Below are 448,295 nucleotides of genomic sequence, written 5' to 3' on the forward strand. Positions count from 1 at the left end.
ATCAATCCATCAGCTCTCAAGTCTGTCCAAAACAAAGAAGACTACCCTTAATTTTTTCAAAGTATATCTTTTGTAAGATATACTCACAGCTCTTAAGAGTCAATATCAGGAAATTTAGTATCACATGTATTTTCAGAAAGATTGATTGGTCTGAGACTTAAATTATTTTCTCCCCTAGGGAAGGAGGTCTATGACATGAAATTTTCACTTTACAATAGCCATTCCACTAGACTCACGGCTATTCCACCTAAAAGGACAGGTCTACTCACAAGTTCAGTCTGGAGGACAGGCTGTTCATGCTACCAGCTATTTGTTACGTTTCCTTTGCAGTGTTCCCCCCACTTGAAAAGAAACAGCAAACTAGTTATTTGTCAAGGATCTGGTATATAATGATACCAGATAAATTATGTTGGCATTTGAACAAAAGAGTCGGAGAGGAGTGTCTGTTTTTAAATTGGAAATGTATATGGGCCTGGAAAATAAACAAAGATCTGCTCTCCACACCCAAAACAGAAGAACGATGCTGACAAGCAGCTGAAAATTACATTACTTTTAAATAACATCATAAACTGCTATTAAAATATCATGCAGCTGCAGTTAATAGAACTTACTAATTACTTAAAACACAAGACTAAGAAATCCATAAACCTTTTTTTACATTTTTATGTAAAAAAAGAAAAACTCCGGACTCTTTTGAGGCTGCTTATTTTCAGGAAAGAAGAAGGTGTAACTAAAAGAAATTGAGAATATGAATCATATCCATTCCCACTGTTACCACACACAACATGTGTGTCCATAAACACAGAGATTACCTATAGATACAGCCTGTGCAAGCATGACATTTAAAATTGAATCAGAAAGAATAAAACCAAAGAAGAATTATAACTATGCTCTGATAAATCAAGGTAGCTTTCAGTGTTAATGGTATCACAGTGTCCATTGTTGAATCTTGAAATTCTCTGTGATAGAAAGCTTCAGGAGTTTAATTTATTTTTTTAACAAAATACAAATTTTTCACTATTTTTGCATCTTACAACTGTTCTGAGAAGCAAGTATATAACAAAAATTACTTTAGAAATTTTATTCCTGTTAAATAGAATGATTGACTTGTAACATGTCTTATAACACTACTGGAAAAAAAAACAAATCACAGACTCTTCAACTTGGGCTGACAGGGGCCAAAGCAATATAGATTAAAGTTTAGCAGCTTTAATAATACATTAATCTTTACTTATGTGAGTAGATTTTGCTCCTCTGAACAGTCTCACTGTAGCAGATAGAATTGTTCCAGTAAGAAGTAGCAACGTGAGTCACATTTTCTGCAAGTGAACCACCAGGCCTGATGGTCTCAGCAATGTTGAGACCACAGCGATCATGAGTTACAAATTACCCAAAGTTTCACAGAACAGTACAAAAAAAGTGGATACGCCTTGGTCAATAACACACAGTGACAATATAGTCTTTACTCATAATCGAAAGAAATTTACACAAAATGAACTGCACTTTTTACTCTTAAATACCATAACCAAATTATTGTATGGATGTTAGTCCATCAGATTATTTCAGGCAAAGAGCATTTATTGCATAGACAAACTACACTTTCCTTATTAAGCACCTGCTGCTTATTTTAAAATTTCACTAAAACATTTTAGCTTGATAGGTAGTCTCATTTTTTTCCCAGTGTATTATAAATTCTATTCCAGTAAAATTGTATGCTTCATCTCCGGCAAACTTTGTTAAGTTTCAAATTTCCATACTCATTATGCAAAGATATTTCAGTTTTCTTACAGGGATTTTTGAGATGATAAAGCAGATTAACACTAATTTAAATAAATTATTCTCTACTGAAAACAGGAAATTGTTTAGACAGATACAGATACAAATACACTCTTTTTAAAGTTTTGTACCTACCTACACCTTTAGACACAGTAGGCAAAGAAAAACATTAAACCATTAGACATAGTTCATGGCCCATGAGAAAATATATTTTACAGGTTCACAAACACACTGGTCAAGAAACACACAGCTCCATGCAGTTTAAAATAAAACAAAAACAATAACAATTAGACTGCAACTTGAAAGACATAGAAAAGAGAGTTTCTCACCCCTCAAAACAAAACTGGAACTTTGGTTTATAGGAACGGCTATGCCCATATACCCTCCTCGTCATCCTGTGTGCCAGACATTAGGAGATGCACAGAGAAGGTGTTAGCATTGGAATGAAAGAAGAAAAGGTTAGTTACTTTCATGCATAGAAAATATGAGTTTCTTGGCTGTTAAAAACTTTTTTTTCTTTTTAAATGTAAGCCGGCGAAAACAACTGAACAAGTTTGTGTTACTTATACAAGAATCTGCATCTATAGCAACCAAAAAAAACAAGAACAGTGACGTAAATATTCTCCCACCCAGTTAAAACAGTGTGTAGGAAGTAGATTATAAGATTAAATATTAAAAGATTATCTATTTTTTAATTGCACGCAATTCAAACCAACATTGACAGCAGAAATAGATCAAAATTTATAAGTAAGCAAAGTAATGACTATAACCAAATTGTGTTACATTTTGTTAGGTTAAAAGTCACAAAACTGCTGAAGAATCAAAAGATCTATCATTAGCAAAGTATATTTTTCTAATATGCTATCAATTAAATCTATCTTTTGAGCAAACACTGACCACTGCACATTGTTGAATACTCTTAGACTGTTTCTCTCCTCTTTTCCATTTTTCAACCATTAGGATTTCTTGTTTATTTAGAGTTTTAATGACAGATAACATTAATGACAAATACAAAAAATCATAACAGTTTCATGAATTTATTTTTAAAAGGGATTATTTTACTGTAGATACGCTGAAAGCAGGAGGTCTTTCTTTACATTTATTATAAACTTGCACTTAAAAGAACAAAATAAAAAACATGAACTAAACCATGTGACTGAAATGTCCTTCCATAGATATGTTTACTGATGATTACATTTTTAATAATGATTCTTAACCTCTGCACACATACGTGTGTATGTGCATACCTATATCTATATATAGTCCTCCAGTGATGAATTCTGATACGCTACTCAGCTTCTAGAACACAGAGGCACACAATACAGTACCTTTCATTTAACTCAGTGTTTCTAAATCAAACTAATTCTTATCATTTTAAATTAACCCAATAATATTGCAGAAACATAAAAAAATATACATTGTATAGTTTCAAAACTTCAACAGTTAGGTGATGTAACATATTGCTGGCATGTAATTAAATCTAAAAACTAAATAAAATTAATGGTAATTAATTATTATTGAAGCGGACAGGATTTTTAGCCTGAAAATATACACTGCCAGTATCACTACTGTTCATGGTCCATTCTTGGAATAAAAAAGAGCTCCCAGATGTCAACTGTTATTAAAACCCAGATGTTAAGATAGATGTCTTGCATGCTGCTGAAGTAAGTAAAGAACTCTGACAGTCCACTATAAACGTAGCTATCATTTAACACAGAAGAAATGCGGGTAAATTTTTTACAGTTAACTTGGAACACATATTAGTTAGAAGGTCTGCACAACTACACCACAAAGCAAAGTCACAGTAAGGCCCGAATATTCTTATTTATTTTTGAAGTAAAGGCACAGACTCTGTAAAACTTCCAATGAGCTGGGTTCGCCTCACTGCAAACATTAGTCCTTCCCCCTGAATTCTACAGGAGCTACTTTTATTCAGGTCCACTAACACTAATTGAATTGACTTGAAAGTTGACTAGAGTTTTGCCAGAGTAAAGGTTGAAGAAAGACTGAAGGATTGCTTTTCAACTTAGTAGTTTGATCCTGTTTCACTAACAGAACACATTAGGTTAATCTTTGGTGATATCTATAAAAACAGCAAAAAGACAACAAAATGAGCAACTCGGTACATTTCCAAATGACTCCTCCTAACTACATACAGCTGTTTTGCTGTTTAGTGTATTGTAATTCTTCAAACAGGCAGACATTCATTTTTACTTCAATTATTTGTGTGATCTCTTTTTTGCAGAATTCTAGAAGAGCTGAAAAATCAAATATTTTTAAAGAGTATTATGGGAAATTACAGACTATATAGTTTAACATTGATCCTGATACGCGATAAGCAATAAATTAAAAACTGGAGGTCAGTTAATGTCAATCAACATCGCTTTATTGAGTGCTGGTCCTGTCAAAATAACTTTCTATCTTTTTCAATTACACAGAGACTCTTTTTGATAAGGCAAGTGCTTTGAAATAATATGCTGAAATTCCTGTAAGGCATTTGATTACATGCCACAAGACACAGCATCAGCAAAATTAGCTCTATATAGAATGAATGTTGCTGGAGAAGGAAAGGGACCTGCAGATACAAAGACTGCTTGGAAAAGTGAATGTATTCGGGATTAGGTGAATAAATATTATCAGCCACATACATATATGACTGAAAGAATGTATACAGTGTCATCACTTGAAAACATAGAGGGCAAATTTAGAAGACAGGAGACTGCATCTCAAATCGATGGTATCAAAAAGGGCTTTACAGATCACGGTGGAAGCGAGCATGTGGATATTTAATGGTGTAAATACTAACTCAGTGTTATAAGCTTTACAGGTTTTTCTGTATGGATAGGAGCAACTACTAAAAAGCCCTGGATAAAAAGCATATAAAAATCAAGATTGCAGTTTTCATTGGTTTTCTGCATAAACTATTCTATCAAGAAGCAAAGATTTGGTACCTCAATACAAATAGACAATGTAAAAGAATACAGAATTCTTCACTGTTCTAAGACAAATGACGTTCATCACCTATTTTTTGCATTCTTGACATACTGTGAAGTGAAAAAAAAAGCTGCAGTTATGTCTTATCATTCATTAATATTGGATCAGGCGCTTCCAGAAGAATGCTTAGTCTTTCATATCAGTGTGTATCCTACAGAATCATTAATCTATGGTTCTTTCAAACAATAAACTATAATCAAGCAATATTTGATTAATGTTTGTGTACATTAACTTCTTTTTAAACTTGGATCTTTCATTGGTTTATAGGGCCAAGAGCAGCAGTTCAATGACAAAAAATGCAGAGCAAAATCTCAATTATAGACAGGCAAAAAGCGGGGGGGGGAAATAAAACAAACAAAAAAAGAAAGGAACATTCAGGAAATACTATTTGAATTGATAAATTAGTTAGTGCACAGTTTTAATTATTGTAAATTCAAAATATTTAACATATCGTATGTCTTGTAATTTAAGACTGATATCGTAGTCTGTAATTTGGACACATATTTAAGTACAGTACAGTGGTATAATCTCAAGCACTATGAAAGCCTTTGTACACAGGTTATTCATAGATTATTAATTCATTGATTTTATCTTGACCTTTTGCTAGTTCTTTCTTTTTTTTCTGTGCTGCTACTTATCATATTCACTTAACATCTTAAAAAGAAATACCTGGTTTTACTAAATATGATTTACTCTTCTGATCCAATTGCCACGAAACATGCTAATAAAACCTCAAAAGTGGCTTCAAACTAGCAAGATGAGGAACTTGAAGAACAGCGCTTGGAAACACTACACACAGATGGAGAAAGCTTCTATAAAGATGTCTTCTGTTTTAATGATTTTAATAATCAGATGCCAGAAATTATAGGCCTATTTGTAACCATTCTGCATATAGCATACACTTGATTATTGGCCAATGTGAATTAGCTGCAAGAGGTTATATTTGGTGGTGTGTTGCATCAGCAGAAGATCTATAGCCACTACAACTGGTACTGAGATTTGGCATCTGCAAAATACACCTGTTTTAAGGGGGTATTCGGCATTAGTCTTGCTCTGTCTCTAAGACTGAATTCCCTTTAGCAATTTCACTGTGTTATGGGACCTCCTGGAATGAATTTTTCAGTTAAATTTAATCAAAAAGCAATTCAGTATGCTTACTCCTCCAACACCACTTGTGGATATGAACCATAGTGCAGTAAGTGGGAATGATCAGGAGATGTGATTTGGATTTTCACTCTTGATAAGAACTAAAACCCTAAAGTAGATGAAATCAAAGACTTCAAAATTCTGCATCAGTGTGAGGCCCACTGGTCTAGAAAATCTGGTTACCTGAAGTGAAAATAGTGAATCTGACTCAAAAAAGAGACAGCAAATAATTCCATGAACCTGAAGTACCATGCATATGTCCCCCCACTTTTGTGGCGTGCAACTCTAAAATCCATTCTTAAAAGAAAAAAAAACAAACAAACAAACCACAAAACCTTAATCTCCTTTTATGCAAAAGTTTTTACAACACAGGCAACATTAAAAACTTGATGAGTTAAGCTTTTCTGGCTCTCTTCCCACAACAGAAGACCCTTCCTGACAAGGCTCATCACATTTCCCTTTCATGTGCCAGCATGCTAAGAATTAATGTCTTAACTTGGGTTAAATAAATCTAGTGATAACCTGCTCATCTCTCGAACTAACTTTCTGATGACTGATTTACGCTACTCTCCTTATTATCTCTGGCTACTAATGGGTCATTAAACATGTAACTACTGGCTCTCAACTGTGAAACTGTCCTACTTAGAGCAAACAATTACATTAACAAATAATAACTTCCCCTTATGACACAGAAATCTAACTGCTAAGTAATGACATTTCTTTCAAATCAAGAACTTAGCCTAAAATCAGAATCTTTCACAATTTAGAGAGTCTTTTATCTGCTACTCAATATCTAGGAGCAAACACAGCTGAGGACTAATCTCATGGACTCTCCATACACAGAACAATCAACTATGGAAGAGTTTTGTGCAAGAATGATTTGAAGAACTGAGCCTATAACTGGGAGGAGGAAAGACTAACAGTGAATTAATTTAAGACATTGGTGTGTAATGTTTCAGAAGGTCTTTATTTTATGTTTCATTTGTATATTCAAAAAGTTGAATAAATCTTAAAAAATGCTTCAGCAATATGGATTTATGTCAGAGGTCTACTTTCAAACCTATCCATAACAGAAGAGGTCACAAGTAACCATGCATCATCCAGTTACGAAATAGACCATAAAACCCATCTCACCATTTGTTCTATTTGTATATAGTTTGGTTAAAATCAAACATAAATACTGATGATCTGGGTAAACGGAAGGTTGTTTCTGACCACTTACTTTACAACACCCAGACTAGCATTAACATGAATAAGATGTTTCACCAGATACTCATGCATTCTAAAGCTTTATCTCTAGATGAAGCGGAAACCCAATGCTTCTTACAAGAAGCGGTCCGTGAAATCAGATTTGCAATGCAAAAATTTATGGTCCCCTTTGTAGTGAAAGCCTGTGACATGTTATCTTACTTAAGTAGCCAGTGCCAGATATGCAACTTTTGTTATCAAGTTACTGTCTCCCAGAAATGCATTTTTGGCTCTTTCAGCTGGTCTAAAGCTAATTTTTCTAGTACGAAATACAAGATAAATGTAAACTTCTATATAAGTGTTGTATATTCTAACACACACATTCACAGGAAGTGAGGGGGAGAGGTTTCTATAGCTAAACATGATCTCAAAAAATTCTTCCATATGTGGAAAAGACTGCAAAGCTAACATATAAATATAGATATATATAAATATACACACTGAGCAGTATGTATACATTTATATCACATTCATTAAACCTCAAAACATAAAATAAATTCATTTCTGTAAGCAAAGGAGAGGTATAACTTTTCAATGTACAAAATCCATCTCCTGGAAGTATTAGACAGCAAAACCTATTTTCTACTTCTTACTTTTAATACAGCTCCAGTTTAGCTGGTCTCTTACTCAAATTACAAATTTAATATAAGTAAAAGTTATATGAAAAATCATCTGGCTACAATATAATAACAATTAAGAGGGAGGAATAACAAAAACATTAACCAATATTGCAGACTTCTATTGGCTCTTACTTCAATGAGGAATCTTCAGTAGAGCACAATGTCTGTAACTGTAGATTGGCAGTATACCAAAATCAAGAACTAGAACATCCCTGAAAAATAAATTCAAACTCAGAGCAGACTCTTACAGATTTCAAGGCTCTTTCTTTTTTTACATCAAAGTACAATGTAATCTACAGTGAAACTGAGGTTTGAATCCAATCATGTTATCCTCAAAATCTGGGCAAGCCTCTGTGGAAGGCTATTTAAGCTTTAAGATAGACAGAAATACCTAGATAGATGTCAGAGGCAGGAAAAAAACATAATCTCTGTACTAAAATAAGCACATGATAATACTTACTGACTTTTGGGAAACACTTAGACAGAAATTATATCCTCCAGAAGATAAGTATTTACCATTCAGTAGTGCATTTATAGTAAACAATATAGCTATGATAACTACATACTATTTAATCAGAAAATTGACTTTTTAATTGTGACCATGATACAAATGGGATTTTATTACATTCAGTTCAACAAGTCTGAACAATACGTGTTATGAATCACGAGTTCTTTGTTCTCAAATATGAGAGAATATGGGAGAATATGTGTAGCAAAGACAAAAAATCAGAGGAAACATTAAAAAATATGAAACCATTTATATGACTCATTTGCACTGCACTCCTGAGATCTCAAAACACTAATTAATTCAGCACAATACTAGTTATTTACAATGGATATGCCTGGGATTGTTTATACTGAATGTACTGACAAGGAAACCTTGCCCTGCCCAGATTCCTAAATTAAAGAAATCCATGTGACTCCAATGAGCTTAGTGCAGGCTCAGCCCATCACTAATGCCATTGCGTGCTTCCTTGCAGCTCGAGGCACCAGCAGAACAAGTTCACATGCATTTAGTGAACAGACGAGCAAGCTCACACCTGCCCAAATACAACGTGTAAACACACAGGATAAAGAGACACACAGAATATTAAACAAAATCTGGGTCAGGGAGGGAGCCAATAAATTCAATTTCCTGCATTAAACAGCTATATCATATCACTTCTTTTATATATTAAAATGTCACGGGTGCTTTGGGTTTTTCCCTTAATTTTGTTTCTTCTTCCCTGAACAACTAAAATACAGAGTTTTAATGTTGCAGAAAACTCCCAAGCATGACATTTTAGTTTTCCAGACACTAAACTTCTACTTACAATAACTTTATACTCATGGTCTAAAGAAATTAGAAGAATTTCACACTTTAAAAATAACCATAGTTATTTGCATAAGTTAAAATAATGTTTTGTTTTATGTTTGTCCTCCAAGTTGTGCTTCTCAGTTTTGTGGGGTTTTTTTAAAGACAAATCCCAGTTTCAATATTCTTAAGGCCTATTCAGGACTTTGAGGTTGGCAATTTTCCAGTATGGCCACAGAATATAAGGCACTGTGCTAGCAGCCAGGGCTGCCAAAATGCACAAAATGCACTTCTTTCCCCTAAAATTACATTTGGATCAATACAGTGATTTGCAGATCAGAATCCAGACACTAAAATAATAATAATTGTTTGAATGTCCTGTGGCTCCGATTTCAAGGTTATCCACCTCAAATCAAATCCCATCTGACCTTTTCAGAGTTTTTCACATATCATCTTTTGGCAATGCCAAGGATGTTTAGCGGTTCCAGCTGATGAACAAAGACCTGTTGCCAAGACAAGTCACCACATGGTCTCCTTCAAAAAGCTAGTTTTTAGTGGTACACTCCTACTTCACAACAGTCAGATTGTTGTCAAGTTTCCTGCGTCATTGCATATGATTCCTTTTCTCAAATGAATGACTTTACCAGCACACTTTAAACAATGTTTTAAAATGACTCCTATTTAATACTAAGACAGCTATCAGATAGTTCTTTAAAAGCTGGCTTTCTGACCGGATAGTAGCTTCATAGACACAGACTGCCTCATCACTGTTCTAATAAAGGGGACTTTTCCTTTAGGTAAGAAGATAGTTAAGAAACCTTGAGCTACCTTCCAGGCCTCTTTCATAAGATTTCAGATTAATGGAAAACTTGTGACAAGTTTGTGACAAACTATTTCTTAACACCACCACCTTGTAGAAGGGCCAATAAAAATTTTCTAAATAAAACCAAAATTTCTATGTAGTCAGCCCAGATTAAAAGATGTAAAAGGACATGCTACGTGCTTACAACACCATGTGATACTCCATCCTCAATTACAGCTTCTAAAAATATGGCCAACTTTGTGGAAAACAACCAGCTCCTGCAGTCTTATGACACACCCTGTGATATTAATATTTTTCTAAAAGATTATTTTTTAAGATAATATAATCTCTCATCATAAAACAAAAAATTTGTAGCCTTGGTTACCATGAACTAGAGCATTCAACTTTGATTCAACTACAGTTTTGGGAATTCAGAAAACTCTTATCAGATGAGAAACACCTTACATTTTATGTCTTTAAAAAACTCCACTACTACGGGAAGTAAGAAGATTTGATAGTTGTGATAACTACCATGACTGGCAATAAAGTGTGGAAATTCTTTGGATATTATACCTTCAGTTTTCCACTGTATGGATGCAGAATCAAGTTTTTCCATATGCCCTCCCAAACAGCATTAATTTCCTACGAAGAATGTCAAACTAACTTAAGTAAAACCTACTCTAAGCGCAATGCACCAACATAAGACAAAATAAAGCTATTACCAAGTGCAACAGATATTCATCTAACTTGTTAAAAATCTCCAAGAAAGGAGCTTCCATCACACTAATATGCAAGAATGTTCACATTTTCTTTCCCCTTACAGATTCATTAAACACATAGTGAAAAAGGTTTTTTTTAATAACTAACCTAGTTATTCTTGGTAAAAATTAAATTTACCACTCCTATTCTCTCTCCAGTGGGCACTGGAATACAATTGATCATCATCTTCTTTACAACAACATTTTATGTATTAGAAGACTTATGTCTCCCCCTTAGTACTTTCTAGACTAAACAAACCCTGTTCTTTAAGCCTTCCTCGCAGATCATGTTCTCTAAAACTCCTATCATTCTTGTTGCTCTCCTTTTGTCCCTTTCCAATTGTTCTATTATAAAGCATGATCAAAACTGCATACAGTTTCTCAGATAAGGTCTCACCAGGGCTCAAAAGAACAGAATAATTTCTTCCTGCTTCTTTTCCAGCATTACATCTATCCCAGAATTAGATCCAACTTCATAGCAATGGTACTCCATTGTTGCCATGTATTATGTGCAATCCAGATTCCTTTTTCCATGCTATTGCCTCATCAGTGACTATTAAATGTGACTCGTAAATCGATATGTTTCTGCTGAATTTCACATTCCTTATTCTACACTATCTCTCCAGTTTATTGAGACTGGATCAGCTTATGGACCAGTTTAATTGCTCCTACCACACCTGCGGTTTCTTGTAGCTTGATTCATTATCAACAATATTAAAGTTTTATTTCTATTTCATCACTGAAATAATTTATTAAAAAATACTCCACAGAAGCAGATAAAGAACAGACCTCTTTGTAACACTGCTGTAAATGTCTCTCCTGTCTGACAGTGAGTAATGGAAAATTTGCCCATAGCATGTTATTTGTAGCAGTTGCACAACACTCTCATGGTCATTTCCTACTTAATTTAATTAAAATAGTATTATTTATAGTTGCAGCTTTTATTCTTGTAATGCATTTTACATTATATGCTAATTACATTGCAAATTAATGTATTTACTTGTATGTTACAAATATATGGTGGGACACTATTAAAGGCCCTATGAATTCAAAGTATGTCACAGCTACCTCTTTGTTCTTAAGCTGTAAAGCCAGTTATGCTATCAAACAAAATCAGATTTGTCCTTAAGAAATCCAAGCAGATTAAATATAGGATGTGTATGCTATGTCTAGACCTGCATTCTGTTTAAAAGAGAAGCCCGAAACTGTCACCTAGGAAAGAGTGCAAGAATAAACTGAGTACATAGTGATAAACAATTTCATATCTTCCAGAATGTAACATAAAAATAGTTTCTCTGTGCTAGGATGGGAACTAACAGCTGATCATTAGGAAAACAGGATGAGGATGAAGCAAATATACAAACTGAGATGGATAGATAGATAACGTCATACTGTCTGACACACACATCAAGCTCGTGAAAATGAATAGTAGAAAGACCACTGGCTTTCTATTGATTCACTGATTAATGACTTATTCCACAACTTTTCAGGGTCTGAAATAAAGTTACTCATAAATCCCCCAATATTATATTTACAAAGAGGAGAACAGTGTTTGACTTCCTTGAGCCTCCAAGGATCCCCTATATCATAGGAGAGAGCGCTTTGAGCGTAATCATAAATAGTTCAGAATAAAACTGACAACACAAGTACTAGTAAATACTAGTAAAACAGCTTGTATTTCATGTGCTCTGTCTTTAATAATGTACTCATTTCCAACATTCATATAATTTCTTAAGTTCTTGAAAATGTTGTGATACAGATTTTTATTATTCTTTTAATCTGTTCTCTTTCCTGCATAACCTGTTACTGTGCATTGAAAAGCACCTTTATCACTAAATGTTAGCTTTCTTACATTGTCTTGTCCCTCACACCATCTTTGAGGTTCTTGATTTCTTGAATTATTAGTTGAAACCAGTATCTGGGTTTCAGTAACACAAAGGTGGTAGTTAGATGATTTTTCATGTCTCTTGGCCTCAGTCTATTTTTCTCATTCTATTCCCTGCACAAAGCCAAACACTTTTTTAATATCATGGTCATTTTCAGATCATTTTGCTTTCTTCTATAAACTCATTAAGCTTATCTCTATTAATTGGAAACAGAACTAACCAGTAATCAATAGTAATCAGCAAGTAGGAGATTTGTCACTGATTTTCAACTGAAAAAGTTGAGTCATGAAATGCTGAAAATAGCTGCAAAATTTCTAAAGAAAGAGAAGAAAAATATAAGACACTGGACAAAAAGCCAAAATGTTTAAATTGTTTCGGGGATGGAAATAAAGACTAGAGCTATTAGTTTCAGTTCAAAGAGCTCATCACATGTTTATTATTCCTTTGGAATATTTATTTTATATAGAAATATAAAAGTAGTAAATTTATAAATCTGAAGGTGAATAGAGAGGTGACTAACCTGATCTGGAGACGGTCTGTGGTTGGAGTGTTGTGGCCTCCCAGGCGATCGATGATGGTGGTGGTGGTGATGGTGGTGGTAGTGATGATGGTCATCGTCGTAGTTATCTGCCATCAGTTTCATTCTGTTTTGTGTCTGTTTAAGATGTAAAGTGAGACAATTCTATTACATGCTGGAACAGATGACACTAACACTGTTTTAAGATGATCTTAGCTCCCTTTAGCTCCTTTTTTTCTTTTTTTTTTTTTTTTTTTTTCTTGTAGCTGTAAGGATCTAACAATAGAAGTCTGGACTGCTCGCTCACAAAGGAAATAGAAATAGAAAAAGATAACGAAGTATGTGAACACATCTTCTGTCTCAGTTTTTGCATGAGTAAAATTCCAAAAAGAAGTCAGAAAAGGATATGATCAAGGATGCTGAGTTTGAAGGGTGTCAGCAAAGGTATTCAGCTTTTCAAAATTTACTATTTTAGAACAGTTTCTTATTTTTCCCAGTCTATTATTATGTCTTCCCAATTTACCTGTAAAATTTCACTGAAAGGAATATTAAGTGTACCTCAAATATTTACAGTTAGCTACTGAGACTTGTCGACAACAATCAATCATTAATAGTTATGCTAAAAACTTTGTTTTGGCTTAACTATTTTAATTTTACACCAGGATCACCCTGCCAAACAGCAAGTTAAAAGAATCTGAAAACTAACTGATACAGACACAGGCGCTTAGGGAAATAAGTGATTATGGAACTTGACACATGTTACTGAATGCAAGAAACTCTTAGATATAAATCTTGAAAAAAAGTTCAACATTTCAGCTACTGCTGTGTACAGATAATAAAATGTCACCATGAGATAACAAGATATATCACTGCTCTTTATCACTATTGCAATTATTCCACCGTGTGAAATATATAGACCGGAATAATTCAAACCTTGCTCATAATACCAAAAATATCTTACAACCAATTGCCCAACACCAGTGGATCCAGTACTGATTTTTTCTGTTGGTAGGACTGAAGGCTGTCTCAGGCAAACTTCTTAAACTGTAATCAAGTTTTACTTATTTTTGAACTAACAAAACCCAGAAGAAAATGCTGTCAACTCTGAGAGACCTCTTCCAAAATTAGAATAATCAATTAGAGACATATACAAGTAATATAATGCAGATGACAACAGAAAAGATAGCAGTCTTAACACATTTAATGTCATCTTCAAAAATTTCACCTGAAACCTAATAGGAGAAAGTTTGTTCATGAAGGAACATTATCTATTTTGTGTCAGTTCTCTATGTGGACTCTCTATTTGAGTTGGTTGAGTGCAAAATGTCTACTTTGCACATGGACACTTTTGGTGAACAGAAAAGATAACAAACTGAAATCAGTTGCAAAAAGCCACAGTTCAGTTCTACCCATGCTTCAAGGTAACAGGATTCATGGTAACTCCAGTGACAATTCTGGCTGAACACGTTGCCCCAGGACTTTGCCCAAACTAATGAGTTCTAAAGGACCAATTTAAACGGATTAATTTAAACGCAACTCATCTCTTCAGACTCTTTCTGAGTATCTCTATAGCAGTAAAAGAGCATCTTCTCAGTATGTTACAGAATAAATGCCCTCTGCAGGTCAAGTGGTGGATTCCTTTGAACAGGAATTGCACTGGCACGACATGGTATCATTGCACATTTTTTAACACTGTTTTCTGCGCATTTTGAACCATTTCATTTTCTCCATCCTAGGTAAGAAGATGGAAGCATACAGCTGTATGAGTTTCTACCAGTTCTGCCAAAAGACCAACACAATCAGAATCATCATGGTTGGTCTGTTTGTCTTTAGATTCAAAGAGGAAAGCCTTTTGAATAAAGGAGCGGAAAAGATGGAGAATTAATAGACAAATAATAACCCACTTACTGTAAACACTGTAATATCCTGCCTCTTTGGGGAAGCTCCTAACATTTTATTAGTTTATTTTCTTATCAATGAACAGCCTTAAATTTCCTACCTTTCAACTGTATTCCATAAAAGAATGCAAAAGTTAAACAAGATGATATATGCAATGCTAAAAGTGTCCCTTGTAATGAGGTGTTGGGGATTAGACATGTCATGGGATAAGAACTGTAAATGAATGATGTCATCTTTCTAATTTGGTGCTGAAATATAAATAAACTACTTCTAATGTTTCTTCCGTTTGGATGCCAGATTGCAGTAAAATGTGCACAAAGAAATGTTAATGCTGTAGTAGGCTTCCTTCAGTGTGCCTGTTTTAGAAGCAAAATACATAAATGTCAAATGAGAATTTCTTTTCCACTCAAGTGCTCATTAAACCATCCAACTTGTAGATGACTTATGATTGTCATTAATTCCTTAAAATGATGCTAAATATTTTGCATAATGTTGTTTTTTAAAGCTTTTGTTTTTATTTGTTAACTCTTCACAATAACCACTATGATTTTGAGGTTCTGTTTATCTTTGCTTTAGGTACTGTCACAGTGCTATACTTCCACATTGAAGTGTGTTTTCCAGGAATGCTTAGTTTTGACTTAAGAAGTAAAAAACATGGTATGACTGCAAACCTTTAAAAGCAGGATTTTTGAGGACTATGAACAGGAGGATTTCTGAAGGAGGAACAAAAGTACAGCCATCCAGAGGAACAGTACAATCTCTTTCAGGTCCTTCTAAACAAAAATGTGTAACATTACTTCTACTTGCTTCCCTTGCTAATTCTCAATCTTAAGTAGGCTTCAAAATGCCAGGTACATTTTTATTTGAGGAAGAAATTAATTAACCACATTGGAATCCATTCAGGACCCCAGAGCTTCACATGCCTACACTTACATACAAGCACATTCACAAACACACAGAAAGGTGAGCAAATTTTGGTACAATGGTTTCTCAGACAGTAAATCCTCATGGCCTGGGTCCCATATCAATACACTGAGACACTGCTTCAGTACTGATTGTGAGGGGAAAAATGCCACCTCCTGACTTGGCAACGCCATCACGTCTTGCAACATCTTCAGCATACTTGAAAATTTCCTATTCAAGAACATCCAAGACTTTTTCTTATTATACTTTTGAAAGAACAATATGACTTTTCTGGCTGATTGGGAAACTCAGTCTTGGAATGCATAATATATTAAAATTAAAGTAACAATTGTACCTGCATTTAAAATGTACCTTATCCAGTTTTGCATCATATGTTACTCTGCACAAGGTAACCCATATCTGATATATTTATATTATATAATTCAAAATTTTATTTACGTTTTCCTGAAAACAGGGTTTTTCAATATTTACATAGCCAAAGCTCTGACAACAAAATTATCATACTAATGACTGTTTTTGAAAATGCTCAGTGAATACCAGGCCCACACCTGAGAAGTAGCAGGTTTTATTTTGGATTTATACTAGGAAAGAAAAAAAAATGTTAACTTGTAAAATGCAGCAATTAACTGCATCTCCTACAAACCATGTATAGTCTTATTAGTTTAGCCTAAACAGTTAACTCAGATTTTTTTGCTTTAAATTTATCGACTACATTCAATAAATACTGCAACCATTTTGAAAGAAAGGAATGATACAGAAATTAAAAGCAGCTTAAATCTATGTGCACAGGTATATTAACCCTTAGGGCTTGAAACAGTTGTCTTTGATCATTCAATATCACTATTTGCTAAGCTGTCAAGGTCGTGAATGGTATGCGTAACTGAATTTTTAACCCACTTACCAAAGAATTTATGATCTAGCACAGTAAGAGAACTGACAGATATTTCTTGTCCTCCTAAAATTATGTTGAGTTTAAGTAAGGATCTACTGAAGTGAAATGAAAGTCTTTGATTGACTGGTAACAGACTAAATAGCTTAACAGCAATCTGTAACTGTAAAACTGTAATATTAAAACTGTCTTTTAAAAAATATTTTAGCAAGGTGGCAAGAGGGAACTATGCTTTTGATCTGTCATCTGGATCAAGTTAACAAAACTCTCATGAATGAGGTTCAAATGAGGAAAAATAGTAAGATTTGTTGCTCTGGGATATAGGTGTAATACCATTCAATAGCTATTACTTTTGATTTTCTTCTCAATCTCTCTTCACTAAATGGAATTTGAAACATTTCTAGAATATTCACTTTCAATAGGGTAGGATTTTTCCCTATATATTATGGAAGTGAGGCAGATATGAGGTCTACAAACTAACCTGGAGATATCCTGTGGTTTAATTATTAAAACAGGGAATTTAAAATCTAGAAACTCACAGAGGTTTCATTCTGCTTATAGATTTTTGAGCACTGGTTCACTAGTTACCTAGCTGAAGCAAAAAAAAAAAAAAAACCACAAAGAAAAAGATAATTCCAAGGCTATTATTACCCTGAGACTGCTCTAAATGGCTTTTAATGGTAGCACACTTCTTGAATCAACATGGCTAAACGAGGCAAACTGTTATATCCACCAACTATGGTTTTGACAGAAGGACTTGTGTCATTTTTCTGCAAGTTGAAGCTTCTGTTAATTGGTCATTGCTTTGAAGAATCTTTTGCCAATACTAGAACTGCATGGAAGAAATAGACTTCAGTATTTTTCAATATACTTGAAAGTACTCAAGAGCTTGTATTACTTCATGCTAATTATTCGGGGCACTTCTAACAGCATAATGCTAGCAATATAATGCTAATTATTTCCAAAATAAATTATTCTCTTATCTTAAATAATTTGAAATACATTATCATATTCAATTCATGCTTTTTTGTTGTTTATGCAGTGAGTTTTTAGACACCAAAAGAATTCCAATAGAAAAAAACCTGAAGTTACGAAGGCTATAAGTTTGCAAGCACTCATCAGCAATTAAAAGATAACAAAAAAATTACAGCACGGTAACTAACCAGGAACTCCAGATGCTAAATATCTATCATAATCATAACCGTATGGGTGTTGGAATGCATCACTAAGGGGTAGAGTTATGTTTTACTGAGTGCTTTAATTATGCATTTTCTTTTTATAACATCCCTGTAATGTAATCCGATCTTATATTCCTACTGCTAACTATATTTTAACATGTGCTTTGCTGCTTTGTTTCCCACTTCCATTGAAGAACATATTTTTTACCCCTGTTAAAATTCCAAATGGGATAATAAGCATGTTTTCCTGTTATAGTCTATGACTTGTCCTGGAAAGTGTGAGAGACAGGATGCATGCAGGCTAAAAGTGTATGTGATAGCTTATTGGAGAAAAGTTTGGCTACTCCTCATTTAACTCTTTTTCTTTTTTACCTCATTAACGATACAACTGTTACATATGAAGTACAGAACGCAGTAAAGTTTTCATGTTAAGAAAGCGTATACATTTTTCTTTTTTCTTCCATATCTAGTCATATATTAAACTTAATTCACATGTTTTACATTAAAATCTTACAGTTCCTATCATTTGTAATACACATGTAACCAGAACACTTATTATTCAGGCCCTACCTGCCCTACCTAGTTTCACAGGACAGAGAATAGGGACTAAGAAACAGTACTGGGAAGCTTCCAAATTTTCATGAAATCCAACCTTTCTCCCAGGTGAAATACAAAAGCAACTACTGTTCAAATTAGATACTCTGACTCTTGTGCAGCAATGGAAAGCATCCTCCAACAAAGGTATTTTCAAATACTTGGATCTGATAATTTACTGTTGAACTAGGCATATATGTTTTCCATACAATTCAGGGCTTTTCTTTTAATTGAAGTGCTATTTAACTGATATTAATAACCATTACACCTGCTGCTTCGTAAGATTATAAAACACGACTGACTTATCCTGAAATAAGATAGAGCTCATAGTAAGTCTCCCTCCTCATGAACTGAAGGATAACAGTCTCACAAACACCAGCTGGGGTATTGGACACTTGGCAGACAGAGACAGGCAGCAGTTCCAAGTGCCAAGCAGACACTTACCTGAAGTGCTAAGGCCAAATTTCAACTTTCCTGACACTGGTAACTGAACAAAGTTATGTTGATTTGAACACAGTCCATCTGAATTTTTAGTTGTGGTCTCTGCATTTAGAGTTGTGTTTTTGAAGTCTTTTTAAGTTTTGTGAATTAAAAGTATGGCTTGAAGCACAGGAAGTATCTTGTAATAATACAGCATACTCAGTAATGTATAGGCTAAAGTCATGCTAAAAGTATTTGTCTGAGTCCTACTACTAAACTTGGTAATTACACAGAAGTATGTAAGAACATAGACACAAAGAAGTGGGTTAAAAAGCATAATTAAAGCTCTGAAACAGTAGCTGCCTGAGGACATCTCAGGCCAGGTCCTACTAAATGCAGACAAGCCACATAAGAAGGTAAAGTTCTCAATTTTTTTCCTTTTTCTTTTACAACAGGAAATAACTCATTAAAAAGATACTTTCTCATAATAATATTTTTAAACCAGACATGAATAAGAAATTTCAGTAGGTAAACAAGACCTTTGAAATGGCAAATCTCTGATTAGTATCACTGGTTTCAGCACATTTAATGTCTGAACAGTTTGATTCAGTTGTAATTTTTGCAATTTCATTACCAAGCCCAGCTCTCTCATTTGTATCGTATATAAAATATAGGCTAAGTTGGAATTACTACGTTTCTTCCATTATATGCAATAAAATTCGATAAATAAAACATTTATTTCAACACATGGATGGTATATTTGAATATGAACCAAATGGAGATAATGTCACAACGCTGTCTTGATATGCTTTACAGAGACAACTTGGCTGTAATTAATTTTTGTTTGACCCTAGACTGTAGAAATGATAAGTTTTAACCATCACAGGAGGAGAAAATGTTGACACCAAATTTTGACAATTTTTTTTTAATAACTGGTTGCTTAGCCCTGTACTTGAGATCAAATGTTAAACCATATTTAGCTTTATTATCATTGGGTACTTTCTAGTACAACTTAAGGTCTGGTTTCAAAAACGTCTAATGGAGAAAAAAAAAAACAAACAACACAACACTTTTTGGCATGGGAGTTCACTCCTTTATATAATGAAGATATTAACTATTCTTATCTATTTAATACCCATTTTACCTATTGAGCCAGTCAGATCAAAAGTTTAAAAAGCTGTGTAAAAATACCACCCAAAAGAATTCGGACTCCTGAGCACATAAAGAGGAAAAAGTGATGCCCCATCCAGTTATAACTCGAGTCCCTTGACTTTTATAATAATAATTGTCAAATCTTACTGACAATATGTGAAGAGTGTTGTGTGAGCACTGCCAACATTTTCATTTTTTTCCAACACTACATTGTTTCTGAATTAACCCATTTGATCAGGTAAACGCTATTAGCCACACACACATACACATTCTCTTTTTCACCTTGTGCCATACGGATCCTGCTGCGTTAAGCTATAGGGAGAAGTGGCACCCTGCTGTTTCACCTCTAAACAAGTCTGTCCACAGTGGGTTTATATCTAAGATGCTTGTACTTGGCAAAACTGAGAATGACAGATTAAGATTCAAAAATACAGATTCAAAATACAGATTAAAAATGAGAAGACTAAAACCCAGTAATAAGACATGCAGAAATATTGCCTTAGGACTGTTCTAATTAATATAAAAGTATAAACTACAAGGATTTTTAAAATAGTAGGTAAATTTAAGGCCATTGGATGCATGGGCTGCTTGTATTGCTATCAATGGGATCTGAACAGACACATTTAAAATCAGAGATTAATAGCTGTTTTGCTACATTGCCTGATTTTTTTTAAGACAAAAATAACTGGACTGATTTTCCTAATATGAGAGTTCAATATATGAAGTTATTAGAACATCTATTTTTACCTGCCCAAAATAAAACAAGGAGCTCATGTAGCATAAGTGTAACAAAAATAAAACTCCTAAAACTTAAGGGTCTCGGACTACTCCTTTGTTCAATGTTATGTGCTTAAAGCTTGAGCAAGACCAGTATTATGAGTGACAGCAGACAGTATAAACAGAAGAGGAAAAAATATTGCACAGTGGTCAAATCTGTCTGCAGTACCCATGTGAATGGCTTCATAACATGGATTCTATTTACTGTGCAGTAACATTTAGACTCAACAGTACAATAAATCTCTCTCCGAAGCAGATCTGTTAATATAGCAATAATGTAGTATTCTGTGCTCCTGTAATATTGCCACTTACGAAATTCAAATTATTCAGAAACATTAACCTAGTTTGACATCAGAAACAGAAGTAATACTGATTCAGAAACAACACAATACCAGGAGAGTGCTGCTGATCACAAGGTCTACAGGTGATGATGTCTACAGACACTGTAAGAAAGCATCACAAGACTTTTTTGCTTCCACACTTGTTAAACATTAGGAAGCTTAAATGCAATTAATTAATGTATAGTGTTGCAGAAGAATGTTTTGAGCTGCCAATCACAATCACAACAACTTCTAATCCTATTATTTTTCTTATACAGTAATAGAAACATTTTCAATATCATAAAATGCACAGTGCAATACAGCTGAACTAATCTAACAGGGAAAATATAACTTAGGGTATTTTGTTTGTTCTTGAGTCACCACCATAGTATTACATGAGCACTATTTCTGATGTACTTAATTAGAACAGTAGATGTAATGTAACATGCTGCCTTCAATTCCATTTTACTCCTTTGAGGCTGAGTTATTCGAAGTATTTGGATGCTAATTAGTAAGAAATCCATCTAAGTATTGCATGCAGGAGAAAATATTGCTAGTGCTTAATTTGCTGAGAAACTGGTTACACAGATTTTTTAAATTCCTTAATTGTTTCTCACACTTTTTATTTCATTAGCAATATGTTCATGTGATGAAATACAAAGCAGTGAACTAATAGACTAGAGAAGATTGCCAAACACTAGCTTTGCCTCTGGCCAGTATATTCAGTACACCTGCAGTCTTGAAAATACTGGAAAGGTTTCTAATTTCATGTTTTGAAAAGAAAAATAAAATGCTCTCAAGGAGTCAGAAGACCTTGCATTTTGGCCAACTCCACTTACATTTTTGGCTTTATATCCCAAAAGTGAAAAGAGGCAACTGGGAAATTTTCTTGCAGTATCCAAGTTCAGAATGAATCAGTAACATAGCAGCGTCTTCTGCTCTTACCCAAATCTCTTGAGATGTTCTAAAAATGGACTTTAAGCTAATTATTTCATGAAGGATTGCATCACTATATGAATTTCTCTAAAAATAGCTGTCTCATAATTCTCAAAAGGAATCTTGGCTGAGGCGATTATAAATATTATGTAATCATTCAGCCAAGACCTCGTGGTGATCTTGTTTAATACTGTATTTCTGAAAGGTTTTTTAAGCCTACTACAAAGTTCTATGGCTCTCAAAATACAGCATTTGGTATATGAATCAAAACAATCCCAGTGGTTCTGTTTTGCTGGGAGTGCATTACTATGCTTCCCATTTATTTAAAGATCTAAACAATATATATTTAACTGACAGATTGCAGCTGCTAAATTGTATTTAAATCATGACAATTAAATATGCTCATTTCTCACGGGAAGGTATTTGCAACACAGAGGTCAGTATTATCGCTACTAATTTTACAGGTGGATACACTGTGATACAAATAATTTTCCTAGGTTATCAAAATATGATGTGAAAAAAAACCTGTAGAAGTATGCCAGTACTTGAGATAAAACCAATGCTTTTCTTCCAGCTTAGAAATAACAGGACTTTTACTGAAAATCACATAGTCACAATCCATAAAAAGACTGCTCAACTTACATAAATACTATTTTGGTCTTTAATATATGTACATCTGTAGTTTCATATTCAAAATAAATCACATATGTTCTCATTCCCTTACAAAGGTACTACATTATATTTCTTTAAGATGCTTTTCTTTTTCTTTTTCAGTGTGAAAAATGATGACAAATTACTTCAAAATCAATGTCTTAGTAGTTTACAATACGTTTGATGTTCCCGAAGGCCAGGAAAATTGGAATGGAAAAATTGGAGAAAGGCATTCAACTACCTATTTGGTGCTAGGAGCATTGTTTAAGTCATGAACTACTTAAAAAAAAAAAAAAAAAAAAAAAGGAAACAAATTGCAATTAATGCTTTTTAAACTTTTTACTTTTTTTTTTTTTTAATATATTCTAGTTCTGGTTTAATTCTATTTGAATTTTACACTACTATTGGTATGTCCTTTGCCATTCTGCAGGCAATGGAAATCAGTACATTTGTCAATGTGGAAAACATTGACATTTCATAACTAAAAATATAATTGCTTAATTAAAAATAAAACAATGCAAGTGTCTCTTTGAGTTTGGGGGGTGGGGGTGTTGCACATTTGGGAAGCAAACACCTTCCCTCCAAACTGAGTAATAACTGGCTTCACCATTGTAATGCAAACCACATTCCAACTAAAATACATAAAATAACATCAGGTTTATGACATGGATACACTAACATGAATATTCATGCCTAAACAGGCAGTATACTGTATTTGTTTTATCTTTGCCAGGATGGTGCCTTTTTAGACAATAGCCTAATTCTCTTAGATATTGAAAAGCTCTTGGTACTTTTCTCCTCTCATGAAATTTTTCATGCTCACTGCCTGTGGCACAACATTAACATCCTTTTTCTGAAGCAACCCTAAGGAAGTTTAGGGAGAACAAAACTCAGATATGAAATAAACCAGGACGCTTCACAAGTCTACAAAGTGATTAGAGAAGTTTTTCACAGCGTAAGTCTGTGGTAAAAGCAGCTACATTTGCATTTAGGCAATTCAATCTCAGTGCAGGTCTGCGATACATTATAGCACAGCGATAGAATCTGTTTTTCTGGCCTTAATCCAATAACAATAAAATTCTACGAATAACCTCAATACTTTGGGTTACTCCACTGAGTTTAACAGAATTGACCTCCTGAACCTTTAAGACATCTACTACAAACTGTGCCCTATCAATAAATATGAAGCAGGGGTTTGATGTCTACAATGACCCCACACGGTAGGAGCCACCACGGCTCTTGTACAGCATTCTGAGTAGCAGTAAACTAATTTACAAATATTATGATGTTCCAACTACATAAGCAAGCATAAATGTTACAAAGTATATCCATTAAAACTCCACAACCCCTTCCCTTTAATTGTGACCCTCACTGGCCTTGTTAGAATTATATGAAGGAGCAGTAGTCAGTCCTTTGCATACTTTTTCATAGCAGCAGAGGACTTGCCATGCTATAGCAATTCTGAAGCTACCACTTAAATAGAAATAGCAAACCAGCATCCTAGGCTTATCCATTGCAATGATCCATAGTACAGCATGATTTGAAATTGCTAGAAATATGAAATTGGACTTTATCAAATACATGACAAAGTCTAGGATGCCACTGAAGGAGACAACAGCAGAAACAGAGACCAACAGAGTTTTCTGAGATAAAAAGAAACTCCCCGAACTGCAAACAAAAGCAAAAAGCAAATGAAACTGTCAGAGATGATGCCGCACAAGGGCTGAAGTTTCACAACAGTTTATGTAGGACAAAGTGATTCACCTATCTATAAAGATCACAAAATAAAACTTGATCGAAATAATATTTTCTATTTCAAATGGTATGGTTCATCTTTACTTAAGGCTAACTTCTAATTACTGTTTCTTTAATAAAATGGCAAGTCTTTAAAAAATAAGATGTTATTGGGAGACACGCAGGACTTAAGGAGAGCAGATGCAAGGAGCTCAGCTGTAGCATCACCACATGAACTCTGCAATATGAGGAAAATACAACAAGATTATCTAAAGGAACTCTAGGACTTTGCTTCTATTATGAGCTTTGCTGACATCTACAACACTGCATGTAGATTTCCAGGTAAGGTGAAATTATGTTCAGGCAAATTTCTAACTTCAGTTAGCACTCTAAAATAATTATAAATGGTTTCCCAATAGCTTGGCTACATGATTTAAGACATCATCCATATTAACTGCTGCTTTACACTGCAACAGCTGCCCTTCTGTTTTGCAGATCTAACGCAATGGTGAAATGGAAGTCTGGTTCTGAAGTGAACACTTTTCAGCAAAATTTGGAGAACATTAGAAGTAGCCCAGGAGTTGTAAAAGGAAGACAGAAAAATAAATGGAGTAAAACAACTTTCTGCTGAAACACAGTAGAAAATATTTTTATATACAATAAAGAAATCTCCTAAAACTGATGCACCTGTAATAGCAACGATTTTGTAGCAACACAGAAAACACATAACAGTATTTTTTATTTTCAGAAAATGCACTGTTTGATGCACAAATCAGGAATGGGACTTCCTCTAGGATACAAATATATCAGAATAAATGTCTGAATTGCAGATGCTAAAGGAGAAAGGGGTTTGTCTGCAACATATTTACCAGCTGATACCTCTTTATGGAACAGGGAATGCCTACTCTTATTGATGCTCTGCTAACAAGATTATCAGCCACAGTGCTTCATCTGCAGACGAGCTTTTCCATCACTGACAGAGAGACAGGGAACCTTCATGAGGAGCAACATGAAAAGGAGCGACATAAAAAGAAACTCCCTGGATTCTTTAAGGTTTGCATTTCTCATCCTTTGTCCTGCTGCCTTGATAAGCTCTCAGCCTCCTGTAGCCATGAGAAGAAGACTTTCTGCTTGATTGGAAAGGTAGATGCACCAAAAATCCATTTGCTATTGTGGATATACATGAAGGGAACACAGATTTTTATCATTGCCCAGCAGGTTATTTTGCATCTCGAATCAAAAACTCCTGCTACAGTATAGGACAGGAGTGGATTTGGGGGCCTAAAGTTTAGCATTATCTAGTGAATCATCTTCTAATATTTCTAAATAACTCTCATGATCACATTAGGCTGGAGAATTTGGGCTTTCTTTTCTTCTTTCTTTCAGCCATATAACAGCTGTGGAAATGGAGGGTGGGACAAATAAGGCCATAAGAAAAAAAAATGATGCTACAGCTGATCAGTAACTGAAGTTCCAGTGAGTTAGAAATAGATTGAGAGATGGCATCTCGAAGAAACTGAGGTACAGGCTGGATATATCACACAGTGTGGAATCCGCCACTTCCCCCGCCCAGCACAGTCCCAGCAAGGAAGAGCAGCACTAACAAGCCTTTGTGTCAGATGCACATGTGAAAGCTTTGGGGTTGACAGTGGTTCTCCCCAAAGGGATTAAAGAAGTATGAATGATCTCTACAACCTCTATTATCAGATAATTCTTAAGTGTAATAAAGTGGTGACCTAGTTAAACCACATTCCTGTTCCTGGTGTCTCTTTTTTTTGCGGTGTCTGAGATAACAGGGAGATTATTTTGGCATCAATTTAATCTAGTTAAATAGCTTTACTGAAGATCTTTATCACTATAAATAATGGAGGTATTTGAAGTATTTGGTTACAATTCTAACTCAAGTTATCCAAAACAATGCCTCTCTAGCAATCCTCTTCTGCTGTTCCTTCACTCTGAAGAAAGTTATGAGTGTTTCGAACACTTTTCAGCAATAGCTTAAAGGTACAAAAACAAACAAACCCCAAACAAAACAACAACAGCAACAAAAAAAACAACAGTTTGACCAACTCTCTGATTAACATTTAAAAAATATCCATGGCAGGCATCATGAAAAGTGGTGTTTTCATTTACTCTTCAGTAACGAAAGATAAAGGTAAAAAAAGATGTCTAAAAGAGAAAATAACTGCCTTAGTTTTTCAAAAGCAAACATCCCTAAAATTGTTTGTAATGGAATACCACCTGCTCTGATGCAATACAATGGGATGAAGTACTAAAAAAAATCATAAAGCACGCCTGCCTATTTAGCACGTAAAATTTGGGCGAAATGTCTCCTGGCCAACTGACTGACCTGAGACATGCGTGCATCATGGCTGGAACAGAGGTACTTGGCTGGAATGTCTGTGATGAAGTCAACATCACGAGTGGATGATAAGTTCATGCTCAGGGGCTGTTTCCTATTTTTATAGACCTGTGGGAAAAAGCTATAATGATTAGATGCATGAGGTCAGAGCTATTGGCAATTTAGCATAGCAGGAAGGGTTTTCCTAAACTTTCTGTTATTGAGTGCAGAGAGTTCTACCGTATGTAATGCATGATTCAGAATGAAGAATCATAACATTGACTATGCAGTTTGTCCTAAACATTATTAACATGGCATGCTCGTTAGTAAAGTGGCACACTGCCTGACAGCAGTGTGGTTACTTTGACAGACTAAGGAGACCAGAATGATTTTGTGTATGGTATTCTCCTCCTCAAGCAACACTCACGGAATTCAGTAACATCACACAAAGGAAGACATCAGATACAACACCTCCAGACATTGTCTGAAAACATCTTTCTCATCTTTTTCACCCATTCTGAAAGAGGAAAGGTGTTTAACAACATACATGACACACAGCACAGGCCTGTAGTACTCAGGTTATCTGAACATCCTTTCTCCTCTTGCCTACGGTACCTCTTCTGGCTACGATTATCACCTTTTAAAAATCAGGGCAAGCAGCCACTGCACAGTATGCAGAGTTTTAAGCATTTTAATTAGACAGAGAAGAGACCTATGTACTGTGTCTGGTACATGTGTACTGTGCCTAATATGGTTATTTTCATCATTTATAAGAAAGAACATAAATTTAATTGGCTTGTGATAAAATCTGTTTCTAGAATTTGTAAGTATATGTTTTTTTATTAAAACCTCAAATGACTTATGGTGTTGAAGACAGTGATTTTTATTCATTTGAGAATTTATTTTAAGGATAATCATGATTTTCAGATAACCTCTCAGAAAGCCTGAAACCTTCTGAAAATACAATTATTTTACAATAGATAAGGCAATGATTGAACAGAAGAAGGTTAGAAAGAGTCAATAGAATGGCTAGATCTCGTTTTATAGCAAAGAACATCTGCTTTCCTCTGTCTCACATAATGAAGAAGGTTGGAAGGTATATGAGAAGGGAAAACAGGAAGTGTATTGGCTGCATATAATATGAGCCAAGCAAACGTGCAGCTAAATACTTAACAACTATAGAGAAGCAATACAGAAACACACTGAACACCTCCTACCTTTCATAACTGCTGTCACATGTCAGGCCTGGCATGAAGACTTTCAAAATGAGGTTAGAATAAAATAGTACAAATGAAAATAATGCCTATTTTCTGTCGCCATGAAAGCATGAAAATGAATGTCTCCCCACCTGCTGTTTTAACTGATGTACTAATCTGTCCTTCTCTCGTTTAAGAGCCATTACTTCTTCTTGAGTCTTCTTTTTCTTTGAAGCAGACAGCTCAAGCAAGGCAATGTTTGCATCTTTTTCACTAATTGCAGCAAGTAAAGCTTCCTGTCTAATAAAATAAAACAAAAATTGTTATATTCTCATTAAAACAGAACACATACTACATACTACATTTCTTTTAACCACCAGACCAATCAATTAATTTCTGAAGACTCTTCAAATAACAAACCCTGTCAAGTCTAATCAAATAATGAAATTAACGGATCAGCCAAAAAGGTTATTTTTATAGATTTTTTCATTATTTAACTATTTCATAAAACATTTATCTCAGTCTATTTTACTACAATATGATACCTAACAATATTTCTGTGAAATGTCTTGCTTTTAAAAATCTTTGATATTTAGGTTTTTTAAATTCACTTTCCCGAAATCTAAAATATCTTACATAAATCTGTTGTGAATTATTCAAATAAAACAGCTTGAATAATAAAAATCAGTGATATAGACAAAATATATTTTTATATGATCCTTCTGATTTGGTACCCTAAACACCTCAGTACAGAAATCTCTGGACATCTTCCTCACATTTACTTAAATATTTTGCTACGGATTTATTAATAGTGTCACTACAACGCTATAATTCTAGAAATAAAATACAACATCTAGAAAAGAAGTTCCTTGATCTAATTGTTCATGAGGAATCTTTTCCTTTGGAATCTTGACCCCTTAATCTCTACAAAGCCAACAGAAACTTACAGCACTCAGAAGCATATAGAATTACATAGAAGCTAGCAGGGTCACATTGTAAATAGCTTGTGAGGACATATGACAAATGTACTTTTTACAACAGGTAGTTGGAAGCACAGATCTTGCTGTGTGTAATTATTCCTTATACTTTAATATATTCGTGTTGGCAAGACCGTAATCTGTCCCTTATTTTCCTAAATAAAATAAATATATTCATCTTCTGGAATGAATTCAATGACAGACTATGACTTATCAGCCAAGAAAAAGCATGTAATACTTAATAGCTTTTAGAATAGAATATGTTATGGCCTATGCCTTTTTCCAGAACCATATAAGGTCAATCATTAAAAAATAAACACAGATAAATGAGTCATAAATTAACCTTAGGCTCCAACTGCTAATAAACATAAGAATACAACTCATGAACTTCATACAGTCAAGGTGAGCTAAAAGTTTGGAATTCTCATAGTCCTTTGCTTGCCAGCAAAAATGTCAAGAAAGCTATTTCACTTTTATTTCAAAGTTCCTAATGTATTAATGTAAATATTTATAGGACAATATTTCTGATGGAGTCAAAGAAAAACAACCCATTTATTTTACTCTTGAAGTTATGAGACATGGATCAATTTTAGATAAACAGTTGCATTTTATTCATACACTTAAATAGTCTCATTTATTATTCTGTCTTTTTCATTTTAATCATAGTTAAATGATGTTTAGAAGAGGATGCCTTAAGTGTCCAACAGTTTTAATTTAAATGAAAGGTATTAATTATTTTAAATGACAGGTATTAAAGAAAAAATATATCAAAGGGTCACATATCTGTAATGATAATTTGAAATGAGATATAGGTATATTGTTTTCTATAAGCCTGATAATAATGCATAAAACTTGCTGCCTAGTAATTTGTAACAGATTGTCAGTGTTTTCATGTGTTGTGCTCAAATGCAACATAATTCCATAACATATTCTTTAAAATCTTAACTTTTTAATGCACTGTAATAGAAGAAAACCAATTTGCTACTGTATTCAACAATTCCTCTCACCTTGCAGAAAGCAGAGGACTTATGCACCATATAAAATCTAAATATTCCCTCTTTTGAGCATCTCTCTCAAACAGAAAGAAAAATGTAACAAAATTCCACCTTTTACATACAGGTCTGTAACTTTCTGTTTTAGAAATGTGTCCTAACCCTAGAAGGTGGTCTTTTTTTTTCAGGGCTGATAACATAAGCTTTCTGACAGAAAGTGTCAGCAACAGGTATTCTGTGACTTTAAAGCCAAAGAAACAACATGTTCCATTATTACCTAAAATACTCTTCTTCTAAATTAAATAAGATTAGGTTAGTTCCTCTATAGTTATCTGATAGCAGACTGTATTAAAATTACATAGAAAGGCTAGTCAGAAGTTTTGTCAATGTTCCAGTGGTTTGCATCAAGTAACATTTCCTGATTTTTAATTGGCATCATACAACAACTTTGCTGTTATTTTGAACATTACTAAAAAAAAAAAAAAGTTTCACAATGTTCTTCTGGTTTTTAAGATATGTAGGACAAAGCTATGCCCTGTCTGCAGTTAACACCAGCAGGATTAAATCCTAATCTTTATTCATTATAATAATTGCTGTAAAGTAGGTACCTCTGGTAAACATAATTATACCATAATTATCAGTCTAAATTTATTTAATATCTGAGGATAAACACTGACATAACCATCACAAACCAAACACACTCAGAATGATTATAGCTAAAGAAATCTACACCTCAAATTCCAAAGTTTTGAAATATATTTAGATTATTCTTAAGTTATGTAAGTTGACTCCTCCCCAGTGTGACCCAACACAATATGTCTGCTCATCTAATAGCAAATTTCATGGTAAATACTTGCTATCTACAAGGTTTCTAATGATATATGATGTTATTTAATTATATGTAACACACATCACACCTGTAAAAAGTCAAAACCAGAAGTTTTAAATTGAAAACTACATGAAGGTACACTGAAATTTTACTTCTCCTCCAAAGTTTATATTATTTCACTTCCTCAAAATCAGCAGTGAAAACACAAACCTGACTAGTGAGGAAGAAGAGGCAAAACTACTGAATTATTTGGTATCATTTCAACATTTGATAATGGGATTCACTCACATTCATATTTTTTGTATTACCAGCCAAAATGATCACATTTTCTTGTGATCATAACTGCTTAACTGTGCAACACTCTCTAGCCTGACTTTAAAGCAGTAGAGGAGGTAAAACCTTCCATGGGAGAGGAAAGCCAGTCAACAGGCTTTGAAAAGTCCGCTCTGGACTCTGCAGCCCCAAACCCACAAGATTTTGCAGCCCCTAGCATGCTTTTTCTCAGCTGAGCATGTTGAGGGATTATAAAAGCCAACCAGAAATTATGAGAATACTTTTGCAAAGGAAAGCTAACAAAATCTTTTTTCTCTATTGTCTTGTGGTTCACAAGATAATTCTGTGCAGTACACCTCTTCTCCTTTCTTGGGAAAATATGTAACCACACACTTAATTCCAGGAAATATGATTCATACCAAACACTTCCAGGAAATAATGGTTTGTAGTCACATGAAATAGCTTCTGTTGTATGACTCCATAAATTCTCCGCTGAGACACTCCAAGATTTGAATCAAACCAACAGCACATACACAAGTTTGAATTGGCCCCCCAATTCTACTGTCAATATAGTTTTTAATCCTTATCTTTACAGTAAATGTGAGCAGAGTAGGAAGGCCTTAAACCTATGAACATTGAGAGAAAACTGCACAAGAAATAAAGGATGGAGACTTCTACTGAAGTCCTTCCACAGCAATATGGAATGGTGAATACATCAATACAGCTGGGCAGCTGGATGCAAACTCACACTGCCAGTATTCTTGAAGCGTGTGAGTCAGCTTCAGTTCAGAATCTGTGAAGCCTCATTTATCTAAGAGAAAGTGTTTTATCTTGGGCATAGTGCCACACAACATGCTGGTGGCTTCCAGACTGGATCCAGCTCACATACAGGCTCCTCAGCATGCAGGCAGAGCGAGCTTACACCTGTCTGCACAGACACACTCCCGGAGTATGTCGGCATATAATCTGTCTCTATTATCATGGATAATCTGAACAGTAATAGCCTCAAATATATAATCCAGTGGCATTTAACCAGGCATTTGGATTAACAAGAGTTCAGCAAAGCAGGACTGTATATTCTACCAAACGATGCACATTGGTTGCTTACATCCTTAGTAGTTAACTACTTCAATGCAGAGGGAAGACAAAGAAACCCAAGAGGGTTTTTTATCATTTTACAGAGTACAAAGTAAAGATTCAGGCTGTGACAGGGTATCTAAAGAAACTGAAGTGGCCTCCTTTACTTCTACATGGCCTAGAACACTACCAGAGTTACAGATCCTCCACTAAGTCCCTGGGAGACAGAGGCTGAAAATACTTTGCCCATGCTGTTGAGGTATTTGAAGTGATCCAAGCACTGATGAAGTAGCCTGTGGGCACAGACCTGGAGATCTACATTATCATATCCCATTGATTACGTAACACACACTGGTTTACCCACATCTACAAAAGCTGCAGTGCTGCCCTGTCAACTTACTTCAGGTTTCCAATGAAAGCACCCAATCCGATGAACTGACCCTGCTAAAAAATTAATATCACTATTTTTGCACGAAACATCTGAAATGAGATTATCTGACAACTAGGAACAAGGGAGCAAAACAGCTGGCAATGATGACTTTCTCACTTACAAACATGAAATAAACTTGATTCAAAAAAATAAATGGGTGGCAAGGGCTTTGTCAAAATCTCTCAGGTGAGCAATACTCATCTGCTTTCCTGCTAGAAACTGAAACTCATCATGTGCTTCTGTGCAAGAATTTTTGAAAATCAAGACCTAAACTGACACTAAGAACAACATACAGTCTGATATACTCTCCAGCTAACATGCTTAAGAGTATAAGTGTAATTTATAATTCCTAATTATCTACTGTGTCAGGAAAAAAAAGACTATCCAAATACAGTTCTATAGAGATGTTATCATTATTTGCAGCCCAAATGTCTCCTTATAGTGTAATAAATGATGGTAATAAAATACATTTTAAAATTATTTATTAGAGCACCAAATTAAATTACATTCTTTAACAGCAATATTTATAAAGAGTAATCCTTTTTGCTATTAGTAGTTTTTCCTCTCTTTTTTTGGCAAACTAATCTGTTATACAAATAACAGGGTAGTGCTTTTAACACCAAGAAAAATCACTCTAACTGTATACAGTAAAATTAGGTAAACTCTCAGACTAATAAAATACATGTTAAATCTAACAGCATTTGCTCCACACTGGTAATTATTCTGTACATTTTCCTTTGACATACATAAAGTAGTTCCCAGGATTTCCAATGTATACATCATCCACCATAATATAGTCGCTCATTACAAGGAGGAGAGGGAGAACATTTTCCTGGGAAAAGCAAAACCCATGTAATAAAACTTCTCCTGCCTGGGCAAAGCCTGACTGCATTCTACCGCACAGCAACCTGCTACCTCAAGTTAGTCACCTTAATACAAAGACAGTGAATATAACAGTCTCTTGATGGACAACACTTGCAACTGTGAGACCAGGGCTTAAGGTACTAACGATTCTAGCAAGGAAACTTGCACAAATATCTTTGTATACTTAACATCACTTCATATCAAAAAACAAAAGAAAAGACAAAAGGAACAGTTCCTTCCTAATGGCCAGGAATTAATTTATTTACACAAGTGGTATTCCACCCAAAACTATTCAGGATTCTACTCTGTTTAATGTTTTCATTAAATACATGAATGACAGTCTAGAAAATCTATTTATTACATTTCAATGAGACTTAAGACTGGGAGGATCTTCAAGAGCCATGAAGACAAGAATAAAAATGTCTTGACAAACCAAAGACACCATCTATAAAACTAAAACTAAAGAGGAACTCCATACTAATGATCTGTTGTGTATAAGGCAAACATCATACTGCAAAATATAAACAGAAATACATGACGAGACAGAAGTGATTTTGTTCATCTACGTGACTTCAGGAAGATCTTAGCTGAAATGCTGAAGCCAGTTTGGATATGATTCTCCATCAAAAACTTGGAGATGGTTCAGGGAAGAGCAACAAAAGCACTGAGAGAAATGACTGACAAGAAAATACTGGAAAAACAAGCCTACAATAAATGGTCTATGAGTGGCAACACGATAATCAGAAGATTAAATGTTATGTCAAATTGAAATAGAACATTTTTTCCATATCCATTGCACACAGAACAAGTAGTAATATGCATAAGCTGCAGGAGAGAAAAAGTTGTAGTTTTTTCCTCCTAATATCTAACCAAGGTCTAAGGATAATGGCAGGTAAGTATGAATAGCAGTTGAGTACTGGAAGAAATTGCTGGGGAAAGAGGGTCACCATCCGTGGAAGTATTTTTTAAAAATTTAGGCAAATGTCTGTTAGAAATGACCTGGGTATAGTTGATCTTGCCCAAAGACATGACCTTTCCAGTAACCATAACCTAACCAGTAACATCAATTATTTGACGTTTTGAAGCTGGTTTACTCTCTGTCTCATTACAGACAGTAGTCCTTGGAGTTAACATCATGTTTTATCTGCTTCCATCATATGCTTGCTAGCCTTCCTACAAACTTTTACATTTAAGTTTCTACATCTATAGTAAGAAAGAACAATACAAAACTTGAGAATGATCAAGTTTCTGTGAAAATTTCCATGACAGCCATTGCAGACAAGAATGACTTTATATTGTGTAGGCCATTCCTGGGTGATAGAGAAACATGGAGGTGCCTTTCCTTGGAGGATCTATCAACTATTAACCTGATAATAGACAGAACTTTTAGACAAACAAAAAGTATAAAGTCATATAAATCTTTTCAAAAAGTCAATGGAAGTAGTGTTAAAGAATAATTTGAATTAAAGAAAAATACCACACATAGCATTAGAGAAAGCAGATGACATCAAAGCAACTCAATTACAAATGTAACCTAACACCTGAAAAATGCTATCTTATACATCTCTAGCAATACAGACATAGAGTATGCATTTGTGAAAACGTCTGTCTTGGAATGAAAAAAATTACTTAATATGAAAAGGAAGCCTTAGCATACTAGAAGGGTAGATAAGATAATGCAAGGAGAAATAAATCCATGAAAGACTCTGTTGAATGCCAAACTGAAAAAGTATATTGTATACAGTATTTTATCAAACTGCAGCCTAAACAAATGTCAAATGGAATAATTTCTTTAACAAATATGGGCAACAACTGAGAAAAAAGGGTTGTTCACTAGTATATATTTAGTCAAGATTAACTATGGATAAAAAAAATGTACTAAGAACAGATTTAATAACCTTAAACTGTCATTCAGCTTGTAGGAGGTATTCAAGATACAGCTAATAAAACACAAAAAATGGTTCTAACCACCCACAAAAAAATCTCAGTAGTATAAAACACTGAAGGATGACCACTAAGATAAATGCTTTCTTTTGAGAGCTGCCTTGCAGTTAACCTTCTTAAAGAGTCTCCCAGAAACCTCTAGTCATAATACATTGCATTGCCACTTATCACAGTCAATTTAGAAGTGAGCTCTGTAAACACTCCTGCTTTACTCCCCACCTCTGTTAGTCTAAGACTAATTGTCTAAGCTTTAATAGAAGAACTCATGACAACTTTTTGGGAGGTGGGGTGAGTTCTTAGAAACAGTCCTATTGTAATCTAACAGAATTCCAAGATTAAGATTTATAGCACAAGATCTTCTAACAAGAACTTTACTGCCGTTACTACTTAAGCCGTTCTCAACAAAATACAGAAATGCAACTTAAAAAGTCATCATTAAAGTTAAATCAAGTCAGAAATGTTTCAGCTAATGATATACAGTAGAGTACTAAGCCAGCTTCTCACATGCTAACCGTACTGAAGGAGGAAAAAAACAGTTCAATCAACTTTTTCCCTTTAATTGTTGTTTTCTTTCCCTCATGACCCCCAGTATTCAACCTTAAGTTCAGTAGGAGGTGACTAGAGATAGACGGTGATGAGAGATCCTGTTTGAAACAGCTTCTCTCTGTCACTCCTAAAGCAAATAAATGGTTTGTTAAAACACGCTGTTAATGCATTATGGATGTGCATGCATCTTAGAAAATAAACTTCAGAGTATTGTTGGTATTTAAAAGATTTTTCTTTAAAAACAAGACATACGGATATCGAGTATGAAATTTAAAATCAATATATTCAACAACAGAGTTGTAAGTCTAATCTAGTTGTGTGATACCAACACGTAAATTCATTTTAGACAATTATCTTAAAATTGTGTGTCTCAGGCTGACAGAAGATTTGCCTCCCCAAATACATGACTAAATATACTTTACAAAACCATGTTTATAGCTTATGTCTTTAAAATGAACAATTATTTTGTGCTGTTTTCAAAGAACAAACCCTTCTGAAACACTTCCAGAAGAAAAGTCGGCATGAAATAGCACCTCAGGTTGGCCTGGTTCCCTTACAGGAAGCACAGAGAACTACTGACAGCCCGGAGCCCAACCATACCAGGAAGCAGAGAGGATTGCTCTGTGAACTATGGGACAGAGGGACGGGGGCCCTCCTCTTCCACACCTCAGTCCACCAATCCAACCCACCAAGCACTTTTCCTCTTATTATCTGAGTAACAAACCCTGAATTTACCATCTGATCAAGACTACTGCTAGAAGCAGGTGTGAGGAGGAGATATTGACATTTGCACCATGTGAGACAGACAACAAGTAGTCTCCACATTACACCTGTATTAGATGTATATTTTAATTAGGCTAGAATCAAGGAGAAACAGGAAGAAGCTGTCCCTGATGTGAAATTTCAGAGTAAATGGAAAGAAGGAAAACAGAGGATTTGATTGTGAATAATCACGGAGGAGTTTCTTGTAAAAGCAGTTTTCTTATCCATTTGTCCTTTTCCTCCAGTTTACTTCCCCAGAGACAGAGTTCTGCATGTCTTCCATTTATTTCATTATTCCCATAATCACAACTCTCCTTACATTCCCCAGTAACAGTAACTGCATTGGTTTTAGATTTGCAATTTTAAATTATTCCTTTTTTTTCTCTCTTTAACAGCAATTTGGTATGTACCTATAGGTCATTTGTTAAGCAAACAAAAAACATCCAGTATGAAGGTACAAGAGAGAAATTTTAAAAGGCAAAGAAGGAAGAACTTCATGCCCATCTCTTGAGGCTAATTTTCAAGTAAGAAGTAGGCACTCAACTGCTCTTTGATTTCTCTGAACTTTTTCAAGCCCTATAACATTGCATTTCTGATGTCTCAATGATTTATATTTTAGAAATGACAGATAAGTAAAACAGACCCCCTCAGAAAAGACATATTCATCTGTGAAAGCAATTACATCATAGTTTCATAGATCATGCTTCAATAACCACTGTGTTATCATTTATTCAAATGGGCAGCATTGCTCACACATGGGAAGATATCATAAGCTTCAGACTGTGTGACAGAGAAACAAAATCATTCACAGTGCTGCAAAACACAGCTGAAGTCAGAGGATGACAATTATTTCTTGGTTTTGTAGCTTTTTACTAAAAGTAACTTCCATTGTTCATTTGGCTTTGCATGATTCTCCATAGGAATGCAACCAACACTTAGATAAAATACCTCTGTCTGGTTTATGCCACACCACAATATGGTGCAGAGATGGGAACTGCTGAGAACATGAACGATGGCATCTGAACGCATGGGATTGTGTTACAGCAGAACATAGCACTGCACAGGGTCCACCTAAGTTAAACAGGAAAACAAAACTACAGGTAATCTGTCACTGTCTGCCTCCCTATCCTTCAACACCGCTTTCTGTGTTTATAGAAGACAAAGATAAAAGTACTTTGCGAGATGAATGGCTTGATCTCTAGAATATAGTTCTTGGTAATGTTTTTGAACTGCCAAATAAATGTTTAAGCTTGGAAAGAGGTTACTATTAACAGTTACTATTGTTCCAGTGAACTTGCAGAGAATTCAAAATATTTTAGTCAAAGACATATAAAACTGAGATGCAGGGACAGAATATTAAAAAACCATACGCCTTTGTTAATTGCATTCTGTTCTTAATTTGAAGTGTATTTCAAATGGCCATTTATTACAAAGTAGATGCTTACGCTAAAGAATGAGCAGGGCTTTCTTTCAACGTTTAATAAATGCTGATGAGTAAAATTATCCTTTTGGCAAAGAGATAACACAAGTAAAAAGATACTAAAATCTATTTCCTTCCTTTCTATTGGAAATTTAAGAAAAATATTGGTCTGATTTTGAAAGAGGTAACTTAAGGTGCTCCTTCTAAGATACACAAAGTTACAAACAGCTGTCCTTTGAATAACATACATAATAAAACTCATAAAATCCAATGTAGATCACACTGAACTTTAAAGTATAACACAAAATCATTAGCTCCATTTTGAAACAGCATATAGAAATCAATATGACTATATATTAGAATTTCCGCCTCAAGCTTTACAGTATATTAGAAGGCAATTTCAAGAAAGAAAATTGCCTGAATACATACGATTAACAAAATGCGATCTCTTGGCAGCGCATAATTCATATTTGGTAACTGATCTGAGAGCATAGTTTAAATGCTCACTTACTAAATAGGGTGCCAGACAGATTATGTAAACCAGTGTCATATAATTTCCACTAGCTGCAAATATACGTCAAAGTACATTTTTGTATGTTAAATTTGAACCAAGAAGCTCCTTAGAATTTTGCACACACACACCCCCCAAATAGGCTGACAGTTTTAATATTTTATTTTTTCTAATCTAGATCTGTGAAGTCAGAATCATCACTACCATTATTAACATTATGACATCCATTACTTATTGCTACACTGTGACTATGTGCTAAAACCATTACATCACATAATTTGATGGATATAGGAAAGTCTAGTAATTATTACAACTCAATATTTTTTATTTTTTAAAACTAGAATTTTTTTTTTGTTAAATTTACCTAGTTTATAAGGTATTGCTAGGTACAGAATAGACTTAAATATACTCCTCTGGACATATAGTTTCTGAGTATTTCCCAACATTGGGAACCACTGGATATGTATTTATGATCAATCTACAGAAAACCAACTATTAACACTACTAATTACTGGTGTTATCATTAAAAAATATAGTTAAGCATCTGAGTAAAGAAGATAATTAAGATATTTGCTCTCAAACCAACAGCCACCATTTCTTTAGGTGTGGGATGTCTAAAGACCTAAGTGTCTAAAGGGATTTTGTCAGAGAACATTCATTCAAACCCTACCCCCATCATTTTACCTCAGTAAAAACAAACAAACAAACAACCCTCAATTTTAATAAAATACTGCACGTCCAATACACAGCATATGAAGATAATTACTATAAAATAGAATAGTGTCAGTAAACACAGTGAAACCTAGAGCAGGGCCAAGATATTTTATAAGGAAGGAGAGAGGGAATTAGTCAACACCACAGATATTTCTCTAACTAGTAACTGAAAATAACAGGAACAAAAGAGCTACGACATCACAGGATGCCATTTAATTACATGACTTCCCTGCTAATAAAGCTATTCACAAGCATTGCCAGGAGCATGAAGAGCATCATATGATTCAACTTTGCATAAAGAAGTTTGCTCATTGATCTTCTTTGGAGGGTTAACTGTTCCAAAATTTGTTGCAGACTAAGGAAGCATTTTTTAAAAAGCATATGTACAGGCTCGGAGCTCTAAGATAATACATGGTGACTCAGTGAACAGTTCATACTGATGTTCTCAAAGCAGATGGAACAGACATAAGGTATATCACTGAACTGTATCAAAGAGAAGGCATAGTGCTCAACCAGACAGATGTCTGAATGGCAATAATGGGAAGTTCAGATTGGATATCAGGAAAAATTTCTTCACATAAATGGTTGTGAAGCACTGGAACAGGCTGCCCAGGGAAGTGGTGGGATCACCATCCCTGGAGGTTGTTTAAAAGACATATAGATCAGGTTCTTAGGGACATGGTTTAGTGCTAGAGTTAGGTTATTGTTGGACTTGATGATCTGGAGAGTCTCTTCCAACCTAAATGATTCTATGATTACAATGTGAAAATAAAAGCACACATTAGGAACATCACGCAGAATGCAAATAATTTCAACTTTCAATTTTATTTTTCAAATATGACTTTCGACAGTGAAGACAAACTTTATTACTCCATCTTGAATCTCAAGTTAAAAAAAAAAAACAATGCAGATCTCAACACTGAAAACTGGAAAGTATTCAATTCAGGTCAGGTTTCTCCACAGACAGTCCTACAAGAGGTGTGTTTGCAAGAACATGTAAATTAATAAAGATTGCTAAATTTCTACAGTTGCTATGGTACTGTCCAAACATATCAATTTCTTTCAAAACCTCAGGCACAGACTGTAAGTGTAACAAAAATCAATAGTGCTGTTGGGAAAATAAAAAACAGCTAATTCAAACAAAAAATGTTTGCTTAGAATCAGATAGAGGACACTTTCTAGGGCCTCTGCATGTCAATGGTTGATTTGATTTTTTTTTTCTTAAACTACAAACAAAATCGTACACTTCCTATAACTTTAGATGAGCTCTAGAATCCAAGGCAACAGAAAAATGTTTTTAAGCAGGATTTTGAACATTACCTGAACCAACAGCACATCTGGAAAGAATCGTGACAGAAAGAGCCTAAGAATTAGTTGCTATGGAAAATGCACTTTTAAATTGCTATCCGGGTGGCCTTGTGACTCATACAAATAATACGATCCATTTTAAGATGAGCTGCCCCTAGTAGGAGTAGGAATGCTAATCGAAGTAAGTGCTATTGCTATGAGAAATGAAGCAACAGCTCTTAATTTCTGCAATGAGCAGAAATTCTGTACAGGTGGTAGGAAGTAACAGCACTGCAGCTGCTCAAAGAAGCCAAAACTAACCAAAACAAAGTCTTGATATAAAAGTAGGAGTAGGATCTTTTTCCTGTTGCACAAAAGGGAACTAGTTAATTAGTACAACTCAGCCCCGCAGGTAGCTAATGCTGTTGAATGCAAGACAAAATAAAACACACAATCTCAAGATACAAAGATTTGCAGTATTCCACAAATTGTTTTCAACCATATGAGAACCATGTTAGCTGGCTAGAACAATATTTCCCCAAATAAGAAAACAACACAAACACTTGCCCAAAAGATGCTGAAAGAGAGAATGCAACGTTATCCTTACCAGAATAAAAGATTAAACAAAATTAAAAATTCAGGTCAGTATCAGGTGCTAAGAAAGTTTATCTATGTCTGCCTTAATTCTTAAAAAAAAAAAAAAAAAAAAAAGAAACGAAACATACGTAGGCTATTAATGTATTCATTACAAAAACCTTTGATTTAACAATAGAAACCAATGCTTTGGTTAATAAAGAACCGATAGATTTCAAAAGTAGGAAACACTTTGTAAAACTCTAATAAACACAATGTTTAAAACATTAAAAACTAGAGTCAAATATTTAAAACTAGATTCAAGTATAAAAAACCTGGCAAAGACATAATTGTTTTGGCTGTTCTGCTCGTTTTAAAGCTATACTATGTAAATACTGTTCATGATTCCGTAGTTAAGGGTGACTTAAGCTTATCCTTAAGGCAGAGAGTCATGTTATTTAAGTACAAAAGAACAAAGTATATTTCTCCCCAAATTATTTCCATGCTTCTGAACATTAGTGGAAGTTACTTTGTAATGAACAATTACTAACAGCTACAACTGTTTGGGAAGAATAGAGTGCATATGATGTTTATAAAGGCTGACATATTCAGTTCACATTTACAGGAAGCAGACTGGCTTGAAGCAAGAGAGCTGAAGAATGAGGAACTTAACATATCCGTGCTGCCTACCTAAGTGAAAAGTAAATCAGTGTAGTATGTGGGAACATAATTTCACATATGCAGACAATACCTCCAAAATTAATGGGTTTTTGTATTTTCTACGAATTCACTGTCTCAGCTACCCATATAATAGAGAAAATTATTTTTTCTACTCTTAAAGTCTGCAAGGTACATGTACCTTATAATAAAAGGAGGAACTACTAATAAATATTTCTTCAGTTTTTTCAACAGGTAGAATAACCATTACTGGTAATAATCAAATCCTATGCTGTTAGCTAGTGAATTTTAGTTGGGCCTGAAATGCTGAATGGGTAATAATCTTTCCACCTGAATGTAATCCACATCACTAGTTGCCAAACTTTTAGCTGCTGAAAATCTCTTAGGGAGTAATGTCCCATTGAATAATCTACCTTGACATCCTTCTCATTCACAATCCTGGGCTGTTGCCACCTGCACCTTCCTTCTTAGCAGATACTGCTGCCGCTTGCCCTTAAACTCAGTACCAATGGTTCTTCTGCATCCTGCAGTTGTGCCAGCATTGTCACAAAGCCAGGAGCTGGCTAGTCTGAAATCTCTGCCTCATGTACCCCAGCATCTGCAGTTCCACCAGCTGATACACAGACAATTGATGGAAAAAATAGACAAACCTACCTGGCAGAGTTTATCTGCGCAGTTTATTATGTGTAGTACCTCATCACTAGGTTTATGTCACTATCTGCTAACAGAACAGCAGGTAGTCATAGTACAGTCAACTGAATCAATCAGATCACAGAATCACAGAATGTTAGGCATTGGAAGGGACCTCAAAAGATCATCTAGTCCAATCCCCCTGCTGGAGCAGGAACACCCAGATGAGGCTACAGGATGTAGCCCAGAATGTGTCCAGGTGGGTTTTGAATGCCTCCAGAGAAGGACACTCCACAACCTCCCTGAGTAGCCTTTTCCAGTGTTACCCTCACTGAGAAGAAGCTTCTTCTCGTATTTAAGTGGAACTTCTTGTGTTCCAGTTTATACACATTACCCTTTGTCTTACCATTGGTTGCCACTGAGAAGAGCCTGGCTCCATCCACCTGACACCCATTATATATTTATAAACATTAATGAGGTCATCCCTCAGTCTCCTCTTCTCCAAGCTATAGAGACTCAGCTCCCTCAGTCTTTCCTCATAAGGGAGATGCTCCACTCCCTTCATCATCTTCATTGCCCTGTGGTGGACTCTCTCCAGCAGTTCCCTGTCCTTCTTGAACTGAGGGGCCCAGAACTGGACACAATATTGCAGATGTGGCCTCACCAGGGCAGAGTAGAGGGGGAGGAGAATCACCATCAATATCAGCTGAAAATGGTTCCCAAAGTTCCATGCTGTACATAAAATCACCCAATTCTCTGAGCTGAGAACTGGACAGAACCCCACTGTGCATCCACCTCCCTTCAGGAAACTGGTTAAATTCCTCAAAGGACTGGAGCATATGTTTGTATTGTTGAGAGGGGCTGTTACTTTCAAGTAACAGAATAGTCTTAGCAAAGAAATAATTACTGACAATGACTACTGCACCTCACTGGTGATTTGTTAAAGGTGTTGATGAGATTTTTCTAGTTAAAAAGCTGTGACCTTCATTTTCTAAACACGGATTTAACACTAATCAACTTAAAATAAGGTATTCCAGTAGTGAAACCACAGCTGCTACAGGAGAGGAGAGAAGCAGATCTATATTAGCTACCAAAAAAACATATAGTATTTACCGACATCTGCCACCTCATAGATTAATTTTTAATTATCTTCATCGAGGTGAACTAACTACTCAGACTCTGTTCTTTAATATACAAATACAAACCCACCAAACTGCAAATTATTTCACACTGTACATATGACAGTATGAGCCTACATGTTCTTATAAAAGCTGTAACATCTTTAGCTTAATGATTAAAGAAAAATAAAGTTTTTGAAAAACATTCAAAATATCCCACACATCCCTTTTGCAGAAAAACTAAAATGTTGAGAACCTTACAAAGGGTCATGGAACTCTTGGACCAGATAAATTTCTCTTATTCCAATCAGCTAAAATGACTTGTTGGAAACCCTACTCAAGAAAATATTCTAAGTAAATCTCATTAGTTATAGACTGTGCCATTACCCAGCATAAGATCACAGCTTTCAGGTATTGCATGATTATAGCCCACAATAATGAAGATAAACATAACCATACCTCTCAGGAGTCAGACAAGGTCAACAACTCCTGATTGAGCAGAATGCCCATAAGAATACAGGAAATAAGAGATCTTGCTGGCAGACTTTAGAGCAACCAGGTAACGCTCACAGATGAGAAACAGAAGTCCTTTGCTCCTTGCTTGATGTACCACTGGCTCATAGACTCGAGATAACAGCCTTCTGTATCTTCTCTAGCCCTAACCATAGTTACACATGAGCTAATCTAGTACAGCAGAGCTTGAGGCAAGGATTAAGTTTCATATTGCTCCTGCCAAGAATCCCCAGAAAAATTATCAGAATGTGTCTTTGGAGTATAATAAAATAGAGATATTGAGAATTCCAGGCCTGGTCTTTTCCTATTCAATACAGACAAGCAACAGTATAGCTAACTAAACCACAGCCACCCTCTAGTGTAAACAAAATCCAGCTGCTAGATTTGGTCTAGGTCTAATTCTGAAAAGAGACCCCAAGGACTCTAGTCCTCATAAGGTCACCATGTGGTATTAATTGGACTAATGTGCCTTTCCAAGTGCCCTTTTTTGTCAAAGACTCTTGGTTCCCAATGCTACATCTAGACTGCACAGCTGGTGCACATTATTCCCCAGCTCATCCAGGTTGGAGGCCTGGTTTTTACAAGGTCACAGGATCAGAGGGCTCAACAGATTTCTTCTATCTTGTATTCTATAGTTACTTTCCCGTGGAATCTATGTATAAAGGTGAGTTTATGGGATTACACACAGATCTCATCCTGTTCAGAGGTATTCTTGGTTCTCATACTTCCAGCACTGTCCATCAACAAGAGGCTCCCTTTGAGAAGTGCTAAGTTCTGTTTTAAGAAAACTAATATTTTGAGATGCCAAAAGAAAAGACTTTATGTGTTCAATTTATCCTGGTTCTGCCTTTGTCCATGCCTTGCAGACTCTCCATAGAAGGTAGACCTCACATGAAACCCAATTGGGCAGGCTACCTGTCCAGCAACACTCACTCTCCTACAAAGAAGGCCTTGCTCTGGATATGGTCAGTTTAAATGAAAGATATAGCTATCTTATCAAGAGCAGCTGACTGCATAAAGCCTAGGGATTGTGGAGATTTTGGCAATGGAACAGAATGGCAGTCAGGATCAGAGCTTAGGTATGAATCAATGCAGTCCTAAGAAAGAAAGTCAGACAGTTACTTCAGATTAGCATCATCATGGGCATTATCTTCTTGAACCCTTCCCCATTTTCTTTCACATGGTGGGATGATATGAGCCTAAATTACACACTGAAATAACCAGAATTTCTGTATTATATTCATTAAGAAAAAGTGAACTCTATGGTTGAAGGAAGAAATCACTGTTCCAGCTACTAATAACACCTGTTTACAAATGAATTTTATTACATATATAACAAACTGATATTGAATTTCAGTCCAACTCACAGTACTCTTCTTTTACAAATACTAATATTTCCCTTGTACTCTCACTAGCAAATGTTTACACACCATATCTCAATCAATAAGACAACGTGTTAAGAGATTATAAAGAATCTCTCAAACATGGCTTCTGTTCTCCCACAGTGTAGATTTGAGCAAACTTTTTGAAGACATTTGGTGTTATTCAGTTTTCTTCATTCTGACTTTTTAAAAAATTTAAAGTCTGTGGAAAATTAAGTCTGAATTTTTATAGGCATTCATGAAGTATGCAAATACCACGTCAGGAAAGAAAAGTTAAACTGAGTATGAAGGATCCAGTGACAATTACATTGAAAATGTTAATTAGATTCCAAACCAAGGATTTTGTAAGTTGCAAATTTACAGTTCTTTACTAACTAAAATGATGAGACTCACAACGGCAGTAGTGAAAATATTATTGCTTCTGTAAACTCCAAGCTCAAGCATAAAGTAGATACGTAATCTTCAACTCCCTGAACACTCCAATTTGGCCACTAAAGATGCTGTTTTACATTTCCAAACATTTTCCCCTGTCACTACTTTTTATACTTCAGTTCTCAGGTTGTAAGTATTTGTTACTTGCAAAGCAACTCCTTTTGAACACAGAATCATGGGAGGCATTTGTTACTAACTGCTAATGCAGCCTGCCAAACAAAAACTCCCTGCTGGTGACATGACCACCTAGTGACCTCTAAAAATGTTTTAACAATGTGAAAAATATCTCCCTCTTGTAGGAAACAGCAATTTTTTAAATTAAATGTACATTGAATGTTCGCTTACATACAGATAAATGGTATTCAGAGTCACCTTCTCTGTTTCCAATTTCAATCTTTTGAAACCCAGCCCAAACCTAAATAAATAAACGTTGATACTAAGAGGAAACTAAGAGCTCAAGAGCCTTGTGATTTCACAAACAGCTTTTTTTCATTTTCTAAAATCTAAACTTCGAGCCAGACATAGAACAGGTAATGAAAAGAAACAAGTTTGGCAGCCCTTATGTGGGTCTAAGCAGAAAATATGTCAGGCAAAAATAAGTGGCTATAATTTTGCAGATTTAAAGTCTTTAAAAGTTTGCAACTTGCAAGACTGATACTTTTTTTTAGTATGTAAAATTTGTAAATTGAAACACTAAAACTGTGTTGAAAAATGATTGTTACATAAAACCACCATAATTAAACTTTTAAGCATCATTTTACCATTTTCTATCATTTATGCAACAGTATCCCAAAGAGAAAAACAAATTAGAATACCTATTTATAAGGAATATCTAGTGCTTAAATATGGTACATTTCTTTAATACTCTTTGAAAATTTTTTTTCAAGTTACCAGGACAGCGACAGCTTTAAAGTAAACACAGAGTGTTTCAAAAAGATGGACCCAATTTGAAATCAAGTTACTACATAATTTGACCCATTTTTTTTTTAAATACACTGTACTTTTTAGATAATTATGTCTCATTTATTTATTCTTTTCTTATTTGGAAGACACTGGATTGAAATATAATGCTTCCTGATGTTTTTTAACAAGATATAACAGTCTCTGGAATATTAACCTGTAATTACTTCAGATCATTCATGAAGAACAAATTTGGCAATCTCACTCCACCAACATTTTACGACTTTTACTAAGAATAATAAACCAGCTAAGGTACAAGTTTTGAATCTCTCTCCCAGCCACAACCACGTGGCCCTCTGTTACAGCAGGTTAAAATAGGCTAATGGCACAAGACTGACAGAAGTCGTGGCTCCTTTCATGTCACTGACATGACTGAACATAACTTGAAGCACGCCATATAAATTAAATTATTTTAGTCCTATTAAATGAAAACAACATAACCTTTTCTCACATTTAGGTTTTGAATGAAAAGGCAGTAAAGCTGAGATATTAGAACTGAACAGCTGAAATACTGACACCCCAAGTAATTCAAAGGAACTACCCAGGGATTCTGAACACTTTGAGTGAAGACCATGTTACATCCATCAACATGCTACATCAATGCACAAGGTCATACATTTGCTAAGATATAAGTATAGCTTTCAAAAACTTTCTAATGCATTAATTAGCAGTCATAATCACTATAAAACATGGATAACTTTAATGGAGTCAGGACAAACAGTTTTTCAAGTACTATGATGAGAACAGAAATTTTTATCCAGACAAAATTCTATTTCAGCATTTACCATAATCAGCAACATATGCAGGTTTCATACACAGCTAGTGCGTGTAGCTAGTTACAGCTTTTAGGTAAAGTACTCCTATGAGGAGTTCCACAAACATATTCTTCTAGATCTTATTCATAGGCTACAGCACGTCTGCCTGACTCTTCCTTTGTTCCAAAGCAAAAAGTGTTATCTACCCTTCTATAATTGCAGCAACTGCCAAAAAGTAAAAGCACATAATTCAAGTTCTGAGTAACAGAACAGAATGCTCTGCACAAGAGTGAAACCCAAGGCACTGAATTATTTCTTGTCTTTGACCTGGACCAAATACTACTGTTATCCGGGCAGCCTTATGCTGGTTCCTGCATCTGTCTGGAAGCGATCTGAAGCAAGGTGTTCTCCATTCAGAGGCACTCTCTCAGACAATATTCTATAGAGGCATCTGATAGAGACTGTAAGATAAATATACCTCATCTCCTTTACATTTCACACAAGACAGATTTGTGTAAATACAATCATAAACTGATTAAAAAAGAATCTCTGTATTGTGATACTTTTGCACAGTAGAATCTGCTGACTTACGTGAAGTGATGTCCTTTTGATACTAGCATGAGAACATATTCTCAGAGCAAATTCTCACCTGTAATTTAAGTGTGAAGTACAGAGGTTTACATAAGGCTCCTTAAACCAGATCTCCAGCTGGTACACATTTTGTACATTCCACTAAAATCACAGGGACTGCTCTAGTTCAGACTTAACGGTCTGCTACATAAACCTTGCACTGAGCAAAACTACCTTACACTCAAAGTTGTGAAGATTTTCTTATGATTGTTGGATTGCATTTATTGATGCAAAATTATAAAGTTAAAAAAGCATATTTGAATACTTTTGTATACTTATTAATGTATTTTCTGACATTTTTTTTTTCTACACTGTTTCTTCATAGGTTTGATAACAAACTGGGCCATGACATCTCTCAAATTCCGTCTCCAACTAACAGTATTACTGACTCTCTGCAAATACATTATTACTTTTTATTCATCCTGCTAGGACTACTGCACAGGAAGACCTACTAAATGTTTTCTTTCTTCTTTCTTTTCGCAACAGTGGGAGACATGCCAGCTGGGACATTTTAAGTCTCTTTCATTAAAAAAAGGTTAAGGTCAAAATAAGTATGATAAACATGGTAGTTCATCTTCTCAAAACTCAAGATGAAAGACTAAACAGAAGAGAATATTTTAACCTCACTAACTGTATGGGTTTTTTTCTTAGAGCATAATTATTAGGAAAAAAAATGAGGAAAAAACATTTTTGCTATAATTTTTTTGTCCTTAAATTTACTCCGTAGTTAATTTAACAGCTATATAAGTCTTAAGTTTATCATATGTTTTCAATTATCTAAATGACACTTTCAAGTTTTATGGAGGATTCTGAAGAGTAACACTTAAAGAGAAAACAAATACATTTTCCCATTGTAAAATAATTAAAAAAAAAAAAAAAAAGTCTAAATGAGAACTCACATTGTGTTTTGGTTAAATGAGTTGTCCTTTGTCTAAAAATTTCTAAATGCTATGTCTCAGAGTTTCTTGCCTGGAGGAATATGTTAAAATACAGTAAATCCCTACACTTTGCTTTCTTATAGTAAAATACTTTGTTACAAGAACACTGAAATATGTTTTCACTCACTTTCTTGAAGAAAAAAAAAAAAACAGCCCAAAGGTTATCAGACAAATGGGGACAATAGATTAGCTTCCAAAGAACTATATTCTGTTTCTTGTAAAAGAAAAGTAAATTTATAGTACATCAAGCTTTTATTCCCAAGTGAATGTAATAACTGGAATGCAAAAGTCTAAAACTGGCAACAAGTAGAGCTGGTCAAAGCATATGTAATGAAATTTGAAACTAGGTAAAGAGATTTGAGAGGTTAAAGGGAGATAGGGTGGGAAGCTCACAAGGCAGACCTGTTCTCCCTCAAAACCATAAGAAAAATCTTCAGTACAGTGAAAGCAGCACGAGTTGCATAAATTTGAAATGACAGAGTCTTTTAGAGTATGGTATTATTTAAAGTAGGAGGATAGTTTGAGGGGTGGCAGGGACCCGTGGGAGTACTACCTGGGAGCAGCTTTCTGCCCAGTCTTATGGGTTAAAGTGAAAGGCAAAATATCAAATGAACCATATTAAATTAACTTTACCTCAAGGACTGGTGCAGTGAATTACCTATGAGAGATAAGGAGAACAAAAGGCTCAACCAGCTATTTCCCAAAAATACGGTCCCACAAAACCCCTCAGTTAACCCCTCTGAAAACAGATGGTTATTTTTTTCAGTATCCCTTTAGATCACAAAAAAATCTGAAATCATGGAAGTTTAAATAGATTTAGTAATTATTCTTAACGGGTAACATAGGTCATGAAGTATCAGTGAGTAAAATGTCCACAAACAGCTGACATACAATTTATTAAAGGAAGAGAAGGCTTCTAGTTAGTACAGTTATAGAGAAAAGGCAGCTCAAAATGTTGCCAAGTGTCAACAACTAATAGCGTAACTCTGTTCTGATTTACATACCATATATACTGGGACGGCTGGCACTGTAAAGGGTGTAAAATTAGGTAAGAATTTAGTCTAAAGTGTCATCTTGGGCTAATTACTGCAAAGTGCTCAACACGAGGCAACTCTAGTGCTGATGCAAGGGGAAATCTGAGCTAATGCAAAGGGCAGCCATCCATTTAGTAAGTCATATATTTTAGACAGAGATCTTAACACCAATACTCCATGACCTGCACTGGCTGTCTGCCAACTGCTGGTGAGATTGAAAGTGTTAGTTTTGATCTACAAAGTCTTAAATGGCTTGGCACCTGCCAAGTTGAAGGATTCCCTATTAGCTTTCCTTTCTGCTGGGCAACATAAGAGACTCGGTACAAGAGCCTTCCCTATGAAGCGTGAGTGCACAGAGGCAGGGGGAAGAAAGAGGAACAGGGATGAGGGAAGAAGAGAAAGCATTAAGAAGTATTCTCTTGTGCAAAAAACTGCACTTCTTGATGTGAACAGTCCATGAGGTTTTGCTATAAGGACCATCATTTTATTTGAAGAAGGTATGATTTCCTGTTTGGGACTATTCATGAACACACTAACTGTGTTGGCAAGAAATCAGTCTTCGACTTCATGAATGGAGAAGTTATTCTGAGGTTTTCTTTATTCCTTGGCTTCACTTACGGAGTTTCCTTAAATGCTAAAAAAGTACTTGGAGTGGTATACAATATTTTTTTAAAGCCATCACTACACAGCTAAATAATGAAAACAAAATACTAAAAAGGCTTTCTGTTTTCCCATGATATCCTAAATCTACAGCAAAAGGCAAATGGATGTTATTAAAAATCCATATTCTTATCAGCGCTTAAAGTACACCTTACTCCCAATCGCTTAAAGTCTCTGCATTCAGTGGTGCTACTCTGAATTTACCACTATGTTTTAAGATTGAAGCACTGCACTTAATGTAAAGACAGACATTAAGATATAAAATAAATTATAATAGCAACAATTTCCAGAGAAATGCCATGTCCACAACAGCAATAAAAAAGATTTAAAGATTTTGTAACCGAATGTTTGGAATGGTCAATGAATAGAACATTGATTTTATGACTGTTTAAAAGACACTTTCACCACATATCACATAATGCTTTTGAACACTTGGCAACCAGTTCTTACTTTAGCATATAAGTAGTTAAAAGGTACTGAATCAGGATAAGGAAAAGTAGTCATAAAATTCAGTTGCTATTCAACATATTATTGCACTATTTTCAAGTATACCCCTAAGGAAATCAGAGCAGAAGAATGCTGCACAGTTAATACCCAGTTCAGCTATGAGAGTACTGTATTCAAGCAGTAGATAAAGTCTGGGAGATGTCCCACAGGATATCCCTATTAAATACTCATCTGTGATTTAATCTAGTTAGCCACAGGGTGTCAACACTGGTCCACACAGAGGCAGGCTCACTGAATTTGTATTTGCCAGTTTAAAAATAAATCTTAAATAAAACAATCTAGAAATAACAGTTTGAACAATTTGACACGTACAATAAACATATGGAATGACTTACAAGGGAAGGAGACTGAAGCACAGAGTAGAAGTGAGTTCAGGAGACACCCAGTCTTGTTACTTAAGCAAGCACGAAAACTGAATCAAATTCTTTTTGCTTACAGCCAGTGGGACTGGGTACATGTGTCAGACAAATGGGGTTTAGATAACAGGGAAAAAGTAAGATTAGAATAACTGAAAAGGAATATCAGGCATTTTCTTCATCCAGTTATACTGCTCTTCTCCAAATTCTTTCCCCAAAGACAGTAGGAACTCAACTTTTCAAAGCTGACTATGCTATATAGTAAAACTGTAATGGCAGAGTATGTGTTCCGCTGATTAATCTGCAATGCAAAATCATCCAAAATACAAGTCTCATCTTACAGATCTCATGCACGTCAGATGGCAGTGCTGTGTTTACCTCTATCCATCACTGAGCAAAATAGCTACATTTAGATGAATGAGCTAAAAATAGCTGTTCAGCTCCAAAGCTTCTTAAATCTTTAGGTTTGCTTTATATAGAGTAAAACTATATAAACATGTATAATGCAGTATTAAAGTATGTATTTGCATAATCAATTTTAATAATATAGAACAGACTGCAATAAAGGAAAAAAAAATGCAAAAAAAAAAAAAACAAAAAAACCCTAAATAAAATGTAATCTCTATTACAAAAGCTCGACCAATGCCAGTTCTACTTCAAATTAGCATTTTAAATCAATAAGTCTAACAGAAATAAATTAAACATCACAGAACTACCATTATTCAATCATTTTGTGATCCTGTTAATTCAGAAACTGCTTGGTATCAGATAGAAGTGAAGTGCTGTATTTATGCTGACATTCTAAAAATAAGTGGGAATTTCAGAACAATAACCAAAATATATTCATTTATGTGCAAGTCTTCAGAGAAAGAGGAAGCAAAACAGAGTCCTGAAAATATTCTCTAAATTATCACCCAGTTCTTCCTCAGTTTATGTCAAAGTATTTTACAAAGAAGAGGAAAAATAGGAATCAAAGATGAAACTGATTTTTCTAAAATCATTCAAAAAATGGCAAAAAGCAAATTGGAAACAACATTCGAGTTTTATGTTTCCCAGAGTACAGTTTTATTCATTAGCCTCACTGTTTTAAGATTATGTATGGATGGTTGTGTAACATAACAACTTCTGGTATTCTACTCCAAGCCATCCCAATGTACAGATCCTACTGAAGTTCAATGCAGGGAAAGGACTGCTAAAGAGAAAAACCACAGCTAAAATGAGATGGTCTTTAGCTCCCAAAACTCACAAACAGCTCCATCATTGGTGCCACTTAGTTTGCACATTATCAATAATAAATTCCATATTATGTCCTGGAGTCACAGGATCATAGAAGGAAGAGATCCATCTAAAACTTGAGTTATAAAAATGACTTCAGTTTTGTTTCAGTAAAGTAACAATGCAGTAATAATAACCATGCTATGCACTAATCAAGCATATAATGATCTATGCAGACTAGAGAAAAATAATTAAGATCAAGGGAAAAATTGAAAATACCTGAGTTTCACTATTTTAAATGGTCCTCTTTTAACAGTTCAGATCTCTCCATCAGAATCCCTGACTGCATGTGCCATATACAGCACTTGAGAAATGTGTTGTCCAGTCACTGTTTCATCACTGTTATGACTTGGAACAAAGCTGCCAGAATCATTTCTGTATCCAGAATTTCATTCACTATCAAGAATTTCTCCCACTTATCAATGGCAGAAATTCTGAAAGAGAATTGTTTCATTATGCAATATATTTTAAATACATTGATTAAATATGGTTCTCTGTTCACCTCAAACATGGTGTTCTGCCCTACAATGACATGACATTTCTCTTTAAAAACAAAACAAACCCCTATTTTGCATAGTTTTTTCCATAGGGTGCCACTGAGTTAAAACTACCAAAAGACATTTTCTGTTATTTAAACTTTTTTGAATTACTAAAGACACAACTTACAAGGAAAGAAAAGTGAGAAATACTGTAAAAGTGATACATATATGTCAAGTTGTAACAGAAACAAGTGACTGCAATGGTTCCTTGAGTCAAGGATGTAGAAAAACCCAATCAAAACCTGCAATCACCATTAAGGATTACACTGCAAGTCCACAGAATCCCTTGAACATTATTTTCCTCAACTAATAGTATTCGAGCCCTGAAAGCCAAGGAGTGTTCTGCTTCTATTCACCACAGCATTTAAACATATGTTTTCTCATAAGCAAATCAGATTTGGATTCAGTAGAACTACCCAGCTGCTTTGAGCTAAGTATATGCTTAAGTGCTTTGCTGGTCAGGAACAGAAAGATTCTTACTTGTAAGATCCTCCCTTAAATCACCACCCATTTGTGGGTTTAGGAGTTGGTAAAGGGTCACAAATATCCTGTAACATTCTTCGTGTTCCCCAGAATCTTATTTAATCTGCAACTATCCATCTTTTTAGCATTCTGATAATCCAGTTTAGTTCCTTAACTAAAAAGTACATTACCCATTTGTCTTCTACCTCACTAATACAAAACAAGTATTTCAAAATTTTAAAGAGGTTGGCAGATCATTGGAAAGGACAGATTCACGTCTGAATCCACCTGGTGCAGGCAATATTTTTTCACACTAGAAGAACAATAATTACAAACATTTAGGAAAATAAAAGAAGACAGAAATAACAAAAATGAGATAAAGATGAGTGGAAGAACAGTAAAAGGAACCACAAAAGGATACAGATTACATATAGGAAAGAGTAACACCTGAAAAACAGAGTGATGTAGCATGTTAAGTAAAGGATACTTTAGAAAATTACATCACTTGTAATCCTTCATACTTCCAGTGGCAAACTTCAACAGCAGGCACACATGATACTTCTGCCTTTCACCAGTGGGTGGTAATTTGTACCCACATAAGAGCACACCCATCAGAGCCATTGCTCTGTGCCATCTGCAGGAGACCAGCCCACTACCAGTTTCAAAAATGTGGGGAGACACTAACTGAAGCACTGTTCCAAACTAAAGCCACAGTAGTAATAACTTGCAAAAGGTGCTAAGCACACACATTTGACACTGATGATGCCTGACTGCTCTAAAAAATCTATATACCTAAAGCAAACCAATTTTATATTAGAAATAAAAGGTGACTTTTGATGTTGGGGCCAAAAGTTGAGTTCAAGGAGTTTGGGATTTATTGCTACCTTAGATCAATTATACTGCACTAGTCCTCACCTTGGCTTCACTTTATGTCCTTCTTTAAAGCACAACATAAATCTATAATCCTAGTAAATTTAGAAACTTTTTTAGGTTATAATAATTCATTTCATCTTGATAGTTTTTAAGTCTAAAAAGCCTTAACACTGACCATTACTTCTGTACTGATTATTTGAAAGTGTCATCTTTCTTAAGCAACTGTACTTTATGTAAAACCTTCCTTCAAGAATGATCTTCTAGTCTATATGTCAGACATCATTATTTCTCTGCAGAGAGAATTTATAGAGAAGCAGTGAATGAATTTTAAGATCTTTTGCTAACAGAGAGTGCTCTGCTTGACCTTGTTCTTTGCTCTATCATGTTTACATTTTCTACTACAGTATGTCTCTAATCCCCAAATTGTCCCTAAGGGAACTTTACTGTTTCTTAAGTCATGCTTGACTGCTGAACTTTGCAAAAAAAAGCCAGAGAACAAAAAAAGTACATGAACTAATATAAAAATTGTTTTCTATCTTAATTTTCTCCCACTTAAATATTAGTGGGGGTTTTGTTCCTTAATTTAAAAGACCTACAGTTATGGTAGTAATTCATTCTGTATTTTCCTGTCATGAAAAATTTTACTTTCCAAAAATTCATTATCTCATTGTTATTTATTTATAAATTACTCACTACTATGCCAAGTAGTACAGAATTTTTGGATAACATTAAGAAATAATTTTACTTCACAGGAGTCACATCCAATATTCATCTGCAGCTCACAGCTTTTAGAATACAGTAGTGACTGACTGGCCTGCTAAGTACTTATAATTTCAATAAACTCCTTTAAGTTTTCTATGAGACAGACTACTCTCCACTAACATTCAGCTGCCTTGTATACATATATCTTGAAATGATTCTGTGCAAAGTAACACTTAATGCAGTTTCATTATTATTCTATACCACAATAAAATCCTGTATTGATACCACTGAAGATTAAAAAAATATATATATACTCTCTCTCTCCATGTCACAATCATAAAAATACTTCCACAGAGGATGTATCACACCTCATTGCTGCTTAAGTTAATACTATTTGGAAAATCTGACATGTATAAGAAGACACAGTTTTATATTTTTTTGTTCTTATATCCTTGCCTACATATGCAAAAGCAATCTGGGCTATCAAGGAAACAATTATTGTCAACAGGCAATGCATTAAGCACATTTGAAGGGAGACGATGAAAACAGGAAAATAACTCACCACCTCTTACAGTGCAGACATGGTCTGCTGGAGTTGAGGTAATGAATCTCTGTTAACTGCAACAGGGCAGGGCTTTGGGAGAAAGCTGAACTGCTCACATAACGTGCACAGTAACAGAGAGCTGTTGTGTGCCTGTGGACAAAATGATTGAAAATTGACATACATCTTTGATCTCCTTACCTGCTCTCAGCCTTCTTATAAATGCCTCCAGAACACAGTTTCACATTCTCATGTCCAGTACTAACCAGTGCAGTGCTAACATGTCCTGCAGTAACCATCTAATACAGTCAGAACACAAGATGTGAGACAATGATGTGCCTCTTGCCACTGTCCTAAATTCTACAAATTACTTTTGAAACCTTACTTAAAGGCAAATCAGGAAAAAAGTAGTAAGATGCGGGTAGAAACTCATTGGAGTTTCTCAAGAAAATACACTGGTAACAGCCAGCCTATGACATTTCAACCCTTCGCCAGCTGGGGCACTAGAAACTCATGTGCTTTCAACACAGTTGTCTTCAGCTTTTCTACCAAACATTCCTGAGCATTTGAGTAATGAAGACACTTCCACTTCAGACGAAAGAAAAGAAGGTTACCTAGATTCATCAATCTCTCAGTTATACCTAGTGATAGATCTCATATAGGAACCTGCTCATGACAGGTGACCCAGGGTAAGAATCACAAAAGCTAGGGCTGATAATACTTCTAGAACAGGTCATGAAAAAGTTCTCCATCATTGACCCTGTCATTTTAGAAAATTCTACTGCTCCATTGCTTAATTGTGTAGATATATATGCAGTTTTAAAAATCTGGCTTGTCTCTTTCTGTATCACTTCTAATCTACAAAATAGGAATCACATTAGGCATGTTGCAAGAGTTAGCTACATCAATGTTATCATGATCCTTAGATGTAAAAGTAATTGGGCAATATATGTATATAAAATAGATATATTATGGAACTTAAAATATTGTATTTTTTAAAAAACTAGGGAAATACACCTTTATTCTTCCTCCTAAATCTGAAATATCCCGAGTAAAATTTCCACAAGGAGACTGAGTAAATTTAAGAATTTGGACGGCAATTTTTTCATGCATATATTATATATGGTACTACAATTCAGAGACCTGAAGCTTTTACAGGGTAGACATGATCTTTCCATTAGAACTCAGTGCTTGCTCCTCACACAGCAAGACCGGAAAACTAAACTTAATACAATGCATTATGCAACTATGAAAAAATAATCTTGCTTAAAGAACTTATGAAATCTGGCTTTCACAAACCCTTATACAGCAGGGATATCAAGGGTTACATAAATATCCAATGTGAAAGTTCTTCATTACTTAGAGTTCTAGCTTAAACATTCTAATTTTTATAACATCTTGTGTACACATAACGAGCAATGGTATGTTATGGTAACTTTTGTCAAAAGGTACATAAAATCAGCATATATATACATAGATACACAACGTTTGGCTATATTCTGATACAAGAGAAGGTGATTGGTTTGGGAGTTACAGTTGAGGAATGGGTGTTTTTCTAAGGGATAAATTAATCCCTAGTGCCATTCTACTGATCCACCAGGAAAAAAAAAAAAAAAGAACACACAACAGGGATTAATCTGGCCCAGGACACCAACTGTAATAGTAAAATTATTTTGTGGCTGCTTTTCTATGTGGATTTATTATCCCTTACTGTGCAGACATATATTATCAATAAATAATGTCTCTCTTCACCTAGCAAAAGGCCTTTCTTCTTAAAAAACTATACATGGTAAGTCTGTATTCCAACACTTTGAACTTCTATAACATCATCTTCAACAGTGAATTCAGATATCTCTACTAATATCACGAAATAACACTGCATTTTGTTTGTCTTCTACAGATAATATTAAGTATCATTTGCTACACTAATAATGATGTTTACATCTTTTGTTTGGGATTATCTATAAGCTTTGACTCTGCCAGTAGTCACATACTTCAACATTTGCAGGAGTGGATCATAGTTTGGTTCTATTTAAAATGTCTCAAGCAAAGTGTAAAATTAAAATGTTCAGACTAACAGAAATTATAACCAAGAAACACCTGAGAGACTATATTTAAATGACTGTGTATGTTCCATCTTTGAGTTCCAAAATGTGATAGCATTACCATGATAACAAAGTAGTTCAGAGACCACATATGTTAACTATAATTTTGCCATGTTTTATCAAAATAATTGTATTATACTTCATTTTCATAACATATTTCACAGTCTCACAAAGAAAAAGCTGAATTTCATCTTTCATTCCTATTTCAATTAAAATACTAATCTGGTATTCAAGAACGCAAACATGAAAACCAATATATACACACAGCAAAACATACTCCAAAGGAGTACCTGATCTAGTAAACTCAAGTAAATGAACTAGTGATTGTTACATGCATTTAAACAGGCAAAGCATTGTGTTAATGCCTCTATGCCAACAGAACGTGAAGAGTCATGGACATAACTGAAAATATGACCGGGTAATTAACTCATAGTACACCAATTATTTGGTGGTACTATTTTATTGGGAACAAAGTTTGCTGACAAAAGTCTTCCCTGTCCTGTCCATTGTACCCATAGAGGTGCAGGATTTCTGGGTTGGTGCAGAGTCCAGCCAGTGCCCCATGCTCCCTAGGAAGGCTCTTTCCTTCTGTCTAAGGCTGGGGGCTCCTTCCTGCTCTGCTCAACCATCTCTCTGGCTCACCTGCCAAACCACAGCTTCTTGCTGCACCTCTTTGGTCCCCACCAGAGATCCCCTCCAAGCTTTTTCCTCCCGCAAAGCTTAGCTCTTTGCCATGGAAAAAGCTATCTCCCCTCACCTAGGAAACAACTCCATATAACCCTGACATTTCTTTTTTAGAGGCATGCAATACAAAGGGAGCATCAAATACATCAAAGACATGTCAGCGTGCACTTTTCAGACGAGGCAAATCCACCGGATGTTTGCGTTAGTTGTTTGTTTGACAACATATTTCCTTTGAAAAGTTAACCACTATTTATGCCTGGGACTGTTTTTTATCCTGACTGAGGACACTTCCTATGTCATCTTTGAAGAATCCTTATCTATAGTTATTCAAAATATGATCTTGTCTTGTAGAAATATATACGCAAATATATAATTTAGAACATTATTTAAATATATGCATGCAATTCTATATTTAAATAAAGTTTCACAGAAAACAATAAAAACCACTTCACAAATAGAATTCAAGAAGAGTAACTCCAGCATATCCAAAGTAATTTCATAACTTATAAACAGTATTCAAAATGTAACAGGAAAAATTAATAGGTCTTTATTCAGAAGTGCATTGAGAGAAATTCTTATTGATTTCTAAAATGAGACATTTACTGTAACTCGACATGTTGCATTGGAGAAAAAGGGGTTCAAAGTTCATTTTGTATATGAAAACCAAACTATGACATAACATTGGACAAAATCCTGAAATCATAAAAGCCATGGTTTCAGTTTCAGGGTGGGAAGAGTTTCTATTTTCAACAATTTTGTTTTATTTTGATCACAGGTATTTTTTTTCCCGGTAACCAAAAAATATGGATAGTCTTTTTTTTTTTTTTTGAGAAAGTGCAATATTGTATTTCTATTAGAAGATCATAATTTTATCAAACAAACTTTCTCAAGGGGGGGATGTTATTTTCACTGCAGTTTGTTGAGCTTTCCTTTTCAGTCATCAATACATAATAATTAAAAAAAAAAAAAAAAAAAAAAAAAGATATATTGCCTAGTTCCTAAGCAAAGAATTACATTGCCTGGAACATCACCCTCTGCTTGATCCTGAAATTCCTGCACAGGAAGATAAATTATTATTTCCATTGCAGTCTCCAAAAACAGTTCAGTATTTTAATAGCTTGTTCTCCAGATACGCTTTTTACTTGGCCTTTCAAAAACTACAACATCAGAGAATATGATAAACATAGTAGTACAAAGGTGAAACTAACTTTTGTAAACCAAGATCCAGAAGTAATGCAGTTGAAAAATTAGGCAAAGACAAGAATGGCAGTGAAGTCTACCTTGCTTCACCTGGTGTCTGCTGGCTCAAAGGGCTTGTATGCAGCCACGACCTAACACAAATTCAGGAACTCCAAGTAGCACTGTGGCTACACCAGCATGGTGCTGGATCCCAGCTAACGAGACTTGACAAGGTTCCTTGCTTCAAATAGTGATGTATTGCTGTAGTTAAACTGTTCCTAGAATTCAAACTTGCATTGCTCTATAGAACAGGAAGATCCATCCTCATTTAATAAGAGTTTCTGACACTGCACTCCTACTAACCTTCCAAATGACCTTCCATTAAAATAGACGTAGCATTTGAAAAATCACTCACATCCATCTTCTACACTAGTATGGCAGACAGCAAAGTTTCACAGAAGCCAGGTCTGAATTATTCATTAGCATGCTGTTCATTTTAATAGGAAAAAAACAAACCAAAACAAAAAAATCAAAACAGAAAAACAACCACTACACACAAAAAACTCACAGTAAACTAAGAACCACCTACTCATGACCTTTTCTTTTTGCTAACACAGACATTTCTACCCCACAGCAGTAGGTCTATTCTGTACAGAATGAAATTTATTCTGTGGAATAAAGTATTCTATGATATTCACTTCATAGCATTCTCTTGACCTTCTATTAGTTATCACAAAATGCATTGCACTGTTTTCAGGTTCTGTCTTCTGATGCCCACATGCTTTATAGGAAGGAACCAGGTGGGCAAACACACATCCTGTCTGATCTCCCACAATTCTGTACCCGCAAGGAGAGCCCTACATTCAGGGCTGCTCATCTGTGGCGTATAACAGGAAAGTAGCCAGATTTTCAAATAAACAGAACAGCCAAAGCGTACCCAACACTAACTCTTGAAAATCAGCTTCCCCACATAGAATCTTGCTAGTTCTTGTGCCAGCGCTTCTGAAGCAGCACACCATATCCGAAAGGCAGGACCAAAGGAAGACAACACAAGATTCCAAATTTTCTCAATGAACTTCACTGAACTCAAAGTTGCTTTTGTACGGATTGCTTCCTTGCTTTGGGTTTGTTTCTAGGATTTTCTTTTGTTTTGTTTATGTCTCCATCATATTTAACAAAAGTGCAAGGACTGCCCTGTCACCTCGCTTGAAACTCTAATAAATGTAGAGGATTACACTTCCTCCACTAAAAGTCCAGATATTTTTTCTTTAATCTTCTTATATACATCTCCAAGAAAGCAACAACTATCTCGATCAGTGCACCAAAACAGGAGGGGACCATAACATCAATTTGCCCTTGACTTCCTTTATAAACCACAAAGTCAAAGGAAGCCAAATGTATAAAAGCTAAAAGACACTCAGAATTTATAAGTAAAAAATAATTTATAGACACAGTAGACTAGCTTTAATTTTTCTCTATTTAACACCAAAGATCAAACTGCTGAAAACTTTTTGCTTTGTAAATAATATATATTCTTACAATATCTCCTATTAAATAAGTACAATTTAAACTCATATCTAAACTTAAGAGCACTTCACATCCTGCACAGACTTCTTCAGTAATCTCATTTTTAATACTGGAAACACAAAGTGAGGTGTGGTATATAGGATGCCAATCAGCAATACACTTTGTAAAATGATTTTTTGTACCGAACACAATAGCTGCCTGTCAGGAGGATATGGTGATAGATTTTTTTCTTTTTAATGTTTTGGACTTGCCAAGTAAAATATAATAAAACCATAATGAGACAACTTCTTTGGTTTCTGCTTCTTACCATTTATTAAGGCTTCTAGACCAGTTAAGGAGTGACAAGACACCAGAAAAAAACAGGATGTGTTATTTTTTTTATGTTACAACCACTATTATTTGTACTTATAGTGCTGCACTTTCTCTCAAGACCCTCACCCACGATTGTGTATCTTAAGTATCCATGCACATGGAAGACATAAAATATATGTCAAACAAAATAAAGCAAGTTATTAAGTCAAAATAGACCCTAAATCTTAGTGGAAGTCAACAGATAAACATACTATAGGTCTAGTATAGCCTAAGTACACAATGCATAATTCAGAGCTGAACTAAGTTTATAACTTATTGCAATATTTCTTACTCAGAGAGAGGTCTGGTATATGAAAGCATTGTTCAGTCACTAATTCAGCAAAACTCATGAGAAACTTATTTCTTACTTTTCTTTTTTTTTTTTAAAACCAGTACAGCAATATCTCTCCCATGATAGGCATGCATGGGAAGAAAAAAATCTGGTCTGAATCTGTCTATAATTAAACACAGAAATTTATTGCTAAATTATTTGTACTCAGTGCTCTCACTGCCACATTCATACACATATCACTTTCTGTAATTCCATTATGATTGTTAGTAGAGACTTTTTGTCCTTATCACTGGCTTTCTCAGACATCCATCCTTCTGGACACAGCCACATAAATTTGCTTGCTTGTAGTATAGAATGTTTAAATGTCTTTGTAAAATGGTTGAAAATTTATTTTGAAGTTAAAAGCATAATGGATTTATAAAAGCATTTGCCATCACCACCATATAAAATGTAGTAATATTCATGGCAATGTCTATGACTACAATGTAGCAAAATACAGAGATAATAATAAATATGAATATCTATTCTCTGATTCAGAATGTTTAAATCTGTGCACCAAACCTAACTAACTATTGTATGCTCTCATAACTGTCACTTCGCAATGCTAAGAAGGAAGAGGAGCTCAGTTTGAATGTCGAACATAAAGAATTACCTTTGCTCCCAGCTAAAAAGAAAAATGCTTATAAAAACAGACAGGTTCATCTCCAGAGGGTACAATATAAATCCATCATGCAGAGTGTAAGGAGACTACCAAGATGTTAGAAGCCTATAAAGGAACAGTTAACATGTGGGAATCAAACAAGAGGAAGCAGGGCAGTTGGGGAGATAGAAGATTTTGTAATTTCCACTTTACACCCATCACCAGAATCTGAGCTAGAGTCCATTACTTCTGAACAGGTCAACTTTCTGTTGTCCAGCCAACATTCATGGTTCAGCTTAGTTTAGGAAACTGAAACATAAATGCTTTCTCTATGGATGAAGGATTGATTTGGCACTGGTGATGATAATGTGGCAGTCTTCATGGACAGTCATAGGCCACATATCAAATATTTAAAAGGAAATCAAATTACTCTTTTATTTTTAATCATAAAAATAGGATCATATGACAGTGACCTCACATATGGTTCTTTGTTCCTGACAAGACTAGAACAATGGAAAGACTTTAGTGAAACAATTCCAATACATACCCACTTAACTGACAAAATGCTACATCAGTCCAGAGTATTTATTATAATCCAGTGAATGATGGAAAAAGGTGGTTGTTATTATTTACAAATAAAGCACCACTGTGGTGAACAAAATTGGTTTAAAGATTATTTTACATTACAACAAGCACTTATATAGAAACAGTGCTTCCTCTTAGTACTGCCTCCCCCAATACTTTTCCAGCATCTCAATACTATTTTTTTTCTCTCTCCAGTACTTCCTCACTTTTTCAGCTAAATAATTACTATTTCCATTTGCCATATAAATCACCAAGGATTTCCTCATCCTAACATTTCCCTTCTCCTCTGATTTTCTAACACTGTAAAATCCTTTAAGCTACCTTTTTCTCAACATTTACTCCACTTCCTAAATAAACTTCAAATATCTCTAGTTATAATACCTACAAACTTTCATACAGTAAACAGTGTTATATGATTATTGCCACCTCAATTAATTATTGTGTGACAGCATTACTTCAGCTTGTTCCAGACATTCAAATTGAACAGCGGTGGTATTTCAACTTAGTCACGATATGCCTTACATATTTCCATGTTTCTTCCAGCCTGCTGTCCAGAGCATTGCCCATGAGCACAGCAGTTTATTAGGATGATAAATACATGCTGAAAACTACCTTCTATAGCCTAAATTACAGGATATTAATATTAAAAAAAAAAAAAAAAAGAAAAAGAATGCTGTTTTCCATTTTAAAATTTGAGCTTCAGGAAACAGGAGCAGTTTCTGATCGAGCATCTTGCAGAACATCTTTCATTCATGCAATCTTAAAATTAATAGTCTATTATGAATTTCCATTACAAGAATTGAAAGAAGAACAGAAGTACTACTCTTCCTTTTCTTCGGTGTAAAATTTCTTAATAAGAATTCCATGTTAAAAGAAAAAAGCTGAATAAATGCATCACTCACAAGGCAAACCCAGGATATGACAAATTATGGGACAATACTTAATTTTATGCCAGTGCCCAAATAGCATATTTTCAGTGACAGGCTTGTCATCATTATTAAGAACTTCCCCTGTCTCCCACTGATGAAGAAACACATTACAGACAAACACATTAATCTTTCCACACAGTACAATGTAAAACCTTAATTACAACCTCATGCTTTTCCCCACAAACATGCAACATACCACAGACCTAAACCATACATAAGTCAACCCTGAATATCTGCTGAAGTTCTTAAGATTGCAGTTAAGGCTTTGTGTTGAGCTATGAGGAAGATCATAATATCAAATACAGTATGGTTTCTTCTCAATGAAAAATTTAGAAAAGAACCTGAGAAATCCAATCTGTTCTCATGGATTTAGGGCTGCAGGTTCATACACATATAGAGACTCCTAATACAGAGAGATTTCCAGCAATGGGACTAAGTTATCTTTTTAAAGACAGAACTCAATACAGAGGTGTAGTTCAGTGACAAAACTACAAAATTATAGAACTAACACACTCAAACGTCATCTTTGTGCTGATCATAGGCAACATCTTGTATCAGAAACAGAAGTCAGTATCTCAGTGTTCCTCTGTCTTCCCAATACTTCAGTCTAACAGAAACTTGGAAAAAAACCCGAGACTCATGTCAGATAAAATAAAATAAATGTTTCCAGAAAAGTAAAACAATTAGAGTGACTGAAGGACTAGAGTTAAATGTTTTTATTTTTTCTTTTAATCCACTGCACAAGGATTGGAACCTAATTTTCCCCAGGTCTGCTATAAACACTGAATGATATTTCTTTTTTTTTTCCAAAACATTATTGCAGTAGCTCTAGAAGAAGAGACTGACTGCCAGTCTACAGATTACAACACCTTCCTGGGCAGGTGAAGAATGTGGATTCAACTATGACAGATCAATTAAAATGAAGTCAGTACCCCTTCTTCTCTGATACTGTGAGAACCTAAGCACTACCTCTCTTTTTGCTATCAGTGAAACAAGTGTGTGAAACAAAAAAAACCAATCTTGCTTGTTTTGAGAAGAACAAGCAAAAAAATAATTACATGGATATAAATGTGGAAGCTTACTTGATTAGTAAATGTGGTTACATGCTCATGATCTTACAAAACTAATTTTGACTCCTGCCTCTTGCTGAATTTGCTTGCACTTTACAACTCATTTTCCATTACAGCAAGCCTGTATTGGCCTTCTGCTGCTGAAAAATTGCAGGTCATCACTCCATTTGACCTCCATCCTGTATTATTGCAATGCTACAATTAAGGATTACCCTTGAGATCACTAAGACATGTCAGTCAATGTACTTCAACATTGGAAGCAAGGATTCCCTTGGTTTTGTTCACAAAAGTGCAACTTAATAAATGAGACAACAGGCTAAGAATGGATAACAAAATTTGTCTGCACAATGTTCAACAGATGTAACAGGATATGCCTTTCACATACAAAATTGTAACCGAGAACTTGGGAGCATTACTTTATTTCTACTTGAGTGGGATATGTGCAGCTTGACTTTTTCTGCTGATGGCCCTGATATAAGTGGAAGATGTGCTGCAAACACTGAAGCTTCTCAAGTCAGACAGAGAATGTAGAACAGAAAGGATATGCTGATGTCTTAACTACCAAACACAGATAAACACAGTCTTTTCTACTAGTTTTCACAGACTTTGAAGAAAAGCTGCAAATCGTGCTACAGCAAAAACTACTGCTGCTGTTTTATGGATACATGTGTATGAAAGACAAAATGTGCTTCTTTATTTACTTTATTTACTTTTAACATATCATAAAAGGACAGTAAAAAAAACACAGTATCTATCTGCAGTGCTATGCTGAAATTTCATGGTTCATCAACATTTTCCATGGAATAAACTAATTTTCACAACTACCCTAGAAGAAATGTATTTCCACAAAGCAATTCAAAAACCTTATTGAAAAGCTGTTGGGGCCTGTTTTGGTGATGTGCTCTGAACCTGTAACTGTGCCTTTCAGCAAAAGCTTTATCTTAAGCACCCTACAGAACATGTTCAGCAGATCAGCATCTATGAGATGAGACTATGCTATCAGGTTCTGGTCATTTTTACAGGGCTTTCATGAGACAAAGATCAAAAGACATGTTTGTCTCTAGTCCTCTGTAGATTTACATCAGTTAAACTGCCAATATTTCTTAATTCACAATGAAACTGTGCAGGGCACCCTTCATAAATATTTATTCAAAAAGTTAGACAACTAAATTTTAGTAGTGTGCCAAGCTATAAACTAACTGAAAGACTATTTGTTCTTTCAGGGAACAGATGTCAAGGTACCCAACTTCCTCTTCATGTAGCAAACCTACAGGCATATCAGTTCCACTTTTTTTTAGTAACTTCTTACTAAGTTGAACAGTGATTATTTAGACTACTAAATGTACTGGATTTCACATTGTGTGGTAGACCCCCTATTTGTATTGCTATGGGATAGACCTCAATCTCTTCTTGAACATGAAAATTACATGTAATGAGTAATTTCCTGAATGGAAGATTGCTTTATAGAACTATTTATCCATTAGAGTAAGTTATTTTTAGTGATTATCTTAAGTGAAATAAAAATCCAAAAGAAACAGGAACCATGTATATTCTACAATAGTTTATTTACTTAGATATTATGTAAGCATCGTGCATTCAATAAAACCTATGTTATAATCATCATCTACTTTGTGTCACAAAATATCTAATCGTTGGTTCTCAGTTTATACTAAGCTCAAAGGTGAGTGATTCCACCTTAAGAAAAATGTCACTAATAGACTCCGTAGACGTGTAAATGGTATTAAAAAGGTCAAAGAGACCAAAGTCTGGCTTTCATGAGGTCTCACAGCTACAAGGCGTTTGTCTTTGTTGTTGGTGCCAGTTAAGGCATGTCTGGCTTATTTGATCCCCCAGATTAATACAAAGAAGATATCTGAACTGTGAAAAAAAAATACACAACAGGAAGCTTAAATACAGCCATATGGACCATCTGATTCTTTCAACCTCTTAACAGATGAGGGTTGAAATAACTTCCTTTGCCTATTAGCTAATTAAATTGTCCTAGCAGTGTATAAAATGGCTATAATAAAACTGAGTTTAACCATAACCTCCAGCTATGTTCCATTAAGTCTCACATTTTAGGTCATCTAACCATACAGCATACAACATATTGCTATAGTGAGGTATAAATAAGATATTTTCTCAACTTAAAAAAATCTCATTTTAAAATTAATACAGCTCACAAAAAGACAAGAAAATATAAAAAGATATTTAAAATATCTACTAATATATATTTAAGATTTTTACCAAGATTTAGTAATTACCTTTACGTGGCATAAATGCAAAGTCATATGCCTTAACCCCTATTAAACTTTCTAGTAATGATTAGATGACAGTACCTATAGTACCTAAACCAGCTTTCTTTTTGTTGTTGTTTTTCACACAAGGAATACTTTGGAATCTGCCATGAGAAAGCTGAAATATCTTTTTGTAAAATAAAATGTTGTGCTTTAATGTTGCACATTACATGCACGCAAATACATGCTCTTCCTCCACAATAGCTTGGTTTGTATGTTGCTGAAACATTTGCTTTACTATTATGAGGTCTACTGCCCTTTTTATGATGCACAGCTAAATGACTACAGAAAAAACATATCAGTGATTCTAATGCATACATACCACCAGGACAGCAGCTCCTTTTTCAGTTTTCCTTTCCCAAGTTCAGATGAATTTTAATTAATGCAGCTGAAAGAACTCTACAAAACATATTCGCTGAACTACAGCAAGGCCTACAACTCTTTCCAGAATGACTGAAAGCTCCTTTACATCCTCTTATCTCCAAATGATAACTGTACCTTTCAATGTATATTTATTTCTCCTAGATAGGAATAGCTAAAGTACATTTCCACAACATATGACTTCCATTAGAAGATGTGATGAATGACCCTCTCTCAACAGCCCAAGGAAGAGCTCATCTGTGCATAGTAAAGTAACATGACTACACTGAAATTTTTCCTCATATGTCACCATATATTATCGAATTGACATGCACTGTAATATTAAGAGATACCGCACTGTTTGAATAAAAGTAAAAATAATCTCCAATCTGCAGTTTTCAAGGATGATATTTGTTTTACTGATACTTCGAAACCACTCTTCCTTAAAATTTGAATTAATTACAATTCACATGATAATGATGCCAAAAGTCGCTAGTGATATCCCATTTTCTTTAATCAAAGCCCAAATTGCCATCAACTTCAGAGTGGCTGACTTTCACGCTGTCATTTTAAAAGCATTGAGTATGAGAAAAATGCAGTATTTAGTGGCCTATGAAACAGCAATCAGTTGAAAGAAGAAAATTGTCCTTGCGGTTGAATAAATTAACTATACAACTTTACCTCAGTTACGAAAGGCAATATTTACTGAGGCATGAAGACTCAACGTAAAGTATTCTGGCTCACTTGGGTTTGAACTAACTTGCCTTGACAAAGTTGCCAGAAGAACTGAAGTACTCCCATATTTATTGCACGTTAATAAGCCAGTAGAACATATAATAGCAGATATTAGTTACTAAAAATATCTAATTTTTCTTTCCATTTCTCTATGACAAAGCAACAACCTTACAGCAAATATGTGCTACATATAACAAGACCAATCAAAGGAAGTTAGAATAGTGAAGCACAGTGGAGCAGCAGAGTGCCTTAATAAGGAAACTTGTTTTGTGTGCACCAGTTGTGCTTGTAAACACAAACCATGTCAAAAACAAGTCATGGAAAATATAACAAGTGGTGCCATAACAGTATCCTTTTTCTAATTTGCTACAAAAAAGAAATGAGCATGTATATGACCAGTAAAAAAAGTTAAACTTCTTTCTGAAGACGAGTTCCTTACCCACGTAGGCTTGTAACCCCATCATAGCTTAGGAAGGTATGCAAGATTAATTGACTAGAGTAGCCCTCCAGGTGCCGCTTTTCTGAAACCTAACACTGTGTCCAAGGAATTACTGCTTCCTATTACTACCTATAGAAGTTTGGACTCCATCCTTTACATGCTCTTCATCATAGTTTATTAACTTCGCAAGATTCAGTAGAGTAGCTCTCCAGCTCCTGATTTCTCTGACTTTAACTTTTACAACTACCTAATATACACTGCAAACATGGCTTTCAGTACACAAACTTTAACATTCACTTCAGCTCAAAGCACTCCCACAAATAAATAATGACCTAAAAATGAACAACCTGAAGTGTGTGCATCCTTCCTCCCGCCAATCTGTCCAAAATCCTAACCATCCTCTAACACTCTGCTACCCACAGGAGATAAAAATAAGACTGTCTGTACTGCTGACATTTGCCCTCACTGGATATCCAGTATTCCGTAAATACACTGATTTTTCAGCTCGTGGTTTTGTAATTCTAACCGTAAACTTTATTTTGAACATTCAAGACAATAGAAGCCGACCTACATTTAACAAGCAAATCCCTATTCCTTGCTGACTTTCACCATTAGCCTCACTTGCCACAGCACTGAAGATCCTGCAAAATGGAGCAGCCCAACTTCCAATTTTCTAAATCTTAACTGCATACTTTCCCTTAAGTATCATGTGAGGGTACAGGGATACTTCAGATTTCATAGTAAAACTACAAATGTAATTGTAAATTTGTTTCTATCAAAAATATCTGGTTTGGAAAAATCCTTAAGTATTATTAAATAATTTAAAATACCTTTGATCATTTTGACAGAACTAGGATAGGAAGCAGCCTAAGTACAAAGACAATAAAGAAGAACAGTCTCCTCTAGCAGAGTAGAAACATGCAGTGTTGAACTAGAGGAGGTAACTTCATAACCAGACTCAGCTGCAGCCAGAACACGGTGTTTGAATGGAGGATTACACATGCAAGAGGTTTAAATCAATCATGGAAAACTTATGACCATTTTTGCTCCATCCACTGAGATTACAGTATGAAGTTTAACATAAAACTTGACTATTGCATTTTCAGTCTAACTTAAAAACACATTCCATTCAAAATAAAGAAAAAAGCAACACGGTTAAGATAAGCCATTTCTAAATAAAAGAGTCGGTGTATCCCTCTACTCCGTTTTGTCAGTTTTATCATAATAACATTTCAGTTCCACTACTCTGTTTGTACAAGGCTGTGCTGTCAACAAATCGGAATTCACTCTGGGACAAATGTATAAAGAAATAGTAACAAAAAACTATGCTATAGCAAGGGGGAGATTCCCAGTGATGAAATAAATCTTCAGGAAATCAAGAAAATTCTAAGATTCAGTGACTTACTATGATAACATGTGAGCAGCAGGATAAAACAAACTTCAGGAAGTTCCTGCTTCAAGATTATCTTATTAGCGATACTACATAAAAGAATAAAACAAGAATATTGGAAGTTCAATCATTCAGTCAAGTAATTTACTTATTAGGTTACTCTTTCCATATTGCTGAGGTCTCATGCCCACAGGGGAAAAAAAATCCACTCTCCAGTTCAAGTACCTTTCATTGCCAATCATCCAACACAAAGTTAAAGCAACACTATTTGCAGTAGGTTCTAATGTAAACATAAGCAGCTGCATCAAAATTATCATATAACACAGAAATTACATAATCCTACTAAAAATGAGTGAAACCACATTTGCGATAGAAAACCACAAACACATACGTACTGATTGCAGTACAAGGAAGTAGTTTCCTGAGTAGGAAAACATTTTAGCCTTTTTTAACAAAACTAACACCACAGCTCTAAATGCACTAGGATCTGTGTAGTGTGGGAGCCCGATGTTACAATAAACGCTGCATTTCCAACTGCATTTCCGTCATGTAGTTGACTAAGAAATACGGTGTTCATTCCAATTTTAAGTTACCTGCAGGAGCACAAGAACACTTCGTGTAAAATATGGTAGGGACAGAATAGAATAGTTCAGTTGGATAGGACCTACAACAATCATCTAGTCCACCTGCTGACAATAAGTTAAATTATGTTATTGAGGCCGCTGTCCAAATGGCTCTTAAGCACTGCCAGGCGTGGGGCATTGACCACCTCTCTAGGAAGCCTGTTCCAGGGTTTGACCACCCCCTCAGTAAGGAAATGTTTCCTAATGTTCAGTCTAAACCTCTCCTGGCATAGCTTTGAACCATTGCCATGGGTCCTGTCACTGAATAGAAAAGCTCAGCACCTCCCTCCCCATTCCCTCTCCTCAGGGAGCTGTAGAGCACCATGAGGTCACCCCTCAGCCTCCTTTTCTCCAAAGTAGACAAGCCCAGAGTCCTCAGCTGCTGCTCACAGGACGTGTCTTCCAGCCCTGTCACCAGCTCTGCTGCCCTCCTCCAGTCACATTCCAATACCTGAACATCCCTCTTAAATTGCGGGGCCCAGAACTGCATGCAGTGCTCAAGAGGACGCTGCACCAATGCTAAACACAGCAGGATGACCTCCTCTTTGGAATGGCTGGTTATACTGTGTTCGATGCACCCTAGGATGCAGTTTGCCCTCTTGGCTTCCAGGGCACAACAGTCATCTGATCAGACAATATCTGATATGGAAAAGGCAGAAACTTGAGGCAGAAACTGAACCAACATGTCAGTCAAGACCAGAATTAAAGGTGTGAGTATAAGACCAACTGTCAACCTAAAAAAAATAGGATTAGAACCTTTAAAAGTCTCTACTAATCCAGATGCTTGCTTTCTTTGAGTATCCAACTTTACCTACAGCTGTATGTAATCAGCAGATGATAATATTTTCTTACTAGAAACCTCAGGTTGAAAAATTATCATTAAACTGTGACTTCAAAATCTTGAGAAAGCTGTAGAAAAACAGGGAATAGAGTTAAATATCTTAATCTTTATTCCAGTATTATAAATACTGCATCAAGCTTTTGCTGTTATTTTTTCATTGTTTACCTTCATCTAACTTAGACCATCAGATATATACTCAGACTTCAGACATTATTGAATTTAGAATGCTAAATGTACTAGTTAGAAATGTTGGGCTCTTGCTAGTGTATATAATACCTAACTTCCCAAACTAAGCCTTTTTTTCTTTTTTTATTACCATTTCAAGCTATTTCTAAATATCCAGTAATTTCTATTGAGTTATACTGCAAAACACAGATCTTGAATAAATTCTATATTAAAAAACTACTGTCAGTGCTCACTTTATAATGTAAATACATACATCATAGCTATATAGATTGTAAAATCCATAATCTATGAAATAATGTAAGTGTAGATCTTTAGGTTTAAAAGTTATAAAAAAGCAGAGCAAACACCAAACATACACACAGACCTGCTAAATCACAAGTATTTCAGTTACAGATTGGCATTACATTTCAGCATACGATATTTTTCTCACTTTAACTTTGTTTTCCATGTTGACTTTAAACTTTTTTTATTTGCTTGGTATACTGAACCCTGGCTTGGAATAAATGGATTCAAATAAACACAATTCAGTGCCAGAATTGCCACAGGCACATATTTTTCTTTCAGTGGTCCTGGGAAGTGGTTTGTTAAGCTATTGTTCTCAATTAAAAACTCATGTGTTTGTTCAGTACAATATGGGTCGCTGCTTTGAGTGAAAGATTCCCTTGACATGGCAAAACCTCTAATTTTAACAAGTCTATGCCAAGTATGTTCAACCAGATGCAGCCCCGGGTTTGATTAGCAGCCACTGGATTCCATGTACAATCAGATAATGATGGGTTTTCTTCTCTGCTGAGCAAACATCCTCGACTTTTAATCAAGTATGTATGTGTATCTATATACGTATGCATAAGTGTATGTATCTAAAAACCTCTATACACATAATTACAAGCAGCACACGTATTTTAAAGCTATAGTTCATCTCAACTTATTTGACCTTTGACTGTTTAATCTTAGGAAGACCTGTGCAGTACCAACTAAAAATAAATGGAATAAAATATTTATTTTGGCAGACACCATACAGATATAGTAAAGAGACATGTGGTGCATGGAAATTTTTTACCGCACATGTAGAGAGCAGAAAAGGCTCTGGAATACATTTTTGTTTTCCCACTTGTGGGATAGCATCTATTGCATAATGATGATATTAGAACTGCAAAGACACGTGCCATTTTGGAACAACATTCCAATACTCCTTAACTATGCCTGAGGGAAGGTGGTGAAGGTTGGTGTTTATTTTATATAAGAGTGTGTATTAGTTAAGTTTGCTAATATCACTTCAGGAATATTTTGGGCTTCCAATATTTGCATTTAGTTTTGTTTTATTTGCATGTATTCAATATGGCTATTAGTGGTAGTTAATAAAACAAAATTCTATCCCTCTTTTTAAGCCTGGACTTCTTATATTCCAGAAATAAATATAGCATTATCTTAAATACCCAAAACAATCACATGACATCTCACATAAAATAAAAAATAAATGCCCTTCTTTTACGCAGTATACATACAAACATCTTTAATTTTACCCTGTTCTGCTCTGGTTTATTCTGTTCTAAAGTACAGAACTGAGTTCAAAAGAACAAGGTGAAAAATAATTATAAGTAATGTGCAGTGAAGTTCAGTCTAGGACAAATGTGAAACATACTTTAAACAATCTAAATGAAGGCTACACTGAAGAGTGTTAGGGAGAAATTCTCCTGTGTCTTTTAAATATTTATCTTCCACAAACAGCAACAACACATATTCTGCAGCATTGCCAATGGCATATTTTCCTCTATACTACCATATGAAAGCATATTTATTTATTTCCATATGAACTAGCATTTTTCTTTCACTGAAAAGCATGTGAGTGAAATCAGCTTCAGGGAGTACATACGAAATGAAGAAACTAAACATAGCATGAACAGTTGACAATATGACTATTTTTTTATTTTTTTAAACTTGCTTGCTGAAATTAACAGCAGTCTCAATTTAATCATCACTTCAAGGATGCTGTACATAAATGCACTGGTGTCCTGGCTTCCGTCATTCCCATTCATAAGCAGCTGAGAGAGATCCAGGGAAGCTACTTGCATGTACTTACTACCAGAGTCTTTAGACCAAAGGTGGTTCTAACACAGTGTCAATTTTTCTATTACATTAATATGCACACAGTGAGAATACAAAGGAAAAAGACTATAAAGTACTACACAACTTACAGTTGTGAGCTACCAAAAGTCGTTGCCTCTAACAACAAAGAGAAAATAGCACAGAAAACATTTCTGATTTTCCTCACTTAAGCTTTTCCTTTTCCATTTTCACAGTGAAAGTTAATGCAGGGCAGTATTCCAGACTGTAGTTACACTTAAAGTTTTGCAGACATCTTTAGAGTGGCAGCATCTCCTTATCATATGCTTCAAATGAATTTTCATCATGTAGACAAAGCAGCTAAAACATGGTTGAAAAGCACTCAAAAGTCAATATACATTTTTTATCTTCTTCAGCTAAACTTCATATGTTTATTTTGCAAAGTAGAAGATTTGGGGGCAGGGAGGAGGAATTGTCTTGCCTTGCATCTAAATTACAGTACTAGCCGTGTGTTACACTTCTGTGTCATGGGACATCATAATGCCGTGGATACCTACTAATTTCGCTTTTCCTAGTTCAGTTCTTGATTCATGTGGCTGTGTTAAGTATTATTTCCACCGTGTGCTCTTAGTTTCCTAACATGCTGTAAATAAACCATTTTGTGAAATAAGTCGTATTATGTTTAATTTAGTAACTCACAATTTGAAATATGTACAGTAGTACCAAATAAATGATAACGATTGCAGACTTCACCTGATTCTAAAAGAAAGACTCAACCTTAGAAAAAAAGTATTAGTGTCCACACATAACTTGGGAGAACAGCAATCCCCACCCCTCCACATCCATGAGACATGACAACAAGTCGCAGGTGCAAGATGAATTCATACACTCTCTTTGCCACTGCAACTGACTGCTTGTAGCAGCTTGGTTATTTTTTCCCAGTAAGCTAAAGTGGTTCTAAAATGCCTTCTTCAACACAGACATATTTTATAGGTGTGATAAAGCTGGGGAAAAGCATTGCAAGATTACACCTGCAAAACAAATATTAAGTTTTTTGCATTTTCAGGATATTAATTAAAGGAGCACCCTGTGAGACTGGCCAGATGAACACAGGCTGCAGCATGCAGAACAGAACAAATCCATTCTGACTTCGTCATTCCCAGCTGTGTGCACCTCTCCACAGAGTTAACGTGCAAAATCATGAATTCCCATGGAAGAATAAGAGTTGTTTCTAATGCTGCACTCAAGGGCTCTACTAGTTGTGTAGAGTTGGTGACAAACACTAATAGACATTGCAGAGCAGCTCATTCTCTGGCCTCACTGGCTGTATCCCTCAAGGACAGCTCTTGCAATACTGCAGAACTGGATACCAGTGGAACCATCAGCAAATGCTTCTGCCTGGGAAAGGAAACAGCCTTACACTGTGCCCTGAGGATAACAAAACTTTGGCTTTGTTAAACCATGTATGTGTCTGTGTAAGAGAATTCCACAGTCAACAGACCTCCACTGAGAAAGTCCTGCCACCAGATGTTTAAATCAAGGGATTGTTAGTGCACCAGCTGATCTCAATTGCTGGTGGTGGTAGTGGAGGCACTTCTGGCTCTCCTCTTTGAATTGGGCTGTCGTCTCCCTAGGTGGGGCTGTCATTTTAATAATAGATCATTGTATTTCCCAGTAGGAGGCCCACTGTCATGGTCCAGAGTAGGATGGGGAGAATTAAGCTCCTGTTTAATATTTTCTTGTTATGTCATATCTCACAAATAGCATTGTTTTACTCTATAGTCCATGGAGAGATCTCACGCATAGGACTTATTTGGAAGAAATGGAATTTTCAGATTTGCTTACAAAGAAGATTTAGCTTTACGTCTATGCACACAAAATACACAGAATTTAGGAACACAGCCAGAGACTGTGTTCCTAAAAAAAAATTTAAAAAAGAATAAAATCATAGTGCAGTGTATGTGTGGTCTGCTGAACTGAATAAAGGTCTGGTAGCCAGGAACAATTCAGTTCCTCCCCACTTAGCTATACCATGTGGCTAAACACAACATTTCAATTACAAAGCAGCTCTAACCCAAGCATACACTATATATGTGCTTCATGGAGTTAAAAAAAAAAAACAAAAAACCCTGATTTATTTAAATGAATGTTGACGGGATGAACAGTGATGCACATTTGCACTCCCAAACCCAATTCTGGGGAAACGCACAGGCAGCATAGCAGGAAATGCACAACCTGAAGCAGTGTGAAATTAATGTATTTCCTAATTCTCATGTTGAAAAAAAGTTTCACTTACATTAAAAGTTAGTGGCTTTATACCTCCATTTATCTGTAGAGCAAAAACTGCAGAAGCACTACCTCTCTGCCACACCAGAATGTTTCAAGAATATGTCATGATTGATCATGTAAGAATTATCAAGATACTACTCCATAAATAGGTAGGTGATGTTCCCTCAGACCAATGCTGTTCGGTTCCCATGGATTATTATTTTAAAATAGGACCTTAGTAGCAAAACACAAAATTTTAAGGTGTTTATAACATTAGATGCATTTTTAAATCAGATATTTTGCTTCTAACCTGTTTACACATATTTACAAGCCCAATATATTATTGCAGTTGTCAGGGAACTCATTTATCACATGTATCATAAATAATGCTCTACACTTTGAGTACACTGTGTATATTATGTAATTTTAAAAAATCTAGACAAATCGGTAACTGAGTAAAATTATGCTATAGTGTAATCAAAAACATTAAAAGCATGACTATTCTCACAGCCAAGGTGTTTTCAAATATTTGACGGTAACTAAAGCATAACACATTTTTTCTTTTGTTAAATATTGATGATGTTTGTATTCTGTCTTTATATAAATGAAAACTTGGTTTGTTCCATATTTGTTAAGTATTCTTCACCTACATGTTTTTAGGATAAAACTCAAATGTCAATAGAATAAAATGAATGGATGGATTATTTACAACACTTAGCAAACTCTATTCATGGATTAAAATAAAGTATAACTTGTCAAAGAGGACTTAATCCATTGAAGACATAGGAAACCAGCTTAATTTGTCAGAATGGCAGCCATTAACTCTGCAAGGTTATGCAAATACGGCAGATGAATGAGAAAGTGCAGGCCATCCGCACTGTGTCAAACATAAATAAACTCTGTAGGAAATTGGCAGCGAAAAAATTTGTTGTGTAGAGAAGGCAGGTACGGAAATACAAATACTTTTATCCCTTAAATAGGAACAGTTTCAATAATTCTATAAACGTTGTTAATGTTTGTGAAATTATACAACTATTTCTGTTCTAAAGAGCTAATACATTTCTTGGTCTCTGAGGTTCCCTAGAGGGAGGAAAGCTTCAAAACCTCTTGACACTCTATCTGTGTGGAATAGGCATGTCAGCTGCTAATTACAGACCTATAGGAAGTACTTAAACATAGTTTAAGTATAAATGTAGATAAATGAATAATACTGCTAATGCGTAATATTCCTGACGTGGACAACCTCTGATTTTTAAAGTATGTGATTTTCCTGACTCAGTCAGGTCAATAACTGTTATTAAAAGCAGATATTCCTGAACCTATTAGACAGCAGAAGAGGGTTAAAGGTCCTTTCATGTCATTGACAAACAAATACAAAATCCATGTGCGTGCGTATGTATTTTCTAGATGCAGATTAACAAAGAAAAATTGACAACAATTTTGCAAAACTTAATAAAATTCTGAGGTTTACAATCAGCACATCACTGTAAATGACTTCAAATGTGTGCTGTTGCTCTCTATTGCTATTGTTATCTCCATCTTTCATGGATGGAGGATCCTTCTAAACATGAGTGTGGAAAAAAACTTAGTTAAAGAACTTGTGAAGGGGCAGAGTATATCACCCTGGGAAAGAAACATGAATCCTTTGTGAGAGCTGCGGATAAGCATAAACTAGGCCATTAAAGGAAATATGGGAATGTGTAACTGTGATTACTATTTGTGAGGGAGAAGGAGGAAAAGGGGAGAAAGAAGCACCCAAAACAATTTAAACAATAGCATAACAGTCAGATAACTCAGAAATATTGGAGAAACATTACATTGTACAGGAGTAAGGTCATCATGATCTATTATGAAGCATTAAGGAAAGAGCAGGGCATAAATTTCATGACACTAAACACATGTGCAACCAGTTTTAAATTCTGCTTTTTGGTTGGTTTTGCATGGAACAATTGTTATGTGGGTCACAGAACTAGCCACACAATCCCAAAAGATGACTACAAATAGCTTTGAGGTAATTGCTATATATTAGGCAGTATATCCAAACAGAAGGTCAAAGAGAAGATAAACTGTGAGAGAGTGCTTGAAGCAAGCTCCCGGCTTTCACTGGGCAATTTCAGAAGGAAGACAGAGAGAATAAAGTTGTTTACATCCTCTGTTTTTTCACTGCTAGATTGCTGAACTTCTTTAGAGGACTGAACCAACCTAAATTAACTTTATCAGTTCAAGTTATCATTGCAATTGAACCCCTACTGTAGCTCTTGAACAGTAACCTCTTCTTTCCAGTTGTCCATCTCACTTTTTTCTGAATCTTCCACAACTACATGAAACAAAATCTTTCTAAGGCTGAACTTTTTTGTTGTTTTTTTGTTCATTTGTTTTTGTTTGTTTGGGTTTTGGTTTGGGTTTTTGTTTGGTTGGTTTTTTTGTCAGCTTGCTCTACCCTGTCTTGCTATTTTCAACTTCTGAAAACTCCATTTTGTCCCACCCCAAATTTATTGGCTTTTTTATCCTTCAACACTTGACACACAACTTTCAGTGCAAGAACGTTTACTGTGGTGTCAGGAAAGCACATCCTTGGATCGCTTTTCCTTATATTGGTCCCAGTTGTACAAAACAGGAGAATTTCCTACCGAACACCTGATAGCTAAGAATAAACAGAATATCACATATGATATCGTAGCACTGCTGCTCTTGATAGGCTACAACATGAACAAAAAATATAAACTATATAAGATAGTAGTTATTTTCTACCATATGAGAAACGCTTATCAAACACTTTAATATATTTTTCACAATTAAAATGCTTAAATATTCTGTTTGCCAAAGTAATCCAAGATAAACTCTTCCTTTTATAGATTCACTCCGCTACTTCCTCCCTGCCCTCCCTCCCCCACCCCAAGAATTCAGTCTACACATTCCTGCTAACAACTTTTCTTAAAAGGTAGAAAAATATATGGAGCCATAGGAAATGCTGCTCTGAAGTTTCACTAATGAGGAAGCAGATCTTAAGGCTCTTGCTGCTATTGAGCTCATTTGTATTTTTTATGAGCTGATGTACTAGTGGGTAGAAAAGAGACAGACTCTCTGCTGGCAGGTTAACCAGACCTCTAAGGGTGCCTGCTATTAATTTTGATTATTCATCTGTCCATCTGTCTCTGCCCAATTGTGTCATGATTCTTGCTCCTTGCAGCTCACTTCATTTAACCAGAAGCTTTTCACCACTGAAGTCTGTCTGCTTGTTTTGTTCTCTTACAAGATCTAAACTCTAGTTTTAATCTAGCTGAAGATCAGATTTTTCATTTCCACTCCTGGGAATAAAATGATCTCTGATAACAGAAATTCTAATGTAATAGTTATTGACCACATGTTTATTCACCACATGATACTGGCATGTTCCTTGCAACAACTGGTACCTCTATTATTTTCCTCAAGAAAACATGCTTTGCTAACCCCAGACTGTCCTAGCTGTGACTCTAAGGGACCCGGTCACACTGTCAAAATCTCTGAACGACATGCAGCTTAAACCCTCCATCGCCTTAAAATTTCATACACAATTGCTCTGGTCTTCCGACAGAAGAAGCTTGTACCAGCTTTCAGACAACAGATACTGTGTTCTCAACTGGAGAATACTTCCCTTTGTTTTGCCAAAGCTTGTCCCTCTTATGCATCTTAATTATAAAGGACCAAGGCATATGTTCTATTTCTTTAATGTCTTCACTTTTATTTTCTAGAATCTATATGACTAAAATAATTGACCCGGGATTGTTCCTACCACCTGACTACAAAGTGTAGTACATTATTATTTCAGCAGGAGTATACAATACATTATGTGCAGTTGATTTAAGCTCTGCTTGTGTCCCACTACTGTCACTTAAGGAACCAGGGGAGTTTTCTCAAGCATTCCATAGATCTGGAATATGCTGTTCTTTACCTTGAGCCACTATAAACTCTCGCCTATCCAAACAGAAGGCTGCTACTACACTGTGTACAATCCATGCCTGTCATTTATGAGACCCCAACATGACGGCTTTGTAGTTCATCCGATTTACAAACAAGTGATGTAGCAGGGTCGGGATTAGATCACACCAAACATATTCTGTTTGCATTAACATTTGCTTTCATGTGAATTCTCCTTTAGAAGTATCACAGTCTTTCCCATCTAAGAAACATGTTCCAAACACAATGGTCAATGCCAAAAGAACCACTTGGTACAGAAATCAGTTCTGTCTTCAGCGAGGCAAGATGTCTGCTTTCAACATCAATCTTTTATCTAGTGTTCATTTATTCTGTCACTGTTCTCATCAGTCTGAGGGTTAACCACCCAAAGGAATATAACTGAAGAAGTCATAGTTTTGTCAGATTTACACGAGAGGATTCTCCAAATCAAGTTATTTTTCTTACACTCTCTTTAAAGAAATCCCTTGCTTGCTTTGTGATGCTGAAGTAACAAAAAACCTACAACCACTGCAAGATTGTGTCTGTGGATTACCATTTATCTATCTTTTGAATAATATTTTCTATTTATTTTAATTAATACATAATACCTATTTAGTCAAATTTTGTTTTTTACACGGAAATTTTAGCATTTCAATTCATCTAGCCAAGATGGAAGTAGGCACACTGCAAAGCTCTAACTATTAGCAGTTTCTCGCAAATCCTATCACACCATGTGTCTCCTGTGCCACAGCAAATTGAGCCACTTCATTATGAATGATGGGTTAATCTGTCAGTTTGCCTGGATGCATTAGATTTGTCATAGAGCTGACTTGCACAGGAACAAAGAAGATAAATCCCCATAGATACACTAATACTATCTCAAAACATAGGTACTTTTTAAAAATGCAGGGTAGGAAATAAGCTGTTTGTTATAAAACTAGGCTTCCGTAATCACCTGTGTCTGGGATTTTTACATGCCTTTCCATAGACTGGGGTAGACCTCTTTTGTAACCAAATTTCAGCCAAGGATGTACACATACACTCACCATTATTTAAAATAAGACAAAAATTTAGTGGCTTCACAAACACTGCTACAAGCAAATTCTTTTCCTGCACTTTTTATAGAAGGCAAATACTAAAATAACTGAAGATCAGCTGAGACAAATTTAGTGTCTTATTATAGTGATTATTAATTTTTTTTGAGGTCTGAACAGATTCCATATCACGGGGTGTTAACATAAACATCCCTTCTTGAAAGATTTTTTCTCCTCCTAGTATCTCTACTTGATTCAATAGTCATTATTATGGACTATGAGATAACATTTTCGCAAAGGTGAAGAAAACAAAAGTACTTAGTCATTATTTTCTTTCTGCTATCTCCTACACAAGTAGTTGTGTGATATTTCTTGTTCAGAAGAACCCGCTCTGGCTAACTGTGTTCTATGAGGAACATTAAGGCCGTGGCTGCAGGGCTCATGCCTATGTTCAAGAGACTTCATTGCTGCTTGGTTTGTGGTTTTTGTTTGTTTTTAATCTGTTCAAACTCCAGAATTCTTGCCTGAATCAAAACATGTGACTAAATGTATCTGCCACTGTATCCCAGTGGCAGAATAAACATCTGGAATTATTCTAAGTAAGCCTCTATTCACATATGACTGTCACAGCAACTTTCCTAATGCCACACGATGTAAAGAACATTCTGGAGGCACATAGGGATCATTCTGGCTACCTTGTGTTTTATTGATCACAGTTGCTACAAAACCTGTCTGAAATGCTAACAAGATGCCCAAGCAGTGGCAACCCATGAGGTGTTTTGATTCAGTACTGCAGCAGAAGTAGCTTCAAAACTGGAGAGAGAACAACCCACGACTTAGGAGAGAGCCCTGTTTTAAGGGGCCAACAGAGTGAACATTAAAGTGTGTCAGTTACTTCATATAATTTTATAATTAAGGTAGCCGCAATAATGGAACTCTCCTCATACTAGCATGTTCTTTATGTTACATTTCTGAAAAAAACAAGTTACGAATATGGAAATAAGGTTGTAAGGTAACCTAAAGGAAAAACCAACACCAGTTTCATGCAATGAAATATGGCTATCATTAATTACACAAAATTAAAATGAGATTTATCATATAACCAATTTCAGAATTCCTATAGTAAATATGCATGACCTTCACAGAATTATTTATGTTTTCCTTAAGGAGTTTTACAAATTAAAGTAGTGACCCAATGCCTTTCTTAGGGTATTGCTTTGACATGGGATGATAATACTCCATTCACTGCATATTCAGAAATCTAAAATAACGAAAGTGATGGGGTTCATATTCTGATCAAACAGAACCACTCATGGACTTATATTGACAGTCTATGTTTTCACATGTGTGAAGAACTTTTAAAAACTTAGAGAGATTAAAGTAGCTTTCATTAAAACAGCTTTAGTTAACTAATCAGAAATGACTACATGAAACTAGTGCAAAGGTAAAAGACGGCAAATATTTCTATTAGGGGAAAAGTCAGTAACACTGGTGCAACTGAACATTTTACACTTATATTAAAAGAGTCTAATTTTATTGAAAAAATATATAGTCCAAACAGCAACAAGAATTTTAGAGTTCACAGTTTCTTACATTCTACTCTTTGGTATTAAATAAAAGCAATCATTGTTACATTTATATTGTTATTTAAAGCTTGTTATTTTCTAAAGATACATAACCTTTTAGCTTTAAAATATGTATTGTTCAAAGTCAGAAAAAATATTTCTGCTGTCAAAGAATGAGTAATTTTTTTCTTCCTCAAATGCTGGTTGTGATCCACATGTATTTTGTCAAAAAAGTAAAATCAATAGAAAAAACTCCAGTGAAAGCCATCTGCAGTGAAGCACAGAATGAATGCTGTTAATCTGCTAAACAAGAAAAAGGAAATTAGGGGTGGACTGGCTGCTGGTAGAAATACCATCACACATTTAAATTATGGTTTTCTTAATTAAGTTTATTTGTAAACAAATCTTGAAACACAGCACATCGTTTGTGTTCTAATATCTTCTGAAAAAAGAATAAAATCACTGGATTTTGACAGCTAAATCCACAACACAATTAAAAAGGTAGCAAATGAAAGACTATATTCCACAATAAAACGTGAGCTTGTGTAATGATTACCTCTTTTAACTGGGGTTATTAAGTACTTTTCTTTAGAGTTATAAATCAGTCTTTAAGCTAACAGAATTTCAGATTTGTTCAGCACCTTCGAACAAATTATTCTCAGATTGCTTCATATTGGTACCTACCTTTCTGCTTTGACTTTCCACAGCACCATTGAACCATCTGAGAGGTATTGATATAATATTTACTCTGATCAGCAAAATTCTACCCTCCACTCCATGCTGATTTTACATTGGGGTCCTTAGATGCCCACATCAATGGTTCTGATAGACAGTACGCACACTTCCCCAAAACATGCCAGGATGTTGAATGCTCTCCACCAGACTGCTGAGCAACTCAGAAATAGCTCAAAGAAAAGTATTCTTACATTTCTATGCTCAGACCTTCCTTCCCCAAAGGAATGAGCACTGTGAAAAACAACTATAGTTCTATTTATGTTTAAAAAAAAAAAAAAAGGCACGGTTCCCCAGGGATGTACTTCTGTAGCAGTGGGAATCAGTATGCATTACTTTATAGCAGTACGTTCTGTGTGCTTAGCTTTTTAGTATATAAAGTCACTTCATCAACCCAATTATTTCTTTTTTTTTTTTCCTGTTTTTTTCCCCTAAAGTAACTCTAAACTACTTAAAAACACCTTCATTACACAAATGATTCAACCAGCACTGCTGCAAACCATGGAAATGTAAAAGCTGTTAAAAATGTATTAAATGCTGTCCATGCCACATGGGTACTAGTGTAAAATGACCTTAAGTTTAAAGGCTCCCTATGAAGGCAGAACAGTAATCTGCTCTGCTTCTCCTAATGAATAACAAATGGGCCTTCACCATTCATTTAGTTCAGTACAAGCTGCCATTACAATCCATTTTGTTTTTTTAACTTTGTGGTAATGTATCATCTTGCCTGACTCTATGTCATCTTCTTGAAGGTCACCAAAGGTATGTAATTCCACACTTAATAATGAAAAAAAGGAGGAAGGAAAAAGAGATATGACAAATTTTGACAAAGCACCAAACAGTCCATTCCGATATACTGTATCACACAGAGAGGCTCAATTCCTACAAAAAAATGCTTCCTGTATTGTAAAGAAAATCAGAAAGTCACCGAAGTCTTCAAAATAATGCTGGTTTTCAGTTAATAAGTAAACTACAACAATATCTGGGAAAGAATTCTTTGGGTTTCAATTAATTACTCCTGATTTTTGTTATGTCCTAAAATATAATCTGAATCTGAGCATTCAAAAAGGAATGAAAGGACCGCAAATATTTATCTTTATTTCACAGGTATTTAGAAGCATGTATTACGTTGCTATGGACAATTAGCCTTTTATCCAATTTTAGTTGGTAGTTTAACTCATGCACCCTAAGGTTTTAATTATCCCCTCAGTCTGCATGCTTAGGCTTCAATTCATGCAGCTGGAAATCTGCCTCAGTGATGTTATAACCTTGTTAATGTAACAAAAGAGGAGTTTACTTAAAACTGTACTGACTGTGGACTTAAGCCAAATTTACTTGAAAGAGGAAAGAGACTGTCAAAAATCCTACAATAAACACAGAAATGCAGTTCTTTCATAACCTTCACCTTAATTCATATAGACAAGCAATTTACATGTAAGTGGATTCATATGGCCTGTGAGGGGCCTCCTCTCTGGAGCCGGACGATTCTTTGTACCCTACCCCCATCTGTAACAAAAAAAATCTCCAAGAGCTCACTTTACAGAAATGGCAGAATATCTGCAATCTTTTTTAATCACAATAAAACATAATTAAGATAAACATTTATAGAACTAGTCAGTATCAATAAAGGCAGCATAACTTAACAAAGCAAATTTCAAGTAAGTTCAGCTAGTCCTCTGTCAAATACATATTTTAAATTCAATAAAGGTTTTATTTGAAGAGTGTAAAGTTGCACTTCTAATGAGGTAATAGTTACATTAGCCTTAAGTGGAAGTTTCTTGTCATACACTGATATCCACCATTCATTTACTTGCCAAATTGCAGCAGGGATTTCCTAAGTTCATCTCTTAATTAGATTTATTTTTAGGCTAGATATTAACAAAAACCTACATTAGACTAAACAAAACATCATAGTACTGAAGCGTTGAAGGGAGATTTTTCCAGGAGAAAAAAATACATCTATTTCTTAATGCAACTGTGAAAATACTGTAGGTAATTTTCATCCTAATTGGATCCTTGTACTATTTTTTAAGAGGGGATCTGATGGGAGGGGAACTAGGGGGTAGCTGGGTGGCACACATGTATGCATAGCCACAAAAACTGTAAAAGAACCTGTCTTTATTTCACCAGTTTTCTTTCAGTTTTTGACAAAACAATCCAGGGGGGCAAGAAGGGTAACGGCCAACCAAAACAAAACTGGAAAGCAGACAAGTTTCTTTCATGTATGCTGAAAGTTTAAATATTTTTCAATAGGTAAAAAAAGTCTTTTCTTCAAGTTTATGAATGTCAGATTATTTGCCACTTTGTTAATAGGGTATCAGGTTGCAGAAAGTCAGATTATGACCTACCACGCCTCTTGGGCTTCTATTCTTTATCTGTTATATAATAATCCCAACACCAGCTCCTGCTCTACACCCCACAGACATTAATTACTTACCTTTTGTTTACAGACCACACAGAAAACTAAAAAGTTTCTCAAAAATAGTCATACAAGACCTGGATGAGGTTGTCCAGCTCACAAAAATACTCACAAGTTATTAAACACAGCAAACCTCCTCAATAATGATGAGAAAATTCCATATATTGGAGCTTTTAGAGTGTCAGGGTTTAAAAGTTCTTCCTATTAACTGCATCACCCCTTCCTAACCTGTCTTTGGGACATAGCTTGCCATAACATGCAGACAGCTGAACATAACTACCATGAAGTCTACTCACTACCGCTCACCTATGCAAGAAGGTCCTGTGCTCACATCTAACTGCACTTTATCCAAAACTCTTCCAGCTTAACGAAATAAGGCAGGATATAAAATTCCATTCTTATGGATGTAGACTTAAGTGGAATCAGAATTTTGTTTAATAACACATATTCACAACCCATATAATGTGAGAATTTAAAAGTATCTAGGCTGGCTTTGATTCTGTGTTGCACACAGACCAAGACTATAAAACCTGCCTTTGACATTTTTTCCTTAGTATCTGCCTCTGTTTTGTAACTGTAAAGAAAGCTCAGGAGGGTTCAAAACCAAAAGAACAAAATAGTACATTTAGTGACTGTCTGTTAAACCAATCTATGTTTTCCCTCCCACCTAGAAGATGAGAACCATGTACGCTAGTCTTCAAAGAATGCAAGATGAATTTATAGGGAAGCAAAATAGAAGAATCACTAGAAACTAAAATTATTTTAGCAATATGGTGGTCCTCAGAGGCCTGTGTGGCCTAAATTTGGTCATAGTTGAACCCAACAAAGATAAACTGCATGTTTGAGGTAAAAGTGGTTAGGAACTGTGAAGAGTTTAACCACAAAAAAGTATCTTTACATTTCTAATCTAAGTCAGTAAATCACAGTTCCCTCCTTAGTATCTATGTATTTACAAAACTAAAACTAGATGGGATTTGAGAAATTCACTATTAAATATGCTGAAAAAAAATATACCAAGTCTTGCATCCCCCAAGATACTTTTAAATAGTAAAATGCAACATAATAAGCATAGTACTCCTATTAGGATTACTCAAGCTCCTCTATAAAAGCAACATTTTTATTTACCAACAATGGAAAAAAAAATCTCTCCACTAGCAATATTCTCCATAAGTTTGTTCTGTCACCAAGCTTTTGTTTCATCTTGAAAATTTTATTAATTCAGTTGAAGCCACCTCATCCAAAGGAAGCAATCCAGGCTGTCCTTTTAAGGTGCTGTTTATCCTGAAGACAACAGCTTGACTACAAGATATAGCACAGACTTATATAATGTACCTTCTTAAATAATGTACCTTCTTAAATAGGGCTTTTCTTTGCTAAGATACTCTGGTACACTGCACAACAGTGTGGACATAGCCAAGCTTGTTCACAATCAGAGAAAAATGAAATGAGCTCATCCTAATTTCCACTAGCACATAAGTCATGATCTGTCAATCTCTGCCAAACAACAGCACGGCATTGAAAGGAGAAGTGTTCATCAGAAATTCGGTCCTTTAGCACACCTTTTGGTATGCCATATTTTAATAATAATATTTGAAGAATTTTCTTTTTACTACAATACTTGGTTAGGTCACGTTGACAGTGATAACATGATACATGGTTTATTCTTATTTATTATAGCAACATGTAATGGTCAATGAAGGATGGGAGGCCATTATGCCTGAGAGTATTGATAAGTCTTGTCAGCCTTATACTCTCAGTTGGTGAGCTATACACAGTTCAGTGGGAGAGAATAAACACTACCAGAAGAAGTAGCAGATTGAGATTTAGATTTAAAATATTGTATGAGTATGTTTCCCTCTCCAAAAGACAGAAACTCTTTGACTCATTGCAAGACAGAGGTACAGACCTCCATGACAATAAATTCTTATAGGTATCATTATATCAGGTAGATAAAAGAGTAAATCTTATGCCCTTACAGTCAGAAAGGCTGCCCCATGAGCTCACACCTTACCAAGCATGAGAGAATGCACATTACAGAGCATTAACGAACATTTGCAGGCATGAGAGCACAAAAGTTCAAGTACATCTTGTACCTTATTTGACACGAGAGAACCCAATCATAGGAAACAAAGCAATAGGAACGTGGATTTATTTTTCCACAGCACACAGAGAAATACTTGTTTTGGGGGCAGCGTGGTAAGGGGGAGGAATGAGGAAGCACAGGCAGAAGGCAGCAGTGGATTTACTTCATGGCCCCTAAGGAATAATGAGAAGGCAGAAAAAGGTGACTGAACCTTTCCCTTCTGCCACTAAGAAAGCTGTTCCTATGTGATTGCTTCTGACTCTGTTTTCTCTTGACTTTATAAGACCTTTTCCTTTTAATAGAAAACATCATCATATACATTTCCAAGCACACTTTATGTTTTTACACAATATTAATCAATAATCCAGTAATGTAGTTTAAATGATCCAAACCTTTAAATTTCTTTGCTTCTCCATTTTCAAAGATCTGAGTTTACATTAAGTTCAGCATTATCCCACCGGTGAGACCCTCAGCTCATAATTCCTACCAATGAACAGCATGTCCCAGGTCTCAAGTATGCAAGATTTGCCACTGGAAAAAGGAAAAAAACCCTGACCCATCTTATTTTGAGGTCTAAAATGCAGAAACATCTGCTAGAATCATATTCATTTGGCTGAGGTTAGGAATATGGGAGCCTGCAGTTGATCAGCGCTGCCCTACGTGTCACGGAGGCCAATGGGAATTACACTAAGAAGGTTTCAGTAGACAAGGGTGTAATTCAGGCAGCTTTAAAAAAAAAAAAATCCACAAAACAGAAGCCTAACTTTTTCTTTCTTTTTTTACTTTCAGCCTCCTACTCCTTCCTTTCTGTCTTTTGAGCCACTTGTTCTTCTGAGTATATTATCAGAGGTGGAGACCTTCACATTCCCACGCTGGCTGAACTTCAAACCAAACGCCATCCTATTTCATCATTTTTATCATTACTAATTTTTTTTGCTAATAAAAGCATTTTTAAGGTAGTTTTAAAATGAACCTTATATAGCTTTTTCAAGTTCAGTAATTACAGAGTTCATTTTTTCCTATAGTATCATTCTTGCACTAAAATGATTTTGTTGGTTACATTTCCTTATGTAAAAAAAAAAGAAGTGTTTAAGTGTTTAATACTTAGAAGATAGCATACAAGCTTTTTCTTCTTTGTCTAAAGAGTTAAGATTGATAAACTCCCCAGTAAATTAACTTTAGAGAAAAAAGCAAGTTCCCTCAGAAAATAGAAACATAATTCAAACTATATATTTCCTTTGAAAGCCTCCAGACCTGGCTTTTCATTCTTCAGGTTTGCACAGCCCTCTTCCTTTTACCATTGTCCATGTTTCACTGAATACTGTCTCATAGTCCCTCCTCACTTTGATATACTACCCTTCTCATCACTGTCCCTTTCTGAATACTATTCCAGCTAACATGAATTTAGAATGCTACAAATCAAGATATATCATAGATTAAACTAGTGTATTTTAGTGTTTTTTAAACCCTAACACATTTATAAATTAAGAAACAGAAAGGCATTTTAGTTTAAAGATGTCGGGGTTTGGTTTTGTTTTTTTTTTAATAAAAGCAAGCAAGTGTAGAAGCAGCAAACAATGATTTTCAACTGCAATTTTTCTTCAAATTTTCATTTGCATTACAAAAGACTAGAATAATCTGCATCCCACAGCCCTTCAAGCAGCTTGAGATACCTGTAAGCCTCAAGCACTGTTAATCCTGTCTGTTTTCTAAGTGGTTCAATCACTAGAGAATGTAATGTAACTGTTATATCTCACTCTTACAACTCTTACAACCTGCACTTTAAAACAATCATTATGTCACTTGTATCATCTTGTAAATCCACTTATACACCATAGGGCAATGGAAGATGCAAAAGGTTTTTCAAAATGTGGCCTTAAATCTTTCCAGAGGGTATTAGTTGACTTAATAGTACTGGTTTAAAAAAAAAAAAAAAAAAGAACAAAAACAAATCCAAAGTTTTTAAAATCATCTGATCATTAACTATGGGTGTTTCAGTGTAAGGGAGCAATGTGTGAAGAAAGAACTAACTAATACTTCAAAGAAAAATACATTTTAGGAACATAGTTCAAGAACAACAGGCAAAGAGTATAAACAAGTAGATGTTTATGGATGTCTTGTCTATGAATTTGTCTAATCCCTTTTGAACCAGTTGATGTCACCCTACCCTCTGCAGGAGCAAGCTGCAGAAGGTCACCAACCAACCACTCCTTAAAGCAGCACTTTTCTCGCAAACTGATCACTGATTAACTTCAGCAAGTGCCTGATATTCCTCATGCTGGGGGATCTAGCAAACAACAGCTCCATGTTCGGTTTATGCCTGCCTTAGAGATTCTGCAAACTTCAAACATATCCTCCCCCTGCCTTTCCCTCACCAGAGCGAAGAGTCTTTAAGCCTCTCCCTCATAAAGCAGTTGCAGGATCCCCTTGATCTCTTACCATTCAGGTTCTGGGGAAAGCACTCAAGGAATAAAGCACCTAAGAAGTATTGTGGAATTTCCAACACAAAACATTTGCTGTAGGCATTGACTGTTATTTTTCTACTGAGACAAGGTACCTCAATGGGTAGAGAATAATAGTAGCAAAATCAGAAATAAAAGTGCACTACTAGGATACAGAGGGACAACTACCATCAAAGACCCTTTCTGCCTGTCAAATGCCTCAAACCATATGGAACCTGGAAGATCATTTTTACAACTAGGGAGCCAGAAGCCTAAATTTCTATAGTTTATTAAGAACATTATTCATGAACACACATTATAATTAAGCCAGAATACTTATGAGATGAAGAAAACAAGCTATTAAAATTCCAAGCCCATTTTCTAGATCAGAAAAGTATGCTTAATTATTGCAACTGTAAATGTGTTGTCTGGAATCTGTTTGGATATGTTTGAACTCTTTCTGGTTCACCTTCATGCAATGCTTCTGTGATACAAGCAGCACTACTGACGTTCTATAACAGAGAGGAAAACATTGCCTTCCTGGGAGAGAAACACTTCAAAAAGGTTGTTACTGCACTCTCCCACTGTCTAAAGGGGACAGGACACATGGGAGAGGCTCCAGCTTCCTTTCCGTGGATATCCATATAAAAGCAGGCAAAATACAGCCTCTCATATCATGTTTTGGAGAAATCCTAAATGGATCTTACTAACCTTCAATAGCAGACAATAATCTATTTTGTAAGTAAATTGTGACCTTTACAAGAACAACATGAAGAAATGACATACTTTCTTCCCATGTTGACGAAATTTCAAACATCATGAATCTGGTAAAATCAAAGTATGCTATCATTTAGTCTGAACATATAAGACTCTCAAGTGAGTAGAATCTTGGTGACACTCATGTCTTTAAATAAGAGAAGCACGTTGCCGAGCAAACAGTTCACTCATTTGGTTCGCAGAGAGAGAAACATTTGACTGCTTTGTGCCCCTTCATTGTTTACAAAAGAAAAACATCTCTTCGTTTTAGTCAAGAAAGCTTCTGTTCCAGAGAACAAAGCCTTCATTTGGGTTTCTCTAATCTTTATGGTGTTTGCAAGTTGGTGTCAAAAATGTTAGTCAAGGCATGCTGTGTTACAGGTCTGTGGGGCAAAAGCAGTCACAAGAGACTTTCCACCCAAGTTAGAAGGAGACCGCATTACCATTCTAACTACTTCCTATGGAAGTCACAGTTGTATCAACATCCCGCTGTTTTGTTTGTATTTAACTTGGGATATGACTCTCTACACTCTCAGCATGAATCCTACAATTAAATGGAAGCAGTCCACAGGTTACTAAAAAAAAAGTCTAGTGTTCTACATTTGAAATGGTACAACTTTTGAGACAATCAACTTGCTATCCATTCACTGAATATGTTTATAGTATACATTACAACACTGAAACAAGTAAAAATAATCCCTCTGATAAAATTACAAAAAAAAAAAAAAATAGTAAACTGCTTTCTGAAAAATATTTTTCTCTACACCTATTAATACCCTAGTCTGTCATCTAAACTACTAAGTAAAGACATGTTAAAGACTTCACGTTAAAGAAATCATCATAGCTATCTTTCTTAAAAAAAAAAGTCTGTACTAGAGCTGACAAAGTAGAAAAAAATATTTCTAAATTTTCCTACTTTCAAATAATACTTTATTAATAGTTCAAGAAATCTGACCATGTTGTATTTCCTTGAACTTCCTCAAGGTAAGTGCTGGCTCTTTTTGAGTACGCTAGCATTTCAAAAAAGAGCATAAACTAAGCATCTTTGCCTAAATCTTTTAGTTAAACACCTCCATTTCCAGTGTAGGCGAGAGAAATGGTTATTTACCTTCTTGCTTTCCTTTCTGAAAAGAAGGGGAAAGCATTGCTTAACAGGGGCACAGAAAGCAGACAGTGAAGCGATCATTTTAAGTGGTTTAAAGAGTGAGTTCCAAGAAATTTCAGAGAGTAGTTTCAACCTTAAATCACCTTGCCAATTTCTCCTACCTTGCTATATAACTTTCTTCATCCTTGCTGATGTATATAAAACCCCCTAAAAAAGGAAATTAACTCAATCAATACACGCAACTAGAATTTCATCGGGGACTTTCCCATCAATGAGCATCATGGTTCTGGCCCATGTACACACTGAACAGGTGAACTGCATACACAAGTACTCCGAGATGTTCCAGATGGATTTACTACTCACACAGAGATTTCAGAAGCATTTTTGAACATAGCTGTGCCCACAGCGATGAGGGTGGGTGATACAACCTTTGCGGGTGGAGTAATTAGGACATAAAGGAAAACATGTTGAATTCCTATCCCTTTCTGTCCCCAAGTGCCAGTCTGAGATGGTGATGGATGGAAACAGTAATAGTAGAATGTAAGGCAGAGACAGAAGCTGTTTTGTCCAGGTGCTGGAAACACATCTAGATTCTCTGGACATCCAACATCCCTTGTCAGAGCTGCAGCTCCTGCTGAGCTGCTACACAGATGTGAAATCCCCAACTTCTACTCCAGTAAAATTTATAGATGGAAAAAAGGGGTATGTCTGCAGAAAACCAGATGAATTGTAAACTTCCTTATACTTTTGCCACAAGTACTCCATAAAGCATTTTGACTTCCCTTCAAACTCTGTGACTCTCTAGTTTTACATCTTACACGGTCTTCCCCTTAGGCTGTGATCCCTGACTGCCAGAATCCATTCAAAGTCCCTCTTCATCCCTCCTCCAAAGTCCATCAGGGAGCAACATTTGAATTTCCTACACTAAAAGGAAGTAGGAAAACATCAGACCAGGTGACAGGCAATCAGACAAGACACATTCTCTTCCCTGAAACAAGCCAAACTTCCTGCTTACTCTCTGAAGCTGCTCATACTCAGTCTGTTGAACCAAGCAGATGCAGACCATGGTCTCGCACCCAAGACTGGCATCTAGTGGCAAATACAAGTGCCCTCTCCTTGTTTGGCAGAGCATCTGAACCACAAACACAGTAGGTAAAAGTGCAGTATGTGGTCGGTAGCTCTGCAAAGAGAGGCAGCTGGTGGGACTGAATGGTTGGTGGAAAAAACATTTTATCCTCGTCTTCCCACAAATATTTCATCCTTGACTATACACAGGTGCTGTTAAATAGATAAACATACTGAAAAACAGAGATAAGCAATATTCATTTATTATTTTCAGTGAAAAAAATGTTTCTTAAACAAAAGAAGGGATGTTTAATTTTATACTGTCACTGTAAGAAAATTTACTGCAACATCTAATTTAATTTTTTTGGGGGCAGCACAGCAATGTTCTATTTTTGTTATTGAATGAAAGGACTAGTAGCTGGTTATTTTATTAGGAGATCTTTAATGCTTCATTACTGAAGTAATCTGATTTATTCCACATAAGGGAAAATATATATTGTTCTGGAAATTGTAGTGAATTTCAGGGCAAAGTCACTTCCAACAAAACTGATTTAGCAATACCCACAGGTGATGGCATGAACTCCATCAAAGTAAAGGAAATTACCTTTCAAACTCTTGGCAAGAATTTCATTCAGGATACTTGGAAAGAACCAGAGCCTTGAGTGTACTGAGTTGACTGCTAAAGGAATCACTCAGTAATTAAGAGTTGGATCTCAAAAATTAAGAATTCACAGAACTTCAAGTCAAAACATGAAGTTCAGTCTGCACTACTAAGTGCAGTGTTTGTCACATGTAACTATGTCACTGAAAGATCATCAAATTAATGCAAAACCACAAGGAAATTGTTTTTGTTTTAAGTGTTGTATTTAAATAAATTTCTAAGTAGTGTAAACACCACAGAAAGCTAATTTAGGGGCTTTTAACCAAATAAACTCCAAGTTTTGGGGGCTTGAGGAGGGTGTTTTGTTTTTAACTTTAGTGGTTGCTGCTTGAAGATTATATGCATATAATTTAAAAGTTGAACCAACAGGAAAGGCGGTAATAATTTTTATATCTTTTCCCTTAGATGCCATTAGACTTTCTTTTATGACTATTGGCTCTCCAGGTCAATCTTTATATCTTTCAAAGGGAAAATAATTTTGACCATTTCTAAAAAGATGATCTATCCCACAGAGTAAAATCCACTTCCCATAAGGACAGGCATTCATTTCAGATACATATGTAAAGCAATTTTAATATTATATAAATACTCATTTATCTATCTATACAGCTATCTAATTTTGTTACAAGCAGGTTTGTGAGTTTTGGAAGGAAACACCACGTAGGAAAGGACATCTGTATGAAAGCACTGTGGACGTCTTGTGGTCATGAAAATATGCTCCACAAATATGGCATTTCTGAAACATCTGAAAAAAACTGCACCACATCACAGAGCAGAAACTGCTCCTACCCTCAAGCTCTTCATGTTACAAAATGAATAAGCTTTTCTAGGCAGGCCTTGTGAAGTTCTCAGTAGGCTGTGTTCCTTCTTGTGGACTCTCAGAAAACAAAAACAATGTATGGAAAAAGCAGTCTTGGTATAGATTTCAGACTACCAATTTTTAATTTCAGGCCAATTGAAATATCTCTATGGATGATAAATATACTTAAAAAAAAAAACCATTAACGTGCCTTTTGTCATACTATGCAATGGAGAGTTTTTTAAAAAAAATAAGTGCGTTGGTGTTTTTTTAATCTCAGAGATAGAAAGAGCACAAAGCATTAAGACAATTAGGCAAAATGATGGACTTGAACACATGCTGCATATTACAGTTCACATGTATGCATAACTTCCATTAATGTCAGTATGAGTTATGTGTACACTGCTAAAAAATAGACCATAACAAAAATATTTCCTCCAGAATGAATATAATCATATTTTTAATAGACATTTGTGAAAAATATCAAAATCACATATTTAGAAAGTAACATGCAAATGCAAGTCCTTCTCCAAACTTAATATTTAGAATTCTTTAAAATAAATCTTACTTTTTCACATGTTGTCATCAAGTTAAGAATAGCTTGATGTTTATCTCCTTCTATCAGACTACCTTTCATTTAATGGATATTATCTATTAAGAGTTTCCAGTTCAAAAAGACCAATCAGGTAATGAACAAGATTAAGTTGCTATCTATTTTTATTCTAAGCTTCCTTAAACAACTGAATGTATATGGCAACATGTAATGACAACTGAAGAAGTTATCTAAAACTGACAACTGATTGTAGCTGGTAAATTAAGATGAACCTTGGCCATGTCAGCCAGATGGGCCTAGAATGAGAGTTATGTTTGGAACTTGAACATAATATACGCACAGGAAATCATCACGAGTGTTCTTAAACACACAGTTCATGCCTATTTAACTGTAAGCTAGTAGCCAAAAACCATGATCACTCAATATTAAAATTGAAAAATGATAAATAGAAGTTACAGTCAATGCTGCCAATTACTAAATTATCTTAAAATATGAGGGAGAAGACACACTATTTTAGTATATTAGTACAATACAGCATTATCATTATTCTGTCAGTGGATGTCTGGGCCTTAGCTGGCACGTACAGTCTGTCTTTGAGAACACAATCATAAAAAGTTGTAATGCTATATTTAGCATATTCAGTTGTAACCCAGCAGTTTTATAAAGTTTGCTTGTCATACACTTATTTCAGTGAGCAATTTCAAAAATTAAACTACTGCAGTAAAATATCTGAATTCTTTCTAAAACACTTTTGCTAATACATGTGTATGTATTAATTTTAGTATATCTTATTAAAGAAACTGAAATGAACATTTACATTTAATTCAGCAGTCATGTAACCCTTCACATACATATAGCTCAAAAAATCAATAAGTAGGTTCATTTTTGCTTCTTTGATTTAGTACTAATGCTGTTTAAAAGGCAGTAAAAGAAAAACAGTAAATATGATAATGTGAATTTCTGTCATTATTCTATTTGTTCTCTCAGTTTAGTAATATTGTACTGTGATTTTATATATTTTGTTTTGTTCTTCTCCTAGACCAGCAAAAGCATCCTGACATCTGAGACCATATTATACTCTTTCCATCTCACCACAAGCAACAGAAGTTCTGCCTGATTCCATCTCTAATACAAACTTGGCTTTGTAACATATTTCACAGAAATTAAAGTTAGGATAGAATTAAAAATAGTAATAGAAGGTATATTTCTTAATAAAAGTGAGTTCCAATCCTAAATTATTAGCTGAACCATAGATTTCGGGGGAGTGATTTGTGTACGAGTTAGAGCATCAAACTCTTAAAAGTAACGACACAGGGCTGAGTAGCTGGGAAAGCTGCCTCACACAGCATTAGGTCACCCTCTGTGGCCTACGTAGGAAGAAGTCTGCATTATAATTCATTTTATTTTATTATTACAGGTAAGAAGGGGTTTGATATTAAATTAGAATTTCAGACAAATTTTAGGTCAGTTCATGATTAAAAATGAAAACTGCATATGAACAATTGGATCTCTTGACAGAAAAAAGAATAATGGCACTCTCAGTTTAAGTAGAAAGCACTCACAATTTAACTAGAAATTTTAACCAATTTTTTAGATGCAAATTAAAAATTTTCTTCTAATTTTATTATTTTACTTTTAAAAATTTATACTCTAAAAACACACTATATGTTTATATCTAATTTTAAATTCAAAAATATTCCTAACTTGGACCTTTGATACTTGCTCTTCCACCACTACGACCATCCACTCAGACCTTCATTCATCAAATACAACAGCTTTTATCAAAAGAGAAGTCAAACTTCACTAGTTTTTGCCAACCTCGCTTCCCAGACAGAAGATGCATGCCTTACACAGTTCCTCTGTGAGGTTCTGCAAACCCAACCCAAAAAGTCACAATAACTGAATTAAAGACAGTGTGCTTTTTTTTCCCTGTCTTGCTCAATGATTGCTAATTATGATAAAAAAGAAAAAAAAATACCATTCAGACAAAAACTAAGCATGCACTCAAAGAAACAGACCAAAGGACTGTACAGAAAATATATGACTGCATGAAATATACTGGCACTGAGCATCTGAGTTATCATAGATGAATATGTACATATAAAAGAAAAGCAAAAAACTAAAGACTTTTATCTATTATAGAATATATCACATACTACTTCAATTCATATGTGCTCCCATTTTTCTGTATAGATACAAACCTCATTAAATAAAAAAGCAGAAGTACTTTTGATTTCACTGCAAACAGTGAAACCCACTTTTATAAACCTACTTTTATAAAATTCAAGTAAGCAAATCACAGAATCACAGAATGTTACAGATTGGAAGGGACCTCAAAAGATCACCTAGTCCAATCCCCCCGCTGGAGCAGGAGCACCCAGATGAGGTTACACAGGAAGGTGTCCAGGTGTGTTTGAATGTCTCCAGAGGAGGAGACTCCACAACCCTCCTGGGCAGCCTGTTCCAGTGTCTGTCACCCTCACTGAGAAGAAGTTCCTTCTCAAATTTAAGTGGAACCTCTTGTGTTCCAGTTTGCACACATTACCCCTTGTCTTACCATTGGTTGTCGCCGAGAAGAGCCTGGCTCCATCCTTGTGACACTCACCCTTTGTATATTTATAAATATTAATGAGGTCACCCCTCAGTCTCCTCTTCTCCAAGATCCCTCAGCCACTTTGCCTTATTTACAAGAACATTGTTATTATTTTTCTGATTATTTAACTTCCTTTAAAATGTAAAGATATCTGAAACAACTTAGCTGAATTTGCTGGCTCAATTTCCCATGGAAGTTGTAGTGTGTTAATATTTTATTTGCATGTAACAAAGGAGACAGCTTTCAAAAATTCTTCTCATGTCAATTGTTGAATACTTCTAAAGTAAAGACTTCTGCATTTCTCTATTTTAACAGGAATTTACCAGTTTTAAAACTACTAGAAGTCCCTAGATTCAGACTTGAATAAATACACAGAAAAAACAAACCACCACTACTACCAACAACAAAAACTTCTTTTATAGCAAGAAAGTATTAATTTTTACTTTCCTGTAAAATAGATAAATCAATGTACTTACTTCATTTCTAGAATTTCTTCAAGCTGTTTTCTTCGCTCTATTCTCAGGTTAGTCAGATGTGCTTCTTTTTCAGCCAAAGACTGCTGTGTTGAGGCAAGACGAGCTTTGGTAGAATCTAATTCTTGTCTAGTCTTTTCCAGTGCATTCATCAGCTCTTCTACCTAAAGAAAGAAAACACTTAAGCTCCATATTCTTTACAATTAGTAAATCTTAAATCTGTATAAATATGTATTTTAAAAGAAAAAAAAAAGAAACAAAAAACAAACAAACAAAAAAATTATTTTAAGTAAATATCTGTCCAAATTTATTCCTTTTCTAAATCTTTTAAAAACTAACAATAAAAGTAGTCTTTAAATACCAAAAAATCTTACCGGTTCCATGAATCTATTGAGTAATACGCAACATTTATACAAAACAGAACTCACAGATTGCCAGAAATCTATTTAACCTGGGCCACTGCCACATAAGACAAAACTTACAAATATTTTGTGCACCATTTATATTATTTAAAGTCAGGGTGGTGGTAACTCATCATAATAGTAATATCAGAAATTTTAGATGCAGCTGAAGATACTGCAATATAAAACTGCTCCTGACAATCCACGTATTTTTCATCAAAAAATGTGCACCCTTCTGTGCAGAACAGGCTGCCCAGGGAAGATGCAGACTCCCCTGTTCTCGGGTATTTTCAGATCTTGACTGAATGAAGCCTGGAAAATCTGATTCAACTTCAAAGTTATCTCTGCTTTGAGCAGGGTTTAGACTGCGTTGCCTCGAGTGGTCCCTTCTAACCTTAATTATTCTATGATTCTGAACTTTAAATGTCTGTTACTGCTCTAATAACAACTGAGTTATTTTTCTCATGACAACTCTGAGAATCTCTGTAGTATGAAACATAAGAAAGAGTGATCCCACTCTGTGTAGCTTTGCTAAATGTCAACTGGATGTAGGATAAATTGTTTATTGCAGAAACTGAGAAAACCTTCATCTTTTCAGAAAACAAAATTCAGAATAAAAAAAAAAAAAAAAAGGTGCATGACATATTCTATCACATTATTTAAAGAACACAGTAAAGAATGACATGACACCTGTCTGGTAGCACAAAATTTACTGTGTGGTGAATCACTGTAACCACAGAATCAGAGGGTCATGAATAGTCTCTAGCAACCACAACACCAATATGATTTCCACCTATTCAAATGACAGATTTTGCATTAAGAGCTGCTAGTAAACAACAAACTTAATTTGTCTTTATGAAATATAATTATTTCAATAATGAGTGTCCTTTTTCCTATATTTTCTTTCTCATCTCCTTTATCCATATATTAACATTGTATAAATTAGCCAACATTTCAGGAAGAACACCTAAATAAAATGAAACAGAAGACTGGATATATACCAGTTGTTTATGTTATTGAAGTCATTGAGAAGCATTCACTTTGGTGGTGTATTGAAAAGCCTGACAATGTTCCACTGTGGTCATGTAGTCAGTTTGTCTACAGAGAAAATAAGATGTTTTCTCCCAAGTTCATGCTTAATTGTTGTTTGTTGTTGCCATTATCTAAATACTATTAGCATGGAATCAGTGTTTAAGCGCCACATAGTTCCATTTGAACACACATTGCTGCCTATATAACAGGTTCAATAAAGCAAAATAAATATTACAGACTTCATAAAGTTATAATGAGGACTCACACCCTGTTTAAAAATACTGATGTTCAACCTTCCACTCAGAAAGTAAAAACAGTGCAATCCTGATACAAATGAAACAGCAAGGAGTGCAAATTGTGCAATAGAATCTGTGCAGGTACAAGATTCCGCTAAAGCAAACCCTCAAGAAAGATGAAGGTTTTAGATATCTTTGTAACATTATTATCTAGTGAACCTTCACAATAGAAGCAGCAGAGAAAATATACTTGAGGGAAATAAAAAAATAAAAAAAGCTGGATTTGCACTTAAAACCCAGCAATATATATAAATATAAACCCCACAAATGAAACAGCCAACCAACCACAAACACATAAGGAGACAGATCATATTTCTTTAAAAATTTATTCCGTTTCTAATGTAACACCAGATACTTCCTTTTCTGTTTTAGTACAAGAACGCAAACCCATGGTGTCTCCAACAAGGACAAGCCTCAATAACCGAAACGTGATATTTCTTCCTGTTTTTTGGGGTTATTTCTTAGGCTCATCCTTGTGGTTTCTAAAAACTGCACATAGTTTCTGCTGAGCCTTCAGCCTGTTCGATAATTCCAGGCAACATACATTAATGGAAACAGTAGTAAGGATTCAAGGCCACGAAGTCATTCCTTCATACAGACCCTTGCTTCAAGGCAGTACCTTTAAACACCAAGTCACTCCACACTTGTAGATCTGTTTGGCAGATGAGAACATAAAAAAGAACAGTAGCACTTCTGTATCTTTAGTGTCATTGCCCTCCTTTTCCTACAGGTTCAGCTGAATTTAGCACCCAACCTGTTCACTGACTGAAAGCTCACCTAATTTCTGATATATCACATCAGTTTCATTTTAAAACATTTAATGGAATTAAAGACTTGTGGAAACCAAAGCTGTGGATTTGTTAATGTGTATTTATAACATACTCTTCTATTACCAGACAAAAGAGATCAAAGCTTAAAAGAGAGGGAAAAAACCTTTAAAAATTTAAATATGAAAACTTTTTCAAACCACAAATCGTTAACACATGTAGACATGGAAGTTATACTTTCATTTACACTTTCAACACAATATTTGCCAGATAGTACTTCCTTCACTTTTGGAATATGACCCAAGTTCAGAGTTGCATGTTTTCCCAGTTAACTGTCTCACCAACACCTGCAGCAGAATTCTACTGGCAGGCATGTGGAAAATAAACTGATTTGTTTTGGTTTGCTTTTTCATCAACTACTATCAAATGTAAATGTGTGAATGCTGAAGTTGCACACACAATCATCTTAGCATGCTTATTATGTGGCTGTAACAGATATATTATAACAGGAAATTAACTTTAAGCACTGAAGGTAGTATTAACTAGATATAAAAGTCTAGGGGTAAAAAAGCATTGTAAAACATAAAACGAATTCTTAATCTAAGCACATGTTCTCTTCTTTGATATTAGAATTAAAATTATGCCAGAAAAGATGAAGGGTTAATCTTGATTTACTGCCTCCTAGTCCTACTGTGAGAAATAGAACAAAATCCAGTACTACTAGTGCAGAATTTTAGATTTCTGATCCATGGCAAATGCCTCTTTTGCCGCATTTAGGGGAACATAATCTACAGAATACTTTCCTTTCCAAAGTACTGGTATAGTCCTGCCTCCCAGGTTTTTTTCAGTTTTTTCACTTTCTGGATATTGTGAGTCCCCTGTTGAAGTATCAGTTCAATAGTGACCTAGAAGCACGTTTACATACTCTTCTTACCACTGTACAAAGGATCAAGATAAATTTTGTATTTATGACCACTTCTGTTACCTGTAATGTCTCATCCAGCCCTTTTCCTCCCAAACTGAAACATCTATTCTAACCTAATTACCACATATGCATCCTTAAGACCTTTATTTACACAGAAATGTCTCTCAAATAACTGCTGTTCATCAGTAACATCTTCTCAAATCCAAGCACCATTTTAAATGCCCCCATGTGCTGGGCAGGCAGCACTGACGTTTGGCCAGAGCCGCTGGTGCAGCCCCTCCTGATTCCCTCTGCTTGCCAGGTGGGTATTGAACATCTCCAAACTCCAGGGGGGCTCCTGACCCAGCCTGGCAAGGCAGTTAGTGCCTTTCCCCACTGTATCTCTTAGTCTAGTTACTTCTCATCAGAAACTTTGCTGTTTTAGATACTGCTGAAGAACTAATATGAATTCATGTTTTAAAAAAGTTTACCATGAGAATCTCACTGAATACAGAGATCCTTGCTAGTAAGTACTCTATATCGTGAACACATTATTAACCGTTTTTTTTTTCCCCTTTGCAAGACAATGGCCTCATCTGATCCTTTGCCTTTTCTAATAAATGCCATTATTTTTTTCATACTTTAAGAAAGCCTAACTGACCTCAGCGCTTCAAGGATTTTATTAAAATCACTACTAGAAGTAAGTTTATATTTCAGAATGGCAGAAAACTGGAAAACTAAACTATTTTAATTCCCTCTTAGTTTTGAGTCTATTTTAAATGAACACTTTCTACTTCTTTTGCAGCTTCACATTTTCAAGTTCAATCAGCAGCATTTCACACCAAGATAAGAACAGAAAAATAAATTAATGTGGTTGAAGCATACATCTGTGCTACCAGATTCTGCAAATTAAAGAAGGTTGGAGTTCAAACGAATGACAGTTTGTTAAAAATGCCCTGGAGCATTCCTAATTCCAGATTGGATTCGGCTCAGCACAACTCATGCTAACACAATACTGTTCCAGTTTGTGAGAATAAGAAGGGGGAGGGACAATTGCATGTTTTCTGAGTTCAAGTATAATATATTTCTGCAGGATGATGAAGAGCTGGTAACTTTCCAGCAATCAAGGTTAGCATTATTAGTATTACTATCTTTAAAGAGCTGGCACTTCATTTTAATGATACAAGTGATAAATATAAAGAGCACTGTATTTCCCTAGCTCAAATTTTAAAGTATCAGTAGCTGTACAAAAAATCCATAACTAATTTAAAACCTAATCTTGTGTTAGTACCCACAGACCATTCATGAATTTTATATAGTAAAATAAAATAAATAAATCCTACTATTCATTTATAGATTCTTCACTTCAATGCAAGAATATTAACCATTACAAATAGTAATAATAATAGTAATAATTAACAAACTATTAAATTCAATCACTACAGGTTTATGTGAGTTGTATTTTTATAAGAAGAGGTCAGTCAGTGTAAAAATTCATCCAGTTGTTTTCAAAAGTGTTTCTTTTTTTTCCATTGCCTATGGAAATACTTTTTTTTTTTTGCCTAGTTACACACTACATAAATGTCAGTTATCTCCAGTTCAGCAAAGACTAATTTAATACAATCTATATTTGGGGTTTTTTGTTTGGTTGTCTTTTTCCCATGACTAAGCATGAGATCACCAAAAAAAAAAAAAATATATTAAAAAAAAAAAAACAATGAAAGACTATATTCCTAAAAACTTCTCTTTATGGTTTTGCTACAAATGTATTCTGTCACTGGACTAAAAGGACATGGATAACACATTCACAGAGATGAGGGAAAACACACAAAAGCTCCATTTGTGCACATAAACATCCATCTACCAGCTCTTGCGACTCACAGGCTGGAGACTGCAGGTTTCTGGCTACTGGCTTCCCTGTGCTGGGCACGGTGCAGGGTGTGCCGGGCATCCCAGCGTCCTGCTCTGGCGGCTGCTGCCCGGGCAGGCACCGCTCCATCTCATGACTAACTCAATCACACACCTCCAGGAGGTCCAACACAAGTCACGCGAACCCACTGCTCTTCAAATTGCCAGCCCTGCCTGTATTTGTAAATACCTTGTTTCTTTCTGTTTCTAATGGGAACTTGGGTAGTGTACAACTGCCTAAACAGTTAAATTACAAAGGTGTTTTTCACAAAAGCAAACAGGCGTAGCAAAGTGTCATACTGAGCTTTGCAAGACATGGAAATAAACTCTTTGTCACCCTCCCCTCCACTCTCTTCCCATCCCATTTGTCATCCGTAGCCAAATTCCTCACTTCTAATCTTCAATCGCAGCTTTTAAACCCAGGAAACAGGTTTAACAAAACCAGTATACGGAGGCTGATGTTTCTGAACCTTTCCAAATGAAGAAATTAGACACATGTTGTCTCTCACAATTTTGGACACTGACGGAGAAGAAAAAAGTACTCATATTCTAGAATGCATATAAACTTTTAAATAAACACCATAAGTGAAGAATTTGGCAGAAAATTAAGTAGAACACAAGTAAGGCCCAACAATATCAACCAGCAGTGCAGCAGTGGTATAAGACAAATTACCAGAAGCACTGAAATATCTATCCCCTTGGAATGACTTGCCAGCTTCCTCGGAACACAACAGCGTAATTATCAAATGGGATGCCATGCTGCAGGATTTGAAATTAGAAACCTTATTGAGATTATTACATAATGTAGGATTAAAAATATTTTAATCCTCATGCTGAGTGCTATGTTAAAAATACATGAGGTTCAGTTTTATTGTTGGCCTCTGTGCTCTACTGTCCTGTTTCTCGAAGGATGAAAACAAAAACTATTCTCAAGTGCAAACAAAAACAATGCTTCCACTTCAGTTCTATGAATACTGTCGTCTATTTCAACACTTTATCTTGTGAAACACAACTGGCCTCTAGCTATAGTATTCTCAATTAGTTTCAGCTAGAACGCACTGTATGACAACCCACTGTCAAAATGTGAACGTGACCTCCTGCAAAACCAAAGATGGCAGAATACTCCTCACAGGTACAGCTGGAATGTTTCACCCCAAACAAAGGTTCTTTCATTAGCAGGAGAATACAGTTATATGATGCGGGAATTAATGTCACATTTGGAATGCTATGTAAATTAGGAAAAAACAAAACAAAACAAAACAACCCTTAGATGATGTCAATAAAGACAGAGTATTTGAAGTGTTGAAGGAATCAGATAACAAATGTTCTTTGTCCAAGGTAAACTTCAAGCTGCCAAGGCCCTACTCACTGTTGGCCTCATCCAGATCTGCACTGTAATGGACACAAGACCAAGCACCTGAGCAACCCTGCAATTCCACTTCTTAAAAAAAAAAAGTTGTGTTTTTTTTAATTTAGTTTGAAAATTAATTATTTAATTAACATATCTTAATAGTTTTCTCTCCTTTTCCATTGAGTTTCAGCTGAGCAAGTCTGTGATTGTTTTAAATGGTTATTGGTTTCAATTCTGACCTAACTTACACTTGTTTGATACAGTGCAAAACTAATTACAAAAGTAGCATTAAAAGTGTTTTATAGTTGTGCAAATGAAAGCAGATTTAGATATATTGATAAATTACAGAGCTCAACCTCGTGTTTTCAGAAGTATTAAAAAAATATGTAATTGAACTAGCTATTGAACATATGTTGATTTCAGTTGGACACTTGGTTGTCCTACAGGATATTGTATCTGGAAGAGAACTCTTACAGACTGAAAACAATTACACTGTGTGATTTCAGTGTTGAGTCTTTTTAGATAAACCATGCAAGTAGAGCAGAGCAACTCTTTAGCTGGTGTTAAAGCACAGCGCTGTCAGACTGGCCTCTCTGGTTAATGTCAATAGCACTGCGTATAAAAGGTGACTAAAGTGTGTACAAATGTTGATCTTTGGAGAAGGCATGCCTAGAATCATACACACATCTACTATTTCATCCACCAGGTCAACTTCAGGGAGAGAGGGCAAATTGGGAGTTTTCTTGCCAAAAGCTGATTCTTAGCACACTTGTTAGGTTACACTGCACAAAGCTACTTCCCCACTGCTTTTAAGCAATAGCCCAAATATATTATTAAATTTAGAAATGCTTCTCCCTTAGAATATTTCCCAAGGCAGCAGGGACTCGCATGGTATGTGTAAAGACTTACTGCAAACAGGTAATTTATGTACATAAGAGTTTCTCCACACACTGCAGTATGTTTACAAAATGTGAAATACAAAGCAAGATTATTAAAGTGAAAATGTTATTGTATGAAAATACTTGGATTGTTTTACATGAGAAATCTCAGAAAATAAGGTTTCCAAACTAGTTTCGACAAAAGCTAAATAACATTAATATGCAGCAAGATAACCAAAAAGATTCCTGTAACTGTCAACAGGTACAGCTTCTCCACCAGACAAATTTGATACTGTTTTTAGTACTGTGACTTTAAACACAGTGTTCATGTGAGTACTGAACACCTAGGGAAGCTGCATCCGTGCTCTTAACACAGATCATCTCTCCCTGTTTACTTAATTCTATGCCATTTTTACTATAAAATTATTATGCAACATTTTATTGGCTCAGCAAACCTACAAAAATTCACAGTGGACATGCTACATGATTAAAAACTAAAATCAATTCCTATTGTATATAATGCAATATCAACTACATACATGCATTTAAGAAAAGTCATGGTATGTGTGTACATAAAAGAGCCAAGTTCCAGCTCTGGCCCATCGATTTACAGATCACTCTTATCAAGAAAAAAAAGGTAATACTTGCTATAGCAATTGGTAGTTATATCCTTACTCAAATTTATCCAGAGCCACAGGTGAAATAAAGGAGAACACAGGCAGCAGGACTACAAAGAGCTAAGATGCTTCAGACATGATATGAATATAAGCAACATGAGTTTACCAATAGGGGCTCCATCTTTATAGGTCAAATAAGCTGCACCTAAGCCTTAAAAATAAATGTTATCTATTTTGTGTAAGTTCTGGTACTTTTCTAGGGAAAAGGGTTCCTTAGAAGGAAATCTAAAAAAACAAAACAAACAAACAAAAATACACACACACAAACACAAAAAAAAAAAAAACCAAAACAAACAAACAAACAAAAAAAAAAAAACGAAAAAAAAAACCAACAACACACCTGTCTTTGGAGGGTCTCTTAATGAAGAAACCAGTCAATAGAACAGAACTGAAGTGCTATAAGCCTGGCCAGGATAGGACAGCCAATAGGACAGCCAGGAGACAACAAAATGTCTGACAACTGGACTCCATTATTAACACATGATAAGCTAGGAATGATCATACGATGGAGCAAAAAAAAAAAATACCAACCCAGAATTTGTCAGCAGGAATTCCTCAATGAAGGCAGTTTACAACCAGCACATCAAAGCTTCAGTGGGCTAAATAAAAATCTTGCTCAAATAGTAGCTCCCTGTGCATGAAACTATCCCCACACCTACTACACGGAAAGAAGCTTACTGGATAAATCAGTCACAGATCATAGTGCCTCCCCTCAATCGCTAGAGAGAAATTCCCTGTGGGAGGAAGAAGCAGAGCTGGAGGAGCAGGATGCTGAACTGAATTCAACAAGTCTAAGGAAATACTACTTGTGCAAAAAGAGAGCCAGATGTGAGGATGGCTGCAGAGCCTGGTGCCTCTGGGAGGAGAGCTGCTGCCATGCAGCAGAAGCCGAGAAACATCACAGAGCCCCTAGATGCCTCCACGGTGCTGCAGGCACGCTATTCAGGAGAAAACTCTGCAGCAACTAAACAGATCCTTACACACAATTGCACAGCCAGAATGCAATGCTGCAGAGCAAAGTTAAAAAGACACAGAATGTGCAGAATTACACACACACAGAGCATGCAGAAAATATGGCTCACTGTGATTACAGAGATGGGAGAAGAAAATCAGGTAAGAGAGAGAATACTGACAGCAGCAGGAAGACAAAGTCGTCAAAGAAATTGTCCTTCTGAAACTGCACAACTTTCCTCAATCACTATCTGAAGGAAGAAAGAGGAAGAGATTTTATAACCTTGATTTTACTCCAGATTAGCTCCTGAAAAATTCATCTCCATCTCTTTGTGAAATATAGCAAGAGTTAACAATGAATAAAAACATCATTGGGAAAAACAAAGATGCAGAATTACAGAACTTGCTCTTTCCCAGGCAATAAAACCACATTGTCTGACCGCCACTGAACCAAAACAAGATTTAGTGAGGATGCCTAGATGAAGAAAAAGAGCTGTCACTTAAACTGCTGCATCACCTACAAAGAAAACAAATATTTCAATTCTGTCACATCAGCTTGTGAGAGTTTGGCCCAAGTACAAAAATGCAAATATTGTAATTCAGGTTTCAAAACCTAGACTTTTTGTTCGTCTCCCCTCATGCAGTTAATGATATACCAGCCAAATATGCATTTGGTAATGCATTTCTTCTGAATCATAGATTTTTATTTGCTAGACTGAGAAAGAGGAGGAGATTATTATAATGCTTATGCTCCTATTCACCTTATCACTACACTATTCCAGAGCACTGATATTATCCCAACATCTACAAGGTACAAAGAAATAATAGAAAAAGACAACAGAAAATGGTGCTTAGCTCTCTATTCTATGAATTCAGATGTTTTTCCCTGTCATAACTGTCCACAAGTCCTCCCCCACTATGATGATCTGCAATTCAAATTTCTATCTCCCATCTAGCATCTTTGGGCTTCTGATGTCATAAATATCACAGTCCTGCGTCTTTAGGAAGCTCCCAGAATTTGCTGAACCAACACTTACTCTTCCACTTCATCTTCCCAACCTGCTGCTCTAGGTTATATTGGAACATTTCTCCATATTATTCTTGGAGTGCTTCGGTTCCAAATTGTGCTTAGTAGTCACTTAACTAATGTTTTTCCTTTTTTGTCTTCTCAGCCCAAAGATGTGACAGTTGAAATATTCTAACAGATCTTCCCTATAGAATTTAATTGATTTCCCAACTATTATCAAGTAGTTATTGCTCAGCCTTTTTGTGGGTTATATGCTCAACAACTAGGGTAAGGCAGCTTTTCTCATTTAGTGATTACAAGCAGATTTAGCCATCTGCTAGAATAAATATTGAAGAACACCAGCTGTCAACATTTAGAAAGAGCTTTCATGCTTCCTAAATTGCACTTCACATTGCATTACAACAGGAATCCTTATGAAAGGCAGCTTCATTAGATGCAAGAATTCTGTTTACAGGTAGTATGAAGTTGCTGTATAGATAAAGTAATAATCAGTTTATAAAAAGAAAACTAAGAGAAAGTGCACTATGAAGCCTTGGCCTGAACTGGGCAACCATAATAATTGTTCTATGGAATTTACTGAAGATTTTACTATTATAACCTTACTTGTATGAACATTATTTAGATATCAAAGCAATGGGCACTGAAGTAAAAGTCTAAGTTTTATACAGCTATAAATATTTTTTTTAGACAAAATACATTAGGCAAAGTTTAATGAGAACAATAATATTTCTCACCAGATGAAAAAAAGGAAAGTAGTAAAAGAAGCATTAACTAAACATAAACTGCCTTTTATTCCTCAGCCCAAGTTTCTTTTCCTTCTTAGTTTATCAAGCCTCTTCCCATGTGAGGCGTAATGTGGGAGAGCCATAAACAGAAAGCATGCAGATCTACAAGTTTATATTATTCACTCTATCTTGAGGCAAAATATACGGGCACTAAGAAGACATGTCAAGTGACAGAACTTCCAAAACTTAAAGCCGGGCAGCTTGAACTGGCCTTGATGAGAACTGTCTTTTGGATCTCCTTGACCTTCCATGTAAACTAATACCCTTGCCACTGTTCATACTCTGTATAACAGTTCTCATCACGACATGTCTTTTATTATTCTTTAGTCCCTCTCATCCAAAGACCGGTTTGGTTTCAGAGGACAGAGATGACTATGTCCACATCAAGTTGTACATTTGAAGGATTTTTTAAGATCTAGTCTCGCTATGCAAGGAACACACAATCCCACAAGTGGGGATACACTAAAACTGTATTAGAGTGTATTTACATACCTACGTATTTACACAATGTGTTATAAACTAATGCTTGTTTTCTTTCTCAACTTTGTACGTGCTTTTGTCTCACAGACAAACTTTATTAAAGAAGGCTCTGCTACAGCCAGCAGTTAGGTCACTTGAAGAATCAAATTTCTATTTTACAGGTACAACTTATGAAACAAACAATTCTTAAATTTATCATATATTAAGTAAACAGTAATGTACTATGAATTAAGTAGGCAGTTTTTTTAAGGCAGAAGAGCACTTCCATTCATTTCAGACTGCCTGATAGAGAAACATCACCCGTTGATGCTTAAATTATACATATACTATTTCAGATAGGGTATTGAGGTTCTCAAATTAGCTCCAGTACCTGATAAAGTAAATGAAATTTGTTGAGCATCTGATCTGTACTAGACGCAAAATCCTCAACATTGTATTGATGTGTTTTAAGAGATCTAACCTCCAAAATGTTCAACAAAGAAATTATTATTCTTTCATTCACAGCCTATTTATATATTAATACATATTTTATGTATATGTTATATATTAATATAAAAAATAGTAACACCAACAATATAACTGTGTGCTCACAACATACAATGCCACAGTGAAAAAAAAAATGGCCTACAATGGCTGGAATTACAACTGCTGTGTTAAGTACACAGGACTCTAAGAAGCAGGTTATGTAGTTATTTAATTATTCTATTCTTCATATTTCTAGCCAGATGCAAATATTTTTTCGAAATATTTGGGAATGAGGATAGTCTAAATATAATATACTTTTAGTGGAAATAACATTTGCTCCATTCAGACCTCAGGCACTGCTGATGGCAGTACAAGACTGGAATGTGCAGATAATTATCTTTGAGGCTAGTCAACAGCTAGAAGTCCCTCATAATATCACCTTTAAGATCAAGCCAAGACATTCCAGTCTGAATCAGGGTTTATTTATTAAAGGATTTAGCACTTTCAGATCCAATATTGCCTGGAAGACCACCAATTTCCACTCCCAAATATCTAATTTCTCCAGTTTCTTGGTGCATACATAAGAGCTTCAAAACCACTTCAGTGAACACACACATATGCACGTAAATGACAACTAAATTCCTTTCCCTCTCTAAGATGAATTCCACAGGAAACACCTCTACCAAGCAAAATCTCCACAGAGACTGAAGCAGATTTCAATAATTCTAATTCGTTTAGAGAACACAGCTTAGAGATTTTTTACTGAAAGTTGGATTTTTCTTGATCTTGCTTGGTATAAGGGATACTGAGAAGAATAGTGTTTTCAAGGCTAGTAAAAAAGGAAATAAAATTAAATCACTGGTATATGTAATCAACATATCTTTCCATCTTCCTTGGGATAACAAAGACACAGTGGTAAGTAAATACATACAGGATCTTTGAAAATTTTCTTATCTAGCTGGGCAATTAAAATTGAGAGTTTACTTTTTCTTATTTTAAGAAACTCTGTTTACAATTAGTAAATGAAATATTCAAAATTAGAGCTCAAGAATTCCCTTATAAGTTGAATTTTTCAGTCTGGGGTCTTTTTTGTGCTGGTGTCCCTTATCTAAAATCTACTGTTCATTACAAGATCAAAAGTAACAGCTTATAATACAACATCTGTTCAGTAAATTCATGTGATAGTGTAATATTAAAGAGGCTTTCTATCAATGAACAAACAAGAAATATAACCTTCCTACATATAAGGGATTTGGTCAACAAAACCTCTAAATGCTCACAGTATGATTCTGGTTATCCAAATTTCCTTGCTGTACATCTCATCCTGTCTGACAGGCACTCCCCATGATACAAACTCAGAGTCACCCAGACAAATTTAGTGTCATGCAAGTTGTTTGAAAAACTGCTATCCTGCTGTAACACATTATGAATATAGTTTAATCTGAGATGTATGTGATGGTACTTGATGTAATGTTATACAACATTCCACCTCAAGAGGAGGGAAAATATGCCATGACAAAAGAGTAACTCTCATTGCTGTAAATGCATTGTAACACATGATAATAAAAATAATAACTATTAACTTACTATGTTGTTATAATATTTCAAAAGCACCAAGTATTTCATACCCAACCCAAAATAATGGCAAAGAATGTTTAAAGATGTTAGGAAAAAAAGAAAAAAAAAGGGGGGGGGGGCGAGGGGAGAAAATAAGGGTATCTACTTTTCCACTACAGTATCTGTAGTATCTGTCTCTCCTTCAGTTAACTGGAGTTTGTAGCTAAGCTGCCAAAAACAAGCCCAGAAGAGAAAAAAATTCCCAAAACAAATAACATAAGCTTCCTGGACATATGAAAGAAGATTCACACTCCTTATCTTAAAGGACAGCAACCTTCCTCTGCCTTCTCCACACAGGGCTTCAAAAAGAAAAGCCAATTACATCCTCTGTTGGGAGGATATACTCTACTCCCATGTTCTGCCTGTGGCTTCAGCAGGGTAGAAGCAGTATAGTTAATACAGATAGCAATCCACTATTATTTCTACCCAGAACTAAAACCATTTTAATATTCCCAGCACAGGCTTATGGTTAAAAGCCCACATGGTCCCATATACATTGTAATATCTAAAATGAGAGTCTGGAAAAAACAAAGAGCTGAACCAAAGTCAAGAGCATTGCTGTCTTTACCAGAGAAGTCAACTCAGAAATAAACACAACTGTTCATGAGAAAGATATTAGAAGCAGTACATTTTCTAGTGATGAGTGGTTTTAGGTGTATAATTTATGTATGCAAACACTCACTGGTGGTATGACCAGAAACACAGATATCATGGAATGAAAAGGACAAAAAATAGGGGAAAGTAGAAGATGTGGATAAATGCTCTCCTAGGCTGACAAATAAAACTAGGAAATTTATATGAAAGACTAGATTGTGACATATTTTCACAAAAGCAAAAACAAAAACAAACGTTGTTGACTCAAGAATGAAGCTGCCATTAGGTCTTCTATAATTTACACTATATTTTTTTCTTCCAGACACTGCCAGTGGGAGGTTTTATAGGACAATGATATACTGAGAAACTTATGACAAGCATGTCCAAACAAAGTAAAACATATTTTTCACAAAACAGTAAACCGTGATAGCTTTAAATCCATGAAGCCAGAGGTAGGCTGAAGACTAATTATAGCAGAATTGTTAACTTGTAAAACCTGTTTAAGGTATTTAAGTATTCTTGACTTTTTTCCAGAAAATATTGTTACAGCAGGAAGTTACTTCAAAAAAAAAGAGTTGAAATAGGAAAGGTGTTATTCATACAAAAATGTCGAACGGTAATATATTTAACAGCTTGATGACAGCAAAAATAGAAACTATCATAACTGGCATCAATTTAAAATGTATCGGGCATAGTAAACAGAATTTTAAAGGACTGAGTAGGCATAAAACTTGAATAGTTTTTTATTCCCAGGAGCTGTCTTTTCTAAGTCATACTTAAGCATTTGTTAGCAAAATAATACATGAGGGTATACCTAATTTTCAGAAAATTTAATGTTCTATGTAAATGGAGATCATGACAGTCAGCCACGCAGTCACTTCTGTAATTTTTAGTGTAGAACCACATGACTAATTACTGAAATACCAAAACCCTCAGAGAAAATATAAAAGCCCTTTCACACATTAAAATAAGTTTATCTGAGCCTGTATAGAATAAGAAAGATTGCTGAAGAAGAACCAAAAATATGTAAAAAATAATATGGATGTGAAGGATAAAATTTCTGATTATTTGGCAGCAGAAGTTTTTCTAATCCTTTTCTTCCTGTTAAAGCACAATCTTGACCCAATAAAAAATTCTCATCTGAGTTATACAAAAAGGCCAAATCAATACCTTATGATTCTCCTGACACTTTCAAATAAAGATGAAGTATGCAACATTTCTCTGGATATACAATTCAGTCCCAAATCTATGTCATAGACTATTAACCACCACCTGAGCAACGGCATGTGATAAGAGGTGCTGAGTATGCACATTATGATGCTTTTTCTCCTTTCATCTTAATATAAGGAATTAATAGTTCTTTAATTCTAATAATTCCAAAGAGAGGATTAAATAGGGTATAGGAACCAAGATGTGGCCATCCCAATAGCGAGATGCGATTGAATTGTCAGCAGTATCTCGGGAGGACAAAGGTAATCTCCTCGCCCATTTACATGGCACATCTAGTCACAAGCAGGGATTTAATTTTTTGTTCTTCTTTTTCCATAATCCCAACTAAAAAAATAATGAACAGGTCCAGCTTTACCTAGACACAACAAATGCTCTCTATCTTCCACCTGGTGCATAAATGCTCTCAGAAATAAAAAGGCTAACAAGAAACTAGGATATAGGACAGAACAAGTAACCTAAATATGACAGCTGTAAAAGAGTACCAGGATCAGAGATTATTTGAGCAAATTAACTATATTTTTCAGCAACTCCTTTCACACATAGTTCTAACCATACTGATGCCCTAACACTTGCATTCTGTGTGTATAATTCAGAGTTAGTCCGTAAATTCTCTAAAGTCATTTTTCTGTTCTTACTGAAGTACTTCTTTAAATACATATTGACTAATCTATGGTTTCATACATCAAGTAGACTATTTTTCATATACAGACTTAAATCTGGCTTTAAAAACTGTACGATGAATTGTAAAAACAGTTGAAAGTTATGATTGGCTGATAAAGTGAAATTCTACTCCATTTCACTTGGATTAGTGTGCAGCTGCAAGATATAAATTCTGTGTGAGAAACAGTACATTTTTTAATGTTCTTTGAATTATCATGTTTTTGCAAAATGAAAGACAACTGGTTTCATATGCAGGTAAGAAATATTGGCATAAGGAATGTTATTTGATTTTTAACTGAGTCATGTTGCCAGAATGCATGAAACAGCTGCATGAGCTGAGTATCTGCCTGAGGCTACAACTGTATTTCCCTCATCCTTTACCACCTGTCTGTGCTAAAGTTACTGGATGCTGCTAGTTGTCAAACCCCAGTGGGATCTTGAACTATCGTAATTACGAAATGCATTCCCTACTATCCTACTGACTTCTAATGTCCAAGCATTCTGTACGAGACAGCATTATACCTTTCACTTGCAAACATTTAAAAGAATCTCATAAATAAACTCACATAAAAACAAAATTACTAAAGCTATATGGAAAGAGTGAGGCTTAACTCTATTAAGCTTACTCTCCTTGATACACCTGTAAATTTATTAAATGATTATGCCAAGACCACTAAACGGCAGATGCTCTTTTACATCACTCTATACTAAGGGCTGTGCTGTTCAAGTAGTTGGTACAACTAGTACTAAGGGAGAGTGAGGAAAAATCTCGCTGTTAGCAGGGGAAAAAAACAACAGGTAACAGAACACTGGAATGTTTTAACATTAGCTAGATGTAGTGAATTTTTATTAGGAATAAAAAAGGCTGATAAAATCTCAGTGCTGCTGAAAAAAAAAAAAAAGGTGATTTTGAGAACTCTTGGGGAACATGTATGATACCAAAAAACTAGGGAATGACAAATATAATTTTGATCTTAAAGGGAAAAAAGGAAGACTGGAGAATTACAGATAAGGTAGTTTGGATCCTGAGACTTACTGAAACAAGTAATCTGCTTCAGACTGTTTGTAAGCACCTAGAAGAATCAATATGCAAAGATTAATGCATTTTAGTTGCATGAAAGGAGGACAGGAATGATGTCAAGGCTGATAATTCCTCCTTTGCAAACACTGCCACCACCAACTCATTCTCAATTCATCAAAAGGTATAAGTATTATAATACCCACAGAGTGTAACTGTGATGCAAAACTTCTGAACTAGTTCCCGAGTTGCTGGGATCAACCACAAAAACTGCAGAAATGTTAACTGAAGCTACTGCTGGGGGAATATCTAAAAAACACTCAGGTATGTCATACAAGTTACACTAATTCAGCCTCAGAGATCTAGTAGTGTAATGTATAACCTTATATGGAACCAGATTTTATTATTTTTTTTTTAATCTCAGGGTGCAAAGTGCTTAGAGAAATGTAGATAGATTCATATTTGAAAGAAAATTCTCATTCTTCTGCATAGAGTGAAGAAATCTCTCATGGAAAGATCACTACAGTTCTTCATCAGCTAAGGATTTGAAAACAGAAAAAAAAATGTAAATCAAATTCCTCTATGTTTCTACTTAAAATCAAGAAGGTCTATCAAAGAGTTAATGATATTAACTAGAATAAAAGTACCTAAAGCACTTCTCTGTTTCATGCAAATAAAATAAATATTTAGAAAAGGACAAAATATATTATAAATTGAAAAGGACTCGCAAGTGTTATGGAGAGTAAAATGGTTACTACTGAGCACCACAAGGCACAATAGGCCAGAAGCTTGTGATCTCCGCCCTCACCTAGAGAAGAATGACATGTCTCCTGCCTTTCAGGAAAACTTTATTTCTCAGTGGCCAACGTCATCTATAAATCAAGTTGTTTATAGAAATGTGTACTAGTTGCTTAAATACAGCTGTGAGTAGATAGATAAGAACCGACAGATACTCTTGGTCCTCTGGTATACAGTACTGTGGACAGGAGTGCCCTACTGTAAATCACAGTACGTTACACTAATGCATGCACATTTTTCCTTGACAAGACTGGAGTTTAAAATGTATATATACCATATCATTACATTCATAATTTCTTACTGAAGTGTAGTGATCATGTGAAAATCTCAGGAAACGATTTGTCTCCAAAGACACTGAAACACAGTTCAAATGGCTCATGAAACAAAGACATTTGAGCTGCCATTTTGGATTCTTTCCTTGGCAAGTAAGACACCAGCTGGCAGGATTATGGGCCTTGATGTCTAGAGTTTATTTTGGGCTTCTACAAGCAATCAGTGACTTACATCATGAAGTTGTTTTCATGTTCGGCATATGCTGTTGTAGAATAGGGGTGAGGGTGGAAACAGAAAAATCACAGAAATTATTCTCCAGGTACAAAAGTTGAAGACTTTTGTTCAGATTTAAAAGTTAAAAAAGAAAAAAAAAAAGAAAAAGCTCTATAAAAAATAAATGTCTTTCACAGACTCTTACAAAGATACATAATATTTTTAGCTTTTTCCTGCAGTCCCAGATATTCTAAAACATTCTCATACATATTTCTTATAAAGTCCAGAACCAAATGATGGTATGCAAGAAGATGTAAACCAAGGGTCTCAAACTTATTAATCTTCTACTGTCCTAAGTCCTAAGTAATCGAGCACTTGATCCTATATACCTGTGCAGCAGTTAAAGCTTACTCCTTATATACTAACTTATATACTAACTCCTTACTTAAGTATTACTCATGTACTGAATGATCCTAAAAGTTCAGAGACTTGGCAATACCATGTGCATCCACTTCACTTTTGCAGCCCAAGAATATTCACTGTGTATTCTAGTTCCCTTTCACATTTTAAGCTTTTGCTTGATAATTTTAACTGCCTTCAACCAGTATCAATTTTATGGTCCTGCAAAAAGAAATGGTTCAACTTTTCAGTCTTGGGATCATTCTGGGAGCCACTCTTCCCATAATTTCATTAAAACATCAATTCTACCTTTCTTAATGACTATGAAAAAATTCTCAACAATTCCATTAGTGCAAATTCCACCTAAATCTTATATTAAGCCCACCATTCCTTCTAGATCCACTAGTTAACTGCTGCTTGCTTTGTCACCAGATAATTTTTCCTGTAAATGTTATCTAGATATTTTAAAATGTTATTTTATTATTTATTATTATTTCTGTTCTGCATAATTAAATGGCAAACAAAATCAGTGAGATGTCCTTTTTATTTTAATGGGATAATTTTAATGGGATCAGGCTTAGCTCAGTTAAACTTCAAGTCCAATTTCATGCTTCCTAAGAGCAGGAGATGCTTAGTTCTTCAGTTATACAAGTTTCCTTGTTTGAGTTGGGGTTTTTTACTGCCTTTAAGAGACTTAGACCTGCTTATCTTTTTTATCCTAAGCCACATTTTGGCTGTATGTGAAATGGGTTTCCAGACTGTGACTCTTGAGCCACATGTCTAGTGGGTAGGTCAAACAAAGTTCCCGTGATACGGTTTCACTACACAACTGATAACAGAGCTTTGCAGTAGGGATATAGCTGGGTAATCTGAATCCCCGGCTGGGAAGGAAAAGAACCAGCTAAAATTATGAGACTGATTTATATGCCAGCTCCATGGCTAAAGCAGATTCACCCACAGAAACCCTAGAGATAGAGTCACTCCCTATTTGATAAACAATCCCAAGAGCTCAACTTCTAACTCTGTACTTTGATTTTTCCAAGGTGTAAGTCCTGTGGCCCCCAACCATAAAATCTTTGGTCCACAGATTGTAAAGTTAAGGAACCCATACAACTCTGGTATACAGTATCACCCACCCTATAGAAAAATGCGTATCTTTATCTCCTTTCTAACATAATATTGTACCTATAACTACTAAGTACAATGAGAAAAAGAAAAGCTTGCACCCAGCATGCTTCATTCCCATCTGAACTGATAAGATCAGTTCACAATCTACGAAGTGAAAATCTTGATGTCATTCCTGATTCTCCTACTCAGCTGCTAACTTTCTAAGCTGAGTACACTGTACAGAATTAAGCCCACTATCAAAAGCTACAGATTTATATCGGTGCCCTAACTAGTGTTTTCATAAAGAAATATACATTTTCATTGCTTACAGTATGTATTTCTGTAAGTTAAAAATAATTTTTAAACTAAACTGTCATAAGTGTTAGTATAAGAATGTAGAAGCATTTCACGTGTTTATGAATTTACATAAAGACTTCACACGTAGAACCTTCTCTCCGCTGCCTGTTCCTGGAGAAGAGGATGCTGAGAAGGACATAAAATATCAGTGGAATATAATTCTTTTCCACATGTTCTTCAGCATCAGTGTGACACAGCCAGAAGAAAACCTGTAGCATCTTCATGGAAATAAAGTTATCTTTTCCACATGTAACAAGCATTACCGAGCTGTATCCCTACTGCTTACAAATTCCACACAGAACTTTTGCTGAATAACAAATCTTCACTTAGAAAATCTAACAGATAGAAAACAAAGGAAATAGAGTTTTTTTAATTCTTAGTTATAGCAGCAACCTACTGGGACCTGCCCCCCACCCCTCTTCCTCTCGCCCTTTCCCCCACCAAAAAGGGGAGGAAAAAAGTCTACATAACCTACAGAGAGAGTTCAACCACAGAGATGCGTGTAGCATGAAAAGGTCTCTCTCCCTAATCTGTTTCAGCTATTGACTTACCATGGGAAGGAGACACAATAATAGAGCTGCATTCCAATGCACTCAGGATATACAGTCCTTGTTTTCAGAACAAGTAGCAAGAGAAATGAGGTTGGTTATGCAGCATTCAAAGTAATAAAATCTGTTTCTTCCCCCTCCCCTCAATTCCTGACTTAAACTTTTCAAGAACCTCTTTTTTCTAGTTCCCCTCCTAGTACCCATGGGTTCCTATTGCCATAGTTTACTGTGGTCACTGCTTTTTCACTTTCTTTTCAACTCAATTCAGGTTTTGGGTAAGATTAGAAGAATTTTGACATGTGAAAGTATGTGAAGAGGATACTAAATGTATAATTTTTAGATAAACATTTGGCAGTTCAGCTGAGGATATTAAGTTATTCCAATCTACAAAGCCAAAATAAAAGCTAAAGCTATTATAAAACTGTATATATGGTTGTGATACTGTCAGAGCTGCAACTATTCTTTCCAGATAACATCTTCACATACATACAATAAAATTCTGCAAAACTAAGTTTTCAAAATGAACCTTAAACTCAGCTCTTTCGAGCTGTAATATTTCCCAAAGGTTACATGTGAAGTTTTCAGAACTCTATAATTCAAAAATTGGCAAACTTTACACACACACCCCTTTTTTTTAAATGACAACCTGAGTGTAACCAGGCAAATTTTTAGGCCAGAGGAAGGCTTAAAGCGTGATCAGTTTTGTAACCTTATAAATGAGGCCACAAACATAACCCCTTAATGTGAAGAATAATATGGTTTTGATTTGACCATACAATGCAAGAAAAAAAAATGGGAGAGGAATTTGATAGTCTTAACTTCACAAATCCCATATGGTATGTTTATCATTTACCATATGTATAGTGTCTGACGTGCATGCAAAGACTGTGGAGTTGAGACGCTTTCTCTGACCAGCAGCTTGAACATATCGTATCTCGCAGTTTCACGAGATCCAAACAAGATGCAGAACATGTACCATTTAGTGTACACTCATGGTTGTCTCCATGGAAAGTGGTATTTACATTACCAGAATTTAAGAGATACTTTTAATAAGAAGGAAGCCAAATCATATCACTTTCTTAAATGGTTGAGTGCTTTGTATGTCTTAATCGTGTCATTTCATATTCTCAAACTCACAAGGAAGGCCAAGTATCTAACATTATCACTTCCATCAAAGAGACAAAATAAAATATTCCCAAAATGGACATGAAGACACCTCATCATTTCAGATGGTATCTACAACCTTTTTGTTCAAATTCTGCTGTAATACAGAAATCACCTCTGAACTCTCATTTTTTATCTCCTTACGTGCATACAGTAAAAATGCTTTTACTTGGTATAGAGACTGTATCCATTAAGATTCAGAAATAGAAAAGCAGCTCTGGAAAAAAGTGTAACAAAACAAAGAAAGGGGAAAACCATTATGATAATTAGAGCTGTGTGAAACTTGGCTGTTATGGTATGTACAGTTCATCCAAACCTTTTCCTTGGCTTTGGTTCATACCCCAACTGTTGCTTTGACTTCTGGGCTTAAAGGAAGCCAAAAACACCAAGTGAGATGTTGCCAAATCCAACATATTTTTGCAGGTTTAGGGTCAAAACCATGCAAACCCACAGAGTTCCTCCTACCATCATAAATCAGCCTGAGTTTGCCAAAATGTTCTTTACTGTTCTGCATCAGCTTTTTCACTACATTCTTCTCTGTAATATTTAAGCTTTTTGCCATCAGTACTGCATTTAGTGACACGCTTACATACCGTCATGACTTAACAGCTTTCTTATTCTATGACAGTTGGTTTTGGTTGTTTCTTTTTTTTTTTTTTTTAATTACTCTTACAGCTTTCATTTTTAAATACAACCCAGTTTCCTATGAGTTTTCAGGAAGGTACAATCAAGAAACAATCCTTGGTCCTGGAGTAAATGATGCTGAAGTCCATTAAAATACTCACTTTCTCCTCCAGGCCTTTTAAAAACACATTGAACAGTCACAATACAGATTCTTATGGGACTTTTGAAAAATGTAATGACTTGAACTCATGAGGAATGACTTAATTTTAGGAAAGGCACTTTGCCTTTTCACCAACATACTATGTTTAGCCATGTGCCCACTAATTCTACTTTTTTAAAGAAACAATTTATCTTGATTTGTCCAATAGAGATGTCATACGTAGAAGTAGTTTTCCAAAACTTACCTAGAACTCTTTTTAGAAACAGATGTCACATTAGCCCGTCCTGGTAAAAAGGAAAATTTATGCAAATTATACACTGGCGTTATAAATTCACATATTTCACCTCTAATTTCCAAGAAGTTTAGAATGAAAACTACTTGGTTTTGACAGCGACTTGGCCTGACCACAAGCTCACCCTGCTTTGAACAAGAGGTTGAACTTGATGGTCCCTTTGAGGTTCCTTTCAACCTGAATTATCCTCTAATCCACTGACCCTATGATGATGGCATTGTTAATTTTGGTAACTGTTGTGTAATCTCTTCTACTGTAGCCTCACTCTGAGATAAATCTTCAATACTTTGTCCATAAAAAGAAGTTCCAGAAGCAAAAAACTACCAAAGCTCCTCTTCTGTGAACACAGGTGAAAGACATTTCTTTCATTTTTTTGACCTCATGACCTTATTTTCTGAAAGCACTCTTTATATGTCTTGATTATCTTTGGCTCTATAGATTCTCTGGCAGGCTTCCGCCTTCTGACACATTGGAAAATTACTAGTTTGAATGCATTTCATTACTTACTCCTTATTGTGTTTCATGCATTTCATGGTCTGCCTATTTGTGCTTTTCACATTTTACTTGCCAAGTTTTATGATTCTATTTTTCTCAACTGGACAAATTTTAGGGTTTTGAAATATTTTCTTTTTTTTTTTCTTTTGATAGCTCCCTTTATCCTGCTGTCTAACTGTGCTGGCTTCCAGTTGGTCTTCCTAAAGCAGTTTTGATAGGTGGTACCCATTCCATCTGAGCCAATGTAATTTTCTTTAAATAGCCTTCATGACACCTGTAAAGCTTTTACACCTTTGCCTGTCCTTTTAAATTTCTTTTTTACCAACTGCCTTATTTTTGTGCAGTTTCCTTTTTGGATTTTTTTTTTTCAAGATACAATATATTTCTTGGTTCTTGCAGTTCCAGCATGCGTAGTGAGTCCAGCTAAAATGTCAACTGCTACAGCATTGCTCTTGGTCCCCAGTTTTTAAACCAGGTTTCAATTTCATCATATTTATTCAGCACAGGCTAATATTCCATTTCTTTATTTGACTGAAAATACTGAACAACTACAGAGAGCACAGTATCAGCAGTAGTCACCACAGCTGTACTGCATTTGACAACATAAGCTACATTTTGCTTGCTTTCCAGCTTTACCTCACAAATTGTGAAACTTCATTTACACCAAGAATAAAGAGAACTTGAAAGGTTGTTTGAATGAGGCATCTGTGAAAGATCTTGCAGTGGTTTATGTAGAATAAGAATGTGTTGACTGTTTATACCTATGGATGCACCGAAACAAATTCCTTAGGTATTCTACACTGGGAATCAAGACATAAATATGAAGACATGATACTTCCAACATACATAAAGATATTTTGATCATTTAAAAGATATGAACAATAAAGACAAGACTTTGTGGTATTGTTAATGCAGATTTTGACAAAACTACATGGCTGAGAAAGCGTAGCAGAATAAATACAACCTTTTATATACATAAAACAAATTTCAGAATAAAAATCAAGATTGGGTCAAATTCCAGATTTATGCACTTTTAATATTGGACAAAATTTTCAGATTGCAGGAAAAAATGTAATAGCAATAAGTATACTGAATGTGACTGAGACTAAAAGCCTCAGAAAATTCATGTTCTCTTAAGGAGACTTTCATTTGTTCATATTTCAAATAGCAATTCTACCGGAGATTCTTTCCAGAACTCACATACCCACTTTTTTTCCACAGTTTAAAACTTCTACATGTACGGAAGCAGCCTACATAATTTATTAAAGACAAGTAAGTTGAAAATTGAAATAGAGAATTAGACAACCAACAATACACAATTTAGCTTCTGTCAGGCAGCTAAGTACAGTTAATAATTCACATCCCTCCACAATGAATTTCATCCTCCTTCATCCAGGTATCCCATGAACTCACAGCAAGTTTTCTAGGTAGGACACTATTAGGTAACATTTTATATGCTAGATTTCTAGTATTGCTGTGATATGCTTATTTCACATTTAGAGAAAAGATACAGGAGTTTAAGATACCGATTATCCTGCTAATAGCACTAATTATTTTAGTGTTCTTCAGTTTCGTAAGAAAAAGCTGAACGAAGCCATGAAGCATAAAGGATCAATGCCCATGCTGAAAACATGAGAACCAGACAGCAGCCTTCTAGCAGTTTTTTTCTGATGTCTGTTTTAAGAGAAGTAATGATATTTGTTAGGACTTGGCAGCCAAATGTTCTTATTATATAAAAGAACACCCAGACAGAAAAGCCAAACTTGACAAAACTTACAGCTGACTGTGGAAGGACTTTCTCACAAATTAAAACTCCCATCAACAGATGAGATGTAAATGATGAATGACAATGGACTGTTTCCATTTGTACTTGAGATCTGCTTTCTCAATGACCTTTTAAGTTTATTTTTTGTCTGTACAGGGGTTTTTTTAATTATTTTTCTCTTCATGTGAGAAATCTTTGTCTGACAAGGCAGTGGCAAAATTCCCATTAACTATACTAGAGCCAGGAATTCACCCCATATACAGGAAAACACAAGATTCTTTCTTCAAAATGAAGGGACTCATGTGACACACTGTTCACATTGTTATAATGTCCCTTTGAAGTATAAAAAAAAAGGGAGGGGATCCTATACACCTGGCTTTTATCTTTGTCATAGCTTCCAGATGGATAAATTATGGTAGTTTTCAATATGACAAAGGTATGTGACAGCTAAAGAGTAGGTGTAAAATGCTTTTTTTCATTACGCCAATATGCAACTGTGAAAAGAAACATGACTGGTAGATATTGAATAATATTGCTTAATAAAACTCCACCCCACAAAGAGTAAATGCATTTGTAAAAGCATTTCTAATTCATATCACTAAAATATCCAAAGAAATACAAGAAATAACTGAAAACCTATTTTTTAGGAAGCAATATGAAAAAAATCTGCATTCTGTGCAGTTTCATTGTTTAAGTTTCAAAGTTAACATTTTAATTGTTCATCTACATCAAGGCAGTATTTTAAATTAAGTTCATTTTTCACTGTTGACAATTATTAAAGGTGTCATGGAAAAAACTCCAAGGGCATTAATATATTTAGTTACTGAAAACATTGGGACTTAACCTATTATCCATATAACCTGTTAGGCCTTCTGCAAGGTATTTCTAGGGAAGGATTCTTTTTCAGATGCAAAAAGCTGAACAGACTGTTTCCCAAGGAAAAAGAGAAATGGAAAAATACAAACAGAAGTAGAGGATCAAAGAAATGCTTGTTAATATAGTAAGGACCCTAACTATAACTTGAAAGAACAGACAAACATCAGCCTTCTATAAAACTTAATGTACTGCACTCTAGAGTTGTTTGTTTTTGAATTATCTGATTATCTTGATAATGCAGGTTAAGAAAAAAGCAGAATCCATTGGAAAAGAAATCTAAACTGTACTCTTTTCTTGTTCTTCGTGTACGGCTATTATAGACCATCCACAGAGAAGCAAGAGACTAGTGAAACTGCCAAGCTGCTGCAAAACAGTTAATGTGGTTTGTAGTGTTCCTCATCTTTCGCATGCTAAAGACTGATCTGATCACTCACTGGACCAAAAAGTATATAAAATTCACCTGTACTAAGTACCTCAATCAGTAGCAATTCATTAGCAAACATTTTTAGTATAATGAATCACAAACCACTTCAAAATACTATCAGTTAACAGTTCAGAGTAGTAAATGGAATACTGGATAAAGTCTATGCTCCTCGGTGGTGCCATCAGCCCTCTGGGACACTGCACGTAGCCTTTATTCCTTATGCCTCAGTTTCTTTCAATTATTTCTTATACCTCTATTCTGTAAAATACTTTAAGCTATATTAATAAAGCATCCTATGTCAAGTGTGTGGTTTCTTAATTGAGGCTAAAGTTTTGCCTTTACCTTTAGTCATGAATGAGTATTTTCTGGCAGCCTTTGCATACTGTTTTAACCTGCATGTATTGCAAAACAGCTAGGAACCTGAAATATTAACAATTTACTCTCATACTTCCATGGTTAATAAGACAATATTTGAACATGACTTTGCTTTAAGTGACTGCAAATTTCAGTAGGGGGCAAATACTTGTTTGTTGCTAACTGGGTTTAATCTGATCACATTATGTTTGTTTAAATGAGAAGTGAAATATTTTTTTCTTTAACTCCAAGATCTGGCAGTTCAGCTTGAGATTGAAAATCATCTCCTTTTCCCTTGGGTTATCTATTCTACCATCACAAGTTTTGCTGGCTCAATTCTGCCCAACTTGAACCAAATAATTCAAAAAAATGGGATTAGCAAAGTATAACAGTGAAATTTGGTCCCAAAATCTTCTAGTGAAATCTATCACATGAGAGCTTCTCAAAGCAAAGATGCATTTACAATAAATAATTATAATAAAACTTTCCAAGGTAGGAGTGTTCTAGACAAGTTTATATAAAGAAGCACCTACACCTCCCTTCTCTTTCCAGTCTGTAACATGAGGTAGTCTGTAAGTAATAGTGGATAAGGCTATTACAAAACACTTGTAATGAGAGATAAGTGGTATCAACCTGGCTTATTAGCAATCAATTAAAATAATTCTACTTAGGCTTTCCTCAAGTAGAACTTTTGTTACTGACCAGATGTATATTAGTAACAGACTTGCATGGTGTTCAAAATTATCTACAGAGAGTGATGAACAGCAGCAATAGCTACCACAGGTTACAAACAGGTATATACAAGAAGACTAATTTATGACACTAGCTAGAAATCTGAGTTTGGTGCAGACCACAATGGGGATTTTGGAAAACTTTTTCTATTTACATTCAACCTATCAAGCATTCAACAAAAAATATTATAGCCCACGGATAAGCTATGAATACAACAAAGTACAGAGACACAGTTTGCATAGAATTTAGCTAATCAGTTGTACTTCTGTAACTTGATTACTTTTTTGCTAGCGTATTTACAGGAAAACAGCTATCATTTGTGAACACAGAAAGAAAAAAAGTACAGGTGGCATTTTTATGCAATGTCTAAATTGGAAAATCTACACTAATACAAACTTCCACTGCAGTGATTTTATATTACAGGGTTAAACCTCCTATATTCATCTTATTTTGAAGACAGGTACAAAAATAGGGTCAGACATTTTATTGCAGTTTCACTTCACAGGATTTCAATCTAAATCATTGTTTTTGTCGTTGATTATAATTTATGTAATACAGAGTGTTTAAATACATGAGTAACTAAAATATTAGACAAGCTATAAGTCAATGTAGAAGTTAAAAATGAACTATACACGGAATACTATATTGGACAGTCATGTGCTGAAATACTAACATCTATTATAATGAGGTTATTGATGTAGAGTTGACATATGACTTGATTTGCAGATGCCCTACTGACTAACCTTTTGCAACTATATCTCAGTGTAAACCTGTGGTAATTATTGCTGGGTAGGGAGAGTTGGTTTAACTGAACTATTTCTTTTGATGCATGTTGAACATGATTGCCCCCTGGAGACTACAGAAGTCCCACATGTGTGAGTTATTATATAAATATTGAGGGGTAGAAAAAAAGGTGTATCACATTAATTTTTTCCTGTTTCCTATCGTTGCAGTTTTGTTTTGTCCAACAGGATCTTTTTCCTCCAGTGCCCTGACATATATGCCCTTTCCAACTAATATAGCACTTACTAAAGCACATAGTAGAAATAAAACCAAAATACTTGCCAACAATTGCAGTTCACAGATTTCTAAATAATTATATTGGAATATACAAATTTACCTTTGTTTCCAAATCAAGATGCCCAGGTTTTATTCTAGGGTACTGAAGTCAGAGAATTAACATTACTTAGACAACACTGAAAAACACATTCTGTTTCTGACTTACCTGTAGAAAGATGAGAAAATCAATATTCAGACTTTCTGATGTGGGATGGTCTAGAAGTCCTTGTAATAGTGCAAAGGCTGTATTTATAATGATATATAACATTCTCTGATGCTATGTACTTAAAAATCCAAAAGTAATACACTGGGATAGTTCTAAGAATAAAGTTCGTGTTATTTTATATATACTGCAATAATATAATACTCTAGACAAGAGAAAGTACATGACAGCTACATAGGACCGTTGTTTTACCCACTAAACTTAGATATATATATATATTATAACTGGTTAGGACAACAGACAACAGAACACTGAGTCACTTCTGTCAGCCTACCAATTATGACAAAGTAAAAAGATTTAAGAGACTGTGAGTCTCGTAGAAACTGATCTTCAAGTGAGATTTTCACAGATTATCTATGGGGACGTTTTATAACAAGAGTAGTTTTGGCTTCTGGGGATTACACTACACAATGAAAACAAACGTCAAAGTAAATCCCAATGAAAAAAAAAAATCTGGTATTGATCCTCAGACCTACCAATCAACCTCCCTGCCCTCTGTAGACTCTCAGATACTTTTCTTCATCTGAAACCTTTTAGGAATATTTTCTTCAACATAAACTACTGGCTGAAGTTCAACAGACATTTCAGCAACACATGTGGAATTTATCCACAACTTATGCAACTTCCACAGGCCAAAGGAGGAAAACTTCTACATGTCCCTCCACGTTTACAATCTGAATTTATATTTACATTATGTCAGAAATCTGAAGATAAGTACACTAGCTGTGTCTTCAACAGTCTCACATGTGTTTGAATTGATTAGTCTGATTTTTGTAAGTATGCACTTGTAATCTGGTAGTCAATTTTTAATATATTGCAGGACATCGGCACAGACTTATTCATTTTTTCTATTACCCACTGCCTGAGTCTCTGCTTGAAGATTTTTTTTTATAGATTGGTTGTCAGTGTGTCACAGAGTAGACAGTTAAGTCCTACATTTTCAAAATGTCTGTTAAAAAAATTATGTTCAGCTACATGAAAATGACTGCTTTAAAATAATGCAATTCCTACTTTTTTCCTAGATATTCACAAGAGAAAAAAAGCTCCCTGAACTGCGTGAAATTAATAATAAGCTACACATTTTGCTGAGGGCTGAACATTTTAGAGATTGTACTTATTAGCTACATTCTATCTTGGCAAAATCCAGCTATCATGAGAGAAGCAGAGAAATGCCAAAGGAAGGACCCACAAACGTATCACTAATGAACAGAATTGTACTATCTACTATGCTAGGTTCTCTCCATTTGCTACTACATAACTCTTGCTTTACAAGGGTGAAATGATTTGATATATGCATGAACACTAATTTTCTTACAAATTCACCAGACTTCAGCTTTACCACTAAAAGACGAAACTTTACAGTCATCAAGGAACCTGTCGTTTGAATATAGAAGCACACAAGAATACTCTAGTTTTCAAGCAACAAATTGAAAAGAATTCTGTAGATGTGTTACGGAAAACTACATAAAATATTGACTTTTACATTACTTCATATGTTAGTTCATTAACCTAATACACTGTATACAGACTACTTAGCCAAAAATTCAAAAATTGCTCACTTGCACTTGAAATCAACTCACTCGTTAAAAATTATTTGCAGCAGCTTGAACAAATGTATCCATTCAAAAAAATTACACTTTAGTTTGAAACTTCAGAAAGAAACTTGCTGTTGAAAATACTTCTGCATTGTCCACAATATTAAATAGGATACTACAACACAAGACCATCACAGTCGTTGATCTTAAATGTCAGGTGCATCAATAAGCTCCTGTTTTAATTGTAGAAAAGTTAAAGTAAAGTTTTAAGTCATTATAACTCTGATAAAGATAAGTTTCTATTCTATATTTTCCACAAACAAGTCCATGGGAGTTTTAAAGGGAGACCTTCATTCTAGCTGTAGCTTACTCCATCTTCTGAATTTATCACTTAACTGGTTCCAAAACTTTGTGATTCCTTATCAACTTTCACAAAGACTGAAAGACTTGTTGCAGCCACCTCTTACACAGACGTCCAAACCCCACAGCTTTTGTTTCAAAATATTTGCATCTGATAGCAGAAATCTTAGCAAGAGATAAGATCTTCAGAAGCATTGCAGGCCATATCTTATCCATTCTCTTACCTCTGTACGTATTTCCAGCAGTCTATCTCCATCATATCTCATTTGTGGGTTCTGATTGTTCACATTGACAAAGGAAAATCAAGAGCAGTAACCTATTTCCCCTTATTCTCTGCTCAGAACTATATGAGAGGGAGGGAGAAATTCTACTGATCAGAGCTAGACTACAATGTGCATTTCACACATGCATGGTGTGGGAATCAGAGAGGAATGGTATAAAAAGCAAAATCCCAAATTTATTACCATCTTCCCTCACAAAATGACCAGCCTTCTGAAGACAGAAACATACAGAATCTGCTCAACACTTGGCATTATTAAAGCCTTCCAGAGAGGTATAGGTCTACCTTTGGATGTATGCTTAAACTAGAATTCACATTTAATACCACAACTCATGATTTAAACCTCTTAAAAGGTTGAGTTTTCTCACTACATATGTAATTCAGCACTAATAAACACAAAGCTGTGTGTTTATGCAATGAATTCTCTCCTGCCTTATGTCAGCTATGTACATTAATGTCTATCTCCGTAACAGCCGTGTTTCCTCTGTCTCTGAACTGATTATACTGCTCTGTTCATTTTTATTTGCAAGACTTCCCTGGCTTCCTCTTTTTATTACTATTACAGCTTCAAAGTTTTTGAGACAATGCAGTAGAAAATACACTGCATTAAGAGAAAAATCATAATAATGTCAGGTATACCCTTGTTTAGGTCATTCTTCTGTTTTATTTTAAAAGACGCGGATATAACATATGGCAATGTGCTGTCTTCAGTATATTTTGCATTTCTAGAACTACTACAGAGGTGAAAATTATATGCTGAATTTCAGAGTGAAAAATAAAGTAAAAAATTCCAGTTTAAGGATTCGTGCTGACTAGGTGTGAAATCTCTTGGGAGTTATTTTTAGCAAGATACCACACATACTCACAATGCAAGAATCAGACAGCAGTAATATTAACTAGCCAGTATTTCTCCTCTTTTAAAAGGACTTTCTCCTGATCATGTTTTATTCATTACCTAAGACTAAATTTCCAGCCAGTGCAAAACTATCAAAAAACTAAGAATTCTTGCCTTGCCTTGGTATGTCCAACGACAAACTAACGCTCACATGCTGAACTCCGTGAGACATTTAAACCGAAAAAAATGTATGTGTGTACACAATCTGCTCCACAGCACTTCGAGGCTTAGAGGATTGGTCAAGCTGCCTATGTATGATATTTGAAATCAAGGAGAACTACACATTGACTCAATCAAAACCATTTTTTAGTGAAATATCTCTTTTTGGCATGTGGATTTCTGCCCAAAGAAAATTGTGACAAATAACCCAAGCATTTAAAATACTAGGAGAGTTAAAGAATTTTCCAGAAGATAAACCAGAAAAAAAGGCAGAAATACCCAGAAGGTCTGCAGATCAGAGCAGAACAGGGTATTAAACTTTCCAACTTTGTTTTCAGTCTCATCCTTGCACATCTCTTGTGCCATGTATGCAGACAGTTTGCATAAAGTTTCCACAGAACCATGTTTCTGCACTTAGTATAAATATGATTCCACAAGATTGAATTCACTTATTAAATCAATACTTTACATTTATGAAAAGCATAATCAGACAAAAGCATATACTTAATTTCCTTTGAGGCTATGCAATGAGGCATATGGGAACATTATTAAACGCACATTCTTATTGTTTACTCTAGAGAAAAGAAAGGACCTTGTTGTTGTTTTTGTTATTACATCAGGTTTGCAAAACCGAATCAAAACCAAACCCACTTGAGTTCTCAATGTTATGCAAATGTTTTCTTTCCCAATTCTATTAAGGTAACAGTGTTACTGGAACAAACATGTTCCATACAAGCATGCATCTCAGGAAATAAACATGTCTCACATCTATAACATTTCTAGATGCTGCAGAGAGATTTGAGGAATATGCACATCTTTATGACATGATACCTTTATATTTCTTAGATCAGCATTTCTCAAAAATCTTTATCTTTTTGAAACAGACAAAGAAGATGGAAATATGAAGTCATGTTAGATACACCATTCTTGAAAAATTTCACGTTAAAGTGTTCAAGGGCCAGCTCTCCTGCTGTGATGCTTTATGTAATATATGACCATCATGTTTGGCAAGATTTGCACAGGTCTGCCCTTGATTTGTGGAAGGAAAAAGCAGAAAACCTCACAACTATTCTTCATTCCCAAGAATTAATCTGAAGTCTGGCTCCCTGATGTTTCCAATTTTACAGTGATCCAAATAACCCCCCAAAACCACACCTGAAGCATCACTCACAATTCCAGCTGATAGCTGAGGGAGACCAAAGTGAGTGCCCTCCCCAGGCAGCCCAGGGCACTCTCCATCACAGCACTGGCCCTGGAGTGCTGTGAGATGGGGCTGTCACAGACTCAAACTTGACCTGCAAGCACTGATACTAGGATATGAACCAGCTTGGAGAGGCTTTTTTCTGAAAACATAGTTAAAAGTGTCACAAATACACATGATGCTACAAGCCTCAGAAACTAACAGAGTTTGTTGAAGCTTCAAAGGAACTACAGACTTCTGAAGGTCTTCAAAGCTACCAGACAGCAAGTGGGCAGCTGAATGGGTAGAGCTGCAGCCCCTACTTGAGCTGTATTAAAACATCAACTGATTGCTTCAGCTTGCCCTGAATAACTCCCTGAATGGTCTGTGGACAATTATACCAGCTTTCTTATTACATCTTTTCCAGTACTTCTGCAAAAGGGATTGAGACTTGGCTGGAGTAAATGCAATTTGGCTAATCTAATTGCTCTTCAATTCTCAGCTGAGCTTATCACAGCTAGCCAACAGCCAGCTTATCACCACTAGCCAACAAATACAATCATTACATCAGGCCAGAGAATTTTAGGATATACTTTACCCTAACAGCTCAATACACCACTCACAAATGTAACAAATACACTATAGAAACAAATACTATGTGTTAAAAATGCCTATAAACATAGGGTGTTCCTACTAAGCATTGCAGAAAGTATTATAAACCGTGACAAGAAACAGTTGTCAGATTCCTATGGTTTACTAAGATGTTAATTCAATATTTATTGAAATACCAATTAATTTTCTTTTTAATTAGCAGATGCCTTGGACTCCCAGAAACTTGTTTTCCATGGTAGATCATATATCTGACATCATGTGTCTCCCCACAAATCTTGCCTCACTTAAATCCTCAGATCATGACTGTTACAACGTTTTATTAAATCTAGATATTTTATATAAACTGAAATTTAGTATCAAGAGTTATCAAGTATTCTACTCTGTCAGATTATTCATTTAGTCAACTCTTTTAGGCCAATTTGAATTCTGTACATGTTCATATCACTAGAAGAACTTCAGTTTGCATTTTGCTTCCTGGGGAAAGTATTGTACCATTAGATTGGTAGGATTTACCTATTACATAATGCATTATATGTACCCTTTTGAACACGCACATGAGTAAGTTCAAATCTGGAATATGCACAAATGCAGCTGCATACTGAGACCTGTGGAAAGCAGGTGTGTTTCATCCCCACAGCCCAGCATTTGTGGCTAAATACTACAGGAGTAAACATTTATCTTATGCCAAATATGTGAAATAGTCTTATGTGACCAGGTACAAAAGCCTCAAATCAAAATCACCCTGAAATAACAAGCCATAGGGGCCAACAAAAACCATAACTGCATCCACCAGTGCACTTGATCAAACTTTTTAAAAGGAAAAACTTGCATTTTAAGACATACTTGCTTTTCAAACATCTCAATGGAGGAGGAGGAGGAGGTGTTTTTTTTAAAGAACCCTTATGAAAAAAAATTCCTTTCTATACCAAGGCTAATTGACTGGAGCTTTAGAGTTGGTTTGGCTATTTAACCAGACAACCACCTACTTATCAGATTCATATAAGTGCAAGACTTGATGTTCTCACCTAATATTTATAACAACCTTACACATTAAAACAAATAAACCATACAAGTGAAAAACTTTAAATCAAAATACCCTCCTAACAGCAAAATAAATGTACATCAAGGTCATGTTAGCTCCACTAGACAATGTCAAACTATTTGCTTGAAAGGTTCACTATGGCATTTTTGTAGAACTAAAAGTTGCTCAAATCTTGCAATGATAGGGAAACCTCAAGTTCCCAACATGTGAGGCAGGGAACTTCCATTGTGTGGAAGTAGTATCATGAGCTTTTAGTGGAACAATGAATTTTGTGATTAGTTTTTGAAAGAAAACCCTAAGGAACTTCCACAGAGAATAACAAGTCCTTCACCACACACGAACAACATGTATTTGTACAACAGATACCGTGTTGAACAACATGCTCCAGATATTGCCACTTAATCTTGTAAAAGAAGCAACCATACCAGGACACAGGTTATCAAGCCCATTTTGGAAAGGCTCCCTTGAAGATATCTGTCTCCTGCACCTGCTAGACCAAACCAACTCTGTATCTCAGTTTGCTGAGGAAGGAAAAAGCTGCCAGATGTTCATCAAGTTTGGCTGCTTCTCTCCATCCCTCTCCACTCACTTTATTTCCTTAGGGATTTACTTGAACACATAACAGTACTTTAGAGTCAAACATCTATCTGTAACTGAATATCTCCAGGTATTTTATGGCTCAACCTGTAAAGTCTAACAAGCCTTTTTCATGCACGTAGATTTGCCTCCTCCATGATCCATGCAGGGACAGCAGTCTGTTTCACTAAAGAAGCTTAAATTACTTACTTTCTTTTAAATATAAGTAAAATAGTCCTTGTGAGGACAGGGCTTCAAATTCCATTGTTTTTTCCTCACACTAAATATTAATTATTTCATGGGCATGACTGAAGTCAGTAGTGCACCCTCTGGTAGGAAAGGAGAAAGTCATCAGCTCTTTGTGGGAACCTACATCCTGTAAGACACACAGTGAAACAGAGTGTACTTTCCTCAATGATTTTAAAACACAGTTGAAAAATAAACTCACTTGTAAATGTTGGGAGTTGTCAGTCATATTGTCCTCTCGCCTACGAACTTCTTCCAACAACTGTGCATTCTTCTTTTTCTCCATTTGCTGATTGTGCTTCAGATTGGCAACTTTCTTGTTTTGGTCCTTCATATGTCTAGGAATTGTATATACATATGCATTAGTCTTAATAACTGCAATCACTTCTTTTTCTCTATAAATTAACTGGTGACTATGACACAGGACATTGATTCTCCAGTAGATACAAGTATTCCAGGTATCAGATGTGAACAATAAAACATCTTGTTTTCAAGATAGCATATCAAAACAGATTTAATACCATCAGATTATACAATGGTAAAGTAATTATTGGGCCTAGGAGACTTTTTTTTCCTTTCCCATCATTTGCTCACAAATACTCATACACATTCTAAGCACTATGCAGGAAAACTGTTGTTGGAACAGAGGGAGATTATCCAACAATCCTTACACACTTAGTGAATCTGGGAACAACTTTAATGGGTGCTTTAAGTAGAATGAATGTCAAAGGAATCAGAAGGTGAAGGTGATGACTAATGTGTGTTGTGAAATTCTGTTTTTGAAAACCTGGACTTCAAATACAATATCTCTGAGGATTAAAGTGTGACAGGGAAGGAGGTCAGGTCATAAACACGCCATGAAGAATAAAGGATGCCTTTACAAATAGCTTTGTATATAACAAAAATGTTACATTTCTATCTTTTTTTTTAATAATGATACTTCCTTCTACAAAAGATTATCAACAAATAGATTTATGAGTAAATTCTAATGAAAACGAAACTAACTTTACCACCATTAGGTATTTTCTTTCGTTAAGACTGTAGTCAAGTGAAAAAAAATATTTTAAGACTTTTTCAATGTTTAATGATCTTTTGCTCTGGATCTTATTTATTAAGTTACCAGAAGCTTTCCTGATTCTGATACCTGGCATACATCCATTACAGAAAGAAAGCCAGCTAATTTAGCCTGGCAGGCACTGAAAAAAATACCCTTGCAGTAATGCTTTCTACCTGCTTGGATTCTTAGATATTATTTTCCCGACTTTGACTTTGAGGAATTTGCTCCCTTTTATCTATATAAAAATAAAGTCATGTGCAAATTCCTAATGAGATCTACACACTAATCCTATTTTGGCAAATGAAGATAATATTATTCAATGGCCAAAAGATTCACTGAAAACGTCTCTGTTGTTTCCAAATCAGAACTTTTAGTGAAAAAAATGATACATTTCTTGCACTGATTTTATCATGCTAAAGAAATTAAGTCATTTTATGTTACTTCTATCACTGGTTTCTTTGTCTGTTTTTTTTACTATTTATTTATACTGAAAACCTAGCAATGAATCTCTAATCAATAATGTTGCTGTGGCATTAAAAATTCTTAGAAGACACTTCATTTAGAAGTTTGTAGGTACAGTATACAACAGAAAAGCTAACCTATTATTACTACAAAAAGGAACTTCAGCTTGCCTAGAAAAATCAAAGTGGATACATCTAATTCAAATAAAAATCTTTGCATTTTAAAAGAATCTACATCAAGCTCAGAGATTTTTTTTTTTTTTTTTAATACAAGTATGAATTCCTCTGTTTGAAAAATAGATTTGTCCTATAGTTGTGTTCAAGAGTTTGCATCAGCCTGTTAAGGCACAAAAAGAGAGCTTGGCCTAACTGATCATCTATTTAAAGCATCTGTCTCTCAGAGTTATATTTTCATGTTAGGAATAAAATTTGTGAAGACTGTACAAACTGTAAAGCTGAAAGAATCCCCAACAAGACATTGTTACCAGAAAATAGACCAGTTTCAGAGGAAAATGGGAAAGGGGAAAAAAAAAAAAAGAAAAAAAGCCATCCTTTTTAAATCATTAGTAAAATTATTTGTGTATTACACAAAACAGTGCAAAATAGTGGCTGAGCTTCTCCAGGTTGAACCATCTCTAGTCAGCAGTTAGTATTTGGAATGCTAATGATTTTGAGGTCTTAGCCTGTATCTTCCTTATATGTTCTCAAATATTTTATTATACTACCCAGATATAGTTCTAATAAACCATACACCCAAGGCTCTCTCCCCTTACACATACCTATAACTAAATGACAAGACTCCTAAGAAACAAAATGGATTACCAGCTCAAAGAGACCACCAGGAACGTAATACAGCTGTCTCTCAGTAGATTTCTGACATCATGTTTAAATCACCAAATTAAGTTCACTTTAGAATAAAAATACACTACACAAGGTCGAAAGTAACCTGCCTACTTGAGACCTAACTCAGTAGGCCTGAGAGTATAGGAAAAATCACAAGTATTTTATCAGAGAAAGGTTAATTTTCTGAAAAACACAACACTCTGCCACAGTTAATCAACAATAAACAAACAAGACGACACTGTTAAGAACAGCAGGAATATTTCTGTCAAAGTTGCAATGATGGATTAATTAAAAAAGCAACCAGAAACTGCATGTTCCAGATGAAACTTGTTTCTAGGTCTTAAATAATATGATTTTAGCTGTTGAGTTGTCTCTTTTTTCCTAAATTTCCTCAAGAATATGGGGCTGATACCCTTTCTTTTTCTAAATCAAATATTCAAATATATGCTAGATGCTCTGTGCAACTCCAACTGAAAATCAGTTCTCTTTCACAGGCCCATGTCACATAATTGCAAGCATAGACATAATCAGCCTAAAACCCAAACAAGTATTAGAAAAAAATTACTTTCACAGTTTCATATATAAATGTAGTACTTGGCAGAAATTTCAGTGGTGTCATGTGACTTTGTGCTGTTAAAATATAAAATGGTTTCCAACCTAATGCTGAGTAAATGATAAATTAATTTATATTTAATATCTGTAAGAAGTTCAATTTGATGCCAGTGCTAACTGCTTCTTTCATCACCCTTCCCTCTCACAACTTCCCATTTCAGTTTCTGTCGAATGCCACACCGAAAAGTAGAACACGGTAAAGCTGCAAAGGAAAACACCTGGTGCCTGTGATATGCAAAATCTTGAAGGGGGAAATAAAAGAAAGCTGTGTCATAGTCTCTCTTTCTTCCACAACTGACTGCATGCCTATGGAAATGAAAAGAAAATGCTACAGTTAAAAAGCCTAGCTGAGTAGTTTTGGTTTAGGCCTGCATTAAAGGTACAGGAGGAGTTCAACAGAGGAAATAAATTAAAGAACACATTTCCTCCCCACCCCCACCCCCCCCCTTTTTTTTTTTAAACAGCAAACATAATCCTTGATCCAGTATATTTTTTGAGTATGTTTGCTCTGGTATTTTTTCACATGGCTGTTTCTTAAATGCTTTTGAATTAAACAGAAGATTAGGGTAAGTAAAAACTATGCATGAAAAACAGAAAAATATTTGGGAACAGTACACAATCAGCACAAAATAGCATATGACATTACCATATAGGATATAAATATCCACTTAGTTTCCTAGTAGCTATGCTGATATGCATAGTTGAGTCCACAGTATTCTTTGTCATGAGGAATAAGTTTCATGTGTTCTGCTACACTGTTTCAATTTAAAGCTATAAGACCTCAAAATTCATTAGACAGAATGAAAGAAATAAAATGTTACTGTTTAAGATGTATGTCTGCAAAATCTGAAACGTTTGCTGCACGGGTCTGGGCAGTAGAATTTATCCTACCATCGCGCATTAATCATATTCTGGTACTAAAATCTATGCAAAAGCATTTTTTTCCTTTGATAGTGTGAGTGCCCCAAAGCAGTAAGATGAAATCCACAGCTTTCTGATTTTCCACATTGTTAAAGTGCCTTTTGAAGTTGGGTATCTATTATCTTGTACTGAGCTAAATTATTTAACCACTGAACTAGGCATTACAGTCATCTCAATCTAGTTATCATAGAGCACTACACTGTGTTCATACTTTTACAAACTTCATACAACTGGAAAGCCAGTCTTCAACCTCCTTCTAAAGCACCTAAGCCCAGAGTGCACTGAAGTGGTGCCAACACCACATTTGCCTTAAAGAAATTATGTTCTGAGCTCATAACTTTTAATAAGGAAAAAAGCAGCCTAAAAAGCAGTGTAGATGACTAACAATTTACACAGATGCTTAATCATGGCCAAACATTAAAATAGCTGGTTAATGACAGTTTTTCAGATAACAAATTTAAATTTCTGTTTGTGTTCCTATGGTTATAGCTTGTCAGCATCTGTTACAAAACATCTAGTAGCTTTATCTATGGACAGAAAAAGAATTTAGAGTGGAGCTAAGATGTCTTCAAAATAGACCTAGAATGTAAGCGCATCTTGAAAATTAAAAAAAAGGAGAGAGAACAAGTTCTGTCCTATTCCACTGGACTTCACAGGCAGCTTTCAACTCATATGATCATAGAGAAGCAGGATCTATCAAATGCCCATGCCACATAAATACTAGAAAACAATGACACGGGAATTTAAGAAAAAAAAAGAAAGAGATGAAGAGCACTAGATATAGTAAAGAATTCTAAATAAAATTTGATTCTTGTAGTACATTAGACTTTCTCTCATTTCTAATGAAGAGGAAAAGATTATATAAAGCAACATACTTCTCTAGAAACTGCCTAAACATATTGAACAGAGTTTATTAATTTCTTTAAACCTAGAACAAGCCACTGCTCTGAACTGTAAATGCAGAGTAGACTGCAGCTGTGCTACTCCAGTAAAAACTGGCCAGTCATAAGTCCCCGTTCATCCTCCAAATTCATCATGATCTGAGATAATTTTCAATAATCTTTCTCAGCACATAGACTGCTACACAGCCCTTAGTTTCCACCTCAACTGGGCACTGGACTTAAAATCAGTATCTAAACCACAGCAATGCCTGTATCTGTTTTCCTCAGCATCCAGCAACTTTTTCAGAAAAGTGACTTTGGACTTCTAACATAGGAATCCAGAGACTGTAAGCAGCTCAGATCTCTGATACTGCTGAAGAACCACCAAATTATGACTGCTAAATATTTAGGTACGCTTAGAGTATCATAGATCCGAACAAAACAGGTGAAGGAAAAAGACAGAGTTTTTATACAGCCATATGACTTTGTCTCCTATGAAGTCCAGACCAAAGAAGCTAGAGCCCCTTAATCTTGCTGTACAAACAGCAAGACACCCTTACAGCAATTACATGAGACATTTATTCTATTTAGTTTTTAATTGAAATATCTTTCTACGAAACAGACATCAGTGTCACGGAGACAGAAACCCTTGACTAGCAAAAAGACAAATATATCAAAACAGTAGTAGCACTTAGTTCTTGCTAGTATGAATATCACTAATTGTAATAACTACATTTAACCATGTTTGTTTGTGGGGTTTTTTCTTGTTCTTCTGGAATAGCATACAACTTGATCTCACAGTTCTCACTACAGTACATTTAACTACTTTAGTCCAACTTTTAAAGAGAAATATCAACATTTAGTTTCTGCATGTATGTCAGTATCCTTCAGATTTCATTCTACAGTAGTGTGTAACTGTTGTCTAAACTCCAATGCTTTATCTCTGATAGCTACAGAAAATCATGCTATTTCATTAAATTCCTCACTTTAATTAGCCACCTGGGTACCTTGGCCAAAAAGCTGGTTATGTCAGCCAAAAATAAGTGTTACATGCTTAGTGTAGCCTTTACTCTATTTCATAAAGATTTTATTTTCCCCTCAAAGTATTCAAAAAATGCAGACATGCAAAATACTTCCAAGAGTAAAATCTGTAACATCTTCTAAAAGAAATATGTCTCTGTACTAATTTCAATTGCAATAAACAGCATTGCGATGGGACCAGATGTCTGAAAGTCAATCAAAAATTCTCCAGTATGCTAGAAACCTGCACTCCTTAACAAATAAAAAATGAGAGTGTAACAAACTTACCAAACAATGTTTCAATGTTTTCAGGAAAAAAATATAAATACGATTTAGTCAAAACAAGTAATTTCTATAAAAGTCTCAAAAATTTATTATACTATTTAATCCAGTGCACATATTGTAAACAATCATCTCCACCTATTGTTCTAGGCATGCACTAGGTAGAATATTTCCAACATTTTTACTTTTTTTTTAAAGAAACCATCTTCTATCCCTCCTTTATAAATAGTCTGTCCCTTCTTATAAACAATAATGTAACTCAGCAATAAAACCTTAACATTTTACTAGGCACTCTGGATCTCAGTGGCTAGTCATGCAGAAGACCTGATCCTGTAAATCCTCTCCATGTGAATGTCCATTCTGAACTACATTACTTCAGTAAGACTCAATAGAAATATTTCTAACAGTTCAGTTCTCACTGTCTTAAAAATGACAGTACGCATAGGTTCCTATGTGATTTACTCAGTCAAGACTAAAACAACAGCATAAGGGTAATTCTTGAAAATTCAGATCCAACTCCACTGAAACCCATAAGATAGAATTTCCATTAAAATATGGGCAAAGTATTGTTTCTGGCATTTTCCCAGAATAAAATGTATTTGCTACTACCAACCTATAAACCTGAAAAACAAAGATGGGTTTGACTCTAGCAAATTGTAAACACCACAAGAGGCATTAAGAGGGTTACTGACAGACACATTCCTGACACAAATATGCAAGGACACTTTATTCACTTACAAACCATAGACAGATTTGTCTGGGGAAAAGAGGCACTATCATGATAAGAAAACCTATACCCATGACAGGCTGAAATTTTAATATGACAATGGAAACATAACATACCTCAAATAACCATCATTCTTCAAGCCCTTAGGCTTTAGTAAGTTAGAGTCAAGTCACCCTAAGATTTACCATATGCTAATAAAAAACATAGCATCTTCCTTTGATGTCATTTGCATTTACGAAAACTTTCAGTTTGTTGGTTTTGTTTGGTTGGTTTTTAATCCAGATTCTATAACTCAAAGAATTAGTAGTATCCAAGATGTCTCTTAATATTTGAGGGGTTTCCTTATTCTTACCTTTTCTTATTTTCTTTTTCTTAACTAATTATCATTATGATAAAAAATTAAAGAATACTTTAAATGTAAAGACAAAAGCGATCATCTCCGCCTTCAAGAAGTTAGTTAATTTGACATAGCCAGCACATCCAACAGAACTGGGCTTCAAAATAACTTACATTATTTCTCCCTTAATGTCAAAATTTATATTGGGGCTACTCTTTTCTTTATGCCCTGATATAAAATGACAGGCAGTAATGATCATTTTGCTTTTTTCCTTGTGAAATGAAATCTACTGACTGCAAAACTGCAAAGCCAGCTCACCATTGTACACAATGATTTTTTGCTATGAGATCCACTGACTAGCAAACATTTCATGTTACAGAAACACAGAATGCAACTATTGATTGCTAGTGAATTTGTTAAGAGCAAGGAAAGATTTAGTGTGTCTCAAGTTACAAAGAGAAGGAGCATTCCTTATTAAAGTAAGGTGTGGCACAACTGCGGTGCCAAAAAAGCAACAAGGGAAAAACAAAGGTACAAAGCAGCTGCCCGGTTCTCCCAGTAGGGAATCTTCAAAACACAGAAAAGTGTATATATATTGTGGGGCTAAATGCATCTAAAAGCAGCAGCATGCACTCTTTCAGTGATGCCCTACCAAAAGTCTTCCACAGCTGACACCAAATGCATATTCACCACTGATACAATATATTCCACCCACAAAACAAGCAGCATATGTAGAATAGAGCCTAAGAAAGTCCCAAAGCTATAATTAAGCAATTTACCACTTCTAATGTGTTACACCCTCCAGAGTAATTATTTCATTTGGGGTTTGCCCCTTTGTCATCTGACTGTTGGAATAACCAAAGCTGCTATGAATATCTGTTACTCTGTTAAAAATAGTGTCAAAACTTGTAATACTTTCTCTGCGTGGTCTCTTTATTCCATTTGATAACACTATAAAATGTACTTGAATTCTGAGATTATAAGTGGCCAGATAATTGTCTGCCTTATGCAAGACCTTTGCCCTCACTATTCCAAAGCAGAAAATCTAGCAGATCTTACTCCCACTCTTTTCCTTTCCTCTATAGAAGAACTATATTTTCCTTTCCTCTATAGAACTATATTTTCCCCTCTCTACTTCCCACTGAAAAGGAGACTTTAACTGCCTGAACTAATTGCCCTTATAATTGTTTAAAGCCTTAAACTGTGTAACAACATAACCTACCACCCTATTGCTGATCCTGTGACACAATTTCATTTTTACAGTGGTGCTATCTGATCTTGCAACTGAAATACTATCCACTCTACAGTGACACAAATGGGAGTAGCTCAGCTTCCTTAGCATGTTGATTATATCATGGGATGAGAAAGTTTGAGCAGAAGCTTCCTGGAGAGACAGGAAAATGCTGGCACACTGGGGCTGGACTGCCCAAGCTGCCAGAAGACCTTCCTTTGTGAAATAAGCTCATGACAACAAGTAAAATTTTGTTGCCTTTGTACAACAGAATTCAGAGGAAGCCAATACTCTCTGGTTAAATTTGGCCATCAGACTTTATCGTTTGGTAATAAAGACCATTATTCTGCCATACACCTCAGAGAATATTATCACAAGAAGTCAATATTGTTATCTCTTACTGAAGAAGAATGCTTGGCCTTATTTCTGCCATTCACCTGAAGCCAAGGCTATTGCAAACTCCATGTCACATTTCATACTCCATCTACACTCCATGAGAAGCACCCTCTGTGTTCTCTCTATGCTGATATAAAGGACTGGAATCAAAACAACCAGCACAAACAATGGACAAAAACATTATCCAAATCAAACAATATTTTTTTGATCTCCAAAATTTGATTCCCACATCCCTGCTTTTCTAGTTGACTGCAAAAATGCCATAATACCCAGAGTTACCAGTTAAGATAAATCAATTTTAATATATTCAATGTTTTCATTACATTCCCAGTTCCTGTTACCAATGGGTTACGTAGCTATTTCAAGTTTCACTCAGAGGAGAAAGCTTGCAGCCCACACAGATCTATAGCTCTCAAAAAAAAACACAAGACAATTCTATTGCTGGGTTAAAAAAAAAAAAAAGAAAAAAGTGCCACAAATTCAAATAATCCTCTCTCTTCTTCTTTTCCCCCTTGCCCTTTGAATCCCACTATTTCAAATTTTTGAATTTCTTAATACTCGATTTATGATAGTGCTTTAGTGTGACAACTATTTTACTTCCAAACACACCTCAAAAAGATATTATTGCCTTGAGAGAATCAACAACCCTGTCTGGTAGAAATAAAGTGACTGTCACTGGAGTCACTGAAACATTTCTCACCTCAAAGACAAAAACGTGGGAGGAAGGGTTTACCTAACACACAACCTGGGAAGTTTTCCAAAATCCTTGGTTAAGAAGTGTTTAGTCTGACGCAGTTCCCTCCAAAGCCCTAGAGAGATGCTAGAAATACCCACATGAGGATAATGTATGAATGAAAAAGACCTACTAAAATCCTGTTCCAAACTATGGTTCATATCACTTTGTTTCAACACATATCTGTGCTGCAACCACTGAAACACCAACATAGCACATGGCACTACTGTTTTTCTCAGCACATTCTTACTGGATGACACTTCATACGAACATGTGTGAAATCCATACCAGAAGACTCATCTATCACACATCTCTCATGCACCAAGGATTGTTCTATGTTTTCTTCCTATGTTCTTCTTTAAAAAAAAAAAAATAAAAAAAATAAAAAAAAAATAAAAACTGCTGATGACAGACACTAGATGAGAACCATAGCTGATCTGATTTAATATGGTAATTGCTTGCTCAGCCAATTTATTAATTGATACCATTAGCAATAATGGTAACCAGTAACTGGAAATAACTTGTTGCCTGATATTTGCAACCAAGGAGTTGCAGTCCTGCTGCTGCTTCATCAGGTCCTTTCTGGATGTTGTCCAGGTAAAGTTTCTTCTGGTTCGTTTTTTTGGTTTTGGGGGATTTTTTGTTTGTTTGTTTGGGGTTTTTTAAATTAAAATTAAAAAAAAAAAAAAAAGCCACACACAACACCACCAACTCCTGACTCTGTCCAGATATTCTCTAGATCCAGCTGCTCCACAGCATGTCCCTCTCAGCCTGACAGCAATAAGGATCAAATCTTCTCTGCTCCTGCATTTCAGGTTTCATTGCAATTTCCTTCTGAATCAAACATTTTGACTGCAGCTCCTGGCTCAACCCAGCAGTTCTCAAGATCACTCCAGCCATTATCATTCAATATGTAAATCAAACTTTCCATGGTTTTCCAGACCTCCATGGTTTTTCAGACCTCAAAATAGATCAGGTACACTTTGTATGATTTCTTTTTTTGACATACTAACTTCCTCTTATTTTAAATTCAGATCGGAGCATTCCAATCCAGGGACAATCAATTGTCCAGGCACATTGCTCCTGCATCATGGAAGCAAACAATGTGAGTGGAAGAAGTGGTTCCACCAACAGCCTTATTCCTAAATTTAGTTCCCCTGTCTCTTTTCAGTCACAGCTTTTTGAGGGTAAGCTGTGCTATCTCACAATGATTCTCCGCACACAGCCCCCTCCACTTCACACAGGGAATCCTGAGAGCATTGCACCCAGGCAGGCACGGGCTCCCCAGGCAAGAGCAGCTCTGCGGCTACTTCATTCACACATTCGGGATGTAAAGAAATATGCTCTCGTGGATCTTCCCCCTGAGGAAAACTCGTGGAAGCAGCAGATCTAGAGAAGCCTAAGAAATATTCTGTCTTGAAAGTAGTAACCATGAAACACAAAGAGTAATAGTTCCTTATATTCTCTCTTCCCCAACACAGAATTGTGGTTTCAGGTCCAACCCAATACAAAGTGGACATTTTTCCTTCAGAGATGTAGAGATCTTTCCTCCTCATATCAAGTTTATGTTGCATATGCATTTACTTCCACAGAGTACTAACACCCCAAATCAACAACAACAAAAAAAAGCACATCACTGAGAAATTACATAATATCCTTCCTTATTTAAATAATCCATTGCTAATTGTCTCAGAAATTATTATTTTAACCTCTGCATGTCTTTAAGCAAATTGAAAGGGCAAAGAATAGAACTAAGTAGACAGGTTCAAGAGTGGGATAAAAATGAACAACAATGCATTACCCTGTCCCAGGGACCCATTCACATCCAAGGAAATAAACTTTCTACTTTACTATTTCTTAAATAAAATTAAATGTAATTGTACTTAAATTCAAAACCACATACGTAATCTTATAAATCTAAATAATCTCTTAGCAAATCTTCATCTCTTTCAAAACAATTAATTGTAACGTTGATTCTGTGTATGTAGCAAACAGACTAAACCAGAAAGACATGACAACAATTTCTCTGTTATCCAATGTGACAACTATGTTTCTCACTCAGCATAACCAGTCTCTCAGAAGAGTAATGTATATCACAGATTCTCTCAGTTTTCATTAGTACACTATCTCAATTTCTCCAGGGAAATTATCTTTGAACAACATATCACTCTGCCCTTGGAACCATCAAACTGACATTTGACAAAACTGTGGAAGGCTCCTAAGTTAAATTTAAAACTCTGTTAAACCTTGCCTTACACATCTCATTGAGCTCTAGGCTCCCACAGAAACAGCTAGGAAGGCCAAGAGCAGAGGCTGATGGGAAAACTTTTAGCACTGGTCAATATATTATACATGGGGAAAATATCATTCTCTTTTTTATCTGCTGGCAGAAAAGTTTGGGGAATATAGAACCTGCTGTAACCTAAATGAAAATAAAAAAAAAAAAAAGTTACTGCACTGATTCTTGTGCTTAGAACATTTTTTAAATTGTATATGTAGATGCACACAGCCGGGGGAGGGTTTATGCCAATGTATTAGATTTTACGGTTTGTCATCAGTATCAATAGCCCATCATGTTATAAAATATGCAGCATCTTTCCAATCATTCTAACTTCATATAAATGTGGATTAATAAAATGACAGCTAAGGACATATTGATTAGCACAAACTAAATTAATAGATCTGTTTCTTAAATTAAGTTTTGACCTTAATGATGATTCAAGCTGCAAAAACTTAGCACCTCACTGAAATCCCACAATAAACTCTAATCTTATGCTACAACTTCTCTAGGACTCTAGGGGTGAAAGTTGGTAGGGTTATGAGGACAGTTTGCTTCAGCAAGGTCAGCTGGGTTTTTAGGTCAATAAAACAGAACAGAAATTGCACCTTTGACTGCTGAACAAATGTTTCTGCATACCAATCATTGAATTCCAGTGAAATCAACTATAATGACAACCACAGACCATAATATCTTTCTTTAAGCTCTTTCTGGCTAGACAGATTTTCAATCTATGTTGAGTATGTTCTGACAGCAACTCCAAAGTGGTCATATTCAGACAATAATTTCATCATAGACAACTCTAGAGTAAATGCATTTAATTAATTTCTGGAAGACTCTGAAAATAAATAGTTTAAGTAAAACAAAACAAAACAAAGGCCAACAAAACAAACAACCAGTTTGAAGGCATCCATGTCAGAAACCTCTCCAATGCATCTGAACCATGAAATGTGAACTGTGCTTGGTTTTGAGACTAAGATACCAAAACTCTCACAAACTGACAAGCTCTGCTTCTACATGAATAAAGAACAATGCTGTGCAGAAAGTATATATTGATGTTAAAACTCTGAAAGCTTTAGATCTGAACACATTATAGAGGCAGACTGGACATTTGCATGATTCTAGTCAAATGTTCTGCATGGCAACCTCATACCTGGACCCATATCTGCAAATGCAAAACTTTGGTACCTGAAATCCACCTAGAAAGTCTTTGCAGTACATACACTCCTTTATACTCCAGTATGATTGATCTGTGAAGAAGTAAACACTTTCTACTTTGATAATGATTGAAAACCAGGTCTGTTCCTGTCCAAAACAAAGCTCCTTCTGTACAGGAGACAAAGCCTTGTGCAAGTTTCAATCAGCAATTTCAGATATTGAAAAACAAGGGATCATCTTAAGACTATAGAACTGTCTTAAATACCTGTCACAGGAAAAAAAAAGGAAAAAAAAAAAAAAGCTACAATCTCAAATGAATGGGGAAAGAAAGAAGCAGATGAACCTGTAGTCCAAACTATATAAAGTTATTAGTTTCTAAAATACCAAGTAGATGGTTTAAGAATTGCTAATTTACACTTAACATGAGAAAGAAAAAATAGCATCAAGGCCTACTAAGAGAAGAAAACGTTGACTAGATCAATTTTGACTTTCAGCAAGCACCACAACATATGTAATAATACTTGATAAGATTACTTAAAAACAGTGCACAAGCACAAACACTAGCTAAACTAATCTGAAACCCAGAAGTAAGAAAAACATGGATCTGACTAGATTAAGCTATATAAAAACACAGCATATAAAACATACATGTACATACATCTGCCTTGCAGTTCTGTGCCAGTCCAGAATCTGGTCAGCACAAAATAGATAAAAGTTTCTGAACCAGAAGCTGAACAACTCCAGCTCACCTATTAAGTGCGCAATAGAAGTGGTGATGGAAAGCATTAAGTCTCTGTATAAATCCCTTTATATACTATTGTCATCGTTCACTCTATCACCTACTGGCTTGGGTTGTCTACCAAAATGTTATTCCTGTTGTTGAACTCCCTAAACAAAGATAATAAAAGTAAAACTGGAAGAAGAAAAAAATCTTCACACAAAACAACATATGAATTGAATATGTTGTTATTAACATTTTTTTCTTACAGACTTTTGACAAAAGCATTCATTTACTGTGAAGTTTCTGATCTAGAAATGGAATGACCAAAAGCTTCACAATAGGGACAGGCTGAATAAATAAAATAAGAAGAAAAATAAAAGAGACAAACAGAAGTAATTAATATGGAAAGAAAATGGCCAAACAAATGAAGCATCAATGAAAACCTTAATTGCAGAAAGAGCAATTAAATAAGAGAGCAGAAAATACTGACCTGGAAGTCAAGCTGGTTGAAGTAGGGAAGAAAGCAGCAGTTTGGAGAAAAACAGATAGGAAAGAAGACAACAAAAGAGAATAAAGGGAGGAACATATTAGTTCTTTAAAAATATAACAAGCAGATGTTATAGTAGCAGATTCCATTAAAAAAAAATAAAAAAAAAAAAAAGGAAAAGGAAAGGGAAGGGAAAGCAATAAATAAAGTAAAACTTCTGCAAGAGTACATCTTTTCTGTGCACCGAATGAAACTGAAATTTCAAAGTAAAATGGCACCTTGTCAGTTGTGGACTGTGGAAAATCAGCTGTATTTATAACCATCCAAATGCATACACCAAAGGGAACAAATAAATTAGGTGGATATTGGTAGACTTGCAGTGTCACACATGTCTCATTATATACCACAACATTTTTTTTAACCTGCATAGGTTTGGTGACCCACATTCATCAAGTCTTCTCACAATAGCCAACAGCTAAACAATTTGACATCTTATTCAAAGATACCATTTAGAAGTTCACAAAGCACTGTACTTAATAATCAAATACTGTACTTAATAATCAAAGACAGAGATTGCCTCCCCACCCCCAATGCTGACAGCAATTTTTTTCCTTCAGTCTGAAGATTAAGGTTAATACTTCATCACTGAAAATACATCACTGCTTGACAACTTCTTTGTTAAAAAACACGTAACATGCCCTTTCAATTAAGTAAGGCAGAAAAGATCCCTGCCCAACACCCAGTTAGACTAATCCTTAGAGCTGTCACTAGTGCACAGTTTTTCATTCACTTATGAAGGAAATTTTTTTAAAGCCAAAAAAATACTTTTTTTTAACACAATTATTCCATATCTTGATGGTTTGTCATTTATGCAATGAATCACCAGTGCTGTGTGGACTTATTTTCATCAGAATTCAAATCCAAATCAATTCAGAATGAATTAATTGTAGTCTGAACGCCCCAAGACCTTAAATGCACATCTACAGTGTTATTAAGCAAAACTTACCACTGATATGAGAAGTGGATAACAAAAAAACAAAGTGCTTTTTTAAAAGTAAATTGCTTTTGTCTCATAGCTAGTATAGGATTTTCAAATGAATTTTCATATTGTTGTAAGCTTTGCTGAGAAGCTACACTCAATCAAGCAAATGACTGACCATCGAACATACCAGTACAGAAAAGCATATCCAAGATTTCAGCATCTACACTATGTTCTTATCACTTCATCACCAAGCTGCAGTATTTCACTCTTAAACCAGCAACAGTCTGATTAGGATTGCAATATTTATCCTTTACCAGACAGGTTAGATCATAGCCAGTTCTCTTAAAGGTGGCAGGTAATATGCTAGTCCTGCTCTATCTCGTATTATCAGCCTTTGCCTAAAACTCTTTCTGTGTTCCCAGGGATGACTAAAGTTAAAAGACCACAGTGTCCTGACCTGCTTGATAGGCACTCTGGTCTCTCCAGTAAGGGCACTCAAAGCAATTGTTAACAGTGATATTTAAATATGGTCCCACCTGAGAAAGTAGTTATTAATCTAGTTGTGTTGCTCCAAATACACTACTTTCCTGTATGGTATTTGTTGTCCCACTAAATGCTCTTTAAAACAGGGTCCAAAGAACAGCCGGAATATTGTTTACAGTGTCAGAACCTGTAAGGGCAGCCTCTCTGCTCCTTTTTCATCCTCAGTTTCACACATGCCCATGCAGTGTGCTTTCTTCTCCCATTCATTATGATTTAATCCAAAGGGGCAGAACACAGGCAATGGGATGCTGGCCTTTCTTACATTCTGAGAGCACTTAAGTTACAGCTTTCATCCTTAATGAAACCTCTCTTAATAGAAGCAATGTGTTTGCATAGAAATTTATAAGTAAGGTAAGTTAAGTAAGGTAAGTTAAGTAAGGTAAGTTAAGTAAGGTAAGTTAAGTAAGGTAAGTTAAGTAAGGTAAGTTAAGTAAGGTAAGTTAAGTAAGGTAAGTTAAGTAAGGTAAGTTAAGTAAGGTAAAGTTAACACAGAAATGAAAAGCACACAGGTTGCTAACCACATACTGTTCTTGTAAGAGCACAAGACAGTGTGGAATAATCTGGTTCTGAGGACTCAACTTGTGCACGCAGCTGCAGGTAGCCACATTTCATCATCAGGTTCATCCATGTACCAAACTGCATCTTAAAATAAGTTACACATTATCACAGAATGTCAGGGATTGGAAGGGACCTCAAAAGATCATCTAGTCCAACCCCCTGCCGGAGCAGGAAGACCTAGATGAGGTTACACAGGAAGGTGTCCAGGCAGGTTTAGAATGTCTCCAGAGTAGCAGACTCCACAACCCCCCTGGGCAGCCTGTTCCAGTGTCTGTTACCCTCACTGAGAAGAAGTTCCTTCTCAAATTTAAGTGGAAACTCTTGTGTTCCAGTTTCAACCCATTACCCCTTGTCCTACCATTGGTTGTCACCGAGAAGAGCCTGGCTCCATCCTCCTGACACTCACCCTTCATATATTTGTAAACATTAATGAGGTCACCCCTCAGTCTCCTCTTCTCCAAGTTAAAGAGACCCAGCTCTCTCAGCCTTTCCTCACACAGGAGATGCTCCACTCCCTTAATCATCTTGGTTGCCTGCGCTGGACTCTCTCCAGCAGTTCCCTGTCCTTCTGGAACTGAGGGGCCCAGAACTGGACACAATATTCCAGATGTGGTCTCACCAGGGCGGAGTAGAGGGGAAGGAGAACCTCTCTGACCTACTGACCACCCCCCTTCTAATACACCCCAGGATGCCATTGGCCTTCCTGGCCACAAGGGCACAGTGCTGGCTCATGGTCATCCTGCTGTCCACCAGGACCCCCACTGGCATCTTAAGTGATGCAACTTAGAAGTGTGATAGTTTCTGAAGCAAGAAAATCACATTAAAAGATAACTTCCTTTTTTTTTTTTTTTCTCCTAGTTTACAATAATTAACTTATATATACTGTGTGTGTAGGAATTTGGAATTAATCTTGAAAGCTGCAGTTAAGTTAAATCAAGGCAGAAACTGTATTAAAGTTAATAGAAATCACAAACAAATCTTAGAACATGATTATTCCCAAAAAATTGCAACCTACTGTCCTTAGCTTGGTCATGCCACAGAGAACTCATTGTAAGAATTACAGAAGCACTTAAAGGTTCATAGCAAAGCTTTACTACTTTATCACATTCAAAGTATTGCAGATCCTGTACAAATAAGTCTGTTCTTACTCAGTGTTCCAAATTATTTTCTGCTTAGTTCACTATCAACACCCTCATCAACAATAACAGACTGGAAATCAGCTTCCCAAAATTTCACTGATAAAAGTGCATTGAATAAAAAAAAATTAGTCCATTGTATAACCTGTTATAGGGTTCTCAGAGAGTAAGAAGAGGACTTACAAGGCCATAGTAATATCTCTGTAACCCTTGGTTCCTTATTTTTTGTAATAATTGTTTTGTAATCAATAACTCTCATATTTACTTCAAATAAATCTACTGAGCTATATCAATTCTTTATCTCTTTTTAATATAAAATATTTAAATCAAATTAAATCAGTCACAAGCTTCACTACTTCATCATGTTCACCTTTTGATCTTGTCATTTTAATATTCAACTATTGAACATGTACATGATTGCTACTTAATAAATCTCTTAAGATTACCTTCCTGAGCAAAAGTTTAACATGCCTACTATTGCATCTAGTGTCACACAATAATTCAGTGGGTTTTATATCCCACTGAGGATATCAGTTACTGTTTCTGTAAAAACTATACAGTCAGTTTTCACCAGCGTGCCCACACCTGCAGTCACTATATTACAAGCCTAGGTCTGTAACCACCCCTGCAGAACATGTACCAACGGATGGAATAGACAACACTTTCTTCACCACAAGAACTCAATAATTGTGTTATCTTTTTTCCAATATGCTGCTTTAAGATCCAGCAGAGCTTAGGCAGAACTCACAGCCATTCTGCACAAAGTGACCGGTCTTCATTAACAGCTCCCTCCAGCATCTGCTTTACACAACAAAATCAATGCAAACACCAGAGTATTCTAAACTCTTTCTGATGTGTTGAGAGAGGTAACTGCTAATTAAAGTTATCCTCATGTAAACATTCAGCTCTATTTCAAGTACAAATCTTCTTTCTACACTTTAAATTTGAGGTCTTTGTTCTCATGACACTTTGATAACTATAAACCATTCATTATTATCACGATTAAATCTTTGCCAAATATCTGCAGAGAGAGATAAGTTTTGGAAGAGATAACTGTGAAGGTTGCTAAGCCATCATCAGATAAAAGATGCTCTACACATCTTTCTTTCCAAGTCAGGTCTGTTTTCCTTCCCCTGAGGCAACAACATTTCCGGCAGATCTTCCCCTCTTTCATGGTAGTTGTCCCTAATAGGACAGAGAACTGTTATGTCTTGACTGGAACTAGAGCAATAATCACAACAATGACACCCCTTAAACTTCTCTTTTGGAACTATGAAGCACTTTTTTTTCTGACTTGATCACTAGAAAACAATTATATAAAATATTTCAAAACAAAAACTTCTTTCTTGCATTTGTCCAAAAGTGGCTAAGTACAGGAAGGGAACAAAGAAATCTGATCAAAATAAATTGCTTATAAATCAAATAAATTGCAGCATACCATATGGGAGAAGTTTCCAAGAACTGTTTCATTATGAAGGGCATGAAACCAATGGATCCTAAAACTCTCCTGTCCCCATTAAGGAAAGACTGTACAACCTTCCAAGAAATAACACAAACGCTGCCCAGTCAACATCAGAAAATATTCATTTGAAGCCAACAAAGACTACAAAAACACTGAGAAATAGTTATCACTATTATTAAATAGTCATGAGACTTGTTAGAAATACTTTCCGATACTTTTCAGGACTCTGAGAACCAGTGATGCTGTTCACACTGACAAAACAAGCGTGAGGACAGATTTGATTTAGCACTCCAACAAGGTTTTCTGGGAAGGTTGTTGTTGCTGTACATTGCATATGGCTTTTCCTATATGTGTTCCTTTTAGGGAGACTGCTTAAAAAGTGGAAACCTTAAATTGTTCTGAAGTCAGCAGACAGGAGATACAGTTCTGAGGTAGCCTTTCTTTTTTTTCAATTTCTGATTCAATTTTACAAGACATAACAAATATTCTGTTAAAAACGTATTCTGCTCTGCAGTGAAGATCAATAAAATAAAAATGCCATTCAATGTAAGACAAATACAAGAATTACCTTTCTAACTCAGCAATTTTCTTATCTTTGTCATTCTTCTCGTTTTCTACTTCCTTGAGTATTTCTAGAAGTCTGTCAACCTCAGCCTGAGCTTTGCCACATTCTTCTCTATAGTAAGATGCCTCTTTATCAAGCTGTTTCATTCTGTCTGCAAATTCTGGATTCATCCGTGCCTCCTCTTCAGCCTCATGAGCCTTCATTTAAATAAAAAAAAAAAAAAAACAAACATAAGGATGACAATAATTTATATAGCTTAGGGACCTTTACTTCTTCAGTCTCAGAGCTTGAATTTTCATTAAAAGGATTATGGGTATTTCTGTCTGATGGCTATTTTCTACAGAAGCATTATAAAAAGGAATGAAAATCTCTTCATAGTCTAAAATTATAGTCAATGCTACCAACCTTGAGGAAGGACGGGATTTATTAATGTTTTTTTACATATTAAATCAATCATACTTTAAGGGTGTGGTTTTGTTTTTAATAAAAGAATCATCTTGTAATTTATTTAACTCACACTAGCCTTTTAAAGTGTTTTAAATACATAAGCAATTTCTTAATAAAGTATATTATCTCTCTTTCCCCATATATATACACTGTTTTTATGCAGTGTTGGTTTTAGAAGACATACCAATAAGCTAAAAAGTTGCTTTCAGCAGACATTTTACCCGATAATCCTTTTTCTCCTATCATTAATACTTAACCTGAAACATCAGAAGAACAAGCCCATTGGTGAAAACGGCACAAACCTGGCAAACACATGCATGGGTGGGTGGCAATTTCACAGACGAGAAAGAAGGCAATGAATACAACAACAGTGCAGAGCCCAATCTTACTCCCATCAAACCTAATGGCAAAAACCCAATTAACTTCAATGGGAGCATGATCTGGCATCAAGTGCTTTAAACTGTTGGCTGGAATAATCACAGACAGATGGAAACAACAATGCACTGCAATGCTTAGCCTACCCCTTGCTTCCCATTATTCCTAATTGGCATCTTGAAAGAGCAGGCAAGGAAAAAACAAGTAGTTTAAGGCAGTGCACATTAAACATAGAAAATTCAGATAACATTCTCTGAACATATGGGAATTTTACAGAAATTCAGGATATTTAGAACTGAAGGTCCTCCAACTATCTTACTAGGCAGAGATGTGGATTTATTTATCCTCTTAATTTCAGGGAACAGACAATGCAAGCAAGCAACGAAAGAAATGCAGATCAAAATGAAACATGCTTGGTTTGGAAAGAATTAATATAAACTACAGATACTAGGATGTTTATATTCTTTGCAATGGTTAAAATCTTCTATATAAATAAAGAACAAGTCTCAGTTTGGTATAAATACAACAACTAAAAAAAATGAAATTACTAGAAAAGGAACTTAGGAGGTTTGCATGTAACATATCATTTAAGCATGAGGATAAGTAAAAACATAGTAGATTTTAAGTGTTATTTATCCCGCTGAGAGATTGTTTACCAAAATAAGTCAAGGAAATTACATGAGAAGCCTACTAAACTCACTGGCCTTGCTCTTCAAATTGTCTATTTTGGATTATAATATGTGCTCCAGCCCTGAATTCTATGCAGATACAGGACTTTTCTTAACACAGGGCTCATTCCAAGTAACATCCAAAGGGTAGCTTGATTTTACTGTTTGAGTGAGATGCTAGCAACAGATTCCTGCCCATCTTCATAAATCTTCCTGTTTTAATACTAAACTTTGATATATTTTATATCTGGTGTTGTGTCAAGAAATTTATTTACAGCTAGCTTTGTAATTTTTTAAGTGAATGCAATACTCAGACTCAGGGCCAATAATGTGAGAGCCTGTGTACCAATTTCCAGCTGCAAACCACTTTGATTTTCCATCAGCTCTATTAAGATATTACACAATGTTTTATTTCTCCTGAATAAACACTAAGTGTTCTTTTGCAAAGAAAAAAAATAATTCCATATGTTGGTAAAGGTAAATTCACTCTAGGAAAAAAAAAATACAACCTAACTTCCACCTTTAAGATACTAAGAAACATGCAAAGAGCACGTTGTTCACTACTGATCTTTGATTTTTCCTCCCATCCCAAGGGTAGATCCAGAATTTTGCAATTCCAATCTAGAGGCTATCACACTTTTGTATTCCTCCCTATCACCTTCTGTTCATTTTTGGGTATAATTCACTTATTAGCCAACCTTGCTTCCATCATTTCATAAACAGCCAAAACACCCACCTTCTTGCCTCTAACCAGTCTTCACTTTAGCAGATAGGAACTCTCAGCTTCAGCCTAAACTGCATCTCTACCCCAGTTTTAACCCAGGAGAAGCAGCAATGCAGAACTGATAGAGAAGCCTGTTTTGGTTTGGTTTTTTTTCTGCTGCTCATTGCCACACGGGACTTTCTATGATAAAATATATAATTGGGTGAGAACATAATAGCATCAGCAATGCAAAGGTGCCAAATGTTTAGCTATCATAGAATATTCCTGTCACACAGCAGCTCAGAAATGTACTGAACAAATTATCTGCTGCACAGCTTAACTAAAATATCACCTGAAATAATATCTATAAATTATATTCCTCAATTTAGCCTTAGAATCCTTGGGTCAATAGCATGCTAAGGAAATTAATGTCAAGTTGCAAAAGTATTTTCAATTCTTATGCTTTCTATGGTACTTATGCCGTTCCATATTTGTGGGATGTGGTTTTGGAAAAATTGGTAGCACAAACTTGGTCATTGTATTTCCCCATGGTTTTCAACATGAAGTGGAACCTATAAGGTATGATTAAATCTAATGTGATGTAAGTAGCCAACCTACACAGGGTTTTGAGGAGCAGCACAATTATCCATAATGTCACATATCAATCAAGATAAACATCCAGTTGAAAGACAAGCATCATATTATTCTAATCTTCTTAAAATATATATATATCCCAGTATTGCAAACCACCAATTAAGTCGGTTGCCTCTGTTTTTACAAGCACTTCCTATAGAACATTTTTGGACTATCGGCAGGAATCAGATTTCTACAATACAAGGACATTGCCTTAAAGAAGGAGGAAAGTTAGATAAAAAGGGAGAGCAAGAACATCAAACATTTTTGGAAAAAGAGCTTTGTGCAGGTGGTACTCTACCTTGCAATGAGTCCCTTGAAGGGAATTGTCATGTTGTAAACAAAGCTGCTGACATTACAAGAAAGCAAAATACAATCCGTCTGACATTCCTCAGACAAAGGCATAGCATTACTTACAGCCCTATTCTATTTTATGGCTTTGAAAGATGTGTTTGGATTTGAACTAGGCACTTGGGTTTTTTTTTTTTGGTTTGTTGGTTTTGGTTTTTTTCTTTTCAAGTTGTTATATACAGATCGGGGGTGATTTGTTGACAGATGGAACTTGACTTTTGAGGTCGAACAGTAGGCACAAAGGAGATGAAAGGCCGCTCAGCTGATGTTGACCCTGCCCCTGTCCAGCCAGGGCAGATTGCTTTGGCTTTTTGTGGGTTGTAGGGGACAGGCTTAGATCACTTCTAACCAGAAGCTGCACGGTTATGACATGAATCAGGAAGTCTCTAGCTATTATTGCTGTCCTCTTTTATATATATATATTTCCCCCCCTTCATTTCTGTCTCTTTTTGTCCCTAGGTTCTCTCTTTTCTTGGGAAGAATACATTTTCTGTTTTGATGGGGCTTTTACGTAGAAGAGTGACTGGTTCACGCATACCTTTCAGCAGCAAAGTAATTGATCTCTGTATCTGTAAACGATAATACATGTGTGTGCAGATTAGGCTAGTTTGAAACTAGCACACTTGGTTTATGATGTTCTGTGATTGTGGTGTTGTATGTTATTTTTACAATTCAATAAAAATAGCATATCACTCTACTAAGTTCACTAAGATCACTAATTTTTACAGTAATTATGTATCTTTCTGATATTTGCTAAGCACTACAAACACTTTAGAATTAAATTAACATCCTTATGTAAACTACAAATATCCTACAAAACACCATAACAGTGTGGCACAAACATGCAACGTGAATTATTTAGTCTATTAAAATGTTACAGTACAATCATGCATTATTTTGCAGAACAGAAATAGATGGATATAGTATTTGTTTTTTAAAGCTTCAGACACAAACATACACAGATATCAACCAAGTACTTAATGAAAAAATAAACAGAACAGCAGAATTTACATGCAAGAAATTACTTTGTAAGATCCTTCAAATTTTATTACTTTCTATAATAAACTAAAAAAAAAAAATTGTTGTCACCTTAAATTTTTTATATTCTCCTTAAAATTCAAAGCTTTTTAAAATTAACTTCGGGGACTGGTCTAAGCAATTTAGAGTGGATCCTGCAAGTAATCTAAATTTTAATCTGACATAGCTGTGATAGAGCATTTGGAAAATTAAGTCATTATTTAGAAAAAGGTCCACCAGAACTCCAAACTAAGCACATCATTATACTTCTATTACTGTACAAAAACAATCGTGTAACTTCTAATACTTCTAATAACCAATTTTGCCAAAGAATTCATATGGTATTTCAAAAATTTCAAAACATGAAGAAATGTGCACCCAATTCTCTTAAATTCTTATTCACACAGGCAAATACACTGTGAAATCATTTGCTGTAGAGTATGCAGGATTTGGACCCCTTCTATATCATCTCCACTTTGGTACTCAAATGCATCTAAGACACTTCTATCCATTGCTGTATTTTAAAACCATTAGATTCAGCAATAAATGAAAGTCTTGGAGGTGATACCTGTCTGACACAGTGGAAAAAAAAAACACATTCCAACAAAAAGAAAATACTACATTACTTCATGGGCTAAAAAAGGTCTACTCAGAGATTGACTGTTATTTCTCTGACACATGTAAACAAAAAAGCATTAAAACTTCAGTATTTTAAGATTACATTACCATATTTTTTTTAGAACACTATTGTTCTCAAAAAAAAAAAAAACCCAAACAAAAGGGAAATATTCTATTAAATAATGCATTGTAATGATTTACAGTGCAAAAAAATGTTTCCGTTAACTGATATGCCATCTCAGAGAGCAAAGGTAAAATATTGGCCTTGTGGCATTCAAAGAATACATTGCCATCGATTTCAATCAAATCATGATTTCTTTTCAAGACCTTGGGTGGTCTGGGGGGAGAAGAGGATCATCACTACTTGCACTGTTCAAAGTAGACTGGTATAAGTAGGAGAAGAAAGAAGATGAGCAAGAAAAGTTTATTTAGGAAAACCTGTCTCACGGATATACTATAATTGCTGCCCAGTGCCAAAGGAAAAGGATCTTGCATCCATTATTTCAGAAATGCCAACAGGCTGTCCTCTTGAAAATTAAGCACATAGAGGCAGAAAAAAAAAAAAAAAAAAAAAAAAGGACTGACCAACTTTGAAATACCGCACACAAATAGACTAAGTAACAAATTCCATACAGCAAAATAACTAATACTGAAATAATGACTGGAAAGTATTTATGAAATTCAAGAGAAAAACAAACACCAAAAAAACCTCCAGTCCAAAAAGACATGCACAGTAGGAGTGCAAATGAAATGAACAGAAACAGAACTACCACAAAGTTTATCCAAGATGATACAGCAAAAAGTGGGGAAAAGCTCCTTGACCGGCAGTGTGCTGGATGCCAGAGGCGATAATATCAGGTCTTATGCTACTTACAATCAATTTATAACTGGATTCTAAAAGCAGTTAAGCAATAACTTTATCAAACACACCACATTCCGTGGGACACTTCCCATACATAAGTCATGACATGTCCATTCCAGGGTTAGAAGCTACAGAACTTAGCAATAAGTTCCAAAGCTGGAATCCTGGTCCGCTGACACTCATAGCAAAATTCCTTTTGACTTCAGTGTAGGCAATACCTTCCCTAATGTATCATATCACGTTACTTAAGCTACAAAACCAGTTCTTCTATGTATACTACCCAATTACATGGTAATTCCAACTATGATTACTACATAAACTACAGTTTGTAAATTGCTATTACAGTTACATCTTTTTTCCTATCCTGTGATGCTCACAGAACATTATATGTAAGTCTAAAACTCAGATGAAAAAATGAAAGCTGTTCTCCGCAGAGAGAATGTTTGTTACTATTCTTCCTCAAACTGAAAAAGGAACACAGTCAAGTCAGAAAGGTAGATACTGTGCAATTAAAGCAGACATCGGCAAGAATAAAAATGCTAAACAAACCAAAGCAATACTGTTTGGCTTTTTCAAACATTTCCTCTTGCATTCAGCATTTTATATTTCAGCATTTTCTTAAATTAAATACCATGTTCCCATATTCTTAATTTATATATGCTGAATGTGTACAGTCTTTTATGACTAAAACTGGTCTGAACTATTTTAAACATAAAGACTTTTGAAAACAGTACCAGTCACTTCCTTGATATTGTTATTCACATAATCAACTCAGTCACTTGAGATAAACTGAATAAATTAGAAGCTATTCAAGTTTGAAGGATCAAATAAAGTACTGCAGAAGGAGGAACTAAAAAGCAAAGCAAAGCAAAATAAAAAAAGTGTGCATGCTTTTACTAGTGGAGAAGTTGAGGACCTAAAGGCTAGGATGTTTGTTTTCCCAGAAATACTGTATGTACCTATTTAATACATTCCATACTCTTAAAATGGCCTTGAAGTCCACAAAGTTCATTTATTTGGCTATAACAAATATGGCATAGTGAGCATCAGAAGTATTCCGCAAAGCTCCACAGAGGAAGAGCACAACACAGTAAAGTAATGGATCCTCATGCTTTCATATGTTACAGCGGGCATTTTAAAAAAGAACTTACTGGATTGTACATCTGATTGAACAACTGCTCAGCTTGCTACATTGCAAAGTTGGAAAGGAGTGAAGCACAGACAGGAAAAGAAGGAAAGATCCAGGAAAACAGCATTAGCTCAACAAAATCAGTGCATTTGCACAGAAGAACTTGTCATAAAAAGGTAGAAATTTAAGATTCTAAACATTCCTTGGTGAAAGTGAGAGGCACTGGGGAAACATAAATGTTGACTTTGGCTCCTAAAAAAGAATAGCTGGAGTAAGAAATTTAGGGTTTGTGTTACTTTCTCTTTCTCAAGTTAAATAACCCATGAAATAAAGAAAGGTGTCCACTTTTGATGATACATTAAGTGCTGGTCTCAAGCAATGAATCACGAGAAGTGCTTTTGGCTGAGGCTACCATTTATCACCAAAGCTTCAAAGACAGTAATAATAAAAGATTAATTAAATTGTATCATTAAATTTATTACTTTCCTTTTGTTTAACACAAGACTGAATTTTCTATGCAGAATGACTTTCAAACAGTACAGCTTGGCAAAAAGTACTTTAGCAACTGCAAACATGTCAGTAAGCAAGTAAATTTAAGATAATGAAAAACAAAAAAAGGAGGAAATTCTAGAGTGGATAATAAGATTATATATATATGCACACACACATATATATATATAAAACACTTAGCTACCTATTAGGTAATTCCTGTTGTTCTTTCACTAGTAGCAATACAAAGTAAGTCAACAAAAAGTCTGTGGAATTTTGGTAAAAACAAAATCATTGAGCATTCTTCTGGGGTTTATGATTTTTTTTTTTTAATATGAATTTCAATCCCCTATCTTTGTCACAAAAAGTTTAATAAATATGGCTATGGTTTTGAAAATTATTTTGTGTACCAAAATATAGCACAGTCACATGAATAACTGGTCTTTACTAATATCCTATTTATTACTTTTTGAAATATGTCTCTAAAATTATAACAGTAGTTTTAGAACCAGCACGTTTTCTCCCGCTGAAATGCAAACAATCCAGTCATGTAATACTGAACAATATTTGCATCTAATCATACCAAATCAAAAACATCTTTATGATCAATAAATGAATCTTATTATCTCCAAAAACAGGAAGGAGAGGAAATAAGGGCAGAGAAACTTCAAAATATTATATACTTTTTTAAAATTTACAGATTTTGTTTGAACTTGCCCCTGTTTTCTTTCAGGCATAGCACTTCTTACCATTAGTGCTCATGGAAAACTAACTCATAGCAAATGTGCACAGATTATCTTCATATTTATTAATATGATTTGTTAAAACACATAAATCAACATTGAACTGTAATGATTTTACAATACCTTAAAGAAAATGTCTTCTCTATGATATTTTTCAAGAGAGGAGTAATGTGTAAGCTGCATTCAAATTTCTTAGAATAACAGACAGCCCCTTGGAGTCACTTTTGAAAAAAAAAGCTATAAACTGTGCCCATTCCTTCCAGCTTCCACAGTGGTTAATGTTCACACATAAGCACACTTATGGGACAGGCAGGTTAATTTACTCCAAACTCTGTTGATGTTCCCTTCTACTCTAACTCAGACATATGCAAGAATAACCCAGATTTCTGTTTCAGTTACTTTCCTAAGAAGTAAAAACATGGTGAAGGTAGATTTCTGGGGACCAATTACTTTTAACACAGGATATTTACAGGTTTGAATATAAAGTATTTTATTAGAGAAAACGTGAATTGAAAATTACTGTTTGGAGTCTACTGTCATTAGCAGTCACTGTTTCTGTTCAACTAAATATGCTCACAAAGAAGGTTGTAACCACATTTTATTGTGGAAATACCTGGTCTCCTACAAGTGTTGGGTGAATTTCCATTGGGGCTTTTTGCTGTATTTGTGATATAATAAAACTATTATGTTTTTAACTTTCATTTAATAATCCTTTGTACTCATACACAGGGAACATACTCCCTTTTTATATGAAAGACGTCTCAGACACTCTCTGACTTTTAAAAGCCCTTATTTTTCCATGACTATATGATGTGTTTATATGTACAATCCTAAAGGATTGACATATGATTTCAAGTCCTTCAAGTGAATTTTGATTTTTTTTTAAGTGATCTGTGCTTGTAGGATTTTTGAACTAGTTTTTTAAATGAAGAAAATTAAGATACTTAGACTGTAACAAAGTATATTTTGTACTGAAGTGCAATGTAAAGAAATACAAAGTAAGCTAAAGCAAAAGAAAGGACTTCCAGAGAAACAGCTTCTTTGGATATTCTTATCCTGAAATCAAGAGCATTTATAAGCTATCAAACATATAAAACAGTTATGTTTCCATTAAAGGTTTTTGTATAAGTTTATTTAAGGAGATTCCCTTCCTTTCTCTCCACAACTAAACATAGTAACACAGGCACCTAATTGTACCTATTTTTTTCTGTATTAAAATATAATAGAAGTAGAAGGTTTACATTCTGGTATCCTTTACACTTACAGCAAGACCTTCTTCACAGGTAAGGCTATTGGAACACTGCTTAAACAGATCAGGAAACAACTCAACCTGGATAATGAGTGTCAGAATATTATCCTAATGGTGGTAATATTCACAGAACAAACATTATTTTCTAGAAAATAAAATGTTACATATCAATATAAAAAAATTAATGTTTGACATATATTTAGTCATGAATTGCAGAAGGCAAACATAATGCCCAAACCCATCAAATACGTCATGAGAGCAGACATTACCACATGACACAGAAATGACACAGAAAAAGGTCAAAGAAACAAAGTATGGTAGAAAGGGCATCAACAAACTTGCAAATCATTTAAGCAAAAACTATTTAATGCATCAATTTTAATAAAACAATGTTATAAAATATAGGATTTGTATGTTTTCCTTTAAATGCCTGCTTCCACTACTTGCTGAATAGAAATACTAAATTACTAGCTGAGATAAACTATCCATTTTGTTACTTCAATATTGCAAACGGGTTCACTAACAAAGTAAAAAAAAAGTCAAAATAAAACCTAGCTAGAATTTCCATTTTTGAAGCAGATTTTTTTTCTTATTATTAAGAAGTACAGCATTTCCTGGACAAGTCTTCCATTTTTCCTATGCTGCAAACATTTCAGGCTACTTCTAATAATGGCATAAATTAATATACACAGAAACTGCTGGTTTGATAATTTATTTCTGCTCTTTTACTTTCTCTCCAACATCCCGTTCCCAGCTCATCTATTTGCAGCAGCTTCTCAGAATTCCCTCATATAGGGAATTATTTGTATTATTCAAGACAATTTCTGAGACTCGCTGCTGGCTTGCGTACAAGCCTCTTATGAAAAAGTCAGCAGTATTTGATGCAAGCATCAGCAAACAGCATAAGTGGGTAGATTTGAGATTTACTCCAGAAGACTAAATAAGTGCATCTTTTCAGACGGAGGGGGTGGGATGTTGATTTTTGTTTTTCCGATTGATTTTGTTTGTTTGTTTGTTTTAAGATGCAACTTACCTTTTTCAACTGTGCTTCCAACTTACTACACTCTTCTTTCTTTTGTTCTATGGCTATTTCTAAAGATTTAAGTTTGGAGTCTCTTTTCAGCCCTGCTGATGCCAATGAAGATGCATGTTCTTTGAGATCGATTAAACTAGACTGAAAAATGACCAAGAGTAAAAAGTTAATTCCTAGTCACCAGCACACTAACTTATTGCCAACTCAGTAATCACTTGGATCCTGTTCCCCCTCCCCTGCCCCAAAAAGAGCTGACACAAAGATAAGCATTGATAGCGTTTTGAGAATACAACCAACTGGAACCACAGGAGCTGGCACACAGTGAAACACAGAAATATTCATAATACACACAAGCTGACATTGTATTCTGGAGGTACAATTACTTTGAAATCAATTGCTCTATCTGACAAACAGGAGCAACAATGGAATATTTGAGCCTACTAGAGGCTTATGTAAAGGAAAATGTAGAGATAATGACACACAACTATGCAAAAAACTGAAGCAATATTTTATGTACAAAGGTGAGGACTATGAAGAATGCTTAAGAAAATAGCAGTTCAGAAGCTGAACACTGGAGTGGCACAATTTCAGTACTTAAAAATGATTCAAGAGTAATCCTAGTGCACTTTCTTTCATCATAATGACATAGATAGAAGAACATAGATTTTACTGAAAAGACTGACCTCTTTTTCTGTCAGTTCAGCTTGTAAAGCATTAACTTTCTCCTTCAGGTCTTTGTTTTCTTTTTTATAAGATTCAATTTCTTCAAGCCTTTCTCTGTCATCTCGCTCCCTCTGCTCCTTCAAGCGCTCTATTATTCTTTCCTAACAAGGGAAAGAATTGCAAAATGGAAAAGTTGAGAATCATTTTAGGAAAAGACAGAATAACATTTCCTTACATTAAGTACCACTTAGAAAGATCAACCTTCTGAAGCAGATGATGACTGAGTTAATGGTATTCAAGTCAATGCAACATTTCCCCTGATTTCACAATCATCAGATCAAGGTTTTAATACTTGATAAGAGTTACATAGCACAGAAACTTCATTAAATATCCACAGTGATACGAATATGTTTAGTTTTTAATGTTAAATATTATTAGATGATTTTTTAAAAATAAATATCTTTACCAAATAAGCAGTTATATTTACATTTGTAAATAGATGTATTTTGAATCTTTAAGACACTATAAAATAATCAGCACTATACTGAATAATCATGTAATAAGTATATTGAACACCTTCTTTGTCTCTGTCTACTCTGCCAGAGGCTGTCCTGAGGAGCCCTGTACCGCTGAGGCCCCAGAGGAAGGCAGGACAATGGAGGAGTTTGCCTCGGTTGATGAGGACTGGGTTAGGGAGCAATTAGGCAATCTGGACATCCATAAATCCATGGGTCCAGATAGGATGCACCCGCGGGTGCTGAGGAAGCTGGCTGAGGTCATTGCTGGACCACTCTCCTTCATCTTTGCCCAGTCTTGGGAAACGGGAGAGGTGCCTGAGGACTGGAGGAAAGCAAATGTCACTCCAGTCTTCAAAAAGGGCAAGAAGGAGGACCTGGGTAACTACAGACCGGTCAGCCTCACCTCCATCCCTGGGAAACTGATGAAATGACTTATCCTTGGTGCCATCTCAAGGTATATCAGGGATAAGAGGATCATTAGGGGCAGTCAACATGGCTTCACCAAAGGGAAGTCGTGCTTGACCAACCTCATTGACTTTTATGGGGACATAACAAGATGGATGGATGATGGCAGGGCGGTGGATGTGGTCTACCTTGACTTGAGCAAGGCATTTGACACAGTCTCCCACAGCATCCTTACAGCTAGACTGAGGGAGTGCGGTCTCGATGATCGGGTAGTGAGGTGGACTGCGAACTGGTTGAAGGGAAGAAGCCAGAGAGTTTTGGTCAATGGGGTGGAGTCCAGTTGGAGGCCTGTGTCTAGTGGAGTGCCTCAGGGGTCAGTACTGGGGCCAGTACCATTCAATATATTCATCAACTATTTGGACGAGGGACTAGAGTGCACTATCAGCAAGTTTGCTGATGACACCAAGCTGGGAGGAGTGGCTGACACGCCAGAAGGCTGTGCTGCCATCCAGAGACCTGGACAGGCTGGAGAGTTGGGCGGGGAAAAATTTAATGAAATATAACAAGGGCAAGTGTAGAGTCTTGCATCTGGGTAGGAAAAACCCCAGGTTCCAGTATAAGTTGTGGAATGACCTATTAGAGAGCAGCATAGGGGAAAGGGACCTGGGAGTCCTGGTGGACAGCAGGATGACCATGAGCCAGCACTGGACCCTTGTGGCCAGGAAGGCCAATGGCATCCTGGGGTGTATTAGAAGGAGGGTGGTTAGTAGGTCAAGAGAGGTTCTCCTTCCCCTCTACTCCGCCCTGGTGAGACCACATCTGGAATATTGTGTCCAGTTCTGGGCCCCTCAGTTCCAGAAGGACAGGGAGAGAGTCCAGCACAGGGCAACAAAGATGATTAAGGGAGTGAAGCATCTCCCTTATGAGGAAAGGCTGAGGGAGCTGGGGCTCTCTAGCTTGGAGGAGACTGAGGTGTGACCTCATTAATATTTACAAATATATAAAGGGTGAGTGCCACGAGGATGGAGCCAGGCTCTTCTCAGTGACAACCAATGGTAATGGGTTCAAACTGGAACACAAGAGGTTCCACTTAAATTTGAGGAGAAACTTCTTCTCAGTAAGGATAACGGAACACTGGAACGGGCTGCCCAGGGACGTTGTGGAGTCTCCTACTCTGGAGACGTTCAAAACCTGCCTGGACACCTTCCTGTGTAACCTCATCTAGGTGTTCTGCTCTGGCAGGGGGTTGGACTGGATGATCTTTTGAGGTCCCCTCCAATCCCTGACATTCTGTGATTCTGTGATACTGGTATAGTTATTTTTTGCTACCCAGTTCCTGAAGAAAACATTTTCGAAGGGCTGGAAGTTCATAATGCTGCTTTCATTTTGCATCACTGACACTGACATCAGTGACCTCTTTTCACTATCTAGCTAACTGAATACACATATTACCAAATTATCGCTGCTGGAAGAATCTTCACAGAAAACAGAGTTGACTGTTCACATAAAACTCATATCCTTACTTATTTCATTCAGAAATAAATACACAGTGATGACATACTATGTTCCACTTAGCACACAGTCAAAAATATATGGTGACAAGCTAAGGTAGCAGCTCCATGTAATTATATGTTTGCAAGACAGTATCAACTCTCTCTGCAGCAAGACCTCTGGAACCGCTGTGGTACCCAGTTCCTGGCTTCCCCAATGCCAAAATCGCCCTCTGACTCACACCTGGCAGGATTTCAGGTAGAAATGTGTTCATACAGAATGAAGGTCCTTCAATAGCAACAATGTTGAGTATTACACAACAGAAAAAACAGTGAATGGACTAGCTTTTTTTTAAAAAAAAAAAAATTACTATATAGATTATGCAAGAAAGGAATTATTTGAGATATTAAATAACTTCAAGTTTATTCCTAGTAACAAATTGTACAAATTCTTAGTTCCTTGAATATTAAGGTTGAAATGACAGCCTCTACTAAGGGGAACAGTTTAATAACAATTCAGAATCCCCCTAGTTATATTCAGACTTAGTTTTATACTAATTCCTTCTTGAAGATTTACTTACGTGATTTTTTTTCTTCTATAACAAATTAAACATAACATTATTTCATGTTATTAATGAACAGTATAAATTTTTTCTCAATCACAATAGAAGACTAATTTATCTGTCAGCTGCATAAGGCTAAATGTCAAAAATGTGTTAAAAGGCCCTAAAATACCATGTTTTACTTGATTAACAGCTGACTTGCAGAAATCACAACAACGTGTTCTTATTTCAGTCTTATTTGCATTGGCGAGCTTTCCTTACACACTAATCTAGGACCTCACAGGTCTAATCTATTTGCACTTTATCACAGAAGTAGGAACTGAATTGCCACAGCATATAGCTCTATTATCAGACATACTCAATTGCTTATCTGCTGTATGCTGCTACAGTAGGACCAACTTTATAAATATCAGCTTCATGAAAGCAACCTCTTGAGCTGCTTTGGGCCAGTCCAAGAGCTGAGATATTCTTTGAAATGTTTCTTGTTAAAATATCAAGGAAGCTGATAGCAGTTTTGCATATTCTGATTTTCAAACTTTTTTTTTTTAAATGGGAGTGAACTTAGTTTTTGTTTATTGCAGCGTAACCTTTATTTTTGTTCAGAATTTTTAGTACTTTGACCAGCTCCAAACTTAGGCTTAAGGAACTGAACTAATACTTTGAGTTTAGTTCTAAAATGCACTCAAAGGTGACTAAAGTCATGCTGATTCGTTTCTGATTCCTGATATGAGAAGAAATTATATCGCAATATTGCGAGAAGAATAGAAAAATTAAAAGGATTCCATGTCAGTAAGTTTTGATGCTGTTTTATGATGTCTACAGTAATTTCTCATTTAATGTTACCAAGCTATCTCATCACTAAACATGAAAGAAAAAGAAATTCAGAGACAGATACTTGGAAAAACCTAATTTCATTAAGGATAAGGAGCCATATTTTTTAAATCAAAGGCAAAATCTCAATCTGAGTATTTTCAAGAACAACGCAGGAAAAACATAAATGCTCAAACATCTGGATTTTGCACTTTAAAAATAGCTTCATAATTTATCATCAATATTATTACCTAGTCCACTAGCCACTGTAAATCATCCAGGAACTGTGTAGGAGCTATACTGTTACACTAATGATTTAATAAATAATTAAACTTACAGATCTCAAAACACAGGAAAATAGTCATACGAAAATAACAAATTCAAACTTTTTTTTTTTAATCAAGCCATATGTTCCTATTCCAACACAGACACTAATTTGCATAATGATTTGGGGTTGTCATAAAACAACTGACACTCTCAGTTATAAAGATAATTTATAGAAAAAGACTATTACTTCATAATTTGTTGTATCTTCTCCTTAGGTTAACAAAGCAGTATTTCTGAAGTAATAATAACCACATCACTTACATATAGAGTTCTTCTCTATATACGGCTACCTAAATTTTATAAGTAACAATCTCTCCATGAGTGATTCAAACAGTCACCAGAAACGACAGCACAACTCAGCTTCATGCCACTTCTGAAAAGCATCGGCTTAAAAAGGTACCATTGCTTTCTTCAGCTGCAAAAAGACAAATCTCCACGGCAGAGGGAAACATCCCACAGTGTCATTGTGTACGTGACTCAGAGCAGCCTGGGAACAGCATGGGAAAGACACTGTTCTTGGCTGACTGTACTGTAAGCAAAGTGACTACTTGGTACAGAATTCAACCTTTAGGGACCCCACGTGAGTTCTAATCAATTCCGCTTAGAAAAACCACTCATCACACTGATTATTTTTAAAAAAATGCCTGCTCATATATATCCATGCAATTCCAAATGAAGTAGACATGAATTGTAAAAATACATTTCAGAGAAAGTTCTAAGTTCACTTTTCCAAAACAGTAAAACTAGTTTCATTTATTGGACTTTGAACCTTTATTACAGCAATCAAATTAAGTTTGACACAAAATTTCCATATCCTCAGGGCCTCTATTGTTGTCACATTTCAATTTATCATATACATAAATAAATTGAATAGCACAATTTTTAGACAAACTCTGGGACAAATCCTCACTAAAATATTCAAAAATAATGCATCCTGAGTTTAGTAAAATTTTATAATTTGTATGCCTGAGAATAATAGGATATCTTATTTTCAGATACATACAAAAATTCTTCAAATTTATAAAAACTTTTACATCTATTTATTAGTTTACATGTATTTCAACAGATTTTAGAATAGTACTGCTACAAAATGACTTGAAAGCAACTAATTGCCACTCCTTAATTTGGGTTAGGTTTTAACCCAGTACTTCTTAACCTGCTGTATTTCCAATAGCGAGAAGACGAGAAATAACATTTCAATTGAAAACAGATTGCAATTTAGCAAATTATACCAGCTAAGATGTATTGCATAAGCACATTATGTGTGAAGTGCTGCAGATATAGCTGAGACAGAAAACGGGATGCAAGATTTCTCTGTCTTTTGATGGTCTACTTCATGTTCAGTTGCACAGAAGACCTGGCAAGTTTGCAGCATGACACCCACTCTGCTTTCTACATCAACAGCAGCAGCACAATGGTCTATGGGCATCTTGGGAAAGTGACACCACAGACTAATCCAGAAAAGATAGTTTACAGAATAAAAAGATCTTTGTGTCATTTCTTAATAATATGCTGTGAGATTGGTGAGTACTCTGTCCAGATTAGGAATGAAAGATTAACAAAATGCATATACTTTCTTTACTGCATAAATGCTGGAAGCTTATCCATATGAAGCCACGGAAGTAATAGTAATGCCAAATTTTTTCACTGTTGTTGACGAAGCAAATGTTAGCAAGGTGATTAAACATACAAAGAAAGCAAGAATCTAACATTAGCTTTGTAGGTTTTAGTACCAACACCACATTGGCATTTTAAAATTACATCCAGTCATAAATACCCTCGCAGGTATGCAGAATGGCATATAATACTTTAATCGGTTGCACTGACTTATGCACATTGAAGTGATATACATCAAGATCTGTGAGCTGCAAAATGTGAGTACTAATTTCTTTTGGCACATAAATTCACTTGGATTACCCTTCATTCAAAGTTAACTGGATGAAAAACCCTGATGTCACTGAAACTGGTAGGAATGTTGCCACTAATTTAAACAGTCCCGATTTATCCCTTCTGCTAGGTATTTTCAGATCAAATACATAGCTTTTAAAGAAAAAAAAATTTATTTCTCCATTTTTTTTATTAAATACAGTTTCTCATCTAAATTAACTGTAGGAAACCAATAGTGCTAACAGCAAGCCAAGGTAACAGTTGGTCCTGTCTCTTGCTGATGGTCTTCAGTCAGGCTCTGCTTAACAGAAAAATGAACAGGATAATCAAGATCACAAAGCCATAAAAATACCCCAGACTCTACCTTCTTTAAGTCAGGTGTCCATGCCTTTCAATTCTTTCCGAGAACAACCACTCATCCCATTGACTAAGGGAAAATCTTCCCATGTACTGGGCCATTTACTCCATTCCCGAGTCCTGTTCCAGTTTATCAGCCAGGAATCACTCTGTGCTCATCCTACCAGAACAGAGATACCTGCTTCCCTGACAAGGCCCATGGGCTCTGTTACCTGTGTCAGACCAACTTAAAAAGACATTTTCTGGACACATTTCACACACAAGTGCAGCGCATAATGCTGTCCCATGAGAAAACATTACCTTTTCTGATAGAGCTTCTTCTAAGGTTGCCAGTGCTGTGTCTGTGTTACTAGAATCCGTCTGTAATGACTTCACTCTGTCTTTTAGATTAGTTAGTTGTTTGTCTTTGTCCCTAAGTTGCTCCTGTAGATTTTCAATCTGAAAACAAAAACAGATTATAATATTCACTAACCTTGTCTTAACATTCAAAGAGAGACTCAGGTGCTAGTATCAATTGAATGTATACACATCACGCATACAATACATACGCCTCAGTATATTGCCATGTGTTCACATGGCATAATATCAACAGATTTTAACTTCTGTCCTTCCTGTTTTGTTTTCCTTCGCTAAAGGTATCCTTTCATACTAAATTATAGGGAAAATCACAGTGCAAATAGGTATTTTATTATTTAAATATTAATCACTTCAGTTTAAGGTACTGTATTATCTCGGAAATTCAAAGTATGTGTGGAATTAACCCTTCAGATTATTCTAGTTGCAGTAAGAAGGACAAAGAAAGGGAGAGACAAAGCGAGTACAGTGAGCTTTAAACTGAGGAAGAAGAAAGATAACCTACCTATCTATAAACCTCTTCTTCCATGATGCCCTGCGGTAAAGGAAACTCACCTGGACAGAGATCAGGATGCTTACATTCCAAAAAGCCAAACCAGAAACAGAAAAACCCAATCAACACAAAGGCCACCATTTCCATTCCCCTTCCTCATCTCCATGAAGATTTAAGGTATATCACTCTATTTGGGATATTAAAACTGCTTTAATCAGGTCTAGTTCTCCCTTGAGCGAGTATTTCAACATACTGCTATGGTACCTATAAAGACACTGGTCTGTTAAACAGGTCATGATTTATAGACATTATGTCAGAAAGGTTTTTCACAAAGAACTGTTCACAGGACCATGTGGTCCAGTTAGAAATTCTTTGTAACAGTACGGTAAATACAAGTATTATGCTTTTTTTTAATATATACATAATTTGGTATGTCAGAATACTGCTATGGGCCAAAGATTCCACTTGCTTTGTACACTATAAAATGCTAAGCTCTATGTAAAAAGTTTTTTTGGGAAGACCTGACATAGAATAGTTCAGTCTTGTAAATGACCTCTCATAACATTTTTCATCATGTGTGTATTTTATACAGATAGAGAAATAAGATACATGTGTTAATGAGTTAAGAACTTTTTATTTTATGGCATGCGTATTAGTCACATCTAAAGTTACACTAACTGACATTCAGAGGCCTGCACACTATGTTGCTTTACTTTCACCCGAGTATTAATGACTCCAACAACTACCTCATGACACCCTGTGGAATACTTAAGCAATTGCACACTTCAGCTTCACCAAAATAATTTCTCGAGAGAAAAGGAAATAAAGCCGGAGAGTGAATATTGATTACACGTTCTTTGAAACAAAGTTAAAATCTGGTCCTTTATTATCATCAGCTTGAACCACGAGTTCTAGGCACCCTAAATTAAAGTACTTATTTCCTATGCACAGTGCTTATCTGAATTCCACAGCATTTACACTATTTCCTTCCTCTTAAAACTAATTTAAAATATGATTCAACCCTTAACCAAGAAAACATGTTCTGAAATTATTCAGCATTTACAGAATTCTTTCCTCAGAGGTAAAGAGAACAGGCAGCAAATTAAAAACATCCCCATTGAATCACAACTGCTTTAAAATAAGTCATTCAATGCGTAGTCCATAGATAAAATAAGAGGCAAGGATCTGATTATTCTTCTATTTTTGCTATATAAATCTGAAGGAAATGCTTTGATGGGAACACGACTACACTGGGGTATGTGACAGTAGAATCAGTACCAGAGTGTTTGTTGGTTGGGATGGGTACAGGATTAGTAAAGATCTGCTAATACAGACAAGATTTTATGACCAGCTAATCACAAAGAGCCCTTGCAGAAAGACTACAGTAGGCAAAGAGACGGAACAGTCTCACATGCTAAAATCTTGAAACATCAGATATGATTTAGTTCTTCCTGGGTTTTTTAAACCCAGAAAGAACAATGAACCCTCTGGGAACCTCTGCCATTCTCCAACATTCATTTGGGTATAGGCTTATATGTAAGGATACCATTTTATTGATGAATAATTACTAACTTTTGAGCATGCCTGAATTCAATTTATGACAGGGACTGTCAAAGAGTTTCTTCAGTCTCAAGCACCTACGTGTTTATCTGACATGTAATTAGTTACTGTGTAGTTTTCTCAACATGTAATTGTTACTTCTGTAAACTGCTATGTTCCTGTGCCATGAGCTGTATGAAAAGAAACTGCTCCATTCTTCAGTATAGTCCCAGAGCTTAAAACAGGCTTTACTCCTTCTTAAAACAAACAAACAAACAAACAAACAAACAAACAAAAAAGATTAGAAAAGAAAATAACCCTGCAGATAAATGTCTTTGCTATGAGGCATCCTGTCAATAAGCTGCAAGTGCTAATCTTGTCACTTTTTGGTGACAGTCTCAGGAATGCTTCTTAAATACTCAAGAGATTACATTAAATCTTACCCACAGACAGACTTTAAAATTCTACAGTAAACCAAGCTCTCAAAGGAAAATTACCTTCATTATCAAAATTAAGGTACTGCACTATGGAATTTGCAAGAGAATTATACAAGGAAAGAAAATGTTTCATGCTATAACAATTTGCCTTTAGAGATACACACTAAAGTATAAGAGAATTTGTGACAGTGTAAGAGACTATTTATTAGAGACTAGCTAGTGAAACTGTGAAGCCATGTACTTAAATTTAGCTCCATGTATTTTCCTCTCTGTTCTGTATTTGAGTTTTAAATAACTCAGAAAACAAGTATTTTGTAACACTGGCTTTGTTAATCCTAAAATTAATTTTGCTCTATTCTTAAGTTTCTCTAGGCAGAACTCTTTGAGATTTGTTTCCTATTAAAACACAGGACATGCCTGCTCCAGTGAAGAAGATCAATAATATGAGTTGAATTTGAATTTAAATTTAATACTGAAATATAGGGGAGAAAACAAAACTTTTGTGTGCATAATTTTCATTATTTACCAAAACAAAACAAACAAACAAAAAAAGCCCTTACTATTTTAAGAAAAAAAAAAAAAAACAACGCCATCTCCCAAGTACTGTTACATTCTACTTTTAAAAGTTAATGTAATTACAAGAAAAAATATATTTAATAAACAACAGCATTCATCCAACATGAGTATTAACTATGACTACTTTAAAACTTCAGCATTCATTCTCAGACTTTAGCTGCTGCCTCATAGATATACATAACAAAAGAAAAAAATATAACTATTAACCAAAACAGGAAAAAATAGGTATAGTTCAAATGCAAATACTCTAAATGTCTACTAACTATTTTTGTAAGACTCATGATAAATGTTCTGTCTCACATGGTCCTTTTCAGAAACATCTCAGTATATCCTAGAACATGAAACCAGCTTTGGTAGTGACCTAGATATATCTACACGTTTCAACATCTCCTTTTGTTTATGTCTGTGTATGCGTACATGCATAATTTCTAGTGAAACACTGAGAAAAAAACTGAATTAATTTTGCTCTACCATAACCGTAAAAGTATTACTACCTGAAAGCTCAATATACAGAGGTAGAGCTTTTGGAAAGCGTTATAGATTTTTAGCCAGAAATTTTTACCAAATGATGTATGGTTATTAAATATCAAGCCAAAGTATTTTAAAATTAACAGGCTTCACAGCAGCTACATGAAGTTTTGGCCTATGGGGCAAGAAGGGGAAGCTATGGCTCCATAGCTTTCCACCAACAGTCACTATATGACCTAAATACATTTTTCAGTTTAAGCAGGATTTCAGTTAACAAAATGAGTTCACTGAAGGCCAACTTGTGCTTCACCAGTTTGACATTGCAGAACTGTCTTTTGATTTGAAAGGGACTAGTCCCAAATGTGCTTCACCACTCAGTACTACTAAATTTCACTTTGGTTTTCTTCCTTTTAAGTAGGTAAACAGGCAAGCATTAATTATAAGTATTTCTTCACAAGTCAAAATACATATTCATTTAGATTCCAAAAATGAAAATAAATGTTAGGTTGAAAAATTATATTAAAATATCAAATGCTTTAAAATAAAATGTGGCTTTGTTGTTTGCAACTAAATATATTTATTGAAGTGTGAGATTTGCACTAATCTTTGGCTTTACCAAGGAAATTGGAAATAGCTTGCTCTAATCTTATAATGACATGACACAATACTCTTGGATTTCATAAGCAGTTCCAATACCTACCAAAATCCTTGATTATTTCTCTATAGAATAAAGCTTCTTACCTACAGTTGTTTACATTCTTAAAATATTTCCAGAGTGACTTTCTGTTACTACCTTCCAAATTTACATCTTCCAAATTGGAGTAATACAGCAGCATTGTACTTATTTCAGATTACAACATAACCCGCAGTTCAACAGTAACTTTTAGCTTTATATTATTTCATTATTTTGCCCCACAAGACTTTCTTAAACTTCAGAGATTTCAAGTGGCCCAAAGAATATGACCAGCTCAGTCCCACACTGTGAATATGACAGCAGATTACTAAAGCAGAGACAGCAAAGGTATTTGTAAAGCTGTCGATAAATTTTATGTAACCTTTTAGGTTACATAAAACAACACTTCCCACCTGAGGAGAAAGCAGTCTCCAAATCGATGGGTCTGTGAGGTTTTTCTCAAATTGTCACAAAGACAATTATAATCTGTCTAAACAGTTTTTACCTCAAACTTCCTTCGGGACCACAGTTCAAAGTGGCAAAGTGCAGCTGCACAGTGACTGTCACAAAGGAGCTAATGAAGCAAATGCTGCTTCAGACATCAGCTCTCACATTAACCTGATGACAAGGGCAATAGAGTAGTGGCATGAGCCAGTAATTACCCTGTTGCTACCTTCCCAACTCACGTAATCCATGCAGGAAAGAATATAATCCTTCAGAATTTTGTTCTACTTGACAAGCATAAAAAAAGAGAAGAAAGACATAAGACCGTAATAAGAAACCAGAAAATAAAAGGGAAAACAGAGTATCTTTCCTGAGGTCCAGTTACATTGTTTCTTTACAAAATCACAGCATTTCCACACAACACTTTTCTGCTTCTTCAAGCTCATTGAGCTTCTGCTGTTAGGATGACACATTTGATCAGATTAACATTGTGGTTTGAAAATGGTTGTTCATTATTCTTATATCAAAGACTTGTTTTTTTAGGCACTATACTTACATAATTGACAACCACCTGGTTGTGCCCATTTTATCCATCTTCCCTTTTGCTTTGTCTGAAAGTGCTAATCTTTACAGGCAATCTTACTTGTCTCTTAAAAAGTAGCAAGTGTTTTGGGCCAGAAGCACATTAATTCATGCAGTGCTTAAGCAAAATAAGGCTTCATATTCTAATTTGTATCTTTAGAAATTATAAATTATAAAATTATAAAATACTACATCATTTTATGAATGAAATTGAAGCAGCTGTGACATGGAATTCATCTCAGTGAAATCTATTCATCTCTATTTTTCATCACATTTTGTTGGGTAATATTAACGCCTTGTTTATTGTAGTAATGTATATAGTGCCATTTTAAAGCAATTCTTTATAAATAGGTCAAATAAAACAAAACAAAACAATAACTTACCTACGACATACCTTTCTCTGTATTTACAAAATGCTACTATTAGCCAGTATTAACACTGCCAACCAAGAACTTACGGGTAAACTATACCCTGTGGATTTACGCTGTCCTTTGTAATATGCACTGACATGTTAAGTAAACCAAGTGTACCATTTCATAGAGAACAAATGTCAAGTCTTGGGATGACATACTAAGTACAACTAATTTTGTTAGGCAAGGCTCTGTGTAAAGACAGTTGTGAAAGGCTACATGAGAATCTGATCTCTCCCTTGCTCAGTGGCTAGAATAAATTATCTTCAAAAAATGAATACTGTGAATTCGTCTCAAATTCTGAACTAGAGAAAAGTGCTTGCTTCGTTTGTGTTACTACTTCTGTTTGAGTACTATCCAAAATTTTATGAAAGCTGTTCACTCACATATTTATCTCAAATTTCTTGTTAACCTGCAAAAACTGTCACTAATATGCTAAACAAAGCATTAAAATGCATACTGCAAATTAAGCCACATAAAAGTTGATGGAAAAACAAATTGATATAACGGAGATGTATATTGTCCACACCTGGTATGAAATAATGCAGAAAAGGGAGCGCAACTCATTTTTGTTTATTCACAAGCAACAACTTAAGAAGTTGAATGTGTAAAATTACAGTAGTGTCAACAGGACATAAGACACATTATCAACCACATAAACGCTTCAGAAGAAAATACGCTATGCAGAGTGCACTACTGAACACTGAAGCTGTAGTAGCAACCAAACAAAGAAAATACCAGACAAACAAAACTAAGAGTTTACACAGATGCTGATATCTGAAGATGGGAATTTTCAAGGAAATAAATGAAAAAAGAACAGGAGAGAGAAAGGGAGAGCTATGAAGAAGTAACAAACATTGGCAGCAGCAAACACAAAAGTAAAGGGCCGTTATAATTTGATTTGATCAGAAGGATCAACATTACACACTTAACAGTCATCAGGTCAAAAAAAACATTTCTAAGGAATATATGAGAAATTATGTATTCAGGCCTTATTGGGATTAAATTTAGTTCTACTTCAAGACATATACCACTTTTTCTATATGCACAAAACCAAAACCTACAGAGAATTAAAATTATTTCTAAGTCAATGTGCATATGTTTTTGAAAACTAAAGTCTGAAATATTTCAGCCACTTCCACCACTATGTCGTCAAATGCCTTTAGTGCAAAAAATTCATTTCATCATCTCTAAACAAGAGACACTCAAGTAAAGACTGCCCAAAAATAAATAAATAAATAAAGATACACAAATTTCTAACAACTAAGTGGATTAAAAACTAGAAGATGGCAGTACCAGAAGGGGCTGTCTCATCAATAAGCTCTATAAACCAAATCTCAGCCCTTGAACCCCTCTTAGCTGTCACAGAAACATGTAGGTGTAGAGCTCTGTCACCTGTACAGGACTAATAATTGCTTTTATATTGTAACTTATTACAAGTGTTTTGTCAGGTTTGCTTACAACAAATCTCTATCCTAAGGAACAAGTGATTTAGGAATACAGGGCTACTTTAAGATCTAGAAGACATTCTTGCTACTAAACAGTTTAGTTGTTTGTGTTCTCTGTCTATTCCTTCATTTGATAGTCCACTCAACACATTCACCACAGTATGGTAGTAAAGCTGCAAAGAACAAAAGGTTATGATTAATGAAGACATGAAATTCACAATTCAAATGTCTCAATGACATTACACAGTAATTAAACTTTCCTAAAGTAGGTTGAGGAAAGCAAATATGTCAGTGGTAGAATCAAGAGATCTGCTCACATAATGTGCAAGTATCTCCCACGTCATTATATGTTCTATATGATTCAGTTTGTTAAATGTATGGAGTATCAACCAAGTATTAGCAAAACCTTAGGGAAAACAGTACAGAAGTATGAAGTATCATTACGGCATCTAAAAAAAAAATCCTACAGGATTGGAAGTTTACCAATTTACTCTTAATTTAAGAGAGAAGGTATAAAGAAGGAAAGGAACATCAGTCTATCATCTCATGTACAAGTAGAAACAACCAAGAGCATCCTATTGCATCAATAAATAGAAGCAAATGCAACTGAAATTGGGGATCAGAAGTAGTAAATATATTCTCTTTTCCTCCTTCTACCAAAACAAGTGTGTTTGACTGGTTTACTGTGCAATCATTGCAGGAAATATTTCACCCATTTCTACTTACTGCGAGTTTCTAAATTCCTTCCATAACACAGGATTCAAATGTATGGGTACAGGAAGGATTCAGAGGAATCAAGAAGCATTAAGAAGACATACATGCTGAGTTGTTATACAGAGAGGAGAAGAAAACTCTCTCAGGGCTGTTTAGGGAAGGCATCAGCCCTCCAGTCAGCTGATAGTTTCACAGGGCTACAAAAGCAGGTCGCTGGGCAAACTGAGCCAAGAGAGGAGAAGGCTGTCACACAGAAAGGGGCTCCTGGACTGAAAGCTTGGCTTCTGTTGCCAGACTCCAGCTGAGAACGAGCTGGAACTTAATGCTAAAATTAACCTTCACCAGGAAGCTAGCCAAAAGAAGCCTGGGCTGATAATATCCACTTGTGTATCTGGAAATACTCAGTCTGTCTCCTCCTCTTCAGGGACCAATAAATTCTCTGAACAAAACAGCTTGACTCTTGGACTGTTCTAAGCAGGACTCACAGTCTTGTCAGACATCCATTGAAAAGTTTTTGCTCTCATTATATGTAGTTATTGTGACATAATTCTAAATGCAATCAGTATTTTACAGACGGTAAATATAATAATGCAAAATAAACTAACACATAATTCCAGTTACAACACACAAAGAGGTGGACATTCATTCTTAAAAAGCCAATGGTTCTTATAACAACTCTCTGTATATATTCATGGCCAGATTTTCAAGCTGTGTTGGTTGGGTATGAATTTCTATACCTCACAACATTTTACACATTACAGTATTATGACTGATTGCTGAACTTTTTTTGAAGTCCAGCCCAATTGCACATTGAGAGCACCTGGAAATATGACCTGTTTTACTCCTACAAGCTAACCACGAAAAATTATGCCTTTCTGCTCAATCCTACACTTCAGGTATTTGAAGATAACTGACAATTTGTTACTCATGCCCAGTGTTTTATTATTTGGTGTACCTGCATATTAAATAGGATGTTAGCTTATATAAGAATTTTTCAATAAGATTTTGCATGGAAAACTGTTACACTATGTCGTATGCAAGCTAGAGAAGTACATATACCCTAATATACTCTAATTTAAACTCACATGTAGAAAGGCTGCTTTGGTATACTTTTAATACAAATATTTTAATATGAACAGTGATATACCTTTCCGTTTCTATCTTGTCATTCCTATTATGTCTGTATCAATTGGGAAGACTTGGGGCCCTCTTCCCAGATTAAAAAATTACAGCATGTCTCATAAAAAAGTTAACAGATGGTGGGAAGACAGAGGCAGCAGATAAGTTGTATAGACAGGTGTTGGGCACCAGGGAATACTGAAAAGAGAAGCTACAAAGGAAGCAGGGTAAAAATAGGCACCTTAAGAGCTGCAGAAAGAGAGCAAGAGCCAGTTAGAAGTTAGACAGTAGTATGGGAAGTCTTTCAGAGCAATGAACATGGAGAAATCAATGTGCTGGATAACACGAACGGGAAGTAGCATGAGGAAAGAGGGAGGAAAACAAAACAAAACTCACAACCAAAAAACACACCACATACAAACAAAAAACAACTCTAAACAAACAACACAGATGTGTATGTTATATGCAACACAGATATATAAAGGGAATTCTATATAGAAATAGAAAAATAAGGTAAGTTTTTAAATAGGTGACCAATCTGTTCTGAAAGCAGATAGCAGATTTAGGGTTTGGTATCCAAAGTATCAAAATAAAGGCACTAAAAAGCATATTACCTCAGTTTGAATAAAATCATTTAACTTTACAATATGTTATTAAAGTCAGTGTCATCACTGAAGTGCAATAGAGTCCTGATAAATTAATGAGAAGCATTCGTCAATGAAAACACAGCAGTAAAACAAACATCCATCAGTAAAATACAAGAAAGACTAGAAAAATAACAGAAGGAATGATTTACCATAACTTATTCTGAGTTATAATTTTACATACTTCAGAAAATTATGAAGATAGGCAAACAGAGAGAAATCCAGAGAAAAGTTTTCTTTTCAATTACAGAAAAGAGCCACCATCTAAAGTTCTGAATGACAAGTAGTCATTAAAAACTGCACTTCACTTCAAAGTGCAAAGGTTGAGCAGGTTGTGGCTTAGGGGGGCTGGAAACCTGGCTTAATCCTTAGAGAAAACATAATGTTTTCCTTCACTGTATGAATCTCTTTCAAATCCTGCTTGTGGGCAGCAGAATGCACTGTGATACTCTCAGATCCTTCCCAGGACTGTGGCCTGTGTTACACCTGGCATTGAACAACCTGCGGTAACTTAATTTTCTTTCCCATTCAAAGGCCATCCAGTCACTTATTATACCAGATCTATGTCTCAATCTGATTTCATGCTACTCATTTTCTAAATTTTACACTGTCCAAAATAATTTCTTCTCTTTCGTGATACTTATAACTTCAGAATATTAGAATAAAAAAACTAAGCTCCCTTAGTTTTAGCCACACACCTGTCCCTGTCGGGTGTCTAACTGTTCTTTTTGCCTCTTTCACATTTACATCACTGTTGTGACAATGACATGTCTGAAATCCAGCATGTTTTTTCAACTGGGATGAGACAAAGACCATCTAGAGAGAGGTTACCATCTTTTGTGCTGTTACCCAAGTACTTCTGCAGACAGAAATATTGGCAACTTTTACTACCATATCCCATTACAAATATTCTTCTAAATTGATATTAATCTGTCCCTCCAGCTTCCTGGCTCTAAATTTCTTTTTCAGATTAGTCACCATTTCTTTTTCCCTGCCTGCATTTAATTTTTTTCCTAATTGAAATTCAGAAGAGTATTGTCTAAATGAAAACACTGAAGAAGGCCATATCTGAGAAAAAAAATCTGCCTTCTCACTCCAAAGTCACCCTCATCTTAACTGTAGTTACCTATTTGTCTATTTTCATACTTCTTCAATCAACTTCATTCAACATAGGCATTTTTTTTAATTCCCTGAAGGATGTTTTTACTTTTATCCTTGCTCTCTTGTATTAATTCATTCCATATTCACTCCAGAACTAGGGTTTATAATAAAGTATTTCTAGCCTAGAAAGTGACTGCTCTACTGAGATATCATATACATCTATGTGAACAATCCATTTAAAGAATTAACACCAAATTTAAACTCTATTATAATCTGGAGCCTCACAGTTCTTCTTGCCTATTTTTCACATACTTTAATTTCTGTACATATGCATTGTAATACTTCCAGAATACTTGTTTTGTTTTTACACCTCTATATAGCTCTATTGATGGCTTACGGTTATCATTTAAACCACTGGGTTGAGTGAAAGAAAACAATACCTTTATTTCCTTTCCTGCCAAGTTTAAAAAGTTATTTAACATGCTTTGTAAGGTTTGAATTTGAAACTCAATACATTTCTCATTTAAGCAACTCCTATAGTTTTTATTTCAATTGAAAGCTCTAAAAGATTCAAGAGTCTAGACAAAAGCAAAATAAATGCACATTTAAACATCACACTGTTCTACAGGGCAGTGTAACTCAGGCCGTATATAGTTAGGAGTACAGCAAATGTCTAACATTACTGCAGCAAGTTACAATGCTACAGCTAATTTTGTCAGAAGTCTGGCCAGAAATTACATTATAACAGTAATTATGTATCTCCTTATATTAATAGTTTCATAACATGCCTTTTACATTGAACTTGGTATAGACAACTTGGTACAGACAGGTAATGCACTTAAGATTAATGTAAGCCTTAGTAGGAAAATGTCCTCTTACTTTTTAATCTTTCACTGAATTTCCTTTATCATGTATCTCCTCCTAAAAAACAGCAGGTTTTTCTGGATGACTTAGTGTTGTTCTAATATTATCAAGTATAAAAGAAAAAAAAAAAAAAAAAAAAAAAAGGAAGGTCTTATACAGTAGATCTATGACACACTTTTTTCCCCAACCCAGTTTTTCATTAGGTCATTGATGTCTGGGATTTGTTAATCAAGATAGCCATCCTTATTCATTTGGCTTTCTTCATTTTTTTCCATTTATTGTAGAAGCCTTGATGAAATAATCCATGAAAAATATCATTGTTCCTTTGGTCATTATAGGAAACTTTATTGTAATATCCTGAAGATGCATTTGGAAGTCACCTGCTATTGCAATATCAGTGACACTGACCTCACACTATACTGAAACTAAAATCGCACTTCTTATATTTTTTTCTCTGATGTATATTTCTTTGGGGTTTTTATGCCAGATATTAGAAAGTTTACCTTAAAGAATTACATAGGACAGTGAGAAGTTTCAGCAACTGTCAGATGCAGTTGTCTCTCCACAGCATTAAGCCCTTGTAGCTCCACATTCACTTCTCTTAGTACCTGAACCATGTGCCCCTCTCCATGGTGGAGATTTTCTACTGCTCTACTCAGAGAATTTTTATTTTAGTATTAGTACAAAAAATTAATCAGGTATTCTGTAAAGAGAATATTAAAACTTAACCAAAACCAAGCAAATTGTCCTGTTCTTTTCCTGTGCTTTATTGTGGTTCAGGGGTTTTTTACAGGTTTTGTAGCAGAATGCTTAAGCCGCAGAGATGGCCAGCGACTGCAGCACTGCCCATCCTCCCCTCACCTCAGGCCCCCTCCCAAAAAGCCAAAAATAGTAGCCCTTAATGAGAAAAAACTTCCTGCAGCATGAATTGTAGCACAGGTCTCAATAAAAAGATATGTTTGACAGCACCGAACGCTGCTGTCAGCATTACAATACATCCAAAGAAGGAGAAATGCACCTGCCTTGCCAAGGGAAAGCATTTCACAAGGTATGAATTGGTTCATTTTGCTGCTCTGCCTGCAGCCAGCTGTCTGTGAGGTGGCTCTTCTTCCCCCTCCCCAGAGTCAGAATGATTTATAGGGACTCAGGGAAGGTGTTGCAATCCAGATGTTTCAAGGCAGAGGCTGAATTTAATTACATTTTGTAAAAGGGCAGTACACAATAATTAGTAACAATGAAAGAGTGCTAACAGTGAAGATTCCTGAACATGTAAAATGTCATGCAAGAAATCATGTTTTGTAAATCTGACACAACTTACAAATCCATCTTAAATGAATAGTTCACAGGGACGATCTCTTTTGCAACTAAATTAGCAAACTGCTGTTTTCTATTACCTTCCTATGTAGTCTAGATCCTATACTTTGAAGTTCTTTACATTTGTTCAGCTGCTTACTATCACATCCACCTCCTGACATGCAAAAATCTGAAACTCTCAAAAACCATGGATTATTTTTTTTTAAATAAACATTCAAGTCAAGCTATTTATGGCTCCCATGACAGCCACAACAAAAATCCAGACTTAGCATAGATTAAGATTTTGGATAGGCCACAGCAGGTATTCCTCTCAAATTTAAAATGTGCTTTTACATACTCTCAATCCTGTCTATCAACAAGCAGCTGCTGTAAGACAAATAGTTTACAAATTCATGTGGACCTTTAGCAGCTTCTCACCCTCTCACAAGATCAGCAATAGGCACTACAGAGAACAGCTACAACAGAAGTTCCCATGGTGAACAGTCACTTCAGCATGGGGTTAAACACAGAACAATAAAGGACTGTGCCTGTCTCAGGACATGAATAGAGATTTCTCCTGTCAAATCAAGGCATCTCATCAGTGGGCCTGATTTTTTTCCTAGATAAATAAGTGTTTACACTGGCATAATTACTTTTAGTAAATTTACTGCAGATTTATTCCTAAATGAATGGCAAATAGGTCCAATATTTCCTTCATATATAAAAGATCACGCAATGTTATGCCATTTTTCTTTTTACTTTCCAATATCTGCTTTACTCCATTCTCTCACTTTGATCTTCGCACTGTGCCTGGCTAGGCGTTAAAAATTAAGGTCAGGTGTGCGAGGAGGAAGTGAATTAGATTCAGATTCCATTCTGAAGTTGGATTTATTCTACTCATATTCAAACACACCACTGCTGATTCTACCACTAAGAAATACATCCTACTTGGCAACAAGAAAATTATCAAAGCAATCTGACCAAATTGGCACCACGAGCTCTGGCTACATCTGGTAACAATAATAAGAAGGGAGAAGTATGAAGATAACAATTCTCATTTATTGTTACCATTAAACTTATCTGTATGCGTACTCTTAAGCCTTTGAACTTCATGCTTTCATAAAGCCAGTAAGAGCTCCACTCAAAGGTGAGGGGTGATGCTTTTCCAAAAGTGATAAAACATGCAGTTTATTAAGGTATTAGAGTCTCTAGTCACAGACTGCTCAGTCAGCCAGGCAGCAATGGAATACCACCAGGAAAGCATGACTGCCAACATCAAGGAGCTCTAGCAATGCATAAATTAAGGTGTTTGATTCTTCGCCAACAAAAGAGTAGAAATTTAATATACTACAAAATTGGTAAAAGCCAACTGCTAATGCATATGCCTACTTTTCGTATTTATTAGGAAATGTTTCTTTTTATTTCCAGATTTAACAAACTTGCATAGATATTATGCCAAGCTGCGGACCAACTGTAACTGCCTGTCCTAGCAAGGAGATGAAGAAGGGCAGTGGGGTCTACTTTCTTATTTCAGGATGAGGTCAGGATGGTTTTTCACATTAAGAAGTTATTCCGTCGCTACATTGCTAAATACTTTATGCAGACTATGACAAAAACACTAATCTCTCAGTCAAACTAGGCTCAAAATTATACATAAAATGTGTCATTTCTGAAACACTCATGATTTAAAACTGTCTGCTCATGAATTTTACTGCATATACAGGGTGTTTCAAAAAGATGGACCCAATTTCAAAGCAGTATATTTCACAATGGCAAAAAGTTACGACAACATGAAAATTTAGAAACATTTAATGAGTTATCAAGCAGAAATCAGGTGAAACTCTATGCCCTGCCCTTTCAAGCGGTAAGAGTTTTGTTCATAGGCAGTTTGTGGTTGCAGAGATGTAGTGATTTCAAATTGGGTCCATCTTTTTGAAACACCCTTTAGTTAACAAGCTGATTAACTTATTTTCCCAGGAAACATTTCATCAAACTATGATTCACAATTTTCTAGTAATTCTTAGCTAAAATACACTAAAAATTACTAAGGATCATTAATAAAACCCTGGTAGCAACACATTTGAAGCCGTGCACTATAACTATGATACAGAATCATACAGATCATTTATTTAGGTTCAAAATGTATCATCATACTTTGCATACAGGCAACGTTAGTAAAATTTGAACTGCATCTAAGCCTTAGTTTTAATACACCAAATTCTAGTATAAATGGTGTATTAGTTCAAATGAAAACAAATAAATACTCACTTTTGTAAATAACACCCTCACTTTACCCAAGCAGGAAGTAATTACAGCTTTAAAATACTTCTAGCATTAACAAAAATCTGCCTAAACTAGTAGCATCAACAGCTGCTGTAAGCAACATCAACCTGTAGCAGTAAGTAGTACATATAACATCTCCAAATATAGCAGTCTGACAGGATGCACAGTTTCAAGCTTCACAAAGGATTATGTTGAAGGTGACAACTTATGTTAAACATCTCTACCAATATTGGTTTAATCACAGTCATGCTGTTTAGCAAAACATGATATATAGAACAACCATTGCTTTAACTAAAAGTATTAGTTGGCAACATATTCCAAGCTTGCCACCATATATATTCTGAAACTAGGTCTATGCTTTTAACATACATGTATTTAACCTGCTGCAGAATATGTATAAAATGGTAACCTAATCCAGTGGTCTAAATTTTGGACCCTGGCAGAGAGTACTTCCTATGCTCAGTTACAACACACACAGAGAAATGGCTGCTGATTCAGAGGCAGCATGTTCCTGTGAATGCACCTTTTCAATGCCTGTGACGGCCAGAAAAGGTGAGAAGCCACCCAACCTCCTCCCTCCCTGCCACTAAACAGTCACCTCCAGCAGGAGCTTGAAAGAGCTTTCAAGAAAAAGATTAGTGGGTAAATAAGACCTACAAGCCTTTGGGGTTTGTGCAAAACTTTGTTCCATGGGCTACTTTCTGTAGGATCTGTTTTGATCATTTAAATGAGTTGCCAAGGATTCAATGGTGAACAGCTGGCAGGTGTAGTACCAGCTGGATCTGTCATGTTCAGCTGGGAAACTGGCCGCCACCCACAGGTGCAGTTCCAAGAGCAGTGAATTGCATGAACACACACTCTACTCTCAGCGGCTGAATATGCCAAAAAAAGTCGTGACAGCAGGATACCTCTCTGATGTACAATTATTCTCAGTCACATTTTTAACACTGTCCCTTATCATTTTTAATTCCAATCAGTAGAATTCTATTACATCTCTAAGAAGAGTATTTAACAGAAAAATATACTTCTCTTAAGCAAGCCTGATTGTCCCTCATTCTTTTTTGGATATATAAGTAGTCATCCATTTCCCTAAATAATTCCTTTGTGTTCTTCTGGACCTCCCAAATATGACAACTTCTATTTTCTTTTTGCCCAGTTACACTATACATAATTTAGCTCTTCCACACTTCAAAAAAAAATTTCCTCCAACTCTACTGAAAAGAAAATATTACTCCTCACACAGCTTAAAATTCCCAGTATGCAAGCTGGTGCATTCTCAGCATGAATAAAACTTACGATCTTATTTAAAGATAATTTTGTTAATTAGTTTTGACATTTCAGAGCCAAATGGCAGCTTCCTTCCTCGCCAACAGCACTGGTGTCACACTAGCAGTATGATACCCTTACGTATCTCATTAAGCTCAGTCCTACTTTGCACACTGCTTGTAAGAGCAACTCTTGTGTGCTACATACAACCAGAGTATTGAAGTACCCAACCCTCTCAAAACTAGTACAACTTGAGCTGGAATAACTCACCTTATTTACACTTCAGGATTTATATGTAAAATTCTAAATACATGTGATCTACACATACACATTTACTATTTCCTATAAAGTGATCTTTTTTAATCTCTCATTTATATATTGTACTACATCATATTTTAGATCTTAAAACTGATTGCTTCCTTTCTGTATATATGACTGCATTTAGAAAGTTAATGTATTATTTAATAAGGTGTGTAGCAATGGTATCATACTACTGTGCTAAAAATTACACAAATATAAATATACGACAGCATCTCTTCAGAGCACTATTTCTTATCTCAGTCTACTTCTTCAAATAACTAGTTCTCCTTTTTTACTTTCACTAACGATTTATTACCCTATAGCCCTCAAATGAATTAAATTCTATATTTTAAATCCTCAGTTTTCCATCAAGGGCATACAAAGGCACCCAAATAATTATTTTTAACTTTTAGGATTTAAAAATACAATTAAGATTTTCAAACATGCAAACAAACAGGTTTCCTTGTTACCTCTTCAGAGATGTATATTACTGGTACATGAACCAGACTAGTTTGACTAGCTGCAGTTTGATGCTGTTTCTTAAAAAACTGCATAGACGTTGCTTTTTGTAATATTTTCTGACAAGTAAGTGAAGGCCATCTGAAAGAACAGATGCTTCTCCCATCCTACGGGAATAATAATTACTGTAAACTAAGACATGCTTGCAGTTTCAGCTACTTATACTGAAACCCAGTGATGCTTCTGAATTACTCCAAACATCTCCAGCCATTCCATGAATTCATCAGCCGCTGATGATAAAGAGGAGATCTGCTTTGACATTATTATTGTGAGCAGATCTCCAAACAACTTTAACACCCAGACAGGTGCAGAGTCAGTATTTCTTCACTTACTTGAGGGTCTATGATTTACAATATACTTGATAGTCAAAATTTACCATGTTTACAGAACTGGTATCAGATAAAATAGTTTTTAGATTTTGTAATCTCATGAAGCTTAATTTGAGGAATTCAGTGTTTTTCTCCTATGAAGTGTTACTTTCAAATAAGTCAATAAGTAGAAACATGGAATCCAACTACTCTTTTGAAGTGTTGGCTTGAACAAAAGCAGCAGTAGCAAGCAAGTCATCAGAAGTAGGGGGAAGAACAAAACGCTGGGCTTCTAGCTTCAGTGGGTAGTAAAGACAGTAGATTCAGACACAGACTGGAAAACTTTATAACTATCACAGATTTCAAGGTGTAAGGATTTACCTAAACTCATAGCTATGGTTTTAGGCTGGGTGATCATTCAGATTGGCTTCACTAAGTGAACCTATATTAAGTCACATTTTTCCAGTAACGTTTATAACCTGTAAAAAACTTAGAAGTGTAGTGTGTTACAATGAACGGAAAAAAAAAAAAGATAATCAAAAGGCAATGATCATTGCCTCTGAACTTAATGACATTGTTCTCAACATCTCAGTGTACGGGCTACGTGAATCCCAACAGCTGCACTGGCTAGACTTCAGTTTTTTCTGTATTTATTCAGGCAGTCTTGATGTGCACGCCATGCAAAGTTTAAGGGTCTCAAGGCTGCATTTTATTGTGAGGACTTACTGAGGACTATTTTTTGGATAATATATTGGGATCAATAACACTACCACCTGGGATGAACAACTGGCTATAGTTAGTTCAATCTCACTTTCAGAATGCCGTATCTGAATAACAGAACATGATCTGGCAAAGTTGTAAGCATCAGCAGCCAGCAAAGTACAACTTTCTAATACTCAGTACACTCAACACTGTATCCTTAAAGGGGGAATATATTAGAATAAACATTTCTAAATGTAACACACAAGTCAGTAGCCACCATAGCAGCTTTGAAACACCAAAACTTTTGTGTTACACCAGAATGACTACCTAATTTCTTTTTAACACTGGTAATCTGCAGTTAGAACATTGGTCTGTTTCACAGAACAACTAATTAGTTCAGAATTTGTTGTCTCACTCCAGAAATACAATAGAACTCTGGTTGGGTAATTGCAAAACCGCAGTTCACATAACAGCCTATTCACAGTGTTCTGACAGAATGCGACAAAGTTAATTATAATGTCCTTCATCATGCCGCCATCACACCTCTACAGGGTTTATGAAAATGTACTCACAACTGATTAAGCCACAAACAAACAAACAAAAAACCCTCAGAGGCATCTGCTCTCAGCAATGTGCTTGCACTTTCTACTCATTAACTTCAAACAAAAGAAGTTGGTTTCTTAGGTTTTCATGGGCCATCCTGGATTAAGAAGTTTCAATTTCAGCAGTGTTCTCAGCCAGAATGCCTGCATCAAGCAATAATACTGATGCAAATTTCTAAGCACAAGAGTAGGGTTCATTTGGTTGCACTAGCATACTCCAAATCTGACCATATGTAAATGTCCTCTTTTTTAGAAGACAGCAAACAGTAAAGAGTACAATTAATTGTACAACACGTTTTAATTTAACATGAACTGGACAATAATACCTAATGTGCATGCTACAGGCACTCCAAGTACAGATTCCAATTATTACTTGGGAGCTAAGACTTTATGACATTTCCTACAAATGCTAATTAGCTGGTAGGTTAGGGCCCTCAGTCATGTAGCACTTCATCAATCACAAAGCTTAAACTATTAAAGATGGAAACTGTAACATTTTACATGAAAAGTTATGTTGCAAGTCAAAGTAGAATATTACATTAGTCCCCTTTACACGGTGTTCTTTTATAATAAATAGTCTCCACAAAAGAATTTCCACAAGCTGTTGTCCTAATATGATCCAGGTCTACATCCTCTACACTTTCTTTGTCTCAACAGCTACTGAGACTCATACTTCAGAGTATGTAATTGTTTTTCAATATCTTTACAGATTCCTAAAGGACAAAACACACCAAGCATAGCCACTGTATGAAAGAGAAAGCTTCCAAGCAAAACGGGACACGAAAGAATCATCATGCAGTTCAGCACTTCTGCTGTTCAGCCTGAAACTCAGTCATATTCATAGAACTTGCACGTTCTGGTAAGAAATACATAAAGATTTCTGAGGCCTGCCCCTTTGCATGCTAAACTGACAGATATGAGGTGTAAGACTAGCTTTGCCAGGTTAAACAAGGCTATTAAAACAGCATACCCAACTTTACTGGCACTAAAATGGAACAGTGGTGCCAACAATTCTAGAAGAAAGAAATATTAAGTAATATTGCACCTCTGACATTGACATAAGTTTATTATTACTCCATGCCAATCTACCTTGATCCAAATCCTCTAAATGCATGCTATTTCACTGCTGGGCCTCCCTTAATCCTGCAAATTACACTGAACAGTGTAGTGGTTTTTCAGTTTGGTCAAAAATTACACCAAAACCACTGCGTGGAAGGACAATGCATCATTAGCTCACTGTGTAGGCCATTCCTTTTTTTCTGCAATGTGTTCCCTGACGTGTGTTCCTATGCCACCCTGTGGTACTCACCACAGCTGTTTTGTTGCCAATGTTTTTGTTTCTCCCACACCTTTGGTAGGGAGCACTCAACACAACCCATCCTGTGCTCCAAGTGTAACAACTACCCAGAAAAGAGAAGAAACAATTCCAATTTTGACAGGGAGCTTTCCTTGTTTTGGTTTGGTCTCCTTCATATTTTTCAACATGGCAGATAACAGTAAAGTACACAAGAGATATTTAGAATTAGAAATTGCATCTTTAAGTTCCATACTCCTTCCTACTCAGTTTCAGGTTATTACTGACAGAAATACTTTTAAGCACTATATACAAAGTCTTCCTTCTTCAATTACTCGTATACAATCACTAAAACAAATGTTATTTTAGGCTGAGTGAAGCACTTCAGGTTGAGTGAAGAGAGATGTAGCCACCTATCTTGCATAACAAATGAAGGCACTAAAATAACTGGTTATTCACAAGTCCTTATATCAAAAGTAAATAAAAATACATGAACATAAAATTTTGCCCTGCACAGAAAAAAAGAAAACAGAGACAAGCATTATAACATTACAGTCAGAATCTAACGTCTAGAGAGAACTTAGGAAGAAGAACTAGAAGCAATTCCTTCACTTTCAGAATGGTTTGCACTAGAGTAAGATGGCAGCCACAACAATGCCCTGAAAGAAGGTCTGTAGAGGCAGGACAAGCCACCAGAAGAGCCAGTAACTCTGCCCCACCTCTGAAGTGTTATATGGAAAGGTCCACTGAATTCTCCACATGTATGCACACAATGAGGACAACAAGCACATGTCTGGCTGCCATCCTTTGAAGCAAAAACAGTATTGGAAGAAGTGGCCAAAAGGTCAGAAGGAAAAGATAAGCAAAAACTTAAAGAGCACAAGAGGCATGTGCACTCCATCAAGGACTAAAGGATAAAGGCATAATTAGGTTTGAGTAAAAGATATAAGTACTGCAATCAATATGTATTAAATACTTTTACATCAAAATTTAGTCATATATGCTTTCTATTGGAAAGGTATGTTGACAAAACTGCAAAGAAAAGAGGTATAATACATTAGACAATCTTTTCCTTAAAGCACAGCGTCCATTACTAAGCTATCTGAAAATCCCTGAAAATTGACTGTTCAAAAATATTACAATAAGACTACTATGGCACTAGGAATTAGTCCAACATATTTCTGAACTAACACGTGACTGAATGAACCATCTACCTATGGTCAAAATGAGCTGTGCTCTCTTTGCCTCTGACATAACATAAAGAAGTTGCATTCATTCTATGAAGTATGAATACCCTGGGACACATAACCTCATGTAATGCCAGGAAAGCTTCTTGAAAAAGATAAAATAACAACAACAAAACAGTAGACAGACACTGAACATCTTCCCTTCTAACATGCAAGTATTGTGGTCCAGAGATGAGATTGCATCTGCTGCCAAGGATGCAGGATGCTCAAGGAGGCTAACCATGAGAATTCATGATCTAATAAGCACTGCCAAACTGAACACCTGGCTTAACTAGGCAAGCAGATTTTTTTTTTTTTCCCAGAAGAATTTAAAGGCCTAGACATACAGAATTTTATACCCAGAATCATACACCAAACACATGAAAAGTAAACAGTGAAAGCATCCTTTCTAGTATCATACTCTAGATTTATTCAAATAACAGGGGTGAGTAGAGCAGGAGGACATTTCAATCAAATTTTTCTCTAGCCAGATTGTGAGTGAATTTATCTCCAAACATTTTGGAACGAGACACAAGTAGGATAATGATCCAAAGCCGAAAATGTAACCTAAGAATAATTTTAAAAATTTCTTTGCCAAATATTATATTATTTTCCTATAAACATCCACATATTAAGATAATGCAGTTATCAAAAATGCTTCTGAGAAACAAATCTATGCATAACCTTTACATGATGTAAACGAACTATTTTTCCCTTTTTTTAATAATCACCGTAATTCATTCTTCCCTATGGATTTAGCCCATAGCAGAAAATTTGAACTTCAGAAGTCCACTGATGAAGCATATTTACCAGAATAAAAACCTAAAAAAAATCAGGTGCAATTTCCAGTTTTAAAGAATCAGTTTAGTACTACCTCTGATTTTGCACCTAGTATTTAGCAGGCTTTTTTTATCACATTGTATACTGGAGCTCAAGAGGCTAAAATGTGTGTTTACTCTATAATTTAGTGAAGTGGTAGTGCAGCTTGAGTGTGACTATTTTCATTAAGAAGCAGGTACAAAAGAAGCAAGACCGTCTGCAAGCCCTAAGAAAATAGTCATGATGTATTTAAACCAGAAAAACACACAACGCTGCATATGTCTGAGCACACAGCTATGACAGATAGTGCTGACAGCTCTGTGATAAGTTACATTCATCATACAATTTTGATCACTGAATCCACATTCCTCCCTCTGATCCATTTCCTCAAGAGCTGAATACAAGACCAACTGTAAATTGTGGGTTAGTTTGGGGTTTTTCTTAGAATGCAAACCACAAGAAAAGTTGCATTCTTTTCTTTAAAATTCTCAAGTAATGTCCAAAACTAATTTGCATCTAGTACAGGATAAAAGGCATGAAGTTTGCTCTCTTCACATCATCAGCATTGCTAACAAGGCAAATATTCAGAAATAAGATTAAAGGGGATGAGGACCTATATTCCAGTTTTCATGGACCTTATTTCCTGGGCCTGAAAAGTCATTTTCTGGATAATAAGGACTTGGCTTTTCAAAGACTGTATTTAACCAATTGCAGACAGAAGCAAAGACAGATCATGTGAACCCTATATGATTCCTGGAGGAAAACCACAGTAACACGAACTACCTATAATAGTAATAAAGAGTAAGGAGCAGACATTCTTTGAGTGGTTATAAAAGGAGAAGAGAAGTAATAGTAAAAAGTATTTTCTTCTTTTATCTGTAGGCTCACAAGTGCATCTACATGCAATAAAGAGTGTCACACAAAGAACATACCTGCTAAAATGATTTTTTTTCTGAGTGTGAGAAAAAGGATATGGGAAATAAACACTCTACTACTGTCTGCAGAACCCTTGCAGAACTGCCTTTCCAGGCAATTCCCTGAAAAGAGTGATAATCAGTGTTAGTAAGGATAACAGAATCCCTCATAAGAGTTTTTGTCAGAATTTTTAGAACTTCTATTTAACTCCAATAATTTTGTGGAAACTGCAGTACCTAATATTGTTGAGATATAATGCAATTAAGATATTATACTACAGAAATGATTCCATGGAAAACAGCAACACATTTTATATTAAAGGACTACTTGACTATTACAGACTCACTCCTTGCACTTATTTTTTAAAATATCTTAGAAGTAATACACTGTAAGAAATACATATATTTCCTTTTAATGTGCCTCAAAAGTTTTACAACATATCTTTTCATCATTAACCTTACCTTTTTTTGAAGGACATTAATTTTTCTTTCTTTTACTTCCAACATGTCTTTCATATCTCGAATTTCTCCAGCCAGGGTTCCTTTCTCTTCTGTGAGGTCTTGAAGTTGTTTTGTTTTTTTATTCAGAAAGGTTTCTTTTTCTTCCAATCGTAACCGCAAGGCATCAACCTAAAGTGAGTACATAAAACATATTTAGGTTTTAGTAAAGACCAGCACACTCTCAAATGAAGAGATTCTTTTACTTGTTAAAATGTAATACAAAATGAAAGCACATTCAGCACCAAAGCATGAATAGAAAAAGTAGATTAGGCAAAACATGAAATAGCATTAAAACAATCCTGACTTAACATATGCATAAGAGACTTGGAAAAAAAAAAATCATCTTGACTTATCAAATACATAAGTCACTGAAAATAGTGTTCTGCATACTCTATTCAATTTGCCCATTAAAGTCACATAGTGGACAGATACTACAGTCATTACACAGATTTGGGCACAGATCAACAAAGACATGGCAAATAGGGAAATTATAAGGTTCTTCACTTTTCCTCCAGTGTAAATTGCATGAGTCTCTTAAGAAAAGGGCCTTACTGTGCTTTTCTGTAGCAAGCACAAATCCCTCTCAACTAAAATAATGGCTATTCCAAGGATTTTCCTAAGCAGAAATGTCTTAATGAAGAACCTCACCAAATTGCATTACATAATTCTTTTTTTCCTTTAGGAATCCTAAAAAAGGCATTCTAACAGCCCAGAAGGTCTATGTAGCCATGATTTTCACATTTCTTGCTGTATAAATGCTCAAGCATGCAATTTTATTGTTCTCTTAACACAATTCAAACCGTTCACAAATTATGGTCAGGTGAATACTTACTGGTGGTCTGGAAAAAATCTGTAGATCACTTCATACTGGTTACTATTTGTATACAGTTGTTTCTATAAGCAGTTCTACTGCTAATTGCAATTAAAACCTTAGGTACTCATAAAAGCATTTGGAAACAAGGTGGAAAAATAGCTGACTCCATTACAAGAGAAGGGGAGGGAGAACAGCAGCCACCTTCAAGGACAGCAGCACCCATAAGAGGCTATTTTTGATGTCGTTTTCTTCTGCAGCTTTGAAACCACAGGGTGTTCGCATTAAACAGACTAACATAGGCTTGTTTTGGCTGCAAGGTACACCAGTGAGAAGACAAGGTTTGGATTGAAAATATATGATGTGGCAATCTAGCATAATTCTCTGTCTAAAAGAGACCTGCAGGAAGTCAGGCAAGTGAGAAATTTTAGATTCACAAATCCAGATTGCACACATACAAATGTCAGAAAATAAAGAACAAGGGTTTAAAGTTTACATTACCTAGAAATTCATAATGTTTATTCATAATTAAAAGCTAGATGGAAGTAACTGAAAGGGTACAAATGTTAGTTCAGCATTTTTAAGTTCTGCAACTGGAATAGTCAGAGTCACATGTATTAAGCATTTTTCCCTAGCTAATCAGATTATTAGCAAACTACAAAACAATCAGCAAATCCAATTTATTTTTCTTCTGAGTTTTGTAATGCTAAAGTTATCCAAAGCAAAAGTCTTTGCAATGCCATTTTTAAACTTGGTTTGGGACCAATTTAGATGATCTATTGGATCTCGACATGCATGTTCTTCCTGCTCTTAAAATGGCTCATTGCTTTTCTACACACTGGAAAGGAAAAAAAAATAATTAAAAAAAAAAATATATATATATATTCTACTGAATTTACTTTATTTTTAAGACTTTTTTTACAATATTTAAGTAACAGGATCTCACAGTTTGTAAGCACTGCACAGCGTAAGATCCAAAGATTGCTCTTTAAGTTAGAAAACAAGAAATAGTAGTAGCAGCAAACTTTCAGACCTCTTTTAATAAACACAAAAGACCTCATCTGAAACTCATTACCACATCATCTTCATACTTAATCACTTATTTGCTTCATGCCTGAAAGCAATCCCTTAAGTCAAATCACAAAAATCTCTGTTGGGCCCTTAAGCTGCAGCTGAGCAGCTGATCATAACATCACAGGGGGAGCTCCAAAAGAAGTTCTCTTCAGTCAGGCCCTGCAAGTCTCAACTTCCAACTGCCACTAGGCAGAAGCTTAATGCTTGAAGCCAAAGGGAGCTGAAGGTGATTAACTCACTGATAAAGCACTGGTCTAGTTCCCTAGGGACTGGGATAACACAGTAGTTTACACAGTGCTGTTCTTCTCGGCTGAACCAGACAGTTTACACATAAATTCTCTACCCATACAGTCCCACCCTTAGGGCCAGGGAGACAATTCTCTCTCTTCTTCACAAATTTCTTCCCACACACCCTGTCATCATGGTTCACTAGATTCAACTGAGGAACAGGGATATTAGGCATTGGAAGCTGAGAGCACAAGGAGGGTTGAGAGGAAGAGTAGATGGCTCTGAAGTCCAAGTCCGAGTGACAACCTGTGTGGGAAAGGGGAGCAGAGCCCTGTCCACTCCAGTTTCTCAGACCCCAATCCTGTCTTCACACAGCTCTTAATTAAAGAGCACCACATGACTGAACCTTTCTGCATTTCCTTTCACCACTAGCCAGCTCATAACATGACTAACACATTATTTCTATTCCCTTAAGTATCATGTGTTGATACTTAAAGTTTTTGTTAATAAAACTTCCAACACGAACCTTACCTCATTCAGCTTACGTCACTGATTTTTATGCTCACTATAAAACTGTAGCTGTCATAATATTTTTGAATTACTGCAAAAGGAAGTCAGTCATTCCAGAGTCAATGTTATTTAGCAACATAATGATAGTTATAAATTTGAAATACTTAAAACCAATCTACAAAACTATCAATCTTGGAAGCTTTTAACTTTTGAAATTTCTGTCTCCACTAACATTCAAATTTTATTATACTGTAATAGATTAATAGAAAGAGAATTAAAAGGCAACAATAGTCTTTTTTAAAGTCATGCCAATGCATTTAACTGCTTCATGAAAAAAATGTTTAGAATTCCATAATAGTATAAAAATCATGAGTAAATATCTGTTATAAAGGATAAAAATAGAATTTTTACATGAACTGTTTTTCTCAGTTCAGTTTTTTTTTTTTTATAGTAGGAGTCAGTTATTACAAACAGCATCGCAGTGAAAGTGTGATTTTCAAAAAACATGTTTAGGTTTGTAACCTACTCAGAACATTCAAACAAGGGAGGTGCTGTAGGTGAACCTCCCTCCAACAGAGCAGAGAGCCTGTGTTACGCTTGCAGGGGTGAGCTGCACCCTTGACCTCTCTCTCAATTTCACATGTTTTGAGTGAGACATCTCTTGGAGAACAATCTTATGATTCACACTGTCCTGAGACTGGAAGACTCATTTATGTCACCCACTTGTTTATCAGACATCGCTACACCAGTAGGGCCAGCTGGAATCAGCTTGGCTACAAGCTTACGATCCCAGATCTATGGACAGCTCATAAACAGAGTGACATAAAACAGTTTGGGCAATATTCTTCATTTATTCGTAAGAACACAGTGAACAGAGAAGAAGGTTAAAATAATAAGCTGAACACATATTGTTAACTTTAAATATAACAGAGCATTTTCTTCAAGAAATATGCCATATTTACCTTTGTATCTGTCCTGCCCACATTCTTCAGGGACCAAGTTATAGCATATTCCCTGCAAACTGCTGCATTTTTCTCGAAAGCAAATAAGCCTCTAACTACCTGTAATCTCTCTTATTAAAAATTCACCTCTACAATTTTCCAAATACAAAAGCTGAGAGTGAAGTCCTCTCTGTCCCAACAAGCCAGGTTCCATAATCTCCTAGACAATAGTAAACATCAGTTCGTTTAACATCAACCTTGAGCATCAGCAAGTGTCACAGGTCTATTTAGCACCATCACTTGTCCTCAAGCCAAACCTCTGGTTCTTTAGGCCCTTTTAGAACTCAGAACTTTCTCATTAGCTCTGGCTTTCAAGGCATATGAGGCAATACAGGCCCCTTGCATATATGAAGCAAGAAGACATTTGCCTGGTATCAGAACACAGTGCACTGTTTTACCACATTAGATGGACAAAAAGGTGATGTGGAATATTTGGCATTCCAGTAGTAATGTTCTGGAGAGAAAAGTTGTCACCTAAGTTAGGAAGTCCATTTTGGCTATTTTTCAGTTTTGCCCATAAAGGAAGTTCTTCTCAAGGGAAAAAACCTCAATGAAGGTTCAATTTGCCAACATCTGGCATATTGCCAATGTTTATACATTTCAACTAGAGCTGGTAATATGCTACCAGACCACCCTACAATCAAGTTTTTAAAAAAGTAAAAGGATAAAAAAGGTACTTTGCAGGAAGATTCTGCACTTAAACATGCACTTATTCAGGAAGTCTCTGTCCTCCCTGCAATTACAGACATCAGCCACCCCCTTCAGAAAAGCCTGGTCAGTATATTATTCCTTTGGTTTTGGTTTTCTTTTTTTTTCCTAGCTTCATAGTCAGTTTTTTGCGGTGTGTATTTTCTTGTGGTACAGAGCTATATCAAAATACCCTGGCAGCTACACAAATTAAGAATTCTTATAAATGACAAATGTTTGTCTGAAAGAAAGACAACATGTTGACTATAGAATTTACTAACTGTAAAATCAGACTGCACTGACCACACTGTGTACAAAGTTCTCCAGCTTTATCTTAATAAATTAGGCTGAACTATGCAGGCATATCAGAACTATGTGGACCTTAAATCAGAGATCCCTGGTACAAGACCTAGGGTGAGAAACAGAAGTCTGATCTTCTCTGGCTTTATATCATAAAGTGGTACACATATGTCCAGAATACCATCCCACCTCTTCCCCCCAGGAAAAGTCTAATTCTATGTACCTTTTCCACCCCCTCACCACCACACTTTCCCCCCCAGAAAAGTCTAATTCTATGTATAGGCTCAATGTATGTACACACCTGGCAAAACAGACTTTTATAAAATCCCCTTCTTACAGTGGGTAAAGGTCACAGGATACCCATACTGCTTAGGGGCTTCTACTGCTGGTCTTAATAGCATTCTGCAATGTCCTTGCATCTAGAGGCAAAATACTACATTATTGGTTATAATAGCTTTAATAAAACCTTTCCAAAATAACAAATAATTTCTGTCTTTAGCTGATAAACCTTATTTCAATAAACAACAACGTTGAGATTTCTAGTGGAAATCTTTTTATGAGATTAAGATGCAATATATATCAGACATTATTTTTCATTGGCTGCACCAGTTCACTGTTATATCATCTTTCCATGTCTCTTCCCAGTCCTCTATGATTACAATGTCCCGTGTTTAAGGCCTAGCAATATTTGAAGGTAGATTCAAAGATAATAACTCTAATGTAAGAATTAAACAAACGACACAACCAAATTGAATGTACTGGGTCTTAACCACTTGACCTAAAGCATCTGTGTAGAGAAACTCTAAAGCCTGTGAAACAGACCCAAACCCCATCTGGCTCAATTATCTCTTAAGTATTGAAAATATATATGCACTAGAAGAAAAGATACAAATTAACTTCAAAAATGAAATTAAAAGTAACATCCTATTGTACATTCTTTGTTCCACCAGGCCAAGGACATAAATTTCATGTAATTCAGAAGTCAGGTCTGCTAAAACAAGAAGAAAAAAATAAGAAACAAGACAGATCAAATTACATCTCTCTAGAAATAAAATTAGAAGATATGTAAGAACAGATTACCTTGGGACGCATCTTTATTTCCACACTCTGAGTTGAACCATACCTTCTAAAATGTCTGATCAGTGAGTAATATTAAAAACTGCTCTTTTTTTTTTTAATATGAACTGAAAGTTCCAAAAATGGACCCTAAAAGGCATGTTGTAAGGTACATTCTTGGTAAAAGTTTATCTCTGAACCTACTAAACATTAATAAGATTTTAAAAGTGATAGAGGTCTCCCAGCAAGAATATTCTAAGCTATTCAGGATATAATAAATAGCAGTAAATAGTAAAGCTTGCATACCATTCTCAGAGACAGTTTTAGTGGGAAGTCTGTTTCAAGCAAATGCACTACGGACTCTTTCTACAGCAAAGGCTTTTGCTTCCTGCAAATGTTAGGTTGATTTAGGGGACAACTTAATAACTGCATGTTTGTCTCAGATCAACAGTAAAAATTGGTATTGATCCCAGTGTCAGTAACGATATTTTTTTAAAATATGAGGTTTATTTCTGAACTAAGGGAAAAAAAACACTGATTAATTCTGACTGATGAAACCCACAATGAAATGCTTCGGTAGCAAGTATAGATGGATCCCAGTGCTATACAGTATCTAAATAGGCATTTCAAACTCAGCTGATGATGATGATTCTTCTTAGAGGCGTAGTATAACCTTGGTTTTCCAGTTATGGGATCCTGAAGATTAAAACATCTTTCCAGAGGAATTAAATGCTTAATACACATAACTCACATAAAATCTACATATCTGCCTGAAGGGGGAATAAGAGTTGAGATTCTGCTTTGGATGTAAAACTCGGTGTATGAACTTCAGAACAAAATCTCAGTCTAAGATCACAAAGCAAAATATTTGAGACTCAAAGGTTAGCAGTGAAAACTCTTTTGGGTAATAAGTGAAAGAGATAAAAAGCTAACAATATAAATACATATTTATAGCTACAACTGGCAAGGTTTTAAGAGCTCTTGAATTACACAATTTAAAACTGTTTGTCAGCATTGCCTAAATGTGATTCCTGCACAAATCACTCTTTCTCATATGAATGGTGGTGTTGACTATTCTACACCAAAGTCAAGCCAGAACAAGAAGAGGATATCACTTAATTGCTCACTTAAGGAAAACAGCTCTGTGCCGAGAATAACAAAAAAAGAATAATAAAAGAACCAACATTTTTGTATGACTTGATTTTACAAGAGGAAAAAGTCAAGACTCTAATAAACTGTTGCTCAAAATTAAGGACTCCAATACAAAACTCAGATATACATAGCTGAGCCGTGTATCACATATTTACTTGATTTTTGAAAATAATCAACCTTAAAAAAAAAAAAAAAAGAAAAGTGACGCTAATATAGCTCAGCTGCAGCAGTGTGTTTGACACAGGAATTTGCCAGCTGCTCTAGTCCTGTAAGAGGACAGATACAGACCATTCTGTCAACATTTCCCATCAGTGCCTTACCCAAAAACAAGTTAAATGAGTACCTACTAATAGCAACACTGTATTTGTTATCTGATGCATGGAACCTTCCAGAGTGCCAAGAATAGTAATCTATTTTCTGGAAGCTTATATGTGTATTATAGATATTAGGAGATGATACCTGAATAGCCATACATATGTCAGTCAGTTTTGGGACCAGAGAAGAATCTGAAAACATTGCATTTACCTGTACAGCCAAAGCCCTTACTTGTACATAGAACTAGTAACTTTACTGGGCTGGTTCGCATATGGCTTGAGCACAAGTTTAAAAGCATAATGGGAGTCATGTGGCAACTACTTATTTTCTTAAAATCTCAGATTGGAAAAAATAAGTGTTGAACCTCTTAAAAAAAAAATCTGGTCTCTATGATAGGGTAGAAAAAATGAGATGTAAAAAATTCAGAACAGAAAGAACAGTACATAAAAGTTCAAGTTAGATCACATTTAAAATGTTGTGATTTTAAGACTCAACAGATGAGTCAAGATTTAAATGTGAGGGCCCAGTAGATTTCAGATTTATGGAAACTAATTGCTTTTCAGTGACGCTCTGAGACCTTTAAGAAATTCCTCTCTGAAATGCTGTATCATATATATTAATGTAATTCTGTAAGTCATTATTCAAAGATATTTTACAGATAGTCAACTGCCTATCAGCTGAAAATGATGAGGCTTGGTAATATTGCTAGAATTAAACTATTTTGTTAATAACAAGCATCTCAACAAAAACACAGACTGTACCCCTACTGAAACAGAAGTGTGGCCATTTGGGCTATCTCAGACATTGCAAACATATTTACTTTTTATGCTGGAAACAGACTCCCAAACTAGTTTCCAGAGATTGTGCTGGCTTGTAATATGAATTCCAGACAAGGAAAGAGTGCTTTGACCATGAGAGGCTCCTTGAGATGGAGTGTGACAAGACTAAAAGGGCCAAATTGGTAACTCCTCTTTTATGTCATCTTTTCAGTAAGTCTTTAGGCATTTTAGGTAGTATTGGAGAAGGCACTTTAAAAAACTTCAATCATGATAGAAATGGTAAATCTCTATCTCATATTTTAAGTGTTTGAAAAGTCTAAAATAATTAATAAGACTCAACAATACTGCAAGGAAATGCATGAGATTGGAATGAGGGACATAAAAGCAACAATTTTATTCTTTGCAAAAATATAGTGCTTATAACAGAGGTTACGTGGTAAATTAAAAATAAAAAGTTATGCAGGAATGAAATCAGATATAAGTTTCAATTGCAGGCTTCCTAGCATACTAACAGAGATTAGCTTGCCAAATATTTTTACTGAGTCCAGTCTGCCAGATCATCTAGCAGCAAGTCAGAGACATGTCAAGATCTGATCTTATGTTTATTTATTATTCAGCTGGAAGCTATAGGTTTACTAGTTTACCACAATTATATTCCATCTGGGAGACACTCAGTTTCTCAGGACAGAATAGCATCTGCATGAGAAAGATAAAGCAAAACTTACATGTGTGCTGCTTTCATAACAGTCTTGACACTAAACAAGCTATGTAAAGTTAGCTATGAAAACAAACCATATCACAGAAGTGGTCTTACACTGTCAAACGTGTAAGGGATACTTTCAGAAAAAGAATCAGTAATGAAACAGCTCTCAAAAACTACTTTCAGAGAAAGAGCCCTGCAACCTACAAGAAACAACAGGAAAGCCAAGACATGGGGACTAAATAAATAAACAAAGAGAGAGTCCTCAACTCGCTGAGGATACAAGCCAACTCTGATTCTTCACAGTACAAGAAAGTCTAGAACACACAGGTCTGTTAACCGTAATTTCCAGGATGCCATCATGTTCTTTCCTTCTCAAAAATGTGCAAGGCAATACTAGATATCATGTACACTTTATTACATTTCACAAAGAGAAACTCCATGAACTATGTATCCATGCTTGATCCTGCGTTGCAGTAGAACCTGCATGGAAAAAACATTAAGCCACAACCACCAACACAGAATAGCTGAAAGAAATCTTTCCTTCTTCCTCCTTTCCCAGCTCTCTTCAAGGAATCTCCAATCTCTAAAATTCATAATCAGAAAAAAAAAAAAATGTGGCTAATAGAGATCAAGTACATCCAGAGGGTCACAGAGCAAAAAAGCTCAGGACCCTCTAAATCCTGCAGAGACATCCCAGATTTTTATATACTTGGTTCAATGTACCATTTCCTATGAGGAAAAATACGTTGGTGAAACATAACTACTATTATATATCATAATGAAGACACAGAAATAATTAATGGGGCATTGGGGGAACTATTTAGCCATGAGAAAATAATTTTGCACAAGGCAAACAATTTGTTCCTGACATCTCGTTCTTCTAGGGAGTCCTGCAAAACAGCTTCAAATGAAATGCCTAGGAATAAAATTCATAACTCTGGATATTAAAATGGCCATTAAAAACAGTTCCCAGAACAAAGTTACAAGATAACATCTACAGAGTTCTCAGCTAGTTCTGTGAGATTAAAATGGTGGTCCCTAAGAGAGCCCAAGAACAATTACAAATTTGGCAATCACCTCTGTAGAATATCCAACATACAAAATGAGACTCTGTGACTGCACCTAGTGGACAAAAAGTCCTGACCACATTTTCCAGAATAGTCTAATTCTCTCACAGCAGCTGTCAAAAGCACACAGAACTGAGTTTATGTGTATTATGCTTGGCTTGGGAGAGCCTTCATCCATAAAGTGGATTAAAGTCTTCCCTAAAATAAGACTCAACAAATGAAGACTACTGGAATTATAAAAAGATCAAAAAATAGCCACTGAAAAAAATTCAAAGGTTTTTTATTTTACTGGACTCAGCTAAAATTTAAGAGTGACATAATAAAATGCCCATTTATACACCTTCCATCTACTACCATTATTTTTATTTTTTTTAAATCTTGTTAGCACAATTCTTACCACTAATTTGAGCAATGTTTGTCAAATCCGTCATCTGTGTGCTGGATACGTTTCAACAGAATTTATAGAAGAGAAAGGTGTCATAGCATTCAAAATAACTAATAAGAAGGTCAAAAATATAACAAATACAGTAATATGAAAATATGATTAATACATGCTTTTTAGAGAGTTTAAAAACTATTTCTCTGCTCAGACTTCATCCCAAAAGCATTTCAACAATCTCCCACCTACAGGAAAGGACAAGATACAAAAGTAATGTTGCAGGAAAACTGCTATCAAAATTGAAATTCTAATTATATTTGATAAATGATCCAAATGTATTAAATTGTAGTCATAACGCATCAGATAGTGAAATAGAATTGAATTAATTTGGACACATAAGCTCTTGTGTGTTTTATTTCTCTTCTCTTTTTCCTTGTTTTATAGCAAAATTTTGTCACTAGAAGTAAGAGAAAATGCAGGGCAGGAAAAAAAAAATAGTCAATGCAATAAAGTATGTAATTATATCAGGGTCCAAATGATATTTTCTACCATTTTCTGTAGAAGGAATTCTTTTCTTAAGACATTACCCCAAGTAGGCAATCATCCACAAGATGGTTCTACTCTGTCCAGCTCAGTATTTCTATCCATAATGTAAACATAGGAATTAATATACCTGTCTCTCAGACATAGCATGAAGTCCCAAAACTTGGTTAAAATCTTTGAAAAGTGCCTTGCACAAAAAGCCAGAGGTGCGTCATGCCACAAAGGGAAAAAAGAATGAGTACATGGGGTGCTGGAATGCTGAATGAGGACAGCAGGCAGACAGTTTGAGCCATTTCTGGAAAGACCACAGTTCCTTTAGGAGCAGGGCCTCTTCTAAAAATTCCCAAGGAAAGATCCAGAGTTCCATAGTCACAGTTCTACCATTGAAGCGTGTGAAGTATTTTCAAGACTTCTGACAGAGACATTAAAGAACTGTTTGTATACTTTACAATAATCGGTTGGAAGGAAAAATGCAATATGATATACAGCACCTCAAGAGTGGATATCCTCCAGATCTGTTTTTGCCAGTATTATTATAAACGTTACGTAAAAATCTGATCATTATCCCTAGAAAGTGAAAAGTATCCATACTCACGTAGCCTGGGAAAAGTTTTCCAAATTTTAAAGCTCAAAGGAAAAGTTCAGCTGACTTTAAAAAAATAAATAAATAAAAAAAAAGGCACAAGTGAACTTCTCAAATAATTCTTCTATCAAGGCCTTTCAAAATGAAACCTTTCTTTGACTTGGTTTACTCTAGAAAGTGGGAAAAGTTTGAACAAAAAGATACATTTCATTTTTTTAAAGGAGGAAGGAGAAAGAAACATTCTATAGATTTTTTTTATTTTTTTTTTCCACACAACAAATCCAAAATGTAGGAACATCAGATTTTGACGTGTAAATAATACTAAATGGTCAAATAACATCTAGCATTAAGATTCTGAGCACAGACTGACAAGTCTAGCTTGTAGAAAATATATATTGGTTTAAGTATTTTAGTCTGGTCAGATTACCACAAGTAAACAATCCGAAATTGTTTAAAACCTCATTCATTCCTGAGTTGGAAATTAATATTCCTTAGCCAATATATGATAACCAAAAGAAAGAGGAATGTCACCAGTTCACAACAGTGATAAGCTAAATGAGTTGGCTGAAATGAACCCTGCAAACAAAACCACAAAACAATTATATGTTTGAGCCAAGTCTTTTTAGCATCATAAGAAAGTTTTTCTGTATTCCGGATCATTCCTCTAACCTTCCTCTGTACCTCTCCTACTCTGAATTAATCTTTCTTGAACCTAGCTGACCAGGACCATAAACTGCATTTCAGATGAGATCTCACAAAGTACATTAAAATACTGCCTATCGGTAACAGAAATCTCTCTCCTGATACATTCTCGGATCAAATTTTCCACAGCCACATTTTATTGGTGACTAACACACTATTACTACCTTTATCTCAGCCTTTACATTATAGAAGTTCTAGTTTTCAGTCCTGTGGGGCAGAACCCTGTATTTCATCCTACCGCATCTCAAACATGTACCTCACTCCAGAATTCAGGATCATTCAGATCTCCTTAGCATGAGACTAGGAGACCAGTAGCCACAATCTGTGCATCTCCATGAAATCTCAAGTGTGATTCCAAGTTTGGCAATTAAAATATTAAACAAGCCTTGTCAAACATCAGGTCTTGAAGTGCTTAAACAATCATTTCCCCAAAAGCAGGCTTCCCCTTCCCGTACTATCTGCACTATTTCTACACTACTTCTCTGTTAGCCAATATTTCCCCAGTTCTACCATTCTTGGACTGAACTCAATCTTCTCCCACTTCAATCACTTGAACATGATATGGCATGAAAAGCCTTACTAAGATTCAGCTAGATTAGACATAATGTATTGTTTTTGTCTACATGATTAGCACACATCAAATATACTGCCTTAGTCTAATTTAACAGATTTCATATCCAAATGGATGCACAGTGGCTTTCCAAAAATGGTTACATGAAAAACTTATTTTTCATACCAGATAAATATTTTTTTTATGGCAAACTCAAATGGGATATACAGAATAATGTATGGTTTTACTTCAGATACAAATGGATTTTTACTATTTGTTTGAAAATTGCTATCCAATCTGGGAACGGAAGTGGTAAAATTCTATTCTAAATTCTATGCTAGCAATGAAGTTGCAAGTAACTATTAATACTTGGTTCAATGCAAAAAATCACCATAAGTCTTGCTTTTTGAATAGAATATGTTCAAAATACTTTTGTTGAAAGTTTCTATACTTGAAAGTAGGTCTTTGAAATAGTTGTAGGACTGAATCTTCTAGGATTTTAACCCTTTCAACTGAGGTTATCCTTAAACATGAAGATATAAACAGCTGTGGAAAAGATTTTACTAATATGGCATAGAAAAAGTGCAAGAAACATTCATTTTTGTAAAATGTTTACTGTTTAGCCTTTCTTAATATCCCTTTTAGTGTATATAGTGTATATATATATAGTTTATATTCTTTTTAGTCTATATATATTGATATATATGCATATTCATGTATAGAAAATATTATTGCTAAAAACTCAAGGTATAAATAATTTAACACAGAAATAGAGGCTGCATGAAAGCAGATTTACTAGTCATGGAAATGAAAACTGAGTATGAAAATTCATTCCCCAATCTCTGACAGTTGACATTAACATGGAGCCTTATAAATCTGCCCTTTAAGAAAATTCTAAAAATAAATAAATAAATGGAGCAAGTACCATTCCTCATCTGTTTTTCTTTTCCTGGAAAGCATTCTGAAAGTAATCTTTTTTCCAGACATAGATTATTCTGCACATGGGTGAAATTCTGCTCCTTTTTCCAATCTCCTCAGAAGATTGGGAAAATAAAGATACATTTCAAGAAATATGACAACACCAGCACACAAAAGGAATCTTAATGTAAAGTTTAGCATAGATTAACCACATAGGATCCTGCACTATGTAAATTTAATTATATTTATCAGTACATGAATATCACAATACCAAGGAGTTGCAATTAAAAAAAGATTTTAAAAAAAAAAAAAACACACACCAAACCAGAACCGCCCGGCCTTTCCTAGCCAAGAAGTTGGAAAGGACATGCTAAGGAACTGCTAATATTTCTCTCGTAGCTGTCAAGCTGTCTTAAACAATACCTAGTGTCCTTCCCTAAATACTCACATGTAGTGACAGGCATTTCACACAGTTCAGCTAAAGAGCAAAATGCATAAGCGCATTGGAGCTTAAAATGATGCTTCAGACCATTTTATTTCCAAGTACTCCTTTAGTAAGGAATTCTTTTTTAAAAAGTGAAGAGCTAGTAGTTAGAGAATAAAACCAACTGCAGACAATTTATTAATTTATTAAATATAGATCTACCTTGAGATTGCATTACAAAGCATATCTGTGGATACATAGCTGTATTATAGCCTCTTTGCTTTCCATCTCATTTCACAAAAAAGGGGGGGGGGGGGGAGGGGGGGGGTAGGCCCATCATTCCTGAAAATTCAATCTAGGACAGGAAAGTCAGCCTTTGTTCTTCCTGTATGTATTATACCCCCAGTAGTACCTCTGTAGTCTGCCTGTAAATTTGTGCAGACGCAATTAAGTGCCTCTGTAACTGAAACTTTCTAAACCCTTCTATTATTTATGCAAGAAGAAATATAACCCTCTGCTCTCATTCATCTCTGTACTCGATTGTAAGAGCTAACAGAGGAGTGAAGAAAATTAAAACTTTATTTGCTGAATGATGTATATAGATGTGAGTTTTAGTGCTAAAAAAGAAGGAACCTGAGGAGCACAAGGTGTCTTTTCATAGTAATAAAATAAAATCGTCCCCATACTTTTGTGTGATTTCTTTCTATGTATGTACAAACTTTCATATTTTATATATATGTATATGTAAATATTTAAGTTTTTTACTTTAATAGACATTCAGCAAACCAAGGTTGTGCCAGTGAGCATGCTTTTAGCTGGTTATTTTCCCATTTTGACCAACTTAATTCCAAGGATCTGGCTAAAGACTTAATCTGGCATCATTATGCTCAGAACATGTATGAGTAAATGAGTTTATGGAACAATAAAAAGTTTGGATCTCAACGTAAGCATACCATATCAGAAACACTTAAAAGCATACAAAAGATTGACTTCAGGCAATCTGATTCTTTAATATAATCTATTGCTTGACATCATAATAAGGGTTCTTCTTCCACACAATTGCTGGTTATAATTAATGACAGCAAATGATGCAAGTTTTATATTCATGAATATTTTTCCTGTGAATCAGATAACATTAAGCACCCAAGGAATACAGAAAAGCACTTAATTAGCCTAAAGGTCACTTGCTATATAAATCGTTAAGCCACCGAAAAGGAGAAACCTTTGAAAGGACAGGAAATTCAGATGGCAAACGGACATCAGATATCACAACTCAATATAGAGAACACAGCCTTCCAATAACAGTAGCAGCCTTTGCCTGGTCAAGTTTTCAGCACTGGGTTACAATCCTCAACGCCGCTCTACAATTTTCTCCTCTTATTTAGAAAAAAAAATATTTTTATGTAACCAGGATTTCTCTTTTGCCCATGTCACTGGTTGAAAGAGTGAGACAATTGCACATCACACTAAAAGTTCTAGTCTTTCTCTTTTACCTTTTAACAGCAGATGCCTGATTATGCCACTATAACAAATGTCTTTGAACTGTTTAACCTACTAACACAGTTAAAGGGAAAAAAAATCCTAAATATGTAATTCATAAAGTGGCATATTTTCCTTAATTAATTTTCTCAAAGTTTACAATATCTGTACTAATTCTCTGTAACTAGATATGTTCTGGGTCCATTCTCAGACAATCTGTGTAGAATAAACATTTGAAACATCTTAAAGACTAAGTAAAACCATCTTTCTACTACACTGCAGGCAAATGGTTTTTGGATGTTTAGCATTTTTATGCTAAATAGTGCAGCTGCAATTGATAAAAAGCAATCAAGCTAATTTAAGTCAATCATGTCCAGGAGGTTCTCATCACTTGTATAAAAATGCTCTCACACTCACTTTAAGGCTTTACCACAGCAAGTAGCTTTCTCCTCCCCACCTCCCCAGTTTTGGTACCTTAAAGTTCTGCTTGCGTCTTATGCAACAAAGAAAAGGAAATATAATTCTTATAGAAAAATAATCTTTATAGTTTTACACTATAAATCAAGCTTCTATGTCTCACTTGAATGAAAACTTATGTTGATAGTACCACTTAAGCACAAATATGATTTATCACAACACAGCAACACTTTACCTTTAGTGTCTATCAAGGCATCAGGTCAAAGGCAAAGTAAACTTCTAGCACTCAAAGTGCACGACTGTTACCCTCTAATGCACAATCTGGATTACATTACTGAGATTGTAACATATGTTTTGAATTTATTATTTTGATTTATCAATATAGCACATCACAGTTGCCATCCTGAGTCCCCTCTTGGCTGCTTCATTTGACATGCTATTGACAACTATCGCCACTACATTTTAGACTTATAATGCTGTTATTGCCATGCAAGAACTCTTTCTTAGATGTGGAAAATGCAACATGATGGATTTGAATTCTGTTATGACTCTTACCCATGTGGCCAATCCCTGTGTGCACATGACTACTGACACTTTTCAACAAGCTCAAAAATCATGAAAAAAAGAGGCCCTGAACTTCAAAGTCTGCCATGGCTTTATTCCTGTTCCCTACGAGGCAGTGATGGGTTTCAGTACAGTAACTGAAGATGCAAGCAGAGAATCACATGCCCACACCTTGAATCTCTTCCTCCACGAACAGATGAAGCCAGGTGACAGCAGCTGCTAGCAGACTGAGTTAAATTGCTGTCAGAGCTTCTTTTGATATTCTCTTTGAGTACCTGCTCATCAAAAGCATTTTCTCACTGTTCCCACAAGAGGGAAAAAAAAAGCAAAACAAAACACACAGGAAAAAAAAAAAAAAACCAACACACACTATGGTGTTGGCTAACCAAGGCAAGGTTTGAAAAACAAATCCTGGTCTTCAAATCGTAAAAACTGTATGTGTCTCAGTGGAGGAAAATAAGATATAATCATTGATGTAATTTTTGTTGGATAGGAAAGGCTCTCTTTTTATTTACAGACTACTATGTATTTTAAATATTTATATTTTATATTTAAATACACTGAACTGTTAAATAACACATCAAATAATCATATAAGCTTTTCATCACACTATTTATCTTAAAACTGTAAGTGGATAATTCTTGGACTTATTTATGACTAATAATAATTATTGGAATTAATAACACATTGCAACTGTGAACTCATGTTCTAGAAATGCTTCTTTTGATTATGCATCAGAACACCAAATTCTTCATAACATTAGCTCAACCAACACAAAACAAAGCCAACTGGAAGAATAGGAATCACCCACCTTGGGGTGTGGGGCCTGTCTCTGGAACTTGTGAGATCATACTTGGAGCTCTGCGCCCAGTTTGGACTTGCCCAGTACAAGACAGATATTGAAATACTGGCATAAATCCAGCTGAAGCCCTACCTGGATGGTCATGGGACTGGGGGACAAAATGTACCAGGAGAGGCTGCACCCCAGGTTTGTGCACACTGAAGAAAAAGCCACAGGGAGATTTTACTGTTGACTTCAATTACTTAGTGGGAGAGTGTGAGAAGATAGATCCAAACTCTTCTCAAGGGTGCTCTGAGAAGGGATGAGATACAACTGGAATGTGGAAATTCTACCTTGACATAGAAAAAAATACTTTTTTTTTTTTTTTCCAGAAGCTGGGTCAACTACTGGGACAGGTTCCTTGAGAGGTTATGGAATCTCCATTCCTGAGATATCCAAAACTTAGCTGGACACAGCCCTGAGAAACTTGCCCTGATTAAGACCTGCTCTGAGGCGGAAAACAAGTAGTACATTGGCATAAATTAGAATACACACTTACCCAAGATTTTAGGACTAGGTGGTATATTAAGGAAGAAAAAAAAAAACCAAAATGGTAGTGTTTGATAAGCAGAACACAGTCACAGTCTTGCATAGCAACACTAATACTTGGGACCTCACCAGCATCAGCAGTAAATGCTTTTGTGTGACCCTGGTAGAGGCAATTGCCTCACTGAGGAAGGCTGTCAGTTTGGTCAGACATTATTTCCCCTCATAAATCCATGCCAGCTATTCTCAGTCACCTTCTTGTCTATCATCTATTTGGAAATGTCTTCCAGGATTATTCCTTCCTTATTAACACCTTCCCAGGCATCGATGTGAGTCTTACCAGCCTGTAGTTCCCCAGATCCCCCTTCTTGCCTTTCTTAAAGGCATTTGCTTTCTTCCAGTCCTCAGAAACCTCCCCCAGCCATCATGACCTTTCCAAGATAATTGACACAATGCCATCAGTACTTATAGATCCATTCCAGCAACACCAAGGGACTTGTGTGTGTCCAGTTTGTTTAAATATTGTCTGACCTGATCCTTCTCCACCAAGGTTCAGTTTACCTTGCACTGGACGTTCGCACTGGTTTCAGAGACGTGGAATTGCTGTAGGCTAGTGTTACCAGGAAAAATAAAGGTGAAGAAGGCATTTGGTATGTTGTCCTTCTCCATGTCCTTGAGGATCATGTCTCCACTCCCATTGTTCAGTGAGCCCAGAGTTTCCCTAGCCTGCTGCTGTTGATGTGCCAGTAGAAGCCTTTCTTGTTGCCTTTGACATCTCTTGCTATATTCAAGTCCAGATGGGCTTTGGCTTGCTTAACCCTACACCTGCCTGCTCAGATGGGGTCTCCCTATTCCTCCCAGGTCACTTGTGCCTGTGCCCACCCCTCTGTATCATTCTCTTTTATGTAGCTTCATAATTAAAGGAGGTACAATGAGAACTGATTTCAGTTATACAAAAGTGATCATTTATAAAAATGAATGATAACAAAACATTCTCATATATTTTAACAACTCCTGAAAGCATTCTTCATCCAGGAAAAACAAACATCATTTCAGCTTACCCTGTCACTAGGTATGTGACAGATCGCTTCAAAATGTATGACAGAAGATGACACAAAGTAAACCAGCCTGCTGCCAGACCACTAGTGCACAGAATCCTGCTGGGAGAGAAAGAGGTAAGAGAGGCAACTGGCACTTCAATGCAGAGAGACCTGAACTTTTGCACGGCTCATAAACCACCACAGCTGCAGAGCTGGGCAACAACCACGAGTCACCAGTGTGTATGAGTCCAGGTCAAGTCTGCCAAAGATTTCCTGCCTGATTTCAGCTGAGTTTATTGGGTCTGATGGCACTTTTCCTAGAAAAGGAGGGCAGGTTGACCACACACGTCTGTCTTTATTTGTGGCCTGACACTTAGCAGGATAAACTTCATAATGTTTATGGTTATGCCTAGGAAAACTACTCCCAATTGTTTCCAGTCTGTTGCAAACATAAAACTACAAGCTGTATTAAATATGTACTTTTGTATTTACCACAACTTTATGAAATAATGCATAAAATCCTAAAATGGGATAAAATAAAGGCAACTTCTCTTCCTTCTCCCCCCTCCCAATTTCTGGAAACACTTCAAAATAAACATGGAAAAAAAAACAATCCTTATATTGAATGGTCAGCCAGGACCTTATTTATAGGAAAGATAAATCTGGCCTAAAATAATGAATAAATGATTCAATAAGAGGAAAGCAATTTTTTTCTTATACCAACTGAGTAGAAAGATGAAACAGCTCCACAATCTTAGTAATCATCTGTGCCTGTTAATGAAGAAAATAGAATTTCTTCTAGCCAAAAAAGATGAAATTTACACTTGCCTCAAATATGAAATAGATTAATAGTGAGGGAAAATATTACTTTATTGCGACTCGTACAACGTGGATCTGACTAGGTACTTCAGAGAATTAAGATTTCAATCTCTCTAATATCTGGAACTTTCCTGCTCCTGACATAAAGTGGAGAAATTTAGCTATAAATATTCAAAGACAGGAAAGAATGTGGAACTATACCAAGATGCAAAATAGATGTTCTGTTTGAAATTCAACATAACGCAGAGTCCATTAAAAACTGTGCACTATGTTATGTTTTGGAGTTCTGAAACATGTAAAGGATCAGTGAAGTGTAATCTGGAACTTAAATGTATCTGAGCGCTTTTTCTCTGCAGTTTTCATTCCTTGCCCTGTAAGGACTCTGCTTATTTTTACATGATTTTGCTATGTATCTAAATTTAAAGATGAAGCTCCAATACTAATATTTCCAGCAGTAATCCAGCTTCCATGCAAGCCACTGACCGAAGAATCACTTCTGTTAGACTGGATGTGGCAAGCAGGCATCATGAACACATTTGCAGAAATTTCTACCACAAATTTGCTTCTTATTACTCTATTATTTGTGCTAAGTTTTAAGGCAACATTAGTGTCTTCAGTGAAGAATATTTCAACTGCAAGGTTCCTCCAAATTTACTACTGAAAAAGACTGTAAATGTTTTCCATCAGGAAGCTGATATTGCTACAACAATGTTTTAAATTCAACCACATCAATACATATACTTGGAAAACAGCAAAATATTATTTATGCAAAAGATTATAAATATATAGAAATGGGCAGATATAATTGATTTTAATTTCAATTAGGTATTATAGGAAGCCAGCTATAGTATTTCTGAATACTATAATCTATTCCAGAATCCAATTTAGTGTTGCTCTAACAGTGTTCAGAACAATGAGGAACTGATACAGTGTAAACGTAATTAAACTAATGGAAAGTATTTTAAGTATTTTCTTGAAACTCAAACAGTTTAAATGGGAAAATAAGCATGCAGCAAACATGATCCAGAACTGTTTTTATTTACAAGCTCCTCTGTGTTTCCCACCCTATACCCTTCTTGTGCCCAATCTCACAATGTAGGGCAGCTGGAAGAAAGTAGTCTTTAATGATAAGAAACAGCTGTTATGCTTGTTTGACCTGAGGAAGAATTTGAAAGACAAAAATCAGAAGGGCATGAGAAAGAAAACAGTTTTCATAAATGCAGTATTTGCAGACTTGTTTCAGCCTATTTCTAGCCAACTCTGGTAATAGTATCTGACGTGCACCTTGCTTACATCAAACTTACTTACACCGAAAGACAGAAGTAGAAGGGAACTTAAAGGCAAAGACGAATCACAAGCCCTATATGAATATCTACAAGACCAACCTATTTTGAAGGAAAATTGTTACTGAACTTAGGGAAAAAAAAAAAAAAAATCAAGACCACACATAGTAGAATGTCAGAGTTAGGTTTGCCTCTGCAAATGCAGTTTGACCCCTTATATTAAAATAGGCAGCCAAAGAATCCCTACAGAAACCAAAGCATCCTTATTCATTTTATTCTATCTTCTGAATTACTTCTCAATCCAAATTTACACTAATACCAACATTTTCAAAACTCTCTAAATACTTGAATTCTATCTCCCTGCTTTTATCTTGCTAGGACTTATTTCTATGAACACATTTCTAACATTAATCATAGCACAATTTTAAGCAGCTCTACACACTAGCACCAATGTTCCTACCCCAGAGCACTTTCTGCAACCCCTTTCCACAGTTCCATGCTCCTTTTTCACTCATTTCCCTCTGTGGGAAACTGCAGCGGGTCTGTGGAATCCTTGACAGAAAATATGGGAGTAGAGATCAGCCTTGAAGATATTAAGATTTACCCTTGAGAAAGATGGGAGTAAAGGAGTATCCGGAGGTATGGAGTTGTACCCGTGAGAAAGGAGAGATATACCCGTGAGAGAGAAGGGGATAGAAGAATAACATGGATGATAGCAAAATTAACCAATGAGATGTTAGTGCTGTAACTTGTAACCAATAGTGAAAAGACACATGAACTGGTAGAATTGTATAAAAATGCACTTGTAACAATAAATGGCACCTATTACTTTCATCTTGAAAGAATTTGGTCCATGTCGTTTGTCCGTCTCAACCGCGACATCCCTCTGATTCTGTAGAACACCTGATTGTCTTCATGAACCTTTAGATTATTCTTAATATTTGACAAGTCTCCTCCCCTTCTCTTATAACTCCCATTCTTTCAAATGCATCAGAAATATTTGTTTGCATTTGTAAACCATTTTTCCCACTTTTATAACTCTGTTTCTTCTACCATAGCATTGCTTACACAGTTTCTTTTGTAAAAATAAAAATGCTATCACACTGAAAATATAGTCACTGTCAAGCAAAAATCCTTCAAAAACAGAGAGACAAGATCTGTGGCCAAGAGTACAGAGTCGACATTCATTAGGATGCATATGGGATCTTTAAACAATCATAGCCAGTGGAATGGACACAGGTAGAAAAGTATTATCATATAAGAGCAAGAAACCTACAATATATGGTGTCTGTAACAACATTAGCAAACCTTAGCATTCTCATGACTTTTTAAAGCCCATGCTTCCTTCTCAAAAATATGGAAATTAACCTTGAGAATATTGGGAGTAAACTAATCTTCTGCGTGAGAAAAAGTGCACATTTAACAGAGAAGTATGGAGGAAACAATGCAAAGCCTTTCTTTATATTGCACAGAACAGATAATAACAAAAGGCAGTTACACAGGTTCAAGTTACTTAATGTCATGTAATTCTAGTTCTCAAAAAAAAATATTACTACATTACAAATTTTATTGCATAAAAATAATGTAACTAACACTAGTGGGGAGAAGGTATAAGACTCTGTACAGGAAACAAAAACGGCAAGTATTTGTTTGAAGAGCTAAGATTTAAGTTAAAATGTCATACATTAAAATAATCACAGGAAAAGAATCAAAGAATCAAACAAATGCAGAACTGCACCACAGCCAGCTAACTCAACAGTTTACTAACATCATTAACCACTTCCATGGCCAAAGATCTAAAAAGCACATTTTTCAAAGGAAACAGATGATTTCAGAACTTTGTTATTCGCACTTTTTACCTAGTCAAGTCCAGCAAATGTTAATTAGCATCCTGCCTTTGAGAACATTTTGTATTTTAATTAAATTCACAGCCTTCTCATTAACTACATATCCTAAAAATTTTTGCTCTAAAGACATTAATATCCTTATTTAGCTAGGTGCTATCATGCACAGTAGTCATTTAGCCCAGCTTCTTTTTAACTGTCAGACCACTATTTCCATAGCTCAGTGTGCACAACTGCAATTCCTCCCTGAAACAACTGGAAACTAAGATGATTGTTGCCACATGTCTGTGCCAGCCGACAGTCCATAGGGATATTTACTAAAGCCTTAAGGCTACATAGCTTAACTGCCCTGACTTACCATGGTAGAGCTGTGAAATACCAAATCTATCAATACTTCAGAAACACAGTTTTTGCCACACATGTATTATCTCTCACTTTTCTAAATAAAACAGTACATTTATGTCTGGGTTTCTATTTCGTCCAATTTATAAAATGAAAAAGCAGCTTTTATTTCATCAGAAAACAAAAATGGAAGATACAAAACTGGAATTCCATTAATTTTACCACACTAGCTAGTTGAAAATATACCAAATAATGACAGAATCAAATTTTTCAGGAGAAAATACAGCTGCTGCTTCTTTTGCGGGAGATAATTTGTAAATAATTTTTACCTACAACAATGACAACTCTTTCAAAAATTCTCACAGCCTGCATTACTTGATGATTTTAAACATGGGAAGTACTAGAGAAGTTTTAACTATTGTATAAATTATATTATCACTTGGGACATTAAGTGTATAACTTCTGTTTGCCTTAGCTGATCATATTTATAGGTTTCCCTAAGTATTAGCAGATCACCTGTGAAACTATTTATCTTTCACAAGCTTAGGTTCTTACTTTCATTTTCCACTGTGATACCAAGACCCTGAGATTTCTTTCTTTCTAAAAGTTGAACAAGGGGAAAGAAGAAAAAAAAAAAAATACAGCCCCCACACCACCACATAGCTACAAGGAAAATGTTATTCAGAATCCTACCAGAAAAAGAACCACCAAAGCCACAGAATCTTTCCTATTTCAAACGGGGCATATGGGGCATATCTCCTGTTTTATTAAACTCTGCTCCTGATATCAGCATGTTTTTTTCTCTGCAGAGGGAAAGTGCAGGCTGAGAATGTATCTTTGCACCTACCACAGGCTTGAGTGTTGGGGTTAAGAGCAATTGTGAGCTAAGAACTCTTCTCTATGTCAGGAAGAGCAGATCTCTTCACTGCACAAGGATAGTCCCAAACTGAATCACCAATTAAAAAAAGATGCAGCTTGCAGTCTCTGGCCTTAATCTCACCACATACTATTGCATTCTTAACACCTATATTTAAAAAACAAACAAAGAAACCCTACCACACCACACCATATAAGAAGTAAGAAAGCCTGCCTTGTCCCTCCCTTCATATAGCTGTTAACTAACTGTATGTACCCTACAAAAAGATCAGCCTCATTGATGATCTACTGTCTTTCATTTTTACTCCAATATAGCAGATGCGAAACACCAGCCACCATTGCCTTTTCCCTCTTTCACTTTTATAACCAATATCCACTTGTCTTTGGCCTTAATCCATCAAACGATGCCCCCCTGCCCCTTCCCACCCTGTCTCCCTTCAGTCACCAGACTTAATCCATGTCTACTTTTAAGTGGCTGTAGCCCTGTTTCTTAAGCATAAAAACTAAAAATATGCAAAACTACTTCAATAAATTCTCCTTTCATCATTGCTATAAGCAATATGTGCAGAACACCATTAACAGCTTTGGATGCTGGGGAGGGGGAGATTATGTCTACTAGTTATTATGCTAATTACATCTACAGATTCTTTGTGTTCCCCTTAGTTTTGCATCTACCTGATGAAATTTCAGTACTGTTTTGAAGTGGGATTTTTTGTGTAGAGTGCCAATACACTAGGATCCTAACTGGGCCCTTTAGACTTAATCACAATATAAGTAGTAGCTAAAGTATAGAAAGAATAACTTCCGAAGCAATCCTATCAAAGTTACTCTCAAAAGGCCTCCAGTTAGAGCAAAGGTTTTAAATTAATAGATAATAATACTTTATCTAATAATTTCAATCCTCTAGAATCAAGCCTAATTGAAGCTTAATTTATCTTATCACTGTAAATTTTGCTCAGTTATAAAAATCCATTAAAGCTGTCTAATTGAATATTGTTTTCAATGACAACAAGGTAATGTTTTGTAAATATAAGAATGGGGTGAGGGATGGGGAACATAGTTATCTATTACTTTAATTAAATAAAATAGATGAAAATGAGAAGTGTTTTGACAGTACGATAACTCTAACATTCTTTAAGCTATGTGTCCCAAACAACTTACATAAAGTCTTTACACAATGAGTATACAGCCCTTATCTTTGTGCTTTCATCTTTCTCATTTTCTTTTTATCTGTGCTTTCTACAGGCCCTGCAAATGAAACTCTCTATTTTTCAGTAACGTCTCCCCCAGGCAATCTATTTCATTTTCTATTGAAATAAAAATAATAAATAATGGTGTCCCTTAAATACAGAACATTTAAAGCTATTATTAAAAATTCAGTTGGGGAGGAGGGGGAAAGAGGGATTATACCCAAATAAGTCAATATTTAGTCTTTCTCTAGACAAATGAATGCTAGCATATAACTGACTAAGCAGAAAATACACGTATTTTGGACAGCACTACCTATTGTGTGTTTGAGAAAGCTTCATTTATAGTACCATAGACTCACTGAGGTTGGAATGGGTCTCAGGAGGTCACTAGTCCAACCTCCTGTTCAAAGTATGGTGAACACTGAAATCAGACCATGCCGGTTGATGTGCCTTTGAACAGGTAAGACTTGAAACCCTCCAGTAGACAGGAGAAAGAAAAGAAAACACAACACACACGCCACAACTGCAACAACCAAACAAACATTCTTTGCTTCACAGCCTACTTCTGTTTAAATTGAGCATTTTCCTGATCTGAGTGTTCTTTCAGTTTACCTCTTTGAATTTCCTGCCTTGCTACTATGCTCCTCTGTCCTGTCCTAAACTGTCACAGGGGGCCAACAAAACACAAAAACTGTATAAGAAGTGAAATGGCTGGCAAATTCCACCAGAAATAAAACTTGGTTTGAAATATGCAACACACTGTCAAGAAAGCTGGGAACAGCTGCAGAGTGACCGAGAAGGTAAATGGCGCACAAGTCTCCTGAGCAGCGCATTTTGCAGTGGGTGTTCTTTCCTTTGCACGCACAGAGATCTGCCAGAACTGGCAGCACAGCAGAGACCACACTGAAAAAGCTGGCCCAGCCTGAGTCAAAACACGGGGAAAAAAAACTAAAAATCACAAAACAATAGAAAAATATGATTTCAAAGTAAAACTCTAACCTAGAAAAAAAAAAGTGAGAGTGAAATAACCGTAGTTACACCATTATATTGTAAAATTAAAACCAGATTTACATTTCAAGCAATATCAAGTATCAACATTGTAATAGAAAGAAAAATAAAGCATTTGTATTTTTGTTCCAAGTATTTTATGCTCTCTGCTTTTATTTGCTCTTTATGCAAACTTAGAACTGCCAAGAAGTCAATCATTTCATAGTCCTTCTATAGAAACAGATTTGTTTAATAGAAAAAACAGATCAACAATAAATACCTCTTATAATCACCTTTCCTCTTAATTTTTACTAGGTTTTCTATATTAATACATGTGCACTGAAAACATCAGTACAGCAGTACAGACTTCACCTGTTTTTCAAATCCATTTTCTGAATTGACAGGACTATGCTCACAATTTACAAAATTTGTTTGCAGACATTTATTTATTTCATAGTTCATTAACCTTCCAACAGCACACCTGCCAGTTTGCGGGTGTGTTATCTAAAGCAATGATACACTAATAAAGTGCTAAGTACCCTTGTGTCAGAATTGCTTATGAAATGAATGCTTCTCTCTACTGAGCTACCCAGCTAACATGAATGTAGTTGCATCAATTTATGTTTTTTTTTTCCTGATGGCAAGGGCAGTATTTAAATGCCAGTCACTGCAAAGATGCGCAAATATAGCCTCAAACTGTAGTGTCTACCACTTCTTAATGGCAGTGTCTCATTTTTTTAAATTATCAAAAAGGAATAATCATGCTGTTTAACCTCTTTCCTGCTGCAGTGAAGCACAAGGCTTCATTTAAAAATTAGCATCTATACCTTTCTCACAGCAGTGAGGAAAATCTCAGCAAGTCCAATATTCTTCCTTTTAACAACTGTCTATAGAGCACAGTGACAGTGTTCTGTAGCTGGAGTAGCCTGACGTTGGCTCATTTTTATCTGACCTCAGGGTTTTCACATCATTAATAAAGAGATAATCAAAACAAAGGCTATACACATTAGGGTAAGTAAAGTTTGTATAGTTTGGCACTATTATCATACATACCTTTAAAAATGGAACAAAATGAAATGCACATAGCAGAGGTGGTGAACCTTCTAAGGATGGGTTCCAAACATTTTTCCTACTGGCAAAAAAACATTTTCGGACCTCCCAACTCTGGCCACCATGATAGTTATTGCTTTACAGGATTATATCTTTTTGTTTCAGTTGTCAATAAAAAATTCAAATGGTAGCTTTCTAAGTCAACCAAACCTATTAAAAAAAAAAAATCTCTGATATCACTGAGACAACAGAAACAGTGCAAAAAGCACGCTGTGTTTAGCTCTAGACTTAACTTACTAAACCGTTGGTTTTACATTTTCCCACATCATGTGACAAAGTGCCATTGTACTGGAAATCTAATCCAATTACCATTGTTTAAGGGCAATTAACTACACTCAAAAAAATCCAGATTTTTTTTATTTCTGATGATCTGCTCTAATGCATCTAGAACAACTATCTGAATAAACATATAGCCTAATCATGCCTCACAATAGTAGTCAACATTCTGCAGAGATTAAGAAACATTTTAGTTCTGCTTACACTTTGTTTCTGAACATTGAAACAAACTATGTAGGAACTAACTCAAACTCTACTTATAAAATAGTAATATTTTCTGAGCTAATTTTGTTAAGACATCATGAAAATTCCAGACTTGAAATGATACAAAAAACAATCTATTATACTGAATAACACACACTGATAAAATTCACCACCAAAGAAAGTGAAACTAGTGAACTTCCAGGTATACCTGAACTACAAGAATTGCAATGAACACCACTAGACTACTTCTAAGCCTCATGACCTATTAGACCCGCAAGAACCATGGAGGGAAGTGGAAGGGTAGTAGGTAGAATCAGGGGACTCAAGTAGAACCAGTATTGTACCCCAGGGGTCAATACTGGGCCAAGTCCTGTTCAACATCTTCATTAATCTTCTGGATGATGGCACAGCGCACAGCCTCAGCAAGTTTGCTGATGGTACAAAACTGGGAAGAGCAGCTGATACACCAGAGCATGATGTTGCCATTCAGAGGGACCTTGACAGGCTGGAGAAATGGCCTAACAGGAACCTCATGCAGTTCAGGGAATGAAAATGCAAAGTCCTGCACCTGGGGAGGAACAACTCCATGTACCTGTATATGCTGGGTTCCACCCAGCTTTGCAGAAAAGAACTTCATAGGCCTGGTGGACACCAGGCTGAACATCAGCAATGTGCCCTTGGATCAAAAGGGCAAAGTGTCCTGGGTTGCATTAGGAGAGGTGTTGCCAGCAGTTTGAGGGAGGTGATCTTTCCCCTCTGCTCACTACTGGTCAGGCTACATCTAGCATGTTCTGTTGAGTGCTGGGCTCCTCAGTGAAAGACAGGCATGGACATACTGGAGACAATCTGGTGCAGGGCCACCAAGTGATTAAGTGATTAATTAAGGGCTTTATTAAATAATTGGAACATCTCTTATTTGATGAAACCCTGAGAAAGCTGGGACTGTTTAGCCTAGAGAAGAGAAGGGAAGATCTTATCACTGCATATAAATATCTGAAGGGAGGCTGTAAAGATGAAGCCAGGCTGTGCAGTGGTGCACAGTGACAGGACAAGAGGCAATGGGCACAAACTGAAACACAAGAAGTTCCCTCTGAATATCAGTAAGCATTACCGTGAGGGTGACTGAGCACTGGCACTTGTTGCCCAGAGAGGTTGTGGAGTCTCCATCATTGGAGATATTCACAAGCTACCTGGACATGGTCCTGGACAACCAGCTCTAGGCGGCCCTGCTTGAGCAGGGGGATTGGAGCAGGTGACCTCTAGAGCTCCCTTCCAACCTCAACCATTATGTGACTCCATGAATCACATCCTGTTGCATCACATGCAGCTGCTGTCTCTGAAACCTGAAGATAACCTGCAGAGTACCCTTCTTAAGCTAAATAATAATAAAAGGCTCCTTATGAAGTAACTGAGATCCTGTTGAGGGTTTCTTTTATTGCAGGATTTACTAAGCTATTTAACTACAACAAAGTGATTACAAAGTAAACCTATTTAGGCAGGAAATTGACGCTTCAACTTCGAATACCTTATTCAGCTCAGTATTAGAACTGGCCTTTGATGGTTACTTTCACCTCCAGAATGAAGCCGTTCAAGGCAAGTTATGAGCATGTTTTACTACAGCATAAAATTGTACAGTGATAATTAAGAAAAAAAAAAAAAAAACTATCTGTCCTACAAATAGACAATGTAGACATGCAGGAAGAAAGAAGTGTGGCTTAACGCAGGCCAAAATGTTATTAACTTTACTCATCTGGGAACAACCAACAATAGTTTGTACTGTACAAAATTCCTTCCATAATGATTTCCACCTGCTGGAAGGCTGCCATTAGCCCTGTATCTCCCTGCAGCTGCTTTCCCATCTGCTGCTGGAAGCCATTGCCCTCCCTTAAGATAAGACCTAAGGGCCTGGAGATAGAAGATTCAATTGCTCTAAGCAAACAAAGTTGTTTCCCAATTCCCAGTTGCAGAGAACGAAACCTGCTATGTCTACAATCATTGCTGAATTGCTACCACGGCACAGCCTAGGCCTTAGCTTAGTCAGCTTAAAAGCCAGGTCTCAGAGAGAGCCCAGCTGGCAAAGCAGGATTTTCATTCCTCATCCATCTACACTGTCAGCCCACATGCTTGATCACCACATAAATGACACCTACTCATTTTCAGGCCTTTGGTAAGAAGGATGCTGGGTTTAGCGCATAGAAAGCCCCTCTATCCTATCATGGCTGCCATGGCGCAGGGACTGTATTTTCTACAGGAAATGTATGAGCTTCATTACAGACGCTTTTATTTTGTTGTTGTTTTGTTATTTAACACAGCTTGATATATATATATACCACAAATTAAGCATCGATGGACTCTGCTGATACTTGGAATTAGCCCATATTTATTCTCTCACACCTAACCAAATATAACATTTTCAGCACATGAGATATAAAAATTCCCTCTACTTCACCAGTGTTCTCCAAACTAAAGATTAAGTGGAAATGTAAAAGGTCCCTTTGAAAGACATGATATTTCTGAGAAATGAAGACAGATATTGTTGAGTCATATGAACTTGATGTTTTCAAAGGGATTACCAAAAAGGCACCCCCATAAGACTCAATGTTGGTATAAGGGAGCAGAGGAAAATTTTACTCTAAGGCATCAATTTGACTTTTTTCTATCATGCTGCTTCACATTTAGTTTGTACAGGATGTAACATGAGAATGCAGCCTGAAGGCATGGATTTGTTAATTGAAATGTACAATGAAATAGACAAAAACTTACTTAATTCTTATTTCCTTATATTGGTCCACTGCTCAGTCAAAATATATGAAGGGCAAATAAGTAGGCTAAAGAAATAAGGGGCGGAGGGGTGGAGAAAGAAGGCATTTCCATGCTGAATAACAAAAAGTGCAAGCAACGCAAACAGCCTGTTTTCAACTATCTCATAACTAACACTAGGAGCAAGATCAGTTCTAAAACCCCTCAGCCTTACGGCATCCAGTAAGTGGTCTATAGCCTTAGTAATTAATTTTCACTGAGATGCCTCCTTGTTGCTTATGTTAAGGAAGTGTTATTTCTGTTTTTGCTAAATGCTCATAAGAAACAGCCTAGAGCAGTAGACATAGCTGCTGTCCAGCTTTTGTGTGCCTCTGAGCTCCAGCACACTTGTCCAGAACACGTTTAACAGACACCCTCCAACAAACTGCACACCCAGCCAGGAAGTTGTAATCTAATAGTTTGTGGAGAAGAGACATTGTGGCAATCATTTTTAACCAGAAAAACTCCCTAGCATACAGCAGGGTGGTAAGGAATGCCACGAAACCCTGACAGCCTTAAAAATATGTAACAATAGAAAATTTTCATAAAATGCATATCAGCCTTGAGGAATCTTATCTTCTAATCTGTGAAAGTGCTTGAACACAGAGATCTGCCACTTGTTTTCACGATTGTTAAACATTCTCACACAGTCACACAGCAATTTATGACAAATCCTGTGTTTGTTTATGTGAGCGTACTTCCTATGCCTAGCTGAAAGTTGCTGTGGGACTCTATTCCAAGAACCAAGACTGGTTAGCTCAGTAAGGTTTTTTTATTCCCAGTCTACTCAAAAGAGGTGAAAAGTATGTTCAGACTAACAACATCTTCTGCAAGCCTCGATATTATTTAATTCCAGAAACCATGTTTTATTTCTAACCCCTGAGTATCTAATCTTCTAGATGGAAAGTTGTACAGCCTGTGACATGCCTACAACCACCCTGAGGCTCTAAAATAAGTGCTGTTTTTTCCTGATAAGTCCTGGCTTTAGAAACTAACGAGTATACAATGTGCTTTAACATAAAAGGTCTTTTTCAGAAGATTTGGGATGTGCTGCATCTCTACCATAAAGTACAGGAAAGTGATAAAACGTTCGGTGCATCTTAAATGGATAAAAAAAAATGAGATGTAATCAATATTGGCCAAGTATGTACATTATTAAAGTATTTCAAAATCAGGTAAATTGCTGACAAAACTTAAAGTTTCTCATAGGTTATTTAAAGTCTCTGACTCATAGGTAAATGGTGCATATAAGAGCATACCCTGCAACACTATCTTTCCAAAAGTAAATAGAAGATATTCTGAGGCAAGTTATTTCCCATTTTAAATCTGCTATTAGGTAAAAATTATTTGGTAAACCATGTCAAATAGTGGCTGCATCAATAAGCGTGTGTAACTGGAACTAGAATTTGTTTTCTTTAGGTTGCTTCTAATGCATCTTGAGACACACCATACCCCAAAATGAAGCCTAGTATTAACTCAGTACTCAGAGCCCTTCATTTTCACACGATCTCCCAGAGAAAAAAAGTTACTTTTATGTGATACTTCTACCACAAACTTACTGTACATGAACAGACAATTACAGCAAATTCTAACTAAAATTACTTCCCATTAGAGGTAGATATAATTCACCAACTTTCCCCAATTCGCTTTACAAAGATATATTAAAAAGAGAAAAGAAACTAAAGAAAAGCTCTTGTCCAATAAAATTACCTATACCCTACTTAAAGCACATAACAGAAATCACGTAGATTTCTATGGTTTTCAGTGTTTCAGAGCTTCATCAATTTATGAGGTTACATAACTACCGAAAGCTGACAATAATGCATATGAAATGAAAAAATATAATTTTTGAAGAGTCAGTCACAAATAAATTCAGGCTTGATTTAGCAAGTCCATGTACAGACAGCCTTAACTGTCTAGAACCAACAGAAACTGTGAGAACACTTATGAGTTGATTTGCTTCATTTTTAAGTCACGATCTGCAACAACCCACCTTGCTTATCATGTTAATTCATTCAGAAACAAACCAAGGCTTGTCATAAGAATCCTTTGGATTATACAAAAGAGTTAATCAAAATAAATTATCAAAACTAGGACCTGATATCTTGCACTGAATAGAAGTTACACTGAACATATCTTTCACTAATCCTAGACAGATTTATTTTTCATTGAAAGCTGAAAGAATCTAATGTTATTTGTATGAAATATCACAATCACTTATATCACAACTAACATATTAGGCCAAACAAAAGGGAGTAATTCTCTGCTATTATACAGCATTGCTTCTATCAAGCTACCTCTAATCATTTGAACATTAATTTTTCATTTGGTTTCCCTGAGAGACTAACAATAAGCAGACACAATACAACAGATTGTCACCCGCACACCGACAGGCAATTACATCTAGCCTTATGTTAAACTGCTTCATGTAAACTGTTCAACCTCAACTGCCTTATGTCAAAACTATGAAGAAGAGTAATTGAATACCTGTCAGAAACCAACTGCTTCTCCACCAGGATTGTACAATCCCAGTAGCCCTTCATCAAGAGCACTGTAGATTCAGTTCATTTTACCTCTGCCCATCTGCCAGCCATAAGATTGTAATGCCTTGAATACATACTGCTCTGATGAAGAATTAGGAAAACAAATGAGTGGAGAGCCGATGGAATTCATCGCTGTCCTCAGCAGCACAACAGGTAATACAAACCTTGCAAGACAGATCTGCATGACTGAACATACAAAATATGTCACTACTCAAAAGCTAGACAGACATCTGCCAAAAATGCTGGAGTTTTTGCCCTTGTTCTAGTAGGATTATTTTGTACTATAGACATATGCTGGCTGGTCCATTAAACACAAGCTGGAAATTCCAAGATTTCATCTGTATCTTCTTAATGTTCAGAGGATAAGACATAGAGCACAGAGGGATAATCAAAATCTCAGAAATATTTATTTCCTGCTTCCATGAGAACAAGTTTAAGCTGCTTTTTCTCCTAGAGCTTTGTTAGCCAGAAACTCAAAACATTCTGTAAGAGTCTTATATACCTTAAATAATGTACTTCTCTGAATAGAACTATTTGCACAGTGTGACTGATTTTCACAGGTATTTCTGTTTCTTAAAAGGAGAACACACATTAAAAAATAAAATGAAAAAGTGCTAATAGGAATCAATCTAATCAGTATTGTGTGCTCCAAGTATGAAGTTTTTTAAAACCCCAGGAAACAAACTAATGGACAACATTTTTAACACTGGATTTACACATTCCATGAAATGGGACAACCGTCTAAACCCTGTATTTCATTACCCATATTTTTATGATCTGACTTTGTAGATACATATGTAACTAATGCACTGGTCTGTTTTAAATACAGGAGTTAGTCATATTTTAAAATAAATGTTAAAATGCATGCTAAACAATAACCACAGATTAATATCATGCACCCTTCAACAAACGTCTTCAAAATACATCAGTAGCTTCACTCTTCAGAATAGAAATACACAGCAGAAAAAGAAGTATCAAGTGCCAGAGCAGCCAAAAGGAAACCTCAGTCTACTAATAAATGAAATCAGAACAATCATGTTGTTAAGGCCCAGCTCCCCGCATTGAAGCCAATGAGAATTAGGCACATACATTTTCTTAAAAAGCAGTTGTACATGCTTCTAAAAAGCTTCTATAATGAGCGCTGCTGTACTACCAAAAAATACATACCCAATGTATTGGCACTTAAAGAGTTTAACTTAGTTCACTATTCTTTAACAAATTGCCTTCTATACAGACTTGCAACAAACACATCATCACCTTGACACATGCTATTAACTAACTATTTCCATTGCATTTTATGATTAGAAGATACGATACCTCTGTCTGAAGTATGGCAGCTCTCTGTTCTTTGGCAGTAAGTGACTCTTTAAGCACTTCAATGTGTTGCTTGCAATCTGAATTCTGATTGCTAAGGGTTTCAAGCTTAGTTTGTAAGGCAAGAAGTTCCGATTCTTTCTTTGAGAGTTCTTGTTTCAGTTGGTCAATCTGTAAGGGGCAGGGTGGAAACAACAGGTTAGATCATTAATTTCACTTCCAATTCACAGTTGCACTCGAAATCTCAAAGGTGTAAATGACCATGATACTACAACCCAGACACCTGTAAGTTCTGGAGGAACATTAAAATTTGAACACTCACAACTTCAGTTGAGTTTCTTGTAATTTAATGTACTCCGTCTTAAGAATGATAGCCCTGCCGCTCAGAAGTTAAAAGGAAACTCTTAAAGATTATACATGATGATCTAGCCTATAAATTCACCATGGACCTCACTTAAGTTCAAAGGAATTTATCCTGTGTGATGCAAGTCTGGCAGGACAGCAAAAATGCTTAGGAAAAAGGTGTTCATAATGGTATAAATTCAATCCAATAAATTCCTTTCAACAGCATGATGCTTGTGACTTAACATAGGCCACAGTGAATCAAGGTTTTTAGGAGCCTCAAAGAAAAGCAGGCACCTTAGTGAGGAGAGGAAAACAGAGAAGTGGAATTTTAACCTTTCTCTTCTTGCAATTGTGCTGCAGCCCACCATCCCCACCTTTTTTCCTCACTGGCAGTTCATATGGAATTCTCAGGTACTAGGAAAGCCAAGCCAAGGGGATTAACTTAAGAGAAGTCTGGGGGAAATGTTATAAAAAAATTCCACAGAGTTAAAGGTCTGTGAGATTGTAAAAGCACATCCTAGAGGAAACAGGAGAAACCCAGTCACTAAGAAGGAGCTTCTGAATTTAAGTGAATTTGAGGTTCATCAGTAAATGTCATGAAATTGTGACTATTCTTCCCTTTCCACTGTGATGAATGGGAGAGGTAGCCACAGAATGCAAATTTGTGGTGAATTTAGAATATACAAATCTGAACAAAGCACTGGACAATACATAGAACGATGCTAAGGGATAGTAAATTAGGTGACATACAGCTGCTCTTGTTAAAGTCCTGTGAAAAAACACTGGTCACCAAATGAGTTCAGGCATATCATCCCATGAGGATTATTTGAAATAAAATGCCTCAGTGCATCTGCATAACTCAGAGAAACCACACTTCCTTTATATTTGGAAAGTTTTCTTGATGACTGCAAGGCCTAGACATTTTTCTTAAAAATTCAAGTTCAAATTCTGCAACAACCAGAGAAGTGCTAAAAGAGCTCTTCCCATTGTCTCCCGTCAGTTGCATCCCAACAGATATTTGGGATGCAAGAAATCTAGAAGGGTTAGATGGAAGGTGATTCAAAAATCACCAAGAAAGAAGAACATATATCCACAGGCTGATTCTACTCAAGCACTGCCTCAAGATCCACCTACTAAAATATTTCACAAATTCAATACTGTATGGCAGTGTCACAGGAAACATTACTGATTATCAAAATATTTCTATTTTGTTTTACATTGCAAGTCTATTTAAAAAATATTTCTTCCAACTATAGCCCACAGTCACATTTTAATATATTTATCCCTTATTTCTCTTTATAAATCTCAATATGTTTGTCTATCTGGTAAAGGTACTTGGCTACTGTATAAAATCAAGAATCTATACTGCTACTAAAAACAATGACCTTCACCATCTCAAAATATCAAAATAAGGACCACACAAAAAACAGACATCAAGAAAATGTAAAGAGTGCAGTTAAGAAACTGCTAGAGAAAACTTTCTCTTGAAAGCAAACCACCTTCCTCCATCCCTTGCCAGAACACGTAAGCAAGTGTATGGCAACCAAGACAAAAATGTATACAAAATGAACAATGGGAAAATCTGCCTAAAAGATATAAAGACAAAACATAGATCTGCAGCCAATCTGAATTACATCACATGCTTTATACGAGATCCATGTGAACATCACAGATGCTTAATCTCTCCTAGAAACTCTTCCTGCTTTTTTCCATGACACAACCCATACACTGAGAAGTAATCAAAAAAAAAAAAAATTCATTTTCATCATAGGTATGTTCTTTGTGTTTTAGAAAGAGAATCTGTTTAGTATAAAGTGTTGGCTACAAGACCTACAGATTGTCAGGACTTTGAAAATGTGTTAAAGCTCTCAAGTAAGAATAAAAATTTTTAAAAAATACACTGAATATTGATGGGTTTGGCAGGTATTTTATTAAACAAAAGTGTAACAGTGAAAATGTACTAAAACTTCAATTTAAAAAAAAATAAGAAACAACAACTTTTTAAAATAAATATTTAGTCTTCGGTATATTTGCCTCTTGAAGTTCTGCATTACCTATTAGTGTGGAAAAAAAATATTAAATGGTGCATGAAATAAATGTCACTTTCCAGCAGATGTGCAAACATTTTCACTTTGCTATATCTTAAGTGGTGTGGAAGAGCAACAGCCATGATGAGATCTCCTGATTTCAGCTTAAAAAAGACAATAACAACAATGAAAAGACTACAATTAGTTGTAGAATCATAGAATACTTTGGATTGGAAGGGACCTTCAAAGGTAATCTAGTCCAACCCCCCTGCAATGAGCAGGAACAAGTCAGGGTATAAGTGCTGTCTCATCTGAAGAACTTGAGTTTGTCCTCTGATCCTGACCTTCCCATTATCTCACACATCTCATACATGTCATTTGCCTGTCATCACTTTTTCAACATTGCCCAATATGATCTTGCTTCACCTCCTTTTCTGAAACCCTAGTTCCTTTGTCAAACTGCTCAATTTATGATTCTCTGCCACCTCCCATAATTTCAGTTCCTTAGATACTAGCATTTCCAGAACATCATTATCCTTTTTCTTACATTATTATTTTTACACATTAAAATCTGACATGACATTACACAGAGTAACTGGAAAACAAAACAAAAAAATCAGAGGTTTTCCCCTGAATATTGCATATTAAAATAAATGGGCTAAACCTTCAGTTAAATAATTGAATTAAATGAAACTATGCTGATTTACACATCAAAAGGATCTCGCTCCTATGTGATAAATGACAACTCCTTTTTTAAAGTGAAGTATTTAAATAAAGGATAAACAGAATACTCTAGAACATGCATGCTTCCTTCATATAGTGTGAGAAGTTCTCATACACAGCCTTGTTATGGCCTAATCAGTTCTTTAAAATCATCTTACTGGTAATTTGCTGAAGCTGTACTGAACTATCACTAGATTTTCATACACATTCCTGTTGACTGCATGAGAGTTTTAATACTCAAAGAACTACTTATATTCCAGAGTGCAAACTTGCACTTGAAAAAATGCATCAGTGTACCTGTCCGATAGCCAAAGATGAACCCTGGGATGACAAGGAAGTCTTGCAAAGCAGAAATTATTTTTAAAAGTGTATATCATCCTTATGCTTTCCTCATATCCTTAATGGAGATTATCTGAAGTTTCATTTCTTTTAGTCATGAAAATTTTAAGACTTGTGTTGACAATTTCTGTATCCTGCCAGTGATGGCAATATTTGTCCTTTCATACACCGAGGAAGGAGAGTCTTCAACAAGTGGGCAAGGAAAAAAAAAATGTACACAAGTTTTCTTTCTCATTTCTACAACTTCTGTTTCACTGGAAGTCGAAATTAAAGCCCATATATTTGGATGGTTTGAATATTGCTAAGAATCAGCTAAGAAAAGGAACACTTCCCAGCATTCTCTGCCACGTGTACAATAAACATTATTCAGTATTGGCCTCCATTTAATGCCTTTCCATTTATTTAAATCAAGAACAATTTTAAAACAAGTTATATTTCAAGAATAAATGTGAAGTATTAAGAGCTTTATAGCACCTAAGATCATTAACTGTGAGAAGAGTTTTGTTCTGCTCTTTGCCATCAATCAAGACTTCTGTTAATCAGACAATCAGCAATCCAGGTTCAACAGATCAGGTATAATAAGATCTGTTTGCTGACAGCTACATAAATAATTTTCCACCTTAAAGGTTCTCAGATGAATGATAAAAACTATCTCCTGCTGCAAATCTCAATTTTAAGTGGAAGAAAAGAACTGGTGAAAGAAAACAGACAAAGTTTCATCAGAATGTGGCATTTATCAAAGATCAGAAGACTGTGACAAAACAAGGCATGTTTAATAGTCTTCTCATTTGTTTGCTTTCTGTGCCACAGAAATATACCGAATCTTTTCCTTTCAAAAACATCAGGAGAATGTTAACAAAATACTAGGCTTTGGACATTACTTTTTAGATCAACAGATTTGCTGAGATGCATTAGGAGTTTTGCTATAAATTACTAAAACTGAATTGCTTTGAAATTAAAGATGTTTAAGTAGGCAAAATAATTTTCTTGACCATAGTGCTACTTAGGAACTTTAGCTACCTTTAAGTAGCTTAAGAGCTACTTTTTTCAACAGAATAAATATATTCTTTGATTTTTTTTTAATAAATCTGAATTAATTCCACATAGGCATGACACACAAAAACTGAGAATCATAGAACGCAGATTCTCCAGAAGGTGTTGACACTCTTTCATTCTCTGAGTATAGACAAGCAGCATGCTTTTTCTGAATTTTAGCTTCCCAGTTCTGAAAGAGTGGTGATGGTGTTTGACTACCCAATATTGGAAACTTTGTACTTAAACAGCAACACAGCTGAGTATTTTTAGCATCAGACAATGGTAGGCAGAGGAACTCCTACTTTTTTTGCTTACATGGCCTCTAGAGAGGTAATAGTACCAGCTCCTCTTCAAGCAGCTTTTCAAAGTTGCAAATACATGTTTCAGAAAAAGTCAATCCATCCATTTCAGATCTCACAATTTCCACATACACAAAACCCCCTAAATATTAAACAGAATAAGAACCCAAAGAAATAACTAGGATGAAAATACTTTTAAAATAAAGTAAGACTTAATAACAATCTTGACTACTAAAGTTGTTTGCCTAGATTTTATTCTATCATTATGGTCAAATTGTTAGCATCACTGTAAGAGTTGAGATGGCTGTCTTTCCTCTTCAGTGTTTTCACTGCAGGTTGCTGTGACTTGTCTCACTTCATCTTAGTTTATCTTATAAATAATATTTTTTAAATGCTATTTCCAACACCTAAATTCATATGAGAATGGGAGCATCAGCTTCAGTCTGCATCATTTCAATTTTTTTTTTCTTTCTATAGATTCAGTATGTTAGCACTTCACGAACAAAACACTTCAAGCTAGAGAGCTGGGAATAAGCCAACACAATTGTAACATGGCATATATTTATTCATTTTTTAAGACAATCATTAAAATATCAGAAAATAAATATTAGAACTCAGGAGGCAGAAAATTTGGAGTGGTCTTTACCTAGACAATAGCTGAGCACACCAGAATGAAAGGAGGTAAAAAGACTAGCCGGGACAACAACTTAGACATCAAGCTTTATTTTTGATGTATTTTAAAATTATGAGCAAATGACGCTGTTTTTGTGAGCTTGATACCAGGAAATGTGTTACATTACTACACGTTTACTATCTGCTTGTGGTCAACTCATAATTATCTATGTACAATAATTAGAAATGAAAGGTACTTTGCAGAAACAAAGTCATCAAACTGTAAGTCTAAAATTTGGCAAAATCTATGGAACAGCAGTCCCTCCTGTAAAACTACAGTCAAAAAAAAAAGTGTGCAATTAAAGTTGTGCCAAAATGGTGCAAGTCAAAATTATGAACTAATTCAAAAAGCCAACATGGAAACACCATACACAAGAAAGGGAAAAGGGAAGGCACTATAGGCTCAGGATTGTAGTAGGCTCTGCAGAAGTGGTGAAATAGCCTCTTCCTTACCTCTTCTTAAGTTAAAACACAAAACACATTTTTATTTATCCAAAATGCTTCACTCCTCCATAGCTACTGAGTATTGTGTAGGAGAGATTTACCAAAAGAAGACATGCAGAGAGCTGCCCGTGTTGAAAAGGGTTAAGTTAAAACTTTTGTTTCTGTTATTTAAACAATATTAAGCTGTTTTATTAATACAGCTTACCTTATTTTTCATGAACTTTGAGTGACTCTTGTAAACTTCTATTTGTTTGATTTCTTCTTCTCGGTCCTCTGTATTCAGAACTCCATTTGTCTTTAACATCTGTATTTCATCTTCAAGATCTCTTATATTGCGCTCAAGTGAAGCTATTTTTGTATCCTAAGTTATAAAAAAAGAAAGCATTGAAAATTATGCAGAACGTGTATTAATGCATATGTATATCTGTACTTCCATGAACATCAAATGATAAAACAGCAAAAATAGATGGTACAAATACATATTGCACATACTGCCATAACCCAAGAGGAATTCTGTTGATTCTGGCTTAAAGAAATGCAGAATTTAGACCTCTTTCACCACCAGAAAAAAACATGCAATGTTATGTTTTGTTGCATAGTATGTAGAGAATATTACTCTGGTCAAAATTTCATCTTCGTTCCTATACAGTTGTGGATGAAGGGAGATTGGAAGATGCCCTATTTCCCACGTGTACAGGATAACATACCTTGTTTGCTTTTCTAGCCATTTAGGCCCGGCTGTTCTTCCAAGTTCTTAAACACAAAGTTTAGCCTAGGGAGGCCAGTCTACCATCACTACAGGACGACAGGCTTCTTCATTATGTGACTCAGTCTGAGGCTGAGTTTCCATATTTCCATAGAGTTTTGCCTGCCGTCAAGAGGAAGAAAACTTGTCTCCTCTGATACTTTTCCTCCAATAATTCAGCCACATCATTAAGATGGGATTTAGCACTTTTTATTATGAGTCCCAAACCAAAAAAATTTACATCACAGACAATGGCTGCCACATGTGCCAGCACAGCACTGAAAACATCCAGCAATTTTTTTGTTGTTGCCCATCATTTGGAAATCAACTAAATATCTTCAGTGAGAGTCAGAGAGATTTTTAAAAGTCATTACACAAAATTCTCACATAATTTTCTGTTTAAAAGAGCATTGCAAAATGACTCATTAGGAAATCTGCTTTAGGCCCTCTTTGCAGACATTTGAGAAATTGAAAACATTTTGATTCAGATGGTCAGACAATCAGGTTCAAGAATGTGAAGGCAACCATCCATCAAATATCAGACATCAAGGTAAAGTTCTTGTTCCACACCTCCAAGGACAAGCTAAGCTTGAAGCGCTCTGCTTAACTACAACTTTCTTTTGTCAGAATAAGTTTTATTTTCCTGAGTTCTAAGAGTACACCAATGTTTTCTCTAGGCTGTCTAAAAGCAAGTAAAACCAAAACACCTATAATACCATCTGAACTTTTTGTACTAAAGCAAAAATGAAGCTCAAATTTTTTGAGGTTTAGCAACCACTGTTACAAATCCATAAGGAATCGAAGCCATGTAAAGACTAAGCCATGTCATTTAGATGGCACACTATCAGTCCTGTAACATTTTAGCTTTTATTTTTGTAGGTAATAATAAGTCTCAAACTTTTTAAAATTATTTTCTTATTTCTTATATTACTTAAATTAATAGAGGGTTTTGATTGTGAAATATTTAAAATATTTGGTTTGCAGTATACAAGCTGTTCATGAACAAGTGAAAATATTCATAGTCTGAAATACTGGAGGTTTTCCAAGATCTGACAGCATAATTATTCATAATATGAAATTAAAGCTTGTATTTTCCTTACAGGGAAGAAAAAAATGGGGGTGTTTCTTTTCTGGAAAATACCTGATACTGAAAGTGCTGATGATAATATTAATCAGCATTCCATATTTGCCTTTCTTGAAGGGTATGTTCAAAGAGAAATGTTCCACCAAAAATCAATTACAAACACAAAGGAGCTGACAAGGGATGCAATTAGGAAAAAAAAAAAAAAAATCACCAAACAAACAAAAAAAACCACACACACAAAAATTCTGGAAGACTTCAACTAGCTTTTAGGTTATATGCCTATATCTAATATAGTTATGGTGTTGCTTTTTGAATAACGACTTTTCAAGTTACCGGTACAATACGAATTGAATAACTTAATATGTTAGGCTAATGTTATCAACATGACAGATTTCCAATAGCAGAATACTAAAACTTTTAGTAATATTTGTCTGTGGAATCAACATTTCTTGTATCATAGAGAAAAGTCTGTACGAATGAGCATAAAAACCAAGTAATCTTTCTGTCATGTGAAGGGCTGATCATTTCATAGAAAACAGGCATCTTTAAAATGTTTGCTGTTCTGGTCACAAAACATATCTCTGATTTGGTTTGGGATTTTTTGGCACAGTAGGGGTGTTTTTGTTCAGTTTTGGTTTTTTGTTTGTTTGGGGAGGTGTTTTGTTTTGTTTGTTTGTTTGATTGTTTTTAAAGAAGGAAATAAAAGAAAACGTTGAGAATTAAGGAATTAATGAAAAAAGGAAAGGGGAAGAATTCTCATTAAATCTTATCATTTGGAGAAATTACATGAAAAGAAAAATACGGAAAGAAAACAAAAAAAATTAAACACTCTCAAGGCTTAAGCACATCAATAAATTATTGTAGCTCTCTCAGACACTACAATCAAATCAGCTTGCTCCATCAGACTTCATTTTAGAGATTTTCTACTCCTATTATTGAAGATAAAAGCAAAACTTAAGCCTCACTGCACTTTAGAATGATTTTTCACTGAGATATATTAATACTTACATGACCTGTTATGACATCTCATCTGGGAATAGTCCTCATCAAATCTCTCTAGCTAAGACTATAAGAGTCTGGCTTTTTGTACTGCATTTGTATTTTATGTGTTTGCAAATATAACATGGCAGAAATAATTTATAGCACAGCCCGTTACATTCTTTAGAAGGTTTATACATCACAGAGTAACATTTAAGCTTTATGAGAAATAACCAACATAACTTTCAGAAGAATTTTCTGTGCCTCTACATTATCACAAGTTTGAACTCTCCAAGGAAAAAGGGGTTTTTAAATCAATCTCTGCATTCTGTGATTACAGCAGTGTAAAAACTAGCTTTCATATCTCTAGAAAAATTGTCACTGTCAGTTTCATATTAACTTTTTATTGGAAGACAGAAATTTCATCTTGAAAACTAAAATCTGTTTCAGAATAATTTATCAAAAACAGTGATGAAAAGACAGAAGAGAAGACAGATATCAATCACCTCTGTTCACAGACTGGTCAAGGAGTCAAAGGTTCTGCTCCCTTATGTATGAGTAACACAGGACTGCTGACTTGCCTTGGAAACCTGCACTTCTATCTGGACAACTGCTAGAAAGTGAGGAACCTCGTTAGTCAAAGATAATACACTCCTGGAGCTTCCAATGGGTACTGCCACAAGGGAGTTGGTTTGACTCACAGGGTGGATAAAAAGTTAGATAGCTTTGCTTTCACTAAAAGTTTTGACAGAATAGGCACATTCCCATAAAATGTTCCAATTCAGCCGAATCAGCGTTTTCCCACAGAAAACTTCAGTTGGAAAACTTTCAACCAGCTCTTGTTGTGGCATAGGGTCTGGCAATCTTTCAGAAACTGAAACAGGAACAGATGCAATAGTTCCTTCAAACCTTCAAGACTTATCCATATTAGCAGCATTCTAACAAACTACATGGGTGTGTGTTGAATCACAAGAAGATTCCTCTGCAATAATATTAAGGAAGCAGCTTAGTACTAACTGGTACTAATAAATGTCTTCTGAGCTCTACAACAATGAAACATTTGTGCAGATTTTTCCAGTCAGGCCCTCCAAGTCTCTTAAAAAACATAAGATTATATAGCAGGATTTGTGATATAGACCAAGGTACTCTCCCTAATCTATCCCCTTCTTCTAGCAGTAACCAATACTTCTTCCTCATCTCCTTTATTAAAATAGTGTTGCAGATATTCTGTGAGAGAGGTTGGGGTTATTTCTATACTGGACCTAGCAGAAATCCATCTCTTTTGGAACATGAAACAATTAGTACGTGTCCTGATGCTGAAGAAAATAATTATGCACAATGGAAAGGAGACTAACTCTAAAAATTAGTTTCCACAATAATGTTTCATGAACATTATATATCCAGTCCTTACAACACAAGAGCTATAGTACATTTCCTGAACACCGAGGGTGGGGTGGGAGGGTGTGTGGAAGGGGTAGGATGGGAAATATTAGTGCAAAAGATTTGTAAATAACAGAGCATTCCAGTCTGTCTTACTTTGAAATTAAAAGTTTAAACTATGTCAGTGAAAAATCTTGTTTCTAGGGCATTCAACAAGCAATCAGAAGCAAAGAAGCAAGTATTTGAAACTTCACATTTAATAAAGCTTGCATTTAAATGCCAATATACACACATGCTATCAACAGACCATATGTATCTATTTCTTGCTATCTACTTTGTCAACTTAATACAGAGAATATTCAGGTTTCTTTTTGAAGACAAGAGAAAGTTCATGCAATCTTAACACTAAGAGTATGTTGCACTGCAAACACACATACACTCTTGTTTAAAACCAAACCCATACCTGAAATATCAAAGCTGGATCAATACATAAAGATGGCTCTTTCTGCAAGTAAGGTAAACCACAAATATTTTCATTTACTTTACAGATTACTGTTTTTTGAAGACTTTCATAATTGTTGCTAGACAATATATATCCCTAGATGGTCAATACCCTACCCTTAGAATAAACTTTATGCCATATCTGTTAGGCAACTTATTTCTGATTTTCTCTCTCAAGTAATGTCATTGTTTCAAGCCCAGAACTGTCTGAACAAGACCACAGAATCACAGAATGGTTTAGGTTGGAAGGGACCTTTACAGATCATCTAGTCCAACCCTCCTGCCCCACTTTGAGTAAATCAAGGATACAGACTGAGTATCTAGTATGCCCTACTTCCTAGAGAACAGACGTCAAGGGTAAGGGAATCTCTTGAAAGGAAGGTCTACAGTGTGATAAATCAAGTTTAAAAAAAGCAGGAGCTTGAGGGAATAAGAGGAGCATGTAGGAAAAGGAAGCATCCTGCTATCCTCCTGTTCTGTGACTCTGCTTTCCAGAAGAAGGAAGGGCTTCTGGAGAAGAAGGTCAGCAGACAATGAAGCAGAGAGAAAAGAACCTAAGGGTAAAGAATAAGCAAAAGACATAAACATCTGAAAGCAAACATGTCTAAGAACAGAACCAGAAAGTTAGGAAAGAAAGGCCCATAGCAACGCATCTAAAAAGACAAGAGATATCAGAAACAAAGTAATAGAAACAGGAGTCAAGACCTAGGATGTGAATTTTCTATCTTTCCTATTTCCTTTTTTTTTTTTTTTTCTTTTGAAGTATAGAGAAGATGGAGACTGCTCAAGGAAACAACAGTTATGCAGGAAATACTATTGCTGTAAGCAAAGGCAGCTACTTGTGAAGGTTTTGGAGAAAAATGAAGAGCATGACAGGACAGGTAGGTTAGAAGAAAAGCTGATTAGGACAAAAAAAGTCACATTTGAGGTAGGAGAAATGTGTATACTTCATTAGATGAAATGGAGGACTGACTGGGAAAAGGGAAAGAAAGAGTTCAGCAGCCACAAGAGACAAAAGAAAACACAGGAAAGAACAGAAGGATTTAGGAAAGAGAGAAAACTACCTCCTGGCAGAGCCTGGGGAGCCATGGAGCAGACTCAGACGAAAGCTTATGTGTGAATGGGGTGGAAGGGGTCAGGTGTGGTAAAGAGAAATGTATACTGCTTGAAGCCTCTGCATGGGGGATGTATGGCCTCAGACTGACATATTACAGGGTAATCCTCTCCCTCCGTCTACCCTCAACACTACAGAGAAATTATTGCCTCAATGTTTGATCATTCAAAGCAAATGTTCCACATTTTTTTCAAAACAAATGCTGTCTGGATTAAGACAATTTAAATTTACTTGAAAACATTCCAAAACTGGAACTTGTAATGAAAACTGCTGTTTAAAGATGTGGATTTCAACATCTCACATTTGCCCCTTTTTCTTTTCAGTATTAGGCCTGTTTTAGACAGGGCAACCCCAAAGGAGCATGTGTTTGTAGGAAAAGAAAGAACTGCATGCCTCAGAGCCAAAAGGCAGCTCCACATCAGAATGCTCCAGCAAGACAATTACAGCCTCACCCATGACAAATAAAAGCCCTCATTACAAATATGAGGTTTTTAAGAAGTGAAATATCACACCACACCCAGCTCTCCTGGGAGACAAACAGAAAAGACTTTATTGTCTTCAGGCACAGATGCTGTCAGAAGGACTGCAACTACAATCATCGCTTGTGTCATTCATGTGTCAAATGCCCCTCACCCCGTCCTCTTTCTTTTCAAAGAGTTTTGATACAGGAAGAGGAATTGCAAATTATTTTGCAACAAAACCTTTACATTGTTAATAGCCCACATGGAAGACCATATACTACTCCAACACTTTACACCTCTATCTCAAAACTTCACAATTTCTAATTCTGAACTTAATAGAAAGAAATTAATTCCTCAGCCAGTATCCTACTATCCCATACACTGAGGGTAACAAGTTATTGCAAAACCACACATTCTGGATTTCATACATAGACTATTGCACAGGAATAAAAGGGGAAGGTTGAAGGCAAATAGACATCAGAAGATGGAACACTGAAATAGATGTACCTTCATTGTTACTCATATAATCCAAACTAATTATTATCTGTTAAAGGGCAGATATTCTATTTATGAAGTCCTGCTGTTGTAACTGTATATTTACCACAACGTTCAGACATGCTGAACTCATTTGCTCATAACAGAAGTCCCTGGCAAAATGAGGCCTTTAATTTGCACTTCCTTTTAAGACTGAAATGGAAGACAATCATTAATGTATCTCAGGCAGCATTGCCAGCTCACAAATTATCAAGTCTCATGGTATTTTTCTTAAAGATGTACATTCCAGACTCAGAATTGCACAAAAACTTTTCACCTTTCTTTTTTTTTTTAATTTTTTGTCATTGTCAGGGAAAAAAGCTCAAACACTTAAGTCATGTTATATATCAAAACCAATAAACTATATTCAGGACTAAGACAGGAGTTTTATCACCTTTTTTTTCATATCACTGCTGATGCAACAAATATTTTCCTCGTGTTAGATGTAAAATGATGGCCAAATACGCATGAACAGAAGTATTGTTTTTCAAGATCAAGAATAAAAACATTTTACATCAGTCTTGGACAGTTTGTGTTTGCTTCTGTTTGTCAGTTTGTATCATATGCTTTGGCTCACCTGAAACTCTTCCCCTGAGTCTTTATAAAAAGCAATATTTGGTTCTCATTATTCAGCAACATTGCACTTGGTTTTATTAACCAAGTCTTATTAAGAAAACAGACTCTGAGAAAGAAATGCTAATTATTCCTAGTTTCACAGCAAAATAAATTGAGAAGTAAAAGGAAGCATTTAATGATTTAATAGTAAAAGTTATGAGTGAAGGTGTTGTGGGTTAACCCTGGCAGGCAGCTAAGTGCCACACAGCTGTCCATTCAGTGCCCCTCAGTGGGATGAGGAGAGAATTGGAAGGGCAAAAATGAGAAAACTTATGGGTCTAGATAAGCACTATGGGTCTGTGTAAGCACTGCTCAGCAACAGCAAAAACAACAGAGTGGTATCAACACTGGTTTGGTACCACATTCAAAACATAGCACCATCCAGGCTGCTATGAGGAAAATAAACTCCATCCCAACCTGACCCAGTACACGAGTTCATGCTACAAAAATAATGTATGAGAAAACATGCAAAGGCCATACCTTCATTTCAATAACTGTCTGCAGAGCCTTCGTCTTTGCTGGCTCAGGTTGAAGCTGCGTTCTTCTATGTAATTCCTGTGGAGGGACACGATAGAAATAAGCCTGACGACTCATCTTGCCATTATTTTAATCACTCATATGAATTTACTACAATAAAATAATAGTCTGATGAATAGAAGCACGCAACTCCAAATGCTACAGGTGCTTCCCTCTCTATAATGCCTCTGGCATCGCTGCAGTCCCTATCTTATATTGCAGTCAACTCTGACAGCACATGCGCTGTTTCTGAAACCGCTATCAATAATTGATGTCAACGGTGACAAAGCCAGCAAGTAATTTCTTAGTCCAAATACTATGCTGCTGTTTCTCCCTAAACATCAAAACTTAATACAGTTGTGTCTCTAATTCAAACACTGTTAAGTCATTTCAAACATTTTACTGTAGTTCCTTCTTCGCTTTTCCTCTAATATCTAAAATAAGAAATTTAAACACATTATATTTAGATTAGACATGTTAGGGAAATAGTTTTAGAGTGGGTTGACGCAGCAACCTCTACAGTAGCAATTACATTTCAGGTTCCACATTTTCCAACTATTTTATTCATCTTAATCCAAAAATGAAAGAAAAATAGAATGCATTAGTTAAGATATTCAGTGGACAGAATGCTTATTGATCTTTATTAAAAAACACACACACACACACACACATGAAGGCAGCAGCACTCAATCTCTATAAAACACAGGATTTTTATCTTGGTGTGACATATGTCAATGAAAAACTCTTATATCTACATAGAATAATGTAAAGCTGTACAGAAACATCCCCATTTAAGAATCTGATGATGCTTATACCCTCCTACAAAACATTTGAGCAGTTTATTGGAAAACAAAAGTGAAACAGGACAGATATAGTCCTGTTTCTAGTCCTTTAGAGTCCTTCCCATCTAAAGGACAGCACTGCCATGGTAAATGTCTTTCTCTGTTCTTTCTACCCCAGTGCTCCACATACGTACCTGAACTAACTTCATAACCATGAAAAATACATTTATGCCTGGAAGGCTGAAAAACTAGGTTCATTCACAACAAAGACATTAGCTGGCTCCAGCAGCTGAGCTATTGTGTCCTCCCAATCATGCCTTTCCCAGCTCATCCTCATAAACTCAGAGAAAGTGGATTAAAGAAAAAAAAAAAAAAAAAAAAAAAGTGGGTCCTAATTATCCTTATTCCCACCTCTCAAATCCCCTTTTCTTGAGTGAAACGAACAAGATGCAACAATCAATTGATAAACTAACAATCAAAAACATAATCAACTATGGGTTGTGCACATTTATTACCCCTTAGCCTATCCTAGCACATTTCTGGGTCTTGCCTACCTTAGAACACACAAGCTTAATATAAGTCATAATTTTTTGTATCACCAACTATCAATCTGTTTCTTGTTCTGTTTAACAACAATCATATTGCTTATCAATGACTTTGAGAAACAACCGCTCTTTAAAGACTAAGTAGCAGGAGTGATTTGGGACATGTTGTTTCACTAAAATGTATTAATAATTAACATGTTCATAAAATGCATTAAAAAAATTGTGTGTCCTAATATATTAAATTAACTGAAAGAGACAAGTTAGTCATGTGTGCTCCATTTAACTGAACATAGATAACTTGAAATGTAGTATATGACAGGACATAATATCAAGACACCCATCCCAAAATTGTCAGGTCTGGCATGCATTTTTAGTTAAAATAAAAGAAGCTGTCCATAGGTGACAAAAAATTTTATATATGCAGAAATAGATCAGTACTAATGATCTGTAGGATTACAGTTAAGAAACCAAGTTACAGTCAGATGGCTGATAAATTACAACCATTTGGATCATACCAGTTTGATGTTATTTTTCAGACTTCTCTGGTTGTTTACAATCTGTGCCCTCAAACATCTGGGGCATGGGCAGTTTGTTCACCCCATTTGTACCAGAGCTAACAATGATACCTTAAGTCAGTGCCCAAAGCTCGTAGAAACCCTGGTAATGTAAAGAAGAAAGAGCTGGATGTTCACTGTCTTGCCTATTCTATTTTGTCCACTCTGCTGTCTCCACAGAAGAAACGCACAAAAACATAATGGTTAGATAAACTGTTAAATTAGATTCTGACCTGAAATAGCTTATTGCTGTCTTGATAAACCACTTCCTGCAAGAATCAGATTAGGTGCAAGTGTTCATATGCATACCTAAAGTTAAGCACATTTGCATTATTTCTATTGCATTAAATACATTGCAGATATACGTATGCGTATTTAAACTACCTCTAAAATACGGCAACAGTGAATTCCTAATTTTGCACTGGGCATTTATGAAAAAGTATATCTGAGTTGTCCTTTTTCCTTGTTTGCTTTAATACAACTAACTCCACATTACAGAAGCAAAAAAAAACTTTGCAAATCACCTGTACAGGGAATCTCTCAATCACCACCAGCTGTTTCTCTCAGATGAAACAAGTACCTTCACTACACAACTGTTTTTAAAAATAAGAGTATGTCATAGATTTGTCATATAGTTCTCCTACAAGTCATGGAAAAATAGTTGGCCAGTCATACCACTATCTGATCAGCAAAAATTACAGCTAATTCTAAGACCAGACTTTGCTCCCTAAGGCCACATAAACTGAGTTGGAATATAAACAGGATTCCACACATTACCCAGGGAGACAAACCAGAGTTTCCACCCCCTTAGCCAAAGATGAATAGACTGCCAAAGATGAGTATTCCTAGATGTCTATCATAGCATGAAGCCTTGCCTCATAATACTTTTCCTGTTTGCTTTATGAATCAATCTGATGCTGGCTGACTTAAAAGCTTTTCTTCTCTATCCCTGATGGTAAAATGAAGCAGACTTTAGGATTCTGGAGAAGATCAGAAAATTACTCCCACTTTATTATTTTGTGGGGGTTTTCTTCCAATCAGATTCAAATGTTTGGAGACTCCCACAAGGCTCAGTCCCTGAATTTATGTTGTTCTATGTATGCATTTTTTCTTTGGGGGTACCTGATTTGGGGATATACATTCAGGGTACTGATTCAAGGATACTACCACTCCATATGCATGATACCTTATACTGATTATTTTACTATCTGAGGTCATCTGGAGGGTTTCAAATTTGCCCAAACAACTAACCAAGAGATATTCTGAACATTTCATGAAGTCCTCATAGCCTAAGGAAACCAGATTTTTATCCATTACATCACTTTTGGAACAATGTCTGCTTTGTCTTTTTGATTTCTTTTAATAAAAAAACCCAGGGATCCTAATAAAAAACTTACTTTAAAAAAAAAAAAAATCAGATCAGGTATAGCTTCTTTTAACCTGAACTGTATGGAATGGAACTCTTCATACTTATATCCATGATGAAGTACGTGTGCCATCATCTCTGCAGTGATCAAGGTCTATACTAATAACTCCTCAGAAATGCACTCACTTATGAAATTACACTTTCATTATATCCCCTATATGACATCTTCATCACTGCAAATCATAGTAGTTCTCAATAACCACTTTGCACATACAAATTACTTATAATTGTGCATAACCAGGTGCCCACATGTGGGATTCCATGATGACACTTAGTTGTCAAGGTGATTAATATACCCACAGAAAATTGATAGATAATCAGATCTTTTTCTTCAGATGAAATTTACTCTAATATTCTTTACTTTTACACCAAAATAAGTCTCAAACCAAAGCTGGACATTGCTTTCTCCTCCCACACATTTCTCAGAGATTAGCATCTTGTGATGGCCTCCAAAGCAACCTCAGCATGCAATTTTACCAGTAACTTATGGTCAAAAAATCCCAAGAGGAGACAGTTTATATCGTATACTTCCTAAAATAATGGTGGAAGATGAGTCCAGTTCTTTTGTTCGGAAGCCAATACAAAGACCTTTCAAAATTTTATCATTGACTGGTATTCAAAATCCACACTACGTGGCATAGTCTGAACTTAACACTAATTAAAACCCAATCAAAACTGCCTTTTTATCCCAGTTTTATTATAAGACACTTCATCACTTGGCTGCAGGAAAGTCGGGGTGCTGCAAACTGGTCACCCTTTTATTCTGTTTCTGATGTATTTTATTAGTGAGACATTAGTGAGCATGCATTGCTCTGATTAGATGAGATCAAGCTGAAGCTCTTAAATAAAAGGCTACACTAATGTTGTTAATGCGGTTCAAGGTTTTACCTTCTATTAAGATAAAGCTGCCTAAAATAGGGACACAAAGTGCTAGAAAGAAAAGGACTTTTTTTTCAGAAAAACATGCAATGTATACACGGTATAATGAAACCGCCAGTGAGTCCCTGCGTTTCAACTGGTAAGCTTCTACTGATCAAAGAACAGAAGGAAAATGGAATCATAAACCAGAATATTTTTAAAAACTCAACACAAAATTCAAGATTTATAAAAACAAAGACATAGTAGGAACACAGACATCAGAACCAAATAATCACTGGAAGAAGAAAGACAGACAAAGATGGCAGCAACTATACCTAAGGCAGCATAAAAACAAGCACAAGAAACCATTCTGTCAGTAAATCAAGCTTATTGTATTCCTAGGTAAAACGTACAAATGTGTAAATCACAGTAGGCAACATTATCGGAGCTGCTAGTTCTCTCAAACACCTCAAAGCAGATTGCTTCCATTCTCCTGGAAAAGAAAGCCTTGGTATTGCATCTACCTGATCAGCTTGTCTGAATTTTAAAATTTAAATCAGCAGTATATTAATATTTCAATCAATTACATAAATAAAAGCACAGCCAGTTACCTAATGTGTCTAAACAGTACTTTTTATTCTGCCAAAAATACCATTAGAAAGATTGATCAAATTCTATTTAACCAGAATACTACAACAATGTAGCATATAGGAATTAATTTATTCTTAACATATAAGCTTATCTTCTTTCTTGTTCTCTAATCCTTCACATCTAACCCAAGCCAAAATGGTCTCATAATAATTTAGATGAAATTATATTTAAGAAATCCTGATCAAACGCTTTATATTGCTGGAAAGCAAACTGACTATGCTAAAAATTTCCACATCTGGCTCCAGTATGTAAAAAAAATAATAAAATAAAAAAATACCACACACACCACACAACCAAAATCAAACACCATGCCACTATTATTAGGAAAGAATCCAAAAATCACATTGCCATTGGTCATCTTTTAAAAACCTACTACCACGGGACCACAGCTATTTGAACTCTGTAAGAACCTGTTAAAGAAATTTTGTCAAATCCCAACAAATTTTATAATTCAAAGACATGCAGATGTGGATACAAGCATATGAAATGAAAAATTACAGGAAACTATAAAGAGCTGATAGCTATGTGGGTTCTATACTAGAGAGTTACTTTGTAAATTAGGTGTATTCAACTTTATTAAGTTCTCACAGCTAAGCAAAAAACTCAGATGCATGTCTAATTTTCTTTCCATTTAGCATTTCCAAATAAACAGTCAAATACGAGTTTTCATGAATACAGAACTCAGGAATCAAGTGTGTGAATTAGGCACGACCACCAAACTATAAAACCAAGATCAATAGTCCAGTACCACAAACAAATTCAGCAATAACCTCATTGGCCTCAGTATTACTCTTGAATGACAATTCTGACACCACTCGTGGTCTATATTGGGTGTGTGAAGAAGGAAGGAACAGGGAGGAGTTTTTACACCAGATTAAAATTACCATATTGAACCACTAGCCAAAATATTTATTTACAATTATTTTATTCCTGAATTCATGCATAGAAGAAGGGCTTAAGATACATTTTAGCAATATGCCTAAAGACAGACTATAAGTAAAAATAATCTGAGCATTAAGAAACTCAGCTTTTCTTTGACTTCTATGTCAAAAACACCTTAAACAACCACATATGTTGTCCTACTGGAAGACTGTCCTCTGGCAAGAGATCACATATAAAAAGTTTCAAGTGAAAAGGCGATTTGTGTATGGAGCTTGAAATGCATGTGGGACAATTTAGTTTCTAATTGAAAGCACATAGAATGTTTCCTGAAAGGAGCTACTGAAAATCTACTTTCACCAGAATTCTTGAAAATTTATTTCTTTTCTTTGTAGAAGGAACAAAATGTCTAGAGGATCTTCTTTTTCCAACATCATTAATCTATTTTCCTTTTACCAAGATTACTTCTCCAAAGGGAAATGTTTTTGCTCCACAAGTATATTCAGCAAAACAAACTATGATAACTAGTTTTCTTTCTTTTCCCCATCCTAACTTTATTTCAAAACCCAGAACAAAACTCCTGAGTGCATGCAAGTAAAAGAAACCCATATATTCATTTTCAAGGGTAGTGAATTAGGATCAGAAAATAAAAGTTCCAATGGCCGCTTACACTTCTGCAAAGCATATGTGCTTTGGAAACATCCTGGCTAAAATACTGTCTCTTTGCAGAGCATATGAAGCTTAGGAACTGCATGGAAAAATATAACAATTTTTAAAAAATTGAATGCTTGACATTTATTAATAACCCAGCTGCACTACAAGGAGTAACTTCATTTACATTAGGACACATGCATGAAACATAGTCGGGAGTTATAAACCAAGATTCTTAAGCATTTGTATTTGGATGTGGGGTTTTATTTTAAAAGACTATTTTTTTTAAAAAATCCTGTCTTCAAATTCTAATATTGTAAAATCCTTATACTAACAAACCCTTTATGGAACCCGTAGTGTTTAAAAAAATCCTTATCCAACAAATCCATGATTGTAAACATTTATTTCCACCCTCCAAAACTGATCACTCCTTCCTTCCTCTTTAGAAGCTTGAACACACACACACACACACACACACACACACACACACACACACACACACACACACACACACACACACAGAATTTTTTAAATAAGGTTGAAAATGAAAGAAATATCACATTAGTTTTATACTAAGTGTAACACAATAACAACCATGGAGTAATAATGGAATTCCACCTTAGGGCATAACTAAGAGTAGACTTCCCTGGCTCCTGCCATCAGAAGCATTCAGGCAAAGCTTAGAAGGGTAAAGTCACAGCAAAGATTACCAAATACAATCCCAAGATCCAGAACACACAGAGACGCTGCTGTGTGCCAGCTGCTCTCTCTTTTTTCTTTTTTTTTTTTTTTTTAAATAATTTTAAAGCATGTACAGTCCTGAGACAGGATATTACAAGCAGTGCCAGCATATAGTGCTTGTGGTATTTCTATGGGTCAGTTTGTATAAGTACAGGAAAACAGTTTTCCAACAGTTCTTCGCATAATCAAATAACCAATACCTGTTAGTTTCCTTAAGCTGAAATGTAAGAGTTCTGTTCTAGAAAAGCAAAACGACAAAGGGTAATATCCATTTTAGTGATTTCTCCACCTTCCACCCTGTGCACATACCCAGTGATTTTTGAAATTTCTAGTCTGCATCTGTGCTCTTCAGACCAAATGCAGGTGAAAGACCAATTTAAATGTTACTTCTTAAATGGAAGTAAAATAACACTGCCAAAAAGAAAGTCAAACTCAACTACCAAGAGCCCAAAGTATCATATTTCACACATTTGCTGGACAGATCTAAGCTTACTGAACAATGTATTAGCTGGTGCTAATGTACACTGACCTTCAAACATGCTCTTCACTAGTTTTGTAGAAATGACTTTTATAAACCTCGCATTGATAAAACATCAATTTTTGATCAGAGTATCACTACAAACAGCCCAAGCCAACCAATGAGATCAATGAGATGCACATCCCCATTCTACAACAACGCTTTAAACTGACAAGCATAGGGCTTTTTTAATTTTGAAAAGCATAGTTTCATAGTTGTATCTACTGATATCCATACTTGTTATTAATAGACATACTGCTCTATCTTTCTAGCTTACCTTTTAGAGTATTCCTTACTGTCTCTTTTCACACTAGCTCAGTGGAATCCCTGGCAAAAATAATTTATGGTTTTGATTTTCAGTTCCCTAATTCTCCAGGAAGCGCTTTTCTAAATATGGGTATGTTTTACTTACATGCATTTAAAATTAGTGCTGGTTTAGCCTATTTAGTGTTTAAACATCAGGTCTTAATCAGCAAAGCCAACAAACATCAGAACTAATAAGACTTCAACTGTGTAAGTTCCTTGGCTCTTTGGTATAGCAGGGGTTTTTTGAAAGGCAAACAAAGTTTTGTGGTGCTATTTGTGGTGTCCCTCAGCGGTCCATATTGGACCAATACAATTTAATATCTTGATCAATGAGAGGCAGTGCGATTGAGTGCACCCTCAGCAAGTTTTTGGATGACACCAAGCCAAGTGGCACAGCTGGTAATGCTTGAGCGCCAGGATGGCATCCAGAAGGACTTGGGCAGGCTGGAGGAGTGGGCCTATCTCAGCCTCAAGAAGCTGAACAAGGCCAAGTGCAAGGTCCTGCACCTGGGGCAGGGCAACTCCCAATATCAATACAGGCTGGGGAATGGAACTAATAGATTGAGAGCAGCCCTACAGAGAACTTGGAGATAATGGCAGATGAAGCAACAGATATCATTATTTTATAACAATTATAAAGATTACAGTTATCATCTTGTCACAAAACAGAATGTAAATTAACAAAATTATCTCCCCTAGATATTCAAACAAATTTCATCCCTACATTCCCAGATAATTAACATATGTTCAGGTAAAAGTGTTGGATTGCTGGATCAAATTAATGCATAAAAGGGACTGCCCAAGCACTATATCCAAAAAAGTTGGGAGTTTTTAACAATATGTCATTTAAACGTTCATATTCTTTGATTAGTTTTTTCCACTACATACAATTTCAGTATGCAATATAATATTATTTTGAAATAAATACTTTTACATATTTGTATGGATGACAGTAGTAAAAAGAACCATTGATTAATAGAAATTCTATATATCTGTTAGGTTTTGCTAATATAGGACAGAGAGTGATGTGAGAGCACTAACCTAATTCTGGATTAGAGATGGACAAGTTTTCACACAATTTGGGTCTTTGGGTTTCTTTTGGGGGGCAGTGGGTGTTTAGGGCTTTTTAAGAAAAAGCTTGCAAGCAACACTGAAAAAATATAAATGTATTTTGTTAAATTATAATTAAAATCCTTTAGAAGTCTAACGCAATCAAAATTTTTCAAAGAGGTAAATTACATGTTTGTGAAAATATATTTGAAATAGCTTTTATATTCCATTGCCTTTGATTTTTTTCAGAACAATTAGAATGCAACACTCAAATTTAAATAATCATGCTTAACCTAAAAGTAAACTTTACTCTTAGAAAAGAAAAGAATCACCACACCACATAAAAGAAAAAAAATAATAATTAAAAAAAAAGACAATAAAAAAATAAAATATTTTGCATTGACCTTTAAAAAAAAAAAAAAAATCCCATTTTCGGATCTGCCAGAAGCTAAACCAAACCCACCAATTTTATAGCTATCATTTGTGACGCACCAAAATTTCAGAACACAGAACACTCTTTTCTCTCTGAAACTTATATTCTGCAGAAGGGTTTGAATACATCATTAGGAACTCATATTGCAAAATATTCTGTACGTGAGATGTACATCATTGTATACAAGAATACTGTAGCGAAGCAAATAACACCAGTGTCATCCATAAAAACTAGTTTCATCATGTTGCTACCCGGACTGTGCGCTACCAGAACTACAGAAAAGAACCATCCAAGTCACACAGTAAATAACCTGCACAAGTAATTATCATCCAGTTGAATATCTATCATTCTATGAAGTCTGTCAAAAGCCTGTTAAACTGGAGTTCATACATCAGCTCACAATAATTAAAAGCATTTTTAAAAAATCCACTGAGCACCTGCTCCAATTCTTTTTCCATTGCCTGGGAAACAAAGGGTTGCTTGGTAACTTGAATCCATCTCAAGTTTCATCTTTCAGTCTCCCCTTTCATCAGGAAATAACCATCCTTGAACTGAAAATATGATCAGAAAATAAAATGTTTTCTCACTGCATAAAAGATGCTACAGATCCTTATCTGCATTAAAATTATGACAGAGATGAAAATATCTGATAGCTTCTTTCCAAAATTATGCCACGTTGCATACCAGATTTTTTTCTTTTTAAAGAAAACAAAAAGTTTTACTCCTTTTCCTTATCTCAGGGAAATACAATATAAACAGCAAGACACCACTTCTTTACAGTTTAGAGACTGCATCTTTTGTGTAACTATATGCCGAACAGGAATATCTTATAGCCCAGGGGCTAAGGCACAGATTACAAACTGTGTTGCTGTGTATCAGTACTTACAATAAATGCTGAATGCAGAGATATTATCAATATCTAAAGGCTCAGTTTTCTCTAGAGATGTAAAAACCAAAAGAATCTCCACTGAAAATACTGGTATTATCTGTTGTGACTAAAATCAGACTCTAAAGGAGAACTTTCAGAACTTCAGGAATCCATATCATGATGTAAACAGGTTAAGACTCTAAAACAGACAAATGGTGAAAGACTGCATTATGATGTAGGATACCAAATTCTGTACATAACACATTACCACATGTATTTAAAAAAATCCCAACATGTTACAAAGAGCAATGTCAAACCAAAGCTATCTAATGCTTTCCATTTTTCACATTTTTAGGCACTAAACTTTAGTCAGTAAAGCTGTGGGGTTTGTTTTGCTTGGGTAGCTTTTGGAACCGTATTTGCAGGACTGAAGACAACAGGTATAATTTCAACAAATAAGAGTGCTTTAATATACCAAGAAAAAAAAAATACATGCTATATCTTATCTGATTTCTACTTCTATATTTTCAAACTCAAAACCTTGGAATTACTGGTATTTAAAACATTTTATGTCACTTTTGTTTCAAAATAATGGCAGAGTCAGCTCAAGGCTTCTCAGAGTGACACTTGTTTCAGGAGATCCTTTGGTAGGAGGGAATTGAAAGACCGTAACATACAAGAGCACAGGTTTCATGCCATCTGCTATTCCCCAGGCCACCCTTCTTCAAACAATCTCATTTTCTCTCTTATGTGGAGCACAGGACAATGTAATTAATGTGCACACCCAGCCCAGAGGTACTGCAAGGACTTAGTTCACAGCTTAGAAGTAGCAGCTTTCTCTCACCGTCACTCCTTTCTCTTGACAGGTCCCATTCACCTTCCTGTTCCTCTCATGATTAGGGGAGGAAAACAGAGCTGAACAAGCAAAGGAAATTTCCTCTTCAAGTTTCAATAAGGGGCTGAGGCAAAAATCATTGTCACAGGAGAGGGGCAACTTCATATTCTGAATCCTTCCCTGAAGGCTTTTAGGTTTAGAGCAGATGATTCACAGTTCCTCAGCAGAGACAGAGCTTAACTTGCCCAGTCTAAGGCTAATACAGTACGTATAGACAAGATGCCATCAACCCTTTTGGGCTGCGGTTCAGACACTTCCTAAAAAGTACTGGATATCTTCTGCAGTACACAAACTGAAATTTTAAATTGAGTTCTGTGGTTAATTAAACCCTTGTGTCCATTAAAACTATACCTCTTCTTACAACCACCTTAAAAAAAGAATCATTTGAAAGCACAATTTGCACAAGCTAGTATGTTTTATTACTCTCACCACTGCAATGTTTTATGCCTAAATATCCAGCTTCCTAAAATGCAAAGTATTTGTCCACAAGGTAAATAATTGCAACAATGTAATTTACTAATGTGCAATTAGCTATAACAGATCCAGACCAAAAATGAACCAATTGGTCTAAAAGTAGACTTTTCAAGCACAGTATAGACTTAGAGTAAAATGTGAACGATTCATACCAAAATGACTACAAGAACAGCACCATCACCTAAGTACAGAGAATTTTAAGGCAAAATATTACAGTTTATAAAAACGGTTGAAAAAAAACACAAAGAAATTAAGATGGCTTGTCAAATGTAAGTTTCAGAAAGCTAGATCTACTGCCTACCTAGTCCAGTTCAATAAGATTGATCTATAAATTGAGACAAAAATGTTTTCTGAATATCAGATCACTGTGTAACATTAACTAAATCCAGCTACAACATTATTTAGTAATCTGAAATCATTTTCCCCTCAGTTTACTACACACCAATAGCACATACCTTCCCCCTTGCACAATTTGCACATATTGATCGGCTGCATTATTGAATAGACATCTACATGGACACCTGAATAAGTTTCCCACTATCTGAAATATAGACATCAGTATCAGAATGCCAGTTGTCACACAAAATTAGCATTTTTAATCATCGAACGTGGTAAATCTCCATCCATATGTGGGAAACCAGAACGATTTATTCAGCCCACAGCCTCTTCTGCCTACTGGACAGTTACACCAGCTGACACACTGCTACATTTTTCCTGAGAAACCTGCAGCCCATCACTGCATATCGCATAGTCCATATGCCTAAATGCACACCCATTTCGTGAGTAAAAACACAGACATTTCCTATACATAAGCAGGTAGATCCTGTCACTGAGCCATGCCAACAGCATTTTGATCATGCATTTCATCTACTTCTCACTTTATGGCGTGAGGGTAGGTCAGAATTGTCATTCAATGTTGCACATGGAGCAGGTTAATGATTGCACAGACCCCTAAGTCCCACTTAAGAACTCTTCCTTTATCAGACAATAGAAGACAACTAACTTACAGAGAAATCCATTAGGGATACTTGCTATGCCAGCAGTAATCAGGACCCACAGTTTTTAGAATTCACACTGCTGCCTCCTTCTGAGCCCAGGGAAGCACACACAGTGCTTCTCTTCGGGTCAATGGCCCCTGAGCTGCAGAGGGGAAGTGCCACATTGCTTCCCAGTGGGGTTGGGTAAGGCTGGCACCGTGGTGAGCTGAGCTGTGCCACATTAATCCCTCTGCAACATCTCTCCATTTTGTTCCATTTCTTGCTCTCATATGTGGCTGTGGAGAGCAGCAGGAACCTCCTCTACAGGTCTTTATGACATTGCAAAGGATTCCTTAGATGGTTTCCCCTTATCACTAAGCTGAGATTCATTCTGAACTGACAAAGTAAGCAAGTCATTATAGGATTACTGGCCAATATAAAATCTAACTTAATCACAGAATCGTGGTATTAATAGTGATATATGCCTTTACATGATAGCTGATTCAGGTTATTTACTTCCACAAGTTGGATGAACATTTCTAACTCATTATTTATGAAAATATTTCTGAGCTGGAGCAATTCTTTTTATACTGTTTTAATTCAATTGCACAGGTCATTTTATTAGTAAATCCCATGTTATGTAGATGTTAATCATCTCATTAGTGAACAGAATACAAACACACTTCTCATTATACTAACAGAATCAATGTTAAAGTTGTCTCAGCCAATAAGCTGTTTCTCCAGCATATTTGTCTTAAACTAAACATAAGCTATGTAGTACAACTACTAGCTTAAATTCCCTTTCAGAAGACTTTTTACACCCCACAAATGAGCCAAGCACTTAAAATACCTGCAGCATAAATGAGAAAGGTTATGCAACACACTTACTATAAGTAAAGCAGCCAGTAAAATTCTTGGTCTTATTTCTACATTCTAACTTCACAACAAAGACTTTTTTACAACTGTGAAGCTACCTTCAGTTTGACAAGCAAATTTGCAAGAGCACAGGTTGGCAGAAGAATCTACAGTGTTACTATGGAGATTTGCATTTGTATATTGTGACTTTAAAAGAGCAATTATCTTTAGAAAACACAGTCTGTTGCTGAGAATCCCTAGCCACAACAGGAAAAGCGAATCTGAAAAATTCCTGATCTCTACTTAATCCTTACCCAAGAAATGCATTATCACTTTGGCATCAACATTGTTGATAAAATTAGCAATAAAAATTTGTAGATAAGCATATACCAAGCGATTTCTTTTTATAATATTCTGTGACCTAAAAACTCAGAAAAGAAAATAGAGCAAACTTTTGTCTGTGCACTGACACACAGACTATCATACGTACGATAATGAAGGAGAATCACCCTTTTTCTGCCCTGTATTCACAAATTAATTTCAAAATATAGTATATCTTGCCACCATAGTAATGATGTATTTGTAAAACTCTTTGAAATGGCAGAGAAATGTGCTAAACAAGTGACTTGTTGCCAGGTCTCTACTATGGAGATCACTATATTTTAGGGGATGAAATAATTTTCTTTCACCATTTAGTCTTCAGACTAGTTATTAGAACAAACTTTAACATTATTAACTCATTGATTATCACGTTAACATAAAATTTCTATACTCTGAGGCTGCAATACATTGCTTGAATACATTTAGGCTTTATCCATTATTCAATCCATCTATTTTTCTTCTGATACTTCTCTGTTAGGAGTTCAGCATCTGTTAATGCTGACACTTCTCTTTAGGGATTCCATGAGTCACACTATTATTTTTCATACTACCTTCACACTAGAGAGTCGAACAGAGCAACCTGATTTAGTCAGTTCTCTCAGGTTTGTTTCTTACAACTCTATCATAATGTTGCCTGAGATGTTGCATTTCACATTTATTTTACGTCTATTACTTGAGTTTTTATGGGATTAGACAAGGTCAGTCCTAACAATTCTTTCAAACACAGTAGTTTACTTTCTATGCCTTCCCAAACTACCTTGTGGGGAATTTGGTCTAAGCCTTCTGTAAATCACTAGGGAGCCTGAATCTTATATTTCTGACACTTATTTAAGCGAATACTACTGATGGAACATGCCAATTCTCCAGTCTAGGTATAAACACCATTCATGTACGGTCCATATTTTTAACTGGCTACTTACTGTGCGTTTAGAAGGTCTCAGTGAATACAGAATGCATGATACTGTCACTAAATGACACACACAAAAGAAAAAAATCCAGTAATTTACCTAGCAACTCTATGAATTGATAGGTTTTCCTTAATTTAAATATAGCTGTAGGCTGTTTACAACTACTACCCAGGCTCTGCTGACAACAGATTACAAAGCCTGTATATAAGATATTTTGGCACAAGATACTTCAAAACAAAGAGTTACAAATAGTTTAAGGGTTAAAAACTAGAAGATGTAGCTAACTGTACAAAGAAGACAGAAACTGTGTAGAGTAAGAACTGAAACCTAGACAGTATAAGAAGTTACCTGGTGGAAGCTTGCCAACTACATAACTCTGTTGACATATTACAGAAACAATTTATTTCATAGTTTACTTACTCCATTGCTTCTTGGTTAAATACTATCTAGTTATTTACAGCTCTCTATGGACTCTTCCAGTAGAGTCTAGCAGATTTTCTAGGCCCCCATGTCTTACCACATAACCTGCATTTCCAAAATCACTTCTTCACATATCCTGCCAATTGATGGACTTATCCCACAAATGTCAAAAATTCTTGGCATCAGCTCTTACCTAACAGAAATCTCTTCAGTAACAGGTCCATAGTCATTATTCAGCATGTTAACAGCTCCCTTTGCATACATGATTCATTTTCTATTTGGATATTGTTCTGTGTCATTACTCAGAAGACTGAATTTCAAGGCTGAACTTCAGTGGTCAGTAGGTCTTGATGAACCAATGGTTTGGCTCTGTCCTTATTTACATCAGCATAAGTGTAATACTAATCAATTAAATCACTCTGAAAAAAAGTCATTGCAGATGAAATCATACATAAGTCTGTTATGCATAACAGAATGGAAAAATATACCACAAGGTATCTTACATTATCTTCACTATATTTAGAGGCAAAGAGGCAATGGATATATCATTTAGTAGCAAACATACCAACAATAAAACATCTTTATAATTTAGATTTCTTATGTGCACTTGTCTCTTTCATTGTTCAAGTCCTCCATACCATAACTCTGTAAGCGCAGTTTTGGAAGCATATCGTTTTACGAAAACTTAAGGCCAAAGTTTTCTTTGGATTTGTAATAAAAAAAAAAAACTTAAAAATAACTACATTTTATATACGTTTATTGTAAGCTCTTCATCTCATTGCATTATGGATGACAGTATTTTCTTTTAACAGTTTACAACATGAAGAAATAGATCTAAAGAAAAAATGAGTCCAACGTAATTCTTTTTTTGCAGGCTTCTTCTGATTCTCCTGTTGTCCGGGTTTTCTAGGAGGAAAATAGTGGTATGCTGGATGATCTCATCACAGGGGTGATCTAAGAGAAAGAATAGTACAAGGATACTTTATTTTTTTTCAAAACAAGCAGGTAAAAGGTCTATGATTCAGTACTTTGCTTCATTAATATATATCATGCAACATTCTAAGACACAGCTACTCTATAGTATTCATATCAAATGGGAAAAATGAGAAGCCAAGGAACCACATCGTTACCTGCCTCAATTTATTCTTTCAAGCTGGGATCATCAGTTTCTTTTTCTGACCCTTCTGTTACGCAATGCATTTCCTACCAGATGATAAGTATCTGCAAGACAGAAAAAAGAAAAAAGAGCCCTAATTGATTTGTAGCTCATATCATTATCCAACCTCTTCAAACAAAAGTTAAACAGAGAAACTGAAATGTAATGATAAAGAAAATTTAACTGAAAAATTAGGAAAAAAAATATTCCAAGACACATGCACAAATAGTTAGTTTTGTGATCACAAACATAAATATGACTGTAACTGACAAATAATTCATTCGCTATAGTAAACTTACCACGGAAAGGCTTGTAGGGGTCCTGTGGTGCAGTCATGACCAGTACCCTGTGTTCACCGGAAGAAGTGCATCACCCTGAAAGGCCCCCCTTTAGTTCTTCTGCTACACCCTGATGTTCTCTGCAGATGTTGTATGCATATAGAACAATCCCTATACACAGAATAAGTACCAATTTATGGGGATTTTTTAAAATTAATCAATGACTTTCACAAAATAAGAAATTATCAAGTTAATGAGGGTTTGAGGTTTGTTTTTATGTTGTTGTTTGTTGGTTTATTTTCCTGAGAAAATAGACCTGAATATGGTTCAAAAATTTACTTATCATGTTGGTTCCCTTTGCTGTCTACAGGAAGGAGCCCTGAATCTCATAAACTTTATTTATTTTTTGGAAAATATCAATGCTACAGAATTTATTCTACTACAGAATAGCTTTCAAACTCAGTTCTTGGAAATTCTCTCGGTTACCATAGCTTATTGGATAGTTACCAACTACTTTGTAATGATTTACTCACAACAAACAATACTTTAAAAGTTAGAATTAAAGATAAGTTTTAACACATTCGGATTTTGCTTATGCAGTACTTCCAAATATTTTCTTGGAAGTTTAAGTACTTAAAACAAAAAAAAAAATACCTTACTCAACACTCTGCAGCCTTACTCTTGATGTAGGTTTTCCTGACAGTTATATGTTCCCAATAGTTGCACACAAAACATTCTAGACACACTGTTTAAGACAGCATCAGCGTGGTTATGCTCAATTACCAGCATCTAAATATAGATGTTTATATCCATATTTGGTTGTTAACCATTATTTACCTTTACCCATCTAAATTTTAAAAGTTTACTTAAACTACAGATAATAGCTGAAGAAAAAGCAGGCTCTGTACTTCTAATATTATATTAGTTCTGTAAGGTCACTAAATACAAATCGAGGTGAGAGTAAAATGGAACTTTCAAGCTTAACTGAGGAGAGACACAGTACCAGCGTAAGGGCTAAACACCAAGGGAAGAACTACTCATACACAGCAGCAATAAATGGAAAGAGTACACAAAGTATTTTCCAGATAACACAACATACAAATAACCCCACAGCCTTCTCTTACTGTTCAAAGTTCTGTGACTATTCAGAAACATAGAAATTCAATTCTGAATGCAATGATCTGAATATTCTCATGGCTGGAAGGTGGGAAGCAGGAGGAAATAACTAAAGAAACCTATGGGAGTTAAGCACAGAAATCATATTGAAATTGAGGAGCATTACACAGCATTAACTTCCCTATACTGCTCTGAAAATTTACATCATGTGTCATTCCATAAAATACCTGTAATAAATCTTCCACATGCATGTACAAAAACAAGTTTAACTGGCCATAAGGGCAAATCAGTTTATTTCAAACGATCTGGCAGATCATTTCTATTGAAACAAAGAAAAATAAGGGCAAAATGTTGATATCTATAAAGTAAAACTTTCTGAGGTTCGTTGCCATTTGAAAATATAGGTACTTAGAACCAAAATCGTTACATGAAAACTTCCTTGCAACAGCTGAATGCACTGCAGATGTCTGTCACTTCCTCTCCATCCACGTTCAGGATTGTCTCTAATACTGTCAGCACTAAGATATAGTGTCTTGCACAAAATTTAGATCTGAATTAAAGAATGTTGTTGTCCTCTTGGAACTCAGTTTAATAAGGATGTTCAGAATGTATTCTGCCCATTCCTTCCATCTTTGAGCAACTAAGAGACACATATATTGATTACCTCCATCCAGAATGAAAATAATGCTTCCCGTCTGAAAGCACCCAGAGGGATGGACGGCATATTGTACTTCTGCTGTTGAAAGCTCTTCTTCAAGCAGAAATAAGTCCAGATTTACTGGAGTACATGGATGTATAAGTCTCTACATCTAGCAAGGTGACTCAATTTCAGCCCTTGCTCCAAGGCTGTTTAATATATTATCATCACTGCCAATAACCCTCTTCTGTATTGTAGAAGAAAATACAACTGCTGTTCCCTTTTTGGAAGCTTGCATGTACCTGTCTTCCACAAAGGCAGACTTATGAAGCAGACCCTGACTCGGGCTTGGATAAAGGGCAGTCGCTTTGATTTTAAACACCACTGAAAAAAAGTGCCTTCTTATATAAGTATTAGTCTTTCTCATTTTCTTAGGAAATGAATTTATTATATCATTAGGGAAACACTAGCCTAAAAAAAAAATCCTATTAGATTACTGCTAATCAAACCTTCAAATATTCCTCTTGGAAACATGACATTCTCACAAATGCAGAACTCCTATCAAACTGTTGGAAAGCTAGTGAGTTTTCGCTCCAATAATTCTGGAAAATCCTGAGCTGCTACATAACAATTTACCATTTTAGTAGAGCTTTAAGGACTAAAAATCTAGTGGTGTACTGAGCTATCACAAAGACAACTCTCTCTTCTGTTTTTGCAGATGGTAGGAGATTTGTACATTATATCAGCATAAATGCTACTTTCACATGAATACATAGAAAGGTCACTGAGCCTCAAAGGTCCAGGCCCTGAACACACCTTGTGCTGTCTTTACTTTCTAAAATTAATTTCTTAAATTTTACTCAGTGGACTGCAAGCCCAACCATAAAGAAATTAAGATCATAACCTGTTAAGATCCAAATATCCTGAAATACCAGCAGAGTCTGTTCAAAGCAGCCAAGTGAAATCTGGAACAAGTACATCTCTCTTCTACTTCTCAGACCACTGCACTGGTAATATTACATGAAAACAAAGAGTCTTGAACATTCTAAGTTATGAAATTAAATTTTTTCAAGACTTTGTTAAGTAAAATCGTAACAAGAACAGCATCATTCAAAGAGTTTTCCTTCATCACAAAGGACTGCTGCATTTTTAATGCAAGTAATTTCCAACAGCAAACATTTAACACAAAGCAGTCTGGGCAGTGCTCAGATTACAAGTGCATGTATTTTATACTCTAGCTTTTGCATTACCGTAACACTACATTATCCCATCTAATTAGATTTTTCCAAAACCTCTGGAAAATGAACTTTCCACAGGCTCTGCATGTTTGTTTATTGACTAAACATGGTGTGCATGAACTAAACAACCTATTGTAGTAACAGGGATTATGAAATAGCAATACTACAGCCTAACGGACTACAGAAATAGTTCTGTAAAATCATGTTATCTCTGGCACAATGCATTGTAAACATAGCAAAGACTAACTTTTACAGATTTGATCTTTATATTTTCTCTCAAAAGTAAAATAATAATAGCTCCTATGTTAATGAACAGGCCTGTAAATGTTTTGTGACATTTGTAATTCAAAGTGTAAATTACGCTTACATTTCAATTTTTTTCTGAAAAGTTAGATATTCATTCTCCACTACTTTTGTGGCTATTTCAGAAAAATACCCTTCCCAGATTCCTAACCAATGGTGTTTTGATTCCACAGATCCGACTTAACAGCATTCTTATTTGTGAGCTCTTCACACCACACAAAGTGTGAGATGCAGTGATCACCCCCAAGAGATTAGCTGCAATTTCCAGTGACTTCATCTGCATTTCTAACTACTTAGCATTTAGGATCAGAAGGAAGATAACCCAGAAAATAAGAAACGAGCAGATAGTTGCAAAAGCTTTGCCTGAAGCAACTGGGCCAGTAAAAAGCAGAAACACAGTGGCAGAGCAATCAAGAAACATCATTTTTGAGGTCACATATAACCCCTTTAATCTACAATATCACTATTTATTTTCTTATCTCACTTCATTCAATACACACTCTCACAGTTTCTAGAGCAAACAACACAGAAGTCCCAACTACCACTGATTGACTTACCTGACTGGAGTATGGAACAATGAAGTGCCATCTACTTTTTCACATCAAGTTTGTCTTGTGTAAACACAGCATACATTCCATAAATACAAAGACTATAGAGGTCCTACAGAAAACCAGATTTTATGGTCCATAATTTCTGAGTACCTGGCTGTTCTCTCATAATATTACTGAAATAATATAGAAAAATGTTCTTTAAAAATACCTTGGTGTTTTGTTTTTTGGTTTGGGGTGGGTTTTTTTTGTTTTGGTTTGAGGGGGTTTTTTGTGTGTTTGTTGTTTGTTTGTTTGGGTTTTTTTAATCTCCCTGCTTTGAGTGGAAATAGAGTAGTGAGAGGAAAAGGAGAAAAAAACATGTAACAAGAAAAAAAAAATATTCCTTTATCAAATAATTTTCTGGAATGAAACAGAAGATTTAAGAACCTAACTGAACATTCACAAAATTGAATCAATCTGCAACAGATGAAGTTCAGACTGGACATGAGGAAAAGGTTCTTCACTGAGAAGGTGGTTGGTCACCAGAACAGGCTCCCCAAGGAAGAGCTCACAGCACCAGAAGAACCCGGACAACACTCGTAGTCATTCGGCTTAGTGTTAGGGACTCCGGCAGGAAGGGACGTGGACTTGATGATCCTTATAGAACCCTTCTAACTTGAGATATTCTATAATTCTCTGGAAAATTCTCTGATTAAATTAGAAATAACACTGAAAATTCCTTGAAAGTTTTTTAGTGCAAGTTTCAAATACAGTGAGTACCTTCAATTCCAAGTTCTTGCAACATATAGCACACTGTAAACATTAGAAAAGTTGCTTTTGTGTTTTTGCTCTCTCTCTTAAAAGAGACAAAGAATAAGATTTTTTTTTAAAAAAAGAAGCATTAATTCCCCAAAATATCCTTATTAGCAACTATTTAGCTCTCCAGAGCTATTCTTGTTATGCTTCCCTATTACACTAATGTTAATGCAGCCTAAAAGTCAGTTAAAAGCTTGTATTTTTCACATGCCACTTTCCAAGCTGGAGTCCAAGACTCTTCTTCAGTTGCCTTCAGATATTTTTAACTTTTCTCTATTTCTATGCTTTTTCTCATGATTAAGCAACAGCACATGAACAGATGGTCCATTAAAAAAAATAATAATAATCATAGCCTGTACTGTTACAGCCCATGTGTCACAAAAATAGAGTTTAAAATCACTCTTCACTTATTTTATCATAACATAAAGCATGTGGGACAGACTTTCTTCTGTTAAAAAGTCAGAGAATTACCTGCTCACTTGAAAAAAATTAGACTTGATTTCTCAGTGCTTTAAACTAGACAAGATGAACAGATTCATATATAAGCACGCTAATTTTTTGCTTACCTGTTATGGTATTAACATAACAGCATCTAAAACAGCTTTTAAAGGGTGTTTTCAAGACAAAACAATTTATCGCTTCTAGTTGTCACCTGTACTGTTGGCAATTAAGAAAAATTAATGACACCTCATTATTTGCACTCTTTCCCCCAAGGACAACCATTCACTCTGTTTTCAAGAGATTCCCTGAAAATCCCAAAGAGCTTTGCTCCTTATGGGTCTATTTCCTCTTTTTTTATCTTGCTCTTTTCCAGATTAGGTGAGACTTTGCCTCTGAGTGTGACAAGATCTAAACATCTTATGTCCTTCAGGAACTTGATAGCAAAGAGAAATACAAGCTGACTCATACTTAATATTTTACACTGTTAACAATAATTTGCAATTCTTTCAACACAGGAAACCATGCCATTATGGATTGCTTTGTTCAGGTACCAGAGTGCATAAATCCATTCTTTTAATACCACTGATTTAATACAGCTAAGAACATAATGAAAACTTTTAAAGATATGGCCTTTTTCTAGCAAGGTTTTGATAGATTGTTCACTCAAGAAAGCATTGGAAAAAAAAATGTCTTAAGTGTATCTCCACAGCGGCAAGGCATTCTATAAGAGAATACACACAGTTTCAACATGCTATATATATGTATTGTCTATCCATCAGAGTGTCAATTTTTGAATCTATTTTTATTTTACACCAAGAATGAGGATGTGTAGTGCTTCATTTAGTGCAAAATATACAGTCTATCTTTAATTTTCTTTCTCAATACAAAATAGGTACCCTGCAGAGGGGGAAAAAAAAAAAAAAAAAAAAAAAAAAACCTCTACATTCTGACATTCTAGAAACAAAAAAAAAAAAATAGATGAGAGTGGAAGTGATGCAGGAAGTAGAATACATAAAGGGTCAACACACCCCAAAGAAACTCAGAGGATAAACAAGGTGGTAAACTTTCCCTTTTCCCAGTCGCTCGTCCTTGTGTTTCCCTGTGAATGCCATGCAGCGTGTAACACTTTTGGGAAGAAAAGTTCTGAATTGGTTCAGAGCCAGATAATTCACAGTAAAGCGTTATTCAGAGAGACAAATTTTTTAGTCCCTCAACAGTACTAACAATTTAGGGAAGGAAGGCCTCAACCTTTAAATAACACGGCTCTTCTGATATCTAAGGAGTGCCATATAATTTCTTCATTATTTGAATGTGTCTCAGAAGGAACACAGATTAGCACATAACCTGATTAAGTGTGGAATTCTGAAACCATCATGGACAGATGCTCTTCATCAAGATTAAAACGATCTTCATTAAGATCACTTCATGATGAAATATAGTAGGGTACAAAAGCGGGAAAAAGGAATCTCTCAGAAAAATCTCAATTGTTCCACCCTGATACCAGCTCATACTGTTATTGCTACAGTAATTGCACTTTTGAAGTAAAATGGAAAAAGGATGGAAGACAAAGTGCTTCAATACGTTAGAGCTGGAATATTGAAATCAGATCTACAAGAGAAGCGTGTTCTTGTGGAGGAATTCTTGTAGTTCTTTCATAAATCTGTGAGTCACTGCAACCTTAAGGTGTAGCAATATAGCGAAGAAGTAGAAAAATTAGCGAATACAGTCAAATAAGTTTAGTAGTCACAATGGCAAATGTAGTTATTCAAATCATGTACAAAACTTTTCCAACCTGACATGTAACAAGCTTTGTTTCTAAATTTTCTCATGGTATTACAATTGTCTGAATTTGACTTTTCTGCAGTAAATGTCTATCCAAAAAACATGCTACCAAACATGAGGAGAGAAGTCATGTCAAAGAGACCTCTCCCACAAAGACAAGGGATCTAAGGGATTCCTGAACACGGCCTCTCTAGCCAGCTGAAACAGCTGTGGAAATCCAAAGGACATGTCAATGCAGGAGATGTTCGCTGAACTGCTGCTTTGGCAACAATAATTGCAACGTCAGGAATGCAGGTTCTGGTTAACCTGACCATTGACTCAGAAAACCACCCCTTAGAGACCTCTCACCAGTTATAGACCCAAGAACTCTTTGATACTGTTATTTGCAATGAACCCACATATGGATAACCCCCACAACTGGCAAACTAAATATATCAAGTTAGTTCTTTTGCTTCTCTTCCCTGGAGAGTTTTTGCTAAGACTGTCAACATGTTTCAAATAACTGGTAAGCACTTCACAAATACCGCCACATGATGATGTACTACCAGTTCCAAACCCTGCTTGCGTTTGTAATTACACAGTCTACACTTTCCCTTACTTATGGAGGTTATTACTGTCACACTGCCCATACTTCCATAGTAGGAAGAGGATGCAGGAAATACTCAAACACATTTTTACATCAGTTAAAGCTTCACAATGTTAAATTGAATTAAAGAGTCTTGTGAAACTCAATCATCATAAATTTGTATGTTGGGAATACTCAGTTTACTAATACTGTATTCATAATTTGTTTCCAAAGGAATAAAAGGAGATAAAAGTTTCTATACAAGTCCCTAACTCCATATTTTTTCCGTCAGACACAAAAAACATCCAGGTTTTCTGGATATTTAAATCAGTATTTGTAGACTTTGCTGAAATGCAAACCATTGGGAAAAAAATGGCTAATTAAAGAACAAGTTTCTACCAGGCTTCCAGCTACCTGTGACAGAGACAAGAAACCCTCCTGCTGAAGGGCTCAGTGGAAACAAATTATCAAAGTAGCCCCAACTTGGAATCCTTCCAGAAGATGAGTCTTACCATCCTGAATGCCCCTATTGTTTTGACAAATTCTATTATCCAAGCTGGTGTTAAAATGAACTTTTTTTTTTTTTTGTGAGATAAGAAAAACACACAAGAGGGAGTATGTTTATCTGTTCTTAATCTCTTGGTAAGATTTCCTTTCTTCTGGCCAATCATCCTTTGTCTTACTGATGCAGATGGGATGTATGCACTGCCAAGACCTCTGTAAATGCTCACAATACTGTTGAGAGGCTGAAAGGTAACAGTATATTGATAATGGTTTCTGAGATTGGTTATAAGCAGAGAATCTTTTGCCTGCCAGATGTCCTCTTATGTGAAAATATGCCTGTTTCAAGTTGAGAGCTGTAAATGACTCTCTACAAGTGAGTCAGGAATAATTGAGAACAAACTGATTGTTTTGACTGAAACGTGCAGGTGTTCAGCCCATTCTTCTCAAGGAACACAATAATTTAAATACTATCTACTACACAAAGATAACAAAGGAACAATGAATACCTCATGTAGATGACAGATTAAATTTTGAATAGAAGATTCAGATTTACAAAGTTAATAAGAAATTTGCTTTTTAAAATCTCGTCGCATCTTGTTATTTAAATTTTGTTATATTTATACAGCCTTCTCATCTAACATCAGGTACTTCACTGTTTCATATATTCCAGAAGGCTATATCTACATACTGGCTTTCATGTCAGAGGATCCAAAAAGTATCACAAACTATGTGATGCAAAGGCAGGTATATATGTGCTGCTCTGCATAGACTACAAATGAAGGTGGTCCTCCTCTTAATTCTATCATTGTAAAATGAGTGATGAAAAATAACAAATAGGGTGCGATTATCTGTGAAAAACGGAATGAAAACAAATTCTCATTCAAGGGCGCCATCTAGTGACCACAACAACCGCACATCCTTTCCATGGAGGCTGTGATCAAGTTGCACACCGGCTGATTTTTAGGAGTTATTTAGGCACCCTCCTCCCGCTTTTTTTTTTTTTTTTTTTCTTTTTGAGAGGATATATCACACTTGAATCTGTAGAATGACGAAGTTTCTCTAACAGGCTACTCCTGCTGCAGATTATAGTATCTCACTTGAAGGCCACAGCAACTCATAGGTCATTCTTAAGTGACAACCATAACTTGAGTGTCTATGACCTCCAATTTTATACACCTAGAAGTCTGTATCTTCATAAACCTCACAGTGTACATCCATGAAAATGTATGTCTGCAGAAGTTTGACTGTTACAGAGAAAACAAAGCAAGGTGTATGTAAACTGAGAACTGGTGTTTAGGAATGGTGCTGGGTACTGAGGAAATACACAACATTTATAATAAAGTATACTACTAATTTTTCTCAGTTCCCATTGCAAATGTGTGGGGATTGGTTTGTGACATAAGGCGAGAGATTAGATCTTTGATTAATATGCTTTCCTATGCAACTTTAAACTTTTCGTGGGACTATTCATACAAGAGTGTGCAGAGTTGTACTGAGGTTTTAATGAGATAAGGTCTATCATGTTCTCATTATAATTCAAAAGGCCAACATTAGAACTACTGAGATACTTTTTCACATCTTTGTTTTTAAACAAACTATACAATTAGATTCTGATTAATATTTTACACAAGCATCTTGAAATAAGGGTATTATTGTAGAATGAGAAGCTATCAGAAAAAAAAATGAACCACAAAGTACTCTCTGGTTAGTGAGTTTCAAGACAGTAGATTATAAACCAATTGCTAATTTAAGAAAGAAAAGAACTTTGAAAAAGCAAGTAAAACAGATAAAAAGATGCTCTACTCTTAGACTGTCACGTGCTGGTTTGTTTTGTTCAGGGTTTTTTTGGTTTATTTGATTTTTTTTGGTTTGATCTTGTTTTTTAATCTCCACTCCTTGACAAGAGGATGTATGAACATAGAATATGCTAAGTTTCTCTGTGCCTCCAGTTTTCATAGCACAGTTCCTTTAGGAAACCATAAAAAAAAAATCTCACGCAACCTTTCTTTCAGTGTGAATACTGCTGCAAAAGAATAGCATAATCATGATAGCCGTATAGTAATTTCTAACAAATTTCATGACGTACTGCTTACATGACATGATAGCAGTTATTTATTCATTTGCCATGAAAAAAAATGACTAAAACCTCTTCTACATTAGCCAGATTTATGAATTCACAAAACTGAATCACAGAATCACACTTTGCAAGTACAGCAAAGCAGAAACAATGCATTTTTTTGTTGGTTTTGGCACTAACATACTACTTTTTTGAAGTACAGCACTTCAGCTCCTCCATAAGTAGGATATGTTGTCAATGACTGGTGAAGCAGCATCAAGCACCACACTTTAAAGACAGCCACAGCTAAACCATTTGAACCATAATTTGACTTATTCTGCATGTAACTAGCACAGAAAATTCATTACTTCATTACCAAACAATTGTTTCTTGTCAAAAGTGATCCTGCAGTACAGTAATTCTTATGGGTTACATACATTTGCAATTAAGCAATTTCACTTGAAGAGAAACCTGAACTCAATGAAGCTTTAATCTTAAAATATCATCCGAACATCATCAGTAGTCACAAGATGATATGTGGGAAATAAGGGCACAATAACACCTTTTTCCTCATAATACTTTCAGATATGTAGTAAGCAATATACTATCTATTGCTCAGCATCTGAAGATCGCTGCTTTAGTTAATAAACCTTGTAAAAAATTCAGCTGATAATGAAAAAAAGCAGGAATTTAATTAACTCGCTATTTGTGGAAACTTGCAGAAAAGATACCATGAACTGAGAAATTACTCAGGTTCTCCTTCTAAAGATCACATATAAAGAGAATAATTTTTCTAGTCAAATAATGAGCCAAAGAAAAACACATCATTTAACTTATATTCATCACTATAAATCTAAAACCTAAGGTCCACGTATTTTTGTAAACAGAATTATATTGAGGGAAATATGTTAACAGCTAAAGCCAATTAGAGCAGCGTGACTAAGTAAATATATATCTAGCTGTTAATTATCTATTAACAGATTAAAATGAAGATTTTAAGGAGAACAGTGTGTGAAGAACATTCCTTTAAGTAAGATGTCCCTTTACTAACCTCATTTGGAACACTTTCATGATAGATGCTTGAAGAGAATTAGTAACCAGTTTGCCAGCATAAAAATTTTGTTAATGGAGGAATACAGTAGCCAGAACTCAGTGACACACCACTAAGAACCTGTTTATAATTACCAAGTACAGCAGTAAGTTGACTAAGAATTCTCCTCTATGTCAATTATTAGATTGCTTTTCTTCTTCTCAATTATATCAGCAGAACTTGGACTACGTACAAAATCTACCAGTATCATAACTGTCTATGAGAGAATATAGATAGTGTATTTAAGAATATTAAATTCAAGTAAATTGTGTAAAAAGTAGACCAATAAAGAACATTCTAGATATGCCCCTTACACCTTCTGAGTCTACAGAGTAGCAAACACTACAGTTCTGTCTTTCTACACCTCCAAAAAATTGATAATTCATTACAGCCTATAATAGGGTATTGCATATGCACTCCTCTTTCAGTAATTAGGGAAAGATGTCTGATTCACACTTCCCTGGATCACATATTGTTTTTATTTATCACTTCATTTCCTTCAACAAGAACTATGAAGTGTTACTAAAAGGCCAGCAGGAATATTGCTCAACTCTACTGTATGAAAGCGGAAGGAACAGGCAAGGCCCCATACCCTACAGACAGGCATAACAGTAAGTAATCCCCTGAGCTCATATAACTGCCTGTATTAATACTGCCCTTAATCTTGGAAACATCACAAGAATACACAGAACCAGTAACTATTCTAAATATATTCATGATACATAAGTGGCTCTAAAAAGTCTGGGTGGTTTCAAGTAATCATGTCTGGATTCATTTGTTCTTTCAAATCTAATCCTATTCACCTTAAGTCACTCAATTCATCCCATTGACCTCATTTGACTCACAAAAAACACCAAACAAAAAAAACAGGGTTTGACATATCCATAATTTTAGTGGACAAAGATCTTTCAGAGCACATGGGAGATATTCATCAATATTTTAACCAAATCTTTATAGTGATATAGTATACACTTATACTCATTATCCGATTTTTTATTTGCAAATGAATATTGACAGCTCTATAATCATGTTGGACTGCCAGGCTCAAGCTGTCAACAACAACAAAAAAATAACCTGTAATCAAGAAAAGCCAATGAATACATCTGTAAAATTGGGATACAATCAGCTAATTAGTGACTAGTTAAATTCCAGTTCCACCAGATCAAAGGCTGTATGTTCTTTCTGAAGAATGGGGTTGAACTGTTTCAACAAGAAATTTACATCTGTTTGCTAGATCAGAAATAATTTGGTGCTTCAATTTGGTTTCTGTATTTGTTTTTTAATCTTCCTTGATGTTTCTTTCTCTCCCTTTTATTTATTTTCATTATATATTATATGAACAATATAGCTCATGTTACCTTTTTTCTTTAGAGGCTCTAAGAAAGAAATATGACTTCTCCCTGAAAGGACCAGGTGACTAGGAAACAGCAATCAGCTAGCACCGCATAGGTGTTACATTGTACAGAGCAACTGAAGAGATGCCTCTCACTCCAGTCTAGTTCCATTTCAACAGGAGCAGCAGATTTCCACGCTCTCTGACAAGTTTTTTATTTTTCTAATTACTATTCTAAGAAAACTCTTAGCCATGGATTATCTAATGTAGACAGAAATACTAAATGAAAATAATTCTAAAATATATGTTGAAGATAGCACATAGTGTGACCAAATGGCTTTCAAATGCATTTCTAAGCATAATAAATTCTGCTATAAGTATAAATTCTCTGGGATTTACAATCTTTACCTTGTATGTCCTCATCCCAATTAGGTTCTTCAACATCTCTGGGCAATCTATTCCACAGCTTAACTACTCTCTGAGTATGCCATCTTGCACTTCAGAGAGAGTCTAAAGCAGAAAAGTATACATAGGAATTAAAGAGTAACCAGCTCCCCTCTTCCCTGCAAATTCAGCTCTGATTCTCTCTGTGAAAAATATATCTACATGGCAGAGCTATGAGTCACATATGTAAGCTATTGTCATGCATGTGAAGGACAAGAAGATGAAGCTAGAGAAAATTACATTATGGAATGGTGTAATTAAATTACTGCCACAAAGATGAGTAGCTGCAGGTTTACAGAACAAAAACTTTAAAATATAACAGAGAGAAGATGAAAGGAAACAAAATCTATTATAGAAACCAAAATTGATCACTTTTCTCTGTTTTGTTATTGGCTAGTCTCTAAAATGCTTACATGCAGCTTGAAAGTTGTAAATGTGTGAACTGACCAAACAGCCCTGCAAAGTTAGTATTTCCACATTTGGGGATGATACTTGTTTTACAGCAATTCAAGACAGTCCCCAGATTACCTTCTAAAAGATGCATTTTCCAGGAACACTGGCAGGGTCAACAACACCGCTACATATTGAAAGGCATAGAAAACCCAGCTTATTTGTGAATCTCTGATTTTTCAGTCTTCCTAAAATAATTTCTTTAGTTGGTACTCTGAGATGTGTTAGTTTGAAACTGACAGTTTTCTCATATTCTAGATTCCAAACTACAGGTGATGTTGTCATGGACAGCAATCCAGTATTTAAAGAAACTGATTTCTAAAGGAACAAAGCTTTCTAATCCTCCGTGTAGGCTTGTAAGCCTAACACAACTGCAACCAAGAACGCTGGCAACAATATCACGGGGCATAAGAAAATCTGAATGGCTATGTTAGATGTAATAACTGTTCTCTAGAGCATAATCAGGTTCTGCCTGCTTTCTAATGTCTGGAGTGACTGCCAACATTGCAAAGTCCTTCTGTATACTTAAGAGCTGACCTCAAAAACACATATTACTATTGATATTTTGATAGACAGTAATTGTCTTTATAGTAACTGATTAGATTAATATTTTGAGCTGAGCCAGGAGAAATAAAAGGAAAGAAGCACTAATGAACCTAATAAAGAGGTTCAGTCTAGAATGGTTGTTAATCTATACAACTAACTTCGGGGAAGAAACGTTTGGTGTCGATAAAGCATTTCCTTAGTAAATTACTACTGGCTCCAGTGTAAGACATTTACAGTAAACACCAAAAGTCTGCAAGGCATCTGTTCTGTTCACAGTAGAAGAAGGGACTTTGCTCCCTTAATAACTTTAAAAACATGCGATAACTAATTCATGATGGCAGTTCGAATCCTATCAGCAGCCTTCATTATTTGGCCAAGCTGAGTTCAAAGATAGAGCAAGTTTTTAAAAACCCTTGAAAGTTTAAAAGTACACTTTAAATTATAATAAAGAAGCTGTTTTCTTCTTATTGCTACTAAATATAAAAAGCTGTAGCTTTAAACCATGTGCAACAACGTTATTTTAAGAATACATGCAAGATAGGAGTTAAAATGTCTATATAAAATCCTATATGATCTCAGATTTTGTTTTAGTGAAATTGTATGTTATATAGAAAAGGCACGTGTAATATATGTGTATGTATATATAATAAAATACTTGCTGGAATTTCAACATTTGACTTTACTAGACATTTAGTGGGACTTTGCCTAAGGCAAGATTTTAATAGCAATAATAAAAAAATACTTAATGGTACTTAGGGTAAATAATGTGTGGTCACTATGTTTGGAAAAAAAAAGTAACACCAAACATCTGTGCTAGATTTCCACATGATAAAATCCCCATATTACCTAGAGTTCTCCCAAAGTTAGAGAGAAAAAAAAAATGTTTATTTAAAATGCAAGTAGAGACGTGATAATCAGTTTAAGAACTTTAAGGTAGGCATCTTGCATTTTCTGACAGGAACGTATATTTAGTGATTTTCATTATACTTAATTCCAAACATGAAGTACACCATGGTATGACATTATGGCTTCAAGACAGATTTTCAACTATTAACATACTCACAGGGAGACTACCTGGCCCAAGAACGGCATTTTTCTTACGTGTGTGTATTTGCAAAGACCAGTTCGTTCCATACAGCATAGATTCTTTCCTTATCAAAGCAAATGCTATTTTATTTTGCCCCAGAAAATATCAAGACAAATTCAGCTACCTCTGAAAACATTAACAAAAGTATTTCAGTGAGGTTAGTTAGTTACAGACACAGGATGCAGTCTAACTTGATGGAAAACTTGAGTGCAAACTGGGCAGAAGTTCTCAGAAACCACTCTCCTCAATAGGTTGCATCTCCAAAACTGGAACAGAAACACATGCTCATGCTTTTTCCTATGCAGTCAGAGTTTTATTTGTTCTTGCTTGCTTTTTGAATCAGCAATTCAGAAAACTTGTTATAACTATCACAAAGCTGGGAATCTAGCAATCCTTGTTATAGGAAAATAGGAAATTAGGATTTCAGGCCTATATCAGTGTTATAAGCTGTGCTGCTAAGGCTGTAAGTCTCAGCCTTGTCTCCTGCATAGCCCTTTCCCAGAACCACGAGCGTGGTTACCTTATGCTTGCTTTGTATCCTTAGACATTGATAAATGCTATTCTTAGGTTTACTGATTTTGTACTAGATTGATTTTTGTACTAGATTGATGAACTATGGATAACAAATGAGGCAGGTGGAACTTCAAAGCTAGCCCTGTAACCGAGGACTTTCCGTTCGGTACTTTCCGAAGTGGAACATGAAGAAAGAAGTGAAACATGAAGACCACTGGGACAGAAGGAACCTGAAGACATCAATAGAAGACATCAATAGTGATAGACAGTGATAAATTTTGCTTAGTTGCATAATACTTGTTAGAACCCTATATAATGACTAGCTGTATTACTGTATGATTGTCACTCTCTGAGGAGGTGATCCAACCCTGCTGTTCCTGCGAATCTTCTACAATAAATACTGCTCAGAGTAACCCACGAGAGTTCGAGTCTCTCTCCAGCGCCTTCCTAATAACCTTTTTCAATCCTTGTGAAAGCTTATTCCCCATATTTTAAATTCCTTAACACATGAAAGGAAATCTAATCCCATTTTTTGTATAGGTTATTTCCCAACATTTTAATGACCCTTACAGACACATTTTTTGTTTATTCATGTAAAAAAGCAGGATTACAACTTCAGCTGAACTGTCCTGCTCCTCCCACATAATAAGCCTCAAATTTGCCATTCCTAAGACCTTCAAATAGAAAACTTGAGTAAGCCTATCTGCACAAGTTTGCCTCTGTGAAACAAATTTTAAAGATGCAGTGGACTGCACAATGCAGAAAGGTACAATTTTTGAGGGCCAGGTAGTTACACCAAGTCAGTCCAAATCTGCTAAGAATATGAAAAATGAAGTTGTTTCATTTTTCCAGAGTTTTCCTATGCCTCTAGTGCACGATCTATTTGCATGCCTCTTCCCTGCACCTTCTCTAAGAAATATAATCTAGGGCCCAGAGAAATTCCAGATATTTGGCTTAAGAAAGATAATATTTTACATGATACTTGGATATCTGGCAAATTATTTTGAATCAAAACAGTAGCATATTGGTTTCTGGTAACATGCATGCTTACATGAAATTGACAGAAAATGAATATGAGAAATATTCCATACCTGACAAAGCGCTACAGACTGAAGGACAACAAGAAAAGTTATTTCTTTCTCTAAAGTTAAGTGAACTTTGAAAAAATACTAGCTAGACAAACGCAGCTCTGGAACAACAACATATCCCCTACTATTCAATTCCTAGTAGGATCAGTGCTCAGGGCAGTTGAGGTCAAGGAAAGATATCTGACAACCATTGGAGACATGAGTGTACAGAACAGAGTGTCTTAAATTGCCAATATTCACAACCAGTGAATTTCTTCAATTTCTCTCACAGTATGTTAGTTTAATTGTCTGGTTTGGTCAAAAATCCATCCACCAGTGATTATTAATAACAAAATCAATTTCTTCTGTGTCTCATCCATTAGCTTTCTATTCCAACATGCTAAGAAATCTAAAAGACTGTGAATGAAGAAAAGAAGACAGATTCCTGCTTTGGCACTATTTTAAAGAACAATGAACAGTATAGGGGAGAAATATATGGCTGCATTAGGGGAAAACATGTTCAAAATCTCAGCAAAATACATAAGAGTTGGCTTTTCTCCAGCTAGGATTTTTTTGGTGACATGATGGTACACAGATTTCAAGAACTGAAAAACTTCAGACTAAAAGTACTTCTAAACTAAATACCAACAGCATAGCTTATGAGAAGTCAATCTACATACGCTTTTTAACATAGCATTGAGGCTGTAGAAAATCAGTAGTCTTCTGTTATTTTTTTCCACATTCAACCTCATTTACACTGTTTTCAGCTGCTTTTTTTCCATAGACAGCACTCTTTCTGCTGGAGGTAACAGCAGAATCTATCATTGTAACAGTAAATTGACACGCTAGAAAACTGTTCATTGAATACCTTAATTTGCTGCTACAAGGAAGTTTATCTTCCTTATTTTGTTCCAAGTACACTGTCAGAAAGTCAAATAGCAAAACTAATTAAAAAAACAAATAAGTGTTCAGGATCTGATCAAACAGTATGTTACACATGACAATATTCTAGGTTCTCAGAAATATACTCAACATGATCTCTATACTCCCACCTGTAAAAATACAGAAAGCAGAATATTTTAGATGAAGTTTTACAAAGACAAATATTTTGTTAAAGATTTAGAAAGATTAACACAATTTGAGTGAATACTAAATAATTAATGAATGGAATCCATTAAAAATGTATCCAAGTTCCAGTTTACTTTGAAATCATTCTCAGGAAAAGAAGAAAAAAAATCCAGTAACTCTTCAAGGTCATTTATACAGTAATTCCTGTGTCATCATGTTGGAAAACTGTATTGTGCAGGATGAAGACTATGTGCAGTGACAGCAATTCAAACCAGCAGTCCAGCAGTCCAGTAAGGACTTGCCAAGCTACACATGAAGATAAAAGTTGATCCGTTTGGACTTCTAACAAAGGGATAAAACTCTACAGAATATCTGTATGTTCCTCTGAAAGCATGCAAACAATTTCCTATAACAAGACAGCAAAAGACAAAATTTGAACATAAGAACATTTTCCAAGAGCCCACTTGAACAATTAAATCCAGATTCCTGAAAAACAAGCAGTCATCTACTAAGCTTTTCATTTATAAAGAGTTTACACACCTTACACATCATAGTTGTAAGCTGCCTACAACAAGCTCTACAATCTCCAGGAGGGAAAAAAGTAAAACCCATAAATACCATGCGCAACAGGAAGAAAGCTGGGAAAACAGACTTCATCCAAAGCCTTGAATTCTTATAACAGCAAGGAAATTGTTAGGCAAAATCTCCAGATCACTAGATAGCTCCTGCTAATCTGACACGGAGATTGACAGATTCCAGAAAGCAAACCTAGTAAATTTTTAAACCTCGATCAGTTACCAAGGCATTCCAGCATGTCATAAGCAGAAACTCGGTAAACCCCATTCTATACTTGCAGCACTCCATAGGAAAGACAACCTCTACACCCTCACAGAAACTGAGGGAGAAACAATTTTTTTTCTGGCTCCTGAGGGTAACACGGGGGAACTCTGAAACATAAAACTAGTTCAGTACAAATATAGGAGAAACATGCAGTCTATAAATAGCAATATGATCTCCTATTATTATATAAATTGGATGCCCAAGGACTTCACTTGGAAGCTTGCATTTTATCTACTTTTCAAGCTCTATTTAGTTCTATTTCTCTCACTGTTCTTGACTGTGTTAATTAGAAACCTTCTTCAAATTTCCACTGTAAATTTATTCATGTCAAATACATACTCAAATTAGGATTCACAAACTTAAGCAATATTCGTGCAACACGTAAAATAAAAACAAAACAAAATATCACATAAACCAAATAATAAATCATCCATCTTGAAACAGACTGTATGTAGTACCCCGAGAATAGCAGATCTGAATCCAGAAAGTTGTCTGCTTATTCATAGAACTTCTCCCACAATCCTTCCTCATCACAAACTCTGTATCATTAACTCCTTATGCAACCCCTTTCAGGATTCATTGAGTTTCAGACGTCATTAACAGGTGGCATCACTTTTCAATTAAAATTCTGCCTGTGAAAAGACTCAGGATCCACAACTTCACAAAAACAACTTTACTGAAATGTATCATTATGCCTTGCAAATTTCCCAGTTTCCAAGCTTCGGATGGGCCTCAGGTACCACCAAATCATCAATACACATTCTACGTTAGAGAAGACAAAAGAGGGGGGGAAGAATAAGGAAAACTAAAGTGGCCATTAGCTAATATAAAATAATTTGTCCATAGCAAAGAAAATATTTAGACAACATTATGTAGATGTAAATAGCTGTTCTTAATCTCTAGCATTCATACATTTATTGATGTAGAGAAGCCAGTAATAGTTTTCTCTGTTCCTGTACTGATTTTATTCACGCTTTGATCTGTCAGGCAAATTGGCATTTTTATTGCCTGGAAGTTCAATCACACTAAACTGTTGCCGAGTGTCTAAGGAAACATACCTGTTTGTCCTTATTGCTCTTATTGTGGGCAGCTTGTGCTCCATCTCCCTGCAATTTTCACCCTTCTTAGCAGGAAGCACAAGGTCTTTCTGAGGAAGACTCACACTGTCTTGTTTGCCTGCCACTAGTCGCATAATAATGCTGACGAGACATAGAGGGGCAGATCGTCTTGACCCCAGGCCAGATTTTCTTTCAGCTGTACTAATTCAATCATCTCAAACCCAGTCCTAAAAATGCATTCACAAATGATATGGGTTGCTGGTGCAGGTAGACTTGGGATCGAATTAAGGATCTGTCAAAGTACAGTGCAGCCACCACTCCAGCATTTTACTGCAGCAACATTATGTGGCATATTTACCCAAAAAGTTTGGGCACCAAACATTAAAATACAGTAGAGATGCATGTAGGCAGAAGCATTTGTTTATATGGAAGGCAAAATATTTTAACAAGGGGTATAAAATAAAAGTCACATACACTCATGGCTAGTTAGTTTAAAGCAGCAGCAGGTGTTACTCCACTCTTCAGTATTCTAGTCTTCAATTGCCAAACACTGATTGGTCAAAATACAAAGCAAACAGAAATTATGCAAAGCAGCCATGTCAGAGACAATAAGCCCCAAATACAATTGTTTTTCTTCCATAATTTCTTATACTTGCTTTCAAATGCCATATAATCCTGTTGTGTATTTATTTCAGATGTAAAACAAATGCATGTTATTTTTGACGAGAAAATGAGAGCAGTAAAACACTTAGATACTCTAAAGTATATTTCTAAAAATGCAGCAAGTATTTTGACAATATCTGTTAAACAAATAAATTAGTTTTTGCTTACCTCTCTAAGATGCATGTTTTCCTTCTCCTTCTGATCTAAAATCACTTCTAAATGATTAACCTGAGATTCAGCCTCTGCCATCCTTCGAGTTCTCTCATTGTCATCTTCCATTCCTTTAGATGGCAAACCTTTACTTTGTAACATTTCCAGAAGCTTTTTTATTGATTCATCTCTGGCATTCAGTGTTTGCTTTTGTGTTTCAATCCTAAGCTCCATTTCTTCTAGCGTTTTTCTCAACAGGAAGAGCTCTTTAGCTTGTCGATCATGTTCTGCTTGAAGTCTTCGAAAATTCTCCTCTGTGAGCTCAATGGTAAAATGCTCAGCCCCTCTGTTTCCACTTTCTTGCTGGAGAAGATGGTTAAGGTCTCTCTGGGTTCTAAGCTCATCTTGAAGTGCCTGGATTGTCAATTGCAGATGCTGCAATGAAGAAACAGGGAAAAAAAAAATATCAGTTTTGGACCTCAACATAGGAATAGTCTTTGCTTAAAGTTTTGCTGTATGCTGTTACAAAAATTCATTAGAATCAATGATGAAAGTATATCAAACAACCTAATAAAACAGCAAACACATGTAATGATATTTGTAATACCTTTCAAGTGCTCCCAGGAAAAGAAAAAAAAAAAAAAAAAAGAGACAACACAAAATAGTGTCAGGGATAAAATAAATAGTAAAGAAAGGCAAACCAACAAACCCAAACATTAGGCAGTGACATATCCATTAGTACAGCTGGTATGTGCCTATGAAGCTGAAAGATTCAGTATTCCATGTTTTCTAAATTACTTCATAGGCTAAAGGTGATTAATTCTGCCCTTCATAGTGCTCAACAGTCCTGTCATTTATCAAGTCAAAGCACTCACTATAACTGAAGAGGGCTTTGGGGAGCAGATGAGTTGGGGCTGGTTGGTTTGGGAGTTTTGGTTTTGTTTATTTTTTCTTTTGGTAACTAAAGCTATGAACATGTTTAGTAAATGGTATTACTGTATCTCTAACAAGCAAACAAAAAAACACAATAAGCAATACTGAATTTCAAAAAATAAATTGACTGCAAATAGCAGACAAACCTTTGTTCTCCTGGCATCCAAAAACTGAACAGCATGGTAAATGAAAAAATGAAGCAAAATCAACATAAATAAAGGTCAGATGCAAGCAAAGGAGATTCAACAGAAAGAACTGAATTCAACAAAAATACGCCTTCAACAGAAAAAATAATTTTATTGAGTTATACAGAAAGGCACCAACAACTTCACAGTACTCAAAAATATAAAGCTAAACTAAAGACAGACTTTACTCAATAGGTGTGACAAAGAAAAACATTTAGAAACAACCCCACAGCAAATAATAACACTCCTATTTTATCCTACTGTTCTTTTATACTTTAAGGTTTTTCAAAACACCATTAACTTTTCCTAAACTATTCGTACTACATCTGAGTACAGAGGTCTTTCTCTGTTCAGGAGGTAAATCTTGCACTCCTTATTCAACACAAATCAAAAAGGATTTTGCCCATGTTAAGATTAAAATATAGATAATTATCCTAAATTACTACGGTTTATGAAGTTCTCTTCAGATTATACTTTTTAACTGACAATTTGTTTTTCTTCTTATTTTTTACCCTCTACTCACTGCCTAAGAGACACAAACCAGACACACAACCAACAACAAACCACACATACCCCCAAAAAAATCCCAAAATAAGAAAAAAAAAAATAAAAAAGAAACAAAAAAAAAAACCACGGGGGTGCAGGGGGAAACACACCACATGTACAGTCACATAATTCATTAACACATGAACTCAGTATGGGAAGGTTCTTCATTTATTTGGTGTTAGGTTTATGGTTGGACTTGATGGTCTTGAAGTTTTTTTCCAATCTAAATGATTCTATAATTTACACAGACTCACAGAACGCTTGGGGTTGGAAGTGACCTCTGGAGATCATCTAGTCCAGCCCACCTGCTATGGCAGGTTCACCCAAAGCAGATGGCACAGGAATGTGTCCAGGTGGGTTTGAATGTCTCCAGAGAAGGAGACTCCACAGCCTCTCTGGGCAGCCTGTGCCAGGGCTCTGGCACCCTCAAAGGAAAAAAGTTTCTCCTCATTTTCACATGGAACCTCTCGTGTTTCAGTCTGTGCCCATTGCCCCTCACCCTGTCACTGGGCACCACTGAAGATTCTGGTCGATCCTCTTGACACCTTTCATATGTTTATCAAAATTACATGTAAAGTTGTCGGTGTGTAACAGTAATCTAAACTAAATGAAAAATGCAAAACCTTAAAAAAAAAAAAAAAACTTTTTTCCATTTGAAATAACTGATAAAAGACATGATTTCAAAAAGTATTGCCAGTGGCAGAATTTTGTACAGTTAGACACTTTGAATCCATTCTATCATTAAATAGCGCTGTTTTAACAAATGTCTAGATCTTAATTCTCTTAATATTTGCATCTTATTAGACACATGTTAAGAGCATACAAATGTAGGGTATTTACACCCCTGCTTTTATTTAATGGTAAATCTTATCTGTTCTTAATCTCATAACCTTTTACATTATTTTTATAAACTTAAAAGTTCACAATAAAGTTAAAATTCTTCTAATTGTAGCAATTTTCCCACTTTAAATCTATTAATGCATTGATTATTTATGACCACAAGATGGACAGTTTTAGCACAGAAATTCAGTGCATAAATCCAAATCAGATTTTCAAATAGCACAGAATTACATTCAATGATTCTCATGAATGAGTGAATTAACAAAGACGAGTGAAGGCAATGACAATGCAGGATAGAAAGCAATTATGCATGAAACTCACAGTTTCCATTTAGAAAAATACATTTTTATTCAAAGGCAGCCATGAGAGTGTTGCAAATGTGACGGAAATTAAAAAGACCATAATCACTTAAAAATAGTATTTATATAACATTTTTTATTAAATCTTGTAATTTAGGGAAACGGCTTCATTTTCTACAAATTCAGACTTAGAATCATATAACTGACCTATCTGATACTTCTTCACTTGTTTTGCCTGATATGGAAGGAAGCCTTGATTAATGCTTACTGAAAATTCTCAGATTAGTAATCATGTAAAAATAAATTTCTATTAATTTAGACTATTCATAAATTCACATCAAGCTTGGCAAACAGTGCCTTTCAAAAGCTCAAAAGAATTCAATAAATTATTTTTTGCTTTTGAAATTAGAAGTTTAGACCTGTTTTGCTATTTTTAAATTGCCTCTTTTTTTTAGAAAACAAAAAAAAAGGAGTTATAATTTTTCTAAGTGAAATGCTTACTTTTGATCAAACAAAATTCATTCAACATTATATAAAGACATTTCTCTTTTAATTAATTAATTAATTTTCAATTTGGTGTCCACACCAGGTATCAGCTAGAGTTTCAGTCCCTGGGCATTCATGTGAAGAATTACACTCATATCTATATGTTCCTCAAAAGAATGACTGGCTGAAATAACACCTATAAAATTTTCTTTGCATGAGCACATTAAGCTAAATCCTCTGTATTCCAGAGCGATTTCACTACTAAGCAACAGAAATGTTCAGCAGTCACCAGTAGTCTAAAAGTAGTCAAAATAAAAGAACTATTTTCCCCAGTCTCAATAATGTTTTAAGATACATCCTTATAACTTTAAATTAGACAATATTTATTACTTGACACTAAAAACTATTTACAAATAAATTTTTTCCCAAAGTCAAGAAGTCTCTGTACATCAAATGCCTATATGTCTATAAGACTGTAGCTAAGCAAAGGGAAACTCATTTCTAAAATATTTAGAATGTTGTAAGACAAAAATAAAAGCAAACAACATACACATTGCTAACATACAACTCTTCTGAACGCAAGCTGTAAATGCCAAAACTGTTGGATGAACACACAGATAATTAGAAAAGTTATACATCAGAACTCAAACAGCAATTCTGGCTAAGATAAACCAGACAACTTCCTCTTCTGTCCCACAGCAACCTGTGTATGCTGTTCATAGGTTCATGTTTGTCCCTGAGCACATCAGTAGTTGTGGCTGCTTCTCAGCAATTATGTTAAAACTAACAGCCTCAGCTGCCACAGACTACTGCTACTTTGACGTAAGGTAATCCATTTTTATACAACTTCTAGAGTTGGAACTTTCTTTGAACATGACGGACCAGATTTAGACTCGTGGTGGCACAGATTTTTGTATCTGCAAGTAGCTAAGAAAATGAAAGAACAAATGTTGTGAGGGTGGAAAAAATTGTATAATTAAATTGCAGTGGAGGAGGAAAGTAGGAGTGCTGTGAATATCTGTCACACTGCTGTCATTACACAAACATAGAACTTTACGGGATTTTAAAAATCATGCAAGATCTATCATATTTTTCATACTGTTTATTAAAACCAGACTAGTTGACCAGAAATATACCCATGCTAATTTCTTGATAACAGATAAACAGTTCTCTCAGAACTTTTCATTCCTTCTCTATAGCCCAACTCCAAGACGCAATCTATGGAATTGCACAGGAGGCGCCACTAACCTTTATCTGAATTAAGCATAGTGCAGGTTTTCAAATTTGCCCACATAAACTGAAACAAAACTATGAGAGGAAGATGAGTTAATGGCCTGTCCTGGATTCCAACTCACTTTCTACACAAGGAAGTTCCCCCAATCTGCGCCAATGGCTATTCCCAAAGGCATTGCCCACAGAGAACTGTCCTGCCATAGTGTGCTTTGGATCAGAGAACGTAAGCACTTCCAGAGCATCCCACAGCCTTAGAGCAGTTAAGGAAAGGAAATCACAAGGTGACTCGCAGATTTAAAATTGTTAGTCCACCTACAGAAGCTTTTCCTACTTTGTGCCATCACCCTGACACCAAAAGCAAAGAACATGTTGAAGAATCCAGTCTATTGCCATGTAAAAAATTGTCTGCTACTAACATAGAAGGAACTGACAAACTCTGTGTAAGGTCAAGAAAGAAAGAATTTACATCTGGGGCTGTTTTGCCTGCGAAAGCCAACCTGAAGGATTTGGTGGCAGAAAGTGGTGTCATGCCCTCATCAGGTGATGGATTTTGAAATATACATTTATCCATCCATACACAATTTGCTAGTAGTTTTCTGTAATGTAGTGAAAATCTAACAAGCTAATTCCTCAGACCAGAATCACTCAAATTTGGGCACCAGAGCTGCAGGATTCTGAGTATATTCTTTGATAGTTTCTGCTCTAAATAGTTCAGTATTGCACTATGACTGGAGGGGGTGATGGCACAACCATCCAGCAGATTTGAAACCACTATTTCTCAGGCCATCCAAGATGATTTGCTATTTTGGTGCTTTATTCAAAAAAGAGATATAGTTATTTTATTGGACTTGAGTGTTTTTTCCCCACCTAATGCTTCAATCCTCCCTCTTACCCTCCACTATCTTTTTTGTTGACTTGAACCTCCTATCTTTTACAGCTCCGTTTTTAGCTCCTGATTCTATTTCTTTCCCACTCCAAACAGAAGGACAAAATGTATTAGCTTTGTCTTCTGGGACCCTCTTACCTGCCTTTACAACAATTGAGACATAACTATTGTGTTAACAGTCTCTGTCCTCTCAGTGCCAGAACTTCCATACAATGTGATTGGTCAAACAATATGACAAAGTGAAAAACGACTGACAGAAACAACCTGTAAGTTTAGACGGAATAATCAGAGTCTAGGAAAGAGAGCAGGTCCAGGCAACAGACACTGACACACTGCAGGGTGGCATTGGCTGATGGTAGTATGGTAATATATAGGATCACATCAGGATTCATGACAAAGACTTACAGAAGAGCTGGAAATTAGGCCAAGCTGAAGATTTCTTTTCTTTTTCCTTTTATCAATGCATTTTCTAAAATCAAGCTTCATTATTTATTGTATCATTTGCCACCACTCCATTTTCATTCTTCATCATATGAAGCTCTATCATTGAAAGGTGACCAACTACTTAACGCTTTCTTATGAACTCCATCTAATTCCATCTGTATGTTAACTTCAGTTATACTACTGAAGCAAGTATTAGACTTACAAATATTTATAACTAAACATTGTTAAAGACAAATGTGCAAAACTTTATATTCTTCCGTAAGAGAAAACCAATGAGGGAATTGGAGATATTTTCTTCATCAGCATAAATTAAGAAATGGATTCTCCCATGAATTTGCTCATCTGTCTAATGCAATTTTAAATTCTGGCATCCAAACAACAAAACTGAGGATCAGTTGACAAGAACTTCGCTTGAATAAGACAGGACTGACAGAAAGAGATGAAAAGAGAAGACAGATGTAATTTGTGAGAAATCACAGGAGATTCAGAACACACACACACACACACACACACACAATGCATTTTCAGCATTAAAAATTCTGGAGGTGCAACAGATGTGAGACAACTTCTGCATAACAGCGTTTGCAAGTGGCACCATGTATTAGAAAAGAAAGAATTCTTGTTTACTGGCTTTCCCTAATCTTTCTTTCCTTATACTTCTAAATTTCATGCCTTGTCAAATTCTATAAAGCTTGCCCTTAATACCCTACTTTGCAAGTTAAAAAAGGAAATTGTCACACACATTTTAATATCTTTTTTTTTTTTTTTTTTAATACAGGCATTTCCATACAGGGGTCACCTCCCACAAATATTTCGGTGAAAAATAAATAGTATGGACAAGACAAAGTATTGCCTAAAAATTTGAGGTCGTTGTACAAAAATGCATCTCCATTTATAACTGAGGGGTAACTGTAGGCTAAAATGTTTTGGTATTGCAAGTTTCACCGTAGTTTTGAAATCAGTTACAAAAGGAGAGCATTGAGAGTAAACAAGGTCACATTTCAAACACTGAAAAACTTGTGTTGTTTCATCTTCAGTCCATTCCTTTATCTGCTTGATCTTTTGCTATAGAGTTTAGGGGCTTCCCACAGAAAGCTCACTACTTGGGGGAAAAAAAAAAAAAAAGTAAAAGCAATCTGTTTACTAGATAAAAATTGTGTGAATCGGGGTCCTTTGTCCTATTCTGCAGTCTGCCTCCAAAGAAACAAACTTGTCCCTTCTTTCATTCAAAAAAACAAAATCTGAGGACAGGAAGTCCTGTGGACATAGAACAGGCTGTGCTGAAGCTATAAAAGAAAAGCACATAAAGGAAAACTAGATAGGTGTCCAGTGTTTCCAACAATAAGGTCTCAACAGACTGATATAGAGATGGTTGTCATTGTCAGTAAGCACAATCGAACCAAACAGTGAATGATATAAATTAAAAATATTAAAACAATTATTTCTATAATACGCAACGTGTTTGTCTCTCAGGTGACCTTATTATACCACATACTGTAAAAGTTAATATTTTGCATATCATATCTAAGAAACAATACAGGGAAAAGTAACAGTCTGATAGAGTGCATCAATGTCTCAAAAAGAGATCCCAATGACTATTTTACACTACATTGAAAGACACAGAATGGGAAAGAGCGAAGAATAGATGCAATGCACTGCATTGCAAACTTATGTGCTTAATTCACACGTGAAATGGGCACTTGAAATTTCTAGACAGAAAATTTTCATTGACATAAAAGACACTAAAAGCTGTGGGACCAGGACATTTTAACATTTTGTATAACCTTCTTATCCTTTCCAACATTTTATTTTGAAACTTTCTAACTATACTCTTTTAATGCAGCCACTAGAAAAATCATGACTATTAGTTATTCACATGACAAATTCAAGCATAGCTTTTAGTAAGCCGGAAATAAAGAAGTGTTAAGTCAGGTTTCCAATTTCAACCTCTCCCTGCCATATTTTAAGCAGGCAAAATATATAAAAGAGCATTCTTTGGCTTCCTTTTTTTTCTCTACTAAGAATAGTACTGTGAGTTGATTAACCATAATACATAATCATTTCCCATTGAAACAATTTGAAAAGGAGCTTTAGAACTATGTATTCTGCTACAGTTAAGGAAAAAAAAAAAATCTATATTGAGATTTCAGTAGCTCAAATCAAAACATTGTTCAGTTAGATCCAACAGAGAAAAATGATGCATCACAAAGCAAGAAGACCATCTGGAAAGACATTTCATCCTGAGTTACTGAAGTAGTGTACATTGCAGGAGAGAGGAATCATTAAGGAGACAACATTTGGGCTCAAAATGTCTATGTAGCTCACAAGAATACATTTTCATAAGTTAGAAGACTTTCGTTTTTCACAATAAACTTTGTGTAATCTATATTTATTCTTGTCAGATTTAATAGGAGTATCTCCTCATTGACGGCTTAAATGAATCCAGCATATTCAGTAATAAAAAAAAAAAAAAAAAAAATCTGCAGCTATGAAGTTTTCCCACAAGATGGCACTAAATCCGTAGCCTGCAGAAAATTATTAACAAGCACCAAAAAAACACAAAGGAAAAACTACGGTCACATTCCTACAATAAACAAACTAACTTCATATAAGAATTAGAACACGGCAATTTTCCCCTCACAATGCAGCGGGGGGATGTGGGGGACAACAACAACCCACACACATATATATTTATATACACATACACTTAATATATACCTAAAGATGTGTCTGTACATACATATATATATATATAAGTAAATAAAATCCAAACATTTGTACTTAAAATCCAGTAGCAAAGCATCCTCTACTTTGAAGCACCTCAAGTGCACAGCCAAGTATCCTTTCCAGAATTACTTAAATGAAGACCAGCTGATCTCTGAACTACAGTACTCTTGAAATTTAAATCAAAGCATTACTAGTCTGGAACTTCACTTTAACTCTTAAGTTTAAAACCTTAACTTACAGGCTGACTTATCACTAGTCAAAAATAGCTGCTATTTTTTTCCCCCAAATTATATGTGGTTTGTTTTTTTCTCCTCATGGAAATTTTTCAAAATTTACTAATCTGCAACTTACAGTTAATGCTTAAAAACAAGTCAAATTTAACCATGGGTCTTTGTTCCAAGTTCTGATACAGAATCACAGTATTTTTAATCTATAAATTAATTCACTCATCTGGTTACACTGTCAATGCCTAATACACACTGCACTGCAATTGCTAACAGTCAGATGCAATGTTTTGTACTTGAAGGTTTAATTGTGGGACAGCCTTCATTTCTAAGAAGTAATTACAAATATAGTGCAGCTACATACATCAATGATTAAATCTGTAGGTCTTCCTAATCACCCTTCAACACTCAGTACTACACAAAATACTTAATCAACAATAATTAGGCAGTTAACTATTTAGGATTTTAAGTACTACTGACTTACATTCCTTAAACATAACTATAAAACCTCTTGTATATTTCTGTAGGAAAAAATATATCAAATTAACGGTATGATTTTGAAACTAATCCACAAACAGCAACAAATTTCTCAGCTAAGACTACAGATCAGTGTTAAACCACTACAGGACATCAAATGAACGCAGCAAATATTCCATTTTAAACTACTTCAGGATTCTTTACAGCTATGATTTTTCATAAACACACCCTTTCTTTCCTTGTATGTTGGTGGATTCTTCCCCCCCTGCCTCCCCAAGTGCATAGCACAATCTTCATTACTACAGGCATGAAATACTAATGTGTCCATATGCTGGTCTACTCTCTCATAGTGCGTTCCAAATCATGAAGTGCCCAGAAGCCTTGAGGGAACCTGTCATTCCTAACTGCAATTAAATAAACAGGATCATTTTATCTTACTGTAGAGCAGCACACAAGAGATGGCGATATCAACCATTTGAACTTGCTTTATAGCTTTCCATTTTGCAAAAACCTTTCTCCCTTCTCTTCTGCAGTCCACATTTTATCTACATTTCCCTTTATATTTGCAACAAATTCTCACTCTTACATCTGGTTTATCTTGCTCAACACATTTTCCAATTGCAGCTTTTCTTTAACCCTGTCATGTTCTGGATAGCGTATTTTCAGTAAAACTCATGCAGCAGCAAAATCTTGAAGAAGAATATCTGTGTTATTCTGCATAGGGGGCTGTTACTACCAAGTGCACACCACAGACATGATGACTAGTAAAAATAAATAGAAAATAAACCAAAAATTATCGAAGTGATTTTCCAACATGATGGAATGATCCAAAATGCCCTTATAGCCATATCTGAAACAACTTAAATGTACAATAAATGTCAGCTATGACAGGCAAAATATAATGCATAATGCACGGCAGTGGGCTAGAAGGTCTTCCACAGTCAGATGGACAAAGCAACATATTATTCAGTATTTAAAGAAATACCACTAAATTCACTTCACAAAAGCCCAAAGATGTGATGCAGTGAGCCACCATACACATGTAAATAATATTCCTTTTTGGGGAATTAAAACCATGCCTTTTTCAGAGTATAACCTCTAGAGAGAGAGAAACTGTACTAGCATCATTAGGTTGAAAGCAAAACATCAAGTAACAATTATAAACATCAAAGAAACACAATCTTCCTTGCTGTGCTACACATGCTTTTAACTCCACTTCTCAGATAAAAATAACTATATAAAAGTAAACTAAACTTTGAGTGCATACAGCCAATCTACCAACTTTGATTAGAAGAACATCAGATTCAAACAGAAAGCTTCATGATCCCTTATTGTTTGCTTTGTAGTGTTGCAAAGCTTTTCAAGTTTTAATGTTTCTACTATACATGTATTCAAAGACTGCACTGGCAATTATTATCTAGTGAGACGGATGTGCCCATACAAAATGTTCCTCAAGGAAAACAGAAACATTTTTTTTCTTTTGAGGATTACAGTATTTTTCAAGTTCAGTTTCACAACACTGATTATAATTTCTATCCTGACTTTCATAAAAGCCTGAAAATAAACTAGCAAACTCATAACTCACACATTCCTGCAGTTAATCTCTCAGAAGCCAGACTACCCAGGTTCAGTAGCGCACTTCAGTCATGTTCTTATAGCACTTAACTGTTGTTAAGAATTTTAAGAGAACACTCTAGGGAAAAACATACTTTATTTCGGCACCAATTACTTGCACAATATTCCAGTAAACCAAAGTCATTATTGAAAATACAAATAACAATAAACAAAGGTGAATTTCTATATAAAGGTTATGGGATATACATTCCTATATAAAGGCTAAGGGAGATAAAGCTTCATTCTGTTCCTGCTCTGGCTGCTGTTTGTTGATCCTTAAGTACAAAGCAGCTGAAAATCAGCTGAAATCATGAGTGTTCCCCTCCCCACCACCTTACTTCATGGTCTATATGGCAATAAAATAAAGAGCATTACAACTGGATAGTGTGACAAGCAATATGATGCATTAGACTTTTGCTCATATTCCAAACTAGGCTTTATAAAGTCTTCTCATAGCCCAGCTATCACTATCAGCAGTCCTTACTGTTCTTGTAAAAAATCCAGAAAAGCTGATACCAGGCTCTCCATTTGAAATTCCTTCCCTGACAAAGAAAAGAATCGGCATTCTACAAGGTGATATTTTCACACCTCACACCACATTTGTGGTAACAGAAATAGTATATTCCACTATTCTGGAACAGTTTTGTATGCACTGACTGCACAGAAAAATTAATATTTCCAATATTTCAATCAACTGCATTATTGCCAGAAGTAATAAAATGTTGAGTTCTAAATCTCTAATTTAGGGCCATTTAATCACAATAAGAACTGGAAGAAGTCCTGCGCTGGTATGTTCTGATGCTGTACAGATGAGATCACTGGTAGCAGCGAAGGATTCATTACAGGGGAATTGCTCTCCACTATGTCACATGCTACAGCTTCTCCAATTTCCAGTATGCCTTCTCTACTCAATCTGTAAAGAAGTAAATACAATTATGTCACCTTCTAGGAGGCATACAGTAATGCAGATGCTCCTTGAGGTGTAAAATCTGCACCAGAATTCTCTGGTTTAAACCTGTATGCTACTCAGGGGACAAGAAAACCTCATCCAAAGGAAGTTCTTGTACAGGAGATAATCTACCTTATGTGAAAACTTGTAGCAGTCACTACAAATTAAAAAAAAATAATAATCTGCATCTTAAGTCACTTAATGTATTACAATTAATAATTATGTTGAAAAAAAACACATTTGTTTTTTCAACTGAAAAATACAGAAAAGCTAGTTTAATTTTATAGGTATTGTCTAAATCTCTTTACAGTTAGAATTCCATTAGCCCAAGAAAGCAAAGTTGTATATAAGCCTACATTTAAAACATATAAGATGACCGAAGAGTTGGCTAACCAAACAATATTATTCCAATCAATTGATATGTTTTATTAGATATGCACAGTGAAACCAGCACTAAACATAGCACTAGTCTTTTGTGCTTCAGAGTAGACATCCTTAATTGCAGACTGCAAATTAAATTACTGCTGAAACCAGCAAATGATGGATGATGACAGGCCAATTTAGTTATTTCAAATTTACTTTATTAGGGGAAGGTAAAGTTGCTAGTAAAAAGAGGAAGTCATCCTATGCACATTTATTAGAAGTTATTTCTACACATGAAAAAATTAAGACCTTTTATTCAGGAATGATGCCTCTCAGTGGTATGGAACTGTCTGCCAATAAGGTAGAGGTGCAAAAAACAGAACAGCCAGACAGCGCATTCAAAAACAGAGGAGAAAAGGACTATGCTTCAAAAAGCATGATCACAGAGTTCAGGAAAGAGATTAGAAATTCCAAAAGTGAGAATAAAATGGAGCTTAAACACCTTTTATCTCTAACAGGAATACTTGCCAGAATGATGGCAGTGAAAACTGCATTACAGCTTTATTTTTTTCATACAAAAAAATTCTGTATCTGATACAGAGATGTTAAATGATCACAGAAAAGAACAGAGGTGGTCAATGGAACACTGTTCTTTTGTCAAGTCTTAAATCAATATAGCAGACAAAACAGGATACAGTTCTACAATGCTTTCCCTTCTCCTCCTGCTTCAATTCCTCTCTATTATCATTAATTTACTTTTTTCTATTAAAAAATACAGCTTTAAAACTGTAATTTTACTCATAAATATGAGGTACTGACTTCATTGGTGTCTGCAGCCATGAACCAAAGGGCTACTGCTAAAAGGCCTACTTCATACTTTTGTTAAATAACTTTACTCAGTTCAAAATGCAATGGAATAATGAACCACTTGCTATCACTTCTAACAAAAAACCCAGCACATTCAATCCCTCTTAATAGTGAAGCCAAGTCAAAAGTATTTTTGTTTTCCTCTCCAAACTATCTTAAAGCTCTTCAGACCTTTCTCTTCTTTATAACAAGTAGCATTGCCCAATAAAATAATTGAATAATCAATTTCAATTTCCAAGCAACTATTCTTTTGTGATTACTCTGTATTCTGTTTAGCACAAGTATTTGAGAGGGGAGAAAAGAAAAAATTAAATTTTCATAGTCCTGAACTCTAATTAGACAATAGTATTTTTCTTGCTTTCAGACCTTTGCTTCATTTTCCACCAGTGCCACAGGAGGTTTAATCAAGCTGGACCATAGATGATAAATTCCAGGAACTGTGAAACGCAAAATATTCTGACCTCCTTGGAGAGCAATACCAATTGTTTACCTGCCAAGTGAAAAGTCTTCTGCCAGCTGGATCATTTATTTTGAACCATCACTAAATAGAATCAAGTGGAAAATGGCTCCAGACATTTCAGGAAAAAAACAACCAAAAAAAAAATACAAAACAAACCAAACAAACAAACAAACAAAAAAAAAATTCACAACCCCAACCACACAAAAAAATAGACTCTAGACTAATATTTTGCTCTTCCATAACCTTTTATCACCTTTTCTCCTCATAAAATCTATAATGAAAAGGCAACAGTCTAAGTTCAGGGGAACAAGTCCATAATTTCTCACTTGGATAGACTGACATCTCAGGAACCTGGTGTCAGAGCTTCGTTCAGCTAAATTTAAGTGTAACCTAGAGTTTAAGAATGAACCCTCATAATCAAACAGCTCTACTCAGAATTATCACGCAACTTCAGTTACGTATTTTTCTATACTAAATCAATTTTTTAAAGTTGGTTCAAAACAAAACTATGCTGACAGTTATCCCAATGCCAAAAGTTTGATAACTACATACCTACCTACAAAAGAAAGTGTGCTTGCAGTTTAAATTGTGTTAAAATTTGATTGTATGAGATGAAATACCAGAAGGTTATGTTACCACATATGTACATTTTTTCTGGCCCTGAAGCCTGATTCATTGCAAGCATCTGATAAAACTACCTAATAAATAAATCAATACACTGTAGCTAGATATAAATATTACCAAAATACAGCATACTTTCACCAGCCAGTATTCAATATTTTTTTCAGCAAAAATAATGTGAATATTTGCAATAGCTTAGGGTAATTAAACTGTTCAGAACATTGATGTTTTGGCTGGCTCTTACTCCTCATTGGGAAGCAGAAAAATCTAAATTTTTGGTCCTTTGATTTTAAACTTAACAACCCTTTTGACCATCTTCCTTCCTCTGAACAGGATATAACTTTATTTCAAACTCATATGTTAAATCAGAATCCTTTCTATTACTTATTTCTGGTGCCTTGGATTGTAAGTGCTTTGTAAGATAACCGGTACCCACTTAAAGGAAGCTTTGTCTATAAAGGTCAGGATAATCCTGACCAGATTATATACCTCAGCATTTTTATTTTCCCTAAGAAAATGTAACCTTTATTAAACTCAGATGCATTATGTCTCTTAAAATGTCCTGTAACTGATCTACTTCCCAGTTTTTACATTAAGTATATATATCATAGTGGCAACTCTTGTTTACAGACTGAAATTTTCCAGTGCTTGAATAGCTTTTATGAAGTGAGTTAACACAATCTGCCCATGAACAAGAGTATCTGCTGTAAATTTGCTACACAATTAATTTAGTTTCACTGTGAGCATCGTTCCAGATAGAGATGTCCTTCTGGCACTTTTCCTCTTGATTCAGAGACAGAGTCCTGGGTTGAGAGAACCAGGATGAAAGAATGTCTGGAACACAGACTGATGTATATTCCCAGAAGATGTCACCATTCATTGATGACCTTACGTTATTTATTACTATGATAACTCTGTTCTTATTAAGATCACCAAGAATACAGTCCACACAGGTGATTCATCTTTTAAACTTACAGGCAGGTAGGGGTAACCGCAGTTTAAATATAATTAAAATATAACTTAAATTTTTTCTTTTTGTGTGCTTTTACAGAAAATAAGTGATTGTGTGATCTAGTGAGAAAACTCCTCCAAAAAAAATTTTTTTGAACCATCTTTTCAACAAGAACAAGAAACAGAGGGGCTCCCAGCTCAGATACTACAGGTTGTTTCTGTACTAGATCCAACAATCAACCCATATCAGATGCCTAGAGAAGAGTATAAGATGTTTAAGCAGAGGAGGATGCAGTTTCCAGTAGCCTTCAGCTCAAGGAGTTCTAGGTCCAGATTGGGGGAATCTATGTGCTTAACAGTCTTTATTTATAAATCTATCTAATGACTTCTGAATTTGTGGAAGCCAAAGTTCCGCAGCAATGAGCTACCAGCTTAACTCCACGTTTTTTGTTTAAATGTCTTTTTGATAATTCTGATGAGGCTACCTTCATCTGGTATTTCCCATTTCTCATTTTATGAGATATATCAGTCACGACTCACATTTTTTATGCTGCTCAAACTATTGCAAATTTCATTACATCCCACTTCCGTTCATCTCTTTTCCAACATTAGTAGATTTCGCACAGTTTTGTGGGGTTTTTTTTGCTCAGGTGCACTACCTCTCATCATTTCCCCAGCAACACCTACATAGTCTGGGACACACGTACATTTGGCCACAAACTCTGCATGTCCCTTCTTCTTTGAGTGATATTTATTAGAGCTCTTTTCTGAGGCCCATTTTAGGCCCTTCCCAACTTCCAAAAAGCAAACAGAAAAAAAAGGAAAAAAGTGATCAGTGATTATAATACAGTAAACACTACGTTCAAGCATCAAGATAATTCCTCTGAATGAATCCAAAATATAAATTCAGGGCTTTCTCTAACACTTCCAAAAAGAAATAACATTTATTTTATGAATAATACACTTAATCTTGCATGCCCCATGGTTTTACTATAGAAAACAAACACGCAGTAACATACGGTACATCTGTTTCGTATTTTCCCTTTCTGCTGTCATACTATTTCTCTCAAAATTCAGTAACACGCTTCTGTTGGCTCATAATTATTTTAAAGGTGAATATGAAACATAGCCTACCACTACTGTCATTCCAAAAACATGATATTCCTTCCTCCTTCCTCATACAAATGTACAGTAAAACATTAAGTTCGCATAACCATGATTAAGACAAGAGAGACCATGAGTCATATTATCAAATACTTTACATTCCTTCATTTCCAGAAGCTTGTTTTTCCAAACACTCCTATACTGTAATTCATAGGGAAAGTAATGGCAATAGAAAGAAGATGACACCAAAAGAAACAATAGCACAACTCATTTAAGCAAGCCCTATCTGTACAAAGACATTCTCCAACTGGATAGGCAACCTCAGGAACAAAAACCATGCTAAAACTTTTGTGAGGCAAGAAGTAAGACAAGTCATCATTAGCTGGCAAAAGACACATGAGGCAGGAAAAAATAAGCCTAGGGGAAAATAATATGGCAGGTGTGGAAAAGAGTTTGATGTAGAAAGAGGCATAAAAAGACAACTGGGGAAGCAAGATGGGAGTTGAAACAGAGCAGTGAATACGGAAAGAGTCAAAATAGCAGACAGAAGTTTGAGCACAAACATAATGGAGAGGCGTGATTTTTTTTACACCTGCATATACACACAGAACAGCCTAGGGAAAAAAAAAAAAGTATAGAAAGAAACAAGCTAGTAACATTTTGTGAATCTGATATTGGAAGTTGATTATGTCATCACCTCAAAAATGCAGCAATAAATGTAACCAAAAAAAATCTGAATTTAAAAAAAATATTTCTCCAATCTGTCTAAGGAAATCTAAATAGTCCTTAGCAGCCATCTTTTCCTATAGGCTTTATATCACCTTACACAATGGGGCACTGACTGGCAAATCTGACCACCAGTTTGTTAATTAAATAAACATTCAATAAAAACAATACAGTACTATTGTTGAAGTGTCAGTTTTAATTGGAAGACTTCATCCCTTTTTTTTTTTTTCTTTGCTTTCTAGCAAAACTACCATCTGCTTTACAAAGGACTGAAGGTTGTTAGATTTGGCACATTGAAAATTGGCACCGGAGGCTGAAAATGCTCCATTTCAATTTTGTCACAGAGAAAGATGAATCTACAAACTAGATCACAACCTATGAAGTAGAAGCTAAAGGAGCATTTAACTCTCCAGCCACTTCACAATTATAGTCTGAGCAGTTTCCTCTTATGCCAATACATTATTAAACAGTTTACAGCATGTTGTAAACACCGTAAATTAATAATCACCTTGCTCCACTTATAACTTGGGAGACACTCTTACAGTTTCTTCCCTGTTCTTGCCACATAACCACCAATATAACTATATTTTAAAAGGTTAACATGCATGTATTATCAAAAAAAACCACACAAAAAAACCCCACCAAACAGTCTGATCAGAAAAGGGCTTTTAGATACCTGTTGAGATAATACAGTCTTATTTACAGAAGGAAAAGGTTTAAGATATTCATTGATTCAACTGATATAACACTGATGTATCATATCATACTTCATATTTTGATAGAACTAAAACATACGGTTTTCAGTAGACTGTTTTATGAATTGGACTGTTGACAAAGAATAAGCTTTCCAGATATGCCATCAGTGCTACAATAAACTAAAATACTAAAGCAGTTTCCCATATACTAAAACATAAAAATATTAATAGCCTTCCTTGTTGTATGGGAAGTCCTTCATATATAAAGAAACTGAGTATGTGTTTATATATATATCTTTGAACAGAAAACACAAACACCAATAGAAAAGATACCAGTAGAAAAGCTTTTAAATAGAGATCTATAAACAAAAACTCCAATAAATATTGGGGTCTTGTACAGAATTTTCCAGAAGGTTTTAACTTTTTTTGATAAAAGGAGAGTTGGGTCATACTTTCTCAGTATTCTTTTAACAGTAAGTGAACAAGGCACTATCAATATATAGCATGCAACCAATTAGCAACGTTCTTCATCCTGGTTACTGCTACAGTTTTACATTTACACAACTGTGAAAGGTTAAGCGATATAGAACACATATTGCATCACTTTTTCAAAATGTATGTTTTACTTCAGGGTGAGATTTTGCAAGACCTTAAAAATAATTTAACAGCACAAATTCAATAGCTAAAGTTAGTGAGATCTGTTCCCAGTTTCCCTAGGCATTTTTCACAATCTATCTCCCTTCAAAGCATTAAGCATAAGCTTGCACAAAATAATTTTTAAATTAACATTCTTCTCAATATCAAGAAAAGATATATCAAAACACATTGTTTATTCCAGCATTGACACTGTATGAGTAGCATTCACTCCAGTTCAAGAAACATAAAGCCAGGGCCTCCACACACTCCTGCTTTTTTACCCTATTTAGTAGCAAGACTATGTTCACATTTCAGATGTACTCAGAAGTTACCCTACTGTCTGCTATTAGATTTTTTTCCTTTACCAAGGTACAAGCAGCAATTACAAACAACATTTAGAAATTACCAAAAAATCACGTTCACAGTTTTTCAACTCACTCTCGTTTTTACTAGCATATATCTGTAGTTTCATTTTTAAGCCATAGCCATTTTTAAGCCATAGCCCTAATGTTTCAACATACATTCATTTTGCAATGACAGACATGTTTTTCCTCAACTATATACGCTTCTATGTCACCAACTTCAGTGCACAGTAAGAATGATATAAGTAGTCTCAGGGCATAGCAAATTCAGTTATAGGCATGCATCTAAAGTATAGCACAGCATTCCCAATGAAACAATATCATTGCTTGAGTTTTTTTAAATACATGGGTTTTATATGAACATTTTTAAGGTAAGTTAACTGTTCAAAGTGATCACTTTAAAAAAAAAAAAAAAAAAATCAGATGGATCATATACTGCCCATTTTCATGGTAAGATATTGTCTCCTTGTTGCCATGCCTCTCCAATATCCAGAATACCTCCAAATGAGGCAGGGAAAATCCAGTTCTTCCACTGAAACCACCTTCACAAATGACACAAACCCTCAGCTGACATTCAGCTGCTGGTGAAATGCCAGCCTGGACACACTCCAGTAACAGCCATGTGAGCAGCTGTGAGCTCTGGGCTCTAACCCACCATGCACACGGTGCCTTTGCTGACACAGCAGCTCTCAGCAAGGAGAGACACCAGCCAAAACAGCCAAGCACACGTGTGCTTCGGCAGCACAGCAAAGTTGGCAGCTGAAAGGTGACAAAAGTTTGGGTGATAAAACTTCTTAGTAGTAGACATGACCTCACCCAATAGAGAGTAGTTGGGACCATGGGATTTGACCCATCAAATGCACACCTCTTTCTCCACCTAATGAAACTCAAAATGAACATTCTAATATTACTCTAATATGTTGGAAGAAGTCAGTTGTGTGCTTTAAAAAAAATAAATCAAACTGCATTAATCTCTTATAAAAACAAAGTTAAATTACTATGTGAGATATAAAGCTAAATTTGCAGAAACATTCTCTTTTTCATGTTATAGAGGAAGTTACTCTAGGGATTAATTTATGTGCACATTCACAACCATTTTTCTAATACAGTCATTAAATTCTGTTTTATGAATCGCTGTTCTCATCTGGGCTAAAGAAACTAAGTACTCAAGAAAGAACAGTAGGTGTGCAAGTGCTAATTAATATTCCCCTCAGGTGAGTCTAGGGCTTGCATGTACCCCTGACACCGGCATTAATCAAGATAACAATGCTTTCTTGGCATCTCTCTCAAAGTACAAACTAGGCATTTAGGATCAAGTTCCCTTTCATCAGTGTGTGCCCTCACCTACTTTCCCCGCACTAGTACCGATGCCAGATATGGTGTTACATTTACTTGTAACCAGCATTTTATCTAACAAACTGCAGTGCTTCCCATCTAATCCACAACATTAAAAAGTCATTAACCACATGATTTTAGCAATTTGAGTTAATCTCTTCAGGAATCTGACTACTTAACTGATTTGTCAATACACAGATTTGGTAAGATCTGATAATACAAGAAAGAAATGTCCTATACATACGGCAACTTAAGAAAACAACTAAGAGCTAAGGAAAAACTCTTAAGTTTATACCAAACTCAGAAAAAGTAGTTCTGGCTGTTTCTGTATGCCAGCTGCATTTTTCCTCCCTTTAAATACCTTAATATCCCATTGCTCCACTGATAAAACCGCAAGTTTGTTGGGTTTTTTTAAGGTTGTGAGTTTTTTTTGAGTTTTGGGGGTTTTTTTTAGTATGACTTGTTTGAATATTTTACTATTTCAGACAAAGCCATGAGGTAGGCCAAGAAATTCCTCTGTTTCAAACAGTGGGGAATAAAATCTACTCTCCCCACAAGCTTTTGGTGGTTTTGTTTTGTGGGTGTTTTTTTGTTTGGTTGTTTTTTGATGAATAACGTTTCAATGGGGCTTCAGAGATAGTTTTAGGTTTTCCAGTTATACTATTGATGAACTATATATATAAACATAGATTATATTTTTTTCTCATGTTTTAAATTTGCTATTTTACTCTTACTGTGTATAAAACTGTATACCTGCATGCACAGGTAAAAAGTTGTACTAAGAAATAGTTTTAAATCCTTTTCTGTTTTCTCTGTTAAATTAACAATCAGAAAATATTGAAGTGTTATAATTTTACATCTGTAGACTTTGCTTTATTTGGTTAACTCAAAGTTTTCTCAGAAAAATCATGCAAATTTAAATAAATTGATAAATCTTTTACTAAAGTCCTTTAAATAACTACAGTTATTAAATAACTACAGTTATTAAATTTAAAAACTACAGTTACTAATTATACTAAATAACTACAGTTTAAATAACTACAGTTACAGGGTTGATTTGTCTTTTTATAAAGAATGCTTATCTGTTTTGTTTTTTTTTTTCCAGATGGGATCATCTTTACCACACTCTAGTTACTTCTAGATACAAACGTGAAAAGAAGAAACAGGGTGACTTTGGATGAAGTTTGTTTCCTAACCTCAAGATATGCTTTTTAGGAGTTACTTCAGATATGTAGATCAGATACTTCTATTACATCGAATTTGATGTAAATTAAACATGTTTTTGTATTTAGATCCACACAACTTCTGCAGGTGCTGTTGTTACTGACAGGTTTAATTGCAAAGAAACTATTCATTTTACAGGCTCCTTTAGAAGATGTCACGTACCTTGACTACATATTCAGTGCCATTGCTTCCGGAAGTGTTCACTGGTCTCTCCTAAGTAAAATCATTTTAGATGTGCACATCTCATAACATGGATGGTGTTTTGTATACTTGCACAGTTCCAAAGATAATAGATCTGTATTTTCTCACAAAATGTGTAAGACTCCCATCTTCACTTTCTGCAGCTGTTTGATACAGCAGCCACTCAAGCACAAATCACTACTTTGCATTCTTACAGAAAATGTGTAAGATTCAACAAAACAAGATCTTCCATCTCTTTTATTCTAATTTAGAGAATAAAAGAGGTATGTTACACAAGACGGGACAAAATACCAAAACCAAACAACAACAACAACACCCACACACACCACACACAAACCAACCAACCAGACTGCTAGTTTCCCCAATAAAGGAAGCAGTAGTTAAACTAGTTCTGTGTGATAAGATATTTTTAGACTCACACAGAAAAATCCCAGAATTGCCAAAGGCTGCCAACCATCTAATGGAAGCAAAGAGCATTATAGATATCTAAGAGTCAAAACAGTCAATGTAATACTGGATTTCAACAAACGGACATCTGAAAAGTGCTTCCGTCCTTCTATGATATTTTGACAAGTGTCAGAAGACAAATCTTATTTTGGTCCATTTCATTGCAAATGATGATATGTCACTCATATTTTATTAATGTATTCACGTTTCAGCTTACAAAACACAGTTGCTCATCACAAAGAGGAACAGATACACTGTAAGAGATGTGAAAAGGCATCCAATATGCCGAATCAGCAGCTATTCCAGACCTTTTGTGTATTTACTTATTGATATTGATAGACTTCTGTTAACAAGCGAAAAGCTAGTAATGCTCAGGCATAACTAAACAGCTGGTCAAACAAAAATATCCTTTATCTAAGACTGAAAAAAATGAAGGCAAAAATTCCTTTCCTATCAGCATATTGAAAGTCTCAACAGATGGTCTGGTCTTGCTCACATTTTTAAATTGTTATGTTTCAGTGTCTAAAGAGAAAACCATAAAGGGCAACAGTAGTTCGTTTATGGGAAAAGTTTCCAATTTTACTTTCTTCATGAATTTCCTTTAGAAATAAGTGGCCACAGTAAGCTGATATTTCAAATGTATATTTTCAATTATATCCATTTACCTGTTGATACTGCTTGCTAAATATACTGGTCAGAATCCTAGACAATGACTTCCTGCAGCCATGAAAACTGGATATACAGTGATTTGCAATAGCTGCAGTTTCAACCTGATTGGAAAGAAAGGAATTACACATTTTGTAGCTGAGCACTGCTGAACTACAAAAGCTCATAAGGAGGGGAAAAAAAAAAAAAAAAAAAAAGGTACACTGCAGCTTTTATTCTGAATGTAAAAGAAGGCAGTGTAAACCCATTTTCACTAGCCAACAGCTTGCCAGGAAGTAAAAAAGTACTACTTGTAAATTTGAACAATAGTTTACGAATTGTTATGCACGTTATAATAGCTTAGAAATATTTACAAAGTCCTCCATTATGTCCACATCCATGTTCCCAAGTGATTGCTTGTTCCAGTCAAACTGGTCCTGCCGTACAGCACTCCAATCCTAATATGGGAAAAGGGAAGGACAAGTGTCTAGGGAACTGGAAACTTTGCCTTTTTTCATGGCTCCTCACACCTAAGTTTATCATCATCTCAGATGTGTTTGATGACTGGTACAGTTTTTCTCCTAAACAGCGAAATAGAAGGAAACATTGCTTTTAATGGCCACACTATTCAAAGCATCAATGAAGAGGAATTGAAATGCTTGAGTTCATCAATCTGGAAAAGCAGATAAGTAGCCAAGCTGTGGAGTGCGAAGTTACTACCCAAGATACTGCAGACTTTAAATTTAGGAGTCAAGAAAAATGCACAGTCACAGCTGAACTATGCACAGAAAAGAGCAGGATAACACTGAATGGCTCAGATGTGTAAATGGTATAAATAAGGAGTTTATACAAACTGACTCACTCTTCTTGATTACACATAATCCTCCCAGCAGCCTTTTGCTAGCTGAATTAAAAACAAGAGCAGCAGCAAACCCTGCTATCTGTTTTCCAGAATTTTCTACCATCTGGGAAAAATGAATTAAGCGATAAAATGAGAGTAATAGGATACATACTTCATAACAAAATATATTTACTAGATTTTTTTTTTAATTTAAAACTGTTTGTTTCAGCACATTTTAGAATTCCTCATCTGTTAAGGTAACTATTAAAATAATTACTTAGTTCTCAAAAAAAATATGAGGAAAATAACCCTTCAAAGCTGAAAGAATTAAATTTGTTGTAGACAATATTAAACCAGGATTTAAAAGAAAAAAATACCCAAATATTTCCACAGTAGTAGAGAAAAACTGATCTTAATCAAGTGACTGAAAAAACCTAACCCTTCAGATTATATCAAGATAGAATAAGAGAAATATTCACAGTCATTTGAAAATAAAGTGTTCAGGGCAAACATCAAAGATTACATCAGAGCTAAACTGCACCATTAACCTGCCAAAAGGAATGTAATTTAATAGGAAGTTGTGTTTTACACTGAAGCTGCACAAATATCAGTATTCAACATTTTCTCAGTATGCAAGTACAAAATACCTAAAGTAGTCTCAATATTATCCTCTGCACCCATTGAGGTATGCCCAAAACAGACTGCAGTATAGCACAGATATTCAAGTTTGCTTTCAAGAAATTTCTTAAGTGCCAGAGGCAGTCAAGCCTCAGTAGCACAGAGGCTTAGCAACAGAATTTGACCTGCTGCCAGAATTCAAGATACCACCTTCATCTCCTACTCTTGGCCACTCAAGCCTCTCTACCTGCTCTACACCAGCACATGACTAGGTACGAACAGTCAGAGAAGTGATCCAGCTGAAAATTAAACCAAGTATTAACCTAAGTGTTTTGTCCCTAATGTACCACATTATGCAGACAAATTCTAATGATAAGTATTGGGAAATACAGCAGGAGAAGAATGTGCAAGATTGCTGGTTGGCACAAAAATAAAGTGACTTCGCAAGTGCTCTGTGTCCCCTTCCACTAAGATACAAAGTCCTGCAGAAGACAAATGAGATAGCAAAGGTCAGAGGACATTAAACCACACACATTTGTCAAAGCAGATAAACTTTCAGGTTTGGGTATTAAAATAGTGGGGAAATACAGTCACAACCTACAAGGAGTTTTGAATACATGAAACTTACATGAAACATTCTCTAAACAAAACTCTTCAGGCTGAATCATCCATTCCTAATCCATGTCCAAAAGAATACCCAAAAAGCTATTAAGAGTAAACCTTCGGAGTGTGAAGTATGGAAAAATATATTCCTAAATATTTTTTCTTACAAATTTGCAAAGTCTTCCTTCTGATATTCCATTCTATGTTTAGCTGTTGATGGCATCACTTCTCTACACAGTGAAACACTGCTTTGTACAAAGTCTGAGTTCTGAAAATAATGATGCCCTATTTAACATAGAATACTTATTACTGGTGGCTTCAATTAATATTTTGTTGTTATACCTGTATACTTATTTAAGAAAACAAAAAACTCTTCCCTAAAATGTTATTTAGAAATATTTTTTTCTTGGACTTTGCCAGACTGGCACTGCTTGATCATTTTGCAGTCCTGAAGTCAGGATAATGCAGTGTACTCAGGTGGAAAAGCCCATCATGAGCATTCTTGTCTTTTTGTTCAAATTCTCATTCTGGCAGCTCTCTCTCTTCAGGGGATGAACTGCCTGAACAGGATGAAGAATGCTTGGTTTTGCTTTCTTAAGCAACTTCCATGCTTTCTACTCTGTAGTTCCCTCCTCCCTTCCTTAATTCCAGCAGTGAATTTGAAGACAAAAGCCTCTCTCCAGTGTAAGAAAAGTACTAGACTATTCATACAGAGTTATGCAATTATGCAGCTCTTTCATTTCCACATTTCAGCCAAACTAAAAATACATGAGTTTTAAGTCAATGTTATAAACAGAATAAACACACTAAAATAATAATAATATAAAATGAAAATACACTTTATCCACAAGAGGGTGACGGCCTAAGAAGTTGTTGTGAAGCATTGATTAAAAACTATGCCAAATCTCCATTAAGTATCAGAAACTTCCTAGTAAAACTTCTACTAGCATACAACACAATGTCCTTCTGACCACAAATTTTGTAGGAAGAACTTCAGCTTTCCAGAATACTGTAATATCATTCCAGTGGTATATTGTGATTTTCACAGCAGTATTAACCATCTCCAGAAATACAAAAGGCTTGGAGGTTTGCTTTGGTTTGTTTAAAACATATATCAAAACAAATAAGACAATATAATGTATACCTAGAGGTATTTATGTTAACATCAAACTCAGTACAAACCTTTATTTTACCTAGTTTTTACTTAGGTAACATATACTCCATATTCCAGTGAGTTGTGCTGACAAGTAGGTACATTTTCAGAATGGCATGGGGAGAAATACAATTTTGTCTGTAGAATTAAGAGCAATTGGGAATTCTGGTTTCCCTCAAAATTCAAAGAGAGACAGCTTAGTCTCTGTCACTCAGAGAACATTAGAAATTGTTGACACAGGGAACAAATTTAATATGATCATTGAATGCAAAACATTCTGAATAGCCCAACATATGTATAACTCTTTCTACATGTATAACATAATTACATACATACTTCATTAGACCAACTGGCTTTTATCCCAGACCCGTGGATTTCAAACAGTGGTCTTCAAGTTTGGATTGCAACATTAATGATTTGCTGTAGTAAGATTTAAACAGCAACCCACTATTTCACCTACACCTTCTACTTTATCCAGCAGGAATCGTATACCATGATATTTAGGCATTTCTTCTCTGAATTAATTAAGAAAATTGAGCTTGATCAGTAATCATTAAGTATCTGGAGTGAGTATCACACAGAGGAAAAAGTTGACACTAACAGGACTATTCTTTCAGAATTTCTACCTACAAATTGAAAGAGCTATAAAACATCAGTTTACACAAAATTTAAAACAAAATACATAGGAAGTATTTAAATATTCAAAGCACAACTTCTCTGCCTCTTTCTGTGTTATTTTCCTTTCAGTTCAAACACTGATTTTGCAGTGAGAATTGTACTCTGTACAATTAACACTGTAGTCAATTAAATGGAAAACTTGAGCCTGTGCAAAAAGCAGACCTCATTTCAGGGCTGGCTGCTGCTCTGAAGCTGAATCCCAAAGTGTGTTATGCTTTTTTCTCTAGTTCCTGCTGACCTTTGCTTTTCTTCTACAGAAATGTAATGTGGTGGAGACCTCTCACTCTCATCCAGTTATAGGTGGAACTGGAACAGGGATTACCTTAAAAGACCTCAGTGTTCTCGGAGTTTCTAACACCAAAATATTTACACTGAGATTTGCCTCAGGATTTTCCTTTTGGCAAAAACATTTACTCCTTTCCCCTCAGGGTTCAAAGAGCACTTCACATGAAATCTACTGCCTCCTTTCACATGTGTTTTGTTAGCCTTGTACATCATCTTCAAACACCAAAAGTAAGAACAATAACTATACTGTGGCAAATGCTTAAGGAAATTAAAAAAATAAATACAATTTCCCCAACCCACAGGCCAAATATTCTAAAATTACTAAATTCAAAAGAGTTATTTGCTCCTGCTAGAGGCAATCCAATTTGAACCAAAGTTATCCTCTATAAAATATATCAAGGGCTCCTGTACTCTAGCAGCTTTGCCAGCTCAACTGACAAATACTCCAGTCATAAATTCAAGTAGCAAATCCTATCTTGCAACCGATGGCTTTTACAGCTGACACTCTGGCACCAGCAAAATATACAGTTCTATAGTCAGGAATGAGATGAAAGTACCAAAATGAGGGAAAATGGCTGAAATAGTAAAGACTACAAATGTATAATGAGAAATAAATTACTTTTTTTCAGTACTTCCTCCACTCTCCCCCACTTCAAATAATGAAAAATCCTGAAGAGTCATTTCCAGTATTTTTTTCAGATTAACTGTGAGGCTTCAAGGTTTAAAGGCAAGAAGGAAACCAGTTTATAGAATTTAACAGAGAAATAAAAATATTTAAAAAAAAACACACCCCACAAACTGCAGGCTCCATCACAATTAGTGGCAAAGAAATTAACCAAGGATAATGCTTGATGTATTATCTATTACACCTGTGAAAAACCGTATTATTCATGAGATTAAATGTTTAGTTAACTTCTTAGTTAACTTTATGCATTGTGAGCCTCACTTTCAAATTAAGTTCCTGTGTTATCAAATAGTTTACTATTTATGTGATGTATCCAATACCTCCCAGGTCGAACAAAACTCAAAATGGTTTATATACAATACAATTACCTCCCTCCCCATTTCCCTCATGTCATTCTGACAGCACCAAATGCTGTATTAGAATGCCTACTCTGGACAGACCCCTAATTTAAGGCAGGAAGTGGCAAAAGGCAGCACCTGCGACGCTTGAGGTGTAGCTAACCAGTATCTGCTGAAGGAATCCCTTCAAGCAGTGCTACAAGCCTAAAGCAAGGATAACTTTAAGTTAAGTTTTATCCCAACCTATATCCTTCTAGATCTACATTTTTTTAAGTGGTCAGCTCTGAGACCCTGTTGGAATCTCAACAACGGGTTTACCCACACAGCAACACAACCACTGTTGAACAGCAGACCCATGCTTTAAAGCACAGCAGAACAGGGAACAGAATGCAGTAACTGTCTGAAGTTGTTAAATTTAACAAACAGGATGAAATTACTAAATCCAGCTCAACTATCAACCAATAAACCTACAGACTTTCAGAAATGCCTCGTGCAATACTTTGGTTTTCAATTTTGTGCAGCAGATGATCACCACCATTACAGGATAAAAAACCCACAACAGGATCAGCAGCACTTTTTGTAGTATCTCAGGGATGTACTGTCGAATGTCAGCTAAGGATATGAATATGTTCAAAGCTGATGAGATCACAGTTCTGAGTCATATAGCATGAGACAGTACCAAACACCTTCCATTTCAATGCTGTTTCTGCTACAGAGTCAATCCGTCTTTTCTTAAAACATGACAGGCCTTGTTTCTTTACAAAAAACACTCACTGACACTCATTTGACACTCATTCTAAGACTTCAAGATGAAATTCAAATTTAATGCTAGTACATTTGAACTGTCACAATTGAGAATGACCTATATCCTGCATTTAAAAACAATAATAATCACCCAAAAAAATTTACCAAAATGGCTGAAGTAGGTATTTTGGTAAATTTTTTTTTAGTTCAAATCACTTCTTCAACAACTTTAATTTCTAACAGCTAACAGAGTTATACACAGTGCATCCTAGAGACTACAATTCTTGCTCCTTATCTTTTCCAAATGCTGGGAGGAACAAAACATAATAATTATTGTTTACTTTCCTCAGATCTCTTTATATCTCAAAAATACACAAAAGGATATAAATTATTACTATCTTTTCCAAATTACTATTAACATGTGATATAATGTTCGGACAGTTTAAAGTGTTAGTTTCTACTATATAATCTATATATCTGTATTATTATCTAACCCAGAAAACCACCAAAACCTTCAGTCAAGACTAAACAAGCACTTGCACACTTACAGGGACACATTTCCCTTACTCTTCTTCTAGCTCAGTACTTACCAAACTTTCAGATTTAAAAATCCCATGGTGAAAAAGAAAAAAAAAAAAATAATTAAAAGTAATTAGGTTCCTCATTCACCCTTAAACACTTTTGGGTTATTGTTTCCTCAACATTTCCTTGGAGCTCTACAGCATTATGACCACCTCCTCTTTCCACTCCCACCAGAGAGCTAACAGTCTTTCCTCATCAGCAGCAACAGCAGTAGAAAAGCCAACAGACACCCTTCTGGCATGGATTATTCACTCTGTTTCACACCACTTATATACTGTCATTATGTGTTTTAACCTCTTCCCATTTGACAGAAACATTTTTATTTTCAAATTAGGAAAAAAATTATTGATGTTCTTTTTTGTTTCATTATACTTTCATCTTCAGATAATGAAGTTGTATTCTATAAGGAATGTTTAATCTTTTCCACACATTTAAATGCTTAAGCACTTTGTCTTGTTTGAAAAAGTAAAGAAGAAATACTTTACACTTACCTAAATTGCCATCAATGTACATGAATTTTAATGAAGAAAACAGTGAAAACATAAAATAAAGTTAAAGCAACAAGTACGCAGGCATCTCTTAAAACACAAGTATTAAAAAAAAAAAAAAAAAAGAAGAAGAAAACAAGAAACAACAGTACAGTGAAAAACAGAAAATAAGGTGAATATGCTGAATATATTGGCTTTAAAAATTCTTGTAAGAGACTTTCATTGGTCATAAATACTATTATAGATTGCAAATTTGCATTGAAAATATTTAAATTGATTATTTCCTTCTTGAAGAAAGACATTTATTAAAAAAATCAGGGGGGTTTATTATTAAATTATTAATGTGATAACATACCTCAGAAAGCATAGTAAAACATGAACAGAACATTTCCGTTTCTCAGGTTGCTAGCTTTACCTTTAGCGTGTAACCTTGTATTTCATAAATATTCACAACAAGCTTCAAAATTTGTAGTGTTACACATATTTACACAGAGACAATGAGACAGGTGAAAGGTATTTATACCCTTAAAAACTCCTCTGACCACCTCTGGCATTTAGCAACAATGTCAGGGCCACCTTTCCAAGCAATAATCAAGTGTATACTTTGATGCATATTAAGGAAGAAAATACCTATCTGCGAACTCCAACTGAAGACCTAATTGCTTGCAAGTCCCTGCATATTCCACTAGGATCAAGCCTCCAGAATTTCAGTGGGCATAAACAAAAAACAAAAACAAAACAAAACAACAAACAAACAAAGACTCAGCAGAGATAGAGAAGATCTTTGATTTCCTTTCACTTGCATTTAGAGGATGCCAGCAGGGTCTAAGCAATGGACTGTTCAGTTTGGATTGACCCCACCCATAGAAACTACTGCATACACCTCCACTGACTAGTTCCCAGATAAGCCAGCAAAGTTACAGTAAATCAAATTATCACCCTTGCTTCCTGACTTTTCTTTTACAAGGCAAAAAGATGACTAAAATAGTGTACTTTTTATGATGTGCAATACGTCAAAACAAGAGTATAGCATTGTTTCGTTTGAAGCTTTTTGGTGTGTTGGTGCTGGTGGTTTTTAGTGTGCGTGTGCACACATGAGCATGTGGTTCATTTTAAAGAATGTATACATTAGCCTGATCAAGGTTTTACTGGGACTTCAGTTTGGAAAGCATCATTTCAGATTATTTCTTAGTGTATTTTCTTTTACATTCTACTTAGACACTTGTCATGAATCAAAGTAAACATGAAGAGCATGCGAAATAACATTGAGTAGCTACTCATAGTTCTGACTTCATGAATACACATACCCTTTTCTACTGATTATTTTATCAGCTCTGTTCTGTTAATTGCAGCATCTATGAGTTATTCATATTGCTACAGATATATTAAAGTTATTTCAAGGAACAATTTTATATTCAAAACCATGAGCCTCTGACAGGAACTGTTCACTATCCTTTTCATATCTCATTCATATCAGGATGGGAATTAAATTTCATAAGAAGATCAAAATTTACAATATGTTTTCAAAGAACACATTAAGCAATTTAACATTACCTGGTTTTCTGTAAGAAGAAAAAAAATCCAACTCACCATTTCTTTCCAACAAAAATGTGTAACTATATCATGAATGGAAAAGAGTCGCTGTTCATTGCATGCAGTGGTTCATTTTGTATTAATTACGTGGTGTTAAATAATGGCATTTATAAGTAAGAGAAACAGGCATTATTTTTTGCAACTGAGTTTACAGTTTACTTTTAAAATGTCACAGTAAATCTAATTCAGTTGCTGCAATGTCATAAAAGCAGCATGTCAACTGGTAAACGTTAATATGTTGTCTTAGAACCAGGTAATCCAAATGGATAAGCTAGTTCTGTCTTTTTTGACAGACAGGCAATCCTTGCAATGAATCCTGTTGAGTAATTTCTTGTGTCCTCCCAGTTCTTTCCACCTCATAGCCTTCTGCTCTCCACTGAAACCTTCTATATTAATCCTTCTATATAATACATTTAAGCAAGATTAGAGAAAATAACTATCTACCTGTAAAAAAACCACAAAATCTCTGACCAAGAAACTGAAAATAGACGATTCCAAGATGAAGAACCACTTTAAATAGCTAAAAACATTTAGAGTACTTCCTGCCCCATGTATATAATCAATCCATATATAGAATAATACCAGCTGTGCTCTGAGAAAATGTGCCACAAAGAAGAATAGAAAGACAACTAACTTTGAGTTGTAAATTCAAACAACACGTGCTCAAAGCACACATTTCCAAAGGTAAAATAATCTTCAAAAGAAAATCAGGAACATTTAAGTTACTGTCCATAAATTTCTTCACATGGGTCTCTTTTTGCTTCCAAATTGCTTACTTTTCAGCAATTTTCTGTTAAGACCCATCCTACTTTCAGTCTATTTCTTCAAATTGCCAATTTTGTTTTCATTTATAATCCTAAACATTTTCCAGAATGTTTTTAACCCTTCAGGATTGACATTATCTGGATGCATAATACATATCCATCATTCATAACATCGATGAAAGCCTCAAACACATGACAGATCCCTACCAGATGCTACTAGACAGCTTTCCAACTTCACCATGAATAATTGATAATTACACTTTGAAGCAGTCTTCTAATCAGATAGGCATCCATATAATAGCAATTTCACCTCATATGCTTCCCACCAGCTTCCTAGTGAAATTTTCTTAGACAGCATAAAAGTTTTCCTTATGCCAATACGTTAGCACTGTTTTTGCCTTTGCATAAAGCCTGTTTTCCTGTCAGCCAAGAACAGGCTTTTGACATTATTTTTTACAAATCCATATTGTGTTAGTCTTTATATTTTTCCCCATATTATTCATATTTTAGAAATAGCTAATTTAAAAAAAATAATATATTTTACAGGTTTTTTTTCTTTGTTTTTACAATATTTTTCCAGAAACCACAATAAAAATATCAAACTCCTAATTCATTCATTCATCTTTTTTTTTTTTTTGGCAGGCAGCCAGATAGATTTGCCCTTCTCAGGTCTCCTGGGAGTTCCCAAAGTTGGCTATGAGAATAAGGGCCCCATCAGGGTCAATTTCATTGTGCACAGCCCATCTGAAAACAGATGTTAGTGCTTCAGTAAGAAACATCTCAGTTTTTAAGAAAGGAAGCTTCATAAGTCAGTAACCCTCAGACACACAAGGACAGGTCTATCACTTTTTAGTATAGATGTGATAGATGGCACCATTTTGTCTTTAAAGTTATTGCTTTCTGATAATGTTAACTGAAAATAGTTGTTTGAAAGAATCAATAACCATGTGGATAAGCAAGACTGACAAACTAGCTGACACAGCCAGCTTAGACTTCAAAAGCCATTCCTTCAGAAAGGCTCCCCTACAAATGCTTACAAGAAAACTAAAAAGCAATTAGATAAGGGAGATGCTCCTTTCATACATAAATATTTAATCACAAGAGAGGAAATAGCAGAAACACATGGTCAAGTCATAAAACCAACAGAAGGTCCCTGTAGAGTTTTGCTGGAACCTGTGGCTGGGCTTCGTGCTGCCTCACATATCCTAAGCAACCCAGGGCACAGGGTGAATGGCAAGATGACTAATTTTCCTCATGATACTTGGTTATTCAGGGCAGTAAAGACAAAAGCCAAATGTAAATAAGGATTTTATAAGACTAAGCAACTAGGCACAGACTGACAGATGAAATTCAGGGAGACTCATGTTAAGTTATACACAGGTGAAAATAATCCTACCTTCATGCATGGATCTAAACTGATTATAACCACTGGTGAGATTCTTCAACTATGATAAATATTTCCATTAAAATATTAGCTCAGTACTCACAGCAAAAAAAGATGCCATCCAAAGCTAGAAAGAACAAACAAATGAAGCACTGGGAATTGTTGGGAGAGATGTACAGAATAAAAGGGCAAACACTATATCATTAATGCATAACCCATTTTCCATTTTACATCTGTATTACGAAAAACATTGATCCATTTTGACCTCTTCACCTCAAAAAAAAAAAAAAAAAAAAAGCTGAAAAACATTCAGAGAAGAATAAAATAAAGGTAAGAGTTTCATGAAAAGGAACTATCACATGCTAAGATGCTCCTGTCTGGAAAAGAGCTGAGGGAAGAATGTGATGACAGTGTCCTATAAAATCATACATGGCACTGAAACCAGCAGCAGACATCAACTATTTAATGTTTCTTCCAGTACAAGGAAAAATCCTAGCAAAAGCAGCCAAAGTCTAGTGTGAAAAGCAGTGGCTGTTCACATGACATGTTAAGATGTGGGATTCGCTGTCATCAGAGGTTGTAGACACTGGAATTGTACACAGGTCCAAAATCAACTGGCTTAATTCAAAGAAAAGTCCACTGAGAGTTATTAAGCACACAAAAACTGTAGCTGGATCATAAAGAGTACTCAATGGATATATCACTGTTTACCAAGTCTGTTCTATGAACTTCTGGATACTGTTAGCAATGGAATACTGGGCTACCCAGTCTTTATGTTGTTATAGAGTAAGGATTCATGTTAAATACACAGGTAGGTTAAAATAAAAACTTTTTGTCTTTTGTTAGTTATATAATCTTCAGTGAAATAAATGAATGAATAGGGGGATTCATACAAGAGTTAGTTATTTAGTTTCCCCTCATGAAGAGGAAATAGCTTTTAGAAAAAAGAAAAAACAAACAGGTAACCACTTTGGCAGGTGACAAATTCTCTAAATACCAGACTCAGATTCCAAATGTCAATGCAAGATATTCATGTGACATTTCTGTAAGAAAGGTTACCAAAACAGAGTGCCTTAGAATACTCCTACTGCTAAGGTGACACCAATTGCCAAGATTAGAATGCCTAACCAATGTAAGGCTTTTAAATAGCAGAACCTCCACCCAACAAGATTTTTAATAATATTGCTTCTAGCAGCATCCTAGTTCAGCTACTAAAAATATATTTTCAGCAACTATTACTATCAGTCTGAATACACAAGTTATACTTGAATATTATACACAAGAAATAATAATAATAATAATAATATAATAATTAATTCATTGTACTGAATTCCAGATCAAGACCCAGCCAGTTTCCCCCTGAAGTAACTGGTATCAGGCTTGTTAGTTCCATAGACATTTAGGTTTGTGACATGCTTAAGATGTGAAAGGTTTGGTGAAAAGCACTGATGATCACAAACTCAGAAGTAAATTAAAAATTTCAGTTGTTGCTGCCTGCCAGCAAAGAAGTTCAGATTGAGAACCTGGAAGTGAGAGAAACACAGGATTGTGTTTTTGTCTGGGGAAAGTTAACAGATGGTCTAAAAACGAGCAGCTTTAAAATAAGACCAGCAGCCAAAAAGTGTGTGGAGACAGCAATGGGAGAGTATTTAAGATCTCTTCTGTGCCACTGTTTTGTATAGCTTTGTGAAATAGCCAAGAGACTCAAAGCTTGGCCTTATAGCTTTATTCATGCAGACTAAAATACTTAACACAAAATTACAGAAGGTCACATTTGGGGATTTAATTCTTTTAACTTTAAAAAAATGGGTGACTAAATACTTATACAGCTCATACAAAATATACCTCTGGATGTTTGCTTACACTTTTCTAGAAGTGGCTAATTTATCTCTTCGACAAAAGGTTGCTGAGTGTATTTAGACTGTTGCTGTAAAAAAAGCACTAGAGAAAGTCTAAAAACTAAGAAAATGGGTACTGACAAACAATTATTCTCTTCAGCTATAATGCAAAAAAATGTTGGATGAAGGAAATTATAACCGGCATTCAGATTCTTATTAATGTGCTTTCCTACTGTTTAGCAGTCAAAGACAGATAGATCAAGACATACAATTCTTGCTGTAAATGTCAAGCTTGTTCCAGCATAGGCTACAGTACCGTAAGCAAAACATCAAATACTTAGCTGTAAGTGAACAGAAAGAAACTTTCAGAATTACTTACCTGATTTTCTTCATGGGAAACTCTCATTTGTTCTTTAAGAACTGACATTCTGGCAGCTTCTTCTTTCCTCAACACTCTTTCTTTCTTCAGCTCGGGACTCCAGAAAGTTTTGATGCTATTCATGGAGGACCCCAGCTTGCTGTCCTTTATGTCTAGTTCTTTTCTGAGGAGATCATTCTCCCTCTGTAGATCCTTAAGCTGAGCCTGCAGGTCTAACATGGTACTATCTCTAACCTGTCTCAGCATAGAAGGAACCTGATGATGGTGATGGTGTGAAGATGTGGTCAGACCTCCATGTTGATCAGTATAAGAAAGAACATCTGTGTGCGAAAGTCCAGCTGAAGCAATATTAGGACTGCTCCCCATAGCTGTAACTCGACCACCATATACAGCTCGATTTGTAGCCCTTCCAAGAGTCATTGTGCCCTTTGGGAAAGTAGTAGAAGCTACACCTTCATGGTCACTCAGATACATTGGTCCAGATGTTGCATAGGCTGCGTTAAGGGACTGGATGTTCTCCATTGATAACGTCTTACCTGTTCCTCCTCCACTACTTGTTCGCCTGTGGCCCAGGCGAGGAGATCTTGGCAAACGAGGAGACCTGGAGGGACTTCCTTCCAAGTTGCTGATTGTTCTTGCACTTCCATACATTTTTGTTATACTTTGAGGTACTATTTTTTAAGAAATTAGTAACACTAAATTTGAATATTAAATCTATAATTCCAGTTAGAAATATTGGCAGTTTCACTGCATTCTTCCAGTAGGCAAAAAACTATTGTTCCTCCAAAGCCAGAGACCTGAAAAAGAAGATATAAAATTAAGTAAATTTTCCTCTTGGAAAATTAGTTCACAAGTAATCAGCATATACCAGAAAACAAAGTAATCCACTTCCTAGAGTAATTGCTTTTAAAATAAAATTTACTATACATTTTGTGTTTAGGATGACTAATTAAAAATACATTTTCAAACTAATTTCATTCAGAAGACAAAAAATGCTCATTTCCTTCTTGCTAGAAAATATCTTCACATTTTTATCTAGTTTAACAAGTTTTACGTTGCAATAAACACCATAGGCACAAAAAATATCTTAGCTGATATATTAATGAACTTATATGACTGACCATACATAATTATATAAAGGAAAAAAAAAATAGCTGCTATTAACATTGAGAACTATGCAAACTAAAACATTTCCGAAAGACAGTATAACAGTAGCAATTCAACAGTTCTGTTTATTCTCTAGAAATAGTAGTTTAAGACAGAACAATGGTTTGATGTCATGTTTATTAAAAGGTCTAGTATATTAAATCTTCACCAACAATATTAGCAGAAAATACTACGGATACTAATAATGTCAGCAAACACGAAGGAAATAAGCAGGAGTTTTAATTTTTGTTTAGCTTAAAAAAGAGCTTTTTGGATAGGAAAAAGGATGAAGGAAACAGCGTTTCTAATAATTCAGCTGTAACCAGTAAAAACATATTTTAGCCAGAAATATTAACAGTAAATAAACTAAGGTAATTTGAGTGAATATTTCCTCCTGAACAATTATAATCTATTACAAAACAGTATTATTTTTTCAAAGTACTAGTTTGCTAGTATTTGTTATTAATAAGCTTATCAGGAAAAGATTGCATGACAGCAATCTAGGTTTTCATTTAGAAAAGTAGTGCTTGCGAAATACAATTTTCTTTCTTCTTTTTTTTTTTCTGTGAATATAATATTATTACTTTGACAGAACTATCCTTGTAATTTATTTAACCAAACAACAGATAGATGTGGACCAGTGCTCTGTTTTCAAATTCTTCAATACTATCATTCTACATTTACCAAGTTCCAAGTAAGTTTAATAGCTTTACATAGCATAAACATAAACATCCAATAGGACTTTAGGATTAGGTAAGCCCACTGACTTTTAAAAAACAAATCTGATAATGTCAATAAATTTGTGGTATTCATTAAATTAGTGGTCATTAACCAGAGCTAGTACATTCCAAATGTAATTTGAGGAAGAACAAAAGTTGGATTCAGTTAAATCCAGTAATCTTTAACCATACCCACAAGACATCCTCATTATCTACAGATACGTTATTTCCCAGTGTTTTGAAACACCTGTTCTATATTTGCTGGGAAAAAAAAAAAAAAAAAAAAAAGTGTTAATGCAGCGGGGCAAGCAGAACGATGGTTTGATGTCATGTTTATTAAAAGGTCTAGTATATTAAATCTTCACCAACAACATTAGCAGAAAATACTATGGATACTAATAATGTCAGCAAACATGAAGCATGCCTCGATAAGACAAGGGATAATCCCTTTAAACTAAAAGAGGGTAGATATAGACTATACATGAGGAAGACATTTTTGATTATGAGTATGGTGAAACACTGGCCCAGGTTGCCCAGAGAGCTGGTGGATGCCCCATCCCTAGAGACAGCCCAGGCCAGGCTGGACAGGGCTCTGAGCAACCTGAGCTGGGTGAAGATGTCCCTGCCCACGGCAGGGATGGCACTGGATGAGCTTTGAAGGTCCCTTCCAAACTAACATGTTCCATAACACTATGATTCTCAGCTGACCTCTCATTACCCCACACAAGCATATACTACATAGCTTATATGAATTTTAAGAACTGCTTGGTATATGCTATGTTTTCAGCAAGTTTAACAACCAACACAGTCTAAAGCATTTTTGTCTCCTTTGAATTACCATTATGCATCTGAATTAACTGAAATTTTTCAAGTTGTTCAACTCGTTTCAACTACTACTATACAGCACTGGCTACTCTTATGAATTTTCACCTCTTTCCCAGGAGGTCACAAGAGTCTTGTGTCAAGAGTCACAAGATCCATAAGTAGAAGACAGAGCACTACACTACATTGAAACATTGACAACAATACCACTATGGGTTTGGGGCAAAAAATATAAGAGCGTGGTATTTATTCAACATTGATAATTTGGGAACACTGAACTCTTTGTACTACACTCAGGCTGCTCCATTAAAAGGAATTAATTTCAATGCAAACATTGCCCTCAGCAAAATGGATCAAACAAGCTAACATAACATTGTTCTATACAAACTATACTAACAAGACCAGTAATTATGTCATAAAACATTACAAATTTTTGCCATGTACAGATTTAAAGGAACCAGATGTAAATTGCTGATTTCCATTTTCAAATTTTGACATTTTATCATAAGCATCCCAATCTGCTCCCCTCTTCAGCTGTCATCCAGCATTCAGGAGATGACCTACAGCTTGTTCCACAAAAACACTGGTGCATCTTTTCTGCCATCTCAAATTCAATGCATTGATCAATAAAAACAATATATCATGGTGGCTGGGGGCAATGCAATAGCTTATCCTAATCTTCAAGTGTCAGCCATCCTATGGCCAAATATTATAACATCACTCATAATGCACTTCAGAAATCCATCGTTGTATATTTCTAGTTTCCTGAAAAAGTTCTGTAGCTCCTTCAAAGAGGATCTGGCATGAGATCAGAACTGAAGAGCATTTTCCTTCCACTTGCTTGTGACAGATCCTGAACAAAAGCAACTGTCTGCTAGACTGGTACAACTTTCCCCCTCCCTCCCTTCTCTCCTCCCCCACCCCAAAAAAAAAAAATAAATCTAGGCTGGAAAAACTAAGATTGCTAGCATAAACTGTCAGTGTCAATATAAACCAGGTACAATCAAATATTTTTAGATACAGCAGACCTGATACGTGGCCAGGTGGTGGGGGTTGGTACAGCTTTGTTGATACTCAAAAAATAGGTATAGGATACCCTTGTCTCATGTCAATACTGTAGTTCATGCTTCTTCCTTTGAGTCAGCCTTTTGTTTATGTCTCTGATATGCATTTTACATACTTGTTTCGCCTTTTAGAGTTTATTAGTTGTGTTCTATCTTTTCTCTACTTGTATGAAGTTTTGAGAATTTCTCAACTCAAACCAGAGAACATTTACTTAGGACTTCATTGAGCCCTACTGAAAAAAAGGAATCATCATCCTTCATCCACAGGAAGACTAACTTCTCTCAGAACTTCTCCTTTGCCTTAGTAGTAATGTTTGCATACTGATTTAACATTGTATCTTTCATATGCCTGTGAAAATTCTGAAAGCAACAGGAAAAAAGGAAATAAAAGACCTTGGGAAAAAAAAAAAAAAAAAAAAGGAAGTATGCTTTTTACAAGTGTGTACATCTTAAGGATAAACCTTCTGCCTTCCTTTAAGACTGTGGAGTTTCTTAGACACTGTAGAAGCCATATACCATTGCTTTATGGAACAGCAGAGAAAGGCATCTACATAGTTTCCTACTTTTCACTGCTTATACATGGAGCCTTCCTCACTTCAGGAAGATTTACTTTGTGTCTCAGCACATCAGGAATTGGAGGCATGAAGAGGCAACATCAGCCTCAGGGTCTCAAGAATTGCCACACAGATCATCATCTACTGCCTGAAGCAAGCAGATACCTTCTCCCATCTTCCCATAGAACCGGCTGACACAGAGCCATTCTAGTTGAACTTCAAGCGGGTGAGATACAGATTATTCTATACTGAAAACTAAATTGATTTTATTTGGCTATTTTAAACAGGGTGGGGGGAGATGTTACTCTAAAGCACTTGGTTTTTACCCAGTACTTAAAGGATGGTTTTGCTTAACTGAAGCATAATACTCTTTATGCACCATAGTGCAAGGGGTGGAGAGAGAGATAAATGGAATCAAGTGGAAATATAAGAAATAACACAGTTGTATGTATTTTTATAAAAATATTAAGTTATTCAGACATTGCATATACTGCAGACATAATGAAATGTGTATCTTAGCAGATTACCTGTGAATTACTTTTACCAACCATGTAAAGTGTTTATTAACAACACTGAAAACTGCAGAAGCATCACCATAATTTCCAACTGGATTCAACTCACAATTGACAAGAAGAAATCAGTTCCTGAGAATTCAAGTACTATGGTATCCAAATCCATTCAGTTTCTTATTTTTGCAATGAGACGATCCAAATGGATGCCAAATAGTGTGGCCACAAGTATAGACACAGTAAACTTCCATTAGGAATTGGAATGATGTCACCAAATTGTGTTCTGCTGAGCTCTCAAAGTCAGTAAAATAGTCTGGCCAGTAAGTCAGCATTCACCCTAAGTGATCCGAGCTATTTATTTAGAAGGAAACTGTCCCACATATCACCAGTGCTCTATGCAACATGTGATCTGCTGGACCAATATTTAGCTGATGTTTCTGCTGATCTGCCTTTACATTTTCTTCTAAGTATCATGCAGAAAAAAAAAGCACTATGCAGTTCATTTAGAGAATTTCATTTCTGACATTTCCCTAGATCAACTATGATCCTCAAAAATAAATTGTAATCTCATTTTGCTTCAAAGTAACTCTTGACATTTTGCCAGGACTTTGTAGAAAATATAAGCTAGTATTAACATTGCAAAACAAATAAGTTGAGCAAACCTCATCATTTGCTAAGCGTATGCAAGATCATTCAAAAACCAAAACTTCTGTCACAAAAATCTTTAAAGCAATCCTGAAGCTGGAGAAAACAAATATAATCTCACAAATAAAAGAGCAGTTACATCTTTTAAAAAAGTCAGCACAGCAATAATATTTCCTAGGTGGAAATGACTGTCTCCATACATATCACAGGCATCTTACAAACTAAATGAAACTGAGAAGATAACAAATGCATCATAGTGGATAAAAATATAATACACACCATAAGAGATACAGGTGGGAGAACATATGTTGCCTTTGCAAGTGATACACAGGCTGGTTGCCTCGCTCTCTTTGAGGGGTGAACAACCTACTCTTTTCTGTTAGTCACTCCTCAAAGATCTGCAAGAATGATGTTTCTAAAGCAATAAAATCACCTTGACCATTCTTTTACAAAAACATGAATGTTAAATAGCTAATTCTCTAAATATCTGGTATATTTGACTTTCTAAGATGGTCTAACATGCTAGCTTGATATTTGGCTGCTAAGCACATGGGCCACCCTTTCTCTTGCCACCTTTTTACAGCCTTCAGAGCAGGCAAGAGACAGGAGGGGCTACTAGCATAGATAATTATGTCTTACACTACCATTCATCAGAATTTGAGCCACAATTTGACTATCAGCAGGTATGAGGAGTTGAAGAAGCACACATAGAATATGAGAGGTAATGAGACAGGTCTCCACCAAATGTTGTTTAATCATATTGTAAGTATAATGAGTTCAATAAGGCACTCAAACACTAACAGAAGATATTAATAAAAGGAGGTCAATGCTCAGGAAGACCAGAGACAGAAAATTTCAAAGGCAAAGAACTCCATTATGCACAGTAGGATGGGAAAGAACAAAAGATGTCTCTGCATGCCAACCTTCTCCTTCATCCTTGGGAAAAAGGGAAACAATTTCAGTAACTGAATCCTCTACCTACTGGAAAAAAAGGATGCATCTTATCTCAAGACACAAAACATTTTCTATTCATAAATCCATCTTCATGGTATAGGCAGAAAAAAAACCCACACAATTAGAAAGTCAAAGCACATGATCTCAATGCTATATAGTGAGGAAGGAAAATAAGATGGTATCATCTCCCACATTCAGGAACACAGTGTATCAGCCTAGGTACCCCACCAACCAAGCAGGACTAAACTATGAGCTATTTAGAGATAATGACAGCCAAGTCTCCTCCAAACCTGTCAAAACACAGTTTATCCAACATAGAAACACCACTTCAATCCTCAGTGCTTCAAAATCATTTACCCAAACTGTTTTCTGGAGACTGCATTATTACCATCTACTCTCTCAAGTCAACAAAAAGCATTTCAGATGGAATGACAAGGACAATCCACATGCTTTATTTTTCACTTGCAAAACATTATCTCCTCACTTGTGCATTTGAAATTTTAATGGTGATAAAAGAAAATATCTATTTGGAGACATTTACCCCACCCTGGGTGCACTTGCGAGAGATACAGCACAGAGTTTCTCCATAGTACAAACACCTGTTTTCAACCTCAGCTGTGAAGCTATGAGTCTCAGGGACTGCCTTTATCCCATTAATCCTTCAGAGTAAGAAATTACGTTCCCTTCACTCAGTGTAGAGCACCAGCCCCTCCTCCCACCCACAGTTTCCTCTAAGAAAAGTGAAATTGACAACTCACCTTGATGCCTTTGAAAACTGTTTTACATTGAGCTTTCAAACAAAACTAATAGTAACAGAAGCTTCTTTTAAAGCACTGAAGAGATATGGGAAAAGTTCTTTTCACACACACCCCTGAACCCTGTCACCCGCAAAGCCGAGACCTAGCCTGTCAGTTTCTTACATCAAAAAAACTCTAACAAAGCATTTCCCACAGAAACATACTCCTTAAGTGAACTGAAGAAACTTACCATTACACACCCCCTACGTGGAAGAAAAAACAAACAAAACCCTGGAAAGAGACCTTTCCATATCCAAGGAAAGAAATCTGGAAATGTACTGCTTGAGCAGATGAGACTGCGAAGGGACAGGAGCTGCAAGAGCCCTTGCTCTTGCACAGAACAGGTAGAATACAGCCAGCACTGACAGCCAAGCAAGATGGCAAACCGACTGACCCCATGGAGCAGCCGCGGGGCACCGGGGAGGAGCAGCGGGCGGTGGCGGCGCCTCCTCCTCCCTGTGCCGCCCGCGGGGGCTCCTGAGGGGACCGGGACAGCGACCGTTGGGCTGCGCGAGCCCCGGCCGCACGCGCCCGTCTCCGCCTGCTCGTGGCTGCGCGAGCCGGGGCGTTCCCGCCGCGGAGGGAGGGGCGGCGCGCGGCCGCGCTGCGGGTTGCGGGGCGGGGCGGGCGGAGGGGCCGAGCGGGGGTGTCGTCGCTATTCGGAGACCTCAAGGAAATCCCCTGGGCAAAGGGGTCGTTTTACAGGGGTCCTTGTACAGACGCAGGTCGGGGGTGGGTGCGTTGCTCTGGCACAGCCGCCTGCGGGGGGAGCTGAGCCGGGCGAGTTTTGGGGCTGCGAGGCTAGGCTCAAGCCCCCTCCCTCTGGCAGGAGAACGACCGGCCGTAGGGCCGCAAGAGATCTCTCCCCGCGCCCTGAAAGAGCAGCTGAATCAACGCCGTGCAGTTCGCTTTCCCGAGGCGGGAGGAGCGGGTGGCGGCTCCGCAGCATCTTCCCTCGGAGCAGGGCGGCCAGGGGCTGGCGGGGGCAGGCGGACACCAAGGATCCTTTGCGTCCTCGACCACGCCACGGGGAAACGAAGCGCCAGTGGAAAAGCGACTTGATGGAGGGGGGGGACCTTCCCCGCCCTTCGGAGGATGGGGAGCCGGAGAAGGGCCTGTGGGACCGGGCTGCAAACGAGGTCGCCGCCCTGGACATGCACATGGTGGGTGGGGGCAAGGGATAGGAAATAAAAACAAATCCCAAACAAACCGTTAAGTGAAAACACTGATTGTAAAAGCCAACCAGAAAACTAACCCTGACAAGTAGGCTTTGCCCTCCTCTCGGCTGCACTTATTGGCCGTGCTTATTTGCAACGAGCTTCTGTCTGCCAATGCAAGTGGCCAGTTGGAGTGTCCATCAAAAGGGAAATATCAATTCGCCGCTAAGGGAGTAGATTCCCATCCATCCATCACCAGGCTTAGCAGGTAGCCGCCTAGAAATCAATCACACACTAAAAATATATATGTATTTTTCCCCTCTCCATCACATTGCTACTCTAGCGCTCTCAGCAAAATATGTATCCTTGATAAATATATGCACAGATTTTATCATATGCATCACTCTTGTCTGACCTAAAATGATCGTTAAAAAAAAAAAAAAAATTAAAAAACCCCACACAACATCAAATTAGGAACCCCAGTAAGTATTCATTAATTATATAACTGCAAAATAATATGCTGTTAGTTTCTGGTTTCCATTTGCCAGCTACTAAAAGGGAACAGAAATCTCTCACGTTTTTCCTTACACAATTATTACAACACCAAAATTAACCAATATTTAGGTATAAAGCCAGGAATTTTCAAAGTTCATCAATTCTATTCTAGAAGACCTTAACAACAACAATTATATTTTATCCACTGAACATGAAAAACGGGACTCCTATGGCTGCTTCTAAGAGAAATCGCAGGAGAGGTTTCTGGTTGATGATTCTGTAGGGAGAGGCACTCTGCTACCAGAATAAGATGTGCACTTGGTCCCATTTATTACAATGTAATTTATCAAGCAATATAAAAAGCCCTTTCTGCTAAATTACTTCCAGTTTCAGCTACCAGACAGTTGCAGGAAGCAACATATAGCAATCTCCTTAATCACAATAAATTCACAGTAATGTATCACAGCCATATTCTCTCGTTCGAGCTTCTCACCTTTCAAATCATTGCATCTGTCTCTCGTCCTCGCCTGGATTCCACATCCCGTCCAGCTGACATCTCCCAGCGCGGGGAAGGAGGCGGCGGGGACGGCGGGGACAGCGGGACCCACCGCACACCTGCAGGGGAGGAACAGAGGGAACCTGCTGCAGCCGGTGGGGGGTTCGTGCGCCCCTGTCCCTCGTCTTCCCGGCCCTCAGCGGCTCTCCCTCAGTCAGCTGCGAGCCCGGCGCTCTCGGTTGCCAGTCCCTGACTCAACATTCCCAGCATTCCCGAGCAGCCGGGGCTCCGCCAGCGCCGGGCGGGCCGCCGGGGGCAGCAGCAAGCGCTGGCAGCGCAGCGCACGGGCTGCGAGCACAGCGCGTTATCGGAGCGTGTGGCTGTCTGCCCACCGCGGGCCCACGGGTTCCAGTCCCCACCCAGGAAAGGTCTGAGAGGAAAGTGTGCTACTCATTGTGAGAGATCCTAAAAATACACCTATGTCTGCGTAAAACTGCAGAGGCAAAAATCGCTTTTTTTTTGTCCCTGTTCACCAAAGGCCAAAAATGTTCAAAGCCAGCTGTTTAAGAACATGGTATCTAAAAATCCATTGCTGCATGTGTGTACATAGGAAAAAAAAATCTAAATCTGTGTTGTCCTCTAAGTGTAAAAGTAATTCTGATAAATTTTTGTGTTTATTTTAAAAAATAGTGTATAAAAAAGGCTGTCGATTAGCTGCTATGTGAAGGCTGAAAGCACTTTTCATCAAAAAACTGCAAACTGCGTTAAAAATGACTCCTGACATTTTATTTATTCCTGTATTAAGAGGAGCAAGGCAACTTCTACAAACACCACCGACTTCTCCTCCCAAGAAATGAGGGAGTTTTCCTCTTTTATTTTTCAAGTTTAATCACTCTTGATAAAATCGCAACTGACCACCCTCAGCTTCAATGCAACTTAATACTTTACCCTACACAGAATTTCACAGATGTTTATCTGCCTATTCTTAACCTCATTGCTGTAACTGTTTTCAAGAATCACTTCAGATTTGTAGTTATTTTACTGTAATCTGTATTTTATTCCTCTCTTGCCCACGTATGCACCTGTACATGCCACTTTTAAACATTATCGAGAGTAGAAATTCCATAAAAGCTGTTCTTAAAAACTATGTCAAATGAAATTTATTTCAACCAATCATGTTTAAAACTAACATAATACCTTCATTGCTATATTTGAATTATCCAAAGACATTTGAAATAGTTTGCTGTCATGAATATTTATTCAGAGATGCAAATATTCAAAACAATGCTAGAATACAATTCACAGTAAAAGTATTGCAGTTTTTTATTTCTCCAAGAAAGGGGCATGCTCTACAATATCTGTATACCTCAGCTATAATAACAATATGGGGCAAATGGGTTTTTTTCTGAGTTCAAAGTAAAGGGACAAGCCATTATTAAAATGGAAACTCTGGGAGCTTTTTAAGCCTGCATATTTACTTGAATACATTTCTTTAAAATAGTTACAAAGCCATGGAAATTATGGACAGAGAAAATCTGTTCCTGTAGAAATTGCCAAGAAGGGACATGGTTTTGTATACAAATAATTTCACTTGATCTAAAAAGCAAACAGAAAGTACTCTTGCAGAGTTAGCAAGTCTGCATCTGTAAGAAAATGGCTAAACACTATAAAATGTGGGTCAGTACACTGAATGCTTCAAGGCACAAGAAGTGTCTGTTTTCAGAAGTTTAGTGCTTAATTTGGATGTGGTGTGCAATTGTTTCAGTATTGCCAACACCAATTCTGCCTCAGTGCTGTTAAGGATGGCAGGACTTTTGGTCTAAGTGGTGTCAGCTGCTGACAGCTTTTTGAACAACAAATCACACCACCCTTGTCTATACAAAAAGACAGGAACATCAGGTTCTGCTTTATCTTGCTGTGACTCATTCACTGGCAAAGGTTGTGGGCCTTGTGATGGCCTGCAAAAGCCTGGATCATTCTGACAGAAGAATTCTCTTTGCAAGGAATAATCACTGTGGGAAGACACCATAAAGTTACCTTAAGGTTGCAACAATATTGCAATGAATTAAGCTTGGTATCATTCGATATAGTTTGTAGCAAAACTAATCATAGACTGTCTTGGAGCAGCAGACCATCTGCATGTGGACTGTCAGTACTACTAGTGCAGAAGAACAGAATATACCCACAATGGAAAAGACCATTTGATGTAGAGCTTTGTGGAAAAAAAAAAAATGTATTCAAAAAGAGTTGTTAGAAAAGTGTGCAGTTCAAGTAAAGAGGAAAAAAATGAGAATTTTATAGCTAATCTACTTATTGTATTAGTAGGAAAAACATCATGCAAACAGCCTCAGGGTCACATAATCCAAACCCTTCAATTATATTAATTTCTTACATTCAAGACAATGCTGGAATCAGAACCCAAAGGATAGGATAATAACAATAGTATGTACTTAAGACTGACTTCTTTGCAGCTGATTAAAGTTCTCATTTCAGTATAACCACTGGAACATCTGTGTTGCCTTTGGTGTCATGATGCAGGTACATATGAAATACAGATTTTAAAGTCTACTATTTTCTTCAGACTATACTATATTATTTTGGAAACAGGAAAGTGTGAAACATATGCTTGTTATAGTTTTTCTGTTTACTTATTCTATGTATAAATAATTCAAAATGACATTAGAAAACATATAATGTGGCTGATTGTTTTCTGTTCCTGTGCCTCCCTTTGTCTTTCCCAGCTCCCTTCTCTTCTTACCCATAGTAACAACACTCCAGCAGCAGCTAGTTCCCTTTCATGTTTTGGTGACCATGTATGCTGTTCAGTGCTTCATTTTTTAAAAACAGAAACAGAAATTGAGCTCAGTCACTGCTGCTGCATAATTGAGAGCAAGCAACTGCAGGTGTGTGCTTTAAAAACTGGGGAAAATGCATTTTAGCTTTATTCCATTGAACCTGACCCTGATTCATCTGTGCTTCCCTAGTGGCAGAGCTGCTTTCAGCTTTCATTTTCTGTTACAGAAGCCAAGAACATGATAACAGCCTAATTTTAACTAAAAATTAATTGTAAAATATAGTTTGGTATTGATGTCTGAAAACCCAAATTATTTTCTCTCAAAAATACAGCACAAACAGAAGCAACACAAAGACATGAAAATTATTCAAGGCACAGGAGCTTCTAAAGCAGAAATAAGAGATGATCATACATGTCATCCCCTGTGTTTTGATGGTAAAAACCAGAAAGACATAAGATAATGCTAGATTAGACTATTATCAGTAAATTGAATCAGTAATTCTGCTTACCCTACACTGCAGTACAAAGCAAATAAACATGATAGTAGTCTCCTTGATAAAATTTAACCGTTTATTGCATTCACAAGCACTTTAAAGTTAGTTATAATTGTCCAGTAGAACTCCCTATTACAAGATACTACTAAAATACATTGTTTAAATAATATTCAAAGAAGGGGTTTAAGGGATGTATTTATTTTTTTGAAAAGAAAGTCATGATGGATGTTCATGATCTTTATTCATATTAAAATCTGTTTCCCAGCAAGAATCAAGTCAGAAAGTTACTTTCATGGTGCATTCCCAACTGGTAAGGTCCAGAAAGAAGAAAATTAATGAAACTGCAAGAAAAGTACTTTCACATGGAGCACACTGATTGCTCTGGGGTGGCAGGGGGGAGCAAAACCACACAGCACTAAATTCTGCATGATTTACTCTGAAGGTTCCAGAAAAAAAGTTGCATTTACTATGATGTGGTGATTTGACTTGGGGTGAGTACTTGACCCAAAACAAACAAAAAGCTCCAAACAAAATCATTGAAAAAAAAAATTCTATTTATTTCAAAATGAGGCCCTGTTAGTCTAGTCCATAGAGATTGCACCTGTCAGACAATAATTTACAGGACAGCTTCGTTTCCACTTTATCAGTTCAGATATCCACCTACGGATATCTGTCAAATTGAGTCACAAAATAATTTCCACCAAATGTTAGTTCCCTTCTTTACTTTCCTCATGACAGATCACCAAAGTCTGCTGTCTTGGTTTGCAAAATCATTAGTATAATTTATTTCTTTTCAAGCTAACAGCAAGACATGCTTTACAGGGGATGGAAAAATGTTACTTGGATGTACACATATGCACACTATATATATACACACGCTATTGTGAAATTCATTATAACACATTATTAAGCAAAACCAAACAAGTATATTTTTTTTAGTAATTACATAATATAAACAATTTATTATACGCTGCACTACTAATCTATCCAGGATAAAAATAATGCTACTCCGGCACTTACTGTTAATTTCATTCTTGCAAAGAGAGCAAAACCAGCAAAATTACTTAATAGCAAAAATGCCCAGAGCTCATAGAAGTTCTTCAGTTGCCTCATCTCAAAACAAGGCTGTCAATACTCTTCTACATCAACTGTACAATGTATTACAGGGACCTAACAATATTTCTTAGAAAATTCAAATTCTAGAGGCTTTTAACAGTATCTAGTAAATCTAGCTTAAAGCACCTTGAATGAGGTTTAATATTTTAAGGCCTAAACATTTATCCATCATTCTTTATTTATCTGGTTGGATCCATTTTCTAGAAATGGAGCATTACTGCTACCACCATTGTATGTGTGTCTATAATCAGTGACTATAGTAGAGCTGCTGCTAAATAAGCCCTCACTAGTAAACTCCTAAATACTGGTTAATTTTTTCAAACCATTTTAGACAATTCCAAGCTAAATTCCAACAGACTTTCCAGTAAGGCCTAAGCTTCTAAATGCCTAGCTCATTCCTGACAAGTAAATCTAGTTACTAAAATTTTTACTTACAGGCATTGACATGAGGCACTCTATCCGAAGGCAACTGAGGTTCCCCTCTCAGTTCTCCAGCTGTAGGAAACTGAGATCTCCTTCCCTACTTACAATCTCAACCACTATAGTGAAGTTGGCAGGTACAACCAAAATCAAAATAGCAGCACTGTTCCCCAACAGCTCATCATCTTTCCCAGCAGAGCTACAGGGCAGTTGTTCAGCAAGGGAAGGCTTTATTGGCAAGACAATCTTCTCAATTTCAAACAGCTGGGTACTGAAGCATGAGTTGCTGCCCTTATCACATTCACATGGTGAAAGAACTTGGGTAGGAACCAAACTACCTAAACTGAGTGCAGCTGGAACCTTGATCCACAGGAGGAGTCACAAAATCACATTTCTACAGTGAATAGCTCCCCACTGGATCAAATAAATTAAGGAACAAAGTAAGAAGACTGAAAAACTGCAGCCTTGTATGACTGCTTCAAAAGCATAAGGTAGTAGAGTATCAGACTGTCAATGAACCTGCAGATGCTTCCCTACTTTTGTACTAGTTGTAGATTCTAAGGAACTGCATGTCCAACAGAAAAACAAGTGTAGTATGCCTGACCATGGATGGCCAATCCAGCTCCTGCTGATGCTAGTTATCAGCTAATAACTGACATTACATAGGAGCCAGGAGGTTCACACAACTGTTCATAACAAGAGAATTTGATAGCCTTCCATCTGTTACTCTATATAGATATGCTGAGGAAGATTTATAGAACTCTTTTGAGAGGGTAACACTTTGTATCCATTTCATAATACTGCCTAGGTTTATACTAAGTCTAAATTTATGTGGAATTAAGTGTTATTTATTTTATAGATTACTTGAGATAATTGACAAGGTGTTCTCATAGGTGCTTTTACACATATACTATTACTTCTCTTTGGTATTTTTGCATGAAAGCACAAAAAACCCTCCACAAGTTCCCTAGTGAAAAACTATGATACAAAGTCTCAGATTCACTCAGTATTCAATTTTATTACAAAGTCTCAGAAACTTTGAGGAAAAAAAAATATTGAATACTATGAGCTGTGCTAAGACATCACTTTTCCTGCTTTTCATGAGTAGCCAGGAAATATTTTATGCCATCCCAACATTCTTTAAAAAATAATTGTCTATGTATTTGTTATATACAAAGTTACACTATGTTTAAAAAATATAGAGAACACAAGAATGTTAGATTTCTATCTGTAACAATATATTTTTTGCTTCATGTAGAACATATGGCCAGATATCAAGAAAACCTACATTTCAGTAAGAAGATAGTTGCCATATACTCCATAATCTTCATAGAAATAGTCTTGACTTCATTGTCCCATTTTTTTTTAGTATTGTAGTGATAACTTGACAAAATATCTCATAACCATTGGATTTCACTTTTGTCATCGAGATTCTTGTCAGTGCTGTAACACAGAGTAACACATGCCATTCTGAATACAACATGTATGTCTGGTCTTCAAAACTAAAAAAAGGTTAAATATAGGCTTGAAAGTATCCTTTTATGTTGCTATAATTAAATATCAGTATTTCTTTTACAGTGATCTACTACCCTGGCTTTATGAAACCTCAGAACTTCTCCCTCACTTGAGTAAAACTTGGTCATTATTTGAAGATCTAACTTCAAGTGGCTACATCCACTTATCTTATGAATTCTAGAACTAACAAGTAGTAATGGTTCTTTTCCCCTCCTCTCCTCTCCTCTCCTCTCCTCTCCTCTCCTCTCCTCTCCTCTCCTCTCCTCTCCTCTCCTCTCCTCTCCTCTCCTCTCCTCTCCTCTCCTCTCCTCTCTTCTTTTTCCTTTTGCTTTTCCTTTTCCTTTTCCTTTTCACCATTTAGAACCAGCTCTGTAAACTACATGCATACATTAATTAAATTTATCCAGAACCACTCTCTGGCATAGAGAGGAAATGGCTTAGCATTATCTCATCTCCCAAAACAGGGTATTCTCATGTAGATTTCCTATTGCGAACATACTCAAACTTATGTCAACTTCCAAAACATGTCTGAGAATTGGGAGAGAGGGAGTTTGTCTGGTCCAAAACACAATACCTACTGTTCTTACAACTCAGTGGTTGAGTTCCAGTGCCAAGAAGTGCTTCCTGAATCTGCTTAATTTGCTAGCATAAATGGTACTGTAGGTGGAATTCTTCTGGTTGATTCTGAAGACATTCTTTTCCTCTGTCTGCAGAAGTATCTAATGAGTAAGTTCTCCTCAGAACCTGAAATATGCCTTTAAAAAAAGCCTACTTCAGCACTGGTGATTCCAGATGAAGTACCTTCCTTAGTTAGGGGCATTTAGATCCAGGGATCGACTCAATATTGTCTTTTTTTGCATCCCTCCCCTAACCGTTTCTGCTTTCATCCTTGCTCCAAAACCACTTTTATATCTTATTCCACTAGTATAGTTTGTTGATTATCTTTCTGACTAAGAGCCATTTTTGACTTCAGTAATAGAAACACAACCACGTATTGTAACAGAAGAACTTATGTATATAACAATAATGGAGGCCTACATTAAATTGAACGGATGACTTTTTATTTATTTATTAAGCTATACAGAAAAAAAAAAGAAAAAGGAGGGCTCACAAGTTAAAATAGAGAGGGAGAAATGTTTTCTAATTGTGAGTTTGACATTATATAACATTTCCTTACAAATAGGTACAAAATGACTGGCTTCTTGTCGGTCTGGCACATCTATTTCTAGTGGACTGCAAGTCTCAGCATATGCGATTTGTGAGCGTGAATATGCCTGAGGTGTGACTGAGCAATGAGGGAGAAGGAACTTGCAAATTCAAGGAACTTTTATTTTCTGTTATCACTGGATAAAGAATTATTTAGAAGGGCAAAAGTCCATATGTGTGAGTATGCTTAATCTCCCTTGTCCATTTTTGTGGGCTATCTCATTATCTGATTGGGGGGAGTCAAATTTAAAACAAAACAAACAAACAAACAAAAAGGAAAACATCAAACTTTTAATCTTTGTGGAAATAACTATTAATTTAATAATTTAGTTTCCAGCCAATTCTGGTTATAGCTTAAATATGCCATCATAACTTCAATTTCCACATACTTTTTCATCTTTATCATTTAGACTTTATCTTAGGAAGAAAACTAATTTGAAGCTGCTGAAAAATGACAGAAACTTCATAGGAAGCAAAAACAAAGCCTATAAACAGCTGTTCCTCTATCCTTCCCTCACCTTAAAGGATGAAGAAACATGTACATTCCTGTCAATCCATTAGCATTGAGTAGGCCAGTATTTTTTTCAGCATATCTGAAAAAAGCAGTAGAAAATCATCATCTACACTGAAGCCATATAGAAATGTTAAGAAGTGGATTCAGAACTCCCAGAAAATTCAGGCAACAGAAACAAATAGAAGTTTTGGTAAAATTCCTTAGGGAAATTACTAGCAAAATTTCTATAAATGTAGCAGATGTAGAGAAGGTAATAGAAAAGCAATGGAAAGCTCACAAATATAGCTTTTTTCCATTGTACCACACCTATTTCTTGCTACTCTAAGATGTAAAATACCTATATACAAATGACCTAGAAACTACAAATCACATGATTTTTCATGTTGGGATACAGTAGTATATTGCCATGCAGTACTGAATTTATTCTGAAATCTTCAGGGCAACTGGAAAGGAAATATGTATGGCAAAAGGCAGACAAGCAAACCATATGTTACAGCAGCAGCAGCCGCTGTGAAGAGGATGATAAATGCATTAATCACTGAAGTATAGCTCAATTAAAAAGATTTTTATAGACCATGAAAGATCAGACTACAACATAGAGCATGATTACTTGATCCCTGAGCAGACTGTGCTACTACTCTTGCATAAGAACTGTATAGGACTGTCTTTAATAGGAATGGAGGAAGCAGAGAGATACTGGGATAAAACAGAAGGCAGTAGTTACCAAAGCAGTACTTTAAATAACATTTATCTTCTTATTATTTATATGTTCTTACATTTTTCTGTTCCCTATTTAAACAGATTTTGGATTTTCCAAAATATATTTTTATTTCCTACATTGATTTCTATAATACCTTGACCAGGCACCTGTGAAGAGGAGCACATTTGAAAATGAGTAGAAATACTTTGCAGCTACAGCAATTAGTCTAAAAAAATGTATTACCTCTCTACACAAACCTTATCTCACTGAAAATACTTTGCCTGTTTCTTTCATGCAGCAAATGGGATTCATGTTTTTGGTGTTTAAGTACAGTTGCAGTTTTGGGATCCTAAACAGCGCTCTGGCCTGTACTTGACAGACAGAAAGGTTGATTTAGAAATAAAAGGAATGTGAGCAAAACTATTTTGTTGTCTCTAACGAGAAAAAAAAGATGGGAAAAGAGTAGCATAACTAGAGAAAAATATTTTGGAAATTGACAATTATTTCATTTATAATAGTTTACAATTATATTAGTTGAGTGAAATAGCTCTTTACTTCTGTGTTCTTGTTACAGAGCAGAGATTATGGTGATCCACAATGTATTATAAGGAATAGAAGTGAAGAAAGAAGATCAGGCTTAAAAAGGATTTAGTTTGGCACAGCAGCAGGTACTCAGGAATGTAAGGTGAGCTCAGGTTGTTTGCACATAAAGCCACTAGATCTTCAAGACCTCTAATATTGGCTGTTTAGCACACTCATGATTGAACTCACGTATCATATGCCTACTAATACAAAAGGTGAAGAAAATTGCACAACGGCAGATATTCTGGTTACACTTTTTCTTGCAGGGCTCCTACCTGCATTCGATTTTTCATGAGTTGCCTGTAAAGCAGGACATTAGGCTGCCCAAAGGCTCTGAATCTTTGTTTCAGATCCTTCTCAAACACAGCTCCCATCTTGTTACACACACGAGCTGCTCTGGTTGCACTACAGCACAGGTTTTCTTTTTGTTGCCAAGAGCTACATTCGCTGCTGCTTGAGAAGCTGCAGGTTGTTGATTTTTCATAGTCCTCTTCTTCCTCCCAATTTGTTTGATAAACACAATGCAGCAGCCGAGGCAGCCATGGAACTGAAGGATGTTATTTGTCAGTTACCTCCTGGTGCAATGAAGCCAGCAGGAGTGTAAAAGCACAAAAGAACGTCTTTAAAAGAAGAGTAATTTTCTTAAATATTGAGAAGTGGTTCTCTTAAGATAATACTTGCAATCAGCACCCAGCATGTGCAGCAGCCACATTCTGGAAGACAAAATTGGCTGCTTCAGAAAGTTCAGCATATAGCAGACGGTTGGGGTACTATACTTCTCCTACACTAAGTTATTAAAAGACAAATCCTGTATGCTACTGAAGCTCAAACTGAAGTGTTCCAAAATCACATATTTCTTATATAGAACAGAAAATTGATAAGATCTGCATGTTGTTATTTGAAATTCAAGCTGTGGTCACCAAATCCGTCCATACTAATTAGCATGTATCTTAGAGATGTGTTTTTGCAGATCAGCTTGGAAAGAAGAACACTTTCAGAGACATAGAAATGACTAAAGCAAGTAGAACAAAATAAACTAAGGAAGAAATGAATGAGAAAGGCGGAGGAAACACCAGAATAAAGTACTGCACTACTTAGAATTTATATTTGCAGAAGAAAACAAACAAAAAAATTTGCAATGGAATTATGGTTGTGGTTATGAAATGGATATTGGAAGAAAAAGTGAAAGCTACTGAGTAGTCATTATTAGTCCAATTCCAGCAATGGTCAGCACTTTAAGTACAGAGATGGCCCCTCTACCGATCACCTCTGGCAGTCAGTTTTTAATAGAATTCAGGGTACAGCACTATCTCTGAGACTGCTATTGACTTGGTTTAGTACAGCCCGAGATGGACCAGTATCCCCAAGGCTGCACATTTCCTGTGCTCAAATACTAGATTAACTTTCAAGCTATTCTAGCGCTATCAGTTCTATTTGATATTACAGAAACATAAACTGAAGATTAATACATTTAAAGTTCTGAATCTCTGAACATTTTGTCCCCTCTTTTCATATGACACATTCTTCTTAGGCTCTGATTGGAAGGGAAGCTATCAAAAAATTTTAAATTGTCCGAAACATTTCCATTTTTATATGCTGTGGTAGATTTTTATTATTAGAAAATAGACTCATTGAAAGTCAACCATTAATTTATCAAAAGGTGTTACTTTTAGTCAGGTGATGGTGGTGGTGAATGCAGATTGTTGGGGGGAATAAATGTGCTTCATATACAGCCCACTGGAAATTAACTTTACATGCCATTCAGATTATATGAATACCATTGCTTGAGATTGCTTATTCTGTCATGATAAAATTAATACAGATTTTTTAAAAAATAAATATTATGCTCTGGAATTAATATGACAGTTTACGACTGCTCAAATGAAGCACGAAACACATTGACACTTCATTTACTATGCAAAAATTGCACATTTTTAAATAAGCGGAGCTCTTTTAAGAAAATAATAAGCTTCATCATGTCAGTGAACAGGAACATTTTCAGTTTTTCCTGAATACATAGATTATAAGTATTTAGCTTTTTCCTGAGGTTATAGTCTCTTTTCCGGTTGAATTTATTTTTAAATGTTCATACCACATTCTTCTGTCATCTGACAACGGGGTCCGCAGGGAAGTAGCTACTTTGCGGGAGCTGCTTCTTCATATAAGGTGCAGTGATGCTGCAGATCAAGTTTGGATACAGACTCTTCTTGGTGTCCTAGCAGGTCTTTGCTCTGTCTGGCCTATATTTTAACTCTTGCTTTATCACACATTTCCAGGGTTCATCTTATCACAGTTATCAAGAAAAAAATTTCTCTACCACAATGACAGAAATGAGGGCATAATTTGCTATGTATTACTTCAGGAGCAATCCCTTGTTACCCATCTACTCAATGATCTACCAGTTCATATGTGGTTCTGCAGCAGTGTTTTTTTCCATTATGACAGCATAACTATTTGTATGGTTACCCCTTCTGTAACAAATTAAAGACTCAGTAAAGACTATAGAGCTTGTATACAGCGACAATTAGACATTTGGCTTTGTCACCTGAGGAAAAAAAAAGATCTATTTATTGATTAGCCTAAATCTTGTATTGTAGGAAGTATTATCATTATGTTCACTCAGATGCCAGTTGTTTCTAGCCATCCTTTGGATGATCTGTTACTATTCAGAAGTGATGTGTCCTAAGGACAGTAGAGTGCAACCATGATATTTTTTCCTAGCTGTAACGTGATAAGCGTTAGATGACAGAATTTAGCAACTCCAATAACAAAAATGGCCTCTTACTTGTAGCAGGGATCCTGTTGCCAAGTGATTATATCAGTAGGTCTCACAGCTTCTGTCGCATTCAGCCGATTGGTTGGTCGGTTTGTAAATACAAACACTGCCACAAATCCAGAACATTTTCAATCTAAACAGGGATAAAGTATGACAGATGGATGTAGAACACAGATGGAAGGAGGGAGCAGAAAGTCTTCGTTGCCACAACCCATACTTATTACGAAGTAAAAAATAGCTCTGTTTCTGAAGCACCCATAAAATATTTTTTGAGGTTGGAACTCTCATAAATCAGTTGCTGAGTTGCTTAGTAACTTCTACCCTTTAGGAGTCAACAGTCTCACTGTTGCTACTTTTCTCCCTTTGTTTTTATTTTTCACCCATGACAATCAGTTCTAAGTGTAACAGACATTATCTTCTTTTCATTCACCAAACCAAGATTCAAACCTGTGAGCATTTTATGATCTCCATGACCTTCAAGTGGCCTTAAAAGTTTAATTTAATTCCATGGTGAAGTTCTTTGGCTTATTCCAACTTTGCAAGTATACAAAGGTCACTCAATAAGATCTTAAGTGCTCTAAGTTGTTAATTTCCTCAGCACAAAAGAAAACACAACAAATAACTTCCTTTTTGGGAAAGAAATAGACATACGGACAACAGGTGTTAAGCACTCCTATAGAGTAGCTATCAAGGGCGATGTGCATACAGCAAAGCCTGGGTGAGGAACCCTTTCCAAACAGCTTTCATGAAAAGCTTCAGTACTTCAAGTTGCCAGTCAGTTAAATCTTTCATAAATGTATGAAATGTTATATATCATACACACAAAGAACCATGTAGCCTTTCTGAAACCATTATTGTCAGTATTTTGCTTCCCCCAAGACTGAACAAAAGGATTTATTTACCTTGATAAAATAGAAAACAAAAATGAAAAAAAAGTCCACCTCTTACAATTTTCCAAAAGTCCTGTTGCATAATGCCATGTAGCCATAGAGATAAGATGAAACTGCCTTTTTCTGTGTTACTGGCGACAAGAGCAATGTACATGCTTTGAAAGTGAGATGCCACTTAGAGCATAATCTAACATATTTGAAGAAAAATCATATTAAATGGCTTAATAATACTGCCCTATTTTGCAAATGGAAAAGCAAAGTAGGGAGGGAAAAGGTTACAACCAATTATTCTGGAATAGCAATTAATGCGTTTCAGCTCCTGGCCATATGGCTGTTTCACAGACTAGCTTTGAACATTCAATTTGGGCATTTCTGACAGTACAGAAGTAGCACAACATCCATCTAGCTCTGTGTTTTAACTCCCTAAATACAAATCAAAAAGCACACACACACACACACTTGGCCAAGAACAATCATGCACAATTTTAGGGAAAACATTTGTCAGCACCGTTAGAAATAGAAATAGTCATTACTGTGTCAGTATCACAGCCTCTTCCTCTGCAACTCTACTGACGCTCCTTAGAAACTTCTGTTGGTCTGGCAATAATCCCATTAAACCCAAGTTATTTTCTATTTAGTGTGCATAAAAGTGACAGAATTTGGTTCATTCTTACTACTATGATCTAATAACATACGTTTGTGAATTCCCATATGTTGTAAAAGCATACTCAATTAAAAACATTAGGTATGACACAAAATTATACAGCACCCTTTCAGAAACTGACATTTTTATTATAACCTGTAAAGAATTGTGCATGTATGAAGCAATTTCTTGTAGATACTGGAATATTTGCTGGCAGATTTCATTTGTTCTAGAATGTAATTCAGTAACTCTATCAGACGTACATTGCGTTGCAGGAGTATAGAAAAATCACTGCAGAAGGAAGACCAGACTGACTTTAGCTACAGTAAGAAACATGACAATTTGTTGTCATGCTTGTCATCACAAGTTCAGTTTCATCTTGTAGTAGCCAGATAAGTGTATTTTTCTTCAAAGTGCAGAATGTTTTTGAAAGCTTTGGCACAACATTTTAATCTCCTTTTCTTAATAAAGCTCCTTGTCTGTTTCAAAGGAATATCCTGAATTACTAGTGTCCCAATGCTTCTATTTAAACTTATCTAATTCAACAGTATGAAGCTTTCAGAATGAAAAGAAATACAGTATATACTTATACACAGTTTTGTATGTATACTTACAAGAACAACCCCATATATATATATATATATATATATAAAATATATGTGTGTGTGTGTATACACACACCCCCATATATATAGAAAGATTTCATGGTAGAAACAAAACAGCTGGCAAAGCTTAGTCATGAAGTGGGATTGAATCATAAACCATTCAAGAGATCCAGGCTGTTTTCTCAGTTTTCTGCAAAACAATTATTGCCAGATACAATGAACATTCTCTACGAAGGCTGATAAGGATTACATCTAAATAAATTCGCATCTTCAGAAATTCTAAAGCACATATGAAAATGACAATATTAAGCAGGTAGCATTTCTTGAGATTTACTAAAATTATTTTGAAATACATCCAAGTTCAAGTCCAACTTGGTTTGAGAAGCAAGTCATCATTAAAGAGCTTTGTTCCGAAAACTTGAACGACAAGAGAATACAGAAATGCCTGCGCAAATGGCTTTGCTTACAGAGGAAAGGGGCAGATGAGAGAATTTGTTAGGAAGTCCCACTCTTTTATTCCTCAGTACAAATATCTTTATATTCAGTCTGCTGATATTCTAGTCAGATTTTTCCTAATCAGATTTGCAAAGATATAAAAGCATCTCGGAAACGGTTGCAGAGATGTCCTCTTGGTTGTATCTGTGTCTGGCCAGTGGATGTGTTGCTCTTATCACACAAAAGTGCTGTGATCTTGGCTGATCATCTTAACAACATACACGAAATAATCACATATTCCTTTAATAACACAGCGGTATATTAACTATTTCTTCCTAAGTCATGTTACAATAAAGTGTAATATTTGTAGTTACTATGCCCTCACTGATTATTTTAACATATGTGACATTTCTATAGGACCCTTAATCAGAAACAACTGGGAAAAGTAGACAAAACATGAACAGTTTTGAAGAAAAAATAATTTTTTACATGCTGTCGTCCTGTGATAAATTCATGTCATAGAAGAAGGTGTGTTCTCCTTTAGTAACACTTCCCAGTTTACAATAAATAGATACATAGGATAACCATTTATATAAACAAATATATTTATCTTAAAGCAAGATAAATGACAATCATCTGCTCTCTTGTTTATCCTTCCATTGTTTCATTTGAAGGTACAAATCAACTCATAGCTGATTTCTCAAAGTCACACAATTTCTAACTAATGCTACTATTCAGGATGTTTGTTTATTATTGTTCTGTCAATTATTTTCCTGTTTATTATTGTTATATCAATTATTTTTATGGCACTACATAGCTCCGTTTATTTCCTGTAAAGAAATAAGCACCTTCATACCTTCCCTCACTTCTCAAGTTGAGGCAGCTATGCAACTCTAAGTTTACACTAATATCCCTACAAATCTGGTTTTAAACATTGAACCCAAGACGTACCAGAAGCTCAGGATGTACCTTTCACTTTTCGGACATGATCCATTACAACAGGAACTCAGGGCTGCTTCTGAATAGTTGTTTTGCCTAAATTCTAGAACTCAGAATGGTGCAGATTCCGAAAAAGTTACATCTTATCCCAAGAAGACAAACAATATAATATGGAGTGATGGAAATATAATTACTAGCATTCATTTGCTAAAGCTATTATTTCCTTTTATATTTCTACAGCTGGTTTAACTCTGATTGCTCCAGTGCTTTCTCCTGGTATATCCTCTGCATTATGATTTGTCTAAGGTCTGATGAACATTCCCTATTCAATTGATATAGTTGGTTTTATCTTAGGTGTTTTTAACGATTTATGGACATTTTCTTCTTAATAGAAGTTGCGCTTAAAAAGTATATGTATACAGAAGAAAAATAAAGAAGCGGAGAATGGCATCTGCATAACACTTGATCAAGTGCTTGCTTGGAAAAATTCAGTGGCTTGATCCATTTTTGGTACAGCAGAGGACTTCACTTTATCCCTTTTTTATCCAGTGTCTCTTTTGGCCTCTTTATAGAGTTTAAGATGATATTTTGAATTTTTAAAGTATAATAGAGTTTTACTTCATTAGTGTTTGATTTACTACAGCTTCCCTTGCTTTATGATAATCATCCATCTTTGATGGCAAGTACAAATAATCATCATTACTGTTTCAATTATTAGGCTATTAATTTCTGCTGAAGGGTTTGGTTTCATTAACTTTCATTAGCGTACATTCAAATCTATACTGATGGATTTCTTGTGAGGACAGTTTCTGCAGTCCTCACATCAGTTATTTATTTTATATCTGCTGTGAGATATTAATTTGTTACACAGGATTCTCTGCTGTACAGTAGAACCTAGTCAGTTCACATGGGACAGTTACCATGCACGAAGCTGAAGAATGCATCAGTGCTGATATGACATCTCCATCCGAAACAAGACTCCTTCATGAAGAGTAATAAAAGATTTGGAAGACTATTGGATTTTTATGAAGGGGAAAAAAGGGGAGAGAGGGAAAAAAAAGTCAGGTTTATTAACCTGGAGCCAAAGCTTTTAGCTATCAAAGGATAATCCAGAGATGCTTGCCGTGTCTTAATTAAACACAACATAAAATGCAGAGAATGTACCCAAACTCGCTGCTGTACAGGGAATTTCTGTCTAGACATCGAAGACTATTTTGAATTCTCTGCAGCTTGCAAATTGTACTGAACAGTTGTCAGATTTCTGCATAATGCGTTTCAGTCAAGACGAGAAGTAAGAGGCTCATTTGTAAGTATTTTGCAGGAGATGCTTCCCTGACAAGAATGAAACGTTAAATGGTAATCTTTGTTTTTACAGTGTTTTATTATAAACTACGTGAAAACATACTTTTAGGAAAAAAAGACTATATATCCTTCAGAAGAAAAACTGGTCCATTGGGTGATCATTAGTAATTCTGTTTAAAAAAAAAAATCCAAACTTGATGCTACATATTAGCGTTATGTAATTAATACTCTAATCTCGTTACCAGAAAATACTGTTATTTTGATGCAAGATTTACTCTTCCCCAGCATTTGATAGCGAAGATTGATAGGGTATTTGTGAGAAATATGACTTGACTCTTCTGTATTTTGACAATCACTGTGTATTACGGTACAGTACCATGAGGTTTTCTTTCCTTTGCTAGTAAGAATGTAGAGAGAAAACAGTTAAAAACTGCAGCCACTCAGGTACTTCACTTCAATCACAATCCATTCTTTGCTTCATAACCTTTTGCTTTACTGTGCAATATGTTCTATTTCTACACTTCGTATCAAGGCTATAACACTACACATAAATCCTTTCTTAGTCACATAAACTTTGAAATACAATTTGTGACGGATTTGAGATTCTTTTCATTCAAGATATTGTTGTTGAAAAGTTGTCTTTGTTTCCTTTGAAGGCTCTCAGCTCAATTAATTTGTATAAAGCACCGGGGTTCCAGTTCAATCTTAGTGACAAGTTGTCCTTTCACATACCACTGATTCCAGCCAAAATAATTTTAATGATGGTTAAATGAGGAAATGACGGCTATGTACTGCACACGCTCTGCTTAGGAAGCACCGTGTGAAATTTCCACTGTGATGTACAGCACTGTAGATCTTATCTTTCAAGACCTGAAGCCATGGCTGTGTGTAAGTTAATTGCACCGATTTCTATCAGGAAATCTTGACAGGGCCCTGATGGAAGGTGCTTTGTTTCACATACAGACGTCCCGCACGGCAAGTCCAGCTTTGTGCTGACCTATAATCCCAGGATTTTTTAATACCTTCAACTTGCAGGAAACACGACTGACAGTTCTGGAGGGTTTTGGGTTTTTTTAGTAGCTCTGGGATTAAATCTATGCATAGAGATAGGAAAATACTAGCAGAAATCCCATGTTTCATGTGAATCACCACATTACTTCATGGTCTTTAATGGAAGAGAACGTTAGGGTATACTGGTCATTATGGTCTCAACCCTGTTTTGGGTTTTTATGCATGATCAGCACAAAACCAGCAGAATAAAACAAAAAATAATATCAGATATTCATTTATGCTCAATTAAAAAAAAAACTTTTAAAGTCAATATTATGCGAAGTTCACTGCTCCTTTAGGCAAAAGGAAGAAATCCTTTTGATATCTTCTGAGTTACATATATCAGACTATTTGTGTCATCTCACAGCACTTGCTGTAGTGGGGTTTGCTGCCTGCGGCAGCAAAGAGCTGCAGCCCGGCTGCAAGGGACCAGGCTCACACCTCAGAGTGGGACACAGCCCCGCGTCCTGCCCTGTGCGCACCAGCCAGGCCAGTCACCTTGACTGTTAAAGCACCAGTTATTATTTGCTTTGAAATCACACCTAGGAGCTCAGCTCCCTCACAGGGCGATGAGGTGCTCTGGCCATAGCAGGGAAAGCCGCTCCCTATGAGCACACTTACTGGCTTACGTGGCACCACGTTTCCCAAACAGCTGCCTTTGCACAGCAATGCACAGCTTTATAATGGCTATACGCACCATTTAAAGCAAGAATCAGCGTATCTGACTCCTCTGAGAAACAGGAGCCTCCCCAATGACTGGGTGCAAGGTGCAGCCCGCACCCTGCTTGGAGCCAAAGCGTTAGGGCACTGTCCTGTGCACTGGGTGACAGCGGGTGACAGCACTGCCCTGGGACAGCCCGCAGCAGCACTGCCACAGGTGCAGCCTGCACAGGGAAAAACACCAAAGCTCATTTTCACCCTTCTCTTCCCCTTCTATCTTTCCTTTTTCTACCTCCTTTTGAGCAATTTTCGGTTTTCAAAGCTTTCACAGAGCTGGATTCAGAAGCTCTTTACAGACCCTGCTCAGCGCTTGCTGCACAGCTGATCAGGATTGCGTTCACTGAGTTCAACCTTGTGATTCTTACAAACCAGGATTTGCACATACCACAAGAATCCAGGGTTAGAGTAGCCTTATCGAATGCTGCCTTACTGATGAACCACAATTTTATACACATATATCCCCCAGCCCCACACTGAGTTCCAGCCCCAGGATTAGCTCTCCCTCCTCAGGTCCCAGCAGATCTCCAGGGCAGTGACAGCCCCACAGTGCAGGAGCCAGGGATTTCGGAGGGGATCCCGCTGCTGCTCCAGCGAACCGGGACATGCATGTTCCCACCCCAAACTGCAGCCAAACCAGAGGTGAACACTGCTCCATTTCAGTATAATGTGCCCTAATATGCTTTTTGTTTAATTTACCTTCATTTTTACTGTTATCACAATGCAATGCAGCTTTCACAAGCATGCATTCGCTATCATTTGAGTTATCTCTCCAGGAAATTACGCTGGAGAATCTGAGAACCAAAGATAAATGACACATTGTAATTATAGCTGCAAGATGATTGCTACAACAGCCCGGGAGCTGCAAAACTGAAGCAAATTCCTAGTCTTTTGTCAAAGTTTGAGTGAAATGTAACAGGTCACAATGACATTTTCTCCAAATTCCAGCAGAGATCCTCTCCCCATCAGCACCAGGAACACAAAAGGAACAGAAGTGCTTTTGCATGTCGAAAGGCATCAGCTTATCCCTAAAGCCTCTTTACTTACCTCCCAAGATAACAAACCACTCCTGTTTTAAGCTGCAGTTGATACTTAGAATGCAACTGATAAAAGGCCCCAAAATCAAAAGTAAGTATGCAGTAACTCATACAACACAGGAAGGAAAAGCAGCTGCAGAGCTGGAAATTAAAACTCTTTTCAGGCACCAAGAGGTGCTAAAGGGGCCGAGGAGCAGAAGGACACCCAGACCGCAGGAGGCAGGAAAAACTAAGGAGGAAAAACAAACAAACAAACCAAAACAAACCCCCCACAAACAAAAGCCAGCCCCAAACTCTGTTGGATCTGACTTTTCCTTCACTGAATTATGGATTAATTATTCATAAGAGTACCGCACTGCTTAATGACAGCAGATTAAAATGGCAAAAAGCCTGTTGATGTGCATAAAACGCATATCCAGGCACTGCTGTGGTGTATCAGTGCTGCACTCAGCTGCGGGTATGGAAGCAAAAGGAAAGGGGGAGCAACCATTTCACAACAATAATAACAGCAAATAAGCTGTAGCTACTGCATAATTTGTTTTTTCATTAAGCAGCATATGAGAGCAAGGGGATATTTTTTCTATTAAAAACGCTTGTTTAAAAAACTCCTTTTCATTTTTCCTCCTGAAGGCTGATTTAAAAATCAATCTCCTCTGTAAAAGTGGATGAAAAGGCAACATTTATTTGAAAAGAAGTTTTGTATTTCCTCTGAAGTTAATGAAACGCAGCTCCTTGACAAAACCATATAATGCCAGATGACCAGCACTACCGCTACACGATGAAGAAGACTGATCCATGCAAGGACCAAGGTGAACATCTCAGGAGATGGTTTCTCTGCCCACGCAGGGAGCAGCACAGCGAGGGAGCCATGCGGCTGGGACGCGTCTCGTGCTCCTCTTCCCTCAACACTTCGCGGCTCTCCCTGAAGAGCTGGTGCTCACCAAAGCTGAAAAACCCACATTTTCCAACATTCCACCTTCAAGACAGTGTTTTTGACTTGCTGCTATGGAAACCTTCAAACGGTGGCACAAGAGTGGTCTCTGGTGGAAGCAGATCAGACCTACAGCTTTGCCACCAAATCCACCCACAGGAGTCCAAGCCAAAGAGCTTTGTCCACAGCTACCAACAGTCACTTCTTTCAGCTGTAATACTGGGTTAGCCTGAGAAAAAATAAATTGAGTTCCCGTGCACACTTTCGGGTTTCAGATCTTTCATCACATATAAATCTGCCAGAAAACCAAAGATGAGTAGAGACTTTCCTGAGGTATTTTCTTAAATGTGGATTTACGAGACACTGCAGTCAAAATTCTCAGTCCCACTTCAGAGCTGTAACACATTGACCAACCAGCACTCTGAGAGCAGATAAGGAAGCAAGACAAGATAAGCAAAGACAGCAAGTAGTTGCTCAGGGAAGTGACACCACTAGGAAAGGTCCAACCACAGTGAAAACATGAGAGCTTGGGCTCTTTTCCCACAGTCAGGCTTTCAGCCCACTTATGGCTACCTCAGAACTGACATCTAGACATCCAAACTTAGCAAAAGTAGTGTAAATCTCATCACCAAAAAATCTAGAGGAACTCTAAAAACATTACAAAAATCCAATTATAACGTTTCATAGATACTTCCTTGTAACTTGGAAGATGATAAAGACAGACAACAGAAACTGCCCTGTCAGCTTCAATGGTCAAAACTCAGGACTACAAACCAGAAAACAACAGAAGAGTTAACATCAAAGAGAAAACAAATCCAGAAAACAAAACAAAACAAAAAACCAAACAAAAAAAGCCAGCACACTAAGTGAAGGTCAGCCAGCTTGTTTCTTCGTATCTGCTTTTACACACAGCATGAGCTGTTTCCCAGTGCACTTATCCATAGGCTGGAAAGAGCCCAGCGAGGTTCTCTGTGCAGAATTCCCACCTGCACTAAGTTCTTCATGGAGAAAGTGCTATCAGGTAGGTCAGACCTTCCCACCTGCTCACAGCTGTTTTTCTGCAGTAAAGAGCTGTCCCTTACTCTCACTAGATGAAAATCCAGCATGCATGAGAAGGCATCTCACGTCTACTAACGAAGACAGATTAAGCTGGCAAAAACAACCTCTCAGAGAGTAATCCCTTCTCCAAACCATGAACTTATTTTGTGTGTTATTGCAAAGATATGCTTGAGAAGTCCCAGTTTCCCCAGGGAAAATAAAAGCTATTTCTTGCACACCTCAATTATGCATTCCCAAGCTCACCAGGTCTAAGGCAAAGACAGAGCCAAGTTACCTTTGGAAAGAAAGAACTGTTAAGTTCTGGCTGAGGCAGACTTTTCCAGCCTCCCCAAACTACCCAGCAGCGTGCCTGACCTCTAAGAAAGTGGAGTAACGTGGTATTTGCTGCAACATCAGCAATGCTCTTAGCAGTGACAGTTCATGACTAAAGCTGGCTCATAAAAAAGTGAACTCCCATCCTACCCTCTTTGTGGCACACAGGGATTCACATTCTTCACACACAAGATGACTGCCACAGACACCTAGAAAAGAACTAGAGAACTAATCAGGGATTTTTGACACTGAAGTCAGAGGTCTTGAGCTCTTCAGATGGGCCAAGTCACAGAGAACCTGAATAAGAGCCACAAATCTGCCTGAACACAGACTTGAGGTTTGTTTTCCTTTCCTCACCCCTACACTCAGGTCACCCGCAACTGCTGGAGCTTTCATGTCAGGTGAATGGCAAAGATCAGGTATACACACGCAAATTCATCTTTTCCCTGCGTTTGGGAGATCACCCGCAAGCTTCACAATGGCCTTACAAGAACTATGCTGTAAGAAACACGCACACAAAAGTGGTCAAATGCACTATTTTTTGAGGCAGACCTGTAAAATTTAAGCTCAGTTTTGAAAATTTAGGACACTTCATGAATGAATATTTGGCCCTCTTAACAATTTCCCATCCCCAATTAAATACTTCATGGAAAAACAACAATTAAGCATACATTGAATTTTTAATTAGGAAAATTTGATATTGCACATTATACCAAGGAATACAAAAGTCTGTTTCAGCAAGTTATTCCAGCAGTTATCAATTTCATTTTGATATCATTGACTTACACAAAAGTTTTAATTTTAGTGCATAACATGTGCCCTGTCATTACAGAGTAAAAACGTATCAAAGCGTTTTTAAAACAAAGAGGAAGAAAAGCTGGCTCCTTAAAGAACACAAAGTCTTTTACCACGTAGTCAGCACCAGGCTCTTTGAAGACAAAAACTGTTCCGATGGAAAGCTGACTGTGGGAATACAAGGGAAGACTGGCGAGAAGGATTGTAAACACACTCGAGTGACTTGCAGCTGAGGTGTAGAAAAACATATCACACTAGTTGTTGTTTAGTCCTGTGTGCTTGACAACTAGAATGTGCAACTTCATTATAGTTCTGTAATTCTCTGAGAAAAATTCTGAAACAGATTTCTGTGCATAACACTGGGCTGGAACCGTTGCCAGGTTCAGGTGCTTTAGAAGGCACAAAACACTGAGGCAATCCCAACGAATATATCGCACAGTATACTCCACATTGGGGAAAAAATCCTCACCAGAAGCAGCCAGAAACACACCTCAGTAACACCCATCCCGGCACCTGCTACGCCATGATTTTAAATGGGTGCTTGTGGAATGCTGCGTGTGGCTTCCACGCTACCCAGCACTTCTCATTTCAGAACTATGATCTGGCCCAGATGCAGCATTTCAGAAAGCCCAGATACTTTTGCTTTCCCTTGTATGGCAGAAATCACTCCTTTACTCCTGCTCTTCTTGACATGTTTACAAACTGAAGTAAACCTGCATGCCCAGGCAATGTCTACTGGTTGAGAAGCTTTATCTTGAACCTTTCTCAATACCTCTTTGGATCACAACACCCTGAATTCATGTTCTGCTTTGAAACAGGTAGTTAAGACATTCCAGTAATAGGTTCGCAAAGCCAATTCTACAGGAGTTGGAATTGCCATCTGCCTCAAACATCAAGGCAACTGACTCTATTGCAATGTTTTGGGAAATCTTAACATATTTCCCTCTCCCCACTTCAACCCTCCTCCCCTTAAAACACACACAATAAAACTAAGAAGACAGGATTATTATTGTTTTGGCTTAATACAAGATCCATCTATCATGGAATAGAAGATTCTACAATGAAGTCCCTGAGATACATCTGTATACTAAAAGATTCTAACAACAACCTCTTCAGCACTAACTTCATATTTATTAGAAATGTTTTGAGTTGCAACATATGGTTTATGAAAACCGATGTTGTCATATAAGAAGGTGAAAATACAGCAGATCAAGTTTGCCTTTACATTTAAGCCTTAACTTAAAAATAATTAAACCAACAGTAACATTCAACTACTTCAACTGTAGTAAAAAGTAAAAAGTATGTAAGCAATGGGAAGACACTTAAAAAAAACCCTGTTATATTTACAATAGGTTGTTTTGGCCTTGGTTTGTTTTCATCCCTCAACAGTCCTGCCTGAATTTAACTGCTTCTTCCTGGAAGTTCATAGACAGTTATTTCCCAAACACATCTGAGCTGCATTTCAAGATGGTGGGATGAAGCACCAGCAGGTTCTCACCATTCCTCAGTGAACCCAGGAGGCCCAGTTCATGGGTTCCGTATAGCGTGACAGTCAGCATCGCCTGGCACTGCAGCCACCAGCCCGTCAGCACAGCGTGCACCAAACCGTCTGGTGCAGAGGGAGGTGAGCCCGCGCAGGGTCAGGCTGCCTGCTGACTCCATCCCCACCACGATGCAAAGCCAGCCCTGTTACTCACTACACTGACACAGCACAAATCCAGCCCAGAAATATTATTTAGGATGGGCACAACAGTGGATATTCCTCCAGTATCTTAAAGAAAGTCATCTTGTACATGAGTTACTTTTTAAGTTACTTTGGGATTCACTGTACTTTGTAAGCAGCTAAGCAGAAATACTTTAACCACCTTCCCAGGCAAGCTCAGTTTTCCCTGCCAGTGAAGAATACGTAAGGCACTAACATATTAATGCTGTCAGGAATGTGAAATAGTTTGTTCTTCATGTACTGTTATGCCAGTTCTTAGCAGCATCTCTTCTGAAAAGGCACTAGATATATGGCAAACAACAAAACTTTGGGAACTCAGCTAAGCTATATAAAGTTAGCAGCTTGGACAGCTGAGTAGCTTTGCAATTTTCCCTTCCCCACCCCCTACTACCCTACAAAAAAAGGCACCCGATTTGCTTTATTACTGGTTTCTGCAGGCACAGGGTCTTGTGACCGTGCAGTTCTATACACTGTGTATATGAGGGACATCATGACTATACTGATAGCTTCTTATATGATCAGGAGTTATCTTTTCAAGATACTATTCTAGATACAGCGTTTTTGTTTCAGCAAAACCCATTACCAGTGGGTTCCTACCTGAGTAGTACTTAAGGCTGTGTATTGCTAGTCAGAATAATTCACTGATTAAACTTGGCATAAACAATTGCACTTTCCCATTCCTTCCCCAATCCCAAGATTATTTCAAATTAAATACTTGACCCTTTTGTAAAGGGACATTTGTTGCAGCTACAAAGAGGTAGCTAAGTGGCACATGCCAATTGTCTTTTTTTTTTTTTTTTTCTTTTTTTAAGTATATTCAGCCTTCATTTGCAAGAACATTTTTCATAGGAAGTCTTAAAACAAGAAATCTCTATTCAGGTGGCACATGGAGATACCACAGTTCAGGAGACCAAACTCATATGAGAATCTGATTTCCCTTCGTGTCCATAATTTAAAACTAGCAAGTCTGGGGGATACCCAGGTGACTCAGCATATGCAGGTGTGTAGCTGAAGAGGCAAGGAATGTCTACAGCCAAATCTCATGCTCCTCCTGACATATGATAGAAGTTACTCTGAAGAACCATTCAGATCAAGCCCACCATTTGATCAATCTGTCTCATGTAGATGCTCTTCAATGGCAGTAAGTATCTCCTCTCATCAGGAACTCTGTTACACTGTTAAAAGAATGAGAATATTTTTAAGAACTCAAATACAAAACCAGGCAATCCCATTTCCTCCGTCGTCTAGTGGGCGTTTCAGCATCAGTAACCTCAGGCTTCCTCCCAGTACAGAAAGTTGTACCCAACCGCACTTTTGGTCCCGACCCTCCCTCACTCTTTGCAAACCTACAGCGCAAACCACATAAATGAGCAGCACGTGTTTCCTCCGTGCAGGCTGCAAACTCCCAAATACACACCAAACTACTGCAGCCTGTTATTCAACTGAGACTTCCATCACTACGACAACTGTGAATGTTTTCTAAAATAATGTTCTTTTTCTGCAGGGAGAAGGAAAGGAACCATGCTAGAACCTACTAGCAGAGATTTTAATAAGTTGCTCTGTATTAAAAATGTGTCTGTTCTGGTTGGTGATAGGCACTGGATCCACAGCTCTGTACTCAGTTGATGCCTGGCTAAGAAAGGTCACCTGTACGTGTACGTGCCTCAAAACCATTCGGAGGAAAAAAAAAGCTCAGTTTAAGTAACTCTCTGCTTTTCTCTTTTTTCCCCATCAGAGCAACACTGGAAGATTTTAAGGCCAAAAGGGAAGGGAAAAATAATTGGAAATAAATTAACAAAGAAGAAACTAATTGCTGCTTAAAAGGGAGCAAGTTTCACCTTCAACATCATCACTCTCCAGTTACCCTAACCCATGTGTTCCACTACTGAAAGTGTTTTTCATAAGGGAGCTTCTCAGGTATTTGACAATTAGAAAGGAAACACTTCCAAATGGCTTCTTATCACCTAACCCAGTTCAACATACATCCCTTCTCCAGCAACACAACCAGGAACACTGTATATTCCTTACATTAGAACTGAAGTTGACTGCCTTTAATTCGTTAGGTTTAATTTTTTCTGTGCTGTCCACTTCTCCAGGGAGGATGTCTTGCCACAGTGAGTTACGAAAACGTTCATCCACAGACACAATATGTCCCTCAGTAGTAAACATATACTTATTTCCAGATTTATGCAGTGGATTCTCTTCATCAAACAACTAAACAAGAGATGGGAGAGACAGCTATAGCATGTGTGCAACATTCTTCATGTCCCACAAGCAATATGCACTCGTGCATTTGAAGGATCACACAAAGCAAACCTTTTAGTGCTACCTGGCAACTACTGTTAGAGCAAACAGAAATAAATAGTTTTAAAGCAAGGGTTTTAACAGTTAAAAGGGGAGTGCAAAAGAAAAACATCTCACATGACTTAAAACTGCCCTTATTTTTCTACGCTGCACTATGCAGGCACTCCTAGGCTGGCATCCGCTGTTCCCATCCAGTCACGGGTTTATTCATTTTTCTGCACTAGAGGAGATTGCGAACAGTAGCTTAAGCAGTGCTGGCTCAAACGCTGTGACTGCCAAAGCCCAATGGGGAGAAATCAAAGGCTACTGCGAGGCAGACAAAATGCCTGTGAGCAGTGATTCAGCTCAGGGCTCAGCAGCAGCCTCCTTCAGTCCTGTTCCCTGTCCTTTCCAGCTCAACCCAACAGAGCTGCCAGCTCTCCAGCCAGCAGCTGCCCACACCTCCAAGATTAGGGCAGGGTCAAGGGAAGAAGAGCAGCACATTCCCTGATACACTGACACCTGAACCCTTCTCTTCCCCAGAGCCCAGCACAGTTTCTAATTAACAATGTCCTGCCTCCTCACTGTGCCATGTTTGAAATGAAGAACATGTACGTACCAGGTACAAATATTTACACGTTTCACTGAGAAAAAAGCTCTCCATTCGATCTTCCTTTGTCTTCTCAACAACGTGGTGTAACGTGGCATAGCCACACCTGCAAGATTTAAGATTAGTGTGGGTTTAGTTCCCACACATTCTGATCTGGAAGTGCTCCCTAGATATTCCATAACTTCAGACCATTCCAATTGTCACTAGAGGTGACAGTAAAATGACACAAGTCTTTTTTAGAAGTAAGCACTGATTATTGGTTTCCGGGATTCTAATGAGAATCTAATCGTTGCCCTTGTGGTTAATCTATTCCAGCGTGCAGATTTATTAAGAGTCTCTCAAAGAGGCAAAACGTTCTCAAGGCACCTCGCACAAAACAGGCAGTTTCTCCATACTGAGCACGTGAGAAAGCCAGGTCTGGGCACCTGATCTTGTGCAAAGGTTTCTTCCCAAGCTACCTACTCTTCCCTCCCACCAACACTTAACAAATAACAAAGCTGCAAACTGTCACACAGTGCACTTGTGTAGGGGGCTGACTGAAAGAATTACATCTGAATCCCACTTAACCGCAGAATGGTACTGTTTTATACTGTCTTACGGTTAGTAGAGACTTGTCTACAAAATTAGGAAATACCAATAGTTGAATAAGAATTTGCTATCTTTCCTCTGAGTCTTGCAAGAAGTTCAGATACTCAGTCAGGATTCACTGTTACCGTCTTGAGATGAAAGCTGAGATGCAACAGCATTAATCCTACAGACCTTCCCTTCAGTTTAGTCAAACCATTGGCCCATGAGCTTAAAAATATTCTTGCAGGATCCATGGAAAAAAAAAGGCTACTAATTTTACCAGTTTTTAGCAACTGATCATCAATTATGCATTTTGAAAGGTAGTTATAAAATTCTGAAGTTGTCACTGGACTATGATTTCATTTTCAGATGAGAAAAAAATAATTCCTCAATAAATAAATCATCACTTGTGGCTTTCATGGAGGGTTGGAATTTCTGGTTTACCTACATTTGGCAGATTGGATTCTACATAATATTTACTTAATAAAATCTATGTATATAGCAGTGAGAGAAGACAAAGAACATCGAAGACTGACTTTGCTTTTGTATATTTTTCCAAACTTTGCAGAATATCCATTCCGACATGAAGGTAAAATGGGTTCTTTGTGGCCTAAATAAGGAAGACAGACGAGTTAGTCGGCAATTTCAAAATCTTGTAAAAATAACACAACAAAGGTCTAGTAGTATCAGATTCTCCTGTATTGCAGTATAGTTGTCTTTATAGGAACATGACTTAGATTACTCTCTGCAATCTTCCACACTTGCTTTAGTGCCAACGCTAATAAAGCTCGTGGTAAATTCAAACCATTATAGCTTCTTGCAGCCAGAAAGTTATTTTAGTTTACTGCTTCTTCTGTCAGTTGAAGACTGTGTCTAGAGAACATAGCAAGGAAAGCTATTACATTTATTTCAACAATTTCTACCAAGAAGTCACAGCTCTCTACCTTATAAAAATGCACCAGCTAATTTTTGAAAAGGTGGTTCAGTCTCATTTTTGCCTGGCTTATAAAAAAGGCTATTTTTTAATCAAACAACATAGCAAATACATTGTATAACAATCCAGTGCCTAAATAGAGACCTATGTATAGGAACAGGCAAATCCAGAGGCACCAAGTTTTAGCAGGCCGGGAGCCAGCGGTACAAAGAGTGACCTCCTGAATGAAATCACTTTTGCCAAAATAAGCTGTAAGCTCAAGAAAGTCAAGTACCTGATAAAGGAGATATGTGGATTCCACTAACTCTGGCCTCAATGGATAGAACGGAACGTCTGGTGCTTGCAATTGCCAGTTGTATCTTTCTGGGAGAGCTCCATATCGTTTCCATATGGCATAATAAAAAGCATGTAGACAAATAGCATCTTCCAAATCTCCTATCAACACCTAGGCGTAACAACAGCCGTAAACACGCACGCTTAATACTGCAAGCCAGAAAATTGCTTTCCGCACTGTGTACAAACAGCCCATATAATAAAACAGCCACCTCATAAGGGAAGACAAAGAAAAAAAGAAAGAGCTATGTATTGATTTCTCCACACTAAAAGCTCTATCAGTGTTCAGCCCCCACGGCACGGTATATAAATGCTGAGGCTGAATGAGAAAAGTTGGAAGTTTCATCTCAAATCTAGCAGAGAGCAGAGCAGGCGTTCCAACATTGCTAAGCTGATGCAGAAGCTGAACTGCTCTAAGACTGTCGTATCAGAGCAGCCAGATGTAAACCCACAGGTTGAGGGCCATCTCAGAAGAGACGTGCAGACTCATTTCACAGTCTAGGATCAGAATGAGCCTGACACCCCTCTGCTGTGTTGTTTGTTTTTTAACAGAATGAAAGTTTACCTGTAGTCCAGGAAAAAAGGCTTGCAAGGAGTCAATCCACGTGTTCATCAGCTGTCCCGTGAACATGTTGACATTAACATACAAAGGAGGGTCACCTTCACCTTCATTGCAAGCTTCTCGACTGCCAACAATAGGTATGTGTAAATACTCGCTATTTTAGAAGAACACAATGCACGTTTCATTTCACAGCGCTGTCACCAGCAAAAAGAATGAGCCACAGGTTTGTCATGCCAGGCTTAAAGCCATTGTGAAAAGAACCAAAATGTCAGTCATGCTCTCAGAAAAATGAATTCATCAATGTATGTACATCATATCCTAAAGTTACGTCAGCAGAATCTCTACCAAATAGTCATGCTACGTAAGATTGAACCTTAATAAGTACTAAACCAACCAGTTTAATGCATTTCCTAACATGGACAGTAACCAGTTTAGCTTCTTTGCACCAATAATGCTACGCAGATCAGTTGACTAAGGAGTGAAGAGAGGGTTAAAATTTACTTCCACAGTGACTACCAAAAAAATAGGACTTTTTAAAAAAAAAAAAAAAAAACACCACACAGATTTTCTAGAGCATGACACAAAACACTATACAATCTCTCATATCTTGCTGGAGTAGTCATTGCTTAAGGAATTGATACTGATATGAAACAACATACCCTCTTCTTAAGTGGTTCTGAATGTTCCGATAAGCATCATTGAACATCTCCAAGTCTTCCTTTTCACCAAAGAGGATGTAAGACTTCAGAAGGTATTCATAGAACGAATCTGATCCTGCTCCCAATCCACTTTGCTTTCCAACCCAATGACCAGTTTGAATATTCACAACATTGCCTTTCAGAACAGACAAAGAATTTAGTCTAACGTTGCCAAGTACATCAGAGAAAAATAATGAAGAACCAGAACTTAGAAATATTACATCTTCAAAATGCCTTAAGGAGGAATGATCAAAGATTACTATCAAAATGAAGTGTTATAGTGCATTCATCCAAGGAACTAGCACACCCACACAGTTGCTTTAAGTACTTTTGGTCATCTGCCAATCTAAATTATTTTAATGGGGATACAAATGGAAGAACTTCAGTTTCATTTCCCACTTCAATGAAAAATTTGTCTTTGGAAATCTGTGCCTTAAGAAGTCACTTGGATACTCCATTTTTCTTATGAAATTATGATGTGCCATTTGTTCAACACAAACCATGAGTACACAAGGACAGCACAACTTAACAGCCACAGAGAAAGCAAATTGACAAAGTTTACCAAACATGAAAGAAACCTGCAGCATGATGGCATCCTGCTACAGGAGACCGGGCAAGGTTAAAACACAGACCCAGGCAATACAGCATCACCTTAGAGGAGATTACCTAGCAGTCCAGTGTTATTGCTCCTGAGATTCCAGAGCGCTTTTACAGCTCTTCTGGCCACCCATTCAAACGTGGAATCGCCGAGCAGCCTGCTCAGGATGCCAAACTCCACCAGCAAGGAACCGGCTCCTGCAGTACACGTTTCATTGTTGCCGTCTGGAGGTACTCCCTTCTTCAGATTGACCTGTGGAGCGGGCAGAGAGAGCGCTAACAGTGAGGAGGCAGCTGCATCTCATTCAGCTGGGCTCTCATCTGCAGTCTTGTGTTCATTATAAAGCCTTTTAATTAGTTTTTGGAATATGAAGTGTGCAATGTGTATTAGTTAGGAAGTCAGCATATCACTGCTTGGTCAAAAAGTTTTCCTGAAGGACTCCTGCAATTCACCTTTCAAATTTATAACATCACGCTCAAGGTGGGCAACCACTTCTGCTACTCTTATATTTGCTAATCCTTCCAAATTTCAGTCCACTTTTTCATCATTTCTGCCAAACATTCAGGTTCTTCCAAGGGTGATGCAGGTACCGCTTCCCCTCACCTGGTGCTCTCGAAACCAAGAGTTTCCTCAGTGAATGCTCCTCAACTTCCCCACGGAGCAAAATGTTGAAGGGAAGTTACAGCACCGTCAACTGCTTCACCAGACTCTGAGCAGAAGTGAAAGCTTATGTTTCTACAGCCTGACAGGTCTGGAGGAAAAATATCAATGCTGCAGTCCCCCAAAATTAAAACTAGTAAGGCAAGTGCTAATTAGTTTTACAGTTTAGAGTTGTTCAACTAGAACTGACATTCTTCTCCCTGTGAACTGCATCTGCTTAAAACAAGAGGATGTGGTATTGAAGGATACTGCAGTATTCTTGAGTACTCACTAAGCAGTATTCAAGAAAATTACAAACTCCAAGCCCAGTGTGAGAAATATTTTAGATAAGTTTTATTTTATCACAATTGTCTTAGTACCAAGTCATCAATAAAGTCACTTTCCCAGGCTGTTTGCCTTTGCAGTATTTCTTGTTAACCTTCTTAATGACAGCATTGTTTGTTGCCACATGATATATAGGAAGAAACCATGGGGCAGGACACGTTCCAGCCAAACAGCATGGAAACAAATTACTATTATCCTGTACAGAACAATATATACAGAGTGAAAAAACAGCCCAAAGAAAACATTTACTAGACATAAGGAGCAACTTATGTCCATTATACAATGTCAATGTCACCATAACTTTGTGCCGTTCCCCCCCACGCCATTTTAATGTAACTCGGAACAGGTTCAATACCCCAAGTGCCCATATAAGGGCACACACAGGGCACAGAACTCGAGTTGTTGGACAGATGAATTACTGCTTTTGGATTATTTCCCCACTGTGCTGATGTGCTCACTTACCCGAGGGTATGGAATTCCAGTTTTGGTGTTCTCAAAGGCTGGAAGCAGTCTCACCGCTAGATCACGAGCCATATGCAACAGTTCATTGTCATAATCCTTAATGGTCATGTCACCAAAAGGCTGTTTAGTATCTGTAATTATTATGTGGGCAGAAAGCAGGCTCCCCAAAACTCTACAGAAAAAGAAAAATATCTTCAGTTTTTAAATTTGTTCTTCAGCCATGCACTTACCAATAGGATGTTTACTTTGTGCACCTTACAGGCTGTACAGAAAGAGATCTACTTTTTTCCCCAGCAGTAGTGAAAACATCTCCAAGGCAGGCTGCTTGTCACCCACAGTAATTCCGAAATCTGGTTCTGCAAAATTTACCTGACGCAGTAGTTCCTTACAACACAAGTCTATTTATGAGTGAAGACCTCTTTGTCCCACCATTTCTGCTGCAGCAAATGGTAGTGAGGTTGTTACAGACACTTAATATCCAGAAAAAAAGAAACCTAGCCAAGTTAAGCAGCAGTTGAATATACACTGTTTAAGACATTCAGAAAATGCCGCCATTTAAAATCAGACAATATCTTAAACTCATGTCCAAGACAGATATGTCTGTTTTTCATCTAAAATGAAAGTGAAAGCAAGCAGAAGGTCCACGGAATAAAACCAAAACAGGGAAAGCCTGTCAGCAGGGTTGGTTGTTGTGCGCAGATCTGAGTCTCTGCTGCAGGAGCAACAACAGAAAAATAGCAGTCAGCCAGCCACAGACTGGTGAGACTGCCATTGTGCCACTGCTTCAAGTCACGGGTGACTCATTAAAACTGTTTTAATTATGAAAGGATAGAATATTTTTATAAAAGGTTAAACATCAACCTACTCAAGGAACAATTATGGAATAAAGCCTACCAAAGACATCCTTATCAGTGATTTTACTTCAGTTTGTCTATATATGCACACCAAGTCTTTAACCTTGGTCCTGTTTTAAAGACAGAAACTTAGAGCAACATACCTGATTGTTGCCTCAAAAACTTGGACCGTTGAGTCTTTATCAAATGAAACTGTGTCAATCACCAACTTCACCGCCTTCTGGAATTCTGAGGAGTTTCCCATTACCTTTTACATAAAAATAAAGCTATTTTGTCTAATTGTTGCTACAGAAGAGAGTTGGGGAAGAGTTCACATTTTAGATTAACAGTCATATTAACTAGATATAGTACAGAGTACTTCAAGCTCCTGCTGAGATGATTTTCCAGAAAGTTACTCATTCTACTGACATGTAAAAGTCCATTTTTTAAAAAAGTACATTAAAACAGGGAAATCCACAAAGATATATTTTTTGTCTGTTTTTCTAATCCATGCACCCATGTATTCTTCCATCCCCAACATCAGCACTGTGGGTAATCGCTTAGAGCAGGAGTCTAAAAACTCTTTAAGATCTAGAAACACTGAGTGTTTCAACTACTTAAACTATCAGTTTATGAGTTAAATTTCGCTTAAAAGGTAACACAACCTGCAGAACAATTATGTCTGATTTGACATTTATTTGACCAGGGGCGTCCAACCCTTTGGGCTTTTGACTCAAGATGCCCAGGAGTTCCCTCATGCCAGTTTTCTATAGGTTCACCTTAGCAACTGACTTCCACTGTATCCAGAGACAGATGTAAATTCAGTCCCAGCTGCAAAGAAGCAAGAATACAGAAGGAAAACACAGATTTCCATTCATTGAAGATCATGATAGGGCTGGGTGTACAGGGAAACCGACTTGGCTCTTTAACCAGTAGACCAGTCTGCTCTATCCCATACCCAGACCTCGTGGGAAGGCATTCCCACAGATCTGAGCGGATGAAGAGCAGAACGGCCTTTCATCGCCCAAAAGCTTCTGAAACACGAGAGTCTCTAAGAACCAGAAGTCCTGTATTTGAAAAAGGAAGCTACATGACTCCAAAAGGTATGGATGGGACACTGAGCCGCTGGTGACCGAGGACAGGAAGGCAACGGTCCAGCATACACAGCACCAGCCACGTAGCACAAGCCCGAACTGCTGTTTCAGTTAAAACCAATGTTTTCCTCACATCCTGCTTTCAGTTCTGTTCACTCCTGCCACTTTCAGTTCAACAGCTCAGACCTCCTCACCACAGAGCTGCAATTCCACTGTAGCAACAGGAAGTATTTTATAACTTGAAGCACACATACAGTCCTTGCACACACCACCTACTCCACAAGAAGAGAGACACACTATGGACCCTGTGCATTGAAGGGCCATGACCACATGCCAGAAGGCCAAGAATCTGTCCCAGATGCAAAAATGAGAGAATTAAACATAAGGGGGGTTTCTAAACATGCATAAGGTAGTTCAGGAAAGGGGCTCTTCTCCATGACACCATGCTACTGGTGCCACTGACATAAAGCAGAGTTGCTTCTCATATTACCTTCAAATTTTATCAGAAATGCATATGACGGTCTATTTTAGCTGGCAAGAAGCAGCTGTACAGCCTTCCCCCTCCTTCCTTTCACCATTCTTCATACAGACTTACACGTCAGCCAGGGCCTCTCTGCCAATCAAAACAATCAGAGCTCTTTCAGTCATCTCGAATAAGATGAACTCTCCTCCCAACCTACCTCTCAGCAACCCATGCAGATTCCAGCTCAAATCCACCCTTTCTGAACACCAGAGTGACGACAGTATTAGAAAAGAGATCTCACCTGAGCCATGGGGAAGATCTCCCAAATTTCCTCTGTCTCTTCTGGAAATCTCTCCTGATACATCCCCATGAACTCTCACTCTTCCCCACTAGCTCATGATCCAGATGTTAGCTGATATACACCCAGCACCACCTTCTCCTCAGAAGTGAAGGATTTAATAAACTTCCACTGAAGAAACTATGAGACCTTTTACTTTGTATTGCTAAACCTCATTACAATTTTAATTAGTTCTTCACAATGTCACCTCACCTTCTCTTCACATTAAGAATTGATCTCTCTTTCTATCAGCAGCTCTGCATGAAACATCAGGACTTTTTGCATTAACAACATTAACACATGAAGACCAAACAGCACTTGTCCCATGGCAGGTCCTTGGAAAACACTGTGGAGTAACTTGCTCCAGCCTAAAACTTTCTGTTGCTGTCTTCCTTCAACTGCTCCCCAAGTCTATCTACATTCACCCCTCTTCTTCAGCTCTGCTAGCTTTTTTTAAAAATATGGATCCAATTCCAGATATCACATCTACTGTGGTCATAAGTTTGAACTCAGAGCAAGGGACAACATCAGTGCTGTTCAGCGCCACGGCAGATGAACCCAGCAAGACCTGTCCTTCAGGAGAACACTGAACAAATCAATGCTGCGCTACATCATAATTTTCCCCTATAAGTCTTTTCTGCAGAGTCCATTCCAGCACACTGCCTGCTGTCGAGGTGACAGCTCATGACGATGCTCACACCTCAACCCAGCCAGCTCACAACCCAGACCTGGGGTATCACAGCCCTTCTAACAAAGCTCCGTGCCCAGGAGTGAGCTCGGACTGGTTTCCCACACCAGGCCCGGCTGAATCGTGACGGGCGCCTGTTTCACGGCCAAACACAACCGAGCAGGCAGACTCGGGCATGCTCAAAAGCATCTGGAGTTTCTCATCTCTCAAAACCTCTCATCCAACCGACCTCAAGCTTACAGACATTAATATCTATACCCTGCTAGAACACCGCCTTCAGAGCTTAATTAGCAGAAGAATTACTCTTCGACCATATATCCTAGCAATGTTAATATACCTTTAAACTAATTTGCGAAATTCAGTTTGTTCAATCCAGCTGCCAACACAAACCTCCCGAGCTTCCCTCCTGATTAAATTTAACTGAACAGGGCGAGGCAGCAGCTCCGGAGCTTTCCGGACCAGCAAACGGAGCAACCACAGCCGGCGGGACCAGAGCCCCGCACAGGCCCCTGCCCCGCCGTGCCGAGCTCCTCCCGGCCCCGGGGACTCACCGCCAGCGTGTCCAGCGCGTCGATCAGCGTCAGCGAGTAGTTCCCCAGCACGTCGTTGATGTTGAGGTTGGAGCTGGAAGAGAAGCACCGAGCGTCAGGCCCCGGCCGGCCCGGCCGCCGCCCCCCCCAGCCCGGGCACTCACGGGTCCTGGCGGTCGGGCCCGCGGCCGCGGCAGTGCAGGGGGTCGAGCTCGTCCCGCGGGAAGGCGTGCTGCATGTAGCTGTCGTAGCCGAAGACGAACATCCCGCGAGCGGCGTCGCGCAGCCGGGCCCGCAGCTGCGGCGGGAAGGCGCCGCTGTACCGCCGCTCGTACTCGTCACCGCCCGCCGCGCCGCCACCGCCCCGCCGCAGAAGCGAGCCCCAGTGCGAGGAGCCGGGGCCGGCGGCGGCGCCGGGCGGGCCGAGCGCGGCGGGTGTCGGCGGGAAGGGGAAGGGGAAGCGGCGGCGCAGGCACAGGCCGGGCGCCAGAACGGGCAGCAGCCCCAGCAGCACCTGCAGCCCCAGCCTCAGCAGCAGCAGCCCCAGCAGCAGCGACCGCCATTGCATGGCGCCGCGCGCATAGTTTAAAGGGGCCGCCCGCGCCCCCGCCCGCTGCGCAGCCCCCGCCGCGTTCCTCCGCGACGCGGCTCCTTTAACGGCGGAAGTGAAACACGCACCGCGGCCAGCACGGGCCCGCCCCGCCCGGCTCCTACTGGCCGAGCCGACCGGGAGGCGGGAGCGGCCTTCGCTCATAGGGCGCGCAGCGACGTCAATCAAGATCCGAGCTCCGGCGAGGTTGACGGGCCGGGGCGGGGCGCGGAGGGCGCCCGGGGCTGTCGTGGCACGGCCCGGGGCGGCCCCGCCCGGGCCGAGGGGCGGCACCCGCCAGCCCCCCGGGCAGCGGCCCTGCCGGGCAGAGGCGGAAACAAGAGGAGTTGGCTTTAAATTCAAAAAAAAAAGGAAAACCAAAAAAGACAGCAACAAACCAACCAACCACACCGCGACCGCCAACCAGCCCTTCATTGCATCCCTTCTGCAAGAAAGGGCATGATTCATTCCGAAGGAATTTTACAGAAATAATATTTAAAAAACCCATTATGTAGGGAAAAAATAAGCCTATTATCATATATAAACAGCAAACCACACAATAATGCTGCCTTCAGCACCTATGTTATACTTTCTATTCCAGAAGTCAGATCTTGCTGTTTAATTTTTCCATTCTTTGCAACAGAAACAGTAGAACACATCAATCCAAGTCACAGCTCAGTGGTCCATCGAGACTTCTGTATGTCGACTCCTGCTAAAATCCTCTAAGCCTGTTCAAACATCACAGTCTGAGGTTGCTCTTTCAGTTCCTTAAACTGTGGAATGCATGCATCTCTTTAATGTCTTTCCCCTTATGCACCAGAAATATTATATATTCACATCAAGAAGGGGATTTTTGACTAAATAATGAAGGCAATTCCTCATTATTGAAAAGACAACTATTTCTCCACCTCCCAAATGAACAGAGTAATACAGAAGCGACCTACAGTTAACTTCACTCTGAGATTCTTGGAAGAATCAAGATTGGCTTCAAATTTCACACACCACAATAGCTTGTTCTTTCTATATTCACATATTTCCTTGGTTTGTTGAAAAATATGGTTTACAAACCTCTTCCTGACAGGTCTTTTCAGAGAGAAACACAAAATAAGACCAACAAAACGCCTTCAGCATCTAAGCCAAAGCTGTAATCAGGAATAATCAATTGAGTTTCATGAACCAGCTACTCAGAAAGTTGCCCCCCACAGAGCACAAGCCTCACGGTCAGCCTCTCAAGATACTGAGTTAACACTGACCAGTTTCCACAGAAACCACTCCGCTGACACACAGCACACACTGACCAAACATCAACCAGGCAACACCATTCTACTACTTATTTTTAAAACAAAAACATGAAATTTAGAATTCATTTAGAATTAGTCTCATTCATATACTTGAGATCACTGTTTTATAACAATGTTTAAAATGTGAAGGCCAAGAAAGACTTCTTGAATTAATTACTTGCATGTATTTGCCCTCACGGAAGCAATACCACCTACTCTCTTCATTGTCAGAAGATTGCTTCAAGGCGTCAACCTGCTTGCTCCTTTCACAGATGATTTTAAAAATGAAATTTGAGCATGGATGTGTTTATTAGTTTAGCTTGAGTGCAACAGTGTTTCCCACAATTTGGTAACGAGGCCTTCTTATATATTTCTAACAATAATACAAGCAGCTGTACATCTACAGATGAATATGCAAAACCATTTTTTTCAACAACACTTTTATTGAAGCACTTCAAAATGATCACAATGATAGATGTTGCCTTTAACAGAATAAAACCTGTGATGTCATAAGTAAAAGGCACTAATCTTGGCACAAAGGTCTACTTACCCACCTTCCACTGTGACTGAAATAAAAATATCAAATATTTTACTTCTCCTTTAAGAAAACACATGTGCATACCCCCTTGGAGTGCCATTCCAGGTTTGTCGTTCAAGTGACATGTAAAAGAAAACCCCAATGTTTCACCAAGGATACTTTAACGTTCAGCATCTGTAGTCCTAAAGCCACAGACTACTCAATGAAGGTTTACGATTCAGTGAGACAAGTCATTCTGTACCCACATTTTGGGAACAGAAGTCCTGAAGCACATACCAGTCTCAAGCATTCACACGTTACATCTCCTTTAACATGATTCATTGCTTTGCTGTTTGTGTAGTCGGCAATGCACCGCTCTTAGCAAAACAGCTTAAATATCCTGATTTACACCCCCTTATTTAGAATTTACAGAGCGCTCTCTAGTCAGGGTCAGTGCAAATGTGAACAGGCAAGGAGCAGTGCTGGGACATGCTACCGGGAGGAAGCGCATTTCTTTCACATTCAGCAAACACACACAAAGCAAATCACGACATGCCATTGCACAGCCACAGTAACTGTAAAATTAAACCTTAGAAAAGTTTAAAGCTTGATAATCCAGCTAAATCATACTTCAAGTTATTATAGATCCTTGCACAACATTCCTATATTAATTTAACCAGAGAGACTGTTTAAGGCATTTTTTTAGGCCTCCTTTCTTCTACCAGGAAGTGAAAACTACACAGTTTTATATGTCAGCATCCTAAAAGGACCATCTTCCCAACTTGTTACCATGAAGATGCAAAGAGAAAACACAAATCAATAAGAAGCTAGATTATTAGTCCCACAGATCATGAAACAGCTCCACATTTTTCCTGTTGGCAAGTAGTGGGACAGAATTGCTCTGTGCAGCTGCACAGACACTCAGATGTACTTGGGGCGATGATGAGAATTATGCTGCACTCCAATTGCACGTAAAGAAGCCACCATCCACACCGAAGCTGACAGGACATTAACATTCCAGGGAAAACTTTCACACAGCCCAGCACTGTGGGTGCACACACAAACATTTCTCCCCAGTCTAGTCTAGAGACACGCTGCTCTCTGCTCAGCAAGCGTCATCACTTGTACGGAACAAAACCAACAACAATTATTGAGAGTTGACAGCTATTTTAAATTATCGTGACGCCATACAATACTAACACATCATGAGGTCATAAAGGTATGACTGGTGTCTAACTTCCACACATATTCATGACCAAGAGTTCTCTCTGGCTCAGTATTTAACTTTCCACAAGACCCAGTTTTCTCAATATGCTAATGGCCAAGGCCTACTGCAGATACATCAGAAGACGGTTTCAGGACTACAGCTATTGATGTTTAAGTACAATAATTTGTTACCAAAGTACATCCCCAAAAGCAACTTCTGTCAAGAGAATGGGAAATTTAATCAGTCTCTTTTTACAGGCCAGGCTCACTATGGAGCCCAAGACAAGTAATCACCATAAGAGATCAGACTGGCTCAACAGATTTCTAGAACACAGCCACAGCATCCAAGTTCAGCAGACAACACCACCAATGCCTGTCTTAGGCTCCACAACTTTATTAGAACAGAAAAGGTTTAACCTTGGACTTAACTGTGCCAGATAAGTGAGTTTTTCAGTCAAAGGCTGAAAGATGGTGAGAACAGCCTCATTTCTCTAGAAATACTTCCTATGCTTCCCTTCTGTTTCGAAATTAAGGTAGTTGCAAAGTTAATCAAGCAAACAGAGTATAAACCTCTGCATTGGATTCAAATAGTCTCTTCAAGGTCTAAATTTCTGACATATGAATAACTAATGGCATCTGGAAGGTCTGCAGAAGAATAGCTGTGAAAACCTCAGTGGAGTCATTTTGTGAAGTAACACAAAGGTACTTTTTAGAGTACACACATCATGGGTGGCCAGTGTACCTCTCCTTGCCATATATATATTTAGAAGTAGAAAGTGTTACTGAAATACCATGTCATGCAAACAGCTGTTGGCCAAGTTCAAACCACAGCTGATTTAAGTGATTAGTACCGGTATCAGACCAACCAGGGTGACAAATCTTACACTGTTTTCAGATTTTGCACATAGAGGCATTTTGCTTTGAATGTTAACCCCAGGTAGCTTGTTTTGCATGCAGGAAACTCCCATCAACTGAAGAAATACGCACATGATCTTTTACTCAACAGTTCATCAGCCCTTCCCACCAGCCGAGTTACACATGAGGATGCTAACTGACCAATATTCAGTCCTGAAAATAACCTGTTAGAGATCAGTAAGTTTGGTAACTTAGATGGAGGCTGGCTGGGAACAAAAGAAATCCATTTGTTACCATTACTTGAAAGATGTTGACATACGTTCCTGTAAGTCAATCAGGGACCCAAGAGAAACTGCAGCAAAGCATCTGGGAAGAACAGTCAGTGTAACTTCAGATTAAAGTTGCTACAAAGATTTTGTTGAAAACCTCCATCAACAAAAACCTCACTTTCCAATGAGATAAGAAACTCCATGCTTTAATTAGCAGTGAATGATCAGGCACTGCTAGATCTGGCACTTGTGCTAGAAAAACAAAGGTTTTATTCTAGGCTTGACAACAAGAAACAAGCTTGCACACACACACACACACACATTTTTCTCCTGAAAACAGCTCCAAAAGGCTGCCCCTGCTTAAGACCCTTCAGCTGATCAGTGCTTTTCATAAACACTGCAAAGCACTGAGCTCTGCTGCGAATGACTAGCTAAGCTTGCTCATGCAAGCCGAGAAAGCCCCAGGCCTGAAAGGTAGTTTTATAGGCATTTCTCTTGAATAGTTGAACCACAGAACATAAAGAAGCTCAGGTATTTACCAAGAAGAGACAGACACCCCGTAATGTGTTGCCATGAGTTAAGCCACATCAACTCAAGTCAGTCAGTTAAGTGTCAATACAACCCTCAAAACATAAGTTTATTGAATAAAGCTGAAGACCAGTAAACCAACATATGCATCCACCTAAATAAAAAATTCACGTATTTACAAAGTTCAGTAATTGTATAAGTTGTTCACATGCAGAGAGTAATGCACAGGTTAACAATTGGTAGTGTTTGGATGCCATAAACGCTGAAAGCAGTGAAGTATATAAACACCAAACACATCAAGTTTAGCTATAGGCCAGTTAACTATACGGTGACCTGGTCCCCCACAAAGATTCACACATTCTAGTTTAGTTTCCTTATTTTAGGCACAAGCAAGTTTGCTAAATAAAAGTAACTGTAGCAGTTCCTGGTGAACTAGAGACTACAGTAGCAAGTTAATATACCCTCTCCTCTACAGCACCAGAGTATGAATTAATTGAAATCATGCTTCAGCGAACTGAAAGGGGACAAAAAGTTAAAATGCAAGTTCAGACTGAATGCAGGCAGCATGTAGTGTCTGTGCAACAGTGCCATAGTTGGTACAGAACAGTAAGGCCATGGCAGTCTAAATTAAAACTGGCTTGTTATAACTGATATGGACTAAACAGTGTTTCCAACCAAAGACTCCGACACAACGCAAAGTACATTTAGGTGCAGAATCACACACAGTGTGAGGCAACGCAAGCAGGTGTGCCATGTATTTGCATACACTAGTGAGCTACATTGACATTACTGCATGAACAAACCAGTCTTAACGTCTGTCCCTTTAAATACACTGAAGTCATTAAGTAAAGCTACGAAAACATTACAATCTTTAGTTTATACATATTTCCCTATACTGTAGGAGCTAGTCAAGAAACAGGATCAATTCATTGGCTCTCTTGTGCTTTGACACAGTAGAACATTTCATCTTGCAACTTACAGACTTTGCACATGGTTACATCAAGAAAGCAGGCAGGTCTAGAGTTGTCACAATAGCCCAGATGTTCCATAGCACCAGCTGAAACTGTGCCCAGCCATTTCGTGAGAAGGAGAGACACTAGACAGTTACACTGATATTGTGCTAAAGGTCAACAACTGACTCCATACAAAAACATCAGTAATTTAAGTATCATGCAGCTGCTCAGAATGTGTGTTCTGGTTTCAGATAGAGACCACTAGCATCTGTAGATAGAAAAATGTATTTGAACAAAGTCTGATGTTCCTGGCGATTTGTTTTCATGCTGGAATACTCCAATTTTTGAAAGCTTGAGAGAACAGTCCATTCCCATCCCCCACACAAACGCTAAACAAAAGCAACAAAATTATTTTAAACATTTGACTCTTTCCTAATTCATGATGAGAGTTTTCTTTTTCAAGTGACAGGGTAAGATCTCAGCTGTAGATGAGTGATGCTGATCTATGCCTTGTGCTCCCCTCTGCAAACAGTTTCCATTTCTCTGTTACATACACACATCACATGCATTTGTGAGATAAATCAGTATCCCACAACTCACGCTTAAATGTTTTCTAACTACTGTGTGTGGCATCTTACAGAATCTTAATGCTGTCAAGCACCAGCATCTTCAAGCCACTAAACACTAGAAATAAAACACTTGCTGAAAATCATATAAAAACCTGGCCCTGAAAAACCAGAACAGAGTGTACCATCATAATTAACATGGTAGAGATTTTTTTTTTTAAAAAGCCCCCCCACAACCCTCCCACCATAGATGGTTGTAAAATAAATATTTGTGCTGACTGTATCATGACAACTCTAGTTGTTTTGTGACAGAACAGGAATACAAGTCTTCAGCAGTGCACATGAGAAATGGACCGTGAAAAGGCAGATTCTTGATAGAGGATTTTTGGGTAATATCTCATTATGGAGGGAAGTGGACAATTGAGATTATGGCCAACAGGTATTGGAGATTCCAGGAAGACTTCAGCTTCTCCTAGATTTTGAATGCTGAATAAGCCACTGAAGCGTGATATCTAAAGAGAGAAAGAAAAGAAGTTCCATATTCAAGTGTCTATTTGTATAATTGGCATTGCTTTGGTATGCTAGTGTCCTCAAATACATGACAGGAATATCCAGCCCTTCTCTAGAGAAGGACCCAAGACAGATCAACAGAAGGGTTCTTCTGAATGCTTGTTGCCTGTGATTTAGTCCTGTAACATCCCAGCACCCTTCAAGTAATGTTTAAAGGAACTGCTCCAGATATCCTGGTCCCTCAGTCAACTACACCTCCAGGAAAAATACATCCCTTAATCTGACACTTTTGTATGGCTCACATAATCACCTTTAGATCAACATCACTCTGTTTGGCCAGTCTGCCTCTCCTCATCTGATGAGAAGAGTTAGTTTAGCCCTATAGTATGAGGCATCAAGCTCTCCTGTGCTTGAAAGAGGGTTTCCTAAGGAAGTGCAATGCACTAGTGTCGTACCAGGGCAATGCAGCACCCTCCCTACAGCATCAGTGATGCTGAGCTGTGGTTTGAGCCTTGTGTGGGAGATATGACATAAGGGAGTATCCACTTCTCCTATCCGCCATGTTTTGAATCTTTAGCTGACGGTAAGGTGACGGGGCTTCTTGGATAAGAAACCAGAAGAGTTCTACAGGCTGTTCATTTTTCCTGAAAAGAAGTTGAGTCCTTAATATAAAGCAGTTCTGGTGTGCTTTGTAGCTTGTTCCTGTGACCATCAGCCTGAAGTGCCCCTCTCCAGTAAACTCATGTCAGCCTGCCAGTGAACCAGTGTTAATCTCACGGCAGCCACAGAAGGCAGCAGGAGGAGGACTGCAAGTGCTGTTAAGTACCATCTTTTCATTCAGTTGGGATTACTCAGTTTACTTACAATACTAATCTCAAGTACCGGGTATTACACAGTGCTATGGTCTCTTTGAACTCCAGGTACTCTAAAGCAATCAATGTCAGCACCAGAAAAATAATTACTGTTTGGCAGCGTGGGGTAGTGAATAGCATAGGCCACAACGTGAACTGCTTTGACAAGGCAGTAAGGGAAGATGATTATTTCAAGGGAATGACTGCTGATGGAAAACTTGCTGCAAGCACTTGCTAGCCTCATGAAGAGAGGCAGAACTGAGAGTACCTGACAGAAGTACAAAATTATTTAGGCCAAGCTAACAGGGAGACTAGTCAGCTATTTGCTGCAAACGAACTAAAGGCAAGCAGCAGATTTCACAGGAGACTGACATGTTTTGATAACTACAACCCCTACAACTTTAATAGCAGTAAAGCTTCCTCACTGCCATCAAGAGTTATACTGAATATAACTGGTACACTTATACATCATTCTTGGATTTGTCACCAGTTTTTGGAAACCAGGAAGCTTGTGTTTAAGAAGTTACAAACCCCCAAGCCATCCTCTGACAGGTCTTCATAATGCTTGGCATTGTAGGTTAATAGTTACCTATATTATCTTTCTCTTTGCAAGAAATTGAGTAGCAGCAGATTTCTCTGTCCTGAATAGCAGCAAGATTCCTATGAAAGAGAGAACATTTCATCATACACTTCATTTATAACAAGGACTATTATACAGAGAATCTAAAAAATCTGTGAAGAAGATGAAGTGGAACAGTTCAGTTACCTCCTGTTGCTGGATTTCCTACTTTTAAATGCAAACTTCTTGATCTAACCACCCTATGTACATGAACTCATTTATTGAGTTAAAGGAGCCTCTCTTAGGAAGGGTTGGACTTACATCTTTTCAATTAGTTGTTTCTCATCCAGAGCATTAGTAAGGTCTCTCTTATTTCCAAGTACTAGAACCTGAAACCAAGAGCAGAAAGATACAGTTGCAGCTTTAGTGTTTTGGGTTTTGGTTTTTTGTTTGTTTTTTAAACCCAACCAACACAAAACAAAACCCACCTCACACAAACAAGAAACTTCAGAGGAGTCTGACAAGCAGTTTGCACTAGGCTATTTAATCTAATGGAATGACACATTCACTATTAAACCAGATCAAGAATGAACATTAACCTAAACACAGGAAAAGAGGGGGTACAAATAACCTGTTATGCACAAAAAGCAAGCTGATAAGAGTGAGAACAATCCCAGTAGACTTTCAGCTGAGAGTCCCCAAACTTACTCTCTATTTCTGTACCACACACTGGCTTACCTGTACTATATTAGACTCTACAAGAGAGCACAAACTTGTACTGTGGAATACTCTAAACTACTATTCCAATTTTATTTGTTTTTGTGTGGGCACTGAACAAGAATAAGACCACTGAAGGATGGACTGAGGTCAACAATTTGATTTAAGGCACTAAGGGCCGGTACTGTTCATGCTTCTACTAACCAGTAAGGTTAGGCCTTACACTTGACTTAAGAGTTCAAGCCAGACTTCAGAGCTGCTAGAGTTATGCACATTCCTCAAGCAAGTTTAACACTGTGTAAGGCAATATTACTTACAGGGATTCCTTGTAACTGTGGCTTATCTAGAAGATTGTGCAGCTCATTTCGAGAGGCTTCTATTTTTTCACGATCTGCAGCATCTACCATGTAGCTTTAAAGAGAATTTAAGGTTAGGTCAGTGAGACTGAACTACTTCAGAAACAGCAATCTTTCCTTTACACTGTCAGTTTTGAATACATTCAACAAGGCTTTAAATGAAGCCAGGTCTTCTGAGCAAAGAATTTAGTTCTTTTAAAGAAAATTCTCTAAGATCAGCATAGATTAAAGATTCTTTCAGTTAGACAGCACAGCCACCCAGTTCAGACATGAAGTAGATGATAGTACTCCTGATCTGATAAGAAAATAACCCATCTTGAGCTCTGAACTTAAGTGTAAAAAAAAGTCAATGTGCTTGCAGTAAAGTTTCAAAATTAAAATGAGTACTACTGAGTCAAGCATGCACTGTTAGAAAGGCTACACACAGAAGAGAAGCAAATTTAAAGTTCAGTACTAGCTGAAGAAAGACAACACTTACACAATAGCATTAACTCCTCTGCAATATCGCTCCCACATGCTTCGGAATCGTGGTTGTCCTCCTATATCCCAAATCTTAAATCAAGGGGAAAAAAGACAATTTAGCCATGCACTATGTTTAAATGTGTCATGCAAAAGTAAGACAAGAATACAGTTTTTCTTTCCTCCTTAGGCCAGCTGCAGGACCCCTCGCACATTAGAACAGAAATAATCCCTGGTACAGCTGCTGAAAGCTTGCAGGCCCAGTAGCATAAGATACAAAATACAGCATCTTGTACCAGATGCAAGAACACACCTGTGCACTACACTTATACACTGTGGTATACAAGAAAATGCAGTAAGATATCTTGACTTAAAACTTTGCTGTTGATGTAAGCCTGCCCTTAAGCAATATTGATAAGCAGAAGTGGAGGATCTCTTGGCCCTAAACATGTGCAAATTAACTCAGATTAAAGCCAGATGGCATTATCACAACACTGCTTTAAATAGTCCATGAACCTGGAAATCACACACAGATTCTCATTTAAAGAAATCCCATAGATAAACACTAGTGTATTCTTAAGCTGACAGATTTAGCTGAGTCTCTTCAGTTTCCTACGTTTGTCCCAATGGTGAGAAGAAAACAGAGCAAACGTATCAATTTTAAACCGGAAGCTGAAAAAAACCACATTTCATGGGTTTTAAAAGAGACAGTCAATGATGGTGACATACCTTTATTGTAACATTACCCTTTGTAACTTTTCTCATGTTGAAGCCCACAGTAGGAATCATATCTTCACTGAATTGACCTGACTGGAAAAAAAGAAAGTTAAATTTAGCACTTATCTGATACAGCTAGTCTACATAGTAAAATACCATAAGCTTTTCATAACCATTTGCCTTCCAACAGAAGGCTTTATAGCCAAGAAGTTGCAGATGTTATATTCATGTGTATTGAAGCTTGCGTGAAGTCAGTCAAGTCATTTCTTACAAGCACTTAAATAATTTTTCAAGCCTTGAGGTAACCAGGGGAGCAAAGTTGGGGAGAAGTGCTTTGCCTAGCTTAACAGCTGGACAGCCAGGCAAGTATAGGAAAAGAGCCGTTCATCTACTTCTGCTAGAGCCAAGTTCTGTACGTCAGGATCGCCTAGATACCTGGAAGCTAGAAACATCCAGAAGGTTTTCCTCTGATGCAAGCTACTCTACAGACAACATTTACAGCAATAAATCACTCTTGTGGAGTAAGCCTCCAACCCACAGGTATGGGCTGACTCCCTGAGGAGTTTTAAAAGGCTGGAAAGTGGAAGGACCTGACAGGTCTGCTTCCTGCTAGGCTACAGTGTCCAGCTTGTGGAAGAGGCAATTGAAACGCAACTGGAGAGTATTTCAGCCCATTTACTCCAGAAGTTCAGCATCACCTTAAGGTCTGACATAACTGCTACAAAACAGTGTTATATTAAAGAGGTTCTCTAGTGGCAGATGTTTTATTATCTGTTACACTTTTATCTGTAACAGCTTGAAAGCAGAGTTCACAGCTACCTCTTATAGCTAACCCAGGAGCCATAACAAGTATCATCAACACTAGTGCACCTCTCTCCAATGCCCCTGTGCCTACTTGGCAGAGGGTGAATCTCAGCCACAATGATCATTATGTATGTCACTACATTCATTATGTGTGAAAGAACCAGTCAAACAGATTTGGAAAAAAGGTCAACTCAAATGCATTCAGTTGTTTAATTAGGGTTTGATATCATAGCAGCAGAGAGTCTGCTTCTCTCCCCTGACGTTGCCCAGAGAAGCCAGCCTGAGTTAAAAGCCCTTTAGGATCTATGAAGCAGAAGAGATCACATCACCCCATAGAGTAAGGGCCCAACTGCTCAAGGTGGAAGTAGTACCTAAGTCTGACTGGACATGCCTTGAGTACATACCGCTCAGAGTCTGCAACCAGAAGATGACCAGCTTGCAATCCTCATGCTTTGTCATTCACTTCTATGCATGGAAGTCCATGCTTCCTTCAGCTTGTTCCCCCTACCTCACCTCCCCTAAAACCCTGTGATCTTCCACTAGCAAACCAAAACTGCAAGCTTCATACAATAGACTCCAGTATAATGCTGATAAACATTAGAAGTCAATTGAAAACGTACAGATTATAGCAGTCTCATTTGGGCTTATGTGGCCAAGTCCTTCAGTTAAATCATACACTGATCTTGCTGTTGACCTCCAAAACAGAAATACATCCAGAGCTTGGATTCAAAGGGAGAAGCACCCTGAACAGGCAGCAATTTTTCACATTTAACATTTGCTTTCCCGATGCATGGCTACGCAGACTAACAGTCTTCTTTTAAAAGGAGTAAAAAAGAAAGTCCTTGAATCCAAGGAATGCAAGAATAAAAACAGTTATGTGAAAAACGGACAGCTTAAAACTCATTAGGCATGTGTTCTGTGTTCTCAAAGAGGTCTCAACTGTTTAAGCTACATAGAAGAGCATGTATCAACCTCATGAAGCACTTTCAGAAACTACTCTAACCTTTCTGTTAGCTTATCAAGGTAGGTGCATAACTTGAATGCCTGTTCACAAGCTTCCCATTGCTGTCCAAAAAAAACAGTGTATGACTTGGCCATTTCAGCCAGTTTGGTTATGTGCAGCTCCAACAAGGGTTAACCATGCCTCCCGTGTCTGATGCACTTCAGTTCATAACGCCTGCACTGCCAATTTTGCCTTTGAAGGGTCAGCGTGCCATGGTTGCTCAAGAACCACCACATTCCTGCCACCCCAGTCACACCCTACACCCACATCTTCCAACCAAACATCTCCCAAGCACTCCCTGAACCTCCAGCTCTCAGTGCTGCTTCATATTACCCCATATGCTGATAGCCGTTCCCACTCAGATACTTCCAGATTCTTCACTCGAGAGCTGTTCCTATCAATAGCTCATGCTCTCACAGCTCTTTTAGGATACAGGTTCCTTCAGACTGTAGCAGTACCTAATTTGCCACATGTGTAATGTAACATTGAAGAAAATTACTGTGATCCACCACAAGGAAGATTTTACAGAATCTTCAGTAAAGCTGCTGCACCTTATATCACCTTCCAAGTACTCTCTACCCACGCTACACATCCAGGTGGCATAACAACTTGTTCTGACTTGCTTAAAAACTACACTACAGAGCCACTCAGTTACAACGTGAGTTTCATCTTTCTGTACTCTGCTTTGTAGGTGAGACAAACCAGCACTATCTGAAATGCTTTCTGAACCATCAGGAACAGAAGGAGGTAGCAGGTGCCTTCAGGGAGCTGCCTCCACAACATAAGCACACCCTTTCTCTCTATAGGAAGTTTGGAGGCTGTGGATTGTCAGGTCAGGTGGGCACATTACAGCTTTGAGAGGCACATCTGACCACAGGTTGAGCATATCGATCAACTCAGATCTTCATTTGAAAGACCTTACTCTGCTACAAGTATGGATGTTCCTCTCTTCACAGTTAGTGTACCTAAAGAAAGCAACTGGAAGGCACCTTATCTTTTAAGACAGGTCAAAAAATGGTTAAAACCACTGTAATGGATTTTGCTAGCAGGCAGTGATTTCCTTTGATAGGCTCTGCTATTGTGTCCAACTGTCTTGGCCCAGAAACAGTTCTCTAAACTCAGAATTTAGAGGGCTTTTGTTTACTACCTCTACAGATGAAAAAAAGCCAGGAATTCAGCTGCATCTTAGAGTATTAATACGAAAAAGTTACTCAAATAACCTAATGAAATTTAACAAGGGAAAGTGTAGAGTCCTGCATCTGGGCAGGAACAACCCCAGGTTCCAGTATAGGTTGGGAAATTACCTATTAGAGAGCAGTGTAGGGGAAAGGGACCTGGGGGTCCTGGTGGACAACAAGATGACCATGAGCCAGCACTGTGCCCTTGTGGCCAGGAAGGCCAATGGCATCCTGGGGTGTATTACAAGGGGGGTGGTTAGTAGATCGAGAGAGGTTCTCCTTCCCCTCTACTCCGCCCTGGTGAGACCACATCTGGAATATTGTGTCCAGTTCTGGGCCCCTCAGTTCAAGAAGGACAGGGAACTGCTGGAGAGAGTCCAGCGTAGGGCAACAAAGATGATTAAGGGAGTGGAGCATCTCCCTTATGAGGAAAGGCTGAGGGAGCTGGGGCTCTTTAGTTTGGAGAAGAGGAGACTGAGGGGTGACCTTATTAATGTTTATAAATATATAAAGGGTGAGTGCCACGAGGATGGAGCCAGGCTCTTCTCGGTGGCAAACAATGATAGGACAAGGGGTAATGGGATCAAGCTGGAACACAAGAGGTTCCACTTAAATTTGAGAAAAAACTTCTTCTCAGTAAGGGTGACAGAGCACTGGAACAGGCTGCTCAGAGAGGTTGTGGAGTCTCCTTCTCTGGAGACATTCAAAACCCGCCTGGACATGTTCCTGTGCGACCTCACCTAGGCGTTCCTGCTCCAGCAGGGGGATTGGACTAGATGATCTTTTGAGGTCCCTTCCAATCCCAAACATACTGTGATACTATGATACTGTGAAACAGCAGAACAAGAATATACTTTTATTAGTAGCCTATTCTGTTTGAATTAGACTTCCCTGTCCCCCCAAGAGCAGACTACTCAGCCCTATCACCATGTGTTCACAAAACGATGCTTTCTCCTTCTAAAACAGGCATCGGCTTTAAAACAAGTTTGATAAGCACAGAAATATTTTCAATTCCTGATCTGAAAGTGCCTGGTTGTTGTCATACACAGTAGCACTGCTGCAACACTCATCAAGGACAGCAAGAGTAGTTGCTTACAAATCTAGCAACAGCATACGATTTTAGTGTTTGTGAATATACCAACAGGCAGACACAGTACTTCAACCAGGCTCTCTGAAGATCAGCCTTGTGTACGAGAAGCGATTATGAATTAAGCCATTAGCTCTGAGGTCGTATAGACCACACAGCATTAATACACACTGCTGAAAATCACAAAACAAAATGAACTCTAGCCCCTGTGTAAAAGATAAAGGGAAACAAAACAAACCGGATTTCAGAGACCACAGGCAGAAAAAAACCTGCAAGACTAGCCTTTAAGCCTCCTGGTTTAAGAGATGCTCCTTTTCCATACTACAAGCTTCTGGAGAACCCAAGCACATGATTTTAGTGCAACATGTGGGCTCTGAACCACCACCCACACTAAAGCACAGCCATGTTCACAAGCACTGCTCTTCACCTGTAACTGGCAGCTGGCCCTTCTGGTCTGCACCCTCTCCCTCACCCCCCCAGGGAGCAGGGACAGCTTTGTCAGCCAGCACCCGCCACAGTCTTGCCCCAGGAACCAGCCAGTTACAGCTACAGATCCTTTCCCAGAGGGTAGGATGAGAAGACTTCGGACAAGCATTGAACTTATCACGCAACATCCCAGAAGCGAACAAAGGATGCAAGTTAAGTCTTTTTTAATACTGAAACTGCTTAGTAAACCTCTTGTTTCCAGTTGTCTTGAGAGTGAAGGGGAAAAAAAAAAAAAAAGCAAACCAAACCACACTCTGGCTACTTCATCTCCCTCTCCGTAGCCACGAGCTACAGCCAAAAGACTGCTAACTTCAGGAACTTATGCTTCCAAGACTGTCAGCACCAAGTCCACAGCTTGATCAAGTAACTGAACATTAAGACTGGAATTCCTGCTTCCCACATCTTTCTTATAAATCCATTTCAATACATTAAAGGAACCCTTAAAAGCAGAACTAAAACTGCAGCAGTATAACTGGTGTTCCCTCTTCTTCCTTTCCAGCTACAGCAGTAGCTCTCTCCCGCTGTCACTGCAAACACTCTGCCTACAAAGGCCCATCCATATGCTTCTCAATACCAGCTTGCAGCCACCAGATTTTGATTCCATGGCCTGCACAAGGAGATTCTTTATATCAACAGAAAATGTCAGGGTAGCCTTTAGCTTGCATCTCATAAAGCTACCATGATTCATTACTGCTATTGGACAAATTTCTCCATAGAGGCTTTGTTACTACACAAAGATTTTTACCTTTACCTATAACACTTTTCAGTCATCTAGAAGAGATAATGAACAAGCTTAGCTGACTAGGAGACAACATCACTGGAGCATGGACTCCAGCCAGGACACTCCCAACCCACCTGAACTAGCATACTACCTTAAGTCGCAGTATTTGTCACTAAATTTCTTTCTTTTCACACTAAGAAAAAAGCTGCATCTCTCAGAAATCTCTTATTAAAAAAACAAAAAACAGAGTCAATTATATAAAGCTACCCCTACACTAAGCCTCCTCTGCAACATTCATAGCCTCAACCGACAAGTGCATCATATATGGACAAACCAACTCTCTAGTTTCCGCAGTCTAGCTGCCTTCTTGAAATACTTCAGCTTTTCAGCTACTTGTGATCGCATTCAGAAGCTTGAACTCTAGTTTAGAAGCTTCAATCCTCATGATCTAACAGTCTCCTGAAAGGCTTTACAACAGCACTTCTATGAATGTTTCAAGAAAATTAATTTTTATTTCCCTAACCTTGACTTCAATGGAATATCTAAAAGGACATAGACTGCTTATCATGCGACTACCACACAGCAGTGAAACAAGACCTAAAAAGGCATATTTCTATCTAAAAGTCACTCAGGTAAGAGTTTAGGACACTTCATGTGTCTGATAGTCATGGAAGCATCTTTTTCCAGGTATTACCACTTAAAGCTCTTGCATTGCTTAATGCCATGATGGAAATAGTAGATTCTGATTTCAGTCACCTGTTTCAGACCATCTCAGGTCCAGCAAGCAGGACCTCAAAAAAAAAAAAAAAAAAAAAAAAAAAAAAAAAAAAGAGTATAAACTGAAGTATGAGTCACCTCATATTAGCTTTATTACCAATGAAGTGAGGCAATCCATTTCAAGAGACTTCTGCGATTAGGAAACACTTCACTTAAAAATGTATCAACCTTCTCACTTAACTACTGTGTGTATGAAGTGACAACATATGGCTATTTATGACCTACCCAAGTGTTTCAGAAGGCACCAGAGCAGCAGTGAAGCTCTTTAGAGCAATCTTTTTCTCCACTTCTCAGTGTGGCTTCTTTAAGTCAAAGTTACTTATAATAGTTGTGAGGACAGAAGGAAGTCACAGCCCTCAATTGGCCAAAGGAATCTTTTGTTGAGCGGCACTTCAAAAAATTGCCTCTAGAAACCAAGGCGTCATTCAAAGGCTCGCCAGATATTCCAAAGTTAAAACACAAACCACACTAATTCAGGTTTTGACACAAATCCTAAAAAGAGATCTTATTTATCCTGTCACCACAAACAGAACATGTTGAGTTTAGCTCTTAAACCTGACAACCATATCAGGAAGGTGTGACTCCCTCCCACCCCTGCAGTTCTCCTCTCCTGCCCACTGAGGATCAGGCTACAGAGCTTCAGTGTTCCAGCAACACATGCTGGGATCAAGGATCCATCTCCTGGGCTTCAAGCAAGACTTCCCAATAGGAAACAACTCTTCCGTGAAGCACATTTTAGAAACTGAGCAAGTATCCCATTATTCCCCAGCACACAGTGCCCGCAGCTGGGAAGCAGAGTCCGTTTACTTGAGTCATGTTTCAGTTGCCTCACGCAGCTGCAGAGCTCAGTTGCTTCTTGTACCTCTCCACACCAGCATGGCTGGAACTTGCAGCTCCAACAGCACGTCTGATGAAAGCCTGGTCACAGACACTAGCTGCAGAGATGCAAACAACAGAAGATACTGCAGACTCCAGTAAATAAAGGGCATTTCAAGCCCTCAGATAAGAAGCTAACAATTCAAGATGTGATATCGGGATGACATGCAGTTTCTCTGAATAAGAGCCACAGGCCATCTACATTATGGAAATTAGGACCAGGAAGAAATTATATCCTCCCTTGTGAGCAAGTTTACTCACACACACGGAAAACTTATGCTTAATATCTAATTAGAGACAGTGACTAATACAGTGCCTTTGCAAAGCAGAAGCTGCATTACTTGTATACAGCTACAACTAGATTTCATTGCTAAGGTTGGTTTTTAAACCTTCTAGTCAAACTCAGTTTGGTCTGATTACAAACTAAATGGTTGTTTACACTAGAGGAATAAATACGGCCCAAACCAGCTAGTAACCTAGAAAAAGACTATTCTAGAACTGGACTGTCTGCCTTTCATGGCCTTTCCACTTCATTTGCAGCATCAAGCCTCCTGTGGAATTGGCTTAAGTTTTTCCCTTAGTTACATATGCCTGATGTGACTGGCATAGATTACATTAGAGATTTATATTAGATTAAACTCACTGCTGTTCAAGTGACTGGTAACAGCCCTTTGTTAGTCAGAATGCAACCTTATAAGCCATACAAAGTTCCTAGTATGTAATCCAGCCTTTAGGTCTGTTCTATAGGACTAGCATCTTGCTGTGTCATTCCTTTCATTTTAGTTTTATGGAATCCCAATGCTTAACAGCTATATCCATCCAAACCATTAACTGGCCTGCAGAGAGCACTCATTTTGTCCCAGCACTCATTTCCAAATACACACTCTGAATTCAAGTCACTCAATAAAGCAACTAACAAGTTAGCTCTTCATGCCATGGATGGCACTACTTCTGTAAAAGGCAATATTGTGCTGATAACCGAAGTTCATGCTATTCTTTTTTTAGACCAATAATAAAAATCTGAGCAAATCTGAGCAAATCTGCCTAACTCTGGCTTTTTTTTAGTGTTTTGGTTTGGTTTTTTGGTGTTTTTTTGTTGTTTTTTTTTTTGTGTGTGGTTTGTTTGTTTTTTTTTTTTTGCAAAGAGTCACTAGATTCTCTAATTAAAAACTTCAGAAATGTGACTTGCTACTTCCAAACCTAAAACAGCTTGCTAGGCTCTGTTATTATGCATAACAACTTCCCTATTTCAGGCAGTTTTGCAAGGCTACTTGAATGACACTTACTCAGATAAATTTCTGGGTGTGATCCTAATGTGAGGTTGAAACCTTGCAAGATTCAGCCCCTAGCAAAGCAAGCTGGATACAGACGTCAGCTTTACTTAGGAGTACTTTTACCATTTGAGACAATTTAGATAAACTAAACTGACATGCAACTACTACAACACTTCTGTACTATTCCACATACCTGCAGTACAGTTTCACAGAAAATTCTCTGAAGGAGATGTGCTGCTGGTACTATACAAACAGAAGAGCAAAGCAGTACTTTGTCAAGTGTCATCACCATGCAGGACTCCAGAAGACAAAAAAACCTGCAGACTAATCTCAGTGCCCAAAGTTGCAAGAACACATATATCAGTATCAGCTCAGCAGCCACAGATTGATGTTGTTCAACAATTCCAGAGTTCAGTTTTTTAGAAATCCAATCCCAGAGGTAATGGCAGCCACTGCTGTGTGTGAAAGAAAATACTTCTGGCATTCACAGGTTAGTCCAGCAACTTCCACCTAACTATGCAGATGAAGAGTTACCTTTTATGAGGGCAGATCCATATAACCTAATTATCACAAAACCCACTGAGTGCCAACATCCTCAGGTACACAAGAGCTTGGTTATGTTTTGACAAGTAGTCAATGCAACAAGGATTATCTATAACTGTGAGAGAGTAAGAGTCATTTTCCTATCCAACAACTCATTCAAGTGACACTTAAATACATTATAGGCAGCAATGTTATGGTGACAGCCTCAAAAAAACATTGAAGGTCTGCTCAGGTCTGAGGTTGAAGACATCAGCTTTCTCATTTTAGGTGCACTAGACTCAATCAGCCATGCTCCCTGTAAAACCAAAAGGGACCCTAGTTTCCTATTTCAGGGTTTCCAAATTCCATCTTGTCTCTTTGAATGTTTTCTGTCACATTCATCTGCAGAACAGGATACTGATGAAGCCAATTAAGTCATTTAAGCAAGCCACTCTTTATCTTGTTCAACAATGGAAAAGCTTCATGTAGGAGGATTCCCACACCCTTCTTTCATCTGCTCCAGGCAGATCATCAGATAAGTACACTCAGGTTCAGCAGCCTGCTGCTGTTAGGCTTGGAAGTTGTACTTCTTAGTGCACACCTTAAGAGAAAGCAGATTATTCAACACAAGTTTCAGCAACCAGGATAAGCAAAAAGACCCGTGAGCGGGAAACATTTAAATCGTTTACTGAGGACCACTGAAAAAAGGCAAATAGAAGAACCAGCCGAAGACTCTCTTCACGCTGTGCTAACATGAGCCCAGCCATTACTAACACGCTGACTGAACCCAGCCCCGGGAGCACGGCAGAGCTGTGCTCTGGTAGCGCTGTCGGCGGGTCCCACCGCACACAAAGGTTTCTGGAGGCACCGCAGAGCCAAGGCCACACGGCTGGCTCAGCCGGCTCTCCTGCCAGCCCAGCCGGCAAGGGCAGACATGCTGCTTCCCACCCCGGCGGAACAGCCCCATCCCACCTCAGCTCAACCTACGGCCCGTACGAGCCACGGCCGCGTACCGGGGGACCCCGGCCCGGCCTCGGGCTGCAGCGAGCGCGGCCGGACACCAGGCCGCTCCCGGCCCGGCCGCTGCCCTGGCGCCAGCCCCGTCCCAGGCCCACACAGGCCTCGGCGCCCCCGTACACGGCGCAGCGCCCACGAGACCCGGTAGCCCCGCCGCGGCCTCCCCCGGCCCGGCGCGGCCCGCTCACCGCGATGACGTTGACGAAGGTGGTCTTGCCCGAGTACTGCAGCCCCACCAGGGTGAGCTCCATCTCCTCCTTCCAGAAGAGCGAGCGGAACCAGTCCAGCAGCCGGGAGAGCAGCGCCAGCATGGTGGCGGCGGGCGGGCCGGGACGGCGGCGCTGGGCCCGGGCACTGGCGGCGGCTGTCGGGCACCCGCGCGCTCCCGCACGGCCCGGCTCGCCCCCGCGCCGCGGTCATATGACGCGGCGGCACGGCCCGCGCGGCGCGCACAGAGAGGCTGCGCCGCCAGCCCCCGCGCCGCACCGCCCCCTGCCGGCAGCCGCCCGCTCTGCGCCCGGGGAGGACCGCCGGCGGCGGGAGGGCGGGGCGGAGGCGGGGCTGCGCCGCGAGGAGCGGGGCGTCTCCCCCCAGCCCGCCGCCATGTTGGGCGGGACCGGGGAGGGTGTGGGGGCTGGCGTTGGTTTGCGCTGATTCGCACTGGTGCGGTCGGGGTCTGTGCCGGGGCACGCAGGGCACCAGAGCCGGCTCAGGGCCGCCCCGTCTGGCCGCACTTCTCTGCGTCCATCGTTGCAGAGAAAAGCTCCCGAAGTGCGTGGCGCAGGTCGCTGCAAGCGTGTGCAACAGGCAGCAGCGCATCTCACACGGAGTCGTGTTTTCCATGCAACGATAAATGAATATTTTACTCCCAGGAGTGTAAGGAGCCACTGAAGGAGGAATGTTGTTTTTACAAAGCCGGGGACCTGTTGCCTAACCCCAGCATGGGGGGAAAGACGGAGAGACATCAGACTCTGAATGCTTAATGTAAAACAAAGTCTCTTCGAACGAATCCTGGAATGCAAACCGATTACTGCATTTTAAAAAGTTAAGCTAGGAGGAAGGGTAACCAAAGAGCTGGGAATCCATATTTTAAATAAATCAATAAGGGAGAGGGTCGTTAGAATTAGGTGAACGAGACAGGTAAACTGAGGCGTAGTCTGTAAACCCTGCAGTACCGACCCATGGGGAACAGGGCAGGAGTTTGGGATTAGGGTGATAGAAACAGGGGGGGTTTGCCTTATTCTGTGTGCCTACCTTAGGTAGAACACCTGGATTAGCAAAATCGTTACTAGAATACGCTTTGCTGAGAGATCCTGCCTAGGCCTATCATATTGGCAAGGTGATAGTTTCCTACAGGGAGCAAATCCAATTTGCTAATTCACTCACTGTAACAAAATAGTGTGAGAGGTATTTCTATAGCTGAAAGCAACATAACGCCCCCTCGGCCTGTGTTGTAAAGGTACCACAGATGCTGCATGGATCACAAATTCTGTGCAGGGGAAGGCTCCTCTCATTTGTGTGTGTTTTCAGGCAACAAACTTCAAATGGGGACGCTCTCAAGCCTGGTGAAGTCGCAGAGTATTTCAGGTTCTCATGTGTCCGTGTTTGAACACTATGAACATTTCCCTCAATAAAATCAAAGGAATTATGAAACTTGTGACATCAGGTTAATAATACGCTCTTGGCATTCACCTCACGTTATGGGAATCTCCAAAACGCTGTTCACTGTGGTCAGAAAGGCAGCACCGAGCACTAATCTGGGTGCATCATTCCGGTGATTGTTCCACACAGGGTTTCTCAGGCCATTAGACTCGACTGTTTCCCATCTCCCCCGTCTGCACAAGCCCCCTGGGAATGTCGCACTCCTCAGCGAGGCAGCGCACAGCACTTACAGCAAAGCCACTGCCAGCACTGTGGCTTGCAGGATATTTCTGGCATCTGAGGAGGACCAGTCTCTGGGTGGCCAAATCAGAAGAGCACATAAAACCAGGATCACATCACCACTTTCTGTGTCTAGAAATTTCCTGGAAATTCTGTGGAGGTTGGAGGTTGCACAACACAAGAGAAGAACCATCGGTTTCACCTAGTAATGCAATACATCCTCCCAAATACATTTTGAATGGGTACACCGTCTAATTACAAATTACTTCAATTACCAAAGTTCTGTAATAACATGAAATGGTATGTTGCTGTATCCTCAGATGAAACATAAAAGTTCGTAATGTTTGGATAATGAAAGAAAAAAAAATACTCTCTTACTGCTACTAAGGACAAAAGCTTCAGATTTCTCCATGTCCACTCAGGAAAACATTAACCTCACAAAAGGAAAGAGGGTTTATTTAATCAGTATTATATGGTGCCAAATCAGCACTGACCAGTAAGCGGGGGGGGGGATGGAGGGGGGGGGGCGGGGTGCGTGGGATATTTTGTTTCACCTGGTAACCTCAGAGTCCAGGGCCATTGCAGTGAGCTGTTTGTCAGTGGGATCCTGCAACCCAACACTGTGCTGGGACACCTGCAAAGGGTTCTCCTTCCCCGCTGCTGCCAGAGGAAATTTCCTAAATCACACTGCATTATTTTTCTGAGCCAATGGGTAAGAAAATGGGGGGACAAATCTACTCTTACAGACCAATGTCAAACGGGGGTAAAAAAGCAACTAGAATGAGATCAGTATAAACCCCTTGGGACTGCACACTAGGGCACGATGGTCTGTCATCTCTATGCTGGCCACATCTGGAGGATCCAGCCACCCTGACGGGCCCTTTATCTGCTCAGCAGCTCCCCTGACCTTGCTGGGAGAGCTGTACTAATTAGTTTCTCTCCTCAGGGTGTTACGCAGGAGGAATGGTTAAGTACTGCATGCAGAGAAAAAAGCCCATTTCTGTCCTTCCTGGCTGCACAGCATGCTGTGGAGCGTTTGTGGAAGGTGCTTGCCATCAAATGACACTGTCTGTGGCACCAAAGTTAGAAATTTGCCAGCTCCCCAGGGGCACGGAAGGTGGCTGTGCATGTGGTTTTCCACCCCGAAACATGGCTTTCCTTTGTATCCCTAAAAAGCCAACTGATATACTCCTTCCAATTAAGCTGTGATACGAACTGCACTTTGAAAGTTCTTAATCCATTTTATGGTTCATTAACTCAGAAAATTTCATACCCATGGTTAGCCGTATCAAAGAGGATGGAATGCCTGGCACCAATTAGTTCTAATAATGAGCTAAATTGTGCACAGATTTCTGAGCCTGTCGGTAGTATGAGAAAATAGGACAGCTCCTCTCAAAATAGAATATCTTACTGGATGTTTCTTTAATTTGTCTTTGGCTAAAGACTACTCCTCCTAGCTGATGCAGACAAAGAAACTAATTGATTTGATGAGTTACAGAAGCCTGCTGTGTGGCACTTTCCCCTGCTGCTGAGCAAGGAACCATGGCAAAATAATAGTCTTAATATTGCTCTGAGATACTGTGTTTCTGCTTGTTCATGTTTCGTACTTTAAGGAGGCAAATACACATACCCAGTTTGTGCCATCAGTTTGCTTTGACATGAATTTTCTTTCGAGAAGGATTGACCTGGCCATTTGTAAAACATCTTGGAAACTGCGGGTGCCTTCCAGGTCATGTGTCCTCCCTCAACAGGGAGGAAGAAGCTCTCTGAGCTGGGGGAGGTGAGGAGGACCTGTGCAGACAAACTGGCCCTGGCAACTGGCTCTGTTTCCAGCGCTGGAATTCAAGTCACGCTTAAAATATTAGCAAAAGAAACAGAGGCAGATGATAGCAGATATGAGATGTGTGTCATCCCTATGTTACGAATGCTGGAAGGAAAGAGATAAGATTAGTGGTCACTTCTAAAGAGATGGACATTAAAGCAACTGATGGTTCCTGGATCTAACGCACAGCCTATAACACTTGGTGTATCCAGGCATGTTGTGGAGCAGTGTCCTGTGTCTTCCCATAATTTTACTCTGGGCTTGCTCTTTTGCAAGACTTCTGAGTACTGCCACAGTATAAATACTCACTAAAGAACCAGAAGTGAAGGAAGGATTTCACTGTGTCTTCCCCACAGCTCTCCGGAAAAAGAAACATGTCTGTGTGCTATTATTGCTTGAGCTAAACCAGAAATATTCCTGCACTGTTAACAGAGAGACACGCCTTGAAAACTAAAACATAACTCTTATTTTCTTAGACATGTTTGCATGCTGCTAGAATGCCTTTCAGTCCTGCCTCTTCTCTGCAGCCTGGGACAGCATCAAGTCTTCAGTGCACTGGGGAGGAGAGATGCAGGAGGAGAGGGAGGTGCTGGGGGCAGCACAGCCCAACTTCCCCAGGGCCGCCGGGGCTGCAGGCAGCAGCGTGGCTCCCGCGTGAAACCTGATGTGAGCACAAGTATCTCATTTCCCAATGTTTTGCATATTTGTCTGAGAGACAGGCTGGTATGTCAGAGGGGTGCATGTTTGGACCCCAGTTTTCCAAATCTCTATGAGGACTGCCCGTAGGGGAACCCAGCTGAAAATCCACAGGCTGTCATGCCACTGAGATGACCTGGTGTCGGGTTTGTTGGGAGGCATTACCTTTCCTACACCTCCTTTACCTTCTAGTAGTCCGCTAGACAGGAAACGTGGCAGCTACGAGGCTGGCAAGCTGTAAGATTTTCCATCACTGACAGTGAAAATATAAATAATCACAGTCGTTTTAGCATTTTGATCTGGTAGACGCTGGCAAACACTTTGCAGTGTGAGCTGCTGCATCCAAGCGATGACCTTCAGGAATGCTGGAGTCTCCCCATGGTGAAGCAGCAGGAGCATGAATCAGCAGAAGGGAGCAGGGAAAAAATGATGGTTAAAAAAGAGCCTGCTGTTAGCACTAAGTTAAAAAAAAGTTTCCTCCTGGTCCTCCAGTCAGATTTATTAGCAGAGACCTTGGCACTTGCACAGACCCCTGCACAAAAGCCAGGCCCATGCTTGCAGATTTATTGCACAGTCAGGGCCTTTGCCAGCTCAGTCACAGCATTTCACCCTTTCTGTAATTTAGATTTAAAACCCAAGAAGAAACAAAACCATTCTTCCAGTGTTAAGTCTAAGCACAAACAGTCTCCAAGTGAGCCTCTGAACGAAGGGCACAGAGCCCTGAGCCTGCAGCTCTGTGCAGACACGTGTACTACCCAGTTTAGAGGAGGCCAGCGCCAAGGGGAAGCCCACAGCAGCAGCCTCGTAGAGGTCCTCAGTTAGGCTGAGCCACGAGCCACCCACCCAGGCACCATGCATGTGGGGCCATGGTGGTGAGCCCCTGCTGATGCCACAGTCACAAACCCTGCTTGAGGCTACTGCAAGCGCTGTGTCCCAGCCTGCCTGGGCTGGCAAAGAGGTAAAAAGGAGCTCCCGCATCACTGCTCAGGGCTGGGGAGCTCAGCAGGAGAGGGTGCCAGGCCCAGGGGAGCTGCCCTAATGCCAAAGTGCCTCCGCACAGCCATGCCTAGAAAAGAACCCCCCTCCCCGCTCCCTGCCACTGCTTGGCATCTCTCTCACTGCTGCCTGTTTCCCCAGAGCACCACTTGCCTTCACTGCTGACACGCTGCTCTGTGCCCAACAGCCGCTGCCATCTGCCTCCCAGCATGGAGGAGGAGAGGTGACCCACTGGGACGGAATGGAGGAGGCATTTTCTCCAGCCTTCACTTAGCAGTAGGGCTCCGTCCTGGCGGCTTGGCAAGAAACCACAGACAGTTCTGCAGCACCCAGACCCTTCCTGACAAATTTAGGTGCCTATGGTTCAAGTTTCCTTACATATTCAAGTGCCAGTGAGGTGTTTTGCACCTCAGTACCCATCAGCCATGGCCCCACTGCACCATCTGGGCTACCAAGCAGCATTAAATCCAGCATCAAAGCACTGACTTTTTCTGTGCAATTTTGCTTAGCTACACTCACGATTTTCTGCGTGCTGTCAGAGCCTGTCACATAGCCGGGACCTGCCTGACCCGTGGTGTCACCCAGCACTGTGTCCCAGACCCCCGGGGAAGGGTTGTGCCTGGCACAAGTGAAACGCAGTCCCCATTTCCACTGAGAGCCTGGTCCCCGGCAAGAGCCCTCACATTGTGGCTGGCAGTGGACAAACCCCCAGCTACAGATGAGACTGGCTGTCTCTGATGTCCCCTGCGGACCCCAGGGACCAGGGCTCACTTGCATTCTTTGCACATCTATTGTGTCTTCTCACCCCAGTTTCCTTCCTGGCTCGCGGGTGCTCTTCTGCCTTTGCTTGTTTTTTCCAGCAGAGGGGGATGCAACCTCACCAAAACTCTCCTCCTCACCCAAAGCCTTTAAACATTCCCTCACCTTCAATCCTCACCCTCACCTGCGTCCTCAGCCTCACCCAGGAATGGGCTCCCTGCACATTATGGCCCCCCTGGGCTGGCAGTGCCGGCGCCCACACTCCAGCACCGCCCGGGCACATGGGCACTGCAAGGTCCGGCAAATCTTCTTTTTTATTGCACGTAATAAATCCAAGGCAAGGGATTTGATCTGTGGTAAGCTGTTAACAAGAGATGAATGAACACAAACAGCGACATGATGTTCACGTGTCAGCCCCAGCCTCCGTGGCATCAACGTGTTTTGTTGTTGTGGTTTTTTTTTTCCTCCCAGTGTTGTCATGGACAAGAGGGGAGATAATCATGGGAACTGGGTGTCACTTGGCAATGAGGGAAACAGAGGGAAACAGTGGCTCTATAATGTCCACCAAGCGAGAAGGGCTTTTAATGCTCATTTAATGCTTTTTAATCAATGAAATTCAAAGTCCTTCATAAAGCATCGTACAGTTGGGGAAGCTGAGGAAGAGACGGGAGAAGCAATGTGCCCAAGGGTAGCAGGCACCCAGTCAGACACTGCTCCCAGGTGCTGGGAGCTGTGGTTTCACTTGCAGGCTGCAGACCAGCTGCCACCAAGAGGTGCACAAGGAGGAGTGAGTTTTTGCTCAGGGATCACTCTCTGCTGTGGTCCTACTGCGTGAAGCAGCTGCCTGCGCTCTTGCCTCGTGGTGAGAAAGCATTTGACTTGCTCCTGGTGTGAGGGGCAAGTCCCAGGCGATGACCTTGCTTTTAGTGGGGGAAGCAGCAGCACATCTGCAGGTACAAACAGCCTCATGTGAAACAAGTCAGTCGAGCTGTGCTAATTTACACCAAATACTCGAACTCATTGCCTCAGCACCTAGTAGGAGTCCTGAACTGAACAGAAGGAAGTTCACATATGTCGATGCTGAAACCATTTCTTGATCAGGAGCAGAAGGGAGCACCCAGCCTGCTCTGCAGTCTCTCTGGCATTGGATTCTGCATGCTTTGGTTGTCTTTATTGTCCTTTGTCATCTCCTCTGGAAGTTACGTTCCCTGTTGGCATTTCATGGAACACGGTCATCTCAGTAAGATGGGGACTTCGCACACTGCAATGTCAGAGAGCTGTACTCTAAGGTTATTTCCTATCAAATGCTCCTTCTCCCAGCCGTCCATTTATTTTCTCCTTGGCTAAATAATCTCAAGATAGAAATAGTCTGCAGCCATCCTAGTTCTTCCAGCTTTATATGCATGAACAGGAAAGAGAATTTAGGATTCCACTGTAATGCCATACACAAAAGCCTGCTGGAGAGCATCACTCTGATTAGCTCTTATTCTACAACCAAGAAAACAAGAAAGAATAAAAATAAGGGAGAACCCAGCATGTGGCTTCTGAGCTTTGCTGCTTCAAGGCTCCTCAGAAAATCTCCCCAGTTGCTCAGGGTGTATAGCATATTTGTGACTATCCCAATAACTGGCTGGTTTTTATCCTCTTTTAATAATGAGGAAAAGAAGGGCAGAAGCAATGTAATGATTTGCTCACTAGCACATCAGAAAACTTTTGACACCATTCGGCAATAAGCCAGCACAGACCCCCCTGCACCCAGTCATTGCTGCTGCAGGCAGGTAAACACCTCCGACACCTCAATTTGTAAAACAGGGCACAACAAAGCTGTAACAGCTTCATAACTGAAACAATGCATACCAGCTCATGGAAGTCCAACATGGAAAAATTTGATTTAGATCTGGGAATTAAATTAGCAAAAGGGATGAAAAAGAAGAAAAACACCTCACATCCAAGAACACATCTTTGGCAGAATTCATTGCTGGGAAAAAATGTAAGGATGTGAGTTTTGCAGATAGCTCTGATGCATGATGGACTGGACTGAACTCCTTGTTCCAAACTCTCTGAATGTTGAGGATTTGATGCAGATTCAGATTTAAAATTTCCACTGGGGCTTTTCTCATTAAAACCAGAAAGATCCAGTTTCCATACAGAGACTGTACCAGATACTCATTTGCCCCTTCTCCCTCTGTGTACTGTCCATCTCCCTCTTCGTCCTTTTTCAGTTTATGTGAGACTTAGAAACCAAGTGGTCTTTGTTCTCCCTAGACATGGGGTACTCCAGTTTCTGAAAAACTGGGCTACAGAATTTAGCGCAGGTATCTGCATACGGATCTTTTTAAATAAATCCCAGATAAAGATCATCCAAAGCTGTGAGCGCTCAGAAATCACGCTTAAACACACAAGAACATAGGAGACACAGAACACCAACGATGCATCTCTTCTTCCCCTGCTGCTAGTCGAGCACCAGTCATGAGACTCACACAGCTTAAATCCCACTGTAACACTTTCCCACCAGACAAATCCTACTTTATTAAACTAAAGTGCAAGGGAATTAACCAAACTGCCTGTTTCCTTCACACTATAGTATATAGAAGCAACCTAATCCACACGCCCAAGCTCCCAGCGCTCTTGAAACCCCTCAGCTGGGAATTCCCATCACCAGCTCAGTTTCCCTCCTGCCAGCTTGCAATTACCCTTCCCGGGAAGGAGACAAAACAGGTGGGCACCTGCCCAAACCCACCCCTGCAGGTCCCCTCCCATGGCGGCTGGGTGACCCCCCTGAAGGAGAAATGCATGGCCTGGGTGCTGGGTCAAGGAATTAGACACTGGACTAATTAGTGTTTGGCTTTGCTAGTTAAAAAGAATCGTTTTGCTAACCTGACCAAATCTTTTGGTCCACCCTGTCGCTGCTGGGTGTGATCAGCTGCCCGGGGAGGGGGATTCTGCTGATGGGATGGGGGGGATGCCCAGTCCAGCTGCCTGACCTGCCCTTCACCCCAGCCTGGCAGGGGCAGCCCAAAACTCTGATGAATAAGAAAGGAAGTGCAAGTCAGTGTGAAGCTGGCGTTTCATTTACATGAGATAAGCGTCTTCATGTAGCAACTAGAAATCGGGGGTAATTGGCGTGGTTGGGAGCCCAGTGTCTTTTGTTACACAAGGTGTCACAGGCCTCCTCGGGGGGAGCAGAAACCAGTGTTCCTGTGAGCGAGTATTGCAGCCTGGAATAGCGATGTGCTACATCCTATTTCTCAGGAGGGAGGAAGGAAGGAAGGACACGTGAAAAGAAAAATAGCAGTAAATGATCCCACTTCATCATTTTTTTTCCTGTAACCCCTCTGGCCTTACAAACAGGAACTTCATTTTATACTAAAAATAAAGCATGATGCTTGTTTCACAGTTGCAGATGGGTGTTTCCAACAGCGCTGCTAGGTTTCAGCCCTTTTCTATATGCAGCCTGAGCAAGGCATGGTAGGAAAGTGCCTCGCTTCGCATTTGCTATATTTACATATCATCAGCTATCAGGAGAACAGGATGTCCCAGGGGATCTGAAATAGGATACACTGCACTCCATCTCCTGGTCAGTTCAGCCACGGGCCAGCTCTCTATGACTGATACTGTTTGCTTGTCTGCCCGTGGCTCCGGCACGGCCGGCAGTGCCCGGGTAGGTGTTATCCATCCCCAGCCTGGCTGGGACGCGGGCCGAGCTGCTCTGGCACCCCCAGCCTCCCCCCAGACCAAGTCTGACACGTGTGGCTGAGGCAGAGGAGAGCCAGGACGGTGGGGGTAAAATGCTCCTATCTCTCTTTCTGACACACCTTTTTTTTTTTTCCCCCAAGTACAGATTTATTCTGCTATTAAAAAAAAAAAAAAAACAACAACGAAACAGGTCTGTATTTTCCTGCACACTTTGTTTTTCATACTAAATCCCCAGCAGCCATCAGAAGCATTTCAGCACGGGGTTATGGGGCACATCCAAGCCATCTCCCAGGCAGAGCAGTGCCGAGCCATGAGCAGCACCCCCAGCACAGCTTCCCACTGGCTCACAGAGACCTCCCAGGGGTGCAAAGTGCAGAGGGTGGGTGGGCAGATGGATGGGGTCAATATCCTGTTCTCTGCGGGAGAGGTTACACCTGCCATTACAGACCCCGCAAGGCAATGAGCTGTCTCCCTCGGAAGCGTGTTGAATGCCCTGCCTACCTTACCACCTTGGATTTAAATGCCATTCCCATACGTTGGGCGTAGCTGCCAAGTATTGTGCCTTCTGTACATCACTCCACCTTGATTTCAAACCACATCAGCTTGTGTTTGGGAGTGGTTTCCAAGCATTCAGCTCACCCATATCTTATCCACACTGGTTTCCTTTATGAGCTGCACCCACTACAGGTCCAGAGCTTTAAATGCAAACCCAAACAAATATGTGGTAGTGCTTCCCATTCCCACTGGGCTGGCCTGGAGTGGGAGTGGAGTGAGTCAGGAGTACCATAAAGGAAAGTGAAATAGATCCACCCTGAGCAGACGATAGGATCAGGGCAGATTAGTAGCCTTGGATCAGATTCAAGGGTCAGCATAAATCTTTAATCTTTGCAAAGTCCTAGAGACTCCCTCCCCTACACTCTGTCTCACATGCACACACACCAGGCATGACTAAACAGCTCTCCGTGGGGATGGCAGACACTTCAGAAACTCCCAGCTGGTTTTGGTTTGCAAAATAAAACAATAAAGGTGCTCTCTGTTCTGTAAACGTGAGAACTTCCCTATGCAGGCAGATCGCGACTGATGCAAGCCCCGCTCTTGAGATGCTGCCCAGCGACTGGCGTCACACTACGGCTACATCTCCTGCCAGCAACTGGGGGCTCTCTGCTGATGGTTCCCCTCCAGTTTGCTCCGGTCTCATGGTCAGACTGTAAAACACTCACATTCTTAATGCAGTCAGGTAAGAGCTAAGTACAGTCTCCTCATTGTGTCTTATTAGGTCCCGACAACATGATCTGCCAGGTTGTCATTACTTATTATTTCTCTATATTTGCTCCCCACTAATGCTGTGTTCAGTGGACATAATCTGGATGGTTCTCAGGTTTCACATGGAGCCACAGGTGGCTTCCTCAGGGTAATTGGGGTGGGGAAGATGCTGGACTGCCCTGGGAAGGGGCAATCCCATGGGCTGGATGAGAAGCCTATGCCAGCTTTGCACCCAACTGATGCACTAAGGGAAAAAGAAGAAAAAAGAAAAAAGTCCTGGCCTAGTTTTTGTTTCACTGTGCTGGGCTCAGGCTTGAAGGATGTGGTTTGGTGGTCAGCGCGTAAGACAGCAAATGAAAAAAAAAAAAAAAATTCCTTTGATTTAATCCAGATCAGGTCTGTGCATGCTCCTCCTGCGGCCGTGGGGAAATCACACGAGGGAAAACCCAGCCCACGCTGCCTGCGGCTGGGCACTGAGGGACGTGGTGCAGGTCCCGTGGTGGCCTTGTCCTGCTCAGTGGGACCTGTAAGCAAGGTTGTCCAGGCGCTGGGATGCAAACCAGCCCACATCCCAGTGCCTGGAGAACCTTAACCACCTTGGTGCTCCAGGAGATCCATCTCCTCACCATGCAGCAGGTACCATCTCAAGCTTTCTTGACAGATTTATAACAATTCAAGTCACTCTCACCACCACTCTGCATGCAAAGGGACATGGAAGTTCTGTATAAGTGAATATTTATATATTCCCATAAACATTTTTAATGGGAAATTGTTTAATATGTCTTAGTAAACAGAAAGCACAAGCAGCTGGCCGAGGGAGCCTGGCAGTGGATGTGTTGGTGCTGTGGCACCTCACAGCTATAATTGTTTCAGCAATCCTTCACTCATCTTCCAAGCAGCTCTGAGATCTGCACAGATATCTCGGTCTTGCCTTTCCCCTTAACATGAACACCTTTGCCTCACTCCTGCATTCAAAAAAGCACCTGAAGCACCCAGGTGTTGGCCGGAGCCCGGCTGCAGCTGGAAAGCCCCTCTGTGGTTAATGCCGCAGCAGCCAGGGCTCGTGCTAGTCACACACATGGTAGCACCTGGCACCCTGTGAGTCCCAGCATGCAATCACTTGGCTGTGGGCACCAGGGACCAGCATCTGCCACCAGCCATCCCTCACCCTGGGCAAGCTCCTACCAGGTCCTGGCCAGCCCCATGCCTGCCCAGCTGTGCCATTCCCTTGGCCGGCAGCTTGTATGCTTTTCCAAGACTGCAGAGAGATGGTGAAAACTTGACTGGCTCTGAAGTGCAGGAAAGCCATCCCTGGGCTTGTGTACTTCACCAAAGTGTTGGGGTATGGCACATGCCGGGGTACGGCCTCAGGGGGCTTCAGTTCCAGCCTGGGGACCAGGGATGTCACCAAGCGCTGCGGTGCTGGGCTGCTCTGTTACTATGGGGACGAGCACTGGGGGGATGGCAGGAATAAAATGCAGAAAAATCCCCAGCAGCTTTGCTCCAAGGCCTACAGCGGGGATCACTGGAGTGCCATGAACTGCCCTCCCTCCCTGCCCCTTGCCCAGCTCCGTGGCCACCCACCCCTTGCGACACCAGGTTCCTTCATATCTTTTCCCAATCTGCGAGGCTGACGACTCAGAGCTTTACACACAGTTGTGGTTACGCTGTCCCGGAAACGCCTGGCAGTGAAGGCAGCGTGCCCGCTGCCCTGCCCATGGCACCCTGGCTGCCCGGGGAGCATCCCTCGTGGGCTGTGTGCCAGGTGAGGGGCCTCGTGCAAGGCGTGTGGGCTGCAGGCACGGTAAGGTGGGCAATGTGCGTGCTCCATGCTCTCCGGCAGTGCAGGTTCTGCAGCAACCATGTCAGCATGGGATGCAAAATGCACAGAGGGTTTGAACACAGGAGTGGTTTGAGTCAGGCATCACACACTCACCGCTTATTCATTTTGCTACATGAGCTGCTGGGCAGAGGCTGAATTCTGACCTTTGGACACTCATTTAAACCATGGAAAGGGTGATAGGCAGCCAGCGGGCAGGGAAAAAGAGGCAAATGCCTTTGGGAGGTGGCAGTGGATGCTGCCATCAGAGCCTCCGTTCTGGGGTGGTCCCCAAATTGGGATGAGCACGGTGCCCATCACCCCTAGAGCCTTCCAGCACTGGCGTGGAGTAGCAGGGCTGACTGCCATCCTCTGGCCTTTTATCCTGTAAAACCACGCAGTATGGCTTGTGGGACACCTTGCTGCCAGTGGTCTCCCATATGTCCCTCCTGGGACAAGCCCTTGCTGTGGTCTGTAGACCAAAAGCTGGGCTCAGTCACCTGCACTGAGCCCCAACCCTTCAGGGGTTCCTGCACTCCTGGACCTGCCTTTACTCATTAGACACTGCCATTCAGCTGAATGGAGCCGAGATTCTCTGATAGAAACAGGCCTGAGAAAACACCAAGACCGGCTGCACTGCAGGGAGGGAGCCGCAGCAGCACAGTCGAGGCCGATGACAACCTTCCCAAGGGCATCATCTTAGAAAACGGCAGCGTGGTGATTCAAGGGGAAAGCTCTGCAACAGTCATTCTGGGAAGTTTCCATTTGAATTGCTGCAAAGGGCAGTTTTTCCATGATAAACAGATTGCTTCAATTCCCCAGGAGCACTTGGTGGGGGTCACTGCCACCCCCTCCCTCCACAGCCCTTCCTGCATGGGGCCCTGAGTCACCCTCCACCACCAAGGCTTGGCCGGTGTGGCCAGGCATGCAGCGGGGACAGGGACGGGCAGGGCCCCAGTGGGATCCTCGCTTGTGGCAGTGCGGCACCCTGAGGAACCCTCTCACATCACAAGGGGAACTCAGCCCCAGAGCAGCCGGTTCGACTCTGAAGTCAAAGGCGTGTTTGAAATCAAGAAGCAGAGAAAACCCCTCCCCAGCTGACTCCTGACCGGCGCACAGAGCACTGGGGCCTCCTCTGAGGCTCTCAGGCTGTGCTCCGACATTTTCATCTGCAAACCAGGGCTCCAGCACACTTGTGGGGTCAAACACTTTGACTGTACAGGCAACACAGGAATTTCTGCCTGCCTTGTCCCCATACGACCTGGGTATGCTCCTTTAAGGGGGGTTGCCCAGGTGCACTCTGGGGCTGCCAAGCACCCCACATTTATCCTGCATCCCCAGAGCAGCACCCCAGCCTTGGAACATTGTATTTCTGCACCACTGTGGCTGCTGCTCGTGCGGTTGCTGTAGCCGCCACAGAGAAAACACCACTCATCTCCTCCCTGGGTAGACACCAAGACCGGGGGTTGGGTACCTCATGTCCTGGTCAGCCCCACGGCAAACATCTAAGTAGAGATCAGTGAGGGAAAGGAATCCCACTCCCTGTGCCTCTTTAATCCTATGGAATAATGCATGCTATGAAGCGAAATCTGGATCTGGTCCATCGCTCACTGAAGGCAATAACAGACCTCCCACCATTCAATGTGAGCAGGAGCAAGCTGGGGTTGATCATCAGCATGGTACCAGCAGCAAGAAGGGCTTGTCAAACCCCAGTGCTACCCATCCAGAGTAATGCAGCCAGAATACATTAGAACATGGTTGTCTATGCCCATAGGTCACATTTCATCTCAAATCACATCAATTTCACAACAACACGTGCCAATACCATGTGATAATCATCAGCGACTGCTTCCGTTTGGGATGAAATATTACCCTGCTGCACACCAATCAATAGCTGAAGTAAAACTCCGCTGGCAGGTTTCCAAACCCTGCTGCAGCGGGAGGAGAGCACTGGGAAAGGCCCTGAACATGGGCATAACCTTATTAATGATTCAGCGTCAAGAATAGAAATAAGAGTTAAATCTTCCTTAAGCTGCTCAGCGCTACATCTGTGTTGTACACATCCTCAGGCAAAAGCGCAAATATGAACTCCAGGCAGACCCCATGACAAAGATAAGTAATATTTGAGGCCTAACCGTTTGCATATTCATCAGTACTTTCAAAGCAGAATATATCTTTGCCTTTTTTCTAGCTGCCACTAACAGGAGGCACACAGCAAGGCTACTGGAGAGCCCTGCACAGGAGAAGGGAACCTTGCAATACTTCCAGGAGCACCATGGGCTGAAAGAAAGATAAACCTGTATTGCAGAGAGAATACTAATTATTCCTTCTTGTGTGATGGCTCTGGTGATGACAGACCACTATCACCATCTTTTGGCCTGAGATGTTATTCAGAAAACAATAAAGTGGCATCCCAGCCTGGGTAATGGGGTGGAAAGCAGAGGCTGGGAGAGTAGATAAGACAGTCCTCTGAGGACAAGCCCAAGGCTGCAGACAGCTGACCCAGCTCTGCCTTGGTCATTATTTTCACCCCAAGAGTGGGGCTCCCGGCTGCAGCCCAGCGCAGAGGCAGATAGGCATGCAGCAGGATCAGGGCAGCACTGAGCTGGCCGAAGGTCTGACATCCCACACAGACACCTACCTGCCTTGCGAGGCCTGCCTTAACCTGGTCTTGCCACAGGACAGTTGTCAGCTGGAGTTCCAGGCAGGATTGCAGCTCCCTATGGATGCAATAGGTCAGGTATGGGGCAGCCAGAGACAACCAGCCTCAGACAGACCCCATCCAGGTCCCATTTTCCTGAGGGCAGCAGCATGCAAAAGAGGTGACGGGGATCTGCCTTGTTATTTTCAGGCATCCCTTGGTGTTGCTTCTTGCAAACAAATCCCAAACCCCTCGGTTTTCCCACAGCTGGGTGGTGTTACCCAGCCTGCCCCAGTTCCGCAGTTTCTAATGAGGCACAAGCTGTGAAAAGCCCCTCCCAGCCAGAGCTTTACTGTGTTGCTCTTTCCAGAGCGCTGGGTGTAATAGCAATAGCTGACTCTATGGAGTGACATGCCCAAAGTAAAAGCACACCTGAGAGAAAGATAAATGTATAAGAAACAAATTATTTTAAAATGCCAGGTAGAAATATTATTCTCCATTTCTTAAAACCCCAGTATAGAAGTGCCCCCTGTGAGCGTGGGCATGATAGTGCAGACCTCCCATCTATCGCACCTGCCATTTCTAACAGTGCAAAGGTACTGCCTGCCCGGCCTCGAGCCCGGGGCAGTAACGGACATGTTCAATGTAGGGGCCAATTAGCAGTTTTTATCTGGCTGGCTGCCACTTAGAGATATTTGGATATTTCTCAAGTGCCATGAAGCACTGGGAGAAGGGCAGTGGAAAAGGTTTGGAGTGTGGGGACTGTGAGAACCCCATCTCCTGTCTCCGGCAGCACGCCACAAGTCAGGGTCACAAAACATTAATACCCCGTGTCGCATAGCGAGGGTAAGTGTCACCAGCTCCGCTGGCTATGGTTACGTGACCTGAGCCCAGCAGAGTAATTTTGCCTCCAGCCCAGAATGCAGCACCGTCCAGGCTCATCCTGCCTTTGCCCCCATGTGCCAGGGCATTCCCGACCCTCTGCTTCCATGCTGAGCATCAACCAAATGTCTAAAGCAAAAAAAGACTTGCTCAAAACCTGCTGCTTTTTCTACGATGAAGCAGCTAAAGGAGAAGCAGCAATTATCTGGTTCAGTCTGGTGCTGCTGGCCTGGAACATGCCATGACAACGTGTTTCTTGTTTGAAAGCCTCTTTTGTACTAGGACACAGTTCAAGGGATCTTGCAATGCCTGCATTTGTAAACACGCGGCACTTGCAGCTACACGCTTTGCAGATGAAAGCCAGGGCAGAGCAGAAGGGCACTTCTCCCTGCCATGGCCGTGTCACGGCCGGGGGGACGCTCCCCCTTCGCTCGGTGTCTGCAGGCGGACGTGCTGATTCAGGGACTCGGGAGCCCTGGGGCTGGTTAACTGTGCGTGGTCCTCAAAAGTCACGGCACGTTCAGAAAAACGAAGTTCTGGAAAAAAAAAAATCACAGTAAAAAATGTGCGTCACTGCAGATTATTTTAGGCCCTGGTCCATGCATAATGCAAATACGCAGCTCCTGGGGTACATGCCTGTAAAAACCATCCAGTCCCATAGCACTCAGTTATAGGAGCTTTCCAAACAGGTGGTGAAAAGCTAAAATGATGTGTCTCTGTGTCCTCACCGGGGTTAGGAAGGGCCCTTGCTTTCAAGAAGGCTCTTACCCTACCTCCACAGGGCTGGTATAAAATGGGACCGAGACATTAAAAAATTCAAGAGCATTTCTTTCCTTTTGAGGCAATCCTGTGCTCGTGTTAACCAAAGCATACTCTGCATCTCCACAGGCTCCTTTGATCTGCTCCGAACCGGGCTGCCTCCTTGTACTTCCTTTTCTCGCACCCTGGCTTTATTTTTTTTGCTTTTTTCTAAAAATCATTGTATCCTCCTTGCCTGATTTCAAGGAGTCGCTTGGGAAGCCCTATTTATGGGTTGAAATGCTGCTGAAAGAGTTATTGCCATGTTATTCAGCTGTTGTGCCAAGCCTGCATGGGGATCGGGTTTCTGCTGAAAGGGTGCCAGGCACGTCTTTTTCCAGGAACCAGCAGCCGTATTTAGCCTCCGGCTGCACATGAAAGACTGCAGTCGGAAACGTGACATTGTGTCAACATTTGAGGCAGGTCAGAGCTGGGTGAGACCATGAAAACAAGTCCGGGGAACTCAGCACAGCCCGCCGGCGCGGCACGGGCTGCCACGGCTTGGCGCTGTGCCGGGGGGCAGCCCCTCCATCATCTTCCCCGGTCGCCCGCGTTGTCCCCTCTCCTCTTTGCACCGGGACGGAGCACGGTGGCTCTGCCAGGCGAGCGATGCCACGGTGGGATGGCAGATGCAGGGCAGGGGCTGCCCCGGCACAGGGGCTCGCAGGCAGAGCATCCCCTGCGCTGCTGCCACCCACGGCTGCTGCCGGCTGGGCGTGACCGAGGGGCACCAGACCCAGCTCTGCCCCACAGAACTCGCCTGTCCCGGTGCCGCCGGGCCAGGGTGGCAGAGAAAATCCCCAGCTCGTAATTAGCTTTCGCTTCCTGTATAAACTTCATCTCCTCCACTTAGTTCTACAGAGTTTTTTCCTCCGTGACTGAGGATCTAGAGTTTCTGCGAGTACTCCCACCATATGACAAGGTGGGTCAGAGACTGAAGGGGAGCGAGACCCATGGAAATGAGCCAGAAATCCAGCCTTTAATGAGGCTGTAAATGCTGCTGCACTGAGCACCAAATGCTGTCCCCAAAATGGGGTTACTTGCAGTTGTCTTCAGGGAGATCAATGTTAAGCCCTAATTAAAACAAATATAACACAAATATCAGGAGGTATGGAGGCCCCAAATAAATTAATACAAGCAATCCTGTATTTTTGTCTGGCATTAAGCTAGCGTTACTTTAAGCTAATGCTAACCGCAGTCTAATGGCTGCCCCCGGGCACCCGCTTCTCCTCCAGCAGGCTCCCAGAGATGCTGCAGCCCAGGACCAAGCAGCCACGTCCCAGTTGGGCATTTAACCACTCACCACATTTTGTTGTCCACCTGCATCGTGAAAAATCTGAAATACCCGCAGAAGTGCCCATGACCCATCCACGTGCAGGCAGAACCACTGGGAAACTGAGTCCTTACACTCATCCTTCACAGGCCAGAGCCGTGTGTCACCCACCTTTTGCCTTTGGGGAGAGGTTTGGGACCTCTTCATTTTGCATGAAGACTAGAAACTGTGTGTCATTGCTGGAGAGGCCAGGGAGGAGCCTGTGTCCAGGTGCCCATGATACCCCTACACTCGTTCTGCAGCAGCACGAGCAAAGAGGCACTGGGCTTTGCGAGGATCTCAGGTGGGACTGAGGGACACCGGTAAAGCCAAAACTACTGCGAAAAGCCCTTTTGTTTTTTCCCTGCAGATCATGGGCAAAGCCTGTGGAGATGTGTCCTCCACAGCAAGGGGCTGTCTCCTCCCAACATCTCACAGAGCTTGGGGCAGAAGACCCAAAAAGCCAGACCTAGGGAGAATACAGTGAAATAAAGAGGAAAGCACAAAAGCCAGCCAGGCTCTCCTGGCACTTCTCAAATCGGCAAGGAGAAAAATCCGCTAAGGTGCCAAGGGAGTTAGATAAATAAATATCCCCGGGGACACAGGTAATGGGACCTCGAGCTGCCTTCAGGCACTGATGGCACAGGGGCCCCGCTCCTCCCTGTGCCACATCGACCACCCAAAATGACCCTCCTCAAATATCTGAAAGCACAGGAGGCAAACCCTTATCTTCCACAGGAAAAGAATTATTTTATTAAGTATTTTTAAACAACTACTTAACATTTACTCAAGATAAAAATATGTACAATATCCCACCTTGAAGAAGGCTCCAAAATATAAACACTGTACCTCTCCCTAGAGAAAAACAAAAAATTATTCTCTTCAAAAAAACAAGACAACCCAGAAACAAGAATACATTCATATTTCTCACTTCTTTATGCTCAAGTAGTTATACAAATAATAGACATCTGAAACGCTTTACCTTTTAATATATTTATATAATATATATATTTATAACAGGATTTTACAAATAAAGGCAACAACTGTATACCAAAAAAAACCAAACAAAATAAACATTAGAACACGATCTGCAATCAAGCATAGTGCATCTCAACAGCTGGTGCAATGGGAGCACGAAATGAAAATCCATACAACAGGGTTTCTGGACACAAGTTCGCAAAACCAGTAAGAAAAAAGAAAATAAAAACAACAGCACTGCATTTCACAGTGAAGTTTTGGTTTTTAATTAAAAAAAAAAAAAAGCCAAATTGGACACAATGTCGCTCTGTGGAGAAAGACCCTCGCAGTTCAATGGGATGAGCGTCAACACCCTAACTCTCTTTCTTTAATATAGTAACGTGGGCCAGGGTTTGCCAAGGAGACTAAGGAATTTAGATGCTCAAACCCCACTGGGATTACACTCCTTTGAAAATCCCAGCCTTTTAATTTTTCAAAGGCACTGATGGGGGCATATTCAGCGGGCCCCGTGCTGTCAACTTGGGCTGAATTGCTCCCTCTTGCACAAAGCTCTCAACTCACCCCATGTTGGGAAGCAGCTGTTCACCAGCTAGGCCCCCACTGACAGAATTCGTAGAACCATTTTGATTTCTAATAGACTAGACCTGACAAAACTGTACAGCAGCAGTGAGAGGGGCCTGGAGTCAGGTGCAACAAGCAAAGTGATCCTTGGGATATTTTCTCTCCTCCCCAGCCCAAACTAGCAGCTCAAGTTACAGGAAGGGGAGCGTGTTAATTTATTTATTAGATGTACGCCATGTAAAGCCTCCAAGCAGCATCTAAATTTTATTTCTTTAAAAAAAATAATATATATATATATATCTATATATATCAGCAAAGGTGTGGAGAAAAACCCGTCTTAGGTCTACCTGGCTGCATGACCAAGCAGTGACCACTGCTCTGCTCCTCCTCTGCTTTCAGTGGCTTTGCCACCAGCACCACCACTACGCTTGGGGCATCCGCACCGGTCACTGGGACACCATGATGTCCCATCCAAATAGGTTCAGCTCAACCTACCAGCCACAGGGCTGTTGCCTTAAAAGCCTTTATGAGAAGTACCATATTTTTATATTCACAGACCCTAAACCCAAGTCTGCCAAATGGAACATTTTTTCACAGCTTTGCAATATAGTTACAGCTGACGGAGTCAACTGTTGTTCTGTAGATGCGGAGAGGGAAGAAGGCGAGGGCCAAAGCACAAAACCCTTCTCATTTTTTCTTTTGGAAGTAGTTCTGAATCACTAACCTGGGCACATCCTTCATCCTTCTCCAAGCCACCTGACAAGTCAGAGAAAAGGGGATTTAGCTTCCTATGTGCAGTGAACCTCATCCCCACACCTCAGTCCAGCCAATATATAGAAGTGAAACAGTCTTAAACTGAAAAAAAAAAAAAAAAAAAAAAAGTGTCACACTGCGCTTAGTCTTTGGTTTCCAAGTTCAAAGGAGGAATCTGCTTCAAAGCTTGAAGCAGAGCCGAGGAGTCGATAGGGGAATGGGCTGGTATGGGAGATGGGAGTCTCTGGGGCATCAGCAGAGGCGGGGAGATTTTATCAGGGTTCATGAACCCCGTAAGTGCTGCGGCAGAGGCCGGGAGGCTGGGGTACAAGACAGGTACGGATGCCGGGTACCAGCACTTCTCCAGCATGGGCAGATAGGCTGTTGCGGATGGTGGGATCAAATAGAAAGGCAGGCACAAGGGAGGCTGGTGAGCGTGCGGGCCCAGGAAGCTGCTGGAAGAGCCCATCATGTCGCTGCCAAAAGGGCCCTCGTCCTCTGGTGACTCCAGCCTGCTCCTTTTGGCTGGCGGGTCCTCAGTCTCTTGCTTAATAGAGCTTATTCTCTCCTGGACAGTGTACTTGAGTTCAGTATCCTTTTTGAAATACTGCTGTTCAGATTTTGAGTCACTTTTCTCCAGCTCTCCCCCGTACCCACTGTCCGTGTCTGTGTCGCTGCCACTCTGCTCCCCGCTGGAGTGAGCAAATGTCCTCTGGATCACAGGCACGCAGTTTTTTCCATGTCCCTCTGCTGCTTTGGTCAAGGAGACAGGTTTTTCTTTCAAGTCCACCATTTTAGGAGGGATGTCTACGGCCTTGCGGCCGGCTCCGCCCTGGAGCACCTCAGAGGCCATTCGGTGCAGATGGCTGACCAGCTGGGACGACTTCAGGTCCTTCCCGTTCTCGTGCTTTGCCAGGTATTGCAGCATTTCCTTGGCACACATCTGGAAACCGGATCGAAACATTTCCTGGCTGGAATCAAGGTTTCTTGATGACAGGTCACCTGAGGAAACATTAACAGAAAAGGAATTAAAAATTAACAACATGCTAAATAGTTCCATTACCATATTTGAGGCGGGCTGGAGGTGACACTAAACTTTGGTTATAGCACAGCTAGAAACATGAACTTGATGGCCAACCTGAATTTTACATATGTTCCCTCAATTTCTGCAGAAGCGTACATTTTTATTTGAACACCCATCTGTCCACTTTTATGTAATAACTGTAAACTTCTGGTTTAGTTCTGTATTTACTGTATATGCCACCTTCAACAGGTGCTGAAGTACAGAGCGAAGCTGTGACTCAAGCTGGTACCTTCTCCGGGAAGCAGCCCAGGGAAGGCAGACTGCACCTTGCCCTTCACCTCTGGGCAGAGAGGAGAGCTCCTGGAGCGCGTCTGCCCGCCAGCAGCTCTGCCAGCGGCTCCGCCAGCCTCGGGCAATTTTGCTTCGGCTTCAAGCTCTATTGCACTCCCTGTGGCTGTCAGAGCACTGGAAGGCTCTTCAGAAAAACTAAATTTTACTTTATCAGATTCACGTGAGTGCCACATGTGAAAACAGAAGGAGGAAGTACATCTAAAGCATGATGAGCTGATACACCGGGTCCCCTCTTTGCCTGCAGAACACAGGCTAGCTTGTTTATAAAGAGGCCTAAAAGGGGAGTGTACAGAAAGCAGATTTATATACATGTTCAGAAAAAAAACTCCAAACAAACAAAAGTGGGTTTGGTCAAAAGCTCACGAACATGAATGGAAAGATCTAAATGGCTTTGGAGAGAATCTCACAGCAAACCTGGACTTTAAATAAAACTACTTTAAATCCAATTTAATTTCAAAACAACTCTACAGGGTACTCTACATTGACCATACTGAGAAATGCATCTTTTTTTGTGAAAGCTCATAAGCGAAGTCAGAGAAAATGATAGCGATTAAAGGCAGGAACTCCTGCCTCCTCCCTTCTCAGGAACGAAGTGTCACAACTGCATTTCAAAGACTCCAAGAGAAAGTCCATCAAGCGCACACAGGTTCTCACACGATACGTTTTGAATACTCACCTGCTTGTAAACCATTCTGCAAAGCAATTATTTTCTGTTGCTGCTGCTCAATTAGATTAGTTAGTGCTTTCACATGCTTCAAGGTGAGCTCGAGAACCACAGCCTTCTCCAAGTGACCTAGAGTCTGAAAGCAAAGAGACAGGTTGGTGTCTGCTGTGGGGTCAGACACACATGCAAGAGCTTGATGGGGCTGTCAATGTTTTCTGAATAAGGCTGTCAATGTTTTCTGAATAACACAGGAAGGACCAAGGCAGTTTGGAGAAAGGGCTTAAAGGCAGAGCCTAGATCCTGAACAGTACAGGACTATAAATGACAGCATTCCCAGAAAATCGGTTAAAAAGCAGGCTGCAGAAAAAGCTATCACAGAATCTCATGGATATTTTGGGACCAGCCACATACCTCAAAGCTAAGTATTTTATTTATCAGTTCTGCTGCCCCTGCTGACACCGTGACCTTAGCACAGGGGAATCCGGCTGGAGGCTCCTCCGGGCCGGCAGCGGGGGGTGCCAGGGGAGCCCCGCAGGCACCTCCCGGAGTCCCTCGAGGGCTCCGATCGCGGGACAGTCTGGGTTGTGTTTGCAGCGCGCCCCGGGCGTGCGGCCACCCCGGGGCAGGGGACACACGGGGCAAGGGAAGGCGGGGGGGGGAAAAAAACCCACTCAAATCCCCGCTGCAATAGCAAGAAAAGACCCGGCCGCGGGGGAACCGCTGTCGCGGGCGCCTTTGCTCGAAGGAGCCGGCTCCGTCCAGCCCCGCCGGCGGCGGCGGGTCCCGGGAGGCCGCTCCAACCTACCGTCAGCTTGAGGTGCTCGGGCAGCAGGTCCTTCAGCTGGGCGATGCACTCGTTAATCCTGTCGCGCCTCTTCTTCTCTATCAGCCTGTGAGGCAACTTGTAGGTCTCCTGCAAAGCCAGCGGCAGCGGGTCAGCGCTCCGCGGTGCCGGGGGCAGCGCGCCCTGCGCAGACATCGCTCCCCGCTCCTTGTGTCCCCCCAACCTCCGAATAACGGCTGAGCTCCGGCGGCCCCACGCCCGCGCCCCCACGCAGCCCCAGGCAGGGAGCAGCCCGCAGGCAGCCTCCGCCGGGAAAAACTTTTCTCTCCCAGGACGGGCTGCCGCGCAGCCCCCAGTTTACCTTATTGTCCTCGCTCCTCTTTAACCCCCTCCTGGGCTTGTACACTTGGTACATGTGCGCGAAGTCCAGCCTGCACGGGCGAAACGAAAGCAGCCAAATTATCCCTGTTCCCCGGGGGCCGCGACGGGGCCACTCCTCCCCCCGAGCCCGCCGCCGTCCGCCGCCGCTTACCCCGGCACGTCGGCGCTCTCCAGGGCGGGCAGCTTGCCCAGGCAGACGGGCGGGGGCTGCGCGCTGGGGATCCGCTCCATGGCGGTGGGGTGCGGAGCGGGAGCAGCGGAGCGCGGGGCGGGCGGCACCGCTCAGGCCGGGCTGCTCATGCCGCGTCCGCGCCGCGCGGGCTGAGGAGCGGCGGGCGGCGGCGGGCCGGGTTAAATGCGGGCGAGTGGGTGGACGGGAGCGACGTGCGCTACCCTGTGACTGCCGGCACGTCTGGCGGCCGCCGGGGCGGGCGCGCCGGCCCCCCCGTCACATGAGTCTCACGTGTCGGCAGCGCCGCCGCCGCCGCGCAACGTGCCGGGGGGAGGCGGGGCCGCCCCCGACTGGGCTGGGCCCGGCTGGGCACCCCCGGCAGCGCCCGGCCCGAAGGGGGGGAGCGGCGGGTCCCGGCGGCAGCGCTGCCCCCGCCTGCACGTGTGTCCCGGCGGGATTCCCCCCCCCGCCCCCCGGCGCGGAGCTCCTGTTCCCCCCCCAACTCCCGGGTCCGGTGTCCCCAGCGGGGGTGCGGGGCGGGTTCGCACCGCCCTGACCCCGCTCCGTGGGAGGCGAACGGGCGCAGCTTCAGCCTTGAAACTGTGTGGTGAGTGCGGAACGGGCTGAAACGGTTTTACCGGCACAGCCTTTTACAGGTTGAATTAAAAAATAATAATAATAATAATAAAGGCATAAACACAGACCCCAGCTAAATCGGCAGCCTGAGAACTCTAGAAACACAGACAAAATATCTGTGAGTCACTATGAAATGGCTATAAGTAAATGCCAGGATCACAAAGAAGTTTAGGATATTCCATGCTTTTGCCAAGCATCTGCAATTCTTGGATGCCAGCTGTTGCAAAACACTGAGCATGATGATAGTGCGTGTACCTGCCAAAGCAAACCTATTCTCTTGAAGGGCTATGGTCATTTTCCCTGCTGAACAAGTAGAGGCAAGCTCATCAGATAAAAGGCGCATTTACCAAGATAAGGTAATAGCAGAACTCCAGCACAGAGCCTCTGCTATCGCCTCAGAGAGTCCTTGTCCGCTCCACGTCAGAAGGAATCTGAGGTCAGGAGGAATTACGTGAGAGCACACAGAGATTTTATACAGGCAATGGAGAGAGGCCTTTTAAGGCTCGCTGCCAGCTGAAGGTGCGTGTCGTTACCAGGAAGAATCCTCAGGGAAGCCAAAGCCTTGCAGAAATCTGCTAGCTGTAAATGTAAGGTTTATAAAAAACAAAAACCTCTTTATAAGATCCCAGCTGCATCCCCAGTATAAACAACGCAGCACTGTATCAATGACATGGAGCTCCCAAAAAGCAGCTGCTTAGGCTGTCCCACTCAGTACGGTCTTCTTGGTATTTTGTGTCTGAGTCTGCAAACGTGGCGTTTATGGCCACGATCCCCTCACTGATCTGAAGAGTCTGCTGTGATGCTGCAGAGCCAGCCCCCCACAGAGGAGAGGACCTACAGACTGAACATGGAGCACTGAGCATAAATGGGGCAGGATCATGGCTCTGGGCTGCCAACTTCTCAAAGCAGAGCTTGTCTTCCATACAGGCATTGAGTAAATTCAGTAATAACCATGACAAAAAAAATGGCAGTGATGTGTTTGTCCCTTCCTGCAGTTCAGGGGAAAGTAACCAGCATAAATAAATGGGTACAGAATGAGATGGTTCATTCTCTCTCTGGCCTGAAAACCCAAATTGTTATTTTCCAAGCAAACGGTGAAAAAAATACAGTTTTTAATCTGTCCCATCACTACTCCTCTGTCCAAGGCAACAGAAATAATTAGAGCTTGCTGCAGCTGATTGCTAATGAAAAATGAGGTTTGGGGCCAAAATGCTCTGCATTTTAAGCGCAAACTCTAAGTGTACGTGGACAGTTTCATGCCCATGAATTGTCTGACTCCTGAATGCTCTTTCAGATATTCGGTACATTCCTGCAGTGGGTGGTGAGCTACAAATCAGGGTCAGAGGTAATCCCCAATTATTTAGCCCTTTTACTGTTCTCATGCTTGCCAAACAATTCTCCATATCAGGATTTACTCATGACCTTAAGGGATGTTGCCAAGGATTTAGGAGTCCCCTAAAAAGAGGATCCAAATGAAGTTATTACATTCTTGGGCATCAAGTTAGATCGCTGGAGAGTTGAATTACATTTTCCTGGAGATCAGTTTTCATAAGCTAAGGCTGATGCAATCATCGATTTGCCTTCTGAATTTTGTTTTCTGAGTTATTTCTACGGGGAGGGTTCCTTTACAACATACAATTAAGGCAGCAGCAAAATGTTTTAAAAGGCTTAATTTTCTAAAGCTGTTTGCTGAGCAGCAGGTCTCCTGAGCGCTTGCTGCAGAAGGGCTGGGAGTCACAGGACAGAGGCAGCTCGTGTCCAAGGGGGATTTGCAGTTATTTACAGACACAGTAAAAGGCGAGGGTCTGGGGATTGGTCGGAAGGTGCGCTGAGGGCACGCTGGGGAGGTCAAGCTCCAGGACCTGCCCCTTTCCCGGGACTGTCCCCTTCCAACTACAGCGATTTGGGGGAAAACATTCCGAAAATCCCTGGCACCAACGTCTGATCGGAGCCTATGTGGGCAGGACTGGGAGTTAACAGATGGGTTGTGGATTCAAGCTTACGATAAGGTTACTGAGGGTGGTTTTGTTTTAAAATGTCTCTTACTTAATATATCCATGAAGGCCAGGCATGTGCCTGTGGCCTGTAATCAAATCGCTGACTCTCCCTCTCTCTCATTTCCAGCAATCTCGTTTCAGGTTACCGGCACCGGAGGTGAAAGAACAGCCATGTCTTGGTCATGCCGTGCGGGAGGCGCTGCATGGACATGGTTAGCCCTCAGCATCTGACCGACAGCCTCAAGGCCTCAATCATTAACACCCATTACTTTTTGCAGAAGGAAAAGTTTCTGTGGGAGCCAAACTATCTCTAGGAGAGCGGGGCAGCGGGGTGCACTCCTTGCCCAGCCTGTGCTCAGTAAACATTGTGGCTTTTCTTCCCTGACAGACAGATCTCCAGCTGCGACACCAGCTTCTGGGATGGACATCAAAGTCCTCAGTGGGCAGCAAGGTGCTCTCAGCTACACAGTACGGTACCTCCCATCAAACCCCCACTGCCTTACTGCAGCCTGGGGTTTGCGGTACTGCAGCATCTTGGTCAGTGTAGGATGTGTTGAGCCAGGAGCGCCCAGGATCAACAGCTCCCAGGAGACCTGTACATCTAATTTCCCAACCATAGTGTCTAAGGCGTGCATAGGAGAGCCCACACCCATCAGCTGAAGACAGGATCCCGAAAGGGGCACTGCGGGACTTAACAGCGTAGGATCTGAGGAGCAGTTTGACACCCACCAGGGCGGTCCCATGTCCTTCTGGTAGCCTGCAGTTAATTGCAAAAACTTGACTTTAGTGTGAAGTCTGGTGGTTTCAGCTGCGTGTGTGTGACTCACTATCTCAATAGCACAGCTGGCCACGCTCACTGCCCTGATGAAAGGAATTGTCCGCAAGTTAGAATAAGTTGAGATTTAATATTGTGAGTACGTGCACCCATCACTGCTTAATTACATTGGTTTAGGCTACCATGGACTCAGCTGAACAAAACACTGGGAAAACCTAGTGAGAGCTGTTGTCTCTGTGGTGTCCTGGGCAAGCAAAGAGCCCTCCCCGCGGCACTACCCGGATCACTGCCGGGCACGTGAGAGCTGCGGGTAGATGCTGGCACCGCTCAGTGAAACTTGCCTTAGGACTATTCAAATGAAAGCCATTCCCCTCCTTGAGCAGAGACATTTGCCAGCACCCAGTGTAGCAGTGGGAGGAATATGTAGGCAGAAACTATTTGGAAGTGGCAAAATTTGTGGACATTGCAAGTCATAATAAGAGACTTTAGCCCACTTTGATACTCTTTTTAATAAAACATGCCGGTTTCCGGGTGACATCCTGCCCTGCCTTGCACCGCCAGCCAAACCCAGGAGCCGAGGAGCTCACGCTGCTTAACCAGTTCCCCGCTGGCTGGTTGCACCATCTCGTGAGAAAGAACTCCGGGCGTGCAGAGCTGTGCACACCCCTCCGGCTGCGCGCCTGCTGCAGCCGCCCCCGCCCCGCCGGCTGACCCTGCGAGCACCAGCAGGGCCCTGAACCTCTGTCTGCACGCGGTGTAAAAGCAATTTCAAAGGTGATGTCCCTGCGGCTGTGTGGCCTCAGCAGAGCTCAGGTGGGGCAGGGGATGGCAAGGGGTTACGTCCCCCATTTGGAGCCAGCAGGGAGCCAGCTGTGGGCATAACAGCTGGGCTGCCAACCCATCGTGCTCAGGAATGGGAGTTGCTTCTTCATCCCGGGTGACAGCGTTGTCTGGTGCATGCTTTGCACAATGGTATCTGATCACATTCCTCCTTCTGCTTAACATCAAACAGTGAGTCAGCGATGAAGCCTCATCAGATGTTTCTCTGCTTCAGCTTTCATATCTGGAAAGCAAAAAGGATGGTGCTCTGCAAGTATGCAAAGCAAAGAAAGTAGGGTGCCTTTAGATCTATGACTTAGAAAATACCACACCTTTTAACTACCGCATTATTTATTTTTCGCTGGCATCCACATATCCCAGCATGAATCAATACTGCCAGGGCTCATAGTCTAGGGAGGCTTTGTTCTTTCTGGTGGATGTAGGTAACAACAGCTACAGGGCCAAGATACATTTCATCTGAGTCAAATACTAACATAAAAAGTATTCTGAATGTGCTAACTGGATTTTAAAAAGACCTCCCTCCACTAAAAATAATAATAAAATAAACCCAGAACAGGCAGAAGGAGAGACTGGGAGTCTGTTCCTCCTGCAGTTCATGTCAGGACGTGGATAAGTTAAACCCTGACCTCTGAACCCGAGCCTGTTGGACAAGGCCTGTACGATCTGCGTGCTCATGGCGTGTACGGCGCCTGTTGATCAGTTCAGAGGGGACTTGGTTCAAACCGTAAATATCATTAGCAGCAGTGGCAGAGCAAAGGCTGTTTGTCGGGGCCCGTGGCAGAGGTGAAGAACATAGCAGTTGGGCGTGGGAAGCTGGCTGGGACAAAACCTGGCAGGTGACTCAAGCACTGCGATGGGGAACCCCGCTGAACTCCTGCAGGGACACTGCCAGCTCCCATGGCTGGAGACAAGGGAGAACAAGCCTGTATACTGCTGCATGTGGACTTGCTTAGCCCAGCCTGGTCTTTGTAGGCTTGTATGATCCTACAGGATCAGGCACCTGCTTGGAAGGGAGGTGCCCCATGGCTGCCTGCAGGCTACAGTTGTCCTGATCAACAGGGGCTGCTCGATGTGTGCAGATGGATGACTGTGCTGGGAGAGGAAAAGGGATTATTGGGACTCTACCTTGCTAGGAGTTAACAAACATTTAACCCCTTTGAATAAATAGGATGCAAAGAAAATGCAGGCAGTAGGGGAAATGCAGGTGCACAGGCTCCTTCGTAACAGGCCAGACAAACCATACACTTGAAATTGTTTCCTAGTCATGCAGACTTAAAAAACACTTGGATGTGAATATCATTAAGCTCTGGGGTAGTCTGGAGCAGCCATGGGAGAATGTAACCAGTGATTTACTAAATAAGAAGCCAAACCTCTGAATCCAGATCCACCTCCTCCCAAAGTCCCGGTCTGATCCCATGTGCATCACGAGCCAGATGTGGCTTGGCCATTACTCTGGCTGCAAATTCAGCTGAAATATGCACCAACAGGAATTCAGTAGAATAGGAAATATTCCCAGTGGATACGTGCCTAATCAAGATTACACACAGTTCTCCTGACTGCGTTCCTCTGACTCGAAACAGGACCACTCCGCACCATGCGGTAGCCCTGGTGCTGTGCTGCAGTTGGGCTCCTCACCTAAACGGCACATGGAGGGGAATGTGCCCATATTTATGCAGAAAATACAGCCCACTGGGACACAGAAAAAGGCAAAGTACACCCAAGGCATCCCTACGAGAAGTACTAGTTGACAGGAATGTCTCTCATAGTGCCCTTCCCTCTGTATCAGAAGTGATCTGGCTTGAGAAGTCCTGGAGCAAACCACAACTGAGGGTGTTTCTGTCTTCCCCAAATACTTTCTCTAATGAGGTTTTTAAATAGTTTTACCCCGCCTACACTGGCAGCCAGAGCACTTTCATCTCCAGGTGAATGGGAACCGAGGTGGGACTCTGCTGTCTGCTGGGGAGGATCATTTCCATAGTGCAGGCGAGGCTGGCAGGGAAAACCCACACGATAGCAGGGAAATGCTCATTCTCGGAGATGCCTGCGGATTGTGGCACAAATATTAACCACATGCATCACTGTTTGAAATGCAAAGAGCACCCCGGTGGTGTGGGTTCACTGGAGAGGAGGTGTATTTTGGTTACACCTTCACGTTGATGAGAACTGCATCAGCAAGCAGGTAGCCACTGCAAAAATGAGGTTTATTAACAGGCTACAGGACTCAATTTGTTGCAACCTGTACCTACGGTGCTCTGAGTAACCATGCACCTTTCATTCTTAGGTGTCAAAGATCATGCCTATCCTAGAGGTTTTCTGGTGGGTGTGGAAGTACTTTCCACGTAAATGCATCTCGCCCCCTTCTCCTCCCCTGCACTGGCTCTGCCGGAGCAGCACTGACGTGCAGCCTCGGAGGTGAGAACTCAGCTGAAGAGGAGTCTGAGACTTGCCTGGTACCTCTGCAGCTTCACCTCCTATGGGGATGCCAGAGCACATACAGCATTGGCCTCACACAACTGCTTTGCGGGGCTGAGTGCAGGGTAAACGTCTGAGAGGTCAGATGGTGCTTTGCACATTTTTTTCTATGGGGAAAAGGAATAATTTCATCACAAAATACTCACATGGGCTATATCCTAATAATCGGTGATTCTGTGATCTGGGGAAATATATATGTGGCCACACAAGCTCCTTAAAACTGTCCCTTCTCATTTTATAAACTGCACATCTGTATAATGAAGTCTCAGCCCTGAAGAGCTGCGAACATTTGCAGCTGCTGCCCAGATGTGGTCACCCGGAGTCTCTGCAAAGGTTTCAGGGGAAAACCCCCGTCTGCCTTGTGTGTAATGCCAAAACAGAGGACAGAGGTTTCATTTCACAAACCTCGACCAAGGAGCCATTAAGTGCCTTTGATCTCCAGATATAAAAATGATCTTTTGATTTAAGATTATGAAAATGAATAACCATCTGCTAAGAAACAGCTACGGACCCACGTTTTATTGAGGCCATATGGTGTCCGGGGTTTCTACGTATGAATTCAATTAGCTGCTTGTGTCTGCGTCAGTAATTCTGTATCCACCCAGTCATGTTTTTGGAACAAATATTATAATATTCCCATGGATCCTCCAGACAGTGGGAGGTGTTTCCTTCACTGTGAAGCTTTTGGGAAGTGATGACTTCGTCTCATTTTCATCTTCCCCTACTCTGCATTTCTAGTCCCTCACATCTCAAAGCTTGGAGCTTTCCCGTGATCTCTGAGCCAGCTGTGGTGCTGAGTAAAAACATCCCCGACTCCAATTTGCCCATCAGGGCTCATGTTTTGGCTTTCCTTATCACCCTCATGGGGAACCTCTCTTGTCCACCTCTCCTATGCTGGGACCAAGTCTGTGGTGGTTTTGAGAACATTACCCATACCTAACCTAAGCCAGATCTACTCCAGTCTCCTTTCCCCAGTACTTACCAGGGGTTCACTCAGGGCTCAGCTCTGCTGAGAGCAAGGTGTCTGTTGCCACCACCTTGCAATCTAGAAGGGTGGCATGATGTAATGATACAGTCTTTTTAACAGGGTGCAGAAAGGTGGGAATGACCAGTTGCCTGACTGGTCACCAGCCCCAGCAGATGGGCAGCTTTCCTGCTTGGGAAGCCAGACTACACAGAACTCAATTAGCCACTATCATCTTTGATATCTAATAATCTGGAAGTCCCTTTTTCTTTTATTTTCTTTTTTTTTTTTTTAAGGTGTGGCTCAGCACCATGCACTGCACTCAGCAAGCTGTGTGTTTGCAGGGATTTGCCTCTTTGCAGTGTTGGAAGTGGGAAAGCCTGTGTCACAGGAGCAGGCTGGGCAGGAGCCCCCAGAGCAGCAGGCTGTCATTAGGGGCTGGAAGGGGCTGGCTCACAGACCGCACCTTCCTCTGCATCCTGATAACTCATCTGCACAGGAGACAGCCTTGAAAAATGCTGCTGAGCAGAAAGTATTCCTAGCAAAGGGATGGTATTTGTTGTTTGCTCTTGACTTTTTCAGGGAGGGATGGGGTTGTCAAGCTAAATTGCTATTTATAGACATATTTCTCAAAAGGTTTTCCTTTTTCCCTCGTCTTTTTGTGCATGTACTAGTGCAGCATAGACTTTGCAGTGTTTAGCTTAGTCTAAGAGAAATCAGCTTTTGTAGAGCCCTGCATTATGCCAGAACAACACAGAACAGAGATTATCACACAAACTCCCACTCAGACAGAGGCCACCTCCTCTCGTGAGTACATACTCAGCAGAGACACCCCCAGTCCCCGGGTCCAGCCAGGAGCTGCTGCCCCCCATCCCTGCCCTGGGAGCAGGGACAGCGGTTCCTTCCCTGTAGAAAACCGCTTTTCCCAGGGCTGCCAAGGCTCCCGTACCACTGCCCCAGGCTCGGCATCGCTGCCGCCCCAGACCTTGCCTGGAGCACTGGACTGCACAGCAGAAGGGCTCCTGCCCCGGTGGCTCCTCATCGGCTGAAACACCCGTTCTGGGTGTCTAATGATCCCCGAGCTGCTGTCACAGGCTGGGCACTGGGTCTGGAACAGGTCTGCTGTCCCTGAAACATACTGGGATTTATTTACTTTTTTTTTCTTTTCTCCTTATGAGCATTTTTAAAGCTCAATGGCTTACAGTTTCTGTCTGCTACAGCTGATGGAAGAAGCCAGTCAGGTGAAATATCCCAACGTGCTTTACGTCTATAAAACACTGTTCTACCACCTCTCTCAATGCTGGGCCAGGACCCCTTGCACTGTCCTCCTTCCTCTGTTACACTGAGAGAATTTGTACCAGGAAGATGCATTAAAACCCATGGCTCCCATTGCCGTGCTGTGTAGGACAGCACTGTCATGCAGCAACCACCCTGAGCAGACCATGGTAACGTCTCTTGGGTTTTCTTCATTTTTTTCCTTTTCCTCTTGGGGTTTCTCACTAATGATCTACATTTGAATGTTTTAAGAATGGCTTTACATTATCAGTATGTGGTCACATGCCTTCGGTCTGATGTTGTTGCTGGGAATTGCCAATTTCATATTCATGTCAGTACAGAGTCTCACTAAGGTCCTTGCTGCTGCTGTTGGACGGTCCATCTCCTCCCTGCCTCTCCTGGGGACCAGACATGGAGTCAATGGTCCATCAGGATACGCCGTGGCTGCTGCACCTGAGAAACCCAGAGGGGCATCTTTCTGGGCTGGCTCTGCTCATCATTCTGCATGGCGATGATTAGAGACTTATTACCAAATTAGAGGATTATAAGCATAATAACACACAGTGAAACTACTAATTTCCAAAGTTTTCTCCTTTTAAAAAGAAAATATAACCCCTTTGCCAGATGGGTTTTACAAAGAAGAGCTCAGAAGAAGCAGCCATGAGGAAAGAGCAGCAGAGTGATGAAAAAATGGAGCAGGTTCTCATTAGGGTGTAATACATGTCATAATTACTAGAGGAAGCCCAGGGATGGCAGGGCTCATTTCATTCTGGATCCCACAGCAACTGCAAGCTTGCCTGTGTGTGCAGCTGCTGCAGGCCAGGAATATAATTTTACAGCTCTGTCTAACCCAAACATCCCTTGTCCCTTGCTCCCCAGGAACTCTTGGGAACCTGTATTTGATCCAACATGCCACTTGGTGTTTTTTCTTTCCCCTTGGTGCTGAACTGTTCAATAAAGCAGTTACTGCTCCAAACCAGGATTTTAGGCAGCTAGTTCAAATTTTACACCCATTAATAAATATGGATTAGTCAATGTTATGCTGTAGTCATCACTCCAGCTTCTTCAGCCTCTGTTGACAAAACTCATGTAAGCATGCCCACAATGATATTACCAGATGTTCTGGTTTTCCATCCTCACAGTTTGTCATATTCAAGGGACCCAGCAAAGACCCTCTGATGTGCTGGCAGGTCCTTTGGGACTCCCTTACCACAGCCCACACCAGCCCAGGCAGGCAGCAGGTTTTGGGCTCCCAAACCTCGATGCAGAACCTTCCACAAATGCTAAATCCACCCACCCCTACTCATCGCCATCACACATCACTAACGTCACCCATTGCAAATTGTTTTGAGGAAGGTTAAGAATTGGATGGTTGAAGCCAAAGTTGTGACTAATATTTGTTGGGGAAAGTACTTTATGTCAAAACAAGTGAATAGTGAAGCGGAGACGTGGTATATAGATGTGTGGAGGTAGGGAGGGGCTTTTTTGTGCCAAATTTCCCTTTTCCCTAGAGGGAGAACCCAAGTTGCTTTATTTCTTAATGTAGAATGAGACAGAAAAAGAAAACTTCCTTTTTTACTTCTTTTAGATCCTTGCATTTCTAGAAAGCCACTGAATCACACCCTTATGATACACTGTCATGGAAATGGCCCTCCTAGGACCAGCCCACCCGCTGGGTTTCAGAGCTGTTGAAGCCAGAAGAGCCCCTTACGTTCAGCCCACCTGAGCCCTGCATAGCACAGGCTGTAATTGCGCTGCACCTCACCAATCACTTTTTTCTCATTGCTCCTTCCCACAGCAAGAAGCTGCAGGTTTCAGGCTCTCCAAGTTTTCCCCCAGCCACAGCAAATTGTGTAAGCAGGAACATGGAAACCTGTAAGAAAGTGCAGTCCAGGCCCGGGGGCAACTGATGCATCCAGCAGACAATTGCAACAGGTTCCTTCCTTATGAGCTACAAAGACAACGAGCTGGAGTCGGGTATGTTATACGGAAGCATTTGGGTTCTGTGACTTCGTAAGTGAAATAAAGCCAATTATTTTCAGTCATTTAGAGCAGGCAAAGGACTCAGCCCTCATAACTACTTTGCTTCCAAAAGTTATTCAAGCCCTATGGAGCCACATATATTTGCTTATTAACTATGTGACTCTAACAGCAAAGCCGCCTTCCTCTCTCTCAAGCTAAAATGTGGTATGTAAAATGGCAGTGCCTTTTACAGTCCCGTGCCCACAAAGACTCAGCTGCAGAAGTCATTTCCTATTCACATCAAAAAACCCCAGCACAGTTCAGCAAAGCTTGCTATGACTCCAGCCAGCAAGGTGCTTTCTGCAGGTGTGGATGGGTGATTCACCCTCCCGTCGGCAGCCCGGCTCCAGCCAGCACCCTCTGCCCACAGGTTATCTTCGTCCTCTGGCTCCCGGTGCTTCCCCAGGCCCAGGCAATTCCAAGCACACCCAAATAAAGTCCCAAATCAATCCTGTCTGGCCTCACCCTCTTTCTCAGCAGAGGGTTTGGATTTCTGCCATGTCTCTTTTTCTCTTCCTCCCAGAGGAAATTCTACTTAACAGCAACTCCCTTTGAAAACCTGAGCCAGAAGATTGGACATCACCAGCCTGCCCTGCTCTCCTAATCACTTCTGATTAGAGTAACAACCCTCCAAATCTCTCCTATGCCCCAGACGCACTTTTCCCCCACAAACAGCATCGCCTTCCAGACACCAGCCCTGTCCTCATTAACCCTTTCCCAGCCCCTAAACTGTTTGTGCTCTCGGCTGCACAGCCCAGACATCAGGAGCACCAGGTGAGCTCTGAGGGAACAGCGGAATCTGTTCCCACTGATAACTACACCGAGACAGCAGAGAATTAGGAACTGCACATGGAAATGAAACATCCCATGGCACAAACAGCTGGCTGAAGCCAGTCAACTTTGGCTACTCTTTACAAACTCATCGGAAATACTAAAATACACTGATTTTTGCTAGCTGTCCCATGGGAACGCTAGTATTGTTCCCAGCCAGCAGCGAGGAGCTGTCAGGATGCCCAGAGTGTGACATGACCGATTCAACGCCTCTGGCAACCCCAGTTTCACTGGAAATCACAGTGCTGTGCTGGACAGTCTGGTGCTGTGGCTTTGCCTCAGCCCTTTGGGGGGTAACACACAGCAAAAGGCACTTCCTGAAGACAGGTTTTTTAAAAAATAAATTTTACCACTGTCAGCTAACCAAAACCAGGACTTGTTTCAGATTATCTCCACAGATAGGTACAGGGGGAATACAAAGCAGACGACCTCAGGAACAAACCCCCTTAGCAGAGATATTGCTCCATTAATCATTTTGGCTGCAACTCCGCACCACCAAAATTAGAGAGGTTTGAGGTTAGCTCTTCAATCTGAGAAGCCGTGTCACTTTGTGACTAGATACCGTGCTGAAATTCAGCTGCCGGAATTATGGAGGTGGAAGACCTTTATTTAGCCTGATCTTCCATCATGAAACCTCCTCCAGATTTCCAGTTAACCCCCTCTCAGAAGGTGTCAGAGTGCTGAGTAACAGGACCAGTTCAGCTGATGGCTGTACCCTCCTCCAAGTTGCTTATCCTTGTGTATTCTGGATACCACCCTATTTTCATCAGAAAGTAACTTCCTCAAAGTTTGTGGGAGATCTTTAGTTTTAGTTTTCTTATGGGTTTTAAAAACACAAATTCTAGTTCTGTTTGCAAAGCAAACTCTGAAACTTTAAACTAGAAAACAATTTTGAAGCACAATCTTCCTTTGCTTTGGCAGTGCTCCTGCTTTTCCTATGGCCAGCCATGGCTGTCATTTTATTCATCACTTAGCAATGTTTCCGAGCAGGAGTTTGTGCAGTGCTGGGGTCACCACACCCACTACCAAATCACACCAGCCACACAGCCAACTTTCCAGAAAAAATAAATTTAATTTTTTTTTTTTTAATTTTTTTTTTTGGCAACTCATTCCCACGGTTCAAACATGACCAATTTGGGGTGGAAATTCCCTGGCAGGATCTTCTATTTCCATTCTGCATATTCCTGAGAAAAGTGATGAAGAAAGTTTCAGATTATGAGCTCTGGTGTGCTACAGCTGCAGCCTCACCCAGAACTCAGACCCTTTAAATGTAATCCCAGCATATGCTAAAGCTGAAGCAACGATGGGGACCACTTAGAGATGTCTGATGTTGCTTAACCAAAGCTAACGGTGGTCTCTTCATCACCTACGCAGTGATGCTCTCAGACTCCAAGGCAGGAGAAGCCACCATGCAGTTTTGTGAAGAGATGAGTGTGCATGCATGCCCTCCCTACAGACTGACAGACAGACAGACAGACAGACATCCATGGCCTCCATACAGACAGACATCCATGGCAGGCCAGCGCTCAGCTCACATGGTGGAAGCAATAGCCTTCATCCTTGGTCAGGAGAGTGTGCAAAGACATGGCCTCGGGCATGGGCTTGAACTCCCAACTGAGGACGAGATGCAAGTGGCCAAAGGAAGGCTCTACCTCTGTTCCCCCCCTAGCACAGGACAACCAGCCATTTGTGGTACTTTTCTCAGCTGGCGTGAGAGGCACCTTTTGCTCACGCACAACCTTCCCTGTGCATTGTGTCCCCTGCCCAGTGCTGGCATGGAACTGTAGTGATGCCACCAGGGCTGGCAGGAGGCAGCAGATGAGGCAGGAGCATGGCCACATCACTGATGGGACACTCACAATCCACCATCCCCTGCCACCACTGTCCTATCTTGTTTCTTTCCAATTGCAAGACATGGAAAACCCCTAAAGCCTGATACCGGCCACGTACCAAGGGCAGCTGAGGAGGAGAACAGTGACTCAACTCAGAGTAGATGAGACTTTCAGGTCACCCCAGCCACAGGGGAACCGCCAGCACCCGTGTCCCACAGGGAAGTGAGATGGGGAAGCGGAGTGAGCTGGCACAGGGGGAGGTCAGCAATGGGTCAGGGGGTGTGTGGAGGCACTTCTACGCTTGCTTTCAGATGAAATTTAGTAAAGACTGCTCATTCTTGCACTTCTCACAAGGGCATATGATGTGGGTAGATACATACGTACATTGGTCTAGATGCAATCCTCCCCTGGCATTCAGAATATAAAGTCTTTCTTTACTTTTATTGTTGGTGCTATCACTCAATTGTCATATTTTATCTCTATGGTCAGTTTCTTTGTCAAATTCTGCTAGTAAAGTGCTCCGGGACTTTTTAGTACAAAAAGCACCGTGTAAGTTTAAAACTGTCCCAGTGCCACTAAAATTACCTAGGAATAATGTAATTCCTTCAATTCTGGAAACTCAGCATGATGCAGGACTTAATCTTCACCTGTCATTGGCCAAGTACATTCTTGCACTCCACCAAGATATCTTAGCAACTGCCCTAAAGTGAATACAATGCCACAAATTCTACTGTTAGGCTGATGATTGATTGATTTTCATCGCTTGGATAAAAAGGAGGAAAGAAGTGAAATAGTGAAATGAAGTGAAACCACTAGTTATGCTGAAAACACAGCTTTGTTAGGAGAACTGCGCTACCCGCCATTTATCACAAAATCTGATTTCTGCAGCCTGGATGGCAACGCCTCATCAGTTAAATGTCAGATTATGGCCCACACCACCCAGAAAAACACCGCAGTACAAATCCTGTGCTGTTCCCCACCTCATTTCTCCAAGGCAAATAATTAGAAGCAGTGAAAACAAAATCATGGGACTGAAATAATCAGAAGAAAAAAAAAAAAAAAGAAAGAAGAAATCACAAGACCGGCAGCGTGGAGCTGGGCAGCACAGGGGGTGCCCGCACAGGGCACTGCTCGGGCTCTCGCTGCTCTGGATGCCACCCAGGGCCTCTTCAGCTGGGATTTTTCCCTCCCGTCTACCTTCTACCAGCTCCTCAAGTCTGCCTCTGAAAAGAGGGCACAAAGGAGCCAAATTGATTTACCTTCCCCCCCACCATAAGGAAACATCCTTTTTCCCCACAGGAAATTTTCAGAACCTGTACATTTTGAGGATGAAAGCTCCTCTGTATGTCTTCAGCTAAAGAGGGGCTTAGACTTCCCACCTGCCACTGGGACTGATGCAAGCAGAAGAGCGAGCAAGATGACTCCCATTTCCCAGGAGATGGTTCAGCCAGATTTAGGAAAAACTGAGCAGTCTCCTGTGCCAGGACCCATGGCAGATGCTGGCAGAAAAGCAGGGATCTAGCTCGAGCACTTGGAGACTGTGCTACAGCTCGGTGCCAAACGGTGCAGCAGCAGAGTCCGTGATTGGCAGCACACACAGACACTGGGCTCAGCTCTCCATGGGGACCCTGGCCATTCAGGCTCTGCACTTATGTACGTAAATTGGGGTGCCCCCACTCTGCTCTGCATGGGGAAAAGAGGTATTTCACTACAGAAGTCCTATTGCTCCCCAGTGACTACCTAGGACCTCAGGCAGCATTACTCCCACCGCCTGGCCAGTACGTCAGAGAAGTTTGGTCAGATGTGTTGTCCACTTCCCCACTGTGGCTGGAGTCAGGGAAAGCCCCAGAACAGGAACAGATGGGGTGAGACCTCGTGCCCAAACACGCCTCGCCCCAAGGCAGTTGCTCTGTGGTCTCTCCCACACAGTGTGACCCGAGCACGCTGGCACAGGGATGTGGCTCCCCATGCGTACAGACAGCAGGACAATGACACGTGGTGGGATTTCTGCATTAGGGAAGATGATCGGTCAACCTTCAGAAGCGAGACAGGATTTTCATTACGTCAAGTGCAGAGTTCTATGGTGAGACAAGCACTGTGCAAGTGCCCTCTCGCTTGGGATGCACGTGGAGACTGGCTGTTCAGATCTGCTCCATCTTCCTCCCTCCACTAACCCTTAACTAGCCTGTCCTCTACAAATTAGTCCTAACAGCCTTTTGCAAAAACTTCACGCTAAGGCCGCTAAACGTTCCTTGGCTCCATCACAGTGGCATTCATTACCAGTAAATGACTTTGCTAAATCCATTGAGCAGTTATTTATTCAACAAGAACAGCACAAGAACCCCAAAATATGCTGTTTGTGGCAGCAGGCAACCTGCACATCCCCTGAGCACCTCCGTGTTCTGAGGAGTCAGAACTGTTAACTCATGCTGGCAAATCAAACTCTGCAATAAACCAGATCGTCTGACTCCCGGTCTTGTGCCTTAATCACAAGACAATCCTTCCCTCTGCAAGAGCACGGAGGGCAAGGGATGAAACATCACTTCTGTTGCCCAACACCTCCCCCACGGACATGTTCCATTTAGACCTCGGTATACATGGAGGAGAGCCAAGAAACCAATGTAATAACGAAAGCAATTCCAGCGAAGCCTCCTATGGGCCTCTTCTATCAGCTCTGCTCAGAAGGTCTGAGCTATCAAGTTTTTTTTTCACTCCCATCTTGGTAATCCCCGATTTTTACAGCACAGATTTAAGACTGAGATGAACCTTAGGCAGGCAAGCCTGTATCACAAGCAATACTAGATTTGGCTATGTGAAGTCTTGTTTCTTTGGGGAAAAAGCAAAGATAACACCATAGAAACTAAACATTACTTTCTGTATCCTTTCTTTGCCTTCTTACGAAGCCAGCGAGGACACTGCATTCTTGAAAAAATACAAATGCAATGCCCCAAATTAATTTATATGGAACAGCCTAGACTAAAGATTCAGTATCAGGATAAATTTTGCTCAGTGGAACACCTTTATAAACTGAAAACGGACGAGCATTCATCTATTCAGGATATCCCTGTTTCCTCATCCTGACCCACAGCCCACTCACTCGGAGCCTTTCCACTGGCTGCAGTGGGATTTGGATCAGATCAGCTAAACAGAGCTGCGGCTGGCTGCTTCTGCTATCTCCAGCTGACTAGTCAGCCCCAGGTCTTTAATGGCACTCAGGCACTTAGCACAGGTCAAATACTAGGTGCGTACACAGCCTGGAAACTGAGCTTGCTCTCTCTTCACAGCACAGAGCTGCCTGGACCAGAGATGCTCAGGCTCTCCATGTGTCATAGACAGACATGCTCCTTGTTTGGTTTGAATTTCTAAAATGTCTCCCAACATAAAATAAGGTTCTATAAAGGCAGAAGCAAAGCTAAGGAATGGGCTGTTGCTACTGATGCTCCAGGTGAAGTGCTTGCTTTGCCTGTATGTACATTTCCCTGTCTTGCAGAACGGCATTCATGCAGTGTTAATATTTCTAGAGCATCCTGGAGCTCACTCTACTTTCATTCTCATTAGTCAAGTGACTTTTTCTTTCTGTAATCAATAATGACCCTCTCCAGAACTAGCTAATTTGAAAAAAAAAAAAGTTTTATTGATCACATTTTTACTGATTTAAACTGTCTTTCCTTAGGAGACAGACAACATGGCTTTTCATTACCCTCCTCTCTTTGCCTTGGCTTGACCTGTTTCCTTACCTTTTTCCCCTCTTGCCAATTGAATCAAATCCTGTAACTAACCTTTAAGGGTTCCTCAGACTTTATTTTGTTCCTATTAACCTTCTGTTTCTCTGGATAATTCTGCAGCCAAGAGTAGGTGTGACTCCCACGTTACAAGTCTAGCTGTGCTGTTGACTCATGTGCTGTGCTCGCAAAGCCAGCTCCTTTAATGGGAAGGCTTATGCAATGTAGCGAGGTCTCCCAGAGCATATGCTCTTACTCGAGTTGTGAGATTTCTGCTTGTTCTCTCTGCTAAATGAGACTGAAAATGCTGGTGGGCCGCACAGAAGGTGCACGCTATTTCATCAGCCCTTACTATGCCCTGAATACACACACGAATCCCTGGGCCCCCGCACAGCCCATGAAAAAGGTACTTTAGGCAGAGTCCCCTCTCTCAAGACCCAAAAGTCAAATATCTGCAAAGTGATGCCTCTTGGCTCGGGCTCACAGTGATGCTGCAGAGGAGCAAGTGCTGCCCCGCTGCAGCCTGCCTGCCCTCCCGGAGCCCAGGGAATCACACAGCCGGGAGCCCCGGCTTGCCAAAGGTCGCTTCATGGTACACAGAGATTACATAAAGCGAACTTAACAGACGGTCAGATTTGGCCTGTCATGTTGGGAGGGCTCTCACAGAGACTTTTTTTTTTTAGGAGGGAAACTAGCAAGACATGTGGTAAAAAACACCCTATAGCTTTTAACTAATGTTTTTGAGATCTAGCCATCTGTTACCATGAACTTCAAGTGAGAAGCAGCCACCATTTTGAAGGCAGACGCTTAAAAAAAAAGTGAGAGGATTGAGCCTTCGATTCCTTGGACAGAAACCTGCTCTGATGCCAGCCTGAAAGGCCAACGCACCAACTCCAAACCTCTCTGGGTAAGACTGCATCTTCCTTGCAAGGTTGAGTAAACTCTGAGCTCACGGCTACAAAATTCCCCAACACTCCTGCAGGTGGGAGCTGGGGGGATGCACGGGGCACCGACCCCTCCGGTAGCCCCAGGAGCAGGAGCGCTGCAGCCCTGGCAGGCAGCTGGGCCCGCCCGAGCCAGCACCGCGGAGGGCACAGCAGCCGCCGCTATTTCCTGCGAGGCTCACAGCCACCCAGCCCATGAACTCACAAGACTCATAAAATACAAAAATAAAACCTCCTTAAAAACCTTGCTATGGAAAGAAAAAAAAGCCACCTCCTGCAACTGAGCCGACATACTGCCCGATTGACTTTTAAGCCAGGTTTTCCCACAGCGTGCTTAGAAAAGCCGAGTTTGAGGCAGAGCCTCGGCGAGGCTGCGCTGCGTCACCGCGGCCCTTCGCTGGAAGTTCTGCAGAAAGACGGCTGAAACATTAACCTGGGGCGCGCTGCAATGCTCCGGTGGCACCTTTCCCAAAAGGAGATTAAACCCAGCAGCTGCTGATATGGAAACCAACTGTCTGAACTGCAGTGCACTTACATATGCTAATCGCGCAAAGCCACCGACTCCTGCAAACGTGATGCAGGAAATGACTAAACATTTAGTGCTTGTTATTTAGCAGTATTCCTGGAGACACGTAGGTGGTGTGGACAGCATGGTATGTGCATTAAAGTGCAATTTAGGTCAATGATTCTTTGAAAGGACTATTCTTTCTTCCCCCCCTTCTCCCTTCAGGCGCATTTGCTATTCAAAAATTAACTTTTCCAGCTATCTTTTCCAAACAGTTCCCATCAACTCAAAATAAAAAAAAAAAAAAAAAAAAAAAGAGGAAGACTGTAGGAATTACCCTGTTTTAATATTGAAGTAGCTCCACAACCTTTTTCTCATTTTATCCATTATATTTTTAACGCTTAGAAAAAGAATCTAAAGGAAGTTTCCTGCGAAGAGTGCATGCTTAGACAAAACCAATCCTATTTAATGAGGTGTTTAACTTTTTAACAGCTGAACTGACAACCCAAAATGAAAGCCAGCCCTGGAACGACCAGCTAAATAGGGCTGTGGGAAGACATCGGCACAGCCTCAGCTTATGCTGCAGCATGCCAGGGCTGAGATCCTCCTTTTCCATGGACCCTCTGGTGCCCAGCAGTTCATGAAACATCTCTAAGAATGCAAAGAGGTGACTCCAGCATGGCCCCGGCACCCAGGGGACCTCATCAGGAAACAGAGATATTTTCCAGAAGCTGCTAAAAAGCTATCAGAAGCATGTACTGCATAAATCTATCATTGTATAATCTTACATAAATGCAGTATGGTAAGGAAAACTGGCTCATGCACTGCATCCCAGAGAGCTGAAGGCTCCTTGCCCTCCTGGGAGACCATGGGGAGATAAGGCTGCTGCAGAATAGCGATGCAGCTCTGAGCATGGGAGTTCGCCTGCACTGGGAGCAGACCCACAAAAGCCCCAGGTCTCCCCAACACCAAGGGACTCTGACTCTCTTCTCCACTGTGAGTCAGAGAAATCCCAAACTGGAATCAGTGGCAAGTCTCCAGTGGGGCTGGGGGGAAGGAACTGGGTTTGCTGGGAGGACAGGCCTCTAACACAGGCATCAGGAAAGAAAAGGTCTCTCTGCTAAGGAAAAAAAAAAAAAAGAGTTATTGATGGTGATGCAGTTTCCTGCCAAAGCACCAGCAAGTGAGAAATTCAGAGGACCCTTTTCAAACAGGAACGAGACCCGGCAGAATGTTGGTCTTCTCAGGCCACCTACTTTTTTCCACCCAAGGACGAGCTAAACAAAATCTCAAGAAAAGCCCCATTTATATCCATTTAATTATTTAATCAATAGCACTGCTTTCAAATCTCCTTCTCACCCTTGCTCAAGAAAAGCCTGGTATCGCTCGCACTATCTGTGATATCCAGGGGATCACAAAGCATTTTAGGGGGAACTGCTACAGGAGCTGAATTTGAGTTAAATTTTATTAAAAGGGTGTTAAATTAAATACACACAGCCAGTGACAGAGCAAGGGGAAACAGCAGCTACAACACTTGCAAAAGCTCACCCGCGTGTTTGGGTACAAAAGCTGGCTGTGAGGAGGATGACCATGCAGCTGGGATGCCCAGGTTATCCCAAAGTCCTTCCAAGAGCTCCCCAGCTCTGCGGTTGCCAGCTGGGCAGAGAGCAGGGGCAGGCAGGACGGAGCTCAGCGCATCATCATCTCCCCAGGACATCGTCACCTCCAGCAGCCTCCTGCCCCAGGCATGAACCCAGCCCCTCCTGACCCAGCAGATCCCAACACCAGTTGAGTCATCCCGACATTTAACAGTGCAGACTGGCTGGCTACTGCTAACTGTTGTTGAACCAGGAGAGGGATCACAACAAAATTTAAGACCAAATAATTTTTAAAAGCTTCTTTCTTTTGCAAGTCTTTTCTACAAGTGTTTCATGCATGCATGTGACAGAAGGCAATAGCTGTGGATGACTCTGAGATGCTACTAATGGTCACAGGCAGTGCTTGTCTATCAGATAACATTTTCTGAAAATAATTGTTCAAATCATTGGGAAACCTCAGATGAACTTGAGATGTGTCTCTGGAGGCTTACACCAGCTGGGATACACATCCCTTTGGTTACGTTGTCAGGACAGGTCAGACCCACGTAAATAGATTGTGCTTTTGCATGAACCACAACTTTAATAAAACTTCCTCATGGCAATGGGCTGTGGAGATACATCAGGTGTGAATCTCATGGGAGAGTCAAGAGGCATGAAAACCCAAGGTGAAATAAAGAAAGGCTCAAAATAACCCTTTCGATTATGCAAAGCATTATACATAACTGTCTTTAGTTTTCTCATGTCTCATATTTTCCTTCTTACCTTTCCCTTGCTCCCTAGTTTTGGTTTGCTCCTGATTCATACTGCTTATCTGAGGCTGGGACCAGACAGCAGCACCACCAACCTCTCAATAGTGAGCTTTTGCTTGGCCAATTTTCCAGCATTAACTGCCTTTCAAGGCCATTTGTTCTTAAGTATAAAACCTTTTCCTTTTTTTCTAAGGGAATTGATATGGCAGTGCTTTCAGGACTGCTGCCATGGAGAGAGTGTCCCTATTGCTCCTTCATCACTGTGATGGCTATTGGGACCTTTGCTGTGTGTCTCAGTATCTTGGCTGCCATTCCTGAGACTGAACAATCTTTACAACTGCAGGGAATTCCCTTCGGATAAAGGGAAAGGGACAGTCACAGGAAAGCTTTGACTGCCATTCCTCAAATATGTTTCTTCACGCCCTTCCAGGCAGCTGCAATCACCCCTACAGTCAGATTTCATTGGGCTTCAAATCAGCCCAGGATATGAAGGTCAATTAAGCCCCCGGTAGCACCAGTTTTATAAATGCAGATGCAGAAATCACAATGCACCTAAATACAAATATGAGAAATCTTGATTCTTTTTCCTCTTAACCCACTTAAGGGCCTCACACAGTGCAAAATGCATTTTTGGAGGAAAAAGATGTGCAAATACTGAGTATAATTAAAATATGAGTAGCTCATGCAAACGCAGTTAGAAAAAAGAGCTCCTACATTACTACTCATTTTAGTGAAGGGAAAGCTATTAGTGGTCACCACAGAGCTCCTCCTTGCTGCAGCTCTTGGGCTCGGTTTCTGGCCTGGAGGAGCAGAAGGGCTCTCTGCTCTGCTCTGCCACCACCCTGACCTTGCCTGAATCGCTGCTCCGTCTCTTGCCCTGGCAGGGCCATATACTTTTCACTCCAGGCACTCCCTCTGAGCCATTTATTACTCAGAGACCCACAATCAGTCACAAAGGCAAGACATCTGAAAATGTTTGAGTCTAGCTTCTTTGAGACCCCAAAGTATGAAGGCAAAGAATGCCTTTTCCCAGGAAAACTTGAGGGCAAACCATAGCTGTGCTACTTAATGTTTATGTCATGAAGCCACCTCACATCCGTCATTTAAACAAAGATGACTTTACATTAACAGTAATGTTGCCCGTTTGTAATACATCAGCTACAGACTGTGAATTTGGGTTTGTGACCAGGGAAGGTGCAGTAGGGAGCTCACTCACTGCCCGATAACTACACTTGACCACATTACTAAGCAACACACATCCTACATTTCCCATACTCGGTTCAACGTTTCACATACAGATCTCTGCTTTCATCTAAAAAACATAACATGGGTGGGATTTGTTTACTCTGGCTGGAAGTATGTACTCAAGCCAAGCCGGCAACCGCGGCTGTTAGAAACTGGCAGAAAGGGCAACAGCTGTTATGATGCAAAAAGTACATATTTACTTGGAGACTCTGGCTACAAAACCATTAGAGAAATTCAGCCTGATTCATGCTCTGCACCCTCCCCAGATGACTTCCGACAGAGTAACGCCAGCTTCCCGCAGCAGCCTGAGCCCAGGCGACGTGCCGGCCCAGCACCCAGCTGGTGCTGAGACCACTCTGCTGGGACCGCACAAGTTCTTCTATTACACATCAAACACGTACCGCTGTGCTGCTTTGAAGATAACTTACCTTTAGATAGCTTTCTCTTTAATCAAAGTACAGCAGTGAAGTACGGTATTAAACTTACAGTTTAACTATAGCATCAAGAGCTGAATCACAACGGCTGAACAAGCAACCAGTGCCAGACAGACCCTGTTCCCCACAGGAACCAGGTGAAACCAGGCAGGAACACTCCAGGCTCCAACACCTGCCCTGCCAAATCCACCCAGCCACAGTCCTGCAGCAGGGCCAGGAGAGAAATGCCCACATACTCCATAATTGCAGTTGCAAGCAGCTGTAAAACCATCTAAGCCTCATCTCTGTCACTTGAGGGAAAGCAAACCTCCTCATTGTAGGGACAAAAGTCAGGGAAGAAGGAGAAGTTAATTTTCAAGACCCGAAGACTTTGACACATGGGCTGAAGCTTGTGCAGTGGAACCCATCAGGAGGAGACTCCACAAGTTAGTTTACAGTCTTTAAGCACACTCCTCCCTCAGCAAGAGCTCCCAGTTCACCCTTCAAAGGGTTAGGAAAAGATGGAGAAACACTTTTGTGGGGATTTTTTTTGAGCTTCCAATCCAGATTTCTATGTTTTGCACGTGACATTAAATAAACATAATAAGCTGCCTGACAAAGCTTTCCACTGTCATATAAACACAATTGTACAAGATGAGAAAATTAAAATAATTTCCCCTAAAAGTTCATAAATATGAAAATTATAATCAACTGTTGGGGTGGTTCAGATTTCCCAAGGTTTGCAGTTGTGATCTCGACATCTCAAATCTCAGTGAAAGGTTTGGGGTTTTCCCCCTACTAGCCATACATTCCTGTATTTCATTGCTAGCAGCAACATTTTTGGGTGCTTCTCCTAATTATATCCACCAGCAGAAATCTCAGCAGCAAGCACCAGTCCTAGATATATCAGTATCAATCAGTAATATTCTCCCTCCACACCCAAGTGACTTGACTTGTGCCTGCAAGCTCAGACAAGACACAAATCCTCAAGTAAAAAAGTCAATCAGGTTTTTGGATTTTGTGCAGTCCATGTAGTACTGGGATGGGCTTTCCCCCTGCCAGGTGACACTACTGCAGGTCACGGCCACTGTGGTGAGGCCTCAGCTCCTGGGTGGATAAGCGCCTTCACAGGCAGAGGTGAACAGTGAACTCGTTACTGTAAAAGGGGAAAAGAAATGGTTACTCTGTAGGAAAATTGCAGCAAACCTCCCAGAATGCCTGTAGAGCAAATGTAAGTCCTAGCTTTACAGAAGTAAATGAAGACTTCTTAGGAATATTTGTTTTCAGTAAAATCTGCTCCTACTTGCTTTGTTCTGCTGATAACAGAATGAAATCAGGAGCTTTGTGTGTGAGCAGTATCAGCAGCAGAGCAACCAAGACCATGTTGGGGCCAGAGATGAATTTAATGCCTGTGCTGTACTCCCAATAAGTTCTTGTTCCCTTCAGATCATGAACAGAGTTTGGGGGAATTGACTTCTATTTGGGGGGGATGGTAGCCTGTTTTTTCTCCTGCAGTGTTTATAACAAAACCTCTACTTGCAATAATGCTTGTAAACTCATTTATGCAGCCAGGAGCTAACATCTGAGCACATTGCTCTCCAGACCATAGGCAACAAAGCCATCAGCTGTCAATCCCCTGAGCGCCCCCAGCACAGACTCAGAGCGGGTGGGAGAGGACCAAACACCAACCCCATCAGCAGATTAACCACTTGACAACTGCTCTGCCTTCCCTATCTGATGGGGTTTGCCCATGCAGCTCACACAGACCTCTACAGACCTCCTGTGCACCTATAACCAACTCACTCTGCATCAGGGCTCCAGCATCAGCACTGGCAGCTGAGGTCCCTGAGAGCAAGCAGGCCCCAAAAAGCTCCGGTTGTGTGCTTGGCCATTGATTCAAGTGACACATTGCCAGTGGAGCAGGGGACCCACAGCAGAGCTGCCTCGGTCCTCCTCCAGCCAGCGGTGAGCTCCTGCTCCCCACAACTGCCTGCATCCCCCCAGCACAACGCTGGTTAACTGCAAAAACGCAAATGTCTGCTGAAACCAAATGCTAAGGGTGCCACGTGCATGTTCCCAGCTAACCACGTCCCTTTGGGCTGCACCCCACAGAATTTGCATGAATTGCATTAAGGAGTCCAATGCATAATGAAGAAATGCAATAATTTCCTTGCTTTCCTCTCCCTCCTCTTTTTCAATCTTGCATCAGCATTTTTCCCACCCCCACCCTTGCATTAACTTCAAACTCCTTTCCTTGGCCTGCAATTAAAGCCCAGAAACCCCCCAGCAATGCAATGATTTCTCTGGGCTCTCCAGCCTGAGAAGTTTACTGCCCACACTGGATTTATTTCAGTGCTTATTTAATGGCTTAGTGAGGAAACCCAGAGAGCGGGATCTGTGTATGGGATCTGCGCAGATTACAGCAAGACATGGCAAAAGTGCCTGGGAGATCTCAAACCTAAAACCAGTGGGTGTCAGGCCACGTTGCTTCCTTATCATTCATAACAAAAACGGGAGAATATCGCTCTCCCTTCTCCATGAGAAAAATCACCCATTTCAGCAGGGCTACACACAGCTGGGTGACTGACCCCAGCCCAGGCCATGGTCAGCCATGTGGGTCTCAGCCCCAGTTTCTCCATTGGATAGCATGCAACGGGCTGCAGCCCTCGGGAGCAAGCTTCACCTCCTCCATTTCCATCTCTCTCATTACTGTGAAAACTGCGGCATCAAGGATGCCAGTCCCACATCTACAACCCTTGAAAGTGAGTCCATAGTTAATCACATCAAACTCACAGGCTTTGCTAGTACTGACAGTCCTGCTCATCCACTTTCTAACCCTTCTATCAGAGCAAACCATGTTCAGATGCTGTAGGAAGCACTGAGGCCTTTTCTCATAGTTTTATGCAAACAGAAATTCTCCTGTGGGACTCTTAGTTTCATGCAATGTTACATGGAGCAGAACAACTAACACAGAAGAACAAAGAATCTGCCCCACAGCGAGTAAGTCTGGAAGTCAGACACAAAGAAGAGTCTCTGTTGACCTTCCCTACTCCATATTCAGGTGACAGCCAGGCAGGTAAAGGTTTCTCCTCTGGCCACCAGACAAAAAACAAATGACAAAAACCAAGCACCTGGCTCTTAGCACATTAGTACAATTCCTGCTGCCATCTCCAAGGCCCATTACTTACTTCTATGCTATTCAGAAATCTCCTTCTCCCAGCTCCAAACCAAGACTTGAAATCATTAGAGGGAGCAATGCCTCTCAGGGTAGAATGCAAATTTAAAACACTTGTCCCAAATAACAGGAGGTAGTAATTAGGCTCCAGCGCTTTCAAAGCAGCATCACTCAGCTACACCCTTTCCTGCACTGTTACAAGGATGTAGGACAGGTACCATGGACATGCTGTTAAAACACAAACTACAGGAGTCTGGCTTTCTCTACTGTTTCATAAATCAGCTCCTCTCTTTTCACTTTCCTCCTTCCCCTGTCCTATTGTCTGTGAGCTTCGTTCCTTGCACATTTATACTTTTTTCTTTTTCTTTTCTTGTTGCTGCTCCTAATCCCAGTCCCACTTAAAAAAAAAATAAAATAAGGTGCCAGTTTCCTTAAATAGTTCTCCTCTCTCTCTTATTCCTTCCTCCCTTTTGTTATCATCTTCTCTTTCTCACAGTTAACCAGTGTCTCCTTCCTCTTCCCTGGGGTTTCCTGCAAGACAATTTGCATTCTTTCTCAATCACATCAAACAGGTGATTTCAATTTAGCAGCAACCAAGGAAACACCTGAGACATCCACATGGCATCAAAGCCTCCTGTCACCTCTGTTCACAAAAATCTCACTGAACTTTTGTTCTGCAATGCAGAAGCTCAGATTCACCTTGCAATGAAGTGACGGGGTGTATGAGGTGCTGCCATCACCCTCTGTCACTGAGTCACCCTTCTCTGCTTTCAGTGCTACGTCTTGTCAATTCTGACCATATCAACATCACACTGTGCATCAATTTGAGCCAGGAAGGGCAGCCCTCCTGCTCTTGCGATGTGAAAATTAAAATGATACTGATGCTCCCGGTCCCTGTGCAGCTGCAGGATGAGGGCTGAACTTATGGATGCCGCAAGGATAGAAAGCCTGAGGCAAAATAACCAAGCCACAAGTACCTTGTCCCACTAGTGCCTGTGCCCTCAGGGAGGAGGAGAAAGTTAAAGAAGACAAATCTTTATGTGGCTTTTAGAGAGTAGATGTGTTCATTATAATCCAATTAAAATTCCTTACAAATACATTGTAAAGTTAATTCTGGAATCAATGAATGGTTACGGATCTCCTTAAGTGTGGGATTTATGTTTAAGAAACTCTATTGTTATGGTAAACCTACAAAAAGCGTGTCCAACTGGCTAAATAGGGACAGTGAACACCCTGGGTTAATGCTTCTAGAGAGAGCCTCCGGTTCACTTTGTTCATCTCAACTGCCATTTTAAAGATGGGTCTAAACTGAAATCTCGGGTAAAATAAGTAAACCTAGAAAAAGATGTTTTCAAAAAGGCAAATGGAAGCAAAATGTTTTACATGTCACCTTTTCACTCTCAAAGAGTTTGTCAGAATTTGTGGGGAAAACATCTCCAGACCCTTTAAATGATTCTTAAGCAAAGGTTCACATGCTGAGAAAGCAGAGGGGAAGCAGCCCTGTACCAATTACATACCAGTTATACCAACCCAAAGCTTCAAACTTGTTCTTCAGCCCAGCCAGAAAATGTAGTGGAATGATGTATCAATTGCTTGATTTGGTTAAGTTTTCTCATTCATCTGAAGTTTACTTCCTCTCTGACTTTTGAGATGCTAGTTTGCACTTTCAATCCTTCTGCAGCCACCGGGACAGCTGGAAAGTCACTTTGTTTTAAAAGGACACCTGCTGTCAGGTGTGGGATCTCTGGACACGCCACAAGCCTCCCAAAGCAGGGACAATGCTGCTAAAGCAAAGGTGAGAAGATGCATGTGCACGCCTTGAAAGGACACGCCATTGCCACCTGTACCAGGGAAACATGTCCAATGGCAGTGGCAGTGACTGTCCCCAGTGCACCCACTCAGCCATGCCCAGCCTGCTGTCATCCTGCTGCTCCACCACACAGGAGCCTCACGATGCCTTTGCTCCGGCCCCACGTGCTGCAGACCAGCGCTGATTTCACATCCTTCCAGCCCAGCGTCCCTCCCCAAAGCTGCGGGAAATTCTGTACACAGCTTCTATTGTGGCGCTTCCCCATGTCCAGCCTCCCCGCTGCCCAATTCCTCCTCAGGACACCCCGTCTGGAATGAGTTGGCAAATAATAGGAGCAAGGGACCACATTGTCTCTGAAAGCATCCATCCCACTCTCTGCTGCACTAACACACCAGATAAACAAACAGCGTACGAGTACAGCACAGACATCTCCGTCAGGAAACAAAGCGCAGAACTAGCTCTATTTTAATCCCGTCAAGGGTCTTCTTGGAAGTGAGGCAGAGCCCGGCTGTGCAGTGCAGAGTTAAGAATGAAACCCTATTTTTAGCCTGTCCCCGGTGAGGTAAGTGCATGTGAGTCAGACCGTGGCGTGGGATGTTGCATAAGACGGGGCCTGCGCCGCAGCTCCCGGTGCACAGGGCTGCGAGGAGGATGGAGAGGAGGAGGATGGAGGGAACCTTCCCTCACTGCTTCCTGGCATTGTCATTTCAAGGCAGACCCTTCATGGTATTTAAATGCAGGGTTTTCTTCCTCCCCACCTCTGCACCCCTTCCCCCTCCCCCAATTTAATTAGAAACAGCAGTAGGCTGGTTATGTAATGTGATTAATTGCAGCATTAGAGTGAAAAAATATAGGGCATACAGGTCTTAAAGATTCACATGCAAAGTCATGTGTGGGAGGGATAGAGACAAGGGTGAAACACAAGACTTATCTGTTTGATTAGGTACTTTTTATGGAGCAGTGATTTATTCCCTGAGTAATTTAATTGGAGTAATCCGAGATAACTAAAGGAAAAAAAGAAAGCAAATAAACATCCAGAAGACAACGGAACAAAACTGCTTTCACAGCATCTCTAAAGGTTAGCTCGGTACCTCGCTAGCAGGATGTTACCTTCAGCAGCAGATCTGCCCCTTAATAGCATTAAATCACACCAATAAAAATTAGGTTTTCCATTGAGTCATGATGAATGAACTGCAGACAAATGCCGAACAGCAGAATTGCAACTAACTTCCACTACGCTAGAACTTTGTTTGAGGGAATATCTGAAGCTTCGGAATTATTTTTTTTTCCCCTGCCTTTTGTAAACCTCTCTCCAGGGCAGACCTGAAGGCCAGGCTGGCATCCCCTCCTGCCTGTGACCCGACACTGCCGGCTGCAGCTCTGTCACTGGTGTACTTGCTATGACTGTTGATTAAATTCAACCTAGTTCAATAATGGCAACAAGTCACAGACGTATTTGATTGCTCAAGTGTCCTATATGTCGATGGGCTAAGTGAAGGCACGTTTCATTGCAAAGCAATGGACCATCTGAGTCCAACTGAGCAGCCTCACTGCAAAACTGAACTCGGCAAGGCCGAGTGATGCTACAAAGACTTGAGGAGGCCTATGTGCATGTATTTTAGCACTGCAGCTTTTTAACACTGCAGAAAGAACTGTTGTTAATATGCGTGGAAGATGAAAAGGCACTGGAGAAAGGAGCTTGTGGTAGGGGACCAAGGACATCTCAGCAGGTTTTATCCTGTGCTCTTGCTGTAGAGTGGAAGGTTCGCAGCCTACATATGGCTGTTCTTATACTGTAGATTATTCTCCAGGACTGTCTTGATATCAGCTGCCCATAAACTCAAATCTAAGGCTCTGGTGAATGAAGAAGTATTAATTTAAGGCAGCCTATGAGAAAGTGCCTGAGGCCCCTCTGGAGTGAAGGCTCTTCACTCATGGAGCTCAGTCTAGTTCAAGTAAGCTTCATTACTGGCAACTTTAGCTACAATGGCACGGTCGGAAACAGGAAAACCTCTAGACTTGATCTCTCTTGAACAAAAGCTTTATTTGCTATAATCATGCCATACTCTTGCAATGATTTCAGAGGCCTCTGCTTCCAGATTTGTCAAGCAGCAAAATGCCAAGATTAATCTAAAAGCAGCTTTAAAATTATTTTGAGTTTGCATCTTGTTTGATTGCTTTACTAATAAGAAAAACCGTAAATGACTCATATCAGAAAAATAGATTTCAACCGTCTTCTAAGACAAGCCCAGTGCTAACTCTGAATCGAGGCTCTCTGAAGTAATAAAGCAGAAATGTCCCTCCGCAAGGCTTCCCGTCTTACCAGAGACATAATGCGGAGAGTGAACTGGCCAAGAAATCTCAAGCGATTAGCTGGGTTGCAATATTCCTCAGCACTTTTATGTATTTCTAAAGCTTTCCTCATCACTGTCCATGATGGCTAAGCATGAAACACATCCATCGATTTAGCACTTGCCTTCATCTGTCCCAGTGCATGCGTTATGTATCACTGGAGATGCTTTCTTCCTTATGCAGAACCTATTTGTAGACAATTGTTGGGCCAGATCCTGAAGATGCTGCTCACTGAACCTTCCTCTGAGACTGTTTTCCAGTGGAAACTTTCTTCCTATCTTAGAAACTGGACAAAGAAAATCTGGTCAGGTCTGTCAGCAAAATCCAAGTGCACAGTAAGATTTTTCTTGAAGAAATCAAGATCAAAGCTCATACAACTAGAGACAAACTAAAATCAAGGGCACCTTTACTGAAGCTCATTAAAAATATCCTTTGTACTGCTCTCCTACATGGCACCCAAAGTCTCATGAATACAGTGGTCTAATGAGAATGTAAGTTTTTTTTTTTCCTCCAGTATTTTTCTTTTCCATAGTTAGCAAATGTCATAGTTTAATTAAGGGATGTCAAAGGCATAGAGAGCTGCCCTGAGATAATGGTCGCCTGCTGCTAGATAAATGCTGAGGTGAAGACAAGCAAGAAGGGCTATCATGCCAATGCTAAATTATGGAGAGAGGGCAAAGTTCAAAAATGGAACTGACAAACCCTTCATTTATAGAGGTGGGCTGAAGGAGCTGCTTTGGCCGGCCTTTGTGAATGGCCCCCTCCACACCCGGTTCCCCTTGCAGCTGTTCCTGAGCTCAACAACTTCTCTCCTGCCCCTTCTCACTCTGGCGTTGGCCCTGGCAGGAAGATCCATGCTGCAGTGTCCCGTGGGCAGAGTGCCTTTGGTGTCACGGACCTTCCCGTTGGAGCTGATGCTGGCGCAGGAGTGACGGCTCCCGGCTCCCACGCTGCCGCAGTCCCCGCACGGCTGGGAGCCCTTTGCAAAGCGCTCGCTGAAGACCTGACCTCGAGCCGTGTAAAGAGCTACAAAGGCTCTTGCTGACTTCCTTCAGGACCTTACGGACAGCCTTTAATTTAGTCTTTAAAAGCATGCATGTCTGTCTCTATTAATATTTACCAAAGCCCTTCCAGTCTTGACTCTTTGATTTTACAACCTTTCATGATTCTCACTAGATGAAGGTTTCTTTTTCTGAAAAACAACCCAACCCCGACCCACCCGGCTGCCTGCTCCTCTCTCCTGCTGTCTGTGCTTGCTTTCACAGGAAGATTGTCTCGCTCTCCTTTCCCTTTTTCCACATAGGTCAATATTGATCTGATCATTCCAACAGCAGTTTTATGCTAACAGCTGTCATTATGCTGTGCCCTCTGACAAATATATGACCTGCAAACTGTCCTTCTTTCTTGCTTGTCCTCCTTATCTAAGTTAATTCCATTAGTTCACAACTTACTTCACAGAACGTTTTACAAGAGGGGCGGTCTACACTTTATTTCACAAATTACTCCCATTTCCCAGCTGCTGCAGAGGCACAACACCTTACAAGTTCCCTGTCTCCTCAAAATCATCTCCAAATGAATATATGGGTACTGTATTTCCAGCAAATATTTACTTTTAATGGAAATCGTGCCCTAAATAGCTTGCTGGGGTCCATGTAGTTCATCAACATGCAGTGCTCTGAAGACAGCTGGGCAGGGCTCAGGTCAAGTCTCAATCCCTGTTCCCAATAAGCAGAGCACCAGCCACACAAATCAAAGAAAATGTTTCTGCAGAAATGAGACACCTCCTACAACCTCCCCACGGTGCTGTGGACAATGGCAAGCCTGAGGCTACAGCGTTTTCAGACTCCATAGGTCAAGCAAGACGGATAATTATTCTTTGCTCGTGAGTGATTTCTCCCTGCATTATTAACAAACAGCTGTTATTAACAAACACACTGGTTGAGGTTCTTCAGGTGGGACCGCCATGCAGAGGTCCCTGGGGTGGAGGGTTCATAAAGCAGTTGACCATAACAAAGAGGAGCAATTCCTCCACAGTGAAAAACAGTGTATGTGTTCTGAGACAGGAAACAAAAGAAGGATTTCCATGGCGTTCCTCTACAAAACTATCAATCATTTCATTACCATGAAACAACCTTCATAAAATATTCTGTAGTTTTACCAATAAACTGATTAAACTAAGCCCCCATACTGCTTAATTGCACTTACTAGCAAGCCAATTGTCTGTCAGTTTTATTTTGTTATGCAAGCCAAGCTTGTAAGAGCAAGCATGTGATTTTTAATCAAACCTGTGATATTCACTACAAGACAGACTTTTGAATGGCATTACTTTACCTAAATAAGAACATGAATCATAGCTGGACACAGAGAAGAGGTGGCTGTATCTTGTTATATGAAAACATATGGTTGTATAAAGATTTGTCCTCTCCATCACACTCTAACATTATTTGCATACCTGCTTGATGGACCTCCGGGTCAACCTGGGGCTCACCTATAGCAGCTTCTCTCAGGTTCCTTCCCAGGTGAGGGGAGTCACTGCACAGCATCAGCTGACAGCCAACCTGAGCACACCAGTAGCCAAGAGAAATGTGGACTTACTTCTACATTATCTTTAAGCAGGACTTTCAGCAAAATATTTGGAAAACTAAATCCAAGACTTAATGTGGGGGGCGTATCTCAGTACGAACAGTTTCCCCTGGCACACCGGCTGCTTCCACTGACAACAGGAGGCGGCAGGCAGTGGTCTGAAGGCATCATCCCTTCCCGCTGTGCTCTGCAGGCCTCCGTGGGTGCCTCATCTCCCAGGGAGACACCGAGCGCGGCTGCTGTTACCATGGCTTTGCGAGACAGACCTTCAGCAAACACACGGTGCTCGCCAATAAAAGCTGCACCTCTCGCTGGTTAGCATGGCCCTGTGTGCCGGGGCGGCTGCTTCACCGCAGCCTGCAACTGCGCATCCCAGCAAAGGCCTCTCTCAGTGCTCTCCCTGACTCATACACCTCCAGTCACATTTAGACTCAGAAATGTAAGTTAATACTTTCTCTAAATTTTACACAGTTTGGCTCTCATACAGGTTCAACTCCACATAATTCTTTGCTGTAATTCAGTAGTCAGACCCAAGATTAATTTAACCCATTTTTCACTTCTGTGGGGTTACACAAATACAATTTTCAGTGGAATATGAGCCCTCAGCTTTAAAAAAAAAGCTCCATGTTTCTTATTAAACACTTTTTTTTTTCTGTTTCCTGACAAGAAAGTGAGTGAACCATGGGACTAAAGAAACCTTGTTTCTTGCAAACTTAGGAGACAGCTGCTCATGTGAGTTTGGTTCCTTTCCTGTGAAGCCACAAGGACTGATTGCAAATTTCACAAAGGTGAACACATCAGTGTCATTCTACCTCTGTCCATCTTTCCCTCCCTCTCATGCAAATACACTGATACCCAAAGACTGTGATGCTGCTACTTCCTTCCCAGATGGGACAGTTGCATCGCTTGCTCTTCTTTTACCTACTTATTTTATCAAAATGCAACTGCATAGCTTGGTCTGTTTTGTAAAATTAGCCTGGTCCCAGCCCGAGTGACTCGGCGAGCAGGCAGACAGAGGCAGAGGTCACGTCAGTGTTGTCTCCCAAGCAGCAGCATTCTCCGGTGGACTCTGAACTGGCTGCTCCCTGTCACGCCATCTGTGTTGTTGGATGGCGCCCGTCATTAAGATATCTTAGGTCACAGAAAACACCGTGATTGAACTTTCCTTCCAGACATTTACCTCGATAGCCAGCGCACACCTTTAGCACACCACCCATGAATATTCCATGAACATTCCAGGTGGGACCAGTACACCTATCACAAAGCTTGTCCAACATTTTCCACCATAAAACCCCTGCTTTAAGTTGATTACAACTTCGAAAAGCTTTACTGGTTCTTTCAACCAAGGAAGCAGTGGGGGCAGGGATCTTTTATCCATATTAAAATAATTCTAAAAATTTTTTTTTGTGAAAAAGATCTAATGTCACCATGCCCTGGGAATGTAGCCCAAAAGCAACAGTGGAAGGAAGGGTGAGCTTTACCATCTTAAGTTGTGGACAACTGATAAGCTTCTGAGAAGCTACAGCTTGTGTGCTATCTCAGTAGAGGTTTGCTAGATGCTCCCAGCTAAATTCCCCAGAGTCCATCACTGTGAGGTCCAGCAGGATATCCTCTATAACTGGGGATGGTCTGGGCTCGGAACAGCCACTTGGACTCTTGGACTGAAGATAGGACGTTTAACCTCTTTGTGTTCTCAGTAAGCTTTGCAGTTTACTGCGCTCTTTGAGACCCGGAGGGACAACATCTGTACTCAAGAACCTGCTGTTCGTTTTTCCACAAACTCATTTTTCAGAAACTGGTAGGGAACGGTACGGCTGGAAAGGACATTGGGAGCAGCCAGGCGATGATGTCAGCACAAGCAGCCACGAGTGGGGAAGGCAGAGGAGCAGTTTAAAGGACAGACTCCCGATGTGCCCAAGCCCCATGTCTGACAGTTCCCTTTCAGAGCTCGGACCAGGTCCTACGGCTTCCAGCTTCCACGGCTCCTCCGCCGCCTGCAAGTGCCCACGAACCCTCCCGCCAGCCGCCCTGCCTGTGCCCGCAGCCGGGACGGGCAGCAGCGCGGCCCATCTGCTGGCAGCTCCGGGGCAGCCGAGCCGCGGGAGCTCGTACCCGCCGTGCGGAGCCCGGCAGCGCCCGGCTCGCTGCGCCCCGGCGCTGGGACTGCCCCCGCCCGCCTCGCCCAGGGAGCGGACATGGGCCGCACAGCGGGCCGGCGAACGGGCGGGCGGGCAGCGGAGGAGCCGGCGCCCAGGGCCGGGCGGGCAGCGGCGGGGCCGCAGTGCGGGCGGAACGGGCGGGCAGCGGCGGGGCCGGGCTCCCCCAGCGTGCCGGGCCGCGTGCGGGGCGGGGCGGCGGGCGGGCCCCGGCCGGGCCATGCGGAGCGGAACGTGAGCGGTGCCGCCCCCGCGGCAGCAGACCCAGCCGGGGAGCGGGGGGGTGGAGGGGAAGCGCCGCCTCCCGTCCCCGTCCCGGCGCGGGGGTGAGCCGCACGGGGCCGGGCGGGCGGCCAAGGCGTGTCGCTGGCGGGCCGGCAGCCAAGGCCTCCCCCGCGGGCAGGGCCGCAGTCTGCCCGTGTCCGCCGGCCTTCCTGCCGCTCCCCGCCCCCGATGGCGGCTGGCAGCCGCCGCCGCGGGGTTTTCCAGCCCGTTCCCCCGCCCCGGGGGCGGCCGGCGCTGGCAGGGCCGGTGCGGGGGTGCCGAGCGCCGCAGCTCCAGCTCCCCCCGCCCCGGCGGCCGCCCAGCCCAGCGCGACGGGGCTGGGTCGTCACACGGGGGAAACAAAAAGGGGGAAGAAAGCCCCCAAGCCCAACGTAAAGCAGCTGGACCGGGCCCGATAGGGCCGGCGAGTCCGTGCGCGCTGTGTGGGCGAAACAGCATTTTCACGGCAGGATGTGGTCGGGCTGCGTGGCGGAGAATCGCAACCAGCTCTGGGATGAGCTCCGGTGCGTGTCCGAAATGGGGAGAAAAGCAACAACCCGGTAACCAGCCACTGCCTCACAGTTACAGTCCGTTTCTTAAACGCACGACAGGCTCTTATCAGCCGAGCTTTTCACATTCGTTTTACGATAAAATACAAGTCAAGACTCTTCAGAATTTTACCAGTTAGTTAAACCGTGGAATCATCTCGTCGACAGCGTGCAGAGGAGGAAATGTCACATCGTAGCTCTGCCAAACCGACCCGGGCTCCCAAGGAGCCGCCTGCGAACGTGCAGGTTGTGCTGAGCATCGGCACAGCTTTAATTGTCGAGTACAGCCGTGCAGAGTGTGTTATTTTGGAAATGTTGAGCTCACCTTTTGCTAAGCGCATTCCCCAGAGATTTCAGGAGGTGCAGCAAGCATTTAAAATAGAAGAACGTGTGAGACCTTGTTCTTTCCCAGAGGCCTGAGCATGCACTTGCATAATATTCAAATGTAATTACATTAGGTTTTACTTTTCACAATTAAAAAAAAAAAAAAAAAGTTGAGTTAGAATTCCACTTTGCAAAAGCTAATACTTCTGCTTTTTAACTTTTTATAGTTAATATTCTACTTAACTTTTTCAACTTATGCATAAAAAGGCCTGTACATCAGGCTGTAATCTTGCAGTTTATCAGCGCAGAATTGCATTTGCTTGGGAGTCCACTTGTGTTGGGCTTGCAAAGATGATGTGATTTTTCCAGACGGAGTCCTTATATTGTGGTAGGGCTTATATATCTGGAACATAGGGGGAGATTTGTGGCTGCAGTGTCGTGTCTGATGTGGCAGTGTCCATTAGTGGCAATCTGGGCTGGTCATAAATGCTGCTTCTGCTCCAATCGATGCATTAGCTTAGTTCAGCAGAAACTGGTAATTTAGCACTGTTGCTTGATCAATGTCTTGCTTCCTTTAAGAATGAAACCTTTAAGGGTTTTTAATTCAGTGCCTGCTGAATTCTGCTGCAGGTATTCTATTTCCCCAATATAATCCTGCAAAAAACCACATTGTTCCATGTCTTAAATAAAATATGCTTAATATATAACTGATGCCTTATGTAAACCTCCCTTAACACTGACATAGCAAAAGCATTTGAAATACTCTCTCTTTAAAACACTCTGTAACGTAGTTCAAATATATTTTTTTCCAGTAATAAGGGAAAAGGCAATGATCATTAACAAAAACCAAATGAAAAAAAGAAGAACCAGCACAGTCATTTTTGAAGTCATACAGGTTGTGCCAAGCCAAGAGGGAGATTTTCTGCTGTATTTCTGTATTTTCACATGACTAGGACATCAAGGGGTTTTGAAGAAATTGCCGCTGCCTTTCCCGTTCAAAATAACTGTCAGTAGATTGAAACTGGGGTTTGCCTGTGCAGGGGTCCCTTGGCAGACGGATAAACAAGGAACCCGGGGGGTTTGGGCTGTGAGCTCCTCCTCCCCAAAAGGTCCCACTGCACGGGGGGGCCACCCGGGCTGTGAGCTGTGAGCTGTGAGCCCGGGTGGCCCCTCCGTGCAGTGGGACCTTTTGGGGCTTGGCCAGTCCCTGAATTCACTGCACAGCCTTGCACCGGGCCATGCATAATCGCGTCTGACCTGCTCATAAACAAACACAGAAGTAAATAGTGCTGGTGGAGCTGCGTTTGATTATTATCTGTGGTACTGTAGCATTTTACACTTAAAGCTACTTTTGGAGAGGTTTTGTAAGGTAAATGCCTATCACGAAAAGGCAAGTTTAGTGCTATGTGAGGCTACTTATTTTAAAGCTTTATTTTACAATAGTTCAACAAATGGTTACTGCAAATAGCAGGGACTTTTCCAAATGCATTGCATTTTAGTTGTACCAGTTTTTCTCTTTGATAGTCACATTGTATAATACATGTATTTTCTGGAATGGGTGGTTCCCAGGGTGGTGGTGAAGCTGCAAGGCAGCAAGGCAGAACTGGCACAGTTGTGCTCAGACTCACCCCAAAGTTCAGCACCAGCCTCTCTGCGGGTGCCCCAGCGCCACCAGCCACCAAAGTGACTCATACTGAACAGCGCTAGACAACGACAACAAAACAGACTTGATGTACAAGAATACGAAACTCCTCTACAGCTGTTGGCATCTATAGAAGACAAACTATTAAAATCAACTAATTGCACAAAAGTGTATCAGCTGTGCATCTTCATATTGAGCAGGAAACATTTTCAATAGAGCAAGAGATGGCAAATCCAAATGCCAACAGTGCTAGTGCAGAGAGATGATGATTATATGAAGAAATGTGGCAAAAATGTATAGCATCCCAAGCCAGGGATCTCCATTCCCACCAAAATGTGTGGAAAAGAAATTGGTAGTATAAGAATAGAAGAGAAAGTCAAAGAAGGTCTACAAAATATCTGACCACTTTGTATTTAAATAGCTTTTGTGCAGCTTGTATGGAAGGTGTCAGACCCATGCAAATTAACACTGCTGAGTCACGGCCAGAGTGGGGGAAAAAGTTAATTTAAAATGTGACCTGAAAACTAACATGACGGAAAGAAAAACATCATCCTGCAGCTTTTGAATCTTGTGTGGAGTGTCACAGTGTACAGTTACGGGACAGTATACCATGGTAAGGTAAACACTAACAATTTAAATGAAACACTTAAAAAGCCAAAATTTTTGTAAATATCAGGTAAGGAGCAGCAAAATATTTCTCCTCTCAGCATCTTTCAAGAGCTTAAAAAAAATCCCCAACTTCTTAAAATCAAAGGTGCAGCAGAGTAGATGAGTAAAAATCTGAATAGCAGCAAATACAGTGAGCAACTTTGGGTTTATTTTATATCAAATAAGAATGTATTGATGAAAATATTATTTTAAAAGTCAGTCTGGGTTAATTTCTCTAAATGTTTTGGGGTTGTTCTGCAGAGGTTCTGGTTTAAGACTCTCCAAATGGGTTGATCTTCACTCTGGTTTCCCAGCGCTGAGGATGCAGGGCGGTGCTGGAGGGTGTTTGTGGCTCTGGAGGCAGTGGGGAGAAATGCTGCTTTGCTAGTCCAGAAAAGCAACTTTCAGCTTTCCGTGCAATTCCCCCTGCCTGTCTCTCTGGGAGCGGCGTGGCCTCTTTCCAAAGGGGGAAGCTGAGGCTGGCTCAGCCCAGGGTTTGGTGGTAGGGGATGGATTTGGAGCGAGGGTTATCGTCCTATGTGGCTCCATCTTCATCGGCGCCTGTGTCCCACGGGTGCAACGCCTGCTCTCAGGAGGTGCAAAGTCTCCAGCGTCATTCTGGCAGCATTTATCTTCAAAGTCTTCCGTTGTTACGAAGCTGAAGTGGGGCAAAGGGAGAGAGGTGGGAACAAGGACTTTGGGCTGACGCCGTGGCCACATTGGCAGGTCTACAACCCACAGCTTATTAAGGCCAGCATTGAACTTGGGGTGCTCAGGGATGCTTTGCCATCTCCCTTGAACTTGTGTGAGGGTTGCTGGTGGTCAGTCCCTGGCACAGCTCTTCCCTTACGTTCCCATCCTGGCTGGTCTGGTGGCTGAGGCAGCTCACCGCCCAGCAGCCGCTGGTGTTTAGAAATCTGTTTGGACTCAGTCTTCAGCCGTGTTGTTTCTTACTGGTGGCATCCTTCCACTCAAGCATTTTCCTGGCAGTTTCCCACCTTTCTCCCTCATTGTGGTGAGGCCACCTGAGGCAAAGGCTGGAGGAGAAGCATCCCTGGGCAGGGGCTGGGCAAGAGCTCTGACTCTAAGTGGGTGTCAGGAGAAAAAACCCTGAGCATTCAAATGAAGGACGGGAGTAACAGCTGTATTAGGGTTTATATTCCACCGATCATGGGACTTTTGGTTGTTTCCTATCTGTTTTTCAATAACATGTCTGGCGGTTATAAAATGAGCAGTATTTATCTGACCCAGGAGTCAGAGACATTACCTCATTGTCACGGGGTCAGCGGCAATTAGACTGCAAAGACCAGCCAAGCAGTGCCGCTGGGTACAATAGTCTGTGGCAGGATTAACCTTTACGGTCACCGCTGCTGTGCAGGGACAGCCCAGCGGCACGTTGCAGCCCCGCGGAGCCAGGCCTGGCATTTTAATAGCAGGAGCAGAGCAGAAAGGGCCCTCTCCTTTCATAACCTGTCCCGGAAGGCTCCTGCACACTTATCAGTATATACATTAAGAGACTGCAATGTATTCATTTAGGCAGGATTAATGCGTTAATGGTTTATATCAGTTCTGTCTTGTTTTCAAGTTAAAAAATAAGTTCATCCCCCAAAAAGGTGCAGTAACAGTTGAATGTAATACAAGTAGAATAATTTATAGACATCGGTAGTCCCGTAGTTACCGTAAACATGATGTATGAAGGTTAAGAGCCAGGTCAGCAGCTCTGCACAGCGTAACCAGCTCAGCAGGGAAAGGCGGCTGAATTTAACCTGCAACGGCTGGTGCACCGGGGTGGCACTGAAGGGGATGGACCCGCTCCTGCCTTCAGCATCGATTCGCAGCTGAGCCGTGCACTCGAGGGCTTGTAGAGCTGAAACCAGGTGCTTTTCCTCTCTGGAGGTGGCAACCTTGTCTGTTAATATATGATTATTCGTCATGCATACTTCCTATCTGTATATGACAGACTTGAATCACTGCCCCATGCAACCCAAACCGTGATAACTCTGAATTTAAGAGCAATTCACTTTCAGCTAGCACGTTTAATAGTCACCCCAAATGAGACGGCTGAGCTGCCAGATGAAGGACGTTGGTCGCCAGCTTCCCACTGTTATTCATTATTGACTGAAAGGGTTTGTCAGGCTGGGTGGGCAGGATGCTGCGGGAATGCACGCAATAGGAGCTCTGCCTCATCCTGGCTGCCTGCCAGAAGGGCTTTCCTCCTCCATGTTGTCACTGGTCCCTCTGATTCATTCCGTCTGCCCGGCTTGCCCTTGCACGATTTCATCCACCACCTCTTTTTTCTTTTTTTTTTTTTTTTTGGTTCAGGAAAATTTAACATTCTGTCTGTTTGTTTTTCCACTGTATAAAATTTGGTTTTGGCAAAAGCTCTCCCTGCTTTACCAAAGAGAGAAGTTGGGAGAGTGGTTAAGGGGTAACACTGTAGGTATTTTACAGGCATGCGATCTTCCCTTTTGCTTTCCAAGTCAGATTGCTCAGAATTAGGGTGAGGGTGTGGAGCAAGACTTTTCCCTGCTGTACTCTCAGATTGAGTACTAGACCCACAGAAAGACTGGGGACTAGACTCACAAATGGTGTCAAAACAAAAAATCCTGGGTCTTCTAGTTCTTACCTTGCAAGCACCAGCTCAAGCCTTGAGTCTGAGGTCTCAGTTCGTAGACAGGCCATGAAGAAACTTGGGAGCAGCTGTGATGGTGCTGACCTCAAAGGCATCACAAGGACCCTGCGCTTCCATCTCTCTTCCCAACATTTACATTGAACAGGTTTTGGAAACCACCATTTTATGGAAAAAAGAAAAAAACGCAGTCTCTCCTTGCCAACCAGAAATGCACACCTCCGAGAGACAGGCTCCTTGACAGCAGAGAGGGACAACTGGGAGCATGTTCAGCATTTCCAAGGATCTGCGTTTTGGGTTTTAATGGTTTGATCCTCTTGTCATCTCTAGATCTAAGTGGACACAATCCAGATTGCTCTCTGCAAAAACCTCCTAGCCATTCAGGTGACCTGTCACGCTTGAGTGAGATTCGATAGCTGCAAACATTTTTTAAAAAGGCAGTAAGTACATTTATTGGTAAAGGCGGTTAGTCACTGGGGCACACTGCAAAGGTCTACACCAAATTTACTATCACGGAGAGATGTTCTTGCAAATGTGGGGCAGTTTACCTACCAGTTACGGGGCTGGACATGGGAACCATTGGCAGATACTCCGTGATTTAGATACTGCAGGTAGTTGTGCTACTTGAATATAATGGTTCTTCTGACTGATGAATAATGAATCATCCTGTGATTAAACTGATGTGAAAACTCTCATGGTGTGTAAATAGAGAGAAACTGCAACTTTAAAGTACTTTCAGGCATGCTAACACTGAGT

At 38.2% G+C, this 448,295-nt stretch overlaps 4 protein-coding genes across 4 annotated transcripts; all 4 read right to left on the reverse strand.

Annotated features, from left to right (window-relative positions):
- Positions 1 to 2,144: 2,144 nt before the first annotated feature.
- ERC2 (ELKS/RAB6-interacting/CAST family member 2) lies at positions 2,145 to 316,543 on the reverse strand (the record flags this gene model as incomplete). The annotated part of the gene is made up of 20 exons (XM_082060309.1): positions 315,790 to 316,543; positions 281,416 to 281,439; positions 280,355 to 280,771; positions 243,399 to 243,473; positions 240,157 to 240,198; positions 235,712 to 235,867; positions 229,626 to 229,793; positions 195,388 to 195,555; positions 171,834 to 171,971; positions 165,197 to 165,337; positions 164,514 to 164,654; positions 161,022 to 161,057; positions 155,165 to 155,194; positions 154,200 to 154,393; positions 135,008 to 135,143; positions 99,020 to 99,180; positions 28,205 to 28,352; positions 26,866 to 26,985; positions 13,045 to 13,179; positions 2,145 to 2,171 (listed from the first exon to the last, which is right to left on the reverse strand). Exons 1-20 carry the CDS (start codon positions 316,438 to 316,440, stop codon positions 2,145 to 2,147), a joined length of 3,108 nt encoding a protein of 1,035 aa, XP_081916435.1. The 5' UTR covers positions 316,441 to 316,543.
- Positions 316,544 to 347,845: 31,302 nt separating this feature from the next.
- On the reverse strand, positions 347,846 to 362,352 carry EDEM1 (ER degradation enhancing alpha-mannosidase like protein 1). The gene is made up of 12 exons (XM_082059875.1): positions 361,843 to 362,352; positions 361,700 to 361,772; positions 358,731 to 358,834; positions 357,734 to 357,905; positions 356,356 to 356,539; positions 355,651 to 355,825; positions 354,995 to 355,115; positions 354,371 to 354,541; positions 353,699 to 353,772; positions 352,605 to 352,701; positions 351,731 to 351,916; positions 347,846 to 350,877 (listed from the first exon to the last, which is right to left on the reverse strand). The coding sequence occupies exons 1-12, from the start codon at positions 362,244 to 362,246 to the stop codon at positions 350,788 to 350,790; spliced, it is 1,851 nt and encodes a 616-aa protein (XP_081916001.1). The 5' UTR covers positions 362,247 to 362,352; the 3' UTR covers positions 347,846 to 350,787.
- A 4,647-nt stretch (positions 362,353 to 366,999) lies between these two features.
- ARL8B (ARF like GTPase 8B) lies at positions 367,000 to 382,795 on the reverse strand. Its single transcript, XM_082059783.1, has 7 exons — positions 382,544 to 382,795; positions 372,623 to 372,703; positions 371,913 to 371,986; positions 371,396 to 371,489; positions 370,683 to 370,750; positions 370,392 to 370,462; positions 367,000 to 368,953 (listed from the first exon to the last, which is right to left on the reverse strand). The coding sequence occupies exons 1-7, from the start codon at positions 382,664 to 382,666 to the stop codon at positions 368,904 to 368,906; spliced, it is 561 nt and encodes a 186-aa protein (XP_081915909.1). The 5' UTR covers positions 382,667 to 382,795; the 3' UTR covers positions 367,000 to 368,903.
- Positions 382,796 to 401,645: 18,850 nt separating this feature from the next.
- Positions 401,646 to 406,833, reverse strand: BHLHE40 (basic helix-loop-helix family member e40). Its single transcript, XM_082060401.1, has 5 exons — positions 406,568 to 406,833; positions 406,397 to 406,466; positions 406,057 to 406,164; positions 405,264 to 405,387; positions 401,646 to 404,214 (listed from the first exon to the last, which is right to left on the reverse strand). The coding sequence occupies exons 1-5, from the start codon at positions 406,645 to 406,647 to the stop codon at positions 403,355 to 403,357; spliced, it is 1,242 nt and encodes a 413-aa protein (XP_081916527.1). The 5' UTR covers positions 406,648 to 406,833; the 3' UTR covers positions 401,646 to 403,354.
- Between the last annotated feature and the right edge of the window lie 41,462 nt (positions 406,834 to 448,295).

This window comes from Streptopelia decaocto, assembly GCF_964273445.1.
Source record: "Streptopelia decaocto genome assembly, chromosome: 8".
In the NCBI taxonomy this organism is placed as follows: Eukaryota; Metazoa; Chordata; class Aves; order Columbiformes; family Columbidae; genus Streptopelia; species Streptopelia decaocto.

Bases quoted from the DNA above. Each gene is read 5' to 3' on its own strand.
- EDEM1 (XM_082059875.1), bottom strand. From the start codon at position 362,246: ATGCAATGGCGGTCGCTGCTGCTGGGGCTGCTGCTGCTGAGGCTGGGG. The intron at 355,116-355,650 runs GTATGTTGTTTC...TATTGTTGGCAG, and splicing joins CAGAACCACTTAAGAAGAGG to TCGAGAAGCTTGCAATGAAG. The intron at 352,702-353,698 runs GTCAGTCTTCGA...TAAATCTTGCAG, and splicing joins GAAAAATATACAAAAGCAAA to GTGTGGCTATGCCACGTTAC.
- ARL8B (XM_082059783.1), bottom strand. From the start codon at position 382,666: ATGCTGGCGCTGCTCTCCCGGCTGCTGGACTGGTTCCGCTCGCTCTTC. The intron at 370,751-371,395 runs GTAAGTAATATT...TCTTGGTTTCAG, and splicing joins CACAGTTACAAGGAATCCCT to GTTCTAGTACTTGGAAATAA. The intron at 370,463-370,682 runs GTAAGTCCAACC...TCTCTTTCATAG, and splicing joins AAACAACTAATTGAAAAGAT to GAATCTTGCTGCTATTCAGG.
- BHLHE40 (XM_082060401.1), bottom strand. From the start codon at position 406,647: ATGGAGCGGATCCCCAGCGCGCAGCCCCCGCCCGTCTGCCTGGGCAAG. The intron at 406,165-406,396 runs GTAAACTGGGGG...CTGGCTTTGCAG, and splicing joins AGAGGAGCGAGGACAATAAG to GAGACCTACAAGTTGCCTCA. The intron at 404,215-405,263 runs GTGAGTATTCAA...ATGTTTCCTCAG, and splicing joins GCAGAATGGTTTACAAGCAG to GTGACCTGTCATCAAGAAAC.